General features: G+C 40.4%; 4 protein-coding genes, 1 long non-coding RNA gene and 1 other non-coding gene across 9 annotated transcripts; 4 read left to right on the plus strand and 2 right to left on the minus strand.

Annotated features, from left to right (window-relative positions):
• Positions 1-510: 510 nt before the first annotated feature.
• ARFGEF3 (ARFGEF family member 3) lies at positions 511-157,960 on the plus strand. The gene is made up of 34 exons (XM_090279907.1): positions 511-711; positions 7,282-7,333; positions 39,770-39,851; positions 42,905-43,036; positions 60,955-61,023; positions 69,561-69,692; positions 75,873-75,915; positions 78,090-78,168; positions 85,831-85,935; positions 86,792-87,122; positions 92,193-92,305; positions 93,064-93,974; positions 98,727-98,893; positions 99,894-100,059; positions 103,683-103,790; positions 104,120-104,335; positions 104,497-104,607; positions 106,311-106,461; positions 108,223-108,543; positions 110,477-110,610; positions 112,698-112,843; positions 114,382-114,561; positions 125,924-126,068; positions 127,642-127,764; positions 132,524-132,627; positions 134,289-134,433; positions 140,518-140,646; positions 142,052-142,228; positions 143,680-143,794; positions 144,539-144,641; positions 144,890-145,021; positions 146,454-146,575; positions 152,171-153,392; positions 154,616-157,960. The coding sequence occupies exons 1-34, from the start codon at positions 627-629 to the stop codon at positions 154,805-154,807; spliced, it is 6,543 nt and encodes a 2,180-aa protein (XP_090136033.1). The 5' UTR covers positions 511-626; the 3' UTR covers positions 154,808-157,960.
• On the plus strand, positions 125,371-125,476 carry LOC150007847 (U6 spliceosomal RNA). Its single transcript, XR_016512070.1, has one exon. It is a non-coding gene; the product is annotated as a U6 spliceosomal RNA (small nuclear RNA).
• A 28,628-nt stretch (positions 157,961-186,588) lies between the features above and the next one.
• Positions 186,589-190,430, plus strand: SMIM28 (small integral membrane protein 28). Its single transcript, XM_090280673.1, has 2 exons — positions 186,589-186,796; positions 189,858-190,430. The coding sequence occupies exons 1-2, from the start codon at positions 186,686-186,688 to the stop codon at positions 190,239-190,241; spliced, it is 495 nt and encodes a 164-aa protein (XP_090136799.1). The 5' UTR covers positions 186,589-186,685; the 3' UTR covers positions 190,242-190,430.
• A 14,562-nt stretch (positions 190,431-204,992) lies between these two features.
• Positions 204,993-212,260, plus strand: HEBP2 (heme binding protein 2). Its single transcript, XM_090279912.1, has 4 exons — positions 204,993-205,509; positions 206,103-206,238; positions 207,117-207,297; positions 211,691-212,260. The coding sequence occupies exons 1-4, from the start codon at positions 205,408-205,410 to the stop codon at positions 211,887-211,889; spliced, it is 618 nt and encodes a 205-aa protein (XP_090136038.1). The 5' UTR covers positions 204,993-205,407; the 3' UTR covers positions 211,890-212,260.
• An 11,514-nt stretch (positions 212,261-223,774) lies between these two features.
• Positions 223,775-440,171, minus strand: NHSL1 (NHS like 1). Of its 4 annotated transcripts, none has more exons than XM_090279908.1 (8): positions 439,818-440,171; positions 282,040-282,192; positions 261,149-261,276; positions 243,073-243,265; positions 238,663-238,794; positions 229,443-232,655; positions 228,814-228,931; positions 223,775-224,757 (listed from the first exon to the last, which is right to left on the minus strand). In XM_090279908.1, exons 1-8 carry the CDS (start codon positions 440,110-440,112, stop codon positions 224,022-224,024), a joined length of 4,968 nt encoding a protein of 1,655 aa, XP_090136034.1. In that variant the 5' UTR covers positions 440,113-440,171; the 3' UTR covers positions 223,775-224,021. The 4 variants fall into 4 exon arrangements, with proteins under 4 accessions (XP_090136034.1, XP_090136035.1, XP_090136037.1 ...); XM_090279909.1 differs by lacking the exon at positions 439,818-440,171 and adding an exon at positions 349,897-350,736; XM_090279911.1 differs by lacking the exon at positions 439,818-440,171 and adding an exon at positions 284,946-285,548.
• A 2,685-nt stretch (positions 440,172-442,856) lies between these two features.
• LOC150007851 (uncharacterized) lies at positions 442,857-444,805 on the minus strand. The gene is made up of 3 exons (XR_016511854.1): positions 444,768-444,805; positions 444,202-444,321; positions 442,857-442,954 (listed from the first exon to the last, which is right to left on the minus strand). It is a non-coding gene; the product is annotated as an uncharacterized LOC150007851 (long non-coding RNA).
• Between the last annotated feature and the right edge of the window lie 50,353 nt (positions 444,806-495,158).

A 495,158-nucleotide genomic window follows, 5' to 3' on the forward strand; every position in this document is an offset into this window, starting at 1 on the left:
TCACATGTAGCGCCTGGGCCAGGCACCGAGGGTGGTACCGAGTGTGGCCCAGAGGAGCTGATCCATAAACAGGGAAAGCACAGACCAGGGGGCACAGGGGCCTCCACGACCCGTCTGAGCCTCCACGACCCGTCTGAGCCACTCTTCCTCCCCAACCCTGCCGGCCTGGCGCAGAGGGTGGAGCGGGGGTGGGGGGGACAGTGGAGAGGCCCCTCCCCGCTGGCTGCCGGCCGCTGTGATCAGACGCTCCTTCGCTCCTTCGGGCCAAGCCCTGCCAACGCCCGGCAGCTAGCCAACTCAGGACATCCGCCTCCACCTTTCCGTGAAGCCTCGGCAGCCGGGTCTGGAGAGCTCGGTTCTGGCCTCGAGCCCAGAGCCCCTGATCACCTCCGCGGCGCGCAGAGCGCACCTGACCCTGGCGGGCGGGCGGGGCGGGGCGACGGCACTGACGTGGCCCACGACAAGGAGTGGGGGTGATTCATCAGCAGCCGCACCGGGCCCGATGCTGGCGAGCGCAGTGACAGCCTAGGCGCGCAGGGCTAGGCAGCAGCAGCTGCGGCGGCTTCCCCCGTCCGGCCTCGCGCGCTCGTTTCCCTGCCGGCTGCCGGGCCCCTGCGTAGGTCAACATGGAAGAGATCCTGAGGAAGCTGCAGAAGGAAGCGTCCGGGAGCAAGTACAAAGCCATCAAAGAGAGCTGCACCTGGGCCCTGGGTAAGCGCACGGAGCGGGGCGCGGGGCGGCGGGCACCTGCTGGCGGCTGGTCGGGGCACCCCTGCTCGCCGCTGCGGGAGGGCCGCGCGCTCTGAGGCTGAACGGCCCTGTGCGCTGTGGGCTTTCGTTGAGCATCTGTTATGCATGCATTTGGCGCAATTGCGAGAGTTGCCTCCGTAAACTGATGTGCAATACGAGAATCTTGGTTCAGGTGTTGACATCGGTCCACCACCCCTTTGATGCGTTTATCTTCTCCCAAACCTTAACGGGCGACCGCTGTCCTCCACGCCTGGCGGGTCCCTCTTCCAGATCCCCGTCACAGCCGGTGCGAATCCAGGGGCCCAATTCTGAATCGTCTGTGGGGAAGACGGAAGTTGGACCATCAACCCCGATCTCGACTCATTTCATTGTCGAGTGTAACTAGGAAGGAATGGCTGTTTTGTTTAATTTTCCTGATAGAGGCCAGCTTGTTAAGTATCAGCTTTCATTTTTATTGTACATGAAAAATAACATATGGGGAGGGGGGTTGTGTTACCTCTACAATTCTATTGTGGTCTACCCTTCAGACAGGTGGGATGGAGATTCGTGAGCTGTGCAGGCATAAGTTCCAGGAAGCAAATGTGTTTCCCATCAGACTCGGGTTGCAGAACTCAACCTCGGAGAAAGGGGAAAGACATTGCAATCAGGCAAGGATGTGGGCCATCAAGATCGTCTGGATGGGTATGCAAAGAGATCAGGAACATACTTTGGGAGATAGTAATGCTTCAAAAAAAAGGAAAGGCCAAGGAGAAACCAGGGCAGCTCTGTGGGCCCCTGGCTTTGCCTAAGTCTGCATGTGATTCCTCATTTGCCTTTCAATTAAAACATAAAACTGAAATTCTTTCTCTCAAAACCAAAAAATAATCAGTGCTTGTCACATTGCGCTGTGAAACGAAAGAAAAGTGCCAGGTTTCCACTAAATGTAAAATTCTTATGGTGTTTTAAATGATTGTTAATATTTAGGTCTGAATTCACATATGTTTGGGTGTGTGTGTACCGACAATCATAGTAACCTCATTTTTTTAAACATCTGTATATTTTCACATTATTTTCTAGCATATTATCTAGGAAGTTGATCTTGTAGGCAGAACCAGAACCTGACCATTTGTTTACTATTAAAGAAAAATGAACCAAATAAATAAGTGAGCAGGAAGGCTCTTAAAGCCACAGCACTGTTTTTGCATTGCCATTGTCATTCAGCAGAGTGATTCACAGCTAGATTCCCAAATGCCTCTGTTGAAAGGTCACAGATGGCTGGGTAACATAATAAAGCAGGGCCCGACTGCACTCTAAACATGCCATTCCTTGTAGCCATTATTATTTTGCTGTAATTTAAGCAGATGTTGATAAAAAGGGAGGAGAAGAGTATTCTAGAGTTTTTAATGTTTGAACTTTGATGCTCAGCATCCTGTTAAGTTAAACTGCAGTGTTGCTGAGTTCAGGTCCTTGAAGCTACCCAGGCAGACCAGAGCTGAGGCAGGTAGCTCATGCAAGTCAAGAGCCTTGAGTCCAGCCTGAGAATAAGAGCATAGTGGTTTTCTTTCTCTAGTTGGCAAGATGCGACGCGTGTGCATGAAAGAGTTAATTAAATTCAGCACAGGGCAGACATTGTGTAGGCTTGAATGAGTAAACCAAGAAAACGGATCAAAGAAGCAAGGATGACTGAGGTCAAGGGGGTTGGCAGAAGGATGAGGGTGAATTGGTGTGAGCTGGTGGGACTTTTGAAATAGATTTGACTGAAGAATGGATATGCTCTGGGTTCCTTCTTTGCTTACTTATTTAGCATACACTTATTTATTAAGACTTCCCCTGTCCTGGGCAGCGATATGTAAAGATGAACAAAATACGTCCTCCCTGTAGAAGTTTATTTGAAGGCCATATCAGAGGGAGAACGCAGCATAAACAAAGGCATGGAGATATGGTTTTCCGTTCGGTTCCATCTTTTAAAAAAATAAAAAATTTTAAATTTATTTTTTAGAGAGAGGGGAAGGGAGAGGAATGTTGATGTTAGAGAGCAACATTGCTCAGTTGCCTCTGACATGCGCCCCCACCTGGACTGAACCCGTAACTCAGGCATGTGCCCTGACTCGGAATCAAACCAGTGACCTTTTGCTTTGCAGGAGGATGCCCAACCAGATAAGCCAAACCAGTCAGGGACATTTTTTTTTTAAACTATAAAATACTTTTCACTCCTCAACCCCATAATTTCTTCACAGATTTAAGTGTAAATTCCTTAGAACTCTCTTCAGAATCTAACCGTGGCCTTCTTTCTTATTGCTCTCCTACCAAGAGTTCAATAGTCTACAGGAAGCTGCAATACTTTCTTGAACACACTGTGCTCTGCACACCTCACTGTCTTTGTTCATCCTAGTCTTTCTGCCAGGAATTCCCTTTCCAGCCTCCTAAGACCCAGCTCACATAGAGAGCATTCATTCCCTGAACTCCCCAGTTGAATCAGTTAGTCCTCTGGGTTCAGAGCACTGCCCTCACGACTTTCCTAAAACACCTACTACTTTGGATTATAGTCAGTTGTGTGCACAGTGATCCTACTAGGGGCAGGATAATTGAGAAATACGTTGGGTTCCAGAAACAAAACAAAAAAAAAAAACAAACCTTATTTCAAACAGACTTAAGCAAAACAGAATTTATTCACTCTATTAATTAAATATCCCTGGGTAGTCTGTGGGTTGAGTTTGGTTTGCAAATTAGGCACTGTTTCAAGTGCCTTGCTCTGTTCTTTTTGAGGTATCTAACGGGCTCTGTGTGGGTCTCCAAAACTTTGGGCTCATGAATCATCACATTAAACCATCTCGTGAAAAAGGGGCATCAGCACACATCTCAGGAGAAAGGGATCATCTCCGACTTAGACCATCTTGAGAGAAAGGGGTCATCTTCCACTTGGTCCATTATGTGGGAGAGGAGTCATCATGACATTTAGCTCATAGGAGAGAGGAGTCATCTCCCACTAAAACCGTCACAGGAGAAAGGGGCCATCTCTCACTCAGCCCATCACTAGGTCACCTCAAGAGAGTAGAGCTCTTCTAGTCACTCCTGTTCAGTCCTTGGTTTTACTTGTTCTCTCGGTCCCACTGGGTTGTGTGTGTGTCCTTGAACCAGGCCTCTAGCTCAGGAAGGGAATGGGCTAACTGTCTTAGACCTAAGCCGCAAGGCTCAATGAAATCCCAGGGTCAGGGAAGGATTTATCTTCAAAACAAAGGTAGAGTGCTGCTTGAGAAGCGGGGGAGTGGATGCTGGTCAACCATGGCGACAGTGTAGATGTGAGCTTCTGGAGCACAGGGACTGTTGCTTATGCTTCTTTGTGATCTCTGCACCCACAATGTGAGAGGCAGACATTCAATAAAGAAATCAACATGTTAATGACTTGAGGTTTAAGTGATATTCATCTTTTTCTACTTATAAGACGTATGTATGCTCATTTCAGAATACTGAAAAATATTCAAACAGCAAAAAGAAAAAATTAAAATCACCTGTAATCTCACAACCCAGAGATAACACCACATTTTGGAGTATTTCCCTTCTGCAAAGTTTGATATCATGTATGCTGGGTTGCCACTTGTATTTGAACTATTTTAACTTGAGCACTTTCCTTTATGTAATTAATACATCTCTGAAAATTGGTATTTTTAAGAGTGGCTTAATATTTTAAAAAAATATATATGAAAGGGTGAAGCCAGAGAACTTATATGCATGACCCATGGGCATGGACGGGGTGGGGGGGATTTCTGGGGGAGGGGTGGTGCTGGGCAGAGGGGAGCAAAGGGGAAAAAATTGGAACTAGTGTAACAACATAATCAATAAAGTATACTTTTAAAAAAGAGTGGCTTAATAACTGGCAAGAGATATATGTATCTTCTATTTTGAGCTATCTGGTTGGTTAGATTATTTGTTTGTTTGTTTGTTTTTCAGTGACAAAATTGTCTGAGTAGGGAATAGAAAAGAACAAAGAAGGGGTCAGCTTGTGGAGAGCCTGAAAGACTAGCATTATCTTCCAAGAACTTCCAGTTCTGGAGATTTGTGAGCTGGGAATGGTAGGGTGAAATAGAATGGCACAACATTAGAACTATAAGGGACCATGCCCTCATTTTAGAAATTTTTAGAACTTATATCAGGGACTCACGTAGAATAGATTGGGGAAATGGAGGCGAGGCGAAAGTTAAGAGACTGGAATACTAAATATTGGAAGAAGGATAGTCTGTCCACCCACCATCCTTCCTTCTATCTTCCCACCTGCTTTTCCTTCCAGCCACAGTTTCTGTTACCTTCACAGCCAAACTTTTAAGAGTGGCCGCAGTGAATGTGTCCACATCCTCTACTCACTGTTCAACTCACTCCAATCTGACTTTCTACTCCATCCTTCCACCAACTCAGTGAAGAATACACAGACCTCAATCTAGCAGACCGTCCTCACATCCATGGAAGGGACACAGAAACTGGTGATTCTCAAACAAGTAGGAAATAATTAACAGCTAAGGCCAACTGTAATTGAATCTTGAATCAGGGGATTGGTCTCTGAGTCAACAGTAAAGCAAAGGGAAAATATAAGTAAACAAGACATTCTGCAGCTCATCACAAATATCTCTGAGATCAAAGAGGGGAAGATATTCATCACCAAACACAGGGAAATGGGAAATGTAGCTAGACAACTCAGCAAATAAGTTTGGGAATCTTCAAGGGAGAGCTGGAGACAGACCTATAACTAAAATTGAACATAAGTAAGAACTTAGTTAATTACATTAAATTGTAACTCCAGTGTATCCAGTTAATGGAAAAATGGGGGAGGAGTGGGGAGCTACTCATGTTAGAATAAAACCAGTTTGCTTTTTCTGCTTTGGTGTGCATGCCCCTGGCTGACTGTGTGCCCAACTCTGCAGACTCGTGAATAAATACCCCGATTTGCTGCTGAAGTCCTGTGTCTCGATGTTTGATTGTGAGCATTTCTCACACCCATCTTACAGGTCTTCTTGGCCATACTGAGCATACTGGGCACCTGCTTTACCTTGGTCTCCAGACCACATCTTGCCAATCTTATCATACCTCTTGAGCTGCTGTCTCCTTTGCCAGCTCCAGCTCCTTTTCCCAGTTTCGCAAGAGTTAGCCCTGAGCCCTCTTCTCTGGCTCCCCACCTTACTGGAGTTGAACACGTCTATAACTACAGTATCAGTTCAGTTTCTGATATTGTGATGCCCACATTCATATCACCAGCCCACACCTGGCGCTCTGACCTCCAAACCCCAGTGCAGCTACCTACGCAACATCTACATGAATGGGATGGGCTCACTATGGCTGCTCTGCAACTTCGCTTTCTCTTTTCCCCTTCTTCCAGCTCTCCTAGCATTTGTACAGTTGGGCATGGGCGCTGTTGCACTTTCGGAATTGAGCGTAAACCCTTCTCTCTGATGAGGAAAATAATGACATTTTGGTTGTTTGGTGTCCTGGACACTGATGCTACCATGTTGGCTATTGGGCTGACCTTTAAGCTGTCCCCTGCCACTCAAGCTCAGGACGTCGTTTTTTTGTTATCCTATCTCATCTTAAGGACTGACTTCAGTCCTTCCACTGCCTCCCTTGGCCGTGTGGCCACCGTACCACCGGTCCTGCTGTTTTGTGGATTGCTTTCCTTACACCTAGGTTTTATCCACAACAGGCCCAGATCCTATCATCATGTTTTGGCTGTTCTTGCTCCTGAGTCTCACAGATGCATCTGGTGTTCATTGTTCCCTCTGCCGTTTTAGCAGAGCTGGGAGAAATGTTTCTCCTCCCCCAGTGAAAATGGCTCAGATTGACAGGGCTTGTGAACTCTAAGCAGTGAAGAGAAGAGTTAACACATTTTGAGCTGAAAAACCGGAGACAAGCTGGAACTATTGAAATAGAGGAATTTTTTGTTTTTTCTTGGAAGAGAATAGTGACCTTTTCATTATCTCCACAATTGGAGGCAGCAATAGTGTGAATAATCCACAACAATAGTAAAGTCTTGAGCATCCAAGTTGAATTAATGAGATTTGGGGTGAGTCTCCCTCAATCTAATTATGGTGTGATTAAAGTAAGTTTAACCTACCATGTCATAAATGTGTGCAAAAAATAATGAGATATTACTTAAAATGCTTTTTGAACTTGAGTGTCCCTCACATATAAATTATTTAAGGGTATTGAAACCATAGTTTCAAGGAAACAACTTTTCTTTCTCTGTTTTTATTGCAAGAATATAGTATTTTAGCAGTTGTAACTAGATTAAATTGAAATTCTGGTTTAGGTTAGGAATTTAGCTATTCATTCTGTGTCTCTATAGTAAAATATGTCCTAATTTTTAAACTTCCCCAGAGAAGTCTCTGGGGCTATCAGGGGAGAAGAATTGTTAAGTATGAATGGTTTGCAATCAGATAATTGAGAATTGATTACTTCATAATTATAGACATTTCTGGGGGGGGCAAGAAACTAACAGTGAAATTATGTACAATGCAGATTCTAACTTTGTACATATTTATTTTTAACTTTGTAATTTTCCTTTTGCAGAAACCCTGGGTGGTGTGGATACCATTGTCAAGATCCCTCCACACCTGCTGAGGTAAGGAGACTGGAGTTGTAGGACATAGTGGGAGAAAAATTGCCCACCATCTTTTCCTGAAAGCCCAGATAACCTCATTGGTTTATAGCATGATACTTGCTGACTGATGGCTTTTTTGCATGCATGAACTGTGATATTTGATGAGGTTGGCATGACAGGAACCTGACTGCACTGATTTCTACCTGTGTGTGGAGTAAGGGAAGTCTTTGAGCCAAAGGAACCAGGTGTGGAAGTCAGGAATAAAAGGATAATGGTCAAGGAGAGAAATGACTATAACCTAAGTGACCATGTGAACAATGAACAATATCTTCTCTTCTTTTCATTTTAAGATTTTATTTATTTTTAGGGAGAGGGTAAGGGAGGGAGAAAGAAAGAGAGAGAAACATCAATGAGTGCTTGCCTCTTGCACACTCCCAATTGGGGACCTGGCCCACAACCCAGGCCTGTGCCCTGACTGGGAATTGAACCAGCAACCCTTTGGTTCTCAGGTCGGCACTCAATCCACTAAGCCACACTAACCAGTGTGAGCACAGTATATTCTACTATGGATTACAATATGGTGCTCTCTTTGGGCATTGGGGGTGGGGTGGGGGGTAGATGCAGCCCTACAACATGAGGGCTGGATTTAGTTTCACTGGCTCCGTGGCTGGACACCATCTCACAAACTCTGCACACATGCAGCAGCCCTGGGACTGTGAACCTATTTCCCTACCTGAACCTATTTCCCTACCTTCCTCACTGCCCTCATTTTTGTACTCCCCCTCAGCATGAGAAATACACGTCCTCTGGAAAATTTGGAATGGACAAATAAGAAAACAGTCCATATTTACACTGCCTAAGGATAACCACTGAAAACAGTTTAATAAATTTTTTAACAGGCTTTTTTCCCACACATATCTTTACAAATTAATGTGAAATTTTATTTATGTTTGTTTCCTGTGTGTGTGTCTCTTATAGTCAACATCATAAGGAGAATATTTTCTAATGTCAATATATGTTCTTAAAATTGAAATTCTGCATATTTTTCCATTATATGACTGCTGTAACATAATTATGTAGTAGCTTTTTTATTATTAGATATTTGGATTGTTTCCAGATTTTCTTTGAGATTATTAAAAATATTGAATCTACAGTGTTTTGCTGAGCATAATTTCTATACTGTTGGGACTAACTTATTAGATATTTTCTCTCTCTTCAAGTAGATGGAACAAGAATTATGTTTCTGTCTTTTTAAAAAAATGATTACTTGTGTAGCTCTGAGATTTGCTACAGGCTGATGCATTGTAAGGGAATTCATGTGTTAATCACACCGAGTGCACTTTTGTGTGCATAATGCTTCTAAAGGGACAGCCTGTGTGGCAGCAACATTCTTGCATAGAGGAGGTAGTGCCAGCTGGCAGGGGGTAGGGGTCCATGCACAGTGGGGAATGTGAAGACTCTCCAAGAGATAGACACAAAGCCTGGGTAGTTTAAGGAGATGATTTCTGGTCCCCAACTTCCATAGGTACCTTTTCTTAAAGCTGATTTGCTTTCCAATGGAGTTTGCCACATCTTCTTTTCCATCTCTCCACTTACAGTCACCCTTCCCCTACTTGACAAAGGAGAGGCACAGCTATTACCCATCCCTTCCTGAATCCACAGTTCCTTGGCCTGGGGTGCAAAACTCTCTTCTCTCCAATAAAAGACTGAAAATATTAGTGTCTCTGTTGGTAAAGGGGATGGATATAATGACCAGGGCACACATCTTTTTGTAGGTTCGTGTTTACTTCCTGACCTTCAGCAAAATTGAAGGAGGATTTCATCTGGTTGTAAAATGATAGGTAAAAAGACTTTTTGATATGTTTCCATTGAGTTCTTATTTATGTAAATAAGATTTCTTATTGCATATATATATGTATATATATATGAAAAAGTATGGAATTGATGGTAAACCCCACCTTATTATAGCAATAAGGAATACTCATCCATCCATAGGTATATGAACCAATTGAGGAGAACAATAAACTAGCTCTATCCATTTCTTTAGAAATGCATTTCCAATTAAATTGTACTTTCCACGTTAACTACATTAACATTCTTAGAAGTAATTATTTTTGTTTGGATCAGTTGTGCATGTTAGTAATGATAGCTCAAACTGGGAGAAAAGTGAACACTTTTAGCCTCACAGCCATTGGAATTTTAAAAAAAATCACTTTATACACATTTTTGTTATAGAGAAATACAATGGGAAGATTAACGAAAGCCTCTCAAGCATTAAAACATAATATTGACAGAAAATTCTCTGGGGAAATAGAATCGAAATACGAGTTCAAGGAAAAGAGAGAACAGTGCAGCCTTTTTTTGCTGTTAAAGGAGAGTTGGTTCATGTATTATTTTTTTTTTTGATGGATGAAGGTGGTTTTAAAATGGGTGTGGTATTTAGATTTCATTACATACATTTAAATGTGATATGTTTTCATTAAATTTAATAATTTCAATCTGCCAGAATTACAGCCTTTGCAATTAATTAAAATTATAATTAAAAATTTAAATGTTAATTTAAAATGTGTGAAAACCAGAATTCTAAAATTTTGTGCTTTATGGCTTGTTTCCCGGTCCAGAGGCTGGTTGCCCTGGTCCACTGGTTGGGAATAGTCATCAAAAGACAGCTGGCATTTTCGAACTCTTGATGTGTGTGTGTGGCCAGATGAGTTGGATAAAATACAGTATTAACGGGCCTAAGGACCCATTATTTTTATCCATGGTTTTGAGGTGTACCCAGGAGCCAGCTAGCTATGTTTTATTTTTTAATCTTGCCCGAGGATATTTTGTTATTGATTTTTTTTTTTTTTTTGAGAGAGAGAGAGAGAGAGGGAGAGAAATGTTGATGTGAGAAACATGGGTCGGTTGCCTCCCGTATGCACCCTTACTGGGGATCAAACCCGCAACCTAGGTATGCACCCTGACCAGAATCAAGTGCGCCGTCTTTTGGTGCACGAGAGGGTGCTCCAACCAACTTAGCCACCTGGCCAGAGTGCCAGCTTGCTATCTTATACAATGCATAGGAGAGAGTCACAGAATTGGTGGGAAGGATGTGGATGAGGAACTGTGGATAAATATATGCAGGTGTCTTTACTTGTCTTCACCACTAGTAGAAATATAATTCAGAGGTTTTATTCTGGGCTAAAGAGCTGGTGATGTCATCCTCGTCTACAGAGGAATGTGCATGATTGTATTCCAGCTGGGCAGTGGGGTCCATCAAACATTCTTACACAGAGGGTGGAACCATATGCACAAGACAGCAGATGTGAGCCTTGTCCTCAGAGTCTTTGTATTCTGAGGGAGGAGAACGGAGACACACATAGCTGAAAAACATTGTTATAAGGTTGCAGGTATAAATTTATTGTAGAATTTTACCCATAATAGGAGGTTTCAGTTTGACCATGATTTGAAATAGTTGAGAGCCTTTTGAAACTTCATTTAGGGTATGGGAATAAGCCCTAACTAGAAAAAAAATGTTATTAAATCAGTAATGAATGGTCTGATTTACTATTTTACTTTATCATCAGGGAAGTGATATAATGAGGAAATACACTGTAATGGGCTTTTCTCCCTCTTGTGAATCAGTCTTTTACCTTTGATTCATCTTCCCAGCACTTACGAAAACTTTTAAAACTGGTTTTAGAGAGAAAGAGTAAGGGGTGGGTAGCGGAGGTGGGAGGGAGGGAGGGAGGGAGAGAGAGAGAGATTGTATGTGCCCTGACTGTGGATTGAACCTATAACCTCTGAGTATCGGGACAATGCTCCAACCAACGGAGCTACCCAGCCAGGGCTTTCTGGTACTTTTAAACCCAGAGAGGACTTACTCTGTCCAGTCATTATGTTGTTTTTTTTAATTAAGTTTATTGGGCACGCATTATGTTTAATATGCCAACTAATTGTTTGAGCATCTGCTCAAAAAAATCTAGTCACTGTAAATATTTGTTCATTAGAAAGAATTTGGATATGTTAATTATTTAAAATTTTTTCTTCAATTATGTTTAGTATATGAGAAATAAACCAGATTCATAAACTATTTCTTGTGTTCTCCTGATTTTATATTCAGATTGTTTCCATTTCTGTACATAATTATCTAGAAGTGATTATTTAGATTTTTGTGTTATTGATGCAGGTGTTGGAAAGGGCTATAGGGAATAATTTAAATCACAAATACTTTTACTGTGCTGTTTTTCTTTTTTCTTTTGCCATCGATTGACTACTTTTCATGTTAAATTAACGTTCTGATAAATCGTTACTGATACTGTTTTGATCAGTTGTGTGCCTTAGCAGTGATAGCTCAAATCAGAAGAAAACTGAAACCTGAGAGACCTATGGGTGTAGTATCTCCTTTTTTCCTTTTACCATTAATTGCTCTGAGGACTTTTTGCACAAATCAAAGTCCAGGTGTCACATGAATGATTTTAGTGACTCACCTTATCCTCAAGGAGCTCACGCATATAAATTATTCATTTTGCACGCTGTAGGCCAGTGCCTTACAAATGTCTGTAGGATGAAACTGCTTCTCCAAACTCTGCATTGTGCATCCTGGGGAACCCATGACCTCATCTCCTAGGTTCTTGGAAAGCATAATATTGGAAAGGTTCCATGCGAGAATGGAATCTCAACTTTCACAGAAAGAACGTCTAATATCTCATTGACTGAAAGGGTTAAGTCCCAGAGAGTAGACCCAGAAGCCCAGTACCCAGTTCATTGACCTCTGTAGTATAGTTTTAAATCCCTTACTCTAAACTCAACCAAAGCCCCAAGGGGCAAATAGGTATTAGATCAGGGGTGGAGAGTTGATGGTAGTTATATTTGGTCTGTTCAATGCCAGAGGACATTGAAGAGTCTTTGGCTCACATGGAAGGGGCATGCTGCCTGCCCTACCCCACTCCTCAACATGAATTTGACTTGGGGTACTTCACCCCCACCCTGCTTCAGTCTGGGATTTCCCCTTTCTCCTAGCCTGGGTTACTTACTTACAACAGGACTGGTCCAGATGAGATAAAACAGTCAAAGGAATCCTTGATTTATCTTGTTTAAAGGCAGCCATTGGCGGAAAGTCTCTTTTTGGCATTTCTGAGTACTCTTTGGTACTCAGACTTTACCCGGCCATGGTCCAGCTGCCATTTTGCTTACCTTCTGCATGATTCTTCATAGCCAACCTCAGCCTAATTACTTCTCGTATGCCAGTTATAGTTCCCAAATAGACTCCAATAGCCCTTCTTCCCATTTGTCTCTGTATGTGTCCCCAGCCCCTTCCTGTTCCCACCCTGCTGAGCCTCTGCCCAGCCCTCTTCTTCATTTTGCCTGCCTGGTCTAGATACTTCTTTCAGTTCAGATGCTGACATGTTCCTCTTGTCTTGATTTGGGGACCTACTGATCTTTCTTGCAGGGTGGGAGCACCTCCATCCGCATTTATTCTAGGAGAGAACCATCCATAAGAGCTTTCCACTTTGGGGTATGGTTTTTTTTTAATTGCTTTTCTGCTGCTTTTTTATGTGTTTCAATGCTTTAGTTCTGTGCTTTGGATTTGGGAGCAACTTCTACAGGATGTCTAATTTTTTTGGTTTGGTCTTTAATTGAAAAAACATACCTACATCAATTGGGAAGGATTATATGTGATTTAAAATGGACAAGGACAGCAAATACCTCAAAAAGAGTTTGGGGCAGGCAGCTTTGATCTCATCATTGTTATTTCTGCCTTTCTTGTGTCTTGGAGAATTGGGTTCCCCTTGGTACAACCCACTGTGTAGAGGAGGAAGCAAAGGATGCTGGGAGAATGTCTTCAGCTTGTGCTAATAGAGTGGAGGATATTAGCATAAATGCAAGGCACATGCTCCTCTGGAAGCTTCTGCATGATTCCAGGTGAACTGCAACCATCTGTGTTTCTCCTGGATGTAAACTCATCTTGAGTTCTCCTCTCTTGCTGGTTTCTGCCTTTCCTCCCTACCACGGCGGACTTGTCTTTGCAGAGGCACAGAAATACAACTTTGGCTCTGTTGCTCTTTTACTGCTTCTGTGCCAAAGAGAGGGGTGGTGGGAAGGGAGGAAGGAAGACTAGAAGATTTTAGATACTTTAATTAGCCTAAACCCGGCTCATTCTCAGCATTAGAGAGGTTGTTTTTTTCTTTTAATCTCAGCAAGCCATGAAAAGAAATATCACAGGACACTTTGGCAATCTGGCTGGGGGTTCAGAGGGGCCATTTAAGTGAACAAGGCCTTGTTCTGGAGTCACCTGAACTGTTCCAGCTTCCTGAGATCAGGCTTACCCTAAACAGGGGAGCAGAATTGTCATTTTTGTGTTCACCACAAAAGCCAGGCTGCAAGGAGAATATGGAGCAGCCTTTAGCAGTAGAGATGCTAAGATCTATGTTAGAAATCAGGGTGCCCAAAGACCTGGTTTCTCCTTTTCCTCTCCCTACTGATATGGATGATAAAGAGTATTTCTTGTCACCTTTTAATATAGTACAGGTGACAACACTACACTATTTCCTAACTTACAAACAGTTGCTTCTGTGTGTTATCTGCCAGCCTGTAAAACAGTCTTAATGGTTTTCATGTTCTATTCCGTTTGATAAGGAAGACCTACAATTAGTTCTCAATTATAAAGCTTCTCCTTGTTAATAGCTCCTGACCCAAAAGCAAATTTAAGTGATGCAGTCAAGTAAAGAAGTGCTAGGATGTAGGGAGTGTTGGGCTCGAGTGGTATTTTAAGATGTGAGCAAGATACTAACGTTCAAAAAGCCAGCTATTGGCCACTTATGCTTCCTTTATGACAAGTAGTTGATGTCTTTATTTTATAGCACTTGGCTCTAAGGGGAAGCGTTAGAAGGAAACAAAACTCCATTTTGAAAAAGTATCACAATCCAATCATAAATTTCCTTTCTTAGGCCTCTTCATTCCTTTTGAATAGAACGAAGGTCACGTTTTTGATGTGCAGGTTATTCTCTGTATGGTTTTCATAATTCAACTGTGCCTTATAGGCAATATAGGTCTGGATTTCCTGCTTTCATTTCAAACTATGCCTCTGAGATTTTGTTTATGTTGATGCGTTATACAAATGGGTTCCAAGAGATGGACAGGGACCTGAGCTCACCGGTTCAGTGATGTAAATGGCTCAGTGGGATGTTGGTATCTCTCTTTTTTCACCCTCTAGGACTATCCGACTGGGGAAGGCATGCTGCAAAGACGTGCATCATATTTAGTTGCTTTGGACACTTTGTTTATTAAATATTTTATATTTTTATTGTATTTTTATTTCACTGTGTATTTACATGTAGCTGAACTGTTTATAAATCAGTAGCATCATTTAACTACACAATACCTGGTGTATCTTTTCAAGTTAAGGTCAATAAATTTGACACACGAGATCTCTCTTTACCCATTCTGTAGTCCAGTACTCTGTTAATGTGATGCTTCTTAGCATGCCTAATAGCCTGATGATTCCCAGCTAAATTTGGGACACATTAGATTATAAGATCCCCCTTTTTAAACCTTTACTATGTGCTAGAGACTCTTTCAGATGCTATACATGCTGGTCTCAATCCTGGCAGCACTTCTGTGAGGCTGAGGAAACACCGAGGCTTACAGAGACCCCTCAGGCCAACCCAGGGTAGAGGCAGAATTGTTGGACCTCAACGTTCACCTTCTTAACCCGTTACAGAGTATTACCTTTCCCGTCATGAAGTTAACACATAAGTTTATTTTTTCTTATTTGCAATTTATGTGAAAAGCTGAGATATATAAAGCTAAATTTTATGCGGTAGATTATTTGATGAAGCATGATTATTAAAATAATTCTTGAGACATCTCCTATATTTAGCCACCGCTCATTCATGAGTGCAACTTACGAACGTAGGAATATGGATAAGATCACCTTGTATTGGAATAACTTGAAATGCAATTGCCAAGGATCTAAAGCTTCTAAAATGAGGGTACATGTCCTTCATTCAGATTTAGGGGATAGCCATGAATTAGTAGAGCTATCAAGATTAGTGTGTATACATGACATGACTTTGCCAAGAAATGACCTAAATTGACTTTTCCTCTCTATAAGGAATAAGGAGACCATAAGGTAAAAGAGACACTGGAATTGGTGTTAAAATCCACTGGGGAAGCCTGAGAAATTGTGTAATTAACTAACTAACTTCATTCTCTCCCAGCTTCTGACCAAGGGAGAAGGTCAAGGAGCAGCTAAGATGGTTTCTTTAGGGGAAGTTAAGATGAGTGAACCTACAGAATTACTAAGAGAAGATTTCATGTAGGGCTCATTTTTAGGCCTAAACTATAGCAACACACCTAGAATAGATCATATTCCAAGTAGGGGCAAACCTGGTCTAATTTTTAACTTAATGAAGTCCAGAGAGAACTGCTGTATTTCAAAGATTTTTTTCTTTCCCCCGAAACTGTAGCTTCTCTATCCACTTGCTTTGTTTTGTAAACCCCGTTTTATTTCTCCGTATTCACCAGCTGGGAGAAAACTCCTCCAAAGACAAGAGGGGTTTTGTATGCTTATTTCAGGGACTGTTGGTTGAGAAGAAAGCAGGAAACTGTTCACTGTGCCTGGGTTACTGGGGAAAGGGGAGTGGGAGGGGCTGGACACAGGCCCCGCCCAGGATCGAGCTGTAGGAAGGCTGCCGAATGACCCTACAGGATTTCAACTCCAACTCTGAAGTAAACCTGGATGTGGGAAGCAAAACCAGTAACATGATGTGTGCTGAAAAGGAGGGAAGCACTCATTTGTTTCAGAGATAATAACAATATAGATGTAATTTAAACTCAGTAGGATATTTGATTATGAAAGTACACGATTGTTAGTTTAAGGTGTGTGCCTGGCATGCAGTACAGTGGACGCCTTTATAAATGTTTGTTCACGATGATTGCCTTGAATGTCGACATCTTGAATATTCGGTCTTGAATGCCCACATCTCTATTGCAGACATCTGGAGGGGGATCTGGGCTCTCATGGAGGAGGCAGTGCCAGGTGGGGACGGGTGTCCTGGGTTTGGGGTCAGAGCCAAGCAAGCAGCATTCCGTGTGCTGAGAACACAGTGGGGAACGAGACACAAACTCTCCTTCCATGATCCTGCCACCTTCTGGGGGGATGTAAACAGATAACCAAAATACACTAAGTCCTGGTTCTCCCATGTATGACCATTGGAACCCTGATCTACTCATTTTGCTATCAGCAACTATAAATGGAGATGAACATTGGTGAGGTGCCTCTGTGTCTCCAATAGACCAAGAGATGTAGAGGAGATAGATCTAGAGAGACCCCCCAACAGAGGTGAGGTGCCTATGTGTCTCCAGTAGACCAACAGATGCAGAGGAGATAGATCTAGAGAGGCCACAGAGGCAAACTGGGTCTCCCCTACAGAGCTGAGCATGCCTGCATGCCACCTCCTGTCAGAAGAGCCTCTGTTTTACCTCTTCCATCAACTTTATTGAGATATAATTGACATATGACATTTTGTAAGTTTAAGTTTTACAATGTGATGATTTAAGTATATATTGTGAAATGATGACCGCAAGGTTAGTAAACACGTTCTCCAGCTCACATAGTTACCATTTGGGGTGTGGTGACAGCTTTTAAGATTTACTCTTTTAGCAACTGTTAGGTATACAGTGCAGCATCACTAACTAGAATCACAATTCTGTACATTAGCTCTCCAGAACTTACTCATGTTATAACCAGAAGTTTATGCCTGGCCTCCTTCACCCATCTTCTGTCCCCCCCACCCCCCCATCTATGAAAACTCTATGACAACCACCAATATACCCTCTGTTTCTATGTGCTCAGTTTTTTTAATACCACATGTAAGTTAGATTATACTGTATTTTTATAAATGCCTTTTTAATGAAAAGCAATTCCTTTCAAAACAAAAAAACTTAGAAGAATTTTACTTTTGTGTTTTTTTTTTTGCAAATCTCTATGATCTGGCTTATAGAAAACAGCTGGATTCTCAGCTCTGCTTCTCCATTCAGTCAGTACAATCTGCTGCTTCAGTTGAAGTAGGTAGAGAAAATTCAGCCTCTACAGATTTCTGTAGTTTAAAATGGAAGGGGAATTTTTATTGCCGTGTGAAATCATTGTGGATTCTGTATTCTTTAAAAATAAACTCTACTGTATACTCCTGAGAGATTGAGAATAATAATAGTTTTGACTTCCTGGACTTCCTGAAAGGGTCTCAGGTGTTTAGGTTGTATTTTGAGAACCATTTTTTTGCCATTTAAATGCCAGAATCTCAAATCCTTCTTTCTTAAGAGTCACCAGGTCTTCCTCTTACCTGAGAACAGGAGCCGCTGCCAGCCCCGCCTTCTCCGGCCTGGCCTTGGGCTCCCTGACCCTTAGGCCCACACAGCCCTCATGCTTTGGAGGCAGGAGTTTCTCTGTTCTCCCCTCCCACAGCCTGTGGAACCGGGTCGTGTTTTTATACTTCAGCCTTCCCCCTTGCAATTGAAATAGCTCCATAACAGTCCTGCAAATAATGTACTCCTTACTGGGGTCTTATGAAGATTATATAAGATATCAAATATGATGTTTCTTTGCAGAATGTGCAACAAATCATAAGTGAAATATCACTGAGCTCACTGTGTTTTGATCATTTGCATCACAACTAAGGGTTGTTTCTTTCTTCAGTGCTGTGTTTTCAAAATGTGAGTTTTAGGAGAACAAGGTTCTGAGCACAAAGGAGCAGATAAGAATCTGGATTTACCCTGTCAGGGCACATTACTAGGTTGCACGTCAGGTCCCCAGTTGGGGGTGCAAGTGAGAGGCAACCACACAGTGATCTTTCTCTCCCTCTCTTTCTCCTTTCCCCTCTCTCTAAAAAAAATAAATTAATTAATTAAACAAATAAATTAAAAAAAAAAAAAGAATCTGGATTTAAGTAATGTTATTTCTGATTCATAAGAATACAGAGGCCTAATTGATCCTTGGGACCAAGATCTGGAAAACATCACTGTGGCACTTTTAAATGTCCTTTAAAATAAATTCTGGTATCTGAAATAATGGAGCTGGAATCAAATGCTGCTCTATCAATGAATTCCTCCACTTTTACTTATAGACGCAAGACTTCTCTTAGCTGGCCTCTTTGTGACAGTCCCCAATGAGGGTGGCATTGGGGAAGGAGAGGGACACCAAATTTTCGGTAGTACTGTCACTCATACCTACTTAAAAGGAATGCTTTTGTTTTGTTGTTAACCAGAAGTGCAGGGGCTTTCTTTAAGTTTAGGAGGTAATTGTTGGTATTTGTAAGTTTTTTGGACCTTTGATCATTTTCCTCTGGAGCAGAAACCTTTTGGTTTCCTACTAAACATCCATCCACCCCCTAACCCAACAAAACCAGACTGGGTATCGGCATTGCCTTTATTATGAGCCCTGTGCCTCAGGGGAGGCTGCCCCGTGGTAGGTCTGGTTGCTCAGTCTGGCATGGCTTGTCCTGCGTCAGATGTATTCAGTAAGGATCTGAGTGGAATGTAAGAGGGATGCTTTCTCAGTCGTGTGTAGGTGACGTTCTTCTTCCTCTGAAACTTAACACGTTCACATGATGGTTAGAGGGACCCCAGCTGGGTTCTGCTGTGTGGGGAGCCAGCCAGGGGGTAAAGCTGACGCCATAGAGGGAGGATCAGCAGAAAGATGGAAAGAACCCGGGTTCTTGGCTGTGTCAGGGGAACACTGAGTGGCCTAAACCTGGAGCCCGCCTCCTTCCTTGTTTAAGTCATTTAGAAAGTTGGATTTCCTGTCACTTGCTGCTGAAAACACCCTCACTGATATATCCTCCCTAAAGGAATCTACATGACCCTCCGGGATCCCTGAGGTGGGGGTGGGGTGGGGGACCTAGCCCAGGTGAATGCGGCAGCCAAACAAACTAGAAGATTTATTGATGGGATCCTATTCCTCTTGTCCAGTTGTCATTTGGCCGTTTTGTTGTCTATTTCTTCTGCAGAATAAATATTTGGTAACTCCGGTGAAATAGTAAGTGAGGAGAGCTGAGATATATGTGACATTTACAAGATGTGGGCTCCTGGAAAAGGGGCTTTGGCATTCTCTCCCACACTCTAAGCACACAGATGCATGTTGTGGTCTTGTCATGATGCCATAAATAATTGATTGACTTGTGTGCTCAACCCCACCCCCAACTCTAAACTCCATCATCCTTATGCCAAGGCCCCTGGTGTAATGTGGCTGCCCCTCAGTACTGAGGGCTACTAATTATGGAGCATTGATCTGTGCCAGGAATTGTACTAATGACTTCATGCATTGTCTTATTAAATTTTCAGTAAGTACAACAGGGTACTAATGTAATACATATTTTAATGATAAGAAAACAGACTGGAGTGATAGAACCATTTGCCTGAAGTTATACAGCTAATCTCTGTTAGACTTTCAAATATGGGTCTGGCTTGAAAATTATTTTTGACTAATATATTCTATGTCTTTAATGCATATTTGCTGAATATATGTCTTTTAGATGTGTTAGAATAGGAGTTATTGTTCTCCCCCACTCTTTCATTTTGCCTTTCATTTTTGGGAAATGTATTGGGACAGAAGGCATGTATGTCATCACTTTAATATTGTGTTCTTTTCTAGAAATGGACTTTAATAAGAGTGTAGAAGTTGTGGAGGCATTTAGCTGTAAGTAATGGAAAGTCTAATAATGCTTTAAACAAAACGAGGCTTACTTTTCTAATAAGTAGGCAGTATGGAGGTAGGCTGCCAGCACTGGTATGTCCAGAATGCTGTTGGCCTTCCATTATATTTGGTTCTTCATGCCACAAAATGGCTGTTTCAGCTTCAGTCATCACATCCCCATCCAAGACAGAAGACATAAAGACAAAAGGCGGAAGGGCCATGCCACCTAAACCAGTCTGGTCCTCTTATCAGGAAAGCAAAAGTTTTTCCAGAGCCACAAGGTAGGCTGGAAAATCAGGAAACAGGGTTGTTGGGAAAGACTTAGATCAGTCTTGACCTACCAGTTGGGGTTGGACTCTAATTGCTGAGAAGAAGGCTGGTAAGATAGCTATCCATTTCAAAGAGGCAGGGGGTGTTAGAATTTGAAGAGTTGATAGAGAGATCCCCATCTTGCAGGTAGGATAGCTGAGACTTTTAGAGAACACAAGTGTCTGAGCCAGAACAAAAGAAGAGGGCTCGTTTCCTTAGACCAGCAATTTCAATCGGTATGCCGTAAGAATTTTTAAAACTGTTTAGTCAGGGGCACTGACCTCTTTTTCCTGAGATTGTCAAATAAAAAACAACAGCTAATACAACACTAATCATCTAGTGTGAATGCATTGTCTTGAACCATAAATATATAGGCCATATAGTAGAGTTGCATCTTATTGGTCACGTTGCATAGTAAGGCCATGTCTGATTGGTTCATTCTTGCTACCAGAAATCCTTATGTACAAGTATAGGCACCTGGTTTCCTAAAAAGTCACTTTGAAGCAAAAAGAGTAGGTAATTACTATTATTTTTGTAAGTCAATTAAAATTACACCTATTTTTTGTCAGATTGGCAAGACATATTTTTTGGTGTGCCACAGAATGTAATTACATTTAGTTTATGTGTGCCACGAGGTAAGCAAGGTTGAAAACCACTGCGTATACTCACTCTATTTCTCTTTTCACTATGCCTCTCTCATATTTCTATAAACTGTTTGATTTCAGAGCTCTTATATGCCTACTGTTTCCCCTTCCCATTTTTTTTGAAGTAGTCTAGGAAGGGCAGTACCTTCCCATTGTAGGATCATGTGAATAGAAACTATGCCCCAGAGAGAGTTAAGTAACATGCCCCAAACCCCTCATTTGTTGGCCAAGACAAACGCACAGACCTCTCAGTTGGGCCAGAGTTCTCCTAATAGACCCCATTGCCTTCTGTGATATTGATCTGCCCTTCTTCTGTCACACTTCAACCAGAGCAGGGGTCTCCATGCTCAGACACCCTGAGCTCTCTGTTGGGCAAGCCCAGCCTCCTTGGCAGCCAGCAAAGATGGCTCTGGCTTTCCAGGGATGACTGGGTGGAGCCCACCATGCATAGGGGTGCTGGGTCCCTCTCGTTCTCCAGAGAGAGGACAGCCACCTGGTGTGGGTATGAACAGTGGTGATGAGTAAGTGCCCATATACTTGAGTACGAACGTTTGTTTCCCAGGTTGATTTGACCCTGTCTTTCAGTCTTTCAGCAGCAGGGTTCCTGGTCATTTTGATCCTGCACAGTGTGTTCCTGCCTCTCCAGGCTGGAACTGAGTGTGTCTCGATGCCATCTCACACATCGGGGAAAACACCAGGATGTGAATAGTGTGTCAAGTCACCCTGGTAACAAGGCATCTGTGCAGCTGTAAGTGTTTAGGTGGTGGAGTGAATTACTCCATTTTCTGAAGTTTAGAAATCTCTCCCATGGATACTAGAATAGAGAAAGAGTGGGATTCCATTTTTTACCTTGAAGGAGAGACAGTTTTCTTTAGCTATAAGAGTCTATGTAGTAAGATTTTACTAATAAAGATAATTATAGCAGAATAACAATTATAGTGTTTCAAATACTTAAATGCTTGATCAATTTGTTAACAAATGTCCCTTTCGTCCATGTGAACATTTTTGTCAGCCTTCAGGATCTTAGCTTGTTGTCACTGACTTTTGTGGGCAATCATACATGTACTTGTGCAAACTCACGATGTCTCTGTTTGGATTTAGGGTATTTACAGCTAAGCCTGTTGCAGAATGGCTGTGTTGCATTTGCTCTTTGTGGTCTTGGATGGATATGAATGCAGAGAAGAATAACATCAGGCAGACTTATGATCACACCCATGAGATGCAGGATCTAGACAGCCCTCCTCTCAGCCCTTTATCGTCCCTTCATGTCCTGGGCTTGATCGCTGTCAAGCAGCTTTTACTGTTTTGTGTTTTACCACCTTTTGGCCTTGAATCATTGCACTGAGAGAACAGGCTGCTACTGTTTTGTTTTGTTTTTTTCTTCCAGTGCATAAAAAAGAAAATATAGGGCATATTTGTTTTTCTTCTAGACCATGTTTCATTTAGGAAGGTCATGTGGTTATATAATCAATTTGACATTACCTTGAGTGAAATAAGGCAGTCTGTTGCTGATATAGTGGTACAAATACACCTGTCTTCAAGGTGACTGGATTCCAAGGCAGTTTAGAACAGGCTGAATGAAGGGTACCTGTATTCCTCAATCACAAACCCAACCTTTAAAACTCAACTTATCCCGAGAAACAGAGAGTGCCAGACCTGAGGCTGTTAAGTAGCAGACTAATGTAGCTCTTATTCAACTGACTCTTCAGGCTGGCAGAGAGAAATAGAGAGTCTATAATATGTTTAAAGCAGACAGCAAATAAGGAACCAAACCGAACTCTTTGGCTTTCACCCAAAGTGTGTTATTAAAATGTGCTTGGAGAACAAGTCTAGTGGGATATTTAGTTGTTGAAACACCTCAGACATGCTACTGCTGGGGAAAGTTGTTGTTTATGGGAAAATAAAATTTTATATCATTGTGTTCTAGCTGATGTTTATTGCCAAAATGAATTGCTTAAGGGGAGTGATCTCTATACATGGATTGCTGAAAGTGATTTTCAATGCCTATGGAGAAAGAATTTCAGAGCTCTTAACAGAGACAGACTGTAACTTCAAACTATAAAAGATGTCTTCTTTTTCCCCTGCTTTATTGAGGTGTAATTGACAAATAAAATTGTACATATTTAAAATGTGCAATGTGATGACTTAATATATGTATACGTTGTGAAATGATTACCACCATCATGTTAACAGATCCATTACCTCAAATAATTACTTTTTTTTTTTTTTTTGCGTGTGTGGTGAGAACACTTAAGATCTGCCCCCTTAGCAAATTTCACATATACAGTACAGTATTAATTAACTGTAGTCACCATGCTATACAATACACCTTCAGAACTTATTTATTTCATAACTGAAAGGTTGTACTAGGAGTACAAATATTTTCTCTTCCCCCAAACACCAACCTCTGGCAATCATTATTTTTTCTGTCTTTCTATGAGTTTGATTTTTATAGAATGCACATATGAGTAAGGTTATGCAGTATTTGTCTTTCTGCCTCTGGCTTATTTCATTTAGCATGTTTTCTGGGTTCATGTTGTTGTAAGTGACAGGGTTTCCTTTTTGTGGCTGAAATAATATTCCATTGTGTGTCTGTCTTATCTATCTAAATATCTAAGTGATTGATAGATACCACATTTTCTTTACTCATTGTTGGATTCCTAGGTTGTTTCCATAACTTGGCTATTGTGAATGATGCTGTGATAAACATGGGAATGTAGATATTTCTTCAAGATGCTAATTTCGTTTCCTGTGTGTTTATACCCAGAAATGGAGTTGCTTTATTTAATTCTCTGAGGAACCTCCATACTGGTTTTCATAATGGCTATACAAATTTATATTTCCTACCAACAGTGCACAAGGGTTTCCTTTCCTCTACATCCTTGCCAAAACTTATCTCTTGTTTTTGGATAATAGCCACCATGTTTGAGGTTGTATCTCATTGTAGTTTTTATTTGCATTTTTCTGATGATTAGTGATGCTGAACACTTTTTAATCTACCTGTTGGCTATTCGTATGTCTTCTTTGGCAAAATGTCTATTCAAGTTCTTTGCTCATTTTTAAATTAGATTATTAGTTTGTTTGATTTTGTTTTCTTATATATTTTGAATATTAACCTCTATTAGAGACATAGTTTGTATATAATTTCTCTCATTCTGTAGGTTGCCTTTTTGTTTTGTTGATTATGCCTTTTGCTGTGCAGAGCTTTTGTAGTTTGAAGTAGTCCTAACATGTTTATTTTTGCCTTTGCTGCCTGTGCTTTGTTGTCATGTTCAAAAAATCATCACAAAGGCCAATGTTAAGGTTCTTCCCTATGTTTTCTTCTAGGAGTTTTATAGTTTCAGGTCTTATGTTTAAGTTTTTAATCCATTTCAAGTTACTTTTTGTGAGTGGTGTAAGATAGGGATCTAAAAATATAATTTTGGCCTATGAAATAAAATACAATTTGAAAAAAATTAGAACGTAAGAAAATACACAAATGATATACTCTGAGAAACAAAGTAATGTATTTACATTGTGACATATGTTCTTTCTATAGAAAAGTCAAAAGCCTCAAAAATGTCATTATTGACACACAATGCCATGTTGCTTGAACTATGCGGTAGGTTTCATTACATCTGTTCTTTGGAGATGAGAAGATTAAGACCCAAGGAGGGGAAGGCCAGTCGGGTCACCTGGAGATCATTATTTTCTTCTGAGTGCATGTAATAAAAATGAGGTCACATGGTATACAAGGTCTACCTGAAAGGTATCCAGCCATATACTATGAAAAATAGACATTTGTTGAAGATACAAGATACAAGAAACACTGTACACAGGACAGTGATGCCTCAGTCCCCTTCCAGGTAGGCACCTTGGGACCTCACACAGTTCTCCCAATCGCCATCAGCTGCCCCATCGTATTTTTCTGAATCTCATCGACGGTCTGAAGTCTCTTCCCTTTCAAAGGTGATTTTAGTTTTGGGAAAAGCCAGAAATTGCAGGGCACCAAATCTGGGCTATAGGGAGGCTGAGTCACCTGGGTGATTTGATGTTTCACCAAAAATCTCTGCAGAAGACGTGATGCATGAGTGGGCGTGCTGTGATGATGAAGCTGCCAATAGCCAGTTGCCCACAGCTGCAGCCTTCTGAATCATCTGAATAGTTTCTGCAGAGGAATGTTCAAGCTTAACACAAAATTTGATGCAGATTTATTGCTCTACTCACTCAGTCATTTTTTTTTAATTGTTTAAAACATTTAAAAGGTTAAAATATACAGATTACTATTTAGTTGATCTCTGAATAGAACATAACTTTCCAAATGTAAAAGCAATAGAATAAATCACCAGAGAAAAATATCGACAGATTTACAACATAAAATCTTAAACATCTGTGTATCCAAAAATATCAAAAACAATTTAGGGTGAAGGGGTCTATGAGACCAAAAAATTAAAAACTAACAGCAAGGGACTAATATCCTTAATATTAAAAAATCCAGACCAATCTGTTAACAAGGAAACTCCAACAAGTACAAAGATAAAGGATATATCTCACAAGAAAGGAAATTAAATGACTAATACACACAACTGTTCAACCATTCTAATTATTAAAAAAGCAAACTAAAACAGTTAACAGTTGCTCTCTCCAAGGCAGAATTACAAGTGGTATTAGTGTCCTTATTTCATTTACTTTATTTTTTTTCAAATAAGCATGTGTTGCTTGGCTAAGAGATAAAAGATGCCATTTTCCCCCTATCAGGCTACAGCAGTGTTTTGGTTGCTATTATCATTATTCGTGTGTTGCTTTGTGGGTTTTTCTATTCTTGTTTTGTTTTTAATAATTTATTCGTTTGTATATTTATTTATTTTCAGAGGGAGGGGAAAGGAGAAAGAAAGGGAGAGAAACATCACTGTGTGGTTGCCTCTCACTCGCACCCCCAAATGGGGACCTGATGGGCAACCGAGTCATGTACCCTGATTGGGAATCGAACCAGCGACACCTGGCTCGCAGGCCGACGCTCAGTCCACTGAGCCACAGCAGCCAGGGCTCACTCACTCAGTCATTTTGAATGTGATAGCCACATAGTACGCATGCTCACTAAAATTGTATCTACCACCCCACTGGCCAGTACAGTGAAGTTGTCATTGTTCATGCATGGGCATTCCAGTCCACTTACCTTAGCTGCCAAGTTACATCAATGTCACACAAATTGTTATATTAGCAATGGCTGGACTTTTTCTGAACAGAGCTCATGTAATATTTTGTGACTTGCTACTTTCACTTACTATGACATAAAATTTTTTCTATGCCATTAAGAGTTCTTTAAAAGCATTTTAAGGGTCTTTACAATTTCATCAAATTGATGTAGGGGGAAAGAATCATGTTAATATTTTCCCCATTACAGTTCTGGTTCTACCAGATTCTGAGAAATTGACATAAAATCCTGGAGATCTCTTTGAAGGCATGGTCTAGGTTTTTAAATTTAGTATGCCATTGTAATACTAGTAAGATAGTTTGCTTGTTTAGTAGAGGATTTCATAAGGACATTCATTACCAGTTGATTGTGAGCCAAGTAGAGTCAATAAATTTTCCTCCACCATTATTTATCAATATTCCTAACCACCTATATAACCAGCCACTGCATCCTGTGTTATAGGGGTGGAGGAAGCACTACCCTACCAGGAGGGGTTCTAGGAATGCTAACAGGGTCAATCGTAAGCAAGAAGGAAGGTGGTATTTGTAAAGATGGATAGATGTGTAAACAGAGAGGGAATGAGCATGTGTTTGATTAATGATTGTTAGCCTTGAATGGTCGATCTACCTTGGCATTGAAGATTTGGTTCTAAGGTACTGTTCTTCCCCTTTCCATGTATCCAGACTAGCCTGATGCTTAGCTTTTATATCTTGGGCTAAATTTGACAATTTAATGCTCAATGCTTTGTTGCTATAGACAACAAGTCAATAAAAGAGTGAAGGATACAGATGCTTTTATTTTCTGGGACCTCTGGGCCTGCACATTTTATATCTGAGTTTGCTATTCAGACAGAAGCAGGTCTTGATTGTACTTGTCCTGAGAGGAGTGGGGGTTTTGCACTGGCTTTCATGTGCTGGGTTGTTTTGGGGGAGAACATAAGACAGATGGAGGATTAAAAATTTTTATCAGTTTGGATAATTTTCAGGGATGCCTGTGCTTATTTGCATGTTGTAGATGCCTTTCCTCTCCCCTTTTAGCCTCTTGTGATGAAGTGGTAACATTTTGCCATGGAAAGAACGTGGGCTTTATATCATATAGCCCTTACATTTGATCCGAACCCATCCACTTACCAACTCTGTCCATGGGTACATGACTCTGGGAACTTCTTGTGTTTTAAAGTGGACATGTTAATGTCCACTGCCCCAGGTCTTGTGTGGATTAGATGAAATGAAATAATGGATGGGCTCATTGCTTCTTTTCGTATCCTTACCTCCTCCTCTAGAGCAGTGAACAACATGTTCCTAGTTTTTCCTAAGGTTTAACAGTGAGGTTAAGCTTCATGCAAAAAGTACTTACCATCTCTTAACCTCTTGGTTCATTGACAACATAGAAATAATTACCTGTTGCATAGAGTTGTAAGTACTAAATGAAATTATCATGTATCTATGTCAAGTTCTAGTGCCTGGCACACAGTGGGCACTCAGTGACTGGGAGGCACTACTACTGAATAGACATATCTTGGAAGGAGAGCCTTCCTCCTGCCATCTTCCTAAATATTACAGTGTCTCTGACTTTTCCTTTGCTGGTGTCCTTCCTTCTCTCTACTTATCTGCTGGAAGGATTTTTCTAAGCTCTACCCTTTTGCTTTGAACCTGTACTTTTCCTTGAAAGTTTCATCCATTTCCAAGGCTTTAGTGCTCACTTTTAGGTAGATAATGTCTACTTTTTTCCTAAACTATAGACCAGTCCATCTAATTTTCTACCTGTTAGTACTGGGATGCCAAAATACATAAAAATATAGTTATTTTCCTTCCCACTTCTTTCCTCAAAACTGTTCTCCCAGTAGATCCTTTATTCTACTTCTGTGTTATCTCTGGTTCCATTTCATTCTTTCCATTCCTGAGTACCGGCCTAACTGTTGTTCTTTCAGTTCTAGGCCATCATAACAGAATGTAGCCCCTTCTTCCAGGCTTTCTTGCTGCCAGTAAACAATGATGACAACAACAAAACTATAATAAAAAGACAGTCACAACAGTAAGAAAAAATGCCATGATAACAGTCATTTGTTGACTATGTGCAACATTCTAGGTAGGCACTATGATACTACCCTAAGACCTGGGCAAGGTGGGACCCTGCTTGGGCCCATATTATAGAGACCCCATTCTCCTCTTCCTAAGGCCGAGGGAACTTTTCCACGCAGAGATAATCCAGCACCCTAAGTTCATGCTCTGGCTACTGGAAACCTCAGAATTCCCTACATAGATTATGCTGAGCCTTTTTCCAGAAACTGCATGTGAGCCTTTTCCCCAGCTCTATCCTTTAGAATGCAGATGATGCCAGAGGTGTGTGCATCTCTAGGCCCAGGGTCTGGCCACAAGGCAGTTATTTGCATGCGTTGTGGCCTGAGGATGGCCTGCAGGATGAGGTATCCATGCCTATGCCCATGAGATCCCCATGGGCCAGACTAGGGATGGGAAGAATAGGGGGTTGGGCTAGGGCCTTCAAGAAAATTATAAATGTTAGAATGGCCAGGGATAATCAATTAGTTTTTCTAATGTGGCTTCTTATCTAGTCATTGTAATACTTCTTAAGATAGGTAATATTCTTTCATATTTTTAGGTGAATAAAAGTGAGAATTGAGGAGCTTAAATACTTAGTGCACAGTTTATAATTGGCAGAGCCTGAATTTGACCCAGATTAGTTTTACTACAAAGTTTTTTCCATATATTCTTTTTACCCATTTTCTATATTGTAGCCAGAGTTCCATTTTGTAGAAAATTATTCCCTTGATTAAATTCTTCCATTAGCTCCTTGTTTTCAAATGGCTGAAGGCCAGTTTCTCTTGCATGTGTACAAGACCCTTCAAAACCTGGCTTGAATCTACCCTGTCAAATTTATTTCTCACCAGAATTTACACCATGTCTTACTGGGTCCCAATGGCATTTTGGTTGCTTCCTGAAACCACCCTGTCCCTTTGCACTCACAACTTCAGCTGTGTATGTCCTTTTCCTCTTCTTCACCTGGCTCAACCAGTCCCATACTGTCCTCTCCATTTTAGGAGGCCAACTGAATGTTACTTGTTTGAAGACACTTGCATTTTTCTAGACAGGATCTCTCCCACCACTGTTACACTTCTGTAGTGGTTGTGTATACCTTACTACAAGTGCTTATTACCTTGTATTTATGTTTGTATGTTATCCCTCATCTATTACCTTCCTTAGACTGTGGGGGTCAATGTATCTTGTTCATCATTTTATGCCTACCATTTTATACAGAGCCTGGACACATAGTAGGCTAGATAAATCTTTATTCTTTAAAAATTAAAGATCTTTTTATTACTAAAGGTCTTAGTACTTCCCACAAATAGATTATTAGCCATTCAGGGATACACATTCTAGTTCTGACAGTCATATTGATGTGCTGATGGACTGCTTTTACAAGGCATTTTTGATCTCCTAACTGGAAATTTCTGTTTCACAGAAAAATTTTACTTTAGATTCAATCCTACCATTTAGTTGTCATGGTATTTAACTGGTGAGAAATAAGTGTGATAAATGTATGTATTATTTTTGAGCTTTAATAGACCAGTGAGTTCTGAATAGAATATAAAAAAATTATAGTTATTTTCTCAAAGGGTTCAATTTTGTCTTTTAAGTTACCTGCCTTTGGTTATATAGACTTTCCTGAAAGATATTTAAGTGTTGCTATTTTTTAAGGTGTAGATACACATTTGCATAGAGTGATCAGCACACAAAAAGGATTATATTATGGTATTGTCTAGCTACTTTTCTCTTTTTTCCTAAGGTTTGAGTATTTGAGTTAGAAATACTTTCTGTTTTGATGGTTAGTTATAGTTGTTTCTCCATGGTGGAGATTCAGGGCCAAGTCCTGTTTCTTGATTGCCAGATGGAGCATTTCCATCATGGGAAAAAAAAAAATCATTAAGTAGCCAAATTCATGCGGTTCTGTGTTACAGGGAAGGGCAGAGCAATTCCTACAGGCACATTTCTTGCTGTCAGTATATTCACACTCTAAGCGGAAAAGCTTGATTGTAGGAAAACATATCACAAAAAGAAGCAAATTTAAATTAAGCATGCTGATTTTAGATTATATACATGACTAAGGTAATTATATTTTAGGGTCAAAAGCAAGCCTGTTTTCAGTCTAAAAGGCTTTCAAGAGAAGAATGAATTCAGAAAGTCTTTGAAAGGTTGTAAGGAAATATCTTAGGGAAAAGGAAAAGGCAAACTGTTCCAGGAACATAGCCCAGTTTTTGGTAAAGGGGGGAGGGGTGGTGCCTTGTTAGAAGAGATGAGGTTAGCCCAGAGGAAGTACAGGAAGGATTAGGTGAAAGCCATTACAGAAAGACAGCCATTCAGGGTTCCAGGCTGAGCACTTTGAAGGAGAGGGAGAACGTGTTTATGCACATGTAGGATGGGGCTAACTTCCCTTTTTCTCTATTTCTAAAGGTATTTTTTTCTTCAAAAATAATTAAATATAGAAATAGAAATAACAAAACCAAAATCATTCATATTCCCAAAAGGCATAGATTACATTTTGGAGGTATTTTGAGGAATTACTTTCCTGTCTCTCTTCCTTCTCCATCCACTCTGTATGTATAGGTGATTTTTTTTATTCAAGAGTGGGGACGTGGTGTGATATATATATTCTACATTGTTTTTTCTCTCTCTTTCTCTTTTTTTAATTTTTGGCATCAGATTTTCAAAGCTTTTTTCTGTGTTAATGAAAACTTTTCAGAATATTTTTAATCATTGTATATTATTCCATTCTAGAGTTGTACCACAATTTAACCTTACTTACATTATAAATAAAACTTCAATAAAAATCTTTGCATCTAAAACTTTGCTACATCTGTGATGGTTTCTTTAGAAAATGTTCATAGAATAGAAAATCCTAGGTCAAAGCATATTAATGTTCTTACGCTCTTGATGTCATTATTGGAAAAGTGTCTTTTATGAGTCTTAAAGATAAAAACTTTCCATGGTGCTACAGGAAGTGGTTATTTGAGGAATTAAGTGTGTTGATGGAGGTGAAGAGTGATTTACAGTGTTTTGAACTGGAAAGACATAAAAGTCAACATGTAAATCTTCGATGTGGAGTTGTGAGAAAAACGTAAGACTGGATTGACAATGTTCAGAAAGAAATGCTTAACCCAGTTCTTAGAACATGGTTTGAGAGTGACAGAGGGTGACCATTAAGGTCACATGCTGCCAAGGAGCTTGAGTTCAGGAGTCCAGTTGCTGGTTCTCCTCCGGTCCAGGAGTAAATTCTCCTCTCTTCGCCTCACTTCCTTCTCAGTAAATGCCCATAATGTGGTCCCTCCTCGTTGGATTAGAGTGAGAAGGAAATAAGATGATGTTTGGAAGCCCTTAGCCTTGTGTGTGACTTCTGCAGCCAGTCTCCCTTGTGCCAGTTAGTTGAAAGTTCCAGAACACCCCTTCCGAAGGAAAAGACCAATGTATGTTGTGTTCAACACAAAGTGTTGTTTCCAGTGGAACGAGAAGGCTGTTTGTGTTGGTCTCTTTTTTATTGGACTTGTTCATCTTTGTAGGTTCGGCCAGTCTTCAGATGGCCCTGATGTTAACACTTCTCATGCATATTCCCATTCTTTGATTATCAGAAGGTGAATTTACACTTGCCCCTGTCTTGGACAGAAATGAGATCTGTTTTCCTCTGTTTTATACTTGGGGCCAAGTGCAATGCCCTGAGCATAATAGGTGCTCAGTGATTGTAGGAAAAAGCAAATTCCAGAACAATCTCCCTTATGATTATTATGGATTTCCTGTATCCTTTTTCCCCTCTATAAATAAAAAAACTTATAGTGTTTTCCCCAATTATAAAATTTGTAGCTTATATTTGCAGGTAAATTATCAAGCTGCAATCCATCTTTAGTTTTTTTTCCAGAGATAAATAAACTCTGGGGATATAATGTACAACCTGGTACCTGTAGTTAACAATACTATATTGTATACCCCTGGCTGGTTTAGCTCAGTGGATTGAGCGTCGGCCTGCGAGCTAAGTGTCGCTGGTTTGATCTTCCAGTCAGGGCACATCAGAGAAGGAAAACTCTGACTCCAAAAAACCTCCGCTGCCTTGCGGCATACCTCTTCAGGGGAAAGGCTAAGGGAGTAAACCCCGACAGAAAATCCGGAGCCGGAGTCCCTAAGGCGGTTTGACGTTGTAGTCAACACCGGCAACTCCTGCGGCGCACCTGAAGCCAAGCTGTATTGACTCCGTCTTTCCCTTGGACCCTTCAGCTGCGAAGAGAGGGGGGGTCTGCTGCATGGGCAACAGCAGACCCTCCATATTACCCTGCCCAGGCTCTGTAGCTTCAGCGTCATCGCAAGATGTCGATTCAACACGGGAGGAGACAGATACCATGTCACTCCTGAGTCGGACTGCACAGCCATCCTCGGCGGTGCAGATACTCTTGAGAAGCTACACCATTGTCTCTCGAGACGGACGGCTGCCGACGACGACGACGACGACTATATTGTATGTTTGAAAGTTACTAAGAGAGTTGATCTTAAAAGTTTCATCATGAGAAAAATAATTATAACTGTGAGGTGATGGATATTAACTAAACTTGTTGTAGTACTAATTTTGCAATACATACATATATGAAATCATTACATTATATACCTTAAACATATACAATGTTATATGTCAATTATATCACAATAAAATTGGAAACATTTTTTACAAAATAAGTAAAAATTTACTCTCTCTTATAAATTTTCCTGAGCAATAGTATTTTGTATTTTTTAAATATTGGAAGAATATTAGGTAAAAACTTTAAATAAAAAATGCATTTTCCTTGATAATACTTTTGTGCTTATATTATTTTCTATTCTTTTGCAGCTTATTTTTAAAATTAGACATTTCAAATAGAAAGGAAAATCTAGATAGTATTTAAAATTTTTCAAATGACTGGTAAGCCTACTTCATTGAAAACAGTTTTCCTTTTGTTACAAAAACAAATCTATTAGAATACTGAGGTCCATAAAATAATTGAAGGTTGGTTTTTTTTCAGGGACAAGAACAGTGGGTATAATAGCTGTAAAGAATACATGGATTGTCAATGTAAATACCAGAAAGAAATGGATGAAATGAGATCCATATTTAATATTTTGTCTGAATCCATGAAAACCCACTCATCTTTTTGAGCTGACCAGGAGAAGGAAACACAATTGATGGCTGTTGTTTGAGGAGCCAATAGCTTTGTATTTTTAAAATATATTTTCTTCAGATTATGCTAGTATATTCTAGAGTTATATAATAATTAATACAAACAGGAAGCGTAAAACAAGAAAATGAAAGCTCTCTCATGCCATTGTCTGGAAATACCCGTCATCAGCATTCAGCCCACCTCTTCCTGAGCGCCCCAGTTGATTTTCGTTGCTATATATCCTTTGTACTGTTTGGATTTTTTAATGTATACATACGCCTTTTGTAATAAAATTCTAGATAATAAGTTTATATCTTGAGGGAAAATGTGAGCATAACCAACGTTTTATTACTTAGGATTTTTTTTTAATAGATTGAATCATATAAAATTGCCAATATGCAGACCTTCCGATCTACAATCACTGAACTTAATAATTGCACTAGGCTTGCTACAAAATCTTAAAGGCCTGCAGGAGAAAGGGGATTTTATGCCATTCACAGCTCTATCCCTAGGGTCTAAAACAGTTCCTGAAAGATCACTCTAATCTTCGTTATGAAATATAAAAGGATTGATACTGATAAAAAATAATTTTATTGAATTAAAAATGAAAATAGAAATGAAATTGGAACAGTTTAACTGTACTGCAGAGAAAATCAATTACAGAACCAATTCCATTCAAATGACCTCAAAGGAATGGCTCTAAGCTTCGTCCATGACAATCCATCAATGTGGATACAAACCATTTAAAGTTTCGGTATTCAGAAACACGCATAATAACATCTGTGGTGTCACAACAAGGGGCTGAAAAACCTGTATGCAAATTAGGAAAGGCCATGACTACTAGGGAAAGTGATGCTAGTAGTAGCTTGAACCCAGCATCTGATTCCAGAGCCACATTTTTTCCACCCATCTAACCGGCTTATAGCTTCTCAGTTGCATACCCGCTGTCAAATGTAATGCATTGCTTCATGAAGGACCACTCAAAATAAGATAACCTACATGACTTGTTTGATGCCTGTCTACAATTTTTTCACCCTGTGTACATTTGGGTTGCTATTATTACTTACATATTTAAAAAAAATTTTTTTTCCATTACAGATGACATACAGTATTCTATTAGTTTCGCGTGTACAACATAGTGATTAGACATTTATATACCTTGCAAAGTGGTCTCCCTGATGAGGCTAGTACCCATCTGGCATAATTATATAGTCATTACAGTATTACTGACTATATTCCCTATGCCGCACTTCACTTTGGATTGCTATTTTTAAAGCACTTTGCTATAGACAAGAGGGTGGTGGGCAGGGGACAGCTGTCTACTGGTATAGACACTGTGGTGGGGGCCTAAGAACATGGATTTTAAAGACAAGTGGTCTAAGTTTAAATCACAGCTCTGTCATTTACAAACATGTGACTTGGACAGGTGATTAATCTCTTTGTTTTGTTAACAAGTCTCTACTTGCAAAAGTTATAATTAAACAGTAAATACAGACATGTGTATCATGGCACTTTGCACATACAAACCACTGATTTTCAACCAGAGTCATGGTTATTATGTGAAGGGATCCAATTATTGAATAAATGGCCTAGGTTATAGAATCCTAGAATCAGAGAGTATAAGCAGACCCCAGAAATCTGAAGTACCTTTATACTCCTTCCCATGAGGAGCATCAAAGGGGAATCAGCCTAACATTCAGGAATGCATTTGGTTTTTCTATAAGTTCATGTCTGTGCACATATTGAAAGGTAGTTTTGGTAAATCCTAACTTTTCCCCTACTCATCCATTTTAATTTCCCTGTTTCCATTGTTATCTTCCAGCACAGTAAAGCTGGTTTGTGAACCTGATAATGCAGTTAAAGAAATAGGCTCAGTTTCCTTGACATGACTAGACACTGTGTCCCAGGATGATGTTGCCCTCATGCATATGCAGCACTGCTAATTATTCTGCTTTAATAAATAATGGCATGTCAGGACATGAAACCTGGGGCCACTGCCTTTATTTAATTAGGCAAGAGTGAGTTTGCACATGCTTGTGCATAAAGAATAATTGCTTAATGTAACTGAATATTGATTCTTGGTATTCCCTTTTCCCAGCGAAGCAACATCTAGAAAGATCAAAAATGGTTTATTCTAATACAGTACGTGCAAAGTGTGCATTTATTCTAATACAGTGTGTGCCATGCCGCATCTTCATTATAAATTTCATTCTGAGACCCAGTTCACAGGCCCTGTTATTCTCTTCTATTAAAATCACCTTTAAAAAATCAGGCAGCAGGGTTTTTATGGTATGACAGAGTGTCATCAAATCACTTGTGCCCCATGAGCTTCATTCATTTCCTGCTTGTGTTCCTTCTCTTTTGAAGTCAGGATCTGAGGTTAGTGATGCTAATCTAGGACTTCTGGGTGTGAGGGGATGAGAGGCTTTGGTACTGAGGAGAGTCAGTCATCTCCCCCACCTCCTACACACACACACACACACACACACACACACACACAACCACTGCCCATCCTCGCAGAACCCTAAGCCCAGCCAGTGAACATGGCCTTCTTTTTTGAGGCACACATTAAAGCGTCTGCTATGTCGGGCAGGGTTCTTTCCCTTGAGATCGGGGTGTTAACATGGGATCCATGTGGAATTTGGGCATCGGCAAGGGAGTTGTGAATCCCCTGAAATTATTTTCTAGGAAGAGGGTCTTTTGCCAAACAGATCTGTTCTAGCTTTGCTCTTATTTTTTGAGACCAAATAGTAGTGGAAGGAATTTGGTCTTGGGAGTCAATTGGATCTGGGTTTGAATTGTCTCCAACAGATTTTTAGCTGTGTGGCCTTGACATGAACAGACAGGCTATGAAACCTTTCTTAACCCCCATTTTCTCAAAAGGAAAACAAGGTTTAAGAATGCCTATTTTAAGGTTGTAGTGTAGCCTAAAAAGAGGAATGCTAAATGTTAGTTTTCTTTTTTCTCTCTTTCATCTCATGAATAAAATGAAAGCAACTATCCATTCTGTCTTATTTCTTGCCAGATCTTCCTGAGCACCCATGATGTCAAGCAGTAGGCACTCAAATGTTGGTTGAATGACTGGTTGGGTGGATGGAGTGAGAGCCTTGGTGCAGTACCCAGATGAAATTTCTCAGCTTCCTCAAAGCACTTATTTTCTAAGAGAGATCTTGGTGCTTTAATTGGTTTTGCTTCGACAACCCTCCCAGGACAGTTAGCCCCAGATTTTACTGTGCAAAATCTTTCTGGATCCTATGGCAAGAGTAGATCTGTGTATCCTGTGGTGAAAATCATCATCTCTTCTGGGCCTTTGTATGATGGCTGAACAAACTACAACCAGTAGGCCAAATTTGGTCTGTTGCCTATTCTTGTAGATAAAATTTATTGGAACATAGCCATGCTCATTGATTTATGAATATTCTATGATTGCTTTTGTGCTATAGCAGAGTTGAGTAGTTAGGACAGGCCATATGGACTGCAAAGGCTAAAATATTGGATTGGCCAAAAAGTCCATTTAGTTTTTCTCCATAAAATAAAAGACACTTTCTCATTTTCACCAATAGCTTTATTGGTTTGGATATTTTAAGTATGTCGGTTATCTCCTGTGTGGTATGACATTGATTGTTCTCAATTGATGTCTCAATTTGATCACTGCCAACTTCAACTGGTCTACCTGACCGTGGAGAATCACCCAGCAAGAAATATCCAGCACAAAATTTCATAAACCACTCTTAACACATCTGATCAGTTACAGCACCTTCTCCATACACTACACACAATTTTTTGTGTTTCTGTTGCATTTTTACTTTTATTGAAATAATAAAGCATAACATGCTAGAAATTTTGCTAATTTTCTTCCATCTTCAATATTTAAATGGCTATACAAAAATTAATCAATGTTGATAAGTTTTTCTAAATGCACACTAATATGGCAGCTGTCGCAATACAGTCTGACAAAATTGTTTTGAATGAAGTTAAAGACAACTAAGTGCTACTAGAGCCATTTTACAGGAAAAAAAAAATCTAAGAAACTTTTTGGCCAACCCAATATTTATTATCTGCCTCTTTGAGGAAGTTTGCCAACCCTGTATATATATCATCTGTTCTCCTTGCTATAACTCCATAGAATGGTTTTTTAAGATGCCCTTCTTATGGATTGAAATACTGAGACCAGCAGAGGTAAGCACTGTAACTGAGATTGCACAACCTATAAATGGTTAGGGTTTGAATCCAGGGCTGTGTGATTCTACAGCCCCTGTTTTTTCCACTAAACATGGCAACCTTTCCATTCAGCCAGAACCTAGCTGAGCCCATTACATCTTCCAGTCATGCCTGGTGACCATGATTGGCATGGGGAACAATTCAGCGATGCACCCTGGAATCATGGTGCAACCTGGTGGTCCTGGCATTTGTCCACAACCTGGCTCAGGTCTGCAGTATAAATCATGTGAGTGTATAAATAAATAGGTGAGAGAGTGGAATGAGGGTTTCAAGGACTAATACTGCAGATGGCAGTAACATGGGTATGCACCTGTTCACATGCATACATAATGCTGCTTCCCAAGGGTTAACAGACTGAGCATTTCCACGGGTGTTCTCGTTGCTGCTGATCATAGCTTCCACTCTTGTTGGATGCCCTTGGTGAGTAATGTGTAACACTCATGCACATGGCCACTCAAAAGCACATTGCCACTGCTCCCGGCCGTGAGACTACGGGAGCTTTGGACCATCACACTTGCTCCCTGGTACTATGCCCACATTGTCAGGTCTGACTCCAAATTCGAGATGAGATGAGAGTTCTCTCACAGTGAATTGATCCTGGTGGAAATTTGCCTGTTTCAAGAGTTTACAGATGAAGTTCTGTGGTTCTTCTGTTAATATTCCATCTGCCCATTATTCCTACTTCTCACTCGACTTCACCCTTCCAATTAATTTTTCCAAGCTTATAAGCTGGCTATGATTAAATAAAAGAAGCAGCATTGGAAAAATCAGCTATTCCTGCTTTAATTGACCACACACTAGTGTTTGCTTTGTAATTGTAACAAGCTGATAACAATAACAGCGACACATTATAGCCACCCAACTGGAAGTAACACAGTTGGATACATTATCTGTCAAAAGATGTATCTAATGAAAAATGGCGTTAGTGTTAATCAGTTGTCATATAACAGTGGATGTTGTGACAACCAGTTAGGGAGGGGAGAGGTGAGAAGGATCAGGAAGGCAAATGCTCTTCGTGATAAGAATCTGTTGTCCTGTGTTTCTGGCCAGCATTCGGGAGTGCCTGTGACTCTCACTTCATCTCTCCAGAGATGCTGACGGGGAAGTCCATGGAAAAGCGGCGGAACTGCGGGGTGGACAGGAAGGAGTCAGAGCTATAATTAACTTCTGTTTCATTGTGTTCTACAACGGTGGCCCTTTCTTCTCCAAAAATGAAATCCTGCAGTTTGCCCTATGGCTTTCACTCTCTCTAAAGTCGATGGCTCTTTCAGTTTCTGGTGAAAATATAAAACAGATAACCATGCGGCTCCTCTGGTTTCAGTGGGGATGGAAGAGCTTGGTAGAATTAAGTAACATTTCATTTGTTGTGCCAGTGTAACTCCGTGGGGGAATAATGGGTTGATTAAAATTCTTGGTCTGTTGCTTAATTATTTAGAGTGAATGCTTCCAACAGATATGTTTCTCTTTGTAGTCCTTTTGGTTTATTGCTCACATGTTGTAGTGTCCAGTTATTTTAAGGCTTAAAATATCCAAGTAGCTCTCCATATATTTTGTTTGTTTTTTCCATGACACCGGGTACTTCTCATTGGTCAAAACTATTGATGATTAATTTGTATTTCTGTCTTGAAAACATGCTTATTAAGATTCCATCTGAAAATTCAGATCTTTCCCTTACTGGAAACTAAAGAAAACATTTTAAAAATTATAAGTGATTATTGAACACTTGACTTGGAGAGAAATGGACAAGTTAATAGAATTTCGGTGTATATTGATGAGGCAAGGTAGTGGTAGTTATACTGACACCTCCTAGGTGAGGGAAAGGAATGGGCAAGGTGTAGAAATCTGTATAAATGGTGCTCCCTAGAGTTGTTCATCCCAGGTGTATGGGTACATGCAGTTCTGTTAACTTGGGAAAGAGCAAGGCATGTTCATTGACTGGTGAGGGTCCCATCATGTAATGATTGGTACACTGACACAATTGTTTGAGAATCCTTGTGTTTGCTGCTTCCTGGAGCCATACTAAGAAGGCAAGGTGCTGCTATGCTCTTATTTCTGCAAGGCTTTGTGTTTTTTGTTTCTGTGTGGTTTTTTTAAGACCATGAACATTTTCATAATTGGTTATAGTTTTTGTATGTGTGTGTGTGGCAGCATTTGAAAGTGGGGTGGTGGGTGTACATAAGGCTTCTATCACTTGGCTGCCAACTTTGCTGAGCTCACATGTTGTCCTTATTTATGTGTTTGCCAGGGAGAAATGCCTGCTGCCTCTCCAGTTGGCTTTGGAATCTAAGAACGTGAAGCTGGCCCAACATGCCTTGGCAGGGATCCAGGTACGGTTCTCACTGAGTGCATGGGGGTAGGGTGGGAGCAACAGAAATTGACAGGCTGCTTTGGCATGGAAAGAGCAGATAGTTAATATTTTAAATGCTAGCTGTTTAAAGACCCAGACAGAAATTTGATCGAACTATATAACAACCACAGAGGATAACAAGATTTTAAAAAATATTTATTGGCTTTTCTCAGTGCACAGCATTAACTTCTTGAGCATTTGTCCTCACGCACTGATTCATGGGTTCCCAGCTAAGCCCACGCAGAAATGAAATATTTCATGTAATGTCCAGCTCTTAGAAGAATAAGGGATTCCAAGAGAGACAGCTCGAGTCCCATACCAGCTCAGATCTTGTATGCACTCAACATCTGTGATCCTGTGTCGTGAAAATTGATGGTACACCTGAAAGATTTTTTTTGTTTTCTACTCTGCACTTAGGTTGGCAAATGGATCGATGTGTTTTGTTTTCAGAGCAAGATTGGGAAGACTAAAAAAATTTGGTCTTCTAAGGAAAGTTAGACTGCTTGAACACATTTCCTTCCCTGAACATTTGTTCATTTATGTTTTACACGTTACATAATAGATCTCATCCCAACAGTGTGAAGGAGATGGCTGTGTAAATGCATAGACTTTTTTAAGTGGTTTGGTTTCTAAGTGACAAGCACTGTGAAGTTCAGGCCATGGATTAGCAGCATCGTAGCACATCTTTTCCCATCAGTACGTACGATTTCACTGTTAGCTTGCTAGGTTCAGAGAGGTCCCTAATATCTTTTGAGTTAACACATATGAAAAAGTAAGAAAAGTATGACTTTTTTTCCTGCCACTGGATTAGAATTAGATAAAGTGTGTTTTAATATGTAAGGGCATTAGAAATTTTAAAATTATTGTCCATAGTGTTATTAAAACTCTGCTTTCCTCCAAGGTAATTGGGCCAACCATAAATGAATGGGAAGTTGTTTTGACCTGCCACTGATGTCCTTTTTCTCTAATAATGTATAGATTTTCCATTTAGTTCCTTTCTCTTAACCCTCCAACACTCTAAGTTAGGGTACTGTGATTCAGGGGCTTGCTTAATTATGAGACCATCCGTGACCTGGTGCACAATGAGCTTCCTCTTACCATTTCTTGTTACCGCCCATTAACTTCAGACACTCTTTTGGGGGGCTTCCCAGTCTTTTTCACTGTAATTTAATAAGAGGTTTGTTTATTGACTTGAACTCCAGGCTGCCCTGCATGCACTAGATGATAGTGAGAAAGCTCTTTGGAGAGAATACAGGCAAAATGGCAGGGAGTCCTGAGAAGGAGGTTTGTCGTACCTATTCTCCTGATCTGCAACGGCATGCAGCTGAAAGAGGAAGTCGTTGCTTGGGATGAATCAGAACCCAAAAATTCTTTACAGCAGTGACTCTGCACTGAATTGGCCAAGGACAGATTGAATAGGGATTAAAATAAAATCCTTCACTAGGGTCTCACAGATCAACTGCCCAGAACAGAATGGGGGGAGAACAGCTAATTTCAGCCCTTGAGAATGAGAATTAGGGTTTTTCTGGGTAAGTCAATACATCATGTTCTATGACTTACAGCTAAGCTTAATTTGATCTGCGTATGTGATTAAAGCTATGAATTACTATTTGTTTGTTTTTAGGCAATAAACACATTTCATTATTTTACATAACTAGAACCCTAGAGGTGGGCAGTTTTAGGTTTGGTACAGTAGCTCTGGTGCCACCAAAGACCCCATTTCTTTCTTATTATTCCTCTCTGACATCTGTTTATTTTTTGTCATTTTTAAAAGATTTTATTATTTTAGAGCAGTTTTGGGTTTACAGTAAAATTGAGGGGAAGGTGCAGAGATTTCCCACATACCTCTGCCCCTACACAGGCATAGCCTCCCCGTCATCAACATCACTCACCAGAATGGTACATGGTTCTCCTCTCCTCCTCTCCTCTCCTCCCCTCCCCTCCCCTCCCCTCCCTTCCCCTCTCCTCCCCTCCCCTCCCCTCCCCTCCTTTCCCCTCCCCTCCCCTCCCCTCCCCTCCCCTCCCCTCCCCTCCCCTCCTTTCCCCTCATCTCTCCCCTCCCCTCTCCTCCCCTCACCTCCCCTGCTCTCCTTCATAGCTGACTTCAGATATTTTAAAAGCTTAAGCCCTGTGGCTCTGGGGAAGGACGAGGGAGCAGAAGTTGTAGGCAGGTGGGTTGGGTACAATCTAAGAACTTTATGAAAAGCAAGAGGTGTCCTGAAAGAGAAAAGGGCTGTCCTGAGGGGTATAATGACTCCTGGGAAACCTCATGAAAGTGAATGTCATCTTCTTTTTTTTTTTTTTTTTTAAAGATTTTATTTCTTTATTTTTAGAGAAAAGATAAGGGAAGGAGAAAGAGAGGGAGGGAGACATTGATTGGTTTCCTCTCGTACACACCCTGACCAGGGACCACGCCACAACCCAGGCATGTGTCCTGCCTGGGAATTGAACCAGCAACCTTTCACGAAACAACGCCCAACCAACTAAGCCACATCAGTCAAGGCATGAATGTCTTCTGGGTTAGGTTTTTATAAGATTCATTTTCTATTGAAAATACATTAAGATTTGTGGATTCATGGAAAATTCCTGGGTAAATGACAGTTCACAGTAGTAAACAAAAAAGTAAACATCTGAGAAAAGGACCTTTTCTACAAGACTTTTCCTTCCCTGTGACAAAGCTCCACTCAGAAAGAGTATGCGTGAGCCTGACTGTTGAGGGGTAGATTCACCTGGGCACATTCATCCTCCACCCCTGTCATCCAAATAACCTGTATGCCCACCATTTATAGTATCACTTGATAACATTTATAATCAATTATCTAATACCAGGAAAAAGACTTTGCCAAAAAGCGGTTTACCAAAGGTTTGATGCATTTCTTTTCCTTTTTAATGACCCACAGCAAGATTTCTTTCCTAATTGCCTCCAGCTACATGTCCCCTAAGAAAAATGATCCTCAGTACATACTAAGATACAACAGAATTAGGCAGCAGGGGAAAGCCTATCTGTGATCACTGCCTTGTGCCTCTTTACAGAAGCTCCTGTCAGAAGAGAGGTTTGTATCCATGGAAACGGACTCTGATGAGAAGCAGCTGCTTAATCAGATCCTGAATGCTGTGAAAGTGACGCCATCCCTCAACGAAGACCTGCAGGTGGAAGTGATGAAGGTCAGTTTGACATGGCTACCAGTTTTCGTCATTGACACAGGAACAAAGTGACTCCCTCTACCCCCACTCCTACCCCCGAGCTCTCATTGTTTCCTGGAAAATGCCTCTGCATAGTGGTCATGCTAGCTCATCCTTCGTTATTATCTTTGCTTATGGTCCCCCAGAGTAACCCTGGTTACTGAATAGAAAGGACAACTAAATAAAAAGGAACAGTTTCAGTACACCTGTAAGAATTTTTACCCAGTCATGCATATCAAATATTAGAAAAAGTATTGATTGCTTTTTGAGAAAATGTGAGTAGTTCTAGTGTGGGCTAGATCTGATCATTCTAGGTATTGTGCTGTCTGAATATGTTAAAGCAAAGACCTAATGATGTTTTGACATACACTAAGGTTTTAGAATAGTCAGTTTAGGGGAAAGAAGACTATAACTGGGAGCCATATCAGAATCACATCTTTTTTTCCCCCATGCTCAAATTATGTGACCCTAACCTCCCACATTCCAGTTACCATCTCCCTTTTGGGGGGGTGGCATCTCTCCTTCCCCATTCCCATTCCCCTCTCTTGAGAATCACCATGATTGGGAGCTCCTTATAGTGACTCTGAAATGTGTCATACACTGTGAGTGAAGAGTGAGTTGGGCCTAAAAGGATGGAAATTCCTTCTCCAAGCAGCACCTTGGTCAGAGTAACAAAGCTAGGACCAGCAGGCTGCCTTTTACTAATGCCATCTGCTTGTCTTCTCCCTGGAGGAATGCTAAGAAGAGCTGAGATCACCCTGGCCAGTGTAGCTCAGTTGGTTGGAGCATCATCACAGTTGCAGGTTCAATTCCCAGTCAGGGCACAAATCTAGGCTGCAGGTCTGATTCCCACCCCCCGGCCCTGTTGGGGTGTGTATGAGAAGGCAGCCCATCGATGTTTCTCTCTCTCTGTGTCTTCCTCTCTCTCTAAAAGCAATGAAAAATAAAATGTCCTCAGGTGAAGATGATAAAAACAAAAAACAAAAGAACAGTTGCTGTCATACAATGGTGAATTTCTTCCTGGAAGTGCACTGAAGGACTTTTGTCCTGGCTAAGAGACTTCCCTTCTCTGGGCTTCAGTGTCTCTACTCAAGAAAGAGAAGATTGATCCCAGACATGACATTTTCTTAATGCTCTGGGACTCGCCCTAACCCTGTTGGTGGGTAGTGCAGGGTGGCGATTAAGGAAGAGCTCAGATTCTGAAGCCAGCCCACCTGGGTTTGGATGCTTATTCATTTCCTAGCAGATTCATTTCCTTGGGCAGATTCCTTAGCTTCTCTGGCTTGATTTTCTCATCTGTAAAATGGGGGTAATAGTGGCAGCTACCCAATAGGATTGTTGCAAGGATTGAATAAGGTGATATTTGTAAAGAACACAGCACCCTATCTGGCACAAAGCAAGTGCTTTCAAAGTGTTATGTATTACCAGTACTCTTCCTGCTTCTACTGCTAGCTGCTATTGCTGGGTCAGAATCTCAGCTATAAACAATAAACATCAAGCATCTCTGAGCTGGCTGATCTTGAAGATCTCATTTGTTTTTAACTTTCTTTGATTCAGGAATATTCATGTTTGCTCTGTCCTTTGACATGTTTGTCAGTTGTGTAATCATAGGAACCAAAGAATAACCACCTCTAGACTTGTTCTAGTTCTCTACTTCCACCTGGCCACTGTTGAGAGAGAGGCAAGTCCAGCTCCATGCTCATTGCTTTGCGACTTCCAGGTCTGGTCTGCTGAGTCCTTCTCCTCCTAGTAAATTTCCAAATAACAGAGGGTGAGCTCTGGTGTCATACTGAGAGACACACCTCACGAATTTCCTATTTTTCTTGAAATTCTTCCAGGCATACAGCTCTTTGTGGAGTATAGGAATTTGTATTAAAAATTAAAATGAGAAAGTACCCGTTTTTCTAGGAGCTGTGGAGAAGCAGGATGCTTAATGGTCATGTCAACAGTAACACCTGTTTTGAAAACTTATACTTGCTTTAGAAAATAACAGCCCAGCGGTCCCTTCTGCTAGCCTTGCTGAAGTCAGGAGTTGACACATGTTAACTCTACTGGAAATCCTGGAAAGCCATTTTAATGGACGTTTTAATGACACCATAATAGACCATGGTACTTATGGTTAAAGTCTAGAAAGAAATCAGACATTGTCAGAAAAAAAGAAAAACCGTCTGGGCTGCCATTCTTTACACTTAGATTTCCAAAATGCTTAAAAAGATAAGGGTTTTTGTTGCATGCTATTATTTTTAACTAGTTCAACATTGGAATTGGAAAGAATGTTTTTATTTATGTATAGTTGGTATACAATACTGTATTAGTTATCTTGGTTTCAGGTGTACAACATAGTGATTAAATATTTTTATACCTTACAATGTGCTCACGATACTAATTCTAGTACTCACCTCTTACCATGAAAACTTATCACAATATTATTGACTATATCCCCTTTCACATTTTTCACCCATTCTCCTATTCTCTCTGCTCTGGCCTCCATCAGTTTCATCTCTGTTTCTATGAGACTGTTTTTGTTTTGTTTTGTTTCGCTTTGTTCTTTTTTTTTTTTTTTTTAGATTCCACATATGAGTGAAGTCATACAGTATTTGTCTTTCTCTGTCTGACTTATTTTATTTAGCATAATACCCTATAGGTCCATCCATGTTGTCACAAATGATAAGAGTTCATTCTTTTTTCTTGCTGAGTAATATTCCACTGTGTACCGTATGTATACCACATCTGTATCCATTCATCTGTTGATTGACGCCTAGGTTGCTTCCAGATCTTGGCTATTGTAAATAATGCTGCAATGGACATAGGGGTGCATATATCTTTTCAAATTAGTGTCTTCATTATCTTTGCATCAATACTCAGACATGGAATTGCTGGGTCATATAGATCTACTTTTAGTTTTTTGAGGAATGTTCATACTTGTTTTCCACACTGACTGCACCAATTTGCAGTGCCTTGAACAGCGCACAAGGTCAGTTCACCATAAACCTAGTCTTAAGCTGATTGTTTGTACTATACCTTTATTTTAGACAAACATTTTTAGCCAAGAGCTAGAAAACTAATGATGAAATGCCTGTACTTTAGAGTGATATGACTATCAGCATCAAATGAAGCTTTGGATTTGGTGGCCTGACTGTGTTGCTCACATTGCGTGCTCCATCATCATTCTAATTTCTGAGATTTAGATTACTTGTGTGGGTATAAAGATTATCTAAAGTATAGCATTTCTGGCTTAAAAATAATAAGTCCAACCCTTTCTCTATGCAGGAGGAATTTCTATACTTTCTCTTGTCATCTGCAGAAGTGGGCTCCCCTTTATCTTATAATTCTGTGATACTTTTAATGACCTAAAAGTGTTAAGTCCTTGTTCTGCTAGTACCATTACCACATTAAAGTCTTTTTATCACTTGTTCTCCAAAAAATTATATTTAAACAAGAGAGAATCAGATGAGTCCTCAGAGGGAAGACTAGATTCCCATTACATATGAAGAGCATATTAATTTAGTCTTGGTGCTTCTACATAACTCATTCTCAAGATCAATTATCGAAACTAGATAGTTCCTGTAAAAAACCCTCCACTCATTTTATATAAATATTTTGTAGGAAAAATAGTCCCCCACCTTATCCATGGTTTCACTTTCTGTGGTTTCAGTTACCCACAGTCAACCACAGTCCAAAAATATTAAATGGAAAATTCCAGAAGTAAAAAATTCATAAGTTTTAAATTTCATGCCTCTGTGAATAGCATGATGAAATCTCAAAACATCCCACTTCGTCCCTCCTGGGATGTGAATCATCCCTTTGTCCAGTAAATCCACTCAGACTACATGCCCTACTCATCAATTAAGTAGCCATCTGTTATCATATCGACTATCACAGCGCTTGTGTTCAAGTAACCCTTATTTTACTTAATAATGGCCCCAAAGCACAAGAGCAGTGATACTGGCAATTCAGATATGCCAAGGAGAAGCCATTAAGAGCCTCCTTTGGGTGAAAAGATATGTATACACAGGAAAAACACCCAATTATATATAGGGTTCGGTACTATTGGCAGTTTCAGGTGTCCCCTGGGGGTCTTGGAACATATCCCATGCAGATAAAGGGGAACTACAGTGTAGAAAATCTTTTAAAATGAGATATGGTAAGCATTTTCAAATGTTCTGAGTATACTACTCAGGAGAGGGAAAACCAGACTATGCAGTTTTTGTTTATATCTGTCTAATCACAGCATAGTACATTTTTATAACAAATTCTAGGTGCTATTTTTTGAAAAAGCTGTATCATGCATTTTACTCATCTATTGCTATCCACTTATGTTCTCAAACATGAGAAATTCAACCAGGTCACACTCAAAAGTGTGTAGCAATTGTATTAAAATCCTCGGAGAGAAAATCACATGGCTTCCTCTTTTTGAGATTTCCATAAGATTAAGGAGACACTAACAAATAAACCCAAGATTCCTTTTTTTTTTCTTTTTTTTTTTTTTGGTTTTTCAATTACAGTTGTCCCATTTTTCCCCCATTGCTCCCCCCACCCAGCCCATCCCTTCTCCCACAGTCATATCCCTCCCCGTTGTCCATGTCCATGAGCCATTTATACACGTTCCTTGACTAGACCCTTCCCTTACTTATCCCCCTTCTCTCCCTCCCCCCTCCCCCCTACTGACTACTATTCTAGTCTTTGCCTATTTAGTTCGTTTGTTTGTGTTGCTCTTTAGTTTCCTGTATTAGGTGATATCATTGAAACCCAAGATTCTTATGGTAGCGTTCTCATTTAGAAAGAAGGCCTTGGACTTTCAATGAGAGGGTTAAAAAAAAAAAAATCAAAGATGCTTGCTTCTGACATGTTTAACGGGAATGAGGTTAGATCACTTAATCTAGACACGGTTTTACTATTCAACATGAGTTACAGAGAAGGCAGCTCTGATTTATTAAAATGACCATGGAATCCAAATAATTTTATAGCTTGAGCAAATAAAGTATCAGAATTGTAGAGAATCTGAAAGAAAGTGGGTCCCTCTGAAGATAGATTACCATTGAAATGAATTAGTAGGCATCAAGGAGCTAGTTAATATATTTAAATACTTGTCTGCTTTGGTAATACTTTCCCATGGTGTGTGCCATTTCCAGGAATGCCATGCAGTTAAATAGGTGCCAGGTATATGACTAATGACGTCACTGACAAGAGCAATTGGAACTTTTGCTCCTTTCTTTCTGATGGGTAACCTTCAGTGAGGTTATTAACTGATAGAGCTGACTGAGTCTTTGAAGACTATAGGGAATAATGGCTGGCCTTCCGCCTCTATGAGGGTGTTAGAGATGAGAGCGGTGTATCTGGGAAAAGCAGACTGGCTTTGTAGATAAGGCAGGATATGATACTGGATACTGAGAAAGCATTTGATTAATGTTCTGTTATCGGGCATCTTATCTTACGTGCATCTTTGGGTAATAGAAATGAATATTGGTGGAGGGCTCTACAGTTTTCAAAGGAGAAATGACAGGAGCTGATTATTTAGCACATTATGTATTAGACACTCTTGTAAGTACTTGACATTCATACTCAGATCACACCTACTTAAATGGGGGTGGGGGGTGGGCAGTATTTGAACTGTAAGTCAGCCTGGGGCCAAACCAGTATTATTAAACAGTGGGTTATGTTGCCTTCTAAGTCTGTCCTGAAAGGCATTTTAAAGATGATTGAACAAAAAAGATAAGTCACAAGCTAACAAGGGGCAAAAGTGGAAGTGGCCTGAAGTCCTGTGTGTTTCCTGTACCCGTCCATGACGTTGTGTTTTCTTCACTAGTTCAATTAGCTAGATTCAAGTATGAAGAAAGACTCAGAGTCGTTTTCCCACCAAATTAGCTAATGGCTCTGGCGCACCAGTGAGAGAGGGGGGGTGAGGGGAGAAAGAATGAAAGAAATATTGTAAGTTGGGGGAAGGGAAAAATGTCATTTACTGTTGAGATATTTTTATATTTCATAACAAAAGCCAACTGAATATCTACAGAAAATACAAAGGTGAATGACTCCCAGGAAATGGGCTTACTATCTGCAGAGCTGTTAGACCTAAGCAAGTTTCAAGATGTTCATTTAGAACTCTGGTCTTACAGTGGGGAGGAGAGAGTGTTTTTAAATTATGTACCAGTATTGCAGTCCATGCCTTGGTCTGGGAGGAAGAAATAGGCCAAATGGAAGGACTGTTTTTACATCCCTTCTCAACAGTATTTTAATGGCAGAGTCTCATATTTTGGCCATTTATGGGAGGAATGATCATTAGCAGAGTTTGAGGATGAAATGGCTAAATTGTCTTGCCTTGTCATAACAAGATGCAATCCTTTTGCTAGTCTAAAGCTAAAGACATGTTAAGGATTTGCAGCAATCTCTAGTATTAAGGAAACATCCAGTGTTTGAAAATATTCACTTTTGAATGTACAGTCATTGGAGGTTGGTCTGTCAGACTACAAACATACTATTTCTGTGGTTAGTGCAGGGAAGTATCTAAAACATGTGGTTCTGCTAAGAAAATGGTTCTCCTACAGCCCTCCCTCTTGTTGCTGCAAAGATTGAAGCTAGTTTTTTTCTACTTTGTATACACACTGATAAAATTCTTACTGTTTTTTTTCCCAAGCTTCTTTACCCTTTAGTGTGACTGTATTAGACAGATAATAAAAATATGTGAAAACATGAGAGGAAAATGATGAAGACTTAGAAGTGTGATTTTCCCTAAGTAGTTTATGTACTACTTTGACATGAAGATATTCTCACAGCATCTATTAATTTCTTTTTTTCATGTACCACCATTTCCAAATGTCCTACCATCTGAATACATTTGAGAACAACCACTAAGTGTTTTAAAACTTTCTCCCGTGGTACTGTTGCTCTTATTAAACATGTACAGATGCAGAGGTCTTCAATATTTACTGTGGCTATTTTAGAGTTCTTAGGAGAGTGGGGGGAGCCTCCTATTTTTTTCAATCCTTTATTCTACAAATATCTATTGCTTCCTGCATGCCAGGCACTGTGCTAGGCACAGGAGATCCCATAGTGATGAAAATGAAACCCAAATGAGACAGAAACAGAGTCTTTGTCTGGAGGCCAGTGATAGAGAAAGAAATCAATGAAATGCATAAGTACACATAAACTGTGATAAATACAATGAAAGAAAAATCTAGGGAACTAAAGTGTATTTATAATAGGACCTGAGGACAGATGAAAAGCTCAGAGAAATCTATTCTTAAGAAGTAACATTTAAAACACATTGATCTAAAACATCAGAAAGAATCAGGCGAGAAGGATAGGGTTGGAGAAATGGAAGAAATGATGGCTGTATTAGTTAGGATTGATTTCCACAGAAACAAGACAGAAGTTTCTTTTTTGTTTCCATAATCTTAGGCCAGTATTGGCTGAACCTCATTATTACAGATGCTTATTTCTTGGACTTTGTTCCCCCATCTTGTTGTCCATGTTGGTGCCCCATCCTCAGCCAATCCATCCACATTCCAGCCAACTGGCAGAAGGAAGTGGAAGGAGGACACTTCTGCTTACATCCCATTGGCCAGAACTTGGTCATATGGCAACATTCAGTTGTAAGGAAGGCTGGGAAGTGTAGTCTTTATTTGGGGCAGCCATGTGCCCAGAGTTCTATTCTTGAAGAAAGGGGTGGTGTTGAGAGATAAGTGGCAGTCTGCCACAATCACTTACCGCCTGAGAATCATAGTCTGATTTATTTTCCCCCAGTGAGAGGCAACTGGCATATAATCCCCTCTGCCACCTCCTGCTCTTTTTTTTTTTTTTTTTTCCTTTTTGCAATTTTCTCATAGGAAAGGGATTACAATGCATTCAGAGAGGAATGAAGTTAGCTGAGACCCAGGGGACTACCTGCGCTGGCCTATTCGGGGAAACCACATTATAATCTCTCTAGTTGGTTAGTCCTAAACTCTTGATTCAGGCACGAGTACAACATTCCACTAGGTAGTAAGTAAAAACTAATTACATACTGTTAGTATTGTGTTTAGTCCTTTGGTGCCTGGCACAGCATCTGGCATATGGCTTACTAATTGCTTGTTAATTCAGTTATTGGCTAATGGAGAGGATAAGGAAGCACACACGGTGGTTTTCAGTGGCCCACCAGGATGAATGGCAAACAAAAGAGACTTAAGTTGTGATTATAAATGAAGATCTGCGTGAGTTTAAAATTGATAAAGACCAACATGGACTTGGACTTTAGAACTGAAGTAACCTTATATAATATCATCAGATCCTTCTTTGTATAGGAAAATGGAAGTTGGAATAGTTCAGTTATTTGGCAGGACTCACACAGTTATTGCTAGCAGAATTGCTTTTTCAACTATTTAAATGTCTCTGGAAAGGCTTTGTGGCAAAACTAGAAGCTTATATGGTCTTTGGATGTATAGTCTTGGATTGGTGGAGAAGAGAACTTTCTAGACCTGTGTTCGAGTTAACTGCAAGAGTAATGTGAGTAATATGGCTTCTGAAAAATAATTAAACCATAATGAGAGAGTAGAAATGTCTTACAGTAGGTAGGAATTCATTGAGGAACCTTTAAGTAGCCAAATGTGTCTACAAGAGTGGCAGAATGGCATCGTGTAATTGTCCTAAGAAACAATCACTCTTTCATTTTAAAGTTTCTTTTTCCTTTTTCTTCTTTTCAAAATATTTGATAGCAGAATGGTAAAAGCTCATTTTCTGGAGCTACAGTGCTTGCTTACTGTAGGAAAGTTACTTAACTTAGCAATACCTCAATTATCTGATCTGTAAAATGTGAATAAAAATGATACCTACATCCTAGAGTTGTAGGGATTTTTTAATGAAATAATATAGAAGAAGTGATTACAACAATGCATGGCACATGTCACTGTTAGCTCTTATTTTTGTTACAGTAATTAGAAAAGAATATATGTAGCATAATAATGGATGCCTTTGGACTCAAAATATGAACCAGAAAATTAGAAATACCATTGCTTTATGAGTTTCTTCATCTTTCTTATTCCTCTATTACTTCCCTCTATACAGCCTATAACAGGATAATTTGCTTCTATATTAATGGAAGAGTGTGTGTTTCATCATATTTCTGATTACTAAAAAAAAGAGCTTATCCTATTTACTACTGTTGAATTGTAGCTTAAAAGAATTTTGTGAATTATTATATAGCAGTTATCCACCCAGATTCAGTTCTGAACCATTAGCCATGACTTCAGTCTGCAGAAAACACCTCCTTATTTTATCTGTACCAATAAGTTACTGATCCATCCTACTAAGCAGAATTGATATTCAAATATTCTATAAGAGCTTTTTAATTATTAAATGTCTAATATAAAGAGAATCAGATTGGCTTTAGCTCCTCAAACACTTGATCTTGAGGGCTTGATGGGTCATGTCTATAAGCATTCACGATAAAATCATCAAAAGCCTCATGTATATATGAGTAGAGACTCTGAGGTAAGGTGACTATTCTGGGGAAGGTTTGAGGGAAGGAAAGAGAAAGAAGGAGTAAAATTTTTATTTGGGACGTACTGGTAAAATTTACTTCTTAAAAATTCAGCTGTGAGATTAGGTCAAAATAAATTTGACACATATTAAACTGGGAAAGATAATTGAACTTTTAAGTTTGTTTTCTTCTAGACTTTATTTTCTTTGGCTGTTCAGTGACTATATTTTTATTACCAACCACATATAAAACTGTATAGAATTGAAAGCAAAACATTCAAAGATAAGGGTTTATAATCTAATAGAGATAAAGATGTGCACATTTAGCATAATTCAAGGTAGTTGTATAATAATTCCATAATTCAAAGATACACACATGTACTATAATTCAAAGTAGCAGAAGAAGAGAGAAAACAGAGGCACCTGGTGACTGGCAGTGACGGGGGTATGTGCAGGGAAAGGGAAAATCCAAGATGATTACAGAACTTGCAGCGAGAGTTTCTGACTGAATCATGGGTTTCAAGGGGCCAACTTAGGAGAGAGATAGTGTGAGTTCATATGGTCAGATATTAAAGAGTTATAATGTTTTTGAAGAATAATGTAAAGAAATACACAAGTTTAACATTACAAGATTTCCAAAATAGAAAAAGTCAATTGTAAATCTCATTAACATGACTGATTTTTGTATGTTCATTCTAATCATATTTTGTATAGTCATTTCTGATCATATCTATTCATGTGTTTACAGTTATATCATTGTGTATATATTATTTTTTGCTTTTCACTTACCTTTAGATTATAAGCATTTCCCACATGCCTATATGTATTTCTTTAATTATAATTTTAATGGTTGCATGATTAAGAATTTTAAAGCAAGAAGAAGCATTAGTTATTTATGATATTACAGACATAGTGGAATTTATGTGATTTTCATGAAGTTGCATATATTTATTTGTTATGTTTAGAAGCTGAAATTAAGGACTGAAACTTGGGAGAAAATGTGGCTCTAGAAACAGATTTGTGAGGCCTCTAGTTAGAGATAAGGATTATGAGAGTTTGCCAAAGGAGAGGGTTTAGAGTGAAAAATAAGAATGGTTGATTTGTTCAAGTGAATAGCTAAGTTTATTATAATTTAATATTTACTTATTTTTCTACAGATATCACTGGTACAGCATTTCCTAGAATTAGGTGCTAAGGGCACATCTAATGAATCAATGAATATCATACTTATTACCAATGGCAACTAATAAAGGCCAGAAAAGAACTGAGACATGACCATAAACCAATGAGTAATTTGAACTGTTTTTCAAACTTGGCACTCAGGAACTCTAGCAAAATCTTCCATTGACTAAGAATATCTCTCAGAATAGCTCTTTGCCAGAAGTTGGGCAGTTTGAGCCAGATGAAGTGATTTTTCTAATTACCTGTGACCTCAGCCTAAGGTAAGTCAATTTAAGTGATAAGAGTGACGGAAGTTTCAGGCAACACAATAATTTGGTTTAGTATTTTTGAAACTAGATAAAGATTGCGGTTGTAGCTTAACTACCTGTTGCTACCATCAGTCCGAGGTCTCAGGAGCACAGTGAAGGACCGGTGCCTTGTCCCAGATCCCCCCAGAAGTCCTGGGCTGTAGCTCTGAGGCTTTTGGAAGCAGAGTAATGTGGCAGAGGTCCTCTTCTATATCTGTCTATGAGGCATGTGGGGTATAATGATCTAAAACTGGACCTCAACTGGGAACCATTTTGTCCCCTCAAGGACATTTGGCAATTTCTGGAGACATTTTTGGTTGTTCCATCTTTAGGAGGGACTGTCACTGCCATCTAGAAGGCGGAGACCGGAGATGCTGCTAAGCATCCTGCAATGCATGGGACAGTCCCCCACAAAAAGATTTGACTCAAAGTGTCTATAGTGTTGAGACTTTGATGGAAACAAGGCTTATCTTAGGCATCCACATTTTAAAATAGATGGTAAGAAAATGTTCTTTGAAATTGTAGATGTGTACTTTGGAACACCTTCCCACCCTCACTCTAAAAATATACATTCTGCCATTCTTCAAGACTGAGCCTGCTTTGTTGCTTGTGCATGGGACAGGAGGGAAGGAATTCGTTTCTATTTCAGGGCCCAGGTACACCCTTCAGCCATTCACTCTTTAAGGCTGCACATGCAGAAGTGGGCTGTGCCGGCAGCTCAGAGAAAGGCTTGTCACTGAGTTTTTGTCCTCATTTCTGCTGAATTTAACAAAGTAAAAAAAGAACCGGAATGTTTCTAAAGAGAAGGAATTATGCAGTTACTTTTCATTTTATGAAGTTTCCAGCCAATATCCATGCAGGCCAGAAGGCAGCATGCATTAAGTAACAGCTAAACCTCCAGCCAGAACTAGAGCTGGGGTTTGAAATGTGCCTGGCGTTAAGGATTTCAAGAGAGTCTGCTCCTCTCCGTGCAGGAGAAGCCAAGGCCTTCTGTGGTCTATCCTTCAGTTTTTAGATACTTTTCTGAGCTCTAGTAGATTATTTTGTTTGGCTCGACTTATAAATAACATCTAATATTTGAAAAAATGAAACCACAATCACCTCAGGAAGCAGTCATATATAAATTAAGATAATTTGAATAGTTTAAGAAAGAAAGAAAGAAGAATTCCTCATTCATTCAATCTGCCCCCATGTCCTCAATGTGCCTTTGGGTAGGTTGACTCCAAATCAACTTGCTTTTTGATGGAACTCTTGTCTTCTTTCCTGAGTTTAATTTATTAATTATATCTGTTACAAAATATTAAATTTACACTTCTATGGAAAAGTGAAAATAGCATCACAACTAGTGTGCTCTGTGTTGGACCCTGATAAGCTTTCCCAGAGCACAGTGTATTTTTCCAGTCACAATGCTCATAACTACTTATCATCATCCCTTAGTTTATTACTGTCTTCAAAACCATGTTTTGGGGGGATCAGGGCCTTTTTTGTTCCCTGTATGCCCAACACCTAGTGCCAGATCTGACCCCTGGTGACACCTCAGTAAATGTTTGCTGACTGAATGAAAGGGAGTCCGAGTAATTCAGCATGCAAGTAAAGACATAGAGTGGACATGCAGATGCTGTGCAGTAAGTTCATAATCACTTCTCTACCCCCTGGAAAGGGTCCTGCTAAGGACTCACTTGGAACTTTAGCAGACCTGAAATCTTTGAAACGTGTTAGGCAAGTTGCCATTTACTGTGTAAAGTGGCAAAGCTAGGTTCTCGGCAGAACAGAGCAGAAGATGTCAGGCAGGGAGAAGGTTCCCTAAGTCTCATAGGAGATGCCCCGTGGCTAGTGGAGGTGGTTTTCTCGCTGTCCAGAGTGAGTTCCCGCCAGTTGGCTGGACACCCCAAAAGGAGGCTTACTAAGTTCCGATTGCTCTAGCCAGTTCATCTGAAACTTCAGATGTGGTTGCAAAATGGCCATTAGCTAATCATACCACCTAGATCTGACATTCAGATTCCCAGTACAGTTTTCAACGTATCTTTCAACCATCTTAACACATTGTCTACAAATTTTATAATAATAACTAAGCACATTGGTGCTCAGTCCCACTGACTACTGACTATGGACACTCCCTGAGGTTGATTACTCATGCAGACAGTGCATAGGAGGGATGGACATTGGGCCAGGACTCACCAGGCTTCCCAGGGCACAGCAAGGTGCTGTTACCATGGTGGGCATCCAAAAGTCAGACCTAACTATGATACTGAGGAGCTTATGAATCTAAGGGGGATGGAGAGGGCACACAGATTTAAGCATTATATCTAAACTGCTCCAAATAAATGCCGTAGAGAAAGCATTTTACATTTTCTGCCCATTCTGTGATTGTGACATCTGTAGCAGTAATACCTGTATTATGCATTTTGAACAAGGGGTATCATTGTTCTTCAAAATATGTTACTTTATTAATATCTAACATAAAGCTCTGTGAAGCACATAGGATGGAGGAGGTAGGAGAAATTTTAGCCACAGTAATGAGAGAACATTGGAGAGTGGGTGGGGAGAACAGCAGTGGGATGGCACCCAGCTTTCAGATACAGTGGCCATGCCTTTCTACTTAGGGATTGCCCGCGTCCCTTTGCCAGATGCACCCCAGTCAGTCTGTTTCCAGCGGAATGACTGGAATCTGTCTTTCACTTCATCGGTGTCTTACAGAGTGTCTGCTTTATCGCTCCAATTTCCAATTTGTCTCAGCACAGTTAGTTTTAGTTGTGATTTGTTGGTCTGACCAGCTCTAAGATCATGCATGCGAAACACTTAATGTGCGGCATTTAAATTGATGTGCAGTAAGGTTCCAACCTATGTTCTAGCTTGGCTCATATGTCATCTCATCTGCAAAGTCTTTCTTCTCCAGTCCTGATGTTCTCCAACCTTCAAAGTTATTATATACCATTGTCCCCACCACCACTTACCTGTGGGAGATATGTTCCAAGATCCCTGGTGGATGCCTAAAACCTTGAAGAGTACCAGACCCTATATATACTACATATTTTTTCCTATACATACTTTTTCACTGAGATGAAGCACTTTACGGCTTCTCTTTGGCATATCTGAATTGCCAGATTATTTTCACTTGTGCCAATTCTTAAAATAAATAAGCTTCATTTTCTCCTTTCCAGTGTTTTTTTTTTTTTTTTTTTAATCCAGGGTTTCTAGGCCCATGTAAAAATGCAGGGTTGCTTGTTGCTCATTGTAGCTCTTCAGTTCTTGCTTTTTAGTGATTAGGAATTTTGTAGCCTTTGTAATGATTTTTCCCTTTAATGGAAGACTTTGGGTCTTTTTTCCCTATCCTTTTAGTTCATTTATAGAGAGACTGCAAGATGCTGCCTGTCTATCCCTCACGTTCCTGCTGTTCAGTAATAATGTAGTCAGTATGATTTCAGGACCCCATGAGGGGTGCATTTTTAATAGAATTGCCCTTGATATTTAAGTGTTCCTGTTTGCCTTGAGGCCAACGTGCTCAGAATATGAATTAAAAAATTTTTGCTCTCTCAATATGCAGTGGGAGTCAGACACTATAAATTAATTTGTTGTCACTCCAAGTTTCCTTTCATCCAGGCTTTGATTTAATTCAGTGAATTAATGCTTGCTAGGTGTTGGGCACATTAACTGTTTTTCCATTTAGCATTTTTGATAAGTCATTTCTGTCAGCTGCATCATCCTTGCTAGACACTGTGCGCCCTTTATATATCTTGTGAGTCACGGGGGACCGTGGGCACTGTCAGTCCTGTAATTAAAACCTGCTGTGCTTCCAACACAATGAACTGTGCGAGCCTAAGGACTAGCTTCATTACTGGGCTTCACCTTCCTTTCGTTATTCTTGGTTGTGCGTAGCTTTTGCATAGAGCTCAGTAAGTCTTTAGGTATTGGCAGCCCGGCATCAGGTGTAGAAAGCCTTTCTTCAAAGACCTTTCGGACAAAATCAGTGTTGGGTGGGGACAGGGAGCCTGTTTGCTGCAGACTCTAATTGCAAGGCCTCCCTGTACATTTCCCAGCTCCCCTGTGGCAGAGGGAGTGGACACTCCTCCTCTGCTCCCTGAGAATCGCGATTACCAAATACTGCCCACTGGGCGCCCTTCCCAAAGACTTCACCGGAGGCCTTGCTCCTGCTTCCTCTAGCCACTGCTGCCCCAAAGCAGCTCGTGCTCACAGAAAGTCGGGTTATGGTTTTGATTGTTTCTTTTCAAACCTACTTTTGTGCACTTGGTATGAACGTACATAGGATGGAAGGCAGACAGTTGATCGTCAGTCTTATAAGAAACATTATTAACCATCATTATTTTTATAATGTAAAGAACTGCCAGTTGTCAGTCTTTATTGTGAATACCTATAAAGCCAAGAATCCAAATGGACCCATGCACCTCCCCATGCCCACAGACCACCACCTCCACCAGCCCTTTTCTCATTCCCTCCCACCCGCCTGCCATATACATGGAGGTGGGGGAGGGGGAGGGGAAATACCACTCAAGAAAAGGAAGCTGTGCGAAGCCGCAAAAACCTAAAGTAAGAACACATCATATGAGAAAGCCTGAAGGCCTTTCAGATGATCGATAGAAGTTATAGTCTAATGGGAAGATTCTAAATAAGTAAACAGATCATTAGTTTATGAGGCTGGTAGGTACATGCTCTGAAGTAAATGAAACAGAGATGCAATAGAGGCCATATTAGAGAGGGTGATCGGGAAGGCGGGTTGCCTCTTGGGGTGACATTTGAGTTGAGACCTGAAAGAAGTCAATCAAATGAGTGGCATGAGGAACAAGCATAGGAGGGTTTCTGGCAAAGGTACAACCAAGATAGAGGTATTAGAAGATGTGACCTCTCCCCAGGCCAGTCCTGGTGTCTCTGTTGTCTATAGTTTTCTTGCATACCAAACCCCAACCCCGCAAAGATAGTCATTAACAAAATAAGCCTTTTCCTATGAAGCCATAGAGCAGATGCTCCCATAATTTCTCTCTTCTAGCCAGCATGGCATTGGGATGATTTTTATCAGGAGTCAATTCTAGGATATCAGGCACCTTAAACTGAGGAGCAGACCCACAATAAACTTATCTGATCTCAGCAAACCCCTCTCCCCTTTCCTTTTTTAATTACACACATATGAGGTCTGTCCGGAAAAATTCCAGCCATTGTTAATATGAGAACAATGCGTGATATCAATGCAACCTGGCAGCCGAGGACAGTGGACTAAAATGAGCATGTGTGAACAATGATGACTTCACTGTATTAGCCAGTGCGGGCAGTAGATGCCATTGAGTGAGCTTGTGTACTGTGTGGCCATCACATTCAAAATGACTGATCGTGTAGAGCAATAAATCTGTATCAAATCTTGCATTAAGCTTGAACTTTCCTCTACAGAAACTATTCAGATGATTCAGAGGGCCGCAGCTATGGGCAACTGGTGATTGGCAGCTCCGTCATGACAATGTGCCCACTCATGCATCATGTCTCATGCAGAGTTTTTTGGTGAAATAGCAAATCACACAGGTGACTCGCACCGCACCCCCCACCCCCCCCGCCACAGCCCAGATTTGGTGCCCTGGGAATTCTGGCTTTTCCCAAAACTAATTTTACCTTTGAAAGGAAATAGATTTAAGACCATCGATGAGATTCAGCAAAATATGATGGGACAGTTAATGACAATTGGGAGGACTGTGTGAGGTCCCAAGTTGCTTGCTTTGAAGGGGACTGAGGCGTCATTGTCCTATGTATAGTGTTTCTTGTATCTTCTTCAATAAATGTCTGTTTTTCATATTACGTGGCTGGATACCTTCTGGACAGACTTCATATTTGCTTTCCCAGGACTGGCCAGGCCAGTGACTCAGAGGATATTAGGAGAGATTCCTTGTCCCATCTACAATTGCACTTTTTGGTGTGCTGATGAGCTGTATAGCCTGTGTTACGTGAATTGACTAGGCTTCAGTGCTCTTTCGTGCATTGGACAAGACCAGATGAGAAACATTCTCGGAAGGCTGCCACCAACAGGCCAAGGTGCAGGCAGGACATGGCTGTTGGGTTTTGGACCAAGGAGCAGAAACCGGCACTTTGCTGACTGAGGCTGCCAGCGAGCAAAGTCACAGCATCAGAAGCCAAATGGAAAGGGCAGAGTCTTGCATCTTACCTTTGAAATTAGAAGCAATTCTTAAAATGCCACAGGCTTTCATTGATCTGTTCTCTAATAGCTCTACAAGTAGAAAGGTAGATTTGTAATAGTCGTTAAAGATCTTGCAAATGTCACTGATTTGCTGTCTATATATCCTGGGGAATAAGGGGAATCTGGGACTGATAAGTAAATCCTGGGCAGCATTCTGAGGGAAATCACAGGAGGGAAGAGGAAAGTGTGTCCATTTAAGAATTTCTAATCCCCTGTGCATTTGGGAAGGGGACAGGGACAGAAAATTACAGTGATGCTTAGGTCTAGGAAGAAGGAGAGACAGTGGTTCAAGACATGGAGTCAGAGTACTTGGGTCAAAACTCAGCTCCACAACTTGTTACCTGAGTGATCTTGGGCAGTTTATTTAATTCTTCTGAGCATCCATTTCCTTATCAGTAAAATAAGGACAATAATAATGACACTTATTTAAAAAGCAACCTAGATCATTCACGTACAGTGCCCAGCACTGAGGATGGCCATTTGGTTTTCGTTATTATTAAAGAGACCTCCTGGAGTTATTGAGGAATGCTATTTCTGGCTTGTCTTGCAGTGATCCTTCCCTGTGCAAGAGGGTAGCAGCCTTTACTTTTAAAAGTATGTCTCTAGTTTATCGGACAGCATGTGACCACTAATTAGAGAGCAGTGGGTGCAACAGCAACATATTTGACAAAGCAAAGAACAAAGGAGCCATAAACAAGACCACACAGAGGCCACGTGGAATAAAAATTATTTTCTCAATTTTTAACCCCTTCTCTCTTCCTTCTTCCTTCACCTCCTTGTTGGTAAAGGTTTTACTCTGCATAACCTACACTCCAACCTTCGACCTGAACGGGAGTGCTGTGCTGAAGATTGCGGAGGTGAGTGCCCGCAGCTCCCCCAGCCCTAATGCTACCCACGCTTGTGCTGCTTGCTGACAGCTGCTTTACCCCAGCTGGCATACACATTGGGGGGAGCAGAGCCCAGCAGGGGGGTGAGCCCTTCCTTGTTCATGACTGTGGGGAATATCCACTAAGGGCCGGATCTTTGGGAAGTAAGCTGTGTGGTCCATCCTTCTCAGTCATGGCGTTCTGCATGCTTTGCTTTGCTTAGCTCTAGGCTTTAACCCTGGAAATAACAGTACTGGTTCTCCCGACCCGGCCGCAGTTAGGTGTGGCACCTCAGATTACACTCTTAGTCTGTTTTTCCTAAGTTTAATTGAAAAGTATCTGATTTTTATTTTTAAAAAGGTTTTTAAGAAACCAAGTATGGATTTAGAGAGATGTTTATTGATTAAATAAACCCTGATGAATGCATTTGGTAGCTATCACTGGAAAGCCTTCTCTTTTCCATCTATACTGCAGCCTAGAGTAATAGTACCTGCCAGCACTCCAAACATGGCTTCTTGACTGTCTGCCACATGCCTTTGGTTTTTGGAAACCTCATCATTCCAGAGCTGTACTTTAATATGCTTAGACTAATTTTTCTTCCATTTCTTGAAAGGAATATCTTCAGGGTTTGTATATTTTGACAAGAGGACATTTTCAGACCTTAATGAGGCAATAGTATTCTGCATTCTGAAATTATGGAGAAAAAGAAAGCCTATTAGTGCTCATGAATTTTTGTTTATACAATGATTACTATTTATTGAGTACACAAGGTAGTGCTAAACACTTGGGGCAGGTTTTCTTTTTTCATCTTTTTTTTCTCATCATTATTGGGGTCTAATTGACAAATAAATGTTGTATATATTTAAGCTGTACAACTCAATGTTTTGATATCACCACAATCAAGTTAATTAACATACCCATCACCTTGCATAGGTAACATCATCCTGGGTAGTATTTATATTGGCCAATTCCTGGGCTTTTACACTACTGTGTGCCATTAAATGGTGAAAATTAAGAGAGAATTATTTGAGCACACATACCATTTTTACGTGTCTATCAAAATATAAAGCAGATAATTAGCTGACCTCTTACTACAATATAAATCAGCTCTCAAATGTGTATTTATATACGTGGAAAGAACACTTTAACACATTTATATGTTTTACTCTGTATAGGTAAAGAACAAGAATAGCTATCAATATATTTTAAACTGAATTTTAAGCACTACCTATGAGTACTCTTATTATTTGCAAGTTCATTTTCTTTTCCTGTGGTGAGGACACTTAGGATGAGATCTACCTTCTTAACAAAACATTAAGTGTATGATACTGTAATGGCAACTGTAGGCACAATGCTGTAGAGCAGATCTCTAGAACTTACTCATCTTATATAATTGAAACTTCACACCCATTGAATAGTAGTACCTCTCTATTTACCCTTATGGCCCTTGGCAACCACCATTCAATACTCTGTTTCTCAGGATTTAACTATTTTAGATACCCCATTGCTTTAAAATGACAAGTGTAGTTTCTGATCACAGCAAGAAACAGGGATAGCGTGTAAGAGACAGGCACGTTAGTCCTTTGCCGTGTGAAGGCCGAGAAGGGAAATGCAACATGTCACTGTCCAGCAGGTCCCTGGGGCTGGTGGGGGCAGGCACAGGTTGTTGCAGAACCCGGAGTTGGGAGGAGGACCACCAGGAAATCCAAGCTGTCCCTCAAGAGTAGTGGGTTGCCTTTACCCTCCTCACAGGAACCAGTTTTTGAATAAGAATCTGAAAGATATGGGATGTAATTCCTGAATAGTGGACATGCACTGCCGTGGACCACCCAAGTGAAGGGCATTCCCAGAGGGTAAAGACTTGGTGGGCCTGTCCAGATTGAGTGAAACAGCAGAGCATGGTCATCTCTACCAACACTTAGAAAGGAAAAAGAAAACTTTTTGTTTTTGAAGAAAATCTCAGCCCACAGGAGATGCAAAGATAAAGCCCTGGAGCTTGGGGGTAAAAGCAGGGGCTCTGGAATGCCACGTTCAGATGTAAATCTGGCTTAGCCGCCCCCAGAGTGTTGCCTTGGATACTGCCCTGGCTTCAGCCCGTTCTCTCTAAAAGCAGTGCTAACAGAACCCATCCCACAGTGTGGTTGAACCAATTGGACAAGAAAAACAATCCATGTAAACAGCATCCCATGAATATCTGACCACATGGTAAATGCTTGGTCAGTGCTGTTATGGAACTTCAGATGATGATGGTGTCCAGGTTACCATTAAGTAATGCTGTGGCCATGACCCTGAAAGGATAGGTCATCGATGGGCCAGCTTCCTGAGAGAATAGTAACAAGCTCACTCCCCCTTCTCATCCTGTCTGCAGCCCTCTGCGATTCCCTAGTTGGAAAAGAGTTTGCCCGTGTACAGGTAATGCAGCAGGGGCAAGACCATCATGGGAAAACCTGTTACTTCCAATGCTAGCTTTGAGTTACTGTTCATGATAAAGGCCTGGGACTCTCTTTCTCTGAAGGAAGAAGAACTTGGTAAAGGTCTTAAATATAAACTTTTTATCCTGTTTTTGATAGTAGCGGCCTTTCCTTTGTAATGTGCAGGATCCCAGAAGATATTTTTAGGCTCACAAGAAGATTCTTCCACCTCCCTGTCTGTGGCAGGACCAACAATTTAGGCTGCCCCTCTCCCAGGCCTCTCTGAGATCCACCACTCTGCTCTGTTGACTGGCATTCTGGAAGATTCTCCAGCACAGCAGGGATAGGGAGACTGCTTTGTAATGACCACAAAAGTCACCACTTCAAAGCATTTTTGATAAATGGAGAGGTGCGGAGTGGCCACTCTGGACCTGGCATGGACATCACCTTCAAGAAGAAGAATAATTATGCTCTCCTGCCTGGCCAGTCCATGGATAAGGACATTTACATGCCAGTCAGCTGAGGAAGGCTGAGTGATCTGCGAGCATGCCGAGCACTACAGGTCCCCGGGCCTGGGGGGTCACTACCCAGCACCGATCAAAAAGCCACCAAGAGAAATACCCTAGAGAATGTTCCTCCTGCTGAGAAGAACAGTGGGCCTTTATTCATCAGACGTGGCTGCAACTCAACACAGTTCTACCAGGCTGAGCTCTAGTTCTGGGCACTCTGTGGCCATTCCCTCTCAAAGACAGTAATTCTGAGGGGGGTGGAAAACATACAACCTCACTTGTTCTGGCAAGAGACAGGTACATACCCTCAGAGACAGTGTTCTATAGCTACACTTAATATGTATTTAGCATTTACTCTCTGCCAGGCACTGTTCTAAGAATGTTTCCTATATTTAACCCTATAACCCACATAACAATCCTGTGAAGCAGGAATACTGATATCCATATTTTATAGATAAGGAAGGTGACAGGGAGAGAGGTTCACTTACTTCCAAAAATCAGGCACTTAGGAAGTGGTAGGACCAGGGTACAAGACCAGTGGGTGACAGACCTTTCAGTCTGTACACCTGCCGCACAGGCTGTGTCATCAGCTCGCTGTGGGTGGCCCACCCACAGGGGCCACCCCTCCCCTCATCCGAAGCATGAATACCCTGCAGACCCAATGTTGAAATTAAACTAATCTTGCTTTTTATCTTTAAAATATATCTTTTTATTAAGAGAGTAGAATGCATTAGTTCATAGCTGACAGTGATGAAAGATCAGAACAGGAGACAGGCTTAACCACGGGTTGTATAGGTTCCTATAGAAGGTGGACTATTTCTAGTAGTTACTTGATTAAACTTTGACTTTCCCTCTTTGCTCTCCTAACATGTGGGATTACGTACAGTGGCAAAGCTTCGGAGGCCTTACTTTGAGGTCAGTGGTTCTCACTGAAGTCTGCACATTAGAGTCACCTAGAAGGTGTTAGCAAAAGTAATTAGAAGCCCTGGCTGCTGTGGCTCAGTGGATTGAGCATCGGCCTGTGAGCCAAGTGTCACTGGTTCAATTCCCAGTCAGGGCACATTACTAGGTTGCACGTCAGGTCCCCAGTTGGGGGCGCAAGTGAGAGGCAACCACACAGTAAAAAATAAAAATAAAAAATAAGTAATTAGCCTAGGGTTGCCCCAGAATTTCTGAGTTTTTGGTCTCAAAGGGATTTAGGCATGCAAATTTTATAAAAGCCCCCCTGCTCCCCTATGATTCTATGGTAGAAATCAAGTTGAAAGTCACTCCTCTGATACCTAGTGTTCCCTCCAGCCACGCTTTGTTGTAAAACCATGTCGAAATGAGCTGTTGTGCTCTGAGACCTCAAGTGTGGTCCATTCAATGCATGGGCAGCCCCTCAGGCCCCGGCCCAGATCAATGAATAAGAATCTCCCTTCTTATAAGATTCCCCCTATGACTCATATGCACTTTAAAGTTTGAGAAGCACTACCACAAGTAAATACAGTATGATCTCATTAAAATGAGATCTAAAGGTCATGTGTGGCTAACACCCAGGGGACAGCTGCCTCGCCTCTGTGACGGCTAATCAGACCACCTGGAAAGTACGGAGTCCCACCTAGCAGCAACATCCTCTCGATGGCGACCCCCAATATGTGCAGGCTTTTGATTCTTCTAACCTTCTTGCCTTTTGTCTTCTCCTCCCATGAAATCATCTCCACACTTTATCTTTCCCACTTGTCAGTACTTGATATATATCAAACATGTTTCTCAAATGCTTTAATAGTTGATTCTGCTTCAGTTATCCCACTATTCCTCCCGAGTGTGTGTTTGCACCATAAGACACAGGGTCAGCCTTTAAAGAAGAGGGGAAATGCCCCCCACTCAATCCATATTTATGTAGTCTGGCATAAGAAGAGCATGGAGTAGGTCTATTTATATGAAAAGCATAGCAACAACTTATAACTGTAAGTATATGAATCAGTAGTTATAAATATTAGATTATTAAGTGACTAATGTATAAGTAATTTAAAAAGGATAATAGTAGAATCATCTGAAATCATTGTTTACTTCATATACACAAGATAGGAATTAACATCTTTCATACAGGCCTTCATTTTATATATGTTTTTGAATATGCAGAATAGCTTACAGTCTTTGGTTTTTCACCATAGAAATCACTTAAGAAATGCTTTTTCATTACCAAAAAGTATGGATTACAAAAGAGTTATACTGCCACAAAAAATAATAATAATAATAGTGTTCTGTAGCCTTACTGAAACCCAAGATTTTTCCAGGCTCTCAAGTGCTTTCTACCTGCTAAGTTAGCCTTTGAAAATCTGCATCTCTTTCTTTAAAGCAGGACATTTCAGCCTAAAACTACCCCATTGCTCCAGGAAGCTTTCCTAGTTGTATCTGAACTTTTCATAAAGATAAGTCATTAACTGAAAAACAAAATGTAAAAGAAGACCTTTTTCCCTCTGTTCACTGTTCATATACCTAAGGAAATGATTTATAAAAACACCTTAAAATAAACCATTTAAAATTGCTGTGGAAATGTTAGGAAAATAATCCAGACACTTTTTTTTCATGCTCTCGTCTGCATTGACCATTACTCAAGAATAGTGCTTAGCCTGAAATCTGTTGATCAGGAAATGGGATGTGTTCTTAAGTATGAAAAATGAAGCTATTTCCCCAAGGTGCTGCTGAAACTGTACAAGGATCATTAAGCATCTAAAATGTAAATAAGAGGGTGACAGCCTTCATTTGTGTGTGTCTAACTTATCTTGCTTAATTAAACTGCAATAATGAAAGTTTTTTCAGTGCAGGATCTTCCACGATTCAGGAAAATTAGAAATATCACCAAATTTAGAAATGGAGAATTATGAAATATCCAACATGTTTTCATCCAATTTTATAAATTATCATTTCTAAAACTTCATATGGATACATAATTCTTCTCTATTGATTGAAAGCTTGGCCTAAGGTTTCTCTCCCTATGATACCAAATAGACAGATATGTTGGGTTTTCCAAGGTTAGTTAATAGAGGAAAAGCTGTGGGAATAAACAATTGCTGAGGCCTTGGGGTTAAGGAAGAGGTGGTCCCGTAACCAGAAGCTCTATGAAGCTAATTTTAAGATGGTTAATGATATGGTTTCATTAGAAAGATTTGGGGCATATTCTCATGCCCACTAAAGGTTCCTTTATACAATTTTCTCAAAGTGAGAAAGTCTATTTCATAAATGTGTATTTTCTAGTTTGGTCCTTTTCACTTATGGGAAACTTCTAGTCTTTGATTCTGTGGCATGCTGCCAGGTTGAAGCAAAGTCCATCTCAAAGATCATTGTTTCATTCTTTAAGGTTATTACTTTCAGGGACCTTCTGCTTTCACATCATCTATCCATCCATCCCTCAATTCCAAAACACTGATTAATAATATGTAGTAGCTAATAATAGTTGAGTTCTTAGGGCATGTCAGTAATAGCATTTTTCCTACACTCTTTTCTAATCTTTGCCACAATCAAACTAGATAAAGAATCCCAAGGAAAATGGTAATTTTCCTGTCTAAGGTTCTGTAGCTAGACTCTTTATATCTAGACTCTTTGTATTTCAAATATGTGCTGTTAACCACTGTGCTCTATTGCTTCCTGGTAACCTCCATCTCAGAAAATGTCAGTAGGATCTTGCCGTAATAATGTTGGCAATCAACTGAAATTCTTAGGAGTCTTATCCACCTGGGACCTTTATCAAGGCATTTGATTTGATAATGGCTCTATGGTGTTTTTACATGTGAAGCAAAAATATTGATGAAAAAAAATTCACTTTTTTTGTGATCATAGATTCAAGTGACCATTAGGCATATGCCACTTTACTGGGTATCTTTACCTGTTGATACCTAGTTTATCTTTTCTGAGCATATGTTAGTTACCATCAGAGAATCTGGAGTTTAGTTTTATTTAGTTCCACTTGTTACCCCAGGGAGCTTCAAAAAACATGGAGGCTCAAGACCTGCTGCCAAAGATTTCAATTCAATGATTCTAGTTGTCCTTAAAGTAGTTTTTCAATCAAGCTGATTTACAACTCTTGAAATGTTTGATGGTAATATTATACCTTTTTTTAGTCTATTTCTGAGACATACCTCAAATAATGTATACTACAATTAAAGAACAGATAGTCTCCAGATATAATCCAGAAGAAAAGTAGATAGGTGACATGAGCCATTTTTCTTGGAAGCCTCTTATTTGTTATGTTCTCTTAAGACTGGGAGGAGTAAACCTACCTCCTGGCAAGAGAAGGGGCCCAAGGAGCCCAGACCATTGTCTCAAACTAGCTGAGACCACTGCAGCAAGGAAATCCCATTTTAAGGAACTGCTTTCTCCACTTTTCCTTCTGGAAACCCTTTCTTTTCCTCTTGGTGGGCCAGTCTCTGTACTGACTCTGGTTTGACTCCTCTGAGGTTCCTCTTCTTTGGCTACTTCCTGCCAGATGGGCTTGGAGCAAACTAGTTGTTTTCTGAGAAATTTCCACACTTCCATTCATCTCTGGCTTGCATGGCTCTTGAAGAACTTATCTGGAATTAGAAGGTTCACAGAGCAATGCAGAGAACCACACTGCTTCCTTTTGGGCTGGTTCAGAGGGCAGAGGCTGGAGTTCAGTAGACCCTGTATGGACCCAGCAGAAGGCTCTGCCTGAGAAGGTGCAGAAATTGACAGGTTGAGGTGTCTTAATCCGTTTTGATATGTTAGCTAAGCCAAGGAGAACATGGCTAAGGAAGAGGGAAGAGACAGAGTTTTTTCCATATATGCCTGGGCACTTTAAGAATTTCCTTTTAAGCAAAATGCAAAAGGAAAACCAGTAAACTTCCCTACCCAATCACAGCGCTCAGTCTTTCAGTTCACGTGTGTGTGTGTGCGCGCGCGTGCCTGCGTGTGTACATCAGCAGGACCCATTTGATGAGGTGCCTCCTGTTACATACCCACCTGTTATTTATTGCTCTTCACCTGGAAACAGCCTAGTCACTGAGTTGTCATTGCGATTCAACATATTGTTTAGACTTGTGGTGTTAATCAAAATTTTCTTTGGTTCTAAATGTGATCAATAAGCATTCATAGTCTTCCCTATATGAAACACAGTTCTGCTTTTCTGTAGCTTAATCTCTAATGTTTTTTATTTTTATCACCGTAAATTAGTTTTATCTCCATAAAACATTTTCCAGTGGGAAACCTGCTAGCTGTTCTCTTTAGGGAACTTATTACTCAGTATCATGTACTGTTTTGACACAGCTGTGCCACTCACCCCATTCAAATAGGAAAGAGAGGGTAATGCACAGTTCAACAAAGTGAAGCTCATACACATTTTGCCAAGGTAAGCAAATTGTGGAAGCTATTTTAAAATTTATCACTTTGACCAATATTGACTATCTGCTACATTCCACTTTGCTGCCTCATATGTAATAATAGCGATTCTACCCTGGGTGTAACCTAGTACTGTTATTTATCAGTCTCCTTACTCGATGACATAAAGCTTTTATTGCTGTGTATGGCTTGCAGACTTGGAGCTTTTTGTTCTTTTCCTTCTGCTGTTGGGGTTTGTTTTGCTTCACTAACACTTTGTGTTTGCTCTCAGTTGTGTTTAGCATGCCGTAAAGCTGGATGTCCACAAATGCATGAAATGATCAAAATGTCCATTACGAAACTCCTCACTGCCCTGTGTCTTCGTGCATTCCCTGGTGATCAGGGGCCCGTGGCTTTTCACAAGGTACTTGACGTGGTCCTTTGACCTCTGGCAGAGGCCCAGGACTGAGGCTTTTTAGTGTCAATCCTACACTGCGAAAGCAAAGGGCATGGGACGTAGAAGTGGCCTTGGGGGATATGAAAAGAAGAAATTGATGAACCCTTTCCCAGAAACTCAGCCTGCATTTGAACTTGGTATTCTCTTAGCTTTTCTGATTCAATGTGCTCATTTTAGCACTGCCCCATAGTAGAAAAAGAAGAACATTCACAAAGTAAAAAATCATTGGCCTTTAATACAATGGTAAGGTTTATCACTGAAACCCTAGTTCTACGAACCTTACCATTTTACCAATTTATTATTATTATAGTCAGTGTAAGAAACTTTGCTTTAGGGGTTGTCAGGATAGCTGAAAGCATTTCTTTCTGGGTATCTGAAGATAGCAAGGTATCACACATATGCTCATTTTTATATTTAGAAAGACACCCTTTTGTCACCTGCAGTATTTATACTCCCAACTTTGGCAGGATAAGCTTCTTAGATTAATCCTTTTTTAAAAAGCAGAGTAAACATGCTCACCTTTCCCTTAATAAAATGCCTCCTGCAATAAGTCGTTTCCACTATTTTATCTCTAAACACTGAAAACGGCGAGGACATTAAAACTTGAAAAAATCCATTTGGTATTTGGGAAGTTGTCTGGATACAGCACTGTTTGTGCAACTTAAAATCCAGTTCTTCATGTGTGCTCTTTCTCATGCGTCTAAAGTGACTGACAGGATCTTTTAAGGAAGGTTTTATAGCAGGTATGGCTCTTAGTATTCAGCAGAATTGTGTTTATATTAATATAAAGTATGTAGTTCACCTCTAAAAATAGCTACTCTTTCATCTTTAATGCTTCTAAGACTTCAAATTTCTCCTGAAATTTAAGCTTAGTGATCTGAAAGATCAACAGTTATAAAGATTTCTTGGGAAAATGTAAGCTGTAAAGAAAATTTGAACTCTGATGTATAAATAGTACAAGAGTGCCTAATTAAAATGTAGGAAAAGAAAATATTTACTTTTACCCACTTAATTTTACCAAAAAGGTGATAATAGTGAGGCCTGGTGGAAAACTAGTTTAAGCATTAGTAGCAACAAAGGTTAACATTTAGTCTCTCTCCCACGTCAGTTTCCACTCATCAAATTAAATTTGCCATTTAGGTGAGAACCCAGTATTTTCCATGTAGATAATCCTGGAGCTATTCCTAGAAAAATAATTTAGGTGCCCTTCATCCTTTGTTTTATTTTTGCAGGTCTAAATATGCGTGGTAAAATGGAAAGGATAGCATACCTCCTGGAGAGAAAAAAGTGCACCAAGTTAAAGCATGCATTTGTTGTCATGCCCATCTCTATACCTTTCAGGGAAATAGGAGGCAATCAAATCCTAAAAGTCATGACATGGAGTATCATCATCTTCAACTATAGGATTTTTTTTTTTTTTTTTTTTTTGCAAGCTGGGACTTCTCCAGGCTGCAGCCCTCAGAGAGCCTCCTCAGGTTCCACCTGACATCAGACTCTCAGGGCCCAGATGGGACACAACTGGCATTATATTCCCTCAGCAGGATGCAGGACAGGGAGCAGACATGGGCCAATGGCAGGCACTTGACTTTCACAGGAAGCCTCACACCAGTACTGAGAGTAGTTTCTGGCTCTCAGAGGTCAGCTTAGGAGCAAGAAGATGAGAGCAGTTACTTTGGTTTAGGAGCCCCATGTTTCAACCACAGTTGACCCTTGATCAACACAAAAGTTAGGGGCACTGCTCCCTCATGCAATAGAAAATCCACATATAACTTTTAACCCCCCCCAAAACTTAACTACTAATAGTCTACTGTTGATTGAAAGCCTTACCGATAACATAAACAGTTGGTTAACACATACTTTCTATGTTGTATGTATTATACACTGTATTCTTACAATAAAGTAAGCTAGAGAAAAGAAAATGTTAATAAAAATCATAAGAGAAAATACATTTATAGTACTGTACTATATTTATCAATACTGTAAGTTTAAAAAAATTCACGTGTAAGTGAACCCAAGAAGTTCAAACCTGTGTTATTCAAGGGTCTCTGTGTATAGGAACCAGTCTCTGTAATTCCATGAGCAGAACTTGCAGAGCTCCCTCAGAGGACATGGTCAATGACAAGAGTCACTCAGGGAAGCTCAAACCTGTGACCCCTTACCAGATTTTTAAAGTTCATTCACAGTTTTCCCAGTTCAGATACAGCTAAGTGGTCAAAGGATGTTTTCCTGTAAGCCATGCTGCCTAGTAACACAGCTGACGTCCACCTTTATCCGGTTTACAGGAGAAGAGTGAGAGTTAATCCAAGGTCAAACTTGTTTATAGAGCAGAAGACAGGGTTTCACTAACCCTCTCCTCACACCTCAGAAGTCAGGAGTTAATAAATTCTGTTCCTGTTTTGCTCTGAATGGAGCTTTTCCTGGTTAATTTCCAGTCCCCTGAGTTTGTTCTAGACAGAGCTATTTGGCATATCTAAAAACCATGAAGTTGCATTTTCCTCTGGTGTTCAGAAGAATAAGCTTCTAGGAGGGATAATCTTTAGGGAAATAATAGTTTTCCTGCATGCTCAAAACATAAATGCCTGGGGATTGTAAATAACATGTAGGACTCATTGATAACTAATTCTAAATCAGGCTGACTTTCTGCTTAAGAGGGATTTCATATCCTCTCTGGTTAATTCCAAAGCATGTTGGTAATACTGATATCTACGGAGTGTGTATGTTGCTATCTTATTTCTTTACCAGGTATGCATTGAGACATACACATGTAGCTGTCACCAGCGTAGTATAAACACTGCTGTGCGGGCAACTCTCAGTCAAATGCTGAGTGACTTGACTTTACAGTTACGACAAAGGCAGGAGAATACGGTGAGCCTTGCGATATTTCACACATTCCCCACAGTCTTGCCATTGTCTTTGTGTGTCACTGCATGTTGCGTGTCTCACATCCTACATGTCCCCCCATTCCATTTGCCTCCTACCCCCACCCCCTGCCAGGGCTGCTCCCTACTGAAACAATAGGAAGAGCTGGCTTGGTTTGGAAGAACATTTATTTATATAAATTAAGCTTCTTAAATATATATTTGCCTGTTTCACCAAAGCTTTGAGAGTTGTTTTTCCTTACAGTTTCTGTAATTTATTTAGTCATTACTATAAAACTCTTTTAAAATATTTTTTTAATTCTTGGGTTTAAAAAATTATATAAAAGTATTTGACATAGGAACAAATACTAGAAGTAAATTCAAAATAATAGCAGTTAATTGCATGCTTTGAGGTTGGGTATATGTGGGTTTTTTTTTTTTGTTAACTAAAAGATTATGGCTAAATGTCTCCTTCCCCTGCTGGTGCCCTTGGGGTAAAGCTGGATTTGTCTTCTTTCTGGCATCAAAGTTTACAGGAGCTTTTTGCTCTAAACTCGAACAGATTGTCTAAAATAAGCATTCCCGGGAAAATGTAAATGTAATTGGTTTCTTGTATAAATTATCTTCTGGGAATGTTAATGAGGGGATTATTCTCCTTCAAAATTGGCATTTTTTTTTTTTAATTCTGCCTCTGTAATAATTCAGGTTAAAGTTCTTTTAAAAACTACAAGAAGTATTCTAAAGTGAACACCTTATTATTTTTTAGACTAGGAAATCTTAGTCACAGTCTGAAATATCTTAGAAATTAATTTTGCAAACGTTAAGACTCCATGTTTAACTTCAAATATTTCTAATTTTTAACTTCATTTATTATGTAAGTTTTAGGAAATCATGGAGTTGAGAGGAACTTTTGAGATTAGCTGCTCAAATTCTTTTAAAAATTCCTCATAAAAAACAAATGAGTAAGATGAAGCCCAGAGAGAAGAAATTAAAATCTAAAATTAATGAACTTAACAGTGAAAGAGCCAGAACTAAACTTCTGGTCTCTTAATTGACTCCCTGCATAGGTTATTCATATGGGCTCTGGCAACTGGTATTGAAAACACAACACTAATCAGATAAAAATTAATACGGATTTTTTTCTTTTATGTTCGCTATATACAAAGTCCAAGTTTTTATTTAAAAAGTAGTTATGTTAATTTAAGGGTTTTTTTTTTTTATTACATTTGCTTGCCCTTTGTTAAAATTATTTCATTTATGCTAGCATTTGAACATGATGGTGTGACAATGTTAATTTAAAAGAAATTCAAATCTGTAAATAGAAAACATGTAAGAGAAAGAAGTATTCTTAATGGAAATGAAACTCAAGATGTTGAGAATCCTCATTTTAATATACAATCATATTTAATCTTTGCTAAATGACAACATGATGAAATACTGTAATGGTAATGATATCTTAATGTTTTGAGATGAAATATTTAAATAAAACTTTGTAGTTTCTACGTGATTTCAATTATATTAGTCATTTAATCTTATTTTTAAATTTTTAAGTGGGAGAGTATTAGGTTTCAAATGGCTCAGCCTTTCAGCTCATGTTGCTCTTTCATAAGAAAGGGAACAGGTCTAGTTGTAGAGAGTAGAATAAAGCCCAAGGGTACCTGCCTCCGTCCTATGTACTGTGAGGCTAATCAGCCTTCTGGTCCTGCTCATCACTGACCATCTGGACTCACCCAACCAAAGGCAAGATCCCAAACTAGGTAGAAAATTAAAGTTTCCTGTTATCTCCTTTCCATTACTCATGCAGTCCCTGGAGAGTCTATGTCCCAGAAAGACAGAGTTCTCAGTGTGCTAATATTTGAGTATTTGTGGTGTCTACTAGGGTGACTAAGTTTGCCACCTAAGAAAGATTATTTTTAAAAAGCTATTAAAGGGGAATGGTCCATGGGAATGGTGAGGTTCCCTCCAAGAAGGCTGTGTGTTCTCCCATAGGACACTTACTGTTACCTGGGGAAGATGTGTGGTGTGTAGGGTGACCCATCACTGGAAAGACAACACCGGCCATCTCAGAATGAGGAAGACTTAAGTACAATGGGAAGGAAATCAGTCTAGAATGCTGAAAGCATTAGCATGAACTGCACCTTCAACCTACTCTCTTACTCACATCCCACCCCACCTCCCAGTACGGATTATACTATTTGATTTTGCATCCTCAGAAATCCCAAGTGATTATCAAGCTTTATCATTGAATCAGTTAAATACAAAAGGCATTGTTAAATTGTAACTCACTGACTTTGAAAAGAAAAAACTCTGCTTGTATAGAATTGGTGGTAGGGGTGGGTAGGTGGTGTTGGTTCTCCTGTCCTTAAATATGATTCAGATGTGTTTCTTCCAGAAAATGTTGTTTTAAACTTGTATTTAGCCATGTACTGAGCTGTAGACACTGACATAGCATTTCACAAAGAATGTGTGGAAGCAACTGAGCTTGCAAATTCATGAACAGAAAATAGTAGAAATATATGCCTATAAACAAACAAACAAACCATAGTGCCATGGGATGATTTCTATATCTGGTAGGAGATTAACATGAAAATGCCCTTTTACTGCCTCCCAACTAAGAGGTAGGGAGGCTGTAGAGCCTCCTTCCTGTTCTCTGCTCAGTAGTCACTGAATTCTCCCTGCAATGGGAAGTCAGTCTATTGGTAAATATCTTTTTCTTCCTATTCCCCCTTCCTTCAAGGTTCTGCCTTTCGCTCCATAGTTCTGTATCTACCAGATACAGCCTAGAATGGTTGGTCTGGTCAGACAGTTGAAAGTGAATATGCTCCCCCAATCAAACAGGAAGCTGGTGCTTCTGACCAGCAGCCATCTTTGCGTTTGGATTTTGAAGTCCAGAAACCTGATCATTCTATGCCAATCAGAGTGTAGTCTATGACCCTGGAAAATATTCTTGTCTGTGCAAAAGTAACTAAGCTATTTAGGTGGGTATTGATCCCAGTCATAGCTCAGAACCCTGGAATGATAAAGTGTACCATAGGACTTAAATTTTCAGGAAATTTCTGGACTCTTGAATGAATTATTTTTGCAACTGATAAGCTCAGTTCCAGGCATCTTTTCCGAAATATTATGGTTAATGAAATGCTATCAAGACCTGGAGGATGAGCTTGGGGGAGTTAGCTGAGCCCAGAGCACTCAGGCTGACATTTCGTTTCCAAGAATTTTTCATTGTTTAAGAGTCAGGATTTTTCTTGCCTGAATCTACTAATTGTCCTGTGTGTGTCTCCCTTACTAGATCATTGAAAACCCAGATGTCCCACAGGAATTCAGGAATCAAGGTATTGAATTTGATTTCTGCTAGTTCAGTTTAAAAAGCAGGTATTCGAATGCCTCCTGTGTGTCTGGTGTTGGGAGTGTGGAGGTGGGTAGAGCTCTCGGGGTAAGGTAGCCCACCACTGTCCTGGGAGCTCTGCTTAGCTCTGCCTCGCGTGGTATGGTTGGACCGGCTGTGTTGCCTTCATTCTGTTCCCACACTCTCGTGCCAGCCCCACCCCTTCCTGTTCCAACTGTGTGAGGGAAATGAACTCTTCGTAGGCTTTCCTCGTCGAGGCTGGCTTTATAGTTAACTTCATTCTTTGTGCAATCAGGCTTATTAATTGTTAAAATGAGACTGGATAGAGGGTTGTAGAAACCTGATTGGTACTAAGTGCTATTGCACCCAAAATATGTTTGTGAAGTACCAGTTTTTTAATATGGAAAACAAGTTATCTCACAAAGAATCTTGCAGAAGGACAGAAATCAAGGTAAGGAACTTTCATTCTGACCCACAGGAAAAGAAAAAATAGAAGTCCATATATAATTGACAAGCAGTTTGATTTTTTTAAAAATGTTTGGTAGTGCTGTTTACCAAAAGAGATATGAAAATTCAAATCATCTGATTAAAAATGGAAATGTATGTTTTATTTCAGACTTTATTCAGTAATTTTAAAAATATTGGAAAGACTGGGGTTTTTTAAGTATTTTTGCCAGTTAACAATAGGAAGAAGGGATGGAGGAGAGAAAAGATGAAAAGAGAAGGAATCAGAAGGTGAGAGAACTAAACAGCCATCATTAGGAGAAAAAAGAGTAAATGAAAGATATGAGAAAGAAAAGTTTCTTAAGTCACTTTCTAAAGACTTGTTTGAGTGTGTTGTTTTAGTCACACCTTGCTATATTCTTGGGCTGTGGACCAGAAGTGCTACAGAACCTTTCTTTACCTCTTAATGCTCCCGATAATATGGTCCCACATTTTCTGCCCCTCTTTTCTTCTCTTTTGTCAATTGCAGTTCTCATAAAATCTTCACTTTAATATAGAATGGTTTTATAAACCAAAAAGGAGGTCAAAGTCCTCTTGGTCAAAGATACATCTTTAAAAAAATGTGTTAGTAGAAAATTGATGGACTCACTTGAAATTCATCTAAAATCAAATTTAAGGACTATTTATGGGTTTTATTTATTTTAAACCATGTTTTATCATTGTACCTTACCACATCTCATTTTTTTCCCCTGAATTTAAGATCATAAATTCTGAGGATCAGCCATTTCTCTTTCCCCTGCCCTCTTCCAACTTTACCTTTATTTTCTATCTCATACTCTTGCCCTTTTTTTCCTCCCTCTTTCTTGACTTCATGGTCATTCGTTTACACATTAATCAAAGAGCGACATTTGTATAGATCTTTATAGGTTTTTATTCATAAATAAAACAAATGCTTCCACTTGTTACTTCACTTGGCCCATTAGTCTGTGTCATTAGTGTTATTGACCTCATTTTGCCAAAAGGAAAACTGAAGCTTACCCAAGGTTGTGTAATCCACATGTTGTAGACCAGTACGTACTTACGCAGGTTCCAGATTTCAGCCTCTTCCCAGTACACTCCAGTGCTTCCATGGAAGTGTTGTTGCTAGTTTCTGTACATTAACATGGGGTTTTATTTCTCACATTGGCTGTGGCTCCATTAAGACCATATGCTCTGAGGATGCTGGACAAATAGCGAAAGTGGGTGAAGATGGAGACCAAATTGTTTTGCCCTCTTTGTCTAGCTTCCTAGTTTGAAAAGCCCACCTTTTCCCCATGCTGCCCTATTTTATTTCTTTGTGATACAATTCTACTCAGAAAACCCAGAAAATCAAGAGTTCAGACAGAATAAGGGATACATATATAGTCCACTGGCCTAAACATTGAGAAAAATCATTGTCAGTTGTGTTGTTTTTTAACCAAAGAACCTTTCATTAAGTGTGAATGAATTTTATAAGAAACAATCTATCTGGGCTAACTATCTTATGAGTCTTTTACTTTAAAAAGGAAATTATTATATTTAAAATATATTACATTTTGGTGGCCTAAGGAAGGCTCAGCCTCTGAAAATCATCTTTTCAGTCCTGAGAGAATCAACCTTGGAGGCTGGGAAGGACTGTTGGGGGAGCTTCCAGTGCCCCTGCCAATGTCTAATGCCTCTAACCTCCTCTGTTCGAAGGGCCGACAGTCGAGGCCCTCTGTGATGACCTCGTCTCTGTGCTCACTGTTCTGTGTGAGAAGCTACAAGCCGCCATCAAGTAAGTGCCTTCCGCATTGGTGCTCTTATTCACTGACAATCAGTCGCCAAAGTAACCACTGTCTGTAACATCATGTAAAATGGCAGAGTCGAGGGACAATGGTTCCTTCCATTGGTATTCACTTCTGAGAGAAATATTCAGTGACCTTGGGCAAGCCTATGTTACCCAATACTATTCCTGATGGATGTAATTTTCTGATGAGAAAGTGGTAAAACAATACCTTGCAAAGAAGAGTTAATTCCTTCAAGCTTGGATCTGAATGGAAAGAATGTTGGCTAAAGGGTAGTTGATGTGAAGGCTAGTTGTAACCTGGACATGTCCCAGCTGTGACTCTGAGTCTTCTCATCCCACTGATGTACCTTTCTCCTCTGTTAAATGGCAGACTTGGACTGTGTGGTCTTTTTCAATGTTGTTGTTTTTTTCAAACATTTCTTGAGCCACTGAGCTCACATGCATATCTTCAAAGAGGACATGTTACTCTGACTTTTATATACTTGTTATTTTTTTATGCCATTTTAATCAGTGATGTTAGTTAATAACATCAGATGTTGGTGATCCAACTCTCCATGCAGTAAGTTAATAAGATAACTTATGCATCTTTGGTAAAGCCAAGTATAAAAAGGCCAGACTTCCCAAGATGAGATGAAAAGTCTCTTCCAACTACATGAGTAATTAACTGCAAAATTCTACAACCCAGTAAGCTTGTGAAGTTCCCCTTGAGTTATGAAAGGCATTAAATTACCCTTTCCTGGCAACTAGAACATTTGATAATTCAGGAAACTTCTACTTGCAGAATTTCATATGCAATAATGGGAAAAGTGCTCTCGCTGCAAACACAAGTAAGGTCTCTCACTTTGCTGGAAACATTGCAGAAAGTTGCTTTTCTTATTGTTTTATCTTCATTTTGTTTTTTCATAAACTCAGGATTGTTTTTAAGCTTACTTTAGGATTATTCTTAAAAGTTGTTGCCAAATGGTTTCTACATCAGTTGATCTATCATTTCTCTAGATCACCTGTATATTTTAACCAAATTAAGCTCTCTTAACATCAGGCTTATGTAATATGTAGGTAGTATAAGCAAAAAAAGAAATAGCACTTACCTTCTTTCACACAAGTAGCTATCACCCCTGGACCCTAGGCAGGCCACGAGTCTGGGCATGATTTTGCCTCAAGAGGGATGCATCTAACTACAGGTAGATGTAAATGGATCCTCCTGTACCCTGCTCAGGTTCCCATCTTTTCTGACCATGGAGAGCTGGAGCAGTAGGGTGGGACTCAGATTATTATTGTAACGTGAAGGCGCTAACGCATCTATGGGGTCCTAATGTGACCTGATTTTCTCAGGACAGTCCCAAGTTATGCCTATTGTGTGCGACTTATAATCACCATCCTTCACTCTCAACAATGTCCTGGCTGGGATAGGTGTACATTCACTTTACCCATCGGTGAACAGGGTTTGGATCTCTTCTAATGCTATCTCCTTCCTGCCCCTGGCAGTTCCTCTCCATCATAGCAGAGCCAGCTGTTACATCAGAGCTGGACTAGATCCTCATTGGCTTGTTCCCTCCTAAGATAGTGTCATGTGTGGTGTTAGTCTCGGCACAACTGCATCATCTTTGTTGGATTAGTTGGATAAATCCCCTGTTCTGCCCTTTACTTGCTCTTGACCTTGGGCAAAGATCTCAACTACCCTAAGCTTATGTTTACTATAAAATAATATTATTATAATTATTACATAATGTTTTATGTAATATAATTTAGTAATATAAAATATATTAGATGAAGGAATTCACTTGAAGGACTGATGATCCCAACAGCCAGAGAGCACCAGAAACACCTGAGGCTAACAGATATAGGTTTATTAACTTGTAGTGATGGAGCCTGTGAACTACAGAGAGCCACGGGGCATCCTATAAAAGAGAGCTAGGAGGGCTTGTTATAGGACTTGAACTTGAGTTAGGTGATTCAAGGTGGGTGAAAGAAGTGAGGGTATGGCCAAGGATTGGCTGCTGTCAGAAAGTGGAGACAATCCTAGCACTGGGCATCTTAGTCTTTTCCTAGCAGATGGAGGAAGAGGGGAAATAGAGCTGTCACTGGAGAATAAGCAGGAGTCACTCACGGGGGAAGATGATATTTGGTCATTTTCGCAGTCCTACAGAATATATTAAAATCTCTGTTCAACATGATTGTTGATCGGCTTTCATGTTATTTCACCCCAATCGTGGAGAATCCTCATCTGATGTTAACATTCTGTGAATGGTTTATGTTCACCAGGGGAACAGCACAGCTGGCGGAAGCCCTAGGCAGATGGCAGTGGTCAAGGATGCTGCTTCCCTGCACTGCCCTGCCCCACCGCCTCAGGTCTTAGAATTATGAGGGGATAAAACAAAGACCACCAAAACTTTGAAAAATATAAAGTCCAACATTCACTACTTTGTAGGCGAGGGAAAACCAGTAAGCTAAACGTTTTTTTCCCCCTGAGTAGTTTACTAAGGAAAAACTGCAGTTTTTAAGTGCTAGAAAAGTTGGAGGGCTCATGGTATTTAAAACCAGCCATCAGGCTAAGTCAGAATGAATCTATGGATCTACAAATGATAAATTTTAAATGTATCTTTGTTGATTGCTTAGGGAAAAGTCTTCAGCTAGATCCAGTAAGGGCTTTAAATTTATGATTCTTAAAAAACCTGGATGACCCTTATATCAGCCCCAGAGACCCCCATCTGTACAGTGACCAGGTGACCTGGTTTACTTGGGACAGTTGAAGTTTATGCCTGTTGTAATTATTATAAACATTTAGTGTTGATATCTTCTAAAAAGTACTGCATAAGTGGAACTATTTTTTTAACTGCACAGTGCCTAGCATGTAATAACGACTTGGTAAATGTTAGCCCTAAAATGGTTTGTTTACTTTCAGCATTGCCAGTGCTAACTCTAGTTTATGATGCAGTTATGAACATTGAGCTTCTTACATCAGAAATTTAACTATAGCCCTGGCTGGTGTGGCTCAACGGATTGAGCATTGACCTGCAAACCGAAAGGTCACTGGTACAATTCCTGATCAGGACACATAGTCTGAGTTGTGGCCAGGCCCCCAGTTAGGGGTGTGTGAGAGGCAACCAATCAATGTTTTTCTCCCTCTCTTTCTCATTCCCTTCTACCCTCTATAAAATATAAGTAAATAAAATCTTTTAAAAAAAAGAAATTTGACTATAGATCATTTGGAAAATACATTGCGCAAACACTCATTGCAAATAGGGACATACACAGATTAGAAACTAAAGGTCATAGATTTCTATGACCTTTAGTTTCTATAAATAAAGGAAGAAAAACAGTTCTGAACCATATGACTTGAGAATTTGCTTTAAATGGGGAAAATAACTTATGTGACATGTATATGTTTTTCTAGGGTTTCTGATTAGACATTGGATCAAAGAGACTTTAAGCATATTGTTATGTACAGCTTTATAGCTTTTATAGGAAGTTTATGCCTGTTGTAATTATTATAAACATTTAGTGTTGATATCTTCTAAAAAGTACTGCATAAGTGGAACTATTTTTTTAACTGCACAGTGCATCATCATCTTGCTTGATTTTTCAAGCATTTCTCCAGTAATTCTGCCTCTGGACACTGTCCGCCTTGTTCTTTCCCATCACAGTTCCATTACCTTAAGATGGGGGTTCTATTGCTAAAGAAGCTGGGGTGCAGCATGCTTAGTGTAGCTTAAACAGAGACCTGTAAGTCCGCCTGGTCAGGTAGTACTGTGTTCTTGACTGCTGTCACTCTGGTAGTCTTGTTAGTTCTACTTGTTAAATTTTCACACCCTTTACAATTTCTTCTGACTTTTACTTCCTCAACTCCTTGTATCTCTATTAGCTAAACCTGACACCTCCCTTATCGTCTAAGTATCTTCTTCCTCTGAAATCACACTGTAGTCAGTACTTCCCCTCAACAACCATTTCCAAAATTGAAGCTCAAGTACCTCATAGGGCTTTAGCTCTGTAGGGTATGTATTCACAGTATGTCAGTCTCTCAGGAGGATCCAGAAAATGCATTCAGGTACTCAGAATAACTCACATCCCTTGCAGGTATGGTATTAATAGAATTCTATATGAGGCAAGTTAAGTTACATGAGGTTTAAATCCAAAAATTTTTGGAAGGATAATTGGGCTGTGGAAGATATGTATTTATTCTCTCCCTGTTTGTACCTCTTCCCCACCCTCTCCTCCCAGCACACAATGTCAGAGAGGGATCTGTACCTAACCAGTCTTGGAATCAGCGAGACAAGGCTAAGTGTTCATCTTGTGTGTTCTCACTCCATTCTTCTGTTTACACAGTTTCTTCATCCCTTCTCCCCTTTTTCTATCCAAATTTGAACTGTTTTCAAGGGAAGCAAAGTCAAAATAGTTCAAGATAAAACAAAATTCTAAGAACTCCAGAGATCCAGCTTGCCCAATTGCCTGGCAGAAGCCTTGCTGGGGGCAGGCAGCTGCTCTGCCCTCTCACCCCTTGGTCCACTCATGAGAGCTGTTCTCCATGGATCGTGTGCCTAGGAGGAATCAGAGATGAGCAGAAAATGAGACCAGCAGATACTCAGCCTGCCAGCCATGAAATGCTTAAACAAAAGACCAGGCAACATGACACACAGCCCTCCTAAGTAGACAGATTTCTCCCTAGTGTGTCTTGAAAGAGTTGGCTGGTTTCTAGTCGCCTTTCTGCCTTGTGCACCCACGTATTTGTCTGTCTACAGTCAGACAAATATGAAACACACATGCACACACTGTGCACATGCCTATGTGTGTTTAGTGATGGGCATTTGTGGATGGTGCTTACATTTCAAACAGCTCCTCTAATGACATGACTCATATAAGGTCATAAGCACCCATTTTTCCAGACTGCTGCAACCCGCAGAGAAGCTGCCACATTCGGTCTCCAAGGTGACTCCTGGGCCAATTACCTTGGCGATGCGTACTCCCTGCCATCCAGTCTGATGCCTTGGGGTTGCTGCAGAACCTTGACTGCTCATAGTTTTTCTATAGGTTTATTTCTAGTGATTCCAGAAATTAAGAATCTTTATTGTCTATAATTATTTTACTTTTGTTTTGGTAGTTTGAGAGTTAAGGCAGAAAGAGACCCTTTTGAATTGGGGCATTTAATCATCTGAGTCAGGCAATTGGTCAGAAAGATCAGCCTGGGACTATAGCAGGGGCAATCCTTTCAGAACTGGTTTTCAAAATGTGGCTTATAATTGATGTTGTGGCCCCTCTATGTTGCCATTTTCAATCTGCTCATGTGTACAGCATCCAGAATGACTATTCTGAGATAGGACTCTGGTCCTGTTGCTCTTCTGCTTGCAGAATAAAGAAAGTCCAGACATCTTAGCACAGCCTACAAAAGCCTTCCTGATCTATCCCCTGTCCACCTCTCCAGCCCCATGTCCTGCTGGTGACATTCTCACACGCTGCGCTCCAGCCATAACCACCCTGACCCAATCCCATGCCTAGCATACACCCTCTCCCCATGAACTTCAGGTCTCTACTGAAATACATTTCCTTTGGAAATTCTTTTTGGATCTAAGGAGGGTCAAATGCCACTCATAGCTTTCATAGAACCTTGTGTTAAATTATTCATTTCTGGCACTTCCTGCACAGTGCTTTATGAACTTTTCTCTCTGGTCCCACAAGAATGAAGAATGTGCAATTTTCCATCAGGAACTATTTTGTTCGAAAGTGTAGGGAAGCTTGTGGTGTAGGTGTATAGACATGCGCAGTCCATACCTGACCCAAGAGTGGCTAATCATGTCTTATCTTTCTTCTTCTTCCCCAGCCACCACCTTCCTCTTGCAAAAGAATAATAATTTTTATGGGAACTCAGCCTTGATCCCTCTCTTCTTCTACCCTCAGAGGGTGTTGTAGAGCACATTTAAATCGAAGTGGAATTCTATTTTTCAAAATAATGGCATTACTTTATTCATCATACAGTTCTCTCTGGACAAGGGAGATCTGTCAGTCAGCAAATGTTTTCTGTAAAGGGCCACACAGTGTCTTTATTTCCTGTTCATTTTTAGTTTGGTTTGGTTTTACAACTCTTTAAAAATGTAAAAATCTTTTTTAGTTCACAGGCCATGACAGGATTTTGCCCTCGGGTATACCTTGTCAACTGGTTTTAAAGCTTAATGTCAGTTTTATGAAGCTAACCCTAATATCACTTTTACGAAGCTGTATCACTGAGGTATTTAAGATAGTATTTAAATGAGGGGTTCCCAACCCCTATCTGACGGTCCTTTGTCTGACAGACAGCTGCACAGCCTTTTCCAGTTTGGCAGCTAAATGGATGGAATCTGCTGGGCTTTGGGTCCGTCTGGTATTAACTTTTCTCCCTTCCTGTCTCCTTAAGTTTCTAGGTTTCCTGTCATTGGCCTTGCCTTTTCCTTTCGCCCCACCCCCTTCTCCTGGGACTTATTTAAACTGTTAAGGGCATTAAGCTTCCTTTGGTATTTATTTACTTTAAATCAGGAGAAAGGAGAGACAACTAAAACTATTTTTTAAAATAAGTTTCTCCTTTTTCTGAACATTCCCATTCCATTCATTTCTGAGTGAATTCTCTTAAAAGTATTTACTTTTATATTTATACGTTATTATATATTTATAGTAAATGTGTCCTTGAATATTAAATCCTTCCTTAATTCTGGTGGGTTAGGCAGCAAACTTAATCTGGGTATAAGAATGTGCATCTCATAAAGTTGTCTGCTTTTTTTTCATATTAAGTAGGCCCATAATAGTAATTCTGAGAAAAATAATTTGTCCATTGAAAAACCATGTTGTCTTCAAAGATAAAGAAGAAAAGTTAAATGCAAGTTAGTAAAGCATTGACTATTGAAACATTTACATAGCTGAACATACTAAGAATTAACATTTCTGGAATAAATTATGGAACTTAGTTCATAACATATCAATATTTGTTCATTAATGGCAGCAGATGTGCCATACGAATGTAAAATGTTAATAACAGGATAAGCCACAGGCAGGGGTGAATAAAATATGGTAACTTTGTTTCATGCTCAGTGTTTCTGTTAATCTAAAACTGTTCTAAAAAGTAAAGCTCATTAATAATAATAATAATTAAAAAATCACCCTGACTGTATTAGGTTTGCTAGGGCTGCCATAACAAAGCGCCATAAGCTGGATGGCATAAGAAAACATTTATTATCTCCCAGTTCTGGAGGCTGAAAGTCTGAGGTCAAGATGTCAGCAGGGTAGGTTCCTTCTGAGGGCGGAGGGAAGGATCTGCCCCAAGCCTCTCTCCTTGGCCGCCTTCTTCCTGTGTCTCCTCACATTATATTTATTCCTCTGTCTCCAAATTTCTTCATTTTATAAGGACACCAGTCATATTGGATTTGAATCCACTTTCATGATCTCGCTTTATTTAACCCAATGGCCTATGTAAAACCCTATCTCCAAATAAGGTTAGATTTGAGATACCAGGGGTTAGAACTTCAACATATAAGTTTGGTGGGGGGTGGGGGGCATAATTCAACCCATAATACTAACGCCCCCCCCCACACCGCAAGAATTAACATTTCTGTAATGCCTAACATTTGCTAAGTGTTTCCCAAACATCACTCCGTTCTCTTGCCTTTGTGTGTCGGTTTTGTTCTTCTGCAGCAACAACCAGCAGCTGCAGCTCTTGTACCTGGAGTGCATTCTGTCCATTCTCAGCAGCTCCTCCTCCTCCATGAACCTGCACAGAGGCTTCACTGACCTGATCTGGTGAGCACCCACCCTGATGCTCCCCATGCCAACCTGGGGGGCTCACTCCTTCCAGCTGTGTCTGCAGGTCCCTTCCCACAGCGTCCATGTCCCACTGGTCATTTCCTCTATGGATAAATGTTTTCAAGGGCAAGTAGGAAAGTTGCTTTGCTTACATGCACCAGAGAGAAACTGATGATTACTGTAACTGAATAGGCCTCCAAGGCCCTCTTGAGTTTTGTTTACATCATAGGATCCTAAGACTCAGAAATTAGAAAATTATTTTTTAGGTCATTTATTTGTTCTAAAAGCATATAAAGCCTCCAGAAAGTTATGCAGGGGGAGGGGCAAAAGTTATTGAAAGTTAGTCCTTGGCACATTCTCCATTTCAACCTGAATACTGGTCTCTTAGTCATAGTCAGGGACTCACACAAGTGACAGGGCCTGCAGGCAGCCAGCTTGTTGCTCTGGGCTCCTGGGCTTATTATCCACAGGGAGAAATATGAATGATATGTGTCAGAATTTTAAATTAACTTCTCAAAATAATTTTGTTTCTTATAGCAAAATGAAACTTTATAACTGAGCCATTTCGCATTTTGAGGCTACTTCTTTATGCAAGATGATTTCTTGATGCTTCTCTTGATATTTTATTTAGTTAACCCTAGCTTGACTTATGAGAAGACGTATTTTATTCATATATCCAGAAGTGAGGGAGAGAGATGGAAAACTGGGGCAGGACGTAGCCAAAAAAAAAAAGGATCAGTAAAGAACCCAACTCTTACAGTCATTGGTGTGACATCTGGTATTTGCACTTAGGATAGTATTCACATTTGATCCTTTGGCTAGTAGTGAAACATATTTTTCTATCTCTTCCTAGGAAAAACCTTTGCCCTGCTCTCATTGTGATCCTGGGGAATCCCATTCATGACAAAACCATCACCTCTGCTCATAGCAGCGCGAGTGCCAGCGTGGAGTCGGACTCCGCATCTACAGGAGTTGCCGACCATGGCCGGGGCTCAGGCTGTTCCTCCACCGCGCCTGCGCTGAGTGGGCCCGTGGCCCGCACCATCTATTACATTGCAGCCGAGCTGGTCCGGCTGGTGGGGTCGGTGGACTCCATGAAGCCCGTGCTCCAGTCACTCTATCACCGTGTGCTGCTCTACCCACCACCCCAGCACCGGGTGGAAGCCATCAAAGTAATGAAGGAGGTAGGGATACACTGAAGAGCGCTAAGGCGCCTGCCCGGGCATCTGATCACAGTGTTCCGCAAACAGGAAGCACTCAGAAAATGTTTGTCATTCACCTGCTAGAACGTCATTACTACCACACTGTATCCAGTAACAGATAGTCTCTCTAGGGTTGAGGGTGTGTGTGTGTGTGTGTGTGTGTGTGTGTGTGTGTGTGCGCGCGCGTGCGCACGCATGTGTGCTCGTGCTGGGAGCCAGCATCAGGAGAGGCGGTAAGTGCTCACTGATGCATAGCCATTTGATAATTTAAGCTGCATGATTCTGACTGCGCCCTAGGGTAGATTTCACTCTGCTCCATTAAGTGCTGTTTGTGTAGATATATATATTTACCCACCTTTGCCAAAATTGGATTTCAAAATTTTATACTCAGGTTGTACATTATCCACAAAAGAGCATTAGTAATCTCTGATTAGTAAAAGGAAGCCCTTTGCCCCATCCCTTCTTTGGCCTCATATCTCCCAAACATCATGACCCCAGCTAGAATGTAAAAGTTGCCCGGCTCATACTGGCCATTCCCGTGTGCTTCCTCCTGGCTTTGAAGAGGAATTGGAGTTATTTTGAAGATACTTTAACCAAGGATTTCTTTTCTTTCTTGCAACTAACAAAAAAGAAAAGTGATCAACATTTTTGTATTTGCAAACTTGTTTGTGAAAGTCAATTGCATTTGCTTTTGGTACCTAACACCAAAAAACAACAGAGAACAAAATTCCCTTGTTGATGACTCACTTGTTTTAAGCAATATTTGCTACTCACCATTTCTAGAACACTTAATTTGAAATGCTTCTGGGTGTTGTTTTAATGAGATTTGACTGTAATGAATAATGGAAAGTTTGACCCAACATTTCTAGAAATGAAAAAGTGAACGAAAATTAATTGCTGGTTAAGAAAATCTATGAGTACACAATAATAACCCCTTTTTTTCTTACCTACTATAGTCCAGCGCTTCACATACATTGGCTTTAATATTCATGATAACTTTGCAATATTGAATATCATCGCTTCAGACAATGGAGAGCAAAGGGTCAGCTTTAATAACAGATCAATACTAGGTTGGTGAGCTTAATACAGTTTGGGAGGTGAATGAGGCTAGACTACTTTGTCACCACCCAGACAGCAGTAGGCTCGCCCCTGAGGACCCAGCCCTGCCTGTTAAGCTTATAGCCTGAGGAGTAGAAGTGGACCTTTTCTGAATAGGCAGATCTTCAAGAAAAGGAAGGAGGAGGCTAGCTGTGCACACTCCGCTCCTTCTCCAGAATTCACCAGTCAGATCAAAGACTACCCCTCCACTGGCAATAAGTGAGAGAAGAGAGGCCCAGAATTTTATTCCACTGGATGTCCCTCCCTGTAGAAACATGAAGTCTAGAAAAAGGAGTTTTCCCTCCCGCAAAGAAACTAAGTCTTCACAGGGTCAAATGATTTGTCCAGGGTCACAAATAGACAAATGGTGCAAACCCTGCTCTATCTGAGCCTAAGCCTATGGTCATTTCCTCCACCACAGTTACTACTCGACTGGACTTTGATAATGCAAATGATTCTAGGCGTGCCATTGCTAGGGCCGACTCAGTAACACCTTTCATAAGCCAAAGTTTAAGAGCCAGGGTTCAAATCCTCTCTCTGCAACTCACCAGCTACATTATAGTAGCTTAATTATTTAACTCTGAACTTATAGCTTCTTCATCTATGCATAGTAGTAGTATTCCAAAGGATGCAAGTCCAAAGTATGATAAAATTTGTATAAGTACGTTGTAAATATAAAGTGCCAAGCAAATATTTGGTGCTCTTATTGATACCCTAAGAAAGAGAAAAATGAAACATGGAAACTGGAAATAGCTGGTCTTCATTACCGCCTGCCTAGAGCAGTATACCAAGTCTAGCTTGTCTATCTCCTGCTTATTGTCTTCCTTTTGTCTTTCTGGACTTCGGTTCAGAAATCACTACTTTTGACAAATTTTCCACTCTCTCATGGCTCCTTACTGTCTCTCAAGTCTAAATTACTCTGCTCAGTTTCTAGACTGTTCTGTCTTCTTCTCATTTCCCATCTTTTCCCAAGACCTCTTTTATTCCACCTGACCAACCTTCCTCTGTTCAATTTGCACCATCCAGCCTCTATTCAGACTCCCCTCAACACACACCGCTCTGGTCCTTGGCCACTTCCACTTCTCAGAGCTGAGTAGTTGATTATAATAGGCTAGACATGGCTGGCACCTCACATGAGCTTTACAGTCTCCCATAAGAAGGTAACTTGCCCAGGTTCCAAATGGAGAACTAAAGCTCCATGAGAGGTTATTACTTGTGCCAAGTCCTTGTGAGTAGCAGAGTTAAAAAAGGAACGTAGGTATTCTAAATAAAGCTGCCTCTTTGCTGTCGAAATCCTCCTCCTCCTCCATGGTTCTGCTGCCTCTGATTTTGCTCTGCTTAAAAACCCATCCCCCCACTTACAATTGATTAAATTTGGCAACACAGATTGTTTCATAATTCAATATGGAACAAATGTCTTGTCTCTTAAATATATTTTTGTATATGTTGTTTTTATGTTTCCCCTGTTACCTGACACTGCAGTGCTTGAATGAGAATCAGCATTTAATGTGTTTTGACTATGACAGATAGAACTGAGAACAGACTATCTGCATGGAGGGTATTTTGTAAGCAGCAGCGACCTTTCTGACCTTCCTCTCCGCCTTGGAATTGACAGGCACTGGAGTTGCTGCTGCCCACAGTAGAGCCACCTGATACCTGAAGGCTAAGTAAATATTTTGCCCACAGGGTATGTAGGTGTTGAAATGCATTTTAAATAACTTCTTTCCTACAGCGAAGGAAATTAGTTGTGTTTTTCCCCTTTTTCATAGATGTTCTAGCTACCCAAGGTCACTTTGCAGGGCAAGGCTGGAATTAGACACCAGCACGTGCGTAGCGTGTCCAGGCAGTGCTACCCCATGAGCATAGCAGACTGACGTGGGCCAGGTTGTTCTGAAAAGTGGTGGCTCAATTACTGGGACAGCACCAGCAATTCAGAAAGGCTGGTAACCTAGAAACCAAAATGGGCTGGTTTCTGCACACAAAGAAAACCACTGGGCACCCAGGATGTTTGTTTAGCCTTTTGGACCGTGGTGTGTTACTTCCTGTTCTCTTCATAATTTGTCCCTCTGTCACATGCACTGTGTGCCTATTAATCAAAGACAGGCAGGACAATTTGTTTTTCAAAGGATATTTTCTTTTCTGTTTCCACTTCTCCAAATAATGAACAGTAATCAAAAAGTACACCTTGCTTCCTTTTCTCTCTCCCATGTTTAAGATTTAGAAGTTTTGTAATCTTTATCAGACCTATGACATTCAACCATTGATTCTATATCCCTCATTCCCACCCTAAGAAGCTGACATTAAACATGTCTTCTTTCTTTTTAAGTATTTGTTACAGGTTCTTCAGAAACCTAACTATTCAGTCCCCTTTCCCTCCAGATTTGGAAACAACTGAGTAATATACACAAGATTAATATGGGAATTAATATATATAATCTAATTTATTACTGGTAAAGCTAGATTAGAGAATATAATGGATTCCAAGAGAAAGTGATATTTCCTGCTCAGTTCCCCGTGAAATGCACTTACACTTTATAGCAAGAGATGGGGCAGCTAGAGCTCCACAGGTAGGACTAGTCATTTTACTTGGACACAGGTCTGGCAGTGTGTGTGTATGTTGGGGGAGCAGCGAGGTTCCAATGTCAAAGAAATAGGATGTGGAAAAAGAAGTGGAAGCTTTTTTTCTGTGCCTCCAAGAGAGAAGAAGCTTCCAATTTCTGGGGTAAAAAAGAAATATGGAAAGAGGGGGGAAAAGTGCCCCTTAAGATATAACTTTTTCTGCTTAATGTTCCTTTTCCTGCAAATATTCACTTTGAAAATAATGGACATAGGGTTAGGCTATCTGTTCCAATACACTTAACTAACCAGTCTTTTCTTGAATTAATTTACTCTCAGATAGATATTTTCCATAGAGTTCTACCATATAGGAATAAAAATTAATAATGAACAAATATGAAAATTGTATACATGAGAACTTGTAGGATTCAGCCAAAGCAGTGCACAGAAGGATATTTATAGCTTCAATTGCTTAGATTTAAAAATAGCGTTAAATTAATGTCCTAATTCTCCAACTTAGGTAGTTGGATAAAGAACAGATTAAATTAAAAGAAAGAAGAAAGGAGGAAAAATAAGGATAAAAACAGAAAGTTATGTGATTAAAAAAAATGTAGTAAATTAATAGAGTAATAAATGCCTGGACTCTGAAAAGACTAAGATAATTTATAAACTCCTGGCAAAAGCAATCAAATATTCCAGAATCAAAAAAAATAAAAAATAAAAATGAAAAAAATGTACCTAACTATAGATGTTATAAACATTAAAGAAGGTATTAAGGCAACCTTAGGCCAATAAATTCAATAACTTAGAAAAAACTGATAAATCTCTAAGAAACACCACCTTTAAAAAAATTGACTCACAAAGAAACTGAGGACCTAAACAGTCCCATTATCTTTAAAGTAATTGAATCAGTAGTTAAAATCTTTCCATTACAAAAAAATTACTGACCCTATACAGCTTTAGAAACAAGTTATATCAACATTCAAGGAACAGATAATTCTAATACATGAAATTTTCAGAGAGTAGCAAGAGGGAATACTTCTCAACCCAGTTTTTAAAGCTAGCCAACATGATAGCAAAATAAGACCAAGAGTACAGGGCAGTTATATTACAGGCCAATCTCACTAAACATGGAGGCAAGCGCTTTCTCGTTTCTCAGGGCATTTTCTTGTCTAGGCCAGTCTTGAACTAGGGAGCTGAGAACCCCACATGTACTCCATGTCAAGAAGAACACTTACTCAGTTTTGTTAAGATTTGACTTCCAACTAGTGGTGTTTCTCCTTAGACTGTATCACTCAGTAGAGAAAGTACATGTTCATTTGATCTCACAGATTTAAAATGTGCTTTTTTTGTGATATTCACTTTTCTGTTATTTCCCTTTCCCCCTTTTTATTTTAGCTACTTGGGAGCCCACAACGTCTCTGTGATTTGGCAGGACCCAGCTCCACTGAACCCGAACCCAGGAAAAGATCAGTTTCAAAAAGAAAGTCTCATCTGGATCTTCTCAAACTGTATGATGCATTCTAATTTTTAGGTCTATATTGCTTGGCAAAGATTGCTTCTCTGAATACTCTTAACCTTGTTTGAAATCCCTAAAATTTTATGAATCTACATTATATGAAGTGTGACTAATAATGTACTCACAGACCATATGATAAGTCTTATCCCATATTGACTTTAAAAAACCCAATATATAAAATAAAATGTATGAAAATTATTTATTGGGGTTATTTTAGTGAAAAACTTTTTAAATTATTTACAGTAGCTATAGGATTCCTCCTTTAGTGATAGGATTTCTTTTAGCTATAGGATTTCCTTTCTCCCCTAGAAAATTAAATACTATCTGATTTGTAATAGCTGTCTTCACATGCATCTCTTGAGGAATATGCATATCTTATAGAAGACATTCATATTATCACAATCATAGCCACTATTTTCTGTTCGAAAACTGAACATAACGCAATGGAGAAGTTATTCATTGCCTATTCTTGTGAAGATTGGAAATTCCCATCTGGAATTTTGTTTGTACTCTAATAAAGCAACCAACCCAGAAAGCATGTTCAAGGTGGGCTGCTTTACCTGAAGGTTTTCTTCTGCCAGCCTGCGCATGTTTGTTTATTGCTTTTTGCCTAGACCACTTAATTTCAGATAAATTAGAGCATATGTTTTGAATACTATACTGTTTACTAGTCTAACAATTCTTGTTCATTTTGGAGCATTTTTCCATGTGTTGTGTGTTGATGCCCTCTTCTTCTGTGAACACTTTTAGCATCATGGACGGCATGACCGAGGCGTGCATCAAGGGTGGCATCGAAGCCTGTTATGCTGCCGTATCCTGTGTCTGCACCTTGCTCGGGGCCTTAGATGAGCTCAGCCAGGGCAAGGGCTTGAGCGAAGGTCAGGTCCAGCTGCTGCTTCTGCGTCTGGAGGAGCTGAAGGATGGGGCCGAGTCAAGCAGAGACTCCATGGAGATCAACGAGGCCGACTTCCGCTGGCAGCGACGAGTCCTGTCCTCTGAGCATACGCCGTGGGAGTCGGGGAACGAGAGGAGCCCTGACATCAGCATTAGTGTGACCACGGACACAGGCCAGACAACTTTGGAGGGAGAGCTGGGTCAGACCACGCCTGAGGACCACTGCGAAAACCACAAGAATAGCCTCAAGTCCCCAGCCATCCAGGAGAGCAAGGAGACACTGAGCAAAGTGTCAGAACCAGAAGCAGTCGACCAGCCAGATGTCGTGCAAAGAAGCCACACGGTAGCTTACCCTGACATAACTAACTTCCTGTCAGTGGACTGCAGGATGAGGTCCTATGGCTCTAGATATAGTGAGAGCAACTTCAGTGTAGATGACCAGGACCTCTCTAGAACAGAATTTGATTCCTGTGACCAGTACTCAATGGCAGCAGAGAAGGACTCAGGGAGGTCTGATGTGTCGGACATTGGGTCGGACAACTGTTCGCTAGCTGATGAAGAGCAGACCCCTCGGGACTGCCTGGGCCACAGGTCCCTGCGCACCGCGGCTCTGTCTCTCAAACTATTGAAGAACCAGGAGGCCGACCAGCATAGTGCCAGGCTCTTTGTGCAGTCCCTTGAAAGCCTCCTCCCTCGCCTCCTGGCCCTGCCCAGTGTGGAAGAGGTCGACTCGGCCCTCCAGAACTTTGCCTCTACTTTCTGCTCAGGTTGGTAAATGACTTTTCCTGTATAATCAACAATAATAGAGCATTTTGCCTTCATGGGCAATGACTATCCTGCTTGTTTGAAGTGCTCTAAGCATCTTCATGAATCTTTAGGTTTCTTATATTTAAAGAGAGTGTAGGAATGTAAGATTTATTGGCAGTGGCTTGTTTGAATTGTAGGCAGTTGATGGCTGGAATATATACTCGAAGGGTGATAAATGTTTATTGTGTGAAATAAAAGATAAGAGGTAACTGCATTCTAGAAAGTTGTTGCTGACTGAAACAAAATGGAAAGCTGTGATTCAAAAAACAGAGAATTCTTAACCCTGTGAACGACGCTGACAAGTTCTCCCAAAAGTGCCAGCGTCTCTCCCAGCAACTCTTTTTTCTATGGCTAGGAATGTAAATAACAATGGAATAATTCGTATTTTGTGTTTTGTTTTCTTTTTTTGTACCTCAGGTTATATGTTGATATAACTTCATCTCATGTTGATCCAAATTTAAAATTACACATGGCACTCAATGAGCTAATATGCTACTAGGCCTTGGTGTCTTAAAAATCATGCCAAACATACTTTTGGTACATCAGTATGCAAACTATTTTGAATAAGGTCTTGGGTCAGGTGGAGGTTTAGATCAGATACAAGCTGTACTTCCACTAGGTTCTAAATTCCCCAGTATGTTCTGAACTTCCAAATTGTGTGATGCTCCAGTGTACTTTGGTAACACCACCTTCTCCAGTCTCAGACCCTCTCTTTCTGTCAAACGTGAACACTGTGACCCAGACCGTATTTAAACAGGAGAGCTGTGGGAATATTGGCCAGAGTATCCTGGAGAGTTATGCTAGTTTTAGTGAAGGGCAGGAGACAGCCTCCTAGAATTTTGGTAGAGGAAGGGGAAAAGTAGTACAGGGAAAGAGCATTTCCCACAGTGAACGATGAATTTAAAGATAATTTTCTTGCAAGGTATTTATAAAGGGGAAGCCCAGCCTTTTCCTGTATAAGTAGGGAAAAACCAGCTCTTTCCTACTGCATGTTTCTCCCCTGTGTGCCTCCTTTACTAGTCACACAGGACACTTCACTTTGATCACCAACTCTGTGGAGGGTTCTCCCTGTAACCACAAGCAAGTCTGTGAGACCAGCTGGGTTTCTGGTTTAACTGACTCCCAAGGGCCCTTCCTTAATTTCCTATGAGAATTAGGAAATATAATCCTAGTCAAGTTTTTTATAAAATTTGAAGATGAAGTAAATCTTTACATTGTGTCCTTGTGCTTTTCAAATCAATACTTATAATACATGTGAAACAGGGCTTGAGAGAGTGTTATATGTGGCTAGAATGTGGCCCCATAAATGTTGCGAACTGTTCATATTTGAGAGGTCTGTAAAATGTCCTATCAGACCCAATATGTTGTGACGTCAATGTTTACATGTAGAAATTAACACATTGAAAAGAGATGTCAGAATCTTTTGGTTGTTTCCAAATACAATTTTTAGTGATTGTCTGTAACTATGTTGGTAATTTGTCTTTTAATTGTAGTGACCTCCGCAATGCTTTTACCAGTTAGGATTTGGTCTATTTCCAAATTAGAGACCCATCCCTCTATGATCCTGTTAGTTAATGGGCTAATTCTCCTCAGTTCCCACTGTGGTTTAATGCTTCCCATTGACTGTCACTGTGGTTCAGCCAAAGCCACTGGATGCTGGCCTGGCCACCTCTGCACCGAGGCAGTGCTCTCCCACCCCCTGCAAGGGTCACCTCCAAGAGGAAAGATTAGAAAAGAGAAACATCTGTACCCCTCTGAAATGAGGGAGGTGGCGGATTTCCTTTGTTCATTAAAGAGAAAGTTGCAAAAGTGAAAACAGAAGGCAGAGCATCTCCTTGAGTCGTAACCTAGGTTTTTTATTCATTACTTACTCTATGTCAAAAGCATTAAGCCTTGTTTTGCCAAAACCTCCCATCAAGCATTTGTTCCTGGCTTGTCACCAGGGTCTACTTTCCTGGCTGAGATCAGACCTGGCATTTCTCAGGGACCCCTGTTCTCAGACAGCTAACCTACAGTTGAAACAAAACCCCTTATTTCCTTGTGACTCAATGGAGCATTTGAAAGTAATTGAAGTTTCTTATGGTGGGGGAGTCTGACAACATTCAGACAAATGTGGATTCTTTAAATATGGTATGGACATAAGCTGTGAGAGCTGCTGAAATGCCTTCCCAATCCTGCTTGAAACAAATTGGCATCTGTATATAGTGGTTCCTTGGGGACTGAAAATTAGAGCCAACCTCACACAGCAATCGATGGAAGGGCATGAGTGCTTGGCTTTGAGATTGCAGTCTCTTAGATTAGTGGTGCTCAGTCATGAACCTTCAAAGATGAAGTTTGTATGCTTGCTTTAATAAAGGAAGAGAGTATTTTGTATGCAGGGTTATGGAATAAGTAGTCTAACAAAAATTTCCTCCAAATACCCTGACATTTGTGGAATGTGAAGTTTGGAGAATATAAAGACAACACAGAAACAAACAAACAAAAAAAATACACATCCAGATATTGTCTCTGAAATTACTTGGTGTTGTGTCTTGGAGTGATTTTTCAGCATGTATGTGTATCTACAATAATAATAATAGCTTACACTAACATAGCACTTCCAGTATGCCCTGCATAGTTTAAGAGTTTTACATGTATTAATTCATTTAAATGCCCATATAGCTCCATAGGGCTGGTAGTAGTATCATCCTCATTTTTACAAATGAGAAAACCAGGGCATAGGGAGGTTAAACAGTAAGTTACCCAAGGTGCACAGCTGTGAAGTGGTGATGCCAGGATATGAACAGCCTCACTGTAGACACCATGCTCTTAGTCATCACCCTCTACTGTACCGGGAGCGTGGGCCGGCAGAGAGGTGGATAAATGGCTGGGAAAATTGGAGATGCTGTTGAATAACACAAAAACCTCTGGAGCTGATTTGCCCCAGTGAAACACCAATCACAGATTAAAAAACTGTAGCCCAGCAAATGTGTGACAGTTTTCCAAGTCCTGACAGATGGATACTCAAGGAAAGCTGGCCCTTGCTTGACCCCTGGAAATCTATACCAAGGAAACAGAAAGTCAAGTAGGGATTTGTATATCAAAATTATTATTTCACAGCAAAAACATTAGAAATAACCTGAATCCCCCCAAATAAGGAAGAAGTTAAATGAGTTATAGTACATCTGTTTATGATATTATATCTCCATTTAAATGATGTTTTCAAATAATATTTAATGATATGGATAATGGTCATAATATAATATTTTTAAAGCTTCAAAATTAACATCAAAATATTAATACTTATCTCAGAATAGTATAATTATAGATTATATTCAATTTTTTTCTTTGTGCCTTTTTCCAAATAACTAAAAATATTTTTTGATAACTTCTACCATCAGTAAATTAGAAGCATAGACTCAAAGAAATTTATTATCCAGAAAAATCATATAATCTGGCTACAAAGGTTTAAAGAAAATGATGGTGCCCAGTATGCTGAGTGAGTAGAAGAGTGTTCTTACAGAGAGTTGGTAGGAGGAAGGATTGGTATAAAACTATTTGGAAGATATTTTGGTTGTAGATATCAAACTTAACATATGTCTTCATTCTGCTCTTAGGGAGTTATCCCATAGATGGACTTGCAGAAATGCTAGAAGTTATTTCATCCTTTCAGCTTTTTTTTTTTTTTTGTAAATAACATCTTAATAACAGAGGGAGAGAATGAACTTTACAGACCACTGGGGAAAAAAATAGCCAGAATCTGTTAAAGGTGGTAGTTCCTATAGTTTGCCACTCAAATCTGAGGGATACTATTACTTTTAGAAAAATATGTAATTATGAGTTACTGCACTAAATGTCCTACATGCATAATTGCCTCTAGTTCTCATAGCACACTTGTTCATTCCTTCTTATTCATTCATTCAGGGAATGTTTTTTTAGGGTCTACTGTATGCCAGGCACTGTTCTAGCTGCTGGGGAGTCTCTCATGAACGAGACTGACAAGGCGCCACCTTCTCACAGATGTTCGATAGCAGTAGGTATGAGTAGTGGTGGCAGACAATAAACAGGTTATATATTAATATAACGCTGGGAAGGATAAATGCCACTGAGGCAATGAAAAAATATCAGGGTTGGGGGAAGAATTTCTCAGGGGGGGAAGTAGATGTGGGTATTATTTTAGATGGAGTTGAAAGGGAAGGTCTCTGAATAGCTGACACCTCAGTAGGAAAGAATTGAGTTAGCGAGTCATCTAGGGATCTGGGGAGACCATTCTGGGAAGTGGGGAAAACAAATGGCAAGGTCAGGCTTGGTGAGGTCAAGGAACACAGGTCAGTGTGGCTGCAGGAACTGGAAGGAGAGGGGAGGGGGAAGTTGAGGCTTTATTTTATGGTGATAAGAAGCCGTTGAAGAGTTCGAGCAGGAGATACACGTAGCCAAATATTCTGCCCATTTCTGGAAGGAAGCTGAGACTTAGAGGATTTAAGTGATTTTACCAAGGTAGCTTGTGAGTGGGCATCAAGATTTGCTCAGGTAGATTGACTCCAGAGCATATGCTCTGCGCCACCAGGCTGAGGCATGTAGCTCTCCTCAAAGATATGCCTTAATGGCTGTCGTTGCTTAACGGAAATGTCCTATGCGATTCATGTTCTTCGCACCAGGATTGCTTCTCCGTAAGCCAGTCTTACCAAGGGCGCCATTTGCAGACTGCGAGGTCTCTTGGTCCTCTCCCGCAGGTATGATGCATTCCCCCGGCTTCGACGGGAACAGCAGCCTCAGCCTGCAGATGCTGATGAACGCCGACAGCCTGTACGCGGCCGCGCACTGTGCTCTGCTCCTCAACCTGAAGCTCTCCCACGCCGACTACTACCGCAAGCGGCCTCCCCTGGCGCCCGGCATGCTGGTGAGTGTGCGTGTGCGCGCTCTGCTGGGACCCTCCGAGGACACACGGTGGCCCCCGGGCTGGAAAGCGGAGCCTCAGCGCCCCGTGAGGGATGGCCCTGTGGAGGGTGGAAGGAGACACGATGCGACTCCACTGGTACAGCGCACTGAGCCGACGAGTGGCACCTTGCTCCGAGAGTGCTGGACCCCTGGGGCCCAGAGATGGCTGCTTGCCGGCCAATGGCCCAGTAATTTCATCTGGTGGCCAAATTAAACTCACATATAAGACACATTTAAAAACCCATGGTCAGCGTGTTAAGTAGCGGCAGAAGATGTGCAGGGAAGGGTCCCCTTTGCTGAAAAGAAAGGTGTCTTTTACAAAACCTGTTGCCTTCCGAAATGTACCCAGGCCTAGTCCTCACCCCAAGTTAAGCTTCCTCATTGTCAACAACAAAGCACCTCCCATAAGCTATAGGATGAGGAGGATGGTGCTTGTCCTGTGGTTGGCTCCCTGCTGGAGCAAGCCACCCCGTGGTGTACCCTTATGTCAGCGCGTGAGCCTAATCCATGAGCTGCATGAAGGCTGTCAGCCATCGTTCACACGCCTGATAAAGCGTAAGTTCCCCAGGTCAATGGCGGCTTTATGAGTAACTCCAGAAACAGCCATGTTTTCTCAGGGAGCACATTCCATGCCTGCTACTGTTGGTCAGTTAGAAGGGGTTCTCCTCAATATTTCTGTGCAGTTTCTAATCCTCCCACACATCAAAGAGTCAAAACTAGAAAATGCGGCACCCCTGATCCATCAGCAGGGTTTCTTAGAAAGAGATCATGCATGAAAGGAACTTCCTGAAGTTCAGGACTTGTCCATCTCAGTTTCTCCTACCTTCAGTGAACAAAGTCTTGTTTTTCCCATGAGCACTGAGTCAGGGGACGTGGAAAGGGAAGAGGGCGGAGGAGTGTAGGAGGCTCTTTGTTTGCAGGGGATTGAATTTGGTCACCTTGTCCTGTGATCTTCTCTGTAGAAAGAGTTCATGAAGCAGGTCCACAACAGCGGGGTGGTGATGGTCTTCTCCCAGGCCTGGATCGAGGAACTCTACCATCAGGTGCTCGACAGAAGCATGCTGGGGGAAGCTGGCTACTGGGGCAGCCCAGAGGACAACAGCCTGCCACTCATCACCATGCTGACCGGTCAGTGGCTCCTTCCTCAGCTCCAGGCCACTTGGAGGGATGGGAGGGCTCCCTCTCCCAACCCCCTTTCAGGGAAGCCACAGTGTTTGATTAAAACGGCACCCACGAAAATGCCCTGGAAGTTGGTGACAATTTCAGAAAAGTGTCATGAATTTACCTCACAGGAGTTTTCTGTCCTTTTTCCATGTGGGAGTCTGTGGAGCTCCCTGTGCCCCATTCTATTAGCAAGTACTTAGCACCTGTGCTGTTGGTGGAAAACTATAGGCCTCGTCTGGGATATGAAGCAGTTTCTGGGCACAAAGCCCAGAATTGGTTCTGAAAACCCTCATGTCCTAATAGATACTATTATCTATATTATGCTCTATCGTCCAGGGCTCAGGCAAATTTGCCAATGATGTGAGGTGATATGATTTTAAACTTGGCTTCATTCCCATTTCTTGTCCATATCAGAGATCCTCCCTTCCCTTCCCAGCTGTACCAGGATTAAAAATAATTTCAAGTAGCCCTGGTTGTGTGGCTCAGTTAGTTGGAGTGTCACCCCCTACACCAAAAAAAAAGTTGTGGATTTGATCCTCAGGGCACATACAGGAGGCAACCGATCAATGTCTTTCTCTCTCTCTCTCTCTCTCTCTCTCTCTCTCTCTCTCTCTCTCTCTCTCCCTTCCTCTCTCTTTCTCAAATCAATTTTTAAAAAACCATATCCTTGGATGAGGATTAAATAATAATGTCAAGTAGTTGCCCAATATATTGGTCTTCAGTGTCTAGAGCTTTTAAAATCCAGCCTAATATTCAGAAATCCTACATGAGAGAATGGAGAGCATCGTGAGATGTGATCATGCAGCTAATTTTTGGCAAAAGCAGCCATTCATGGCTTTGCATGGCTTAATCATGATGTCAGGTAAAGGTCAGGGAGTGCTCGAATATTTGGTCTGGTCATTAGTAGCCTTAATCAGGGGCTCTCTAGGCTTGTCCTGTATTTGATCTGAGTTCCCAGACTGGTTTCTGATCTGAGTGATGCTGACAGGTTATGTAGTCTATGGCCCTACATCGATGCCTTCCCTGCCCTCTCTGTAGTGCCACATGTCCTCACACAGCTCAGCATGGCTCTACACTGGGCAGAGTGCACTGACAGGAAGGGGGACTGGGCTGGGGCAGCACAGTCCAGCTAGGAGGCAGGATCTGCTGTCCAAAGGGTATGTTATGTTTCCTGTGGTTGCTACTGGAGGCTCTTGTAAAGGTGGCAGAGTGGACTACTGGCAGGTGGAACCCAGCAATGAGGAATTTGGGGCTATTAAGGAATCAGGAAGGATATCAAGACAAAGTGTGAGGTCTCTCCATGGCAAGTGGAATCCTTGATTCTAGAACTAGGATGGAATTTAGGAGAAGCAAGGCTGGGTCCTAAGCCATGGAGATCAGGACCACTGGATAAGTGATTGATTTATATTTTATTAATCATGGTAACACTCACATCCATTAAAAAAATATGAATTCCTCAATGTGCAAGACATTTATTCATTCTACCTATAAGCAGTCCTTGGTTTCCATCTATCTTCATAAACTTTCTTCAGTAAGCATTGAAGTTACTGCCCAGGGCTTAGAAATGCCTTGGAATTTGGGTGATGATCCTAAATATGCCAGGTTTAATTTTAATTTTAAAGTACCAAAGTTTGTGCCAGCATTAATCTCTTACCTGAACCTTAATAAAAGGAGTCATTCCGCAGTTTCAAAAAGGAACAAATAACAAGCTATCCATAGTACCTATATTCATCAGTCATCACTGTTAATTAGACATTCCTTTTATAATAGAACAGTAAGCTCAATTGCTACATCCATCAGAAAGTTATTTAACTTTAGACTAATAATAGAAAAACAGGCCTTTCATAAGAATTAGACAAAATTAGGTTCTATATATATCTTTTTTTTTTTGTAGTGAATTCCAATTATGAAGTGACAAGTGAATTTGAGTGGCAGTTAACTAGAGCTTGGAAATTTCCATCTGATCTTTTCATTATGTGCAAGGAAAGTTATTGCAGCCATCTGATCATTAACACTGCCCTAACTGGCCATTCTAGATGTTGTGTCAAAGTATTCTATAGAATTGTGGGATCTTGGTGACCAGATAAACTTTGCATCACATGAATTTATCAGCCCTTTACCTAGCACACCGGCAACATTATAACTTTGATAAATGGCAGTTTCTGGTGAATGTTATTACACTGTTTGACAAAAGTCATATTAATTCCATGAAACTGGTCTGTTCCCACTTTGGTAGTAATAGATTTTCCCTACTCCCCCCCTCCCCCAGTTTTATTAGAATATAATTGATGTATGATACTGTGTAAGTCCAAGGTGTACCCATAATGATTCGATACATGTATATATTGCAAAATGATCACCATAGTAAATTTATCAATCACCTCATGTAGTTAGAATTTTTTTTCTTGTGATGAGAACTCTTAAGATCTAATCTCTTAGCAACTTTCAAAGGGCTGTGTTGCCAGAAGTGTTTAGGCTTTTTGGAGTCACTATAGGAATAAAAAAAATAATGAAATAATTTTCAAACACCATTCTGTTGGGGTGAGGGTGACATTCTGAAGTCAAAGAGTAAACTTATGCTACCCTGTCTCCCATTCCCTCTGTGTTGCTTCCAGCTATGTTAGTTGAATTCAAGTACATATGCTTCCTCTCCATGGTCACGTCTCCAATGGTTGCTTCCTTTCTACTGAGGAATTTGGGGCCCCGAGAATGGAGTGCCTGACTCAGGGCTATCAAGACTACTTAAGTCAGAGTCAAGGCCGAAGCCTAGTATCCTGAACCCCAAGCCAGTTTGTTCTTGCCAGCATGTTTGGGATTGGTTCATTGAGCTAATTCTGTAGATGAGGGTTTAACAAAAATTTAGACAAGGTGAATTAGGATACCGTATTGAGCTGGAGTTTGGTGTCATGGAAAGAAGCCTGGATGGGAGTCAGAAGACATAACTACTGAATCTAATTCCTTCCTTTACCAGCCTCATAGCCTGGGTCACTTTATCTACTTGGAGTATTTATTTCCCCTTCTGTGAAATAGGAAAAATAATACCTGCTCTGCCCATCTACTTGGAATTCTTGGAAAGATCTAATGAGAAGAATGTTACATGAAAACACTTTGAAAATTGTAGAGTATTATTATTAAGATATCATTATAGTACTTTGGAATCGGGTTATACAATTATCTAACAAAGAGGCTTATTCTTCATACTTATGAGGAAGCTCTGAAAGACAAATCCGTGTTGAGTTATCTGTATATATAAAATTTGGGGATAATGCCACTGTTGAATAAAAGTATTCAAAGATCATAATATTCTGAAACAATACATTTTCTAACAATAGAGACAGCAATTTATCTTTTTTTTTTTTAATTAAAAAAATATACAGCAGCCTAACAAAAGAAGGCTCTGGTAATGAAAGAAAACTGAGCTAAATGAATGAAATAGAATTTTTAATATTCTGATAAAAGTTTGCTACATACTTGTTACTTAATAGGTGCAAGGGATATTCATTGGGAAAAAATGAATATTGTGGTGGCTGTTTGTTTTTGACTGGATTGTTCTAATCAAGGAAAACCTTGCTCTTTTTCCTTGACAGATATTGATGGCTTAGAGAGCAGTGCAATTGGGGGCCAACTGATGGCCTCAGCCTCTACAGAGTCTCCTTTCACCCAGGGCAGGAGAATTGATGACTCCACGGTGGCAGGTAAGGGTCTTGAGTTTATGGACATACATACATTACACGTGGCACTAGCAATTAAATCATTACTGGCAGTTTCCAGTGCTGACATCCACGAATTAAGGTTTTGTCTTCGCAGAACAAGTGCCTGGTGGAAGTTACTTAGCGTCATCCAGTTGATAATGGAACATTCATTATTTATAAGCACAAAGTGAAATCTATTAAATTATATTTCCTATAGTAGAATTGCACACAAATTAGTAGTGCTGTTTTGGTGGTCAAAGAATCCCATGCTATCATTCATTGCCCGGTTGTTTTAATCTCCAGAAAGTGACCCCTGCCCCTTCACATTCTAGGTGTGGCATTTGCTCGCTATATTCTGGTTGGCTGCTGGAAGAACTTGATCGATACTTTATCAACCCCCCTGACTGGCCGCATGGCGGGGAGCTCCAAAGGGCTGGCCTTCATCCTGGGAGCTGAAGGCATCAAAGAGCAGAACCAGAAAGAACGCGACGCCATCTGCATGAGCCTGGATGGGCTGCGGAAAGCTGCACGGCTGAGCTGTGCTCTAGGTATTGTCAGGAGATTTTACAACCCATGGCCAGAGGCGTGTCCCTGCAGAGTGAACCAGGAATGTCCCCTAGGGGGAAACCAGTCTTTTAGGAGAGTCTTGCTCGGTGAATGGTTAGAAAATAGACTCAATTAAGGGGTAACTTCTTTGTTTCTTCTAAAGGGGTTGCGGCCAACTGTGCCTCGGCCCTTGCTCAAATGGCAGCTGCCTCCTGTGTCCAGGAAGAGAAAGAGGACAAGGAATTCCAAGAACCCAGCGATGCCATAGCACAAGGTAACAGCTGAAGGGCCAGAATCCACTTGGTGTCTCATGTGTGGTGTGCACACATCTGCATGTGCAAGAGCAGACATTCATCTCCAGTTGATATGTGCGATACACAGCATATGTTAACTACTGATTATGCGATCCCAGTGGGTCATAGGCTTGGGTGTGTTTTACACGGACGATCCAACAGACTGCTTGCTGAGAACCCTCTGGCCATGAGAGACATACTGACCACTGGCAACTAGGGAGCTTCATGTGGCTGCTAACAGGCCTGATGTAGGACACCAGTGGTCCACCTGGCTGAGCTAGGCACACCTCTGTCATCATCTGGCTACTGGCTTTGGCACTTCACAGAGTACACATTTGAGGACATCGCAGACCGCAGTGGTGGAGGCAGAATGGCCAGTTTTCTGAAGGGAAATCAAACAGATGGAGGAAAGCCCTGAGCAAAGGCTCAGGAAGACTTTACTCTTGTCAGAGAAAAACTTGAGCTTCGCAAACTCAGGAAAGAGTTGATTTTTACTTGTGAAAATCAGTTAAGCAATGAAGTGGAGGATTATCTAACGATAAATGGCAAGCAGCAAACAGAAGGAAAACTGGGAAGCTTGGTCCAGTTTATCCTAATAGTGTGTATCAGGTATACCAAACAGCTAGCAGCAGGAACATTTGGCACATTTTTAAAAGCTGAGAAAAACAGGTTAGGCCACTGATCCTCAAACTTGAATAATAGGTAGAGACCCACATGAAAGCAAAGCAGCACTCCCAGATCCCAGTGTTAACTGAAAAAAGGGTATCACAATTTTACTTAATATGTACAACCATAAATTATATCAAAATCCTTAAATTTTTTAAAGCTATGAAAGAAAAACTAATATTCAAATTATATACAAATTAAAAGTAAAATCAGTATTACATGCATGTGACAAATGATGCTTTGCTAAAAGTCGATTTGCCCTTTACAGCAGTAATATTCTTTGACTGTGAACGTGCTGTGTTTCTGGGCTGTGGCCCATCCCTCAGTTGTCCCTCCATGCCTGTATTCCAAAGGCTTGACACCATTATTCATGGAGGATGTTGTTGTTTGGCCTTGCATTGGCATTTTGTATAATTGACGTCTTAAGTCACCTTGTGCATCTCTTCTCATTAGTATTCTACAATAAAAAATTATTATTTGAAGGTCACAAATAGAAACGTAATCTCAGGGAGTGATGATATCGTGATTTTCAGTTATAAAGTAGTCATCATGGCATTCAGAGTGTAATACATATGTTGTTTTAGGTGGTACCAGCATGAGAGAACTTGCAGAACATCAGGCAGGACTTCTCCCATATTATCAATTTGAGTACACAGGGGCAGGGGAAGGGTCTGGGCACAGATGGCTTTAGCTGGGGTCAGCACATGAAACGCATTCACACTGCTCTACCTGATCCAGAATTCAGGGGTGGGCCTGTTGGAACCGCACCCACCAGCTCAGATTCCATCTGACTTCTGAAGCCACAGAGCTGGAGTCTCCAATGTCTGTGCGGCCCGAGGGCTGGGGAGTTCGCATGATGAACCGCAGGAACCTGCCATTGGCGAACTTGCTGCCAGTGATATCTCCAGTTCCCCTTTGCCCTTGCATGGTAGCACATTCTTTCCTTTCCATCCTTCCTCTCTCCCTCTCTGTCTCCCTCACTCGGAATGTTGCTTTAATGAATGTCTTTCTGGCACAGTGAAACTAAAAGTGGAGCAGAAACTGGAGCAGATCGGGAAGCAGCAGGGGCTGTGGCTGCACACGGCCCACGTCTTGTGCATGGACGCCATCCTCAGTGTGGGCCTGGAGATGGGAAGCCACAACCTGGACTGCTGGCCACACGTGTTCAGGTGCATGAGGGGATCGCTGTGCCCATGTGGCACACACCCTGCCACAGGAGCCTGGGGGTGCTGGAAGGGGTAGACTCCAGGGTCTGCCAGCACTTAAACAGATGGCGATAATTCACAAAGTTTGGATAAACCCAAATGAGAGATTAACAAGAGAAGAGGGAAATGTATGTCTTAGAGAACAGAGTGACAGAATTTGATTTAGGGAATTATGAATAGATTATTAACATTGTCCATGAGGGGCAGATGTGTTATACAAAGGAAGAAAAACCAATTCCTTTAATAGTGGATGATAAAAGCCGTGTGAGTTAAGTGACTACTATGCAGATCTAAAACCTGGTGATGTGTCAGTGATACAACCAAAAGAACATTGCTCTATGTTTATTAATGTCTTCTTCATTTAAAGAAGGATTTCGGATAGGTTACATGGACACATAAAATACAAGATGACTACTTTTAATTTAGCCAGACAAAAGAAAAAATAGGATAGTACATTGTGCTAAAAGCAGACCAAAAATTTGGTTCCAAGATTTGTCGAATCAAAGGGAAAAGAACCGCCCCCCAATCAGTTACACAGTTCACAGCACCTGTAAAATGACAGCAAAGAGAGCTCCATAGTCCTACAACTAACACAGAGTATGCTCCACAGGCATTGGCTTTCAGACAGACCTGGGACAATGCCAGGAGCACCGCGCACTCGCGTAGGCCCAGGACCGGTGCGGGACTGTTTCTTGTCCTCAGCACATGCCCACCCAACACCTCTCACTGAGCTCAGTTCTTGCAGAGCAGTGGTGGTATCACCAGGAGCAGGATGATGGCCACAGCAGGGCTTAGTCACCCAGAGCTTGCCCAGGGCACTGGCCAGATCCGGGTTCAGTTTAATATCCTAAAAGCAAAGTCATGAGTGTTTGTCAGCTTTGAAAGAGAGAGGCACGCAGATCACTCCAGGGTTGAAAACCCCATCTTGAGAGGAGCATGATGAGAAGGAGCCAGGATGAAGGCTGGTACCCTCTCTGTTGCTCTCACAAGCGAAAAAGAAAAGACTTAAATTATACCCTAGTAATTTATATGAAGTAGAAATTGTCTGATTTTAGAATATCAGGGTGGATTCTCCAGAATGGCCCTTACCAGTAACTCATCTTATTCTGGGATGAGGGGCCTCTTACGAACCATCTTAGTCCCAGATTCTACTGGGGACAAACAGTGTGGAAGGGGATAGCTGTGCCATAGGTTGTGACTGTTCTCTGTGTTTACCATGACAGTTATGGAGCTGTCAGGAGCAGGTGGGACATGGCTGGGCAGGACCCTGAGAGAGGCCCAGTGTGGTCATAGGCCCTGTCAGCTATAGGCATGCTTTCTAGGACCCCAAAGTGAGGAAACACTTCCCCAGCCCTAATCAGAGCAGTAGAGATGGGGGAAGAGGAGCGTTTGGGAAAACTCACTCAAACAGCCCAAGTCCAGAAAAGCCCGTCAGCAGGACAGGTCGGAGTGGATGAACAGAGCTTTATTACCCACCTTGCTCCCAGTATGGGTGGGAGAAGTTGAGGAATCCTTACCGCACTGCCTAGCTGTCTGGTCCAACACAAAAAGATATGTATAGTGAGGGAGGAGAGAGGGGGAGATACGGCTGTTGCCAGGGGAAGGAGAAAATTCGGGAAGTACTGTCAAACTAGCTGAATCTCCTTTCTGCCACCCCGCGGGATCTGTATTGTTGGCCCCGGTGAGCTGCAACTTGTAACAGCTGCCCCGTGTGACTCTCTCTAGGGTGTGCGAGTACGTGGGCACACTGGAACACACGCACTTCGGCGATGGCACCTCCCAGCACCCCCTGACCATCAGCCAGCCCCAGAAGGCATCTAGCGGCCCCGGACTCCTTGGGGACCCGGAGTGTGAAGGCTCACCCCAGGAGCAGAGCCCGGAGCGGGAAGGCTCTTTGAGCGCGGCCCCCGTTATCCAGCCCCTCTCCATCCAAGAGCTCATCAGAGAAGGTGGCCGAGGCCGGGCCTCCGACTTCCGCGGGGGCAGCCTCATGACCCGGAGCAGCGCTGCCAAGGCCGTGCTCGCGCTGTCCACGCAGGCCGACAGGTGTGTGTGCACGCCGCTGCCCCCCGCCCCCTAACCCCCTCCCCCGCCCCCGGCCACGCGGCTCCACGGAGCACCCTCACCTGTCGGCTGCACAGCAGCTGTCTCTTCTGGCCTCAAAAGCATGGCCGGGATGTAAACCTTTCTTCATTTTTCCCAAACATAACTTCTGTCTCCTGTCACGCGCCACACTCAGAATGAACTGTCGTCTAAGGATTGGACTGGAGGCTCCGGGCACAGGTTGTCCTTACTCCGTGACTTCAGGCAACTTCTTTTCTTTATCATAAAATCAGGTCAGGACGTAGCTTTCTCCCAGGGTAGCTGGGAGGGTTAAATTAACCCGTACACTTGAAGCTTTGAGGACAGAGCTTGACAAATGTAAAAATCCACTTTTTATGATCATTCATATTTTAAAATCCTGCACCCAGAGTGCGATATATTATTAAATGATGCCCCAAACCACGTTAAGTTTGAGAGTGGGAAAAAATCAATAATAACTCCAACTGTTTGGTGACAGACACTTCTTGACGTTGAAAGTGCTTTTGGTCACCAGTTACATGTTACCCTTCACTCTCCAAACTTCATTCTCCAGACTTCAGTGCTGTGTTCCACACTACCCAGCACAGGTGCAGCCAAGTTTATACAGTGAGGACGGATGACAAGGAGGTGGGGAAGCGGGAGGCGCACTCACTGGCTGGGACTCAGAACATCCGCTTCTTTCCTGGCTTTGACACCAATCAACTGCAAAGTCATGTTTATCTAAGTAGTTGCCTTGACACTGAGTTTCTTCTTCATCTACTAACCCAGTATATGTACTAAATCAAAACAATAATCCCTCTTTTCCTATTTATCCAATAAGGTGGCTGTGAAAGTATTGTGGAATCTGCATACAGGTGTCAGGTGGGATATAACATTCGCCACTTTTTTTCTTACTAGGAAAGAAGAAGAAATGGTTCATGGGAGCCAGACCCCAAATGGTGTTAAAATTGGAATTACAGAACATCAAGAAAAAATGTGTCCGTTACAATACTTTGTGAATGATTAATTCACCGATTTGTGTCTCATATTACTCCATCACAAGGGACTTGTTATTCAATTTGTATTAAAGACACTCTCCCCTACCCAGCACGTGACACTCCAGGGGCTGCTTGTCCTTCTGGTGTCACTACAAGATGGAAAGGCAGGCATTGGATGACCCAAGTACAGGGGTCATCCCTAGTCTGGCCCATAAACCCACATCTGAGCCCAACATTCTGAATGCCAGTGAGCCTGTGGTCCTGCTCTGAGCCCTGCTACTTGTGCTCCCCCGCTCCTCCATAACTCCCACTGCAATGTCTGTGCCCAGCTGAGTGGAAATCAAAAGAACCTGCAAGGTCTGTTATGTTAAGGGATATTCATTACTCCAGTAGAGACTGGAACTTCCACATGTCCTGGGCTGCAGGAAGGGGTGGAGACAGTCAGCCTGCCCTTGGAGCTTCCAGGACGAGGTTTTGTATCCTCAGAGCCATGCCCAGTGTTACACGCATCAGTTGTAGTCCAACAAAAGTCTTAATTAATTTACTGGGTTTTTCTTTAACATAGCTTATGAGATTGAAGCAAATTCTAAGGATTCCATTCCCATTTATTCAGCTTCTGTACCATCTTTCAACTTCTTGCCAAATTTTTTTGAGTGTCTTCAATGGCTGAGCTATGCCCTGGGATACAAAGATTTTTTTTAAAATATAGTCCGTACCTTTAGATTAAAGTCTCAGAGTTAGCTTGTATTTGTACACAATCATAATAAATATAATGATTTATTATATTAAAATAAATACATTGCTTTATGGTGTTCACATAACATTTTCATTAATCACATATAACAAAATGACCATAATCATTCTGCCATAAAAACTTTGCTAAACTATTTTCAAGTAACAAATCTTTTGGTTCCATCCAGGCTCTTTGAAGATGCTATAGATAAGTTGAACCTCATGGCTTTGGGAGGTTTTCTTTACCAGCTGAAGAAAGCTTCGCAGTCCCAGCTTTTCCATTCTGTAACGGACACAGTTGATTACTCGCTGGCCATGCCAGGTAATTCTTTCCCAGAAGGAACTGTGCCGTGAGGTTAGCAGGATACAGCTCAGTTCTCTTGATACCAACAGCCTGCCTGAGACTTGAATCCACATTCCCTTTGCACATGGCCACCCTGGCTAATTTGTGGTCTAGTTTTAAGGCATGGTGTGTGTGTGTATGGGTGAGTGGTGGGATTATTATTTTTTGTAAATGGAAATGTTACTGCTGCCGCTGTTACAGGTATTACCACTGGCGCTGGACTAGGTTCTTCTGCTAAGGTTTGGGCTTGTGATATAGAAATTATGTGGCTAGTCGGGGTACAGATGGCTCTCATGAGGATGGGAACCCTTCTGCATATCACAGACCACAGTACTCGCCTCAGTCCAGCCAGCTTGCAGAAGCACCTACTGATTCCAGAATGACAGTGGGTGAGAAAAATGGAAGGATCAACAGAAGCCTTGTGCTGCTCCTAGAAAAACTGCTTGCACACATACCCCTTTAGTGATGGGTCAGTATCACTGTCTTCACCCATGAGGCCAGATGAAGGCCCTCGTGAAGGCCAACCTGTGGAAAAGGGAATAGAGCTGTACTGAATTGTCCCGTGGCCCCAAGTCGGTCGTAGCTGCTCAAAATGCCACTGTCCATCAACAGCCCTAGTGGCTGTGCTGAAACAGTGAGTACCTTTGTCCCGATGAGTTCAGGCAGAGGCTCAGAGCCGTGTGGCAGGTTGGACTGCACAACCTCTGTGTTCCCTTCCATCTGTAGGAATCTGAAGTTCTGAGTGTCATATATTTGGCCTTTTGATCCTTAGTGCAGATTCTAATTTGAGAACCACCATCTTTTCCCTACTAGTTTTTAATAGGCTTTAAAACCTTAGCTATATAAGGCCAACCTTCCAGAACTATCAGACTTCCAGGACATCTCTGAGCCCAGGGAGACCTTCTGCATCATTTGCACTGGAGAAATCAGCAGACTCTGAGCTTACAAAAGCAATGAGCAGGGTCAGAAGCAGGAAGAAGACCCAGGAAGAGGAAGCACTGGCTTTGAAATCGATCAGACATGAGTCAAAATGCTGCCTTCACCATTTACCAGATGCATCGTCTTAGACAAATCAGTTCAACTTTCCAACGTTCAATTTACAAATCTGTAAAATGGCAGTCATTACATTTCCTTTTGAAGGTTTGCTTTAAAATTAAAATGGTTAAAGATGCAAAAAACCAACACAACGTCTGCTACAGAGCAAATATTAAGTAAATGTCAGTGGTGATCACTGCTGTCATTTGGACGTTAATATGATATGGCAAGGCAGTCATAAGCATTTTGGTTGGAAGAGCCTGATAATGATGAGCATTTTGTAGGGAGTAAAGGGGAAGCAACAGGACATGAATAGGAAGGGAGTAGGGAAGGTTAAGGTGACATTGGCAAAGAGATAGTAAGAGATTAGAGCGGGCAAGGACTGTACTGAAGCAAAATAGGGTTGGCTAGATAGCACGTTATCGGGTACCAAAGGAGCCTGACTTGCTTGACAAGAGCTTCAGAGGTGCCTCTAAGGATTGGCAAAGTGGATGATGACCATGCAGGATGGCGATACCAATAGTCATGATAATCACTAAGAGTGTGGGTCAGGTAGTATGTGCCTGTGTGATGTACTTTATGAGTATTATTATATTTAATCCTTAAAGTAACTTTAAGAAATAGGTCCTATTATCCTCACTTTTACAATGAGAAGCTGTGGGTCAGATGTAAATCTCTGGTCCAATGTAACCCAACTACTAAACGGTGAAGACAGGATTTGAGCTCAGGCAGCCTGACTCCCTAGCCCTCCTACGCAACTACTGTGTCACCCTTCCTTATCAGCAAGCATCGTTCACACTCAACACAGCAGCCACTGGGAATATAGTGGTGAGCAGAGAGAAGACCCGGCCTGGTTGAGTGAACCACCTAAGTTTCCCTTGAATCCAGGCTCCTGTCCTTTCTTGGTTAGCACTCACTGAGTAATCCTGCTGGTCAAAATACAGTTCTTTGATATTCATCCTGTTTCTGCTTGAACAAGTCAAACTATTTCTGAGGTTGGGCTTCATGGCTTTCATGTTCTCTTCTTGTAGGAGAAGTGAAATCCACGCACGACCGGAAAAGTGCCCTGCACCTGTTCCGCCTCGGGGACGCCATGCTGAGGATCGTGCGCAGCAGATCAAGGCCGCTGCTCCATGTGATGCGCTGCTGGAGCCTCGTGGCCCCGCACCTGGTGGAGGCAAGTGCCTGGGAAGTGGGGAGCCCAGGGAACTCCTTCAGCAGAGCCAGCCCAGGGTCTCGCAATCAGTGTGGGGACACAGAGCACTGTGGCCTAGTGCAATGGGAAGGTTCCCATCACCTGGTCACAGGCATCATAGTTCCCTGGTTATTACCTCATAGCATCTAAAGAATCACCCCAAAGGGCAGCGCTGCCCTGGACTAATTCTGACCCTCTTCGTTTACAAGTAGGCCGGTTTTCATTCTTTATGACCTGGTATCAACCTGCGCCTGAAGCTTTATTTTTATACATGACTCTAAGAGTGCCTTTTTTCCTTCCAGTCGCTCTTTCTAACAGCCAACTATACTCTGCGCAATACCCTCTGGGTAGGAGAACCATATATCCTGGTTTTTCCAACAAAATTAATACTAGGAAAAGCAGTTCATTTATTAAATTATATGGTAACTCTCCAACTCAGCATCTCAGTACATGATGACTGGCTAGTTCGAAGTTGATGGGAAAACCGTTGCCCTGTATTGTAGTGATAACTCTTAATAGCTTTTTAGTGCTTAGCTGGTAGAGATAGGTCATAAAGTATTTTGGGGGAAGTTAAGTCACTAACTTGAGAACATTCTAGTAAGGAAAGGGAATAGAAACTAATAACTAAGTTATGGAGAAGCAGCATATCAGTTACCTATTACACTATAATAAACGATCTCAAAAACCTAGGATTTAAAACAACCATTTATTTAACTCATGAATACCTGGGTCAGAAATCTGAGCTAGGCTCAGCAGGGCACTACTTCCAAGCCTGGCTGATCTCAGCTGTCCTTACCTGTCACCTGTGGTCATTTGGTACAAAGACTGGGACCAACTGGTTCATGATGGCCTTGACTAGGCAGGCTGGACAAATGGGCTCTGTCATCCTCCAGCAGACTAGCCCCAACTCTTCACATGGCATTTTTAGAATTCCAAAGGAAAGCAAGAGAACTAACCCCAAATCACAACAATTTTTCAATTCTCTAATTCTGTAATATTTGCTATTATCCAAAACAAGCCACACACCCAAGCGCAGGGTCAGGGTCGGAGAAGACTACTAATGGGCCTATATACAGGAGCCCTCAACCAATTAGAGCTTTATTGGTGCAACTGGCCCACCTCACTGAGGGACAAAGGACTCCTGATCTGTATGTGTTTGGGGCTCAGCTAAGAATGAGACCATGGGCAGTTCTGGTGTCTTTTTAGTCAGCATGTTCTATACCATCCAAGAAAACTGTCATGTTGTATTTAAAGAAAAGAGGAAATTACTAGATACTCTTATTTTTCTAGAAACATTTAAGTGAAATTGGAGTTGTGTCTGATCAATTTGTTGGATTATTAAAAGTTCCATTTAGTGTGCTGTTCATCTGTACGTATCCCTCCCTTGAAGTGTTTTTTACTTGAACAGAATTGCTGCAGCCCCCCTCCCTGCAATGAAGTGAGTTAGAAAGACCTTCAGAAACCAAACTCTTACTTGCCTGGAGTTCCGATGGTGTTCTGTTCTCTCATGAATCTTGTAGGCTGCCTGCCATAAGGAAAGACACGTGTCTCAGAAGGCTGTTTCCTTCATCCATGACATACTGACCGAGGTTCTCACTGACTGGAATGAGCCACCTCATTTTCACTTTAATGAAGCACTCTTCCGACCTTTTGAGCGTATTATGCAGCTGGAGTTGTGTGATGAGGACGTTCAAGACCAGGTCAGTGTGTCCCAGTAACCAACATTGTCATCATCGTTGTGGCTAGCTCTTACGGAGTGCACAGGCAGGCATTGTTCTGTGAACTTGCCATATTTCACCTTTCCAATAGTCCTATGTGAAATCTGACAAAGAAAGGGGAATCCATTCAGCTGAGGATATAGTGCTTGGGGGAACTGGGATTTGAACCTAGACAATCAGGCTTTACCCTCAACTGGGAGACAAATGGTAAAGAAACTAACTGGAGGCATCCTAATGAGCATGATGGTAATCTAGAAACACAGATTCTCTCTCTGAAATCTAAAAATGTCAAATAAGGGCTTAAAAATTCTTTTTACGTACATTGACACTCTGGCAAGAAAGTGAGGAATACTAAGATGCCCACAACTAAGGAGCAGTGGGAAGCCACAGAAGTAAGCAGAGCTCCAAGACTGCTTTGGCCGCGATGGAATTTGTCATCAGGTGAAACTGAGTTCTGTTATCGCATTCTTTAAAAAATATTTTATATATTTATTTTTAGAGAGGGGGAAAGAGAAGGAGAAAAAGAGGGAGAGAAACAGTGATCGGTCACATCCTGCACACCTCTAGCCGAGGGCTTGGCCTGCAATCCAGGCATGTGCCCTGACTGGGAATCGAACCAATGACCTTTCAATTGTCGGGATGATGCCCAACCCACTGAGCCACACCAGTCAGGGCTGCTATCACATTCTTGAGGCTGCAAGAACAGGAGACAAATTTCAATACAAATATTTAAAACTGGTATACAGTTAGGCCAAGGTTGAATTAGAAATGAACCCAAATACCACTCTCCCTGAGGCTATGATCAGGTTGTTTCTAACATTGACTCTTAGTAGAGATAAAAAGTAACTTCCCAGAATTAAAATTATAAGCTAGCCCTTCTGTTGGGTCAGTAAATGAAATTGCACCACCCTGGTGGTCTGGGAAACTTTACACATGCACCTTACAGAGCAACAAAATTCCCCCTGGAATCTCAACTTGGGCTACAAAAAATAATCCTATAAAAAATGTTCCAAGATATGTGAGTTCACAGTATTTTAAAAGTATCACAAAACACACAGGAAACAAGGCAATAGTCAGAGGGAGCTGCTGAAACTACAAGATGTACAATCAGACCTAGAAATAACAGAAATATTGGTATCTTCCATGCAAAATATTAAAGAATAATTTTTAATGAAATAAAAGAAGAATGAAGATATAAGTTAACATGTAAAGGCTAGGTTGGGGAATTCCAATAATAGTGAACTAAGTAATTCAGATCAGCTTTTCATAGGAACAACTAGAAAAAGGCGAATAAAAAAATTTTTTAATCATTGGAAAGCACTGAAATATTACAAAGTGAATAACTTTGGGGTCATGATCTAGGAGAAAAAGAATATCCAGGCACTGGTATTTGGGGCTGCTTTTCTTAAAATGGAATCAATTAATTTCAGAAGAGGAAGCTGAAAGACTAAGAAGCTAAGAAAAATTGAAGTCTGGGTCCTGCCAATCTGCTAACTTCTTGACATTTAGGATCAGAATCATGAAGAGAATAGGTTACCCTGGAAGGAAGGGTGAAACTTATATAGACTAGTCCTAACAAAATAATCCACAACTGCAAATAATCCCAATCCCTAATTTGAGAACATAACATCATTACTTCTTAATTTTGCAGATACAATGTCTGCATTCAATCAAAAATAATCAGGCTTATTAGGAAATAACATATCGTTGAAAACAAAATACAATAAAAATAGACACATACATAGTCTTCCAGGGATCCAGATATCAGAGTTATAAGAGACAGACTTTAAAATAACTGTGCTGAAATATTTTTAGAAAGATATAGAACACGAAGGGCTTTGGCTATAGTGGCATAAAGAAGTTAGTGAATTCTAGGGGGAGCAGAGAGAGAGAAGGGGAGTTAGTAAGGGAAGGGTCTAGTCAAGGAACTAGTACAAATGACCCATGGACGTGGACAACAGGGTGGGGATTGACAGTGAGAGAAGGAGTTATTGGGGTAGGGGGCAGCAATGGTGGAAAAACTAGGGCAACTGTAATAGAAACACAATAAATAAATAAATAAACAAACAAACAAACAAATAAATAAATAAAGTTAATGAATTCTGCTTACAAGAATCAAGGATTAGGACAAAATGGTCCAAAGCAATCATTTCAGAGCTCTGGAAATTGACCAATGGCAGACAACAAATTTAGCATTTATGCTTTAAAATAATTCTTGCTAGAATTTTGGTTAAGAATAGTCAGAGTCTGACCCTCTAGCTGAAAACTGCACCCATCCCCCTTACTTCTAAGCTTTTGACAAAAATAATAGTTTGACCAGTGCAGGGCTGACTTGGAAAATCAGCGGCTTTTCTGCTATGAGGAACAGACTTGGTTTGGAGAAAAGGAAAAAAGAGAATTGATTTGTCAGCTAAAAGTGGTGGATTCATTAGGAAATAAATGGGAGAATCCTGCAACCTCACTGACCTGGGATTGCAGTAAACAATGAACCAGTAAGAAATGAGACCCCAGAAACCAGAGAGTCAGAAAGGCTAGGTAAGTTCCTCACACAGCTCTGACGGATTGAAACATGGACATAGGCAGGACAGATCACGCAGATCCCTCAGAAAGTAAAAGACAAGGGAGACTGAAGCATTGGCTGAATTTTGAGTATTCTCCCCAGCCTACATACACAGACTGGTTGGCAAAAGGTGGGAGTCTTAAAGGCTCAAGGTGTGTGTTTGAGCACAGTCTCTGCCCACATCATCCATGACCACTAACTAACCTGTGTGGACATGGGGACAGACACTAGGAAGTCAGGCTAAAAAAATAATACCTGAGCAAAGATATTGTTGCCTCACACTATGTGAAGAGACAGATTCCCCAATTTATGTCCAAGCAACTTAATTTGTTTTTTAAAGAAAACGCAGAAAAAGAAATCAAAATCCAGCATTGCTACGCTATATCTAAAATGACCAATTTTCAGTAAAAATAAATAAATAAATAAATATATATATATATATATATATATATATATATATATATATATATATATGAGACATGCAAAGAAACCAGAATGAGTGACGCATACTCGGGGAAAAACAAGAAATACAAACTGATTTAGTGATCCCAGTGTTGGAGTTGGGAAACAGAGACTCAAAATCACAATCATAAATATGTTCAAGAGTTAAAGAAAAATGTGATGATAGTGACTCAAGAATGGAAACATGAATAGAGAAATCAGAAAAGTGCAAATTCTACAGTTGAAAGGGCAATAACTAAATGAAAAATCTACTAGATGGACTTCCTGGCAAGATTTGAGATGGCAGAAGAAAAAAATCGATGAAATTCAAAGTAGATTAATATAAATTCTCCCTGCTGAACATCAGAGAATTAATTTTGATGAAAAATAAATAAAGCTATAGAGACCTGTGGGACAATGTCAAGTATACATGTAAAAGTTCAGATGAAGAAGAAAAAGACAAAAGGGGTAGGTAAATATATTTAGAGAAATAATGGAACCCCAATCAGCACCAACACGAAAATAATCCATAGTAGATACATTATAGTCAAAGTGCTCAAAGACAAAGTCAAAATCTTCAGGTAACAAGAGAAAAACAATTCAGTACTGCACAGGAGCCACAACTGCTGATGTCTCCAGAAAGAATGAAGGCCAGAAGATAATGTAAGACCATGTTTCGTAGGATTACATTTATATGAAATGTCCAAAATAGGCAAATCTTTAGAGACTGTAGATTACTGAATGCCTAGGGGCAGAGAGTAGAGGGGTAGGATGGGGAATGACCAATAACAGGTACTGAGTTTTGGGGATGGGACTGCTGAAAATGTTCTAAAATTAAATTGTGGTGATGCTTGTACAAGTCTGAATATACTTAAACACTGAATTGTTTGCTATGAATAGGTAAATTTTTATATGTGATTTATCTCTCAATGAAGATGTTTAAAAAATATGAATTGACTAAACATCTATTAAAAGACAGAGGGTATAATACAGGATAAAACAACAAGATACTATAATATACAGTCTATAGGAGACAGATTTTTATTTATTTTTTAAGTATATTTTATTGATTATGTTGTTACAGTAGTTCCAACTTTTTCCCCCTTTGCTCCCCTCTGCCAAGTACACCCCTTCCCTCCAGCAATCCCACCCACCTTATTAGTTCATGTCCATGGGTCGTGCATGTAAGTTCTTTGGCTTCATCCTTTCCTATATTATTCTTAACTCCCCCCTGTCTATTTTGTACAATCGATTATGCTTCTTAATCCCCGAACCATGTTCCCATTTCTCCTCCTCCCCCCTCCCAGCTGATAACACTCCAAATGACCCCCATATCTATGATTCTGTTCCTATTCTGGTTTGCTTAGCTGAATTTTGTTTTTATTTCCCAGATCCAGTTGTTGATAGTTGTGAGTTTGTTGTCACTTTAGTATTCATAGTTCTGATCTTCTTTTTCTTAAGTAAGTCCCTTTGACATTTCATATAATAATAGCTTGGTGATGATGAACTCCTTTAGCTCCACCTTGTCTGGGAAGCACTTCATTTGCCTTTCCATTCCAAATGATAGTCTTGCTGGATAGAATAATCCTGGTTGCAGATTGCCTTTCATCACATTGAATACTTCTTGCCAGTCCCTTCTTGCCTGCAAAGTGTCCTCTGAGAAGTCAGCTGGTAGTCCTATAGGCAGCCCCTGTAGGCAACTCTCCACCTCTCTCTTGCTGCCCCCAGGACTCTCTCTTTATCTTTCACCTTTGGCATCTCAATCATGATTCGTCCTGGTGTGGTCCCCTCTGGGTCCAGCTCACCTGGGACCCTCTGTGCTTCCCAGACCTGTATGTCCATCTCCTTAACAAAATTTGGGAAGTTTTCCTCATTTTTTTCAATTCTTGTTTCCTCATTCTGCACTGGTGACTGTTTTTCTCTTCCTTATGTTCCAAATCATTGATTTGAACCCCGGTTTCTTTCCCTTCACCATTGGTTTTGTGTGGATTTTCCTTCATTTCACTTAGCATAGCCTTCACTTCTCTTATGCATTTGCCATACTCAAGCATATCTGTCAAGCCTGTGAGCATCTTTATCACCAGTGTTTTGAATTCTGCATCTGTTAGGTTATCTATCTCCTCATCTGTTAGATTGGCTAACTCCTCGTCGCTGAGTTCTCCCACTGGAACCTTGATCCGTTACCCCTTTTGGGCCATACTTCTCTTTCTCCTCAGTCTGACAGGCTCCTGTGTTTGTTTGCCTCCTCATCCCAGGTAGAGCTGTCGCTCCTGTTGTGTTGTAAGGGGCGGAACCTTAGGGATTTGTCAGTACAGGGCGACCTGCTTCACCATGTTGTGGTGCTGTATGTGGGGCAGGGGTCCCAGAGGGAACAATGCCACTTGCCCAGCACTTGCCCCTGTTCCAGGCACTTCTCCCACCTTCACATGGGACTAGTACCTCTCTAGCTTTGCCCTAGCTGTCATTCCCAGAGTGAATGGGTCTGCGGACATTCTAGGACCATGGGGGCCCTTTAAACAAACTGACTCTGCTGAGAGACTGGGAGTTTCTGCCTCTGCCCCAACCTCCACTGGTTTGCACAGTCAGAAGGAATGAGGCTTGATTTTTCCCCGGTGCTGGGACCATGAACTATGAGGCCTGGTGAGGAGCTGGGAACGCTCCCCAGGTATCCCTCCTGATTTAATGATTTAAAAATTAAAAATTATTAAAAGCTAAATCCAGCAACATATAAAGATTTACATACGGAACTTAGCCCAGGAGTGTAAGGTTGGTTTAACAGCTCACAATCAATTAATGTAATGTATCCTATTAGTAGAATAAAGGATTGAAACTACATGATCATGCAAATAGATATAGAAAAAACATTTGACATTCATTTTTAATTAAAAAAGAAACTTTTAAAAAATGAGTAGAAGGAATTTCTTCAGGTGGATAAAGCGCATCTTTGAGAATCTTATATCTAATGTCACACTTAATGTTGAAGGACTGAATGCTTTTTCCTCGTGATCAGGAACCAGGCAAGGATTTTCACCTTTATTATTTCTATTTACTATTATAACTTTTATGCATTGTATAAACAATTAAAAGCATCTAGGTTTAAAAAGAAAAGCAAAACTTTTTTTTAATATGCTTTATTGATTATGCTGTTACAGTTGTCCCAATTTCTTTTCCCTCTGCTCCCCTCCATCCAGTGGCCCCCCCCTCCCTCCAGTTGTCCCACACCTTAATCCATGCCCATTGGTTGTGCATATAGTTCTTCTCAACATCTTCCTCTCTACTCCACTCTCGCCTACTATGCCTCTTAATTCCTGTACCATCTCCCTCCCTTTCTCTCCTTCCCCCTCCCTTCCCTGCTGACCTCCCCCCAGTATGTTCCCCATACCTATAATTCTTTTTCCACACTCGTTGCCTACTTAGTTTGCCTTTGATTCCCTAGCTTCTGTTGTTGATTGTTGCAATACAGTTTTCATTTTAATGTTCATAATTTTGATCCTCTTTCTCCTAAACAAGTCCCTCTAACATTTCATATAACAGTGGTTTGGATCTGATGAACTCCTTCAGTTTTACTTTGTCCCGGAAGCACTTTCTCTGCCCTTCTATTCTGAATGACAACTTTGCTGGATAGAGTAATCGTGGTTGTAGGTTTTTGCTTTTCATTCCTTTGAATATTTCTTGCCAGTCCCTTCTTGTCTGCAAAGTGTCTTTTGAGAAATCAGCTGATAGTCTTATTGGGACCCCTTTGTACATAATTTCTTCTCTCTTGCTGCTTTTAAGATTCTCTCTTTATCCTTAATTTTTGACATTTTGATTATAATGTGTCTTGGTGTGGTTCTCCTTGGGTCCAGTTTTTTTTGGAACTCTCTGTACTTCCTGGACCTATAAGTCTATTTCCTTCCCCAAATTCAGGAAGTTCTGCTTCATTATTTTTTCACATAATTTTTTAATTTCTAGTTCTTCTTCACCTTCTGGCAATCCTGTAATTTGGACGTTGGCCCGCTTATAGCTGTCCAATAAGTTTCTGAGCCTCTCCTCATTTTCCTCACTTCTCATTTCCTCTTCCTGCACTGGTTGATTGTTCTTTCCCTATGTTTCAATTTGTTGATTTGATCCCTGGTTTTCTTTCCCTCACCACTAGTTTCGTATGTGTTTTTGTTCATTTCAGCAGAATTAGCCTTCATTCCTTCCCTGTCGTATTTAAGATCTGCTGTTAGGTCTGTAAGCATTTTTATAACCAAAGCTCTGAACTGTGCCTCAGAAAGATTTGCTATCTGCTGAGCCATTAGATATTTGCTGTCTGCTCAGCTGCATCCCGAGGATCTCTATCATGATCTGTGCCATCCTGACAGTTTTGTGTTTACCTTTGCTTCCTGAGCAGGGCTGTCACACCTCCTACGCTATAGGGGGCGGAGCCCCATGCACTCAACACTACCTGGCGACCCTTCTCACCACCCTGTGGCATTTTGTGTGGGGGCGGGGGTCCAAGACGGATTCCCACAGTTCACTCTCCACTAAGAGACCAGGAGCCTCCTTCTCTGTCCCCACATCCTTCAGCCCTCACAGTCCAAGACAATGGGGGTCTTCCTTCCCCAGCGTGGGAATCGTGAGCTGACAGGTTTGGTCTGCAGCTGGGGGTGTTCCCCAGGCGCTTCTTGCCTCCCCTTAAAAAAGGGTGTCTGTGCTTACCGCCGTCACCGCAGCTGCCACCACCAGCACAGCTTGACCTCTCCGCCCTGGCTTCACCCCTCTGACCCATCCAGATGAGCAGCACTTCTTTATAACTTCATACATTGGACTTCCATGTAGCTTCATTTTCTGGAACTTCTGGTTATTTATGGCTTTGCGGTAGTTGTATTCCTTCTCAGTTGTGGAGGGAGATGGAGCATGTCAGTCTAGTCCTAAATCTTGGCTGGAAGTCCCCAAAACTTTTCTTAATGCGTAGACAACATGGTCTTTTATGTAGAAAATCCTAGAATTATTAGTGATTTAATAAAGTCACTGGACACAAGATTAACATACTAAAATCAATTGAATTCTTTTTTGTTTATTTTCTTTTTTAAGTATAGTTTATTGATTATGTTGTTATAGCAGTTCCAATGTTTTTCCCTTTACTCCCCTCCATCCAGTACTCCCCTTCCCTCCAGCAATCCCACCCCCCTTAGTTCATGTCCATGGGTCGTGCATATAAGTTCTTTGGTTTCACCCTTTCCTATATTATTCTTAACTTCCCCCTGTCTATTTTGTACCAACCAATTATGTTATCTTAATCCCTGTACCATTTACCCATTTCTCCCCCTTCTCCCTCCCAGCTGATAACCCTCTAAATGATCACCATATTTATGATTCTGTTCCTATTCTGGTTTGCTTAGTTGGATTTTGTTTTTATTTTTTAGATTCAGTTGTTGATAATTTTGAGTTTGTTGTCATTTTAGTGTTCATAGTATTGATCTTTTTCTTAAATAAGTCCCTTTGACATTTCATATAATAATGGCTTGGTGATGATGAACTCCTTTAGCTTTACCTTGTCTGGGTAGCACTTTATCTGCCCTTCCATTCTAAATGATAGCTTTGCTGGATAGAGTAATCTTGGTTGTAAGTCCTTGCTTTTCATGACATTGAATACTTCTTGCCAGTCCCTTCTTGTCTGCAAAGTGTCTTTTGAGAAATCAGCTGATAGTCTTATAGGTAACTCTCTATTTTTCTCTTGCTGTTTTTAAGATTCTCTCTTTATCTTGAACCTCTGGCATTTTAATTATGATGTGTCTTGGTGTGGTCCTCTTTCGGTCTAGCTTGTTTGGGACTCTCTGTGCTTCCTGGACTTGTATGTTTATTTCCTTCACCAAATTTGGGGAGTTTTCCTTCATTACTTTTTAACATAAGCTTTCAATTTCTTTCTCTTCCTCTTCTCCTTCTGGCACCCCTATGATTCAGACGTTGGCACATTTAAAGTTGTCCCAGAGGGTTCCTAAGCCTCTCCTCTTTTTTTTTAATTCTTGTTTCCTCATTCTGTACTGGCTGACTGTGTTTTTCTTCCTTATGTTTCAAATCATTGATTTGAACCCTGGTTTCCTTCCCTTCATCATTGGTTTTATGTGGATTTTCCTTCATTTCATTTAGCATAGCCTTCACTTCTCCCCTTATGTGTTTGCTATACTTAAGCATACCTGTCAAGCCTGTGAGCATCTTTATCATCAGTGTTTTGAACTCTAAATATGTTAGGTTGGCTATCTCTTCATCACTTAATTCTCCCACTCTTGATCTGTTCCCCCTTTTGGGCCATACTTTTTTGTCTCCTCACCATGACAAGTTTCTGTGTTTGTTTGCTTCTGTGTCTTAGGTAGAGCTGTCACACCTGTTACATTGTAAGGGGCGGAGCCTTAGGTATTTGTCAGTACAGGGCGACTTGTTTCACCCTGTTGTGGAGCTGTGTGTGAGGGAGGGATCTGAGAGGGAACAATGCCACTTGCTCAGCACTCACCCTTTTTCCAGGCACTTCTCCCACTTTGTATGGGACTGGCTCCTCTCTAGCTGCTGCTCTGGCTGTCGTCCCCAGATTGTGTGGGTCTACAGATGCTCTAGGAGTGTGGGGGACCTTTAAACAAGCAGATTCTGCTGAGAGACTGGCAGTTTCTTCCTCTGCCCTAACTCCCACTGGTTTGCACAGTCAAAAGCAATGAGGCTTTATTTTCCCTAATGCTGGAACCATAGCTGTGCGGTCTGGTCTGGTGCTGGGAGTGCTCCCTAGGCATCCCTCACAACTTTTTAAAACATGTGACTGCACTTTCCACTGGCCTGCCGCTGCTGCCACCACCACCACACCGCATTCTCTGCACCCTGGCTCCGCCCCTCCTACATGTCTGGATAAGTATTTCTTCTATATATCTTTGTTTCTTGGACTTCCATGCAGCTCGATTTTCTGGGACTTTTGGTTGTCTCTAGTTTTGAGGTAGTTGTATTCCTTCTTAGTTGTGGAGGGAGACACAGCCTGTCTATCTCCATCTTTTCATGATCATCAATTGAATTCTTATATCTCAGAAATGAATGATCAAAACTTGAATTTAAGAGAACAATTCCATTTACAAGATCATTAAGGTAATAAAATATTTAGGAGTAAATTTAGCAAAAGAAGTTCAAGAGCTGTACACTGAAAACAATAGAACATTGCTAAGAAAAATTAAAGAAGATTTAACTAAATTACGATATATACTCTGTTCATGGATTGATAGACTCAATATTTTTAAATGAAAAATTTCCCCAAATTGATGTATAGATTTAGTGCAATTCCATAAAAATCCAAGCAGCTTTTTAAAAGATATTGGCAAGATAATTCTCAAATTTATATGCAAATGCACAGGATTGAGAATAGAAAAACAAATTTTAAAAGTAACAAATGTGGAAGATATACACTACCTGATTTCAAAACTTTAGTAATCAACATAGTGTGATGCTGGTGTAAGGATAGACTTATCAATCAATGGAACTAAACAGAATACAGAAATAAATTCTCACGTTTAGGTTCAATTAATTTTTGACAAGGAAGCCACCAGAATTCAATAGAGGGAGAGGATATTATTTTCAGCAAATGGTGCTTGAACATATGCAATAATAATGACCTACACTTTTACCTCTCAATATATACAAAAATAACTCAATATGGATCATAACCTTAACTATAAAAGAAAAATTATAAATGTTTCCAGGAGAAGGTATAGGAGATGGTCTTTGAGGTCTTGAGTTAGGCAGAGAGTTCTTAGAAATGACATCAGCATGATCCATAAAAAGAAAATTTGATGGTGCTCACTTTAGCAGCACATATGAAAACTGGAACAACACAAAGAAGATTAGCCATAGCCCCTGCACAAAGACGACATGCAAATTCATGAAACAGTCTGTATTTTGTACACTTGCCAAGCATCCTGCCCCCCCCCTTGGCTGATTACCACAAATACACATACAAAAAAACTGAGGAATTGGACTTCATTAAAATATTTGGAAATTATAGATCTCAGGAAGGATTTGAATCTAGAATACAGAAATAACTCTAAAAATAATTTAAAAGGACAAAGAAAAAGAAAACCCAGTCTACAAAATAGCAAGATATTTACAAATAGCTAATAATAAGCCTGTGAAAAGTTGCCCATCAGCATTAGTCCTTAGTAAAATGCCAATTATTGCAATGTGAGTGCTTACGTAGAAGATTTTTGCATGAGCTTGCCTGGGTTCTGTTTTTTCTCTTTTACTAAAATTAACCCAGAAATAGGGAGCAGAGAAATACATCACCCTTTCCATAAGTTCTGCATATTTTAAGAAGAGGGCGTTAACTGCCACCTCCTTTGCCTCTGCCAGGTTGTCACATCCATTGGTGAGCTGGTTGAAGTGTGTTCCTCCCAAATCCAGTCTGGCTGGAGGCCCTTGTTCAGTGCCCTGGAAACAGTGCACAGCGGGAACAAGTCTGAGGTGAAGGACTACCTAGTCGGTGATTATTCCATGGGTAAGATTGTGCATTGGTGTTATATCCTGAAACATGACTGAATTCATTTATTAGTTCTAACCACTTTGGTTAGAGTCTTTTAAGATTTTCTGTACATAAGATCATGACATCTGCAGGCAGAATTTTACCTCTCCCTTTCCCATTTGGATGTCCTTTATTTCTTTTTCTTCCCTGATTGCTCTGGAGAGGACTTGAATAGGAGTGGTGATGGTGCGAAGGATATGTGGTTGATTTTTGCTGCAGGGCATTAGTTCTTTATGCCAAGTTCTATGCTGTCAGAGGAAATTGAACAACAGGGCAGACTGATATTCAGTGGTGCTTTCTCAGCAGGAAATAAGCTGGTGCAGCAGGGACTGAGTTCTGAGTTCTGCCAGCAGGCAAAAGCCCTGAGCATTATCAGGCCCTGCTCTTTCTGTCAGATTGGATGAAAGGCTAAGAGATTTCTATTGTTTCACTTATACTTATCTATATTGAGCTAATTCCTAAAGCCAAAATGAAAAATGTTATCCACTTGCTAGAAAGAAGCAGAAAACTATCATAACATTGAGGAATCCAAATTCAGGAGATTGGGTCTGGATGGACATGGATGAGTACCATAAAGCATGCCCACAACCAGGGGTGTTGTGTCAGGGGTCCCCAAGACCACCCCCACACTCAGAAACCCACCAGAAGGATGCAGGACTCAGCCTATAATTATGCTAAGATTTATTACATGGCCCAGATTTATTACATTGATCACCTCTGAGAAGAAGTATTATAGCAACATAGTAAGGACAAGCCAGATTATAAGAGGGAAAGACAGACTGAATCTGGGGGAATCGCTGTGCAGGCTTCCTTGTGCTCTCACCCTCCCATGAGGGGTCCCACAGAGCATTCTTTTCTCCCAGCAGTGAAAAACACAGCAACATAAGTATAACGTTTCAGCCCAGGAAAGCGCATTAGAGACTCAGCTGACGTGGGGGGATGGGGTGTCCCAGAGATGCCTTCTGTCTAGCATATACCAAAATTCCAGACTCCCTGAAGGAAAGCAGCCATTGAGAATAAACCATATTGTTTACACAGTCTAGGCACAGTGAACCACCCTTGTTGTTTAATTGTTGCCCAGAAACATTCTGGGAGTTAAGTGCCCAGACTCCAGCCAAGGGCCAACCTTGCAAGCAAACCTTTCTAAGGACAGCAGTCTCAGGCTTTGTATGTTAACTTTTTTCTGTACAGGTATGTCTAAATTCATATATGACATCAGGGATTTATCTAAACGTTTTCTTCCCTATAATTATGTGTACAGAAGAATTTGGAGGCCCACGTTTCACTGCCCTATAGACCCACACATTGCTTCAGCCCTGCATTAGCCGGCTTTGCCCCTTCTCCCCACTGAGCTCTTTGGAGCCTTCCTGCAGCTCCCCCTGCAGGCAAAGCTAGGAAGCACAGCATGGGAGACAGGCCAGTTGTCCATTCAAAAAGCCCTGGCTTTCCTCTAGGTTTTCCCCAGGCCTCATGGAAGGCGCTGGGAGTACAGGGAAAGTGAAGGGTAGAGACTTAAATTCCTTAAAATTCTATTATCTCCCGTCCTCAGGAAAAGGCCAAGCTCCAGTGTTTGATGTATTTGAAGCTTTTCTCAATACCGACAATATCCAGGTCTTCGCTAATGCAGCCACTAGTTACATCATGTGCCTTATGAAGTTTGTCAAAGGACTGGGTAAGTGGAGTACTCCTTTCATGCCTTGTGACAGCTGGGACTCTTTCCTGGATAGCTTCGTGTGGAAAGCCCTGGAGACAGGCCCACTGAGCATCCTGGGATGGAAGCAGATGGTGTGTACTCGGAAACAGAGCTTACTTGAAAAGCAGCATGGGGTTCTGTCCAGGGTTGATATTTTTCATTGCGTTCATGGAATAATATTGTAATGAAGCATGTTTTCAATCTATATGTTATTTTATTTCAGCTTCTATTTGAATCTTAAAACGTGGAGTATTATATTCATTAGTTGCCCATATGCAGAAAACTATTCTCTTCAACATCACATAATTAGAGTTTGAGTTCCCAGCTCCTACATAGAAATTAAGAATGTCTCCCCCAGGTCTTATTAATCATAAAATCTTCTGGAGTGTAAAAGTCCCCCTCTTTTGAGGCCTCCTATACTTCAGAAACTACCCGATTTTATGCTTAATTTAGGAATACTTGAACAAAGCAGAGTCTTACCACACAAATGACCTTCTGTGGCAGATGTGTATGTAGAATGAGTCCATCCATGAAATGCAAGGGAGGGGCAGTTAATTGAACCAAAAATTTAGAAGAAACTTAAGTTCTAAACTTTTGAGAATTTTGGTGAAATTCTCAGACCTGGTGCCTGAGAGCCATTTATTTAAGATTTTATATATTTATTTATTTATCTATTTATTTATTTATTTATAGAGAGAGAGGAGAAGAGAGGGAGGATTAGAGGGAGAGAAACATTGATGCAAGAGAGAACCCTTGATTCGTTGCCCCTCGCACATGCCCCAACTGGGAACTGGGCCCACCACCCAGACATGGCCCTGACCAGGAATAGAACCTGCAACCTTTCACTTTGCGGGACGACACCCAACTAACTGAGCCATGGTGGCAAGGGCCTGAGAGCCTTTTAACTAAGGAAAACAAATGGTTCATAATATTCTTTTATGTTCTTGCAAAGTAACCAACAAATTCCTTTGCAAAAGAAACTTGGACACAAGGAAGCTAGGTGACTTCACTCACATTCCCCTTCTTTAGGGAGCAAAGTGCAAGTTTCAGGGTAGAGGTTGGAGGCCACAGGTATGATCTGTAGGCCATCCTTGTTATATTCTACTATTAAATATCCTTATTCTATTATTATATACACCCTGAGAAATAAAGGACTGAGCTGAAGGCCACCATCACAGCCACTCGCTGACTTCACATACTGGCCTTCAAGGGAGATTTCTTTTGAAAAAAAATTCTGCTCTCTGTTTAACAGAAGCCAAACAATTTAGTGTCTTAATTATAAGAAGACCTTAAAGTATGAATCTTTGCCTTAGATAGTAGAAAACTCAGTTCTTGTTTAAGAACAAACCCACTTCTCCTGTGTGTCGCCTTTTCTCTCACACTACTGCCACGCTCACACTTATGACACCAGATTTGTGGGTTTTTCCCCACAACAGGCAATTCTCTGTGCCCCTAGCTGGGTGTCCTTCAATTCAATTCAATTCTGACACTATCCAGAGTTAGCTCATCGTTGTCGGCGGTGGCGGCAGCCGTCCGTCTCGAGAGATGATGGCGTAGCTTCTTGAGAGTCTATCTGCACCGCCGAGAATGACTGTGCAGTCCGATTCGGGAGTGACAATCCCTGCCGCACTTGGTACAGGTGAAGGCAGATGGCCGTTGTTGCTGCTGTTGACGCTGCTTCCGCCTCGATCTTTTCTGGGCCGCCTCCTCGTTGCGCGCAGCCTCTGCACGTGACGTACCTTGCCTGACCGCGAGCCTCCAGGCTAGGCGGTCGTCTGCTTGAACTTCCCATGTGTTGAGATTGATGGAGCATTGTGTCATGTCCTTTTTGCAGATGTCTTTGAACCGCAGTTTTGGGCGCCCTGTCATCCTCTTGCCTTCTGCTAGCTCGCCGTAGAGGAGGTCTTTGGGGATACGGCCTGCATCCATTCTTTTGACATGGCCGAGCCACCTGAGGCGTCTCTCGCTAAGAACTGCATGCAAACTGCTCATATGAGTTAGCTCATACCACACAGGTTAATGGCTCAGTCCCACGAGACTGTCCCCTACTTCAGACACAAATCACTGGTCTCCAGATTACCCATGACTCCTGTTCTATCTGGCCAAAAATGGCAGCTTTCCATGTCTCCCATTCCCTTGGATTCTTTTATTTACTGGAATAACTCACAGAATTCAGGGACCCATTTCCATTTACTAGTTTATTAAGGGATATGATAAAGGATACAGATGGAAAACCAAACAAAAAGAGACATCGGTGGAGGTCCGAAAGGATCCCAAGCGCAGGAGGTTCTGTCCCCGTAGAGTTGGGGTGTGCCATCATCCTGGCATGTAGACATGTTCACCAACCCAGAAGCTCTCTGAACCTTGTAATTTTGGAACTTTTATGGAGGCTTCCTCATGTCAGCATGATAGATCACTAGCTTACTTTCCAGCCCCTTTCTCCTTCCTGGAGGATGCAAGGAGGAGTCAAAAGTTCCAAGTTTCTATTCATGACTTGGTTTTTCTGGTGACCAGCCCCCATCCAGGAGCCCACCAGGGGTTGCCTCATAAAACAAAAAACTCTTATCACTCAGGAAATTCCAAGCAGTTTAGGTCAGGAACCTGTTTCAAAGCCCAAATATCTGAAGGAAGGATGCTTCTAGTGCTCTTTTCCCTACATTGCAAAGGTTTTAGGAGCGATTTGCCAGGAACTGGGGACAGAGACCAGTATAGACATACATCTTTATTATTTCACAGACCTGTATTTCACTTTAGAAGCATTGTTATTGGTATTCTGTTCAATGAAGAATGGAGTACCTGCCACATGGGCACATCGGTCTGTGTGTACTATGGGATATAAAGATGAATAAAAAATGCTTCCTGTCTATGAGAGGCCCATAGCCTATTCTGGGAAACAGACACATAAATCAATAATTACAGTTTAATAAGATAAATACTTTCATAGAGGCAAGTAAAAAAAAAGAAAAAGCCATTTAAGCTGAAATGAATAGGCAGCTGAGAGGCAGAACTGAGAGAATGACTCCCATTCCCCAAATTTCTTACAAGGACTGATGTTCCCAGAATTGGGATATCCTGAAGGAAAAAGCAGGTTAGCTGTGGTGGACAAGAAAAAAGTACTGAGTTCTGTCTTTGGGCATGTGGACGTGTTGAGTTTCAGTGAAACATTCAAGTGGAGACGCCTCTCTGCATGGTAGAAACTTGAGATTTTTATCTGAGGGAGTTGAGATCTGAAAATAAAGATGCAGAGTTATCAGTGTGCATGTGGAGAATATTTGAAACAGGTGGGTCCTGTTTTTCTTGGGATTACAAGGTGGAATTATTCGTATGGGGCTGCGGGCAGTGGACTGACTGACTGCCTGAGCCTCCAGCGTAGGCATGCTGGCTGGGCACTGCCTCGGCTCCAGGGGGCGCCATTTGCATGGACTTCGACGTGTACCACAGCAGCCTCGGTAAAAAGGTTTAAAATACTCACTTTGATCAACAAGCTAGGGAATGAATTTATTTTTAATTCCCACTTGGTTATTTCAACATCAGTTTGACCTGGTCTGTTTTTATACTGTAAGGTGTGTTCATCTAAACCAGGAGTTTGCAAACTGTGGCCCATGGCCAAATCCAATCTCTGATAGTTTTTATAAAGTTTATCTTTTCATTTTTAAGGAGAAAATGCCTCTTTGTCTGCTTCTGAATTTTAACCAATGCCTAGTAATTATGTCTGTTTACCCACAGGGGAGAGTGCTGGTTGCTACAATTATAGGTAATTAGAAACAATTACCGTACTGTGCAATGATTTTTAAAAGTTGAAAAATAGGTTCATTACATGAGAAGAAAAATAATTCTTAACTACTGTTTACCTATAGAAAATTTAGAAGCCCTCTACAGATCTGTTAAATCTCTAGACACATGAAAGAAAAAAAGGAAAGAAATTTCAATTCAATTACATAGTCTCCATCCCCAAACCCCAGATGTTTAGAATCTTCCCAGAGCCTTCATTTATCATCACTATTTAGTGCTGAGCACTGGCAGCAAATGAGGTCCTTGCCAGATGGAGAGAGGCCTGGTGCTTCATGCCAGCCCAGCACATGGCTGATCTCTAGGATCATCCTCATCAAAGCCTAAGAAGTCATATCATTGGCCCTGGCTGGGTGGCTCAGTTGGTTAGAGCATTGTCCTGATACGCCAGCCAAGGTTGCAAGTTTGATCCCCGATCAGAGCACAAACCAGAAGCAATAAATAGTGAAACAACAAATCTCTCTCTCTCTCTAGTCAATAATTTTTTTATTTTTTATTTTTTAATTTGTTTTTTATTGTTGTTATATTACAGTTGCCCCATTTTCCCTCGTTGCTCTCCCCTGCCCTGCCTATCCCCCATCTAATCAATAAAATTAAAAACAAATGTCACACCATCAACAGCAGATGCCTAGGAAAGTGAATTAGTGTGCCCAGGTAGAAAAAAACACTGTTCAGCCACTGAAAGTACTATGGCAGAACAGAGAAAAAATACTCATTGTGTACTAAAAAGAAGTTACAGAACAAAATGATCGCAACCGAGTAAGATGTTCATTAGGATCTCAACTGTGTTTAATGTGAACACGTGCAGGAAGACAAAATGACTGAAGAGGATTTTTTTCTCTGCCTTAGTAGACATGGGGCGAGCTGATGCCATGTGAATAAATAGGTCATCTGCTGCAAGGGCATAAACAAGGCTGACCTTGTGTCGGTTTCTCTGTGCTGCCTCTAGGGGAGGTGGACTGTAAGGAGATTGGAGACTGTGTCCCGGGACCCGGAGCCACGTCCCCAGACCTGTGCCTCCCTGCCCTGGATTACCTCAGGCGCTGCTCTCAGGTACGGGGATGCTCACACTGCGCCTGCCCGGGCCCTGTCACCTGCCTCAGGACGTGCTGGCAAAACACCTGTGGGTGTCATCTGCTGTGGCCCAAGAGAAACACCTTCTGCTGTCTCTGAGGCGGTTGGGACTTAGGTTTGGAGTGTAAATGTTTGTCCCCACCCCTTCCGTGAAGGAGAGAGCGAAACTAATGACCGTGTACTAGAACACGCAGTTGGCTCCCAGGATCTGTGGAGCTTCTCATCCTCAGACGAACTACCATGCTCTCGGCATCTGAGCCAGGATGTAGAGGGTGGAGTCATGACGTCGTGGGAGATCATCCTAATGTCCCAAAACGTGGACAGAGGGGGTGTAGACAGCAAAGAGGGACATAAAAAAAACATAAGAGGGGTGTATTTGATCCAGAGCTAGCTGAGAAATCCGATAAAACATCACCTATCGAAGTGGACATGCTCCGTCCTTACCCACGTCACACGCCCGGGGTACGAGGCGACACTCCCTCCATGAAGCCCTTGCTCCTCTAGGCTTCAGTGGCACCTCTCAGCTAGTTTTTCTCCTGTCTTCTCGGGCTGTATCCCGCAGGCTCTTCTCGCCTCTCAGTGACAGTGGTAAGCCCATGCCTTCAGAAAGGATACATGGCCCTAACTTCTTCCACAGGCCCCTCGTGACATGACGCCAGCTCCCTTTCCACCTCAGACCCTTTGCTCTTGGTCCCTGTGCTCCAACCACACTCATCTCCTGGCCCTCATGTACACCCAGCTTATTACGCCCGGGCTGCTGCTGTTCCCTCTGCCTGGAACCTTTCCTTCTCAGGTCTCTGCACGATGCTCCTTATCTTCCAAATTGCACCTGAAACATCACCTGTCAGAAAGACGAGGGCTTGGGTGTCCGCCAACTCCCTGCTAACATTCCCCACGCGCCTCCGTCACTCTCTGTAGTACCACCTAATTTTTTCTTTACCACTGATGTCAGAAATTTTATTTATTATAAAGGATAATAAGACCCATAGCACAGGAATTTCATCTGTCTCGCTCACAGCTGTCTCCCTGGTTTCTAGAACAGTATGGGCACAGCAAGTACAGTTGTCATTTGCAAGGATAAGGGAGTTTGTTTCAAAAACAGTGGTCCCTGGGGAACTGAGCTGTCCTGGAGAAAGGGGAATAAAGAGCCCAGTGCGGTGTATTGGCTCTGCTTCTCACAGTTCCTCCTCTCACCACGCCCACAGTCCTCCTTTCCTCATTGCCCCCTGCTTTTTTGACGTGGGGTCCTGGGAAAGGGAAATGCGAGTCTGCTATCTGATTTGCCTACAGACACTTTCTCCCATAGGCAAAAGTTCTTGACGTGTATCACAGTTCCCTTGGTAGGTTTATAAAAATCTGCAAAACTCAGACAATTGGAGGTGCTGAAAAAAGTAGTCATTGTGTTTTCCTCTCTACCTTTCTGTTGCCTTTGAATGCTATTGCATCTGCTTCCTGGGATAAAGGCCTCTTGTGAGCTACTGTGTGAAGCCAAATCACCAACAACCAACTTGAAAACTTTCATACACTGGGAGATTTTTGGTTTTCTTCCTCCTATTACTAGTCTATGATTTTATTGTCCTTTAACGTCCAGAGTGTAGATGTTTCCGATGTGTAACTAAAATTTGGTATTTTTTATTTAGCTATTGGCCAAAATCTACAAAATGCCCATGAAGCCAATATTCCTTAGTGGGCGGCTTGCTAGCTTGCCTCGAAGGCTTCAGGAGCAGTCAGCGAGCAGTGAGGATGGAATTGAGTCGGTCCTGTCGGACTTTGATGATGACACTGGTAAGTTCATTGATTAGACTAAACGAGGTTATTTGCTGTGTGTGTATTCTCAGAAACTTAAGCCATGAATTAAATAGCTTCTAGAACATGAATGACCATCCATTTACATTCTTATTGTTTATGGTTCTAACAGAACAAGTCTACCTAAAGTTTCCTTGGACAATCCAAAAACATTTTACAATTGATGCCTCTAAACCTATTCTGTTTAGATGGATGCCTCCATCTAAAACCAGTGCAGATTTGCAGACTCTGCTAAATAGAATTTCTAACTCCAAATTCTCTTGAATTTAGCCAACTGGAATGTGGTTGCATCGGTGCATTGGTACTTAAATTGGCTGGTAATTGTCTTTAATTCCTTCTAGGAAGCACAATCATTATATAATTACTTCCTGTAGGACTATTTGGTTAGAGACTGGGGAAATGAAACCATTACTGAAGAAAGAATCTATCTGTGAGTGGTGAAACTGAAGACTCATTAAAAGAATAATTTTAAAGAATGTGTTTCAAATTAGTTCCCATGTAATTTCCTGTGAATTGGAGTTCAGTCTAGTAACTTTGGCTAATTTTTAGATCAGTTAACTCATGCTCCTACTTGATGTCTTCTCAGATGACCCTGTCTTGTTGCTAGATGTAGAAATGGAATTGATATCCTGAAAGGGGTCTAGTGTCTGGGAATGGGGTTTTTCAAACCCTTGAAAATGACTTTAGGGAGGTTTCTTAAATTTGCTTTTGCGTCTGTTTTACATTTCCCTCCTGTTTTATTTTTCTATTACAAATTTATATGGTGATGGGTTGAATATTTACAGTTTCCCGTAGAAATTATAAACAGTAAAACCTCACTAGTTCAGACTAGTTATGAAGATGCACTATAGGAAAACCTAATGTAGAGAACAATTAAAATATTGGAAATTGGCTAGATGTTGCCTAATTTAGGTTTCATTTTCATGATTATGTAAGAATAATTTTTACTTAGCATTGTAAACCTCCAACCCAGACAATTATAAGCAGAAGCTTATGTTGCTTATCTATAATACAGTCTTTAAAACAGTTCTATCAATTTCCCAGTCAGGGCACATAACTAGGTTGCACGTCAGGTCCCCAGTTGGGGGCGCAAGTGAGAGGCAACCACACAGTGATGTTTCTCTCCCTCTCTTTCTCCTTTCCCCTCTCTGAAAATAAGTAAATAAGTAAATAAATGATTAAAAAAAAAAACAGTTGTAAATGGTTTGTATGTACGTAACTGAGCATTCCCTTCCCATTTATGCAAATCATTAAACCATTTCTTTCTAGGCAGCCCATCTTCTTGTGGATAAAATTCAGCCAAGCACTTAAAAGTTTCCCATAGTATAGGTTCATGGAGGGCTTTCAATTATAATTATATAGAAAACATAGCTAAATCAGAGAAAATAATAAAAGTAGAAGCTTTAAATTAGTTTTAATAACTAATTCTCACTATTGATATATTCTGAGATATTATTTCTCTGGTTTCCAAAGGCAATTTACTTTTCTTTCCTAGGAAAATTTTAAGCATAAATAAAGACAGAGTGTTACAATGGACCTTCATGTGCCTATCACCCAGCTTCAAGTGTTATTAATTTATAGCCAACCTCGTGTAATGTGTATCTACACACACACACATGCTCACTCTCCCTGTATCCCTCACCCCACCCACTTCCTCCTTTCCATATTATTTTAAAGCAAATCTCAGACATTAGTATGTGTTCTTTATTTTTATTTATTATTGCTTATGCTGTTACAATTGTCCCAATCCTTCTCCCTCCCCATCCCCCTTCACCCAACCTGCACCTACCTCCACGGCCAATCCCCACATCGTTGTCCATATCCATGGGTTCTTCATATATGTTTTTGGACTAATCCTTTCACCCTTTTTCAAACAGTCTCCACCTCCCTCCACCCCTCTTACTACTTTCAGTCTTGTCCATGATTCTATGCCTCTGGTTTTATTTTGCTCATTAGTTTATTTTGTTCATTTGTCCTCTTATAAGTGAGATCATGTGGTGTTTGTCTTTCATTGGCTGGCTTATATCACTTAGCATAATAGTCTCCAGTGCCATCCATACTGTCGCAAAAGGTAGGAATTCCTTCTTTCTTATTGCTGCGTAGTATTCCATTGTGTAAATGTACCACAGTTTTTTGATCCACCTGTCCACTGATGGGCACTTGGGCTGTTTCTAGCACTTGGCAATTGTAAACAGTGCTGCTATGAACATAGGGGTGCATATGTTCTTTCGTCTTGGTGTTTCAGTATTTTTAGGGTATATTCCTAGCAGTGGAATCGCTGAGTCAAAAGATAGTTCCATTTTTAGTTTTTTGAGGAAATTCCATATTATTTTCCATAGTGGCTGCACCAGTCTGCATTCCCACCAACAGTGCTCTAAGGTTCCCTTTTCTCCACATCCTCGCCAGCACTTGTTGTTTGTTGATTTGTTGATGATGACCATCCTGACTGGTGTGAGGTGTTATCTCATAGTGGTTTTAATTTGCATCTCTCTGATAGCTGGTGATGATGAGCATTTTTCATGTATCTTTGGGCCCTCTGTATATCAGACATTAGTATGTGTTCTTTAAAGATAACAAACATGTTATTATCACACCTAAAAATTAACGGTAATTCTTTAATAACGTTAAATATCTATTGTGTTAAATTTTCCAATTTTCTTATGTTAGGATTCACATAATTTCCACACTTATATGCTTAGCTGATATGTCTCTTAAATCCTTTTCAATTTATATATTTTCTTGCCCAACTCTTTTTAACTCCTTTGCAATTTATTTGTTGAAGAAGTGGGGTATTTATCCTGTAGTTTTCCATTTGGATTTTATTGGTTGCCCCCACCCCCATTATGGTATAAAGTGTTTTACTGTCCTCTGAATTTTCTATAAATTAGCTTGCCCACACCTGCTTATACAGGTAGGGCAAAAGTAAGTTTATAGTTGTTTATATGGATGTTCAAATAATGCAGTGATTAATAAATAATAATATATGAATAAGCTCTTGTGTTTCATATACTCACAACTGTGAATCTACTTTTGTCCCACCCTGTATTTTAAGGTTCATAAGAATTTCTTATCACTTCCTTTTATTATATTGTCCATGACTTCAGTTTTGCCTCCTATTAATGGGGATATTTAAAACTGGGAAAGTAGTTTTTTATGGAAATATTTAAATGTAGTCTTCTGATACAGTTTTATTTTTCAAGAAAATTAGAATTAAAGTATTAAAATGTAGCATGGGCTACTTTTTATATTACTGTTGCCCTTTTGTATGAAGCTAAGGAAATCGAGTCCTTTTTATGAACAGATTTCTGATATATATTTTGTTCTCTCTTTTTTTTTTGGTATATTTTATTGATTATGTTGTTACAGTAGTTCCAATTTTTTCCCCCTTTGCTCCCCTCTGCCCAGCAACCCCCTCCCCCCAACAATCCCCCCCCCTTAGTTCATGCCCATGGGTCGTGCATACAAGTTCTTTGACTTCACCCTTTCCTATATTCTTCTTTTAAAAAAATAATTTTTTATAACAATAAAAAAATAACAATACCCACTCTCAGACTTAAGACCCTTTAAATCTTATCAAGGACAATGGTTGAAGGTCTTGTGTTTCTCTAGCTGCTTCAAGCTGGACATGGTCATCGTCCTACCTACCCTTGGGTCCAGAAATCCCTAAGAAGAGTGGGGGTGCGGAAGAGAGGGTGACCTTACCACAAATATTTCTAAAGAGAGTGATATGAAGAAATGTTGGTTCAGATAGTGCTTGCAAAAATGGCAAGCTTGAAGCTATTTGGATCTAATAAAAAGAATTCATGTTTTCCCCCTCACCTAGTAATGAACAGCACTAAAAGTTCATATGTTATTTTTAAAATGAAACTCCTGGAAGAGAAGAAAGAGAAACATGTGTACTGAGGGATGTGAACTGCTCTCCGTGATGAACCTGTTGACACTGCGAGCATCTCCTCGCCCATGAGTAGCATACGCAGTGGTCTGTATGTATATAGGATTGAGTGGGTGCCAGAATGCAAACTACCATGAGGACAGGTCAATTTAAAATAATTTATAGAAACCAAAGATGAATGGCCCTTGGGAAAATGGGGTACTGGGAAGAGCAAAGAAAGTAGATGAGCACAAGCAACAAAAGAAAAAACAAGTAAGTTAGACCTCAAAATTAAAAGCTTTTATGCATCGAAGGACATTATCAAAAGTAAAAAGACAACCCCCAAAATGGGAGAACATAACTGTAAATTGTATATCTGGTATGGTTTTAATATGAGCCATGATTTCATAAAAAGGAGAGTCATGGCTACATGAAAATGCCGTCATGATAGCGTAAAAATACTGAGTCATGGTTATGTAAAATACCGTCATGACAACTAAAAATGCCGAGTAAGGTTATAAAATGCCAAGGCATGATTTCATATAAATGCCAACTCATGATTTTGCAAAAACGCCAACTCATGATTTTGCAAAAACGCCAACTCATGATTTTGCAAAAATGCGGAGTCATGGTTACATAAAATGATGAGTCATGATTCTGTGGAAAAGCTGAGTCGTATTTATATAAAATGCCAAGTCATGAGTTTGTAAAAATGCCAAGCCATGGTTGTGTAAAATGCCATGTCCTGAGTCCTCATGATTATGTAGGAAAAAAATCCAGACTATATAAAGAATTCCTAAAATTCAACAACAAAAAGATAAACAACCCTCTGTAAAAATGGGCATGGAGGCCCTGGCTGGGTATTTCAGTTGGTTAAAGCTTGTCCCGATTCCCAATACACAAGGCTGTGGGTTCGATCCTTGGTCAGGGCATATACAAGAATTAGCCCATGAATGCATAAGTAAGTGGAACGACAAATCGATATTTCTCTTTCTCCCTTCCTCTCTCTAAAACCAATGAAAGAAAAAATTTTTAAAGTGTGCAATGAATGTGAGTAGATAGTTCTTCTAAAAAGATATACAGGTTGCCTATAAGTGCATGAAAAGGTGCCCGGTATCATTAGTCATTAGGAAAATGTAAATCAAAAGCATGATGAAATACTAGTTTACACCTGCTAGGATGGTGATAGTTTCAAAAGAACAAAAACAGAAAATAAGTATTGTCAAGGATGTGGAGAAATCAAAACCTTCATGGGAATATAAAATGGTGCAGCTTTTATGGAAAACAATTTGGTGGTTCTCCAGAAAACGAAACAGAATTGCCATATAACCCAGTAATGCCACTGTTAGGTATGCACCCAAAAGAATTGAAAGGAGGGACTCAAACATATACTCCAGTGTTCACTGCAGTCATAGTCACATTAACCAAAAGGTAGAAACAAAACAAATGTCTAATAGATGAATGGACAAAATGAGGTGTATACATACAATGGAATATTATTTATTATTTATCCATAATAAGGAATGAAATTCTGATACACGCTACAACATGGATGTACCTTAAAAATGTTATGCTAAGTGAAATAAGCCAGACATACAAAAAAAAATTTATGATTCAACTCACACAAAATATCTAGAATAGACAAAATCAGAGAGCTAGAGGTTACCAAAGGGGCTGGAATGAGGGGAGAATAGGAGTTATTGCTTAATGGTTATAGAGAATTTTTGTTTGAGGTGATGAAAAGTTTTGAAAATAGTCATGATGGTTGTACAACATTGTGCATGTAATTGATACCACTAAACTGTACACATAAGAATGGTTAGAATGGCATTTTTGTTATGTATATAATAAAATAATATTTTTAAATGACTGACAACGATGATAGAACTAAAAGGACATTATATTATTTTGCTATCATCAACTCCCAAGAAACTGACAATCATTTCATATAGAATTTGCAAACCATATCACCTTCTTCCTGCAGGGGAATAAGAAAGAAATTTGAGTGTTTTTTTTTCCTCTTTGACTTTTTCAGAACATATAAATCATAATCTCTCCATTTATAGGCCCTGAGGGCTGCCTCCCACCTAGAGAGCATGTGGCAGTTTACAGACCTCTTACATATTTGGTCTTGCAGTGATTCTGTATGATGGTTAACCAAAACTCGCAGTGGTCTGGTTTTTGCCTTCCAGGCCTGATAGAAGTCTGGGTCATCCTGCTGGAGCAGCTGACGGCAGCTGTGTCCAACTGTCCACGGCAGCACCAACCTCCAACCTTGGACTTACTCTTTGAGCTGTTGAGAGATGTTACCAAAACACCTGGTGAGTATTTCTGTGTCTATCATTTGGGGCAGGTGTTATACATATAACGTTTTCCAAGAAGATATTTCTGTAAGTGCCTACTTGTTTCACTGCTGTACCGTAGTAGATGCTCAAATAAACATGTCGAATGGCTCTGAAGCAGTGATGTTTAAGGTATGTTCTATGATTACGTACAAGTCTTCCCACCAGGCCATTTACAAATAATGTGTGCCGACCAGTTAGTTGAATGTGTTGGAGCCCACAATATGGCCAAGGCTGTGGTATCAATGCCTTCATGAGCCAGTTGGCTTTATTCTGTTCCATAAACAAAACCCTCTTCTTTGGTTGGAACACACATGCTCTTAACCCCAGAGCTTTCAGTAGGGCTCACCGCGTCTACTACTGACATTAGCAAACCACTCAAATATATATGCAGTATTAAGACAGAAATATCATGATTGTATAAAGGTCATACGTGATTAGGTATGTAAAAAGACACTTAGGGATCACCTAGTACCCTGATAGTACAGGAAAAGAATGTCCCTTAGACATTTATTTCTTGTTCTGAAGGTTAATATACACACTACTTATCCAAATTGTCCCAAGATTAAGGAACTTTTTATAGGCATTTTAGTTTTCATTAACAGAATCAGAACCACAAATGAAAGCACTAGTTTATAGTAATGAGGAATTTTGTATTCAATATAAACTAATGAAAACTTGATAATTGATACCGTTTTAAAATCTATTGCAAAGTTTATATCAGAATTTTTTTCAGGGAAATTGTCATGGCTACTCTCATGTTATAAAGTTAGAATTTTTAAAAATTATCTTTCTCACAAAGATTTTTATTATGGCATTGTATATAAAGCAAAATAGAGAAATGCCTTAAATGTCCTTCACAAGGGAATGGATAAGTCAACTATTGTGTAAACATACAGTGGAATAGTAGGTGGCAATAAAAATTAGGAATATCCAAATTTGCTGACAGGGAATGATCTCTAGAACATGCTTTTAAGAGCAAATATCAACATGTAGACCAAGATTTACATTATCCCATTTATATAAAATAAAAAAAGCAAAACTATATTTTTCTGTTCCATATATATACTTATATTTTAAGGGTAATTTTCTTATATGCATCTCTATGTTTACATCTGGCAACTAAGTAGTTGATCAAGAAACTTAAGCTTGAATGCAGTTATGTATCACTGGCATAACTAAAATCATGCCCCCCCAAAATGCCATTGGAGATCTATATTCCCCAATCAGTGGTCAGTTGTTTTTCCTTGCACCTTCTCAGAGAACAGGGAGCTCCTTCAAAAGAGACTGGCCATGCCAAGAGACAGCGAAGGGCTTCCCTTTTACCTGTTACCTCAGGAGAGTTGCCAAGATCACAGTTCTGATGCTGACTTTTCTTTTTCAGGACCAGGATTTGGTATCTATGCAGTTGTTCACCTTCTTCTTCCTGTGATGTCCCTCTGGCTCCGTCGTAGCCATAAAGACCATTCTTACTGGGATGTGGCCTCCGCTAACTTCAAGCATGCCATTGGTCTGTCCTGTGAGCTGGTGGTGGAGCACATTCAAAGCTTTATACACTCAGGTATCTGTAGTGCCCGAGTGGTTGCATGGAATATTTCTTTAGTAGTCAGTAACGCTGTCTAAAAGTGCTTAGTAAATCCCTAATGCTCACCAGTGCGTGATTTTCTCCTGGGAATTATTAAAACAGAATTAGATAGTCAATGCCAGCCTTCTAACAGTAGATTGTGAAAAAGAAAATTGGTACCATGTGTCCTGTACACAGTGATCAAACTGAATATTTAAAATACATGTGTGACCAAAAAGAGAATACCTGATAAGGTCTAGGATATCTGTGCATTAGGAGAGGGAGGCAAGTTCAAGTATATAATAGATTAAAAAGAAATATCCCTGTCACCTGGGGATGGGGGAGGGGTGTACCGTGTTGTCCTGCTTCATCGGGGTGGGTAAGTGGAGGAGGCAGCATTTCGGAAGAGGCTGATGTTATGGGCAAGAAGTTGCTTAACAGGTTAGGGGTGAAGTTTCTTAATATCTGTGACACTTTGAAAACAGATCTGAAAGTGTGGATTGGACAGTATGTTGAAGCCAGACGTGGGAGAATATGACCACTATGGTAGCAGAGGAGCAACATTTGTGAAATATTTGAGAGAAGAAATATTGCTGCCAGCTCTAGCAGTTACAAACAAAAGGGAAAGGCACTGGAAGTATGAAGGAAGGGGATGGGGAGAGGCTCTTTTGTTGGAGGGATTAGAGAAATTAATGAGAACTTGACCCTAAGTGAGAGTCAAAACCTCAAAGATAAGACCTGGTGTCTCTACTGAGCTTAGTAGAAAGATTTATGGGGGAGGGGAGAGGAATGCTGGGTTGGGGGGAGCCTAATTGAGAAAGAAAAGAATTTGGTGTTTCCACAGGTAGGTGATATCTGTGTTGCTAAGGGTAGATGTTCTTGGCCAAGTCATTGCTTTGCACAGTATGGAACCCTTACTGAAGACTACTTCCGTAGCATCACAAGGACTTTGAGAAAAAGAACACTGATGTGTTCTCTGAATTGGACAAACAGAATGTGATTTTTGGAAGTCTCATTTTTTTAGCCCGGGGATAGTATGGAGACTGAAGCCAGACTGAAAAGGTTTAGGAAGCAGTAGGACAGAGAGAGTTTTTTGTTTGTTTTCCAACAGCATTTAATCCAATTTAATTCGACAGTCTAGAAAGTATGTTTTATTCCCCTCCTTTTTTAAAAGATTTTAAATTTTTTATTAGCTAGTTTTCAGGCTACATAATTTCATGTTTTATTCTACTTAAGTAAATTATATACTTAACTTTGAAAAATGTACACGAACACATAAAAGTGAACCACATATTTCATCTTGCTCTATCAAAAATGAATATTATACATATTTTATCACTCAGATATTTTTTTAATCACTCAGACTTTCTTATTTTGCTGTAGTTGCCATTGCAAGCCATTCATTGATACGAGTGTGGACTAAAACCTTGATCTGCTTCTCCCTGTAGACATCAGGTATGAGAGCATGATCAACACCATGCTGAAGGACCTCTTCGAGTTGCTGGTCGCCTGCGTGGCCAAGCCCACGGAGACCATCTCCAGAGTCGGCTGCTCCTGTATTAGGTGAGAAGGCTTCCTGGCTCTTTATGAAACCGGAGTTTTTAATTATAAAATCCAAGGAAGTTAAAATTATCCTTCTGGTAACCATCTACTCTTTAGATTGACTCTGTGCTCATAATATTTCTTCATTTCGGTGTTCAGTTGGCAAATACTTATTGTGTAGGTATTATATACAGTACTCGGCAGCACAGAGGGGTATAAGCCAAGGTCCCTACCCTCAAGGAGCAGTTAGCCTATTCTAAAGGACACAACAGAGAGTCACAGCAATAAGGAGTAACTGTGAATGCCAAGAAAGGACAGGAAGAAAGTAGCGTGGTCAACAGGGCTTTACGTAGTGATGACACTTGATCAAATCTCCCAAGGTGAGCTTTCTGACAGGTGGGGACATTGCAAGCAGGAGAACAGCATGAATATATGGAGATAAGAATTACAAGCGACAGAAGGGGTTTTTATTTTATTTGTAAAGGAGTTGAGGACAACGGGGCTAGAATGGAAAAATTAATACACAATAGATACAGTCTTGCATGCAAGCCTAAGTTTAAAGATTGACCTGTTGATATTTTTACATTAAAATGGTTTAGGAAGTAGTAGTTTGACGACAAAATACCAGATGGCCCAAAGGCACGAGTGATGAGAGACAGCCAGCCTTGTAAGGAATCTGCAACCCGTGTGTGTAGGTAGCTATAAGGGTCTAAGTCGTGTGGCAGTACACTGCACGGATTTAAAGCGTCCAGCTCCTTTTGGCAGGTACGTCCTCGTGACGGCAGGCCCCGTGTTCACGGAGGAGATGTGGAGGCTGGCCTGCTGTGCCCTGCAGGACGCGTTCTCCGCCACACTCAAGCCTGTGAAGGTAAAGTGCTCACAGGGAGCCAGAGCAGGGTCCTGTCTTCCTAACCTCCCGGTGCCCCATCAGGTCAGCCAGCTGGATGCCACCTTCCTCCTCCTAGCCGGCAGTCTCGCTTAAATCTTGCAGCGGGGGAGAAAGAAGTAGTTGGGTCAGTACTCTTGTCCCAGACCCAGTGCCACCATCAGACTTGAGATAGAGCCTGGAGCCACGAACCCAGAGGCACCCAGTGAAAAACTGCTGTTTCTCCGCAGGACCTGCTGGGCTGCTTCCACAGCGGCACCGAGAGCTTCAGCGGGGAAGGCTGCCAGGTGAGGGTGGCGGCCCCCTCCTCCTCCCCCAGCGCCGAGGCCGAGTACTGGCGCATCCGGGCCATGGCTCAGCAGGTGAGAACTTTTGATTCCTGGGATTCTGGAAGCTTGGCATACAGCTGAGAGTCCCTCCTGAAGGTCTTCTATCACCATGCTGCCTTTCATTCCCTTAGGGACCTATAGCTCCTGCTTCTGACCCCTTGCCAGTGCTCTTCTTTACCAGAAATGATTTGAACCCCATGGACAGCGTTATGGCCCTCCCCTCCATCACTTGCTGTTGCATCCTCCAGAGCCCAGATCAAGTAGAGCCCTTTTTCTACCTGGCCATGCACTTCATGCCTAGCTTGATTTGCTTGGGCTGCTTATAAGTATTAATAATATTAAATATTACTGCTACTTCTAGACTGGGAATGCCAGAGGATGGCAAACTTATTTGTTTTTTTCCTCTTCTTCCATTCAGAGTACAGAGCTTAACATTGACAAGTTTCTTAATAAATTTGAGTTGAATGTAGCTGATCAGTAAAATTAAAATGTACTTACCAATGCAGGTTTCACCATATACTTTTTCTTGTAGCACATGTCAAAAGTGGTAATAAGGCTGACTAGGAATGACACTAACAGAGAAGCCGAAAGGGTGGTCCTCCGAGGGGGTGGCTTCTCTAAATAGGAAGCCATTACAGCTGACTGGATCAAGCATTTTCCCACGTGCATGCCGTGGTCTTTTCAACCACATCCCACCACACAGTGAGAACAAGAAAATGTCAGTGGAATCCTATTCTGAAATAGGTCATTAATGGAGAAGAACAATAGAGACCATTTAGTGACTCTTCCGCTTTTTAATATTTCTCATTCTTCCTCAGTCCCAAACCTTCCTCCTATATTGACTCTTCACATAAGCCAGTATTCAGTAATCTGATAACTCTTACAGAATTTGGAGTGAAAAGTTTCCTTAAAAATACTCCTGTTTTCAAGGGGAAGTAGTGAAGGTAGGTTAAATCAGTACAGTGAAATCATTAGGATCGGAATCCAGGAAGTGGTTCCTCTTTTCTTAGTCACGTCTCCTGCCAGGACTAGTGATGCAGCCCATATTCTCTACTAGACAGCGGAAGAAGTCCTGACTGCTTTTTTCTTTTTGTATGTCACAGTCAGAGAATTTCTTTTACAAATAGAGCCCCTCTTTATTTACTTTTAATTAATATTAAACATCAGTGCCTGCTCTTTGGCGTGGAATGAATTATCACATGCTAGAAGTAGTGACATTAGTGTCAGCAGCTAACATTTATTGAATATTTGCTCTTCTGTTCTAATGTTTTTCCTACATAATACACATGTATGCATTCATTTAATTCTCTCGACAAACATACCCGCTAGGAAATCATTGTCAACCCCATTCTATAGATGAGAAAATGGGTAGAGAGAGGATGCAACTTGCCCAGGCATCCAGCTAATCTCTGAGTCAGGTCGAGGATGGCGGAGCTCTGAACTGTACCTCTGTGTACCCATACAGGTGTTTATGTTGGACACCCAGTGCTCACCAAAGACTCCAAACAACTTTGACCATGCTCAGTCCTGCCAGCTCATCATTGAACTGCCTCCAGATGAAAAGCCAAATGGACACACCAAGAAAAGGTAAGAGCAAAGCTTCTACCTATGGGGCACTTATAAATAGGAAAGTTCATTCATCCCCATTTCTGGCTCATGGTAATCCAAGCTTTCTCTAAGAATACCAAAATCCTTGCAGAGTCTTTAGCAAAGGTCTTCATAGGAAATGGTTAGCCTTTTAACCGTATTTCCCATGTTTCAGATGTATTTGTTCATAGGGCTGCCACAAAAAAGGACCATAAGCTGGGGGACTTAAATAACCAAAATTTACCTTCTCCCAGTTCTGGAGGCTGGAAGTCAGAGAGTGAGGAGGCGTCAAAGTCAGTTTCTTCTAGGTTTCTAGAGGGATGTTTCCTTCCTGTGTCTTCACATGGTCTTTTCTCCATTCCTGTGTCCTCATCTCCTTTTTGAATAAGGACACCAGTCACATTGAATTGGGATCCACCCTAATTCCTTCTTCTTAACCTAATTATTTCTTTAGAGACCTTTCTCCAAAGATAGTCACATTTTGAGGTATGATGATGGGTTAGGGATGTTAGGGATACAACTCAGTGTGTCCACAACATCAAATACATGGTAAAACTATTTCCATTTTAGGGAGAGTGTGTGATTTTCCCAAAAGTTAACTGCTTAGTACAGCAGTTTGATTAATACAACCATTTCAGTGAAATTTCCAGGTACAATTTTTTTGTCAAGTGTGTGGTACATACAAAAGAATATATAGAAGGTTCAAAAGTTATAAAGAATAAATTAAAACTAAAATAACTATGAACCTGTCACCTGCCAGTCCCCCACGTTCTCTTCCCCAATTCTATGCCCTGTTTTCCCTGACTGCCACTCGTTTTCGTAGGTGATCATTTTTATCTATTTTGTGCACCAAATATTGTGTACTCCTTTTCATATATTTGAAGCATTGATTTATTGCAGACTTTCAGTTTTTTCCTGTTTTCTCTTTTTTATTCCTAGATCCCTTCCAGCCAATTATTCTTGCTGAAAATATTTTATGAAGTAAAAGTGGGGGAAAGGAATAATAGACTGAATTCATGTTATAAATAAAACAGGAAAAACAGAATAGTCTAATATTTCTATGCTATTTGTTTAGAATTATTAAAAGGTTAAGATTTAAAGTTTATCAATATGGTTCATCAGTTTACTTGGTACTTTTAATGGACATTTAGCCCCTTGATGAAATACACACACACACACACACACACACACACACACACCAAAAAAAAAAAAAAAAAAAACCACTAAATTTTTTAGCACAGGCCATTGTGCCTAAAAGCATTCCCTAACATTCTTTAAGTATTTTACATTCTTGGGCTCTACACAGGGGAAGCTCTTACAGAATGCAGTAGAAGATAAGTTAGACCTAAGACAATTTTGTATATGCTGATCAGCTACATTCTCAAATGATTTCTCATGTTGAAATCACCCATGGAGGGGGGAAAAGAAATCTAAATCCAGAGTGCAACACTTAAAGAGAAACCTGGGTTTTGTTTTTAAGTCAGTTTGATATTGATCACCTCAAGCTTTACACAATTACCTAATCTTAATGGAGCTTTAGGTTGTACAGTTGATCCTTGAACAACACAGGTTAGGGGTGCCAACCCCCCACAAAGTAAAAAATGCACATTTGACTCCCCAAAAATAAACTACGTATAGCTTACTGTTGACCAGAAGCCTTACTGATAATATAAACAGTTGATTAACACATATTTTATATATGTATTCTTGCAAGAAAGTAAACTAAAGAAGAGGAAATATAAGAAAATCATCACAGAGAAAATATATTTATAATATTTATTGAAAAAATCCATGAGCACTGCAAACCCATTATCTCTGAAGTCAGCCACTTGTTACACAGCTCATTCTCAATTATCCAGTCCAGAGACTTGCTTTCCTTTGCACTTTGCATCAGAAGCAGAAGGGGAAGGGGTAAGTTTTAGCACTTCACAGTCCCCCTTCTTACAGGGTATGCTGAGAACTTGAAAAATTATTGTTGACTTTCTTTGCTTGAGATCTTTCTTGACTAAGAGTTGCATGTCTACAAACAGTTATTTCACTTTTTGGATATCTTTCTGTAATTTTGATCTCTTCACCACTGCTTCTTTGTCCACTGTTTTCGTATTACTGTATCATTGAGCTTGAACCTAAAATAAGGGGAGTTTCTGTCTTTTGCCACATGCACAGTTAGCCATTTTACATCCTAAGCCATCAAAGGAAATATCTTGGTTGATAAAAATGTTCCATTATTCAAATGTGGCCTTGATCAGCGGGCTTTGCATTCCTCAGGGAAGATAACAGAAAATATCCTGTGGGCTGTGGTGGTTATACCCTCAGAAGACTGACCAAACTCACCCTCAGGTCGTGCTTCCTAAGTCAGGAGTCAGGAGTCTGGGCTGCGGGGGCCGGGGGAGGGTGACGACCGCAGGTCAGAGTCAGCTCTCAAGGACAGCATTGCACCAGGCATTGGTCTGCTTAAGCACCTGCACAGAGAGCCAGTGTTTTTCTGCTTGTTTGGGGTTTTGTTTTCTTTTTTGAGGCTTAGCACTCCTCCCACCAGCCTTTTCCCAGGCCCACGAGGACTCGACAGAGTGGTGGGGAAGCCAGACAAGGGAACAGAAGGATTTGCTTTTTCAGTCAGGCTCCTAGAGTTGCACATGAAGCCCTAGACCAACCTGGTACCTCTGGATGCCCTCTTCTTCAGAAGAGTGCACATTCGGGATTCCTAGTACCTTAAATCACTTACTCAAAATGACTTACATAGGAGCTGAGGAGGGGGAAAGAGCGTTACTGTTAATGGCAACAGAGGTTCCGTTTGGGAGGATGAAAAAAGTACTTGAACTAGAGGGTGGCAACAGTTACACAACACGGTGTATGCATTTAATGACACTGAATTGTATTTTTTAAAATAGTAGCTTTGTTATTACATCTTACCACAAAATAAATAAAGTTTCTTAAGTGGTGTCTTAGGAAGGCTTGTGGTTTGGGAATGACAGTTCTTTGCTACTTCCTCATTCCATTTTTGCTGAGCACACTGTTTTCCCCACTGTACCACTGCATGAAGACCAAGGAAAGCCATTAAATGTATGGAAGGATTTTTGTTCTTTTCTGCTGATTAAAAAAAAACTTTTTCAGTGACGTCAGTATCATGATAGAGTGACACTACCCCTTTGTGTCTCTTTTCCAATCTACAACTGGTCAGGCATCCATAACCCAACAAGACTCCTCTGCTCACACACAAGGGTGCCTGAGAGATCCACACATCGGTACCTCTGAAAGAGGGGGATCTGGAACATTCAGAGGCAGAACTGGGGGGCAGTCAGGGGTGGCTCTGCAGACCCGGATGCTACAGCTGAGTCCACTGCCCCAGCAAACGGGGTGGAGGAAGTGGGGTGCAGCCCCCCACAGCTCAGCAGAGGGTAAGAGGGTCAGCTTCTGAGAATCCAGCTCCCTTTACCATGTTGGCGCTCATAGCAGTAGCAGCAGAGAAGACACATCTATGACTTTCTGGCCACAGCACAGCAGCACCAGTAGCTATAGGGAAACAGGTAGCAGCACAATGGGCTTGAGAACCCGCTGCTCCCCCAGCATGCCACGTCCCCTCACCATGGTAGTGCCCAGAGACCCGAGTGACCTGAACACAGTGAGGGTACCCATCACCCTGGCTCCCACAATGAATGGCATTATAACCTGAATTGTTAAAATCAAAAGTACCTAAGTAAGATGTCCACTACTTAAATTGCACCCACAGAGGAAAAACCAAGGTAGCACAGTAGCCCAAAAAGGAAATGCCAAGTCTTCAGAAACCAGAGTCATGGAAGAATATGACCTAAATGATAGAGAATTGAAAACAGCTGTCAATTCAGTGAGCTCAGGAGTAAAATTAATGACGAGAAGGAGTATTTTACCAAAGAAATTGACACTGTGCAAAAGAACCAAACAAATTCTGGAGCTGAAGAACTCAAATCCAGTAAATGAGATGAAGGGTGTGGCCATGTGGAAGAGAACTAGCAAGCTCAAAGACAAAAATCTAGAAGCGATTCAGGTGGAGAAGGAAGGAAAAGTAAGGTTTTTTAAAAATGAAAACTTTGTGAGAAGTACCTGACTACATTAGAAAGGACGTCATAAGGACAATGGTGTCCTAAAGTAGAGGAGAGGGAGGAGAAAGAAAGAAAGAAAATTACATGCCAATATCTCTGATGAACATAGATGCAAAAATTCTTAACCAAATACTAGCAAATCAAAGACAACAATACATTGAACAGATCATACACCACCATCAAGCAGGATTCATTTCAGGGATGTGCAAGGATGGTTGAATATCCGCAAATCAACGTGACACCACATTAACAGAATGAAGGTTAAAAATCATCTGTTCTATAGATTCAGAAAAAGCATTTCACATGATAAAAACTCTAATAAAATGAGTATGGTAGGATAGTACCTCAGCATAAGAAAGTCCATATGTAACAGGTCCATAGCAAACATCATACCCAATGGTGCATGCAAATGGAAAGCTTTTCCTCTAAGAACAGGAATAAGACACTCTATTCAACATCGTCTAGAAGTCCTAGCCAGAGCAATTAGGCAAATAAAAGAAATAAAAGGCATCTAAATTAGAAAGAAAATAATAAAACTGTCACTATTTGCAGACAATATGGTTTTATACACAGCAAACCTTAAAGACTCCATTAAAAAAAACTATTAAAAATAATAAACAAATGCTGTGAAACTGCAGGATACAAAAGCAAGCTACAGAAATCCGTTTGTCTCTAAATACTAATAGAGAACTATCAGAAAGAAAAATGAAATTAATAATCCTATTTACAATAGCAACAAAAAGAATACAATACCGAGGAATAAACTTAGCAAAGGAGGTGAAAGACCTGTACTCTGAAAACTCCAAGATATTGTTGAAAAATATTGAAGATGACACAAATAGAAAGATATTCCATGTTATTGGATTGGAGGAATAAACATGTTTATATTATTGAAAGCAATCTACATATTCAATGCAATCCCTACTGGAATCCCAATAGCATTTTTCACAGAAATAGAACAAAAATGTTTGGCTGTCCTTCATGTCACATGATGGAAGCACTGAACCATTAATATATATGCATCTAAAGTATTCATAGTTAATCCTGGTAAACGATTTTGGCCCTTAGAAAGCTAGACTTCAGTAAGATTATTAAAAACTTTGGGTTAAAAAAAAACATTTAAAATAAATAAAACTCAACAGAAATTGTTACTTTTTGATTTCATATGTTAATTTATTACTCATAACTATACGAGTTAATAAAATGTGTCCTATTCCAAAATTGTGCCTATATACAACAGTTGTTTTAAAACTCTTCTATTCTTTCCTAAGGCTTATCAATGATTGTTCATCAGTATCATAAGAATTCTATAGCCCCTAGACTTTAAAAAGTGTCAGGAATTCCATTTATTATGATTTAAATGGTTATTGTGTAATGCTCCTTTTTAAGGAAGGCAGAGTACAAGTAATTTAGTTTGTAATTTTGCATATGTCATTGTGAACTGTATACAGTAATGCTTTTAAAATATCTCATGTAAGGCAGAAGGCTACTAATCAGCCCTTCTTTTCATTTGAAGTGTGTCTTTCAGGGAAATTGTGGTGAGCTTACTATCGCATCAAGTGTTACTCCAGAACTTATATGATATCTTGTTAGAGGAGTTTGTCAAAGGTCCGTCTCCCGGGGAGGAGAAGACTATTCAAGTGCCAGAAACCAAGCTGGCCGGCTTCCTCAGATACATCTCCATGCAGAACTTGGCCGTCATATTCGACCTGCTGCTGGACTCCTACAGGACAGCCAGAGAGTTTGACACCAGCCCTGGGCTGAAGTGCCTGCTGAAGAAAGTGTCCGGCATCGGGGGCGCGGCCAACCTCTACCGCCAGTCTGCAATGAGCTTCAACATCTATTTCCACGCGCTGGTCTGTGCTGTTCTCACCAGTCAGGAAACCATCACGGCCGAGCAAGTGAAGAAGGTGCTTTTCGAGGACGACGAGAGAAGCACAGACTCGTCGCAGCAGTGCTCGTCAGAAGATGAAGACATCTTTGAGGAGACTGCGCAGGTAAGCCCCCCGCGAGGCAAGGAGAAGAGGCAGTGGCGCGCTCGGATGCCCTCGCTCAGCGTGCAGCCCGTCAGCAACGCCGACTGGGTGTGGCTGGTCAAGAGGCTGCACAAGCTGTGCATGGAGCTGTGCAACCACTACATCCAGATGCACTTGGACCTGGAAAACAGCATGGAGGAAGCGCCCATCTTCAGGAGCGACCCGTTCTTCATCCTTCCCTCCTTCCAGTCGGAGTCGTCCACCCCGTCCACTGGGGGGTTCTCGGGGAAAGATACGCCTTCCGAGGATGACCGAAGCCAGACCCGCGATCACCTGGGCGAGTCCCTGAGCCTGCGTGTGGGCAGTGGGGAGACCCTGATGCTGCCCCCGAGCCCCAAGGTGGAGAAGAAGGACCCCAGCAGGAAGAAGGAGTGGTGGGAGCATGCGGGCAACAAAATCTACACCATGGCGGCTGACAAAACCATCTCAAAGCTGATGACGGAATACAAAAAGCGTAAGCAACAGCATAACCTACCCTCCTTCCCCAAAGAGGTCAAAGCGGAGAAGAAGGGAGAGCCCCTGGGTCCAAGGGGCCAGGGATCCCCGCTACTGCAACGTCCCCAGCACCTGATAGACCAAGGGCAGATGCGACATTCCTTCAGTGCAGGCCCCGAGCTGCTGCGCCAGGAGAAGAGGCCCCGTTCCGGCTCCACTGGGAGCTCCCTGAGCGTCTCGGTGCGAGATGCCGAAGCCCAGATCCAGGTGGGTTCCTGCGGGCCATCCCGAGTCACGATTGCCTGAGACTAGGACGTGGGTGCTGTCTGTATCAGTCTGAAAGTGGGAAACTGACACTTTATTTGATAATTTCAGAAATTATTTTTATGGGTTATGATAGATACTGAGAAATAAGATGAAGCTGAATCTTATAAAATGGATGTACTTGAACTGGCATGGAGTCCTGAGTTTATCACTTGAAGAGGCATGGAAGAAATTCTCTAATTGTAAAGAATTGTATAAAGGAAAAAAGCAAAGTACATGGTATTACATGGTACACCAAGGAATTGTTTTCATCTCAAGTTTTGCTAACCCACTCAGAACACATAAAAATTCTTATTCTAAAGAGGACTATGAGCATTCCTGTTCCTTCATGTATTTCATATTTGTAATTCCATCATATATCAAAAATGAGCTTGAGAAGGAAACAGTGTTGGTCCTGTTTTGTTTGGTTGAAGAATCCATGAGATAGGAAGAAACAAATAGAAGGATCTGGAGTCACAGTGGGCCCTTTAAAAATAATCTGATGTTTAACTTCAATTGTGGACTCCTGCCACAGGCATAATAAGTCAGACAATCTTGAGTCCTAGGATTCCAAGAACTTATACAGAAATGTATCCTTCGAATGAACATAAATTTAGAATTAGTGGGAATTTCTTGCAAGATGTGTTAATTTCCTCTAAAGTATTTTTCAGCATAGAATTCAGCTTCATAATTCAGAATCCAGGAAAATCATGGACTAGATTTGCAAAAGTCCAAACTGGGATGTGATTATTCTTTAATAGATGACCTTCTTGACCAATAACATATTTTAGTAACTGTTTTTCATGTCTTTGAGATTTGCTCATAATTTTAAAAGTTATCCTAAATTCAAGTACACTATTTCAGATTTCTAGGCATTGCTATAGTGGCTGCTGAGTAAAAGTGTTGTATATCCTATGGAAATCTCATTATGAAAAAGCAAGAGGGTTTTTAAAACAGGAATAGATAAGGTTTTTGTAGTTTGGGAAAGCTGGAGATAAGGTATTCGTAATGTTAGATAAGTCTCTGCAATATGAAGTTAAAATGACAATTTATTAGTCAAGACTAATTTATTACAGCCTAAAAGCCTGCAAAAACTCATTTGCAAATAGGCAGGGCTTAGCCACACCTGAGAGTTCAAATGAAGCCACTGGAGAAAGCTCACAATTCTCTTAAATCCTTTCTCGTAGGCATGGACCAACATGGTGCTAACAGTTCTCAATCAGATTCAGATCCTCCCAGACCCGACCTTCATGGCCCTCCAGCCCGCAGTGTTTCCGTGCATCAGCCAGCTGACCTGCCACGTGACTGACATCAGAGTGCGCCAGGCTGTGAGAGAGTGGCTCGGCCGAGTGGGCCGTGTCTATGACATCATTGTGTAGAAGACTCACACCCAGAAATTCGTGGTGAGGGCTCAAGTATGCCTGCCAATCAAACTAATAGCATCACCTACCCCACCAGCCCCACTGAAACCAGTGTCTCAGAGAATAATCAGCTGCTCCCAACTAATCAGCATGGGGGGCCATTCTGGATACCAAGGCTATATCTAGATGACACAAAGGTTACTCTGATTTTGCACATTATTTCAGAAGAGTCTCTCTTTGTTCCTTGACACATTTCTAAATCCTGACGTTTATTTCCCAGTGCTTCTGCCTGCAATGTTATTGCCAAATGGGTCACTTACAAGGACCAGTCCTCTGAAAACTCTGCATTGATCCTCCACTGGATCCATTTTTTTAAATGCAATTGCTAAGAAAATACCTGCTGGTAAGTCAAGCTGATATATAAACAGGCAACTAGTACCAAGCATTATTCATTAGAGAAAGATTTATATCATGATTGTGCATTTGGTGGGGAAGAAAACAACTAGATTTTCTTGTATGTCATAATCAAGAAAAGGGTGGCTTTCTCTGTAAAATACTCCAGAACATTTAAAAATTGTCCTAAGTTGTCAAGATCTTCTGGTTGCTACTTCACCAACTTCCTCGTTTAAGGTACTGCTGTGCCTTTATTCCCCTACTTCTAATGGAAGAAAATTCTTTCCTAGTAGAATTTTAAGTCTTTGTCATGGCAGCCTTTGACACACAGTACCCAGCAATATTTGCTGATACAGATATTGCCCAGAGACAGAAGACTGACCAGTTACCCTGGCAGTCCCATTAGTCTTTGCTTTTGCTCTAAAGGCAAAAAAGAAAAGGGAAAGAAAAAATGGTGCCTTAGTCCCTTGTTTTACAGACATTTCTATGCCCCACAGTTATCTAAACATAAGGTTTAACATTTGGTTTTTATGAAAACAAAACATTAAAATGCAACTCATTTGATATCCATTTCCCCTTGGAGGAAAGGAAGTGATTTCTCCATTCAGTGAGCAGACTTCTCAGGGAAGGGGGCAGGAAGTGTGGGGTAGAGAGACAGCTGGACAGGGTGGGAGTGGGAATTATAATGAAATCATTTTAATCTTCAAATACTACACAACAACCATATGAAATTATGGTGTTCATTACACAAGCTCTCGTCTCAGAAGAAAACTAAAGGAGGAGACACAGAATGAAGTCTAGGAAATGAAGTACTCAGTTTAAAATATTTCTCCCCTCTGGGAAGTCTATTTACCTTACGTCTGAGGTCCTTTTATTCAGGCCAATATCTTAAGTGGATATTTCTTTTCTTAAATATTACTAGAAAATTAATCTGGAACCTTTATCTTACTATGTATAGTATATTTAATATCTCTTAAATAATAATAATGATTAAAACTCTTCAGTCAAGCCTATTCATTTATATTCTAGAGAGTTAGTTGCTGTGACATATAATTTCCCAGCCCCTAAAAATATATTCATAATTGAATATGTCATTTTTTAAAAATAAAGCATCAACCCTTTGATACTGAAGAATCTGAAATTGACAACTTTATTTAGTACTGGTATTTGTAAATTTTGTTTTCCTTGAGAAACATGTAAACTTACCTACAAGGTTAACAGAAAGACAGAGCTATTTACTTAGGCAATTTAAAAGAAGGAATTTTATCTTTCAGTATGCCACCTAAATAAAAGTCACTGCAGAATCCAGAAGACATTTTTTCCGTTCTACAAAACATTCTTTGCCTTCAGTTTTTACTTGTTAGATATAATACTTTGAGTTTAGAAACAGATCAACTATTTGATCGTAACAAGCAATGAATTGTTGGGATAGCAATGAGCTGTGTTTGTGCTTTTGAATTTTTATATCTTATAGGTCAGGTAGATACCTTTTTTAAAAAACAATACCAGTACACCATAGCTGGGATTTTTGTTTGTTCATTTTTTTCTGGTTTTGTGTGTGTGTGTGTGTGTGTGTGTTTATGGCTTAAGTTCAATTCTCCTTTGTGAGCCTGTGAGTACTACAAAATTTACTGGGGTTGAGGGGACTTCCATAGAGTATTAAATCAAAGTAATTACAAAATGTTTATATGTAGAAACTTTTTACAAAGTATAAAAATTTGAAGGAAGCCAATCTCAATTTATGAATGTCATATCCCAGTGTATGTTTGCTAATTATTTATAAATCAGAATTCATTATCTCACAGATTGTCTATTCTGGATCTCAGGCTAGTTTATGAAAATAAGTTTATCCCATACTTCTCCGTGCTCTGGTACTAACCTAATTGTGGGTACCAGGGTAAAAAGATGAGAGGACACACATAGCTCTTTCCCTATAATTTTGTAAGGGGGTTTTGGTGCCTTCCCATCACTTTTTCCATAACCCACCTGAGACCACATTGGTCTTCAGCCCACCTTCATTCCCAGCATACTCTTGTGCTCTACATCCAGGTCAGAGTTCAACCAAAAAATTAACTGTCACAGCAATACTTCCCAGAAGTATTTGAAGTCTCCAAAAGGGACACTGCTTGATACAAATAATCTCTGATGAATAGGACTTCGGGTCACAGTGAAGTCAGTTGAATCCTCCCAGGGTGGGGGAAAAAGGGAGATAATTAAGAGCCCTTGCTAGAGAGAGGCAGACTGCCCCGAAAGTCCCTCACACTCTTCTGGTGTCTCAGTTTCTGCCTTTCCCCACCATTTCTGAAAGACAAAGGTCAGGACAGTCTTTGTAGTTAAAACAGTTATTACCAAATATTTATAGATAGAAGCAGAATAAGATTTTGCACATTGCTTTTGGTTGCCGGGATTTCCTGCCAAAAATGTGTCACTCCAAGGTTGAGATTTATTCTTTTTCTAATATTTTGGTAAAGTGCACATCATGACAACTCAAAGTATAAAAGAATTCCTGATTCAACAGCTCAGCCAAGTATATCACACCGTTCATCCAATTTCTCCTTGCCATGAGGGCCCAGATTTGATGGAGGGCTAATAGTTTGCTCCAGGCTCTCCCTCCTAGTTCTTGCATCTCCTAAGCAGCTTTTCAAGATGTTCAAGCTGCCTGTTTATACCATCTTGTTCTTTCTCCCTTTAAGATTATTCTCTAGCCTTCTCTTCAATACAAAACTAGGCACCTTTTACCATTTTTAGGCTATTTAATGACTGGCCAAGGCTGATGCTAACATAATGGCTCAAGTTAAAGTATTTTCAAAAGTACCTTTAAATGGAAACTTCGTTATAAAAATATCATAAGGCTTATTGTTCTTGTTGTTTTAAGAAGGAGGCTTATACAGAGTCAGCTGAAAAAGTGGTATACAGTACAGTAGTCCCTTTCTCTATATTGCAGTTCACTTATCACGGCCTCACTGTATCGCGGGATTTTTTAAAATATTATATTTAATTATTATTGTGGATTTTTCACTATAAGGTTAATAAGGGACTGGGAATGGTTTACAAGTGTGTGGGAAGGGTTCATAAAGCCTTAAAATATATATAAATACTAAAATAAATGTAAGGTTCCTGCTTTGCGGATTTTCACCTATCGCAGGGAGGTCTAGAACGTAATACCCGCGATAAGTGAGGGACCACTTAAACTGCAATTACAGAATGGATATCATTGACTTCCTCCACATACATCACAATACTGCTTATACAAGAAAGTTTTCTTTCTCAGAACGGAAAATCATTCATGTCAGTCCCTTCAAACTAAACAGGCCTTTGGAGCTGAAAACAATAGCAAAATAGTCACAAACAGCAGGGAGAAGGTGACATTTGTTGAGTGCCACTGTGAATGTAGGTCTTCACCTACATTATCATGTTTTATTTTCACAAGTAGCCTTGTGAAACAGGTATTGTTTTCCTTATTTTTTTAGATGAGGACATAGACCCACAGAGGTTATGAAATTAGCCCAGAATAACCAGTAAATAGCAAAGCTGGTTGCAAAAGGGGTATTCCTGAATTCAAAGGCCATGTTATCTCTACTGCACCGTGCTGTAAATACAGAGTAAACACTTGAGTGTCTTAAGGGATTAAAGTTAAAATGAGTTAGAAATACCTGATTGATATCCCAGATCCATAATGTTATGGGGATTTTTCTAATAGTGTCAAAGGAAAAAAAGGATGATGTTTACATACAGAAAGATCATGTATAACAATATTTTGAGTGTTCCAATATAAACAAAATCTAAACTTCAATCTTAAAGCAGACCTTCAGTGGTAATTTAGAAAACGTGCCAATTAGGTGGAAATAATAGAATAATGTTGTTCATGGCCAGTTGTTCTGCAGGAAAAACATGACAGTCTGTGCCTGGAATGATGTGCACAAATGGCGAACCTTTTTCAATGACCATTTAATCACTCAGAATAAAGTGCCCTGTAGCCAACAGTGCCTCTCTACTTGCTTCCCTGGGAAGTATATAGCACTCACTTTGTAGGTCCGCATCTAAGTTCAGGAACATGCAAAATAACCATTTTCAAGTGCACACTGAGGAGGAAGTCTTAGACAAAATTGTTTAAAGACCCAGCTGCTGAGGGCATCAGGTCAATATCCATAGTGATCATGCATAACACCTAAATATTCCTGCTCACTTTGCAGACAAGGAAACAAGCAGAAGGAAAATCCAGAACTTAACATGTGTTTAGGTACCACTTAGGTGATCCTAAGGAGATCCAATGTGGCCTTAAAAAAGCAAGAGACTACTTGTAAGCACTTTTTTATTGAAAATATGTGCTCGTTGTTGGGCAAGAGTCATGAAATTGGTAAATAACTCATTTATAACTATGCTTCATCCAAAAAAAAAAAAAAATCTGTGTTCCCCTCATTGATTCGTGGACCAATCTAGAAAACAGATTCTCTTCCGGTGCTTGTATTGTATGTTTGTATGTGATGTGGAAGTAACTAATAATTAAAATTCTGGACTAAAACACCATACAGATTTCCAAACCATAATTATTACTTCAGGAAAGACAGACCCCCAGAAAAGAAATCATGTTCTGGGATAGTTTCAGAGAAACTCAGTTGAGAACAATGCTCAATTTTCTTATACACAGCGGCACCACTTCTTAATTGAAGAAAAGCCACTATCACAACACTAGCACCAAACAAAACATTCCTCTCTTTGTGTACTATTGCAAGGGGGTCTGGAAGGAGGGCCTGGCTGGCCATCTTAGTGACAAAACTGCAGCTGCCTGCTGGTGAATCCCTACCAGTTATGGTCCTCCCAGCCTGTTCCATCAACCACCACCGTTTGTGCTGCCAGTTCCTCTCCTGAAGGTTTAAATAATGGTTGTCTAGTGTCTTCTGACTTTAGAATAGTGGTCCTCAGTCATTAGCACACATCAGAATCACCTGAGGGGATGGTTAAAACACAGATTTCCAGGCCCAGAGTTTCTGATGCAGATCTGGAAATCTGCATTTCTAACAAGTTCCTAGAGGAGGCCGATGCTGCTGGTCTGGGACCACACTTTCAGAACCACTATCTTGAAAATATTCCCAACTCTCACCTTTAAGATCAGCTTGACTCATCAAGCACTAGAGAAAAACTGAACATAACCTTGGGCAGACAACTTGGGATTGGATTCTCTATTGTATTCCTGCTCAATCTCCCCAGTTTCTGTATTTATTATACCAACAATTGTTTTTTTTATGAGCTAGAGGACAAGAAATGTATAAGTCCTATGGAGCAGTGAGGTCAGTGTAAGCTTCTCGTCTTTGTATTTAGAAACATTGATTCTAGGGATAATCATTTGTGTCCTGTAGGCCCTTTGGTTTGTACTGAGGTGATTTTAAGTTTAAGTATGTGGTGTTTGCGTTTCTTCTGTTCTTACAGTTTTAATGAGACGTTTCCATGCCGACTCCATTATAACCTTGGCTCCTGGCTTCCAGATGTTTTTGAGTAGTTGCTTGCTTACCAGTAGTTTTCTCTCTCTCATTAGTCACCAAAATGTCAGCAATTCAAGATGACATTACACTACTTGATATACCTTCTTTTTTCACTTAATTGTCTGGTGTAAATTAATATTTTAATTTCCTGTAGACCTTTAAGCAGTCTACCAAATGGCTTCATGGAAATTTGCAAACATAACCACTCCCTTTTGAGCAGTAAATGTGCCTGTTTTAAAGACTTCTCAGTAGATATATGTTGGATTGATCCTCTCATCTGCACCATAGAGACCAAATTCATTATCTCATTTTCCAAATGATGGGAGAATTGTATAAGTGCATCAGTATGCATTGGAAACACAGTAAAGTCATGTTAACTCACAGATAGCTGGGGCCTTAGTTTATTTCTTAACTCTTTATTCAATTAATTAGCTTTGGGAAACTTTTTACATGAAAAATTAAGGAACATAGAGGGAATAATTCAAGAGAAAAAAATTAAGTACCTTAAATCATCACCCATTTGTAAACTATGTTAATGACACATAATTCTTATTAATTTAATAAAGCTTCTCTAAATACTTCTTAAATACCCAGACATCATTTAAACTACTTTCTTTTTTGTATGAATAGAAAGTAATGACTATATTTACTAAAATTAATGAGATCAGAGTTTATGTCCAAGTGTTAATGGTATCAAGGATTCAAATTCTTGCCTCTGTGAATGGAAATAAAGATTTTCATTTTACTTTTGTTTTTCATAACCTTTTCTGGAAATTATCTATACATTCTTTTAAGAATAATTTACTTCCAAATTAAAATTTAAAATTAATCTCTAAGAATAATTTATTTTCCATTTATTTTACCAACTGGTGCCAAAAGAAAAGGGAGGGGTATCTAAAAGCCAATCTTTTAAACTACCACATAAAATATTATGTTTTCTCTGAAAGTTGGGAAAGCCCTAGACCCTGACAGCACCAGCCACCCATGCTCAGTCGTTCATGGCTACCTCATGATTACGTGCAAGCTTCTTCGTATCCCTCTCTCTACTATTCATTCTTTTGATTTTTGTTGGAAGTAATTCTCTCTGATAAAAATAAGTTTCCTACTAGACAGGCAAAACTGGACAAAGAGGAATGCTTTTGATATTTTCGTTTCACATCAATTGAAACCATGTGGTAGAATATACGGGTATGGGGTGATAGGGGCAGGAGAGGTGCCTAGAGGGAAAAGCTGATCTTTTCTGTTTTTGTTTCTTGATTTGTTTTTTGGTGGGTTGGGGGGGGGTAAGAATAAAAAATGTATTGCCCTAGTCACACCAAATGACTTATTATTCAAGATTATTTTTATGCTTTTCTAAGAAGAATAAACTGAAATAAATTAAATTCTAAACAATTCTCCTCCTACTACCATGTCCCCCACTCTAAATAAAGCCAATGGGTGGTAAGAGTCCTTTTATCCTATCTTGTATTATGCCAAAGAATCTACTTGTTTTCATTGAAAATTATAAATAAATGAATCTTGGTATAGCCATAATGATTTGAGTCAGTATACCATTTCATCTACAAAATCTATCATTGCAACCCCATTCACCAGGAGCCTTGAAGCATTTTGTTTACTCCAAAGGACTTGTCAAGGAAGTACAGTTTTTGTTTTGCCTTATTATTAAATCAGTTTGGTCACATTTATTTTAAAAACAAAGAACTGAAAACCACCCTCCTTTATATGTTGACATAACTGTTTAATTTGATATAATCTATTTGTTGTTTAATGGGTCTCTGTAAGCAAGCTTGCAAGTGTATTTTGTGTACATTTTATCTGAGGTGAAAATGAAAATTCTAAAGAGAAAATATTTTAAAAGATATTGTATTTATGTTGCTTGTGTTGTAGAATAAAGATTCTAATGCACTAAAAAAAATCTGACGTGGAACAGTTTTTTTTTTCACCAAATAAATATACATATCAAGATAATTTATGTAAATATCTTATCTTTACAAAATTCTGTCTAAAGAGCTAGGTTCCTTTCCACAGTATTTCATAACTCTGAATGAAGAATCCCCTTTCCAATGATCTAACAGAGACAGCCACTGTTGAAAATTTGGTGCCTACCTAGAAAAAAATTTTGAATAAGTGTATGTGCGTGTGTGTGTGTGTGTGTGTACACACCATTGTTTCCTTTCTTTAAAAAAAGGGCTTATTTTACAATATTTTTTTGGGTTTTTCTTCCTAAGTATAAAATTTATATTATCAGTAGATAGTGATATAATCTATTCATTTAAAAAACTAAGTCTTATCTTTTGTTCATAAATGACTAAGTCTCTCAATACAAACATGATTATTAAAACAGAACATTTGGAATATAATATAGCCACTTTTAAGTTCATGATCTTAATAGATTGCAGTTTTTAAATTAACTGTCTCAAAAGCCTATTAATAATAGAAGCTTAGGAATCCTCATACCCAAATCATGGAAAACTGCTATTTGGCCAATAGAAGGATAAAAGACATACAAAATGCTGGAGAGATGGACTCTGTGTATATGACCTTAGAGCATGATTATATCATTCTATCACACACGCTGGTAATCTTACAGTTGTATGACTAAGACTTGGTCACTTCCATCTTGTGGACAAAATGAAACTGAAATAGACACTAATATACTTTGCATAAGGACACCACAACCACGTTCATGGATGAAGACAGCTGTGGCAGGGTAGAGAAGGCCTTGGGCCTTAACCGGAAAAGCGGAGTGCCCATCCCAAACTTTGCCCCTTCCTGGGAGTGGAGAAACCAGACAATCCTTGAGAATATAAGCTCCTACCTCAAAGGGCTGTTTCAAGACAACATGCGAGGCCCAATGACAGTGGTTTGTACATGCTGATGCCTAATACATACTACCTACTATGTGTTGGAGGATAACCCACTTCATAAACAGCCCCACTATTTTGCAAGATGATTATAACTTGAGATCTAATGCATACATAACCTTGACATTCATACCCATGAATGCACTACAACACAGAAAGCTTAACATTTTGTGCCAATCCAATGTGAGGAGATCAGCAGCTCAGATACAGATCAGTTTAATCAAACATTTTGGAAATAAATTCTAGGTCAATAGCCAATTCTTCCATTATTAATATCCAGAGATGAATACAATATGTGCCGAAACCTATATGTATCTCTTTAAAGAAGAGACTTGATACACTTCATCTGTCTGGCTTATGATCAAAAGTTGTATTATAATTCAGCTTCCATAAATATTTTATATCAGTCATTAGAAAATTTTCTTTTCCATCCGGCTTAAGCTAGGTTCAATAAGCAAGTGAAAATAAAATGGAAGCATAATGCAATATTGTGGCTTTCACATATTGACCAACATTCCTCTTAAGTCAAGCCTTTGAAAGGGCACTCTTAAGCATGCCTTTTATCTCTTCCTTGTTTGTTTTTATTTATAGATTCTTAGTTACAGCATCCAGTCGTTGGTGCCCTGAGTGTGCCCTGTTAACTTAATCTGGCTGCACAAAAGGTTTTGTTGTCAGAGAAACAAGCTATCCAGTTTAATGATCTCATCGGAACTCAGAGAAGGCAACAACATAATTAAATCCCAGAGAAGTTTATAAGCAGTTTCCAACTCATTAAAAAAAAAAAAAAAGTACCATTTCAACATGAAGGGATCAAATTCACCACAGTTGAGAGCTGAGAACTGAAATACTAAACTTCAGTTGACGATATAGTTTCCTAGTCGTCCCTACATCAATACCTCATTTTATTGTGCTTCCCTTTCCTAAGCTTCACACATGTTGCGTTTTTACACATTGAAGGCAAGACCCTCGACCAGCAAAAAGATGACACCTCACTTGATTTTGACAGTATTCACGCCATTGCAGTGGTTTGGAACCAAACCCACAATCTCTCCCAGGTATGCCTGTGTGTTAATTAATTTCTATATTGAACTAGTGTAAATGATACAAATGACATAAGGAAGTAAAACAACGTTCTTTGCCAGTATCTCTAGCAGAGAATAACCTTCAAGAAAATAAACACAATGTTCAATGGGATGCAGGAGGCTCCATTATAACTCAACTTGAAAACAAAAATGAGTATTGAAGTTAATTTACCACTTGCAAAGGAAAAGATACTGTTGGCTATATTCTAGTTAAAAGTTTAGTGTTCCAGGGTTTGATTTAGTCTGCTCCTGGGACAGCCATCAGCTCAGGAAATACTTGATGGATTTTCTAACATAACAATGGGTTGTAAAAACTACATTCTCCAAAGCCTCAAATAGATTATTTTTCAAATAGGAGGAATATATGTTATTACAGACATCTCAGATCAAAACCATTTAGAAATGGGCTTTTGGGAAAACTGAGCATATTTCTAAGTGAACATATCTGTTTGAAGCCCTACCAACTGGAGACACATAGTATTTTAACATTAGTTCAGATTTAGAGAGTTAAATTTTACATTGTTAAATTGGTCACTGTAATTTAAGTAGCTTATATTCCTTTGGGGGAGGGGAATCTATAAAACCTTTAGGGGATTAGAGTGTGGGGAAAACTAACATCTATTCAATATTTGGCCAAAATGTGAATAGTATCAAGAAACTTTGCAAACCACTTTAGACACATTTGATCAGTCACATCGCCTTCTCCATACACTGCACAATTTGTTTTGCATTTCAGTTTCATTTTTACTTTCTTGAAATAATAAATATGCCAAAATGTTGCATACTTTCTTCCATCTTCAATATTAAAATGGATGCACAAAAATTCACCAATTTTGATAAGTCTTTTTTTAATGCACACTGATATGACAGCTGTCACAATACAATCTAACAAAATTATTTCGAATGAAGTTAAAGACAACTAAGCACTACTAGAGCCATCATACAGAAAAAACTAAATGAAGTTTTTGGCCAATCCAATAATTCTTTGCTATGGGGCTGTCTTATACATTGGAAAACATTTAGCAGCACCCCTGGCCTCTACGCATTAGATAGCCAACATACTTAAAATATCTAAATCAGTAAAGTTATTGGTGAAAATGAAAAATGTGTCTTTTATTTTATGGAAAAAAACTAAATGGACTTTTTGGCCAACCCAGTACTTCCCAGGTGGCTCTATCGGCCCCTGCTATGCTTGGCCAGGCAGCAGCCCTCTCCATCCCCACACACTCTGCTCTCACGTCTGTGCTTTGCCTCCTTCCCTGCTCGAGCTACTCCAAGGAATCAAATGGAAAGAAGGTGACACAATCAGAGAGTTGTCACAGATGCTGCCCCTGAAAGGATATACAGATTCAGTAATTGTCAGAAAACTAAGATTGTCTCTTTCATGAAACTGTGAGTAGCCAATATTCAGGAATGGGCACAGATATGAACAAACAGGACCAGATCCCTGATTCAGATACGGCATAAGAATGCTACCAGGCCAGCTTTCTTCAATACAGGTTGTTCCTCAAAGTACTAAGTAGACATCTAGCTCCGAAAAGTATATTTGCGATATTAATCTATGTTCTTTTTTTCTCCCAATATGTTTCCCATTCCTTTCTCCCTATTCAAGCAGATAGTTGGCTCAGAGGTTCACTGTTTCAAGAGAAAGGACATGATGGGGCAGAATGACCAAAAGTTGCCTGTCATATTCTCTGATTCTTATATTCCAAAAGCCTAAGACATACATATATATGTATGAAACTGTGTTTTGTTTTGTTTTGTTTTTGGTTAATGTAAGTTTTGAGGGAAGGGTGCCCCAGAAGGAGAGTGTGTAGACAAACTCTCTAGGGCAGAAACATGAAGGGAAAGAATTTCTTCCTCTATGAGCAGAACTAAAATCCCAGGGCTGCAAGGAGAGGAGGTCCAATAGCAGAAAGGCTGCAGGTTGGGAGAACTGCTGCACTGCCAAGAACGGAGCCCAGTGAGGGCAGGCCTGCCCGATGGCCTGGGAACGAGTTCCAGTCCCCAGGCATGGCGCAGGAAGGCAGAAAGATCTCCACATGGCAATTCCTGGCAGAGCAGGCTGAGCCAGCACACTGGCAGCGTGGAGACTCAAAACACTTTTCAACCAAGTTAGGGAAAAATAAGGAAATTAAACTTTGAAATGTGATGTTGTGGACTAAGATTTATACTTGTTTCATAGTGAATAATCTGAAAAATCATAGTATGTTTGGTTTTATAAGGAAATCAGAATAATGGTGGCAGGGGGAGAGAGCTGCCCCTACAAATGCAAAGTTATTTCCAAGGAAGTGCCAAGAATGGGCAATTGACAAGACCTTCCAAGTTCAATGTCAGTGGCCTTTCACCATCACAAAGGTATCTGCCTGCTTTGGGAGCCAGGCTGCTTCATCAGGTCATCTTCCATTGGGGTCCCAAACTCTCTCCCCTTGGATGTGTGAGCTGCTTTGACAGAGTGGAGTTTGGTTCCTCCTACTGGGCAGGGCCCCAGTTGCTGCAGATGAACCCAGTGTGTCCCCACTTGATTCCATGGCCTCCCCTCTACTTGCTTCTGGGTGAACTTAGGCACCTCACCTCCCCATCTGCCTTGGCTGCTATTGCCAAACTTTATGTTTGAGCTAACCAGCCAAAGACACCTCCCACTCCATGCAGACTATAGCCAAATGCAACTTTACGACTACCCTAGTTTCTACACGTAATCTTCAAAAAGCACACTACAGGCCAACGGCTTCCTGAGTGACCCATCCACTATCACAAACATACCTCCCCTCCCCGGCAGCCCCTCCGCCAACACTAAGCTCACTCACGCACCTGAACTAGCTCTGCTACCTAGAAAGGCTGAGACTGCAAAGCACACAAGAACCATTTAGTTGATTGTTGAACCTGCAAGGTATCCAGGCCTTGCCTCAAAAATTATGATCCAGTAAGAAAGATGCAGGATGCAGGAATCTGCATTTTGACAAGTTTTCAGAAAGACAGTGATACACAGAGACTATGGGTCACTCTTTGAAAATGATTCTAAGAAGCTAAATCTCACTCTTATCCTAAAAATTTGTTCTAAGAATCTGATGTATAATCTGACCTAAAATTAAAAGGCTATAAGGTTGGTCCCTAAATAGAAGAGTTCAGGTAGAGGCCCAGAAATAGGTAGCAGTTGTTCAAGCATTCAACCCCCCAGGTAGCTTCACTTTAGAGCAGAGATTTGTAACCTGAGGTATGGAAAGAAATAAGGAGTCCATGAACAAGGAAGGGAAAATGTACAGCCATATTTTTACTGACTTCTAGCTGAAATTGAACATGTCCTTTCATTTTGAACATAGGCAACAAACCACTGTGATAATGGCAGGTGCCATGACTTGATTCCATGGAAGTCATAGAACTTTATTACAGAGCACTCAAAATTCTCGCATGCCTAGAAGTTGCTATGAGAACCACTGTTACATCTTATTTAATGTGTCCATAAGAAGGAATACATAGATATTATGGTTTCAAAAGTTGACTGTTTTGAAAACTACATTGGTGTCCTTTGCAATAAAATATATTTTACTATAGGCATTTAAAGTTATTTAAAATTATTTTGAAAGGGGATTCATAGACCTCTCCAGACTATAAAGGAGTCCATGATACCATAACCAGTAAAAAGCATCCTGTCCTAGCTCCCTCATAAGGAAGGATGGCTGTAAACCTGGGGTCAACTCATCCTATTACACTAGAGACAAGTGCATTTTCTTTCACATCACCTTATATTCTACTGTGGTCACCTTGGAATCAGGAGCCCTAATTCCCAGTCCTAGATCAACACAGTGTGTTTGTCAATATATTATTGGGTTGGTCAAAAAGTTCGTTTGTTTTTTTCCCATAAGATGGCTCTGGTAGCACTTAGTTGTCATTAACTTCATTTGAAACCATTGTTAGATTGTATTGTGACAGCTGTCATATCAGCGAGCATTTTTTAAAAAAACATCAAAATTGGTGAATTTTTGTGTAGCTATTTTAATATTGAAGATGGAAGAAAATACGCAACAATCTCAGCATATTATGCTTTATTATGTCAAGAAAGGTAGAAATGCAATTGAAATGCAAAAAAAAAATTGTGCAGGGTATGGAGAAGTTTCTGTGACTGATCAAACATGTCAAAAGTGGTTTGTGAAGTTTCATGCTGGAGATTTCTCCTTGAATGATGCTCCATAGTTGGGTAGACCAGTTGAATTTGATAGTGACCAAATCAAGATATTAATTAAGAACAATCAACATTATACCACACGGGAGATAGCAAACATACTCAAAATATCCAAATCAATAAAGTGATTGGTGAAAATGAAAAATGTGTCTTTTATTTTACGGAAAAACTAAATAGGCCAACCCAATCCTTTCCCTCTCTGTCTCATTCCCTCATCTGCCATGGGTCAAGTGATTGCTCACATCCCCTGAAACAGAAACCACCGAGTTTCCCTGACCAGAGCACTGGCAGCCAGGTGGTTTTAAGTTCTCAGAAAGGCCCCTGCTCTGCAGGCATTGGAAAGAGGGGCAGTGCACAGCTTTTCTTCTAAGAAGAAATGTCTTCCTGCTATAAAGTAAAGCTTACTAAAAATATATTTCTGTATGTATTCATGAATTTCATAGAGTTTTTAAGATTCCAGTAGGTTTGCAATTTTTTTAAGCGCTATAAGAAAAAATAGAATGGCCTAAAATTTCCTCCTCTCCTATTTTTTAAAATGAAAACGTTCAGTGTTTTTATGTCGGGGTGGTTCTTAAAAAAAATTTTTTTTTAAAGAGTAATTCTCGTGTAAATTTTTAAAATTGCTTTGGATTAGGAATATTTCAAAAATTAAAAACAACATTTAAAGACAAAACTGGTGAAGTACAAATCAAAACAATTAATTTAAAATTCATATCCAGATTCAGCTCCCTATTTAATGAATATATCAACCCTTTATATGATTGCTAATTACTAAGCCACTAGTCTAAAATATTCAATAACTAATACTGGCAATGATTTCACTAAGAAAACCTGAGGGATTAAACAGTTAAACACATTTATCATCACAACCCCACACTATCTGCCAACAGACTATGAAATAAATCTAAGGGGATTTTACCAATGACACCAACAATGTGGCAACCACTGTTAACTACTTAATCATTTCTTCATTCATATTTTCATTTTTTACATAAATTTATAAACCACGGAAGAAAGCGTTTTCTTAAAGTTGAGACTGAGAGGACAGAACCTTCTACAGAAACTGGAGTCTCTGTTCCTCCATGTTTAAACTGTCATAGAAAGAATCTTTCTTGTCTGAAAGGAGTACTAAGCGTGCAGAGAACGTAAACAAGCTCCAGGTCCACATCTTCACTCTCTCGATACTCAGAACTGTGCTCGACAACTTATTTCCAATAAGTCCTCTTGTTCTCACCAACCCTGTGCAAGGTAAGGTTGTCAGATCACATTTTACAGGCGGAGGAAGTAAAGCCTCGGGGAGGTGAGAGGGGAAATAAGCGGCTAAAGGTCGTACGGGGCAACTGGCAGAACTATAACTCAAACCCAGACCAGTCTGACCACAGAGTCATACCCCCTCCGCTGTGGCATGAAACCCTGAGGTAAAAATTAAAGTGAAATTAGCAGCCTGCACGGAACCTTGCCCAGAAGAACAACACCCCCAACCTCAATCAGTTGAAATCACCCACAAACTTAAATTCAAACCTTTTTTTTTAAATCTGTATTTTCAAAAGGATTGTTATGCTACTCCCCACAATAAAACAGTCTGGTGGCATGACCATGCAGAATTCAGAATAAGTCCATCTACTGTAGAAATAAGCAGCACTAAATTCAACTGATCTAAAATTTGCCAAATGATAAGTTGAGAGAGCTAATAATCAAGACAAACTTAAAGGTCATTTTAAATCTCTACAATTTTTAGAATTTCTAATTTTATTCCTGTATTAGGTTTTGCTGTTGAGAAGCAATGTATTCAGAGCAAATTATCTCAGCTTCCTTTAGAAATGCCTTCACTGAATTAAGATTTAATGTTATGTCCTCAGCTATTAAAGAGGGTCGATATAAGGAATTGGCAAACCTGTCTTCCATAAATCTTTATGAATAGTAGGTGCCCATTACATTACCCACTTGTTTTCTTATATAAAGAACCACGAGGCCCGTTTTTCTAGAAATCCAAAGTCAGGGTATATGATCGTGCTTTAGATATTGACTTTTTGAAAAGTGGGCACTTGGTTGTTGTTGCTTCTGCTATAGCTTCTGGGAAACTGGGAGCTACATTCAGGCTCACGTAAAGAAGAGTGCTACGGAGTAAGGCATCAGGCTATTTGCTGCATTTCTTAACCTGCCTTCCTTACTCATCACAACCATTCAACAAGGTTGTTTCGATTCATGTCATCTCACGGCAAGGAACTGTACTGAGATGACTTCCATAAGGCTGCCCAGCTAGAAAGCAGTCAGCATTCAAGCTCAGGTTGATTCCAAGTTCAATTCTCCCAACCACATGGAAAGAATTGTTTCAGCCTCAGTCCCTGGGAGCGCCCATCCCTCTGCCCTTTAGGTTTTGTATTATCTCTATTTATAAACAACCTTAAAGCCTTTTTGTGGGCAGGTGATTTATAAAGCAGGTGTAAATGAAGTATTTCCTCAAGAAGTACGTGACCTAACTAACTCTATGGTATAACTAACACATGTGTCTACAGATTCTCTTAACAATTCCAGGGCCACAGCAGACACCCAGGGTTTCAGGTCCCTGCTAGCCAGATACCACCCAGTGGCACAACCCACAGAGTCTAAAGCAGGTGCGCCTCAGTCCCACATGGGTCCGGCAGCACTCCTGGGAAGAGAGGACTGTGGGGTTGCCAGTTTCTTTCAAACACATTCTTGTCTAAAGACTTGAGACCAACAACAAGAGGAGAATTGTAACGCAAGAGCTCTTAGAGTTAAATGTCTGTTAAATGTGCCAATTCCGCTTTAACAATAGAAATAGCATTTGCTACCATCACAGTAGCTACTATCGAGCACTTACTAAGTAGGAAGCATTTTACACGGATTATTTCAAATAATCCTCGGCACAGTTCTGAGCTAGGCACTATCCCTATTTTACAGAGGTAGAACCTGAAGCTTAAAGAAATTACCTAGCTCACTCAAAGTCATTTATGTTTAAATGGTGGGAGTGGGATTCAAACCAATCTGGCCCCAGATCCTATGCCTTTTACTACTGGTCTATATATTTATACTCCAATTAGAGCAAAATAACCTGAAAAAGCTTGTCAAACAATTATAGCCAAGTAGAATTTATGTATAAATTTTTTAAATTGATATTAATTTAGAATAGGTAAACTTCAGTGGGGTATAATAATTAAATATTTAATTTTCATAAAAGCACTAGATGACCTAAATGCTTTTCGAATAGCAACAAATTAAATATTTCTACTAGTCTATTTTATACTAGACCCAAAATCTAATTTAAAAACTGGAGTTACTGCTTTAGACTGAATGTCTGTGTTCCCCCTCAATTCATATATTGAAACCTAATTCCCAGTGTGATGGTATTTGGAGGTGAGACATTTGGGAGGAGATAGGTTATAAGGGTGGAGCCCTCATAAATGGGATTAGTGTTATGATAAAGTGGACCCCAGAGAGTTCCCTTGCCCCTCCTGCTATGTGAGGACACAGCAAGGTCCTCATAGACGTCTGACTATGAACCAGGGAGTCATCGTCGGCAGCCGTCCGTCTCGAGAGACGATGGCGTAGCTTCTTGAGAGTCTATCTGCACCGCCGAGAATGGCTGTGCAGTCCGATTCGGGAGTGACAATCCCTGCCGCACTTGGTACAGGTGAAGGCAGATGGCTGTTGTTGCTGCTGCTGACGCTGCTTCCGCCTCGATCTTTTCTGGACCGCCTCCTCGTTGCGCGCAGCCTCCGCGCGTGACGTACCTTGCCTGACCGCGAGCCTACAGGCTAGGCGGTCGTCTGCTTGAACTTCCCATGTGTTGAGATTGATGGAGCATTGTGTCATGTCCTTTTTGCAGATGTCTTTGAACCGCAGTTTTGGGCGCCCTGTCATCCTCTTGCCTTCTGCTAGCTCGCCGTAGAGGAGGTCTTTGGGGATACGGCCTGCATCCATTCTTTTGACATGGCCGAGCCACCTGAGGCGTCTCTCGCTAAGAACTGCATGCAAACTGCTCATATTGGCTCGTTTCAGCACCTCGGTGTTGGGGACCTTATCCTGCCAGGCGACATGCAGGACGCGTCGCAGGCACCTCATGTGGAAGCTGTTGAGTTTCCTTTCGTGCCTTGCGTAGGTGGTCCACGTCTCGCTGCCATAGAGGAGAGTGCTGAGTACGCAGGCTTGGTAGATGCGCAGTCTGGTTTTCTCAGTGAGGCTGGAATTGTTCCACGCTCGCCGGTTCAGTCTGGCCATAACTGTGGCTGCCCTGGCGATTCTCCGGTTGACCTCCAAGTCGACTGACAGAGAGCTCGAGATGGTGGACCCGAGGTAAGTGAAGTCGTTGACAACCTCCAGGGTGTACCCGTCGATGGTGATGCATGGGGGAGTCCCCGTGCCTTGAGCCATAACATTCGTCTTCGTCAGGCTGATGGCTAGTCCGAACTCCTTGCATGCGTGGGAAAGGCAAGTGACTAGCTGCTGGAGTCCCTCTTCGGAGTGTGATGTCAAAGCTGCGTCGTCGGCGAAGAGCATCTCACGGATGAGCACCTCTTTGACTTTGTTCTTGGCTCGTAGACGGGCCAGGTTGTAGAGCTTGCCATCGGATCTGGTGTGAATGAAGACACCCTCGCTGCAGTCCTTAAAGGCGTATTGGAGGAGCATGGAGAAGAAGATTCCGAACAGCGTAGGCGTGAGGACGCAGCCCTGCTTTACTCCGCTGCTGACTGGGAAGGCCTCAGAGGTTGCACCGTTGTAGGACACTGTGCTGTGCATGTTGTCGTGAAAGGACATGACCACAGCAAGCAGATGTGGTGGACAGCCAATCTTCCGTAGCAAGCTGAAGAGTCCGCTTCGACTGACCAGATCAAACGCCTTCGTGAGGTCAATAAAGGCGAGGTAGAGTGGTTTATGCTGCTCGTGACACTTCTCCTGCAGCTGGCGTAGGGAGAAGATCATGTCCACTGTTGAGCGGCCAGCTCTGAAGCCACACTGGGACTCTGGGTAGACGCGGGAAGCAAGGGTCTGCAGGCGGGCAAGAGCGACCCGGGCGAATACTTTGCCGACGACGCTGAGGAGAGAGATGCCCCGGTAGTTGTTGCAGTCGCTGCGGTCTCCTTTGTTCTTGTACATGGTGATAATGTTGGCGTCTCTGAACCAGGGAGTAGTTTCTCACTAAACACAGAGTCTATCAAGTCCCTGATCTTGGACTTTCTGGTCTCCAGAACTGTGAGAAACAAAACTTTTCTTGTGTTTAACCCACCTAGACCAGTAATTTTCAACAAGTGTGCTGCAAGATTTTTAAAACATGTAATACCTATTAGTTAGAAACACTGACCTCTTTTCTCTTAGATTGTCAAATTAAAAAAATAATAATAATAACAACAGCCAACACAACAATAGCCATCCAGTGTGAATGAATCAAAATTATACTTTTTTCTTGTCAGATTGGTAAAAATATAGTTTTCAGTGTGCCACAGAATTTTGGTAATTAGTTTATGTTTGCCATGAGATTTTTTTAAAAAAGGTCGAAAATCACTGACCTAGATTATGGTGTTTTGTTATAGCAGCTCAAATGGCACTAAAACATCCTCTAGAGTTGTACTTCCATTGCTTTTGATTCAGTTATGGTAGGATCAATAACAGCTCTATTATCAATAAACTCCCTTCCTGACCAATTTTTTCTGGACACCTTTCTCCACCCCCTCACCTGATAAGAAAACTGGTTTTTCCTTGATGGTTCCACATCCTTGACACTCTCTAGGAGTCAGGCCAGAAGTATAGGGTAATTCCTGGTCGTTCCCCCCCCACCCCCATTTCTTTGTACACCATTATGTGATTTATCAGCTCACTCTTAGAAACCATTGACCCACTTTGTTCTCCAGGCTACAGCCATCTTTCTCTTCCCTTATTTATCTCATTTTCTGTCCCAGGATGAGGTGAACAGCAACTAGGTTGTGGTCTCATCCTCCTGGTCTAGTCCACGGCAATGACAAGAATGCAGAGAATGTTCCCCGGGGTCCGTTTCAGTTCAGGACACACTAACTGGTAAGCAACTTCTGACTATCATCTACCTGAAAACAATTACTTGGACAAATGTGCTCGCCCATGCCCAGAGATTAGCCACTTCCCCAATCCCATTCAGGCATAAGAAGCCTAATTTTCTAATTGTATAGAGGAAATATCTTGAAGTATAAAGGGACAAATTATACTACCACAAAGAACACATCCTACTACAAAGAACACATCTTAGCCTAAAATTTCTGCACTTTGGTTAATTCCTTTCAATTCAGGACTTTCACTAGAATGAAGGGTATCTCCTCGCACAGAGAGGGTCTAGCTTAGAAAGCAGAAACTACTTAAAACCTCCCAAACTGCCCTTTTCCAAGTTTAAAAATGTGTAAATCTGACCTTCATGTTTGTTTAAAATACACACACAATTACGCACATAAACACACACGCAAATATGAAGTATACAGGGAGGGGCAAGAGTAGGTTTACAGTTGTTTGTATGGAAAATAATACAACTAATAAATAAGAATACGAGAATAATTTGTTTTACATACTTACAACTATCGGCCCACCCTGTATATACTAAGATTTCAAAGTTGATAGAATCATGTTCATTTTCTCCTATGTTTAATTTTGTAATTCTTCTGCACTGGTTACTCTGATAATCAGAAAAAAACATTTTTAAAAAGACAAGACTGGGCGGAAGAAGTTCATGAAAAGAAAAGCTAACATACCTTCAAGGCCTTTTTATCATGTTCATTTCCACTACATTTGCGCTCTCCTTTAACCCAGTACATCCCTCTCAGAGGCTCCCCCTCATTCTACACTGTCCTCTCAGTCCTCCATTCACATTGACACCAGAGCATTTTGTGTATCTCTTTTAAAGAAACAGTATGTATTTATCTGTTCTTGTTGACAGAACACAGCTTTAAATATTGCTATTATTAGGGTCAAGTTCATGTGCAGCACTGAGGGCTCTGCACCATTCTCCTTCCCTGGCCTTGTCCTGCCAGTCTCTGGAAATCCTCACTGCCCCTTTCGTCGGTCCTAATCTTTATTCTATGATACTTGGAAAGACTATCACTCTTTACGCAATCAGTAAGTTTCACCTGCACACATACCATGTGCTGAGCACTGTGACACCGCCTGGATATATAGTGGTGCACAAGACAGCCCCTGTCCTGTCCTCATGGAGCTCCCAGTCAACTGCTTTTCAAAATTCAACAATTCCTTCAAACCTTTGAACCTTCCAGCCTACCAACACTATTCCAGCTCCAGCTCCTACACCATGCATTCTCACAGGATTTTTTCAAAAACCACCTTTATAGAGGTCTAAATTAGATATAGTAAAATATGCCACTGTTCAGTGTAAAATTCGTTGAGTGTGACAAATACAGAGCTGTGGAGCCAACACCTCAACCAAGACATAGACTCTCCTTACTCAACCATTTCCTCAAGCCACTTAGCATTCAGCCATTCCCCTCTTGGCCAGTCCTTGGCAACCACTGTTTTGTTTTGTTTCCAGAGTTTTCTTTTTCTAGAATTTTATATAAATAGCATCAGGCAGTATATAATCTTTTGTATCTGGCTTGTCATACTAAGCATAATTCTTTTGAGATTTATCCATGTTGTGTAATTTATTTTTTTTTAATTGCATAGTATTTCATTCTATGGATCCTCTATAATGTGTCTGCCAGTTATCAGTTGATGTACAATTTGTTTCCAATTAGGAACTTTTATTAATAAAACTGCTATGACTAATCATTTATAACTTTGCATGAACATAGGGATGCTCATGAACAAAACTACTATGAACCATCACGCCTTTGTGTGAACATATATTTTATCTCTTGGGTAAATGCCTAGCAGTGGCATTGATATCTTGGGGTAAGTGTGGGTTTTACATTTTTAAAAACACTGTGGAGCTTTTATCCAAAGTGTCAATAGTATTTTGTATGCCCACCAGCTAATATGAGAGTTCTTAGTTGCTCCATATCCCTGCCAATATCTGTATCATCAGGGAGATTGGGTTATTGTGTTGTAAGAGTTCTTTCTATATTAGGATACCATCCTTTATCCATAGGTTTGTGCCTGTCTTTTCATTGTAAATTTAGAAAAAAAATGTTTTAATTTGACAAAATCAAAATTATCACATTTAATTTTTTTTATGATTGGTGATTTTTACCTTATCTAACAAATCTTTGCCTAATGGAGGCTCACAAAAAATTGTCATTTTCTTTTCTAGCAGCTTTTTTTGTGTTAACACTCTTCATTTAAGTCAATGACACACGTTTAGTTTTTCCATATAGTATGAACTTTTGAGTTTTATTTCACCGCACATAGATGACAAAATGTTTCCAGTACCATTAGTTGGAAAGATTGTAATTTCCTTATGGATTCACCTTGTATATTAAAAAATATATAAGTAGACCATGGACTGTGGATTTATTTCTGGATTCCATTCTCTTCAAGTGATCTATATGCTCATTCTGTCCCACACCAACGTGGTTACTGCACCTTTAGAGGAAGCCTTGAGATTGCAAAGTATAAATCATTCAACCCATTGTTTTTCAAAAATTGCTGCTATGGCTCAGTGGATTGAGTGTCGGCCTGTGAACCAAGTGTCGCTGGTTCAATTCCCAGTCAGGGCACATGACTAGGTTGCACGCCAGGCCCCCAGTTAGGGGCGCGTGAGAGGCAACCGTACATTGATGTTTCTCTCCCTCTCTTTCTCCTTTCCCCTCTCTCTAAAAACAGATAAATAAAATAAAAATAAAAATGAAGTAACCTTGTTAAAAAATAAATAAATAAATATTGCTTTGACTATTTCAAGTCTTTTCTATGTCTATATCCATTTTATAAAATCTTAGCCATTTCCTCAAAAAAAACCTGCTGGACTTTAGTTTGGGATTGCACTGGATTCGTAAGTCAATTTTGGGAATAATTTACACCTTAACACTTCTGACCCATAAACATAGAATAGCTCTCCATTTTTAATTCTTAATAGTTGTTTCAGAGGGAAGTCTGAGCCTGAGAGAGAAGAAGGGGGATTAGCCAAGGAGTTAGAATGGTGATTGTCTGGCAAGAGTGAGAAAGAGCTGACTGCACAGTCCTGCCGGAAGACCGTTCTCACGTCTCTCAGGGCTTAGATGCTCCTTAAGGGTTCCACTTGTTCTCTGAGCATGCAGCAGGCCAAATGCTTCATGTTGACCTTTAACTGTTCATTTGCTGCTCTGTCTGATGCACAATGGCAGGCTTCTTTGGGCAGGGACTATTTTATATGGACTCATTACAATGTCTGGAACGTAACAGATACCCAGTAGCAATACTTGCTCAATAAATGATGAAAATATTGCTAAGTAGGAAGGGATCTACACCACTTGCTTGGTGGTTTTTAAGAATTTGAGACCCTGAACTTAGACTCCACAAGCTAAGAATCCCTATTCTATAATTCAGTGAATGAACCAATAAAGAGGTTCAAATTTCAATTCAATACTGTTTATTATATTTTAACAGTGCTAAGAAATATCTATTTGCAGGTCCATATATTTCAGCAGAAGTATTAAAAATATGAGTATAAGCAAAAATATATGAAGGCAAGAAATTGAAATACAAGATTCAGCAAATTTTTGAGAGATATTGTTTTTTAAGTCTTAAAATACTAATGCAGATTAAAGTTGTCATTTCAAATACAATGTCTCCAAGTTAAATCACCAGTATCCCAATTGCATGTCAAAGAATAGGACCGTTAAATAATGCACATTTCAATTCAAACGCTTTCATCTGGATAAATTGGGCCACGAACGTATTATTAATGCCTTCCCCTCTGTATTTCAACAGCAATACCCAAGAGTATACAAATGTCTTTCCATGACACCTAGCCTAACTATTGGGAAACTAGACAGCATACACCTCTAACCAAGAACAATATCTATACCTTTCACCGTTGATAACATCAATCTCACTTCTCCCTCACCCACACAAAAAATCTTAGATATTTTACTTACATATTTTAACAAATATCATATAAATGTGTCTAATGCTGAGACACATCACATACAGGAACACCCCTCCAAGGAAGAAATGGATGTTCCACTTATGGAACTTTCCAGGCTTAGAAAGCACACTGGTTTTATGACGTCAAGGATTTTTCCCTGCCTCTGACACAGGCTCATCATGAAATACTGTACCAGTCACACAGCTTCAGTTTTCTCGCCTATAAAATGAAGAGGCTGAAATCTAATAGTATGGCTCACAGAATGTTTGTCGGAAAACTAGAGCTTAGAGTTAGTCATAAAAAAAAAAAAATACAACTTTATAATCAAATACAATAAAAAATGCTCTATTTGACAGCAATGTGCAGCACGATGCTTAAGAATCTCACAGGCAGAGTGAGGAGAAGCTGAAACCAGAGCGGAGAGCAGGAAGATAGAGTTTCCTCTGTCACCAGGGAACTGGGAGACTGAGCCTGAGGTTTCCAACAAGGTGGACAAGCAGAATCTGCAACAGCCACATTTAATCCTGAATTCCCAGCTGTTCCTGAGTGATCCTAGGCTGGCGGTGGGTGGCCCCAGCAGTACTGAGTGCAAATCATCTCCAGGAAAACATCTTCAATTTAGGATTCCCACAGGTCAGATTCAACAAACACGAACTCTCGATTTTAAAAGTTACCAAACATACTGAGGGGAAAAAATCTACTCTCACTCTCCTGAGAGAGATTAAGCAAAAATAAACAACTTTAACTCTAAAGGACTCATACTTAAAAATGATCAGATAAAGAAATGAAGGTATATGAACTATATACCTTCATTAATAAAATATAAAACAAAGAACCAAGAAATCCAGTATGGTCTTCAGAAAAGATAAACAGAATTGAAAAATCTATAGTCTTGTTCAAGGAAGAAAAAAGTTAGAAAGCACAAAAAATTAAATTGAGGAAGGGAAAAAAAAGGACATAACCATAGATACAGGTGAGATTTAAAGAAAAATAATACCCATGATGCTAATAAATTTAAAAAGGTAAAATTGACCAATTTATAAAAAAGTAAAAACATTGGGTATGTGAAACATTACCATCACTCTCCAAGTCAGGGCTATACACAAAGGTGTGAACAGAGAGGTCTTGTTTTCTTTCATCCCCATGACCACATTCCAATCCCTCCACTGTAGAGATGCTCCTTATGCCTCTCACATTGATGTTTCTCTCTCTCCACCTTCTCTCTAAAAATTGCTGAACATATGCTCAGGTGAGTGAGGAAATTAATTAATTAATTAATTTCAGATTAAAATGTTCCCAGAAGCATTTGGGATCTTTAAGGGACATTACTTAAAGGTATTTTATTGAGAACATCTTTTGGGGGTTTCTGATGAGCTCAAGTTAATGGCAGCACAGTGTACAAGCAACTGGTCAAACTCCGGCAACAGGTGAGTTTGAATGAGCAGAGACCTCCACAGAGAGAGAGCAGAGCCCAGGATTTGGGTGTCGTTCCACAGCCAACGGGACAACTCCCAGGGCCACCCGGCATGCTCCAAGTGCATGCAATCCAATGAGAGCCTCTGCTGAGGTCGTCTTTCCGACAGTGTTTAAGAGTAATGCACGTTACACAGGGACTCCAGCACTTCACGCAGCCTGCCCAAAGAGCTGGGGTGCCTGCTACGTGTCAGAGGATGTCATTTAAAAGACAACTCTTTGTCTTCTATTAGTGGCGTAAAAAATAAGACTTTCAGATGATATCGACGCAAAATATAACACGCGAGCTAATGAAAGCATGTGCTTTGCACAGATGCAGACCAGAGGTGGTAGTGGACTGCCTCTGGGCTGAGAGGAAAGTCAGAGAAGGTGTCGCAAAATAAATGATGCTGGAGGAAGAATAGGAGTTCTAAGGCAACTATTTCTTCCCCTGAGACTTCGTGTTTATCATCATATGACGTTCGCCTCCTCTAGTCATAAGGCTGTTACTCCTGTTAGAAGAGGAACAGCCTTCTTCGTCAACGAAACTTCTTTTTTCCCACAGTGAGATATAGTCACATCCAAACTTGGCTCCTGGAATTGTATAATCTTGGAAAACTTTTGAAACTTGTTCTCCTGAGACAGTTTAATGCAACCCTTAACTTCCTAATCTGCAAATTAGGAATAACTGTTATAACACAGAATTGTTGTAAAAGTAGCTTATAAAATAATACATGGCAATTTAGGTATTAAATGATGATGTTCCTTCACCCCATCTGATGGACTTCCTGTCATACATGAATTTTTAAAAATATATAAACAAATTACATTAACTTAAATATATTTACCTACTAGTTCCTGTTTTAAATTCAAGACTATCAATTTGATTTCTAAACATATGTGATCATTATCTTATTTTAAATATGCCTAGATTTTCCTTGATTCCCAGCATAGAAAGCTAAAGACCAAATGTTTGAAAATATCTGAGTTCACAATCAGAGAACATCATAAAATTATAAATTTCATATCTTGCTCCCTGATTTTTCTGAAGAATTAAGATTTTAAAAAATCCTCCTCCATTGTAATTAGAGATTTTTTTAAAGTAGTTGACTAAAAAAGAAAGGAAATTTCTGGGGTGATACTTTTTTTTTCAATTTTCTGTTCAAACCTCCAATTCCATAAGTATTCACATTTTTCCAATGTAAACTTCATAGCAATAACTTTTTTTTATTGTCTTTTTTGTTGGTTTTAAAAAATTGTTATGGGGGAATCTCCCTTTTTCAGGCTGTATTGCTAGTGAATTTAGTCAAACTCTTTCTTTGTTTCTAGATTAATTATCAGGGCCCAAGCAGAACAAAAATCAAGGCCAGGTCTGCTGACCCTTCCATGAACCCCCAGGTCTCCAAGGAACTCTGATTTAGGCAGAGAAATTTGTCACAGTGCTGCCTGCAGGCCACTGATTAGTTTTTCAGTCATCCTAATCAAATATAAGTTTATTTAATTCTTATAATGGCATCTTGAGAAAGTACACTGTACAGTTTGCTAAAATTCAAATGTATCTACTAGTTTAGAAATTAAATGTGAGAAATAACTATATTTTATCAGCATCTTTAGTTTATTTGAACCATCCCTGACCATTGGTTTTCAGGGATTTTCGCCCCTTATTAACTCAGATGAAAAGTTGAACAGAGCAGAAATAAACCTCCCCTATGACCAACTGACCCGCAAACCAGTAGAACCAGAAAACCTAGAAGTCTTGGAATTCTTGAAATTATAGTAGCAAATTTAAAATGTTGAGTTCAAGGGAAGTAAGAAAAAACAGAGCAATCAAATGTGTGAAGACATTCATATATTGTTTTTAAGAGTGAGAGGGAGAAGAATTAAGTAGAACACGGAAAAACTCTTCTCAGTTCTTAAATACTTAGAGGAGTCTTAGCAGTAGCTGATAAAACTTTTAGACTAATTGTAGTGTTTGTAATTAAAACCAAGCTATAAAAATCCTAAGCAGGGGACTCTTAGCTAAAAAGCCCATGGGAAAAATGGAAGTGTTGGGGGAAAAGTATTGAAATGATGAGGATACACCATGGAGGCCTTTGAGAAAAAGGCCTTTTATCATAGAAATCTACACAGGTTAGTTTCTAGAGTTGAAATACTATAGCATTTCTGTAAGTTATATCACACTCAGGCTTAGCTCTACAGGCTAAACACATCCTTATATGCTGGAAGTCATGCCAGAGATCATTATTTCATGCAACTCTTTAGTAGTAAGTCCTTTTCTAAGTCAACTAACCATCCCCTAACTTATTTTTTAAATAATACAAAGCTGACTCAAATAAGTGCTATAATATTGAAATACCTAACATGCTGTGAGAATCCAGAGCAAACTGTGATTCATTCCTAATTTTAGTGGAGGGCAGGAAATTGCATATGTACTACAACAATGTGGCCTTTATGTGGGCCTCCAAGAATGGACAAATCTTGGAAATTATTATGTCTTATTTATATGATACATATTCATAGAACAATTATAAAATGTTGATCAGCCCTGGCCTGTGTAACTCAATTGGTTGGAGCATCCTCCCATAAACCAAAAGGTCGTGGGTTCAATTCCAAGTCAGGGCACATGCCTGGGTTGCAGGTTAGATCTTGGTTGGGGTGTATAGAAGAGGCAACTGATCAATGTTTCTCTCTCACATTTGATATTTCTCCCTCTCTCTCTCTAGCCCTTCCCTCTCTCTTAAGATGAATAACAATCTCCTCAGGTGAGGATTTAAAAAAAAAAATGTCGATCAGTAAAATGAACTGCAGTTCCATAAAAAAAATTCATAATCCCACGACTTAGGAAAAATACCATTGTTAACATCAACTTGTTTCTATATGCAGAGATGTATAAATTTATCATATTTATAATCAACATGCAATTTCCTGACAAGTTCTTTTCAATATGGTATGTGTACATATTTCTGGTATTAATTTTCAGATAATAATGTCATTATATGTGTATACCTTAACTTATTAAGCATTTAGGTTATTTTGTGGAATTTTTTATTTCTAGTTGTTATGATAGACATTTAAAATGTGTTAAACCATCTTTTAACAACGTGTATCTTTGAGTATTTACCAGATTACTTCCTTAGGATGAATCCCTAGAAGTGAAATTGCTGAGGGTTGACATGTTCTCTTCCCTCTGTAATCTATTAATATGCTATTTCTGTATAGAACTCTCTTGACTCCATTTCTCTGTCCAGCTATTTAGCATTTCTTTTCTCCCCTTTCAAGCAAAACAACTCGAGTTGTTTATATTCATTATCTCCAAGTCTTCTCCCTTTCTCTCTTATAACCATCCCAGAAAGTCTTTTTGACCAACCACCCCACCAAAATTGTTCTTGTCCTAATAATAAATGACACACCTTCCCATTTTGTTAAATCCAGCAGTAAGTTTCATTTATCATCTTACTTGATCATACAGTAGCTTTTAAGACAGAGACTATTCCCTCCTTCCAGAAACATTGTTTTCCCTTCAATTCCTGACACCACACACTCGTGTTTTCTCTTCTGCCTCACTGAGCACTTACTCTGCCTTCCCATGCTGCTGACACTCATTCTCTTGGTGATCTTAAGTCTTATAGTTTTGAAAATTTTATTTGTTTTCCATTACAACTGACAGTACTATTTTACATTAGTTTCAGGTGTACAGCATAGGAGTTAGCCATTAATATAATTTACAAAATGATTTCCCCAACAAACCAAGTATCTACCTGGAAGCATAGTTATTCCAAATTATTGACTATATTCCCTACGCGGTACTTTACATCCCTGTGACTATTTTGTAACCGCCAATTTGTACTTCTTAATCCCTTCACCTTTTCACCCAGCTCCTCCACTGCCCTCCCATCTGACAACCATCAGTTTGTTCTCTGAGTCTATCAGTCTGTTTCTTTTTGGTTTATTTATTTTGTTCTCTAGAGTCCACATAAAAGTAAAATCATAAGGCATTTGTCTTTCTCTGTCTGAATTATTTCACTTAGAATAATTCCTTGTAGGTCCATCAATGTTATTGCAAATTAAGTCTCATAGTTTTAAATACCTGTCAATGAGTCCCAACTATTCTCTATGGTTTTGTTCTCACTCCTAAATGCTAAATTCCAATATCCAAAGTCATTGCAAACTACCAGGTCAAAAATTCAATTCCCAATCACTACAAAAGTAAGGCAACCTGCCCCTTCCTGTCTTTCCTTGTCTTTGTAAATGACAATAATCATCCTTTCAGGTGATGAAGCCTAAAACAGAATAATTTTTGGTATTTTTTTCATCCTGCACCATGTTCAGTTCAAGAAATCTTAGTTCTGTCCCTAAAATATATCTGGAATTTCACCATCTCTAAGGCCACTACTCTAGATGTATTATTTCTCCCATGAATTATTAAAAGCCCCTAACTGGTCTCCCTGCATTTGCCCTTAATTCTTATTTCTATTTCACACTGAGGCATGAGTCATCCTTTTAAAGTTGAAGTCAGATCTCATCACTCCTCAATGTTCTATGGGCTGTGCAGTCTGTGCTGCCCTATCACCTCCACATATCCTCTCTGACCTTGCCTCCTACTTTCTGACTCACTGCTCCAGCCACCCTGACCTACTAGCCATTCTGAGAACTTACCTGACATGTGAGTGCCTCACGGACTTTGCACTGACTGTTCCCTTAGTCTGCGATGCTCTTCCTTCCTATCTTCTTTGCTCAATCCTCTGCAGTAATAGCTTTTTCTATCACTCTCCCTATGGGATCCTAAATGACTTTCTCCATTAAAAGTGTTCCCTTCCCTTCAGCACTTATTTTGTGCTTCTTCTCTGCTTTTTCTCTATAGCATTAATCACCTTCTGATATGTTTTTTTATTAGTATAGTTTCTCTTGGTCCCCAAAACCATATCCATGAAAGAACTGCCTTATTCATTCAGTGCTGGAGGAGAGTCAACATTACAGATGTATATTTAATGCTTTTGATCCAGACTTCCAATTTGAAGACATTTAAATAAGGTGGAGAAGGATGGTCCATGTTGAGGACATAGTATTGGCAAAGCCACTGATATGCATAAAAGAAAAGAACACACTGGTCACCAGGTGCTTCTAGTGTATTGGCACGAAATTATACGATTGACTTAAAATAGAGACGCATCAATGGTACAAGGCAACATGTTCACTGAAAGCACAAAGTCAACTTACTCAACAATAAGAAATAAAAGGATAAAATGACAAAGGAATTCTACAATAGCATGCTGATCAAGGCACTGGGAAACTTTGTGAAAACTTTTATCATAAATATGAAGTTTGGCAAAGTGCTAAATTGCATTGGTGGGGAGCAGCTGTTTCTGAAAAGGTGATGAAAATTATGGACCCCTCCAAGAAAACTGGATGTGCCTGCAAAGTTCAGAATTGACCACCCCCAAAACCTATGCATAGACCACCATGGGCCAGTGGTTGAGAATCTTAATTAAGAAGAAGAAAAGTCTCAATTAAGAAATACTATTTCAGCATCATGACAGTCACTTGGATGAAATGATGCTTAAGTAAGGATGTGGATAGTTGCAATACTGAGTTGTAACCATTTGGGTAAATATTTGAAGCTTAACTTTACTTTCCTAAAGGAAAAAAACTCAACCACCATGTCTTAAATGTTTTCTCAAATGTTTTCAAATAGAATTAAACATCCCAAAGTTGCCTTGGTAAACTTCAAATTGAAAGTTTCTTATTATAAACTTGATACAAATAATTTTATAAAGTTCACAAGACAATCAGAAGAAAGACTATTTAGATATCAGTAATTTGATTTTCTTTCCTTTTCTTTTTCTTTTTAATCGAAACCAGCAAACATTCCAGCCAAATAGTCTGAGCTATCTGGCTTCTGTACAACTTTATCATTAGCGTCTCTCATCTAAATAATTCACTAAAATGTTATTAATGAGTCCTCCTTCTCTACCAAATACCCCTTCTCTCTGTACCAGAGAATCTAGAAATAATTAAAGGAAATTCAGCTCGGATAGTTTTTCTTGCTTAGCTAGATCTCTGGAGAGGGATGTGGGGAGAAGAGGGAGAGGGTCTTATTTACATCTAAATATAAACAGTTGCTATTTGCTGTGACCATTCGTTGCACTGGAGTGATGCTAATGCAGAGAACTGCTCTGTCTGAAATCTATTCCGTATCTGATATTTGATACCAACCCTTACAGTGATAAAGGCCACAGAAGCAAATCCAGAGGCACTGCATTTAAATATGTATAGTCAGTCCTGACAGGTCTCTCTGGTTGGTTTCTTTTGCCCTGTTGTCACTCATTAGAAAAGGAGTTTACCGGCAGCCATCAGCCCAGCACACCCGAGCTGGACGCAGGCCAAGAACAAGCAGCACTGTTGAAATCTGGACCGCGAGGTGGAAGGGTGCACGGCACCCCGGCTGGATGAAAACATGCCAGGACTGCTGGGCACCAGCTGGAGGAAGTTTGGACACGCCGACAGGGGCACCTATGGGGAGTTAACCAGTGAGCCCAGCCTACCTCTTCAGGAAACCCAGCTGCAGGTCTGTACCTATGACTTCTGCCTTCTCTTCCCCAAAGCAGGTCAGTTTTTCTACCAGCCATGCCTATATGTTTCGGATCTTAAAGCTTAGTGGCAACATCGGGCATCATGAGGAAGACAAAAATAGGATTTCACTGATTGGTGTGGTCTAAGGAAGTAACTCGAAACTTGCCTCAAATATATTCCCAGAACACCTACCTGCTGTATCAAATATGTCAAAGAATTTAGGAGTCAACAAAATTTTATGCCTTGGTTTTACAACTTTGTTCTTTGCTCAGTAAGCCATGTCTACGTATACAGGCTAAGAAACCCCCTGTGGCTCTGCGGCTGTACAATGACCACTGTTTCTAAGAGGTGGTAAAGCCAAGTATCGTACTTCTGAAAGGGTAGCAGGGGGTTAAGGAGGTTCTGTCTCGACTAAGAAATGCAGCAGCAGCCTCGACCTGAGATAGCACTGAGGAAAAATATTGGTAGAAAACTAAGAACTCGATTCATTTTGTCATCAGCAGGGAAATGAGTGATACCGCTAATCCCATAAGCAAAAGGGAAATGAACCTATTTTCTTGTTTTTTGGAAAAATCAACTCATCAGATTGTTATTTAAGTTCTGCAAAACCACCTTTTACAGAAAAACACTTACACATGCATATATAATGATACATTTTTCAGCAGTTACACTTTTAACTGAGTATTTCTTTAGAACACACTTTGAAAGAACTAAACAAATTAGGACCTCTCATTGAAAAAGACAACCATTTTGCATTTTAAAAAGTTAGAACAATTTGAACCCACATATTATGTATCAGTAAATAAGCAAATTAAGGGTCCCATACATTTTTCCAATAGCTCTATGCATCTCTTAACTGGAAAACAAGAATTCTTTATCTCAAGATATTGTCATAATGTGCTGTTAGGTAAGCAATATCACTCAATATTTGGACAAATTTAACTCAACCAATGGAAGTACTGATTACAGGAGGGGACTGTGGTGTTTCTCCTTTCATGGATTTTTGCAACTAGTTTCGATAATACCAAAAGTGCATAATTGTGAATAATAGGATTTATAACATCAAACCTTTTAAATAGAACATTAAAAATCTTTACATTTTATACAGATTGAACTTGCAGGTTGTGATAGAATATTTAAATGTTTATGCCTCTGACTGTTCAGAAACTATTATCATTCATATAATTGCTGGAGAATAAAGCAAAGTTATGCAAAATGGTCCATGTTTATCAAGAATGAAGAATGATTGCTTCAAGTACTAAGAGATAAAGGCTTTAAATTTTTTAATGATTCATCTAGAGGGAGAAAATAAACACAGTTTAGTAGCTCTTTGACTCCAACTTGATTTCTTAGTAATTGTAGTAAATTATTGATGAGTCCATCTACTCTTATAGCTTTGTAGTCAAAGTCCCTTATTAAATCACGATAGATTTTAAGTGAATAGTTCTGATAATAAGCTAGATTATGTGTGAGAAAACAATCCATAGTTCAGAAATCATAGATAAAAATATTTTTTTCACATAAAAATATTAATGTTGCTAAAATATTTTCTCTGGAAAGATATACCTATTAAAATATAAACTTAGGAACACCAAATTTTTCCTTTGCTATATCTTTTCAGCCTTATCAATAAATTTCTAGATGATTTCCAGCTGTTTTTAGTATTTAATTTTCTAGTTTGACTCTTTGAGACATCTAGATATAAATATATAAATAACTATTATTCACCAACTGCTTTACACATATTGATTCATTAAATTCTCATGCCAATCCATTCAAAAAATGTGTTATTTTCATTTCATAGAGAAGAAAATCCAGGCCCAGAGGGTGCAAGTGGATGGTGCATGGTGACAAGGTATTAGAAGATAAACTGGAATTCAAAGCCAGAGCTGTCAAACCCAAAGATGATACTCTGCTTCCCAACAAAACCTTTAATTTTTTATGTACTTTGAGTTAAAATATCTTAACTCATATCTTACCAAAGACAAACTATTTGGCACTACAAATGTTAAATATACCACCTAATCTTCAGTCAAAATAACACACATAATTGAAATTTCCTTAAGAAGTAAAAACGATTATACAGTCAGTGCTAGATAAGCCATTCTTTAAATAGGTTATGACCAGAAGAACAACTGTCCTTTCCAAAAGCAAGAGAACCCCAGCTCTCAGTTTTATTTTAAATAAGTAGATAGAATTTAGTATTTTGTTTGTCTTAAACACAATAATAAGGCTTTAATGTTTTTCCTTTTCTTCTTAGTGGTGGATACAAATATTTACATTTGTTGTTGTATGTTTTGCATAATAACCTTCTAAATATTTTAGTATTTCTAGTATTTCTTAGTAGCTTTATTTAAAGTAACATCTATGCAACTTGGAACATTGTCTATTTTTTGTATTACTTTTCCATCTTGCTGCTGAAGCATCACTTCATGTGTATTGTAGTGTTTACCCATCAGGACTCATCCTTATATTCTGAGCTAATACTACAAAACCAACACCTTGCCGGCTGCTTAAGAATTTATGTGCAGTTGTTCTCCTTTAAAGAGTTCAAGCTTTTTCATATTTATCCTACAAATAATGCAAAAAGAAACTGAAATTTAAAATCTTAGTCATCATAGAATCAGCTATCAAATCAGATTCGAAATGTTATTTACATGTGATATGAACACATAATGTCTGATTTTGTTCCACAATTAAAGAAATTAAAGTGCCATACAATTCTTTTGTGGCAATAAAACAGTATGGGTCTAATTCTAAATCAAATACATAAGTAGTACAAGTTATTCAAAGAATGAGTGGTGGACCTACCATCTAAAATTCATTCTAATATTTACACTTTAGTGACAGTGTTGTAGAATATCATCAACGTGTATTTTGGGCCTTCTAAATTCATACTTTATCTTGTCAATCCACTCTGTTTCACGTAGGCTCAAGCTTATTGGCATAAATGAAGACGTGATTTTTTTAAGAGTGAGTGGTAAGAAGAATAAGAGATGGAAGAAAGGCAGGGGACGTCTCTCGCCTTCTAACTCCGTTTCGTTCCCTACCTCCAGGGCACCCAGAGGGTAAGTTCTGCCCAAGAAGACGTGGAGCCCTTCCTGTGCATCCTCCTGCCAGCCACCATCGTGCTCTTCCTGGCCTTCCTGCTGCTCTTCCTGTACCGCCTCTGCAGGGCCCGGCGGCCCCAGGGCCAGGTCTTCAGCATCGACCTCTCGGAGCACCCGCCCGCCGGGGAGGAGGCCGACTTCCTGCCCGCCTTGCCCTGGGCCGGTGAGCAGGACTTCCCCTACTCGCCGCTGCCCAGGGAGGCGGCCCCCCGCTCCGCCTGTCTGCCTCCGTCCTATGAAGAGGCCACCCGAGGGGCCCCTGGGAGAGAGGCCCCGGAGGGGCGCCTTCGGTATGAAGAGCGCTCACCTGGACTGGAGGTGCCCGTATAAACCGCCCTTGGAAACCATCTAAAACAGCTCCCAGCCCTTAATCGAGCGCGCAGGAGAGGCAGAGAAGAAGGGCATCTGGCCCAGGAGGGGACTGTGGACGAATGGGAAAGGCCGGACAGTGTCAGTCCAGTGAACCCGTCAGGTTCCTTAAGGAAAATGTCCCCAGATTGTTCTGAAGATGACTGGGCTCTTTGGAAATGTATAACACCCCTGACTGGGGGGAAAAAAAAAAAAAAAAAGGAAAGTTCTGTGTGAGCTGATAAAAAAGATTAGAATCACTAGTGAGCGTTAAGAACTAGCTCTGAAGAGAAAGATGACACACAAATGCTGATAAGCCAAAGGTAACTGCTTGTGCCACCAAATTAAAACTTCTTCCTACACAGATGTTTCAGGGCTTCACGGTTTCACTTCTGTGTGAGGGCTTCAAGATGGCTGGAGTTCTAGAAGGAGCTGCCATGGCCAACTGTGTTGTAAGTAATAGTGAAATGTTTCCATGTTAAAAATGAAAGTACAGACATTTGCATACATTTTAGTTCAACAAAACAATAAAGCTCTCCAAAATTATCTCCTTTTTCGTGTCCCTCTTTCTTCCGAGAACGGAAGAGGATTTGACTCAGTGGTGTGGCGACATGGTGCACAGAATGTCAGGGTTGATTGGCATCAGGGCTGATTGGCAGCACGGTGGTGGCAGGACGTTGCTCTAACGCATTGTCTTAGGGGCCACTGTGACTGAGCGTGTGGCCGTCAGCACACTGCAGTAACAGCAGCAATCAGTTAAACATTAGAAAGGAAAGGTCCACATTTTGGATCACATGAGAAACATCAATTAGTTCTTTCCTTATAAATCACATAGTTCAAACTCTCACTTCACAGGTGTCAAAACCAGAGTTCAGAGGCTAAGTGACTTGTCCAATGTTCAGTACCTCGGAGGAGGCAGCTGGGACCAGAAGCCTGGCCTCTCTGCCATGGGCTGCTGCACCTTCCATGGTGCTGGACATCCTCTCAAGAAAACTGCAAATGTGGAATTTCAGTCCATGCTCAGTGGGGTGAATACGGCTGAGTCTGAACTGGATACAAATCTCTCTTCATACTTGTCACCTGGGGGAGTGGAGGTGGGTCACGTACCATGTGGGAGACCTATGAAAATGCCCATGAAGCTGGGAAGGCGGCAAGAAGGTCATGTGTGTAGTCCTTAAACTTATTCCATGATATAACTTTTGGGAAAAGTATTTTCACTTTTGTCACAGTACAAAATGCAAAATGAGACAACCCTTTGATGGTTTAGAATGAACAAAAAATGGTGGCTTTTCAAACCATTTTTTGATGTGAACATTTTTATGCTAAATATACAATATGGGACAGTTTTAGAAAAGTAAAATAACCTAAAATAGGATACATTTCTTTTTAAATGTAATCTGATAGAAATAATAGATTTGAGGACTGAAGCAAAATATAACCTAGTTGACTGAAAATAAAAGTTCTTTCAGAAAAACTATATTGAACAATTCCCTGGTGGTCTTTAAGGGGAGCAAATAAATAAAGGAAATGAGAAGCTCAGCAGACAGCCTTCTTCAGGTTTTGTTTTTTTTAATTCTAAGACTCTAGTTCTGTGTGAGACTCTGTTGATTCTCTCCCAGCTGCCATTTCTTCCTTTTCCTTGTTCACAGAACCCTGATTTGGTTCTGGGACCCTGAGGCCACCAGTGTCAGGCAGACCAGATCCCCCCCAAGCCAGGGGATATATTGTTACAATCATGGCTATCTCACCTCCACCAAGAACTGATTTGGTTTTGGGGACTAAGGGGAGCCCTATACAGCAGGAGAGGCTTGTTCTAAAAGAGGTTGCTTAATATTAAAAATACATACATGAAAGAAAATACTTTGGCTCTTTGCTGGATGTTACATGTCTGCAGGGGATGCCTGGGGCTGCTGCAGCCATCTTGCAACCAGGAGCAAGACAACAGCCAGGACCAATATGGAACATAGTGAAATAGAAAGACAGAAAACACCTGGGTTGAAGGTCCTCTAGAGAAGCTGAATTAACCCTGCAACTATCTATATGTTAATGAGAGAACACCTTTCCTACCGCTTTAAGCCATTTAGGTCAGGCATGTTACTTGTAGAATAAAAGCATGTCAACTCCTACCATTTCTAAGGATATTAAGGAAATGCATTGCTATGTTTTAAAATGTTCTGCTAAGACTTATTTTAAAGTAAGTAGTCAATGCGAGGACTCATTCATGATGTTATCTGTGATCTAGGGAAGGAAACATTTTCTCTTATGGAACCAAACTGAGGCAGTGAAGCAGATAAACCATTAACCAGGGCTTCCAAACCATGGCCCACAGGCCAGATCCCACTTGCAACCTGTACATCCTGCAAGACAAGAATGGTTTCCACATTTATGAATAACTGAAAAAAATCAAAAGAAGAATATTTCATGACTTATGAAAATTAAGTGAAATTAAAGCTTTGGCATCAATAAACAAAGTTGTCGGAGCACAGCCGTGCCCACTTGCCTATGGCTGTTCCATCACAAGTGAGTAGTCACCACAGAGTATATGACTTTCAAAGCCCCAAATATTTACTGTCTGGTTCTTTAAAGAAATAATTTGCTGCCCCTTGGTTTAGGCCAGTTGATTTCAACCCTAGATGCGTGGTAGAATAACTGGAGAAATTTTAGAAATACTGACACCAGGACCCACTTAAAGTAATTAAATAGAAATACAACCAGTGATTCTAATATGAAGGCAAGGCTGATAGTCATTACTCTAGGTAATGTGAAGGGGACCCAAAATACAGATGAGCTTCAGTGTAGACGGACATATGGTAACAGGTTTAGAGAAAACTCGATTTAGAAATCTAGCTTTGAGCCATCATTTTAGAACCCAACATTCTCTGTAAACTCTTTCCTGAAGCCATCGCTCAAATGTGCATCTGCAGTCAACTGAGTTCACCAAGCAGGATTTGTAAGCACAATAGTAGGAATGACGGTGTAAACAATACATCCTTGTCTAAATGTTAACAATGGGCAAACACGGGTAGTATGGTTGTTAGCAACCCAAGGACTGAGTGGAATTGAAGAAAATCCACAAATGAAACAACTAGATTGTTAATACTTGAGAAGTATTTGGAAGAAATATTTGTAGCCAGAAAAGATTAAAAATGGGAGGGAGTATAACAGAAACAGTGACTAGAACGTGCATATCTTCACTAAAGTCTACCCTGGACCAGAGAATATCATTAATGCATCATTTTATAAAAAGGAAAAGGAGTCCAGTTTCTGGTCTGGCCTGTAAGAAGCTTGGAAGTCACCATTCCTGCCTAACAACAAGGAAAAGATCAACGAAACAAAAATTCAACAACTCCCCTTAATTTCATCAGAGAACCGAGGTCATTAACCACTTCCCCCAAACTGGAGAAACAGATAGGCAGATACAGAGGATCATGACTCACCAGAGCAGAAACCCACCAGTAGAACCCTCCTCGGCAACAAGTGCTGGGCAGGGAAACTTGAACTGTGATTGACGAACTGCTGGAGGCTCAGAGAGGACAAACCTCAAGATTAAATATCCCAGAAGACCCCACGCTTGGTGAGTTCTGCCTCCAGGAACCCTACCAGGTCTTCACAATGAAGGTCTAAGAAACATTCCCCGGTGCTTCTAGAAAGAGGAGGGGGAAAGGAACCATTCTGAAATCCACCAGAGCATTGTGTCCTCTTAACAAGGCCTGCCCTCAGGAGAAGCTATTAAACAGAGCCCAGCCTGCCCAGGTGTTTTCAGAGCCTTGAGTGGTCTGGGGGAAGGGGAAGGCCCAGCCCCAGCTGGCTCTAGCCATACACTGAGGAAGAAAAACACCCACCTGCAGCCCCTCTAACTATCGGGTTCCACTTAAGGGGATGGAAAACAAAAAGAAACACCAGAGAAGCACTTGTGAAGTTCACATCCCAGCGGCACAGGCTTACTAGACTGACACCAGTCACAGGACTATGAACACTCTCCCCTGTGCACCCCTAACTGCCACATTCCTGAAGGCCTGTTCACTGCACCTTCTTTAACCCAGTACCTCAAGTCCGCCTTTCAAGACAAAATTGCAAGGCATGTTAAAAGGCAAAAAACATGGTTTGAAGAGACAGAGCAAGAATCAGACTCAGATATGGCTGGGATGTTGTTGGAAGTGTCAGACCAGCAATGTAAAATAACTATGGTGAATATGCAAAGGGCTCTAATGGAGGGAGTAGACAACATAGGAGAACAATATGCAATGTCAGCGGAGAGACAGAAATTCTAAGAACAACAACAACAAAAAAGCTTGAGATCAAAAAGATTGTAACAGAAATGAAGAATGTCTTTGATGGGCTTATTAAAACCTGGACCACAATTGAGAAAAAAAATCTTTGAGCTTAGGTATATGTTAATAGAAACTTCCAAAATGGAAAAGTAATAATAAAAAAAAAAACCCACAAAACAGAATATCCACGAGCTGCGAGACAACTGTTAAAGGGGTTACATATGGGTAATGGGAATACCAGAAAGAGAAGAAAAAGGGAAGCAAATGAAATATTTGAAGCAATAATGATGGCAGATTTCACCAAATTATGTCAAACCACAGATCCAGAAAGCTCAGAGAACAGCAAGCAGGAATAATATAAGAAACAAAACAAAACAAAACAAAAAACCTACACCTAGGCATATAGTCAAACTGCAGAAAATCAAAGATAAAGAAAAAATCTAGAAAGAAGCCATGGGGTTTGGGGGAGGTAGGAGAGTAGGGGGGAAAGGGGAGTGGGAAGCTTACCTATTGAAGACCAAAGATAATAATTACACCTGACTTCTCCTCAGAAACCATGCAAGCAAGTAGAGTGAAATATTGTAAGTGCTGAGAGGGGAATAACACCAACCTGAACTTTGTACCTTGAAAAATTATTCTTCAAAAGTGAGGAAGAAATGAAGACTTTCTCAGACAAACAAAAACTAAGGGAATTTGTTGCCAATAGACCCTACCTACCTTGCAAGAAATGTTGTCTTTCAAAGAGAAAGAAAATAATACAGGTTAGAAACTATGATAAAGAAAGGAAAAGGATTACAGAAAGAATAAGTGAAGGTAAAATAAACATTTATATTTTTCTTATTCCTAACTGATCTATCAGATAAAAATGTGTTCAAGATAATAGCAAATATATATTTGATGAGTATAGCTTATGTATAAGTGGAATGAATGAGAGCAATGATACAAGGGACAGGAAAGAAGAATTAAAAATATTTTGTTATTATAAAATACACTCCCATGAAGCAATATAATGCTACTTGAAAATGGACTTGGGTTAGTTATAAATGTATATTGTAACTTTAGGGCAACCACTTAAAAAGTTTAAAATATATATATATATATATATATATATATATATATAATTGATATGTAAGAAATGAGGGAAAATGTAATCCTATAAAATGCTCACTTAGCCCTGACCAGCATGGCTCAGTAAGTTGGATGTCATCCTGCAAACCACAAGGTCACCAGTTTGATTTCTGGCCAGGGCACGTGCCTAGGCTGTGGGTTTGTTACCTGGCCAGGGTGCATACAAGAGGCAACTGATCTATTTTTCTCTCCATCTTTCTTCCCACTCTTCCCCTCTCTCTAAAATAAATAAATAAAAATTTTAAAAATAAATAAAATGCTCACTTAAAGCCACAAAAGGCAGGAAAAGAGTGGAAGACAAAAATAGGAACAAAGAACAGGGCATGAATAGAGAGCAGTAACAAATCTGATAAGTATTCATCCAACTATATTATTAATCCCTTTAAACTCCAGTGGTCAAAATATATTAATTACAAGACAGATTTTGTCAGAGTGGATTAAAAAACAAGAACTAACTATATTTTGTCTACAAAAAAATCCACTATAAATGTAAAGATACATATAAATTAAAAGCATGGAGAAAGATTTATTATGCTGACACTAATCAAAAAAAGCAGTAGCCATATTAATTTCACAGTACACTTCAGAGCAAGGAAAGTTCTTATCAGGGAAAAAGAGGAGCTTACATAATGATGAAAGGGGTCAGTTCTCCAGGAAGACATAATAATCCTTTATATATATAAATTTGTATTTATTTACTTTTAGAGAGAGGGGAACCGGGGCAAAAAGATGGAGAGAAAAAGAGATCGGTTGCCTCTTGTGTGTGTATATATATATATATGTAAAACAATAAAACATCAAAGTACTTGAGGCAAAAACTGATATAACCCCAAGGAAAATGAATGAATGTACCATTTTAGTTGGAGACTTCAACACCCCTCTTTCAGAAGCAAACAGATCTAGCAGGCAGAAAATCAGGAAGACTACATAGTTGAATTCAACAACACCATCAATCAACTGTATATAATGGACTTCTATAGACCACATCATCCAACAACAACAGAAAATACACTCTTCTCAGACTCATAGGGACCATTCACCAAGACAGAGCACACTCTTGGCTATAAAACACACTGTAATGCATTTAAAAGAACAGAAATCATAAAATGTATGCTCTCGGACCACAGTGGAATTAAAGCAAAAATCAGTAACAAAAATAGCTAGGAAATCCACAAAACTTGGAGCTTGAACAGCACATTTCTAAATAATTCACGAGTCAGAGAAGAAATCTCAAGAGAAATTTTGAAATATTTTTAACTAGGTTAAAAGGAAAAACAAGTGATCGAACACTGTAGGATGCAGTAAAAGCATTTTATGTATAAACATACACACACATACAGAGATTGTTTTAAAAAGCAATATTAAATTGGTATCAAGAACTGAATTTCTTCTTGAATGACTCCAGATAACCCCCACATGGTGTTTAGTTTTCACTCTTCTGATTAAAAGCAGGCAGTATAAACATCAACAATTTCAAGCCCCACCAGGATCCTCAGCCCAGTGCAGTACTCTGCAACACAGTTAAAACACAGCCTCTCCTTCCCCAATTCCCCAAAGTTTTCCAACACCACACGGAGTTGGCTGTTTTGAAGGACCCCTGTTAGCATTCATCCTCTCCATCTGGATGACTTTAAGCACGGGATCTCCTTGGTTCTAAATTATTCATTATTTGCTCCTTTATCACATTAATAAGACCTGCCTCAGAAGGTTGTTGGAAGGGTCCAATGTTAAGACACATGTCTGTCCTAAGGGCACAGTAAGTGCTAGGTCCTTTCTGTATTTATCATCCCATGTAACACATCATGTGTTCTCTTATAGTGAAACTGAAGTGTATTAATTGCTGGGGGGGGGGGGCAGAACCCACCTGTCCTCCAGGCACCATGCCCTGAGCTAACATTACTTTCAGGGACTTGTGAAAATGTCTTAATTTCTTTTAAAATCAGAATTTAAAAAATTAACAATCAGGGTCAAAGATTATAATCATCTTTATGCCAATACCATCATTAAATGCAATTTTTTTTTTTTTTTTTTTTTTTTTTTTTACAGGGGAAGGGACTGACCAGGGCAAAATGCCTGGTGCCCACTACTGTCACGATGCAGTCCTGGGAGGGAGGCTATCCCAGTCCAGTGCAAGCCAGCTTTAGGCAAAGACACAAGAGAAATCTGAATTTTTTTTCCCAGGGGAAGTAAGAACTGATTTCTCTCTTTCTTTCCCTACATACACCTCATGGTTCTAGCCACACTTCCCTCCCTCCCTTCCTGTGAATTTGCTAATGCCATGCTAACAAGTTATCAAGTGATCTTAATAGGCTTTCTCCTCTAGGTGAAAAGTGCAAGAATATAATACATGTGTTCAATGGCAGGGTATGTTCAAAGGACAGATTTTGGTTCTTAATGAAATGGTCCAGAGTTTATTCACAAAAGACCGTACTAATAACTACCATTTATCAGGATACAACATGTAAGGCATTGGACTCAAAGATAAGTTGGTATTACCTCTTGGAATCCTCAAAATTATTTGAGGTGGATACCTCAAATGAAGAAGCAGATTCAGTAAGGCTGAATCATGTGCCCATGGTCACAGAACCAGAAAGTAGCGGAGTTGGGATGGAAAGCCAGACTCAAACATGGCTTTATACGTCGAAAGAGGCACCTTCTTCTGTTCCAGAGTAGGGGTGCCTTTGTACGTGGAAGGACACAGCCTCCAGAATTTGTGTCCACAGCAGGAATGAAACTACGGTCGGCCCAGACACTAATGCCCAATTCTAGTTCACTGGTATTAAAAATATTTCAGCTCTTACACTCTCACAGGTAGAATGGGTTATGTACTGGCCATATACAGAGGCATTGCTTGGGTTGTCCTGTGAAGGTTTAACAGAGCTCCTGCTGTGAAAGCAACGTCAGTGGAGTCTCGTAAAGCAACCTGTCTGCACCTTATCCATTAAGTTCTCATGCCTGGGGAAACAAATGTCAGCTCATCATGGAATATTCAATGTGCCCACTAAAATATGAACGTGGGAAAATTCTCCATATTCCTAAAACCAAACTAAAACACAAATTTATATAACATTTAAATATGAATTTATATTAATATAAAACCTGTATTTGTATGAATTTATGAAGAGGATAAAAATAATATGCAAATAATCTTCATTAAGTGTAAGCACAAGCCAGCTATCCAGAGTCAACCCAGAGGTACTGCAAGGCAGAATGTGTATGAGCCCCTGACTCGGGTTCCAATTGGACAGGAGACTGCGAAGGTCATCTCAGTCAGTGCTCTTCGTGGTCCCTGAAATGGTGCTGGCTCACAAACTATCTGCTACCAGCCCAAGATAAGATAATCAGAGAAACTGACAGCGAGTGCATAGAGACTGCATAGAAATTTAACATTTTTACAAAATCCATGCACTCATCTCACTGAGCATGATACAGACCAATTGAATTACTGTTGAATTTGTGAGTTAAGAAACATATACTGAGCTGCAGATAGTCTTGTGCAGTAGAATCATATGTTGGTTTATGATGAACCAAATTTTTTTTTAAAGGGAGAGAGGTCCTTCTTTACTGACAGCCTGAGAAGCACTGACCTAGAAGATGAGATGTCCACAGGCATTACAGCTACACTTGCTCCATTTAGAATCGATGCTTAATCTGCCACCGACCTCTCCCATTCCTGGAACTTATTATGAACACAGGACTCAAACAAACTCAGGTGTAGAACAGCCTGGGGAGACCATAGTGCAGGACCCATAAGGAGACCAAGAACTGACTGGTTCACAGGTGTATGTTTAAGATTGGGGCTCCTCTTCTCAGAAGGCAGAGCACTGAAACTGTAACACCTCTGTCCTAAAAAAGTTACTAGGTAGTCAAGTCCACTTCCTATCAATTCTTTAATTTGTCCTTATCAAGAAATAAAGCAATGATTTATGGAAACAGCAAAAGCCCATACATAAAAGCTTAAGGGAACATCTTAGCTGCCCTAAGTTTTTAGGACATGCTTCTTAATCAAATGGCCTATTATAAACATTTCCTCTTAGCTGCATCAAGGATTTAGTTTCTTTTTAGAGCTTTTTGAGAATTTGAGCTGTGTGGTTGTGGGGTATTGGGTTGTCTGTCTCCTTTTACTTCAAAAGCATGAACCTTTTAAAATCAGATGGATAGCCTCTCTTTTTTATAAACACTCCCCACAGTCTCAGAAGTTATATCAAGCCTCATATTGATTAGAACTGATTTTTTATTTTTTAAAGACATTACCAGCTTTAGACCTTAGCTTTCTTATCCTCAACCCCACATTCAATAAATGTCTATCCATTTTCTGTGGCTCATGTGGTTCACAGGTGCTCTTAAAAACACTCAATCACATCTATGTGTCTGATAAATTCTGACCGGCACTCATTGAACATTTATAAGCAATTATGTGTCAGGCACTGAGCAAAATGCTGCTTAGTATAAAAAGGGCTTTGTGGGGTTTTTTTGTGTGTCAATAATGAATGAGTATTATAATTCTCACTTAAAAAAACAAAACAAAAAAACTAAACTAAGGGAAAAGCCAGGCCAAGAAAAGATTACATTTCCTGTTAGAATACCAAGTTGTTACCATATTTGAGATAGTGGTAACAATAAAAAGACTAAATAGTTTATTACATTGTGGGTACAAGAATGATCTCAGAGTAAACAATGATTTGATAGAAAAATATGTGAAGATCAGGACCAAATTTTACCCACCAGCACCTACTACAGCACTATACATAGAAGATACTCTTCCAGTTATTATTCCTGAAAAACTCATCACCCCAAAGTTAGTGGCACTAAAATAATAACCATTTTGTTATGTTCACAGATTCTGTGGCTTCTGTGGGGGTTGCTTGTGTCTGCTACATGACCTCTGGGGCCTCAGCTTGGAAGAATTGAGGATGTCCAAAGGTGACTCAATGGCGGGGGGCTGGAGTCATCTGAACCCTCAGTCACTCACGTGGGTGGTAGTTGAGGCAGCCATGACCTCAGCCAGGAATCTGCACAGGGCTCTCCATGAAGCTGTTTGGGTTTACCCTCAGCATGCTTGTTGGCTTTTTAAAAGTAAGCATTTCAGCCCTGGTCAGGTGGTCTAGTTAGTTGGAGCATCATCCCATACACCAGAAAGGTTGTAGGTTCAATTCCTGGTCAGAGCTCATCCCTAGGTTGCATTTGGAACCCCAAGCAATGTTTCTCTCTCTCTCTCCCCCACCCCTTCCTCTCTCTCTAAAAATCAATAGACATAAGCTTGATTAAAGACTAAAAATATCAGTGTTAAACAGGAGTGCTTCCCTCAGTTATTTGAGTTCTTTAAGAACACGACATGGTTGCTTCCCTTCCCAAGGCCCTACGATTTGCTTTGATCAATGAAATATGAATGGAAGTGACTTATGTAACTTACTGTAAGAAGCACTGACAGCCAATCCTCACTATTCATAGATTGTGCATTTGCAAATTCACTGACTTGCTAGTATGGATTTGTCACTCCAAAAGTAATCCTCACGGCACCTTCTCAGTCGCTGGTGGACAAGTGCCTGCAAAGAGCATTGAAAAATTTGAGCCACTGGGTGCACATAGTCCCAGCTGGGGTTAAACAAAGTGAAGCTGTGCCGTCTTTTGGGTTGGCCAAAAAGTCCATATGGTTTTTTATTGTAAAATAACAGACACATTTTTCATTTTCACCAGTAACTTTATTGATTTGGATAGAGTATGCTAGCTATCTCCTGCGTGGTATGACATTGATTGTTCTCAATTAATGTCTTAATTTGATCGCTATCAACTTTAACTGGTCTACCCAATGGCGGAGAATCGTCCAGCGAGAAATCTCTAGCATGAAACTTCGCAAACCACTTTTGACATATTTGATCTGTCACAGCACCTTCTCTGTACATTGTACAAATCTTCTTTTTTTCTGCGTTTAAGTTGTGTTTTTACCTTTCTTGAAGTAATAAAGCATAACATGCCAAAAATGTTGCCTATTTTCTTCCATCTTTAATATTAAAATGGCTATGCAAAAATTCACCAATTTTGATGTTTCTTTTAAAAATGCACACAGATATGACAGCAGTCACAATACAATCTAACAAAATTGTTTTGAATGAAGTTAAAGATAACTGAGCACTACTAGAGCCATCTTACAGAAAAAAACAAATGAACTTTTCGGCCACCCCAATAGTTTCAGTACTCATACAGTTAAAAATAATAATAATAAAAGGGTCCTTTTTGAAGTCTACTTAGTGCCATGTTTTGGCCTTGTGCTTTTTGTTGGTGATTTGGCTATTTAAAATGGCCCCAGGCATAGTGCTGAAGTGCCATCTCGTGTGCCTAAGTGCAGGGAGATTGTGATATACCTTTTGGAGAAGTGATGTATGTTAGATAAGCTTTATCAAGGCATGAATTATAGTGCTGTTGGTCGTGAGGTCAGTGTTAATGATTGAACAACAGATATTAAATAAGGCATCTTTATACAATAACACATAACACAAGCTTATATATCAATGGGTAGATCAAAATGTTGAGGCTTGCAGGAACCTAACTGTACTTGCTCTAGAAGCAAAGGTTCCGTACTCACTAATTCAATGTTCATAGTGACTTAATGGAACAGAGCTGCTGCAAATAACGGGAGTCGCTGTAGTTCCTGCTGCTGGACTCTCCAGGGCTCTCTGCCCCGGCTGGTTACTCAAGTGCTACACTGCACCATTACCTTTGCTAGAGAGCTTAAGTGAAATACCTTCTTCACAATGTCTAAGCATTGATTAGATAGGCGCTAATAGAAAGAACAATTTTACCATAATCAACAAGAACACTAGTTAGATTGTTTTGACATATGGGTATAAAACTTGAGCCTTCCAAATTTCATTAAATTTGTTCTAACTCAAATCCTATTATTTTGAAATAAATCCTTTCATTACATTTCTTTCTTTTATATGACTAATTATCACCTTATAATATAGATAAACCAGCATAGTCATCTGTTATTATCTTCACTAATTGTATATTTCATACCTTATAAAATGAATGTCATCAAATTTACCCTGTTTTTCTATAAATAAAATGTCCCCCAAAAGGCACTGATAACCATAAAATGTACTCTGCAAATGAAAAGAAAAATAGATTTCTTGCACAAAAATGTGAATTATATCCTTTTCCCCTTAAAAAGCACTCTGTAAAGTAAAATTATATTTTTAATTTTGCAGTCAACTAAGCAATGAGTCACATCTGTTACTTAAGTTATAACAAACAAGCTATTTTAAAAAATCAAAATTCATTATTTATCCTTCACTAAATAATTCAAAGTTAGCTCCTCACAATAATAGATTTGATATAAACACTAGAAAGTGTCATGTGTCCACAGGCCACTGCACACTAGTTTGGGCAGGTAAATGGAAGGAAAAGAGAGGACATCAATTGCTTAAAAAGTTTTAGGACCATACAATGGAATATTATTCAGCAATAAAAAGTATTGAAGTATGTACTTATCCATACTACACATGGATGACTCTTGAATTACACTAAGTGAATAAAAGCCAGCCACAAAAGATGATACATTATATAACTCCATTTATACGAAATGTCCAGAATAGGCAAAGCCACAGAAGTAGAAAGTAGAGTAATGATTAGAGGAGTCTGAGAGGTGTTAGAGATTGAGAATTGTACAATACATAATGATGATACTGAAAACCACTGAATTGTACTCTTTAAAGTGGTGACTTTCACGTTACGTGAATTATAGCTTAAAAATTAGTACGAGGCACAGTGCTCATATGCTGCTTGTGAAAATGTAAAATGATACAGCCACTTTGAAAAACAGTTGGGCACTTCCTCAAAAAGTTAAATATTGAGTTACCATTTGACCTAGCAATTCCACTCCTGGGTACTCACCCAAGAGAAATGACAACACATGTCCACACAGAAACTTGTACATGAATGTTCACAACAGCATTATTCAGTGTAGCCGAAAGTTTGAAAGAACTCAAATGTCCATCAACAGATGAGTGGATAAATAAAATATTTATCCAATGGAATGTTTTGTAGCCATAAGAAGGAATAAAATACTAATACATGCTACAACATGGATGAAACTTGAAATATTTTGCTGAGTGAAAGAAGCTAATAATAAAAGACCACATACTGTATGCTAGGGTCTGCATGTTCGTGTTGCCCCCAAAACTCTTAGGTGGAAAATGAACGCCCACTATGATGGTATTAAAGGTGGGGCCTTTGGGGGTGATTAGGTCATGAGCGAAGACTCCTTCATGAATAGGATATGTGCCCTTATAGGAGACCAGAAGAAGCTTCCCCGCCCCTTCCACTTCGTAAGGATACCACCAGCAGTCTGACTGCCAGCCTTCGGTACCGTGAGAAATGCATTTTGATTGTTCATAAGCTACCAGTCTATGGTATTTTGTTATAGCAGCCCTGATGGATTAAGACGCTATGTGATTTCATTTATATGAAATGTCCAGAATGGGAAAATCTATAGAGACAGAGGGCAGAGTAGTTGCCTAGGGCTGGGGACTGGGGAGTGGGGGCAGTGATGGCTAAAGGGTATGAGGGGGGATGACAATGTTCTAAAATTGACTGTGCTCATTGTCAATTGTGAATATACTAAACACCATTGAATGGTACACATTCAATGGGTGAACTATATGGTATATGAATTAAATATCTCAATACATCTTTTAGAAAAAATAAGTAATAAATCTAGCCAAGAAACTTAAGAAGCACTAGGGTCTAGTCCCTGTCCCTCCCCTCATCCCTCTCCCTTCAACCCTCTTCCCTCAACCCCTCTCTTCCCTTTCTACTACTCCCCTCTCCTGAACCTGTTAGACCTGGTAGGATGACTCAGAGGTTTGGGGGTTATTGGGGGAGAAGAGGTCAAGAAAGAGGACAGTTTAAGACGCTCTCAAAGCATGACTGTAGTCCATCCACCTCCTCCCGTGAGGGGCACTAGGCCACTTGTAGGTATAAGGCCATTCACTCCTGGTTGGGCCCCTGGATCAAACCCTCGCTTGGAGCCCTGGGCTCACAGGGCTGCCAGCAAGGACAGCTAAGTTCAGGGTCACCAGTGCACGCCCACCTTTCCACTAGGAGAAGAGTCTCCTTCCTGCCTTTCACTGGGTGCACCCACGAGGTGCAGGCCCGAACTCAACTCCTCCCAGGAGTAAACTCGTCAGCAGAACGGACTCCCAGTGCGGGTGGGGCCGCGGGAGAGGTTTCCGAACCGGTTACACCAGAAACGCTGCCAGCCAGCTGCTCTGTCCTGCTCGCCGCCCCCCACCCCCAACACTCCACCCCTCGCTCCCACAGTAGACACCTCTGCATGCCTGTTCTTTAAAAACCAAGGTCACAGGGGTGGGGGTAGGAGGGACCGCTAAAGAAATCTGAACCCTAGTACGCCCTGAAATCCAGTCTCCAGCCCTCGCCCCTGCGGAGGGGACCCAGCAGGGGGCGTGGCCCTGGCTGCAGCTGTCAGAGGTTGGAATCAGGGTCCCTCTGGGTCATAGCCCCTCCTCCCGCCCAGGCCGGGACAGTGCCCAGCGTACTTAAACTCCGGACACCCGCACTGCAGGGAAGAGCGAGAGCAGCTGGCCAGCGCCGAGCAGCACCGGGGCGGAGACTCGGGAACCTCAGCGGCCCGCACTGCGCGCACACCCAGGCAGGGTGGCCACTAGGGCCCGGGTGCGACCTTCCTGGGGCTGCTCGCCAGGCTCTTTTCCTGATCATCAGCGCTGCCCATGGCTGACCTGCTAGAGCTAGAAACCTTGACAGTCGAGGATGCCGCGGCCCCAGCGGTGGAGACACCGGACTGGAAGGATCTGGGGGATGCAGACGCCCAGGTAGGAGCCTCCCGCGGGAGCGAAGGGTGTGGGCCGGGGTGCGGGGAGGCCTTCTTCGGGCGGATTTGTAGTGAGGCCGGAGGGTCTCAGAGATTTAAGTGAGAAGTACAATTTTAAAATGGTCCGAGCCCCTAACTCCATTCCTCCAAAAACGGGAAAATTCTGTCGGTTAGCCATAACTCCAGGTACCAGCCACATCTCAATTTCTTTTCTTCGTGTAAAAAAAGAAAAGAAAAGAAAAGAAAGGGAATCGATCTTGTCGCAGAACTCGCGGTGGGACCCTCAGGGCCGAGGAGACTAACAGCCACTTTTTCTTAACGCGAGTTGGGCTGATTTCTCATCCACTGCACCGTGACCCCCAGCCCGCACTTGGGGCCAGGGCCGCAGACGTGCAACAGCCGCGGGGGGGCGGCAGTGGGGCGGGGCGGGCGGAGGTCCAGAGCCGGCCAGGCCCTAAGGAGCCAGAACATGGGGCCAGACCCAAGTGGGGCAGGACGTGTCATGTGGACCGAAATCAAGGCACCTGTACTGTTGTTGCACCTCGCGTCCTGCCTTGTTGGAATCGCTTCCTCAAGTTTTCTGCTCCATTTTAGCCCGAAAGTTATGAGATCCGACACTATGGACCAGCCAAGTGGGTCAGCACCTCCGTTGAGTCAATGGACTGGGATTCCGCCATCCACACTGGTTTTATCAAACTGAACAGCTACATTCAAGGCAAAAACGAGAAAGGTGGAGACAATTTACTTTGTAATTATATGTGTCATGGTTGAGCCCTCCGGCTTATTCTTGAGTTTTAGCTTATTAAAGAAATATCTTTTAGAACAGAAAAATAACCAGATCAACAAAGACAATGTTTGAAGACAAGGATTCTAATCAGGATCTTTAGTAGCACCTAGAAGAGGGGAGTATTGGGTTGTGCTTTTCAGCCTCTCTTCTCCTTGACTGTGTTTCTGCTGGACGGGAGAGGGGCTCTGTAACTAGTGTTCAGACCTTTTTAAGGTAATGCTTTGAGATTATTTGGTGACTCCTAGGGTGAGAGACATCAGGAGGCAGATAGTACAAAGAACACAGGATCCAGAGTCTTAAGACGTAACTTGGTTCTGGTTCTCGTTCTGGCTCTGACACGATTTATATTCTAGCAGGTCACTTTGCCAAGGGGACTTCAGTTCCTGAACTGTAAAGATAAAGAATAGACTGGACTATGTGATCTCTAATCTTCCCTGCTATCACTAAAACTTTAGAACCTAGTAGCCAAAAATACTAAGTGTTCAATGTGGGCAGTGGATAATTGAATCATTTTGGCCTTATTTTTTAAAGATGAAAAGTATCTTAAAGGTAAATACAGTGTGGGGCAAACGTAGGTTTACAGTTGATTGTATGGAAAATAATATAATAATTAATGCGTGATTGTACAAGAATAAACTTTTGTGTACTCACAACTGTAAACCTACTTTTGCCCCTCCCTGTATTTAAAATGCCAATAGCATAAAGTAAAACATGAAACACAGGTCACAAAATAATAGGTGACGTGTAAAAATTAGTGATAAATACTCTCCATTTGCCTTCATGGCCTCCTTTGTATTAAAATATATATGTTTATGGCACAGAGATGAAAATTAAGATGACAGCCCCAGTGATGAGCTACGTGGAGCCGGGCTCAGGTCCTTTTAGTGAGTCTACCGTTACGGTTTCGCTGTATATCCCGGCTGAGCAGCAATCTGATCCGCCCAGGCCTTCAGAGTCGGATGTCTTCATTGAAGACAGAGCTGAAATGACTGTGTTTGTACGGTAAGCAGTAGATAATTTATAGCCCTGCTGACTGCTAGTTTTACTGGCCTGCACTCACTGTTTAGTCCTATGCAATTTCAGGAGACTTTTCACCCTTCCGTAAACACAGGTCTAAGGCATTTTTGCGGTGTTTTCCTACTGGCTTAGTTTTATGTCTTACCAAGGGTCTGTCGCAAGATATAATCAATTCATTTAATGCAGTGTCTGTTGTATGCCTTCCACAAATCAGACACAATGCAAATTATTTCCCCCAAAAGCATAAGACTGTCCTTACCTGCCATCTAGTTAAGCCTGCACAGAAATACCTTACTTAACTTCCCAATTCTAGGTCGTGAGGACCCCAAACTCTTGCCTTTTGTTCCCTGGCCTAAGGGGTGCCTGCTGCTTCCTGAGGTTATTGCTATTTCTTTTTAGCTTTTCAGACTTCTAATACCTGTTTCGCTGATTCTTTACATTTAATTCTCTGTTGGAATTGAAAACACACACAGTACATGATAAAAATAGTTTCATATTAGACTCTCTTTGTTACTCCCTTTCTCCCCCTCACATCACCACCAACCTGTACAAGGAATCAGTCTGTCTCTGCTTCCTCATCTCCTGCCCACTCCTCAAACCATCACAGGCTGGTACAGCCCACACCACCGTAGCCTGGTACAGCCCACACCACCACCCCTCATACAGCCCACACCACCATGGCCTGGTACAGCCCACACCACCACCCCTCATACAGCCCACACCACTGTAGCCTGGTACAGCCCACACAACCACCCCTGGTACAGCTCACACCACCATGGCCTGGTACAGCCCACACCACCACCCCTGGTACAGCACACACCACCATGCCCCAGTACAGCCCACATCACCACCCCTCATACAGCCCACACCACTGTAGCCTGGTACAGCCCACACCACCATGCCCCAGTACAGCCCACATCACCACCCCTCATACAGCCCACACCACTGTAGCCTGGTACAGCCCACACCACTGTAGCCTGGTACAGCCCACACCACTGTAGCCTGGTACAGCCCACACCACCACGCCCCGCTACAGCCCACACCACCACATCCTGGTACAGCCCTACCATACCCATGGAATTGTCCTTACCACTGTCCATTGTGCACTTGCCCTTGTTACATAACAGTCCCTTCCCAGGGACCACTGCAGCCTTTGCGTGCTGACCAATCTGTTCCAATACCTATCCATCTTGTCACTCTCAGCATCTCACTCTTGTCATTCCTCTCCTCCTCACCCACCCTCACGCTCAAAATCACTGTTGATGCCTGTTATTGACCCGCATATTGTAGCAGACTGGCTCCGGGTGATGAGTTCTCAATGCTTCCAATACCCGTGCCTAATGACTCTCAAATTTAGTGTCTCCAGCCCAATTTCCTACGTGTTGGTCATTTTCATGTGGGGCAAGGTGGGGATCAAACGCAACAGCTCTAAAAACCAGCCTTTCCCCCATTCCCAACTTACATGGGCAGTGATGTTATAGAGCCTGTACCCATCAGTAAAGGGCCTCATCAGCCTATCAGCCTCCCCAGCAAGGACCTCCATGGCCATTGGCAGCACATTTTTCCCTGACAGCTGGTTTCCAGATTCTGTTCCCTCTCCTCCATCCTCAGTGTTACTTCCTTAGGTCTTGCTCTGATGGGGACCACACCCAAGTCATCTTTGTCTACCCCAGTGCTGGACACAATGCCTGACATGGCAGATACTCACGTGTTTATTGAGCTCAGATCTTGATGAGTCCACTACAGTAGGCTCTTCTCTCTGCCCACCAGTCTCTTCCTCTCTCGCTCTGCACCAGAACTTGTGCTTTTCATACAATAGCTACAGAAACCCCAAGCTGTTAGTTTCTTCCTGCTTCAGAGTGAAGTTCAGGTCGTTCATTCACATTGTAAACGACGCCCTGTATACCATGGCCCAACCCTGTCTCCCCCACTAGCTGCGTTCCACTGACTCTCCCCTTCTTCGTGGAGCTCACTGAGCAGGCCACGTTCTCCCACATCTCTTTACCTCTGACTTCAGGCAAGCTACTAGACTTTCCTTGCCAAAACCCTGCTTTTGGAAAATGTGTAAAATCATAGTACCTACCTATTTCATACGGCTGCCATGATTAAATGAGTTAATGTACATAAAATACTCAGAACATGTACATGATATTACTACTAGTTCTAGCTTCTTCTTTCTTTTCCTAGAGTCCACTTTCATCCTCTAGGACTTAGAATGGCACCTCATCTGTGATAACTTCTTTAGTTTTTCCAGTCAGCTAGCCACCCTGTCCTTCTGTTATTCTAAATTATAACACCCTACATATAGCCAGTAACTTCCTCAAGAATACAGCAGCATATTACTCTGTCCATGTCCCTCCACTCCATGCAAGACAGGTGTGTGGGGGGAAGTTTGATGTGTTTGTGTACTGAAGAAAGCATAGATAGATCATTGTGAAACAATATGCATTCACAGAACAGAAGGTGATTTCTAATTAGGGGCTGCAAGATGTGATTTCAAGGAAGAAGTGGAATCTGAAAACAATTTCTCTTTTGGCAGAACACACCAAGAGTTGGCTATTATTAGGGAAATAAGTTTAGGAGACAAAATATTTCTTAACATGTAGTTCAGAATCATTACCAGTCAACATGTTGAAAATTATGGAACTAGTCCTAAACTTACTCAACAAGGATTTAAACAAGACTACATGGCAGGCATTACTCTAGGTGCTTGACAGACAAGGTTGAATAAAATAGACATGGTTTGGTCTCTACCCTTGAGAGCTTCTATCTTTTATCTGAAGATGGGTAGGACTAATCCTTTCTTGATAATAAAACTCATGCTAAAGAAGGCATATTAGGGGTATTTTTGGTTCCCTGTTTCCTATTCTTAACCTTCAAAATCAAATTCATCATGTTTACATGTCAACACCTCGGCGACGTCTGTGTCATGATTTAATCTCAGGACATTTTTGTTTCTATACTTCAAAATTTATGCTTAAATTTTTATTCTTTATTCCCACTTTTAATTTTAATCTTTAAAAAATTTATTATTTATTTATTTTTAAAGAGACGGGAAGGGAGGGAGAAAGAGAGGAAAAGGAACATCAATGGGCTGTCTTTTGCACGTCCTCAGCCAGGGACCTAGCCCACAACCCAGGCATGTGCCTTGACCAGGAATCGAAGGGGCAACCTTTTGATTTGTGGGATGACACCCAACCCACTGAGCACACCAGTCTTGGCTAATTTAAATCTTTTGACTGTCTTTTCTTCCCTAGCTCCAGACCTTCCCCGTATCTCTCTGAGATTCAACCAAGTGATTTTCCTGCTCAACATCCTTTGAGATATTTAGAGAATAACCCCCTAAGGTCTCAGGATGACACTATACGAGGTTCTTCCTTCTGGCTCTGACTCCCTTCTGGGCTCGCTTTATGCCTCACTATGAAAATTCTTTGCATTTTTGGACTTCTGTTTTTTTTCTTATCCCTCCCCTTTCTCTGCCCAGCAAAAACACCTTCCATTCCACACCCAGGTGAGATTACAGCCCTGATCCTGATTGAATCATACCCTCAGCATTCCTAAGCATTTTGGTACTGTCTGTTAAATCTCTTCTTGGGCTATAGAAAGAGCTGCCAAAAGGTTTGTCTCTTGCTTTAGACTGTCAATCCATAGGATCAAAACTATATTATTTTCATCCGTAAATCAGTGCCTACCCTTTGCCCAAGGAGAGGAAGAAAAGGAAAATGTTCAATAGAGAATTGAAAGTCTTGCTCTGGCTGGTGTGGTTTGGTGGATTGAGCACCAGCCTGTGAACTGAAAGGTCACTGGTTCAATCCCCAGTCAGAGCACATGCCTGGGTTGTGGGTCAGGTCCCTGGCTGGGGGCATAGAGAGGCAGCCAACTGATGTTTCTCTCTCACATTAGTGTTTTTCTCCTTCTCTTTCTCCCTCTCTTCCCCTCTCTCTGAAAATAAATAAATAAAATATTTTAAAGAAACAAGTAAATTGAAAGTCTGGAAGGGAGGCTCCTAAGGTTCTGGTATGGTCCTCTGAGCAGCAGCATCGGCATTATTGGGAGCTTGTTAGAAATACAGACTTTCAGGCCCCATCGCAGACTTCCTAAACCTGCATGTTAGCACATTCAAGCCGGAGAAGCACAGAGTTAGAAGATGAGATGGTGTAAATTCCACATCTACCTGCCAACAGACCGGCCCTGGTATGCTGAGGTCACACTGAGACTGGGAACCACAGGGAGGCAGTGCCGGGCTCAGGGGCTGAGCGGGTGGAGCTTTGAAACGGCGCTTTATCCAGCTTCACTGTATCATCTCCAGCTTTTCTTTTCAGACTGACATTGGCATCGGTACTAAAATCACTCATGGTTATTTACATTCTTTTTGTAGGTCTTTTGATGGATTCTCTAGTGCCCAAAGGAATCAAGAACAACTTTTGACGTTAGCAAGCATTTTGAGGGAAGAAGGAAAAGTTTTCGATGAAAAGGTTTACTACACTGCAGGCTACAGCAGTCCTTTCAATTTGCTTGATAGAAATAATGAAGTGTGGTTGATTCAGAAAAATGAGCCCTCCGAAGAAAACGAATGAGAAAATAACACGAAGTAGCACCGCCAGGGGCTACACTTTGTGTAGTACAGACATCAGCACACTTATAAGTAAAATGTATGTCTAGGATATTCTCCTTGAGAGTACAGTACTAATATGAATGGAGTTATTTCCAATGTGCCTTCTTAATGCGTGAAGCTTTATCGAGATACACAGATAACAGGGGACAATCTTTTATAAACATGTAAGTAGGTCATAACCTGGTGGTCTTTAGTTCTATGAGGCTCCAGGGAAATGTCATGTTACTTCCCCTTCTTCACTGTATCACAATCACGTTGCCTTTTCCTACTTGTATTTATGTCCATTGGATGTGATCCCCTCCAGATGTTATCAATAAAAATGTCAGAGGTTTAGCCCGTGTGGAGGTGAAGTTAGGGTGCACACAAAAATCAAATGTCATTTGCAGCCACTGTGACAAGTCTGTAGCATCCTCTTCCCCATCCACCCACTGCCCCACCCCACACAAAAAGCTCTCACAGAACCCAAAAGTATCGATACTATTTTTTGACAAAGAATAGATTTATAGAATTAGGAACATCCTATCTTATTTTGATATTCAGCAAAGGCATGTTTTTCCTCAAAATGTATAAAACATAAAAATTCAAGTGAATTTTAAAATAATTTCATGTAGTATATCTGGAGGGTGTATAAATATGACTAATAAAAGAGTGGGTTGCCACAAAATCAAGGAGGTTGATATTTTCACCTGTGTTGGAAAATGCTTGACCTGGAGAAGAGAGTCACTTTCCGGCACCTGGCAGCCTGCCGTGGGGAAGGGCATTAGCTTTACTGTGGGTTCCTGGAGGGCGATGGCTGTAGGAGTTGGGGAGAAAAGCAGGTTGGAGCTCAGTGCCTTTCCAACAATTAGAGCTGCCCACGAATGACACGTCTTCCAGTTGCCATTGTCATGGGGTTGAAGTGGGAACCATGTGATCACTTAGACGATCTGAGAGTCCAGTGGGTGAGAGGATGGGGCCAGAGGATGTTTAAGATCTCTTCAACCCCGACATCATATACTGTCTCTTAAAATTAACCCCCCTAATCCAGATACAATGGACTGGCATACTTATAGTTAATGGTTTCCATAGCTAATACTTACGGCTCACCTTCTGGGTGTATGTACCACCCCATGTGCTTCACCAGAACTGCCACATTCAGCCCTCAGAACAACTCTGCGTGCCACACTGAATCACCTTGAGCTGACTGATGAGGACACAGAGAGAGATGTGAGGTCACCTGCCCCACATGAAACTAAGGATAGAGGCTAATTCCAGCCCAGGCGGTCTGACTCCTTGAGCCCCGCTGTCAGTCACTGTGCCCCACCAGCCAATATCTATCAAGAGTGGGCTAGGGCTGTCTGGAGGTGTACTTGCATGTCATAGATGAATAATGAACATGATTACAACCCTAGAGGTACCTTTTAGACTGCACTTTTTGATAGAAAACAAGCTAGATTTCTGGCCTGAAATTATTGTAGACATAAATTTTAAAATCCCAGGCAATTATTTTCCAAAAGTATCTGCTTGTATTGACTATTTGTTGATTCTTTGCATTTTTTATGTTTGAGAAAAGACACTAAATTTCTTTTTTAGCTCATTTACCATCCCAGCTGGAGAACACTTCTAGCTGTCCTGATGAATGTCCACAGTACTAGCTTCTACTGGTATGAGGTACATATTTCCAACACTTCCTCTACAGTCCTGTAGGAAATGGGCATCTCTTATGCAATCAATCCCACTTTAAATAAGAGAAGCATATTTCTGATTACCAAGATTTAGTTGTTATCTGAAACTGTTCAATTTAAAAAAAAAAATCGATTTTGTACTATTCAAGTCCAGGGTATTTCATTTCCCCTCCCATTTCCCCTCCTCTTCCATAATTCATAAACTACAACAGTTTTCAACTCTGAATTGATCAGCCCAGAGAATATTTCTCATGGTAGTGAATCAGCTATTTTAATTACGTGGCTGGCACCAACCACAAAATATTCCTTATGTCAACATTTCTCTTGATATTTTTCTTCTCTTATCTGTAGGGAATACATGCCTAGACTTTTTCTTAGTCTCCACCTTCTACCTCCGCTGTTGGTCTCATTCTTGCTTCATCAATCAGCCCCTTTCCTGCTCTCTCAGGCCCTCTCTCTCCACTGGCTCTAATTGCTCCGCTCACCAACAGGCTCTGACTCTGCCTGACCACAACCCACCACCCAAATAAAATCCCAATCCCCTCAGCCCCATATGTAAAACAGCAGTTCCCATCTCTCCCTTGCTGTGACTTTCCAGTTTCCCTGGTAGGAGTTGTCCATGAGCTACCTTGCAGCTCTACATGTGGGGAGACACCTCAGGGACCATGATCGAGAATTAAGGTGGCCGGCCAGTACCCCTCGCCTCTGTGCTTCCCACAGGGCCACCCACATTTGTCAGTGTGTGTGTCAATATTTTATAGAAGTGTACGTTTTTAAGAGTCTGAAAACAATTGACTTAGACTCAGTGGATTCATGTATTTTTTTCTAGTCATTACTCACCTTCCTAAAAATCTCCTTTTCCCCCTTAACATTTCATTGGAATGTCATTTGTTTTTAAATTGACTCTTAAACAAGTCATTATGGAATCCTCACTGTGTTCCAGGAGCTGGAATATGGTGGTGAGCAGAAATGCTCCCCCATCAGTGACTTTGAAATCATCAAATCCAACATCGTTCACTCTTCTATTTAGCCCACCTTCCACTGAGACTACAGCAGTGAGCAGGACAGACAAGGCCCCTGTTTTCACGGTGTTTCCTTTCTAGGGGGAGTTCAAATATTGATACAAATGAAATGGGGCCATAGGATGGAGTGTGGCTTGGTAGAACGTGGTGAACGTCACATGCAATGGTTAGGCAAGGCCCCCCTAAGGAATGGATTTTGAAGCTTGAACGCTGAGAAGGAGCCGGTCAGACAACAGCCTGGTGGACGGGGAAGTGTCTTGGGCAGAGGTGACAATGTCAGAGGAAAAGGCCATGTTCAGTGACCAGAACAAAAATCTGCATTCTGCTGGCTAGGCAAGAGAGAACTGTGCTGGCAGGACACAGTCTTCCTGGACAAAGGAAACTGCTGACCTTGTGCAGGGTTTAGAGGGCACAGAGTTCAGGGATTAGTGGACTTTCAGCCGCACTGAAGGATAGATTTTGAGCTATGGTTGTGGAGGTGCCATTACCAGAGTGTGGCCTCTGTGCATTAGTGTGATTTAGGAGCCTACTCATTGATCGTTTCTGGTATTTATTTGCTTTGTGGCCAAAGAATAGTCATTTCTTTTATGGGATTTGAAGCTGTGACACACAAACATATGGAGGTGTGCCATTCGGATTCACCTTCCAGAAAGGACCTGCTGACCTGCTGCGAGGGGTGTGGTTAGCTGATGTCACCTGCCGTTACTTTTGTCAGGTCCACTGCAGACTTCAAGATAAGAACACCCTCTTCTCAGGGGTACCTAGCCTATGACTGAGCAAGGCAATGAGAGCTGACAGCAATGCTTTTTTATTTTTTCCCCTGGCATCTTCCAGCCAAAGACTGAGCAAAGTGGTGGCTACAAGGACCCAGCTCTTTCAGCCCAACTCAGAACCCTTCTAATAAACAGTCCTTTTGGAGCTCCCTGGTGGGCTGGCAGAGACCCGATCAGGTTTGTATTGCAGATCTATTGGGAAAAGCCCAATCCTGCTTTTCCCTTTGCTTTCGGAGGCATACCTTTGCCCCACATCCTCTGTGCTCCTGAGTCCACTTCAGCATCAAACTGGAACAACTGGGATCAGTGGCCCCAGACAACAGGTAGTAAGTAAGACATCATTCTGGGACTGGGGCACTCGCTGCCTGGCTAAGTATGAGGCCCTCATCCCTGGCGGGTAGGCGGTGCACAGACAGCTCCCAGCACAATTATTAAAACTTTAGGTGGAACGGCACACTGGTGGAGAGGAATGCACTTCTGGCTGTGATGGTAAAACAGGAACTAGATAGTGAAGAAAGAAAAGAAGGGAGTTCAACCATTGTTCAAGTTCATGGCTTGGAGCCCGTTTCCAGGCAGCAAACCATGGAGTGGGAAAGCCAGAGACCAGTGGTCTTACTGAGTGGAGGAGACAGATCAATGTTCAGGAGGTCAAGGTGGGTAGAAATTGTTGGGCAGAGGAAAGGACGGGAGGAAGAAACATCACAGAGAGCATTCTGTAGATCTTCAGTGGGTCTCCTTGAGTGCTTGGCTGATCACTGGTCTCTGAAGGTGTAAAGATAAATTAACCAAGCCAAGAAATGAACAACTAGAAAGTAGTAGAACAACTGATTCACAGATTATATTTGGAACTGGGAATAGATCTTCTTCCCACTGACCAGACTGGAAACAAGTCATCATACATGGGGCAGCAGGTAGATTCCTCTAAAGCGTATTGCCTTAGTAGAGAGGCTGAACTTTCTAAACCAAAGGCTTCTCTGCACCTTGCCTAACAAGCTTAAAAGTAAGCCTTCGCCAAACTAATTCCAAGAAATCTGGCTGTGCACCAGAAGAGAGCCCAATACTATTTAGAGGAATACAACAAAATCCATCAACAAATAACCTAAGATTCACAATTCCCAACATCAAATAAAAAGTTACTAGAAAAATATTAAAAGAAACATACAAATATGACCCATAAATAGGAGGAAAAAGTGATCACTAGAAACAGATCCAGAAGTGTCAGATATGAAGGAATTAGCCACTTGGACCTGAGATCCAGCAGACCCTATGTTATTGGAGGTGTTAGTGGTGGAAAATAATGCAGTGTGGAATTTTTGACAAGAGCCAAAGGGAGAATCCCAATGCAGGTCCCTGAGATCTTGATATAAGGCTGTATTAACTGCAGGAGAGAATGACATGCTTTTTCAAAAACAGCTTCAGGAATGCTACTGGGCCCTAGTAGAAATGGAGCCATGAGACACCAAGTGATACTATATCTAAAACTGTCCATTCTAGCTAGGTCATGTCAGAACCATCAAGTCATAAAGGTGGTGGGGCCAGCAGCAGTCCATCCTACAATGGACATGATCCCTCCAATAGCAACTGCAAGCAGGACCAGAGCACATAACCAAGCAGCATGTGCGGGTAGCTCACATCCCACAGCATCGAGGTTGCACCCTCGCCCCATACTCCCTCCCTAAGACTGTGTGGAGGACCTATATGATCAGCAGAAGGAAGACGGAAGAGCTTGAACCTGATTTATCGATGAATTGGCTTACTCTGTGCATGCAAGCTGAAAATCGACAGCACCTTCATTACATCCTCACTCAGGGATGACCCTGAAAGACAACTTCAAGAAAAAAAACAAAACAACTTTACTCTTTCTACAAATAAATGGGCAGAATGTTTGGTGATGGACCTGATCATTCAATCTGTAAGAGTGGGAAGGTAAATTATATTTGGAATCATGGCAGCGGCAAATGGCCTGGCCAACTGGCCAGGAGTTTGGAATGAGTTGAAGGAAGAAAAAGAATGGATGACTGAGATAAGAAGGTCTTGGGTTAGAGGCATGCGGATGGATATGTGGGAGCAGACATAGAACCTGAACAACACTGTATCGCGTTAATGTGCACCAGAAAGCACCCACCAGAAGAAACACTAAACAACTAAGTGGACAAAATGACTTAGCCTGTTGGTGTTAGCTTTTGTGGTCCCCACACAGGGCTGGTACAGTGTGCATACAAATACAGAGTCAGTGGTGGCAAAGAGGGAGGCTATCTATGCATGGTCCCCCAGCAACATGGACTCCCACTTACCGAGGCCGACCTCAATACTGCTGACTCTTAAGTCCAACCTGCCAGCAATAGATGCCAATGCTGACACCCTGGTGAGGCTGTGAGGAGACCATGAAGTCATTTGATGCCAAACTGACTACGTTGGGTTCATTCTTTCCTGTAAGAGCCAGCAGTTTATTTGTGCCAGGGTAGACACCTATTCTAGGCATGCAGTTTTCTTTCCTGCTTATGGGGCCTTGACCAGCACCACAATCTAGAGACTTACAAAATCTCTGACCTGCTGGCGTGGATTCATGGAAGGTTTGCTCTACACATCATAACGTCCAGTTAGGAAGAGTTAGCTCACGGCCATGGGATCCGCTGGTCCTCTCACTTACTGTACCACCCAGAAGCTGCTGGCCTGATAGAACACTGCAATGGCCTGTTTTAGTGCCTCATTGGAGACAATACCCTGTTGAGATGGAGCGCCATCTCCTGGACACAGGACTCTTACTACATCAGAGACACTGTATCGTGCCATGTCTACAATAGGAAGGACAACATGGATCTGGGAAACAAGGGGTAGAAAGAGGAGCGACTCCATTTACTATCACTCACCATGAAACGCTAAGGGATGTAAGACCTTCCACCCCACAACTCTGGGCTCTGCAGAGCCAGAGGCCCTTGTTTTGAAAGGTGTACACCCTCCCTAGGCAACATAGCAAGAGTTCCATTGAACCTCAGCCTACTGCTGTCACTTGGGCACTTTGGTCTCCTTGTATCCAGCGACCAGCAGACAAGAAGAGTCACCATAATGTCTGGGATGATCAACCCTGAATTATCAGAGGGGTAAGCCTGCTGTTACATGATGTGAGGAAATCAGGGCGCCCCCCACCCCCACTTGGGGCACTCACTGCTCGCCTAATTGTAATTGTGAATGGACAAGTGCTGAACCCTGGTCTGAGAAGGGTTTAAATTACCAGACTTCTGAATCCCCAGGAATGAGCTTGGGTCACACCATCAGGAAAGCCACCAAGGCCAGCAGAGGTGATAGTTGAGGGTGAAAGGAAGTTAAGGGTGAGGGAGGGGGATGGTGAGTACCAATTGTGGCCTGGAGACCAGTGGCAGGAAGGTGCCACAGATGGTCCCACAAAACTCTTCTGTATAAACTTCATCTCAGGGAGAAGGGTCCACCAGAGCCCTGGAGGAGTTTACCGGGTAAGTGGATCTACACGGTACGAGGGGTGGACTGGGACAGGCTTTGAGATGTGCCACTGAGATCCCCCCTCAAGGAAAGACTTGCCATCCAGCTGCAAGAAGGGTGGTTAGCTGATGGCTTCGCACTACTGGCTTCATCAGGGCACCCTCAACGTTCAGGCCGAGCTTGTGCTATTCTCAAGGCCGGAAGGGTGGCAGCCGATGGTTTCACAGAGCTGTGGAAATGTGAGGGCACATTTTTCTCAGGGTAACCTCTTGACAAAGACCAAGTGGCAAAGGACCCAGCTGCTCCTGTCCAACACAGGACTCCTCCAGCGAGGGACCCTTGCCCAGGTTTCTGGTCACACTGGCAGGCTTGTAAGCTCAGGACCACTTCAACAACTCTTCCTGCCTCCTTCTGCCCTTTTCCTTTCTAAGGTGGCCCACCCCCAGCAAAACCTTTGACAATCCTGCTGGGTCTACTTCCTGGGGAGACTGAATGGCCATAACAATACAGGAGCTTTCCTGTATTAAAATAAAGGCTCTGAGGCAGGATGTAGCTTCCACTAAAGGGCAGAAAAGAGGATGAGGTCCAGTTTTTTGAGTGAGGGGACCGGTGGCAGGTCTTAAAAGGCCTGTGGGCCACAGCAAGGAGCTAGAATCTATTCCAAGTGCTTCAAGTAGGGGAGCATATGAATTGTTTCTAAAAGCTTATTTTAGAGGGTGAATGGAGAGTGGTTGAAGACGCACCGTAAAGATAAGAAGGCCCATTAGGAGGCTTTTCCAATAATAGTTTGGACCTGATGAGAAGTGAAACTGGTGAGAAGTGATTGGACTTGTGAACTATTTTGGCAACATGGTTGGCATGATTTGCTTATGGTTTAGATATGGGGTGAAAAAGAGGCCAGGGCTGCAGCGCAGATTTTGGGCCTGAGCCACTTGTTAATGGTAATAACATTAATTGATAAGGTGAAGATTTGGGGAGAAGTAGGGTTTAAATATATTAAGGTTAAAACACCCTAAATGCAGGCTCTGAGCAGGCAGTTGATAAGACTAAACTGGAGCTCATGGCAGAAGTCAGGAGACGAGCTACTCAGGAGATACCAGCATATATCATTTATTTACTGCTGCAGGCTCAGAGCTCATCACCAAGGGAGAGTTCAGCTTGTAAAGAAGGCGAGAACCAAGCCAAGTCACATCATTCCCCTTCTTAAAAACTTTGTGATTTCCTAGTACTACAAAACCAAACCTGTTTTTCAGAATGACATCCCAGGCCCTCTACAGTCTTGTTCCAGGAGACCATTCCCGTTTCCCATCCCACTATGTTTTATCAGAAACTTCTTTTAGCTACTTGGCTTCCTCTAACCACTTTGTCTCTGTGCCCGAGCTCATGCTATTTCCTCCATCTGGAATGGCTTTCTTCTGCCAGCCGTCCTGTGCTTGGTGCAGTCCTCCTCACTGTGAAGTCCTAGACCAGGCTTCCCACAGTGACTGCCTCCCCCAGCGACCCAGTCGGAAGCAGCGCCATCTTCCTAAGAACCGCCAAGTCCCTGAACAATGACTTACCCAGTGAGCGTGGAGGTGGAGAGCCCGAGGCTGAGGCAGTGCCTCTGGATGTTCTCAATGGACCAGCTCCTCTCTCCTCGGCCTTCCACACCATGTGGCTTCCATCTTTCTTGGCGCTTCCCATCCATTCTAGGGAGGAAAGGGGAAGGGAACCAGAGGAGGAATGGCGTCTACAGGAGGAAAGCAATCCTCCCGACGAGAGTTGTGGGGAGAGGTCTAGTGTTTGGTTTGGGTGCATCGCCAGCCTGAGCCTATCCCAGGTGTTCTGCTGGTAAAGAGAACACATGTGGGGTGGAGCCCCAGCCCAGCAGAATGTTGCTTTTCTTCTCTGAAACTGATATGTTTACCAGGTAAGTCACGTTGGTGTGACTTTTCACTAGGTCTGAAGTTCCCTAATGACATCTCATCCACATGTTTTGATCTGAGAACTCCCTCATCCTAACCTAGGATATGAGAAGTATTTAATTAAGAGTTTTCTTTTTTTTCATTGATGAACAAATGAATAGATTGCTCTAGGCCTTGTTCTGTGAATAAAAGCTGGCTTGTGTGGAAGGCAGTTTAAAGCAGCTATATTATAGTAAGTGGATACTTATTACAGAAAAACAGACCCCAAGAATCAGGAACATGTTTTATTTGAACCCCTCCTCAAATATCCCAATATCTGTCAAAGTAAATTACCCTGTTGTGCTATTTCACGATAAAATCTCAGCAATATAATTATTCACATTCATTTAATGTACTGCGAACACTTTAAGACAGAATCAATAAAGCCAATTCCGAGCTTCACCTGTCCTCTCAGATGCCCATCAGAGCGATGTGTGGTGCTGGTGGGTGGGGAATAAGTTAGAGCTACAGAAACACCACCTTTTCTGTCCTTGTCATTATGATTCTCCAAACACATACAGTCATCCCCACATGAGAAGCTATGGTTTCAGTGAATATTCTTCAGAAACAGGAGGGCAGAAATCAGACCAAAGTTGAAGCTGCTCCTAATGAACATACCAAGTGGGCATGTCTCTCTCCCAACTTTTAGAAAAACTAAAGTGGAAATAACTTAGGCCTGGGGCCTCTGTCTATGACTATCTGGCACTTACAGTCTCCAGGTATAAGGAAGGGTCACCAAGTTTACCCTCATTGAGTTTTTAAATATCATATGATCTGTAGCTAGCCCCCAACAGGGAAATAAAGCAACAAAGCCAAAGATGCCATATGTTTATGTTTAAAAATGAGTCTATATTCTTGTTTCCCTCTATTTCATCCATGCCTGGGAAAGATTCCTGCATCGCTACACATGACGTCATCTGAACTGTCCGTCAATGCATTATTTGTATTTTATTTGAAAGTCCATAAGGGCATTATTCAGTGTTGTTTTCTGGTATGTTTTCTTAGGTGGCTCCATCCTCAGTGCCTGTGACCTTCTAGCTACTCTCAGTGGGGTCCTATCTCCCACAGCACCTCTGGTCTTCACTTCTGTTCAACTGCATCCAGCAAAGCACTCAACAGTTCTGTGCAAGAAGACCTATTTCATTATCCAAAAATGCACGTAAAAACAAAAAGAAATAACATTCAAACATTTACTTCACAATTGTTTTTATTCAAAGCAAATTGAAAAACCTAGTATTTTTTCCTTTAAAAATGTGTTTTTGAAAAAATAGTTTTATCATTAGCTTCAATGTTGCTTATCCTACCTTCAACATATATGATTTGTACATTACATTAAAGTTTTCTGATTGCCACATACATTCTAACCTTTTCAGGTAGCTATGAGATTTCATGTTCAAAAGCCAACACTACTTTTCTAAAATTTAGAAGGAAAAAAAATCCTTCTTCCCAATGTAGTAGACAATTGCTCCAAAAAAGTATAAAGGTCCTTTGCTTTTGGCCAATGTCAGGTCTTTGATTTCTGGTTGTGTGCAAAAAAAGTGTTTGTTTTCTTCAGAGAATGGAAGGAGCCATAATTCTTCAGATTTGTTTTTTGTCTCAAAGATGTGTCTGAATGGATATCTGAGGTTTTAGTGTACAAACCTTATGATGATATTGCCCGGTCAGCCCAACTTTTAGATGAGATTTTCATACCAGAAAATATGGCAACAGGCAGCTGCCTTGTATGTAATCCAAGCACCTTAGTATTGCCGCCTGAGGTCCTTCTAATGAAGAAGACACGACTCTGATTTTATTCACCAATAAATCAAGGACACATCAGTTGGGAGGGTGTGGGGAAAGGGTTGTAAGAATACAAGATAAAAATAAATACTTTACACATTTTTCCCATGTCTGAAAATGTTAACATTCTAACCAAAGAAGATTAGAAGGTAATTACCTAACTCACTTATAAAAAATATAAAAACACACAAACCAAATGATGCAAAAAACTTTTAATCTAAAAACTCATTTCCCAGGGCTTATTCATAGCCAAGCCCTGCCGATTTTTATCAGTTTATTAAACTAATAAGAGCTATTCAGCATTTCATCAAAGTAAGATAATATATAATAGATTTTGATAAACCTTTCTCAATGAAGACATGATACTGCAGGCAGTTCAAGGAAAAATAGTCATAACTTTTTCTTTGGTGTAACCAAAAGGATATCCAAAAGTTAGCAAATGCTGACATTTCAAGTGATAAGAAATTGCCAAATGGAAGTTTAAACTGGTAAAAAAACAAAAAACAAAAAAAACAGCTGTAAAAGGAAACGCTCCACCCACACACAGTTCTATAGTGCAAGTTTTCAAATTTAATTCTGAAAAATAAATTTACTTACTGAGCGGGAGGCAAACCCCAGCAGTGTATCACCTTCTCGGCCTTCCCACCCCTCCCGCCCCCTCTGACTGCGCACGTCCTCACTTCAGTCCTCAGAGGCCCTCGCTGCTGGAGGAGCAAATCCATGTACAAAACCACCCACATTCCCAAAACTCAGCCTACAAGTTGCGTGTCTGAGGCTGCACAGCAGCAGCAGGCTCCCAGGTCACAGCGTTGCCACGGCCACATGATGGTCATTTTTACAAAAAAAGAAACAGAGCCTTTTTTCCCCAGAAAAAAGTACCTGAACCAATTAGTCCCTTAGCCCTTTCCCAACCTTTTGGGTTCACCACAAAGCACACCTGTGCACATACCCACGTGTCCCGTGCACTCAGAACCAGCAAATCTACCACCTCTTCCTCAGAAGCAATGGTCTTCTCCTTTCTTCCATAAACATACATTTAAAGCAATCACCTCCTAGTCCGGGAGCCTCCATTACTCTATGTAGCTTAACGCTGTCTTTTTTCCTCATATACCTGTACGTGTTCAAAATGCACACACACACACACACACACACGCGCGCGCGCGCGCGCGCGCGCACCTGTTCACCCCCTTTCTCCCAGCATTTAGGAAAAAAAAAAAAAAAAAATCTTCCCCAGGAAGCACGTTTGGAAGTTAAGCTTCTACTTGTTTTTAAGCCACAGGGCAAGTGCCAAGTGAGCCCTAAATAACCCATCCGTTGTAGGCACGGCAGTGCCCGGGGCCCCAGCACAGATGCGGAGTGGGAGCCACGGGCAGGGGGTGAAGGCCACCCCTCCGGCTTCCTAGAGCAATGTGTTGTGCGTCTCCCCCACGTCCCCAGGGAGACCCCCATTCTTATCCCTAACTCTCTTCCCTCAGACGACCTGCGCACTGTTCCGAGGGAGCCCTGCCCTCGGCACTGGCGGTCCCCTCTGCGGGGCCAGAAGCTTGTGCCCGCAGCAAGGGGGTGTGCTCCCCACCACAGAGCAGGCTGCCCTCCCCCATTTCGTCCCCCGCCAGTCCATCTAATGAGCACCCCTTCGCGGCGCCCAGGGCGCGGCGAGCCCTGTTGTCTGTGGGCTCCAGGGCTTCCCCTTCGCCTTCCGAGATGACGGTCATGGGGCTGCTCTGGATCCGGTTCCGCAGGCTGTACCTGCTGCTGGCTGCGGACGGCGGTGTTCGACTCCGGCCGTACCTGGGGCCGGAAAAGGACAGACTCCGAGGCATCAGGCCTTCGTTCTTAGCCCATTCCTCCTGGGCCCTTCTGTTCTTGTTTGGGGAACAGCTGGACGGGCTGTCGGGAGTGTCTGGCGAAGGCTCGGACCTTGACCTCTGGAATCTAGGGTCTGTGTTCTTGAGCATCTCGGCTGCGGACATGCGGGCACTGGCGTCTGACCGACTCCCCTTTTTCAGCAGCAGAGCTTTGAAGTTGTCGCTGCTGGTGCTGCTCTTGCGGATGCTTCTCTGAATCGATCCCACTTGCTTTGGGGAGGCCAGGCTGGGGGCAGCACTGGTGGGTGTCACTGGCGGGGAGGGAGAATGGTTTCGGGTGTGATCATCATCCGAGTCTTTACGACCAAGGACTTTCCTCTTGGATCTGAGATTTAGTAATATTAAGATAAAGGTTAGTGCCAACGGACCACTGGATTTCAGTTACAACCACCCTGCTGATCTTACCACACATTCAGGTCACCATGTATTATTTTTACTATGTAAACCTCCAAACACCCGGGCAAAAATAGTTCATTGTATTACCATGTGTGCCCAGGACCCAACTATGATTATTAACTTGCGGCCACTCTTCTTTAACCTCCACCTCACCAGATTATTTTGAGATAAATCTCAGACCCCCATATTAACTCATTTTGGGCAGGACCATTTCTAAAGCTTTTAATAACTGCCATCTTTATTTAATTATCCTACAGTGGACTGATCCCGAGTGGATTTCACAATGCTGGCCACCCTTTCCTTCTACTCTTCCTCTTTCTGTTTGGGGTTGGCACTGAATGGGCCTAGTCGATAAGCCAACTCCCAGCTGCTCTGCTGAGACAGGCTCCCGCCCAGGTTCTAGAACAATTCTACAAGGATTTGACATAAAACCAGTCTTCCTTGGCTCTTACTAGGCCGTATGCCAACTCCTACAAGTCCAGTGGTCCAGAAGACAAAAGGGAGTCTTCCATACTAGGTTTTGCTTCCTCACTGACATCGGAGACCCTCTAGCTGACCACAAAAATGTGAGGCACATGGGTAGTGGATGAAAGAGGAGGGGCCTTTGGGGGAACTGAAATGTTTCCTGAGGGCATTTCTTGTCCTCGATCTCTAAGAATCTCCCTGGTCAATGTGTTTTCTGCTGAGTGAATCAGAGACGATAAAGCAGATGAGCCAAGTGGCCCCTTGCTGGTCTTTTCATAACAACAATTGGTGTGAAAGGAGTCCCTCAGCGGAGTACAGGTGGGCTTGCTTTAAGAACTCAGCACATTTGATAACATAAAGATGCGGGGATATCTCTTTTTCTGCTGTAAGATCTAGACTATGCAGCAGGGAAAGGCTGAGAGGATGCTACTATCTGTACACACAGATTAAGAGTCAATTCTGAGTGCTACCCACTTCTAGCAGTGTGACCTCGCAGTAGTTACTCATCCCTACTGCACCTCAGTTTTTATGCCTGAAAAACGGGGATGTTGATATCAAGCCCACAGGTTTGTGAGGATTCAATGTGGTAAACAACCCCTGGGGTCATGTGGACCTCGGTTCAACCCCACTGCAGAAGCATCCTCGCTCTGTCAGGAACAGAGTAGGTGCTGTATAGTCCTTTGAGCGTCATCTAGGAAAACCTAATCTCCCCTCCATGCCACTGGGTCAGGCTTCAGTGCTGTTTTTACGTCCACACAGCAAGGTGCAGGGAAGGTGGGCCACGATGGCCGTCCTGGGCTTGGTGCTCCCAGGAACCTCTTTGTGCTGCTGGCCAAAAAGAAGCCACCAAAGCCAAAGACAGAAAGTTAAGGACCCAGTTCCGAGGCTGAATGGTGGCCAGACCTGATGTGGCACCAGCCCCTTTGGGAATATAGAGCCTGGCCTATGATATTTTGGTTCAGTGGTTCTGCCTGTCAATAAAAGCTAGCTGTAGAGTAAGCTAATGAGTGACTGACAGAAGCCATAGAAATAATAATATCTCAGAATTTTAGAGATGGAGAAGACTTCAGATGGTTTGGTCTGACCAAAGAAGGTACCTGAGGTCTAAAGAGTGAAGTCACACAGATGAATACAAGAACTAGTACCTGTTTTCCATGTATAACACAGAGCCTCACAATTTGTACAGTTTGCTCATCTTATTTTTGCAGATACTGGTTTGTGATGTATTTTTTGTTTGGCTTTTCAATGAAGAAGGTATGCTGAGAGCCACACAACAAGCCACAGCTATACCTGATCAAACCTATGGCTTTTATTGTAGATTTAGAATTAAGGGAAGAGATGGGACTTTATCAAAGTATTAGTTTTTCAAGAGCAGCTGCCCCAACAATGAGAATTAAATCTAAACATTTGAATTCCTTGCATGTATGCATGCATGTATGTATGTACATACACACACACACTATATAGTTTGTGTGTTTAAAGAAGATGGCTGTAAAAAGGGCCTAAACAGTTAACTCTGGCTTGGAAACTAATTACTTCAATAAATATAAAAACTTCACACCTCAACTGGTGCTCTACATTTTCCATCTGCCTTTGAATCTGACATGAATTAATTTGCACTATAAAACTTGAAAGCTCTGTTTCAATTTAGATATTCTTTATTTTAAATTATTAGCTTAGGTGCTAAAGGGGATATAAAATAAAGCCCTAAAAATCACAAACTTCAGGTGGATTTTTATGATGTCTGCTAATATCAATGCTCAAATTAAAACTAGCATGTGTCCTTGCTCTCTCTCTGCGACCCTATCCTACTCGGCCTTTGCTGCTACCATGCATACACAGAATAATACAGACTGGCCAATTTCTGCATCTGCTGTAGATATGATTATAATTATGCTCTAGATATAATTCTCTAGCAGAAGAAACCACAAATTTTTCAGTGCCTTAAGAAGGTCGCTAAAATAAACTACAGAAGAGCTCTTTGGCATATTTTTAGGAAAAGCATGTAGTAATTTGGGCCCACAACAGTTGGGTTTCTCACTGAGACCAAGTGTTTAGTACACAGAGCAAACCAGGCAACGCGTCTTCTCTGTGGCCCGCTATTATAAATATATATGCCTGCACATTTAGCAAACCAGGGCGTTCCATACTAAATGGAAGATGTCAGGGCTTGCAAGAATTTCCAAACAGTTAAATGCCAACTGGTTTCATTTTGTTCAGAAAATATTTGAGTAATTATCGGTCTAGAATGCTTAGAGTTAGAAACAGCTGTATAAACCTCTAGAAATGCCACTAAAGTTGGTTTTAAAGGATGCAGCATTTTTTGTTTCCTTGTTTCAAGAAGTAATTTGACTAGCTACCTTTTACCCCTAATGAGATCAAAGAAAACAGTCAGACAATGTTAAAGAGGCAGTACTTTGGGTCTTTTGGAATATTATACCACTACTAGAGCTAAGAGGTGAAAAATACAATTCTTCACAAACACCTTAATCCGCCAGCTTGGTTTTTCCCTCCCACGCCAGATGTTTTTATGTTGCATGAGGGATTTCAGGTAGGGATAGCACTACACTTTTCACATCATGCAGTAGTTTTTGTTCTATTCCAAGAATTGGGAAAACAGTCATGACACAAGGTTATTTACACAATCAAAAGACTTTACAGGATTTTTTTGTTTCAGGAGGGGAAAAGGGGACCTTCACTCCAGGCAATAGAAGGCAGGCTTTGGAAGCATAAGTGCATCTGTGAGAGTTATCTGAAAATACTGTGGTAAAGACGTGTAGAAGGAAGCAAAGGTTTTGTGAGGGAAGTACTTGCACATATAGAAGCTTACCAACTTTTACAATGTCACTATTGTGAGAGCACATGGCTATTTACAACCAGAAAAAAATGAGGCAATAAATACAACTTCAATGTTAAATCCTATTCACTCAAGGTGACCACATGTAAAAAGTGTATCAGTTCAGGCAGTTATTTTGAAAATTTTACTCTTGTTTTAAACCAATAATCTCTGAGGCCGGTAGGTGGCACTAGCAGCATACAGTAACAAGAAGACTTAACTCCTTCCGTCCCTGCTTAGTAAGAATGTATGTACTCTTACTGAAACATTTAAGTAACTGAAGAAATTGCACTATAAAATCCTGTTTTTTTCATGTAAAATAGTAATAAATTATAATAATAATACACCCTGAGGAAAGGTCCTCTCCTGTAGAGCGTATCTGTGCATCTTAGGTCCACAGAACACAGCCTTCTCACCCTGGACTGGATCGTGGCTGCTCTAACCGAACTCCCGAATACCCTTTACATGAGGGACATACGGCATTTCTTGCCAGCTGTCGTCATAAGAATCAGTGGAACACAGTAAAACAGAAACTGGGAGACAGAGGAAATAAAAGTATAGAAGCACACTAAAACAGATTAATAATCAAGTTCATAAAACCTCAAGAAAAAAATAAATAAATTGAGGAACCATTTGGAATCGAGGGCTCGTGAAGTAGATGAAAATGTGAGGTGTGTGCGATACCTGTGAATAGCTGCAAAGAGGTCCTCGGTTGTCCGGGGCCTGCTGGGGGTCATCGCCTCATCACCGCCCTGGTCCTTACGGAAGTCCTCAGAGGCTGCGTCGGTCTCCGGAACCCTGGCTGTGGAGAAGCAAGCAAGCAAATACAGGATTTCACAAGTGATTTGAATTCCGGTCTTCAGCCAAGCTCCCAAGTCTTCCCTGTCATTCCTGGCAGCGTGAGAAGCACAGGATCAGGCAGTGGGCTCTGTAGTTTGATATTTTACAAAGAGCGGGGAGCATGACAGCCAAAGCTCATTCTCTCCTGTTCAAGTCTGGAACGCCTAACGAGGCTCTGAGATGGGGTTGTAACACTTCTTTGCAGCTCTCCAGAAGGGAGATTACTCATGGCTATTTAATACCCAGCCTGCTGCAGACCACTCCCCCACCCCTCTGTCTTCTGCTCTTCTATAAGCTCTACCTTAGATCTAGATTTTTTTTTTTTTTAATTTCGTAAAATGCCAAGTTGGTAGCCTAAGTGTGAGGCAGCGTAGGAAACCCACGGACAGCTGGCTTGAACATGAACACGCACCAGTCCTACCTGCCTCGGCTGCACGGGGTCAGAGGGGAACAAGAGAGAAAACCAGACTCACGCTCTGGGTCCAGCAGAGACAGACAGCTCTCCACATTGTCCCCGCTGTCCTCAGTGCCTGGCTCCTCCGGCTCGGGTGCTGGCGAGGCATCGGGCTGCACAATGGGGACACTGGCTTCCACTCTGGCCGGGGATATGGATCCTGCAGCTCCTCCCTCAAGCACCAAGCTGCTGGAGTTGGTCTCATCCAAACTAGCCCCGGCCGCACACCTCTCTTTGGCCTCTCCCTTTGTGGGGCTGGGCACTGCTGGGCTCACGGTCTCCGCAGGATCCGCTGTGAAATCGCTCTGTGGAGGTGGCACCGCCAGAAACAGTTTGGGCTTCTTAGAAATGGGGGGCGGCTTCCTGCTGGGCGAGGGTCCGGGGGCCCTCTGGAGCGGGGCGGTCATGGGGCCAGGCCCAGCCTCTGCCTCCCCAGCGCTGCCTGGGCTGCAGCCACGCTCGGCTGCGCCGTCCTGGTGACCCTGGCTCATGATTTTGGCAGGAGTCGGAAGCGCGCTTGTCACGGAGGCAGACTGGCTTTCACTCTCCATTTCATTTATGCTATTTCGGGATTTCAGGAGAGCAGATGGCTTTAAATGATACTGGGGCACAACTGGAGTTCGTTTTTCCTGAGACGCTTGTTCATGTACCAGTGCTCCCTCCGCTCCCGAGTTCTTCTTCACCGGCCTCAACTGCACCATCTGCAACGCCTCTGTGGTTATCAGGGGCAGGGGGGGTCTGCCACCCTCCTCCTTGGCCCCTGGCTGTCTTAAGGCCTCCTGGGAGGAGTCAGGCTGGCTAGACTTTTTGAAGGAAGGTCTAGCATCTTTCGTCAAGTTAGGGTCAAGGGGTGGGGCAGGAGGGGGGACCGAGGAGGGTAATGACAGTGGAGGGGATAGAGCAGGGCCAGAATCCAGAAGGGGGCTACGTGCGGTGGGGGGAGGAGAAAAGCATGTGTCAGTAGGACAAAAAGCAGTAAGAACTTCTGGTGGTGGAGGGGGGAAAAGGGGAGACTGAGGCAGAGGAGAGTCCTGGGGGGAATATGCTAAAGGCGGGGGAGGAGGCAGAACAGGAGACTTGTCGGCAGGACAAGGGGACTGAAGAGCCTGCAGAGCAGGGACAGCAGGGACAGAGGCTGGCCCCGAGTCCAGCTTCTTCACAGTTCCACTTCCTTCCGTAGACGTATTAGAAGAAAGGGATGTGGATGATGAGGAGATGGATACAGAAGATACCAGAGAGGACTTCCTTTCCGGTACCTTGGGCTTGGCCTTTCCCTTCCCATTGGCTGGTGACACTGATTTTAAAAACACAGGCACAGGGGTGAGTGTTGTGGGCGTATTCGACTGGCTGGAATACCCACTGGATGGAGAAGTGACTCGATGTGACTTCTCCGGCGATGTGATCTTTGGTTTGACGGAACCACTGGGCACTTGGGTCATGGTGGCCCTGGAGCCCTCTTGGACATGGTAGACTGGCCCGTTGCCAGTTGGCGTCCCGCTGCAGGCTGAACAGCCCCCACCGGGGTTTGCAGGGTCTTCTTGCAGGCCCGTGTAGTCAATGTAGTAACCCCAAGGGTCCGTGTACTCGGACTTGACGCTGCTTGTGTCGCTCTGTGATGGGGTGACCCCGCACAGGGAGTGGACGTTGGGCGTGGTGGCGGAAGTCATGCTGCTGCCCGCACTCAATGTGCTCTGGCTGCGGGAGCGGGGCAGCCAGGGCTCCTCCAGGTCACTGCAGGGGCTCTGGGAGGGCGACAGGCTGCCCTTGCCTGGGAGGTTCAGCTGCAGCGAGTGCTGGAGGGAAGCGATCAGGCTCTCGTTGAGCACCTGACCGTTAGTCTGGCCATTCTTCTTGGGGACCCTGCGCAGGGAGTCCATCCGAGAGGGTGGCAGAGGAGGCTTCTTTGCTTTCTTCAAAGAGATGTTTCGAGAAAGGGATTTGTCATGGAAATTTGACCGGTCCCCTTGGTTCTTCTGCATCCTTTCATCGAAAACATTGACCACGCTGTGCCTCGGGTTCCCAAAGCCATTGCTGCTACCACACAGATTCCCAGGCCCATGCCCAGCATCGGGGTGCATGGACGTGTCATAGCCATCGTGATCTTCTGAATACAGGGACCTGGCGTCGTCTTTGTTGGACGTCTGGTCCAAACTGCAGCTGCTCATGTTACTGAGAGGAGTGCAGTAACCAGGAGTGGCCAGGTGAGGCTTCAGTGGGGACGTGCGCCCGCTCCCTGAGGCGTGGTATTCCCAGGGCTCTGTGCTGCTACGCCCCCTGCCTCCTGAATAACTGCACTCACTCTTGCCATCTGCATCCTGGGGGTGCGCGGGGAAGCTCAGGTTCTTCCTACAGCTATAGGCCATGGCTTGGGGCCCATTCTCCTGATTTGCTGGGGTGTTGAGAGAGACTGCTGAATCACAGAGGGACAACAGTGTGGCTCCCTTGGGGGGATGGGGACCTAAAGCCTGTGGAACAATGGTGGGGTGACCCTCATTCCAGTTGCCACTGGGAGACCAATGGTCGTCTTTACCAGAGTGCCTGGCGAGGAGGCGGTCTCTGGACTTCATCTTTATGTAGGAAGAGGAGCTTGTCATGTTACTGTCCAGCTGCCCTGAACTCTGAGCGGTGTGGATAACAATGACCTCCGACGAGGAGGAGAGGGTGGCGTTGGGGATGATGCTGGTGGAATAGGTCCCATGAGGAGACACCACACGTGCTGGGCCTGCTCTGTTTTCACCCTCAAAGTCCCTCAGCTCCTGGGACTTGGGCCTCAAAAGGGTTCCAGTCCTGGAGGCACCTCCTAACGGTCCTAAGTTTCCATCTACTTGGAGGCTAGCCCTCTGGTAGAGGTCTTCTGTGGGGCCTGGGGCCCTGAACTGGGGTTCGAGGGACTGAACATGGGCCCTCACTCCAGAACGTGGGAGACTGTGGAAGCCAGCATCGTTGTTGAGGCGGGAAGGGAACACAACACCTACAGAATCGCTCAGCACAGACATGTTCCCGGAGGAGCCTGAGAAGTGACTCATCTGGGCAGCGATGCCTTGCCCCTTCTGGGCCCTGATTCTTCTCATTGAAGGTGGTACCACTTTGATGTCCTCAGTCTGACAGCTGGAGTCCCTGGTTTCGGAGCGCTGCCTGGCCCACCGATGGCTGTCGAGCCTTCCCAGTGTCGAGCAGTGGCCTGGAGTGTACACCGAGTGGCCACCACCGTCATCTGGGCCAATGCCTGATGCTGGAAAGAAAGCAGAAAGAGGCCTGTTATCTAAGAATCAGCATGTTTGTCCATCACCTGTACCCTCACCTCCTCTTGGCTCTGCCAGACTTAAAAACAAACAAACAACTTCTCTCTTTGAACTAGTTTCTTTTCTCCTGTAGGCACCTAAGTGAGAATTCAAATAGTTATCAATAGCTCCTAAAATAAAGACCCTTACTATGAATTTCATTTGCTTCTCTTAATTTTTAATTTGTCTTCAAATCCTTCTATAGATAATGTTTTGTGTGTGGAATTCTCAGGCACTCCCTTTGATATCAAGGCTGGGTGCTCTGCGGAAGGTTTACTTTTCAAGTAACCTCCTTTCAGTAAAGATTTCAAGGTAGCCTGTCACCCACCAGGTTCCTGCCTAGAGAACCTGTCAAGCAGGGACTGTCTTTCCCAAAGACAGATGAATGTCTTTATGAATGTTCAATAACAGGGCTACAAAGATATCATTTATGAAGGATATTGGTATAAAACAGTGTTCATTACATTAATTTCTATGTCAGAAGAAAATCCTAAGAAAAAGAAAGATGATTTACAGGCCCATCTGTGTTTCAAACATTTCAGTATCCATCTGAAGCCATTATCATCTGTCTGTCAGTGACATTCAAAATTCAACAGCAATCTGCTGGTGCTGGTAGGGAAAAAGCGGCAGGAACCGATCCAGTGAACGTTTTCTCAAATGAGGGTTATTCATTTCTTAAGAGCTTTACAACTAAACCGAGAATAGTATGTTTAAAAAAGAATAAAGCACAAGGAAGGCCAAACAGACAGGGAAGTGGGGAAGAAAACACCTTAAGTGTTGATAACAGATTTCAAGCTTACCTAAGAAAGAACAGAAGCTTAAAAAAAAAAAAATCAAAGGCAATAACTTACTCCAAATGTACAGAGAGAAAAAAACAAACAAAAACAATTCATGCACAGTAATCATCAGGACAAATTAAGTTTTAAAAACTAGTAGCAAAACCATATCATGGGCTCTGTGGGTGACTCTGGCTGAGTACCCACCGGCATCGCCCCTCACCGGGCCAGGACACTGGTGGGGCCGGGACTCTGGAGAACTCCTTTTATAGTCCCCTCATAGATCCCCAACTGGACCTAAAGCCTTGTGCTCATCCAAATAGCAAAAAAATGTTCCTGGTACAAATGGCAAGGAGATGTCACCCTGGGGAAGAAGGCACCCTAAAGACACACACACACACACACACACACACACACACACACACACACACACACAGTTCTTTCTCAGAAAGAGGGGAAGCAGGCAGGAGTGGAAGAAAAAGCAAAAGGTACACATTTTGCCATTTGGTAGTTCAGAAGGTGGGAGGCTGACTTTATGGGTGTAACAGTTTGTACCAGCTTGATTCCAAACAGTCAAGATAGCTTATTCCACTCAACACGGGGTTTTAATATATTTTTCTTTCAAAATTAGGGTAGTTTTTGCATGGGGTCCATGGTAGATTTTTAAATGTTTCTAGAGGCCATAAACAATGTCCTGATTCTTGCAGGTAGCAATTTTGAATGTGAAACCATTCTAGGCTTCTGAAAATGGGAATATAGCCATTTCTTCACCATCTATAGACCAGTACAAATTTCTTATTAAAATAACAATATTTTTCTAAAGACCTTTAAAAATGGGAAAACTCATATATCAATTAACACAGGGACCACCAAAATTCTATTCCCAAAACAGATCTTCCAATGTTTTCACAGTACAAAAAGTGTCCCAATATTACAGATACAGATGCTATATTGATTAGAATTGAAGAACAAAAGCAGACTACAAGAGAACTATAAACAGATATAAACTACTCAGATGCTGCTGAAAATCTTGATAGGATTTATCTGACTTTAAAATATAATGTAAAGAAATAATTATATACACACACACACACACACACACACACACACAGTAGTCCCTCTCTATATCGTGGTTCACTTATCGCGGCCTCACTGTATCACAGGATTTTTAAAAATATTATATTTAATTATTTATCACAAATTTTTCACTATATCGCAGGATTTTACGCTACTGTATACATATGTTGTTAAAGTTACGTAGGTTTAAGAGTGTAGAATATGTTTAAAAACATAAGTATTGTTTATAAAAGTGTGGAAAAGGTTAGTAAGGGAGTGGGAAAGGTTAATAAGGGACTGGGAACTGTTTATAAGTGTGTGGGAAGGGTTTATAAAGCCTTAAAAAATATATAAATACTACTAAAATAAATGTAAGTTTCCTACTTCGCGGATTTTCACCTATCACGGGGGGGGGGGGGGACTAGAACATAATACCCGTGATAAGTGAGGGAATACTGTATATATATATTTCTTTTACTTTTTATATAATACTACAAGGGATTTTCAATTTTTAAAGAACACATAATGAAAGATAGAACTCTAGCCCTAACTGGGTGGCTCAGTTGATTGGAACATCATCCCATAAACCAAAAGGTTGTGGGTTCAATCCCCAGTCAGGACATGTATAGGAGGCAATCAATTGATGTTTCTCTCTCTCGCTCTCAAATTAATAAATATACCCTTGGGTAAGGATGTTTTTTAAAGATGCAAAAAAAAAAAAAAAAAAAAAAAGAAGGAGAAGAAGAAGAAGATCGAAATCTACAAGTTACTTTAAGGTTTATATAGGATTTTTTTAAAGTCTTAACAACACCTGTAACTAATATGTTATTGTATGTCACCTATAATTGAAAAATAAATTTTAAAAAGCGTTTCAGGTCTTTAATAATGTTCTTAATACAAACTCAAAAATTATTCAGAAGGTGATTCCTTTAAATGAGGCTTTTTCTTTCTGAGAAACACATATTGGGGTAAGTTCCTGATACTAAAATAATGAAAGTTCACAACAGGGTATTCAGATATGTTTCTATGCATGTTAAAGATAATGATTTAAAAAAGCAAAAATTTGTCTGATTCATTTCAATGGAAGGCAACAAATTATGTCATCAAATATACTTTGGAAGTAAACAGAAAATATCGTAAACTTGACTTTAAAGTGTTGTATGTTAGCTAGTTTCTAGTCTACTACTTAGGAATTTTGCAGTAAAAGCTGCATATAATTAAGCATAATATAACTCTAATTCTGGAAACACATGTGGTTAGATTTTTAAAAATCCAAAGCCCTGGCAACTTGGACAGTGTTTAGTGGGCAGGGCACATCTAGTGAATGTTTTTCCTTTAGCTAATCATTTCCTTTTTAAAATCTAATTTTTTTGACTCAGCCATACAACCCTATGCTTTATATCTAGAGAAGATTTCCTTTTTTTGCCGATAATAGGAAGCATTTCTATTTTTGGTACTCAGTTGTTAGGCAGCACAAAGTTTCCAAACTAGATACCTTATAAGCACAAAATATTGGGAGAAAAGTCAACCTTAAGTCCTAAAATAAATGAAGAAAAAATATGATCAAATGTTTTCCCTAAATTTTACAGTATGTCAATGTTATTGCCCCTTACCACCAATACTTCCAACTTGTCTATCCATAAAACTAGAGTCATCGTCTAATTGTCTTTTTTCTTTTTTTCCAATAAGCTCTAATTTTGATCCAGCTGTCTCAGCTGACTTCCAGCGGTGATCCAGGTCATGTCATTGACTGTGCAATGACATCAACTGTCTCATATCTGGCAACAACCACAACACAGATGATATGGGAAAAGCTATTTTCTTTCCTCCAGCCTCAGTAGCGGTTCCATGTCACAGGCCAAAGAGAAATAAACATGAGCTCCAGGGGCTCAAACATTCATTTAAAAAATACTAAAATTACAGAAGATATGATTTACCAAGCTGCCAGATCATTCCAGTAAGGTAAAAGAGGCAACTGAGTGACTGACTCCATACCATTTAGTAATAAGTGATCAAAGTTCATAATTCTGAGGTTCTAGAACTCATGTTCCATACATACATAGATAATTCATATTGAATACAGTATTCCCTCATTTATCGTGGGTATTACGTTTCAGACACCCCCATGAAGTAGGAACCTCACACCCTTAAACCTACGTAACTTTGACAACATACATATACAGTACCGCAAAATCCTGCGATATAACAAAAAATCCACGATAAATAATTAAATATAATATTCTTAAAAGTCCTGCGATACAGTGAGGCCGCGATAAGTGAACCGCGATATAGCGAGGGACTATTGTATTTATGTGTATGTGTATCTTTATCTGGGCCAAACCATTCTTAGACTGCACAAAGCCATTGGTTGGAAAGCCACTGAAATGTAGCCTACCTTGAAACATCAACCATGTTATCTTACAAAGGGCCTATCTTTACAGTTGCTCCTTTTGATTACGGCCATATCCTAAGAGATCAGTTCAAATACAAATGCTACCTGAGTGCTGGAAGAGATTAGCCCATTAAGCATCTACTGAACATAAGTGTACATTTTAGCTTCTCAAATTAGTTAGCTGTCGCCTGAAGGAGAGGGAAGAAAATAAAACGTTTGAAAGAGTGGGATACAGGAAGACTGGCCCACGCATGTGGGGCATGAACCAAAGACAGACTTCACGAACCCTGTGGATGTAATCTTGCCTTTGTTTGTAACAAACCCCTGTTATGGAATAGGATGAGTACCTGTATGTCATCCAGGCCACTGGAGCTACCAAGAGCAGAAGCAGAGCTGTGCTATTCTTGACTCACCTACAATTTGAAAGACAGAGCATATATGTACTGTAGAGCTAAATGGCAGTAAGAGAGGAAATGCCAGGTAAAGAAGAGTGAGCTGGGGTGTTGGGGAAAAAAGCACAGAGGACCAGCGTCTACAGCACCTGGAAGCTGAAAAGCAATCTCAAAGTGCTATAATAGGTATATCGCTATTGCTAGGATAAACTCATTTTAACTAAAAGACTAACAGCCAGGTTGAGAAATAAGGATTGTGCATTTCTAGAGTATAACCTTTCACAGTAAATAAAAGTAAAAACATCAGGTGAGTGTAACTACAGTGGAAGAAGTCCATAGGCTGGCTGAAGAGAAAGACACATTTCAGGAAAGGCAGAATTAAGTTCTCTCCGATAAACACAATAGCCACTGTTATGTTCATAGTAGTTCCAGGCACCAAGTACTTCCCCTGTATTAGTTCATGAAATCCTAAACAACCCTCCCTTCAATGAGGAGTAGACTCAGGTGAAGTAACCAGGTGGAGGTCACCCAGAGAGTTAGTGGCAGAGCAAGGATGCAAAAGCCAAGCCGCTTGGTCCCGGAGTCCCTGCTCCTGACGCAGTTTGCTCTGCTGCCTCTGCAGACCTTCCTGACGGGCCCAGTAAAAACCAGAGAGGAAGTGAAGTTATATAGAGGAGAATGAAGAGATTATCCGGTTTATATGAAGATAAGCAGAAAAACATGGATAAGTGAATAATGAAGAAAAAAACCCTCTTCCCTAGGCAAAAAAGGAAAAGAAAAAAGAAAAAAATGTTTTTGTTTTCTATTTTTATCACAGGTTGAAAAATTCTGACTTAAAAAGCTATGAAGTTGTTTCATTGGACATACATAAATGCACTATCCTATTCAATATAAATGCCTATTTTCTATCATACTGGTATTTACGAATTATACCACACTGCTCTTTGATGACCAATGTCATCAGTATAATTAATGAAGTCCATAATCCTAACTTGAAGCTCTAGAATAAGTTTTCAGTTTTATGAAAGCTTAAAATCTAAATGAAAAATAAATTTAATTGTGGAAATTCCCCACTGTTCAAGGTACATAGAGAAAATGACATAATGTGAATTTCTACCATCCCACTTAGTAGTTTTCATAGAAACCTCTCCTCTCACCTCCTCACCAAAATGCAATGCATCATCGGCTTGGGGTATTAAGATCTGTGCCCAGTGCCTCATTCAGAGAAGAAGCTGGGCCTCTGGGGCACCCAATGGCTATCAGAATGGATGACTTCAGAGGCACCACGGAGGAGGTTAGCATAGGAACGCTGCACAGCAACGAGGGTTCTGATGAGCCATACCTAGCTCCTTTTGTATGTTGTCAGGGACTCCTGTAATAGTCTTTCTCCTTTTGACTTTCTTCGGTCGTCTTACCAGAGTGTCTGTGTAAATTAGAGACCGCCGAAGGCTGGCCTGGCGATCGAAATTCTCCCCTAATGTAGAGTAGTAGAACAAGCAAAGCAATGTTATTTTCAAGCAAGCTGACACCATGCACTTTCTTCCAGAAGCTTGTTGTAAAATGATAAGAAGGTATTAATAATGATGTTAGCCAGTCATATGATGATGAATGAATGCTGAAGGGCAAAAAGGGAAGGAAAGCACATTATCATCATAAGGCTCTTTTCCAATTTCTCTGTGTGTGTCCTTCCAAAGGAAGCACCTGGATCTCATTTTCAAATGAGCTGGAGTGGAAAATGCAAATTTGTTAATAACACGCCAGAAGAGTGATTCTGCATTATTTTAAGAATGAATCATTTTGGAAGTGTTCCACATAGGTCCTCTGGTCACCGAAGTCACTCTTTACGTCAGCGTGTGTGTGATGGGGGCAATAAATATATCTTTAAGCATTTAGCCAACTCGAGAGAGCATTACAATGTCTCATTCTATGTGATGAAACAGGAATCAAGAATTTTTAGATATAAGGCTTTTTCTTCCCATCAAGGAGGCCAACAATTTGTACAGACAGTGGAAATTGCTGTAGTGTGAGATACAGCTATAATAAAAAATAAAAAGCCTTATAATGATAAAGTACTTTTATCACAACGAGACCCAGGAGCACTGCTGTTTTTAAAGTTGAACTGCTTCTTTATTTCATAATCACTTGTAAAAGTTGATCTGAATTCAGACATTTCAGGTAATGCTGCAATCAAACCCCAAATGTCAGACCCAGAGGACTTTTTTTCATTCTAACATGTGAGCTTGTGTGATTGACACATGAAGGGAAATACATTAAAAAAATATATATCAGTTTTTTTATTAATCTGCTTTAAATTACCTGCCAGTTTAATTAAAGAAACCTTGTCAAATGGTTATCGCCACAAAAAGAGATGTTTAAAATACATATATACACACAAAATATATATACTTCCGCCATTCTTATGTTAGTAAAAAAAAAAAAATTTCACTTTTTAGCAATATCGACACACATTCAAATTGAGTATTCTATGAAGAATATACTTTCAATTCTAATAGGAGTAAGTTGTAAATAGAACCCTATCTAATCAAAACAGAGGATAAAAGATTTGAATGACCAAAATACATTTCACAAACTTATATGCCGGCAAACTTGAAAATTCTTGCAACTTTGTTCCTAATGAAGGAAAACAGAAGTGATTGAGAGAAGACCTGGATCACGGGAAAGTACCACCACTGTAATGAATGGGTCACTATGTGAAATAGCATGTATGTATGGTGTTTGTAGGTAGCAGGTGACGACTTCAGTGGTCCATGAGTTCTCTGTAGCAGAGGGGGAAACTTTCTTTGTATCAAGGCATTAAGAATGAATAAAACATTAATAGATAGCTGCTTTTCATCTCCAGTTTTGTTTCCTAAACAAAAACAGAAGATAAACCACTCAAGCTCCAAGGAAATTAAGAAACAAATCATGAGGATGGACATCACCATTAAAGGATCCACACTCTCCAATTTGCACTGTGACCTAGAAGGACTGTGTCCCCTGTTGGACTATACAGTTCTTGAGGGTGGGGACCATGATTCACATACCTTAGCATCCCCTGTGGCATCTAGCTCAATGCCTGACATAAAGTAGGTATTCAGTAAATACCCGTGGAATTGAGAGGAATTGAATCATTCTCTTTCACTGAAAAATGGCATTAGTTAGCCATAGTTACTGCTTAGAAATAAATGTAACTAGCTCGAACATCTATACAAAGCCAGTCTATAAAAACTGTGTAAGTATGTTAATCCATGTTTGTCTTCCAGGTGGAAGATCTGTTATCCCACACTGCAAACTGTGGGACATACTCATATACACATGTTATTTTAAACCTTTCTCTTCAACATTTAGAACATGCTGAGTCCCCACAGAACCATGACTGAAGGAATTAAACTGATTTTCAATCTTGCAGCTCACTGTGCTAATGTACTACTTTTATGCCAGGTGAGCTTCACTTTGAATGAAATATTATTACTTGTTGGCACTTTTCCCTCAGCTGAAACTTACTAAAAATCAAACTAGAGAGTCAAGGTTTACCCCAATAAATGAGCATATGACAATTCCCTATAAGCAGCTACATTTTTATCTCAAAAGTCTTCTAGGTTTTAGAAAATGTCATTTAAATAGCAGGATGCTATCCAACCTATGTCAATTCAACAAAAGTGAAATTTTTTACTTTAATACTTTTTTATACCAGAATATTAGAAAAACTACTTCCTTTATGAAATATATGTGTGTATGTGAACACATGTATCCAGAAAATGGATCAATAAATATGTAATTAGGTATTTTATTTAATTTCTACATTTCTAAAAACATTAATCACTCACCTAAAATTCAATTGCATTTTGATATAACTCATACTGCTCGTTTCTTTATTGTCATTCACCTTTCTGGAGTGGCATTCTGAAGGCCTCCTTTTAAACTTCATGCAATTCATGTTCACTTCACTCATCAAACAAGAGAGAATTAAAGCTCCAAGAAAGCACACTGTCTATGGCTGTGACAATGCATTTCACTGCAAATAATTGATTACTCCTAAAATTCTAGTTACTCTGTTTTAAATTTATTAATCTCACGATAGTGCATTTTATCCTAATTACTTAAGGACTGTCATGCTTCGTAGCACAATCTTTTTATAATATTATTCCTGAGGCATTTAATCATATGTAATTACATTTCTGCTGCATTTAATCCACCCAATAATATAATGCACTTTTGTATGGAAAATATGCACCTATGGATTTCATTGCGTTAAACATCATATTTTGTTTTGAAACATAGCTACTTATAAAAATAATCTTTAAAAAATTATGATCTAGGTGAACAAGAATCACATTTGAGAGATGTTATCTGCCCCCCAAAAAGGATTAAAGTAGTATAATAACCCTCCCTTCAGGCAGAAGCACAATAAATGTGGAAAAATGCACAAGGGATTTTAAAATAATTCATGCACTTACTTATTAAATTTTTCTGGAATTCAAAATAGAGCTCTAAATGTAGGTTTTACATGTCCTGTAAGGTTTTTTTAAATTCTCCAAAAACTATCAAAATATTATTGGCCCCTTAAAAGTTAACCAACGTTATGGCAAAAAGCTTTCTAGTGGCAGCCAACAGCAGCAGCCTCAGAAGCACAGCAAACGCTTTGAGGGTTTTCTTTTCTCTCTCTCTCTCTATTTTTTTAAGACAGGTAGCTTTTATTTATTTATTTTTTACAGAGTTAGCTGTTTTACTTATTTAATTTTATTTAATCTTTATTGTATGTTTTTTCCATGAAAATTCATCCTTACTGGTCACCTGATTTCTTTTAGGTTCTAACCCCGGAGGCCATGTTTTGTATGGACTGATTATCAATGGTGACTATTTCCTTCAAATACACAATCCAATGGCTGAAGTGATTAACTTTAAATGCATCTCTTTTGCACTGTGTACATGCCCCAAACCACTGACCTATCCTGTTTGCAGGCTACCAAAGTGACAAGACAAGAAAATTCTGATATTTTTTAACAACTTGTTTAAGTTTGTGAAATTCTGCCTTTGAACTTCATGCACCTTGCTATTTGTCACCTTTAATTATCACAGGTGATTAAAACTTGAGTATAATATTCTAAAAGAACTTGAATTTTATACTTGGCAGCTAATATTCATGTTCTAAAATTTTATATTAAGAAGATACTTTTATTTGAAGATTGTAGAATTCAAATTATAGATCAAAATATAACTTTACCATCCTAATGAGTTTTCTTAAAACTATATTTTAGTTATTCTTGTTAATTCACTTGGTATTTTTATTTCAAGTAGTTTTTCCCTTTCTTTTTAATTTGAGAAAACAAGAAGGTAAAATCTATCATTAAAAAATTTCAAAAAATTGTTATTTCTTTACTTTTATAAATATTACTTACACATCATTTTTTTCTTATCCAAGATCACATTTAAAAGGTGTTCCCATATAACCAAAATATTTTCAAAAAGCACATCAACTTAAAAAGACACACTTTAAACAAATGGCTGGACCATTGTTGCGTTCTTCGACATGAACCTTTGGTGACACAGTTTTCTAACTTAAAAGCAAGAGCTATTTTACATGTACACAGGTATATATGTTTTCGTATTCCCTCCATTAAACAAAGACCGGGACACCAGACCACAGCCATTACCTCTGATGTAAAAATGACATGCTGAGAGCGTACAACAACAAAAGCCCCAGTCATTCTCCCGAGCCCATTTTGAACCTCGTCTGCATAGCCAAGCATACCGGTTATGTTAATAGGAACCACGTCAGCCTGGACCGTTTGGGCCTGCTGTCGCATCTTCTCTTCTGGTGTTGGCAAGGGAAGTGACTTGGCCCAGTTGGTTTGGGTATTAAGATCAGGAAAGTCACTTGAGGTTGGCGTTTTAGGTCTCCTGATGGAAATAAATCTTTCTTCTTCCGACGAAGAGATAGAACACTGCAGGGGGAATAAGGAAGAAGAAACCATAGTATGTAAAGAGCCGACAGGAACATTTAAAAATACATTCTTTAAAAAAATATTTAAACTGATTTGAAGCAAGCCCCACCCCCGCACCCCTCACCCCGCAAAACGCTGGTCCCATTTAGGAACAGAAACAGTGGTTTGCAAGAAAACCCCACCATCCTGAGCATGACCTGTAGTATTTACCATTCGCAGAGGTCTAAGTCACTAAGCCATGACTGCAAAGGTTTTGCTGACCCACCGAATCTTAAGTTCTTCCTGTTTACTGTGGTCAGAAAGCTTATGGATTTAGTTTAACATTAGAAGCCCAGGGAAACATCATGGCTGTGACCATCAGTTTCCATTTTTATTAAAATTTAGTTTGGCTCAAAATAACTTTTAGCCTCGATCTCATTTCCTTTAGGCTCTGACCTCAAGGAACATTTCCAAAATGACAGAGCTATTATTGTTCAACTATTGGTGCTCTTCTGAAGCCATTTATATGGAAAAAAATCAGTGTGAAATTATTAAGTTATAAGAAGCTGACTAAAGCTCTGCTTTGAACCTTATCGGAATTCCATGAAAACATTTCTAGCAGTCTGTTTTGAGACAGATTAACATCCTAACAGGGGACCTTCTTTAGTATCTTTCCTCCCCTAACATCTTTAAAAGTGTAAGCAAGAAAGTTGTTTTGGAAAGCACCTTAAAAAAAAAAAAAAATCCTTACCCAAGGACAGGCTTATTGATTTTTGAGAGAGGGAAGGGAAAGAGAGGGAGAGAAACACTGGTTGGTTGCCTCCTGTACACACCCTAACAGGGGACCAAACCCACAACCTAGGCGTGTGCCCTGACCGGAATCGAGCCCAGTTTGGTTTACGGGACAACGCTCCAACTGAGCCACACAGGCCAGGGCATGTTTTGACAAGCATCTTCTGATGGCTCCACAGCAACTGGTTTTCTAATGAGGAATCTCCAAGAACTCAAAATAAATGCCCTATGCTCAGGGACAACAAAAAGGGGTCATTGACTTTTGTTGGGAAATGGTCGTTTATAATCAAAATAAACATATAAGAACTGCTCTTTAAGTCAAAGGCGTTTAAATGAACTACTGCCTATAAAAATAAGGCACTTAAAAAGAGTTTTACGTAAGAATAAAACGTCAAACGAACCCTCCCAAGAGAATACCTGTATAACAGGACCCAGGTCAATTCAGCCCTTCCCCACAACCCCCAAAAGGACAACCGGTATGCTGACTTCTGACATCACAGCTTCGTTGGCCTCTGTTGGAAGCTTCTGTAAAGGGAATCGTACTGCAGGTCTGTCTTGTGCCTTTTTTTCACTCAACATTACATCTGTGAGGATTTATAAATTTTAAAATAGCACGTGTTGATGCCTTTCTGGATTTAATGCAAGTTTCTAAGAGGACATCAGTAAGAAATCTACAAAAACCCATCAGAAATCTCAAACACTTAGAAGAACACTGTCATCACTATTTACTGCTACTGAATTAGTCTTTCTGCAAAATACCTATATTTGCTCTACAAGTACCAGTACTCCACAGACCTTAAAAAGGCTACACAGAGAAGATGGAAATGGTTTGGTGTTAGGGATAGGGTGCTAGGACAAGAATCCAAAGACCTGAGTCTATTCACTTTATACCTTATAGTCAAGTGACCTTGAGGCTGTTCCTAAACGTTGAAGTCCCTTGCTGTAAAATGGCAGTATCCAGACTACCTTCCATATCCCACCAGGGGTCTCGCTTAGAACCTAATGAAATGAGAGCCGTGAAAGTGTCTGCAACTGTTAAACACCATGGACATAAAGATGATGGTCATACAAATGTGACTTTACAAAAACAAAATCATGACTTGACAAGGACTCACTTTTTTTCTTTTATTGCAAAAAAGACTATCAATAATAAAGGCATTGTAGGAGTAAAAATATAATAAATTATATAACTAGACAGCTCAGTCTTTTTTATTTTATCTTCTCAACACACAAACCATGTAAAATGATACCTTCGTTTCTTTTTTCCCCTAAGGAAAATATAAAATGTTTGTAATTAAACTGACAAACATACTCAATTTGGGCATATGTTACTGACATCTTAATTACAATACTAAATTATACCATATCCATTCATGTGTGATCTGATACTGGTTGTAACTCCTACAGATCCTTGAAAGACAAAGGGATTTTTGAATCAGCTGCAGCGGCAAAGCCAGGCTGACATAAATCAATTATTTCTGCCCCTTGTGCAGTTGTGACACTCTTATTAAGTTTGATTTATAATATTGTACATATTCTCTACTATTACAGCGCAGAAGCACACACACGTAAATTAAAGCTAATTTTATTTGAGAATTTCATGACAATTCGTATAAAGGTCACATTTGAAGTTGAATCTTAATCTAGTAAATTAAAAGGTCACCCCAATTTTCTGATATAGTCACAAAGAAATAACTTTTTCAGGCAACCTGGAAATATAACACAAGTTTTGAGGGCTATAAGAAGCAAATCCTAACCAAAAAGGTTTAAAAGAAAGAAAAGTACAGCTTCAGCTGACCAGAGAATAAATAGCATGGTGACATCCTGCAGAAAGGGCTTCCGTTTCCATGTGACGTCTGTCGAGGGAGACGGGGAGCTCTGTTCTGTGGTTTGCATGCCTCTCGGTGGTGCTTATCAGCCCTAGTAACCTACTTTTCTTTTAGATGTCAGAAGCGATACTACCACAATGAAGCAGTACTTCAGTTAGCCTCGTTGCCATGGGATGATCACCAGGGACAGCTCCACTATGACAACGGACAAAGATCATCTATTTTACAAAGTGCTCCCTTCATTTGCAAGAAAATTTCTCAGGCAAGCAGGGCACAGATAAAGAAAGCTATATGCCAAGTGACTGTTACACAGTGCCACAATCTACTAAAGAAAATTTAAAAACCAGGATGGTCTGATTTCCAAAATGACCTGACTCCCATCCCTCCTGGTAAATAAATACAGCGGGAACACAGGGAAACCTCCTGCATGTCAATGGCAGAACTCATTATAATTACTCTATGAAGATGAACATTGCAATGCTCTGGTTTATTACAGAAGCCTCTTCACTGGTCTCCGTGCTTCTGTCCTGCTGACTACCTCCCTTACTCCCACCCCTCCAACAGTGCATTTCTCAATACAGCAGCCAGAGAGGGCCTTTTAAAATCTTAGTCCAATCACGTTACTCTTCTCCTCAAACCCTGCAACATTCTTATTATGACCTACAAAACCCTGCATGATGTACGAACTGGCCCCCTGCTAACAATGACCTCATCTCCAACTATTCTGTCCCTTGTTTATTCTCCCCTGGTCATACCGTCCTCCATAAAGTTCCTTGCACATACCATGCACATTACTGCCTCAGGGCCTTTGCACTTGCTGCTCCCCTTGCCTGAAATGCGCTTCTCTTACACATCCACACAAGTAGAACCTTCTTATTCTTCAGGTGCTTAGTTTAGTCAATAGTTTCCTTCCTATTGAGATCTTGGCTCTTCATCCTACCTAAAATGTTAACTTCCTCCCAAAATTTTGTATCCCCCTTCTCTTCTCTGCTTTCTATTTTCTCCTTAGTACATGTCACTAGCATATACATATTTTAGTTACTTATCTTGTCTCCCCCATGAGAATGTAAGTTCCAGGAGGCTTTAAGTCAGAACTGTACAGAGAGCTATTTCAGAATTTTAGCTAAAAAAGAGGTCACCATCTAGTAACTGATTTCTACATGTCCTTCCCTGGGTTACAGGCTTTAAAGGAATTTGTACCTCATTTAATTTTCACAGAATTCGCCTTATTTCATAAATAAGAGAGTGGACTAAAGTAAAGTAACTTTGCTTTTGGAAAGTTCACAAGTGGGCAACTGGAATTAGAATCCAGACCTGACTCCAAAGTCTCTCTGTTAAATAGTGTAAAATTACAACTTGCAATTTAAAAAAAAACCCATTTACAGCTCTACATAAGAACAAAACCTACACGTGAAACTAATATATTACTATCATTGAGAAATAAAAAATTACTTAAAGTAAAAAACAAACGAACAAAAAAAAAAAAATCCTTTTGAAAATCTTTAAAAGCCAGCGGCAGTGTGGTGGTATAGCAGATGGAACACTAGAATCTGGAGTTAAAAACCCTAAGCATCAGCATCCTGGTTCTTCATTTACTAGCAGCTCTAGGTTCTGAGCGATTCAAATTCCCCGTGTTGAGAACAAAGTAACTCCAATAGCACAGTCTTGCTTCACATTAATGGAAACCTTCAGTATCAGGGGAATTATTTTTCTAAACATTGAGTTTAAAGTTGCCTTGCCTGCAGAACTTAAATGGAGTTTTTAAAGCTGTTAATTGGTCAATAGTGTTCATCAATAGCCCATACTCTGGCCCTGGAAGGAATGAAGAGTCACAAATGGAATCTGAGAAACCACAATTCCTCATCTCAAATTACTTAATTTAGACAGGGAGATCACCTGCTACACCAGGAGGTGTTTTGTAGATTTGGAAGCTGTAAGGCCTGCATTTCAGAGACTACTAGGTCCTGTCTGGAAACCAGACAGCCTCCCACCAGATGGACAATGGAGCCTGAAATACAGTCTCTTTGGCAAACGGCCCAGTTACCAAAGGGTGGGCTTAACTGTGAAACACAGAGTAGTTCAGGTTTAAAAAAAAATTGCTATGCTTTTAAAAATCAGAAAATATCATTATAAACAGAGCTAAATTTAGCATTCATTTAGCAAGTATTATATAAAACTAGACATAGAACAGATGAAACTATAATACATAGAACATTATTTAAGAGGATACTAACATACACATTCTAGTCCTTTCTACAGGACACTTAGCCAGTCTTTGATGATCTTTCTTCTAGAATAAACCTCTTGTGGGTTGACTCTGTGTTTTCAAGATTCTAGATTGTTTTATAAGGTGTCAAAACTATTGTGGTCTTTTTTTGGCCATATGCTGCTTCTGCCTTCAATATACTTAGACCCAACAGATCCTGACTATTTGTTCTCTCCTATTCCTTCCCCAACCCCAATCCCAGCCCAACCCCACCCCAACAACCACCACCACCACCAAGAAAACCAGACATAGTGTAAATGGATCCATACAGAAACACAGTTCACGGGCCATCCAGCAACTCCGTGATCACGACCATGAGGTGGTTTTCATACCCATGTTATTGAATAACTAATTGTCCTTCTCTCTTATTCAGTCCCTTTATCACAAAACCTAGACCCTTTAACAAGGGCTCTAAACTTTCTTACCACGTATTGAATTAAAATAGTTTGGATCTAAACTATCCCATATTAAGTGATCTTTTCCTCAAAATAATAACAATAGGTGATCAGAGCATAAAGTTTTAAATTGATATAGTAATTTCTTATTTTTAATGATCTTTTGATTAGAATAAATCATAGATAAAAGTATATACCATAACATAATGAATATGTAAGGACTTGCTACCAAACCCATGCTTAAAATATGACCAATAACTGCATCGACCTTCACATTCCTCCCTGCTTCCTCGAGGGAACCACGCTCCTGAACTGAGTGTCAATTATTCCCCTACTTTTGTTACAAGTGTGTATAAATATGCCTAAATTACATGTTTACATTTATTTTGACTTTCATAGAAATAGTATCATTCTCTTCACAGTATTACTTATTTACTTGTTATTATGTTGCTAGATACATCCATACTGTTGTGTGAGCCTGTAATTCACTGGTTTCACTGTGGTATACATTCCATTCCAATATCACATTTATTTATCTGTTCTTTTATTGATGGACAGTTGGGTTGTAAAAGATATTTTTTATGTCATCTAACTTGTCATAAGAGAATGGTTAGGAGGAAAGGGCTGTAGGTAAGGCTCAATTACCCATACACTGATTGTTGGAGGGAACACAGGGGCTCCAGATTCAGCTCTGGGTTTAAATCCTGGCTCACGCTTGGAATGATGGATGGTTCACTACCATGGTTGTGGTTATGAGATCTTGTGTGTAAACATAAGACAAAAGTCATTAAATTATATAATTCAAATATGTGGAATTTATTTTATGTAAATTATACTGCAAGAACACAGTTTTAAAACAGAGAAAGATCTCAATTTCAGTATTTAAAAGCTATATGATATTAAACAAGTGACATAACTTCTCTAAGATACTGTATCCTCATCTATGATACGAGCACAATCCAAGCTACCTTGAATGGCTGCAAGAAGTATTACACAGATTCACAAGCAGAAATGAGCCCAGACTTCGGCTCCTGCACTTTCCCAAGGGCCAGGTGCTTGGCTCCATCTTGGGAATAGAGATCAATAAGACAGGAAAGCTATTGCCCCATTGAGAAAGGAAGGCAGGCATGAATGGAGCCTTATTCCAGGGTAACAGGATGTTTGAGACAAGAGAACGTGGGACAAGTTATCAATACCTGAAGTGCCTTCAGTGGTCCGAATGCATCAAGGCCTGGAATGAGAGACCCCAATCTTCTCATCCTCGTATGGAATGGTACAGAGCAGTTTTGACTCCTCTATGTTTCCACTGGGTCCTGACACTACTCAGAGACCCAGTGACAGAAGACAGCATCTAGAGCAGCAGTTCTCAACCTGTGGGTCGCGACCCCTTTGGGGGTTGAACGACCCTTTCACAGGGGTCGCCTAAGAACCATCGGAAAACACATAATTACATATTGTTTTTGTGATTAATCACTATGCTTTAATTATGTTCAATCTGTACCAATGAGAATACATCCTGCATATCAGATATTTACATTACGATTCATAACAGTAGCAAAATTACAGTTATGAAGTAGCAACGAAATAATTTTATGGTTGGGGATCACCACAACATGAGGAACTGTATTAAAGGTTCGCAGCATTAGGAAGGTTGAGAACCAATGATCTAGAGTCTTCTAGAGCACCAGCTATTCTATGCCAGGGACTGTGTCTGCATACTGAGACCATGAAAAAATAATATAAATGAATGCATACCAGACAAGTAAAAAATGCAATGAAAATGACAACAGCAGGCACAAAGAGAAGGAATTTGGGTAATTGAGTGATCTCACCCTTTTATTTAACCAATATGGAGCAAGGAAAAGAAATTAAATACAAAGTGAGAAGCGCTGTGTCCATATTCTCCCTGATGCGTTCTAGCTATGTGATCTTGGGAAAGCAATTTCATAATTCTGAGTCTCAGTTTCCAGATCATTAAAATGACAGTAATAATATTACCATGCCTACTTCATGGGTGTTCTAGTGGAGAATGAGATATAATCTGTAAAAACGTTCCAAAAGTACTCTTAGGTGTTCTGTTATAAAGTTAGTACTAGTATAACTACGTGCAGTGCTACACACACACACACATACACACACACACTCACATATAACCTGTGAAAACACAACAATCAGAAAATTTTTTTACTAGTTCCTAAAACCTCTCAAATTCATTGTTTTAGCCAGGAAGTTCTATAGGAGTGGAATAAAAAACTTAAAATAATTGTAAGAGTAGCCAAATTTTCATAAAATAAACAGAAACTGTCCATGGAGTAATTTTCCTTGAAGTCTGGTTTGAAAAACCAAGCATTTTAATGATACCATTCATCATTATTTGAGCATATACTGTGTGCCAGGCTCCATGCGAAGGATTTTACAAACACTAATTCACTTCAACTTCACAACATCCCTCTCAGGTAGGTAATGCAGTAATGTAATTTATTATCAAAACCAGAACGCCTTTGAGGGTGGAGGGTGCTATTAATAATTACACAGGACAACAGCTGTAAACCAGGGTTGTCCTGAACAGACCAGAACATGTGGTTTATAACTCTTCACAGTTGAGAAAGCTGAGGCTCTCAGAGGAAAGCGATCTGCCCAAGGCCACCAGCACCAACAGGTGGACAAGCTGTCCTAACTGGCGCTCTTAAGGCTCCTGTTATATAAGCCTTTGGCATTTGCAGTCACTGAGCAAGGCTGCTCTCCTTTTGTCTTTTTCAAAGTCCTCCTCTCATTTAAATAGCTCTTATCAACGAGGACTGAAACAGAACCTGAGATGCCGGTTCAAAGAATAATAGGAAATACGAAAGAAAATTTCAGTTTCTATCAATACCATTAAAGCCAACCGTTTTATTGCCATAATCCCAGTCTCATTTACCTGTTTGGGGGTGAATTTTATACTAGAGATTGAGTAACTCATGACTGACACGCTTTCTGCTGAGACAAGGGGGTCTCTGTGAACTTCCGACGATGGCAGCTGGAGAAATGCCCTGTCAACTCCCAGGATGTATTTTGCCATCTATAACTGAACTTCCTTCAAATACCTGAATAACCGTATTGGTAGTACCTGGTACACAGTGAAAACCGGAAGAACAGAACTGAAATGTCAAGACCAGAACAATACTAAAGCAATGACTTACTCTTTGATTTTGCAGATGGATTTTGGTGGATTTCTAAATCCCTTCGCAGGCAGCATGTTTAATATTTAGATGGTGCACAAAACATATATAGTTGGAAATACTTCCAACAATTTTTTTCTTGTCATACTACATCACCACTTTGAAAGATATATGTGGATATCATTAGCAAAAAGCTTTTCTTCATACCATAAACTTGAGTTTTACTTGGTAAATGTTTTGCACTTATTATTGTAGAATAATTATGCAGAATAAATAACCAGAGCAAATATTCCCTAGGTTCTCTGTCCTATTTATATGTTCTTAACCCTTGCCCTATTAGCAACTCGCATTTTAGGGGAGTGCTTCTGTCCTAAGCACATAATAGACATTTAGTATTTGTTGAATGCAAATAGTGCTTTTATCTACCACTGCTTTTGATGTAAGAGCAGTTGTAGCCCAAACAAGCAACTCATGTGTCTCTTCTATACGGTCCACTGCTCTCCCCTCCATTCACCTCCACCTCGCCACCTACCTAGGAAATACAAAGAAAAGGGTCTTCCTAATAGAACTTTCCCTCAAATCTGATTTTTAACGACTCTGTGTTTAAAATGACCCCGACTGTGAGAGCAAGTATTAAGAACATGAATTGTAGTGACAGTGACTGGGAGCCCTTTACAGTTACTGGATCCCCACCTGGTTTCAAATCTCAACTGGATCACATACTAAATCCCCTGGAGATTTAGATCTGTTTCTGAAATTTATTTGCTGTTTTTAATGTTTGGTCCTACTTGTCTGCACATTCAGGTGCCACACTGGAGTAATTTCTGACTCTTTATGTTTTGGCACCTGGCCACTTTTCTTTCCTGGCTGCTCCTTTATCACACAGCTCTACTTGGGTGATCCAGCTTCTCTAGACCTCTCCCTCCTCCTCCCACCCCCCAATTAACTCCAAACTAAAACAACGACTACAAGTTTTTATTTGTATTGTGTTAATTTTATAAATTAACTTGGACAGAATTGACATCATTTTGATATTGAATCCTCTAACCTCAGAGCATATGCATTTTTCATTTATTCAGTTCTTATTTGTGGTCTTCTATAGTATTTAATTTCTTTCATATAGATCTTATACTTTCCTTATTAAAGTTATGCCTAGTTACTTTGTCAATTATAACTATTTTAAATACGTTTTTCTATTATATCTTCTAACTTGCTTTTGTAGATATGAAAATTATTGATTTCTATATCTTAATTTTATAACTTACTATATCATTGAATTCCACTGTTGAATTTTACATTCTTACTTTCCTGGATTCACCAAGAATACAAGCTTACTATGTACAAAGAATGATAATGTAATCTCAATCTTCGCCATTTTTGAATCTCTTATTCTATAGTGCTTCTCACTATGCTGGCTAGTTCTTCCCATAAATTATAGTAATAGTAACAGTGAATATCCCTGTCTTAGGACTCATTTTAATGAGAATGGCCCCTTAAAAAATTCTGGTGAATTTGGTGACAAGACATAAATTTTGTTAAGTTATGAGTATCCACTTGTTCCTATATAATTGAGTGTTAGTATCAAGAATGCCTGTTAAAAACTCATAGATACACCCTGGCTGGTATGGCTCAGTGAATTGTGTGCTGACCTATGAACCAAAAGGTCACTGGTTCAATTCCCAGTCAGAGCACATGCCTGGGTTGTGGGCCAGGTCCCCAGTTGGGGGCGCACAAGAGGCAACCATACACTGATGTTTCTTTCCCTCTCTTTCTCATTCCCTTCTACTCTCTCTGAAAATAAATAAAATCTTTAATAAAAAAACAAAAACAAAACAAAATAAAAAAAACCTAATAGATACAGAGAACAGACTGATGGCTGCCAGAAGGGAGGGAGGCTGGGGAACTGGGTGAAAAAGATGAAGGGACTGAGAAGTACAGATTGATAGTTACAAAATAATTCAGAGGCTATAAAGTACAACACAGGAAATGTAGTCAATAATATTGTAATAACTACATATGGCACCAGGTGGGTACTGGAAATATCAGGGGGAACACTGTTTAAAGTATGTGATTGTCTAACCACTATGCCGCACACGTGAAACTAATACAAAATAATACTAAATGTAAATTGCAATTAAAAAACTTTTTTTAAGTTCTGAGCCAGAGAAAAAAGACTGATATAAATTGTATCAAATACCTTGTCAATATCTATTATGGCTTTGATCTGATTTTTCACCTCAAAAGAATTAACATGGCCCTGGCCAGTGTGGCTCAGTTGGTTGGAGTGCCGTCTCGTTGACCAGAGGGTCATGGGTTTGATTCCCAGTCAGGGCACATGCCCAAGTTGTGGGCTCAATCCCCACTTCGGTACAAGAAGACAACTGATAGATGCTTCTCTCTCACATCAATGTTTCACTCTCTCTCTGTCTCCCTTCCTCCCTCTAAAAAAGCAATGAAAAAATGTCCTCAGGTAAGGATAAAAAAAATTAACATGATCAAAGGTGACTGAATTACCTAATAATGAACATCCTTTCATTACTAATGGAATAAATCCAAGTGGATTTGTTGTATTCTTCTTGGAATAAGCGGCTAGAATATGTTTCCAAATGTTTCATTTATGAGTTCTAATGCCAACATTCATGAGTGAGATTGGCCAATTGATCTGTTTTGTATAGTCTTGTCGGGTTTTGGCATCAGCATTAAACTAATTTAATAAAAAAGAAATCACACCTCCCCCCTACCCCCCGGGAGTTAAGCATTGGATTAACCTACTCTTTAAAAACTTTAGTAAAACCATCTCTCTATGTGAAACCATCTGGGATTGCTGTTTTTTTCCAATTGGGCTCAATATATATTTTTAATGTGTCACTTTTTCCCACCTTTATTGAGATATAATTGACATAACATTGTATAAGTTTAAGGTGTACAATGTGGTGATTTGCTATATATGTATATTGTAAAATGATTACCACAATAAGGTTAGTTAACACATCCATAGCCTCATATAATTACCATTTTTTTTGTCTATTTGGTGTAGTTTTTCATAAGAGTTCTCTATTTGTTTAAATAGAATTCTAATAGTCTGTTAAAATATTCCCTCTCTAGAAGATTCCGAGTCAAGTTTGACAGGTTATACAATTTAGGAAATCAGTTTTAATGTTATCTATATATTTCATCTAACAAAAGATGATATATACAATATTTATTCCTAATAATAAAATCCTCTACTTAAAACATTTGTTAGAGACTTCCGGTCAAGATGGAGGCATAGGCAGACACACTTCACCTCTTCCTGCAGCCATAGAAAGAATTACAACCAGATCTCAAAACTAATAACACCCAGAACCATCGGAAAATAGAGCTGTACGGAAGTCTTACAATGAAGGATTTAAAGACTCATTCATCCAGCCAGGTAAGAGGGGTGGAGAGGAGGCGTGGAAAGGCCGCAGCGGCAAAACGGACAGGAGGGACACCTTGGGAGGGAGTGATCCCAGCCCCAGGCCAGACTGCACAGCCCAGGGTTCTGGCATGGGGAAGACAGACCCCTGTTATCTCTAGTTGTAAAAACCAGTGGGGATTGGGGCAGGAGAAGAAACTGCCGGATTTTCACTACTTAAGGGGGAGAACAGTCTTAGAATATAGGCAAACCCACCCACTCTGGGACTCACCACCTGGGCAGCGTGCCAGTCATACACAGGAAGGGGGCAAAGTGGCTGGAAACAGGGTGAGAGCCAGGTGAACCACCAGAAGCCAGGTGGTGGCACTGTGACCTCTCCAAGCCCTCACCACACAGCCCCAAAGCGGTGAAGTGGAGTGTGTGTCCCCCACTCCCCCCCAGCAATTACCTATGGCTCTGCTCCACACAATTTATAGATGCCTTTTCTACATAGGCCATGCTACTAAGACAGGGAGTAAAAGCAGCTCTACCTAATACACAGAAACAAACACAGGGAGGCTACTAAATTGAGGAGACAAAGAAATGTGGCCCAAATGAAAGAACAGAATAAAACCCCAGGAAAATAACTAAGTGAAATGGAGACAGCCAATCTATCAGATGCAGAGTTCAAAACACTGGTGACAAGGATGCGCAGAGAACTCCTTTAGTACAGTAAAAAAAATAAAGGAAGAAATGAAGGTTACACTAAATGAAATAAAGAATAATCCACAGCAAACCAACAGAGAAGAGAAGGAAGCTGGGATTCAAACCAATGATTTGGAACATAAGGAAGAGATAAACATTCAACCAAAGCAAAAAGAAGAAAAAAGAATTTATAAAAAAAAACAAAACAAAACGAGAATAGGCTTAGGACCTCTGGGACATCTCCAAAAGTACTGACATCCAAATCATAGAGATGCCTGAAGGAGAAGGAGAAGAGCAAGAAGTTGAAAACTTACTTGAAAAAATAATGAAAGAAAACTTCCCTAATTTGGCAAAGGAAATAGATATACAAGTCCAGGAAGCAGAGAGAGCCCCAAACAAGTTAGACCCAAAGAGGAACATACCAAGACACATCATAATTAAAATACCAAAGGTTAAAGATAAAGAGAGAATCTTAGAAGCAGCAAGAGAAGAGTGTTACCTACAAAGGAGTTCCCACAAGACTATCAGCAGATTTATCAAAACAAACTTTGTAGGAAAGAAGACACTGGCAAGAAGTATTCAAAGTAATGAAGAACAAGTACAGTACACCTAGATTACTCTGTCCTGCAAAGCTATCATTTAGAATAGAAGGGCAGATAAAGTGCTTCCCAGACAAGGTAAAGCTAAAGGAGTTCATCACCATCAAGCCATTATTACCTGAAATGTTAAAGGGACTTTTTAAGAAAAAGAAGATCAAAACCATGAGCATTAAAAAGGCAACAAATTTACAACTATTAACAACTGACTCTAAAAAAGCTAACTAAATAAACAAACAAACAAACAACCAGAACAGGAACAGAATCATAGGTATGGAGATCATTTGCAGAGTTATCGGCCGGGGAGGGGAGGAATGGGGGAAAAGGTGCAGGGATTAAGAAGCATAATTGGTAGGAACAAAACAGGGGTATGTTAAGAATAATATAGGAAATGGAGAAGCCAAAGACCTTATATGTACAACCCATGGACATGAACTTACGGGAGGGATTGCTGGAGGGAAGGGGGGTACTGAGCAGAGGTGGGGGGGGAAGGAAGAAAAGTTGGGACAACTGTAATAGCATAATCAATAAAATATACTTTAAAAAAGTGTTAGTGATTTCCTATTAGCTATGCAATAAAAGCTAACTCCTGCACGTAGTGTTGCTCCTCTGCGATCCTACCTCAGCCTCTGCTCACCTCTAGTCCTGTTAAAACTCTTGGTGAACTCAACAGCCACAGAGCTGTTCCATCAAACACCTGCTCTGATCCTTCTCAACTTCACTTCCACCATGCCTACGCCACCCACTCTCAGGGACACGCACTTAACTTAATCATACATGATGTCTGAATTGAGGTTTTAGAAGTGGTTCAATCATTAGTAACCCTACCGAATTTGCTGAAGGTATGAGAAAAAGCAAAGAATCAAGAATGTATCCAAGTTTTTAACTTAAACATCTGGCAAAATGGAGTTGTGGTTTACTGAGGTGGGGGAAAGTATAAAAGGAACAGATATGTATATTTTTTTAAAAATGAAAGTAGTCACATATTTGGGTTTGAATAACTTTAAGATACCTGTGAGACATTTACGCAGAGATGGATAGCAAGCAGATGAATGCATGAGTCTGGGTTAGAGACAGAAATTTAGGAAACCTTAAAACATGGAATTTAAAACCATGGCACTCAATGAAATCAACCGAGGAGTGAGTCTGTTCTAGAGGAGCAGAGGGGCGATGTTATACCAATGTCTGAAACGTGGAAGGGCGACAACCAGCAAATGACCGGAAAGCACATGACTAGCCAGTGAGGAGTGAGGAAGGGGAAAAACCAGGAGTGTGTGATCTCATGAAAGCCAAGTAAAGAAAGTATTTTAAGGAGAAAAGAATAATAAACTCTCAAATGCTGCTGAGAGGTCGTATAACAGGAGGCCTAAGAATTAACTACTAGATTTGGCAAGGTAGAGGCGATGGGTGAACTTAACAAGAGTAGTTTCAGGAGCGTGCTGGGGATAAAAGTGTGTTTGAAGGGGGTTCAAAGGAGATTGTGAGGAAAGGCAGTGTTGACAGCAAGTCTAGAGAGTTCTTTGGAAAAGTTCTATTATAAAGAGGAATTGAAAAATGTGGCCGAATTTGGAGGGGGATTAAAGGTCAAAGGAGGGTTTCTTCAAGACGAAAAGAAATACAGCATGTGTATATAATGATGGTTAGGATACAAGAAAGAGAAAATTGGTTAGGCAAAAGAGCGAGAGGTAAATTGCAGGTATGAAGTCCTTGAGAGGCTGGCCTTAATCACTCCATTGAAAAAATATTGAGGGCCTACTGAGTGCCAAGTCCTAATCTAGGCACCTGGGATGCAACAGGGCAGAAAATAAGCAAGGATTGCTCACCCACTGCAATGGCAGGAAAAGGTGAGTACATCTAGAGACAGATGCAAGCAGTTTGGTAGGTTTGGTTGTGGAAGAATTTGCCTTCTGATTGTTCCCCCAGCCACTCCCCAGTGCAGTCAGTATGTAAGACAGGATCTGGGAGTGAAGCAAAGGATGAGGTGTTTAAAGATTTAGGAAGAAGGTGTAAAACTACTTTGGGGATGTGGAAGAGGAAACTGACAAGTTAATATAGTAGGATCGCTGGGCAGCACTTTAGGTTTGAGGTCCTAGATTTATAGTGAGACCAGTTAACATAACCTGATTAGTAAGTAAGGCCTTGATTAGTAATAAGTAAGGCTTTTGTGCAGAGCAAGGGGAGAGTTGGCTCAAGCTGGGGTTGGGATTTCTCCAGGAAAACAGCAGAAGGAGGGGCCAGCAGAGTTGAATATGTGTACAAAGAAATGAACATAAGGTGGGCCATGTAATGTAAACAGGGGAAGGAGGACCATGGGCATGAAGAGGGTAGAGTGAATGATCTGAATCTCTCATGGGGTCAAATAATTTCTGTAATGGGATTCTAGAGGAATTAAGCTGGAAAGATAAGAGGAAATCACCCACGACTCCGCTTTTTTCTAACCTCAGTAAGTTCTGTAGACTTTATTATTAAAATAAAGCTAGACTCTCCCCCACGGCCACCTGGGTCCCAGCCCCCACCATCTACATCTTGCCTGGATTACTGCAATAGCCTATCGACTTGCTTCTGCTTCCATCTTCAGCTCTCTACCACCTTGTCCCATACAGTGAGCAGACAAGTGGCATTCAATGGTAAGTCAGATCAAGCCATTTCCCATCTGAAACCCTCCAGTGCCTTCCCATCTCACCCAGGAACAACGAATCTCAAGTTCTTACTATGGCCCTTGGTTATCTCCCCAAAGTCATTATCGCTTCTCTTGCCCTTGTTCACCGCAGCCTGCCTCTCGGTCCCTGGCTATTCCTCCCGCAGGATAACCAGATTGCTGTCTCCAGGCTTTGGCGCTTCACTATCTCTTCTTCCTAGAAAACTCCTCCCAAAGATACTCATGTGTCCAGCCTTTCATTCTGAGGTCTGCCTTCATGGCGCCCTCGGAGGGTCCTCCCGGAACACTCAGTCTAAAAGAGCAGCCTTGTCACTCTTGTGACTCTCCTTACATCATTCTGTTTTTTCTTCCATGACACTCATCACCACTCAGTGATATGTTATACTTGTTTGTTTACCATCATTTCCCCTTTGATGGCAGGGACTTCATTTTGTTTTTCACCTGACAGTTTCTCAGGACTTACAACAATGCCTGGCATATTAGAGATGCTAAATAAATATTTATTGATTAAATGAATGAATAAACAGCCTGTTCAAAAAGATCTCAGAGAGAAATATTATTCCACCCCTCACTTTCTAGATAAGGAAACGAATGCCTTGAAGGGCCAAGTGATACATCCAAGGAAAACAACAAGTGGCAGGCTAAGACTCGAAATTTGTCTCCTAGCTCCTAAAATGCCACCACCACCTCTGAACTTGCCCTCGTACTCACCATTCACACAGCCACTCTTTCGGTCTCGGTTCTTACTATGTCCTGCCTGTTGCCATAACCCTATAACTATTTTTCTTAAATACCCTACCCTCTTGCAAACCTCCCTCCATTTCCTGACTACTCAGGTCAGAAGAATTTCTCGTGCACATGTTACTGTTTGACAGCTAGTTATTGCTGTATGCAACACGTAGTCGTGTACCTCAGGAATATTCAGGGTTCGGTTTCAGACCACAGAAATAAAGTGAATATCACAACAAAGCAAGTCACACAATTTTTTTGGTTTCCTAGTACAAATAAAGGTTATGTTCACACTATACTGTAGTCTATTAAGTGTGCAATAGCATTATTTCTACAAAAAACAATGCACATACCTTAATTTAAAAATACTTTATGCTAAAAAATGCTAGCCATCATCTGAGCCTTCAGTGAGCTGTGATCTGTTTGTTGGTAGGGGGTCTTGTGCTAGCAACAGCAAAAATCACCAATAAGGGGTCACATAATTTAAAAGTTTGAAATACTGCAACAATTGCCAAAACGTGATACAGAGATACAATGTGAACAAATGCTGTTGAAAAAATGGTGCCAAAAGACTTGCTTGAGGCAAGATCGCCACCAACCTTTAATTTGTAAAAAAAAAAGAAAAGAAAAGAAATGCATATCTGCAAAGTGCAATAAAACCTTTCTATTCTGGTTAGTTGTCCCTACACAAGAGCTGCAAGCTCCTTGAGGCAAGGACAGATACCTTATTAACGTGTGCATGTTGCAGAATCCAGTACACAGCACATACCCTGAAGAAACATTTACTGCACTGACTGCCCCTTCCTCCTGAAATGTTCTTCTACCAAGATTTCTGCCTGGCTCAGAAGCCCCCATCACCTCTTTGCTCAGGAAGGTCTATCCTTTTAACTTAAAGTCACCACCTCCCCTCTGTCTCACTCTGCATGATTTTACTGCAGAGCACACGTCACTTTCTAATCAGCATTATTGCTCCTTTATTCTTGGTGTCTCGCCAAAGGCCTAGAATAGTCCCTGGCATACAGGAGGTGCTTAACAAATGCTTGTTTTCAAAATGCATTAGAATTCTGTGCTTAAAGGAGCTCTGCTGAAGAACACATTGAGGAAGGACAAAGGGACACGTCTGGTTCCAAACGATGACCACTGATGGCCACACAGCTGGAGCCTCGGCGCAACGTCGCGATCTGGTGAACGGCGGGGAAGGTCACAAGGAGTGAGCATCCCTGTGGACCCTTCACCCAATTTCCCCTGATGCTGGCGTGTTGCACCATCACGGTACACGTGTCAAAACTAAGAAATTTAAAAAACAGACTTTATTCTCATGTTACCAGTTTCCCCCCTCACATCCTTTTTCTGTCCTGGGATCCAGTGCAGGATCTCGTGTTGACTTCAGAAGCCTTACCTTCTGATCTGTTTCTTCATCCTCATCTTGATACTCATCGCAGGGAGGGCTCGAGTTGGCAGCGAAGGTGGGTCCCTGGGAGTAGTACTGAGAGCTCCGGTAGCCATCACGCCGCAGCTTATCACATTCTGCAGAGGCGACAGCGCGGGGACGGAGGACGGGCATTATTAACAGAACTTCTTTACTCCTCTTTATTTCCCTTATCTGCTAATATTCCCTAGGCATAATAAGCCTTCAAAAATAATAGCAATAGTAATAATTAAAATGATAAATATGACAAGAATTAGGAGAGCACCCACTATACACTATGTGCCATGTTAACATACTTTAAAGGGGTTACCTTCAGACCTCACGACAACCCTCTGAGTCAAGCTTACGATAATTAATTAAATCAGTCTCTCCGTAGTGTTATGCAAGTAAGCAGTGGGGTAAGAATTTGAACCCAGGGTCTTATTTACTATAATTTTTCACACAATTGCTTATGTAATTCCACATCAAAACCCACAGGCAATCCTCATGCCATGCTTGCGTCCTAGACTCATGAGTTGGAAGTGGCATGAGAAAATCACAGGTGGTTAGGCTCACATTTTTAGTTCTCAATTTAACTGTGGTGCCAAACAGCCTATAATCACTGTGCAGAATTTACTATGGAGCCGGTGGCGCTCTGAGAGGCCTGCCAGTCCACAGAGGAATGCCTGGCACCAGCGCCTGGGAGGGAACTAGGGGGCATGGTGCCCTGGGGACAAGGGCACTGGGGCCACGGGCCACACAGAGACTGGGATTGTCTTCAAGGAGGACCCATTGCACTGATTACGCTCATCGGTGTGGGGAGTGCAGCTGAGCTCTGAAGGCTTTTTAAAGTCCCAGGAGCTTTCCTATTACCCACATGTCACCTTAGAGGTGCATTTGCCTTGCAAAAGTATTCGCCACAGGGTTCCTTTCAATATCCAGCTTGCTAAAGCAGTGCAAAATGTGTTTGCTTTCAGAAAAGTTTCCTCTTCGCACAGTTTGACAAAACCAGGAACGTACAGGCACAGAACCGAAGTAGGGCATTTTCAGAATTCCTTTCAAACACTAGGATCTCTGATTCTTCTTCAAAAAGGAGACAGCAGTTGCTTTCATGCAGGGATAAAAATTCTTCGACCAGGGAATAAAAACCCCTCACTCTCTTTGCTACCACACAGTGGGACTGGGTAGAGAAAGCTTCCAATCCAGGACTGCAAATCATATTCTTTTAAATTGATTTTTTTTTAGAGAGAGAGGGGCGGGGGATGAGAGAGACATCGACTGGTTGATTTGTGTATGTTCCCTGACAAGGCATCAAACCTGCAACCTTGGCATATCGGGATGATGCTCTAACCAGCTGAGCTACCCAGCCAAGGCGGCAAGTCAGATTTTTTAAAATGCCATGGAAATAGCCATGAGGACCTTTCAGGATGTCAAGCTAACTTAAAAGGGCACACATAAACAAAAGATAGCTAAATATTATTACTTCAGTCACTTATGGGATAAATAATTTGTGGGCTGGGCTGGCAACCACTCCTAACATTGTGTAAAATGGATATTTAAAAATAAATTCTTAAACTTTCAGAACAATACTTATTTTTTAATGAGGATTTACTCATGCTAACCTAACCCTTTTCCATGAGTTATTTTCACATTTTCTCCAGTATTTGACAATTTCTTTACAAAATAGTACAACCAGAATCTATACTGTCACTCCACAGATATTGTTACATAAAGCAGAATTAGTAGTTTTCAAATGGTGTTCTGTGAAGTTTTGGGATTCTGTAAATTTTTTATTTGATTTTCTTTAATTACCTTAAAGATAGATTTTTTAAAAATAACATTCAAGCTCAATAGTTTTACATTTCATTAACTTGTGCTGCTAAATGAACTTTTCTGCGGTCCTATAAAACTGAAGTCTCCCAAGGATTCAGAGTGAACCTTGTAAAACAAACTAATAAAAACTGTTACCACTTGCAGCTACTTACCATGTAATTCAGTATTTCCAAATAGTTGCCAAATGAAACAAAGTACATGCAAAAGGAAGGCCAAGGTCCTTTTAAATGAAGTCTTTATATTGTTCAAAATAGTGTTTTCCACCCTCACTAATTGACCCTATAATAAGTATGTTTGAAATTATAAAATTATATAATATTAAGCATCTGCATTATATATTGGATACCATGTCAGATAATGTTTGAAAAAGATTCCTCTCCAAGGAAATATGGACTCCTGAACCAGATCATCTCTAAAGTTGATATTAGTTTTGACATTCTTGACACATGACTTGATACATGTTAAATCTTAAAAGACTAAAATACTGGAAAATTATTATTCATATATTAAAAGCATAAAAATCTTGCAATTATTAGTACTTCCAATAATAAACAGTATATCACCATTTGATCCTAATTAAAAAAAAAATGCCTCTTTTTTCCTTAATGAAGTTTGTGTCCCAGAAATGTTTAAATAGTAACATAACAAAGAGTAGTATATCAAACAGAAGATGAGGCTGCAGCTAAGATTAAATGAGGCAGTACAAATTTATGGAAGGTGACCAATTTTTTTTTTTTTTTTTGACTTTTACAAATTTTCTGAAATCTCATAAACTCCTCAATATCCACTGTCATTTATTTTATTCCAGCTCTAGGGGAAATGAAGAAAATTTTCTCTTGTCAAGTTGCAACAGCTCTCAGTTTCTAAAACCATGGCTTTGTTCATTAAAAACTGAGTTGATTGTCTATAGAGTGAAACGTTAAGTGCAAGCCAGCATGAATAAACAAAGACTTTTTCAAACACTAAACTGAGCAACCACAAGGCAGAGCAGACTTTAAAGCCAGGTGAAGCCAGCAACGACAGGCTAGAAACAAGATACTAAATGTAACAGAAGACCTGTCTTCAACACATGGTTCACTTGCAACAGAAATTAAGAGTGAAACACCGTTATTGTCCTCACGGTGCTGCCTGGATAAAGGTGACACTGTTCGTGTGTCCTCTGGTTTCCCAGCCACCAATTTCCTCCTCCCTCCTTACATGTCAAACTGTTCTCTTTAGTGCAAGAACAATGAACAGACATCTTTTGGTAACCCAAAGTTTTAAATAGAGAAGAAAAAAATAATGCCCGAGTACTAGATGGTTATCTAACCGCCTCGTGAATTTAACACCGCTTTGGCCTCCAAAGCTTCATGCTTTAAAGCTATTCTTTGGGCTTTCCTTTTTAAATATCCTAGACATGTTAACAGAGTCTCCTGCAAAAAGCTTTAAGGGTTTATTTTCAAAATGGTTTTCTCTACTGGAAATCTTGGGTGAATTTCTGCTTTCATGTTTTGTTCTTAAATGTGTTGAATCAGTCACAATGAGCTAGATTATGCAGCAGTTAAAAAGTGTTCCAGAATCTCAGTGGCTTAACACAACCAGATCTTTGGCTGCACATTCTCCTCATCCACGCTGAGCTGGCAGTGGCTCTGCTTACCACAGTCATGCAGCCACCAAGGACCGGGGACCAGGGACAGTCCACCTCAGCTTGTACTTGGACAATCTAAAGGCAGTGCATTTCACACCAGCTCTTGAAACTTCTGCCAGAAGCTCCCAGAGGTCACTTCCACTACTATTTCTTTAGACAAAACAAGCCACAGGGCCATACCTCACTTCAAAGGGGGATAGGAAAGGCCAATCCTACCACATAAACCAAGGGAGAAAAGGAGAATCTCCAAAAACAGTTCTAATGACTCTTCCAAACAGAGGGATAACACTGAGTCCAAGGTTTTCCAGGTTCCTGTTACCATTCTCCCAACACTTACTTAATGTTTATTTCTAACCCTTGAACGAGGTTGAGAGGCTTTTGATGTGAAGTTTACAACAGCAATGAAAAGCTCCCCTTCTGCGTCTCAGGAACAGGAGCTGGCTGTGGGAGGGACGCTGCCTGGAGGAACAGCTGACTGTCTGGAACCCAGACAGACCTGGCACCACTTACTACCCATGAGACCTCGGGGACAGCATCTTAACCTCCTGGAAACTCAGTCCACCTCCATAAAGCTGGGATGCTACTTCTTCTGGGAAGGTATTTGGAGAATCATGAGAATCATTCAACAAATGTGTCCGAGTACTGGGCGCTCCATGAGGAGGGAGACCAGGTACAGGTACACCAGATGTGCACAGGACCCTCTATGTGGCGGCTGCTCAAAAACTGGTCATGGCTGGTAGAATTGACTACAGAAACCATAACTGCCTCACACTCCGCCACTTTCAAAAGCCAATAAGCAATTCCATAACAAGATTTGCTTGGCTATACAATTCTTTAAGATTCTACCATTTTACAAAGCTGCTGGTTCCATCTTTATCAAAACATCATGAGGCTATGTATTTTTTCCTATGTATGTACAATATATCATACTGAGATCCTCTTATTGTCAATAGCCTGAATATTTATTTCTAACTTCTCTCAATCCAAAATAGAGCTAAAATGTTTTAACTGATTTAACTGCAGAATTTACCATGCCATTACTTAATTAGTTTTACCTAACTCAAAGCCTCCTATGTGGGACATTTTACATAGGAAGGGTATCATCTAGGTGCTTGGCAAATGTCTTTAATATAGTAATATACCATAACTATGAAAGCAAGGAAAGGACAGGGGTCCTTTGATATGAAAGTACATGTTAGGAATTGAAAGATATGCTGAAGTCCTAACCCCTGGTGTCTGTGAATGTGGCCTTATTTGGAAATAGGGTCTTCCCAGATGTAACCCTGTTAAAGTGAGGTCATTAGGATGGGTCCTAACCCAATATGACTGATGTCCTTAGGAGAAGAGAAAACAGAGACACTGGGGCAATGTGAAGACCCATCTCTCCAGCAGCAGTCCTTCCCTTTGCCATTCTGGGCTCTTCCTTTGATGGTCACTTTCCTCGTCCTCTGCGCCATGTGAGGCTCCGTGGGGGTCACCCATCCATCCCTGATGCTTCTACCCCAGCCCATGCTCGGTGCTCAAGTGTGCTGAACTCTGCCATTGAACACAACAGTTCTTTAAGTCGCCCTCCAAAACTACAGAGATGCACAGACACAGAGGGAAGAGGGTCATGAAAAGCTGGGGGCAGGGACTGGAGTGAAGTTGTCATAAACCAAAGGGCACCTTGGGGTCATCAGAAGCTGGAGGAGGCAAGGAGAGATTCTCCTCTCGAGGTTGGAAGGCGTGTGGCCCCACCAGCACCTTGATTTTGGACTTCTAGCCTCCAGAACTGTAAGACAATAAATTTCTGTGGTTTTAAGGCACACAGTTTGTGGTACTGTGTTATGACAGCCCTAGAAATTAACATAGTATGGAATCAGGAGATGATAAGATGTGGAAAAAAATTCACAAGGATCTTCAATTCCCACAGAAATATTTTCAATTGTATGAAATATACCAATAAGCTTCTAGAACTAGTGATCTGGAAGATTGCATGATAGAAGATCAATATGTAAAAATCCATTGTATTTTTATATTCCAGCAATGAACAATGAGAAGTTAAAATTTAAAAAATAATGTAATTTATGGTAGTATCAAAAATATAAAATACTTTAGGGAGATATCTGACAAAGGATGTATAAGACTTGTACACTCAAAACCTCAAAAGAGAAAGTTTTAAAACATCTGAATTAATCAAGAGATATCCTATGTTCAAAGATCAGAAAATAAAATATTGGTAAGATGTCAATTCTATATTTGAGTAGTTCTGAGCTGAGTCCTGGCATCTTGGGGAAGGGGGTGAACAGGAACAAGGTAAGAAATGCAAGTGAGACCATGACACTTCTGTGGCCAGAGTTGCCAAAAGCTACTTCCCACCCCGCCCCAGCCTCCTGGTGAAAACCAGAGTCCATTCAGTCACTACCGGACAGGACCCTAGCTATTGGACCCCTCCTTTACCTGTCTACCACATCCCCTCCTGGTCTCCCCCTTCACTCTGCCAAAACCACACTCCCCCATCTCCCTCAGATGTCACCACCCCGTGAGACCTGTGCCAACACCCTCCCTAGTGCCTTCCCTGCTTTGTTTCTCTCTCAGCACTTAGGGCCTTCTAACATGGTATGCGGTCGACCATTTTTCCTGTTTGTTGTCTGTGCCCCCATTAAAACACAAGCTCTATGGTGACAGGCATCTCTGTTTGTTCTGTTCACTGTGGAACCTCCTAGCAGCTGCTTCATACACAGTGGTGAACTGATGGATAAATGTGGGATGGGAAGCTTTGCTCTGCAGTCGCGATGTATGAGTAGCCGATGAAAGAAAATGATCTTAGAGGCTAATGGCTTCTTGTAACTGTGATCCTGCCTCTTTGGCAGTAGTTGCTACTGTCCCTCCTTACTTGCTCTTCTTTGCAAGTCTTTCCTTAAAAACATCAATCGAACCCTTACACTGCGGCAGGCACAGCAGAGGATCTGAGGAAGTATGCGATATGGTTTATAACACTGAAGAGTTCAGGTAGCATGGAAAGTTTGAGTGACGGGGAAGGCTGTGTAGAAGAGCGGACTTGAGGTAAACCACAAAGGTGGGTGGCATGCTGATTTAGCTGTCTTGAAACAGCAATGCCTTGGGTTCCCGGCTAGCCTGGTGGCAGCCGCAGCCTGTTAGAGACAGTCGAACCTGTACTGCTGTCACCTGTAAGAGTTTGGGAACTGGAGATGGTAATACACATTATATATTATTATGTATAATGAGTATGAATTTGAGAATGTGGCAAGTACTTTCCAGAAGGGATCAAAGGATTTTCTTTTCCATGTTAAGATGCTGACTCTGCTAACATTATAATTACCCCATTGAGGAAGACGAGTTCTTCTCTAATCTGAATTCCATAGACCTTAAATACTAATATTCCTTAAGGTGAACATTTACTTACTTCATTCTGTATTTACCCATTTTTTTGTTATGAAAATGTAAATGTGGGGGGAAAACTGTAATAGAACTGGTTTAATATCTTTTCTTTCCAGGAAAGAGTTCAAGGGCACTAAAACCCAAAACTGAATGTATTGATTTGCTGGATAAAGGCTAGTGTTATTAGAGACATTGGTGATTATGGTACAGAGAGATATGGAGGAGGGTAGCTTTTCATCATAAGCGCTGTAATTTACCACAATTTACTCTCAGGAAAGAACACCAGCTCTGGGGGGGAAATGCCTGGGGGTTCTAATTTTGGCTCCACCACTTGGAGCAAGTTTCCTTTTGTGTTTCAAGGTTTTCATATGTAACATGTGGATAATTGCAATCTCCATCTCTTAGCGTCACTGTGAAGAGTAAATAATGTCCTGTACACAAGGTGCTTAGAACAGCAGCTATTCATGGGAGATCTCAATCAAAGTGAATATTACTAACATGCAGTAGTTACGCTCATGGCTGCTGAGACTTGTTACCACATCTCGTCTTTCACCACCACAAAGGGTAACTTTTCCCGGGACCTTAGAGATGTTTCTTGTCCAGAGTTGCACAGCTTTTCAGTAGCCACATGGGCATCTCTTGATGCCCAATTCCTGTTGAAGTTCCTTTCCATGATGCTCTAAGCTTCTGGCCATGGGAAAGCAGATACATATTTGTCTATGGATTATGAAACCAAGGTGTCAAATTTCTGGTAGACCCTGGTTTCTAAACTTCTATCCCAGTTATTTATTCATCAGATTATCAAGAGCAGTTGAGGACCAGTTCTATTATATATCTTTATCCAGGATCAGAGTACTAAGAACACATAAGACTAAAATCATGTATGTTTAGAAGAAAATCAATTCTAGTTCAACAGCTATATTGATTATTACATAGCTAAAAAATCTTGTTTAAGCTTTCAAGTGAGCACATGGGAAAATTTTAGTGCGCTCAAATACTATGCTTTGTAAATACTGGAGAATGTATTTTCTTAATGAAAATCAAACCAAAATGTATTTTAAAATAGAAGGGTTTTACCTTCTAGTTCATTATTTTATTGAGTTTGGCAATACTAGAAGAGAAAAAGAAACCATACTGATACTGTAGTTAAAAGTCTGCCTTGCTAGTTACATATATTGAATTTTCCAAAACTATATCTATATTTTTCCCTAACTTCTTCAGAACAATTGAATATCAATGTATTTAAATTGTCTTTAAGAATCAACAAATTAGAACATAATTAAGAGACTCTAAATGGTCAAATGTTTAAGTTATTCAGTTACTTGCAGCATATCAAGTGAGTTGAAAAGCTGTTACATCTTAAAGACATCATGGATTTAAGATAGATCTTTTCAGTGGATATTTTTCAAGATAATTCGATACCAATCTTAAATGATAGATTTCAAACAATATGCCCTTTTGATTTAGTATTACATTAATGATTCATTCTTTTCTCCCCTGTCCCCCTTGGGGTAAGAGCTTACATGTAGTTATACAGGAATACTTACAATGACATAAAAGAAGATTATTATATATGAAGTATTAAATCAAAATTTATCTTCCAATAAATGCATATTTGAGTCCATAAAACCACTTCTTCATCCATCATCACTTCAGTGATACTTAGCATCCAAAGCACCATAAAACATAAAAGGATAAGGAGAAAATGTATGGCTTTAATGATTAAGCCCAAGTCTCTCTAAAACTTCTGAAAGTAAATATCTCCTCTCTTAATGGTGTATATAAAACAAAATGTTCCAGCTGCTAGAGTATAATTTACTTCACGGTGGGTAAGAGAGGGCCAATTAAGGCCAACTATCACCCAAGTGTCAAGGAAAAGGGAGTTCCTCTAAAGGAAATGAGTATCAATTTGCTCAAGAAACCTTCAATAGCCAGGTAATGAATGACAGCAGTCAGGAGCTCACACTCTGAAAGTCAAGAGCTGTGTATTCGGATCCTAGCTTGTACTGAGCTAGCTGGGCTTATGAGGTGCATTCCAGCCTTCAAGGTGTTTACAATTTAGATAACAGATAAAGAGGTTCATGTGACAAGTTAGGGAGCAGTGGTTCTCCAGATTACACCAGCCATGTCATCAGTGTTAATGAAGCAAAACTGGGGAGCGTGGGTTGGGGCCAGCATCAACACAGGACTTAATGGGAGAGGGGCCCCAATCATATATGTTCAAGAAGTAAGAGGATGAGGGAAGAGCAGGTAAGAGAGTAGGAAACAGGGAAGACAATGTTTAGTGCTCTACCAGGGTTATCTATGCAAGGAAATTTAGCCTTGGTAGAAGTTTAGGAAAACTGACCAAATCCAGCATGGAAAAACTAACTACATCATATGCAACTCCCCAAAGATTTCTCTTCAGATTGAACAGAGGCCACAGGAAAACTTCATTTACAGAGAAACTGCCCAGAAGAGTTTGGGGGACGAGTCAGGTAGAAAAGAGGAGGTGGTAATGGAATGCTACCTTTGAACTAAATGGGTTTCTTTGCCAAAAGAGGAAAAAGGAATGATTAGGAGACTACCAAATTCATACACCTAAGAGGTATTTAACACAATTCCAAATGACTTCTCATTTGATTTACATAGTGTGTTTGTCAAAATAAAGTGATCAGGATGGAGAAGGCACAGTATTACAGAGAAAAAATATATACATTAATTGTGTCATCAGCTCAACAAACAGGAAATGAATTTGCTTACCACTGTATTAACACATTGGAAAGAGCCTCCCCAGCCCCCACCACCAAAAAGCCTGGTACCAGTGACACCAATATTAAATACTGTAAGGCCATCTCATTGTATGCGGAAGAGTAAAAAAAAAAAAAAAAAAAAAAAAGGTCATTTTGATTAATATTCTCCCTGCAGGGCTAATTCCTATCAGAGTGGAATAAAAACCTCTCCCGAAAGCTTCAAACTAAATATTAAGGGGCTGGATAAAACTGTTAGCTTTATTTTTCATTGCAAACCATGGAAAGAATGACTCTTAAAATGTTGTTTGCCATGCAGAAAACTTAAAAGCTTAACATTTCTTCTCTTCATATACGCAAATTAATTTAAGGAGACCTGCAGAAGTAAATAGGACTGAAATTAAGGCGAGAGCTGTCTGATGCCCATGACTAAGGTGAGTGTGCTCAAGGTTTGCAAGCGCTGGCTGAGCACATCACAGGATAGCCAAATTGGAGGTGATACCGTTTCGCTTTAGAATGAAAAGCCCTATCACTGGCAGCAGTGGAGCATCACCAAGGTTACTCAATACCAAAGAGCCTGCAAAGATTCTAAACCAACACTAGAGACTTCAGTTGTACAGTGAATGATAACAAACCTTATCCACAGTACCTTCAATGTAGCATTTTTAGGCTGCACTGAGTGAAATATAGAGGCCGCTCAAGTTACTCACTTTATCAGGAATTAAAATAGAATTGCTGAAACAGCAGACTGGCTACAGATACACACACACACACACACACACACACACACACACACACAAAAGAAAACAAAACAAAAAGCCTTTTGTTTAAACAATCCATGGTGCTTTGTGAAGACCTGGATCACTTGAATGACTGTCTTTGCTAGTCTTTTCTTTTGTGTGTTGCTACCATCAGAAAAAGAACATGTCTCTTTACCTCCTGTAAAAGCAACGAGTGTTCATTTTCCCTTTGCTTCTGCATCTCACTTCCTCTTACAGGTTATTAACTACTCTTTCAGGGTTACCATGCTCTGAGTAGTGAGTATTACAAAAAAAAAAAAAAAAAAAAAGGTGAGCCATCAAATCCAACACAAGAAGTTAAACTGCCCCTTGTGTGTAGCATTTCCAACCTGTCAATTCCTTAATTTTATCTTTGCTCTTCTCTTTTCTCAATAGAGAATTTAATCCATTGTTTCATCAGGTTGGGCAACTTTCCCTAAGGACATCAATTCCAAATGAAATACCTATATTTCTTTTGAAAAGTCTTTGATAGCATTATCATTTGCCTTTGAAAAGTCAACCTAATTAAATTCACAAGCACTGAACTAGAGAGCACCAAAGAAGTCAGCCTTCTTAACAAAGAACTAGCAACCACGTGGGGGTCCCGTTTCCATCAAGCTTCTAATGTACAACTTCAACATTGTTTTGCTCCACCTCAAAAAATGCTTTCTCCAATTTTCAGTTTAGGAGACAGAGGTTGAAACCTACCCTGGCCTGTGCCCCAAGAGTTCATGGCCTACCACCTCCTCAGGGAACATCCTCCCATTCTCTCTTTGTACCCAAAATCTCTGTCCCTCTGATGGCTCCTTTTGACTATTACTGTGCTTTAATCAGGTCTAGTTTTTAAACCAAGCAATGATATTACCTCTACTCTGTCACCACTTCAAAACAGTGTCCCTTTTCTCTTGGCTTTGACAGCTTTTGCTTTATTTCTTAAAAAATATTTGTATAATTTTTCTGCTTATAAAAATAATTCTTATCTCATAAAATCTAACTTCTTAAATCTAAAGACTTCCTTGAAACTGCTTGAATGATCAATTCAGTAGCCTTTCTTCAGACTCTCTCCCTGTCCGTGAGCACCATAATATCCTGATGTACTTTCTCTTCCCCAACTATGTTTACCAACTTCTTCCCAAACCCCCTAAAATAAAGCCTTCCTGGCTCAGCCCACAGTCTCTCCATCCCTTATCTCACTCCTGCATTTTCACCAGCTGTTCTGTGGCTTCACCTCTCATCTCTCTCCTGAGTTCTAGATGGCCTTTCCAGGGCCTACACAAACCCAACAGCACTGAGAGTGCCGCGCACTGGGCTGTGTGCTGTGAGTCACACAAAAGACGAGCAAAGGTCCTGCTCCCAAGGATCTTGCTATCAGATGGGGAGATAGACATGGAAACACAATTATGTAGCTCTGTATAAGCAGTTTAACAGAGAGGTACAAGGTTCCATGGGAATGTGTGGGAAAGTGTAGCAGGAATGCCAGGGACTGCCCTAAGGAGTCCACGAAAGCTCAGGGGGCACCCGGGCACCCACAGGTTTCTTAGAGGAGGAACAGGAGTTGGCCAGGCATGAGAGGTTATGGTTCAGAAGGGAGAAGGAACGGACTGCGACATGCAGTCGAGAGAAAGCATGGAGAAGACTGCTAGCATTCCAGCTGGACCTTATCTTTACAGGCGAGGGCACAGGTAAAGAGCGTGACTGAAGGGGAAGAGAAGCATGGGGAGCGAGGGGGATTTGGCAGTGAAGCTAGACTGACGGGGGTCAGACCATAAGGCTGTCAGATGCTGAGGAAGTCAGGTTTTATCCTGTCAGTGATGAGGGGCTGGTAAGGAATTTTTAACAGAGGAGGGCATGATGAGACTTATGTTTGAAAGACAACACCCAGGGACAAGGGTGAGGCTCAATGAGAGCACCATCATCACCCTTGTACAGGAGTTACTCATCCGTCTATCTTATCTCCCTAGCTAGCTTTACGCCTCTGGCAGGAAGCAGCAACATCCTTCATCTTTGACTCACCTACCTCATCCAGCCCCTGTGCCTCACTTGTAGGAGCCACTTAGGAAAGTTTTATGTCAACACATTTGTCAGGACTTATGCTCAGCAGTAAATGACATCTTTGCGTCAATAAGCTTCACACATATCACCCTTAAGCAGTTAAGCACCGAGAGGCCAATCAGAAGTTTAGAGCTTAGACGGAGAGTTAGAGATTATAAAGTGTTTTCCAGAAGAGGAAGCAAGTACAAACGTGGGATATGATTTTCCCACAGCCCATGGGCAGCACTGAAACTGCATTCTGGTCCTTCATCTCATCCTCAGGGATAGTTAATAACAGGACAAGGTGTCAATGCTGCTACAGTTTAGGAAAGATCAGATGCTGTATTTCCTACCTCATCCAGTGGCCTTTTCAGAATAACATACCACCTTCCCCCCAACCCAATTCTAGGCCTATCTTTGTTTAAACTAGAAAATAACTTAAAATTCTTTATGAGTGAATGTAAGTAATTTAATGTGTTTACTTGCATAAATTTTTAAAGAATATTTCTTTAACCAGTGATATTTCACCTTCTCCTTTTACAAATCAGTTTTACTGAAGGATTCTTCAGGAAGAATACAAGTAATGAACTAGGCAAAGAGTACAGTCAGTTGTAAGAGCTAATCATTGGGTGTATTTAATATTTCCAAATGTTCATCTTTCTTTTACTTGTCCCTTCTATAACTGTTGGCTTTTTTTAAAGCCACTGATGTACTAATGACCTATTATAACCATAATAATAAACACTGAATGCCATTAAGCTGAAACATGGTTATAGATATTAGTAAGGTATGATGTCTCATGGAGAAGCGTCCTTTCTTCATTTCTCTTAAACTTAATTGAATTTTAATCAAATCAGGAAAGAGGGAACAACTGTGAAGCCACCACCTTCTGGCATCCATGAGCTGGCCTGCATTCCCTAAGTTAATTGGCTAAAGAAACGAAATCTGCCTTGTGCCTTTTGATTCCCAGAGTGAGCCCTGTCCCAGTGACACCTTTTTGAAAGCTGAAGGGACTGAAGAGGCATCCAAGGGACGGGTCCTCAGGGTCTGAGACCACAATAGGCCAGCGTGCGCTGAGGCTAGAAACCTGATGTCAAGTCCTGGCAGGGTCATCTATAAACTGCACAGTAGCCATAAACTAACGCCATAACTTCAATAAGCCTTGGCTTCCTCACCCACAAAATGAAAAGGGGATTTATAATGCAGAGGACCTGGGAAGTCCCTTCCTGCTCTAGCATTCCAGGCAAGCAGGCATCTTCCAGAGGTGGACGCTAGGTGGGAAGGAAGGCACCTTGCTATGTGAAGGAAATGAATTTCCATGTTAACTGCCTATGGCTGTCACTGTCATCTGATGATGTGCCTGTCTTCCTCTATCCCTCCCCCCACCACAGCCCATCTCTGCAGTATGAGGGGTGGGAGAGAAAGCGCCAGCTAAAACCATGACAGCCACTTGGGCAAGAGGGCTGGGATGGCTACAAATGTTATCTGTATTCCGGTGCACCTAAGTTAAAACGCACGCTCCACAAACTGCTTCTACTTTGAAGTATTGGACATAAAAAGTTCATTTTACTTCCACGGAAGCAGGTATTTTAATCTTTATTTTACAGATGGGAAAATTCAGGTGGTGGAAAGAACAAATTCAGAATTAAAACTCAAACCACATATCCCTGGAGCACAAAACAGAGTCGGGATCTGAACCTGTGATGTTTCTGATTAGAAAGCAAGGACAAAAGGAGGTTTCTGAAGTTGAGGTCACAGTCTGTTTTTTTAAAGTTATTTTCCAACTGCAGTTGACATACAATATTATATTAGTTTCAGGTGTACAACACAGTGATTATACATATACCTTATGAAGCGACTGCCCCAGCCTTAATTCTGTTTTTTGACCAGTAATATTGGTTACATAGATGTTTACTTTACAATTATTTGTTGAATTGTTCATGTTTTATGTATTTGTCTGTGTTATAGGTCATATTTTTTTAAATGGCAGGGGAAAAAAGATGAAGAATTCAATGTTGTTAGCACAAGGTGGGCAAAGCAGTTATTGATCCGGAGTCTGTGTGAAGTGGTGAGCAGGTGTATCAATCCAGGAGGGAAAGCTCTCAGTCAACAGCCAGGAGGCTACACATTGGAAGGCAACTCCCACACAGGACTGTGAGAAGTGCTACAGAGCCCCCAAGAGGAGGGTTCTATAGCCAAAACCACAGGGCATCTGGGAGACCCCAGGGACCTCTGTACCCAAGGAAGACAGATAAGACAGCAAGGCTCCTTATCAAATCCAGAACCTAAGGGAAGTAGGAGGTGTCTTTTTTTTTTTTTTTTTAAATGAATTAACTTGTATTTATTAATAACATTTATTTTGTATCAAGGATGTCATGGTGATTATTTTAGTTAATAGCGTATTATCTATCTATGCCAAGAGACTGGAATGGACTTAAAAATAAAATAAAATAAATGACAGAGAAATAAAAAACGGGGAATGAGTAGGCTTCTGCCCAATGAAGGGTAGAAGCAGAGCCCCTTAGACAAAGTCTGTGTGTCAGAAACTGTCAGAGAAGCCTGGCTACCACTACTTGGAACTCTTGTCCATTATTTTAAGAAAGGTGTGTCATTCTCTAATGTTGAACAGGCTGGTGTGTGTGCTTCTGGGCGCACACACACACACACACACACACACTCTACTGTTTTTAATCACTTGGAACAAATAGTCATTTTTTCACATCATAAATCCTCCACTCCCGTATCTCCAACTATAATAAACGTAACGCTCTGACTCTGAGTTAACACGGGCCAGATTCAACATTGCTCCCTCACCTCACACTTCCAACGCTAGAGCCACAGAGCACGCTGACCTGCTAAAAGGGATTTCTTCAGGAGAGAGAGCTGTGACTAAGGAGCGTTTCTGATACCAGCAACAGATGCTCTGGGAACTAATTCGGGCAGGAGTGTGCACAGATCCAGTAACTAAATGGCCTGCTAACATACTGTGAGAAAGTATGTTTATCTCTCTCCCAAGCTGGGCTTTTGGGGGATGGAGCCTGAAAAAACAGCATGGCTTTATTTCAGCCTTTGATATGCTCTTAATTTTCACATGAGGTCTATAGGTTGTAAAAAATAAAATCTAAACCTCTCACTGAGCCTGAGCATGTCCACCCTCTCCCCTCAATTCCCCTTTTCCAACTGAATTGTAGCCCTTTTATTAAAGCTAAAAATTATCCAGATAAACAGCAAGTTAGGTAAAGGTTACTCATCATCACAACTCAGAGGAAGTTCATGAAAGGTTTCAACAACTATGGAGAGTAAAAGGGTAGAATTCTTCTGGAAATTCAATAAAAAGCTGAGTGAATTCTTTATGGATAATGGGATCCATTTTCAGAAATTCACTATTCATCACTAGCCAGATATCCGGCTGAGCCAAATACCAAAATACTATTTTTACATCTAAGTACAGCAGGTTGTCCAATAGCGTTGTTCCATTCAACAATGTTTCACTATAATGTTTATAAAAAACTGTGGGGTAAATAACCCTTGTTTATATCAATTAAGCTATAAAATTGGTGTCATTATATGTCATTATGCTGCAGTACCGAGTGAGAACTTACCATACCTGTTTATCTCAAGTAACAAATAAATCAAGAAAACCAAATCATTTGATCTCAGAACTTGGCCACCAAATTCTATCAAATTCTCCAGAGACTAGCCAATAATGAACACTAAAGATTTCTGCTCTGTTTGAACCAGAACAGGGAAACATTGCATATGGAAGACACTAGATACCTACTCTGGGTATCCCACATGCCATTTTAAATGCCATGGAAGCCCATTCCCTCTCCCATGGGAAAAATGGGGGAGGGGTCTACCAATGCCTTTTCTTTGCCAGTGAACGGATGGCTCCCTCCCTGTGTGCCCAGGACCTCATACACAGCTTCCGAACACTGCTATCTGTATACTTCAGTCTTGACACAAGACAGCAAGAGCAGCTCTTTAAAGTTAAAGACCCATAAACTTTAATCATTCATTTAAAAACTCCTGTCATAGTAGAAGATTGAGGCTCAAGTACTTACTAAATTGTGTCTATATTTGCCTTTTTGTCCTAACTCAATCTTAGTTTTTAAATAACATTTTCAGTAAACCTAGTGCCTTCTTCAATCACTCTACTGACCCCTAAGCATTTCTGCATTACTTTAATAAGCAAATGTTTACAATACTTAGTTATTAATTTATAGTACCCACTGTATCACTTCCCTTCACATTTTATGATCCTCAAGAGGAGAGCTGAACTCCCATAAAAACTGATAAAACAGTTCATACAATGAGCACTTAAAAGGACTATGAAAAAGTACCAACCTGTTTAACATTAAAGAGTATTCCTTCCTTAACTGGGATTGACTTTCAAAGGTAATAAAAGCCCATGAGTAAAAAGGCCTGGTACCTTGGTTGGTTGTGCAGTTCATGGCAATCTTTCCAGGGAAGGAACAAAGGTTGCTTTCCTGAAAGATGGCTATAAGGGACCTTAAGGCACAATGGAAAACTCAAAGGACTTGGGAAAGACAGGTGTTTACAGGCAAGGCTGAATGGCAGGTATGTGGCTCAGCTTCTGTGCCCTGAAGGGCAGACTGAAGGTCACCCTAAAAGTTCCTTGTGTAAGTTCCAGCAAAGCAGATGTAAAGATCATATGTGATCATTTGCTGCTCTTGTCATGTTTATGCAAACAAACAGGATAAATTAAAACTAGACTTAATGCAGGCCCTTTAATGACAAAGAGGGTAATCTTGAGGAGAAAAATTGCAATTCAAGGAAAATCACAATGCTCAGTGGTAGACTACAAAGTAGAGCAGCTAACTGTCTTTAAAATTTATTTTCATTTAAAGTTTGTGTTTATTTGAAAGTTCAGCTAGGTCTGTGACATCATCAAAGATGCTTAATTAACAGGCAAGAAGAATGTCAAATGCCTTGCAACTGGATGTCTTTCTAATAAGACAGTCTCTCAGACTTAGAGACTGGTTTGTGGGTTATGTTGCGTAAATTAATATGTGTGTTCTGTTTTCATAGGGCATAAGCCTATGATCTCATTACCTGAGTGATTGTCTGTACATATAGGCCTCACTTAATCCTGTCTGCATCACTGCCTCCTGAGACTCAACGGTTTGGCTGGGTTGGTGAAGTATGGGGTGGTCTGTGGGCTTCATTTAAAAACTGGTTTCTCCTTTCTATCCTAATGGCTTGGACAGAAAGGGCACAGAGGTTTGAGAGGGGGGGAAACCTAAAATATTACCCTCAGCCCAAACTAAGTATAGTGGGCAAAAGGGTTTTGGACAGGTGTGACGTGCCTTGCACACCTTCCTCCAAAGAAGCCTTTTTTTTTCCTAATGTGGGACATTGAAAAATTAATCCCTACCTTTTGTCATGTAGTGGTATGGACTGAATGATGCCTTTTAATCCTGTTGCCAAATCTGTTGCCCCCAGAATACAACAAGGATGCCAGCCTGTTAAACCAAGCATGCCATTGTCCAGGGACAGCCAACTGACCTGGAGTCTGCAAGATCCTTCCCCATGTGGGAAGGCCACCCTCCCCTCCACACCCCCACTCTTATTAGGAATTTCAGGACCCAAGGGTAGGTAGGACAATGACCATGTCCAGCTTGAAGCAGATAGAGGAGCATGATACCTTCGCCCACTGTCCTTTATAAGATTATAAAGGGTCTTAAGTCTGAGAGGGAGGAATTGTTACAGAGCGGGGGTCTCCCCAAAAATAAATAAATAAATTTAAAAAAATAGAGTATTCCTTTCTTAAAATTATGGTCAAGGTCTTAGTAAGAATAGATGGAAGAAAATAGATTTCCCATTGTGAATAAGAAGCTACCCTTCTACAATAGATTTTTAAGTAAAGAACGTGAAGGTCAAATTAACTTAGACCGATAACCTTATATACATATACCATCATATCTTAATAATGTCATATAGTAAGGAGCTGAATTTTTTCTTTTTAATCTTCACTGATAACGAGGCAATAGGTACTCTGCACTCACTTTCTGTCTATCTCAGCTGCTAACGTGGAGTATGGAAAATGGAAGATGAAGTCCTGTACATGTGATTAAAAGTAAATAAGTGAAGAAAAAAAGAACTGAGATGCTCTTTCTTACTTTATCTTTGCCAACCACTATTCTTCAAGTTATTATCTGGAATCTCTTAAGGAGTATTTAATTTAAATCCAGATTTTAAAAGCTGAGCTCCAAGAATTTTCCAAAATCATTAATTTTATTAATAAAAAATCCCTTCGATGAACCATTTTAGGGAATTAAAGCAATTACTAAAGCATTTACCTTTTCAAAATTAAATTCAAGGATAGACAAAACCAGTGGTGATGATACTTTATATGGATCCACTGAGTAGTCAAAAAGAAAATAAAATCAGAAAAATCTATATGCAAATGTTTAATTGTCTAAGGGAAGAAAAGAGAAGCTCTGACCTGGTCCTTGAACGTACATGAAAGAGGTAGGGAAACTCCATTTCCTGGAGAGTGATCAAAACAGCTGGGCCTGAATAGTCAAACTCACACATACCTTTGTGAAAGCATCCTCTACAAGTCAGACCAGGCAGTGCAGAGCTCTGAGGAATGTTAACAATGGCACTGCTTCGGGGGTTCGTTCTGGGAACAGTGCCATTTAATACTCTTATTAAGTATTTGAGGGAGGAAGGTGAGCTGCAAGTAGAGAAACTCCTTGTCAAAATTTACTACAGATAATCACTAGGAACTCAAGAAATAAAGAAGAAATTGTGGGTGGATTCAGGTGCATGATGTGACCAACATCAGGAAGGCAAAGGTCAAAGTAAAACTCCAAGGCCATACAACTAATGCCATTCTTCTCATCTGAGCTTGCAGTCACTGACCCTATAGGTTCCTCAAGTCAATGAGAAAGAGAACCCAATAACGTCCTCACTTCCGGGCAGCTAAGTGCCAAGAGTGTGAGATACCAGAGAGAGTAGTAAGATACATATGAGATACACTAAGTGTTATAAAAGATTCAAGGAACAAAAAAGAGCTCTATGGTCTATGGTCTGTATAGTTCTGTTCAGAATACCACATCTACTGAAAGTCATTTGATAGCTATTCCTTCTCTCTCTAAGCAGAAATTATTGGCTTTCTCTAACTCCCATACAGCAGTTTTGGCCCATCTCAAGTATTTTTCACATTGTGATCTGCACTATAAATAAAAGTATAAATTCCTTGAGAGCCAAAGCCTTGCCTTTCTATTCTACACTTCTGCCAGGATAACAGATTTCTAACCAATGGTTGTGAAAGGCAATACAGCACAGCAGTTAAGAATATGAGCTCTGCAGCCTGAGACTGTACAAGCTTAAGTCCTGGTTCTACCACTATCTTTGAGATGGTAGGAAAGTTTCTAATCTATGAGTCTCCATTTTTTCATATGTGAAATTGCCACAGTAACAGTAAGCAGTAAGATTCTTGTGAGGATTAAATGAGATAATACTTGTAATGGGCTTAGAATGGCACCTGGCATTAGTTAAGTGTCTAATGAAAAGTTCGCTGGTAATCAGTAGTCATAGTAACAGAACATTAATGAATTAATTACTTAATAAATGACTGATATACAAGTAAAAACTATAATGAAAACTAGAGGGGCTCTCGTGCTGGTTTTGACAGTATTTCTCCCAGATTTAAGTCTTTCACAATTAAAATTCAGGACACTCAGTTAAATTAAATTTTAGATAAACAAGAAGTACGTCGTCTTTAGTATATTTATGTCCCAATATTGCATGGTAGAAGAAAGCTGGTAAAGCAACATCTAGGAAAATAAGAACATTGGTTTGCTGTTTTAAGAAAAGTCTCTAAATCTTAAAAGTCACTCCTTCCTCTTTTAAAGAACTTCCTCTCTTCTCTACCACTTTTAGGAAGCTCTCCTTGTCACACATTTACACTCCTCCTTAACACCGACAATAGGCGGAAGTAAAAATGAGAATTTTAAACTGGAAGACACTGTTTCTGCATTTGCTGCTGACCACAGTGCGCTCTGCCCACCAGGTGACGGAACCTACATTCACTGGAGCCCCGTGGGTGCTGCCCAAGTTCTGATAAATCAAGCAATTTGCACTTCTTCAAAGTCTATATACAAATCCCCTTTCCTCCCAACTTGAACTACACAGAACAAACTACTAGAAAGTTTAGTTTTAACAAATTTGCTTTGGATACTTATAATGGTTTTGAAAAGGCAGTGGCAAAACGTCCCATGTCAGCAGGGGTTTAATTGGTGCCTACTCTGCTTTGGGTCCTTTGAGGACGTATCCGTAACCCGGCAGGCTTCTACAGACCCAGAACATATGAGGCATGTAGGTTGAGAGTATCATGGTATCTCAGAAAGACACCGCACTCTCTACGTTCATTAAAAACAAGCCTTCTTCTACAAATAACAATTTGATTTATGCTTTCCATTCGAAGGGCCAGTCCCCCAGGAAAAACAAGCTTGCAGATCGTTATCTTACCCCTCAGTACGGATTTGAGGTTGAGCTTGGCTTGGCGGTGCAAGTCCTCTACGCAGGGGGGTCTTGTACTGGGCAGGAACACGTTCTCCTGCTGGTGCCATGGAGCGGTGTAGTGGACTGTCCATCTGCTCTCCTCATCTAGGTTGGAAACCGCTGTAGAAAGAGAGAGAGAGAATCAATTCGGCTGTCATATTAAGCTTCACTGGCTCTAAATGTATTATATCAAGATGGGTTCTTGATGCCTCACACCTTCCTGGGGAAGGGCCAGCAAGAAGGAAGTGGAGAAAATTCTGAGTGAGCTTTAGGCCCTTCTCACAGCAGTTTGTCTCTCCAGGAACTGGTGAGACAATCCATCATGTTTTGGCAGAACCATTTGCTCAGCTAATTGCTTCCTAGCATTTCAGGCCCTCTCTCTCATTCAGTGTTAGAAAATGATTGACAAAATTGTTAGGGACCTCAAATTTCTACTTAAACCCACCACGACAGGTGTCTGTTATTCAATTATACAATTGCCATTGCATCAGTAAATGTTAGATTGTCAAAACAGAAACACTACTGATAGGTTGAGACCAAATATTTCCTTTCTAAGCATTATTTTAAAACATCACTATTATAAACTCAAAGTAAAAATTAAGTGTAAACATTCAATGTAATAATACATTTAAACAGCATATCTAGTAGAAGTAGAAAACAATTTGTGGTACAAAATTTCCTCTGTATTTCTTGCTTTCATGAAATATTATACTTTTATATTAAAGGTTTTTTTTAATCCAAATGAATTTACTTTCCCAACATAATCCAATTCAACTGAGTTTCCCCAGCACACACAAAAACAGATGAAACCATTAGAAGAGGGAATGATAGGTAATCAAGACAGAATGCTAAATCTCTACAATCATTTTCCTTTATTCCGCCGAGGGCTTGAGACCTCTTTTTGATTTCACCTTCCCTGACAACACAACCTAAAATGGCATACCTCTGGAGCACCAAATTCACCCACAATTTTAAAATACTTTTTTTTTGCTTCTGCCACCATAAGCCACGCATAGGATACACTAGAGAAGTATAAGAAAAAGACCCTGCACTGAGTCACTTACGGGGATGGTGACAAGTGTAACACCTGCACAATCAGTAGATACTAGAACTGGGAGTCAGGGGCGAGTCGTCCTTAACTCTGACCTATGCTGTGGAGTGAATGCACACTGGGCATACCCATTTCTACAACTAATGTGTCTCTGGGAGGTAACTAGACCATAAAACAGAATCCCAAAATAAAACGAACAAGCATGCATGAACTAACTACTGAACTCTCTGAACATATTTAAAATTAACACAGTGGACACCATAGCACAGCTACTAGAGCTAGTACAAAGGTCAAGTGAACTAACATATGCAAAGTCTTAGCTCACAAAACAACTCATGGAAAGCATGGGTGGGGCAGGAGCAGTGAAATGACTCCAAAGGAGCCCCTGACTTTAGAACCATCATTAAGGAGGAAGTTGGCTTTTCTCAGCACCCGCAGGCACCTGAGCCACAGGTTAGCGCTCACCCCATATGCACCCTTTCTACACCTACTAAACTCCATAAGACTTGCCTCCAAATAGTTCATTCCATACATGGTCCCACTTTCTCCATCAATTGCTAAATGGAAAAATAAACACTGAGAACTAGACATCAAGTTAAAAATAAAAATGGACTGTGTGCTTTCTGCTTTTAATGACTGACAAAGAAGCAAACAAATTAGGCACCTGGTTTTTCACGTATCCCCTTGCTGAACAAATGTCTTGCATGGTGCATATAGCTATCAATCTTAATACAAAACATCCACAAAGACCTGACTTAGTCTTATTTACATATCTGAAAATCTTGCACAGTGTGGAACTCACCATATGTCCTCCAAAGAGGAGCTCTCGTTAATTACAAGGTTTTGTGCTGATATTCACTTATTTAAAAGACTGAATTACCATCCTTCATAGTTGAAAAATATTGAAAACTGAAACTCTTCCTATTTGCCAATTACAAATCAAATCCAAGTAATGGCATTTGAGTCTGTGTAATCACACCATTAGTCCCACTCGGCAGCTACCAACTGGCTCCTATAAAAGAGCAGTTGTCTCGTCCCTGGGGTATCTCACTCTTACGGGGGCAGATTTTAATCAGTCCACCCAAAGACAGCCTTCCAGCGAGAAAGCGATCCCAGGGTGCTGTTCTTTGTTGCTTTCTCCAAAGTTTCTGTTACCAATGGCTCCTGCCCACGCACATTGATCCAGTTTAAATCATTGGTCCCCAAACTAAATTAAAACTGATAAACAATAACTGTGTAAAAATAAAATGATGTATTTGTAAAAATCATACTTTTCCAAGGAATGAAGAGGCCTCTGGGTTAAAGAAATTTAAACCAAAGGTAAGTACACAATGAAGCCACCACCACAAAAGCTGTGTACTTTACAACGACTGATCAGTCTAGACAGAGTTTGTTCTCCAGCCCTAAAATACAAAACAGAGTGCCAGGGGGCTTTAGAGGATCATCTCCACTGAAAATATGTGACACAAGGCACCCAGGTTCCCTGCACAGTAAGCCGAAGAATCAAAACACCATACATCAGGGTGGACATAAAGCAAATACAAGGTTCCTCCCCTCCCTTTCTTCAAAGGGCTTCTTTTGAGAAGCACAAAAGGAGTCAATTCACCTGAAATCTGAACCATAAATAAGTAAGGCATGCTGAGATCACATAATTCTGCCCTAGAGTTACAACAGTCTGAGGCATCTGAACAACCTGGTAGAGAATGGAGTTTAAGTTGTGTTAATTATGCTGTTTCACACTCTCATTCTGCCACTCAAAAGGATGAACTAGTACATGAAACACACACATACACACGCAGTAGGGAGAAAAGAAACTACTTACTTTTCTTCTTAAAAAGTTTAATTAAAGACTTGAGCTTTGCATTAATGAAGACCACCATTTCTGGGATGCCTACACAGGGCTTAGAAATTTAAATCACGTTAAAAGCTCAGTCCAGCTCACAGGTGGCAGGCTGCTCCTTCTGCTCCAGATCCTAACTTCTTGATCAGCTCTCAAATCATTAGACATCTGCCCAGGACGATGTAGCTTGGAGGCTGAGCTTATTGTCAGGCAGTTACAAACCATTAACAGTCCTTGAACCTGAAAATCTCCCACTGAAACCTAATCTCTAAGGCTGAGAGCCACCAGTGACAACGTGTGCAGAAAGCGAAAGCCAATCACAGTTCTTATTTGCATGACAGCACCTCAGTCTTTCTGCCCCAGGGCTCATTTATTCAGTTTTCTCTCCAACAGAAGGAAGTTTCTCCTCTCTGCAGTCCACAGACTAGTGCAGGTTTTCTCTACGAATTCAAGGTGAAGCAAATGTGCTCCTCATTTTCACTAGGTCACAGCGAATGTCCAGATCTTTTTACTGGAGTCGACAAGTCTTAGAGCAAGTCTGTGTTGATTCTTTGACTCTCCAGCTAATTCAGGCATTGGAACTGATTTAGGGGGAAAAAAAAGGAGCCAAGCTTTTGTTTCCCCGACCACGCCCCCAGGCCCTGCCTCCCGTACCAAAGGAGCGGTTACAAGCAGTAAAACTTTACAATAGAATCTCCACGGAGCTGTAAAGTGATGACTTCGTTGCATTTTCGTGCAAATTAGTACACCCAGCCTTCTCACCCAGTTTTTTGTTTTTGGTTGTTTTTTTTTAAGCCAGTGATTGAGAATCAGTATTGTAATTGTTTCAAAGTTTGATTTTATTTGCATCTAGCTTTTACGACTCCCTCCCTCCACCAAAACCCCAACTTACCCACTCCAGAGGAGAAATTAGATAAAAGTATCCTAATCATTTAAATCGGTTTTTTAAATTTAATTATCAGCTCAGCACCTGGCTAAATCAATTACACACATGCATACATACACCCTTCCCCGTGAGGAAGAAGAAGAGTAATTTCAAACATGACTTGGGTTTCTCTTTAATGTGAATATAATACTGTACTGAGTTCCGGTTCTTTTGTCCATTCATAATTAACTCAGAGAACTCGGGAAACACAAATAGAGAGAGAAGAATTAGAAATGGGGCATAAGCAGGCACTAGAAAAATACATTCTGGGGTAAAGGAACAGGAACAAAAAGGAAAAGAATACAGATCAGGAAATACATAAAAACAAAGGAAAATAATGGTCCTCACTTCTTTCCCCAATTCCACTTTATGGCGAAACAGTTTTTGAAACATGTTAGACAACCTCTTATTTCATAGCTTTGGGCCAGACTTATAACTGAATGGAAAAATGTAATAATCCACTAATTCAAAACATTTAGTTTATAACAAAAGCTCTTAGTCAAAGAATAAAATTTATATAAGAGGCTCCCTCTAGGGAAAGCTTTGGAATGATTCCTCCTCAAGTCTCTTCCCCTCTTAATTTATATTTTGAATAACAAAAGCAAAGCAAACAAAAAAATAAAACACATATTATCATATTACCATACATATTATTACAGATTTCCAATTTGTATTCTTCCATCCTATACATAGCTTTACTTAAAAGTAATCAGATGGCCAGATGGCAAATAAAAAACAACTGAGACTGTGAGTTAAATTATATAGCAGCCTTAAATTAGTGAGCCAAGTTCCCCTTAGGAAAACAAATTTTTAAGCAACAGTGACCTCACTCTGCTTCAAGAGCTGCCTCTAAACCTCATCGCACTGGAGACGGAGAGTAGCGAGTTCTGGACAGAAACACTCCTATTCACAGCCACAAGCTGAATGTCGCCAGGCTGACTTGCAACTGAAAACAGCATGTAGCCTTTAAAAAAAAAAAAAATTATTGTATTTTTTTCCATTACCATTTAGTCTCCTTATAGCTCCCTTGCCCCGCAATCACCACACTGTTGTCCTTGAGTCCTTTCCCCTTTTTGCTCAATCCCTCCACCCCCTAACCTCCCCCCACCCCTTAGCTATAGCTTTGCACGGATACAACACTGGCATCCGAACATTGATTCAGTCATTGAAAAGGTAAATACTGAGCACATACTAAGTGCCACTCATTTGGGATACATCAGTGAAGTCCCTGCCCTTGTGGAGCTTACATGATCTGACAATAAACTACAATTACATGTAATTGCGTGTTACATGCATGTTAGAACAGGGGTCCCAGCCTCCAGGCTGTGGGCCAGTACTGGTCTGGGCCTGTTAGGCACCGGCCACACAGCAGGAGATGAGCATGAACGTAAGGAGCTTGAGGCTTTCTGAAACTATCCCCCCAACCCCGGTCCATGGAAAAATTGTCTTCCTCGAAACTGGTCCCTGATGGCAGAAAGGCTGGGAACCGCTGCATTAGCAGATGATAAACAATGGACAAAAGAAAAAGTTGAATAGCATAAAAGGAGTTCTGGGGGCCAGCAGGTGGCCAGTTTGCAGGATTACATAGGGGTCAGGGTAGACCTCACTGAAAAGGTGAGATTTGGGTAAAAAGTTTAAGGAGACAATGGAAGGAAAACAAAAATGTGTACAGTGAATGCATCTCACCTGCTCTCACTTTAAAGCGGGAGATCTGCTCATTGGGCAGTGAGGCTTTTCCCATCCCCAGGACTCGTCAGAAAAGCGCTCTCAGACCATGAACAGTAGGAAGAGTCACGTGTGGAGTCCTTTCCTTGATCACTCAGTATTAAGCTGGATGTTAAAGGGCCACAGTTTTGTAAAGATGAAGCCACCGTCTGGTTGGTTACACACCAGTCAGTGGTGAGTCTGGGGGTAGAAAGCAGCGTCCCAGGTACTCCGTCCCTAGGCGTTATTCTAACTGCCTCCTAACTCCTGAAGTCCAGATCTACAGGTAGCAACCAAGTAAATTATGGTTTTTGTTGTTACCATGTTGTGTTTTCAAAGAGCTTATTAATTATAAAAGTTTCCCCAGTCATTTTACCATCTCTTCGTAGCCTGCATAGAAGCATGAAAACAGGGACGTAAGTGCTTTCATCTTTATAATTTGCATCGCCTTGACGCCATAGTTTATTGAAGAGCCATGTTTTTATGGAAATGTTCAGTCACTTTTAATTGTTCAATTTATACATTCGGCAGAAGACGTTTAAATCCACGGTACTTCCTATTGCAAGGTTAGCCCCCTAACAGCAGACGCAGTTAAACAGAAGTCCTAATATCCCAAGCATGGAGCGCTTGGCAGCACAGCACGGGAGGGAAGGGCCAGCGCTGGAGCCACCCAGCCAGGATGCCCTCCCCACACCTCGGTTTTCTCATCTGTAAAACAGAGGTAAATAACAGTATTTATATTATAAAGTTATGAGAACTTAAAGTTATTACTGATAACATCGTTAGAACTGTACCTGTTAGGAGGAAAGCATATGTAGGTATTTATTAGATGAATAAAATCTTAAGAGAGCTAAGCTGCCCTAAGCTTAATAAAGGGCCAGTCATGCTTTAACAGAAGGGGGGGGGGGGCACTCCACAGACCTCAGTTGTCCTTCTACTTGTCTCCCAGTTAAACTGCCAGTTCCGTGAATGACAGCTCTCACCCTGTCACTTCCACTTTTTATGCACCTAGTGTTTTTTTTTTTTTTGCTACAGCCTAAAATTCTATCTCTATATACTTAAAAAAAACACACACACACACACACAAAAAAAACTCTCAATGGTCACCAGTGAACTTCTGACTAGCACCGATGGTCTTTTTCTCTCTCCTCATCTTTCTGGTCTTGCGGGATGACTCAGTGCCTGGCCCCCCTTCGTCTCTAACCCACAGCACAGCACAGTGACCCCCGAAGAGCACGGTTTAAACTGCACAGATCCACTTACACGCGGACATTTTATGATAAAGACTGTAAATGAATTTTCTCTTCCCTTTGATTTTCTTAATAACATTTTCTTTTCTCTAGCTTACTTTCTTGGAAGAATATAGTATATACTACATATAACATAAAAGTATGTGTTTATCGACTGTTCATGTTATTGGGAAGGCTTCTGGCCAACAGGTTCTTAGTAGGTAGTTAAGTTTGGGGGGAGTCAAAAGTGGATTTCGGACTGCGCGGGGCTCAGCACTCCTAACCCCCAGGTCAACTGTAGTTCCCTTCCTACGTTTGATTGCTACTTCTCTGGATTCTGACAAACTCTTAACTAAGAATCAGTCCTTAAACCTCTGTCCTATGCTATTTACTTGTTACCCCTTGAAACCTTAATGATTTTGCTGGTGTAAGGCAGGAGTCTGCAAATTATAGGCCTTGGGCCAAATCTAGCTGGCCTATTTATAAATATAGGGAGGGAAAAAAATTAAAAGCGAAGATATTTCATGATGTGAAAAGTGCATGAAATTCTAATTTCAGTGTCCCACAGTAAAGTTATAATGCAATACCGCTGCAGCCATTTGTTTATCGAACATCTAGGGCAGCTCTCAGGCTGAATGCAACAGAGCTGAGTGCGTCTGGCCTACAAAGCAAGCCAAAAATAGTGACGATCTAGACAAGCAATTTTCAACCGGTGTGGCACAAGAATTTTTAAAACATGCAACACGTGGCTATTTAGTCAGGGGCACTGACCTCTTTTCCCTTAGATTGACAAATGAAGAAGTGACAGCAGCCAATACAACAATAACTGCCTGGTGTGAATGAAGCAAAATTACACCTATTATTTGGTCAGATAGGCAAAAATTATATTTTTGGTGTGCCACGGAATGTTAGTAATGAGTTCATGTCTGCCAGGAGATGAACAAGATTGAAAATGGCTGATCTGGACCTTTACAGAAAAAGAGCTGGCTGACCCGTGGATTAGGCTTCTGCCTTTAAACACCCCGCTCAACCTTCACCTCCATCTCCTGTCCTTCCTTTGTCTGTCTCCCAGTTCCATATTGCTACCCTCTACTCACAGTTCACATTACCTCAAACTGGATTATCTAACTTAAACCCATCTGCTTCACCCCCAAACCCTAGCTGCTTATCAAGAGCGTTCTCAGTTCTATTAGGGCAATAGTCAACTTCTCAATGAACCAGACACGTAGATTTACTGTCCAGTGAAAAATAAGGAACTGAAATCTAGAGCTAAGATGAGAATCTGGGTGTCCTGCTCACCCTTTCATTAGCACTAAGTTTTGGAAGATATCTTTAGTTAGTACATTCAAGTTAATATATCTTACACAAGTCCTTTTAGAAAACAATAAAAAAATATTTAAAGTAAAACATATTTCTCTAAAAATACTGTTAAGTATTGCAAAGAAAAATATGTTCTGGTCTAGGATTTTGAAATCCTATTACCTCTACTATTGTGTAAATATTGGTATCTGTATTCATGAAGTTCCAACATTTCAGCTTAATCTTTCACCAAATAAAATCTTGTTTCTAACCAGAATTTAATTTTCTTCATCTAGGAATCACATGATTATTTCTACAGTGATCTGATCACGTCCCAGGAGTAAGTATACAACATACCAGCAAACAGGTACAGGAATATTTTGCAAAGTATTACATATTCTAAAAACTTGGACTGTAACTACGCATTTATGTTCAGCCATTCCGCAATTTTACATTGAGCACTTATTAGCTGGCTAGTGATGGGCATCCAGGTTAAAAGTAAATCCAACAAGGCCTGTGGCCTTGGAAAGGGTCCACAGTCCAGCAAGGGGATGACGCACCCAAATGATAAATACAATAAAAGTAATGAATAAGCACAGGGAGAGAGATAAGCACCAGCTCGGAAAGGGGAAGATGACAAAGGTTACGCACCTCATCTAGAAAGCAAACAGCCAGTAGAGAACAGAAGAGAGAGGGGACTCAGGTAAAGCAAAGGCTACCGTGCAGGATTCCAGGGGGGTGATATGGGGAAAGGGTGGCACAGGAGGTAGAGAGAAGCAGGGGCCAGACCCTGGAGGGCACTGCTCAATAAGTGGGTGAATTTCAGTGGGTGGGCTAGGGAGTCACCAAAGGAGTTTAAGAAGGAAAGCTGTATTGCCAGTCTCGTATTTAAAAAAAAAAACCCACCGGTGCTACATTATTTGTATGTGCATTTGAATGGCTCGACTGGGGGCAGGGAGAGAAACTGGGGAACTGGTCCAGCCAACCACGCTAAAGGTGAGGAGGTCAAAATCAATTCTCATTTAGGGTCATTTTTTTACAGCTCCCTCGGTCTTATCAGCCTGCGTTTAACTGTTTGTAGTGATTCAGGAACCATTATATACTTAAGGTATAATAGTCTAAAAAGTAAAACCCTACCTACTTAATAAATGACTCAGTTACCATTCAGGCTTCATCTGTAACACAACCTTAAAATACACTGAGTGTTTTTATTATTAGAGACAGAAGATGATATGTTTAGAACTAAAAGCTTTGTAAGAGCAGAGCTGTCCAGGGCTCCCGACCCTTAGATAAGGTTCCCAACCGCCTTCCCCGCGCCCATTTACACAACAGCCCAGGCTTTCCTGGGTGCATTGAATGCAGCTATGCTGTTAGAAGTCTTTATTTTTAATCCAAAAATCTTCACAAACTTTGCTAAACAGTGTTTACAAAAAAGGAACATTTTCCAAACTGTGCACAGTGTTATAAGAGAAAGAAAGCATATAACACATATAGACACTTGAACTACACAAAATCAAACCCTAGATCAATTCAAAATGGAATATAGAATCAATAAAGATCACTATGGTCTTCTAAGTTGGAAGGGGAGGAAAGGAGAATAACAATCAGACATAATGGACCTCTTTTCTGGTTTCTAAATGATAATTTTAAGCACTTCTCAAAGGAATTTTAACTTCAAAAACAGAAAATTTCTCGGTCCAACCTTATCTATAAACAGTGCCTTTACTGACAGTTTGTTTTAGGCTTAAGATCTGAAGTAGAAGATTGCACGTGACTAAGTTAATTTATTGTACTTATTATCTGTAAACATGGTTAAAATACCTGAAACATAATTTTTAAATCTGCAGTCGTACCCATTATTTCTTGTGCTTTTCAGACTCATTGGAACTTTGGAAAACATTATAGCAGAAAGTATCCAATATAAGCCCCTGGTCTTATAAAATAAAATGTGCACACTTAGTAGTAAGTAGAAATTTCTAAAAATTAACTAGCAACATAATCTACTTAATAAACACTTGTAATAATTCCTCAGTAACAGATAAACTTATAGATAATTTAGCCTATCCTCTGCTTATTAAGGAACAAAGTCTTCCTATAACTAACTTTTGGAGGAAAAATTTATGTTTCATGTTTTTATAAACACTTTTATATTGAGAACAACTATATACAGTCTATAATATCTATCAAAATAACAACCATTATTGAAGCTACAAAGCAATTCAATAATACAGGTGAATTAATGTAATCAATAAATGTATAAAGAAGAGTAAATTTTTAAAATGTGGCTGCCAGATAAAATAAAGGATGCCCAGATAAAGCTGAACTTCAGACAGACAAAATTTCACAATTAAGAAATTTTTTAAAAACTACAGCAAAATCCATTTGTTAATACAACACAGTATTAAAAAGTAGCCTTAAGTATTTGACACAACAGATGAAAAATATACTTCATATTATTCAAGACAAATGGAATTGACTATAGGTTATTGCTGTTTGGCATTTCATTGATTAGAAACAAACCAAAAGCTAAGTTGGTCACTTGTGACTGAAGAATCAATCTCTTATTTTTCACATCCAGCAATTTTCTTACAAATTACTACTAGGCATTTCTCAGTAGTCGAAGATCTTAGGCATTTAAAACTTTTATTTCTCTTTGATTCACTCTCCAGTTAGCTGGGAAGGAATAAAAGGAATGGATATTAGAGCGCTAGCTCAGTGGAAGGACCAGCCTGCCTTCTCCCTAATGCAGCAGCCAGTACTGGGACAATCCGTAGTATGCGGCCCTGATGTGATGAAATACCAAATATAAATATCACTTATGGTAAATTCAAGTTCAACATTTTTGAGATGTTAAAATTTTCTAGCTTACAGAGAATACAAGAGGTAGAGGAAAAAAACAAAAAACAACCAGTCAAACTAACAGTAAAACGTTTTGCTGGTTGGGCCTCTGTGGTAAGTCAAATAATAATAATAATAATAATGTGCCAGATTAAAAGAGATTTATAGATGCATAATTGTGCATAGAAGACTAGTTTTGTATAAACCAGGTATAAAGAAAAGCCTTTTTATAGACAAGTGGAGAAATTTGAATGTATAGGTGTCATCTTACTCTTTTCACAATTGCATAATGAAGTTTAAAACCATACCCAGAATTTAATGAATGAAAACATGTGTGCTCATTAAGAATTATTTTAACTGCCCCATGAATCATGTTATTTCATAAAAGTTCATTGAAAATCACCAATATTCTAGAAGTTCATTGGTATAATGATCTTTCTTTTGCTTCTGAATTAATCTTTAATGATGAATCATAGGGCATATTGAAAACAAGACTAATGGAAATTGCTCTGTTCAATATCTAGTGGAGGGGGGGGCAGTTGGGGGTAGAAAGGGAAACCTTAGGAGATGATCATGCATCAATTCTTTAGAAGAAACTTGATCTGACATCCACTCTGTCAGTTAATTCTGATGCTAGGAAATACCCTTAACTCTGCATGTGTTGACGCTAAAGGCTTCTGCTGTGGATCCTAGTTAATAATTTAATCAAAAACCATTGCTACCATCTGCTCAGTCAATTTCAAAACGTCTGCTATCACTACTGCATCAAGTCACAATATTCATGTGACAAATGTTGAAAAAATGAAAGGTGAGGCAGACAGAAAACACGCTATGAAAAAGAGAAACCCCAATCAAAAGTGCAAAACACAAAGGGAGCCCCGCTGACACAGCACTCAAAGTTCCGCCCTGACTACAGGTGTGGAGGGATGCACTGCCTCTCACGCAGGGAATGGGACAGGAGATGGCGGACGAGAGGTGGGGCAGGGAGGGGAAAGCTCTGTGAAAATGGGCCCTGAGGCAGGAAATAGTGGTGAGTAGGGATACAGCAAGGACAAGCTGGAAAGGGGAGATTCCATAGATTCCTAGAGGGTTAGATCTGAACAAAGAGTCCTAAGGAGTACCAAATCTACTCCTTTTAGTTTACAGAATAAGCGACCTGCAGTAGATCGCAGAGTTACCCAGCATCTGAGCTGACTGCTCTCGTGCTCAAGTTTTCAATACACAGCTCTATCTCTGCCTTCACTGGGAGAGGGCTGGTGGGGCGAGGGCTCCAACGGGCTCCACGCCTCCCTGCCTCCATGCCACTGCACTCGATCCCTGACGTACACTTGGCATGCCCCTATTCATTTTTCAAGTGGTAAGTCAAATGTTAATCTTCCGTTAGCGGCATTCCTTGACAGAACTGCGGTAACTCTTTATTTCAAATAGGTACATCATTTTTACTTCAAGGACAACTTCCTCAAAAGTGAACTGCATCTGCTTTGTAGAAAGAGAATGAATTCCATTAACTGTAAGCCTCTTACACTTGAACCCGTTATTCTTCATGGCATGTTGCAGAGGCCTAATACATCCACCTAAGTAGTACTGATTCATCTTCTTCATTCTACTTAGCCTTTATTGGGTATATAAAGGCTCATTTCAGGAGAGAAATAATGTATATGAGTGGAACTACATATCAATTAGTTCAATTGTAAAGTTAACCCACTTTACCTCTCACAATTCAATTGTTATTCAAAACACATTTTCTGAATGTATATTAAGAATCTAGCACATCATGCAGAAGAGAATAACTTTCAATCACTTGAAAAATAAAATATATTTTCTGTGCTATTTAAATTTAACAATCATATTCTTTTATAATAAAAATAATTTAAAGGGAAATGAATCTTTAAAATTTGAAAAGAAAAAAATTAATGGAACCTTTCTTCTAAACTCTTCAGGGAAGAGAAAAAAAATCTCACTGTGGAATGAAAAGCCCAAGCATAATGAGATGATCTTAGAAATCTAATTTAAGAGTCATGTGATTAGCTAAAGTGCTTTATAGTCTGGGTTCTCCTGTACTTTTTAAATTGGACAATATTAAAAATCTGCGTGATTGATTGTGTTACAAAACCTACAAGGAATCCATACTTGAGGAGAATTTTTTACTTAGGAAAAAAAAAAAAAAAAAGGAGAGCAAAGACGACTTCCTAATCTAGACTACCCAGGGAAAACGGAGGAAATCAAGTAAAAGGGCGCCACCTACAGGAGCACGCTCGATGATACACTGGTTCAGGAAAATGATTCCTGCTGCCGGCTTCAGACAGAAGGGCTTTGGAAAAAAGGCATCTGGTTTAACACATTGCCATTCATGGTCTTGCCTCGGAAGAATATCCTTATCTTCTTCCACCAAAGAAAGGCTCGGGAATCTCTGTGCCCCCTTTGAGCCACAAGTTACAAACAGTTGATCTCATACCTTCAGAAAAATTTATAAATATTCATAAACTACCTAGTATCTGAAACAAAACAGATTAAGGAAGCACCCCTAAATTATATAAAACATTTTTAAAGCAATAAAGGGGCAGCTACATGTATCTGAATAACTAGGCTAAGGAAACAAGAGGCTCACATCAATTTATAACCAAAAGGTAAAAATCTTTCAATAAAGGAATCCAAAGGAGAGTGTTTTTCATTTGGACAGAAGATGATTCTGAAACCACACTGTCCATGAATAAGAAAAATACTTTATTTAATTTTAAATGATGGAAGGGGAATCAGATGTATTATTATCTAAGTTCTTTCCAAATGATGATCCATGGGTATAAGGATTTACAGAAAAGGATCATTTGAGCTAATTATTTTGCAAGCTATACAAGAAGCTCATGAACTGTTAGCTGCTTCTTTTCTCTCTTTCCTGTGATGTCTTTTATTGTTTCACATATGGCTAACACGAATGCTAGTTAATAAGCTGGTGTGAGCCCTTGCTTTTGTTAAGAGGCCAGCTGGTTCACATGCAAAATGATAATTAGAGGAATTAAGACAGACTGCTCTGGTTTGCTGATGAACTGACAGCAATCCTCAGACTTACATGAAAACCAGCTCCATTTGGTTTTCTAGGAATGGTAAAGGGTGATTTGGGAAAGGATCATATTTATCTGATTAGTGCTGGTTTCTCCCCCCACCTCCAAAATTTTTTTACATTGCCTTCAATGGCTGAATGAACAGCAGCCAACGGCCTTTAAGCAGAGAGCCCACAGCTCCTTACTGAGCAGGAGCGCAGCGAAGGCTCTGGCATTCTGCTGGCGGTGCCGCAGCAGGAGCATGGAAGGTCAGCCTGGCCTGTAATGATAGTCAGAGTTACTCCAGAGAGGATGGAACTTCCATTCAAGTAAGGCTGCTGGAAACTTTGGAAATCAATAAAACCTTCCAGTAAACTCGGTTTCTCATATTTTCACTGATTTTTCTTTTTCAATTCAGAAAGATAAAGAATATTTTTAACAGGTGAACAAGAAATGAGAGCAAGCAACAAGAATAAAAACATCGATTACTGTAGGGAGACAGACTGTACAGTATCACTCAGTTCTAGAGACCCAGTGTTTCTAAAGCAAGGATTTCACAGTGTGGACTTCTGAACTGACAGGGCAGAAGTGCGTCCATGCTTGGTGGCATTTCCTGGTACGAGAGGGCCACACAGCCAGGGCACAGCTGGAAGGGAAGGTAGGCCTGGTGACTGCAGAGCCCACGTCATTAGGTCACAGAATCTGCGGAAAATCAAATGGCAATCACAACAATGCCAATCCTAGGTAATGGCTGGCCGTTGATGTCGTAAAAATGACATGCTTAGCTCCTCCCCATCCGCATCATGGGGGTTTGAAACAGAAAACAGAAAAATAATAATGGAATTCTTCATGTTTTAGCAAACAAGAAAAAATAAAATTAGGAAGAATTGACAGCAGCAGTAGTTTTCACATACCTGACAGTATTTTTAACATTGAGCACAAAAATATGAAGCTTGGGATTGTAAAGACAGGTGTGGATATTTCATTATTTGTTAAACTTTTGCTTTTTTCACTAAAGAATAAAAGGTGAAGGGGGAAGAATTCACTATAGGAATGACCAAAAATGAACACATAGGCTATCAATGTTTTCCTGAGATAGAATTTTTAAAAAAGTAAGATATTTGGGGAGAAAAAGAAAACCAATAGATTCCTACAAAATCAAATAATTTTCTCAAGCATCTCTCAAATTTTATAGCAAGTCTTAGAAGAGTCAGCTAGATCCATTTTTATCACCTTATCTGAAACACTTACCTCTTCAAGAGTGGCAATCCATATAAATCATTATGGATAAAACAAGTTCAAATGGAGCTGCCATAATCAATTTTCATTAGCAAACTGTATTTAATTACATATACATTGAGGCTATCAAGGGCAGTCCTAAAAGATCCACACTTTTCCCTACTGTCTTATGTTCATGCATAATCAGCTGTAATCTGACCAGAACTTAATTATTACAACTGTTTTCTAAAGAGAAATACTCACCAACTGCACCCCACCAGAGAGAGTCATCAGCCACAGACTCCAGACAATATATTACATTCATAATCAAAATAAATCCAAGAGCATCAATGGAGAGCTCATTTCAGCCCATGTTGAAGGAGAAAATTCACTTCCTCACTGAGTAACCTCCCTCTTCCTCGTCAGTCCTCACAACTGCCCACCAACAGCGATAACTATATTCTGAACTTTCGAGCTTCACTTCAGTTGTGTTTAACACCCCCATCCCCACCCCAACCCCGAAACGGCCTCTTCTCTCTGCAGCTGCTGAATGCCACAAACAGCTTCTTGTATAATTTGGCTTAGAATGCACCCCCAACTAGACAAGTTGAATGACAACGTGAATGCTTCATTCAGAGAGAAGTAAAATGTGGAGCACGTCCTAAAAACATCACAGTGGCAAAGAGCATCATTTGGAAGTCCTAGGGCGGAGGGGTGCTTTCAGCAGCCTCCTGCAATTTTTCTCAGGTTCATGCAAATGGCAAGAGGCCAGTCTCAGAAGATTCCCACAGTGATCAAAGCAGGATCGGCTAATTTCCCTCAGCCTGCCCGTCTAGATGGCGGTTCCCTAAAGTTGCCTCCATTCTCCACAAGAAATTTACTTTTCTTCCTGCTTTCCTAGTAAAATGGATGTACCCCCAATCTATTCATGCTCTAACATCAATGATCCATTCTTAGGCTAATTTAAATGTTTTTCAAATTGTTTGGCTTAATGCTTTGTGTATTTTACACATGGCAAACCCCCCTCGGATATTTTTGTAAGATCCTGGAGAGCCAGAGCCAAATTCACCCATTGATTTTGCACAGTGCCAACCTTGGGGTCATGCAAAGTCAGTTGCTCTGTAATTTGATACAATGTGACAATGTGTAACAGTCATGGGCATATTCAAAGAAAGGGGATTTGTACCCACCTTTATGAAATTGGTGAGGGAGGAAAGACCGGAGAATTTAAAAACATTTGTTTTACAGTGCCTTAATTGTCTAACCTCTACGAAAATTTTACTTAAGAAATAGCTTGCAGATACTAAGCAAACATTTCCACACAGCTAATGGCTATTTGAACCTCATAAGTGCAAAGTCATTTTTTTTTTTTTTTAAAGCTTCACTGTATGTTGAAATTGAATTTATTTCCTTGACTATAAGTGTATTGGCAATCAAATGATTACAGGAGCTGGTGGACAAAGGGAGAAAGAACAATTAAAGGAAAAAACTCTTTTGATTGTTACATTAAAAGGGAGAAAGGAGGAGAACCTGCAGATTACTTTTTACCTGCCCTCTTCCCATCACTATCATTTCTTCAGGCAAGCAAACCTTCCCTGGCCTTTTGACTCTGCTTACACCTCTCCTATCACTCTCCACACCTGTACTTTTCTTTCCTAGGCCACCACTTGAGTTTGTGTAGTTATTTGTTTAGTGTCTGTATCTCCTACTAGAAACACAATCTGGACCACAGAACTGAAGTCTTGGCTCGCTGTATCCACAGGGTCTAGAGACTGAGCACCAGATCTGATACACAGGAAGCATGCAACTAATATTATTAAAGAGATGAGCTACAGGAAGAAAAGAAACAATTTAAACAAAATGAGCTCTAGAGAATTTAGCTTGGTTCAATGGTATTAAAAACTAAAGTTAATCCCTGGCTGCTGTGGCTCAGTGGACTGAGTGTCGGCCTGCGAGTCAAGTGTCGCTGGTTCGATTCCCAGTCAGGGCACATGACTCGGTTGCACGTCAGGTCCCCAGCTGGGGGAACAAGTGAGAGGCAACCACACAGTGATGTTTCTCTCCCTCTCTTTCTCCTTTCCCCTCTCTCTAAAAATAAATGAAACAAATATAAAATAATTTTTTAAATAAATAAATAAATAAAAACTAAAGTTAAAGTATTACAGTACTAGTAGAGGGCTTTTAACAGGAGACAAAAGGTCATTTAAAAAAACCATTTACTTCCAGCCTTGACCTGTTTGTGAAAGACAATGCCCACCACACACTCCTGCAGGCGCTGAAGATTCTGAGACAAAGACAGTCTTTCTTAGAAAGCCTTCCTGGGCCTCGCCCTCTCCAGCTGAGGGGGCCGTCCACTCCAGTGAGGCATAACCACCCCATTATTGTGTTTATTTGTCTCCTCTACGAGCACCTTTGCTCCTTGAGGACAGGAACCCAGCCTTCATTGGCTTTGGAGATCCAGTAAGCTTGTTGGTTGAATGACAAAAGGAATGAATGAATAAATAACCTATTCCTTGTTTGTAAGAAATTCCATCGGATGGAAGAAGACAAATACAATCAACTGATGACAAAACACATGTGAAAACAGAGGGTGCTCTCTCATGGGGGCTGGAAGGAAATAATATCGGGGAAAACACGATGAAGGAGGTAACATGTAAGCTAGACCCTGATGGGTGAATAAGCATTTGCTAGATGGAGAAGGATATGAAACACATTCCAACTAGATAAAAGAGCAAGAGCAATGGCATAAAGAAGAACAAGTCATCTGTGTGCTGGGAATGTTGAGTCACGTGTGTAACGGATGGTTCACGTTGCCTCCCACGGCCCCAGTCAAACAGCCTGTAGAGTGCACTGCGTAAGCGAGGCTGTTAGCTGGAAACCACATTTCCCAGACTCCCTTACAACTGGGCTTTCTGATTTGCAAGCTGGTGCACCTGGTGAACTTGGCTGAGGCCCTTGTACTGCTGCTAAGTCTAACTGATGGGGCATTGCAGTGGGAGTGGTGACTGAATTCTTGGTGTCCAATGCTTACTTTCGTGGGGGTGAGAGGCAGGGTAGGTGGGTTTCATTTTGCTGGTAAGACACTTGCTGACTGCAGCACGGATACAGCTCCCTGGATGAGCGAGTTTTGAGGGGGTGTTCTGTGAGTCATTCCTGGGAGTTCAGCTTGGACCAATGTCCCAAGCTTTTCCAATGATTGTGTAAGTCTCATAACCCCTGTGTTAAAACCCCTTCTGCTTATATCACCGCCTGCAAGTGAACCTGCCTGAGACCATCGGGTGTCCCAGTGGGATGACAAAGTGGGGTCTGTGAGGCCAGCAGTGGGAGACAGGGCTGGAAAAGTTAAGTCGGGACCAGTTGTGAGGAACCTTGTCTATCAAGTCAAAGGGGTCAGACCTCATTCAGTTAACAGCGGTTAAACATCAAAAGTTTTCATTTGAGATAGTCACCTGTGTTTTTAAAAAATTCTGAGAGACAAAAACACTAAATTGAAAAAAATACGCAAATTCTATAAATCCAAGGTAAACTAATGTCGAAAGAAGGAAGATCGTCTGTCCTCATGTTAATGATCACTCCCATGACTAACCCTTCCTCCTCTCTTAAATGCTTTATCTATTTCAGGTAGGACACCAACTGTGTGTGTGTGGGGGGGTGGATACAGTCAGTCACCTAGTGACGCTGGTTAGCCTCTAGTCTCACCAGTCTCTCTTTTGATTTCATGTTGGACAATTTTAAGTGGATGTTTTTAGCTCCTGCTTATTTCCTACTTTGACAGAGTAATTTTTCTTCTAAGAGTGGGGTTTGCATAAACTATATGGCCATGATCAAAGCCCATAAATGAAAAGTAACATGTTCTCTGTATTTATTTTTAAATGCTAACTTTTTCCCAATCTTAATTACATATTATTCTGAAATAGTGCATAAATTCTGATAAAGAACACACAAGACCATCTAACCACTCTGAGTATTTAGTCAGTGAACATCAGGTCATTGAAACAAGACCACCACTACCTTACTAAAGCAGTTGTGAAAACAATACCAGAATACTTAGATGCAAACAGCAGGATCTACTCATTATATTATTGAGCAAAAAGGACTTATTATGGCATATTAAAGAGCTTTCAGAATCTTCAGGAGGGCCAGAGTATGTTTATATACCACAGAGCCAGGGGCTGTCACAGTGAAACATTGCTGTTGCTGTCACCTGCTGGTCACCACCAAGCACGTGTGAGTCTGGATTCCAAGTTGTCTAAAAAAGCCAATGCCAGAAAAGCAAGAGGCCAGTGCTGCTGGGCTTATCAGTACGTAGATCCAAACAACCTGTGAGCTACTGCCTAACATTCATCAGTTTGGCATCCAAATTCAATGAGTAGGTTTGGTCGACAGAGCCTAGGTCACATACTTGCACTCTAGCTGCAAGGGAATCTGAGAAGTGAAGGCATTAGCTTAGCTAAAAGGAAGTCAGGCCACACAGGGAGTAGATAGTTTAGTAAGCCAGTGACAGAACTTGCTGCAGGATTTACAGCCAAGTTCTTCAGGAAGCACAATCACTAATACAGTTCAAAATCCACTGGGATATGTAGCATCTTATCTGTTTTGATTCAAATCCAGAAATACATCTGAACTTCTTGAATCAGAAGCTAAGAAAGAGAATGCTTTTATTGAAAATGGATCATTGGGTCACAAGAACTCACCAAGTAGTAGTCAACACTGTCACCTACTAAGTGTATCAACTCAACAAAGTCCAGGAGTGGTTTCTTTCCATGGACGGGGATCCCCTTCTTGAAAACTAAAAAATGTATAGGTTTTTTAAAAAAGACATGCTCAGATGCACATAAGAAAAATAATGGCAGTAGAAGTAATCACAGGAATGATTGTCAAGAAACCAGAATACTGCAATTTGACTTTATAAATTATAAGAGCAAATTCAATAAACTTACTTTTCCTATTATTTTATGTAATTAAAATTGGGGAATAACACTAGAAAAATTTATATTTGGCCTTAATTCTCCATTATATACTATGTTCTCATGGAAGACACAGTAAATAATCTAAGCAATGACACAGTAACTCCAATACTGAAAGTCTGAAATGCCACTGAAGAATAAAACATTCCAGAGGGAAGCATCTATTGAGAAAATATAATTTTTCTGAGTACAACTGTACAAACAAACCTTCTCTGAATAAGGCAGGGAAAATATGCTTTGCCATGCATATAGTAATATCTTCAAAGTATTTTTTCAAAATATAATTAGTGGTAATTTAATAGTGAACCTTCGAAAAAATTCTATTCTGCTGTCCAATTTTTCTTTTGAAAAGTGAAGACCTTTAAAAAGTTTTTGTCATGAAACGAACGCAATCAAATGGAATTTCTATGTATCTCATTATTTTAAAATATTTATTTCTTCATAAACATCCAGATACCATAATAAAAGCATGAAATATTAACGTTCCTAGCCAGTTAAAAAAAAAAAAATCAGAGAGCTATCCTCTTGGGTGAAGAAAATAATTTGCTGCCATCTCAATACATAAATAATTTAACTTTGCAAGGTTAATATGACATTTATACAAGATGTTTTTTCTATTGTCCTCCATGATACATAGACCCTATCAGAAAATCAGCAGGGGAGCAAGAGAAAACTTCTTTAAAAATCTTTTAAAACAAGCACAATGTCTGCAGGTTGTTATCTGGTGCTAGTTTTTCCTCGTGCTTCAGAAAGGAGACTCCTCCACATAGGGCTAGGGGCTTCTAGCAGCAGAGCTGGAGAAAATATCCAGAGTACTTACACCGGCATATTTCCTATTCCCTCCGTTTCAGGATTCAGATAGTGCTGGTTAGCAATTCTTTGCTTCACATTTATATTACTGAAATGTTCTATCTTTAAAAAAGAAACATGGCAGAGCTATCTGTATGATAGAACCTGAGTGAAAAGTTGGCCATTTCCACCTTGAATTCAACTATTTGCAACAAATACATGAACATCAACCAGATCTCTCTGACCACTGTATAAAGAACAGACTGTGTACGGACAGGCAGAAGTAGGGAGCTGTTAGCATGAATTTGGCATCAAGTGATGGTGCTTGAACCAGTGTTGAGAAAGAGAAATGAGCAGATTCGAGATCTATTTTGGAGACAAACAGAAAGATTAAGTGGGAGATGGAAAGAAAGGGAGGAATCAAAGATAATTCTAGTTTACCTAGAGTTAAGGTGCCTGGATGGAGGCTGGTGATGCTATTTATTGAGATGGGGAACCCTGGAGCAGAAATGGTTGGAGGGGGGGAAATCAAGACATGTTACATGGGGGCCGTCTCTTAGGCGTGCAAGTGAACATCTCACATGGGTAGCTGCATATGAGTCTGCAGCTCAGAGGAAAGGCCAGTGCTGGAGATTAAATACAACTTGGAAATGAGCACATTGAAGGTATTTACAACCACTGAATGGGAGCATTTGGGGAAAGAAGGCAGGTAGAGAAGAGAACAGACGACTGAAGCTTAAGGCTCTGGGTTAGAGTTAGAAAGAGGACGAGCTACTGAGGAAACTATTGGGTTGGCCAAAAAAGTTCATTTGGTTTTTTCCATAAGGTGGCTCTAGTAGTGCTTACTTGTGTTTAACTTCATTCGAAACAATTTTGTTGGACTGTATTGTGACAGCTGTCATTTAGAAAAACATCAAAACTGGTGAATTTTTGTAGCCATTTTAATATCAAAGATGGAAGAAAATAAGCATCATTTTCAGCATATTATGCTTTATTATTTCAAGAAAGGTAAAAACACAACTGAAACACAAATAAAGATTTGTGCAGTGTATAGAGAAGGTGCTGTGACTGACTGAAAGTGTCAAAAGTGGTTTGAGAAGTTTCATGCTGGAGCTTTCTCGCTGGACGATGCTCCATGGTTGGGTAGACCAGTTGAAGTTGACAGCGATCAAATTGAGATATTGAGAACAATCAATGTTCTACTACATGAGGGATTAGCCGACATACTCAAAATATCCAAACCAATAAGTTATTGGTGAAAATGAAAAATGTGTCTTTCATTTTACGGACTTTTTAGCCAACCCAGTATTAGGGGGTGGGGAATAGTGGTCACCTCCACAGAATACGCTAATAAATTAAGCGAGACAAAGACAGAAGCTGTTAGTATCCCTGAGGAGAGTGCAGAGCACGGTGGAGGATCAGAAACCCAGACTCAGAGGGATGAAAAAGGGAAGAGGAGGGGAAGTGGGGAGCTCAGATGGAGACCACCTGCTTGATTAATATGTTTTGCCCTGAAGATAAACAGAAAAATGGGTGGGCACTGAAGGATATGCGAGGCCAAGAAAGTAATTTCAAGAACTGAAATAGGTCATTATAACTTTCATTTTCAAAAAAAAGGTTTGGTTTGTTCCTCTTCAATCTCTCTTATTTATTTCTGAGTGCACGGGTCACTGGGAAGCCTTTCTTAGATTCACATAACAAAACAAGATTCAACAATCTGGGTTAATGAATAACAATAATCTTCAGGCAGAAAGGCTGGGAACTGTTTCCTAAATTAATGAGTTTCATTAATCAAAAAAAAAAAGGTCCCCACCCCATCTTCACTCTTTCATAATCTCTTTGAACAACTGTTGCAATCACCATCTTCCCACCAATGACCATGGCTGAGTGCGGGTTCCAGAACATTCCTGAGAAGAATCACTCATTTGAGTTTACCAAGGATGTTACAGAAAGTCAGGCCCACAGAGCCTTGCAGCTCACCTAGCATTTTTTTATATTTATGAAGAAAAACATGACCTTGGGGAAGGGGATGGGAGAGGCAATAATGAGAATGTTTCAAGATAAAAAGATTGGAGCAAACAGCTCCAGGAATAGGAGACAGTGGCCCGCGACAGGGGAATTCTTCACTGGTTTACTGATATGGAGTCATCATGACTATGAAGTCCTGGAAGAGACCAGTAACTGAGAATATGAAGACTTCTCTGGGGATTTAAAACAGGAAACCCAAACCACTGCCTACGCTCTAGGTCCAGCCTGGTGCCAGATGGCAAGACTGCTTTGCATTTTGTAAGCAACAGGGTCGTCTTTAGGGAAACAAAACAAAAATAACAGCTAACAGTTCATAGTGTTTACTGTGAACTAAGCATTTCATGTCCAGTATTTCATTTAACTCATATCACCGCCCTAAGGTGTTTGAGCTGTTCTTACGCCCATTTTTCAAGTTAAGGAAATGGATATCAGTAAGAAGCTAAGTAATTTTCATAGTCTATCTGAGCTTGCCAAGTGGTGGGGTGTGAATTCAAACCCAGTCTAGGATGCTGGAGGCCCCTTCCCTAGGACTTCTGGGAATCGCTACAGCAGGACAGAGCACTTAGCTGAGCAGACAGAGCGCTGAGTCCCATATACACTCACAAGCAAGAGAACTGAGAGCTAAAATTAAGCCTGGATTTTAAATACACTTTTTATTGGGTTCAGAAAAGGGCACCAATTATAAGTGTGCAGCTCAGTGAAATGCCGCAGAGTGAACACCCATGTAACCAGCATCCAGACCGATGTAGATGGTTACCAGCTCCCAGAACCCCCTGCATGCCTCTGTCCCCAAATGTAACCACTACCCTGACACAATCACCAGGGATTCGTTTTGCCTGTTTTTGAACTTTACGACCGGAATCCCACTCTTCTGCACTTGGCTTCTTTCACTCAGCATTATGTTTGTGAGGGGCATCTCTGTGGCTGCACGTAGCAGCAGCTTGTTTATGATTGCTGTATGGTAACAGAATTACTTATCCATTGCATTATTAATGGCCATTTGCTTTTTCCCTAGTTTGGGGCCTTTCTGAAGAGTGCAGCTATGAACATTCTCATCCATGCCATTTGGTGAAGAGATTTACACCTTCATGTTGGGTATATCCCTAGTTGGGGAGTTTGCTGGTTCATGTGGGCATGCACAGATTTAGCTTTAGTAGATACTGTCAAAAAACTTTCCAAAGAGAAAAGACTAACAGAGTAATTGAGAGGTTTTCTCCCATAGCAAATGGCCGTTCAAGTAAAAACAGAATTTTAAAATACTGAAGGATATCATACAAATTACCACACGGTCATTCTTAAATATAAGAAATAAACCCAAAAGTTAGTCTTTTTGTCTTGGAAAAATCATCTGAATGACAGAAGTCATGCTGGTCAAACTTCATGGAATGAAAGCTAAAGAGAAAATTAATGGAAAGGGTCTTGAAAGGACCGGTGCATGTAGTAACCAGGCTGGCTACACATGAAGGTGGAGACAGAGGAGCCATCAACCAAGCCTTGCGATTTCTAGTCCTCACCTTGTTGTGTGAGACCTGGAACCTTAATGTCCCTGGGTCTTGATTTTTTTTCACATTTGTAATGATAGACTTGTACTAGTTGAACTCTAAGTTCTATTTTGGGTACAGAATTATGTGATACAGATAAGAAACAGAATGCTTCTGGCCTGTCGGAAACAGCAAGAATTCAGTTCTATACACTGACTATTTAATACACCCAAAGCCAGCAGATATAAAACCACAGGCATGGTTTTGTTGCAAAATAAAAAAATAATAAAAATTGAGGTTAGCTAGGCTGCTACATGAGGGAATGCAGGGGAATTCTAAGGGCAACTTGTGTTAGAGAAATATTTGGGGATATGATTTGAATATATTTGGCCAAAATGATCCCAAGATTAAAAATAAAATTTTAAATATTCCCTTAGATTCCCAATTCACAATGTTAATATACCATATTTTGTCATATACAGCCCCCAGTTCTCTTTCTTATACACGCCCCTTCCCTGCCCTCTCTTCTTTTACACAGAACACCTGTAATATATGAAACACATTCCAGTGGGGTTGTCTTTTTCCTATTTGTATTATGCTTTTCAATAACTATGTTCCTTAGAGTAATCTAGAGTCAGAGCTCGATTTTTATTCTTTTCTATTTAAAAATAAAAATGCATAAGCTTACTAATTTTCCTCTTCATGAAGTTTTGGCTACATCCCATCAGTTCTGAAATTTAACTTTTGTGGAATCACTGTTTTCCAAAGAGACTGCTTTTGTATCTTTTCCTTCTTTTCTTTTCTTTTTTTTTTAGCTGTAATACCAATTAGTAAAGTTTAAAATAACCTGACACATGGTCTTAAGTTGAATAAAAGACATCTTGATAGTATCCATAAGAAGTTCGTCATGCTTGGTATGTTTCTGAAATTTTTCCAGAATCTATCCTTGCTTCTCTGCACTTGGATATGCTTTAAAAAGGTAATACATGCTGCCAAGTGGATAGCATTAGCTTGTCTTTGCTTTGCAGTGTTGAAACAAGAAAGCAAACCGAGCCAGCTGTATAAGCAGCACACAAATCGTGCCATCTCTCTCCGTCTGCTCCTCTTTATCCTCACTGACATCAGAGGTCAAACCAGTGCTGTGAGGCGGCCCTGAATTTTGTACAGATAAAAATTTCTTTTGTAAACACCTATTTTGGATATTGAAATTAAGTACACAGAAAAAGAAATTATGGGACATCTAGACCTCTAGAGGATTATTCTGATTTTGCACACAAACAGCAGTCTGGGACACTGAAACCTAAAAAGCAAAAGTGCAAAATTAAAGATTCTGTTTTAAAAAATCTTAATCTGAAGTGACAAAAGAGTCATAAGGTTCATCTGGCTTGTGGCACCATGAAAACAAACCCCCTCGTTTACATCCGTGAATAGCAGCTGAGTGTGCAGCTCAGGAGAACTGGCAGGTCAGAGTGATGCGGGGTTAGCAGTGTGCAGGCGCTGGTGGACAGCTTTTACATAGGAACCGGAGAAGGAATGGGTACCTGCTACGACCCTCACTCATCCGCTTAGGGAACTGAAACCCAAAGTGAAAAGACCCTCTCGGATGCTGCAGCACGACCAATGCCCATCAGATGTACAAACCCTATGGAGCATTTAACCCACACCAATGAGAGAGAAAACTGGCAGTTTACAGTCATCAGCTCTAGCCAGGTTCCGGTCCAAATTTGCACACATCATCCCATTGAAAGTTCATGAAAATCTTGTCAGTTAGGCATTTTAGAGATGAAAGAGCTGAGACCCAGGCAAGTAAAGTGCCCTGCCCACTGCCACAGAGTTCCACCGGCAGGCAGAGCCTAAGTCGTCAGTGATTTGAAAGCCCCACGCAAGAGCCGAAAGTTATTTGGCATAATGATAAGGCTTTTAAGTAAATATACTTTCAGATGATTACATGATATGTTTAAAATATCAAGATTTTGTTTCTTGTATTACTTCAAAAATAAATTCTAAATACTCAAGAGAATCATTGGAATAGAGAAGTAAAGGAGAGTGGTAAAATGTAGAGAAAGAGCCAGTTTCCCTTCAGAAAAGGGATGAGAACACATTTAGAAAGGGGTTTAAATAACACAGCAGAGCTGAATTAACAGTGGTGCCAGGTGTTAGGATCAAGGAAGAAAGGAAAGGGACAGGGACAATTTAGTAGCCACCCTGGCCTTCAAACACCACTGGGCAGTAGGTCTGCTCATCCTAAGTAAATGTTTCTTCTGAGAAAATAAATACACTCAGACAAACAAGAAAGACTAGCTAAGACACGCAAGAAAAGGTAGACGACATCTGAATGATGAAATGAGTGTGCGGTGGGTCAAATAAAACTCTGACTTCCAAAGTCAGGACTACAGCTCAAATACATTACGCATATAAAATAACCAAAGCAAACAAACAAACAAAAGCATCCAGTTTTTAAGCTTTGATGGCAGCAGTGGCAGTGCATCGGGTCAGAAGCCTATCTTTTCTAATTTTCATCCTTTGACTAGTCCATTCAAAGAGTTATCTATAAGCTTGCTATTTTGTGTTTTGAGAAAAAAATGTTATAATTCATTATTTGTCCTCTAGGAAGATGTAGGCAATAGTCAATTCCCACAAAGGTAAGTGATTAAGTAGGTTATCAACTCCAATAACTTCTGACTTTGTTATTATCAATCATCCTATGCAGACACACTGTTCTCTATTCTGACACTAAGTCAACTATTTTAATATTTAATATGGACAAACTCACCACATTGGTAAAGCACAGCTCAGACTTAAGTCTCTGCTTGTCCTGTACATCACAACTAAAATAAACGGCTTTTAGAATTGCAAGGAGAGTACAGTAGTCCCTCTCTATATCACGGTTCACTTATCACGGCCTCACTGTATCACGGGATTTTTAAAAATATTATATTTATCGCGGATTTTTCGCTATATCATGGGATTTTGCGGTACTGTATACGTATGTTGTTAAAGTTACGTAGGTTTAAGAGTGTAGAACATGTTTAAGAACATAAGTAGTGTTTATAAAAGTGTGGAAAAGATTAATAAGGGAGTGGAAAAGGTTAGTAAGAGACTGGGAACAGTTCATAAGTGTGTGGGAAGGGTTTATAAAGCCTTAAAAAATATATAAATACTAAAATAAATGTAAGGTTCCTAATTCGGGGATTTTCACCTTTTGCGGGGCAGGGGGGGGGGCGGTCCTAGAACGTAATACCTGCGATAAGTGAGGGAATACTGTACAGTACTTCTTAAACGAAGTCAAAAGCAAATCCTCTCTTTTCATTAACAAAAGATTAGTTATTTCAGGCATTTGAGGTTTGAGGAGGCCTTGGACAAAGAGCATGGCTCTCATAAAGGTAACATTTGAAAAACAGTGCTAAAAGAAGTCAGCATCTCAAATGTCCTGCTTTTACACAACACTCGGAAAAGTCAAGAACGAACCTTTTGATATTCTACTACCAAAAACAATCTTCATTCCCCAATTTATTATTGTTAACTTTTCCTGCACAAAGTCAGCATATAATAATGTAAGATCCCGTGGTTGATTGTTCCACTGAAGTCCCAAGAAGTCTGAGACACACTCAGAGGCATGCCTTGGATCAACTATGACATTCCAGAGGTCAGAGAAAGATCATGGACCCACCGGAAATAAAGACCTCTTACAGCTGTTGGAAAGGGCATTCAATCTGAGTGTTTGTCAGGCACAGAGCATTCAATATTAAGGTCCACTGGAAATCAAGTCTTCCTAAGAGAAAGGTTTCCAAATCCAAAGATTCCTGTACTTCAATCCCATTTTTGTTTTGTTGTGTTGGTGCAGTAGCTTTCTACTGCTTCTGTAACAAATTACCATGAATTTAGCATCTTAAAACAATGCCCATTTACACCCTGGCTGGTGTGGCTCAGTGGACTGAGCAACAGCCTGCAGACTGAAAGGATGCTGGTTTGATTCCCAGTCAGAGCACATGCCTGAGTTGAGGGCCAGGTTCCGGTTGGGGGCATGCAAGAGGCAAACACTCAATGTAGCTCTCACACATCAATGTTTATCTCCCTCTCCTTCTTCCTCCCTTCTCTCTAAAAATAAATAAAATCTAAAACCAAACAAACAAAAGCAATGCCGATTTATCATCTCACAGCTGTGTGGGCCCCAACGCTGGGTTCTCTGCTTAAGGTTTCACAGACCTCAATCAAGGTGCTAGCTGGCCTGGGCTCTTATCTGGAGGCCATGAAGGAAAATTTGCTTCCAAGATTATTCAGGTTTTTAGCAAAATTCACTTCCTTCTTAGTTTCCTGGTGGCTCCCTCCATCTTCAAGCCAGCAATGAATCCTTCTCACACTTAGAATCTCTCCAACTTCCCCTTTGCCATCAACTAGGAGAAAGTTCAGCTCTTAAAGGCTTGTGTAATTACATTAAACTCCCCTGAGTAATCCAGGCTAATCCCATTATTAAAGTCACGAGTAGTAACCTTAAGTACATATGCAAAGTCCTTTTGCGCATAGTGTAACAGATTGACAGGCAGTGATGCCAGGGGCTGAAAGCCATGGGAGCCAAAAAAATAATATTTTTAATGTATTTATTTATTTATTTTTAGTGAGAGGGGAAAGGAGAAAGAGAGGGAGAGAAACATTACTGTGTGGTTGCCTCTCACGCGCCCCCAACTGGGGACCTGACGTGCAACCTAGTCATGTGCCCTGACTGGGAACCGAACCAGTGACACTTGGTTCGCAGGCCGACACTCAATCCACTGAGTCACAGCAGCCAGGGCTGGGAGCCAAAATTCTGACTATCACAGTTGGTGGAGTGGAGAAGTTATTTTCCATTATTTGGATTCCTCATTTCCAAATTTGAGAAAAGACCAAAATTCCTCAAAAAGATCATTTTACCTTGAGAATCAACAATGAATTAATCATTAAATTGTTTACTTGTGCTTTTCTTGAATGGATTAATATTTTTAGTTTGCAACACCATTACAGACAATAAATACTACAGCCCTCATCCTGAATACCTGGCCTTGGTTGACAATATCCACATTATTTACTCCAACAGAATGTTGTGGTACTACATCCCAAACACAGTTTTTCCAGATAAAATCTGAATTAGAGAATTTCTTGGCATAGTTACTTTTTCCAAGACAAATAATCTTACTTGAAATTCATTGTGCATTTCAACTATTTAGAAATTATTTAGCAAAAATAGCTAGCACAAGCCAAAGAATTCCCAGGTGTGAACAGTTTTTATAACTTTATACAAAAGCAGGGTAATACTGAATACCTTCTGCTTCCAAAACTAAGCTGAATGATACACCAGAATTTGCCCTCATATTTTTTTCAAATATTAATGAAAAATTCAACCAACATTTATGTGATTCTTGGCAGGATAAGGAAGAATACACATTCCCTGCCTTCTAGGTTCTTACTGCCTAGCACAAGAAAACAGACAGCTGTGTGACTCTGTGATAGGGGCACAGAAGAGGGGTTCAAAACCAGCTTTGAAATGTTTGTTATGGAGGGCTTCCAAGAGGAGGTTACATCTAAACTGAGTTCTGTTGGTCAGATTTAAATGTTAGGTAGAAGAAAGAGGGGAGAAACAGACATTCATTCTAAGCTGAGGGTCCTGGCACATGCAACGCAAGACGAACAAAAGTGAACGCGGATAGGGGAAGAAGAGGCTAGTGAAAATTGAGGCTGAGGCAGAAGATAGGGAGGCATTCTTTCATGAAGGGCTCCTCTACGTCATGTTAATGAAGTTAATTTGATCCTTAAAGGTAATGGGATGAGGCGGGATCCGGGATGGGAAATGAAGCGTGTTAACCTGAGAAGAAACAGGATGAGGTCTGTTAACAGGAGTCCCTCACTATATTGCGGTTCACTTATCGCCACCTCACTGTATCGCGGGATTTTAAAATATATTATGTTTAATTATTTATCTCAGATTTTTCACTATATCGCAGGATTTTGTGGTACCGTATACGTATGTTGTGAAAGTTACGTAGGTTTAAGAGTGTAGAATAAATGTAAGGTTCCTACTTCGCGAGGTGGGGGGGTGTCTGGAACGTAATACCAGCGATAAGATACTTACATTCTGGATAGATTTTGGAGAAGGGATTAGAGAGCAGATAGCCTACAATCAGGGAGTTAAGAGGCTGATGAGCCAATAAAAGCATGAAGTTCTACTAGTCAGCACGCCAAGACAGTGCTAGCCCAGGGGATGGAGAGGAAGGATGGGTCCCTGAACATGGTCAAGAGGTGGAATTGACAGGAAGTGTAGGAGCGTGGGAGAGGAGGCGACAAAGAGGACTGCAGCTTCCTGCCTCATTCGGGGCACCTGACCTCATTTAATTCCCACAAAATCACCGCATCTAGTAGACAGTGCAGTCACTTGCCTTTATTAGTTGGGAAAATGGCTCAGAGTGGTTCAGTGGCTTCCTTATACTCAGTAAATGATGGACTCTTTCTGATTCCTAGGTTAAGGGCCTTTACGCATCTCATGGAGAAATTTCACTCAACATTAACCACATCATGAAGATTTCAGGCTCATCTACCTGAATGTGCATTTTAGCAAGAACTCAACTGGTCACTAAATGATGAAGTCCATCATCTGCATTTTTTGAGTTGACAAGACAACCTATAGGTGTGTGTGCCTATAACTTTTAATAACTATAATAGTTCACAGAGATAAAGGAGAGAGAATCAAGTCCCTAATGCCGCTAAGCATTCAGTCACTCAACAGGTATTAACAGAGCGCCTCTAGGTGTACTCTGACGTAAAGTCCTAAATAATTACCAGCTTGTTCTCATAGTGCCTAATATGGACAGAAAAACAAAATGACCAAACAGAAAGCATACATAAGAGAAAATGGGGAACAAGAGTTACAAAGGAAATAGAATAAAATGCATACAGGGGAACCCTAGAAAATAATCCAGTGGATCTGAAATTTTAGGGCCAGGAATGGGAGGATCAAATGAAATAAAATTTCTATAGCAATGGGATAGCTTACATGTTTAAATGATTTGCTAGGAGAAAATCATCTCATATTTCTAAAGATAATTTTACCACTTTTCTTTCTTCTCTCTTTTTTTTTTTTTTTTGGTCTATGCTCAATTGCCCATTCATCAAACTATGCATTAGAGGGTGTGTATGTGTGTGTGTGTCTGAGTGTGTGTTTAACTGAAAACCCAAGAGGGAAGAAAGTGCATTGATAAAGAGTGTGTTTTTCTTTGGTGAGTAAATCCTCAATCCTTTAGTTAAGAGAAATAAAACCACTCTAGCCAGGTTCTGAGAGGAGCCAACAGGTACCTGGCCATTTCCCTGATGGTGACCTGCCACTTCAAAGACCATGAAGGTACCTGAGAAATGTACTCCCCCATCCCTCCTAGTCACCACTAAGCCTAGACTCACTTGTTCTGAATGTTTGGATTTCTAAAAACACATTAACCTTCCTCTCCTTTATGATCAGCTTCCCCCTCTTAGAAGCCATTAATGATTGAAGTTGTTGCATAGGATTTTTCTGTCTGGTTGCTATAAAAAATAAAACTCCAAAAGTTAAAAATCTCTCCTGCTCTGCTTATTGCCTGCATATCTTCAGTTCCATTGCAATTAGAAAACTTTACTTTTATATTTTAAGCTATCCTCAAAAAAGTCTGTTTTCATGGAGATTGATGGCTGAAGTTTCTTTCACCTGGACTAGGTTAAACATTACATTTCATTCCTTCAATCCACAAATATTGAGTGGAATTCCTTCTTGGTGACATTAATGAGCTATGCCCTCAAGGAGCTTATAATCTAGAACTTATCACCACCACGCAAAGAGGAGGTACATGGAGAACATTCAAGTCCCACTCAATGCTTGGGGTGGGGTCATATCCTGCCATCCACTTTATTAATTCCATGAAAGAAAGTGTCAGGGTACTATGCAAGAGTAAATATATCCTGCACTTTTCATGAGAGGGCTGTATGCATAAGAATAAAAACTGAGCTGCTTATTAAACATGTTAAGTTAGCTTTCTAATTTGAATAGGCTCCCTACTGTTTCGTCCCATCATAAAAGTCATAGGAATCAATTTCCTAAAATTCCCACAGAATCTCTCCTATCAAACTTATTTAATAAAGACTAAAGGTACAGCACAGTAGCTGCATTAAGTATGCAGATTGCTACCTTTAATGGCAAAATGAGATAGGACAGGATGGTCTTCATTCCCCTCGCAGAAAAGATGGAGGAGTCTCGTTAAAGGCCAGACCCTCTATGAGCAGCAGATGAGAACACGACTCATGGGGGACTGGAGTTTCACAGGGAAGCCTTTTGCTTTTCTGTCAGACTCCAGGATTTGACAAAGCTGCAAGTTCTGTGGCGTAGACAATCCCGCTCCTCTATGGTTTACCTTTGGCCTTGGATGGACACTCCCAAATAAAAGATAACTTGCCAAGAGTTTGGATTTTCACTCTGAGCGAAATGGAGTTTTGAGCAAAAGAACAGCATGGCATCTTTTGTTTTTAAATGTTTGCTCCAGCTGCTGGGCTGAAAGCAGGTCGTACAGGGAGGCTTATGACAGCAGCCCAGGTAAGACCTAGGTGGGAAGGGGGCAGTGAGGGCAGTGAGAGGCAGTCAGATTCTGGAAATGATTTAAAAAATGAGTCAATAGAGTTTTTTTTACACATCAAAAACAGGTTATGAGAGAAAAAGGAGTCATGGGACTTCAAGGTTTTTAGTCTAAGCAACTGGAAAGATGGATTTGCCACCTATTGAAAGGAGGAAGACCACAGTGGACCAGATGTGGGGGCAAAGGTGGTGAGCAGCAGGACTTTTGATATGTTCATAAAGTCCATTAGCTATCCAGTTGGAAATGTGGAGTAGGCAGCTAGACATTCATATTTCAAGTTTAGGGGAGTGGTCTCGGCTGGAGATAGAAATCTGAGAGTTCTCGGTATATCACAAATATTAGATTCAGCTAAGGACTCTTGACGCTGACAAGAGAATTCTCTTAGCATTAAAGTAACAATTCTCACCGTACGATGAGGGGAGCACTACTTTGGCAGAGAGAAGCCTGTTCTCTCATTTCTCTACCAGATTATCCATACGGTCTGACCTAATTTTAGACATCACACAGAGCAGGAGACAGAGAAAGGTAGCTGCTCGTCACCCACAGAGCATGAAGGTCACTTTCCAACGGTGAAATAAAGGGAAGGGAAATTAAAGAAAACCTAGTCAAACACAGCCCAACGTAGCTGTCTGGCAGATCCCTTTGGTATGTTATGTGCCCAAGGAATCTCATCTACTTTAGGGGCTCCTGTTTTCCCCTGCATTTGCAGACACGTTATCTTTTGCAGATAACACCAACAATGGATCTATTCATCAATTTCATGAAGGTAAGAGAGGGAGGAGAGACTAGGACACACTCAATTTCAGCCAAATTTGTTATCATAAGCCAAAAAGCATATAAATAAAGATGTAAAATATTTGCCATACCAACATTAAAAGGCACCAAATGCTTAAGCCTTAGATGTTCTCAGTAGGTGACTAAAAAGAAGTGGTGTCTGTAGAAGCAGCCCTGCCCAAACCTAAAAGTGAAGGTAAGTATCAAACTGATGTTCTTAAAGCTATCAAAAATTCATTCACCTGCATTCAAGTCCTTTCGGCATCTATGGACTCTGCATTTTTGGTAAGATGGAAATGTCATCTTTGAGTGCACTATTTTTTTTTTAAACTTCCATTGTAATTTACTGACAATTTCGTTGGACAACTCTTACACTCACTAACCAGTTCTCTCTAAGGTGAAAAATGGGCTGCCAATTACTGACGGGAGGAGGAATATAGCTGAGATGGGAGAGAGAAGAAAATACCCCAGCGATTTAAGGAGGCCTCAGGACCAATTCCTTAGCAATCAACCTAAAATGAAGACTCTTCCGCCCACGGAAGGATAAAGCTATCTATTCACCCATTCCTAGATAGGGAGAGATTTTGTGGAAATAAAACAATTTTGTAAAAGGCACCATGGGAGAAGTCCAAATCCTGCTTTAAATTTTTATCAATCATTTGTTCTGCCAGGAATATTTCCAAAAAGGAAAAGTTTTGTCACAACTGCTGTGGCAGCAAACACTTCCGTTGGAGCAGTTAGAACAGTGTCAGGATACTCTCGTTGGCTCCCATAGCTCTCAAAATATTTGTGTGGCTACCAGGCTCATTTGCCAGTCCATGTGACTTATCGTACTTTTATTCATCTGGGTGTAGTCACGCAACTGCGATTCCAGAAAGCTTTACAGGAGCAGGTATAAAGATGCTGCAATGAAAAAACCAAGGACTCTATCTACGTTTCTCACTATATAGTTACACCATATTTGCAAATTATGCTACAAATCAGTCTTGACTTTCCCAAGTCCAAGGTAAGTCAAATCAGTAACTTCATGAAGCACTTAGGTCAAACTGAATTAGCATTACTATAAAATAGGAACAGACCCATAGATACAGAGAACAGACTGATGGCTGCCAGAGGGGAGCAGGTTTGGGGGTCTGGGGGGAAAAGGTGAAGGGATTGAGAAGTACAGATTGGTAGTTACAGAACAGTCAGAGACAGGTAAGGTACAGCCTAGGGGATACAGTAGTCCCTCTCTATATCGCAGTTCACTTATCGTGGCCTCATTGTATCGCGGGATTTTAAAAAATATTATATTTAATTATATATCGTGGATTTTTGGCTATATCGCGGGATTTTGTGGTACTGTATATGTATGTCGTTAAAGTTACGTAGGTTTAAGGGTGTAGAATGTGTTTAAGAATGTAAGTAGTGTTTATAAAAGTGTGGAAAAGGTTAATAAGGGAGTGGGAAAGGTTAATAAGGGACTGAGAATGGTTTGTAAGTGTGTGGGAAGGGTTTCTAAAGCCTTAAAAATATATAAATACTAAAATAAATGTAAGATTCCTACTTCGCGGGTTTTCACCTATTGCGGGGCCGTCTAGAATGTAATACCCGTGGTAAGTGAGGGAATACTATAGAGTCAATAATGCTGTAATAACTATGTATGGTGACAGCTGGGTACTGGAACCATCAGAGGGAACACTTTGTAAAGTCTACGCTTGCCTAACCACTATGCTGTGCACCTGAAACTAATACAAAATAATGAATGTAAACTGTAATGAAACAATAAAGTTAAATAAGTCAATCGCATGGCTACATACTTGTGAGAAAATGCCTGGCTTCTTACGTAGGTTCTTTTTCGACGCTCAGTTATTTTACCAGGTAGATTCTCTTCTCACCGCTAAGGAGATCTTTACTCAAGTTGATATTAACAGACAGAGTTGGGTTTTATGAAATCTTTTTTGCTTCATTAACCTGTCAATTATTTTTGTTATTGGGGTCTTGATTAGTGGGAAGACCTTTAAAATGTCTTTGGCTTTGCTTTATTCTCAAAGAGAATCTTGGGGAAGGAGGACCCCACAGAAGTGGGCACAAGTGGACGGGAAAGCAGCGGAGGTCCTGGGCACGCAAGAGCCCCAGGCCTGGGGGAAGTGCAGGGGCAGGCACAGCGCTGCTTCCCTGGGGCAGGTGCCCGCCGACATCTGGTGACGAAACACTTAGACACAAAATTCTGCCAACACATTCTGGTCAGATTTCATGAACTTCAGAAGTATTTTGTTATTGGCTGAATCTAGATATATAAACTAAGGGTAATATTGGTCCTTCCTTCGCATAAATCTGGACTATTCTCTTACAGGAACACTTTTCCAGGAAAAAGGGAAGGGACTAGAGCTCCTTTGTCCTCTTAAGACTAGGAAAGGGTCTGGATAAAGCAAAGGCCCAATCTGCAGGGGTCAGCCAAGGAAGGAGAGATGCAATACCACAGTGCCAGAGGCGTCCACATGCTTCATTTTCTTTCGCCATCTCATCTCAAAGCATTTTCTGAGGCCCCTTTTTTATTCACTAAGGAGGCGTTTTCTGTTTGAAAACAGAAAAGTCACTCCTCTTCACTTCTGGCGTGAATCAGTTTCCCCAGTGGATCTTCCGGCAACTCTGGAATGTCCTGGACTCCTGCCTTTCCCGGGAAACGGCCCTAAACAACCTGGACCACCCTCCGCTTCCCTGTCCTAAGAACATGCCTCAGAAGGCGCGGTCCATCCTCCCCTCCCTCCCGTTGCTAACAGTGGCCCCCTCCGAGAGCTGAGGCATCTGTCCCAACTTTCGTTCTTAAAGTTTCAGTGACAACGAACCTTGCACAGTTTCACTCGGTGGAATAAAACAAGAAAGAACACGGATGTCCTCTTCTGGTCCTCAGAAGAAAGATTTTTCTCTTTTGCTTTCAAATGCTGTCTTGCAAAATTTCTCAAGAACAAACATACAATATAAATTCTGACCTTTGAAAAACATTCTCCATTTAAATAGAAAGTCACTTAAATTACATTTCAACCCATGGTTCCTAAAGCTCACTTGATGCTATTTATACCTTTTTGTTATAAGACATTCCAAAGAGAGAGCAGCTATGAATGCTCACATTTCTCTTATCACGCACCCAGCTCCCCCCACAACAAATTAAACCCAAGTTCCAGTCAGCATGGTTAGCTGTCTCAATGGTTCTCAGTATTAGCCACATTTTGACAGTAACAATAAAAATTCTAAACCCAATCTAAGTTAACAAAAGCTAATAAATGTCAGGTAATTAGCAGATGAAGGATGAATCCTGTTAACATTAGACCAAATAGTTTGTCATTATATTGCCTGTCAAATTAAATCTTCTGATTTCAAACTCAAGCGCTATGTATGATTTTATAAAATAATTGACTTTCTTTTTTTCAATTTAAGAATATCTATCTTCCCACCCAGAGTCACTAATGCAAAATCTTGCCAAGCTGTTTAATCATGCGAAAGCCATTAATTGCTGAAAGCCCCTCGGGTTGTTTTCAGCAGTATTCTGATATTTAAAAGGGAAAAATACATACCCGGGCACACCTTTGTGCCTGGCTGATGGTGGAGACGGGATGTCCTGAGTGGCGAGCTGCCTCGATCACCCTGATCCATCTGCCTTCGTCTGTTACCACCACGTTTACTGACTGACGCGTGTGCAGACTACTGATCACACCTTTGTAACTAGAGGGAGTTCCATCCGGTTAAGGTATAACACAGCTCCCCCCATGGGCAATCAGAGGATAAGATAAGGAAAAAAAAAAAAACCAAAAAAGAGAGGCACGAAAATCAGCAAATAAGAGAAACAGAAATAGATAAAAAATGGGACAGGGTACATTTAAGCGGAAGCTTTAACTGAATCCTTTGCCAATGCTTTTGGTAATGCATTCGATTCGGATCCACCAGATTACCCAGAGCATTACCCTTGCATGGAGCATGCTCCAGAAACAAGCAGACCTCCAGCTCTGTGCGCTCCAGGCAGCAAGCAGAGCTCTGCTAACTGCTCTCTCGCTCCTTAAGGACAGCATCTCCTCGTGCCTATTAAATCATCCATCCAACAAGGTGATCTGGCTTCTGCGGCAACATATTTAAAAGCAAGATTTTGATGAGCAGTGGAAGGAAGAAAGGGAACTAGAAGGCGTGACAAAGTTTTCAAGGGAAAGACAAAGGAAATAAAGGGCTAGCTTTGTTTGGTTTATTAAATTTCAAGGGCTTTGCCTGCCCGTGTGAAAAATGCGTGATATCACCAGCATGTTTATTAAAAGTGCTACTTTAAATTGCAGATTGAGCAAGTGTGAATTCCCCTTGGTAGCCATAAGTTACCAACTAACAATTATATGCAGTTTTGTAATGAAAGGAGCGGGGAAGAATTTGGGAAGACTTGCAGTACTTTGGTTCTAAAGCTGCTGCTAGTTTAACTAAAACTCAAAATCTAAACGTATGGTAGTAAAATGTCCAGATTCACACGGATGCAACATTTTCAGGGTCACTTATATTTTAGTTGTTAAAGTCTTTTCAAATGATGCGCAGATCAAAGAGGAAAACAGCATAAACTTTGCTCAGTGCTTACTTGACAATTTATTACTGGATTTAAGAAGGGGTGGAGAACCTGCCAGAGCAAATAGTTGCTTGCTAGCTAACTGGAAAAATGCACTTGTTTCAGCACAGAAATAACAAATCTGTTTCTGATTCCAGACATTATTTTCCAAATGCTGCCAAGAAAAGAATCTAAGGAATTCTTTTACATACACAACATACACGAGACAACTGGAAGGAGGCCTGTGATGGGCTCCAGGGCTCACGAGCAAGGAGAGAGTTGAGTTTTTAGTATGAACTCCCCTCACGGGAGCAGAAGCACATGCCTGAGATACTTCTGAGCTGTAATCTCCAACATAACTCTGCTATTATTAGACAATCTAAAGGCTTTCCTAAATCTGTAACTTGTGAAGCAGAAAAGGATGGAGACCCGACCCTACCATGCTGAGCATGCAGGCAGCTGGGATACACCCACTCCACACAATTCAGCACTTTTCCAATCCATGAAACTACACTTCTAGATCTTGGACGACACAGAAAGTTAAGAAGAGGGAAGACTCTAGTCCAACACCAAAGCCAGGTTTAAATCTCTGGAGAGAATGCTGGTCAGATAAAATCCAATATTAAATTCAGAAACTTAAGGTCCCTGATGCTCATAAAACATGCTAAAATTATTCTTAGAGCACAAAAGAATTTTCCCATTAATCCTTTAATAAAAGCAATGACTAAACTCAACTATACAGAGGTATCCTGTTTTACAACTTTTTTTAAAGTATGTAACAATCAAGCCAATGATTCAAAAGGATGTAATTCAGCATGCATCACTTCTGTTTTATCAGTAAGGGGGAAACTCAGCAACAGAATCTTCTTTGGAGAGAAGGATCATAGGAGAATCCTGAAAGACTGAGTCATCCAATAGACTGAGCTATCTAATGCAACTGTTTAAATTTTTGGCTCACACTGAGTTGACTGCAGTAAACTGAGTTCAATTTTGTTTTTTGTTTTTCCACTTCTCAGCAGGATAAGAGTTCATGAAGGAAATGGGATTGTTTATAGGAGGTAAAAAGGCAGCATTTTCACCCTGCCTGGATAGCTCAGTTGGTTAGTGTCATTCCAATGTGCTAAGGTTGCAGCTTTGATCCCTGGTCAGGATACATATAAGAATCAACCAATGAATGCATAAATGCGTGGAACAACACATTGATGTCTCTCCCTCACCCCCTCAAATCAATATAAAAAACATTTTCTGCTTTTGCATGACCGATCATAGTGAGTGTATTTTCAACCCTCGTACCCACTTGTCTTAAATTTGCATTAGCAAAACTTTCTAATGCATTATCAAAGTAGCTATGCGAACAGTCATTCTTAGAGCTGCCCATTAAATGCACCTCTTATCCTGCTACCTTCCATCAGTGATTTTATAGATTGTCCATTCTATCGAGGTGAAGTGTTCCCTCGAAGTCCATGTCTACCAGGAACCCCAGAATGTGACTTTATCTGGAAACAGTCTTTGCAGATGTCATCAGTTAAAATGAGGTCATATACTAGATTAGGGTGGGCCCTAAATCCAATGACTGCTGTCCTTATAAGCAAACCATGTGACACAGATACAGGGAGACAGCAGGGGAAAAGGCCATGTGAAGACAGAGCCAGAGATGCTGCCACAAGCCCAGAGACACCTGAAGCCACAAAAACTGGAAGAAGCAAGGATAGCATCTCCCCTAAAGATTTCAGAGGGGGCAACCTTGCCAACACCTTGATTTTGGACTTTAGCCTCTAGAACTGGGACAGTTCTGTTTTAACCTATTCACTTAGTGGTAATTTTGTTACAGCAGCTCTAGGAAACTAATACAGGTTTATCTACTAACCAGTGCCAGTTGGTCAATGCTTTGCTTATTCATCTATAAGAAGATGACTAAAGCAAACAAGATTAAATGTTTAAGAACTTTTATAGCTGTTTGACACTGTGGCGATATCCCACAGCATGTAATTTTGTTTTACAAAATATTTGTTTGTGATAGATTAGAAATTAAAAGAAGAAAACAGTCTTCACAGTTAGAGATGCACTACAAAGGTAATTAATATTTATAAAGATGAACTGGTGTACTGCAATTAAGAAATTCGCATTCTGAATTGTCTCAAAGAAACTCAAATAAGTTCCATGCAGTGTTAGTGATAAAAATACTTTATTCTAATTTTTTGAACAAAGTTATCCATGAATGGTATGTGATATATGCATGGTAGTTTGCCATTAAACATATTATTTGATTAGCCAGAAACTCACTTCCCAGATCATGTTAGAACATTGAGTACATAGTGAAGAAACAACACTCCATGGCTCTGTTAACCACAGGGACCTTGGCAGGACTTGAGAGAACATCTTCCCAGAGACCGGGAGCTCAGATGTTGCTCATACAAAACTAACTGGGGTGGAGTGGGCGTATCTGAGCTACTTCAATGGCCATAGTAGAGAGTGATCATAACTATATGAGCTATTACTGACAAGAATGACAAAGATGACATTTCTCTTACAAGAAGGCATTTTTTTCCTAGCATCAAATCAATCAAAAGCTGAGTAGACATGACTTGAGAAAAAAATAGTCTTGATGGAGAAAAGAAAACCCTGCATCAATGTGAAAGGCTCTCTGGTGTGAGTGTTTTCTTTTAACAATTAAAAGAAATACAAAGGAACATGATTTAACCTAAAAGTAGGGCAACTGTGTTTCTTTAAAGTCAACGCAAATCATAAGTACAGACTCCATAGTCCCTAGGACCCCAGCAAGCCAGAGCAACAGGCCAATTAATGAAACCTCTGAAAACACCTCCAACAGAGGGGAACGCAAATACAGTAAGAACACAAGGCATCACAGGAGCCCTGAATAGTGCTGTGTTGAATCTCATTCACCATTACTTATCATGGGGTTGCCTCACAGGTAGCACACAGGGCAACCTAAAAATCATTATTGTAAATCAAGGGGCTATAAATCACAGGAAGAGAGCAAAATGTCAACTGTTTGTCCTGGCTGCCGGGAGATCAGAAGTGGGCTTTAAAAGGGGTTGTGGATTCCTGACTAAAACACACACTTCAGCATAAAAGCACTCAGTTGTCATCACATGCCATTCACTTGACTTTCTAAAATGTCCTGAGTTACCACGGAAACTAAGAATCCATGAAATTGATAGATTCTTTAATAAAGTGAAATTGCTGTTATGGGAATGGGTGGAGACAAATATGTTGAAACTGCAGAAGTCATACCCTGCAACAATTCCACACCTGCATGCAATTAAAAATCCTAAACCTTACGCTATCATTAGATCATAATGATTCCAACTGCACTGTGGAAATGACACTAGGTTAGCACGCACCCTCATCCAATAATACTGAATGTTGGCTCTTCACAGTTACATTCTTTTTCGAGACAACAACTTTTTAAAGAAACATCATCATGAGAGCTCATACATAACTCAAATCATCTCAGATTATTTTTTAGAAATATTCAAATTCATTTCAGCCTTATGAGCTCCTTAGAAATCCACTACAACCAGATAATCTCGATAGTATACATTAATTGAATTCTTAGGGAGAAAAAAATGGGGTGTTCTTTTTTGTTCTTATCCTCTCATTTTACCAAATGTGTACCAACTATATAAACAGATACCTGAAACTCAGCTTAATATTAAAGTCTTAGGTGGTTTCCAAGGTGCCCAATTAGGGTTAACACTTTAAGGGTTAAGGCCAAAGACTCTATGTGTATTCCTCATTATAGACTGAGGATAAAAAAGCAATCAACAAAGCAAGCCAGGACCACTTTATTTCCAAAAATTGAAAAGCTGTTAAGAATTTCACATCAGCAGAATGACATACACTGAAAGAAATGAATAAAATAATCTATTTCAGTTCCAAGGAAATTCATTTTAACTCCCCCATTCCAGCAATCTCATAGACAAACACACACTCAAATGCCTAAATTAATTACATTATGACAAGAGTTGGAAGAAAAACAGAGTTGAAGAAAAAATAATTGCCTGAAAGAGAAAATACTCCAGAGCTAATCAGGAAATCACTACATGTACTCATATATTCACCATCTTACAGTACTTGAGAAGTACTAAAATCCATACATAGCTAGAACAAGAACTGTGTCTGTAGAAAAATTAATTTCATTCCTGAATTCACACATTAAAGCTCATAGCAATAGAACGGTTCCTTCTGGTCCTCCCCATGACCAGCTCATCACCCAGAAACTTCTCTAATAGGATTTATACTACAACAGTAAACGATCCCTACTTTTATTAAGTTCCCTTTAATTCTAAACTTTTAACTACTTTTGTCTATGACAAAACACATCCAAAACACATCCAAAGGGAGGACTATCCTTTCCATGTAAAAGAAAATTCCATCTCCCCAGCAGGAGGTCTTTCTTCCTGTTTGCAACAAAAAAAGAACAATGACTTTTTCACTTTCCTACTTGACAAAACTCCCGCAAACTTTGATTCTAATGGAACTAGCCATGTGATTTAGACTCTGAGGCGAAGCGGACGTTTTTCTAACTACAGCTTCACCGCCCAAGCAGACCCAAAGCCCCCTCACCTTTCAGACAGAACATGCTGCAGCAGTTCCATGGAGGGGCTGGTGCTCTGCGGCCGGCCGCGGCAGCCTGCAGTGCTAGGCACAGCTGTCTCCCAGCCCACCACCCCAGCGCTCACTGCCAGAGAGCGGGGCAGCCGGCCAGCGCCTGCGATTACAGGAAGCCACTGCCCAATCCCCAGCTTTCGGGGCTGAGCTGCTGACACCTCCCTATCTCTCATGCGTTGTTTCACACCACAGAATCAGCCAGGATCATCTTGGAAAGTGAGGGGAGCAGGGGGGAGCAGTCACTGTTCATAGAGTCCAGTGGAGAACAGTGCGAGGGCAAGTCCATTTGTGGGTCTAGCTATCAGCATTTTCCACTGCAGCAGATGGAGCAGCTCATGTGATCAACAACACACACACACACACAATCACTGGATTCAGTTTAACTGTTTGCTATTAATTATGACTATTCTTTGACTTCATTATTTCTCTGCTACTCACATTTTAACTTTTTTTTTCTGATATGGGACAACCTATGTATGGGGACATAATTAGCACTGAACATGACAAGATGAAACTCTGCACACAGCTGTCTGGGTCTCTATAAACGGGTGAATGTGTGTGAAGTACTCATAACAATGCTGGACACATAGTAAGCGCTATGCAAGTGTTGACAATCGTTACTATTATTACTACTCTTACTAAACTTGAGCATTAGGATAAAAACGTGAAGCATGTTACACTTACTTCTACGGCACTGCCATTTTTTCAGATGAGGAAACAAAAATAAATATCCTGAAGTTGGCAGTAGAGTATGTGCAGCCATACTCAGATCATGACATTTCTCCTCGTCCCCTGGAAAGCTAAATTCACTCTGGCGAGTTAAGGGCTACTTTACTTATAAACTCTACAGCAAGGTTAAAAACCAAAAAGAAGAAAATAAATTTTTTTTGCAGATCTGAAAAGAAATGGTCTACAAATATGGCCTGGGGAGCACGCTGCTTGAAATTCGGTCAGACAGTGAGTGGCTCCGCGGCTCTCAGACTCTGGAGTCTCCTGGTCACCGGAAGTGGCCATTGTTCACAAGTCCCGTTGCTGTGAGCAGATCTTCCTTTTGACTCCACAGGATGCAGGAAACTGACTCACAGAACCCATCTATCTGTCTGTCTGTGTCCTGGGGTGCTGGCTGCAGCCCTTTCCACATAGTATAGATACTCCATGTGTTTGGATTTCAACAGACAGTGCAGCAGAGCCTTGCTGGGTGTCTGCTCCTCATCTCCCAGTATCCTCAGCAGCGCCAGGGTAATAAGCTTCTTACCATGAGAAAGTCATTGTCCTAGTTGCTGTGATGGAAAGGAAATATCAGAGACCCCTAGCCAGCAGCTCACTGGGATTAAAAAAAACAAAACAAAAAAAAACCCTGCATGTGGAATGAAAACCAGTGACATTAACTCTTAGAACAGGACTGGAAGGAAGCGTATAGCTCATCTCACTTGGTAGGCTGATTCAGAGACGAGGCGACTTGCCCAGCTAACAAGAGGCTGCATCAAGACCGAAGATGCTCCCCCTGACTCAGTCTTTTCCGTCTCGCCCTGTGAACCTCCCACGGATGGCTGGAGAACACCTTGTCCTTTCCTGTCTTGAGAGGTCTCCCATGCCATGTTATGAATTGCAAAGGTATTCCCGAAAGTATTCCTATGGGTTACATACAACCTTTGAAACTGCACACACAGAGAGAAACTCTACAACTTGGAGAGTTAAGATTTCTGAACTGGTTGGTACGCAGGGTTTGGGTGATTGTAGGCTTCTCATAGCACTCTGTGTATGCTCGCAGTTAAACCTTTTCATATAGAGACAACTTTCGATGCTGGAAAGAACACCGAGTTGGAAAGTAAAGAGAACGTGATTGCGGCTGCATCTGTAGCATTACTTAGCTGGTCTCTAGAGCAGTTCATGACCTATCAATGTGGGGGCTAAATTAACTCTAAGATTTTATCCTTCTAGCCAACTCCATTAATTTTTTGCTTTGACATATCTAGATATGTATATTAATATAAGGCCCTGGCTGCTGTGGCTCAGTGGATTGAGCATCGGCCTGCGAGCCAAGTGTCACTGGTTCAATTCCCAGTCAGGGCACATGACTAGGTTGCATGTCAGGTCCCCAGCTGGGGGTGCGAGTGAGAGGCAACCACACAGTGATGTTTCTCTCCCTCTCTTTCTCCTTTCCCTTCTCTCTAAAAATAAACAAACAAACAAATAAATAATTAATTTTATATATATATATATATATATATATATATATATATATATAATATATGTGTAAGCATTTTGTTAGGTGCCTTATATCAAGAAAAAAAGACAATCCTTGCCTTCTCACGGTTTAGCGCAATAGGTAGGTGAGTGAATAAACTATAATACAATGTGATAACATATAACAGAATGTGCAAAATTAATAATGATCAACAATAGCTTCTTGCCTGCTACCACCTAATTAGACTGCTCTTCCTAACCAGGGAAAACATCTATAATTAAATATGGTAGGTTGTATGATGCCCCCCCCCCAATTCCTGTCTACCCAGATGTGATCTTATTTGGCAACAGGGCCTTTGCAGACGCACTTAAGGTAGGATCAAGGTGAGATGGTACTGGATTAGGGGAGTATTCGGGAAAATGAGTGTCTTTATATGAGACAGAAAAGGACACACAGAGAAGGCCACATGATGACGGAAGCAGAGACTGCAGTTATGTGGCCACAAGGCAAGGAACCCCCGGAGCCTTGGGAAGCAGAAAGAGGCCAGGAAGGATTCCAGCGTAGAGCTCTGACACCTTGATTTCAGACTTCGAGCCTCCTGAACTGTGAGAGAACACATTTTTTGTTGTTTAAGCCACCCCACTGGTGAGAATTTGTTACAGCAGCCCCAGGAAACTAATACATCTGGCAAGGTAACAATTATAGGAAAAGGGGCCTGATTTTTTTTTTCTTTTTAAACCAACTTCAAAGCATGGGCTTAAAACCCATTTTATTTCCATACAGTGGCTAAATTTTCAATGGAAAAAAAATCGTCCTAGAACACTCATAAAAAAACACAAATGCCATCTTCTATTAAATTAGTGAAATTATAGGTATCACCATCTGAAAAGTTCACAGCATTAAACTCAAGCAATGGAAACAGAATAGGCTTTTACTAGTATCAAATATAAAATGATCATTTTTTTTTAAATCCCTCATTTTCACTATCAAACAAGTGTGAATACATTTGAGAAGTAAACCATGAAAAGGCACACTATAATAAATTTTTTCAAACTAGGGAAAAAAATTATCCATTAAAATTATTATTATCTACCACCATTGTTCACTGAACACCAAGTTTGAAAAATAAATACCTAGGAAGGCTGGGAGCGGGTGCAGGATGATGAACGCTCCCAGAATTTACATCCCTTTGGACAGGAAAAAGGTCTTGTCTTTGCCAACCATGACCTTAGAGCAGCAACCACTTTTCTCCCTTGTAGGATTACAACATCCAGCACCATGTTAAAATTTAATATCATTATCTCAGCCGGAGGGAGTGGTAGCCACACAAATAGCCAAGAATTTTTAGATACTTACATCCTCCAAACCACTCCAGTGCTATAAAATTTATGTACTAAAACATTTTCTCTCAGTTTTAATAAAATAGTGGGAATATGGGTAAATTAGGAATTAATTTGCATAATGCATAGAAATTAGTGAGCCTAGAAGGCTCCAAAGTCTACTTTGTTCCTGGCAAAACACAAAAGAAAATTACACAAGAAAAAGAGGCAAACTCGTTTCTCCCTGTGCATCCTGACTCTTACCAAAAACGTCAGGCAAAGATGGAAACACCCTTCTCCATTCTCATGTAAGAATATGTTTCACATTAACTAGGAAAGTATCCCGCCAGGCAAGGCCTGCTTTCATATCTCTGGGTATGCATTTCAGTGCTTTAAAATTCGGAGGAGACTGAAGACATATTCCCAGTCACCACTTTCCATTTTCCTCTATACTGCAGGAGACAGAAGGTGCTGAACGCCCCCCACCCCCACCCCCCCATACTTCTAGGATTAGAAGGACCAGATCAAGCCAGTTCCCCTGGAAAAGAAGCCACACTGGCGGTGGCCAAGGCTGCATCGCACCTGTGACTTTCATGCCTGACACCATCTGAACACCTTACCCATGTTTTAGAACTGTTCTAGAATAACTCAGTTTTTTACCAATATCCTGAATTTCGCAGGGAAGAGCGTGATATCTGGGTTTTCCTACATATTTTTTTACTACTACAGAGAAAGAAGATAAAAATTAGCATTATAACTTCTCAGTGGCTCGTTCTACGTTTTCCCTGGCTACTTTGAAACAGGTCCCGGTTCTAGTGCCCCCATCTGGCCTCCTTGGTAGGCAGCATTAGTTCATCACAGGAAAATCTGGAACACAGGCCCTTGTGCCAGACACCTCCTCTTCCTGTCATCATCTGACCCTGTATCCTGTTTGATTTTTCTGCACTTGAAACCCAAGTGCAACCTTCACCCTCTTTACAGTCACTTTTGGTTTAGGAGATGTCTGACTTCTGGCTTGTTAAAGGGACAGGTTATTTTGTGTTGGACACAAGCTAACTATGGAGCTCCTAAGCAACTGGTAAGTATTTCCCCAGGATTCTTCAATGGTGTATGACCCCAGGTAGCTTCATTCATGTCACTACATTTCCTCCCAGAATCACGGGAGTTCAGCTCTAACTGGCCATTTTTAAATATGCTCTCCTGAGCCCGTTCTTAGGGCTATTTCCATTTTTTTTCTCTTCATAGCCAAGTCTGAAAATTCTTGACATCACAACCAAGAAAGCAGCCCTCATGTGGCCCCTCATCATGAAATCATCCTTGAACTCACCCATAGCACCATCATTCTCCCAATTCCTACTAAATGAGTTGATTTTTTTTTTTTAAAGAACCTTTGAGCCACCCTGGTTCCATTTTTCAGGGAACGTAATTGTGAGTGTCCAAGTTGACCCGAGCTCTTTGCTTATATAATCTCACAGACTCTTTGATCTCTCTTACATGGGCCTTGACTCCGTTGCTGTCCTCTGGGCTCCATAACTCCACCCACCTGCTTAGGAGCCCAGTCCACCACACACACAACAGCAGTAGGAAGGAGTCTACTAGGCAACCTTGCTCCATTCATCCCGCCCTGATGTAGTTTCAAAAGCCTGTGTCTGAGATGCTCCTTTCTGCTACAATACTCCTTTACACATGGGTAGTAGTTAATTTTTTCTTTCCAAGGATGACCTCTTAATCTACATTTATACTTTCTACAGCTTTTCAAGAGATCCAATTGCTCCACTCTCTCCCTTAGGAAAAAAAAAATCCTGTTTCCAACTTATGTAAAAAACACAAGGTCAGGATAAATCCCAAAGTCCCCACCAAGCAATAAAGGCCCTTCTGGACTTGGACTCAGTTCTTTTCCCCACATTTTCTGGCCACATCTCCCATTAAGTGGCCCCATCAGGAGGCTTTGTGCCATATTCCTTCCATATGGTCTCATACCTCAAGTGTCCTTGATCAGGCTATTATTTCCTTTGTCTGGAATGCAGCCCCAACCCCATAGCCTAGTTTTCTGCTTTTGTTTGGGTTTTTTACTTCTCTTAAGCCACCTTTGACCTTGTTCCTCTCCCCAAGGTACTTTATATATGCAACTATCAGAGTGCCATAATTCTGTCTGCCCACCTAAAATGAGAGTTCTGCAAAGTAGGAACTTGTTCATTCAATGCCCTGTGGGGTGTCTGGAACATAACAGATGATCAATATTAATTATTATCACTTTAATATTTCATCCAAAGGCAAATAAAGGAATATGTATAAAACCTGGATGAGGTATCTATCCAATAGTATAATAACTCCTATTAAAAGTCATAAAAATATTTAACATATTACTTACAAATAATAAATAGATACTATTTTTTCCTGCATAAAACTGTACTGAAACTCATTGTTAAATTATAGTTACTGATAATTAATAAACTTATGATGGAATGTTTATAAATCATAATTTCTTTAAAGATTAATAGTCTATCATAATATATACAAATATCAAGTGATTATGCCATATATCTGAAACTAAGGTTATATGTCAATTATTCCTCAATAAAATTTAAAGCAATTAGTGGTCTAAAGAGGCCTCTTTTTTAAACCCACACACACATAGATTATCATTCTCTCTCAAGGCACTTTAGCCAGAGGAAACTTAGAAAGCAGTTTTCCTAAAGAGGAAGAAAGAATTTTTCTGGAAATATCCATATAACAATGTTGAAGTCAGTGTGTCCAGCTGGAGGGAGGATACCAAAGAGGTCATAATAATGACCCCAAATCCCATCTAGTAGTTTTGTGTTTCCCTTATAAAACCACTAGGGTCTATATGTAATTCTCTTAAAGCTCTGTCATTGTCTATATGTATGTGTGTGTGTGTGTGTGTGTGTGTGTGTATGTATTTATATATATAATATCTTTGGTCTAGGTTAAAGCATATAAAAAAACCTCATTTAAATTATTATTTTAATAATATTGAGTTTTCCTATCCTTGGAATGATATATATAGATATATATTTTTAAGTATATATCAATATATATTTATACACACACACATTTATTTAGATCTTGCATAATTCACTTTTGTAATGTCTTATAGTTGTCACATTGTTCATTAAATTTATTCCTAAGTATATTTTTTTTGTGTGAAGGGAGCTGTTATCCAAATTTCATTTTCTAATTATCTGGTGTTAATATAGAGAAATACAATTGATTTTTATATGTTGACCTCATATCCTGCACCCCTGCTTTTTAGGGGAATTACCTAAAGTTTTCAATATATATAGCATCATGTTGTCTATGAATAATGAAAGTTTTACATCTAAAAAAAATAACCTCCTTTCCTTTCATGCTGTATATTTCATCAATGTGTTCCTTGAGGAACTGACTCTTAAAATACCATATCAATGGTAATTCTCTCACCAACAAAGAAAACAATCAACCTAAAATAAAGAGGTCATTTGTATCATGTTCTCCTAAACATCTGAGTAATCTAAGGAACATGCAACAATAACCAACATTCAACCATAGAAACAGGTGCAACTGTCCCACCCACAAAATCCCCACCCTAAACTATTAGAGAAGTCAGTCTACAGATCAAAATTATCCAAGATCATGAACCAGCCAACAGGGAGCAACCCAAGTTGTGCCACAATTTACTTGTTAATAAACCATAAAAGTTCAGAACTGGAGAGAGTAACTGAGCTATAATACTTCAAATCATCAAGCAAAACTATAAAAGTTTAAAAAACACAGTAAGTGCCCAAGCTCCTGATAATTGTTCATTATTCTAATATTTAACTTACACTAGATTTATAAATTTAAAATATTTTATTCTTAAGCCAACTCTATATTTGAAAAACACAAAAATCTGTAAAGAACTAGACAATTTCCATAAAGAGGTAGTTTATTTCTGACATCACCATATTCTCCAACTTTTGACCCACTTCAACCTTGGTGACAATGCTTAAAGGAAGAGGCTGATCATTTCCCTTTCAACTGCCAAGTCTTCTTTCTGAGCTGCCAGGCAGTTTGAAACTTCCCAGGAACAGCGAGTTATTTCAGGACCCATAGGATTTACAACAATAATGGTTTGAGGAAACCACAGCATTTAGGCTCATTCAGTCTTTTCCCCTGTTCTTAGCAGTTTAAAAATAAGCAAGAAAATGATTCTTCAATTTGGCAGACCAATTTCAGGGAGGCGTCTTGCCACGGTGCATGATAATCACAGAGTTACAAGGTCCACAGAGAACAGAGCTCTCCACAGAAACAGCTCTTTTCTGGTCCTCCTCTTTGATGCCAAACCGATCTGAGCCTTTTCCTTTTTCATTTTTGTTTTACCTCTTGCTCTCTTCTACCTTCCTTCTTGTTCCTCCTCCCTCTCTCCCCTCCCCTCCCCTCCCCTCTTCTCTCTCTCTCTCTCTCTCTCTCTAACACACACACACACACACACACACACACACCCTTGCTCAACATCAGTTAGGTTCTAATAAAAGTCTACAATTCTATCAATAATATTGATATTGGCTGGCATTTTTGTTCAATTTTTAATTTACACATCTCTGCAAATTCAGCTATTAATGATAATAAATCTATAGCCCCTCAAAAGGAAAAAAAGGCTACATGTCAAAAACAGAACACTAAGTTTAAAGTTTGAAAAGGCACTTATTGCTTTTGAGGCAGGTGAGCTTTTGAGAGCTCCATTAAGTTATTCCAGTGTCTCTAAGGACTTCAGTTCCTACAAAAGAAAGGCTGCAGTCTGGGGCCCTTGGGGTTTTGTTTGTTTTGGGGTTTTTTGATTTTTTTCCCTTCAATTCTTTGAAAGCTGAATGAGTTTTACTTGTGTGAGAGGAATCAAAGTGACACCAGAGAGCCTGTTTTCAGGGTTGGCGTCCCTCTTTGCCTTTGCTCTCATTAGTAAGTTGCTTGTCTTAGGAACATCTATTTAAAAAACTTCTGTGTGACACAGAGTGAAAGAAAAGCTTTCCCAAACCTGCTCTGAAAGGTCAGCAAAGGAATCTGTCACTTGACCTTCACAGGGCAGTCGGGAATGTCAAAATTAAAGAAACGAATAAAAATGGGCACAATCTCAATACCACTTAAGAGAGGAGAAAGGAATGGAAGTGCACAGCCTAACTGGGCCACCATTGGTTTTGAGGCCTCAAGCAAGCTCATTCGCCTCCCTGGGTCGCCTCCGCTTCCCATCTGACCCACAAGACATCAGACAGGGCTATCTCTGAGGTTTCTTCCAGCCCTAACAAGTTAGCCTTATTTTGTTAAGGTAACTCTACTTGGATCCCTTCATAGCTCCAATTTAGGGACGATATCCAAATACTTACTCAAATGCTCTCAAATGGCACCGAGAGAAAAAAAAAATGTGATCATTGCTTCAATAAGCTCTCTCTCTCTCTCTCTAAACAACTACTAAAGTTGGTTTCTCTAATTGGGTATACACAGAACAGAATTATTTGAAATTTTCATCTGAAAAGAAAGACATCTTTACAACTATCATCATCTCTGAGATTTTATATCCAAAACAGAGAGTAAATGTTGGTATCGAAAGCTTTTGATATCAAGAATGAGCATATTTTATCAGTTCTCTAATGTTTGGAGGAGAGAAAGGGTAACAGAGTTTTTGGAAATTGTTGCTTTTCTCTAAGTCTCAATTCTTGAGTCACATAAAAAAAAATAGTTTTGATTGAGAGCAGGATGACAGCTAGGAAGGGGGCAAGTTTAGAGACTGGAGGGATTGAGCAAAAAGGAACAAGGACTCATGGGCATGGACAACAGTGTGGTGATTGCGGAGGAAAGGGAAGTTTAAGGGGGCTAAATGGGAATAGAAAAACACAATAAAATTTTTTTTAATATTTTAAATCTCTTTCAATTTATTCAAATTGCATCCACACACTTTTGCAGCTCTCCTATGTACAAATCAAAGTATTCATTGAGCAACTACTATAGGCCTAGGATACAAGTGGAGACTATAGCATTTCAACATAGACTATTAAAAGATCATGATAATTCTGAATTTTGGGATACAGTGGTTTATTAAGAAATTCACAAAAAAGGTAGAGGGTCCAATCAGCTTTTTCAGTCACATTTTATATAATTTCCATTTTTGTTAATGAGGATGAAATGACATTTAAAGTGTTCAGCCAGAGACTTCCGGCCAAGATGGAGGCCTAGACTGACACACTCCATCTCCCTCCACAACTAAGAAGGACTACAACTACCGCAAAACCATAAATAACCAGAAGTTCCAGAAAATAAAGCTACATGGAAGTCCAATGTATGAAGTTATAAACAAGTGGTGCTCGTCCGGACGGGTAGGAGGGGCGAAGCTGGGGCGGAGAGATCAAGCTGTGCTGCTGGTGGCAGCTGCAACAACGAGCGGCGGGACTGTGATAAGCACAGACACCCATATTTAAGGGGAGGCGAGAAGTGCCAGGGGAGCATCCCCGGCTGCAATCCAGACCCGTCAGCTCGTGATTCCAATGCTGGGGAAGGCAGATCCCCATTTCCTTGAACTCTGAGGCCCAGAGGGCATGGGGACGGAAGAGGAGGCTCCTGGTCTCTCAGTGGAGAGTGAACGGCAGGAATCCATCTTGGACCCCCACCCCCACACAAAGCACCATAGCGTGGTGAGAAGGGTCGCCCAGTTGTGATGAGTACATGGGGCTCCGTCCCCTACAGCATAGGAGGTGTGACAGCCCCACCCAGGAAGGAAAGATAAACAAAAACGGTCAGAATGGCAGGAATAATGACTGAAATACCAATCACGCAGCTGACCAAACAGCAAATATGGGACTTAACCGGTGAACAAATAGATAATCTTTCTGAGGCTCAGTTCAGAACTATAGTCATAAGGCAGCTTACAGAATTAACAAAAGATATTGAACAAGACAGGGAAGAAATGAAGGCTAGCAATACTGAAATGAACAAAAACACATATGAGACAAGGGATGAGGAAAGGAAAACCAGGGATCAAATCAATGAATTGGAATATAGGGAAGGAACAAACAGTCAACCAGTGCAGAAAGAGGAAACAAAAAGTGAGGAATATGAGGAGAGGCTCAGAAACCTCTGGAACATGAGAATTACAGGACTGCCAGAACGTGAAGAAGAACAACTAGAAATTGAATAATTATGTGAAAAAATAATGAAGCAGAACTTCCCGAAAGAAGGAAACAGACTTACAGGTCCAGAAAGCACAGAGAGTTCCAGAAAAACTGGACCCAGGGAGAACCACACCAAGACACATTATAATCAAAATGTCAAAAATTAAGGATAAAGAGAGACTCTTAAAAGCAGCAAGAGAGAAGAAAAGAGTTATGTACAAAAAGGTCTCAATTAGACTATCAGCTGATTTCTCAAAGGAGACCCTGCAGGCAAGAAGGGACTGGCAAGAAATATTCAAAGTAATGAAGATCAAAACCTACAACCACGATTACTCTTATCCAGTGAAGCTGTCATTCAGAATAGAAGGGCAGAGAAAGTGCTTCCAGGACAAAGTAAAACTGAAGGAGTTCATTAGATCCAAACCACTGTTATATGAGATGTTAAAGGGACTGGTTTAGAAGAAGGAGGATCAAAACTATGAACATTAAAATGAAAACTGTATCACAACAACCAACAACAGAAGCTAGGGAATCGAAACAAAGGTAAACTAAGTAGGCGATGAGAGTGAGAAAAGAATCATAGGTATGGGGACATATTGGGGGGAGGTCAGTGGAGAGGGGGAAGGGGGGAAAGATGATTCAGGAATTAAGAAGCATAGTAGGAGGGAGTGGAGTAGACAGAAAGAGGTTGAGAAGAACTATATGCACAACCAATGGGCATGGATTAAGGGGTGGGGGACAGCTGGAGGGAGGGGGTGTCACTGGGTGGAGGGGAGCAGATGGAAAAGAAATTGAGACAACTGTAACAGCATAATCAATAAAATATATTTTAAAAAAAATAAAGTGTTCAGCCAAAAATATTTAGTGGAGTAGAACTGGCTTCAGATAATATGAATTATTCAGATAAATATGTCCTGTCTTCACAATGTTTGACTTTTCTATAAGCAGATAATGTGAAAAAAATATGAAATTGAAGACACAAGGAGGCAATTTCACTCATATGAAAAACAAGAAAATATATTTGGTGTCCAAATATCAGATGGAGAGAAGGGAGGGAGAAGAGATAGAGTGAGAACAAGTTATTAGAGAAAGTGGTTGGTGAATCCAAACCTTAAAAGCTATACTTGCTTGACACATGAAACAATGCAGTAATCCTACTTGAATACTCTGTATGTTGTAAGTATTAGAAGTTAACATTTACAAAAAGAACTGGGATGCCCAAATATAGTCACAATTCTATAACATTAATGCTAACATGCCCTTCATTCAACTGTACTAAAAAGAAAAGCCAACAGAGGATAACACTTTTTTTAAAAAGAAACATACTTGCACAGTACAGAAACATCTTGCTTATCAAGAGATCACCTTTCTGACAAGCCAACCAATCAAAATATGGTCAATAAGTCAAAATGGTCTCTGACCAGATGGCATCAGTCCCAGGGTTGGGGCCCAGGGTCTCATTATAGTCTTCCAATCAGTACTGCGGTAATGAAGAGGATTGCCCAGAGCCTTTACACGAGCTAACAAATTAGAAACAACAAACCAGAGCGTGGCAGGGGCTACAGGAGGCAGGCACAGCTACACAGGAAAAAAGGAAAAGCTCCCAGCCTACAGCGCAGGTAGAGTAAGAGGCGCGGGTGGAGATCCACTTCACACCAAGGCAGAGAGCCTTCCAAACTTCAACAGCCCCAGGCCATCACTGTCATTACAAGGTTCAATGACTATTTATGGTGACACCAAGGCATCAAAACAAGATTTAACTATGCTCTGAGGATTGAGCAGAGATGCTGCACAGCGTCATACAGAGAGTGTGCGACTGAGTCTCAAAAAGTGCACTCACACCCACCCATACCATTACTATCTAAACGGCTTTGGACAAGTCACTTAATCTTGCAGACTGCTTTCTCACAGCAAAGAAGGTACTGCCACCTGTCCTGCCCATCTCACAGGACTGTCACAGCAGTGAAATAAGACCTTAGGTGTGTGACTACTGGGTAAAGCAAAACCTGCAAGCAAGACTCTATCTGCAGAGTATACTTTAGAGAGGTTTTAATATAAATTTTTTTTGAAATTTTTTGAATTCTGAAAGATGAGTGAGGCAAGCTTCTGTTATATGAAAATGCAAATAAATAAAAGGCATATTCCTCTGACATTTTCTATGAAGTAATATGATCGCAATTTAGAAAAGTATCTCTAACCAATCATTCCAACAATGTGAAAGTAAAGTTAAATGGACTGATCTTCGCAACTAATCTTTCTCCTTTGGGAAATAAACAGTAGATTAGTAAGTATAATGACGGAGAAATCTCCAGAATTAGGCAGAAATTCAACAGACAATGCTATTCACGAGCTTTCCCTTGGGCTGGTTAGCAGGTGCGAGTAGTCCACCAAGTGCATTAGCGAGGACCCGCGCCACGGTGCTCCAGCAGGGGCAAGGCACATGCTGCAGGTCACTCAGTCCTGCCTGCTGATGTCCCAGCATTTCCCTTTCTCCATCAGCACGGTCCTGGGCTAGGAGCGCAGAAGGAAACCTGGACAAGGACTGACATGGTACATAAATGCTTAGGTGCTCATTGTCCTCAGTTTTCAGATCGGATGACTCTCTGAGATGCACCACTAATCCACATTGCCTCTCAAGATATTTCTGGTGTGTGAGGCATTTCTGCAACATTGACATGACAGGGGACTATCCACAGAAAGGTCATCTGTTCTGTAACTCTAAATATTGCGAAGAAGCCGGCTGGTAACCCAGCACAGTAAAACACTACCAAAAGACGTAACATCTACGGAAAGCACCATTTTACCAACTGAAAGCTGTGACTTAACAGGGAGTTTGGGTCACAAGAATCTTTTCTGGCTAATACAATTAAAAAGAAGAAAAAAAAAAGTGTCACATGTAGACCTGCGGTAAAGGTATTTTCACAAAGCTTTTGTTTTTTTTATATGCAGCAGGTCCTCAAATAACCTCATTTCATTCAATGTCATTTCATTATAACATTGAGGAGAAACAGCCAGGGCCACTGTCTGTGTGAAGTTTGCATGTTCCCCCTGGTCCTCCCCATGTCTGTGTGGGTTTTCTCCGGTACTCGTTTCCCCCACATCCCAACAGTGTGCAGCACATGAAGTGAACTGGATGGAGTGTCAACCTTATGCCAGCCTGAGTGAGGGAGTGTGTGTGTGTGTGTGTGTGTGTGCGCGTGTGTGTGTTTGAGTGTGCCCTCCACTGGAAGGGCATCCCAGCTCAGCGCTGGCCTTGCTCCGTGAGCTGCTGGGATTGGCTCCAAGCCCCATGACCCTAACCTGGAATCAGCAGGTTAGAAAACCATTCCCTTCCTTATTTTCATCTGTATTTCCTAAATGTATATAGTGCTCCCATTTCAATGTTTAATATTAGAAGAGTTTTAAGTCTTTATTTAGCAGTTTGGTGATGCATTTTTCTGAACAGAAATGCTAACAGTACTTAACTCTTGTTTATGTCAATTAGCCTGTGGTAAAATTGCTTTTCTTACCTTGTTTCGCTTCAAGTCGCAGTTTCCAAGAATCTATCAACAATGTTAAATAAGGACTTATTGTGTATGCATATGTGTGTATATATGTATAGGAGAGAGAGAGAGAGCATGTGTGTGTGTGTGTGTGTGTGTGTGTGCGCATGCACACATACGTGCACTGTGCGGGCTAGGAACAAATGTAGTGTATTCATTAATCTGGACCCAGGCAAACTTTCAAAAGTCACTGGCTTAAACAAACCAAATACAATTAAACTTCTTGGGCACTGTAAAACCCAAAAGATTCATACTATTGATCCATTCTAAAAGATTCCTTCTCTCATTCCAAATAAGCATTTGTTATAGAGAAACCTATCTCAACTTTCTCAGAAACCAGAGGAAATTTTACTAATTGGATTTTTGTTCAAATCTTTATTAGAGTTGAAACATAATCTTCAAAAGTCAGTTACATAATCTCCCCCTGGCTACAGTAACGTAAGAACACAGATGACTGTATCAAACTCCCACATAGCCCAGTGTGCAGGATGTAATCAGGGTCTGACGATCCAAAGGAATGTTGTAGAAGAGAAATCCCAACCTCCCCAGCTTCATAAAGCATCAAGAGCACACAAGAACAACACAAATGCAATGAGGTGTCTCAACAGAACGATACTCAGGCATTCATAGATAAGGACAAAAAAATTGGACTTAGAAAACTAGCAAGGAAAGAAAGTAGTTAAAAGATCTTGTTATAGTAGGAATCGAGTGTGTTGATTAACTCTGCAATAAAATTAAAGTAAGCACCAAAGTTCTTTTTCCAGGAAGTCAAAGCACTCTATGTACTTTCTATTGGCGAAAAATTACGTAAATAAATAACTACCAGTCAAGATAACCACAGCAACCATGCCAAGTACCAGCCACAACCACCCACGAAGAGAAATTCACAAATTGTCTTTTGTATGCTTTGTAAAAGAATCCCAAACGAATCCAGACTTAAGCAATACACACCTGTTCAGGTAAGAATTCTGGTTTATCTCCAAATGTAATCCAGAAACACCAGATAACCAGTTTCTACTTTAGCTGAGGCGTTTAGAATTACAAAGTGAAAGAGAACCTTCGGGAATACAGGCAAGGGAACTGTACCAACAATAAAATATATTTATTCTCACTCTCTCTTTTCAAGTTTACTCAAAAGACAAAAATCAGGTGATACAGTTCATTAAAATCTCAACTGCTTGTGGCTTTCACTTAAAAATGGACTTTTCTTAGAGAAAGATAAACATATATGGAACCCAAATATGACAGTTTATTTGTACCACTAAAATTATTTTAACCAGTTAATAAATCAGTTTTTATCCTTGCCCCACGCCTTTTCCAACCATGTACAGAAACTTTATTTAGCTATGTCTTAAAAACAAACAGACCTAAATTATTATAAGTGCACAGTTAGTTGTGGAAGCAGCATATTCAGGAACTTGACCCCCAGGAGACTACCATAACTTTACTGATTTAGGAGACAGGATCAGAAAACTGTTCCCAAAGGGAGGGCAGGCTAGAGAGGTGTGGAGATTCATTACCTCTTCTCCCCGTGTGACTTATCTTCCCCTCTTGCTCCAGTTTATTGCCACCTTCCTCCATTATCTTCCATTCATTACTGCCTTTAACATAGCTTTTTTCTAAAATAGGAGGCCGTGAAAATGGCAGGGTGGTGACCCTCCAATCTGCCACCCTTAATGAGTGCCTGCTCTAGGGAAGCCACTCTGTGCCGGGTCACTCCCAATTTAAGCCATTTTCACCCTGCATTACAGGGAGGCTTGCTCCTGCAGGAGGCTTTCTCAAGGTGTTGTTTTATATAAAGTCTACTGAACATTAGGAGCTCTCAGAACAAAAGAACCCGCGACATGCACCTGGAACCTGGGAATGAATCTAGTAAATGGTGGTACGAGTAGGGGAAAGCGACAGCTGGGAGCCCCAGCTAATAAACCGTGCCCCCCAGGTAGATTGTCTCAGACAACTGCTCAGGTAGACAAGCGCTCACCATGTATCCTACATGTTTAAATACTCTAAATATGATGCTTCCAGCAGAGTGATGGGTTCTAGCAAGAACTAAAGAAATAACTGCTGGTTTAATGTCTCTGATGACTAGTCGGTCATCAAATGTCAGTCATAAATAACAGAACACTCTGTGATGCTGAACTTAAAGGTACAGAGAAGAGGTTCTGTAAGGGCTAAAGAGGGGAAGATGACAGACAGACATCAATGCAACCAGCTCCTGGCTCCCCCAGCCTCACATCACACATCTCATATAAATAAGATGTATGTTGACTGTGCATAAGTTTTCCAATCACATTTATTAAGACAGGGATCACCATCTTTAATTAGGAATTTAGAAACGCAAGGTTAAGGCTACCCACATTTCATAAAGCTAGAAAAAATATAACTATATCTTTGAAAATTACAGATGCTATTGCCACGGGAACAAGTAATTATTAAAACCTGTGACTTCCCTTAATAAAGATAGCCTAACAAGAAAATTTCGTAACTTCTTTTCCATGTGCCTGTATAATCACTTTGCCCAGCTCTTGGTGTCTCCTCTACAACCATGGCCTATCAAGGTCCTAGTCCTTGATGCGCCAACCCATTCTGTGAGCCACGATCACAGCAGCTTTCCTTCAACATCACCCTGACCGTGTGTTCACACAACAAATATTTACCTCCTCTCTGCAAAGTGCTAGACACCAGATAAGACACAAGCTAGATGTCAAAGGGGGAAAAAAACCTGAAGTGATGTGAGATATGAAGCGCATACCCCAACAGTCTTAAAGCAGAACATTTGCTCTGAAACCAGAAGTTGCTGAGTGCAAGACCCTAAAATGCCCTTCATGCTCTCAATGTCATTTCCCTTCCTGCAGTGTGACACTGGGTTCCCTGTCTCATCCCACCTCAGTTTCTCCACCCAGTTTTTAGTTCTCCCTGATGACCTAACCCTTCCTTACTTATCAAACCAGCTATTATTTTTACTGAATAATTATGGCACCCAGACAATATTTGTTCAATGAGTTAATTCCTGTAATGTGTTATTAATCATGTCTAGCCATAGCAAGTATTCATTAAGTGCTAGCTACTGTTAATATTCATGGGTGGGTTCACTGACTTAGACATGACTTTCAGATTGGTACTCTAATCATTTCAGTATTTCATATAAAAAAAGTAAGTAAAAGAAATAATAGCTTCTACTTGGGTTGCCTAAGAGCACAGATTTCTATACTGAAAATTCTACAGAATAGTATATTCTATACTCTGATGAAGACGTCATTTGCTCCATTGGAAAGGGAAGAGACTGCCATCCCCACAGACAGTTCCATTAAATACAACCAGAAACAATGTGTAGGATGATGGAGTATCTATAAAACATACACTCATTTATTCAATAAATAATCTGCACCTGCGACCCATATGTATGATGAGTCGGGAATTAAAAGTAAAACTAGAGCTTAAACAGATTATGTGACTTGTTCCAGATAACACAATTAGCCAATGACAGAAGTAAAACATCCAGATGTCCCGACCTAGTGCTCTTTGCATCCTTTGTACTCTCTTTCCACTGAAATTTGTTGAACGTCTACTATGGGCCGGTTATGGAAGCATACAAAAAAACCTCTCCTGTCTTGAACGTGAAATTCTAGTTTGAAGAGACAGGCAGTACCGAAAATAAATACATAATGTATACACTATATGAAGTATATACTACAATATATATGTAAATAGTATTGTGCTTTGGGGAAAAATAAGACAGGGATAGAAAGGTCGGGATGAGGACAAGAAATGACCATTTTAAACAGGATCACTGAGATGACGTTTGAGCGAGGATCTGAGAGAAGTGAGACAGGGAGGGAACCATGAGCAGATCTGGGATTCTAGGCAGGGGGAAGGTCGAGTTGCTGGGCATGTTCTAAAACCAGCAAAGAGACATAGAAGGCAGTGAGAGGGAAGCCAAGGTGATACGGTCAAGGAAGTAAAGACCTTAGTATTTAACCTGCCTGAAAAGGAAAGCCAGTGAAGGGTTTTAGGCAATTAAGTTACACAATATGACTTATGTGCAATGTGTTACAGGATCACAGTGGCATCTGTGTCAAGCTTAGCCTGACTGTCAGTGGGGCTGCGGGGGGCAGGGTGGGGGAAAACAAACATGAAAGCCAGGAAACTAGTTAAGAAAAAACTGCAGCAGCCCTGAGCTGCCTCATCACCCATCCCATCCTTATTTCTGTTCACTTAGTCAACTTTACTAATGGTAATCAAGATAAAATATTTCTACAAAGTACTTGCTACATGCACAGTTTGAGTGCAGCAATAGAAAACAGCAGACTGCCACCAGAATTATGTGTCTTCCCTGGCTGGTCTGGCTCAGTTGGTTGAAGCGTCCACCCATTCCCAGTCAGGGCACATGCCTAGGTTGAGGGTTCATCCCTGATTGGGGCATGTATGAAAAGGCAACGATCGATGTTTCTCTCTCTCTCTCTCTCTCCCCCTCCCTTCCTCTCTTTCTAAAAGCAATGAAAAAAAACATCCCTGGATGAGAATTTTTTTAAAATGACGTCCCCACAAACTCTCTTTTGCTACACTCAGAAAAGTTCAAAGTTGGGAGCACTTGTAAGACTACATTCATCAGTATACTTAACAAAGGAACCATGAAGTATTACCTAGAACCCACATGCTTTAAGCAAATTCAGAGAATATTTGTTTGTCCCACTGGCCTGTGCAAACAGCACTATTAACAGTGTCCCAGATGAGTTATGTTCACCCAGTCAGCAACAATTTATTGAGCACTTACCCTAGGGGATGAAAAAGATAAGATTTGGTCTGTGTCCTAAAAGAGTTCACAGTCTAGCTAAAGACACAGACAAGTAAACAAATAAGTATAATCCAGTGTATGATGAAAGCAATGACTGAGGCATCTAGAAGTTAGAGAAATAACATAGACAAGGGAGTAATCAGCTCTGCCCTTAGGGATTAGGGAAGACTTCACAGAGCTTCACAGGGAGTCTAGAAAGTTAAACAGGAAGTCAACAGGCAGAGGAGGGGACTGGAGCATCCTGGTCACAGGGAATGAGAAAGGCAGGGGATGGGAAATGGAAAGTTCTGGAGTTGTGAAAGAGCAATGAGTCCGCTTGTTATTTCCAGAGCTAAAAAGGATAGGGGATAGGAGTCTAATGGAGCAGAGTTTCATGCTATGATAAGTGATATGGGCTTCATTCTGTAGGCAATGGGGCGCCACAGAAGAGTGACTCGATTACAGTATTTGTATTTTAGGAAGATTGCTTTGATTGCAGAGCAGACTCAAGGGCAGCTCAAAGGAGGACAAGAGTGAAGACAACAAGAGCGAGAGAAGAATATTCAGAAGGTAAAAGCTTGAGCGGGGCCTGAACTACAGTTCCATGGACAAGCCTGTGCACGCACAACAGACCTTGAGCAAATAAAATTGACGAGACTGAAGTGAAGTATTTCATAGAAGAAATTGTAGTTCATGCCCTGACTGAAGTGGCTCAGTGGGTTGGGTATCATCCCGCTAACCGAAAGGTCGCCGGTTTGATTCCTGGTCAGAGAAAATGCCTGGGTTGCAGGCCAGGTCCCTGGTTGGGGGTGTGCATGAGGCGACTAATGGATGTTTCTCTCCCTTTATTTCTCCCTACCTTCACCTCTCTCTAAAAATAAATAAAATCTTTTTTTTTTAAGGAAAATATTGTAGTTCAAAATACTTTAATGTGATAGAAAACATGATAGTTAAACCAAAAAGCCTTAAATTACATGGAAAGGTAACTCATTCTATACCAGCTACAAGAGACTTATGAAAGTTAACCCTAATTAATATATAGGGTATTTTTTAATTATTTTTAAAAATAACTTTGAAAACAACAATTTCAAAAATGTTTCCAAAACCTAGTATAAACATTGCAATAGAATAGAACACTGGTTACTCACTTCCAAAACTAAGCTCTGACAATAAGTTACTTCTTGTATCATTCTATGATATTTTAGTAATCTAAGTATGTCTAACTCTCAAAACAAATCCACAAACTTTTTAAAATAAGTAAATAATAGATTACAAAAAACATTTCAATAGAACTTGACCAATTTAATAACAAATGAAATCATTTTTGCAGTAAAACAAGGCAGTGAGACAACAGAGATTCCCAACTTCAAAAGAAAAAATAATCAAAGGTCAAAAGAGCAGTCTCAATGAACCAGATAAAATATTAAGTGACACTCACTGTTTGTCTCTTTCACAGAATGTCAACTTCAGTAGAAAAAGTGCACGAAAACATTACATTCACTGCACGAGAATATTCTCCTTGCCTGTTTTATTAAAACACTGAAATAAACTCCATTTAGCCATTTTTCCAATTATATAGTAACCCTCAAAATAAATATTACTTATTTAGCTACTTTCACCCTCAAATTTGGGATGCTGCCTTGACATTATTTACCAATATTCTTTAGGTTCCTTTAATGCTATGAAGAAAGTGTTCTTAATTTCTATCATTTCAAAGATTTTTATGATAACACAAACAGGCTCTTGACCTTGCTGTGTTTGGTCTTCCGGGCCATTTTTCTCCATTGTAATGTCTGGAGTCATTGGTAATCTGATTATGTACATGGATCCTGTTTTCTGCAACAATTTTATTAGAGAGGACATTGGAATGAAGTTACTTTAAATATAACCAAATTCCACCTTCAACAATTAATTACCTCCTATATGGATTATCCATTACCCTTGATCCCTAGTTAGGCCACTCTGGCCACTTCTGTAGTCCATGGGAAGGGAAGGAACTGAAATTCAAATGAATCAAATTTGGTAAATTGACAAATATATATGATAAAGTCCAGAAAAAGAGAGCAAAAGCATTTTTTAAATCGAGGCTTTACATATCAATTACCCTCTCAGTCTTGCTGACCTGTCCATACCACAATCATCAATCATGCCTCTGCCCAGCTGAACAAAACATGCTCTGCCCAATGGGAAGATACTCCATTATTATTCCACCTCTTCTGGTTTTAGTTAACAAGAGAAGGGGAAGTGAGAAAGAGAGGGGGAACACAGAATAAATACTATTAGTCACCAGTTTCCCTTGAAAACCTCCCACAATGTTAAAAACAAAGCAGGAGCTCCTTAAATATTGTTTAAACCAATGCTAACAGCCAGAGGGCCATGCAAAACATGAAAATGCTCCAGATATTATATCTTTATCTCATCCTTCTCATCTCAGACATTAATTTTTACCGTTTTCTACAAGTATCTTGCATTTTTTCTTTAATTCCCCCTTAAATGTCTTCTCCATCAAAGTATGAACTCCGTTACTCCAGAGTCTGTATGTCATATTTCTTTGTGTCCCACACACAGTTCTCAGGACAAGTTCCTTCAATACAGGCTCTCACAACTCCACACGGAGCGCTACAGACTGTCTCATCTACAACTGACCTCCGCTTTCTTACCACATGGGCATGTGACAAAAGAGCTCATGACTCACTAAATTTAATACTCAAGAGGATACATATTCACACCCTTGATTTTTATGGCTAATGAAGTTGAAACATAATCTGCTATTATAGTGGGTCATCATGTCACACTAAAAATGTAAGAACTGGTCATTGCTGGTCAATTTGTTTTTACCTTCCTGAATACGAATGTCAATGTAAGAGTTTTGACACTTGCCATGTGCTGGAACAAAAAAGGACGGACAGGTGTTTTCTTGTAATTGCTTGGACATATCAGTATATATCTTTCAGTTACTGTTGAGACTCAGGAAAAGTAGTATAACTGAAAAGATGCCTGTGAGTAGCATATTATTCTTATAAAAAGTTTCACCAAGGAAGTTTCTAGAACTGTAATTTTATCCTTAGCTTCTTGAGCACAAGTGACAACATTTAATTGTAAAGCTATAGGTTTGTGTACTACTAGTTATCCATAAGGGTAATCCCTTAAACACTTTATTCTGATGTTTTTGATGAGCCATCCAGCATGGAGAGTCACTATAAAAAGAACTTCTTTGGTTTTAACAAAACTTGAAAGAACTGTTTCATAAAATGATTGTACATCTTACACAATATACTGCCCACACTGAGAGCAGAGATTCAGTGGGCTAACTGTGCAAAGCAATGTAACCTGGACCCAGTGGGAGAGAACAGACAAGCACTCTGGCCGTGCCGCAGCTGCTGGTTGGGAGGGTGGGAGGGAGAAAGGTCCCATGGCTGTGGGGGTAGCAGAGGGGAGGTGGGGGACACCACACATGGGGAGACCAACCACTGCAGGGAGACTGACTTGTTAAGCTGCACTGCCCTACCTCTAGCGGTCCCTGCTTGATGGTGGTGTATGTTGGGGAGGGGAAGAGGGATAGCAGGTGTTTAGAAACCTGTGTAAATCAAAAAGTGTTCATATGAGGTACAGGGGTTGAGGAGTAGGCGGAAAGGAGAGTGGATTCAGATGCATGTCATCTGGGTAGAGAAATATAAAGGAAAAAAAGGATGGTATACAGTTCCCATCGGATCAATGTCTTCAATGCATATTTATTTTCAATCAAATGCTAATATGGCCATTGGGCACGGAGCACTGGCTGCCAGTCCTAGCTAGAGTTTTAGCTTATTTGATGCTCCAAAGACAAAACTCCAATCCTGTGTGATTTTTCTGAAAGATTTTTCCTCTTTTGATCTGCAAGTATAAACAAATGTCATTCCTGTGTTTCTGCAAAGGAAAGAATTATGTGGAATAAAGATCAACTGTTATAACACGCCTCTGAGGCAGTATGTCAAAGTTGGGAGTCAATTTTCTTTGCCAAGACAAATGCAAAAATAGAATGTAATACCATGAATGTTGATCTATAAGCAGCTTTTTAAGGATGTCCCCCAAATCCGTATGTCCAAAATGATGATGTTATCCTGCCCAATAATTTCTAAGAACCTCATAAATTTACACACTGTATCATGCCTCAATTTATCTTCATGAGACTACTGTGTGCCCTATTACATTAAGGAATAAAGGGCCCAATCTTTTGTATTATTTCATAAACAAGTCCTCCCTTCCCTTTACAAGTCACCCTTGTTCTTTACAATGACTTCTTTATTTTTCACAAGTCAACTGTACAATATTTGTTTCACGTCTCAACTAAAATGAACACATGCAAATTCACAGTCTCTGTCCCATTAATGGTAACTGAGAAAAAGCATGTATGATAGAAATCTTAAAGCCACATACTCATGTATACAATCTTTAACAAAACTTTGACAGTGGTTGATTTAAAACAAAACAAGTAATAAAAAAAAACCGTTGGCAAAGGCAAAAGGAATCAAAACTAGCCTCTTACAACCACAGCACTACTGTATCCACCCTTCAAACATGTTTGCTTCAAACACTGCAACCCACCCATTTACCAAAACCACAGCTTATGCCTGATTTAGAAAAGTAAAGTTCATGGACTTACTAAACTACACAACTCCAGATAGAAGGCACAAATGCCTTGTCTACGCCTGGCAATTACACAGCATCTGAACTGAAAACCTGCATTTTTAGGCTCAGTTTCAGCGGACCACTGGTGACCACCTCCTTGGCACAATAAACAACTGTCATCTTCACAGAGCATTAACTAGTTCCCCTGGTAGCAGAGTTGAATAGACAAGAACAAATGCCTTAGCACACACGATCCAGGAAGAAGGGCTGTGTTTGAGTCTCAGTTCACGGAATATGATTACTGTACATATTTAACTTGGTTTATTCTCTCACCGTTCAGCAGTTTTGTTTCTCCAAAGAAGGGAAAGAACAGGTCCCTGAAAGATTCCAGCGAGGCTTCTCTAGGCACAGGGCAAATGTGATAAACAGAGAAAACACAATCATGCGGAATGTCTGGACTAGGTCCCTTTGTAATACTTCAATAGCGCTCCCCTGCTGGGCTCTGCCACAGCACCGAATGGAGAAACCATTTTAGAGCTTAACAATCCAGTCTATGGCAAACATTCTAAGAGGAAGAACTCAAATTCTAAATATAAAATAGGGGTGTGTTAAGAAATACTTAAATATTTCCCTCTGTCCCACCAGAGTTGATATTTTTCTTCACTTTAAGAAAGGCAGAACATGCTAACTCTGAAAACAGAGACCAACACTGGTCTGAAAAGGAACTTGAAAGAAATCCAAGAACTCCTGTCCAAGCCCTTCCTCTGTGTATTAATACTCCTTGCTGCCACACAAACACCTGTTTAATTCAAGCATTCATATAATTCATCAGTCTTCAATAGAAAGAGGCAAGGGGACTATGCATGATTGCCCAAGTTTTCTTAGTGCACTGTTTCACAAAAGAGCTCCATGTCCTAACCCCAGATTGTTGTAAGAGCAGAAGAGTCCCTCTACGATGGAGGCTTATCATTGAACTTTTCACCAGTCACAGGAGCGTACAGATCTGATGGGGGGGAGAGAGTGTGCTGAGGACGAATAACAGTGATTTTATCCTTCTCCAAAGGACACAATCTCCAGCTGAATCTAGCTGGGAGAGCCCTTTTATTTTAGATATGTAAACATAAGGATGACGCTGAATTCCAATACAAAAACAACCAAAAACTCAGAACGAGGCCAAAGATCATGAAGAGAAATCGGTGCTAGAAACAAAGAATTCTACATGGCAAACTTCTAAAAATATTTGAATTAAAAAAGAATCAAGTCACCTTTTCTGGGCTGGGTTTGGTATGTCCAGTTTTCATCATCCGCTTCCACCTGCCGCCCACAAACCGAGAGCTCTCCGTCACTGCGAAACAGCCTCTTTGTCTGCCTGGACAAGGAGGAGAAATTTATCCAACTTACAGCACGTGAGAGAGAACCTGAATTTGACTTGAGTCTGAAGGAACCTGAAGAGCCTTCCTTTTTCATCTTCTTTCACAACAAAATCCGCTATAGACAAAGGACAGCCCAGCAAATAAAAAGCTTGTATTTTTAAATTGGTCCGGGTCCTTCTAACGAGCCTGCTCCTTCCCACTTATTCAGACAATGTTGAAAGTCAGGCACAGCTTTATGCACCCAATCACAAAGAAAAGGAAAATGAGGGGTTAAAAAAAATTTCCTTTTTCTTTTTTTACTCAAGCCACATTGTGGTACTTGGTTTCTAGATCGAGGATAGCCACGATCCTCCCACAAATAAAATAAAAATAAATAAAAGTACAATTTTAAAAATCAAGCAGGGTGTTCATTTCAGGAATACTTGTCAGGACTTTGTGAAGAACAGAACCAAGGCACTCCGACTCTCTGGTGTGCACCTAGCATCCCAACCTGTAATCCTACTCCCCTCCCAGGCATCTTTCCCGGCCAAGGCAGGGAGCCAGCCGCAGTGGAAGACAGAAGGAACGCCTCAGCCTGGATAAAGAGATTCAGCGTCAACGCAGGCACCCAGTTGAGAGTTCATCCGCACAGGTGACTTAGGCGAAATCAGAGTTCAGCTCACTTGCCACAGCCCAGCACAGAATCCTAAACCAGCCACTTGCCCCCTTTCCCAGCTGGGAGCCGCCTGGATCCACAGGACTCCACAAACAATAAAACGGGCTGCGTGGCTATTGCTAGGATTACAGAGCAAGCACTCCTGTGAAAGATGATAGGCTTTTCCGGGGACTGAAGGCACCTCATTGGAGACAGAAAACCCCGCCTCTGCACAGTCAATATTTCAGTGGCAGCTCAAACTTCTGAACTCCAGCAAATCCACAGAAATGCAAGTCTGCACAGACTACAGACTTTGGGATAAAAAAAAAACCTGATTGTTAGCAAACTATGCTTCTGAAAGTGGGGTGTTGAGAAGCAGTTTTCAAAGAATATATAGTGATATACACATCCAGCCTTCCCAGGTGGATTTAGGAGTGTCATGATCTAAGGAACGTGCTTCCAAAGAGCATAAAACTGACCCAACTATTACTTCACTCCCAACTTCCAGCAAAGGTGGAATGCAGCCATTCTTTCACCTGTTATGACCTCGCCCGTCTTCTGCCAGCAGCTAGTGTGGGTCTGATGACCCTCTCTTTTCAGGTTGCCTCCTGGCAGTCCGGACCCCAAGTCATTCCTCTTCGGCTCTGAATGACCATCTTATCAGGGAGAAGCATCATCTGAGAGCCATGCTAGTAGCAATTAGCCACAGGCTCTGTCCCCAGACTCCCGTGTAAACCCTTAATCAGGACAGGTGAAATACCTACAGCCACAGGCTGGAATGCATCTGGATGCAGCATTTTATCCAAGGCCAACATAATTTCATGTTCGAGGAGTGTTAAAAGTTCCTGCAACTTTCCACCACAGACACTTCAATTAGCATTCTCTCCCCAAAATGTTATTCAGGCCCCAGCATGGTAGCTCAGTTGGTTAGAGCACTGTCCCAATATGCCAAGTTGCGGTTCAATCCCCAGTCAGGGCAAATACAAATATCAACCAATAAATGCCTAAATAAGGGGAACAACAAATCAATGTCTCTCTCTCTCCCCCAAATCACTAAAACAATTTCTTTTAAATGTTATTCAGACTAAGGCTAATAAGCAACCAGTAGAGAACTGGGTCCATCTCACTTTCCTTTACTCAGAATTGAGCAAATATATTAAAACTAACAAAAGGCAATAAATGATAAACTGTGATTTAAAATGATGAAAGCAGGATTTTGCATCATCCATCTCTAGAGTTCACTGAGATTTTGTAAGAGAAGGGCTCCACAAGCTCACCAGGGCTGGGACATTTGTAGAAAAACACAGAGCTGCTGCAGTGTCCCTGGGATGCACAGGTCATACCTTCATGGGAACCACGACAGAGGACAGGCACCAGGGCTGAAGGGAGAAGCCACAAGACAGTCCAGGTGGTGCAGAGAGGGACTCAGTTTAAAAGCTAAAAGACGATGATGTTGCTTAAACCCCTCAATTACTTTACAGGTGGAGAAATTCTGGCCCAGAGAAGGTCTGGGCCCAATGTCACACAGAGGAGTCAGCAACAGAACCAGGTCATGCCAGACCCCACTGGGTTAAATGTTTCACCACTTGCCAGGGATGCTGCCTACATCACCAAACCCTCTGGACCTGCTTCAGCTATTAAATTGGAATGATATCTCTACTTCGGTCACCAGTATAAAGGCAAAAATGGTATAAATTATATACAGCACCAGTGGCTAACGTCCAAGTTCAAACATCCAGTGTTCTGAGTCAAAGACACTTCTGAGAATCAAAATATAAAGAGCGAAAAAGGACCATCATGCCAGGAGATACACCTCTCCATCTCCAATGCTGCTTGCCATTTCAGAGGTTCATGGCCCCCTAGCACCCTGGCACCCAGTTTGCATTCTGTAAGGATCCCTGGAGCCCAAGCCAGAAACATAGCTGTCTCCTCCGTGATGTCTCCATGTTGCAGCTCCAGTTTTCGTTTAGAAATATCTAAGCTCTGAAATAAACCTTGTGCTGTTCTTTATACACAGTAAGTGCTGTGGAACCCTCTTCCCAGCTCAGGCACCTCAAAGTGCGCTCACGATCACATACAATGGCATAGATGAATTGGTGTCATTAGCAACCAGTGTGCTTTCCCGCTGGTACCTGCTGTTCCGACACACATCTGGGAAAGAGCTGAGGGGAGGGGCTAGAGCAAAAGTCACTGCTAAGCAGCCAGGAAGGGACTAGACTTCCGACTCTCCCTCAAAGTCAGTATACACGCTGGCTTTCTGAAAAACTTACTAGATTTCCCGTTATTCACAAGTCCATGGATGCATCTGCATAGTAACCAGTTCTCCATGCACTAGCTCTTCCATGTTGCTGGCCATGATTATTAATATCTTCATTTATGTAAAAGAAGGTTACATAAATTAACTACTGTTACAACTGGATCCAAGTTACTATGTGATGAGATAGAATATGATTTAAATCAGCTTTGGAGGAAACATTGATTTTAACTATCCATGTTAGATGTATATTCCAATTAGCTTAGAAAATCATTAAGTGGGCTCCTTGAAAAGCTATTACATTCATTCGACCTATATTTATTTGGCAACTAAGATGAACCACACATTTTAATTATCAGGACTATCACCCCAAGAGGCCCTACATATCCATACCCACCCCAGCACCTGGGCCACGGCTAACCTAGGCCGTGCACTTCATGTATATTGTTGCTCCTGTTCACAACAACCCTGCAGTCGAAAATCCCAATTTTTAGAATATAATCTATTTTTTTCAAATATCTTCAGCTATATAGAGTCTTTAATGTAATGAAGCATCTTAATTTAACCACTTTTCCCATGAAAATCTACACTGGAGTACACTTCTCCTAACCTTCCGAGCAGGCCTGCAGAACAGATTTTACCCATATCCCTCACTGTGCTATGCTTTCCCCTCCTCTCCCCCTCTCACTGTCAGGCTGTCAAACCAGAACGTCTGTCGTCACGGCACAGGCCACATCGGAGCTTCAGGCAGCGGGAGATCAGACAAATAACCTTGCTTATGTGACGTGTTTAGTGGGAGTCATGAGGGCTTGCAGAATGAAAGGCACAATTTTAGCAGCAGGCTTATCACAGCTGCTCCCTGGCCAGCACCCTGTCCTTTCACTTACGGGATGAAGCCCAAGGGCTGAAGTGGCTGGAGGATCTATACCAGGTTTATGATTAAATTCTTGAGGGTGGTGAGAAGCTTACACTTCTCTATAGGATAAGAAATGACCCTATGTTATTTCAGGAATGATTTAAGTAACACATTAAAGAAAAGTTAACTACAAGAACTGGGAGGCACCAGAATATATACCTAAGGGATGTTCTAGAATCAGCCTTCTCTGGGAATTACTGAGTCAAATAGCCATTAATGGAAAGATTTATTTATGTTTCTACCAAGAGTCCAAGGGATAGATGGAATACATTTGGAAGGCCCTTGCCAAAAGACACAATATTTCATGTTTTAATACATATCCATCCTTTAAAAAAAGGAGTTTAGCGCAAATGGAAGTTTTTGATTTAATAAAAATTGTTAAATCTGACAGGACATAGGATCTGACAAACCCTTCAGCCCACTCAAGCATGTAATTGGTCCACCTGCCATCTGTGCAAAATGCCAGCCAAGAGTGGGAACTAATTTCAAGTGCCACCAGTTTTTTGGCCTCAAAGGCCACAAATGAACACTGCGGCTTTTAATTTCCATGTGTGCCTTCTCTGCCCTGGCCCTCCCCTTCAAATTTGGAAGGAAGAAGAGGAGAAACAAAACCTTGAAGTAAGAAACCAACGAAGAACAGTGCTATACATACACTTCAGAGTCGGTGGGGGTGGCTTGCGAGTGGGGCTCACGGACAGAGACAAGTGTAGGAAAAGAAAGAAAACATATACTTACTGTATATGGTTAGAGGAGAGTCCCTCTAAACTGTGTCCAGTTCTAAGGCAGCCCTGACTGGGTGGGAGCAGTGAAGTGCGCACCCTATCAGGTTACCGCATGAGTCACCCAGACAACCCACAGGGACCTTCAGCGTCTAGGACAGGGAACAGTAGGTTTTCCAACTGTCATCTCTTATAAATAATTTAAGAGTAGATTTAAATGGAAATCCTCCTCTGAGATAATCTGTACACACTAATAACGAAAGCTTATCTCAACATCCAGAAGTAAAAGGTTAAGCCAGACATTTATAACTAAAAAAGAGAAAGAGAAAAAGAAATATATTTACCTTCAGGGCCACACCAAGCCAACTCCCACAGTACACTAAATCCTACTTCCTCATCCACCTAAGGAATTAAAACAACTGACTGACTCAAGAAAGACACAGCCTATTACCCATTCAGAGAAGGGCCTGTTTGCAGGGTTCCCCTCCCTCCAACCACTGCTTCAATATTCAAAAGAAAGACAACACTGCCTTTTCACTAAGCTTCAGCTCTAAGAGTCAGATGGGGTGCCTTTCGATGGAATTCATAGTGTTGTTTCCCTAACTGGAAAGATTAAGGACAAACATTTTTGTTTATGGAGGAACTCAAGGTGAAGTCCCACCCCTCCCCCTCCGTGTCCTCCAGTCTGAAAAGGACTCCTGAACAGATTTAACACTCTAAGCCTTGGCCACGCTGTTCCCTTGGGATCACCCGATATGGGAGCAATATGGTAGCACACTGCTGCTCTCAGTCCCTCGGGCGGCGCACGGCAAGGGGACAAAGGCTGCTGCTGGTACAGAAGCCACCCCAGATAGAGGCCTTGGACTGTCAGAGGCTCAGTGAATAGTCAAGAATCAAGCATCCAAACTCTGCCCCAACCTAAATGAAAATGTCCCCATCCAAGGGGTTCAGTTGAGAAGATCCCCTAAAACTGAGCATTGACTTTTGAGATTCTTCTGCTTTAAGAAGACCAAAATGAACTTACTCTCAAATTGAGATAAAAATCCAGATTTAAAAAAAAAACTTATTGGTGCCTCTCCTATGGCCTCTCCAAGTGATCCTTAAAATTATCTTTTTTTCTACTTACTCAACCAGTCCTTTGCAAACTTTGTTATGCACATAAATCATAGGATATCTTATTAAAATGCAGAGTCGGAGTCAGGTCTGTGGTAGGTCCTGGAATTCTAAAGCCCTGCAAGGGCCCAGGCGATGCCAGTCCACAGGCCACCTTTGAGTTAGCAAAGTACTGGACTGTAACACTCTCCAAGAATAGGAATCTCATCTTGTCATCTTTAAGTCCCTTCCAGTACCTAACAACCAATGGTGTGTTTCTCCCTCACATCCCCTTCTCCCTCCCTCCTCTCTCTTAAAAACACAATAACAAACAAAACACCTAAATGAGAAAATGCTGGCATCACCAGCACTCAATAATCAGTAGGTTATTTTCATCATCAGCAGCAGCATAAAGGCAGCCATCCATCTTACAGGCCTTGAAGTAGAGGTGGCTGGTGCACAGGCAGAGAGGCTGGTTGGCCCCAAAGCAGGTGACTGAAATTAGGCCTGGAACGTATAGGAAGAGGATGGTGAGCCGGGATGGAGAGTCAGACCCCAGTCAGGGAAACGGTTCGCCCAACACCAGAATTGGGAGGGAAGCACCTGGGTCCTCAAGCCTCACCCGTAAGATAAAATTCTCAAGCAACTGCACTGGTGTCTGTTTCTGTAGCTGTTAGGCACAGTTCTCTTCCCAAGCTGTGAGGCAATGAATGGGTCAGAGAAAAGTGTGAAATCCTGACAAGTTAAAAGGAACGCCTACAAAAATAGTGCAGGTGTAGCTACCCATAAGTGATGACAGTTATGTAAAAGCTAAAAAATAAAGAAACAGGAAACTCCAAATTTCATCAAACCACACAGAAAGACACACACACACACACACACACTCAAAATGTGTTCCAGGCACTTTCTAATGTTGACTCTGCTGATAATTCTTCTAGGGAAAAAAATGAATAGAGGAGAAAAGTACCAATGTATAGCTCTGTAAAATATACATTATTGGTTATAGGTGATAAGAAAATGCTTAGCTAAAACTAAGTTGCTGACACATTGCAAAATAATAAAAGAATGTTAATGGGTCAAATAACTTTTAATTTATCACATAGTACAATATTGCTTATTCAGCACATAGAATTATAGCAGGTACAGCCTGCATTTAAGATCAGGTCAAATGCCATCACTCAAGAATTACCTAAGTCACTTAAGAATTCACACGTATGTATATGCTCAACCATTTCCATAAGAGATGCCCTCTATAAAATGAGATTACAATGAGTCTGAAGAAAGTTCAAAACGTAATTTACCCATCTAAGGGACAGCCTCATACTAAAGTATAAGGAAAGAAATCAATAGTCTAATAAAATGTTTTGCCGCCAGCCTTGTAAAGATGGGAGAGAAGAATGGGGACAGAGGGGATGATCAGGAAGCCTTTGTCAGTGTCCAGGGTCCCAGAGTGGAGCACAGTCTCTGTGACACTGAACATCCCCGAAAGTCTGATGGCCTAGCACTGTCCAAAAGCATGATGGGTCAGGCCCGACGGAAAATGTATTAGTACCTTGATTCTCAGCCATGGGTGAACGGCCAACTCATCTCCCATGAAAGTGTCTTATTTGTTAAGTCATGCATAGATCAGGTTTCGGGATTTTTGTTTGGCGCCTGTACTTTTTAAAAAGCTTCATGGTCTATGTAAGATATGCCCTGTTCCCCCAATTAAGAACCACTAATCTTTGAGAGTGTTTACATTTTGTTTAGAGCTAGAGCTAGTTCAGTGCTAGTTCTGTGTTCCAATCCATTATATTTAAGAAAAAGAAGCCTGTTATTTTTCCAATCCTAATTTTTAAAAAATGCTTCAGATACAAAGCATGAAATTAGCCTCCTCAGAAGCTTTCTATACACGGGTGTCAATGGGGACCGGGTAGGGTCTGAAAGCCCAGAAGTCCCCTCAAGGACCAAAAACAGACACTGCCTTGCAGTCATTAGGAAAACCAAGCCCTACACTTCATGCTGACTGTTTAAGTTCCAGAAACCTGGGGCCAAAGGAGACCTTGGAGACTACCTGAACTCCACTTTCATTCCACAGATGGGGAAGTGGAGCCGAGAGGCTGTGTGCTACTCCTGCTGCTGGTTACACGGCTGCAGGAGCCACACCTCGGAACTTGACCACTGGGCGGCCTAACAGGTACTCTGTACACTTTTTAGGAATTAATTGTCCAGTCTAGGTCATTGGCAAAGGTAGGACCCAGAATCACACACTGGGTAAAATAACGATGATGATATCCTGCAACTACACTGAAAATCAACTGATCCTAAGAGAGATAAAGCAATTTTCCCAGATCACACAGCTTCTCCGGAGCTTGAATGGCGCCTGTCCTCACCACTGCCTGGGCTCGCCAGCGTCACGTGTCCACAGAACAGACGTGAGGCATACAGAAATCAGCCTTCGTGAGATTAACACAGAAACAGATCTCTCAAAATGTGTTGTTATTAACATGTTAACACCTGGGCTGGATAAAAGGCCCAGACAGGAGGAAATTAACTTTGTCAGATTTTAAACATGAAGTGTAAAAGGTTTAACTTAGAGCAGATGGCTCTGTCAGAAGTAAGAGTTTTGCCTCACCTCTGCTCCGTTAAAACTTGGGTGTGAAGTCCTGTCTTAGATACAGGCCACCCTCAAAACAGCACGTCTGCCTGCAGTTGGCCAGCAGGTGGCAGAACAGAACAATCCACCTCTGGGAAAGGCACCAGAAGGAGGATTTGCATTCAAACACTAGGCAAGACTGGGTGAGACCTGCAATAGATCCTGAAAGGTACCTCATAAAGTAAAAAGTCAAGTAGTATTCCCTAAAGTAACCTATAAGATAAAATTCGGAAGTCCCAGCAAGGGCAATGAGATAAAAGAGAAGTATCACAGAGGGCAGTGTCCAGCCTTTTCCCAAACTTGCCTGATCATCGACATGATCTGGGGGTACTTGTTAAGATACAGACACCGGGGCCTCACCCCGGATGCACAGAGTGTCAGAAACAAAGGAGCAGGGAATCAATCACCTGGGGGACTTGGTTCAGGGCCTAGTGGCTGTGCACTAACTGCCTGGAGGGCACGGGTTCTAGCCCCTGAGTGTGGCACTGCTGCTACCTGCCCACAGGTGAGCAATCACCTCCCGGCCTTGGTCAGGAAAGCAACAAGAAGCTGAACAGCACTAAGTAACCTCTTGCTGCTCAGCATAGGGTAGCAGCCTCTCCCCTGCTCAGCAAGACTTCTGATCATGTGGGGGGCCTTCAGGGCTGCCCCAAGCAGCACCAGATCCTCCTTTTCACCTCAAAACCCCATTTCTCCCAGCTCCCAGCTCCTGGTTCCTTCCTGCCTCCCGATCACTGTCTGCAGCGTGAATGAATTGACTTCTTACTTTGCATTTTCAATCTCTTTTTCTAGATACAGTGTTCCTTTTCCTCTGATCCCCTCGACTTCAAACAAAAGGCCCCCTGCCAGTCACTCTGCTCTTCAGCACAAATTCTGTCTGGAGTCTGGACAGTCCTGGCTCAGCACTAACGTCCTTGGCCCCTTTCAACTTGCCGTTCATTCTAACCCTTCTGCTCCACCCTAATCACCCCTAAATGCAGAAATGAGCCTGCCAACTAGTTTGACTGCCCACCCTTACTAGGTCCTCGTTTTTTCTACATATTTCTGTTCTCTCCTTTCACATCTTCTGGTTGCTCCAAACCTTCAGATTTTCTTTTGAGCCTTACTCCTACCTTTACACTCAGACGCAACGATAACGTCCCTTGGAACAAACCTGAGAACAGTCAAGACGTCCCTCTACCTTTTTCCCTTCCCCCAGGAAAGCCCTGGCAGCAGCCAGCCTCTGTGTGCACTCTCTCTCTGTGCTTCATTCTGGCTACACGTCCTGCCCCCAGCAGCACCCACCTGCCACAGCCTGACCCTGTCACCCTGCTCACAAGCCACCATTGCAAACCAAACCCAGGCTTCCTGGCCTTCAATTCAGTCCCCAGAGTGGAGGCCAACCTGCCTTTCTAGACTCGTCTCAGGGCCCCCTCCTCTGTGCCATCATTTCTGACTCTCCGAAGTGGCTGTTTACCTATTTATCCCCTCTGCCCTGAGAACTTGCATGGCGCCATGAAGCTGGTCACACAGAATTCCTTAGTTTGCCTTAGATAACTTAGGAAGTTTAGCCAGCCAGATTACCCCTTCTCCTGCACACCACTGCACTGATGTGCAGTTCATTGAGAAGAAAAATTTTGACTCTGTGGGTGTTCGGTAAATATTTACTTAATAGATAACGTAATAAGTACAGCTTTATCACTCCCCACCACCACCAAAAATAGCATGCTGGTAAAACAGAGAGAGAGAGAAAAAAAAGCACAAATATTTGACTAAGACAGAGCTGGGTTCCAATCTTGATTTCAGCACATTTATTGACAATTTGATCTTGGGCACACCTCTAAACCAGAGAGAAAACACACACACACACACAAAACAAGAATAGCAATACTGCCACCTAGTGGGGTTATTACTCAAGCGTGTAGCACCGTAGGAGGCTCTCAATACATGGAAATCGTTCCTGTCAAACATATTTTTTGAACTTAAGATGTTGCAAAACATACTTAGAAAAAGGAATATGTACAAGGCTATTGCTGCCAGTTTTTCAAGGAGAAAAAACACTGGTAGTAAGTCCTACACTGTGGCTTCAGCTACAGAAAAAATGGATAAAATTATAGAGACTCAAATACAATTAAACTTTGAAAGTTACCATTTGAAAACATTTTGGTTTTTTTCTCTAATTATTTCATGATAATTAATGTGTTTCCATAGCTAAAGTAAACCTAAAGAAAATTAATCATGACCCACAAGAATTGTGCTACTGCCCGGCTCCCCAAACCCTAAACTAAATAAGCCAGATTACCACTTTTAAAAAATACATAGGAAGTTTCTGATAGGCATGTCACTGATATTTTAAGGTACCTGTCAATCCAGAGTGTGAAAGAAGATCACTGAAAGAAAATAGTACGACGCAGATTATTTTTATACAATAGAAACTAAAAATTGGAAGATATTAGGTATGCAGGTTGCTGGTCTCAAAAAAAAAAAAAGTCTGTGGATGTATTTCAGTAGGGTGATCTAAACATTTTCTTAAAAAAATAGTAGATATCAAACAGGATATCTAGGAGTTATCTTATAGCTTTTGAAAAGAAACCCAGATACAGAACAAAATTTTTGACTACAGACAATAATGAACCTTTTCCCAAAAGGATCATATGTGCATCATTCTATAGACCAAATGCCTCAGCCACATGAAATCAGTTCCCCACAGCTTTAAAAGTCAAAGTTTGCTTGCTTCCTCATTTTCTGTTGTGAACTCTCTTAGTCATACTGTCATGGCAGTTCCATTCAAATTTCAAAAATAAAGGTTCCTTTCATGGGTCCTTGATAAATCCCATCTGAAAGCCATTAAAACATACACACCCACTTCCACACAAACCAGAAAATTAGAATTCAAAGACTCATTTAATCTTCAAGCTGGAAGTCATCCTAGCAACAAATAATTCACACCTCCCATTATGCACCGATGTTTGGTGAGGTTGGTGATGAGACCTCCATCCCTGAGGGGGTCAGTGGCACTGTGGGGACTAGAACCCTGGGTGCCTGGCCTGCCACACACTTCAGGGCTGGCTCTGAAGTGAGTGGGGCCCCCTTGATACTCTTCAAGCACATCAGTGAATCATGCTTCCGTTTCCTCGCACTGTTCCAAGTCGACTTTGGTAGCACAGAGTTCATTCATTCACAATACTGCTAACTCACTCACACGGAGTTCTGACACACTTAAGAATAATGACTTACCATGCCACCTTCAAATAAGCGAAGCCAATGGCTAACTAAATCTAAAAATAAAAAGAAATCTCACCCGTAGCACTTAAAATACTTCCTTTCAACCTACTGTAAAACAACAGTCTATTTAGGAGATGAAAAGTGAGTCATTTCTTTCATCCAGCAGACATGCTCCCCAGGCACAAACTCATGCACATTATACTTCATGGGGCCTTTTAAATATTTACTTGTTAGCAGTATTCTTCCTTTTAGGTCAAAGATTATAGTACTTAGCAACACAAAGAAAGCAGAGGGATGTAGTTATGAATTAGTAAACCGCTTTGCCAAGCCTTCCATTTGTTAATTCAGTCCAACTTCAAAGAGGATTTTAAAAGAAGGTTCAGCTGTCAGAAATTAACCCTAAGAAAATTGCTGAATCAAAAACTGACTTGGCCAGTCTTTCCCAGAAGGGTATTAAGGAAAAACGGCTCAGTTGTAGGTAGGGAAGTAAAAAGTTTCTTCCTATGCAAATAAGCTTGTTTAACTCAAACAAAGTTTTTAAAAGGTTTTTTGTTTTGGTAACCACAGGACTTCCCCAGCCTTTGATATGCTAATATGCTGTAAATTTCCAAGGATGGAAATTTCAGTTTATTTGGTCACATTTACATTTATTATCTGGAAGGGGAATAAATATGAGCAACACACTATGCTGGTTCAGTAGCTTCCAAGCAACAGAGCGGAGAACAGGCTTTTCTGAAAGCGCCCTACATTTTTGTTCTTCAGTAGCAGTGAACAGTTAGACTCCCATACACAATGATTTCAGGATAAGGTGGCAGTCTCTATTAAGTCAAATGGGAATTGGGAGAAGATGTCTAAACAGAGCTAAATCCCTGAAAGTTTAACTTCGCATTGCCAGCAGCACTGCCAATCCCTGAGGGCTTCCGAGATCCCTGCCTGGCTCTAAGCAAAAACAGTCCCTATACCTGTTCCTGCAGAATGACTCAGAGTAGCTCTGTTTTTTCCCTGAACTCTTTGATCTACATGCTCTAGTCTGTTTCAATGGCTTTTAACCATGGCTGTACATCAGAATCACCTAAGAAGTGCTTAACTCTACAGATGTTGGGCTCCATGCCAGATCTACAGAATCCAACATGATTCCCAAGGAGCTGCCATCAGAGCTGAAAACCATTGTTCTGCTTCCTAGGAAGAGGAGGTCAATAGACAAATAATTGATTGTGCATTTACTGTAGATTGGGCACACAGACATTAATAAAGGAAGAGCTACAGAGCATGATTTCCATGAGTCCCCAAATTCACAGGCAAATCCATAGCATTCACAGGTGGCCTTTTTTTTCCTCATAGGCAATTTTGACAAAGAAATAAAAATGTATTATTTTGAGAGAGATATGGTGCTTGGAACAAAGAGTATTCCATAAAACTTGTTCAAGTGCAGGTGGCTGGGACTGGGTGCCTGCTGGTTCACACATGAGCTAATAAGTCTCGGTTCCCTCACATAGCCCACCCAGCACATGACCCTAATTTGGGACTCAAGATTCCAGTACATGTCTCAAACCTTTGGAGGTCTACTAAGAAAGTCAAAACCAGAAATGTTCACTGTGCCAAAGCCAAGACTACTGTATAATACACAGCACAGGGCAGAGGCCTCTAATGCTGTCTCAGAAGTAGGTCCATCACTTATGTGAGATAAAAAGCGATTTTTTTGGCCCTGGTTGCTGTGGCTCAGTGGATTGAGCGTCAGCCTGCAAACCAAGTGTCACTGGTTCGATTCCCAGTCAGGGCACATGACTAGGTTGCACGTCAGGTCCACAGTTGGGGGCATGTGAGAGGCAACCACACAGTGATGTTTCTCTCCCTCTCTTTCTCCTTTCCCCTCTCTCTAAAAATAAACAAACAAATAAATAAACAAATTTGTTTAAAAAAAAGTGATTTTTGAAAACTAGTTTTCTTCCTAAATCATATTTATTCAACTTACCTTTTACATATAGGCCTTAAGGAGAGTATGCCAGAATAGGGAAGAAGGAAGAAGAGAGTTACAATTGAAGACATTTTTTTTAAAAAAAATGTTTTAAAGAGCCAACTTCAATATAATAGGAAACCCTAGACTAGATTATAAAAAGAATCTCTCCCTCTTTCTTTTCTGAATTTCTTTAATCAGCAGAAAAGGTGCCATGCACATTAAATGGGTAAGAATGGTCCAGCATAAAGAGAAAGCTGAGAAATAGTTGGGTAACAGAAAAGAAGAAGGGCAGAGGCAACCAAGATTCCTGACTGACACACAACCGTTGCACATGACGTGTGACAGGATTTGTGCAATGGACACACATAGTTCCAATATGGTGGCATTTCTGGGTCTCTTTCCTCTTTAATAATGCCTTCTTCCCAACTCAAAAGAAGAAAAAGAAAAAAAAAATGGTCATATACTTCTCTTTGAAAGCTTAAACCAAAAATATTCAGAGAAAAGTACCTCTTCCTTTGCAGCTCTCATGCAAAGCAAGTAGAAAGCCATTTCTTTGGCAAAAACCTGCATGTCTTCAGGTATTCAAGAGTTCATCTGATAAGGGCAAAAGAACAGGATCTAGGAATCAGAACTGACACAGTCTGACGAGTGGAGAAAAGTGTGGATAAGTTGCTGAGACTCTGTGCATGTGGCTGTAAAATGAAGGGGTTAAATTACCACCCCTAAAGCTCTCCCAGCTCTAAATCAAGGGTTCCCTGACATGCCAGCATTGAGTCTACTTTGCACTTTCAACAAACAATGCAACATCTCAACTTTTGTTAGATTATAATCAGAGGCCTCCAGGGTCATGTGGAAATCATTTTTTAAATGAAAGCTTTTACATCAACTACATGAAAAGCAGTAATAAATCTTTAAAAAATAGACTAAAATGATTATGTGGACAAAAACAGCATTTTGATGGACTAAATGGACTGCTGAATTATCATGACATATTGAAAAGCAAGTGCAGAAACCCAACAGCATTTTATTTGTTAAAATGTTTGTGATTATAAAGGAGTAATATATGATACATTTGGCAAAAATATTTAACGATCTTGAAAGAATCTGTACCACAAAGGACATCCCTAAGAGCCCGCCACAATTAATTTACATTAGTAGAGCTGCTCCTATGGGTCCCAGATTAAAGGGGGCAGGATGAGGAGGAGGTTCTCAGAGCTTCAGTGAGATGATCCTTTACAACAGCTTCTGGGGGAAAAATTATTCCTACCTTGCATAAGTTCAACAACAACAATAACAAAAAAACCTCAAGGAAAGTTTCCAGCACACAAGATTCCCACCTAATTAATATGCACGTCTAGCAGGCCCCATGTCAATGACATTTCCTTTCCATGTTGGTTATTTTAATGTCAGCATTACCCTCCTTGCTTCCATTAGCAGTTGCACATTAGGGAAACCCAGAAACGAACATTATGATCTATTAAAGTCAGTGCAAGAAGCAGGATGAACCAACTCTACTGTGAAACTGTTCAAGAGACCAAAGGCATCCACAAGTTAAAAAGCAATTAAGTATGTGTACTTCCCTGTCTGCAGGTTATCTTTCAATTAAAAGTTAAAAAGAAATCAAGGATATAGAACATTGTTCTTTTTTTGTAACACACAGTGCATCATTGTATCAATTTCACAAAGTTACACTTAAATATAAAGGTGTCTACTAGGTTTTCCAATAAGTCATTTTGGGTTACAAATAAGACAGTGAAGAGAAATGCAGATTTGTAACCAAAAGCCAAGGAATAATAGACAATGTTTCTAATAATGTGAAAATCTAATATAAACCTAAGAGTCCCTATTTCTTTGTTTCCTAACTCCAGATAGAGAAACAAAATAGCATTTATTTTATTGAGCTAGTAAATCATTGATCAAGAACCTAAAATCATCTAATGAAGACCATCATCTCTTCATTTTCCTAACATGGCCTGCCTTCCCTACTCTTCAGAACCTTGCTGGTGATTCCTAAGGGCCAGCACAGAGAGAAACTACCTGCCCCCGCCCTAACAGTCATCTGTCTTTCTAAGTACTACTGAAAAAAATCCCTGAGCGTGGACCCATCTCTGCAGTGTTCACGGATCCAGATTTGTTCGAGCAGACTGAAAGGAGGGCAGCTTCTTCTTGTAGGGTGGGAGAAACTAGAGGATTCCACCAATGCTGAATCTTGCCTCTCTTCCTTCTAGGATGACAGCATCCTCACACTATAATGAAGATGAAATTACAGCAAATGACCTTCTGCACATTCCTTTTTAATTCAGGTCACACTTGTGTTTTCAATCCTTCGATTGCAAAAGGTGCAGGAGTCAAAGTTCAGAGCTCAGAGTCCAGCTTTCCATCAGATCCTGTCTGACCAGCAGCAGCTCACCTACTCTCGGTGTGTTCAAGTTCACCCAGCTGTAAAATTAGGATCAGATTTGTTTACCTCTCAACATAGGGACACACTATAACCTAACAAAACATTCTAAGCTACCTAATTGTTTTGAATTGTCATAGAGTTTTCAAAACAAATTCTACACAGAATGGTGTTTTATGGTAACCTATACTATATGAAAGAGATTTTGGAACTCTTTAAAGTCGGTCTTTTTCTTTCATAACAAATGAAGAAATAATGATGCTAATGAAATTAGAATTGGCTTATCTAACAAAGTGTGTAACCCAGATACCCTGGAAACCTTCAGTGTCTCATTGAGGGCTTGAGATACCTTGAGATTATCAAATGACAGAGGTTCGGTATGGTCCAATCTGATCTCAAGGCAGGTCTCGGGTTGGGTCAGGCTAGTAGTATCTGTAGAAGAAACCAGAAAGTAACTTTCCAATGTCACCTACATGTCTTTCCTGTAGACCGGTTCTGAAAGAATTCAGGATAAAATACTCTGGATACTCAGACAAAACTATAGTAAATTTTAAATGAAGTAATACAGAGGTGCCGCCTTCTTTCAACTTGAATTGGCAAAGCCTAGTTCAAAAATTTAACAGCGTTTATCAGCACTATAATGGGTCATTAAACTCTAGGTGGTGCGGCAATAAAATCCTAAGAACTTTCTTCCCAAATACCTTTAAACTTCTACTTTTTAATCAAAAGAGAACACTGCCAAGCAAAATCAACTGCAATCCATGCTTTCTTGGGTTCAGACCATTTGTTTCTTATTAAATTACAGTAAATTTAAATGGAAAAATAATTTTTGGTGCTTTTAAAAATCCAGAATTTTACTTAAAATTTCCTTAATGGTTTTAGTAAGCATAGAAGTCAGACACTTAGATCTTAATATCCTCATTAGAATTTATATATTTGGCAATTATGGGGACCAAAAGCTTTAATTTGTAAGAGGGAAAATTATGTTTTACAATAATCCTACCGCCAACATTTTAAAAAATGTTTTTACAAAATTCACCCCACAAAAATGGCAATTTAATTCTGTAACATGATATGTCTGCATGTATCACTGTACATCACAATACAACTATCCATTTGGAAAATGCTGCCTCCATTTTTAAATCATTTGTTAACCATCTGAAAGTATTTTGTCATGATCATTATGAAAACATCGAATTCAATAGAAGACAAAGGATTCTATTCCAACATTGTGCCTTTATTTACCTTTTAAGAAATTACATGTATATGACAGAATTCCGATCAATTGGAAAGGAGTGACTATAAAATTGGGTTCCTTTATAAATCTAAACCACTTATCCTGGAACTTTGATCTAAAGTAAACCTCTCCAGGATCGTTAGGCATCTTTCGGTTATATTCTTTGACCTGACTTTTTAACTCTTTCGTTCTAACACAGCAACCATATCCACTGTTATTTTATCCTCTTGTTTTATGTACACCCAATCTCAAGCTAAACCAACACCTGGGTTGTTCAGGAAATGCAAAACATTCTTTGTAGTCTGTCGGAAAACCCTTTAACCTTTTGTCACACATTCAGTTCCATCCCGGGACACATGTTACTATTGCTCAACTGCACCTGTCATGCAGAAAAACACATGTTCTTTAAAAAAATTAGCCTTTGATAAATAGAAACTGATGACTAATTCTGAGCACAGAGCTTTTCTTAAAGCAGGCAATAGCTCTATAAAAACTCTGGAATTCATTTAGTTTAACAAAAACAAAACTATGGTTAAAAAAGAAGGAAATGTATATGCTTTTCATAAGAAGATCTATCAGATTACAAATCCTTAAAGCACAATAAATGTCATTATTCCTTCAGACTCTCAGCAACATGCATACAATGAAAAATAAGAATTAAACTGAAAATTTTTTTCAAAACGTAAAGTGAAGCATCAGATTTATTTTTAAAACGTGTTATTTAAAAGTCATTATCAATTGACAAGAAAGTGCAAAGAAATATACAGGAAAATCCCATGCACCCTTCACCCAGCCTCTCCCGGTATTAATATCTAACATAACTATAGTACAGTATCAAAACCAAGACACTGACAATGGTACAAACCATATATCTTATTCAGATTCCAGCAGTTATACGGAATGATGTGTGTGTGTGTATGTAGTTCTATGCAATTTTACCATGTGTCACTTTGAAGAACCACCACCACAATCAATATTTCATCACCATAAGACCTTTATTACCACAACCACCCCATCCCTAAGCCCTGACGATCACTAATCTGTTCCCCAACGCTGAAAATAAGTTATTTTATTTGAAGTTCATTTTTGTTTTGTGTATCAATAGTTCATTTCTTTTTACTACTATTATTCCATGGTATGGATATACCATAGTTTGTTCAACTAATGAAGGATACATGGATACTTTCTAGCTTTTGGCTATTACAAATAAAGCATCTATTAACAATTGTATAGAAGTTTTTATCTCTCTCAAATATATGTCTAAGCGTGCAACTGCTGGGTCATATGGCAACTGCATTTCTAGTTTTAAATGGAAGTGCCAAACTATTTTCCAGAGTGGCTATACTGGCAATAGAAGAGTTACACACTTTCTCCATATCCACACTAGCATTTGGTGTCAATTTTTACTTTGGCTATTCTGAGTGGTACATGTAGTGGGATCTCATTAGGGTTTTAATTTGCATTTTTCTAATGGTTAAAAATGTTGGACATCATTTCATATGCCTGTCTGGCTTCTGTATATCCTCTTTACTGAAGTGTCTGTGCATATCAATACCTAATCCTAGGTCCCGAAGATTTTCTCCTGTGTCTTTATCCTAGAAATTTTATAGTTTTATGTTTTACATTTAAGTCCACTATCCGTTTTGAGTTTAGATCATGATTCATTTTTTCCCCCTATTGATGTCCAATTACTCTACCACCGCTTATTGAAAAGACTCTTTTCTCCTTCCAACTGCTGTTCTCCTGTCAGGAAGTGAGCATATTCTTGTGGATCTACTTTTGACTTCTCTGTTCTGTTCCACCGATCAGCTGTCTACCCATTTCCAATACCACAATGTCTTGATCACTGTAGTTATACAGGTCCCAACATCAGGAAGAGTGATCATTCCACTTTGTTTTTATTTTTCAAAGTTGTTTTGGCTATTCTATGGCCTTTCCCTTTCCATATGAATTTTAGATAAGTGTGTCTATTTCTATTTAAAAAATTGCTGAGACTTTGACAGGAATTATGTTAAATCTAAAGTCAGTTTGGAGAATTGACATCTTTACTCTGCTGAATCTTCCAATCCACTGACATGGTATTGTATCTTGAATCATGGTATGTCCCATGGTAGATATTTCGCTCTTCTTTGATTTCTTTCAAAAGTGTTTCATCATTTTCAGCATACAGATCCTGTACAGGTTTATATTTATTACTTCATTTTCTTCAGAGCAAATAAAGATAGTGCATCTGAAATTTCAGCTTCCATAGAAATGCAAATGATTTCTGCATGTTGATAGATTTAAAAATATGTATTCAATCTAGTCTTAGATCTTTTCCAACAACTTGGGGCACTGATCATTTCCCATGAATAATGTAGCAAAGAGACTCCACTTGAACTAAACAGGGGCATGCTGCTTGTTCCTTTCATGATCAGTCTGCATAAATGTTTAGAATTACACCCTCATCATCAAATGTGTTAAGAACCCATGCATTTAAGGCACGGTTGTGCTGTGACAAATTAAAGCAGGATTCCTTCCTAGACAGTAGACATCATCATGGTAAAACATGTGAAGCACAGTGAAATTCCTCCAAAAACCAAAGAAACTGCCAACGTGAACAAAAATGAACTCCACTCACATTGTTACTTGCTGGCCTCTGTTTCCTTTTATGAAAAGAAGAAAGATGCCTTCCACTCTCAAAATTAGCTACTTAAGCAAGTGGCCAAAATGTAATGATTAGTTTTAAGCGTTTGAAATGGTTTGCTGAAAGAAGAACAACAATTTATAGGGGAAACCATTTGAGGATTCTGAGCATCTTAAAAACAAAACACCACTCACTGTGGTGACTGGCGTCCAGATGAAGCTTGGTGGCACCTGCAAAGTAGTAGTGCTCATGTGAGATGGGCTTTTACCAGACAATTACTGGACACCTGTGTGCCAGACCCCACACGGGAAGCTGAGGAAGAAACAGGAATGAGTGCAACTCCCCCGCCCTCAGGTGGCGCACAGTCTAAACAGGAGGCCAACTTAACATTTATCGTTATAAATCCTTACAGGAAATAACCACATCTAGTTTAGTCCAATATCCCATTTTCTCACTTTGAATCTCTCAGTCTATGAACAGCTCACCCCTTTAAAATGGAAACCTGTCAGACATACTAAGTGCTACCAAGGAACATAGCGAAAGCCGGCTCAGGGGCAAAACAGTTCCATACCAATTCCAGATCTATTTTCATTTTTCTTTGAGAGAAAAATTGCACAACTGTACCAACCGCACGTAGAAGAGAACGTGTAAAACATACTGGGAACTTTCAGCTGTGCCTGGAACTGATTTAGAACACTACACAGAGCCTGGGGAGCAGAGAGGTGTAGGCAAGTTAGCCTCTAGGAACAGAGGACAACAAAAAGGTGTTCAGGGCCAACGGTGTCCAGCATCAGGCGTCACACACAAGTTCCCTCACAAGCATTCTGTAAGTTTCTTTATTGGTGGAAGCTTTGCTAAATGAGCTGACCACCCCCAAAATCAGTTATGCTGGTTGACTCAACAGCTCTACATATTTTACTTTAGGAAGTCAGACTTTTTCTAAGAAAGTGACACCACGCCCGTCAGTCAACGAAAGAGAAATATAAAGAAGTGTGCTAGAAATCTTACGTAGTTTCCCAAAGACAACTAAGCAGAATGCTAACTGCCTTCAGGATGTTCCTATGCATTGCAATTGCTTTTTTGAAATCCACACAAGAGAAGTAATAATCCAAGGCACCAGTCCTTAACCTCTGATACACACTAAGGACACTTTTTACAGAAAGCACATACACATAAATGTTACCTGTGAAATCCATGGACCTCAGGTAAAGAATCCCAGCTCTACAGCATGGAAACAAATGAGGCAGAGGTGTGGGCAGTGGCTCTGGCTAAGCCCTTGCAGAAGGCCCATCTCCCTCATTCCTCACCTAAGACAATGCCTGACACTGAGAACTCAATAAAGAACAAGTGAATGAATGAACTATGAGTATGTTGCCTGCACTATGATTTTGTCATGGCAATCTGTTCCAAAGCAACGAAAATATCTGATTTCCTTAAATATTGTCTTCACTGACACAAACTCTCTACCTTGTTTTTTCACTTTTTCTTTTAAAATAATTATAGACTCACAAGAACTTGCAAAAAATAGTAGAGATCAGAGTACCCATCACCCAGCTTCCCCATGCTGAGACCTTGGAAAACTGCAGCACGTTATCAGCAGCAGGACCACAGATCTAGCTTAGATTTTACCTTTTTGTTTTGTTTTGTTTTGTTTTGCACATGCTCATCTATCTCATCTATTTAATAACCTTTGTATTCTCACCTCAAAAGAGTTTTCCAGAATTAAAATACTGCAGCCATCAAAAATAGAACAGATTTTTATCAGCCGTAAGTATGTGGCAAGGAAATTCTGAACAGGAAAAAAAAAGATAATGGTGTTGGTTCTCTTGGCACTATTCCAGCAACGCTCCCCCCCCCCCCCCCCGTGTCCCCACCTTGACTTCATTATTTGATTGGAAGGGTACTTCTAAGACATTAGGCACAACCACAAACGCAAATTTCTATCGTATCATCAAAATGATTACTTACAGAGAGTGAGCCTCACACCATCTTCATCTGATGAAGGTAACTTTGGACACTGTTAGGGGTCTGTCCATTCAGTACTCTCTCTGCTGAAGGAAGCTGCTTGCAAAGCTCGGGGTCGGGGCATGGGGTGGGGAGGGCCAGGACTCTGAACTGCCACCACGCAGGACAAAAGTGCGTTACTATAGAAAGTACATGCTTTCTGGAGTCAGAAATTGGGGTTTATGCCATACCTTCCAATTCCTATTTGTATCTTTTTAAACAATCTCGCTTAACTTCTCTGAACTCAAAATTATTATTGTTCTGCTTCTTAAACAGAAATTTGGTAAGTTCAAAGTTAATAATACAGCTGAAGGGGCTTCATAAAGCAGTGAAGAGCTTCAAGAACGCTAGTTCCTAAGACTTCCGCACAGCCAGCTGTTCCCAGCCCCATGTCCGGCCTACAAATGACAACCTACACATGGCTGTTCCTCCGTGTCCTCCTCCCTCCAGCCTGGAGAAGAAATCAGTCTGCACCCTCTCTCCCCTCCTTTCCCTCCCGCTCCTTCCCCTCATGCAAACAAAACATTTCATCCCCCACAGAGGAGCTGTTACCACTGCCTCATTCCCATTTGCTAAGACTGTGATTAACTGATGTATCAATCATCATCATAAAATTTCAAAACAACAAAATGATACTTGCCACCACAATGTCCATCACGATGAATGTTTTAAATGTTTACTCATTTGCCGAGCCTACAGAGTCACCTGCTTATTCCGCATATTGGCCTTGTCCCTCCACGCCAACTCTACAGGCCGGGACCAAATCCTCTATGATAAGTGCCCCATCCACTTCACAGCCTCTTGCTACCAGCTGCCTGGCATCCTGTCCCCAATGCCGGTATTTCGTGGCACAAGTCATGCTGTTTATTGCTTCTCTGTGTTCTGTGGCTGCCCCTGCATCTGGCTTACCTGTGCTACTTCCTTCACACCTGAGACAGGACCTCCTCACAGAGCTGGTGCCCCAGAGTCGGATAAAATACTCTCCAGTGCTTCCCTATACCCTGTGCATTGGCCGGTAATGCTCCACACTGCTTAGTAATTATTTTCTCTTCTATCTCTCTCTCTCTCTCTCTTCCATCTCATAAAGAACAACAGTACGTTATCTACCTTTGTACCTCCAGAAATGAGCACCACGCCTGACACTCGGTAAGCACTCAAGCAATACATTCATCCATTCACTGAATGCAAGCCACAGCATTAATGAACGTTATGAACAGAGATGAATCTGCCCGAGTCTCCTTCTTTTATGTTTTTGACATTATTTATAGCAATGAACATCACTTCAAAATACACCATCACTTGATACAACCAACCAAAAGGAAAAGAAAGTGTCTGCACAAATCAGAAGGCAAAAACACCTCTTTTGGTCCATAAGCAAAAAAAAAAAAAGCAAAAAAAATGTATAGCAATGATTGCCAATCTACATATTACACCTTAAAATTGTGCAAGTTTCTTTGACGTTGAGTTGGAAGTGAGATGGAATCCAGTCAGCATTAAAATGGTGAAGCTCTGCGTTTTTCTTCAGTGAATGAAAGCTTGGGGAACCAAGAAAAACACGTTGCTCTGCGCAGAACAAAAAACGTGATGATGCCTCATAAACAGGAGGACCATCAGTAGTTGCAGCCACAGGGTGCGGTTCCCGGTGTGCGTCCCTCCATCCAGTAAGGCTCTAACAATAAATGCAGAGGTCTGCTTCTGAAGGATAACTACTTAAAGAGAACATACTCGGGAGACCCAAATGCATGCTTTGTGATGTCTTTAAAACTCATGCGTGCTACAGAGTGGATCAAAAAAAACTGTGGTACATTTACACAGTGGAATACTACACAGCAGAAAGGAAGAATTCCTACCCTTTGCTGCAGCATGGATGGAACTGGAAACTATTGGGCTAAGTGAAATAAGCCAGGTGGTGAAAGACAAATACCATATGACCTCACCTAATACCGGAACCTAACGAACAAAACAAGCAAAATAGAACCAGCGACATGGAAACAAGGAACAAAATGACAGCAAGAATAGAGAGGGCGGTGGGGGGTAATGGGAGAAAGAAGGGGAAGGGTCTAGTTAAGGAACAAGTATAAAGGACCCATGGACATGCACAACAGGGTGCGGACTGACTGTGGGAGCAGGAGTGGGAGGTAGGCGGGGCAGGGGAGCGCAACGGGGGAGAAACGGGACAACTGTAACTGAACAATAAAATTTTAAAAAATGAAAAAATAAATTAAAAGTTCCACAATCTAGACCTTGGTAGTGACTACAAGAGGAGGCAGTACAGTAGTCCCCCCAATCCATGGGGGTTAAGTTCCCAGACTCACAGTGGATAGTACCAAACCCTCCATATACTATGTGTCTTCCTGCATATACACGCACTTCACTCCAAGGAAGCGCTTTACGGCTTCCCTTTGGCACAGCCAAATAGCCAGCAACCCTACTCTTGTGCTTTGGGGCTATTATTGAGTAAAACAAGTGACTTGAACACAAGCACTGGGATACAGTCGGTCTAAAACCAAGCGGGCTACGAGGTGACTAACAGGTGAGGAGCGTCTACAGCATGCCCTGGACAATGGGATGATTCACCCGCCATGCAGGACAGAGCGGGGCAGCATGGTCATCACACTGAATTTCAGGACAGCATGCGATTCCACACTCATGAACTGTGCTCTGCAATTTCCCATTTAACATTTCGGACTGTGGCTGACCACGGAAAGTGAAATTGTGGGTCAGGGGCGACTACTGTATACCTCTTTGGGGCCTCAGAGATGCAAGTCCCCTTGAGGCCCTCTTGGGCAATGCTGCGGTTTTAGCTGAGCATCCTCACAGAAGAGCTGCCTCCTCCCCAGCTCCCAACACTGACCTTCAACACTGCGGGCCCCCAGCCTCACACACACAGCCTAGCCTCGGGGCAAAGCAGCCGCTCAGCAGGGAAATCTGTTCTGCAACAGTGAGCCCCAACAAAAGAATTCTAGACCAAGGTACTGCTTTGTCCAAGCACATATTTTAGTTCACAAGAGCAAAAATCATACGAAATGAAGGCTTCATTTTGTTTGAAAGGCACTAACATCTGTCAGAAAAATCATGGGAACTACTTTGAATGACATGTTTTTCATACCAAATGATTTCTGAGATAAAGGAAGTCAGTTTTCAACAGCAAACAGTCGCAAGGCTTTTAAGTCTTAGCACTAATAATCCAAACACAAAAACTATATTCACATATGCAACAGAATTTCAGCAGCTGGTCTTTAAAAAATAGCTCCTTTTCAGATTGCATATGTGCAAATCAACTTTAACTGGCAGAAGAGTAAAGTTGCAAGTTTTATATGTTTCAGCGCAACATTGTATCCAAAGACTCCTGTGTTCTCTGTAAGAGGCACTGTTAATAATATGATAGATCTCTACAGAACAAACTTGTTTCTTGAGTCTATGAAGTTTGAAAAAACTTGCTACCTACCCTGAAAGCTTTATTTTTAAAAACTTTTTTTATTTCAGTCAACTTTTCATAAAGGACACTCCTGGTCCATAGCTATGGACTAGAGACTGCAGTTACTGCTTGAAATAGGATGATTTGTCAAAAGATAAAGCTGAAGGAGTGTCCTTCAACAGCTACTATCAACGAAACTCTACAATTTATAAAACAAACAACTGTGTGAGTTACATCATAATATACAAATACATTCAGTAGATGATTAGGACTATCTATGTCTTCCAGGGGATTAGGAAAAAACCCTTAAACACAGGAAAGATATTTACATGATAGAAAAGTTTTGTTCATCCCCACTATACTGTACCTCTGCTGTCAGTGACTATTAAATGCTAGGCATGTGAAGAGGAACAATGGTTTTCATAATATGTATGAGCCCAGGAAACCATGCAAATATACACGCATATATGTATTTTCCTATAGGGAGAATAAAGCTTACCCAAAGACTACACAATCCCAAAAAGATGAAAAATTGCTGATATAGACAATACATGCTGGTGAGTTCCCAAAAAGTATTACTTCTAAACAAAGTGTTCAAGAAAGGCGGATGAGGAAGTAAGATTTTCTATCAGCCTCAAAGGGAGTAGAGTTTCACAGGCCAGAGCTAATAGAAATGGTGCACTTCCGGAATGGTGGGTGTGTGAGCTGGGAGCCAAAACTGGCAGAGCATCAATGCCAGGAAGGCCCTAAGACACCATACAGGCCACTCGGGCATGCTGGAAATACATCACTGAGGGGCACACACAACCCAAGGGTCAGACCACTCAAGTGCCACTACCACCATTGACCGTGTGACCTTGACCAAGTTTATTAATTTAATTTTCCTCTTTAAAATAGTGACATCGCTATCTCCTACCACACACGCTGTTATAAAGATAATGAGTACAGTGTGCTGAGCACAGGACCTGGCAGACAGAGATGCTCCATAATTATCACTGTTATCACCAATATCCTGATTGCCGTCCAGCACCACCCCATTCCCAGGAATGTCCACAGTAAGGGAGAGATGTGCTCAGCTGCATGACGCATCTCAGGCCCCTGGCATCATGCACTAACTTCCCTTACAGCTGACCTGAGGAGTCGCCAGGACACTCACAGCTTTCTTCCCACTATCATCCCCACGGGCTTCAACTTGGACAAGAAACACAAGTGGGCTGTTTGTCCCCACAGGATTCTACTAATATCTCCTCCCAAAGGACCCCAAACAAGGCTTCCAGCGAACTAGGATTTGAAGAGAAAGAAGAATTTGGCCTGGAGGCTCTATTAGTTAGGCATTCAGGAGTAGCAAATACTAGAAATACATCTTAAAGACATAAGCGAAAAGGGAAGTGTCCAGGCATTGACAGTTCAAAAGATGAGATCACAGAAGTCTCTTCTCACTCCATTTTCTTGTGTTTCTTCCTCTCTTCATAGTTCCAGCCCAAGACCTATGGTGGGTTCTGACAGTTTCAATGAAACTCCGATGATAATTCTGCTCTAGGTCTGGGACGAGTGTCCTCACTCACACTACTACTTCCGAAGCAGCATGGATCAAGACAGAAGTGTCCCAAAAGGAAAAAAAAAAAAAAAAATTAAAACAAAAAAAGTTGGGAAAGGTGCAAAAGCACATAGCCATCAAAGGAACACTTAGCTAGACTAGTGCCTTAAAGAAATCCAGTAATTTTGGCATTATATTCCCATTTGTTTAAATGTATCTGTTAGAACTGTCTTGGTTACAAGTGGCAAAAAAAAAAAAAAAAAAAAAAATCCCAACTCAAAATGGCTCAAACTGAAAGATAATTTGTTACATGACTAGTGAGAAGACTGCATGAGGAGATAAATCATGACTGGTCTAATAAGCAAACCCTGAAACCCGTTTTCCCCTGTGCTTGATAGCTGACTTCCCAGTTAGCCTGGCAGGCAAGACGACCACTGGCCCAGTGCTGGCAATGAGAGGGAAGAACCAGGCCTCTGAGAGGCTTTCTGCTTCGTGCTCAATGGGGCTCCTCCTCTCTAGCACTGAGAACAGAAAGTAAGGGGCAGAAGGAGAAGTCAGCACATGCAAGCAGCCTCAACCTCCATGACATCACTGAGACGCTGAGCCAAGATAAATGAGAAAAATAAAACTCCAGCTGACACCACTTTGGCTGAGTTCTGTTACGTGCAGCTGAGAGCATGCCTAGAGCTGGTGTGGCAGACCAAGGACACAATTTCTTTCCATCTTGCCTCATCGTGTTCTTATCAGAAGACAGCAGCTCTTACCAGAGGATGACACTAACCACATTAGTGTCAAGTGAGAAATAATGCATGGGAAGTAAGAGTTCTTCCTTTCCAGTGACTTTTTTAAAAGAGGAAATCCTTCTCATAAGTCCTTCAACAAGAGTCTTGCCCTATCTTGTAGGCTAAAACTATATCAGATGCTTACACGTAACTCAAGTGGCAAGGGAAAAAGAATTTCAATGAATTACTCTTGAATTGGAGTCACTTTTTTGAAGAACAAAAAATAAAAATAAAAAAAGAGGTTCTGCTAATAAGAAAAGTAGACAGCATATAGATACTTGGCGGGCCACTAACAACACCAATTGTACATAAAAATCAACAGTTAGTGTTTTAAAGTGCTTTTTACACAAACATACCTCACTAAAATAGAGTTAAGAGTGACACAATTTCTCAGTCTACTTCTGCTGCTTCAATGGAACAAGGGTGATTTCATCTTTACCATCATTTCAAATTTAAAGCATTATTAAATACACACATGTACCAAATGTAGCCACAGAACATGTCATAAAATAAAAATGTACATAAAAGCTAAGCATTAAAGGCAGCCTAAAAACATAGAAAAGAAATGCCATGTAATAAAATATGTTGAAACTACCACATACTTCTGGGAGGGACATTGGTCCAGCCACTCTAGAAGCCAAGTTGGAAGGAGCTATGAAAATTTTAAATGTCTCAAATATTACTTCTGACCACCTCTCATGCTGAACACGCACCCATGTATAGGAAGACACATAGAAGAACAAAGCCAAAAAACAAAAAACACTGGCAGCCATCTAAATGCCCAATTGCAGGGGAATGACTGAAACTATGGTACATCTAAAACACAGAATACTATGTGACAATAAAAGAGAGACAAGTACAAATGTACTGCTTTGTAATAATCTTCAAGATATATTGTTCTAGCCCTGGCCAGTGGCTCAGATGGTTAGAGCATTGTCCTGATACGTCAAGGTTGCAGGTTCGATCCCCAGTCAGGGCACATACAAGAATCAACTAAAGAATGCATTAATAAGTGGAACAGCAAATTGATATTCTTCCCTCCCTCCCTCTCTTCTCCTCTCTCTAAAATCAATAAATTAAAAAAATTTTTTAAAGATATATTGTTCTAATCATCAAACTTGTTATGTGATTAGAAATTAATTATTTCAACCACTAAAAAGAAGTGGTAATTACGTGGTGTGATAGAGGTGTTAATTATTACTACAATGTCAATAGTAATACAATATACATAGATGTATCAAATTAACAAGTTGTATACCTCAAATTAACATGTTATATGTCAAATATATTTCAATTTCAAAAAATGCGTTGTTCTGATAGAAGCAGAAAGTTGTATAATGTGGTTTGAAGGATAATTTCCATAGGTAAATATAAATGCATAGTAAAAGAGTGAAAATACTGTTTACCTCTCTGAGTAGGGGACTATGAAGGGGTAGGGTAGTCAAGGAGAATTGCAATGTTTGAATAATTTACTATGAGTTCCCATATACAAAAAATATATAGATATTTATAATTAAATTGACATATTAGTCTTTCAATCAGCTTCCTTTTTAACTAGTCTGACACAGAAGCATTTGCCTTTTATTTATGGACTTCAAATATATCTTCCCTGTACTACATGAGCTGGTTTGCAGACTTTAAATAGCACTGAACAAATTAAACACACACTTTAAAAAAATTAACTTCCCTTGTAATTCCACTGCATTTAAAAACCACTTGACTGAGAAAATAAAATATCTTATTTAAAGGAGTGGGCACTGGAGACAACACTTAGTTCTGGCCAGACTACAAAGCATATTTATGCCTTCATAATGAGCTGCCCTTAATTGTATTTGCATTAGCTCTCTATTGAGAGCTAATGGAATTAGAAGCAGATTCAAAGTAAATCCTTAGAAAACACCACACCAGAACCCCACCCCCTTTTTTAAAATGAAAAGTGAACTGGTTCTCGAGGGTAAGTGAGAGCACCGCAAGCGGGTAAGGAAAGCTGTTTAAATGTTGGCTGGTATTGTGCTTTTGTTACCGAGCAAAGGGGGGCTTGTTCACATGGTGCCCTGGTGTATGGCCCAACAATTAGAGCTGAGAAAAACAGGTCTTTATTTACAATACTGTATTCCAACCTGGTGGGGGTGGGGGGGTGGGCTGTGAGCACTCCAGCTCAGAACTCTGTTCTCCCACGAGACCCAGCACTTCCCTTGCTCCCCAAAAGGCTATAAACCAACCCCGAACCCAATAGTTCCCCATCCCTTATCTGTCAGCTCTCTCCTTCAGGATCTGGGGTACAACGTCATCAGCCTCTGTATAATGGTCCAGGAAAGCATGTGCCATGTTACACTGGATCATGGTGAAGTTCAGGAAAGGCACAAATCCTAAGAGAGTGTCCTGAATGCCCATGTTCTGAGTTCCAAGAGTCCAGACAGAGTCCGGGGCTGCAAGGTTGAATCCCTGGTGGCTTTGGAGCCAGCTGGAGCAGGCATGATCAAAGCAGCAGCACACCTGCTTTCTACTAGCCCAGGCCACATGGCCAGATCATCACAGCCGCTACATCATGACTCTCTCTCCTATAAAACAGACCTCACGGTGGGCTCGTTGGGTCCCTCTGCAGTCTTTCAAACCATGTGGCCCAGCATGCCAAATGGCTGCTGCTTTTCATTTAAATCCTAGCCATGGCCTGTGACACAGTGGGTAGGGTGACCAATTGTGACCACCTGGAGGAATCTTGAGCAGGCCCTGTGAGCTCTCCACCACCACTTTATGGTCAAATTCCCTCCCATCTTCCTGACACCAGGCACTGGCCACAACTATCTGCATAACTAAGAAACTAGCTACCAGCCAAAGATATGCAAAGCACCTTAAAAGCTGTATTATTTCCTTCCCCCATCCCCAAGACCATAGACTTTGCCCCCCCCCCACCATTACACTTTTAACAAAGTGTAGGCCAAAGTATTCGCTATTTTAAAAAACAGCCTATAATAAAGCCCAAGTCTAAGTTTTACACAGATAGCTGTTCCCAATACTGAGACATCTTTTATTCTTTCTGATTGAGGTAGGGTTTTAGATGATGACATCTGGCCTCTTGCCCTTCCCTGTTATCAGACCACCAACTGATGCGTGCTACACGCAAGTCACTCCGGTGATGGCCACCATAGGTGGGAAACACCGTGCCTGGGTCCAAAGAGCATGAACCAACTTTTCCCCTGCTGACAAATTCAGGCAAAGACTCTTTTTCCATTTCATCAACACTCCGCATGGGAATGAAATGCCAATAAAACAAGGAAGTACATAGGCCCAAGGGTCTGATTAGAGGAAAAGGCAGAGCAAGCAGAGAGCTGGACACTGGGAAATTCCCCAAAGGCATGCTACTGCCCTCTCCCCGCCCCTTGTGAATGACCAACTGCCCTGCATCCTGGCTGCAGTGCTGGTGGGGCCACCAGACTGCCACTGTCTGCCCAAGTGATCCCCCAAAGCACCCTGAAATTTGTGAGCAATAAAAGAAAGGAAAAATGTCTGATGAGGACGCTGAAGTCCCTGGAGAAGTAATGGGGGAGAGAGGTGGGCAAAGCTGGAGCAGCAGGAGAAAGATGTAGAATGAGCAAGTGCAAGGCTCACGCCTAAGAGGCTGGGAAGGAACCTGCTGCTTCGCTCCCCAAGGTCCGCGTATTTCCACAATGCTTAAGCAGGGTCCTGAGACCCTCTTCTTCCCAGATTCCCATCTTGGGGACAGCCACACCCAAGGGCATTTTCTTGAGTGCTGTGGCAGACACTGCTGGTCTGCCTATCCAGTATCCATGTCCTACTTCTTCCTTCCTACCAGTAGCAACCTGGATGTTGTTGGGGATGACAATGTTCCCAATTTAAAAAGCTACATTTTCTTTCCTCCTGTATAAATAAGGCCACATGATATAATGTTGGCCAAGAGGATGTAAGTGGAAGTTGTGGGAGGGGGCTTCTGGGAAATCTTTTAATAAGATGAGGCAATTGAGCTGGTGCTCACCTTTTGCCCTTTGCCCTTTGCTCCTCCTCTTCTTCCTGCTTGGAACCTAAGAAAGATGCTGGAGATGAAGCACCCATTTTATGACTATGAGGTGACAAAGATACACACTAAGGATAGCAGAGTGTAAATCCTAGAGTCTGATGGTGGCCTCATAAAACCACCATACGGCCCTGAACTTCTCGTTACAGGAAAAAAAATAAACATTCACATGTGTTAATCACCACTGTTTGGGATCTGTTACTTGTAGCTGAATGATGACTAAATGAAACAAGTGCTTGGTAATATTTAGCAGGCCTGGTTCTGACATGAGTTACTCACTGAATCCTCTCAATAACCAGACCAAGTGGCTACTATCTAACCAAATCCCCATTTCTAGCCGAGGAAACTGAAACACAGCAAATTTAAATAGTATTGCCTAGATCACAAATGTAGAAAATGGCAAAGCTGGGATCTGAGCTGAGACGGAATAGGTCTGGGGGGAAAGTGAGAAGGCCCAGCACTCCTGTCTTAGCTTCCCAAGTTACAGAACCCTCAGCCCTACAGGCTACTGCAGGGTGTGGCCCAGGCCAGTGGCCTCCGCTCACACCCTCTGGCCACACAGGAGGCAAGCCTTCCAGCCCTGCCCTCCTGGCAGCAACCTGACAAAAACCACGTTGCTGCATGGTTCACGGTCCTCTTACGGTAGGCTTAATGCTGCCTTCTAGTCCCTTCTTGTCAAGACAGCTTTTCTGTTAGTGAAAATGATGTTTCTATTCATAAACATATTCCTGATTATCTTTAACTACAAAGACATTCAAGTTATATACGTTTAAGAAAACTCCTTGATATAGAAATAATGGAAGCAACCAAGCTAGGTTCTTAAAATAATTTAAAAATATTTTTTTAAATTTTTAAATAGTAAGAGGAGGAGATGGAATATGTAAATTCAAATTAAAGTCCCCTGACTTGAAGTGCAATGCCCAAGGTCACGCCAGTATCTACAATTCCTGCTTATGTCTCTACTGACATGGAAGCAGACTGTGCTCTACTTCAAAATATCTGCTCTCTTCAAATTTAGCAAAGTCCCAGAAATAATAAATTTAAAGTCTGATTTGCTACTTTTGAAGCAGAACAAATAATGAAATTCATGCACAAGTTTTATTTATCAAGGTTGTTTCTGAAATGCATGCCAAAGAAACATGTACGGACTCCATACATCACAGCACAGCTAATATTACTCCTATACAGCTGCTACCTGAGGTTAAACATTTTCAAGTCTAACTTCATAAATATTAGACAGTTCCAACGCCGCCTTTCTTGAACACTGACATACTAGTCAATGAGGATCCTCTACAGCGTAGCAAAACTTATGGTAGGGGCGTTCCAGGCCAATTCTTGATATTACATCTTCTCTAGTGAGAGAGGTTGGGTAAAAGGAAGGGACATAGGGAAGGAATAAGGGAAGGAGAGACAGAGAGAAAGAGAAAGAGAAAGCAGAAGAGAGGAGAAAGTGCATTCAGTGTACTTTCCCACCCCAAGTATTTGGGTCAATGTTTAGCAAGTGCACAGGTGCTACTGCAAATCTGGATAAACCAGACCACAGGGCCCACTTGAACCCGAAGGGAGGGGCCTAGAACAGGTCTTGCTAGAATTTTGGAACCAGTCACCATTTCCCCCTCCTCCCACCAATACTATTAGTAACAAGGGAGTAAACTCTAGAAAAACAGTCTAGTCAGCTAGAACCAGGTCAAAGAAACACAATGAATTTAAGTACATAAGTCACTGTTCTTAGGGTTAACCCAGTCTGGGGTGCAGAGGTAAACCTGTCCACCATCCATCAAGCCACAAGTCAGAAGAAAGTGATCCTCAAGCTCTCAGCGAGGGTCTGTGCATGACCTAGAAGCACAAGCACTGCTCTCCAAGGGGCAACAGGGACGCAGAAGTGACCTAAATGCAGCGCTGCTCTTCATGAGGTTACCATCTGTTTGGGAAGATAAATTACCTCGCTCCCATAAAACAAGAAGCAAATCAAGGGAGCCTATAATTAAAAGCAAAAGTGGGAAGTCAAATATTATTGTAACTCAGGGGAGTGGAGGAAGACTATAGAGACTCTAAGGGATGGGATGGCCACATGGTGATGGAGAGACTTAACTATAATGGAAAATGTTGGCGAAGCAGAGCAGGAAAGAGATCTTTTCAGGCAGTGGGAAGGAACACAGGCAACAAGTACCTGAAGTGAGGTTAGTGTCCTGGCTTCTTACAAGAACATCACAGGAAACAAGACAAAGTGCAAACCCCACCCTAATGAAATCCATTTACTTCCCAGACTCACTGAAAAGGTTAATCAGTCAATTGCCTCTCCCATTTTCCTCCCCCTTTCTCCCCCCTCACAAGCCACCCTTCTCCATTCAAAGACATCAAGTTCACCTTTCACTTACTCATCCATCCATTAATCTATTCATTCCTGCCTCCCTTCACTGTTTGTTAGTAGAGAAAACACTGTTTTCCAGCATAGGGAGTTGCCTGTTAAGAGAGATGAAGAAGAGAAAGTCATGCTGGTGAAACAAATAAAGAATGAAGAAAAAATGTTTTTAAGATATGAGATAGCTATTAGCTAAGCTTGACAGAGCTTCTAAGTGTGTCAAGAACTCTACAGAACTGCAGGTATCACCTTCACATTACCATACTCCCAGAGGAAAGACAGGTCGAGTACTATGGAAAGGTATACACCTACCTCCCTATCAGATCTCAGCCCAGTCCGATGCTGTTCAAACTGCCCTGTGTCCAGTGGAGCACAGTGAACTGTCAGGCCATGACAGCTTCATGCTCACATCTGCGGCTGTCATTGCTGCTCAGGTGTGGACTCTGACGATCAGACACTCCTAGTAAAGCTTTGTGCCCACTTTCAGGTTTTGAATAAAACTCTGTAGATACCCAGAGGCAGAGCAAAAGAGAAGTTTCAAAAATAGAAAACATCCATTAGCAAATTCATTAATTAGGGGCATATGGACACTTTCAGATGGATATGATTTTGTATGCCACTATTTAATAAGCATTAATTCACAGAAACTTAAAACAAACGTCTTCCTTTAGGGAAAGCTATGCAGGCATTCTTGGTCATGTTAGGGGAGGAACACCTGTTTAGATCAGTACTTCCTAGTCAAGGCCATACATTAGCCACCTAAGGGGATTTTGCTAAGAGTGACATGTCTGGGCCCCAACACCAGGTTCTGATTCACTAGGATGAGAGTGATGCTCAGGTATGTACATTTTGAAAAAGTTCCTCCAATCGGTTCCAACACACACATAAAACCTTTCTTTCAAACAATGGTCTTGAATAGCCTACCCCACTTTGAGTATTCTGTAGGACCTTCATCAGTAGTTCTGTTCGAGTCCTGTACAATTTAAAAGAGGAAACACTTTTCAAATAATAAACATACCAAGCTGAGAGCAAAGCATTGCTTGAACATATATTCTGACTCTCCATTTAGATCATTGCAGAAAAACCACTCACCTGCTTAGTATGACTTAAAGGGTTCAACAAGATAAGGAACCATTTTAATAACATATTTAACTATAATATTCAGAAGAAGATATAAAGAGAACTGAAGAAACACTAGTATGGTAGGGAAGAATATTTTTCCTTCTTTCTTGTGCTTCTACAGAGTTTTATGCTCTTCTAAGACACTTTCGTAGCAAAGAAATAATGACCCACACAGGGTGATTTGCCAGTAAGGAGGTACCACTTCAATCACATCTAGATGAACCAGGAAGTCTGTTTGACACCTGGCTGTGTGTTAAGTCTAATTTTCTAATGCTTGATATTAAAAATACATATACACAATCTCACACGTCAATTATATCTCGAAGCTGGAGGACATTTTTAAAATAAATTATAAAAATACATATAAATCATCACCTAAGAAGCCAGTGTCCATGGGTTCTGACCCTCTCAACCTCTGGAGTCTCATGCCTTAGCCCCTGGGCCCGGGTGTCCTGATCTGCCCTGGGAGCCCCTCCCACTTCCTCTGCACTGTCCAGGTCTGTGCATGAGAAAGGAGGATACAGATCATTTTTAAAAATGAAATAAAAAACTATGTAGATACCAAATGGTCGAGCAAATTTTTTCCAAGGTAAGTGCTTATTCACAGAGAAAAGAACATAAAACTGTGATTATTAAAAGCTAGTTTAATTTAAAATACAACAAAAATCACTGACTCCAGTAGTCATGGGAGGGACTGATTAGCAGTCATGGGAGGGCTTGATCGGCTGTTACCTTTCATACCCACCATTCCCACCTAATGAAAGGACTTGCCAAAGACATTCACAATATATACTTAAGTGAGAAAGCAAGTTCAAGCAGTGGATATAGAGTGTGTTCTCCATGAAGCTTTTAAAAAGGAGGGTAGAGTCATGTAGAAAAAGTTGGGGTCCCTGAAGCTCTGAAGTTAGGCATGGCCCTTTTTCTGGAAAGGGGGTCCATAGTTTCTCTGTAAGACACTCCTCAGTAATTGTATTTGAATCCAGAAAGGCGTCCACTATTCCAAAATGGTGAAGAACTACTGCTCCAGAAAGAAAGTAAAAATATAAATGAGCTGACATAATCAAAAGCATATCCCTCTTCAAAGAATTAACTGATTTGAAAATATACTAGTACAACATGCACAAATGAATGATAACAAGACAAGACAAATTCAAGGACCAAGAAAATCACAGAGATTGAAAAGGTTTGAGAAACTACACTGAACAATATGAACCAAAATTACAGAAATAATTTTTTTTATTTCTAAGAACTGAAGGGGACTAGTAGATAAATTATTAAGATGCAATCTTCAAGTTAAAGCCACAGAAACAAACGAAGTCCACCCTAACCTAATGTCAAGTTTTTAAACTGTATTTAAAGGGAAAAAAAAAAAAAAAAACACAAAACAAGATATGCCTTAGTACCTGCCAAGGAAGAAGATGAGATAACATTTAAGATGCAAAGAATCCTTCAGATTTAAGTGAAAAGAAAGAAGGGCTTGAAAGAAAATCTGCACAAAGGAAATTATCACCACTGCCCCAGAGCTGAGGCAAAATCCTGGGTTCTTTTGAAGGTGGAAGAAAGTGTTTCGTGACCTAAATGATCTGAAACAATTCATCAACAAGTCCAACATCTGAGAAGGTCACATTGAAAGCAGTAGAGTAGAAAGTTAATGAAAGATACTTATGCACCACCCCCCAAAGAATTTAATGTTAGCAAATGTTATATTTGCTAATAATATCAGTAGATTGTTTTGAGATGGGCTAACAACCAACTTCACAAAGGAGTCATTACTATAATGATGGAATATGACTTACTCGAGAAGCTAAGTTCTACATCAGTTCCAGAAAAGAGGTCAAGATGCTGGCTGCTAATATAAAATAAGAATTAATTGAAACAATTTTACTACAAATGCCAATGGGAAAAGTGGAAATACGAGCATTTCTTTAGCATTTGTTCTGTTTTGTTTATAATGTTATTCTAAAAGCATGCTGAAACACAAACACCTAAGATTGAAACAGATACACTTTTGAATTGTGAGGGGAATGAATTCTAGAACCAAAAAACATGTGTTAATATTCCCAAATTTGGGTCCAGCAATCACAGCCTCCTTCAGCTGAGCAGTTCACGACAATGTTGCCTAGTGTCCCAGAGTGAGAGAAAGCTACAGAGACCCCAATTCTCAAATATCATCCGATGTGCTGTCTGATGTGCTGGGTACCCAGAGCAGAAGTAGGGAGCAGAGACGGGAGAGCAAAGGACAATTCCATCTTGCTCAACACACAAGCCGTGGCTGGGGAGGAGAGATGGGTTGAGTAGGGGGCTACCACTATAGGAGCAGTGCTTCTGGACAGGCCCAAGGAGCTAGTTTTGGGGTGAGAAGGGAGCAGTGAGAAGGAGGGGAGTGCTGGACTGATCAGGCCATAGTGACATCAACATGAGTGCCCACCCCCACCCTCATCCCCAGCTTTCCCCTGAAGTCACTGCTGATATATTAACATCAGAGTCAAGACATCTGAAGAAGACTGAATCTTGCTTGAATCAAGTTTGTCAAGAAGGGCTAACCACACTACAAACAGTATGCAAGTCAAATATATGAAAAGTTCAGAACTGCGCATATATTGAATAAGCATGTATCATTATCATCCAATTTCGTTCCATGGAAAAACAAAATTTTCAAGTCCATTCCAGAAGGATTCAGCATATAAGAATGGTGGAGGATAGCACAAATGTCTCAATTATATCTGGTAGCTTATCTTATGAACTGTCTCAAATACAGATAGAAAGAACTCCCCTTCTTTTTTTTTAAGTACTATTGAATTTTTCTTGATTACCCACTCACCCCCAAAATGCATGCAGAGTAAGAGTGAGGGGAGATACTCAGATGTAGCCCGTGTATACAAAAGCCAGAGCAGAGGAACACCATCACTTCGCACAGCAAGGCTATGCTTTGGACTCATTCCAGCAGAGACAGCCCTGCGTCTGCTGTCTGCTGGGTCCTTCTCCCACGAGGCATGTGACTCGGGGAAACATGCCCAGCCTCTGAATGCCTCCGCTTCTTCCTTTGCAAAATGAGAATCACACCACCTAACTTGCGGAGATGCTGTGAAGACTGAATGAGATAAGGAATGTAAAAGCAACACCGCAGTGTGCAGGGGGTGCTCAGGACACAGCTGTCTATTGGGGGATCAGACAAAGAACTCAACGTGTTTTAAAGCAAATCTATGTTTAAATGTTCTGGTCTACGAAAATAAATAAATATACAAATAAAAAGCTAGCAGCAAGGTAAACAAAAGGAGGTGGGCTGGGATGACGTGGCCACAGAGAACTACAAGAATAAGATTTGAAAGGCCCCGGACAGTACACGACAGCTCACAGAGACAATGAAATTAGCCCTGAATAATCTAACTGCGTCACAGGAATAAATAAACAAAAGGACACACTTCATTTCATTCTAACCAAATCACTTCTACTAAAGGAAAATTTGGCCTACATTGGCAATTATTATAACAAAGCTTTTTTTCAAAATGAGTTTTGAATGATGTTCAAATATATGCAAACTAAAAACAAAATTATCTTCAAGCTTTAACCTGGGAAAAATGTCAGAATATAATAAAATACTTTTTTGCAGGTGAGATAACATAACAAGATGAATGAAAAACTGCTGGGCAGTACTAAGGGGAGTTTATTGCTCTAAGACTAAGTGATTATATTGGTAACAAAATTAAAAGAAAAAAGAAAGGCATAATGCAAGCCTCTTGATAAAGAGCTGAGAAAAGAAACAGAGTAACAAACCTTTCAGATAAAATTTAAAAGGCAAACTCAGTGAAGAAACAAAGCAAGAAAGAAAATGCGATGACAACCCAAAACAGTAGATGATTCTTTAGAAAATTAACAATCAATGAATAAAGTTTATAGATTTTTTCAAACTAAGAGGAATAAACAAAAGAAAATTAAAAAGGAAACAAAATTATAAAGATACCTGAATTGAAAATACATTACTAAATTTTATAAATGGAAAGGAAATCTATATTAAAAATAAATTTTAAGATTTAAGAAAATTATATTCCCCAAGAAAATTTCAACTTGAAAAATCTGACAATCTTTAAAAAGAAAAGACCATCCCTATGATGTTTATAGTTCTAATGTCAGTCAGTTCCAGTATTATGCCAGTACACTTTTTCAAATTCCACTCTACATTTAATTAATATAATCACTTAGAAATATAAAGCTGAAATGCTAATTTAAGAGAAAATATTACTTTGATCCCAAATATTAGAAGAAAAATTATGATCCGTATTCAATTTTTACATAGAATTAGAAACTCAATATGACTTTTACCAAAAAAAATAATAATCAGGATTTCTCATATTAACAGGGGAGATTCCATATCATACAGCATTGATCTTAGTAGATGGCAAGGAGGCTATAAACGTTAGCCATTCTAAATATAAACCCCACTAGCAGAGAACAGCGATGCAGTGAGGTGTCTGTCTAAAGATGCTAATGTCATATGTTTAAAACCAAGAGTCAAATTCAAGGCCCTAGAGAAACACTATAAACTATAACACACACACACACACACACACACACACACGAGGCAAGGATGCCATGTGTCACCACTCCTAGTTAATAGTAACTGCTGCCTTCAAATTGTATAAACAGAGAAAAGGGAGAACTTTACTGTATTGCTAACTTTATGGGGCTGTTGAGAGGACTGAGTGAATTAGTGAAGAATTCGCTCATCACCATGCCTGGCAGCAGAAGGAATGTTTGTACAAACTTTGGCAAGCCCTTGGTGGATTTCTCATCAGGACCAAATTTCTAATATATCTGTACCTGCCTCTCCGACTCTAAATTTCAGAATTTCCGAAAGATCTCCCAGGTAAGCGTGAACAAATGACCAGAAGAACAGCCTGACATTTCTTTTCCAGAGCTCACGTCTTTTTCATACTTGCAGTCTAGAACGTATCACCCCTTACATGTAACTGCTCTGTATCCCTGGAGGGTGGGATTTCTCAAGAAATTCCCGAGAGAAGGATTTTTCTTTGTCTCCCCATATTCTTGGAGAAGACAGAGCCATGAGTGCAGGGAGAGCCCGAAAGTATTTGTTGAATGGATGTTGTTCCCTTCTTTTACTGATCTTCACAGAGAACTACCGCTTACTGTTGAGGGTGGTTTCCTGCTGCCTTCAGTACCAGGGCCCCTTCTCATCCCGCTGATGCATCAGTGCCACAACAAGCCACTGTCAGGGTTGGGCAGGAGGCTGTTTCCAGTCTGCTTACAATTGATCAAATGATCCCTGGCACTGAGGTGTCCAAATTATCCCATTTGACTTCTTAGCCAACAAATCAATGTTGATCTGAGAAAGAAACATCTGGAAGCAACCATCCAGTCCTGCCTGATTGGTCCGCTTAATTTACTGTAAAGACTTGTACTCAATGTTGAGAAAACCAACTCGTTTAGGTAGACTGTTAATGCAGGAATCTCGTGCCTCTTAAGGCAAAATCCCCAAACAGCTACAATCATTTTCTCACAGTTGACTTGGTAAAAGGGTTGATTCTGACATACTAGACATACCTGTGAAGGCAAGGCTTTAACTAAGTGTTAAAGATTAAAAACACCTTTCCAGGCCCCTTGGAATTGAGGGCACATTAAAATGGGAAACCAGGTCCTTTTCTGCAACAAGCTGTCCTCTAGGGTTTCAGCCTCAACTTCTCGTTTCTGTGACACTGGCAGGAAAGGGACCTCTTGAGTAAAATAGTCCTCTTTTCCTACTGCACTTGGCGACCCTGATAAGACAAAGGGCAGCCAGGTGTTGAGTGCACCCCTTCCAATCTCCAAATGTCTTTTTCCATCCTAAAGCCTCATGTGTGTGTGTGTGTGTGTGTGTGTGAGAGAGGGGGTGGGGGAAGGGCTAGAAATCAGTGGTGTCCCTGTTCCGGGATCTATCCCGTCTTGGCAATTTAGGTCTATGTAATAAATATTCCCTCTCTGTCCCCGTGGAGCTATTTGGGCTTTTCCTAGCCCTTTTAGTACACGTTCCCAAATTTCCTCTCTATAGATGTGTGCTTTGCTTGCCCCTAAAATGACAAATAAGCTATAATGTTTCCTGAGAGAGAAGAAAAATCCACAAAGACCAACTTGTATTCTTATACACTAATGATACAGCTGGGGGGAGGAAGAGAGGTGGTAAGGAATGACTTTGAAAACTACCACTCAGTAATCATATTCAATTAATCTTTTATTTATTTATTTTTAATCCTCACCAGAGGACATGTTTATTGATTTTAGAGAGAGAGGGAGAGAGAAGGGGGAGGGAGAGAAAGAGAGAAACATCAATGTGAAAGAAACATTGATTGCTTGCCTCCCATAAGCACCCCGACTGGGATCAAACCCACAATTTAAACCTAGGTTTGTGCCCTGACCGGGATCAAACCCATAACCTTTTGGCGTACGGGACAACACTCCAACCAACAGAGCCACCTGGCCCGGGCTCCAATTAATCCTTTATATAAACTCAACATTTTATCAAACATTGACAGGTTTGAGAAGAAATCATTAGACACATCATTCTGGAGCTCAACCACATTCAATCATCCCACATCAGCCTCTGAGAGGCATTGGCAGAATTGTAATGATAAGCATAGTCATCTTCCATGGCAGCAACGTGAAAAACAAGTGTTTGATACTGAAATAATCTTAAGAAGCACTACTGCCTACACCTATTGGAATGCTCTCCTCATAATATGACTGAAGAAAGTCAGCCTCTGCGGGGAATACAATGGATCCACCTCCCTCCCATCCACCTGTCCCAAAGCTACTGCCATGCTGGACAACTGAACTGTAAGTGAGGTAAGTCTTCTTCATCCCTAATTATTTCAAAAAAGGCCAATCCCATTATTATTCAAAATTACCAAACATATTTGTGCCCCCAAATTTTTACATCACCATTATATTAAAGAGAAGCAATTGCCAGAACTATGTTTTGTTTTGTTTTTTAAGATTTATTTATTTTTAGAGAGAGGGGAAAGCAGAGAGAAAGAGAGGAAGAGAAACATCAGTGTGTGGTTGCCTCTCACATACCCCCAACCAGGGACCTAGCCCGCAACCCAGGCATGTGCCCTGACCAGGAACCGAACCAGGGACCCTTCGGTTCACAGACCGACACTCAATCCACTGAGACACACCAGCCAGGGCCAGAATTATGTTTTAATGCACATATTTAGTTGTAGAGGGAACTGTTACAGAAGCATCTGTGGAAACAGTAATCCCTTCTAAACTTATATGAAGTGTCAAACCTTATTAAGCAAGCAGGTGGAAGTGGATTTTTATGAAAGGTGGCTTCATAAAAAGTAGTATAGTCTGGAGAACTAATGGCCATACTCTTTTAATTGTGTATTTTTCAGATTTTCTTCAACAGAATGCAGTTTCTCCTGAAAATAAACTAAAATCTCTATTAAAAGATTCTACACTGTAAAACTTTATAAATGATGTACGTTGATTATTCTTTTCAAAGCCATCTTTGAAAAAATAATTATACCCTTGGATGAATAGCTAAATGTGTTTTTTCAATATGCTGAAGGGGAAGCAACTCATTCTGAGGTTGTACACTTTCCACTTTTACAATCAATTTCATCTCAGACACACTGCTGACAGCAATTCTTAAACAATTTAACATTTGTCAATCGGTGTAAGTACACTTGAGCTAAGAAATGTGTTATGCTTATCTTAATCTGATTCATTGTTTTATTTTCAACAAGAAAAGCATACTTACTGTAAAGGAGGCAGAAAAAAGTTGTGTTCCAATTGAATCTACATCAAAAGGAAAAGGAAAAGAAAACTTTCTATTTAAATCATTTGAAAGTCTTAAGCATTCAACTTATTTGAGAAAATGAAACTTGGTGACACTATTCCTGGGGACATTTGCATCTTTCCTCAAAAAGCACTCATAAGACCTTTCACTGCACTAACTTCCAGGCCTTTGCTGCCTCTTCAGTCACTACGGATCAAGCTGAATATTAATGAGTAAAAGCAGCCGGAATATAGGAAGCTCAGCCAAGAATACTAGGACAGACAAGAAAAGAGCTCGCTATTTTTAAGAAAACATCCTTTAAGAGTTCTGGGCTCCCAGAAGTCAAGCCAAAACAGAGAGAAACTGTCCTTGAATGAGGATAAATAAGTTTGAGCCTTGCCCATAGGGAATGGTAAAAGACTTTTCTTCTTCTTTTGTACCATCTGTTTTAATAAAGTTAAATCTGGGCTACAGCTGATTCATACTCAATCAGATTTGTCTGGAGAGGAGATACAACAAAATTCATAGTGTTAGTTATCTGGAACTTGAAGAAAATTTATTATATTCTTAATGGACATCTGGAAACTGTCAAATTACTCCTTCTCTCCACTGACTCCTGGGAGCAGTTAAGGATATTTCCTAAAAATATCTTCAGGATACAACACATTATATAAAAATGAGAATTTGGCATGAGGCTATTTCATTCACCACAAAATAAGTAATTGCCATATAATAACTTTTACTCATCGGATGCTTAAAACACTAATGTAAACAACCTTCTTATCCTTATATACAAATGAATTTCTGAGTTTTATATACTTTTAAGAAACTCAGGGTTTTTTGTCCAGAATGCTCTATTTCTTTATAAGTATTTGATAGAGTTCAAAGTTCTCAGTGGTGTGACTCACTGTATTATAGAGCATAAACTCATGGAGACCTATATGCAGCCCTATCATAGAACATTTTGTGTTACCATGCAAATTGTTAAAGAGGATACAAATGTGTAACCAGTCTCCCTTCTCACTGTCTGCAGCTACTGTTGCCTATATTAAGTATCTATTAGCTGCTTGTTTTTTACTACCTATGGCATCGTAGTGCTTATCTCGTCCACACCTTCCGTTATATAGATAAGAAAATTCTGAGGCTTAAAAGTTCCCTTACAGTACAAACTGGCACAGCTAATAAATGAAAGAAACTTTTAGACCAGCAAATATCATATAGAATTATTGAATTACAGAATTACTCTTTAAATTCTTAGTACTCTTTAATAGTTTCATAGCATCCATCAAAATATACGGTAGGCAAGTTAAAAATATTTATTGGTTGATAAAACCAAAGCTACCTTCAAGCTTAAGTACTAAGTGCATGGGGTGATTATGTATTTTCACACTAAACTTTCCATATACACACAATCAGCTTTGCTGATGTCAATGGGCAATGTTTCTAACTGGTGAGTAATGCTTTCAAAATATTGTAGACCTGGCCAAACATAGAACTGAAAAGCAAAATGGAAATAAAACAGTTCTCCCATCTATCCCAAACCCAGTCTCAGCTGATGATCATTCTTGTCCCTCTTATTTGAAAGAAAATAGTGGCAACCTTCTGCTTCCAATGTGCCCACCCAAACCTTCCACCACCCATCACTGCCTCCCCCAAAATAAGTGGCCCCCATCCTCTCCTCTGCCCTTAAAGTGTCCCTTGCTAGTTGCCAGATTCCTCTATCCAAAAAAAAAAAAAAAAAAAAAAAAAAAAAATCCAACACTCCCTGTTCCCACCCTCACAGGGAAGGTGGGCCATTGCTTCTACCTTTCACCTATGTCATAATCCTCTATAAACATTTCCATGCTGCTTCCATATAAAACGTTTTTTAATGGAATTACAACTAAGTTCCTTGATTAAGTTGTAACTCAGCATCATCACCTTCTCACCTCCAATCTTCCCTCAGCGGATTACAATTTGGCCTCTACTCCCTTCCTTCCAAATAACTGCTTTCGTAAAGACTCATAATATCTTCCAAACTGCCAAACCCAAATGGCTATCTGCCACCCCTTGGCAATGCCTCCTCTGGGACTTTCTACGCCACCAGCACTCTCCCCATCCTGGCACACCTCCTGTGGCTAGGTGAACACTGTCTCCTCTTCTGGTTGATAGATGCTCTCAGTCTGCTTTTGGAGATCACTTTCCTCCGACTATCCCTGAAACTTACTTTCCCCAGGGCCCACATTCTGCCTTTCTCTGGTGTTTTATCATCTGTCACCAAGGAATCTCAGCATCACCATAGCTTCAAGGACCATCTACTCCCAGTGCTTCCACATCAAAATCCTAGCACAGATGTTCTTTCTATTGGCTACTAGGATGTTCAAATACTCACAAAAGGTTCTTCAAGAAATAAATTCGTTTTTCTCTCAAAATAACACCTGTTCCCTGAGTAGGCTATGCTCTCCCACCTCTGAGAGCTTTCGTTTCTTGACCCCATGACCTTGACATGTAAGTACTTCACACTACAAGCATTCCAACCCTCTCTCACTCATCCACCTACCACGACAGAGAGTTGTTTTGTTTTGTTTTTTAAGACAGTTTTCTAGCCTGTCTTGAAGGTAGGAATAGCCAAATAACTCAGTGCTTGTTAACAAAACACAGAAGTCTTCCGTGAGGGTCATGGGCAAGGGTCTTTGGGGAAAAGAAAAGTATTTCTTAGAAGGTTAAAGGAGAAAACAAAGGACAGAAGTTCTCTCTTGCTGCCTGGCCTCCACCCCTCCCCCCAAATTCCTGCCTTTACGCAGTCCTGTGAAGACCTAAATGTCTGAAGCAGCAGGAGCTCTCTAGAATTGTTGCCTCCGAGTTGCTAAGAACAAAAAGCTAATATGAGCTAACATCTCTAATCATATCATTGACAAAAAACTAATATCCAAAATATAAAGAACTCCTACCGCTCATAATAAAAAGCCACCGACCCAATTAAAATAGGCATAAGGCTTGAGCAGACCCTCCCTTAAAGGACAACTACAAATGGCCAATGTAAAATTTTTTAAGAAAACAAAAGGAGGGGTACGGTGGCATGTTAGAAAATTTAGCCTGGCAATAATGTGGAGAGCAGAACAGAAGTGGAAAGGGAGGGAGTAATTAGAGGGGAGGTGGAAAAGGAGACCAAGCACAAGGAGATAAGGGTTGTGGGTCACGGAGGAAAAATGATGATAAAAAGGAAACTGGAGAGTTCAAAGGAAATCATTATAATTAAAGGGTAGTCATTCTCAAAGTAATTTACTCTTGGATTCTTTAAGTATTGGATCTGCTTCATAAACATGTGCATCAAACACTGAAATGGTTATTTTCAAAAGGCTGAAGGACAGGGTAGGAATAGGTAAGCTTAAAATTTTAGGTAGGAGGCATCTCAAAGATGAAAACAAATCAATCCAAAACAAAAGCTAATAAGATATTCTTTTTAAAAATTAACAGCAGCTACCTTTTACTGAGGGCTCGCGTCGTATGAAATACTATGCTGGCATTCTGCAGACAACATTCTTCCTCACAATCTGAAGATATAGGTATCATTAGTTCTATTTTTTAAATGGGGAAACCGAGTCTCACTGAATTAATCATTAACCCGAATAAGGGCACATCTTTAAAAGCTGCTGAGTGAATATTTAAACCCACCCTCATTTACATATGTTTAAAAACTACCTGCAGTGCATAAGATGGAGATGCACCTGTGTTAGCACCTAGGAAACACCTGGCACACAGATGCCTTAAATAAATATAGCTCAGTCATCAAAATTATGCTATAATTACTCACCATTTGTAACAGAATCAGAGAATTTACACTCTCAACTAGTGATAAAACCTGTTTTTCAAGTTTATATGTATTAGTCATTTAAAAGGGGAAATCACAGAACAAGAAGATAGCAAAGAAAATTCTCTAAAAACTTATTTTCATATTATAATATTCAATAAAAAGCAATTCCTCCCGAAGTGTCAGGTAATCAGTTTAGAAATCTACCTGTATTGAAATGCTGAAAAATAGGTAAAACAAATAAGTGTTTTCAAAAAGGACACAGGCATTGCTATGTTATTATTTCAAACTATGATTTTAAATTGGAGAAGCAGAGGCTAAGATAAGAAAACAGGTAATAAGAGTGAAAACAGATTACTTTTTGAATTAAAAAACTTAAAATTAGTATTTGTAGAGTACCTACAGATTCAAGGAATTTTATATACTTCAACTCCTTTTGTTCTAATTAGCTGATTTATATGGTCTCTAACCTTGACTATAAAGCCAATAGATTTGAGCCCTAAACATCTGAAGGCCTCTGGGGCATGATCAGGTCTCCTGGAACAGCAGTTACCTTTCACTGAAACACGGTATGATTTATGTAGGACCTCAAAACCATAAAGGACAAAAAAAAAAAAAAACATTTCCAGGTCACATCTTCTTATGTGGTTCTATTCTAGTAATATCTCCTTTTGGTGTTATTTTATGATTTGATGATAAGGTAACAGTGATATATAAAGATCATCCAGTAAAGTTCACAAACATCAGCGTGATTTAGCAGCAATCTGGACCAAGTTTAACCATCAAAGCATTCCTCAGAGGCAGCAGGCAGCCTAGGCCCTGGGACAGACGCTGCTCTGGCCCTTCCCTGCCTCTCTCCCTCCTTCTGCCAGGAAGGTTCGTCTTCCAAGCATCCTCCTGATACTTCCTCACCGCCTCCAGCTTTGCTCAAGTCACCTTCTTAATGAAGCCTGCACGGTCTATTTAAATTATAACCCACTTTCTCACCTTGATATCCATTACCCTCTTTTATACTGTTTCCAACCTACAACCTACTATATATAATATCTACCTTTTGGTGTTAACTTCTATCGCTTGTCTGTTCCCTATGCTACAACGCAAACTTTCCCAAAGCGAGAATTTCAGCCTCTTTTTGTTCACTGAGGTACCTCAAAATGTTCAGAGGTATCTGGCATAAAATAAGTGTTCACTTTAAATAACAAGTGCCCCCCACTGCTTTTCCAAAGTCGAGCGATGCCACTTCACTTTTACAAAAAACCTACATAAATACAGTATTCCCTCACCTATCATGGGTATTACGTTCTAGACGCCCCCGCGATAGGTGAAAATCCGCGAAGTAGGAACCTTACATTTATTTTAGTATTTATATATATTTTAAGGCTTTATAAACCCTTCCCACACACTTATAAACCATTCCCAGCCCCTTATTAACCTTTCCCACTCCCTTATTAACCTTTTCCACACTTTTATAAACACTACTTATGTTCTTAAACATATTCTACACTCTTAAGCCTACGTAACTTTAACAACATAGGTATACAGTACCGCAAAATCCCACGATATAGCGAAAAATCCACGATAAATATATTTTTAAAAATCCCGTGATACAGTAAGGCCGTGATAAGTGAACTTCGATATAGAGAGGAACTACTGTACCTGTTTTTGCTAACTGAAAGGAAACCAAAGAGGATTCTCACCTTTGCAAAAACAGCTTTCGGGGTTTGTTTTGCAGGGACCCATTATGAAGGCAGAGAGGGGCATCCGAGCAGCAAGCGTGGCCCTGCTTTTACTATATGTTAGTGTTTTTCTTAGATTTGTGTGTTATTTGGTATGATTTCATAGATTACCTGGGGGCAGGGGCCTGGGAATGATCAATTTCTTTTCATATAAATTAATGGTAATTGCTTCTTTACTTTATGCCACTTTGGATTATGGAAAGTTTCATAGGATCACAAAAAATAGAATATGTTATAATCTGAGCAAAAAGAGAGACCTAGAACCAAGATTTCTTTGTATTTTTTCAGGTGAGGGAAAAACTTAAATACAAGCAGATACTACAGAATCTTAGTAAAGTTCCCAAGAACCTTCTCTTGTCATATGTTTATAGGGATACAAAAGTCCTTCCACCACCTCTCTCCCTCAAGCATCTTCCAACTCAGTAATTCCAGAAACATCTAAACATTCTTAGCATACCACATAAATCCCTTGTTACACAAGTTCCTGATAGCGAATTATAAGAAAATCAACTATACCAATATTTTAAACTCTGAACTCTAAATCAAGTGTTGTAAGAATCAGAAATAATATAGTCTGTTGTAAGAATCAGAAATAAGATATTGAAAAGAGTCAGCATATGATAGATCATTGAATTAAAAGTTATTATCAATACTTCATATAATCGGGGTAGGAAAATATCAGTGACTATCCACTGAGGAAGAAGTTAGAGAACATGATTCCTTCCAACATAATCTGCCCATCTGGGAATTGTTGACATTCTAGCTAACCAGCAACTCCTCAAAAAAAAAAAAAGTTGATTAAAAAGCTAAATTTACTAATCCAAAAATTAATCTGAATGTGGACTCAAAAATACTAGGACATGTCCTAGATTCTGGGCTTTATAGTCTTGAACAAGTAAGACATGACTCTGCCCTCGTGATGTTCACAATCGTGTAAGAAAATGTTAATGTTTCTCTACAAAATTACTTCTACACAATCATACAGATTAATCCCAAAAGGCAGGGAACACTGGTGTATTTAAGTGCAAACTGTCCGAGCCCATTAAGTATTTTCATCCAAACAGAGTATTCTACTGCCTGAAAGAAACAGTTTATGAGACAGAAGAGTACATTAATGTGAATGTGGGTCTCCTTGTGTCAAAATAGTGACCCTCAGTTTTACAAAATACCACTGATGAAAGGATAAACTCTTGGCTCATCATCTGCATCCACTAGGGAGGAGCATTCAAGTGTCAGCCTCTCCTTTCTGTACTAATCACTCAAGAATAGTGAAATGAATATTTTGTTCGGTAGTTTCCTGTCCCATGGGGCAAAAATACAAAACAAAAAAAGGAGCAATGTACAGCACAAAATTTTCAACTCAAGGCGTCATGCCAAGAAAGCAGCAGAAAGTTTTATACTTGAGCCAAAGGCTTCTTGGTTTCTTTTAAAAATTTAAATCGTGAGAATTATCTTGATGTTTCTTGATGAATCAGATCTGTCTGCAGAACAAGAGTTTGCTCAGGAGTTTTGTGTACTTAGAGGAATAATTATTTCCTAAGCTTATTCACTTTTTTTAAGGAAGCAGCTTACAGACAGATTTAGAAACTAGTGCGCTTGAGTGAAAACATTTGTAATCAGTCAACCTACAGAGACATTTAGCTTGAAACTTCACTGAAAAAGAAAAAAAAACATTCTAGGAGGAAAAGGAACAATTTCTCTTCCAACGCTGGGGTCTAAAAAGTCACTAGAATTTTAAGTCATCACCGCTTTATGAAGTTGTGATGGGAAATTTCTTCAGTGGCTATTTTATTACTTTCCCTCTCAATATAACTACATTGGTAGATAGCACAAAATACATTGACAAATCAATTTTAATATCTGATAAGCAATAACTTATATTTTGTAGCACATAGGAGGGGGAACACCCCGAAAACTGGAAACATCTTCTGGAAGGAGGGCCCCTTGTAGTACAGGCTCCCCCTGCTAGGTTAGTGTTCTAGGAACCATCTGTATCAAGTGTACCAGCTGGTATTGCTGCGTTCAGCTTCGGTGAATTTTTCTGAAAACTTTCAATGCATTTGCCCATTTCATCATGGGTGATTTACAAGCACACCTGTCCACTGCATGCTGAGTGTTCAGCAGTTTTTGACCAAAAACAGCATGACCCCCATGCTCCACCCTTCCTATTCACCTGATCTTGCCCCAGCAACTTTTTTTGTTTCCCCAGATGAAAAAAGTTCTCAAAAGGAAACGTTTTGCTGATGTGGAAGAGGTAAAACAAAAAACAGCAGAAGCAGTAAAGGGTATCAAAATAGACGAGTTCAAAAACTGTTTTGAGCAGTAGAGAAAACATCTTGACATGTGTACTGCATCAAAGTGACAGTACCTTGAAGGTGAATGAAATTTAAACATGTAAGAATAAATACACAATATTCCATAAGTAAATTCTGGGGTTTGGGGGTCCCTCCTTGTAAGTACAAATTATTGTTAAGTAGCTATTAAAATGTATTTGTCAATGTACATTAAGCAAGGGGTGGTTTCATCTACTACTGCATAACAAATCACCCTAAAACCTAATGGCTTCAAAAACAATTGTTTTACTTGCTCACACTGGCTGGTTTGGCTCAGTGGATTGAGCGTCGGCCTGCGAGCTAAGTGTCGCTGGTTCGATCTTCCAGTCAGGGCACATCAGAGAAGGAAAACTCTGATTCCAAAAAACCTCCGCTGCCTTGTGGCATACCTCTTCAGGGGAAAGGCTAAGGGAGTAAACCCCGACAGAAAATCCGGAGCCGGAGTCCCTAAGGCGGTTTGACGTTGTAGTCAACACCGGCAACTCCTGCGGCGCACCTGAAGCCAAGCTGTATTGACTCCGTCTTTCCCTTGGACCCTTCAGCTGCGAAGAGAGGGGGGGTCTGCTGCATGGGCAACAGCAGACCCTCCATATCACCCTGCCCAGGCTCTGTAGCTTCAGCTTCACTGGAGAGGACACTCCAGCGTCATCGCAAGATGTCGATTCAACACGGGAGGAGACAGATACCGTGTCACTCCCGAGTCGGACTGCACAGCCATTCTCGGCGGTGCAGATAGACTCTTAAGAAGCTACACCATCGTCTCTCAAGACGGACGGCTGCCGACGACGACGACGACTTCAAAGAGAGGTAACAGATGGGGGTAGTAGTGGGGTAGAGGGGGAGGGAGAAAATCCTTACTGGTAAGATGAATATAGTAAACCACAAAATAAAGTAACTAAACATATTTGATGTAAAAAATCTGTACCTAAATATATTGTTTTTTAAAACTGTTAAATTGTTTGTTGGTAAAATTAAGAAGGAGTTACACATAGAAGCTTAGCTATTATTTATTATGCCTCATGTAGATAATCCTCAAGAAGCTGAACAAGGAGACTGATACACCAGGCCACTACAGGAAGATATATACACGCACCCTCTTTGGTCATTAGAATGACTATCAGGCTACCAAGCAGAATCAGTGGAGAGACAACAGCAAGCAGTGGCTTAACCTTTATATCCAGAATTCACCGATCACTGCTCTGGGAGGGTGTGGGTTCTGTAAGCTTCTTCTAGACACTCACTGGGAAAGGCAGAGAATACCCTGACTCCATATACCATTTCTACTTAGTAGCTTTACTTCCCCAAGTCAATGAAGCTATTCTGAAACTTATTACTCCATGGATCTTCCATAAAGTAGTCCTATACAGATCGTTATTTCCTTCTATAAGGCCATGAAAGGAACCATGGAATCCTATTTCTGAAAGGCTCTGTGTGGGTTTTGCTTACTTAGAACAAGTTAGATTTGTAACACAATTGTTTCAGTTGCCTCATAGGTTGATAACATGCTATAAAACTCATCTATTATTCCTGAACAACACATGCCAACCAACTTATGTAAAATCTAATATTTTTTAAAATCATACATATTACAACTGACTTTTACTGGCACTGGTTTTGATTTTTTGTAAATGCTGACTTTTATTTTATTTAAATCAATTATTTAAATTTGGAGATGGCCTATCCTAGAAAAAGAAGAGAAAAAGTAAAAAGATAGTTGAAGAACGCAAATAATTCCATTCAAAGAAACTCACAAAATATGTCTTCCTCAATTTAACATATGGACCACCAAGTGTTACAACACTAGCTTTCCTTTTTATTTCTAAGCATGTATTAAAAACACTTTCTTTCTGCAACATGCAAAATTCTTTCATCAAGCCAATTGGTTGAATTATCATTGACATTTTAAGTATTGACTCAGGGTTACAAAATAGAAAGGCTGAAGCAAAAACAACGAAATTCCAACACTCACTCAGAAATTACCTAAACTGTGCATTCTCCCTCCTGAGGATGCAGCTTCTTTAGACCAAATATGAATGGAAAGGAGTGTTTTTTCAAAGAGGAAGAAGAGTTAAAAACATGGAACTAGAGAATAACTATAAATAAATCTGAAAGATCACTGCTTAAATAACAAAGTTTCGTAAGACACTTGACAAAAATATCAGCCATTATATTCACCACTGGCAAAGAGCTCAAAGTACCCACATAAGGACACTTTTTATGTGGATAAGAGATGTTGCTCCAGAATCACAACAGATTATCAGATAACCTGGTACCACTGAGCAGACACTGAGATAGTCAGAGAAAATCATGCCCTATCTCCAGAATGCCATCTCATAGGCAGAATTAGATTGAATAGAGAATGTATAAAATTAAACTTTGCAGGGGGCAGGGAGAGGGGGGTATGTAGGGGGGTTAAACAATTTTTACCTGAGTTTAAAGTACACAGTAAGCATACTCAATGTCAACACTGCCTCTCTCTGTTTCACATTAACAATATAGAATATTAGTACCTAATACTATCATATGGTGCTTGACAGTGTTTAAAAACCTTTCTCTTCCATCTTTGGTCTATGAAATAATACTTATTATTTACTGTTTTTGTTTACCAAAAAAAGTGTAATACCTCATAAAATTTTAAAGAAATTAACTTAGGGTTATATCATAGAACTTTAAAAGCACAGATTTTCTAACATTACTATTTACAAATCCAGAAGATTAAGTTTCTATTCATATTTTATGAAGATGAAATTATTAAATAAGAATAACTGAAGTGCCCATCTGTAGATGAATGGATTAAAAAACCATGGTACATTTACACAATGGAATACTATACAGCAGAAAGAAAAAAGGAACTCCTGCCATTTGTGACAACATGGATGGAACTAGAGAGAATTATACTTAGCAAAATAAGCCAGGTAATGAAAGAAAAATACCATATGATATCACCTGATACAGGAGACTAATGAACATAAACAAATGAACAAAACTGAACAAGAAACAGAGTAACAGTTATGGGTGGGGGGAAGAAGGAGGCTAAGTAGGGAAAGGGTTTAGTAAAGGAACCATTATAAATAACCCATGGACCTGGACAACAGGGTGGGAATTGACTGTAGGAGAAGGGGTGGGCTTGGGTGGAGGAGGCAATGGGGGGAAAAGTGGGACAACTGTAATAGAAAAATGATAAAAATAAATTTAAAAAAAAATTACAAGAAAAACTAAATGGAAGTCATATATAAACAATGGGATTGTTAGAGTGGGGGTCTCCAAAAATCCCCAGAGCCTGTGGGTAGGGGAATGGGGAAAAGGGAACAGCTTTTAAGATGCATTTGCATGACTATTGCTGGTAGCTCGTTTGTTAGTTATGCAAATGACCTTGGTTCTTCCAAGGCCCCAAGGAGATGGGAGGGGTTTTGACCATGGAATGGTGCAGAAAGAGCACACAGAGCCTGTGCAAGGTTTTGTGAATGGTCAGAACTGGTTACCATGCCCATTGTGTCACAGGATGCAGTCAGGGATTTAAAAATAGGTGGAAGATATTTTAGCTAGGAGATCTCCATGCAGCTTTGAGAAGAGGAGGAGAGGAGATCCACACGGTTTGCAAGGAGGGCAGAGAAGGAACTCCATGTGGCTTTGAAAGGGAAAGAGGACCACGCATGATCCAGTGCAACACGGCACATGTTTTCCTGGACTATTACATGGAGGCTGATGACATCGTACCCCAGATCCTGAAGGAGAAACCTGACAGATAAGGGATGGGAAACTTCTGGGCATGTTTTTGGGTTCTAGCATTTTGGGGAACAAGGGAAGTGCTGGGTCCTGTGGGAGATCAAGGGCTCTGAGCTGATGTGCTCACTGCCCTCCCCAGGTTGGAATACTGTAAATAAAGACCTGTTTTCCTCAACACTAGTTGTTGGGTTTTATACCAAGGTGCCACGTGAAAGAACTCCCTTTTTCTCTTTAACAGGATGACACAAAGTACCCCCCGCAAAAATAACTAACTAAATAAATAAATATTCTTGCCTTTCACTCCTCCTCACCTTTTACTCCTCAGGCAACTACCGATGTACTTTGAATTAATGCCACTATGAATTAATTTACATTTTATAAAGTTTTATATAAATTTATTCAAATAAAAAAAAAGAATAACAAGTTAGAATTGGTTGAGGTAAAACAAAGGTGAGAAGCACACAGTACAACACAAATTAGCTGGAGTAATCATCACTATTGCTCTCTACGTGATGGAAAATACCCAACTATAAAAGGGAAGAAACACAAAAGTGTGGGCAGAATTTCTAACAGAAAGGCCATTGTTTACCCATAAGTTCCACACTCTAGAAATATGAACACCTGCCAGGTGATTAAATACACCCACATGCAGAGTGTTCCGTTGCTTTTCTCTTTAATTACCACCATTTATTATAATCACCAGCAGGTAATTCTCTAAGCAATGTAAAATCAGCTCTGGAACCACGGGGAGCTAAGTAGTCGAAATGAGTTCAAGCCACTGCTCTTGGATGATCAGCTGTACCTGTGCCTGCTCAAAGGGAGAATCACGATTCCCTGCGCATTCTCTTGCCCAGGCAGCAACACGGCTACTGCAGAGCCAAGTGCTGGGACTGCCCTGGAGCTCAGATAAATTACATTGTTCGGTGAAATTATGTTTAGTAGGGTGTAACTCATCATTTCTTCATCCTGCACCCAAGCCAACTGGGCCTTCCACGCCCATTTTACCTCCAAGTCCAATTAGGGGACATCTCTCTTGAAGCATTTCAGCCCCTCTAAAAGCCTTAGTCTTTAACCTTTTGCAAAATATTGGTACTCTGGGCAATTTATTTTATTTATTTCTTTTTTTATTTTATTTTTTCCTATCATCTCCTTTACATTCTCCAGCCTTCACTAAGGAAGCTGAACAGAAGAAAGTATGTCGTGAGAATAACAGTATACATGACCTGCCAACATGTATAAATTGTTTTTACACTTTCTACACTTTTTTCATGCCAATGAGCATCCTTTTTCCAAATCTTTGCTTTGGACTTAGAAACTCATGCAACTGCATCACCTGATGCTTTGTTTGAACTTGATAGGAAAATCTGATCATCTGTCTTTATGAATTTAGAGTTTGTTTAAAATAGAAAGACCCTGTCTAGATCAGGGTTTTGGGTGCCAAGGAGAGGCAGCTGATTTTGTCAGGGTTTTCGTACAGGTATCTTCACCTTTACAGCCGGGTCCAATTTATTGTATTTTAATGCCACAACCAAGTATGAAACTGCTGCCTCAGTTAGGACGGAAATAAATTATGCTTTGAATAAATATTTAAAGCTAAAATTATTCATACCAGCGATCCTCGACCCATAGAGGTATATTTTATATCACAATGCACCATTCAGATATTCTATGCACATATACATACACATCCATAAACACACAAAAACAAATATGATGTAAGTCACAAACTATGTCTTACCTTTAGCAATATGAGACACTCCATTATTTTCTAGTCCATACCTATTTTATGCTCTAATGATCCCTAATTTGGTTTCACCAACCCACTAACTGCGCAGCAACCAGAGTTTGGACAATACAGCTCCTTCTACATAAATACCAATTCCTAGTTCTTCATAAACGTCCCTCCTGCCAATCAGTGTTGGTGTGACATTCCCTGCAGATGAGACTAAACAGACACTGCAAAGAGGGACTGATGTGGAAACAGGACTCTTTCTGGAACATGAATGAAACAGGCAGCAGGATATCCAGAGCAGAGCAGCCCCGGACAACGCAGCTCTAACAGATGAGTCCCTTGTAGCTAGACTGAAAGTACGTTAGAACAGGCCTTTTTGGACAGGAAAATGGAAATTTGAACAAGACTTTATGTTTTCTTATTATGTAGGCAGAATTTTTTTAACTGATAATATCTAGTGTTGAAAAGGATGTGGGAAAATGTGTGCAATGTTATGAGGATTGTAATTTGTACAGCCTGTTTGGAAAGGGATTTGGGAGCATGTAACTAAATATTAAGCGTGCGTGCATACTCTTTAACCCAGCAATTCTTCTAATAACTTATACTAGGCTTTTACAGGCTTTTACAGACACATAGAGACGTACGTCTAAAGACACTGACCGTCAGTGAGGAAATAGTTATTTATGGTACAATCCCATTTTTTTAAAGCTGTTATACAGAAATGTTAAAAAGACAAGGTTATCTCCATATCACTGTTTCTCAGCGGGACGTATTGGCATTTTGGGCAGGGTACTTCCTCATAAAAAGCCCCCACATATTTAAAAATACTCTCCAGGACAAAAAAAAAAAACAGTAAGATATACTTAATGTTGAAACTATAAGTGATCAAAAGCTTTTCTTAAATATTTTCTTCTTTTACAACCCAAGCACCATGAAAGAAGGCACTTCGGGAAAACATTATTTAAGCAGCCATGGTTCCTATTTACCAAACTATAAAAGAAGAAAGGATTTTCATTCACAGTAATTTCCGAATGTCGTATGAATTTAATGTCAATAGTACCTCAATATATGAAGAATTTGACAAAAATTAAACAACCAACCAACCAACAGACAAATAAGAACATCATTGGGAGTTCTCCATTTTCTGCTGAAGAGTTGAATCCACGCTCTATTACAACAGCATTTAAAAGTATTCCATTTATTTTTGTTTACAGGCCTCTTGTCAAAACTTACCAATACAAAAAGTTATCTATTTAACCTGACGAAATGAGCATCAGTAGGCAAGTACATAACAAATGCCAGGTTATTCCACCATTTTTATCTTGAGCAGTAATTAAAGAGCATTTACTAAGCACTACCTGAAAATAAATAAATAAAAACACTCCCTGGGGTAGAGTGGTATCATCCCTGATTGAGAAAAAACCACTACTCCATGTGTGCAGTGAAGAAAACAATCAAAAAAAGATGTTATGTGGAAAAAAAGCAACGTGCAGAACAACACATATAATATGACTGTAATTATGAGCAAATACATCAACTACACTCTGGTGTATGTGCTCATAAATGTGGTGAACTTGGAGACATAGGAAGAGAGATTTACAAGTTTTGCTCTATGAGCTCTGATATTGTTTGATTTTGTTAAAATTTCTTTCTGTACTAGTGATTAAATTTTATTAGGTTAACAATATTTATTTGGGGAAACTAAAATCCATAAGATATTCAAACTTTTAGTGGTTATTTTGAGACCTGTGACTGAGTAATGTCTATCAAGAGCTATAAAACACAGAAGGAAAGAGACTAAGGAGGAATGGACATGTTTCGAATGACTTGCTTGAGTCGTAATAGTTCTTTTCCTTCCTTATTAAGTTGATAATCTCTTTCTTTAATACACTAATTAAACAGGCATAAAAAGAATTTAAAATGTGGAATTAAATAGCAACGCTACTTATGGTTAAGGTCCCCACTGTTGCCCTCTTTCCACAAGTACATACACGTAAACTTATTACCTCTACCCTCCATATCCAGTTTGTATTTCACACTATCTTTCATTATCATTGGCTGGTATACCTGCCTGCATCACCGGATCAGGCCAGGTGACAGGCTGGGGTCCCATCCACCAATCACTCTCTGTTCTCTCTCTAAAAGCTCCTGTTCAGTAAGTGGCTATTAAATGATGTCATTTTGTTTTTGTTTTTGATTTTTTTTAAATCTGTGAAACAAACGCCTAACTTGGCATCAGTTTTAACTAGTTTATAGTAATGAGATGAGTCAGAGAAAAAAAATGGATCATATTCAATAGCACTAGTTGAAAATAATTATAAAATTACAATTGATCCTTCTAAATAAACTGAATACTAAGAATTTTTACATTTTAATAACTTTGAAACTATTACAAGAATTATGCAAAGCCACATGAAGTACTATCACATTTTGTGTGAGCAATTATTTCAAATGGATTATACCCAAATAAAATCAGCAAATAATAACAGCATTCTGTGGCACACAGTGCATTGGCAATCCAGTGCCCAGTCCCCCTCTTTATAACACAACACCAATTGCTTTCCAGGGCATCCATGTGCCCAGGTAAATACACAGACACCGCTGTAGGTAGTGATGGGCATACACAGTGTTTTCAAAGCCTCACTCGGAGAAAGCCTTCCCCTTGTTACTCTTCTTTCTGCTGTGATTAAGTCCTGGAGATGCAAAAGCCAACTTCTGACTATTTAAAAAGGAACCTATGTGACAAAGACCATCTCCCCCCGTCCACCCCCCAAAATAGGAGAAGCCTGGTGCTTAACAACATTGCTCAGCAGCTACATGACCCAGGACTTCCTACCTGCATGACCTTCTGCTACTTGAGAAAAGTGTCTGTTTACCCCAGTGCAGGGGTATTCCGCTACAACCGAAAGAATTCCTAGTGATATGTTATCTATGGGGGTGGGGGGTGGGGTATTAGCACCACGCTCAGCACTGAATCCTGCTAATGAGACTGCAAGAAAACCTAAATAATATGGGGAAATTGAAGACCCGGATTAAAACCATATATAAACAAGGAGGAAAGACAAAGCAGCTAATGAATATTGTGATGATACACACAAAGCACACCAGTGATCAACTTCTGCCATTCACCTCATAATAAAATCAAGGTTCCATTACCAGACTTGTATACACCAAGGCTTCTCCTTTTTTGGCAACCACGTTTGGAAATGAACACTCTTTAGATCACATCAATAGCACCACATCATAAGTAGCCACCTAAGAAAACATTTTAAGAAGCCTGGGGCTGGTTGTCAACATCACAAATTATCTTAAGACAAAAATGAAGAAAACTTTAGATTTCCATACATACCATGTTTTCATAACCCATTTCCACACTTATCAGCTGCAATAATCAATTCTCATTTCATAGCAGATTTCAGCCTAAATTACTATATATTTAACCTGCATGCTTGTCCTCTACCCCCTGAGCTCGCTCTCTCTCTCTCTCTCTCTCTCTCTCTCTCTCTCACACACACACACACACACACACACACACACACACACTTCAACTCACAGTTGATGTTCTTCTACTATCAGGACTGCATTTCCATGCTTACCATACTCATGAGAAATTAGTCAATCATACCCACTAACAAGCCACTCTGAGAAGGTTGCATGATTTATTTTCAACACTATGGAAAGGACAGGAAGGGATCTAAATCCAGGTACGTGAAAAATCAATACAGGTTTTGTTCTATTGGAAAACTAGAGTTTATAAACTTGTGTTTATTGGGTTTGTAATTTACATTTTGATCATCTAATCCATAATTTTAAAAAGAAATTCATAACACGTTTTCAGAAAAGCTTTATAAGCAGATTAATACAGGCCTTAGATGGCATTAGAAACTCAGGGTTAAAGACTCCTCTTGCAGATACCAGAAAAATCATTCCACCCAATGAGGGCCAATGCCCAAACATTCTAGAAGATACACAATTTCTGGCATACTGTCAGCACTAAAACCAATGTTTAAGCTTTTCAAGTAACATAAATTACCAGACATGAGAAAATGTAAATTTCACTTCACATATTTGTATTTAAAAGGATTTACTTTTATTACATTTGTTAACAGTAGGAAGCGTTAAGAAACACCAGGGCTGATCCGCGCAAACGCCCCCCTGCCTCCCTGCCAGGGTCTCTATGAAAGCATGTATTCAATTTCTGTTTGGAAGCTGAAAGTTTCTAGAATATCCCTGAACTGTATAGAAAAATGAGCTAAATCTAAGTAAGGAAAACGTCTATAAAGAAGTTCAGCCCTGGCTGGTGGATTGAGTGCTGGCCTGTGAACCAAAAGGTCACCGGTTCGATTCTTATTCAGGGCACATGCCTGGGTAGCAGTGTTAGGGTGCATACGAGAGGCAACCGATCGATGGCTCTCTGCCTCGCTTTCTCCCTCTCTTCCTCTCTCTCTCTAAAAATATATAATTAAAAGTATAAGAAAAAAATACAACAGTAAGAAAACAATGAAAAAATTTTTAATTTCAATGAGAAAATAAAAGACGTTTTAAGATATACTATTTGGAAATGTTAAAAGAAAGTCCTTGAACATGTAATTTAAAAAGAGTAATGAGGGTATCATAAAACTATCTTGGCAAAAATCTCTTGCATATATATGCAGTCATCTCCTAAAACTGAAGCCTCTACCTATTACTGAGCTCTAATATGGTCTATACCAGTCCTTCTAACTTCAAATTAGAATTAAAGAATTGTAAGTTAATTTGACAAACCCATTCTAATGACAAAGGGATTTCTTGGAACCCATACTCAATGCTCACATGTGCTGACAAAGGGCAAAAGAATGCCGAGTAGCATATGCCTAAAATGCTTGAGATACTTATTATATAATTCTTAAATTTTATCTTACAAAATTACTCTCATACATCTCCTGACTACTAGTGGAAGTATAAATAAATTTGAGACATTTCAAAATGGCAACTGTGAAAAAAAATTCATATTTCTCTGCTGACAAAGAAAAGCCAAAATAACCCTGGGCATCCACTACCAAATTATGGATCTGGAGTTAAGAGAATGACATTCTAACAACTAACAATTGACTCAGTGAGGGCTTCAGAGCACAGGAATTATAAAATAAGCCCAGTAGTAAAAACATTTCATGACACTTTGATTTATTACATTAATTGAATATAATCTGAAGTCGGGCAACTAACATAACAAACTAATAATTAGGGGCACGAGAATTATTTCCCCTACCACACCCTTTCTAAAATACGTAAATTGTATGGTGTCCTTTCTTCACAGAACACCTCACATTCCTCTTATTCATTTGCTGATTCAAAAGACTATATCTTTTGTAAAAAACCTGCACAACCGACAACTCAGGAGCCCCGGCGATTTTAACAGAGCAGTTTTAATCCAGCCAGCAGTAGGACCCACACCCACATAACTCCCTTGCTCCAGCAGCACAACCGGGATCAGTAAGTACTATGTTTTAAATCACTTGTTCATTTTCTACACTTCCTCTACCTCTTAATTAGGCTGTCCTGGAACATTTAAGGTGTCAATGATCTACAAAAAAATAAGTCAGACCACTGAAAATTTTAGGTTAACATGTGTCTTAGTGCTTCCATTTGTAAGGAGTCAAACTCACAAACTTGGTTACACTAAAATGTTTTAATGAAAGTACTCCTCCCTTGAACTCTGAGAAAAATATAGAACTGTGACCAAAGACACAGGAAGCCAGATTTATTCATTCCCACATGGCCCCTTAATTTATAAGTGCCATGGGAACTACTTTAAACTTATCCATACAGTTTCAAATTTCCAATAATTGTTTAAAAAGTGACTAAACATGCAAAAATTTACATTTCGTTTCTCATGGTACGATTTACCTTTTATTCCATTAGTTAACAATAGTAAAGAGAGATAAACTAGAACCGATCCTATGAAACCATGTCTTCATTTCTGGGCTAGAAATCTGAAGTGTCTAGAATGTCCCTGATCTAAATGAAGAATGAAATTTAGGTAGGAAAAAATAAAAGTTTTTTTAATAATTTAAATGAGAAAACAAATTTATTCCTAGAATAAACCTGTTTTCCAATAAAATAATCTGAGACTAAATGATAATCCTATACGTTAAATAAATTTAGCTTTAAGAACAAACAAAAAATCCGGGAATAAGCACCATAGCTTGCATCGATTCCTTTCTGTTCTAAAAGGTTCCTGGATTATCATTAAGTAACATTACAAGTGTAGGAATCTATATGAGAAAGATTCAGTTTGGTGCTAGAATGTTATTCTTTGAACATTTCTTACAAAAGACACATTAAGGTACGAATTAAAATGTTAAGATCCTGGCCCTTGAGAAAGCATTATTTGCAACTGATAGTTATATCACCTGTCATATTTGGAAACTTATGACAATACACCATGATTTAATGTGCTACACTCTATTCCCCAAGGGTTGGGGTTGGAGCAAGTCTTTTGGTTTTTGGTCTTACATAATATATATCCCATGGGTCCTTTAAAGATTCACAGTCATTTGACTTGCCTCCTCCCATCTTCCTCATTTCAAACAAACAAGTGAGTCACACATGAATGCTGCAAGACTGGCTACTCATATTTTGGATGCTTGAGCATTTTGTTCAAACAAGCATGGATATATGATGACTATTAATGTATCCTGGTAGAATCACTAATAGGCTCAGCAGGTTGAGCAAGGTCTTATGCAGAATATTCAAAAGTTAAGAAAAAGCAAGTTGGCCTAGAAGAAAAAGGAAAAATCAGTGAAGTCGCATACCTGTACATGTTTTAAAAACGCATTTCACAGAACTCTCAACACTACTGGCATTAATGTTTATTGCTAAAAACACTTTTTGAGGGGACTTAGGTAACACATAGCAAAGAGCTCCTTTAAAAATAAAGTTGGCTATCTGTGACTCAGAGATTCTACTTCTAACACTTATTCTCAGGAAACAACAGTCAAGTACACAAAGACAAATGTGCAAATATGTTCACTGAGCCTATGTTTAAAAATAGCAAAAAGGAAAAAAAGAAATATTAAATGTCCAATAATAAGAGGATTAAGTAATATATATTTCCCTATAATGGAATACTATGCAGATATTAAAAATAGTATATAACAAGTAACGGCAAAGATGTCATGTCATGTTTACATGAAAAAAGCAAGTAACAAAACATATATGATGTGCTATCACTGTTTATGTCTGAGTATATTAAAAATTCTATGTAGATCTACACAAAAAAATGTCCATATAACTATGGATAATAAGGTTACAATAATTTCTTTTTCCTTCTTAATGCTTCTGGGTTTCCTTGTAAACTTTTCTATGAAATATTTTAAAGTCTAGCTTTATCCAGCCATGACTGATGAAGTCACATCTGAATAAATATTGGACAAATTTAAAAACAAATACTGATTAGATAATGGCCCACTGTGGTGTCCAAATCACCAAAACAGATTTCACACCAGCATCCAGAAGATGCTGCTGACCTCTCCTGGTGTTTTGGGTCACACTTCCCATTTTAGTGCTTCTTACAGCTTCTTTCTAGTATCAGGTCAGAGCTAAACTCTTTCACTCAACAGACTCATGGTGACAAACTCTTCCATGCTAACCAGATGGGTCACCCAAGCTACTCAAGCCACACAAGCCAGTAGGAGCAGCAAGTCTTAGGTTACAAGACACTCACATAGTCTTTTGGGGAAACAGGCACACATGCCAACAATTATGGTAATATAATGGCACAGACCAGTTACATACAGAGTACTTACTGAGCAAGAGTAGAATCAGATAACTGCCTGGAAAGACAATTATCTGTCAAAAGACTGAAGAAATCTGGATGGAGCTAAGTCCTAAAGAATAAGCTCAGTAAACAGAAAATACAATTTGACTCCAGTTAAGTTGAAGTCTGTATTAATCAGGGTTCTCCAGAGAAATAGAACCAAGGGGGGGGGGGGGGGGGGGGGGTGTGTGTGTGTGTGTGTGTGTGTGTGTGTGTGTGTGTGTGTGTGTGTGTGTGTGTGTGTGTGTGTGTGTGTTGGGGGCAGGGCAGCCTATATCTCCATCTTTCGAGAGAGACATTTATTTTAAGGAATTGGCTCTTGCAATTGTGTGGTCTGGCAAGTTCAATTCGTGCAGGGCAGGCTGGCAGACTGGAGACCCAGGTAAGAAGTACAGTAATGCTGCAGCTCAAGACCAAAGGCAATAGGAAGGCAGAATTTCCTCCTCCGCAGGGGACCTCAGTTTTTTATCTTAAGAATGAGACCTTCCAACCACATTAAGGAGGACAGTCTACTGATTTAAACATTAATCATCTCTTAAAAAAAAAAAAAAAATCTTCATAGCAATATCCAGACTGGAATTTGACAAAACATCTGGGTATCACAGCCCAGCCAAGTTGTCCCATAAAATTAACCATCACAAAACCCAAGTCAGAAAAGTGGAATAAGAGACAGATGCAGTAAAATTAGGAGCTCTCTTCAGCTCTTCATCTTCAATTCATTTCTGTCTATCTTCTATCTTCCCTTTTTCTCCCACAAATTCAGTGTTCATCTCTGAGTCCTGGTGTCTACTGACCTTGGAGTGGGAGGAAGAGGACTTTCAGAAATCCCGAATGCTTTGTAATTTTTACTTCTGTGGCTTCAACTATCACCTACACAAAGATTAAACCGAAAATCTATTTCAAAAGAACTCACACTGCAAAATTCTGCTGAATATCCTCTGGCAGCTTGAACTCTGTGAGTCCAAAAGCTAAAAAAGCTGTCCAACAAAACCATTTCCTCTTTCCTGGCTTTACAATTGTCTGTAGCCACCACCATCATTCTACAGGTCATTTACTCTCCAAACATGTTTATCACCCTCGGCTCATGCCTGCCCTTTGCACCTTACCACCAACGCCTAACAGTTCCTGGCACATCATGCTATGCAAAAAGAAGATGGATGAATAAATAAACGTTGTCCCCAGTAAACTGTCAATTGTGGTCAATTCTTTTTCAAATACTACCCTTTCTTTTTCTATTATTATTACATAAATACAAGCCAGATCATTTTAACCATATCCTTGTTTGTCAACTCGTCTTAGTTTTCTATTTCATCCTATATACCACCAATCCCCTTAGTTAGAGCTAGAACCCTAATGCCCCTCTATTCACACTCCTTTAGTATCCTACTGCCCACTGAATTCAGTACCACGTTTTTCTACCTGCTGACCAAGTGACCAAGTCCCTCCCAATTAAGCCTCAGGCTCTCTCTCCAGGTATCCCCACTACTATATTCAGAGATGTGTTCAATATACACTATGTCTACCTGGGGATGAAATGATCTGTAAAACAATACCAGTTCTCCACACACTTAATCTGCAAGGACATAACAGTAGAGAACAAACACAACATAATGTATACATGCGAAAAGACAGGTAGATAGGTACTGGGTCCATTGAGAATGCAGGAGAGGGGTGAAGAGTCAGGGAATAGCTCACAGCAGTTTACCTCCTTAGAAGAGCCAGTAGATTCAGCCAGTATGACAGACCAGGAAACAGTTGGGGCAGGGGGCGGGGGGGGGGGGGCAGCGGTTGCAATGAGGAAAATGAGGAATCAAAATACGTCTGTTTCGCTAAAGGTTCAGAAAAACCATCTATTAGAACTCAACATAATTCTAAAGCCAGATATTCTATAATTGTCTGATTAGAAAATAAGAAGATGAAGTAAGCACATACCCAGGGTTGATGTATCTAGATCAAATATTTTCAACCTTTTTCATCGCATTGCACAAACTAATTACTGAAATTCTCTGGCACACTTAAAAATATATTTTTTGCCAATCTGACCAAAAAATAGGCATGATTTCGATTCTTTCCCACCAGACAGCTACTGTTGCATCAGCCATTCTCTCTCTCTCTCTCTCTTTTTAAATTTGACAATCTAATGGAAAACAGGTCAGTGCCCCCGACTAAATTAGTCAGATATTGCATGTTTAAAAATTCTTGCAGCACATTGGTTGAAAATCACTGATCTAGATCAATATCAGCTCTCAAATTAATGATCCTGAGTCACTTATTCCAGGAATAAGTCTGGAAACTCTCACTCTATGTTAAAATTAGAATACCTCAAGAGTTTGAGCACACACTTTATCACTAGATTTTTGCCATTTAACTTGGCCCAAAACTAAACCCATGCTCTTCAAAGGACAGCTTTATAGCAATACCAGCTATTGTCAATACTGCTACACAATGAGGTGGGTACCAGTAAAAACTGAAAAACAACCCCAGTGTTTATCAGTAGGAGGATGATTAAATGATGTGTTGGGGGCTGTCAGGACAGATACAAAAATGTTGACTATTGAACTCTGAAGAGGAGAGCAGGGCTGGTGAGTGTGGCGGAAAACATGCTATAGCACTGGACTCCTTTGAAGGAGAATTTAATCATACAACGAATACATAACAAACGAAAAATATAAATGTGCTAACAGATTTCAGATTCAATTTTTTTTTTAATTTAACAACGTTTCTAGCAACATCAGCAACACTGACTATTATGAAAAGAACGTTTTCACTGAGATGTATAGAATAATATTTTTGTCAGTGTTTTTTTTTTTTAATGTCAAATTATGTCTATTTGCAACCATTAGTGTCCCAGACTGTGTCCCACGGGAAAATCTGGGGCCCTCATTACTACTGCTGTCAACATCCCTTTAATATATATGGCAATTCCTCAGCAAAGTGCAACCCCAATCATAGCTCAATATGCAGGAACAGGCAAGCAGAGTCCTGTCTCTGAACTTAATTAATAGCACAAGCATAACAAGAGAACAAAGTAGAATTTTTAAAATGCCTATTCCTGGGCTGTTTCAGTGTTTCAAATCCAGTAACAGTTTATAGCATCAATTTTTCTTTAGTTGAAGGCTTTTTCTAAGGCAGTAAAAGGTATATTCAGCCATATAACAACATCTTTACTGAAATTAAAGAAAATGTTTTTCTACAATGGGTCAATAGGAGGTAAAAGGAAGGAAACAAAAAAAGAAAAACAAGGAAGCCATCTTTGGCATTGTTTTTAAAAAAATAGCTTGTAATAACAGAAAACTTTAATACTTAGGCTTTCTAGTCTACACCAAAATTTTGAATTTTCATGTATGTCAATCTGAGAAATGCAAAAAACATTCAAATGAACGTATATAAAAATTAGGGAGGCTAGCATGATCATCACTCAACACTACATAATTTCTCTTAGGAAGGGCTAAATGGAAGTGCATATACTTGAGACATTATACTGAAGAACAGGGGAAGAAAAGCCGGATAAAATGTCAATGTTTGGTCAACCACAATGTTTTCAGTTCTCGTCTAGAATTTCATTCACTCACCATATCCCAAGTAAGTCAACATGCAGAACAGCTAACAGAACAAATTTCAGACCCTTGAATTGCCTGCTTGAGGAATGTGTACCTTCATTTTGTTCATTATCGTCTCTACTTTCATATCCTTATCATATATTCATTAACATTAATCTAGAAAGGAAAATATCAAATGAGGAATTGATAACTGGCAAGCATCTGTAACTTTCAAATCCTTCTGTTAAACACCAACTGCCAATAGTAGCTTCAGCTGTGAAACAGGACTATGAAGAAAATTCTTATGTAGTTCTACAATTTTAACACTAAATATTGGACTGTCCCTCTGAAACCAGAAAAAAATTCTATTACCTTTGTTACAGACTGTGTGAAAAACTTAGGACACCTCTCAAAGAACTCATTAGATGGATATATATATGCCGACTATTAAAAAAGCACAGGTAATCTCTAAGCAGGACTCCAAAGAAAACATAACTCCCTTTTGTTACCCAAAGTAGAGAAATGTCGGCTGCATTCCGTAACGAGTCACGCTACAGAATGAAATCCAGTTCCTACTCTATCCATCCATTCTATATGACATCAGTTCATACTATCACAGTTCATGCTGAACAGCTGCTCTGGAATTTAAAAACCAGCAAAACATTTTTTTTTTAAATTCTAGAGATCATATAATCTCATTCACCTACACTTCAAATGAGAAAACAGAGGCCTAGAGAGGTGACATAACTTACCCAAGTGTCACAGTGTCAAACACTAGAATGTAAGATCTTCAAAATTCCAACTCTTCTCACCTTCACCCGTTGTCACTGCACTTGGATCTCTGTCTGAATACTGCTGAGTGTGTGCACAGAAAGAATCTTAAGAAACACAGGTAGCTCCTACTCTGCAGGAGTCTGTATTTTTACTGGACCTCAGAGATATATAACATGAAGCGCAAACCATTTTCTAATTATCGTTATTTAAGTAGTAAAGAAAGACATTTGGAACTCGGCCCAGAAATACAGGTACCATTTTAGATGCATAGAGTAGAACGGCAGACCTTTCTAGGAGAGAATGTAACTAGGAGGGTCACTGAAACCTTCAACAATACATTCAGCACGCACACCATGCTTGGGACCCTGACAAATCAGAGCAGATGTCAGTCTTAAATACTCCATTACTAATCCAGTTGTTAATCAATTCTAAATACGCCATAGAGAAAAACTGGGGGCGTGGGGGGCACAAAAATGAGCAAGTTATATTCAGAGAACTGTTACAAACTAGCCTAGCTGGGGGGCAGTGCGGGGGGGGGGGCAGGTTAATGACAGAGAAAAGCAGAAGATAAACTTTGACACTTACTAATATAAATTTTTTAAAAGTTAGATCTTCGTAAGTCTTTCAGCTTAGAAAATTGCTTCATTCAAGATTTATCTCATTTGGTCATCACCCAACTCTGGAATCTGGATATCACCATCTTCCCATGTCCCAGAGGAAGAAAACAGGACACACATATTGGGTTTGGGTTCCTGGCGCAGAGCTTCCAGGACCCTTGGAGCTTCCTCAGTCATGAAGGTAGGAGGAGTATCCTTTGTTATTCATAGCACACCCCTTTCAACCATATCTGCATTTACAACAATGAGGCACCGCTAGGAGATGGCTGGTTACCAGAGGAACCAACCATGTGATTCGAGGTCTGGAACTTTTCAGCCCCACCGCACCTCAACCCCTGAGAAAGACGGAGGGACTAGAAATTGAGTTCAATCAACAACTGCCAATAATTGAATCAACTGTGCCAATGTATGAAACCTCCATTAAAAACAGTAAATGATGAGGTTCCGATGAGTGCATCCAGGGGAGTTTTGCACACCCAGCCCCACAGAGGCCGGAAGCTCCTGTGCTCAGGACTATTCGGGACCTGGCCACATGTACCTCTTCACCTGGTTATTCACCTGTATCCTCTATTACATCCTTTATAATAGACCAATGTATGTCAAGTAAGCATTCCCCTGAATTCTGTGAGCTTAGAGCAAATTATTGAACCTGAGGAGGGAGTTGTAAGAACCCCCACTTTATAGCAGGTTAGTCAGAAATACAGGTGATTACCTGGAACTTGTAACTAGTATCTGAAGTAAAGGGGCAGTCTTATGAGACTAAGCCCTTAACCTGTGGGGTCTTCAGGAGTTCCAGGGAGTTAAGTGTCTGAATTGCTTAATGTCAGAGGGGAAACTCCCACATTTGGTGTCAGAAATGTGGCTGGTACGCTAGTCTTGGTGGCAACATGGCAAAACTGCAGGAACTAAATAAATAAACAAACAGGGTTTTGCCCTCCCTTCGATCAGCCCTCAGTGGAGTATCCACTTCACCCAGAAGACACCCCTTGACCCTGAGAGAAAACACTGAGAAAACCTGAATACCCAGTTTTTGTCTCTCCTCTTGGCACCAGACAGGATGCTCCAAATAAGGTATCTCATTTAGGAATGGACTGAGGCTCACTGGGACAGGCTGTAAATCCAGCCACTGTCCACTCTGCTACTTGTATGATCCTTCCAAGAACATAGTGGCCATGTGACTACAGAATAAGAGACACTTTGTTAGGGAAGAAATTGTTCGCTGGTTAGAAATATAATGGGGGAAGCAAGGGAAATGGAAAAGTCAAAGCTAACCCTACATTCCGGTCTGATGGCTGGAAGAATGGCTCCCTCCCCAACAGAACAGGGAAGGCAGCGGAAGCAGGAGGAAAGGTGTTCTGTTGGAGAAGACAGGAAAATACATACGTAAGCGTCCTGGGGCTCCAGGCAAAGGGGACGAGTTGAACACAAGCATCAAATCTAGAACCCTTCAAGTCTCCCTGAAACAAAGGAATTGTTTTTAAGGAGATGGAAAGAATGGGAGAGGAGGAAACAAGAAAAAATTTAGAAGCTGGAATAGGAAAATAATTAGCAGTATCTGACTGAAGACTTGAGAAACCGATTTTAATCCAGATGGGTGGAGAGCTAAGAACCTACAAAATTTACACTGCAGATTCTCCAAGAGCGGGCACTGGTGCTAAGAAGCCCTTCTGGAGTAGCGCTGAACTGATCTTCTTGGGAGGAGGCAAAAGCTAAAATAAGGATTGGCTGAAAATTGCCTAAGCAATCTGAACCCTAGCATCCCCGACCCCACTCTCCTAAGCAATGTGACCAACCCTCATCTGCCCAGCAGAAGACTGGAGGTTAATTCTCAGAAGAGGTCCAAACAGGGTTTCTGGCTTGAAAATACAGGGCACAGCTGAGCACCTACCCAAAGCAGAGGGATTAAGTAAACAGATTCGTTCTAAGTGCTCAGATCCCAGCCTTCTTTCCACACAGTCCCTGGAGAGAGCTGACAGGGAGGATTTACCCTCCAGTTAAAGAGATTAAAAGAGTTTTCTCTGGAACATCTGGCCAGCCTCAGATGACCTCAAGTTACTGGCTGCAGGATCCCCCCACCCCCCCAAAAAAAATCTGCCCACCAAGTTGAAAAGCTCAGTCCATTTAGATCTTCCCATTCAGCCTTTTTGTTCCTCCACTTGGAAAACAGTAGACAACCAAAGACTACCAGACACCTCAGGAAAAAAAAACATCACCAAAACAGAAAAAATGACTTGGAAGGAACACTATTCAAGGTGAAGACAACTTAGAAAACTAATATATCTCAAAGAAATAAGAGGAAACAGGACAACAATGAAGTAAGAGCAGGCCGTTATATAAAAAGACTCTGAATAACAACAAAAGAACTCTTGGAAACTCTAAACCTGATGGCAGAAATGAAAAGCTCAAGAGAAAGATGGGAAGAAAAAATATAAGAAATATCTCAGAAAATAATATGCGACAATGACATGGAAAAGCACAGAGGCAAGATTGAGTTTAAGGATCAGTCCAGAAGATATAAAATCTGAAATCATAAAAAAGAAAAAACTAAGGAGAGGAAATTAAGAATTAATTCAAAAACGTTTTTCAGTGGCCCTGTGGCTAAAGAATAAGAGACACTTTGTTCAAGAAGAAATTGTTCACTGGTTGGAAATATAATGGGGGAAGCAAGGGAAATGGAAAAATCAAAGCTGACTATATATATATATTTTTAATTGATTATGCTATTATAGTTGTCCCAATTTTTTCCCATTTGCCCCACTCCGCCTAGTACCCCAATTCCCTCCAGCAATCCCCTGCCTCTAGTTCATGTCCATGGATTGCGCATGTAAACAGAAGTTTCTACATCCAAAAAAGCTCATCAAGTACCCAACAATATTAATTAAAAAACACAAGTGCACCAAATGACATCATTTAAAATTCGAAATTTCAGAACACTGGGATTCAACAGCTGACTCTAAAATCAGTCCAGAGGCAGAGCTCCACCAAAATGAAGTCAATCAAGAAGAAGATGTTAAGAGGAGAAAAACACCAGAAGAGAGAAAATCTCTAGGATGACACTAGCCATAGGAAAAAAAAAAAACAATCTAGATTAGATTAGAGCAGGAAGCTCTGGGAGAAACCTGTTCTAATAAGATGCAATTGATAGAATTCTTAAGATAAAAAGAAGGTACTAATAGGGTAGAGTTTGAAGATGAGAGAATAACACATAAAAATGTGCATGCCAAAAAGGACCCTCGACAGTGTCAAGGAAAACAAAAGGTGTATGGTAACGGGAAAGGAGTCATGACTGGTGACAGGGCCCAGCTCTGCACTGGGCACCCTGTCACAACGGAAACACTGACGCTGAACCAAATGCAACTGCGACCTAAGTGCTAGGGCGGCTGTGGGGTGGGAACAGGTGTGTGTGGTAGAGGCTGGATGGAGAGAAGGAAAAAGAGCTAAATCCTCACCTTGAGAATTTAGATAAGAGAGAACACCTTAAAACTTTAAAAAGAAAAACCATGAATAACAAAACCAGCATGATGTTTAGAGATATGGAAGTAAATTTCTTAAAAAATCAGCTAAAATGTTTAAATGACTACCCATGTCCATGCGTTTTCCACATGAGCCACTCCCCACTGCTCATTCCCAAGGCCTTGAAGCCAGCTCCTCAGCCAGGAAAATGCACACAGGGGAAATGAATCAACCATAAACCCTCTAGACATTAAAGAAAAGTCAAAGCAGGTAGTTTGACAGTCCCCTAACAGTCACATCTTGGAATGCTAAAGACAATACATTACCTTTCGAGGTACCGTAATGACTATTAGTCAATAAATAATTTTATCACTGCCTCCTGCTTGATTTTCCTTTCCCCTTATAGTGTTTCCTTTGACCACCCATCACTCAACAATAACATTTAAAAATTAAAGTATTATCTCTAACCAAGAAAAATAAAAACCACAGAGTATTTTAAAAAAACAACACAGTGACACCTGAGAGGTAATGGGGTCTGTCTCTAATATGAAATGGGGTATAACATACATCTGAACAAAAAGGACATAACAGGTAATTCAGAACACATTTTCCAATTTTTTCTGAAACAGATACCATGGCTCAACTTAAAGGTCTACATTATAACGCAAAACATGAAATATATTCCTTTTGAAGACTTAGTATAGTATAAATATTTCTAGAGTATTCCTATTACCTCTTCTCCATTAAGCCCAATAGTTAAGAAAAAAAAGAATAACCAAATATACCACTTTGATTGGAATCTCACTATAACAACTATGTATTTCCTAATTACGCTAAATACTAAATTTTGGGCATTCATATGTTTTCAGTGAGAAAGTCTGAGGAATTTGCAAAGTGACTTCCCAGGGCGGAAAATATTTAATGGAAAAAAAAAACAAAACACCATTGTTATTTGATCCTGTCCCATTAATATAAAAAGATATTTACATCGCTAACATTTAAGTGACTAGAACAGTTTCCCAGACTCAGCATTTTTTACCTCTTCTTCTCTTTTTCTCTCCATTTTTACAGCTATAAAGGAAGCTGTCAAGATTCATTTCTAGCTGCAGAGATGGGGAAGCCCAGTTCCACATAACACAATCATTGCACAGTTCTAAAAGCTCTTCATTGAATTTTTTTCAAAGTTCAAGTTAAAAAACAGAAGTTCATTTTCACTTTGGAAATCAAACTTGAAAGAAAAATGTGACCTCCCAGAATTTAATTCCTTCCAAGGAATTCCCTCAAGAACATAAATTGTTAAGACATGGCCACTTGGGGAAAACATTTTCAAGTCATGTTTGACATGCGAAGCAACATGGGACTTGACAGGAATAACTCTTAACAAGCTCAAGTCTGTCTTTTCTTTGCATGTTCAACAAAATTTAAAAACATGTACTTGACCAAAAAGCTTGTTGGATTCTATAAACAATTCAGATCCTTTTTACAGAGAATACACAGGGGAAGTGGAAGGGATCTTTAATGTTTTGCATAGTATTTTTTTAAAAACCACAATCTTTGAACAAAAATCAAACATAAATGCACACCCATATAAAGCAGAGGTAAAAGCAAAAAAATAATAAGTGGCCTTTTATAACTAATAAAACTGTTGACCTTCATCCATTTAAACTCTCCTAGAAAAAAAATTAAAAGAGGTACTACTACAAGCAGCCCACTGCTCACAGCACATATAAATGCCCTGCTTATAGGTGCGAATTGCCCAACATGAACCTGCAGGCTACCTGCAGGGTGGCTCACCTTCCCTCCAGCTCTCAGCTGTAATGAATGCACACAGCCAGGTTTCTGCTGAGCACAGGGCCTGGAGAGCTTCACCTCATTCCCCTGGAGACTCTCCTAGACCCTGCTTCCAAAGCTTCCTTTTTAAAAAACTATGTTTTATTGATTATGCTATTACAGTTGTCCCAATATTTTCCTCTTTGACCCCTCTGCCCAGTACCCCCATTCCCTCCAGCAATGCCCCCCTCTTAATACATGTCCACGGATCGTGCATATAAGTTCTTTGGCTTCTCCATTTCCTTTACTATTCTTAATGTTCCCCTCTCTAGCACCTTTTCCTCCATTTTCCCCCTTGCCTTTCCCAGCTGACAACCCTACAAATGATCTCCATACCTATGATCATGTTTCTGTTCTGGTTGTTTGCTTAGTTTGTTTTTGGTTTTGTTTTTTAGATTCAGTTGCTGATAATTGTGAGTTTGTTTTCGTTTCACTGTTCATAGTTTTGATGGTCTTTTTCTTAAATAAGTCCCTTTAACATTTCATGTAATAATGGCTTGGTAATGATGAATTCCTTTAGCTTTACCTTGTCTGAGAAGCACTTCATTTACCTTTCCATTCTAAATGATAGCTTTGCTGGATAGAGTAATCTTGGTTGTAGGTCCCTGCTTTTCTTCACTTTGAATGCTTCTTGCCAGTCCCTTCTTGCCTGCAGAGTTTCTTTTGAGAAATCAGCTGACGGTTTTATGTGAACTCCTTTGTAGGTAACTCTCTGCTTTCCTCTTGCTGCTTTTAAGGTTCTCTCTTTATCTTTAACCTCTGTCGTTTTAATTATGATGTGTCTTGATGTGGTCCTCTTTGGGTCAAGCTTGTTTGGGATTCTCTGTGCTTCCTGGACTTATATGTCTATTTCCTTTACCAAATTAGAGAAGTTTTCTTTCATTATTTTTTCAAATAAGTTTTCAATTTCTTGCTCTTGCTCTTCTCCTTCTGGCACCCCTATGATTAGGATGTTGATACATTTAAAGTTGTCCCAGAGATTTCTAAGCCTCTGCTTATTTTTTTACATTCTTGTTTCTTCTTTCTATTGTGGTTGAATGTTTATTTTTTCCTTTTGTTCCAAATAATTGATTTCAATTCTGGCTTCCTCCCCTCCACTGACAGTTCCCAGTAGATTTTTTATTTCTCATAGTGTAACCTTCATTTCTTCCTTTATGTTGCTGCCATACTCAGTGAGTTCTTTGAGCATCCTTATCACCAGTGTTTTGAACTCCGCATCTGATAGGTTGGTTATCTAATTTCATTTAGTTCTTTTTCTGGGATTTTGTTCTGTTCTTTCATTTGAACATATTTGTCTCCTCAATTTGGAGCCTTTCTGTGTTTATTTCTGTGTATTAGGTAGAGCTGCTTTGACTCCCTGTCTTAGTAGCATGGCCTATTGTAGAAAAGGCACCTGTAAATTGTGTGGGGCAGAGACTCAGATAATCACCAGGGTGGGGCAACCCACTTCACTGCTTTGTAACTCTTTGTGGAGGGAGGCCTCAGAGAGGGGACAATGCTGTTGCCTGGTTTCTGGAGGTTTGCCGGGCCCTTGACCCATTTCCAGTCATTTCACCCACTTCCCATATGCAGCTGGCACCCTTCCAGTTGTTTCCCTCATGACGAATCCCAGAATGGGTGGGTTTTCATATGTTCTAAGTCCATGTGGGCCCTTTAAATGAAGTCTCTTGAAAATCTGGCAGTTTCTTCTGTTGCTCCAACCTCCTCTGGTTTTTACAGTCAGAATTTATGCGGATTTATCTTCCCGGCACTGGAACCCTGGGATGTGTAGTCTGGCCTGGGGCTGGGATCGCCTGCTCCCAAGGTATCCCATCCCTCCCGATTTTTATCTACCATACGACCCTCTGTTCCATCGCCACCACCGCCGGCTCTCCACACTACACCTCATCTCTGCAGCTCTCTGCCCATCTCCATGACTTCTGCCCCTCCTGCCCATCTGGATGAATGTGGCTTCTTTAAATCCTTGGTTGTCAGATTTCCATATAGCTCGCTTTTCTGACGGTCTGGGTGTTATTGTTTTGAGATCTAGTTGTAATCCTTTCCATGGTTGGTTGCATGAGGAGGCAAAGCATGTCTGCCTACACCTTCATCTTGACTGTAAGTCCAAACCTTTCTACTCACACAACCAGCTACTATGAAGCCAGATCACACAGCTTAGGAAAGAGGTTGGGAGGACAGAAAAATGTAATCTTGTATCTGACCTGTCATGCCATTTTCCTACAGGAAACTCTTACATGATGATTAGGCCATGTGGCTCTGTAGGCCTGAGGCTCTCTATTTCAGGTTGGACAGACTTTTAGGGGTTGCTCTGCACCTGGACATGCTTTAGAAACATGGTTTATAAGAGAAAATGTATGACAAATTCAGATCAGCTTACAAATTGTTATAACTTGACAGGTTTCTAAATTAGAGATTACATGTGTGATAAAATCAACTCATTGGAACTCAAAAAGCCAAAACCCCTAAATTGATTTTATCTGATCTCAATTTGAAAAGAGAAAAATGGCATCAAAACAAACTCAGAGATGTAATCAAAACAGTGTTTTCAGAGAACATGCTGAATAAAGTTAAACCAATATTACAGACCTTCAAAACTGAATTAGCATGATGTTCAAAGCAATGATCTGAAGTCCCATAATAAACCCAATTATCAAATCTAACATCAGCTATCTAGAAACTCAATTAACCAGAACATAAGTATACTAATTAGGAAATTTTACACTATTAGAGTCCAATCGAATTATTAAGTCCAATCCTTTATTCCAAGTTCTTCATTTACATTTTGATTTTAAAATGTACTCAGGAAAAAAATATAAATCATTTTTAAAAAATAGGACAGGCCATTCCAAAGTATCTATCAGCTAATATTTATTGTTCATTATGGGCCAGCCACTGTTCTATATATCTCATTTTATCTGCACAACAACCGTAAGTACAGTGCCCACTTCACAGAGGAGAAAAGGACAGAGAAGCTAAGTAATTTATTCAAGGTCACACAGCTAATAAATCTTGCCTTTTAACTACTATGCTTTGCTGCCTTTTATCACCAACTTCAATTATCTCTGACTTCTCCAAATTATAGTGAATTATACTGTACTAACAGCTACTTTATAGAAAGAATGCATAAATAAGAAAGTAATCTATTGAAAAGCTGGATTATAGTGGGTAAAACAAAATAGGATTCTGATACCAACAACAGAACACCATTAGTACGTTCACACTTGTACATTTTTCTCATGTTTATTCAAACGTTTATGTCCCTTCCGCAAGTAAAATTTCCCATGTCTGCCTCAAGCTTTCCTAGTTACGTTTTTTAGAAGGCACTAACTAAAATATTGAAATAGTGGTTTTATGTAATCAGTGTTTAGAAAAAATAACCCTCTCTCCTCATATTTTGTTTAGAATGTATGTCCCTACCCTATGATTGTGGTGAGTTACCTCCCTGCTCTCTGGATGCTGTTTAAAGTTCCTGGGAAAAGGGAAATCAGAGAGGCTGCTCTTAGCCCTGAGGTTGATGAACAATCCAGGGGCCCACAAGCAAGTGTATCTCTGAAGCACAAATTGGCAGGCACTCAGGGACTCTTACAGCCAGACTCTCATTGTCATATGGTAATGAAGCATTAGTTCATAAACCTGTATTGTCCTGGACCAAAGGCAGAAGCTTTTTAAAGAACCCTCTGGGAATTTCTTTTTGGCAGCCCCAGCCACTGACAAGCACAACACAGGTCTCTAAGCAGATACACTCCTCTGGCCCCAGGCCAGCTGATACTGCAGACAGTGGTTCCCAAACTTCAGCATCAGAATCACCTGGAGGGCTGTTAGCATGCAGACTGCTGGGTCCACTTCCCCTGATTCTGATTTAGTAAGGCTGAGGTGGGGCCAAGATTTTTGTATTATGCTAAACAAGCTCCCAGGAGATGCTGATGCTGCTGGCCCAGGTATCCCACTTTGAGAGCTGCTGGTTTAAGCTAATGGTTATGGGTCACAACTGTCTTGGCTGGTGCTCCCAGCCAGCACAGTAGTTAAAGGTATTGCCCATCAGTAAAGGTAAAGATGTACTAGAAAGGGGACTACCAGCCAGCTAGTCTCCTCACTGCTTCTTATCCTCCATCCCTTTTTAAAGTAGTGATAATAAACTAAGCAACGTCCTGGAGGAATAGGCTTGAGATAGCATTTTACACTGCCATAGTATTTAAATACCACAAGTTTGGAGAAAGAGAGGAAAAGGAAAAAAGGGAAAAAAAAAAAAAAGACCCTAACATATCAAATAAAAATAAGCCAGAAATTCAATTTGTTCCTCTATCACCTACCTTCTGACGCTGATCTGAATGTTTGGCAAAGGAAAAGAGGCCAGAATGATGGGAAGCATTAACAAAAAGACTTTGTCCTCAATGACTCGAGTACCTTTCATCAGTGCAGCTCAAAGAACCAGACCAACATTATTAATTCTCTCCAGATTCACAATAGCATGGTCACAAGGGCTGCTAATTCATGGCCACAGGTCATGCCATTGGGTTAGGGACACATGATTTAAAATAACCAGAATATTATGGGAAATGCCTATCAAGCCGTAGCCAAACTCATAAAATTGTCAATCTTAAAATGAACTTAAAAGTTCACAAAAATTAATTACAATTACAAGTAAAGTGCTTAAACACAGAACTCACCTATATCATATTTTGGTCTTTCGCTTACAAGTTGTGTGACCTTGGGCAAATTACTTTACCTCTCTGTGCCACTTGGTAAAACCAGTAAAAGGGGGGTGGTGATATGTCTCTCATACAGTTTTTATGAGGATTAAATGAAACTGGCACATAGTAACTACCCCATAAATGTTAGCTATAAATATCCCATAAATGTTAATGTAAATTATTATTAAGATTATTATTGAGCAGACCTTGCAATCTGCAAACAATATACTTAATTATGTAAAGAGTACTAATGGTACTCAAAGGCATTTCTCCCACCCCATTTCATACCTTCATCTCCTTTACTATTACCATAGACAAATTTGCCCAGTCCTCCAATTTTTCTATAGACTATGTATTTTTCAATTAAACCAGCCAACACTTAGAATAAAAGGAACAAACTTCATCCTCATTCTTTCACAACACAAGAACCACAGTTACAGCAAGAGACAGTCGACAGGCCTTTGTTTTTAAAATCTTGTTGAACTCAATCTAAACAAGAGCTCATATGTTGCCAAGAGCAGGCACCTGCCAAGGTGGAAAACCTTGAGACAGATGTCTGATGGCCATTTTGGTGATGGGGGAAGGAAAAGGTTTATTTGTTTTTTAAGCGAAAAAGAAAAATGTAAATTCAGAGAAAAAAAGCAACATAATTTATTAGTACAACAGGCACATAAGGAAGGAAGGAGAAAACTATCTTTGGACTCAATGATGTTTGCCATAAAGATACAGAGAACTGCCATTGTGGGTAAACAATCTTAGATATAAAATATAACTTATTTTTCAGGAGATGGGAATAATATCAAAAAGTTAAAAATCTACTAGACTAATTGATAGAATTCCCACATCTCCTAGAATACCTTATGAGTGCAACTGATAGATTCACAAATACGTGAGCACAGAGAATAAACCCTAGGAAGTGCCAGAAGAATAACAAACTTCTGTCCACATGATAACTCTTGTGAACAGGCTCCTGAGAACATTGAAAGAACTTTGCTTGGGAGCCAAAGCAAAATAGAAGCATGTCAGACAAATACATCCAATGCCTGTGAATATCATGACCTGCAGGGGAATCTCACAATATAAACTAAGTTTTAAAAAAGTCATGACCCAAAACTACATACAGGGAAGGATATACCCCATTCTGTTCAAAACACTATTACTATCCTTTACAATGCATACATACAGCCATACCTATCAATAAATTAACTAAAAAAAGGGGGGGGGTGGACACTCTCTAGGTCATGATAGTTTGTTTTCTTCACAAGTTCAAAAATTATGAATCTACATTAATTTTATAATCAGAACGATTTTATAACATACTTTGTAAGGTTGAAACCTTTTAATCTTTTTTTTTTCATCCTCAACCAAGGATATATCCCTTCACTGATTTTACAAAGAGAGGAAGGGGAAGAGAGAGAGAGAGAAACATCTATGTGAGAAACAACGATCAGTCGCCTTCTATATATGCCCAAACTAGCTATTGAACCCACAACCCTAGATATGTGCCCTGACCAGGGATTGAACCGGCTACCTTTTGATGTTCAGGAACGATGCTCCAACCAACTAAGCCAACCTACCAGGACAAGGCTCAAAGCTTTTCAATGTACTTTCATTTACACAAAACTTACACTGTAGGGTGTGTAATTCAATGAATACATTTGTGAGTTTACACTCATGAATAATGCTTCAATTAGGCATTTCTACACTAATTGAGTACCAACCTTTAGTCTTAAGGAAGATAACAACCAGGGGAAAAAAATAACTCAAATGACTACAGCTGCTTCATTCAAATATCTGTCAGTGGAACTGCACTAGCATAGCATGCCTGGCATTGCAGTCAAGGTGATGATAACCAACCCAGTGAAATTAAAATACCAAGCTGACCTCATGATCAAACCCATGTATGTAGCTAATGAAGTCACTATCTCAGAGTGAAACAGTCCACACTAAAATTCAAAAGCAGCCCTAAATCACTAATACCCCCCACCCAAGTCAGGAAGTAATTCACATTCAGCATGCGGGACATCCAGATAAAAAATGCAGAAAATGCCAACTTTTATATAAAAAACTTACACTGCAGATATTTAACAGAAGTCCCTCCTCCACTTTACATTTCTTAATACAAAAAAAGCTTAATCATACCTTGGGAAGCTCAGATTTAAAATACCTTGTGTTACGTTCCAGACCACCCCACGAAGCAGGACCCTTACATTTATTCTACACTCTTAAACCTACATAACTTTAACAACATATGTATACAGTACCGCAAAATCCCACGATAAATAATATAATATTTTTTTAAATCCCGTGATACAGTGAGGCCACGATAAGTGAACCACGATATAGCAAGGGACTACTGTATAGCTAAATCACCCTGACAGGTGTGGCTCAGTTGGTTGGGTGTCATCCCAGAAACGGAAAGGTTGCTGATTCGATTCCCGGTCAGGGCACATGCCTGGGTTGTGAGCTCGGTCCCCAGTCAGGGTGCATATGAGAGACAACTAATCAATGTTTCTATCACACATGGATGTTTCTCTCCCTCTCTTCTATCCTCCCTTCCCCTCTCTCTAAAAAATAAGTAAATAAAATCTAAAATAAATTAAATATAGCTAAATCAAAGCATTAGCAATAGAAAATTTAAGAAAGTACGTTAATTAACAATTCACTTCAGTCTCAATCTCATTTTTTTCTGAATCCATTGAATTATCTGGCAAAAAAGAAAGAAGTTAACTGGGATTTCGCAAATACAAACTGGCTAAAAGACACAGAAAAATAATATACTAAAATACAATCACTTTGGATAATATATACAAATAAAGAAGAACAAAGACTAATCCAGAAATTGAGTGTACAACAAATGGAGGATAAATAACATACGTTAATATTTTTATGTCTGCATTAAGAAATTCTGGAAGAAAAAGGAGAAATTGATAAAGTTTCTGTTCTGGGGGAAGCGGAGGACAAAGCATATAGGGGACAGAAGCAGAAAGGAGACTTCTCTGCACAGCTTTTTATTTTTTTCAACAATATAAATGTACTGCCTATCCAATGAAGTAATGGAGAGTGCATGCTAAGATTGTTTGGGCTGCGTCATAATAGGAGGCAAAGAACCCAGGCTGTGCAGTGGGGCTGCCTGGAGCTGAGAGGCCACCAGCCCGCTAATGCGCTAATGCATACAACTTACATCCTGAGAGACAGAGGGCGGCGTCCTGGCCTAGATGCAGTCAGGGCAGCCAGACCATTGGCTGGGAAACTGCGGTGACGTCAGCAGTAGTTCTCAGATGCCAACATAATCAGGCATAATTTGATTATGCACAGATAGCAAAGCCTCTGCTTAACTCAATTTCCTTCGCTACACATCAGATATCTAACATTGTCAGATAAAGTCCCCATTATGTTTTACCACGTGTTACTGAAATTTAAATCAGCCAATTATTACACAGTCCTCTCTATATTACAAATAACATCTTTACCAACTTTTAATTGGGGGCGGAGGGGGTGTGGAGAAAGCATAATAGAGGATTTCCCTACAGGGATAACCTGAAATAGCTGTCTGTCCTCCCAAAGCAAGACACTGCTTTTCTACATGAGGGAAATTTCTTATGAAACAAATCAGAACAATAAGTGAAAATAAAGCCATACTAACAAGGAAGTTTCCACCATCCCACAGGAAAAAAGAAAATCTTATTCCAGAAATGATTATATTTGAGTTTTAGAATGTAATTTTTAGATGAAATATGCTATAGACATTTAAAATTAGTGTTTTATATGTGTGGAACTGCCACTGTCCCACAAATTTACAGGCAGGTCTCAAAGTTAGATAGCTTCTAAAAATCCAATTTAAATTGGCAATTTGGATTTCAGAAGATTTTTCTCCTAAAAATATTAGAAATGATGCTTAATTCTATTAGTCATTTACATATTTAATCGTCCACACAAAACTGTAAAGGACCTGAAGGAAGGACCCTGTTTTATTCATCTTATAATCCTCACCCTCAGCACTAGTAGAATAACCCAAGAAATACTTCGTGGATGACTATCCTGCCACCCTCAATAGACAAGATTCCTAACACACAACACAGGCTGGTGCTTCCAAAACCCGGTTAATCAGAATCACGGAGGGTATCTGTTAGCCACGCCTGCACCTGGCCTCAGACAGACTTGCTGACTCAGGATCTCCAGAATCTCTCGGAATCTGTTTCTAAACAAGCCCCCAGTGCATCTGATGACTCAGAAACTGTGGGAAACACGGGATGGAGGAATAGTGTGAACAATCATTGAGTTCCAAGATGCCCCAGGAAAGCTGAGGTCCAAGCTCAGCCACTGCAGTTCTGAGAGTGGACAGGAAATCAGACAGGAGTTGGGTTCAGGCTCTGAGAGCTCCCCTGGGTGACTGAGGCAAAAGGGAAGCATAGGAAGCCAAGTGGGAGCTGACCCGGGTCTGCAGTTCCTACAATAGGAGGAAACGGAGGCCAAAAGAGCTTTGAGAAAGAGGACATCTACAGAAAGACCCCAAGAGAAGGGCCAGCTTCCCCCACCCCCACAGGCCAAACCCCTGTGAGACAGAAAGAATCACCCTTCACACATTCCTGTCAGGAACTACATCTATTCTATGGATATACTTTAGGGCCCCTGGGCAGAACTGTCCGGTTCTTTCAAGTCACAAGTATTTTTACGTCTAGGTCTGTCTGATACAAGCTCTCCTCATCTGCCAAGCTTCAGCTGAGCAGCGCTACATGGACTGGGCCATCTGTGGCAATATATGGACATCAATGTACACACAGATGTTAACTCAGCCTTCTCTGTCATCTAAACAACAGTAAATGTTAAGTGTATGATAGTTACGAGCCAGGCACTATGCTAAGTACTTTAGATGTATGTCTCAAATTTCTTGGCCATCTGCTAGTAGTTTGAGAGGTTTCGAAATAAAAAGAGAAGAAAAAGGGAAAAGGCCAAAAGACTTAAGTTTTTTTTCCCCCCTCAGATATTTGACAGGCTTTTGCCCTATCCTCTTGGTGTTGGTTTGCCTCATGTGAATAGAAAATGTCATGATTTGAAGAGATAGGCAGGGTGGTCGGGAGATAATCCTGCCTGGGTTCACATCCCAGTTGTATCCCTTACAAGCTGTGAATGTGAGCAAACAAATTCTTAGTTGCATCACCTGTCAAACGAAAATAGTAACAATATCCACTTCATAGAGCTATTGTACATATTAAAGTACCTGGCGTATAGCAAATGCTCATTAGCTGTCTGTATTATTAGGCAATACAAAGTCACCAAAAAGACAGCCCAATATCAGAAATCAGAATTGTGCTACCGCCCAGATATTGATATCAGTAATGTCACTATTTGAGTGATAGTAAATGCTTTCACAGATGTGTCATCTAACCCACAAGGAAAGTTACTAAGGCTGGGACCTGCAGGGCCCTTTCTCAGGAGAGCCTTCACTCAAAAACAGAAGCTCCATCTCTTTTGTTACATTTGTCTCAACTGCTGCTAACAAATGTAACATGTGAAAGCAAGATAGCCATCAGCACCATCCTGTTGATTTTGAACTTCAAAGCCTGCAGAATTAATTCATTCCAGGACCTGAACCAATTTGAGGAGAAATAGAATTAAATAATCAAATCAACTACTAAGTGCCTACTTCAGTGAAAATCATTTTTACTTTATGTTTTAAAACTTCATGTTTAAAAAGATATTAAAATGATAGCCAGAAGAAAACACTGCATTATTTTTCTGATTCTGAATTTTCTTCCAAAATATTAAAAATCTCGAATATTTCTTTCATCAATTTTTTTTCCATTTGCTAGTCTCAATCCTAAAACAATACACACAGATAAAATTTTAATACTGGTTTTTCCTCTAACATAAAGGAAAACTAGACTACTGCTTGATAAATAATTTCAACCTAAATACAGGTAATATTATATACTAGGTAATACTAGTTTCAATACCCAAGAGCCAAGGAGTAAACTGATGTTTTGGCTTAAACGATGCATTCTCATAATTAAAAAAATTTTAAAAAGTTTAGCTCTCAATTTTGGACATCTGACATATGGCAATGAATTTAAACAATCCTGTTTTCATAATGATGTTAGCACTGGTTAAAGATGAGGAGGAAGCCATGAATGGACTGTGGGCAGGGATATACACAAATTCAAAACAAGTAACCTGCCTGATCTGTTTAGAAAATGACTAACCCCTCTAGACGTGAAGCTCCATGCACTCCATGTCAGTAAAATGTGAGTTCAAAGAGTTTAGTTCAGACAGAAAGAGTCATGAAGAGTTTATTGCAGACACAAAAATTTTTTTAAATCCTGAATTAAGGAATCAGAGAGGGTAATTGATCAAAGTCATATATACAAGGTCACCTGAGCTCCTGCTGTTATCAAATAGTAACCCCTCATTAGAACCATAAAATGCCAAAATTAAAAAGGACAATAGAGGTGAATTTAGTCAAAGCCTCTATTTTACAGATAAGGAAACTAAGACCTGGAGGTGGTGAATAAATTGCTCAAAATCTGCATTAGAAAATGGCAGAGGTGAAGCCAGACTCAAGGCTTCCAATTCTAAAGCCAATGAGCTCAAAGAATACAGGGGGCATGGTGGTCATACTTGCTAAACAGACTGGACTCTCTGGCTCAACAGGGCTTTGAAAGGATCTGAAAACCCATAACTTTCACACAAGCTTCAGGTGATTCTTAAGGTCAAGCAAGTATGGGGAACACTGCTTTGCCTGACAGGGCCTCCTTAACCTGAGGTGTGGTGCTCAGCTGTCAGTTTCTGCTAATACATTTAGGGGCCTTCCAGGGATCAGAGGAGGGTGGAGACCATATTCAAACACCAACATCCTCCCTCCTATGTGGTATGTTTCAATGGAAGCAAGTCTTGTGCCAACTGCACCAGAAATACAAACATTTACCAGCAGGGAGGCGTAACCTGTTCTAGAAAGGCAAGGAAGTCTCCACTCTTTGTCTTTAAAACACTGGCAAGCACCTTGCATAAAAGGTTCATTCTGAGAAAGAAGCAGATATATTCTGACATCAGGACCAGCCAACCTTCTGGTTGGGTCAAGGGACAGTCCCTCCTGAGGTACAACAATGCAGCCTGAGCACTACCCAGAGGCAATAATATCTGCTTTGTTTACGCAAAGAGTGGCCACACAACCTGTGTGCTGACCCGTTGTCTTAAAAACTACTGATCTCACCTCTAAAAAGTGTTCACATTCTCCAAGGCCATCATGTGCAGGTGCACAGGCTGAGAACCATATCATCTCTATAGGAGCACCATTAACACACGCTAACATGTGAATGTTCCCCCTTTTAGTTGCGCAACAAAACCTCCCTAAACTTGGAATACTTCTAGAATCTAGGGAAAACAAATCTTTTGCTTTTCTGGCACAGTAAGAAAAAAAGCCAGCGAGCCATCTTTTCTCCTTCTCTGTTTCAACAATTACATTTTATATTCACTCAGGAAGTACTTTTAAGGTGAAGTGGAAAGAGTTCTGGCCTAGAAATCAGAAAACTCAATGTCCGTCTTATGTGTGCCTCTTACTGGTTCCAGAACTTCCATCTCTTTGTCTGTAAAATGGATACAATACAACCTGGTCTTACTGCCTTACAAGGTTGTTGAGTCAAATAATGAATATAAAAAATATTTTTTCAATCATAAAAGCACTAAATACAGTGCTATTATTAATTATAAAAAGAAACAAATCACACAGGGCTGAAAACCAAACAGTGCTATCAGGTTGAGTGTCCATTGATTTCTACATAGCAAAGTCTGTTTTGATTGTTTACAGAGCCAAGATGTAACTAACTATTCACATTTCTGGCTACTGTCACTACTTCCAATGAGAACTTACTGTGTCAATAAAATAAATGAAGTTTGATTTTTATAGAAAGGAGCAGAGTGGTGGTTAAGCACAAAACCTTAAAAAGGTAGAAAGTTTATTTTTTGATTTGTTTTTAAAGTAATTGTCTTGCTCACTAAGATTTTCAGCAGTCAGTATATAGTAAAGCCTCCCCCAAATTTTTGTAGTTGCTTTTCCTAACACTGAGCACTAAGAAACTATATATTAGTTCAGTTCAAATATCTATTGAACTAGTCCATTCCAGGCACTGTTGGGGGCTTTGGAAAAACAAAGATGCAGCCATGGTTGACCTTAGAAGTGAAGACACAATTTTAGTCCCCATTGGTAAAATGCAGTGATAGAGGTACATATGTGACACGCATGCTGGGTGCCATGGAAGCACTCCCTCCAATCTGGGGGTCCAGGGAATGTATTAAGATTAAGGGAGGCTTTAAGGATAAGTAGGAGAAAAAACAGTAATGTGCATTCTCCCCAACTGATGACAAATTATTCTGAAAGGCTTTCTACCCATGAGATTTTGAGGAATGACAAACTTGATGAAATACTTAGAATCCTTGAGACCAGCAGGGCTGGCCCACAGGACTAACATGCTGTTTCTATATTGCAAATATAAAGTCCACAGGTTTTTTAAATAGCTCTACTCACACCCTTTATTACTCGTAGAAACCCATCAAGCAATGGAATACTGTCTTCCGCTGCACTGCGGCTCCTGTAAGCTGCTCAGTGTTGTGACTTGCTCCTTGGGAGACTCATTAAAAAGTTCATCTGACAAGAAGGGGTGAAGTTAACAGTCGCAGTTATCCTTGGGAATGTTTACTAAACGTATTTGAACTTTGTTTCCCATTTCCACACCATCCTACAGGGAAGGGACATAAGCAGTGGGGCAGCAGGTGAGCCAATTTCACCACATAACCTGGGGCAAATCACCTCAACTCTCTCACACTCAAGTTCCTCTCTTGTTAAAAAAGCACTGGCATGAAATATACACCTGAAAACACACCTGAAACTAATACAAAGTAATAATGAATGTTAACTGTAATTGAAAATTAAAAATTTTTTAAAGAGTTCATGAACTTGATGGTCTTTACAGACAACTCCAAATCTAAAATTCTACATGTCCATTCTAATGAAGAATTATGTCATTCTAAAGTCCTGCCTAAAAAGGTACCAAAATGACTTCAAAATGTAGCTTTACAGGCACAGGGGTTGATGCATCTTTTAAAAGGAGTCCTAACAGAAGCTAAATGAAATGAACGCATATGTGTTTCACTGCTTTTTAGCATATAAAAAAATGTGTGAAGGTGAAAAACCACAAAAACTAAGGTCTTTATAGTTCAACTTTCTCTGTACGTGCACTTCTATTCTCAGACATAATTACATTCAATAAAAGCCTTCTTCCTCGATCATAAAAAGGAAAAAATGATGAGCCAGGTTTTGTGGGATAAAATCAAAGTCTTTTAAGATTCAAAAAATTTCTTAAACTTGAGAAAAGTTTTCAAAAGTTATTGCAGTTCCTTAGGACAACCTTATCTAATTTAGGGAATTTGGGGGACTTTGTCTGTTGGTGCACACGGACACAGAGAGAAAAGCGATATATGAAATGTAAAACAAAACTGGCAAAAGGAGGAGTTCGTGACCTTCAGGGAGTTTTTTTTCTTGTTTCTTAATTCCCACAATAGATCAGTTTACCTAGTAGATCTGCCTCATCACATTATTCCTCAAGGGTGAAATTCTCCTTCACCCACACACACTCTACACAGAAAAAGCATAGAAGCAACTAGTGACTACCGAGGTGACCGTGCCATTTCACTAGGGCAGTATATCCTGATGCATGAAATCATTATTCACATTAAGCGGATATATTCCGTTGATGTCCAACAACTTTACAAAACCACTTTGAATTCTTTCCCTTTCTCTGACTTTTTTTGGGGGGATGAGGGGGCGGGCCGGTGGAGTTGGGAGCGGGGACACTCTCCCTGGTTGGGAACTGTCCACAACTTATAAGCAGGTGTTGACAGCACAATCAAAGAGATGAACTGTAAAATGTAAAACCATCACACGATAACTTCACAACCTGAAGAAAGATGTAGTCTGACAAGTAATCTCACTGGTATTAAAGCACTGTAAACTTGAACTCTTCCGCTGTAAGGTCGTTGAAGTAGAGATAAGTTTTTCTAGCAGGGAAAAACATGGAAAACCAGCTATTCGAGATTGCATATGAAGTGGTGCTAAGAGACAGTATTTCATCTAGAGCTGCTGAAATCTCAGAGTGTGTTACACCAACACCCCTCCCTCCCTGCAATCAATCCATCAACCATCTTCAATTTACTCTTTACACTTAGGATTATGATCAAGTTCACGTATTAAAAAGGGGAGAAAGCACATGAACATCATACTGAAAGTTTCTCTGTTTGGGGCCAGCAGGAAATTCCAGTTACTTCATTCACTGGAACTAGTTAAGATGCTGAAATGAAATAGGTGCTTGGAGAGATCACTGCTCTGGAACTTTGACTTGATTTTCAGGGTTGGAGGAGGTCAGACAAAGATGAATGGGATTCATAGTCTGAGCTCAAGGTCAAGAACCTCTGAGTTCAAAAGAGCTGGTAGTTCACGGGAGAGAGAGACAAAAATTAGCACCAAAAAAGAAAAGCCTAAACTAAAAGTCTGCGTACTTTTGTTGGTAGGTAAGAACGCTCGTACCTGGTGGGCAGAGAGGGGACAGGCAGCCCCAACGCTAGATGAGATCCCCAGAGGTTGTTACCAACATCCTCCTAACGTCTCCAGAACTGTGGGCATTACACGTCAATATCTACTTTGGACCCTGGCTTCCAGAAGAGGCTACCTTCCGCTGACCCTCTGCCCAGGACCTTGGCTGCTCTTCTGTCCACAGAGCCCCAGGGTCTCCTCTCGGTCTCCCACACACTGAGAGAGAAGCGCTGGACAGTGGGCCGGGGCCAGCCCAAGTCCTCCCCTCGCTCCCACTCCATCAGGGCGACCAAGAACCTCCCGCAACCCGAGAGTCGGAGAGTGTCGCACGCGCCGGCCACCTGCACGGCTGCCCTGCCTCCGGTCAGGCTGTCCCCTCCCGAGAGCCCGACACTCGCGGGGCTCCGGGGCTTCTCAGGGCAGCCGAGACGCGGCCCGGGGCCGGCAGGGGGCGGCAGGGAGCAGCCTCCCCGCCTCGTTCCCCTCCCCCGCCCCGCTGGCCACTCACGGATTTTCACTCGGCGGTGGTCGAGGCGCGCGGCGGCGGCGTGCAGGGCGTCGAGGCGGCGGTGCAGGGCGTCGAAGCGGCGGCCCACGGCGGCCGCCTGGCCCTCGAGCTCGCCGAAGATGTCCCCGGCGCAGCGCGACAGGTCGGCGAGCTGCGCCAGCAGGCGGACCAGGGCGTGCGAGCTGACCTGCTCCAGCGAGCGGAAAAGCGGCGCGCTCGCGTCCGCGGCCCCAGCCCCGGCCGCCTCGGGCCGGCGCAGCCGCGCGGGCTCCACGGTCCTCTGGTGGAAGGGCATGGCCGGGCGGGCCGCCTGGGGCCAGCAAAGCCCTTAAGCCGCCCTCCGTCGGCGCGGGGCGCGAGTCCGCATCCAACACAAAGAAAGGTCCCGGGCAGCGGCGGGGCGCCGAGGGGAAGCCGGGTGACGGCTGCCCGCTGGAAAGGGCGAGGAGGCCAGGAAGGACGGACCGACGGACGCGCGGGCAGCGAGGCGGAGGAGCCAGCGGCAGCCCGGGGAGCCGCGGGAAAGAGCTCCGGACGGTCCGAGCAGCGGCTGCCCGGCGCCCCGCCGCGTCCTTCCACCCGCCGGGGTGCTCGGGCCGCGCGGCGAGAGGAAGTTCCAGGAGCAGCTCCCGGGCGGGGGCGCGGTGGCCGCGGCGGCGAGTGGAGACGCGAGTCCCGCCGAAGTTTGCAGGGAGGCAGGAATGAGCCGGCGGCTCCTTCCCTCCCTCCGGATTGGAGAGGGAGGAGGAAGCGGGGGAAGTGCCGCCGACACCGGGCGAGAGGGAGGGGAGGCGAAAGAAAGGAAAGGGGGAGGAGAAAAGGGCCGGCCCGAGGAGCCACCTGCGGCTCCCACAGCCGCCGCGCCCAGCGCCCGCGGGGAGGTGGCGGCCCCGCGCCTCAGCGCACCCTGCCGGGGCAGGCGCGGCAGCCCTGTCCGGGGGCTACCATGTGGCCGCCCACTCCCCTCCAGAGCCCACCGGCCGCTGGGCCGAGTCCTCGCCCGTCGCCCGGGCCCACCACGAGGAGGGGTGGGGCGCAGCGCGGGCGCCGCGGAGGCGGAGGCGCCGGGACAGCCGCGGCGAGCCCCGCTGGGCTGCTCACCTGCGCTCCTGCCCGCGGGGGCCCGTGAGACTGGCACGCCCCGCCCCACGGGAAGCGCTCGGGGGCCTCAGTGGGTCCACCTGGTCCCTCGCAGTCCCACTCCTGAAAGAGGACATGAAATCCTCCAGTAGCTAAGGGTTCCGGAGCTGACTAGGGGTCCTTCCAATCAGAACCCCTCTGGGAGTTAGGGGGTCTGGGGGTGGGGTGGGGTAGTTCGAGAGACCTTCTCTTAACTAAGTGGCTCCCTCTCCCTCCAGCTGGAAAGGCCCCAGCTAAAACGTGCCAAATGTGGGTTTCTGCCCCCGAAGCATGTGAGCCGTATGAGGTGTGGAACCCTAACCTAGAACCCTGAATTTGGTGCCTGGAAGACGGTTAAGCTAAATGCTGTTGAGATCATAGGCATGGGACACCCCACTAACTCAAACCTTCTGGTTAGAAATATTTGAGAAGACTGAGTCCCAATACCCCGAAGCTAAAGTCCGGCCGGCCTTGTGACTAGGTGTGCTCAGAATAGGAATCTCCTCTTTGGTTCCTGCCCCCCAAGTGACCAAACTGCTGCACTGCTGGGTTGCAGTTTGGAATCCGGTGTCCCAAAGCTGTGCTGATTGCACTACAGAGTGGATTCCCTAATAGTCACTCTGACCACCTTCAGGGTTGTTAGGAGGCACAGAGGACCAGCTGCTATCAATGAAAAAATGCTGTGAAATTTATGAAGCACTGTATAAACATCAGGTACAGTATAAAAGTGTGATGTTCCCTCAAGAAATACTTGTTGAGTGCCTGTGTGTGCGGCGCTGGCTGGAAATTGGAGCAAAGCTGGCCAGCTCCATCCCGGCCCTCATGGTGGACAATATAAAACAATCTTTTTTAATTCATATACCATGCAATTCACCTACTTAAAGGGTACGTTTAAGTGTTGTTGTTTTTTTTTTAGTATATTCACAGTATTATGTAAACATCACCATAATCAGTTTAAAACATTTTAATTATACCTTCTACATACCCCCCCCCCCAATCAATTCTCTTTAGTACTCACTTGTTTTTTTGTTTCAATGTCTGCCTCTGGACATTTCATATAAAGGAAATCATACAATATGTACCCTTCTAGGTCTGCCTTCTTTCACTTCGAATAAGCTTCATCCGTGTTGTACCATATACCAGCACTTCAATCCCTTTTTATGGCTGAATAATATTCCATTGTACAGATATACCACATTTTGTTTATCCATTTATTCACTAATGGACAATTTTGAAGATTTTATTTTTAGAGAGAAGGGAGGGGAGGTAGAAAGAGAAACATCAATTGGCTAGCCACCTCTCATTCGCTCCCTGACCGGGGACTGAACCTGTAACCCAGGCATGTGCCCTGACCGAATTAAACCAGCAACCTTTTGCCCTGTGGGATGACACCCAACCAACTGAGGCCCACCCATCAGGCCCATTGATGGACATTTGAGTTTCCACTTTTTGGTATTATGAATACTGCTGCTGTGAACATTCTTGTTTAAGTTTTATGTGGACATGTTTTCATTTCTTGAGTATACACCAAGGAGAAATGCTGCATTGTAACTATGGGTAACTTTCTGGGGAACTATCAGACTGTTCCAAAGCAGCTGCACCATTTTACATTCCTACCAGCAGTGTATGAGGGGCTGCAATTTCTCCATATCCTCACCAATACTTGTTATCTGTCTTTTTGACTATAACTATCCTAATGGTTCTACAAAAGAATCTCACTGTGGTTCTGATTTACCTTTTCCTGAGAGCAACAATTTTGAGCATCTTTTCATGTGCTTATTGGCTGTCTGTTTATCTTCTTTGGAATAAGATCGTATACGTTTGGAGGAATGTCTTCATATCTTCTGCCCATTTTTAAAATTCAATTATTTTTTATTATTAAGTTGTAATAGGTACATATATATCCTTTATCATGTATAACATTTACTTCCTGATCATTTCAACAGTTTGCTGTGGTTAAGCATTGTTCTTTAGTTCATTCATTCACCCTTATCTTCCCTTGAGACTGTCTTCTTGATCTGAAAAGAAATATGGTTTAACCACATAAACTAATATAGTATAAAGGAAGCAAGGACTTTTTATAAATTTGTAATTTTGGGGTACATTAAATAGAATTTGTTGATAAAAATTATTTCACTGCTCCAGAAGCTGAACTTAAGCTCCATGTATAACCAGAACATTGAAGAAACGGGATTCATGGAGTGTACCCATAAAAAAGCCACTTAATTTTTGTTGCCCACTCTGTCTTTAAGAACCTGTGTAATGAGGTCATTCTTCCTCTTTTACTGAATGGCACTTTAAACACTCCCATAACTATTTTGCTCTCTCTCAGGTAATAGAAAACCCTACTGTAACGTTAAGAGATAAGACGTGCTCTCGATTCAGTACAGGTGCTCCTTGCCTTACAATAGGGTTACATCCTGATAAACCCATCCTAAGGTGAAAATATGGTTAAGTCAAAAATGTATTTAATACTACACTGTAGGGTATCCGTTGCTTACCCTCCTGACCGCGTAGATGACTGGGATCTATGGCTTACTGTTGCTGCCCAGCATCATAAGAGAGTGTCCTACAGTATATTGCTAGCAGAGGAAAAGGTCAAAATTCGAAGTTTGGTTTCTACTGAACAGGTATCGCTTTTCAATCATTGTAAAGTGAAAAATGTTAGGTAGGGGACTGTCTGTAATTAAGACCTTGCCTGCCTCCCCAGCAGGGGATCTCTGTGGTGAGAAGTCAGGGCAAAGGGCTGGTCCTACTCCATCTCACCCTCCCCCACCGGTTGCTAGCGCGGTGAGGGGAGGGAGGAGTGAAGATGGCAGCAATGCGGGGACAGGACTGGTACTCTGACAAAATGGCATCACGTTCCCTGGATCTGGGGATATTTGAAGCTGACTCATAAACAGACACCTTCGTGATCCCTTACTGGGAGGGAATGTTTGACCATACCTCCTAAGACTCAAGCAATGAATTCTCTCTAACTGCTTATACTACCTCAGTCTTGGTTTTCCTTCTGCCCACTCCATACAGACTCTCGTTGTTGGGGGTCCTATCAACAATCTAGGTGAGACCTTTTACAGAGTCCCTTTTAAAGTGATCCAGGGCTGACTATCCAACTGGAGACTTCACATATGGTCTCTGAGATCCACATACCTTTTACAAGCTCATGATTGAAAGAGGACCAGCCTTGGCTGGTGCAGATCAGTTAGTTGGAACTTTGTCCTGTAACCAAAAGGTTGTGGGTTCAATTCCCAGTCAGGGCACATACCTAGGTTGCAGGTTCCCAGTCCAGGTTCATGTAATCCCTGGTGTGGGCGTGCACGGGAGGCAACCAATCAATGCATCTCTCCTGCATCGATGTTTCTTTCTCTTCCTTTCCTCTCTCTCTCTAAAAAAAGAAAAGAAAAAAAAAGAAAAAAATGTCTTTGGGTAAGGATTTAAAAAAAGGAAAAAAAAAAGAAAGGCAGAACAACTTCCTCTCAGTCATAGGCCTCTACTCTGCTGACATAGGTTCTGTAGGTTGCAGCACCTTCCTCATGTGGGAGTCTGGCCCCCATCCCTTCACCGTCAGCCAGCACATACACCAAGCTATCTGTGTGGTCCTAGGGAAGCCCTTCTCACTTAGCTTGGCATTAGATGCCAGTGCCCCAGACCATTTGGGGCGGGGGAGGTGAGGACAGGACTCCCACTCCTATCTAAAAAGCCTCCTCCCAAAACCTTCCTCACGGTCACCTGAGTCTTTTGTACCCTCTGTATGAATGAGCATCTAATAAGTCTTCAACCATTTGAAATGTCCACACCATAGTTACTCTTCATCACAACCCATTTTGGTACCTGATATCTGTCATTTCTTGGTGTATCAGTCACAACTTCCCATTTAACATCCTGCAAAGTAATATAAAAAACAGGACCAAACAGTATACTAACTAACGTATTCCAAGAAGAATTTAATGCCACCTACAAAGTTAAGGGAAGTGGGAAGAGAAACTAATTTGGGAGAGAACAGTTTGGTGTGACATGTCATCAGAAGCATCTTTGGGGCGGGTGAAGATCTGCGGTGGAATTCAGGTAAGGATTGGAAGCACGGATGTGAAACTTAAAGCCACAAGAACAGCTGTCTTATGAGCTAATAGGTGAGCAGAAGGATGGATAAGCAGAGAACTAAGGCCCTAGGGAGGGAAAGCCCCCAGCCAGGGGGCAAGAGGAAGAGAAAGGAGCGTTGAAGGAAGCAGAGGAGGAGGAAATCTGAGTGGTGACTTTCATCAATCCCAAAGTAGAGAGGTTTAAGATAGAGAAAGAAGTCAATAGAGGCAGAGAGAGGTAAGCAGGGAAAGGGTTACTGGCAACCTTCAAAGGAGCAATTGTACTATGACAGTGAGGGCAGAAACCAGATTTCAGTGATGAATAGATATACAGATGATAGAACTGGAACATTCATAGAGAAAACTGCCATGCAAAGAAGCTCAAAAACTACTTAGATGAAGCAATATTATAAAAAATACTTTTTACCTCAAGACAGTGCTTGAAAGCCAGGTATGGCTGAATCTGCCCCCCTTCCTCTTTCTACTGACAGAACTCAACTTGTGTACCCGTGTGTCCAGCCTCTTGAGATAAGTCATCATTCATCTGTCCCATTCTGTTATGGCAGTGATTGGTCGAGTGTGACCCGGTTCTAAGCCATGAAATTATAATGGGAAGCGGGAGGCTTCTGAGAAATGTTCACCTCCCTGATCAGAGGAGAAGAGGAGTAGAGGGGCTCTCATCCTCCTCTCTCCGGTCAGACCCCTGCCGCCTGCCTGTGGATGTGCTCAGATGAGGCTACGGTGCCTGAGGCTGCGGCAGGATCTTGAGACCGGGAAGGGCACACAGGGAGAATCAAAGCGCCAAACAGATGATGAGCTCACCCCAGAAGGATGACTCCACGTGCTCGAGGTGTAAATCCTAAGGTCTGGAGACCGGGAATATGAGAATCACTGAGGAGCTTATAAGAAATGCAGAATCTGAACCCCCAGTACCTCCCCACACACTGATTAAATGAGGGTCTGCCTTCCCCAGCTGACTCATGTATTCTCCTTTGAGAAGCCCTAGTTTAAGTTCTTGTTGGTTGGGCTTTTCAATTGCTTACAGTTAAATATATAGGGATTTATAAGGAGAAGTAATAGGCGATCAAGGGATTGAAGATTCTGGAGGGAAATAAATGAAACTGGAAGGATGAGACCAAGAACACAAATGAAGTTATCGGGTGGCCTAGTCTCAGGAAAGAGAAAGCAGAAAAGTTGTCTATTTGGAGTGGATGAGAAAGAGAAAACGGTGGGGAGTTTCTTCATGACTCAGCAAGTGGTGAATAAAAAGAGTTACTGAATGAGGACTCAAGTAAGCTGGACAGCCTGAGTAAGGAGGGGGCTAGAGGTCCGTGGGTTTCACTTTTCCTGTACTCCAAAAGCCCCAGAACACAGCAGATGGTTGCAGATTAATGCAAATGAAACGTCAGTGGGGGGATCAAGGTCATGATTAAGATTATCATTTAAAGGCTCACTATGAAGTATGCGGCGGAAAGAAAGTAGAGGACAAATGTGAGTCAATGGCCTGGATACAGTGAGAGAATGGCAATTCTGCGGTCCTGGGAAGGCCCAGGAGGACATTTAGTGGCTGTAGAGGATTGGAAGAGAAAATAGGCAAGAATGGGGGGCATTAGAAAAGGGGGCACCAAATTTGAAATATCAGAGATAGAACAATGACTTACAGCTATGTGAACTGAAAACAAAAACTGTTCTTAATAAGAAAGGAAAGCAAACTACATCAACTGGCCAGGAGATGTATAGTTGATCTATTCTTGGCAATTATCCAACAAGTAAAAATTAAAATCTATCTTTAATAGAAATAAAAGAATTCATTCCATTTGAAAAATATTTCCTACGGTGTTCAATAAAATCTTTTTTTCCCTATAGTACTCAGTAAATCATAAAAAATGACTCAAACTTGAAATGATAATAGAGATGCACTGTCACCTCCGGGGCTTCTGATAAAAATTGAAGCCAACTATATTAGTTTCCTCAGGCTGTCATAACAAATTACCACAAACTGAGTGGCTTAACGCAATAGAAGTGTATCGTGTCACTGTCCTGGAGGCTAGGAGTCTGAAACCAAGGCATCAGCAGAGCACTGCTCCCTCTCTAATCTGTAGGGGAGAATCAGTCCTTGCCTCCTCTGCCTCCTGGTATTTGCTGACAGTCTTTGGTGGTCCTTGGCTTATAGATGGAAGCATCATTCCAACCTCCGTCTCCATTGTCCCACAGCCATCTCCACCCTGTGGGTTTCTGTCTCTGTGTCTCTCCACTTATAAAAACACCAGTCATAATGGATCACGGGCCCTCCCTACTCCAGCAAGACTTCATTTTAACTTATGACATCCATTAAGATCCTATTTCCAACTAAGGTCATCTTCTGAGATATAGGGGGATAGGACTTCAACATATCTTTTGGGAACCACAATTCAGCCACTAACACCCACCCAATGAGATGACAGAAATGCACAGTTTTTAGGTTAATTATGTAGAGCAAGAGAATCTACATGCCTGAGTTACTAAGGGCAAAAAACAAACAAACAAACAAACAAAAACCAATGGTACATTACTCTTTGTTCCTGGCTTTGGACCTTTCTGAGTAAGGCAGGGGGAACTAGGGAGGAGGGATGGGATAGGAACACTGGGTCATGCTGGTGTTCTGTGCTCTGCTCACAGCACTCCTGATGGTTGTTCCTAAGGCGGTGTCACCCCTCTTCCACATTTCATAAAGTCAGGAAGGGGTTGGGTTCTGTCCCCTAACTCTGTGAATCTCTGCTCAATAGTCCGCAAGAACTGAGAAAGCAGGAACAGAGGCCTGAGGCCCTAGGCCACATCTGTGTGTGAATCACAACCAGCACTCCTAGTCCCACTTGCTCACTAACACACCTGAAGAGAGAATAAAGAGAAATTCTATTAAATCAATCCCAAGACCAAAGTAGTAGAAGTTTATATATGTTGTAAGGACTACAAAAACAAGTGGAAAGTAAAATAAGAAGTCCTAAAAGAGTACATAGCATTTTCCAACTTTTGATATATAGTACAAATTGTTATTGTATTGAAAGTCTGGTGGTTGATGCCTTGTTGTCTGGTGGTTATCCTACCCAGCAGGGGGAAAAAAGTAACATATTATCATGACGTGAAAAAGATGGGTACTATGAGGTGTAGCATGTAATACTCTTTGTCCATGAACTATTGTTGCTTGTCTGCAGGATTTGCCAAGTGATAGAAACTTCTGTCTAACCACTCTGGCGACTTCTATACAATAAAGAGTCCTTTCCACTTCTAACAGGCACAGACAGGCAAGTGGTAATTTTCCCCAAATTAAAAATGACACCAGTCTTTGATTAGTCAGAGAGATCTTCAAATGCAAATCTGATTGCAACCCTCCTCAGGGGATTGACTATGGAAGTGGGGGGCAAGCTGGGTGGATGGGGGCAAAGGGAGAACATTGGAACAACTGTAATAGCATAAACAATTAAAAAAAAATAATACCTTAAAGCTTTTCTACTGCCTTTAGGATTAACCCTAATGAAGCCTTAAAGCCCAGAGGCTTAGTCTGGACTTTTCTTCCTCCACTTCATTTGCATTTCCTCCCTCCCCTCCTCTTCCCTCCCCATCTTCTCCCTTGCCTCCCCTCTCCTCCCCTCCCCTTGCCTTCTTTTAGCATTTCTTATACCTAGACTAATCCTTACAGCCTGCTAAGAGTCTTCCCCCAAGAACAACAGCCATCTATCGTCAACAACCTTGGAATATATGCACTTGCCTACCAATCTGCCACCCAAATTATATTCTTCCATTTTGTCTATAAAAAAAAGAAAAGACACCTTACTGAAACCATGCTGCCATTCTTCTGTTCGACAAGCAACCATTTCAAGAAGGAATAAAGGACCTGTGGTCCAAAGAGACAAAATAGCTATAGAAAATGATGTGTACCAAAATAAATATCCTTTAAAATCTCAACCAGGGCAGTTAGAAACGAATTCTTTATAATCATTCAGCTATAATATATCAAGTTGACGAAGAACAAAGGCAAAGATAAAAGAAAACCTGAATCAGAACCAGGACAGAAATATCTCTCTTAGCCAATTTCACCATCTTATAGAGAAGGGAATTAGGAGTACTAGTATTATCGTCGTCGGCAGCCGTCCATCTCGAGACGATGGTGTAGCTTCTTAAGAGTCTATCTGCACCGCCGAGAATGGCTGCGCAGTCCGACTCGGGAGTGACACGGTATCTGTCTCCTCCCGTGTTGAATCGACATCTTGTGATGACGCTGGAGTGTCCTCTCCAGTGAAGCTGAAGCTACAGAGCCTGGGCAGGGTGATATGGAGGGTCTGCTGTTGCCCATGCAGCAGACCCCCCCTCTCTTCGCAGCTGAAGGGTCCAAGGGAAAGACGGAGTCGATACAGCTTGGCTTCAGGTGCGCCGCAGGAGTTGCCGGTGTTGACTACAACGTCAAACCGCCTTAGGGACTCCGGCTCCGGATTTTCTGTCGGGGTTTACTCCCTTAGCCTTTCCCCTGAAGAGGTATGCCGCAAGGCAGCGGAGGTTTTTTGGAGTCAGAGTTTTCCTTCTCTGATGTGCCCTGACTGGAAGATCGAACCAGCGACACTTAGCTCGCAGGCCGACGCTCAATCCACTGAGCCAAACCAGCCAGGGGAAACTAGTATTATACTGCCTAGTATTATTATTTGCTTGGTTTCATATTTATACTTTGGCTCACTTACTTATTAGTAAACTGTAACTGGTTCTTCCTAAAGTACAGACTAATCCCTGCAGACCTGTTTCTACCCAGCAGGTTTTTGGAAACTCAGCAGGCCTGCATCAACCGACAACACAAGAAATAGCTTAGAAACCCACTATTCTGTTTGGTATGAATATTGTTTACTATAGCTTCACTTGAAAAATTCCTTTTAAAACTTACGTTAGGAAAAGCACCGCTTCCCAGAAGAAAGGAGAGCATTTTTCCTCTCATGGTTAATCAGAAAATTTTACCTGATCATAGTTCCCTTTTCACTTTGGTGTCTATGAAGCTTAAAGACAAATTCATTGTCCTGTTGTAGTATCTGTGCTGGCCTTCCTGGATATATGTGTTCTATTTCCACCCAATACTGCCATCACAATTATTAACCTTGTACTCTATTTTCCTACCCTGGCTGGTTTGGCTCAGTGGATTGAGCGTCGGCCTGCGAGCTAAGTGTCGCTGGTTCGATCTTCCAGTCAGGGCACATCAGAGAAGGAAAACTCTGATTCCAAAAAACCTCCGCTGCCTTGCGGCATACCTCTTCTGGGGAAAGGCTAAGGGAGTAAACCCCGACAGAAAATCCGGAGCCGGAGTCCCTAAGGCGGTTTGACGTTGTAGTCAACACCGGCAACTCCTGCGGCGCACCTGAAGCCAAGCTGTATTGACTCCGTCTTTCCCTTGGATCCTTCAGCTGCGAAGAGAGGGGGGGTCTGCTGCATGGGCAACAGCAGACCCTCCATATCACCCTGCCCAGGCTCTGTAGCTTCAGCTTCACTGGAGAGGACACTCCAGCGTCATCGCAAGATGTCAATTCAACACGGGAGGAGACAGATACCGTGTCACTCCCGAGTCGGACTGCACAACCATTCTCGGCGGTGCAGATAGACTCTTAAGAAGCTACACCATCGTCTCTCGAGACGGACGGCTGCCGACGACTCTATTTTCCATGGCCATACATTTATTAAAATGTATATATTAAAATTTATATATTATAAAATGTGTGTATATATATATATATATATAAAATTTTTACATCTGCTGAGCTACCTCAAATTCTTGGTTGAAAAGGGTGAGGTATACATTAAGTTTAAATTATGAATAAATGAATTACTTAATATGGGTGCCATCACTACTGATTAATTCCTCTTATTGTTTTTAATGTCCTGTGGTCACACACATAGTTTATGCATTATCAAGGGGAGTGAGCCCACCTGACAATCACAGTGACCACCCTCCTGCCCAGACTGGGCACACCAAGCAAGCCCCGGCCACCTGGGTGTGCCTGTCATCTCATCAAACAGCAGGCCGCTCTCTGATCCACTGTCTAAATGTGGCTGCATGAGACAACGAGGTGGGTCAGCCTGAATTCATTATTCAGTCAACTCGTATTATTTTCCTTCTCCTAATTCCAATTAAGGGTCTTAATTCTGTTCCTCTTTCCTTTCCTTCCTCCCTCTCCTGGCCATTTAATTATTTCATTCTTTATCTTCAAAAAGAAATGGGAAAAACATGACCAGATATTAGGCTGTTTAAAGTACCTGACAGAAGAAATATTCTAAGAACAATTCTTTACCGTCCAAATGGAAAATTAAGGACATTCTTTTCTTAAGTCGGGAAGCTATGAAAAAAAAGTCTCTTCTAGAATTATCTATAGAGCTTACTTATATTTCCTACAGTAAATGTCTAAATTGTTCAGTTCTTTTTGATCTTGGAGATCTAAGCAAGGTATGGTCAGGAAAATTTTTTCTTTCCTGTTTATGGAGAAGTTACTTTAGGTTTAGGCTCCTTGATTTCCTCTTTTTTTCCCCTTCATTTTGGACCACTAGTTAAACCTAATACATGTATATAACACTCTTTGAGAAAGTTAATTATGTAAATAAAAGCAAGGTATAATTTCCTTACTTATTAACTCTCTACGAGAAACATCTACACTGAAGGGAAAAAAAATGCTTTCAGATATGTATAATCCTTTGTTTCCATTTTCCTCACATCTCTTAAAAAGGCTACTTGTAATTCTGGCTATTTCTTTTGAAAAATGCAACATGCTACAAGTTTTCATTGTTGTATCATGATTCAACAAATAAACTTGATAAGAAAACACTGTCAATAACAGAATAATTCATCATCTTGTGCAGGTAATTGATTATTTGCAATACTGCCCACTCCAAGATTCAAAACCAAAGAGATTTTCCATTACTTTGGGAAACTGGGGCATCCTCAGAAATTTCCACAGTAATATATCTTAGTCAGAGGTGAATTCACTGGGAAGATAATGAAACTAAAGCCTCGGGGACCTTACCAATGGGTTCATAGGGTCACACATTTTTGTAAAGTTTGCAGAAGTCAATTGTTTGATTTTTTTTTTTTTTTTTCTTCTCAAAGAGGGACTACAAAATTGCATAGGCTTCAGGCTTCGTAATACCTGGATCTATGGCTCATCTCAATGAAAAGCAATTTGGTAGCTTAGTAGTTTATTTTTCTCCAAAGTAATACTGTAACAACAGCATACTAGCATTCTTCTATAAGATATTGTTTTAATTGCATAAGATTGAGGAAGAAAGTGTGCTTATGTGGGTCAATTATATTAGGCTATTTTTAAAGTGGAAATACAATTTGGAAAAAAAACAGCATTTTTAATATTCAAATAAGTCCAACTGTAATTTCAACTATTAGCTTTTAACTTCTATTCATGATATAAACATAACTTATATTTCCTAATAAACTAGGAGAACTTGGCAATAAGTCAACATTTAATTAAGATTTCACAGACATGACCAGATTTTTAAAGAATCTGTACCCGTAAAGAATCAAAATACTATGCCTCCTACAGCATTTTCCCTTTCAGACAAAGTATCTATTACAACCATAAAAAAAATTACATATCCATTATGACCTGTTGTTAAGGAGACTACAGTTTTATCAAATCAGAACACTTACAAAATCTAAGTACCTTTCATCAAAGAACACTCTTCTTGTAGTTTAAATCCAGCAATTATAATCCTAAATGATGCTTACTAATCTTGGCTACCAGGAAGTTAGAGAGAAAGGTAATTCATAAAACAGCTTGGTACCCAAAACCACCTAGATTTTTGTGGTACATAGTCAATACCTCAAATTATACTGAGAAACAAAGAGTCTGCCAAAAGGAAATGGAGAGTACAATTCTGAACAAGTTATAATTTTATTCTCTCAGCTGTCAAGTGACTGGACTGTATGAGCTGCAGCTTCCAGATGGCCCCTCAGAGTGTTCAGACAACCAGCCTAAAGCTCACGAAGATCACTTAGCATAATACACATGAAGCTGTCATGGTAGGTGCTCACCCCTAAATAGCTGTTGGTAATGTTCCATGATGATTATGGCAAGCCAGTATTGACTATTTATTGCTCAGATGACCTTGCCCACAATCCCCACCTAGCTCAAATTCTGTGGCCCTTCCACAAAATCACTTATCCATGAATTGTGGTACGGATCCCATGGTCAACATAAAAGGTTCAGTGGTGTGTCTTTGCAGCTTGAGATTGAAGAGATTAGGTCAAGGCTGAGTGTTCCAGCTTCAAGGTAGTGATGGAGAAGAGACTGCGGAAACCACACATTGTGTCCCATAGTGACTTCCTGCTTTAAAAGTGACTAACATTTTCCAGGTTCCTACCACATGCTGGGCATTATGCCAGGGTCTATACATGAATTATTTCATTTTAGTATCTACAAACAGGCCTGTGAAGGAGATTTTCGTATTACTGCGAGACAGGTAAGAAAGCAGATTCAGAGAGATGGTGTATCAGCGGAGGACCATTAAATGAGGGTGAGATTGGATTTAAATTCAGCATATGACTCAAGAGCTTGGATTTGGAAACATTATGCCAATGTTTCCCAAACTTTAAAACAGAACCTCTGGCAAATAAGATTTTATTTGGTGCACAGATGCTTCATTAAATATTGAGAAAGTCATTTTTTTTAAAGGTCTTTCAATCCCTCTTTTCCTACCAAAGAGAAAGGCCCAGTTTGGTGCTGAATTGTCAACACCTCTCTAACCCTGACTCCTCTCCTTGTGTAAACAGTAAGACCAAACTCAGACTCAGCCTGTTGTAGGCAGTGGGATCTATCTGGAATTTAACCATATTTCATGGTGTTTATTTTGACATACTTATGTTAATGGAACATAACATGGGTTTTTCATTATGTAGTAAAACAAAATTTATTTTTTCAGTATAAATACTTAAGAGTGAGCATATTTAAAGAGAATTATTAAGTAAATGTGATGAGCTACTTTATGGCTAGGCAATAGTGCCTCCTTATATGCTACTCTAGGAGTTGTGTGAAGATATTTTGTAGGTGTGACTAAAGTCCATAATTACTTGATTTTAAAATAGGGAAATTATCCCGAATTAAGGGAAGAAGGGAGGCAAGAGAGTCAGACAAGGAGATGTGAGGACAGAAGCAGAAGCCAGAGTGATGTAGCCACAAGCCAAGGAATGAGGGCAGCTTCTAAGAGGAGAAAAAGGTGGAGGGAAATGTACTTACTCCTAGAGCCTCCTAAAGAGATGAGGCCCTGTGGACACCTTGACTTTAGGCTTTAAAATTGACTTTGGACTTCCAGCCTCCAGAACTCCATGAAAATAAATTGATGTTGTTTTAAGTCACTAAGTTTGGAGCACTTTGTTATAGCAGCAACAGGAAACTAAAACATTCATCTATGATGTTTGGTAGGCCACAACTGACAGGGTAAGCCAGATACTCCTAAATTACAATACCTGCTTAGAAACCCAAGGGTCAGACTGCTTGTTAAACAAGTTAAAATAGCACTCTTCCCCCTACAGTTTGAAATAGGTTAGCTTATACCTGTTAACATGTTGATGGTGCAGAGTAGGTACTCAGTGCCCATCCAGGGAGCGGATGGATGACAAAGGGTGAGCTAGTGAGAGGAAGAGAAATGTTTCCCTGTGAACAGGCTTTGGGACTTGCTCTCCCCTGCAAGGCCTGTGTCCGCTTAGTGAGGATGGGCATTTGCCTCAATAAGAAAAGTGCAAAGGTTGCCTGAGTCACCATTAGGAAGCAGTCTTAAGGCTGAAGGTTTGCTTCTTTTAAATGAAACACTCTGCAGATATCGACTTCCAGCCTTTTTGACACTCTGCTCTTCCAGCGTTGGTGAATTTCTTACCATCTTTAGGTCCAGCCATCTGGTGGCTATTACCCTTTAATACAGTATTCCCTCACTTATCATGGGTATTATGTTCTAGACACTCGCCCCCCACCCCCGCCCCCATGAAGTTGTATAACATTTGCCCGGAAGTTGTTCTCATTCTTGATTTATGAATTCTCATTTAAAACTTCTTTTTTTTTTTTTTTTGGTCATAATCTCTGTTTTATTATTTAGTTGCTGGTTTCATTCTTGTCTGCATCTTCAATCATTATTTGAACCTTGACATTGCTCACATATGTAGTTTAACCCATCTCAGGTATCCGCTTCCAGTCAAGCTACTAGACCCTTTTTCTGGACTTGAAATTCAGAATTTAAGATTTTTTCATATAGTTTTTAAAGTAATGCATGCAAAAAAATTTTAATTATATAGTATAGAAAATACTGAACTCACCGCGAACTCTGGATCCCTTCTCCAGAGGCAGGTGTGTGTGTGTGTGTGTGTGTGTGTGTGTGTGTGTGTGTGTGTGTGTGTGTGTGTGAAAGAGAAAGGGAGAGAGAAAGTTAGAGAGAGAATTTTAGATTGTATACAAGGCTGTACCTGTATTGTACTCTTGCTACCTGTTGTTGTTGTTTTAAGTTAAGACATATAATAATAATAATAATAATACTTCTTAGGGTTGTTGTAAGGATTAATGAGTTAATCCTTAGTTCATCCCTGAGCACTAAATGAGTTTGTTGAAGAAAATACATAGACTGGCCTTTAAAATGAAATTTCTAAGACTCTAAAAGATGTTCCTTAAAATCAAAGAACCCACACACTCATTAACTTTTATTACTTCATATTCTCTTTATACAATATTTAACAAACATATTTTATGCTACTATAACAAATATAAATTTGTGATTTTGGATGCTTTTAAAAACTACTTATGCAAAACTTAACAATTTAGCCTATAGATAATGTAAATTTATACACTCTAAAATGCACATAACTCATTTGTTTGTGTAATCTTTTCCCTAATGTTGAGCATTTGTGTTATTTCTAAACTTTTGCTATAATATGTAGTACCACTAAGATAAAAGAATCTTAAAATGGGGAGGGATCTTAGAGGTCACATTTCCTTAATACAGGTATACCCTATGACATTCCATATGGCCCAGCTTCTGCTGAACACATCTACTGAAACTCACTGCTTCACGGGAACAGCCCATTCCATTGTTCCATTTCGACTGTTCCATTGCAAAGTTCTGTGTCCTGTAACTCCACAGCACTGTTGTTCACAACAATTCCAACCCATCCCACAATTGCAACCCCTCCCGCATTTCCAGTCTGCCTTCCCTCTCACTTACCCTGTCCCCTGACCTATTGGCACTCATATACCAGCAACAAAATGAACTTTTAAAATAAAATTGCCATTTTTAATGGAACATCTTTTTTAAAGTTTTATACTATGCTTAGTTTAAATACTTTTACATTTTTATAAAATTATATTTGCTAGCTGAGCAAATGTAAAACAAAGTGATATATTTACTTCTGTTAGGTAATATGGGCAAACTGGATAAAAATGTTATTCAGTATATATTTCAAATAACTTTCATTCATTAAGTTAGTGCTGGGTAATCTAACTGGCAAAATAATCATTTTCCCTAAAAGCAAGCTATATAAACTCTTCAGATTGAATTTCTGACACAAAGTCAGGCTAACAAACATCAGCTGCCCTGCTAAACAAAGTTCCACGGACACTTAGGAGGTGTCAGCTGATGGCTCAGATGAGAACAAGCTGGACTATGTAATTACTACCACATATCAGAGAGTTGTGAAAACTAGTTATGTTCCTCTGTTTTTCTGATGTTCTTTGTACAAGAACATTTGACCTGAGGAACTGCAAAAAAAGTTTGAATAAATACTGAAATAGCAATTCAATAATTCCAAATTTCAAGAAGGGAATGGAGAAAAGTTGAGAACACTTTCAGAAAGGTTCCCAGGATTTAAAAGGAAAATGTTATCTTGAAGCCATCTAGCTATAATTATTAAGAAATGGTGATTGGGAGCTGGATGCATTGAACCTGAGACCCCATGAGGGCCAGGAACTGGTGTTCACTGTGTTCTGCGACAGGCCTTTTACCCAGAAATAGGGCCTGACCCATTGTAGGCACTAAAACAAAAAAATATTTCCAATTAAAAAAGTAAGACATTGGCCCTGGCTGCTGTGGCTCAGTGGATTGAGCATTGGCCTGCGAATCAAGTGTCGCTGGTTCGATTCCCAGTCAGGGCACATTACCAGGTTGCACATCAGGTCCCCAGTTGCGGGCACCAGTGAGAGGCAACCACACAGTGATGTTTCTCTCCCTCTCTTTCCCTTTCCTCTCTCTCTAAAAAATAAAATAAATAAACAAACAAATAAGTAAATTATTTTTAAAAATGGTGCTGGAATAATCAAGTATCTATGAGTATATACAAAAATAATGAAAGTAAACTTCCATACATACCTTGTACCATGTACAAAAATTAACTCAAAATTGATTATTGACCTAAATGTAAAAACTAAAACCACAAAACTTCTAGAAGATAACATAAGATAAAATGTTTGTGACCTTCAGTTAGGCAAAGATTTCTTAGCTATAACATCATTCATAGAAGAAAAATATTAATAAATTCACCTAATACAGGAAACTAAAGAACAACATAAACAAATGAACTAAATAGGACAAGGAGCAGAATAACAGTTAATGGGGGGAGGGGGGAGGGAGAGAAGGGGGATAAGTAAGGGAAGGGTCTAGTCAAGGAACGTGTAAAAATGACGCATGGACATGGACAATGGCGAGGGATATGATTGTGGGAGAAAGGGTAGGCTGGGTGGGGGGGAGCAATGGGGGAAAAAATGGGACAACTGTAATTGAAAAACCAAAAAATAAAATTAAAAAAAAATTAGAAAAAATATAAAAGGTAAATCCTAAAAAAAAAACAAAAAAAAATTGCACTTAATCAAAATTTAAAACTTCTGCTCTTTGGAGGATATTTTTAAGAGAACTAAAAATACAAGCCATTGGTTGCGGGGGGGGGGGGGAATTGCAAGGCATATATCTAATAAAAGATTTGTGTCCAAATACAAAGACCTCTCAAATAGAGTTGCCCTGCAGTAAATGAGTGAAATTGAGAAGCAAAATGAGCGAGTCCTGGCAGTGTTCTGGGGTTTTCCCCACAGTTTGCTTCCACGAGCCTATAAGTGAGCTTTTCTGTGTAAGCTTATTCGATTAAGTTTTCTATTACTTGCAACCACAAATATGTCTTTAATATGAGTCATTTAGAGGAATGGAAGTATCAGAAGGAGGAACCAAAAGAGGAAACGTAAAATGATTTTCTGTAAGAGTAACTGTTGAGAAACAAAATATTTGGTGTGATCACAAGGAACTAGGGGTATTTGATCATGTAGTTGGCTCTAAGTTCATTTTTTACAATCTATTAAAATTGTAAAGCACACATATTTCAACTCAAGAAATCAACTGCTAGATATCTATCACAGAGAAATACTGGCACATATGCACAAGGAAAAATGTGTAATATGCAGTGCAGCTTCGTTTTATTAATAAACAATTACAAACAACTGAAATGTCCATCAAGAGATAAGCCGTTGTAGATTGACATCATGGAATGCCTGGCAGCAGTCTAAACAAATAGGATGGAGGCATTTGTATCAACACAGAAGACAGCTTAAGACATGTTGTTACATAAAATGAGCAAGTCGCTTTCATTCATTAGCACATTTAAGTTTTTAAAAATAAAACACAACACAAACCTCTATATTTCTATATTTGGGCATGCAGGTAAGTAAAAGTATAGAAAAGAACTGGAAATTTCCACTACCAACCGGTAATTGAGTTCACTTCCAGAGACGGGATGGGAATTGGGGGGGAGGTAAAAAGAGCCTTCCAGTTTGCCTGTTTTGCTTGGTTTTTACACATAAATAAACTCACTAGAACTTTAACTAGAACAAATGAAAGAGTGGGAAGAATTTTTACTAAGCTATTATGTAATAAAATAAGTAAGGTCCCCACCAAATGGAAATGGATAACTGTACCCAATTTTAGGGTCAATATATTAGGGGCCTATGCATATAACTTACAATAATAAAATGACCAAGTAGTACTAAGAGGTAGACCTTTTTCAAAAGGTTGATTAGGATAGAAGGAACATACTTTTTTTATATTTATGAATACAATGTCTGATTTTCTACTGGATTGTTTTTAAGAAGCTCATCTATAGGTTTTTTGTTGGAAACTCCGTGCGTTTTCCCATGGAAAAAAATGTTGAAATTTTCTAGTTATGTCAAAAATCTGTTTTATTAGTCAGTGTTCTTTGATAGGAAGCATTAGAAATACTCTGGAAATTAAGCAAAAAGGAGTGACAGAATGCAAGGAGACATGAAATATCAGCTCCTGAGAAGAACAAGAACCACAATGGCTCTCGGATCTAGGCTACTGATGGACAGCTGAGCCATCAATCAGTCTTTCCTGGAAGTCACAATCTTGAATCACATGATACAAAGACAGAAAAGCATTGGCAAGCCCACCTCCTAGATACCTGGCGCTGCCTGTTTAGATCCTGATAATTTTGAAGTTTTGAAGACTTCTGGAGTTCACATTCCAGCTGTGCTACTTACTAACCATGTGACTGTAAACATGGGGATGAAACTGTACCTAGCTCCTAGAGTTTTTAAGAGGAATAAGTTACATAATACACCTAAAATTATTGGCATAGAGTATGTATTTAATTAACATTGGCTGTTATTTTTTTCCATTTCATAAACAGAAATCCATCAAAATATTAAGTATCTGTCACAGTGAATGTATAAAGGGATCTTCCCTCGTTTTATAAAGTTTCTCTGAGAGTATTTTATTATAACTGTAAAAAGAAATATTTTTAAAGCTCTGAGTTGCAATAACCTGATGACTATAATTACAGTAGAATCTGCTACTCAAATTAGATATTTTAGTAATCAGTGTTTAGCTGTTATTAGTAGAGTTTAAGGATTTTAGCCCTGAAAATTAGCAAAAATTCTGCCTCCAAGGAAAAACATTACAGTTTTTAATTGGAACTGTGTTAGTTCAATAGACTCAAGTGGATTTCAAAAGTGTATATCTTATTGTTCGGCTCTTTTTTCACATATTCATTATTCATGACGGTTCTGTCTTGGTCTTGAACAAATAAACACCAGAATATTTAAAAACACTGAACTGTCTGTCCTGGCAAGAAATACATCCCCAATGACTAAAACCAAAAAGGTCACAAGATGTTTCCCTTCATTCTGTCATTTGATCTTAGACATGCTGCTCTCAAAACACAAGCTACAATGAGTAGCTATTTAGAGACAAGACAGCCCAAATCTATCATTTTAAAGAGGAAGTAAGTGGTGAGGGCATTGCATTCTTAAGACTAGAACTTCTGAACTGAAAACTTTTTCTTTGTTGAAAACCATTCCACATGACAAGGAATGAGTAAGAGAAAGATTCCCAGTCGGGGGTGTCAGATGTTGCAGACTGGCTCCCTCACCGAGCGTCTAGCCCTTTCCCACCTGCCTCCTCTGCTAGTAGGCTCATGGGAGAGTGAGGTATTTGCCTTCCTGGGCGGGTCCGTGGGAGTAGGATGGCCCTGAGATCCAGTTCTGGGCCACACAGTGTCAACAACAGAAGTTTCGGAGGCTTCTAGAAAAGCTTTTTTAAAAGACCTGGCTGGCAACTTCCTTTACACTTTGGCCTTCCTTTTTCCTCCTTCGTCCTCCTTCTTCCCATTTGTAATTCCAACATGATGCCTAACGAAAAGCTCTCTTTCAACCGCGAAAAGGAAAGCCAGGTGAAGACATTGCTAAACCACAATTCCAGCTCTGGAAGTGTGACCCCAGAGACATTGTTGCTTAAAGCAAATAAATCCCTTACTTGCTTATGCTTCTCTTTCTTGGGTTTTTAGTTGCTTGAAGGTAAAAACACTTACAACTTATAAAATTAATACACCAGAGAGAACAGGTTGCTCCCTGACTAGTTTATTTTTCCAGAGACTGGAAAGCACCTAAGAAAAAGTGTTTTATCAAATTCCACTAGGAGTTCCTGAGAAGCTTGATTTACATAATGTGTAATGTGAATTTTGCTTTCTTGTGCTTATTACCAAAATCAACTTAATAAAAAAACTAAACATTTTTAAAGTTTTATTTTCATAGAGAATAAATATATAATTTAAAGAATACCAATGAGCCCTGGCTGGTGTGGCTCAGTGGACTGAGTGCCAGTCTCTGAAACAAAAGGTCGCCAGTTCGATTCCCAGTCAGGACATATGCCTGGGTTGTGGGCCAGGTCCCCAGTGGGGGGGGGGGGGGGTTGAAACAACCAATCAATATATCTCTGTATCTCTCGCATATCAATATTTCTCTCTCTTTCTTTCTCCCTCCCTTCTGTTCTCTCTTAAAAAATAAATAAAATCTTTCTTTAAAGTTTAATAAATCTAATAACTTATTTTTAAAAAAAGAATACTAATGAAATTCTGACTGTGGATATGTAAGAGAGTGACTCTTTTCAATTCTCTTTTTCTAAAGAAATCACAAATATTCTTCATTACTAAGTTGAGCTATCACAATAAAACAATTGCATAATGTTTTTCATTCTGTGGGTGGGGTGGGTGGGGTAGATGAAGTAAGTAAATACGAGCAACTCTCAAAACCAAATACAGTTATCGACACTCAGCCACTCCCTTCCCCAATCCTCTACCCATGAGATGATGTGACTCTTAGAGATATGTTTTGGTTATTTCTAATTTTTATAATCAAAATGGCATAATTGGACATTAAACTGAAAACAAATTCCTACTACCTAGATTAGGTCAATCTCCTCAAAAGGAAAGAGACTTATTTCTGAACTACAGGCAAGGCTGAGCTGCCTGAAAGGGCTCGGTGTCCACTTGCAGGGTTCACACCTGTAGATCTCTTTGGAGATTCTAGTTCAGAGTTCTGCTCTTCCTGGGATTAAGGTAGTGGTCAGTCATCACACATATAATTTAGGGCATAGTGTTTCACTAGGGTTGCTCAGGGGCTACCTTGGGGGTAAAAATGGAGGAAGGAAAGACATTGTAAGTCCCCCATCTCACCACACCATCACATTTGAGCCAGAGCAACTGTGCTTTAGGGACTTCTACAAAAGGGGTTTTGTAGTAAGTTTTCATTTATAGCAAGTTCATATTGCTTTTTTAAAAAAGAAATAACTGAATTAAGACATATCCTAATGCCATTTATAGATGTAAATATATTCCTTGGGAGAGGTACCATTAATTCATCTGCCTGCCTATACACATTGAAATTTAGCTGAGTTAGTAAATTAGAGCAGTGGAACAGTCTGTACTATTCATTTGACTCTCAGGTTGTTAACTCTTCAGTTGCATTAAATAAAAATTAATGCAACCCATGAATTTTTATTCACATTCCAATAAGTGTTTAATTAATCAGTCACTTAATAGTTTGATAGAGACTTCCCGTCAAAATGGAGGCGTAGGTAGACATGCTTCATCTCCTCATGCAACCACAGAAACAATTACAACCAGATCTCTAAAACAAATAACAACCAGAACCATCAGAAAATCAAGCTATACAATCAAGGATTTAAAGAAGCCACATTCATCCAGATGAGTAGGAGGGGCAGAGGTGTGAAGCTTGGGAGGTGAGCGATGTGGTTGGACAAATGGTGGCAGTAGCTCAGAGTGGATGGTCCCACATCCATGGGTGGTGTATAAAAATTGGAGTGATACCCTGGGAGTGAGCAATCCCAGCCCCAGGCCAGACCACACACGCTGGGTTCTAGCACCAGGAATATAAATCCCCATTACCTCAGGCTTCCCAGACAAGGTAAAGCTAAAGGAGTTCATCATCAGGAAGCCATTATTACATGAAATGTTAAAGGTACTTATTTAAGAAAAAGAAGATCAAAACTATGAACATGAAAATAACAACAAACTCACAACTATCAACACCGGAACCTAAAAAAACAAAAACAAAAACAAACTATGCAAACAACTAGAACAGGAACAGAATCACAGATACAGAAGTCATTTGGAGAGTTATCAGCTACGAAGGGGGAGGGAGAGAATGGGGGAAATGGTGCAGGGATTAAGAAGCATATATTGTAGGAACAAAATAGACAGGGGGAAGTTAAGAATAGCATAGGAAAGGGTGAAGCCAAGAACTTACACACACAGTCCATGGACATGAACTAAGGAGGGATTGCTGGAGGGAAGGGGTTACCAGTTGGATGGGGGCAAAAGGGAAAAATTGAGACAACTGTAAGAGTATAATGAATACAATATACTTAAATAGGTTTATAAATGTCAGCAAGTTAATTTCTCTAGTCTGTTATAATGGAGCTACCACCTCACCACGTATTTGATCCCATGAACATACATGAAGCACTCAGAAGCACAGGAACCTCTGACCCCAGCTGTCCTGAGCACTGAGTACTGTCAAGTTATTCTGGAGCAACACGATATTTTTCCAAATTGTGAACTTAGCTCTATTGAAGTCTTCCTAACCACTCTCTGAACTCTTACTACTATTCTTGAAACAAACCTGAGTCCTTAGGTTTTTTGTTTGTTTGTTTGTTTTTTATTGCTATACATACTGCCTCAGCAAGTATAAGGATCTCTAGAGATACGACAGAGCTCTTTCAAGGGAAATGCTCAATTGTGATTCCTATGACCAGAGCTGCTTCCTGATCTTTATCTCCAACTCTGTGAGTTAGGCTAGACAAGATGGAAACCACAAGTATGTCTCCCCATTAGGTACCGAGCAGAGCCAGGCCCTCTTTTCTTGTAAACTCAGGGATCTGAGGGTGAAGTCATGGACCAAGAAGAAAGTTTTGCAGGGGAGAGGCAAGATGACTCAGCATAGGAGGAACGGTATGTTGATGCCTTTGTTTTTCCAGAATGGTGGCTCCACTGTGTTCCCTATGTCTTTGATGTGTCCTCTTATGCTGGCCAGAGCATGGTGCTAAACTGGGGTGGGAGCGGGGGAAGGCAGTTGGGGATCTGTGGTCAACACTGGCTTTCAAGGCCTGCTCTAGTCTCAACTCCCTCAGAACCAGAGTCCCTGCTCATCCTTTCCTCCTATGACATCTTATAACACTTACAATTCTATCTGTAGTTCTCATTTGACAGTTTTTATTTTTATGTAACTTTTCACCTTAGGTAGATTGTAAATTCTTGGAGAATAGCATGGACAGATAAAAAGCAGATAATAAAGACAAGCACTTGCTTAATGTTTATAATTGATAATCAGGAGGCGGACCGTATTTGATGAAGTGATAATTCCTGCCTAATTTGGAAGGAATTTGGATGCCTTGTTATAAAGTAAATGTGAGTATCAGAATCACCTTTCATCCAGAAAGATGTTGTACTTGAACCTAACCAGAAGCTAATGAGCTTTTTTATACTTATTTATAATCCCTCACCCAAAGCATCATTAGAATAACTATCCCACAATACAGGTATAGTCATTTATTTTTATATTTATGCATATTTTTATTTTCTTCAGTGGCAATAAAAACAATTACAGACACTTGTAATTTGTATCTATAAAAAAAAAGTGAATTACAATGTTCTAGAACAGAATGGTAGCTAAAAGGCTTTACTCTGAAAAACTCAGACTGTCTGTGCAACTGATACGTCAGAACCATCTCCAGTAAGCATAGGATCAGAATTTTTATTCTTCATTCATTAAATTATGACACTGTGTGACTTTATAAGTCCTGACTGATACAGTGTCCTTACTAAAGGGATTATTAACAAATGATTGGAAACATGAGTATTTCGTTTATACTTCACACACTTTTATATTATTTGGATGTTTTTTAACAACAAGAACATATCAACTCAGCTTGACTGGATTTCCTTTACCTCTTAGTTACCAGACATTGTCAAGTTCTTTTCATATCTAAGCATTGTTAATTTTTGAAGTTGAGTGATAAGTATGTATGGGTTTATTATCCTAATTTCTCTGACCTTATGGATTATGGATTATTTGACACTATCTATAATAAAAAGCTTTTTAAATAAGCTATTATCTTGGTAATTTAAATTATGCTGTTCTAGAAAAACAAGTTTTCTGCAATCCATACAAGTTTATAACTTTATAGTGTACAAATTGTTCATCACAATTCCTTACTTTTAGAACTTGTAATCTGTATGAAATGCTTCCTTTCACATGCTCATATGGAAGGAAAAATAAGTAATGCAATAATGAAAAATAAACTCCAAATAAAGTTGTTTACTAAAAAGAATAAGGAGGAGGAGGAAGAGAAGAAATGTCCCAGAATAATGTCTGGCCAGTTCCCCAGACTAGGAAGATGGGTTTAGAAGCATGAAAAAAAACAGATACCACCAGAAGAGGAAGTGGATTTCGAGCTAGGGGTAAGATCAGTGCTGCAGGCTCTGTAGGGACAACCACAGGAGAAAGGACAAATTCCAGCCAGGAGGAGTCCACATGTCAACTCAGGCCCAAGGCTGGGAAGCGCCTAGTGGGTAGATCCACACTTGAACTATTCTTAGTGGCCTCTTATGTGGCATTGGGGAATACCCACTGTAGCCTTTGGACAACTGTGATTTGTCTATTGCAACACTTATGTACATAGCTATTGTTTTTTTTATCTCTAAATAAAACTTGGTTTTACTACACTGCAATTATTGAACTTGCAAGTGTAGTTCATGCCAGTTTACTATATTATCAAATGAGCAGTTTTCTTGAGTTTTGGCTCATGCCAAAGAACTTGATTATGGAATCAAAAGACTGTCACAAACTTTTTGAGTTTAGTTTCTAAAATGAGAATACTTCTCATCGCAACAGGTCTTTGTTTTTAGCACCTTACCAGGCATATAGTAGACACTTTATGAATATTAGTTTCCTTCCTTTCTTTATGCCAGAAGCATATCTGGCAAGATGATTATAACTTGAGACATTAGTGCATGTTTAAACTATAATAAATGTTTCCTGTAAGAAAGCAAAAGAAATTGCCTGAATTTTCAGAATCACTGAAAAAGACCCAAGAAGGCACTTAGTTACATTAGTCTTCTTCTCCTATGTGGATGACCTATTAGAAAAAGCAAACTGTCTTTCAATTAAGTTATTTTTGCTTTATGATCTACTCAGTTTTCAGAAAATCAACTCTAGGAATTCATTAATTCCTTCTAAGGAGGAAATAATCTTTCAGATAGTACTTATTCTTTTTACTACCTTTCGCATGCATTATTATCCTTTTATATCTACATCATACAGAATTTTAATTTTAAATGCTTTTTATTTAAATGCTTTTTAAAAGTAATTTTAAATAGTATTTTTACTAGCTAATATTTATAAAATGAAACTTAGTAGATTTTCCTATATTGATACATATATTTCTGACTATTCAAATGTTCTTCTAAGGACTCTTAGCACATTAGAAGGCCATGTAAATAAATAATTTTTAAAAGAAACCTGAAAAGAAAAAAGCATCCAACAGTCTGTGTTAGTCCTAAAAAGAGCAAACACAGACTTATCACTTGTCTATGCTTCACATTATAAACACTTCTTTGGTGTAACAGACACTAATGAAGATGGAGGACATTGATCATATATATATATAATTATATTTAAAAAGAAAATGTCTATTAAGGTACAAGTTACTATATGGGGATCACTAATAATCATTAGTGAATAAGAAAACAATGTACTTCAGTGAACAAGTACTTCTTAAGCACATACTGTAGGCTCAGCACTGTGCTAGGTCCTGCATGTCCAGTAGTGAATGAGGCCCCCATCTCTTACTAGTTACTTTGTATAATTAAGTATACATCGAATATAGAATCATTTACATTTTTGTTTTTTTACTACATTGAAACACAAAATTAAAAGCTAAATATATTTTAAAGTATTTTACCATAAAAATAAATCAACAAAGAAGCCAGAAGGTTAAGCCAAAATGGAAACTCAGCTGTAACAGCTACTGAATTTATGGCCATTAAGCTATCTGGAAACTATGCTCTTCCTTTAAAAGTCAAACTAGCTATAGAAAGCCCTCTCACTCCCACAAGGCACTTTAGCAATAGGGTTGGAGGAGCAGAGACAGAGTTCATACAGAGTAAAGCCATATGTACTAGACTGGATTAGTCACAACTCTTTCCTCCACCCCTAGCCGTGTAAACCTACAGCGCGCTAGAGTGGATGGCTGTAGTCCCTCATTCTGCTGATGTTGCACCATGTGACTTATCCTAGTCACTGGAATATCAGTGAACATGACATGCACAAAGGAATTAAATGTCCTTGCATTCTTTAACTCAGTCCTTAGCACTCCTGTGATTGCCAAAAAGAGAGCATGCACCAGCCAGGTGCTCTTCCTTCAGTATGGGCCCCAGAGTAAGATGCACAGATAGGCCTACACTAGACTGAAAGCCAAGAGCTAAGCCAAGCTGACCTGCAGCCTGAAGCAGAGCTACCATGCTAACCTACAGACCTGTGAGCAAGAATATAGATGCTTCCTCTTACAAGCCACAATGTTTTTGAGGTCTCTTTGCTAGAATTTTAGAGTAATAGGTGATTAATTCATCATTCCTTAAAATAAGTAGTGCATGTACAGATTATCATACTCCAACTAAAAGACAGTATGAACACTTTTTATGCAATTATAGACAAAGAGACTAAGTTTAGCATTCCCTAACAGAAGTAACAGACCACACCAGTGAGTGGAATTATGAGACACAGGTGGGAGTCAGTGGAAGGTATAGAGACAGGGCCAAAAATGAATGATACAGGTCTAGACATCATAGGCCTGCCTAATTACTGAGAATTGGTATGTCCCAATGGCAAAGTGACACAATCACCACAGCTGAATTCACTTCCTGTTAAAAACACAAAGCTTCTTTTTAATTAATAATTGAAACATGTTTCCATAGATCAAAGACTTGAGCTTAAGTAATTTCATTAAATGAGACTTAAATTTGGTATCAATATAATCTGAAAGGCAAGCACAATGATGTTCTTCTTTGTTTTAGCAACTATAGTAAGTACAGAGACAGATTTATGTAAATTAAATGTTTGTACCAAGAGAATGCTGATTGTTGTCATAGCAAGCTCTGTGAATGAAGGTTTTGCAATAGTTCAGACAGAGAAAAGTGATGAAGCATATAACACACACCACATGTGTGATACACAAACATATGCAGAATTGAAAACAACCTACAACATATTAGCCAATGCCATAGTCACAATGGGGAGGAATTTGGTTTCAGGGAAACAAAACAAAATAAGCACACAAACAAAAACATTGCTGATTTGAACTTTGCTGGTTTAGTAGTTATGTTGGCATCTCATTTAATTTTTTTTTGTTTTGTAGTTATAATAAATGTTAGTGGTAATGGGTTTTGCTTCAGTTACTGTCCTGTTGTGACTAAAAACCCAAATTCAAACTAACTTAAATAGGAAAGAAAATTTATGTATTCATGCCGCTTTGGAAAAGCTTGGGGTTGTTTGGTGTCATGAGTGGCTTGACCCAGGAGCTCCAAAAATGTAATCAAAATTCAGTTTCTGAGTTTCTTGGCTCGGCCTTCTGCTGTGTCAGCTTCATTCTTCACATTCATGTGGTAGTCTCTGGCATCCCCAGGCTCACATCTTCCTTATTGCTACAAGTTCCTGTGGAAAGACGGAACACGGACCCCATACTCACTCCAACCAAACAATCTCTGTAGCCAAGGCCACATGCTACTGAGGCACAAGCTGAAGCATACAGACTGATAGTTTTCAATGAGAGGTCGGCATGGGGGAAGCTTCCTCCAGTGAAATTAGAGTCCTATTAGCAAAATAAGGGGCGACTTTGGGTGGACAAGAAGCATCAAGCACCTTCTATGGGAGGGGTCTGCAAACTATGGCTCATAGGCCAGATACGTTCCACTGCCTGTATTTATACAGCCCACTAGCAAAGAATGGTTCTTCCATTTTTAAGCAATTGAGGGGAGGGAATGAAATGCAAAACACTTCATGATGTCAAAATTATATGAAATTCGAAGTTCAGCATCCCCAAACAAAATTTGAGGAACAGCCACATGCATTTGTTTATATGCTGCCTATAGTTACGTTCATGCTACAATAGTCACAGCAGACACTATATGACCCACAAACCCTAAAATATTTGCTATCTGACGCTTAAAGAAAAACTTTTCCAATGTTTGCTCTATAGGTTTATATCTATAGATTTATTTTAATATATTTAAGGTAATATTATTGTTAAATGATATAAGACTGAAGGTCTTCTGCAGTGTTTGTCCTTTCAAAGTAGGTCACACTCAAATTTGAGGACTTCAGTTTCATCAGTAGCATAATGAATAGCAAATATGTAACACCAAGCAGGATTTCAATTAAATAGAGGAGACATGGACATTGCCTAGAAAATGGAGATTCTGATGATGACAAGTAAGTTTTGAAATGCCTCTGTGACATCACCTCCAGATGTCCATCCGTTGGACACAGGCAGTGCTATGTGGGGCAACTGAATGATATCAGGTGAGACAATTGTGTCCATAAGAGAAGAAGAATATGGATGTCTGGCAGCCAAGCATTAAATCATTTCAGACATGTCAGTTACATGTCTCTCATGCACACTGTCTTTTCAAAAGAAATCAGCATATCCACAGTCCTGCTGATGACCCAGCTCTAAACACTTCACTCAGGAGTGGTCCAATGGCCTATGAACATTAAAATCTCTCAGAGATAAATTGGGGTATTAGTTTCCTAGACAGTCATTCCCTTTATCCACAGAGGGTACATTCCAAGACCTCCAGTGGTTGCATGAAACTAGGGATAGTATTGAACCTTACATACACTATGTTTTCCTACACATACATATATTTTTCACTAAAAATAAGCCCTTTATGGCTTCTCTTTGGCACATATGAATTGCCAGCATCACTTTGTGCTTTGGAGCATTATTAAGTAAGATAAGGGTTACTTGAACACAAGTGATACCATGAGAGTTGATCTGATAACCAAGTGACTGCCGGGGAGAAGTTGGACAAAGGGATGATTCGTGTCCTGGGAGCAACGGAGTGGATGGAACAGCACAAGATTTTATCATGCTGCTCAGAATGGTGCACAATTTAAAACTTACAAATTGTTGATTTCTAAAATTTTCCATTTAATATTTTTGAACTGTGACTGACAGTAGATAACTGAAGCTACTACTCTAGTTGCCATAACAAATTACTACAAACTGAATGACTTCAAACAACAGAAATTTACTCTCACACAGTTCTGGAGATCAAAAGTCAGGAATCAAGGTGTTGGAGGGTTAGTCCTTCTCAAAGCTCTGAGGGACAGTCCATTCCCTGCCTCTCCTAGCTTCTGGTGCCTTGCAATCCTTGGCATTCCTTGGTTGCGGCTGTCCCCTAATCTCTGCACAATCTTCACATGGCCTTTTCCTCTCTCTGTCTCTATGTCTTCTCCTTTTCTTTTTTCTTTTCCTTTTTTTTTTTGTATAAGGACACTCATCATTGGATTTGGGGCTCACCTTACTCTAGGATATCTCAGTTCACTATCCATACCTTAATTACTCCTGCAAAAACCTTTATTCCAAATACAGTCACATTCTGAGGTGCTGACATGCATTTGAGGGGGGACTATCTTACTTACTGTAGCTGAGACAGACAAAATCATCCTCTCAGGAATTTGAAAAAGGAGAGCATAGGTGAAGCAACTACTATTGGAAGCTTAAGTATAAAAGGTGTCCCAGATGGAGTGAGGAGCAAACCAAATTTATAAGCAAGATGAAGGCATGAAAAATCAGAAATCATAGAAACAGAAGAAAATGAGGAACAGAAAAGGTACAGAAGGGACTGTAGGGAAGCTGGTGGCACACAGAGAAGAGAAAAGGCACTAAGAACAGTAGAGATCAAGAGTATAGAGTCATGTCACTGCCAGAGCACTGGAGTGACTATGTGTCACTGCTCCCGTATTGCCTTGGACACGTTCCAGATTCTGAAGGTATCTACTGCTCTTAGTTTCTATCACTCTTTTTGCCAAGTATATCTTTATAATTATTATAATTATTAGAACTTGCTGAAAGATGTCTATTTTATTTATAACCTAAAGAGCTTAATATCTTGGCTGTACTTAAGATAACTACTGAGTGAAATTTATGTGGCACATGTTCATACCAAGGTCCTAGTTATTTTAATTAATCCTTTTGCTACATTTATAAAAACTCTGATTTAAAGAAACTCTCAGGTTATTATTAAAGATATCTATCTGAACCAGATCTACCCAACTGATAATTGCAGTCAGAACCTGATTGTCAACAGTCAGCATGGCATGTGTATTAGCTTTTACTGCAAGGCTACAATAACAACGTGAAATCACAATGGCTTAAGGCAATAAAGGATTATTTCTCTCTCATGTTGTTCACTAGCTATGAGTTGATGGCAATTCCTCACTGGCCACATATGTCTTGTTCAATATCCGAGACATGCTTTTCTCATAACAAGGGAACAGGGAGAGAGGATGGCAGAAACAACGATGATAATCAACACTTCTCTTTGGACATAATGTCGTCATATCTGCTCGCATGTCACTCACTGGCGAACACAAGCCATATGGTTAAAAGCAATATCAAAGGAGCAAAAATGTGTACTCCTTCCATGGAAGACACTGCAGGTTGTAATGGGCAGGGACATTTAATCCTCTTGCGTGAAGAGAAATTATTTAGAATAATAGTAAAATCTACCAGTTTACTACATAAACTGTATCAAATAGAGAAATGTATAAATATATCAATATGCTCTTTTCCAGATGATGTACAACACTATATGAAAGCACACAGAAAACTATAAATATGCATTTTTATATTTAATTATGCATGTATCTTTTATATAAACTATAATTATTAGCATCATTATCTAGCATGCATAAAAAACTGTGCTAGGCAACTATAGGAACTTAAAACCAGTAGGAGTACTTGCTTTCATAGCATACATATTGGTTTTGAAATATTAATATATATTTAAATCAGTAATAAACTACCCAATGGAAAACTTCAGAAACAGTTTGTACCTACACACACACATATAAGAATTTGATATATGAAAAAATTGGTATTTTAAATCAATGAAAAGAGGATGAATTATTAAATAATCGGTAATGAGATAACTGACTACCCATGTTTTAAAGTTAGGTCCTTATCTCATAATTTGTACCTCAATAGATTCTAGGTGAATTTAAAAAGAGAAATCATAAAAATATTGTGGGATTATAGAAAGACTTTCTCAGCATTACACCAAAGATAGAAATCATAAGATTTTAATAGATTTGATTGATATAGTGCATAGCTCAAAAGGTGGTCCCCTCCAAAAGACAGTCTACTTAACTCATGAACCAACAGCCCTGCCCCGTACCAAAGCCATAAGACTGCCTTCTCAGCAACCTTGTTGGAACCCCATGATCCTGCTGCCCCACTGACTCAAAAATGTCAGGTCAGCACTAGACACCTGACCCAAGCTTAACAGATCAAATTTACTTTTCAAGGAATTTGGACTTGGAATAAACAGCTTCTGGTTCACTCTGGTCGCTATAGTCAAGGAACATGTAAACACAAAAGACAGGGATGGTCATACCCCACCACCCCATACTTGTAAAGCAAAGAAAGCTGGACTACCAGGAGCTGGAAATGAATCAAATCTATGAGAATAGCATATCAGGAGAGAGTACGAAATGGGATTTTTAATATATGACTTCAGATACTTTTTTGATACCAGGTTGCATTGTTACCCTTGAGTCTCCTGAGCTATATCAATATATGCATTGGAAAACTTTGGTGGACATCTCCTTTTCTCACCTCTGATTACAGATGGTTCCACATAGGCTTCAACTCTTTTTGCCTCTCAGCACCTCACCTCAAGAGTGGATTACACACTCTTGCTTCCTGCTCAGCGCTTCTCTTGTGCTGTGGTGAAGGACAATGCCACACAATGCTTCTCGGTGTTTAACAGCAGTTATCCTTATGGATAATCCAGGATAATCTGCCTACTTTACTATCACCTGATATACAACTTTAATCACTGGCAACCTTAATTCCTCTTTCCCACATAACCTAATATAGTCATAGGTTCTGCGGATTAGGATATAGACATCTTTGTACGGGGCGGGGGTGGGAATTACTCTGCATACTATTTCTAGTAAATGATAATGGCCAAGTGAAGTAAAGAAATGGTATGTGGGAGGAATTTGGTAGAGTTTTATGTCACTGCAGCTGGACGGTAAGGGAAAGCTTAAAGGAAAAGGTAGATTTATTCTGGCCTTTAAAGCATAGTTGTTGTGGTTTTTTTACTAGGTTTTTTTCCTTAAGATTTTATTTATTTATTTTTAGAGAGAGGGGGGAAGGGAAGGAGAAGGAGAGGGAGAGACACAGGGATGTGTGAGAGAAACATCTACCAGCTGCCTCTGCCAAGCACCACAACCCGGGACTGCAGCAACCCAGGCATGTGCCCTGACGGGGGAGTAGAACCGGTCGGTGACCTTTCACTTTGCAGGAGGACACCCAACCACACAGGTCAGGGCCTAAAGCACAGTTTTAAAGGGGGTGGGTGGAGTGTGGGAATCCAGATGAGAGAAGGCAAATGAACAAGGTCTGGAAAATGTAAGAAATGGAGTGGAACCAAGGGACAAAGCTAGAGTATTTTGGCTCAAAAAAAGGTTCACAAGGAGGAAGAGTGGGAACCAGAATAAGAAGGGCTGAGGAGTTTTATCTTTACTCCTTCCTCAAACTAACTGCCTCCAGGGTGCCTTTTGGTATTATAATGTAATCATGGATGACCATCAAGAGTTAAATGCTTCTTAATACATCATCTCAATGAAACAGCATCAGAAGATCAGTGGGTATGCTGTCTGCCAAAATTAAAGTAAGCAGCAAAAAATGTGCCCTCAAATGAAGAGCAAAAAATGATCAAAATCGAATTTTTCCTCATTTTTAACAGACCCACCCATAGAAAATTCAAAACATTTTATTAAGAATAAATATGTTACCACAGACGAGGAAACATGGACCAGACTGAAAGTGGCCAGAGCGGAGGGGAGAGGGGGATGATGGTGTAAAGAAGGAGAAAGGTGCGCTGGCTGGTGTGGCTCAGTGGATAGAGCAACAGCCTGCGAACCAAAGGGTGGCAGGTTCGATTCCCAGTCAGGGCACATGCCTGGGCTGTGGGTCAGATCCCCAGTTGACAGCAAGTGAGAGGCAACCACACATTGACACATTGATGTTTCTCTCCCTCTCTTTCTCTCTCCTTTCCCCTCTCTCTAAGAATAAATAAATAAAGTTTTTCTTAAAAAAAAGAAGGGGAAGGGTCTAGTTAAAGAACATGCACGAATGACCCATGGACGTGGACAACAGTGAGCGAACTGACTGTAGGGGGTTGGGGGGGAATGGGCGGAGGAAGGCAAAGGGGGAAAATTGAGACAACTGTAATGGGATAATAAAAAATTAAAAAAGAATAAATACATTAAATAGCTCTCACTTTATATTTTTATTGTGCAAAATAGCATGTAAAAATATCTTTAAACGAGAAGGAGCTCTTCTTTTCCCCATAATGTGCCTACTTGATGTTAAGTAATAATGTTGTAGGTCAGGACCTCGTATCAGATGCTGCATCAAGTCTACTCCTTCATTTTGCTTTCACTGTTGTATAATCTAAAATTTTCACAAGGTACAAAGGGAGTAATGCATATTTTGCAATATACAAGTATTTCTGAGTTAGGCTGTTCAAAAAAATCACTAATATTTTCAATATTTCACTTCCCAATTATTAATTTCAGTTTTTATTATTTTTAAAATGTATGATATATATGGAAAAAAAAATCTAATTGTGCAAAAGGTCAGAGTGACAAGCCAGCTTCCTTACTTCCTACCCTTGAGCCATAATACTCTAGGTTCACCTCCCCAGAGATGACCACTGCACTGTCTCGAGTGTCCTTGCAGAGAGTATCTTTACCCCCAAATGGTAGCACACTTCATATCCACCGCTCTGGACCTTGCTTTTGTCACTCACCTCCCAGCTTTTTAGAAATCACTGGTGCCATTGTTTAGCTACACTTTAAAGTATTGAGGGATTTGCTTTTGGATTCAGAAAGTGTGAGAAACCCAAGAGAATTTTTTTTCTTGTTTATAGATTGGCTTCTTTTGGCCTCAGATTTGTGGGGAATGACTGTGGTTAGAAAAGTTTAATTTATAAAAGAAATGGAATAACATCATAAATATGTGTGGCATATGGAACAGGAACACCCCCCCACCCCCCGAACAACAACAACAAATAAGGAAAAAACAAGTCATTAGAATGTAATCAAGTTTGAAGCTCTTGTTAGAGAATAAAGAGAACACCCAAGACCCTGGCCAGGTAACTCAGTTGATTAGAGAGTTGTCCCAATACTCTAAGGTTGTGGGTTCAATCCCCAGTCAGAGCACATACAAGAAGCAACCAATAAACAAATGGATCAACAACAACAACAAGAGAGAATATTCAAGATTCCATGTAAATGGAGGTCTACAAAGAAAAGTATAGAGGATCCAGGTTAAGAATATTTAAAGTGTTAAGGAGGGACCTTCTTCTTATAAGGCACTCAGTCTTAACTTGCCTTCCCTTTGCCTGAGACGCAAGAGAAAGTCCAACTTGTGAGGTTCCCTTGTGAAATTCACTGGGGAAATTTGCATAGACCTGTATGACTTGTTGTGCTATTCGTGGAGAGATGACAAAGGATAAGGAGGCCAGGCAAAGAGGAACTGTCCAGCCTCATCTCTTCCAAGATTCTATTGGAGAAGATTGCCAAAAAGTCAAGGTGATAAGAGTGGATGAGGCCAGAAGGTGACCCAAGATGTAGCCTGTGATGATGGGAAAAACATATGGCTCTGGAGGGAAAACTCCTCTAGAACAAATGTGAGAGGCAGCTGACGTAGTGGTGAAGGGAGTCTGCTAGCTGCCTCAGGTTTGAATCGGCACACCTCAATTTACTGATCTGGAATGAGTTATCCTCTTGGTGACTCAGTATACTAAGCTATGAAATGGGGCTAAATACCTTAAGAAGACTTAACATGACTGTGTTAGGTAACAAAATGTACTTAAAGCTTAAGATGGTACCGGACATAATTGTGAGTGCTCAGTATTTGCCCCTTGGATTAGAGCAGTGGTCTTCAAAGTGGCCTCTGGCCTACCTAGCTCTAGGCACCTGCCACCCCTCCCCCACCCCCACCCCCACCCCCACCCCACCAAATCCTCCGGTACCAAGGTATTCATTCCCACTTGCAGCCTCTGGTGCCTCCAGAGCTCCTCCCAGATGTCTGCACAGCTTACTCCCTCACTCACCGGCTTGCACAGTGGGATCTTCAGGACCACCCAAGAACTTCCCTCTCCCCTCACTCCTTCTCTGCTTTTTCTCCATGACACATCTCACCATCTCTTACAAGTTATATTTTCCTTGTGTGTGTTTTTATTCTCTCTTCTCCTTACCCTGTACCCTCCCTCATAATAAAATGTAAGCTCTGTGAAAGCAGCTATTTTTGTTGTTTATTGATATATTCCTGATACCCAGAATAGCACTGCCACTACAGGCACTCAGTACATTTGTGTTGCACCAATACATTAAGCACACCTTTAATTTACTATATATTGCCAATCAACTCTCCAAAGTCGTATTTAATGCATATTCCCATCTGATCTGTACACAACTCCTGTTGCACATTCTTGACAGCACTTGATATTGTCAGACTTTCAGTGTTTTGCCAATCTGAGTATGAAATGCTATTTTATTTTAGTTTTAATTTCCATTCACCTGATTACTAGGGAATGTTAACATCTTTTCAAGTGTTTATTGATCATTTTTATTTTCTCCTCAGTAAATTACCTATTCATATGTTTTGCCCACATTTTTTAAAGCTCTCTGAACTTTTTATTGGCCTCCTGCCCCATCAGGGGATGCTCCACTTCTACTGTCTTTAATGCCTCAAAACTTTGGTGTCATTGACCTCAGACACCACTTTGCCATCCACAATCTTGAGAGTGGTGGCCTTTTGAATGGATTGTCAGGAGTGGCTGTTGTCCACGGCCTCAGCAAGATCGGAGTCTTCCCCTTCTTCCAGTAGGTGATGGTAGGCGGTGGTCTCAGCCTCAGCTTGACCTTGATGTTCAAGAGGACATTGTTCTCCTGGGCCTGGCACTGCCCCTCTGCTGGGTCTGGGCCGGCTCTGACCCCAGCTGCGGCGGGATCCCATTGAGCCGTTCCATCTGCCCAGTATAGCGCGTCTCCAGCTCCCTCAGGCTGTGCTCCAAACCGGCCTGCAGATTTCTCACTGAGACCAGTGCGATCTCCAAGGACTGGACCCTACGTCTCAGTTCTGTGTCATCTCAGCAGCTCCTGCCTCAGCAGTCTGTGAGGTGACCGCTGTGGTGCTCTCCTCAGACTGCTGGGACCAATACTAGTCTAGCTCCTCTCAGTTCTTCCCAGCCGGCTCGTCATACTGGGCCCAGATGTCCGCCATGATTTTGCTGAGGTCTTGAGATTTGGGGGCATCCAACTCCATGGTCAAACCACAGCTGGCAATCTCGTTTTGTAGACCATTTACTTCCTCCTCGTGGTTCTCATGAAGAGCAGCTCCTCCTTGAGATCCTCAATCTCTGTCTCCAGCTGCAGCCAAGTGATATTGGTATCTCTTGGAGCCCATTGATGTCGCTCCCCACAGACTAGCACATGGCCAGCTCTGTCTCATAGTTGACCTGAAGTCATTAGCAGCAAGATGGGCATTGTCCACAGAACTGGCAAACATCTGAGCCCTCAGATCCCTGATGGTCTCTGACCTGGGGTCCCTTCTTCTCTAGATGTCCTAGATTTTGCTCTCTAGTCTCTGATTATCAGCCTCCAGGCTCCTCACGCTCTCAAGGTAGGAGGCCAGCAGTCATTCAGGCATTGCATAGTCTCCTTCTCACTCTGGATGCCCCCTATGCCTGCCAGGCCCCTGGCCATCCCTGCAGTCAGGCAGCCAGGTCCCGAGCTGTCCCGCACGCTGGTGCAGTGGGACACTGAGATCCGGGAGCCTGAGCCCCTGGGTGCCTGCATAGATGTTGGCCGCACTGCTGACCTGCCTGACCTGGTGGCTGGACAATTGCACGGAGCCCAGGGTCTGGTAGTTTGTGTAGAAGCTGGATCGTGTGCTAAAGCTCATGTTGTTCAGGGAGAAAGGCAAGAAGCCGAGACTCAAGTTCAAGCTGCTTTAATATATTCTGGAGAGCAATCTTTTGTCAGTTATATGTGTAGCATCTAACTTCTCCAGCCTCTAGAGTCTTTTAACTTTATAAAAGTGACTTTTGATACACAGAAGTTGGCACTCAATTTCTTAAAGGCACCTTATCCCATATAAATTATCCCATATTAATAACTCTTGAGGGTACTTAACATTTTCTTATATATGTAAATTTAAGAATACATTTTAGAAAAAAAATTCCACTGGTATCTATTTTTCAGCAAGGTCTATTACTGTCTTATAGATACTAAGTGTTCTGTGGCACAAATTTGGGGAGATCTTCCTCTAAGAAATATGGGCGGACAGGAATCTTGAGCAAGACTGAGGCATGATGGGAACAGAGTATAGGAACAGAGAATACTGCATATTGTTCCCTTATTGTTTTATGTGGGAAAGTTTGCCTCTGCCATCTTAACTTTACAGAGGTGTTTAAAAAATCTTGACTGATTTATACAATGGCTACATTTATCATCCCATCTGAAGGTCTTGTTTGATCAAAACATTTGACCAGACTGACATCATTCTGCATGCTTGTCTGCCAAGGAGCTATTACAGGCCTGGGAAACTTCCTTTCTGAATTACATTATTGGGAATTCCATATGCCTAACTTCATGTAGGAAAGGTTTAATGCAGCTGTAACATTCTGTTTATTCTAAAAGATTTAACATTCTGGAATTGAAGTGATACGATTCAGTTAGATATGTCCATTTTAGTTTGCCTAAATGACTCATGATTATATCAACTGATCATTAAATGCCTAAACTCTAGTGTGACAGAGGAGACGTTGAGCCCAAACTTCCTTTCCTCAGATTGTCAAGGAAACATTCTAGAGTCCTTATCAAGTTTGATCCTTTAAAGATAGAAATAGTATGAAGCTCCTCCTTGTAACTCAATTCTGATCCTTCCTTCTCTCTCAATTACATTCTCAGGTAGACAATGCTGATACTTTAAATGATCTTTAATTTCCTTATTGTTTCCCACGTTCTATTCTTTTAATTTCTATTCATCTTAATCGTCGTCGTCGGCAGCCGTCCGTCTCGAGAGACGATGGTGTAGCTTCTTAAGAGTCTATCTGCACTGCCGAGAATGGCTGTGCAGTTCGACTCGGGAGTGACATGGTATCTGTCTCCTCTCGTGTTGAATCGACATCTTGCGATGACACTGGAGTGTCCTCTCCAGTGAAGCTGAAGCTACAGAGCCTGGGCAGGGTGATATGGAGGGTCTGCTGTTGCCCATGCAGCAGACCCCCCCTCTCTTCGCAGCTGAAGGGTCCAAGGGAAAGACGGAGTCAATACATTGTATTCATCTTAATACAATTCTAAATTCTAGGTTAATGGAGTTAATAGTAAGGCTGTCTTGGCATGGTTAGCTGAATGATAACTATAACTTATTCGTAGCAACAAAAATATTCTATTAAAGCAAACTAGTTTAAAAAGGGAAAATAGAGACTATTATCTTTTCAAATATCATAATTACTGAAAATGTTTTAATGAAAAGAATTACTGAATAATTTCTGAGTAATCAAACCAACACAAGTAATAAAGAGAAATTAATAAAAACATGAGATAAACCTAAAGCCATACTTTTAAATCATTCAAATTAAATGCCTATAGCTTCACAAGTATGTAAAGAAAAAAATTTATAACAAATTAACTAATAAACAAACAAAAACAGTGATTTGGTTTGTTTCACTACAAAATACTTGTTTTAATATTTTATTACCACCTTGTAAGCCCCTCTCTTCTATGTAATAAAATAGCATCACTTATTTTCCTCTGCCAATAGATTAGCTAGCTACCTTTTTATGATCTTTATAGATCATAAAAGGATCCAAATTGAAAAGTTAATTTTAATACTAAAGTACTTCTTACACCAGGAACTTGTCTAGATCTTTGAATTTCTCTTCATCAATTTCTAATATATGTTGTGATATCATCCCCCAACCCCCACCCCTCTCTCTCTTATCCTATCTTACAACTTGTGGCCCAGTATTTGTCAGCCTAGATTGGAAGAAAATACCTCTGAGAGAGGTTAAGTGATAAATGGAAGGAATGGAAAAGTCTCTGTGAAGAAATACAGAAATTCTTACATGAAAGGTATAGTCTAGATAGCGTCACTTCAAGGAAATCTCCCACTGAAAATTGAAAGAAGTCTGTTGCATTACCATCAGGCCTTAATAATATTTTTTCTTTCTTTCTTTTTTTTTTTTAGACCCTACTAAATGAGTCAATATTGCAAACCAAGAAAACAAAGCTAAAAATATTCAATATGAAAATATATATTCCTTTTCATTTTTTGTAGTGAGTGTTCTCTTCTACTGACACACTGAAATAATGTTAACCATTATGGTTATAGAATACATTTACAAATGACACCAAGTTTTAGGAAGAGCAAGATACGGGAAAGGGGAGAAAATCGAGGTTTTATAAGAAAAGATGTAAATAAAATATTGAAGAAGTATGCAAGAAAAAAATAAAAATTTTGGCAGCTATGACTAATAAGTAATGTTACAAATAGATTGTATTGATGGAAAGAAAAAGGTCTGGAAATCTCAAATACATCTGATTGTTTCAAAAAGTGATATGGGAATATATTAATGGCATATATCAGATGATTCTCCTTTTCCAAGTTGGTAAAATAAACCCCTACCCACTGTGCTTGTTATTTGAGGAAAACAGCAAGATCCTGTTTACCCTCTTTAGGCCTAGTGTAGCTTTCTCTCCTAGCTGGTCTGCAGCTCATACTATTAAAGCCGCACCTGTAGATTACATAATGCACATGGGGCATTGGCCCAGAGGATACAATTGCACTGAGTGATGGTGAAACTCTTCCTCTCCTTAGCATGGATTCCCTTGTCGGATCTCACAATCACTGATGGATTCAGGCCCTCCCTCCCTCTTTGGAGAGCTTATTTCTTTCAGGCAGTAACTCAGACTCTGGGTGTCAGAAAATGAATAGGCTACAGTTTTTTTCCTTTAGGAGCTCACTGTCTGGCAGAAGACACCAACAGGGAAAGAAATACGATGCAACATGATACATTTTGACAAATGTTGTAAAGATACTACAATTGTTGTAAAGAATAATATTCAGCATTAGCTGGAATGTGAGGAAACAGCGCACTGAAACACTGTTGCTAGAAGCTCAAATTGGTAACAAGTTTTCCAGAGGGCACTTTGGTACCAAAGCCTTAAAATGAAGGGAAGAAGGAAGGAGGGAAGGTAGGTAGGAAGGAAGGAAGGAAGTGAATGCAGTTTACCTCACCGGCTCTACAGTGCAGGATTTATCCTAAGCAAATCATCAGACAAATTTGCGAAGATGTTTGCACAAATGTATATATTGTAGCATTTGTTGTAATAGTAAAAACATCATCGTGTCCAATAACAAGTGATTAAGCTAATTTTGCTACACCCATACAATAGAGTATTATCATCACCACTAAGAAGATGTATATGCAGTGAGTAGAAAATATGCTTATGTTATATTTTTGAATGAAAAAAAAAGGTTATAAAACATAATATGATGCAATAAAAATGTCAATTAACCTCTGTGGTCTTCCTCCCCCAAATCTATCACCCCAGTCAAACCATGAGAAAAACATCAGACAAATCCCAATAGTCACCAGAGCTTCTAAACTGTCAAGGTCATCAAAACAAGGCAAGTCTGAGAAACCGTCAGAACTCTGAGGACCCTAAGGTGACCTGACAAATAAAAGTAATGTGATATTCTGGACGGGATCCAGCAACAGAAAAAGGACACTAGGTAACAACTAAGGAAACGTGAATAATCTGTGGGCTTTAGTGAAGAATAATGTATCGATATTGGCTCACAAATTGTGATAAACGTATCACACTAATGTAAAATGTTAATGTGGGAGAGGGTGAAATGAGAACTCTGTAGTAACTTTGCAATTTTCCTGGAAATCTAGAAATGTTCTAAAAACTATATTAATAAAAACAATATAGCATAAACTATTTTAAAGATATATTAACTATATATGTGTAGGAAAAGGTGTGGAAGAATAAATATACAGCAAGGTGTTAATTTTCTTCACTCAGGTTTATTGAAGTATCATTTAGAACCGTAAAATGTACTGTTTCAGGGTACAGTTCTATAGTTTCGATAAATGTACACAGCTGTGTAGCAACCACCACAATCAAGATATAAAATACTCCACCCGCCCTAGTGCCCTCTGGAGCCTAGTTGTCTTTCTCATAGTGGCTCCAGCTTTTGTGGCAACCACTATTTGCTTTCCCTGTAGGTTTTGCCTTTTCCAGCAGGCCATATAATCCTCATACAGGAACTCACAACTGAAATGCGCTCTGTTGATTAAAATTGGGGGACCCCTCCAGAATGGGGAACTGCAGGTAATAATTTCCTTACTCTTATTGTCTATATTTTTGAATTTTCTATAATAAACATTACTTTTGTAATTTAGAAAAATAAAAGTAGAAAGCAATTGCAATGGGCATTATACTGATAAACTACTGGAGTACAGATGAAGACATTTTTGTTAAAAATATTTAAGGGGCAGAATTATTTTACAAACGAGTTTATTTTTGAGAGGCAACAGAAGTTAAGGAGCAGTAAAATTCCTAGCTGTGCTATTGACTAGTTGTGTGACTTTGGGTAGACTATTTAACATCTTTTATCCTCAATATTCTTATTTTTTAATATTTTTTTAAAAGATTTTTCTTTATTTTTAGAGAGAGAGGAAGGGAGGGAGAAAGAGAGGGAGAGAAACATTTGATGTGCAAAAGAAGGTGCAAAAGATACATCCATTGGTTGCATCTCACATGCCCCCAACTGGGGACGTGGCCCACAACCCACGCATGTGCCGTGATTGGTAAAGGAACAAGCGACCTTTTGGTTCACTGGATGGTACTCAATCCACTGAGACATACCAGCCAGGAGCAATACTGTTATTTTTAAAATAGGGTTATCATGGTACCTGTCTCATATGGTTGCGAAAAAGATTAGATGTGATTACATGTAAATTTGTACATAACAGATTTTAGCCAGTAAAATTATTTGTATCGTTTATTTGGCTGTACTCATTCTAACAATGATATTATCACTATCATTGAGCTCTTAAGAAGTATTCAGATATGGAAAGAACTTCGAGGCCAAGGGAACAGCATGTGTGAGAGCAGACTCAATGGAAGTGTCCCCAAGGACGAAGAGTGGCATGGCAAGTAGGGGCAGAGGGCACATGGGACGGATACCCTGGAGCCAGGCCATGAAAGACCAGCTCACCCAGACCAGGGAATTTGTTTCTCATCCTTAAGCCCAAGGAGTGAAACTTGTATCTTGTTTGTAATGTGTGCTATATATAGGTATTCCTAGTTGTCTTTCTCATAGTGGCTCCAGCTTTTGTGACAGATCAGACTCCCATCTGCCCTCTCCCCCCTTGAAGGCTTCCAAAGCATTCCATTCATATCTCTGTGACTGCATTTGTAATGCGGCATTATAACCATTTGTTTACAAGCCTGCCTCTCCAGTTAGACATAGCCCCTGTAGACTCTGTCCCCTACCTCACACTGTATGCCAAAAAGGTAAAAAAAAAAAAAAAAAAAAAATTATTAATAAATATTTACTGAATGAACAGTTACATTTTTGCAGGACAAAAAAGAAATGGTGAGAGGGCACAATCCATGGTGGATACATTTCTATAAGGAGAAAAAAGAAGAAAGCAAGAACAGATGATTAAAAGGAGAAGCAGCATGAAAGGAGAGGCAGATTAAAAGCTCTGGCATTCAGGGTGGTAGGAGCCCCTCAGGACAAGTTCAGTTGACAATTCTCACTAGAATAATCTGGGTAGCTCTCATATGAATCAACTATTAACATACTATTATATTTAGATAGTCACAGCTCTGTATATGACACTATGGAACAAAATCTAAAATATATTGTTAAGTAGAAAAAATTGCAGAATACTGTGCATATGCTAAGTGTGTGTGGAAAATACATGTGTGTATACATGTGCACACACATAGCTTCATATATTGTACATGCATAGGATGAAACTAATAACACGGGCTGTCTCTGGAAGAGTTTACTCCTTTTCATTATAAAACTGTTAGTACCTTTTACTTTAATAACACATATATGTATTAATGTACTCAAAATGTATTTTAAAGATAAAGTGAAATTTTAGATTACATTTCTATAGTTAACTCTAAAAAAGGGAGCCATATGTATACAAGAAAAAAAGGTCTGGAATGATACATACCAAAACATGAATGGTATAGCCATTGTTTGTGGGTATTTTTTATTTTATCTTTTTCTATTTTTTTCTGTCTCAATTTTCTAATTTTGCTGGTTTCCCCTCTTTTCCCAGGGCTCAGTCCTTAATAGTTTTCTTTCTCCGTACTCTCTTGATGACCTCATCATGTCTCTTTGCTTTCAATATTAACTATATGCTGAACAAATGTGTACCATACATCCAGGCTATATCTGAGCTCCAGGCTTAAACATACAACTGTTTACTCAATATCACCACTTGGACACCTAAACATCATCTCAAACTTAATATCCCACACTAACCCTAACCCTCTTAAGCCAGCCTGGCCTCCTTACCGGTCTTTACAACCCACACATGCTCCCCGCCTTATGCCAGTGTGCCAGTCCTTCCTCTGGTTCTACCCTTCCTTTGTATTTTCATGATTCATCTCCTCCCTTTCTTGAACTCTTTGCTTAAAACTCACCTGCTCAATTAGGCCTTCTTCTAAAATTGCAACTGTCCAACCATGATCCCATTCCTCCTTCCCAACGCTATTTTTTGTCCTGTAATATTTATCCTTTCTATTCTGTAGAAATGACTTGGTTATTGCAGTTATTTTTTAGAATCTGCCATGCTCACCTTTGAATACAAGCTCCATAAAAACAGGATTTTTGTCTGCATTGTTCAGAGAGAGAAAAACATGTGGCATATAGTAGATGCTCAATAAATATACTGAGTATCTAGAGGATGTGTTCATGATAACATATGTAAAACCAATGTGTATGTATATGATACATTGTATTCTCATATTTCTGATGAGAATGATGGCAGCTGCTTTAGAGAAATGCTACATCATCAACACTGAAAATATCACATATTTCTTTAAGAAGGAGCTTCTAAACCAACGTGTGCATATATCATTTAAGGAAATTAAACACCTATAATTGATGAATTATACTTGCCTTCTTCTATACTAGTTAACGTAAATATCATCATACATTGAAATGATCTGTTATAGGAAAACTATTTGTACAAAGATCTGCTGACATACCATCCAATGCAGTTGATGGAGAAAGAAATAAGAGCATAAGAAATAAATCCATTTATTTAAAAAAAATACATGTTGAATAAGTTGTATTAATCATGAAATAAAAGAATAATTAAAAAATAAAAATCCCTGTGAATGAATGCTACAAGTATCTATTCATAATTTGAAGGTTTTTTTGAACATTTAAAAAACTTTCTATTTTTGTTTCCTTAGGAAAAAATATTTCTGGGTTTTACTTAGTGCCCCCCACCCCCCCACCCCACCCCAGGACTGGAGTAGCAAAAGGCTTTTTAAAATTTTCATTCTGGGGGAAAAAAAAAAAGATACAGCATTTTATTTCAGTGATTGTATTTTCTCCTGTAGGCAGCATTGTAGATCAACAGCATTGGGGCTAAATGATCGGGGTGCCTCACTCCACCACTGTATTAGCCCTTCTGTGTTCTCAAACAAGTACCTCCACCTTGCTAAGCCTCCTTTTCCACATCTGTAAAATGGGAATGATACCTCATAGAGTTGTGAAGATTAAATGGAGTCGGGGCTAATATTTGCAAGCTGCTTACATCATGAAGTGGGTAATATCATCTCTGTTTTCACAGCTTAGGAAACAGGGCCAAAGGTTAGAGAGCTAATTAGGTAGCAGGGTCAGAACTCTGTTCCCCAAACAGGAAGTCCAGGATTCTTTCCCCTCCACCCTCACTCCCTCTTATCTCTTTGGGACAGGATAGAGGGTGGACAGAGTGTCTAAAGACAAATAAATGAGGATTGGAATTTGACTCTTCCTTTAACACTCAGGGGGCTTTGGGAAGTCCACTATTGCCACAACTGAATGACACATGAAAAACCTCGGGTTATCACAAATCTGAGCAAGTTGAATAGAATTAATAGTATCCCTCCCACTTACCCTTTCTTATTCTTGTAGATAATTATGCAAAGCCAAATTGTCCTCTCTCTGATTTTTCCTTTCAGGTATCAGCTTGGTTATTTCCACCCCAGAAATATCTCAGAGCCCACATACACGTACTTTTTAATTCACTGCCATCTTTCATTGTCTTATCCAATTATATCAGATAAATCTTCCTCCCTCTTTCTGACATCCTTTGTTTCATTTATAAATTCCAAAATCATTCCGTTCTGTCAGGAAGCACAAAAGTAGTATTCATAATACAGCTAAACTAAGGAAAAGACCAACTATTTGTTTTGAATTATTCTAGGTTCAGTGAACTATACAGTGTACTTACCCTAGACAGTGAGCAGATGTCCCTTCAGAATATTCTCAGGCTGTTCACTTCCCTCTTTATCCTAAATTAGGGCAACTGTGGTATCCAGTGGTTAATGCAGCTGTGGGCTGGCTCAAATCCCAGTTCTGCTACTTAGAAGCTGTATGGCTATGGATAGCTATTTAACTTTTACTCCAGTTTTCTCATCTGTGAAGTGGGATCATTATGGAATCTACCTCCTAGGGTTATTACAAGGATTAAATAGGTTAATTTACTTAAAGCACTGAGAATGCCTTCTGGCCCTGGCGGGTGTGGTTCAGTGGGTTGAGTGCTGGCCTGTGAACCAGAAGGTCACCAGTTCAATTCCTAGTGAGGGCACACGCTTCGGTTGCAGGCCAGGCCCCTGACTGGGGGCATGCGAGAGGTAACCGATCAATGTTTGTCTCGCACATTGATGTTTCTCTTCCTCTCTTTCTCCCTCCATTCCCCACTCTCTAAAAAATAAAATAAAATCTTTAAAAAAAAGAAAAAGAATGGCTTATATAGCACAGAGCAAGAGCAAAATAAACATGGGTTATTGATATTTCCTCTAACCTCAATATTCAGTATTCAAAAAAGATTTTCTCTGATTTTTGCTCTTTAAAATATCATTATTATGATAACCTTTTAAAATAATTTTTTAAACTACAAATATAGTGATTCAGTCATATGATCAAGTAAACACACTCTCACTGGGTAATCTGAAGATCTGATTATCACGAATGATAATGTTTCTATGAAAAGCTTACTTTGAATTCAGAAATATTTAAAAATTAAATTTTGAGGTGCATTTTATTTAGAAGACAGGGAATGCTTATATTAAAATGCAAATGTATATAATGCTGAGACATACGATTTACCAGAAAATTCTTTACTTTTTTTGAAATAAGGCATATTACAAGCAATAAATCTATTTCTGTTGACATAGCTGGCATGGATCAAGTACCTCTGAAAAGCATAAATCAGAGGTAAAGGGCTCCAGGATCTCCTCAATTATTCACAGAGCTGAGCCTTTGCAATCAGATTCACAAGCAATCTAAAACACCATGCTTGTATAAAATAACTACTTTAGGCTGCACTATGGGCACTTGCAGGCTGGTCAGTTTCCTGAAGATAAATTACTTAGCTAAGAAACTCCGATCTGCAGGGGAAAAGTACCAAGAATGTTGGGCTCAGAAGGAAGAAGCCAACCCCACTAGCTACTTCCTTTTTATCTCTCCAAATGAAAAAACAACACCGTGTTCTGCAGACCTGGTAAAGTTCTGTTTATTCTGGAATTAACAATACCACAAAATTTGTTGGTAAGATTGGCAGATTTAGGTAAAAAAAAAAAAAAGGAAAGGAAAAAAAAAACCCACAGGATATCAGTTACATGTGACTTTCAGGTACGTAAGAAATATTTTTTAGTATAATTATGTCCCAAATATTATGAGACTTATATAAAGAAAGTATTCTTTGTGTGTCTGAAATTCTAATTTAACTGACGGTCTTGTATTTAATTTAGTCACCCTATTTGTACTTCTCTCTAGCTCACCCTCTCTTAAAAACACACAGGTTTTCCTACTCTGAAAAAACGTGTGTATTTTGTAAACAAAGTACACCAATTTGCATACCAATTTGTATTTATTTTCAAGGGTTGGAAACTGCTTAGTTATAGAGATACCCGTAGTTCTCATTTGTTTTTAAATTCAGAAGGAAATTAATAAAAGCATGTAATTATTTTATTTGTTAGTTGGCTCTGTACAATTACGGAACTGAGTTTTTATTTTAATTCATATCTGTTCTCAAAAGTTAAATGGAATCTATTTCTCAAAACAATTTAACATGAGGTGATACTGCCACCTAACGTTCAGAGACAAGTATGACTAAGAATCAACCTAATTTCTAATTCCTGAATAAAAACAGCTGAGTTTGATGACACTTGATCTAATTAATAATGCCATTCTGCCACTTGCCATCATATGAGACTAACTTTTCCTCATTCATTCATTCTTTTAATGGACATTTTCTATATTTCTGCTGTATGCCAGATACTATGCTAGGCTTTGGAAAGGTAAAGATGTATAAAACCTCGTTCCTTTGATTAGCTAACAAACTAGTGGGAGATACCAACGGAATATCAGAGGTCATCCTTGGTACCCTAACCCTTCAAGGGTAAAGTGAAATTAAACATAACCCCAATATCCATATGGTAGAAAACGCATACATTTCCCTCTTTTTAAGATTGTAGACTAGACTGCAATATGTAATTTTCCCAGTTACCTTGCACTCAAGCTCCTGCTTCAGCGAACACAGTGCCTCTTACGGACCGCTTTATTGTTATACACACGCTGCCCTTGTTTGCCACTAAATCTCCCACACATGTAGAAAAGGACTTTTTTTTTTTCTTGATTTCCCTAATTCACACAAAACTTTGAGCTTGCAGGGAATTTATCTTGATGTTGGGAAGCATGGTTGTGTGTGTGCAAACCATTTAGAGCAACACTAACAATTACAAATTAAATAATAGACTTCATTGCGCTTTTCAAAGTCCTTCCCACCATTTTGACTCTCCTTTCTCCCGCTGCTTCCTTTTTTGCTCTTTCCCCCCAACCCCCACCCTCTACCTGTAAACAGTCCTTCCCACTTTATTATACAACACAGTTCAACTTTCTCAATCTCATGTCCCCACACTCAGCCTCCTGCCTATATGTGCACACATAACTCTCATTGTCGTATTATGGCACCCAATGGGCCATCTACCTAGGGCAGAGTTTCATTCCCTTTCTCTCCCCTATAAAAAGATTTATTTCTCCATTGACAGGAATTATGGCAACCCCTTAAAAGCCAGAGTGGTAACAGTTTAAGTTTTTAATGACATGTTAACATTTCCTCCTTAGATAGAGATATAAACAAAGTATCATCGGAGCCCTTTCTACTCCTCCCACCCTCACTCCCTTCTACTTTCTCTGCTATACTATAAGCTATCCCAACAAGTATTTTTGAGCAGTTTTGTAATACTCCATGGGAATACCGCTGAACTTCAGGAAAAGTAGAGAAAACTGACAGAAGCGGTGTCATGCAGTACAGTGAATTTGCTGGTTCAACGGTGTATACTTTGTTTTCTGGTTAAAACTAAAATACAAGCCTTCTGCAAAAGCTAGAGTATTCCTATGACAAGAGCTTGGAGAAAGGATATTGGTAAGATGAACAGTCTTCATACCTTGCTGATAATCATTCCCAAATCCCATTAACTACTCTTGGCCTTAAAAAGGAAGTGTTAATGTGAAATTAGATTAAAGCATTAATTTTGTAGAATCATAAACTGAAACTATCCCAAATATTAAGTTTAAAAACAATCACTCAATTATAGTTTACATTCCATACTATTTTGTTTTAGTTTCAAGTGTACAGCACAGTGGTTAAACAACCATAAACATTACACAAAGTGATTCCCCTGATATGTCAAGCACCCACCTGGCACCACACATAGTTATTACAATATTATTGACTATATTCACTATGCTGTAATTTATATCCCTGTGACAGTTTTGAAACTACCAATTTGTACTTTTAATCCCTTCACCTTTGTCACTCCGCCCCCCAACCTCCCTCCGTGTCAACCATCAGTCTATTCCCTATGTCTATGAGTCTGTTTCTAATCTAAAAAAAAAATTTTAAAGGATCACTCAGTCAACAATTTCCCTAAACTTTGGGATTAATTCCTTCACCAGATCCTCTTGGCATGAAAGCTGGTGTACCAAAACATAAAAGAGCACTTGCCAGGGCATTAGTGATCCCATCTGATTGGCCCTGTGACTGGCCTATATTTTTGGACTTTGCAATTTAAAGAGAGGTTGCGTGAATCACCTCACTTTCAGAAATAAAATAAGAGAACTTCACTCATTCAAAATACATACATTGAATGAACATGTGCCTTGTGTCTTGCTCTATGCAATGTGCTTATTACACAAAATAAAATAAAACATAATATCTGCTCTCAAGAAATTTAGGGCCCAATAAAGAAGAGAAATTTTCCAAAGACCATATATATAAGACCTTTGTAAATGTCTAAATTCTTGTACATTTTCAGGTCTGTTGTTTACTCTTTGCTTGTTTTTCCAAAGCAGTTAGCAGTGAAATACAATTATAACTGTCTCTAAGCTTATTTTTGGGCCCTTCACTAATCCTTAAGATGTACATCTTAGAGTAGAAAAGAAATCTAGACCAGTACACTGGCATTCTGTCAGTTCTATGAATATGCCAAGCTATCTAGTTTTTTTACTAGGTATTTCCTTCCTGAGCTAGACATGCAAAGAAGCATTGAGTCTGACCTATCTTGGACTAGGCATTCTGGTATGGGACAAAATTGAGGTGGAGGAACGCTTAATAAATGTGGTACAAGATTCCAAGTTAAAAAAACAAAAACTAAAAACCTCTTCCCTATAAGAACCACAAAGGACAACCAGGGGATGGCTGTTTTCCAAGCACTGAGGTAGAGTAGCTGTTTGCTTTGGGTTGAGATATCTGCCTCGTCCTTTACTGTGTAAACTTCTCAAGGGGAAGAACAGTGCATGTTTGTAGCTCAACAAATGAGGATGTACAACAGTGGCTTCTAAATCCACTCATCCCTGAGGACCTTATAGAAAACACTGGGAAACACAATTTTCATTAGTTAGATCTGACACTTGTTTTTGACTAGCTTTTGGCATCTGAATCCAAAAATGACCCCAGTTTCTCTCTCTCTCTCTCTCTATATATATATTAAGGTGAAAATTTATGCTTATAGCATTTTGAAGCTCTCCAAGAGTTTCTGGACAATTTCAGTGTAATTCTGTGCTCGTGTATTTCCAAGAAAGTCCTTGACAAAGCTTTTGAATGACAACCAAGCATTCTTTTGGAGTTCTGACATTGTCCCAATGAAATGTTCATCTTTAATGAGCTGCTGAATCTGTGGACCGTCAAACACACCAGCCTTTATTTTTCCAAATGGCAGGCTACAAAATGCCAAAATGAGATACTTGAGACAGTCTCCTTCATATGGCAAAGCTTTAACAAATTGCTTCATGAGACCCAGTTTTATGTGCAGAGGTGGGAACAGAATGTTCTTTCTGTCAACAAGTGGCTCATGTAGGGTGTTTAGATCACCAGGTTTCAGGTCAGATCTTGGAGGCCAATTCAACTCTACCCAATGCTTCTCACGAGCTCTGCTGTACCACCCAATGCTTCTCACGAGCTCTGCTGTACCACATATACAGAAAACAGGGATACTTGGTGTACCTGCATTGCTGACCAAGAAGGAAGCAGACCATTTTAAGATCAACACAGATGATCTGATTGTGCTTGTGATATTGCAACAGATCAACAACTTTGTCTTCATATTCTTCACGAAAACAAACTGACTGGCCAATTGGGACTGCACCAAATAAACTGCCATTGGGGAGGAGGACACGCTTCAAGCTCTGCTTTGAGCTATCAATGAATAGTTGCCATTCAGTTGCATTCTAGATTGGAATTCCCAATTCCTCCATTAAACCATGTACGTTATGGCAATACACAAAGCCACCCTCACTTTGAAAGTACTGCAGAAATGCACTTTCTCTTGAATGAAAGTAGGATACCTTCTATCCTTTTTCAAGCAAGTTTTTCTCATGCAGCCTTGATGCTAGGAGTTCTGAAGCCTTTTTGGATAGTCCCAAATCTCATGCCAAATCATTCAACTCATGCTGATCAAATCCCTTACGAACTGAGTCATCTTCAATTTCAAAATTTTCATCGTTGCTATCACTTAGTTCTTCACTATACTCCTGTTTTTTGAAAGAGGGTAGTTCAATGAAAACTGGCACTGGGATTTCAGCTGAATGAGGTATTGGGCGTATATCTGATGTTAACTAGGATATTCTAGTTTACATTTATTTTTCTTGTTATATTCTGACATTCTCGCTATACAAAAGTAACAGTTATTTGAATGATCTCTGGGCTCTCGCCAAACCATAGGTATACCAAATGGCAATTTACCACGTGTTCACTTTGTCCACATACGTAAACTCTCGACACACTGCTTGCACCCCTTTTGAGGGGCCCAAGACTCATCTTGATCACCAAGTTTTACTTTAAAATATGCAAAATAGGCTGGCCTGACAAATGCACTGATGTTTGTCCTTTAACTGGGAATGGTGAAACTGCCACAGATATAACAAAATGAATCAGGGTTGTTTAGGCACTTATGACGAGAAATAGTAGAGGCAGACATGAACTGAAGGAAAGGAAGTAAGTACGTATGTAAATTAAAAAAAAATTCTACTAACTCCTTAAATACAGATGAGAACTCAGACTACACTTTGGAATACGACTCACTATATAGAGCAGCACACAACCTCTCACCACATTGTCTCGTGTGTAACTGAATGGCCTAGACAAGTATGAACCTGTTGCTGGTCTCCACGGTTGTCCCCCACCCCTCCCCACTCGATCAACAGGAGAGCACTAGTGCTTCTCCAGGCTTGATCCAGCCTAGAGTAGTTGCATTAAGGTAAGATGTACAGAAAAAACTTGATGTGATAGAAGAAAACTAAGTGTAGTTTTGAAATCAGCATGCCTATTTAAGTCTAAAACAGTTGAAAAAAATCAAACTCAACAGGAATTATGTTAAAAATGGAAATCATTCCTGATTCAAATGAAATTTGAAAAAATATTATGAACACATCATGCTATTCAACATTTGAATAATGACTGGATATTTTATAATGCAGGGGAGGGTAAAAGCAGGTTTACCATTTTTCATGTGGTACATAATACAATAATTAATAAATAATAATACAAGAATAAATTCAGTGTTTTGGGTGCTCACAACTGTAAACCTACTTTTGCCCCATCCTGTATTAAGCTATTATAACTGTTTTAGGAATAACAGTGATATTGTAGTTAAGTTTTTTTAAATCTTTCAAAGCTCTATACTGAAATATATTATAGATTAAATATCTGGGATTTGCATCAATATAATACTGGAGAGGGGAAAATGTTGGGGGAGGGGATTAAGTGAAACAAGATTGGCCATGAGTCAACGGATGGATGATGGGTACATGGAGGTTCAATATACTATTCTGTCTTATTCATATATGTTTGAAATTATCCATAAAAAATATATTAAAAAATAGATATTCCTGGGTCCCCATGAGATTCTGGCTTAGCAGGTCTATAGCCTGTGAATCTGTACATTTGTATCACCATCACTACCAGGGGAGTCACCACATTATTCCTCCTTGCCACCTATGCTATAAAGTACATTAGTGGTAGGAGTGGGGTGTTGGTGATCAAAGCTCTTATCCTCTAAATATCATCTTTAGGAATTAAGTATCTAATTAATTTACATAAGCTGTGCATTTAATAGCCAATCCAAAGGAGGGATTTTGCAGTTAAAGAGAAATCTAGTAAATTTCAAAGAACAAATTTTCTTTCAGCAAGGACTCTAGATTTCAAGTTAATAAATCACACTCAAAAATGTTCCTCTGTGACTCTATCTCATGTCACTCTGTCCCTATGTCAGTACAATCCAGCTACACCAACCCTTTGCTTCCTCAAACATGCCAAGCTCATTTGCACCTAAAGACCAATGGTTTTGCCATATGTTTTGCCCATGAATGTTCTCCCAGATCATTCTATGGCTGGCTCCTGTCTTTCATTCATATCTCAACCCCCAAAGTTGCCTTTTCAGGAATGTCTTCCCTGACACTCCTTTTTCAGTACCCCATCCCTTGCAACAACTCCCTAAGACCTTAAACTGTAATTTTACTTAGCACACATCACTAAATGAAACTGTTCTATTTTGTTTACTAATTTATTGTTCACCTCCTTTATCAAGGATATAAGATCTCTAACTATAAAGTTCTTATCCATCTTGTTCATGGATGCCCCCTGACCTCATATGAAAGTGTCTGTCCAAAACAGGGACTCAATCGTCGTCGTCGGCAGCCGTCCGTCTGGAGAGACGATGGCGTAGCTTCCTGAGAGTCTATCTGCACCGCCGAGAATGGCTGTGCAGTCCGATTCGGGAGTGACAATCCCTGCCGCACTTGGTACAGGTGAAGGCAGATGGCTGTTGTTGCTGCTGCTGACGCTGCTTCCGCCTCGATCTTTTCTGGACCGCCTCCTCGTTGCGCGCAGCCTCCGCGCGTGACGTACCTTGCCTGACCGCGAGCCTCCAGGCTAGGCGGTCGTCTGCTTGAACTTCCCATGTGTTGAGATTGATGGAGCATTGTGTCATGTCCTTTTTGCAGATGTCTTTGAACCGCAGTTTTGGGCGCCCTGTCATCCTCTTGCCTTCTGCTAGCTCGCCGTAGAGGAGGTCTTTGGGGATACGGCCTGCATCCATTCTTTTGACATGGCCGAGCCACCTGAGGCGTCTCTCGCTAAGAACTGCATGCAAACTGCTCATATTGGCTCGCTTCAGCA

This window comes from Furipterus horrens, unplaced genomic scaffold (genome assembly GCF_987537825.1).
Source record: "Furipterus horrens unplaced genomic scaffold, mFurHor1.1.pri manual_scaffold_6, whole genome shotgun sequence".
NCBI classification, from domain to species: Eukaryota; Metazoa; Chordata; class Mammalia; order Chiroptera; family Furipteridae; genus Furipterus; species Furipterus horrens.

Excerpts from the sequence above, each read along its gene's own strand:
- ARFGEF3 (XM_090279907.1), top strand. The coding sequence starts at position 627 with ATGGAAGAGATCCTGAGGAAGCTGCAGAAGGAAGCGTCCGGGAGCAAG. Across the intron at positions 43,037-60,954 it reads TGCAGGTGGAAGTGATGAAG|GTTTTACTCTGCATAACCTA; the intron begins GTCAGTTTGACA and ends TTGTTGGTAAAG. Across the intron at positions 78,169-85,830 it reads AAGCTACAAGCCGCCATCAA|CAACAACCAGCAGCTGCAGC; the intron begins GTAAGTGCCTTC and ends GTTCTTCTGCAG.
- SMIM28 (XM_090280673.1), top strand. The coding sequence starts at position 186,686 with ATGCCAGGACTGCTGGGCACCAGCTGGAGGAAGTTTGGACACGCCGAC. Across the intron at positions 186,797-189,857 it reads TTCAGGAAACCCAGCTGCAG|GGCACCCAGAGGGTAAGTTC; the intron begins GTCTGTACCTAT and ends CCCTACCTCCAG.
- HEBP2 (XM_090279912.1), top strand. The coding sequence starts at position 205,408 with ATGGCTGACCTGCTAGAGCTAGAAACCTTGACAGTCGAGGATGCCGCG. Across the intron at positions 205,510-206,102 it reads TGGGGGATGCAGACGCCCAG|CCCGAAAGTTATGAGATCCG; the intron begins GTAGGAGCCTCC and ends GCTCCATTTTAG. Across the intron at positions 206,239-207,116 it reads TCAAGGCAAAAACGAGAAAG|AGATGAAAATTAAGATGACA; the intron begins GTGGAGACAATT and ends TTTATGGCACAG.
- NHSL1 (XM_090279908.1), bottom strand. The coding sequence starts at position 440,112 with ATGCCCTTCCACCAGAGGACCGTGGAGCCCGCGCGGCTGCGCCGGCCC. Across the intron at positions 261,277-282,039 it reads CCTCAAATCCGTACTGAGGG|AATGTGATAAGCTGCGGCGT; the intron begins GTAAGATAACGA and ends TCGCCTCTGCAG. Across the intron at positions 224,758-228,813 it reads CTCTTTGCAGCTATTCACAG|ATCCAAGAGGAAAGTCCTTG; the intron begins GTATCGCACACA and ends ACTAAATCTCAG.